Source organism: Crinia signifera, chromosome 4, assembly GCF_055691185.1.
Source record: "Crinia signifera chromosome 4, ASM5569118v1, whole genome shotgun sequence".
In the NCBI taxonomy this organism is placed as follows: domain Eukaryota; kingdom Metazoa; phylum Chordata; class Amphibia; order Anura; family Myobatrachidae; genus Crinia; species Crinia signifera.
The window spans coordinates 204,871,443-205,326,406 of NC_139220.1; the positions used below are offsets into that span (position 1 = coordinate 204,871,443).

At 43.4% G+C, this 454,964-nt stretch overlaps 3 protein-coding genes across 10 annotated transcripts; 2 read left to right on the top strand and 1 right to left on the bottom strand.

Annotated features, from left to right (window-relative positions):
* Positions 1-115,537: 115,537 nt before the first annotated feature.
* LOC146074883 (C2 calcium-dependent domain-containing protein 4C-like) lies at positions 115,538-152,121 on the bottom strand. Of its 3 annotated transcripts, none has more exons than XM_083183527.1 (3): positions 152,062-152,121; positions 116,693-116,771; positions 115,538-116,603 (listed from the first exon to the last, which is right to left on the bottom strand). In XM_083183527.1, exons 1-3 carry the CDS (start codon positions 152,087-152,089, stop codon positions 115,538-115,540), a joined length of 1,173 nt encoding a protein of 390 aa, XP_083039653.1. In that variant the 5' UTR covers positions 152,090-152,121. The 3 variants fall into 3 exon arrangements, with proteins under 3 accessions (XP_083039653.1, XP_083039655.1, XP_083039654.1); XM_083183529.1 differs by lacking the exon at positions 152,062-152,121 and adding an exon at positions 120,684-121,435; XM_083183528.1 differs by lacking the exon at positions 152,062-152,121 and adding an exon at positions 120,684-120,735 and having other exon boundaries at positions 115,538-116,771.
* A 71-nt stretch (positions 152,122-152,192) lies between these two features.
* VPS13C (vacuolar protein sorting 13 homolog C) lies at positions 152,193-422,939 on the top strand. Of its 6 annotated transcripts, XM_083183522.1 has the most exons (85): positions 152,193-152,568; positions 166,621-166,664; positions 168,805-168,847; positions 175,286-175,381; positions 181,035-181,130; positions 181,234-181,290; positions 185,221-185,283; positions 185,524-185,633; positions 188,504-188,563; positions 192,405-192,464; positions 194,572-194,652; positions 240,205-240,262; positions 242,114-242,241; positions 243,680-243,786; positions 244,743-244,914; positions 245,272-245,334; positions 246,586-246,727; positions 247,650-247,744; positions 248,880-249,022; positions 251,953-252,148; positions 254,449-254,563; positions 256,946-257,082; positions 261,814-261,940; positions 263,483-263,600; positions 263,852-263,987; positions 264,322-264,412; positions 266,610-266,770; positions 266,875-267,031; positions 270,388-270,467; positions 270,649-270,708; positions 274,880-275,030; positions 286,448-286,564; positions 292,792-292,895; positions 293,828-293,995; positions 304,875-305,179; positions 308,375-308,522; positions 308,850-308,958; positions 309,160-309,293; positions 309,464-309,620; positions 310,340-310,419; positions 314,083-314,142; positions 314,419-314,584; positions 317,272-317,388; positions 321,166-321,269; positions 324,562-324,729; positions 326,617-326,918; positions 327,172-327,319; positions 327,552-327,699; positions 329,676-329,794; positions 331,519-331,688; positions 332,293-332,537; positions 338,506-338,735; positions 342,445-342,537; positions 343,135-343,500; positions 344,865-344,954; positions 345,341-345,496; positions 345,619-345,883; positions 345,969-346,129; positions 346,777-346,898; positions 351,458-351,755; positions 353,166-353,555; positions 353,792-353,896; positions 360,756-360,920; positions 361,192-361,320; positions 362,192-362,325; positions 362,427-362,553; positions 363,817-364,052; positions 365,815-365,956; positions 366,084-366,218; positions 367,148-367,229; positions 368,580-368,649; positions 369,070-369,181; positions 378,777-378,890; positions 379,514-379,653; positions 380,429-380,510; positions 380,718-380,831; positions 382,658-382,733; positions 383,735-383,898; positions 386,702-386,747; positions 387,343-387,466; positions 392,609-392,723; positions 409,665-409,753; positions 413,504-413,627; positions 414,615-414,704; positions 422,456-422,939. In XM_083183522.1, exons 1-85 carry the CDS (start codon positions 152,472-152,474, stop codon positions 422,552-422,554), a joined length of 11,298 nt encoding a protein of 3,765 aa, XP_083039648.1. In that variant the 5' UTR covers positions 152,193-152,471; the 3' UTR covers positions 422,555-422,939. The 6 variants fall into 6 exon arrangements, 5 of the variants coding, with proteins under 5 accessions (XP_083039648.1, XP_083039650.1, XP_083039649.1 ...); XM_083183524.1 differs by lacking the exon at positions 185,221-185,283; XM_083183523.1 differs by lacking the exon at positions 181,234-181,290.
* Positions 422,940-445,514: 22,575 nt separating this feature from the next.
* NR2E3 (nuclear receptor subfamily 2 group E member 3) lies at positions 445,515-451,883 on the top strand. The gene is made up of 8 exons (XM_083180185.1): positions 445,515-445,569; positions 446,989-447,142; positions 447,888-447,991; positions 448,140-448,388; positions 448,603-448,784; positions 449,922-450,162; positions 450,306-450,411; positions 451,113-451,883. The coding sequence occupies exons 1-8, from the start codon at positions 445,515-445,517 to the stop codon at positions 451,243-451,245; spliced, it is 1,224 nt and encodes a 407-aa protein (XP_083036311.1). The 3' UTR covers positions 451,246-451,883.
* The last annotated feature ends 3,081 nt before the right edge of the window (positions 451,884-454,964 follow it).

A 454,964-nucleotide genomic window follows, 5' to 3' on the forward strand; every position in this document is an offset into this window, starting at 1 on the left:
CTACTAGATTGGGGGTCTCCCAACTGTCACCCCCCCCGCAGCGGGACAATGCCTGCCGCGGGTGGGACAGCGGGACTGTCCCTCTAAAATCGTGACAGTTGGGAGGTATGTTATACATAGAACATTTGCCCTAAGGGTAACACCCCAAACAAGAAGAGAGGATAAAGGAGCCTTATATTAGTAGGTATCCTAGGGATGTGCTGATCCCTGTGACTCAGGGCCTTATTCTGCTTGGTGCGGTCCGTTCCGAATTCTTTCATAAATGCCCGAACGCCACGCTGTGCAGACATTCTAAGAACACAAGCCCACAGGTCGTCCGCATCCGTTCGGACGGACTCTGGAAGAAGTTTTCGGACTACATCCAAATGTGCGTGTATGGTGGGAACACAAAGTTTGTGCACGGTCTTACAGCGTCCGAACATACGGGAAGCTGGCCGTACGCACCGATTCGGTGTATTTCCGCAAACCTCACTACTCTATTTGGATCTCATGCATCTGCCACATGACACACTTATGCAATTAGCCAACCTCATAAAAAATGGTTTATTTTTAAATGTAATCAATTAATTCTTAAACACATTACTACCACTTTAGATTAACCCTTACATCATGTTAAGTGGTATTACTTAATTGTTGCCCATGTATCTATGTTTTATGTATGCATATTATATTTTAATTGCACGTCAAATGCAATATTCTACAATGTGCAAATTATTATTAACACATACTAAAGGTCACTTACCTACAGTTATAAACACAGTGTGTGTGTATACATCATTATGCATATTGCCTAATGTTATTTGCACTACAATTATATTAAATTTGTGTCAACCAACGATGTGCACACTACAATAAAGGTACTTTACCTCGCTGTGCTAAAACACACACATACACACCAACACACCTTCCACACCATTTTTACATTACCCTTCACTTTATTGCACTTGTATGCAAACACACATCTATATACAGTATCTACCTTTTGCAAGTTAAATAAATAGTTAACACCATTTACACATATACTGTAAAATTACACAAAAACACACAACTTCTAACTGTCATGAACAATTTATTTTCAAACAAAGGAAAAAAAATTCACAGTAGCAGGTCAGAAAGATCCTGCAGATCTGCTGCCAGGAGTAGGAGGTGCTCTCTCATAAGGTGGAGGGCACCGCGGACGCCCTCGTTGACTTCCCTCTGGTCATCTGTGGGCATGTTAAAGGGGGTTCAACATTAATAATGATATTAAGGTTGACATTTTACATTGTGATACCTAAATTCAATCCAAATGACCTACAGCATGAAAAATCATACATACACACAATTACATAGGCTTCAGCTTTCCAAATGAAATGAAATACTATGATGGTGACACACACACAGTGGTTTACACTATACAAGCTCTTACTTATAACATTGTCAATGTATGTTTCAAAAGCACACCAACACTTGAGCCTCACTTGGGGGGGAGATTCTCTAAGAATCTCCGCCCCCCTTCGCCGCCCATCGCATTTATAATTATCGCATATGTTGTAACATATGCGATAATTATAGCAAAGGACAGCTCTTGCGTTAAGAGCTGTCCTTTGCGGTGAGAGTCGCCGGGTCCCAGCAGGTCCCGGCGGCTCCCCCCTCCCTCACACACCCGGCGCTGCTGCGCCGGGCTCTCCTCCTCCCTGCACCCGGAAGAGGATCAGTGCAGGGAGGAGGTCACAGGTCCGGGCAGCACTGCGCTGTGCTGCCCGGACACAGGTGAGAGGGGAGGGGGTGATGCGGGGCGGCGGGCGGTCGGCACGGGGCGGCGGAGTGTTGCGGTAGAAGCCCATTGGCTTCTATGGGGCATCGCCAGATTTTTCTGGCGATGCCCCCCGCCGCGTTACAGCATCCCAAAATGCGGTAAAAACCCAGATAACGGGGTTTTTACCGCATTTCTTGTTTAGAGAATCTCCCCCTTAGACTTGTCCTGCCTTACCACTCAGCACTCAGCAATGTACTATATAGCTACAACCACTATAAGTTCTTCCACTTTTGCATAAATATAATCCTTCATGCCACTGCTCAATGGTTCACTGCAGGATATATATATATATATATATATATATATATATATATATATATTGTAACACTGTAGGGGAATTTGGATGCCTTTTCTTGGGGTAGAAGGCAGCCAGCAGCAGCTGAGTAATCACACCAGTCCAGTCTTTGTGGTACAACTGGCCGCAACCAGTTTTATTTCAGCAGAAAACAAAATAAACATAAAAAGAAAATACCTTGCCTGTCCGGCACTAACTATACACAGGGTGCTTCTAACTGTCACTAAAGAAAAATACTAAGTTTCCCAGTCAACACTGGGTGGCTCACTTGTAAAAGGCAGGTTTGCTTCTCACACAGAGACTCTGCAATCTCCCAGGCAATCATCTCACACTGTTCACTCTGGCAGCCTTTTTACAGCTTGCTTGCTGATTAGCCCTCTGTGAGGCAAAACACCTGTTTCTAAAAGGTGTAGGACAAGAACCTGGGACAAATATACCTGCCCTCAAACACTACTCCAGTGTTCTTGTCACATATCCCCCTCCCCTGTTTCGACCTAGGGGCCGGAACACTTGTAGCCCCCAAACAGAAGGTGCGGGACAATGCATCTGCATTGGCCAACTGTGAACCTGGTCTATGTTCGACCTTAAACTTGAAATCCTGTAATGCTAGAAACCATCTGGTTACCCGAGCATTCTGACCTCTGTTTACATGCATCCATTTTAAAGGGGCGTGATCTGTCACTAGCCTGAACTGTCTTCCCAAGAGGTAATACCTCAAGGTATCTAATGCCCATTTAATGGCCAAAGCCTCCTTTTCCACAATGGCATACCTTTTTTCATGCTCATTGAGTTTCCTACTCAAATAGATGATAGGGAGTTCATCCCCATCTCTGGTTTGGGACAACACAGCTACTATCCCTACCTCTGAGGCATCTGTCTGTACAACAAATTCTTTTGAAAAATCTGGCGTTATCAGTACAGGTTGTGAACACAAAGCCACTTTTAACGCTTGGAACGCTTTTTCTGCATCAGGGTTCCATTTCACCGTATTTGACTGCTTCCCCTTGGTAAGGTCTGACAACGGCACTGCTGTGGCTGCAAAATTAGGAATAAATCGTCTGTAATACCCAGTTATTCCCAAAAAAAGCCCTTACTTGTTTTTTATTCACTGGCCGAGGCCAGTTTTGAATAGCATCGATTTTATTTAATTGAGGCTTAATCAGACCTCTACCAATGGTGAAGCCCAAGTACTTAACCTCCTCCATTGCAAGGCAGCACTTCTTTGGGTTAGCAGTAAACCCTGCTTCTCTGATTGAGTCCAGTACTGCTTGTACTTTAACCAAATGGGACCCCCAGTCCGTACTGTGAATTACCACATCATCCAAATATGCAGCTGCATATTTTCTATGGAGCCTCAAAATTGTATCCATCATCCATTGAAAGGTTGCTGGAGCCCCATGCAACCCAAAAGGTAACATCTTATACTGAAACAGCCCCTCTGGAACCGAAAAGGCTGTTTTTTCTTTTGCGCTATCATTTAGGGGTATCTGCCAGTAACCTTTAGTCAGGTCCAATGTGGTGAGAAACCTGGCTGTTCCCAGCCTTTCTATAAGCTCATCCACACGGGGCATGGGGTATGCGTCAAATTTGGACACCTCATTTAATTTACGAAAATCATTACAAAAGCGTATGCTACCATCTGGCTTCGGGATGAGAACTATAGGACTGGACCACTCACTGGATTCCTCTATGACTCCTAGTTCTAACATGTTTTTAACTTCTTTAGAGACAGCTTCTCTCTGAGCTTCAGGAATCCTATATGGCTTTAAATGAACCCTGACCCCTGGTTCAGTGACAATGTCATGTTTTATTATGGTCGTTTGGCCAGGCAGCTCTGAAAATATCTCCCTATTTCGGTTGAGAAATTCTTTAACCTGATTGTTCTGATCAGCTGACAATGTCTCTGACACCTTCACCGCGGGAAGCAACTGAGGTGAAGACACCAAAGAGCAAGGCTCCGCTGACAGAGACAACCTATCTTTCCAGGGTTTGATTAAGTTAACATGGTAGATTTGTTCAGGTTTTCTCTTACCTGGTTGGTATACTTTATAATTGACCTCATTCATTTTTTTTCCAAAATCTCAAATGGTCCCTGCCATTTAGCTAGGAACTTGCTTTCCACAGTGGGCACCAACACAAGAACTCTATCCCCCGGAGCAAATTCCCGTATCTTGGCACTCCGGTTATATACTCTCTGTTGAGCACTTTGGGCTTGTTTCATGTGCTCTCTGACAATAGGTACCACGGTTGCAATCCTATCCTGCATTTGTGATACATGTTCAACAACGCTTTTATAAGGGGTGGGTTGTCCTTCCCACATCTCCTTGGCAATGTCCAACAGCCCTCTGGGGTGTCTACCATACAACAAATCAAACGGAGAAAACCCAGTAGAGGACTGTGGAACTTCTCTGATGGCCATCAACAAGTAGGGCAACAAACAATCCCAGTTTTTCCCATCTTTGTCAACAACCTTTTTCAACATACTTTTTAAAGTTTTATTAAATCTTTCCACCAACCCATCAGTTTGGGGATGGTAGATAGACGTCCTGAGGTGGGCGACCTTAAACAATTTGCACAATTCTTTCATGACCCTTGACATAAATGGAGTACCTTGGTCAGTCAAAATTTCTTTTGGTATTCCCACTCTACTGAAAACCTGCACCAGTTCCCTAGCTATCGCTTTGATTGTGATAGTGCGTAAAGGGACAGCCTCAGGATATCGAGTGGCGTAGTCCATTATTACCAAAATATACTGATGGCCCGAGCGGATTTTAACAAGGGCCCCACGAGATCCATGGCTATTCTGTCAAATGGGACCTCTATAATAGGCATGGGAACTAGTGGGCTCCTGAAATGAGGTCTAGGGGCATGATACTGGCATTCAGGACAGGAAGAACAATATTCAGACACTTCTTTATACACCCCTGGCCAAAAGAACCTTTGTAAAACTCTTTCAGTGGTCTTTTCTGCCCCTAAATGTCCTGCTGTAACATGACTATGGGCTAAATCTAGTACCGTTCTCCTATAAGGTTGGGGAACTACCAGCTGATCCACCACTTCCTCACCCTTTTTGACAACGTGGTACAAAAGCTCATTACAAATAGCCATGTGGGGATAAGAAATCTTGGCACCTGGTACCACGGGTTCCCCATTAACAACCTTATCATTTTCTCTAGCCTTCAATAAAGTAGGGTCCTTTAACTGTTCAGACATAAACAAATCCTTCTTTACCTCCAGATCGGGTACTACTACCTCTCCGTTTCCAGCAAGAGGGTCCTCACTGGACTCTCCATCTGTCCCCTCCCCAGCCAAACTAGCAAAAGGTAAAGGGTCAAAAGGTTCAAAGGACCCACATACATCCACAAAATCATTGGCATTCACTACTGGCTCTTCACTTCTCCCATCTGTGGCTAAACGTAATTCCCACAGCTTCCAAAAATGAGGAAAATCCCTCCCTATTATGGCCTCATGCACCATAGAGGGGACCAGTCCTACTTTCACAATTGCTGACCCACAACAAGTTTCGGTACTTATGTAGTATCTGGGCTGCCGATTTTGTGATTGTATGCCTTACCTTAAGGCATACAATCAGATGCGATGCGATGTGATTCGATGCGATTTTGCATAGGATTCAATGTTAAGAAGGTCCTGTTCATTTCCCCACTATCCAAGTGGGCATAGAGTTGATTTTATATAGCGTGGCGAGCGCAGCGAGCCACCGAGCCCGAAGCATGGCGAGCGAACGCATATTTCTTAAAAAGTATTCTGTGTCCCCTCGCGGGGCTCGCTACGCTCGCCACGCTTCGGGCTCGGTGGCTCGCTACGCTCGCCACAGGTTTATATCCAACTCCATGCCCACTTGGATAGTGGGGAAAGGAAAAGGACCCCTTTTTCCCATTGAATTCTATGTTAAAATGGACTCAGACCATTTTAACATTAAATCCTATGGAAAAATCTTGACCATCGCATCGCATACGATTTGGTCGCATGCGATGCGATCCGATCCGATTTCTAAATCGGACGCCCAGATACTACATAAGTACCCAAGTTTCTATATGTACTTCAGCAGTGGCATAATGTTGGGTATCCCCATGTATACAAGTAACCCCAATAGGTATTTGCTGGACCTTTTAAGGGATTCACTAATCCAGCTTTCACAAGGGTAACCAAACTTCCTGAGTCCAGCAAAGCCTCTACCCGGTTACCCTCTAAGAACACATCACACATTTGTCTTTCGAGTTTAGGAGAAGGCACCACAGTACAGGCTAATCTAGCAAAGAAAGACATTCTGCGATTTTCAAAGGCAGGATCACATTGCATGGGTTCCTGCGTAACTGGGCAATTAGCAATAATATGACCTGGCATACCACACCTTAAACATTAAACACGATTATCAACCCGTTTGGACCTTTCTAGTCCCATTGGCCTGTCTCCAGGGCCACTGTTTACAGTCTCTCCAGCCTTGCGATCTCTTAACCGCCCAGCAACATTTTCCCATGGAACAGTGTTACCAGTCTTCACTGAAGGGCGCTGTCGGGGATCTGTGGGGTGCTGGGTGGTCATCAGTAATTCCTCTGCCGCCAGATACCTCTCTACCATGTCCACTAACCGGTCAGCAGTATCCGGATTTCCATGGCTCACCCACTTGCGCAGGACCACAGGCAAGGATCTCAAATAGCGGTCCATGACGACTCTTTCCACCATCTGGGGACCAGTTAATGTCTCTGGCTGTAACCATTTTTTGGTTAGCTGAATAAGGTCGTGCATCTGTGAGCGAGGAGGCTTCTCCAGGGCATATACCCAGCGGTGCACCGGTTGGGCTCTTACGGACAGTGTGACTCCCAGGCGGGTTAGGATCTCAGTTTTTAACTTGTCATAGTCCCGAGCATCTGCAGGGCTTAAATCAAAGTATGCTTTTTGGGGCTCACCCGAGAGAAAAGGTGCTAGCAGACTGGCCCATTGTGCTTCCGGACAGTTCTCACGCTCAGCAGTCCTTTCAAACGTGGTCAGATAGGCCTCCACATCATCAGTCTCTGTCATTTTTTGCAGGAAGTGACTGGCCCGGATAGAACTAGAGCTGGCTGGAGCACTGACGGCCACATCACCGGTCCGTGTTGCCAGGCTTCGCACCACTTCGGTTAAGGCCTCTCTATCCTGATGCTGTTGCCTGCAAAGTTCATCCATTGCCACCTGTTGCAGCCTGGTGGCCTCCTGCTGAGCTGCTGTGGCCTCCCGCTGTACCGCTGTAGCTTGCAGCAAGGCTTTAAGCAGTTCCTCCATGTTGACAGATTTTTTAGGTGGCTTTGTAGCTGCTTTCACCAAGGACATATATAACATCCTCAGGCAATTCTCAGCAACTTCACACTGGGCTGTATCTGCATAAACCACTGTTTTCTGCAGGGCTCACACAGCTGCGGCTCTCACTTATGCACAGAACGGAGTGCTCGCATTCTCCACCAAGTTGTAACACTGTAGGGGAATTTGGATGCCTTTTCCTGGGGTAGAAGGCAGCCAGCAGCTGAGTAATCACACCAGTCCAGTCTTTGTGGTACAACTGGCCGCAACCAGTTTTATTTCAGCAGAAAACAAAATAAACATAAAAGGAAAATACCTTGCCTGTCCGGCACTAACTATACACAGGGTGCTCCTAACTGTCACTAAAGAAAAATACTAAGTTTCCCAGTCAACACTGGGTGGCTCACTTGTAAAAGGCAGGTTTGCTTCTCACACAGAGACTCTGCAATCTCCCAGGCAATCCTCTCTCACTGTTCACTCTGGCAGCCTTTTTACAGCTTGCTTGCTGATTAGCCCTCTGTGAGGCAAAACACCTGTTTCTAAAAGGTGTAGGACAAGAACCTGGGACAAATATACCTGCCCTCAAACACTACTCCAGTGTTCTTGTCACAATATATATATATATATATATATATATATATATATATATATATATACATACATACATACATACATACATACATACATACATACATACCTACCACATGAAAAGCCTGTGTTTGTCCCTCTGCCCCTTACTCTGTAGGAGACCTCACAGTCCTAGTGCTCCCTCTGATTCAAAACCCTCCCATGACTAAGCTGCTGCTGCTATTATCCATGGACCGGAGAAGCATGTAATGAGCTCCACCAATCAGAGCTCAGCACAAACCTCTCAGCCTCTGTCCTCTGGTGCAAAGTGTCATGGGACTTAGTCAACTCCCAGTAATGCCCAGCACACTTGTGCAATCAGTGTGGCTTGGCTCCCGATGATCAGATCCATTAATCATTGTCACATTGGCAGATAGGTGAAGCTGCAGCACTACCCCACTCCCATGCACAAAACCTTTATTAAAAAAAAAAACAACAACAAAAATTTTGTTTAAAAAAATATGGCAACCACAGGGGGCCCCTAGCTAGAGGGGGGGCCACTGACCACTTGTGCCTCCATTACAATCCGCCCCTGGCCATAATCCATGTATGCCATAGTTATTCTTGTATTAAAATAAAAGTACTAAATAAACACTAATCACCTACATGAGGCTACAGATTGTAAACTTGCAGCAGGGCCCTCTAATCCCCAAGTCTGTCTGTTGTTACCCACTTTGTTTTATTACTTTTTCTCCCAAAATAAGTGGGGGGAAAAGTGTGTGCGTCTTATGGAGCGAATACAACGCTTCACAATGCTGACCCAGGAAACTAAGGCGAAGCCGGAGGTGAGAGCCGCGACATACGGCAGCACTCACAGGCTAAGAAGATACTCTATCCCCCTTCGCCACTGCATAAGCCCACGGCACCGCCGCACAAGTTCCCGACGGCGCCTCAAAGCTTGGAGAGGTGGGAGGCTGAGGGAGGGAGAGCCGCTGTACAAACTCTCTTTACCGCCGCACAAGCTCCCGGCACTGCCGCACAGCCCGTGGAGGTGAGAGGCTGGGGGGAAAGCCAGCTGCAGCATACAGCATCTCCCACGGGCAGAGAGGATATTCCCCCCCCCCTCATTGCTGCACAAGCCCTCGGCTCTTGCAAACAAGCTCCCAAGGAGGGGAGACCGCAGCCACGGCAGCTCTACAGGCTGAGAGGACATGCTGTCACCCTGCCACACACATACCTGGCCTGGTCACTGTCAAACGGACTAGCAGAGCAGAGGCTCGGAGAGCTGCAGGAGGACTTCTACAGTGCAGACATTTGGTGTCGTTCCCTGGAAACTTCATAATAATAGGTACCAGGGTTAAGGGTCTTATGGAAAGAAGTGGGGTTGTGTAAAAGGAAGCAGGTACTCCAGGTTGCAGGCTGGCTCCAGGCACTCCACTGGACTGGCTAATGGCAGAACTTTGTTAATAGAGGACTATTAACCATATGGCACAGATCACACAGAAAGGAAATATGAGAAATAAATGAAAATATTGGCAGGTAACCTCCAGATTACCATCATCTCAGAGCGGGTTTTTCCCTGACCCTAGCATAATATTTGTTCTCCTGTATTCCTCCTCTAAAACTAGGTGCGTCTTATGGTCAGGTGCGTCTTATAGAGCGAAAAATACGGTAATCACTAATGAGTAGAGGAGTGGATTGTATTGTGGTCAGCTGAGAGTGCTTCAGGTGCGGGCGTACTAATTGGGCGAACCGAATGCCTAGCGCATGAACAAGTGCTCTCTGCAAAGTGAAACTTGCTTATGGACACCGCATATTTCATGCGTGTTGGTTCGTTTGCAGTCAGTGTCGTGTCCGAATGCACGCCTACCACAGTTCGTGCACTCCCTCGTGTACGCCCAGATTTACGCCCAGTTTTGCCCACTTTGAAACCGCGCCCTTGTGTAGGGCCGAATGACGCCCATATTACACCCATATTTCCCGAGTCAATTCGGTGCACATTTCTGGACGGTATTGGCGAGAACGAGTGCGGAGACACTACGTTGCACATGCGCATTGCGTTACCTACGCATGCGCAGATGGCTAAAATGCGCCCTCCGAAAGAATTCGGAACGGACCGCACCAAGCAGAATAAGGCCCTCAGTGACATTTCAGCTACACCCACTCAATATAACAGGCCATGTGGGGAAAGAGAGTAACTGGTCCCCATTCCACATGTTAACAGGGCCTATGCAAAGGATGACTCTAATGACAGTAGGTCACCTGGCTGCAGTACAAGTCCCAGGTAGCCTCATCTACAGGACAGTGTCTGTATTACAGTGCCTGGGAATAGCACCATCTAGTGCATGGACTTGGATATACAGCTCTCATTGATTTGTGTACTGTAAACCATTGGAGTACAGTTAATTATTTATTGTTGAGCTACAAAGATAGTTAATTTGCCTTCTACAGTATTATACAACAAGGATTATTTCACCATAACCTCAGCCAGGAATTCCTTCCATTGTTCACGGAACTAAACCTAATTAAATGTGGGTTTTATATATATGCATATATATGTCCCAATTCAATTACCCATGACTAAACCATTGGGATTTGTTGATAAACCTGGGCCCAGGGAAGACTGGGACAATTCAGTGATATGTTTGCCTTCTTGCAATGGTTAGATGTTATTAGATAGAACAGAAATACTTAATCTTTGTTTTACAGTGTCTAACTTTGCCGGGTTATTTGGTGTATTGAATATGCATTACAGTATATGTGAAACATATAACTTGCTTTATCTGTGCACAATTGATTGCAATTTATGAGTATCCACATTGCGGGTAGTGTCCCTTCCCCTTGTTAATACAGGTTGAGTATCCCGTATCCAAAATGCTCGGGACCAGGAGAATTTTGGATAACGGATTATTCCGTATTTCGGAATATTTTAATATTTCAATGATGTATTTTGAAGTATCTTGCATTTATGCTGTATAAACACATAATATACACACAAATATATTTTATTACCACATAAAATACACACAAACATATTTTAATTGTTAAAAAAACAAGGTTTCAAAACGTGAAACAAAATGTGTGTACTATCTCAGCACTGAATTTGAATGCCAAGCAATCATTGTCTTGCACATATATAGTGCCAGTTACATATCATGTCCCCAGTGATGCTGTTACATATGTCCCCAGTGAGTTTTTAGCAAAAAAAATTTTTTTTTTCACTTTCTGGAATGTCCGTATTTCGGAATAATTCGGATAACGGATATTCGGATACGGGATACTCGACCTGTAGTTCAATAAAGCGGCTTCAAGTTGAGGTCTTTAACCCGCAACATCGCAGACTTTGCCTGTATTCCTTTTACCTATCTGATGACCAGCAAAGGATTCTTTGTGGGCAAAGCTGTCACAATCACTGTGCCGAAGAAGGAGAGTTTCTACATTAACAACCGGTTAGTACATTTCTATACACTTACCCTATACCATAGTCAGGCGGGTATTACACGTACACTCAGCGTTTTCATGGGAACGCCCATGAAACGTGGGGCATATGGATATGGTAATGAGCCCAAACAGCCCTTAACGCCCCTCTCCACCCACTGCTCGGATTGTTCTGACCAATCGTTTTCTGTACGGTATTCGGACGTGCGCAGAATTCACACATGCGCAGATACGCCTCTGCACATGCGCAAACACAATACATCGGACCGAACACACAGCCATCCGACTCAATCAGAATAAGGGCCTATTGTGCAGAGAGAATTAGATTTGGGTGAGTTATTTTGTTTCTGTGCAGGGTAAATACTGACTGCTTTATTTTTACATTGCAATATAGTTCTCACTTTGAAGTAAAACCCCACCCAAATCTAATTCTCTCTGCACAAGTTACATCTGCCCCACCTGCAGTGCACATGGTTTTGTCCATCTAAGAAGGATTTTGTCATAAAGAGTGAACTAGAATAAGGCCCAATGAGTAGAGGAGTCCGTTTATTGGGAGAGGCAGAGAGAGAAGGTTAGAGAAAGAGTAGTTTGGAAGCATGAGCAGCAAATTTTTGACTATCAGTAGCCATATAGATTTACCCATGATGATGGTGTGGATGTATAACTTTGGGTATATAAAGTAAATAACAATTTATTGAAAACACCATTAAAATAAGTCCAATGTAACATATATGAAAATGTATATAATAGCACAGTAATTTAAATTGTTAAAGAAACACAAAAACAATAAAAAAAATGACCTTGCATAAAATGCATGTATAAAATAGAAGCATAACATTTGAAAAGTCAATAAAAAGGAAGGGTAGCTTATTTTAGTGGATGAGGTAGATTTGAAAGAATTCACAATGCGTTTTTTCGATATAGGGCCTTATTCTGATCTGAGCTCAGTACAAATTTGTTCGTAAAATGGACAAAACCATGTGCACTGCAGTTGGAGCAGGTGGAACATGTATAGAGAGACTTATGCTGCTTTCCCACTGCAGACCCGTTTTAAATTACAGGTAATCTTAAACGGTATTTAGCATTCCCACTGCAGCAGATTACAGTTTTAAATGCCATTTAAGTACCATTCCCATTGCAGGTAAAACGTTTTAGCTCTTCAAAACGTTTTTACAGCACAAATGCTGGCCTGTGCCAGCAATGTATATAAATAATCATTGGTGTGCAGTGGTGCTAGTAAATATATACATTGCTGGCCTGTGCCAGCAATGTATATATCACTGGCTAATAAATAATCATTGGTGCCCAGTGGTACCAATAATATATACATTGCTGGTCTGTGCCAGCAATGTATATATTACAGGCTTTGCTTAAAAATAAACCATTGGTGGCCAGTGTACGCTCATGTCCGTGTTCAGCAGGCGGGGGGGCGGGGCGAGCAGGCCGGGAGGGGCGGAGCGCCCAGCTTGTGTGGCCGGGCGGGGGAGCAGGACTGCCGGGCGGTGAGTGACAGGGGGACGGCGCCGGTGAGCGACATCGGGACGGCGCCGGTGAGCAGCGGTGAGTATATGACGCTGCGGGCGGGGAGGGGGGTGGCAAGGGAGGGAGCAGACAGCTGGACTGAAAGCCGCGGATCTTTCAGCCCGGCTGCTGTATACACATTCAGCGAGGATGGCTCAAATATGAGCCATCCTCGCTGCATCTGCTGGTAAAACCGTTTAAGATGCATTCCCATTGCCTCTTAAACGCTAATTTACCATTTAAAACACTGCTTTGCAAACGGGTTGAAATACCGTTTAACTTTAAACGGTATTTCAACTCTGGCGCTTTCCCACTGCAGCCTTAAATGGTATTTTGCCCTCAAAAATCGGCAATATACCGTTTTAAGGCTGCAGTGGGAAAGGGGCATAAGTTTGTGTGAGTTATTTTGTTTCTGTGCAGGGTAAATACTGGCTGCATTATTTTTACACTGCAATTTAGATTTCAGTTTCAGCACACCCCACCCACATTTAACTCTTTGCACAGTTTACATCTGCCCCACCTGCAGTGCACATGGTTTTGCCCATTTTTTGAACAAATTTGTACTGAGCTCAGATTACAATAAGGCCCATAGTGGTAAAGAATCCTTATAAAAAAGCAAGCACATTTATTTTGGACTCCTTCACCACTGCAGCCGCCCATTGCAAAGGCTAAGCATTCTCTGTGCTACCATGGAGATCCCTGGCCTCTTCACATCCCCTAAATGGCAGCAATACGCCTTCATTTTTACAAGGGAAGGATGACACCGCCAACACTGTGCCCTCAAAAACAGCTTCAGACTGTCAATCAATGACAGTCTAATATTCTGTGACCTATGCACACACAACAAGTCCTGAGCAAAGCACTGAAAATTAATACTTTGTGCCGATGGGCGATGTTACAACCAGATGGGAATGAGGTCTTGAGTGCTGGACTGTGACAGGTATGTTTGTGATTCCATAGCTGGTGGCTGCAGGGATACGAGCTGTGACCGCATTGGCTCTCTGAGAGAGTGAAAGCCAACTAGAGCTAGCAATGTGCTCTGTTGCCTAGCAACAGCCTAGAGAGGTGAGGAACTTGCTAATCAAGTCTGGGGCTGACAGATACTATAACGAAATAAGAATGTTTGTGATGTCTAAACCCTTAGGAACAGCTGAAGTACTGTAGGCTTATAAACTGAAACTGGGTAACCTTAACATTGGCCTCCATGGAGTGGATGTATGAAAAAATGTGTCTGCTGCGGCGACTGGGCATCTGAACGGAATAACAACTGCGGCCTTTTGGCTAAGATCAAGTGTAGTATCTGTTCTTATCAGTGGGTATGAACTAGCCCCTGGCAGAAGAATGGAGAAAGGCTGGACCGTGTAACTGCTCTGATGGGTGGAGGGTGTGGGACCCCCTCACACAAGCCTTGAGAAAGACCCACATCTCTTTGGGTCGAAACGCATTGGCGGAGTACCGGTGGCATTTGGAGTTCCAGACCAGGCAGATCAAAGGACTATTACCGTGGACCTGACGTTCCCAGACAGGTCACCCGGGCATTGGACTGGTGAATATTGGTTTATGCGCTTGAACTGACTAACCACCAGTTCTGATACCATCTTTGGTAATTAGTACCTTTTACACCCTGTGAACTGGAAACTTTTGTTTTTAAAGTGATTTTCTAAGTATGTTATTTTGTGCTTTTTATGTAATAAAACTGGCTTCACTATTATAAGCCCCTCTTCTCTTTGCATATTGGATTGTTACACCCTATGGGGAATTCTGAATCATCTGGATCTGAGGATCATGAAAGAATCTGTGTTTTAAAAAGGAAGTATCTTTCTTGTTGTATATATCACCTGTTTAAACACCATATGTACTGCTAAGATACCACACTCACCCCGGGCGCCGATATTGAGTTATATATCCTGTGTTTACAAATTCGATTGTTTTTAGGAGTTGGGAATTCTCCTTCTATATAACTTTGTTCGGCAGCCAAAGGGAGCACAGAACCTGAGACACTTGCCATTTTGTCTTTTACCCTAGGAACCCCTCATGCCTGGGAGACCTAGGGGTCGCCCATATTTTTTAAACCACCACCAGGCTCCAATAGCCAGGAAGGTAATGCTACAGTCGGGAACACATTTGTATTGGTCCCGGTGACGTCACACAGCCCCCCAGGCACCCCCCCCAAATGGCCTTGACATGTCTGTGTTGCCCAGATAGTGCCCTCCGGTTACACCTTAGACTGCGGTCCAGACTGTGCCCCTGCAACACTCAATTGCTGCCCCGAACCTGCAAAGTTTGCGCCCTGTCGCACCTCCCCTCACCCCTTATACTGCCGTCGCATTATAAACAGTGCAATCACAGTTTAAGAAATTGTGATTTTTCCTAATTTGTACATGAAGCTGAATAAGGTCCGTACTGTAAATAGGTTATTTTCCTCAACTTGTACAACTGACAGTCACTACTAAGAGTATAGTTGCATTAGGTGATGAGACGTTAATCCCATCAGTGTATGACAGACTGTCCCATAAGTAAATATGGAAGCAGTATGAAATCCCGGCGGTCGGGATCCCGGCGTTCAAAATCCCGACGCCGGAATCCCGACCGCCGAAATCCCGACAAGGGGGGGACGTGGATCGCCCCTTCTTGCGGGCTCGCTGCGCTCGCCACGCAGTGGGCCCGGTGCCTCGCTACGCTCAGCACACTAATTGATTCTCCCTCCAGGGGTGTCGTGGACACCCCAGGAGGGAGAAAGTGTCGGGATTCCGGCGTCGGGATTCTCAACGCCGGGATCCCGACCGCCGGGATTTTAACTGCATCCCGTAAATATGTATGGTGCAGGGCACTGATCAATGCTTGAAAGTTAAAAGGGTTCTCTGAATAAGAATTGAGGGTTTTGGAATATCATCCAGAAACTGTTCCCACCATATCACAAAAATAATAGAGCCACAGCAATATCAACAGGGACTTGGAATCATGGAGAGAAGGTAGGACATACATGCCAACTTTTTTTTTTTTCCAACTCTCTGGGAGAGGCCTGGAGAGGAGACCTGACAGCAGCATGTCAGGGGGGCGGGACGGGCAGAGGTCATCAAGCCCCGCCCCCATGGCAGTGAAACAACGTATTTTGCGAGTCCGCAAATTGGGGGAGGGGCTAAAATGATGCAATATGATGCGATTTGCGTCATTTTAGCCCAGCCCCTCGCCGCGGACCCGTGAAAACCGGTAATTTTATGCATTATTGAACGGGGGGTGCGGGGGCTGCCTGGAAAATGCGGGAGAATTGCCCACCTTCCCAGGGGGCCGGGAGGGGGACCCAATTTTTGGGAGCCTCCCGACAATTCTGGGAGGGTAGGCAAGCCTGAGGTAGGACAAGCAGTGGATCACTGAATTGGACAATTAGCAGCTAAGACTCCTGAACCCTAACTGCGCTGCCTTTCATGGGAATCGGTACATCTGTCAGAATGAATTTAGGTCTACAGTCATTAGGTCGACCCCACTAGGTCGACTGGCAGGAAGGTCGACCTGACTTAAGGTCGACATGGGCCAAGGTCGACATGACTTAAGGTCGAATTTGCATAAAGGTCGACATGAGGAAGGTCGACTGGTCATAAGATCAACATGGGTTTTTCACTGTTTTTTTATCCGAATGTCGACACAGTCGACATGGACACCGTTGGCAATGAGAATCGGACCCTCGCAACGCTCGCTTCGCTCGCAATGCTTCGGGCACGGTGGCTCGCTTCGCTCGCCACAGCTTTAATAACCTCCTCCACGCCCTAGTGGATGGTAGAGCATGAAATACCGCCTGTCGGCACATGTCGGTTTAAAAAACAGTGAAAAACCCCATGTCGACCTTATGACCAGTCGACCTTCCTCATGTCGACCTTTATGCAAATTCGACCTTGGCCCATGTCGACCTTAAGTCAGGTCGACCTTCCTGCCAGTCGACCTAATGACTGTAGACCTAAATTCATTCTAATAGATGACCGCATCCCCCTTCAAGGGTGTCTGGGCTCTTTCTCCTTCTGTGCTGATGATTTTTTTGCCGTTTTCCTTGGCTATCATCTGATTTTTCCCAGGCAGGGCCTGAGCTCCCCATGCTTCTCTGGCAGCTTTTACAGGATCCTTGGCAGGCTATTCTCTGGGCGGTATTCAATGAGCCTGATTCGCCAGGTTTTTATGGCGAATTTGTGCTGTTTGGCGAATTTTTGACAAAAACGGTGAATCACCCTATTCAATGACCACATGGCGAATACATTTGAAGGTTTTTTTCGCCATGATTCACCGAGTAGCAATCGCTATCTTTTTATGGTGAAGTGGAATGTGAACTTTTAAAATAAAGTGTTTTGTTTTTTACATTTGGTGTCAAAAAATCAGGAATTTTATTCTGAGGAGGGGCATGCTATTTTTATTCATGTGCTGTAAGCACATGAATATATATTTAATTTAAAAAAAAATATATATATATTTTTTTACACAGCAGCCAGCAGGGGGCGCCGGAGCCGAGCCGCTCATTACATATTCATATATTCACTGCACCCGATCGTTACCATCGGGTATAGTGAATATACACTCCCCTGCTGGCACCCCCGGGGGGCAGCCTGTGCTGCCTTGCACCTGGGGAGCCCACCTGCCCCCCACAAACGTTCTGGGCCAGGCAGAGAGACTTCCATCTCTCTGCCTGGCACCGTCCTCAGGCTCCCTGCGGCATTCACCGCAGGAGCTCATATTCACCAGTCAGGGGCAGCGAGCCCCTGACACGTTGAATACCGGAGCCCGCTGGCTCCGGAACGTGGCGAATGTGCAGCGAATCCTAAAAAGGATTCGCTGCACCTCGCAGGTATTCACATTGAATACCACCCTCTGTCTATTTAGCTAAGTTAGTTCTTGCAGCCTTGTCTGATAGATTTGTAGCTTTATCACAGCCTTGTCTGTTAGTGCTGAACCTTTTTTTTGTTATTATGTAAATGTCAGCTCAGGGGTTTGTTATGTTCCCGGCCCGGACCATGGTGGACCAGTGGAGGGCGCTGCGTAGCGGAATACTGGGGGTTTGATGATTGACATACACGAGGGGACAGGAGCACAGCGAACCAGAGTGTTGGTGGAGACCAGGAACAGGGGCACGGAGTCTAACCTGCCAGCGGTGTTCACCAGGGAGTCCCGCAAGGGACTTTGGACTTAGCTGCATCTGACAGGCAGGTCGCAGCCCCCTGCCCTGGTCCTCTGGATGCAGGCTGGGACTCGGGAGGCTGGACCCTGGAACGGCCTTGGGAGACCAGGGTGACTGGGGGGCAGTCTGGGAACTGCGGGAGTGACGACGGGGGCAGTCTGGGAACTGCAGGAGTGACGACTTGGGATGTCAAAGGGAATGTAGACAGGAGTATTGGCTGGATAGGACAATGATGGAATAGTCTCTATGGAGCACAATAGCTGTTAGTCAACCCACGTGTTGACGGGGACTGTCGACAGGATCAGGACGAGATTGTATAAGTCTCTGATGGAGATAGCTGGCTTAAGAGCCAGAGAGGTGCTCAGCGAGACACCTGATACTCGACTGCAGGGGTGGTATCGCAGGAGTCTTCTGGATATGGAATGAACCAGGTAAATAACAGCAGCAGAGATAAATGCTGGAGACAAGGACACAGGTGAGCCTGGATATCCTGGAGCCTTGGGAACTCCCTCTGAACACAGGTGACCTCTGGAACAGGTAAAGCAATTGTTCAAGGCAAGGAGGATTCCGGGAAGCTGGCTTATATTCCTCCAGGTGATTGCTTGATTGTCTGCAACTTGCAGCAGCAGACAGAACCAGGAAGTATGCCTTGAGTTACCTGGGATCATGTGACTGGTGCTGAACTCAGGGAGCTTCACTGGAGTTTTAATCACTGGGAATGCAGAGCAGCTGCAACAGCAGCAGCTAGGAACAAACAGGCATGGAAACCTCAGAAAATAACTGTGAACCAAGTCCGGTTCATGACAGTAAACTTGCAATGTAATACTTGTGAGTCTGCCTGTGCAGTATAATACCCATCTCATATATCATTTTACCTATCTGATGGCAACATTGGCACTTCTTCAATACTCCCTTTGCTTGTGATATCTACCTTCACTAGCAGCTCCAGGGACCAAGCGCAGGGCAGTGCAGACTGTCCAATTCTCTGACCTAGACTACCAAATATTCAGCATTCCCTCTTGCTCTGTGTTTCTTTCCTTATGACTGCATCGTTTACTCTGGGAATGAGTACTGGCCTGATTATGGCACATCTTACCTGCTGGTTATGGTGTGCACACAAGGTGAGATTCCTTTGCTATGCAATCTTTGCTAACTCTGTACAATGCATACAATTCATGCTATCCATATTCGATCTGCACGATATAGTCATTGCTGTACTGTCTGTTTGGCTTTTTGATTTCAGCTGAACGGGAACGCGCATCTATCGAATCAGGATAGAAAACTTAAAAACGTGTTCTATCTCCATACGATGTACAAGGTATATGCGATCCCGATTAGATTTTGACTGTATAGTCAGTAGCGCACGCAGGGGGGGTTTCTGAGTACCCAGAAACCCCCCCAGGAGTCTAAGGGCCATAGACTTAAAGCTGAGGGTCCCCTCTTTCCATGGGTACAAGAATTTTAAAAATCGGCCCTTGGGAACCAGAGATATCTGACTTCAAAGCAGTGGTCCCCATCCAAGCCTGTTAATTGCTCTTCCCAGTCAGATATTTCAGGTTCTGTCTGGCTTAGAGTTTTTCTGAGGGTAAGTTTCAAAAGCTGGGACTCTCCCCCTTTGACATACACTAGTAGCTTGTCTCTACTGTTCCCAGAACCAGAGATATCAGCCTTCCAGCAGCTGGTTACTGCTCCAGCTCCACACACCTGGTATGTAGTTTTATATTCTCGTTGGCAGATTGCTCTGCCTCCTGAACTCTTATCCCCTAGTCCCCAATACCATTTGGTAGGTAGGATCCTCTAGTTTTTAGTTTCATTAAAATCTAAGAAATCTATTTCTGGGAACTGGAGATATCTGCAGTCAAGCAAGCTGTCGCCAGAAAAGTATGAATAATAAGCCCACTCCACTATAAACCCCTCCTCTGCATATTAAACATCCTCTACCACCCTGGAAGTTATGTAACAGGGCCCCTTCATTCAGCCCATTGCCCCCTTCTCCCACCATCTGTTCAGTAAAGGGGTAATTAGTGGAAATTACTGATCCAGGCGCTACATGCTGAGCGGTTGATATAATACCCCCTACCACCCGGGGGACATCAAAGCTTCCCCCACCCCTACCACTGGAGAATCGGTAGGTGCCCCAATACATTGCTATGCCCAGGGGTCTACACTGCTGTTGACGCCCCTGTATGTATTTATATATATATATATATATATGTATATAGTGTGTATATATATATATATATATATATATATATATATATATATATATATATATATATATATATATATATTTTCATTATTATTATTATTTATATATACATTTGGTCTATCTATAATACTTTAACTGACCCGGCATATACTGGGTCACCTAAGTGTCCATCTCCGTGCTTTGCTCCGCCCCTCTGGAAACCCCCTTCTGAAAATCCTGCGTTTGCCACTGTGTATAGTCAAAATCGGATATCAAATTGTACCAGGTGTACCAGAGGCGTACCTAGATATTCGTGGGCCATATAGCAAAAGTTTGTAAGGGCCCCCTACTTAGCAACTGATGGTGATACATGTATGTAAAACATATTACGTAGACTGTAAAGATGGGCCCCCTTCAGCTCTGAGCCCCATAGCAGCTGCACCCCTTGCACCTATGGTAGTTACGCCTTTGAGCTGTACACAGCATTAGCCACTCTCTCACATGTCTCATTTTCTTCTGGAGATTCTGCTACCAAACCCCTATTTCTGATAGAGTTTCCGAGCATAATCAAAGTTTGGGGTTGCTAGAATATGTGTATACTCTGCTCAATACTGTATTGGTGTGTACACACGGGGGCGATATGCCGTGCTATGTGAGTCCCGATGCGATATCGGGACTCGCATCGCACGGCATGCTAGAGGGGCACAATTTAGACTATATAGTGCAGATCTGCACTATATAGTGTTGCCTGCCCTCTCTATTTGGCTGCCGATTTGCACTCACAGGGGAGCACGCATCGGCAGCGCATCGGGCTCGCAAGCCCTAAAAAAGCATGCGGTATGGCTTCCGATGTTCACTATATCAGCAACATCGGAAGCCATATCTTACCATCTGTACACACCATTTGTCAATCCCTGAGGCTCTTTTTATTCCATATGGCAAGCTCTGGATTTCTGGGCAACTTGTCTATCTTATACTGTACGTTTATGTTTTACTGAAAACTTGAAGTAAATTGACCTTGTGAGCTCCTTAGCTAGAACTAAACACAAAATACAGTACGACATATGGCTATGGGCTTTTGCTATAACATACACTGTAGCAAGGTGTGGGCTACAACAGTAACTGGCAAAGAGCCCATACGCTTTGTTATTTGCAAACAAATCTTTGACCTTCTCTTTAAAGGCAGAAGAGCTGCCAACCCAGGCATATAAAGGTTATAGTAAACACAACACGGAAAATTAAAATAATTCCTGTATTTGCACTGTATCCGGGTGCCCCAGTTACTGTAGTTAATGCGTCTGTATGTTATGTTTATAATAAAAGCCGACGTGTCTCACTTTAGTTTCCACCCATGACGTTTTTTCAGTTAAGGTGAGCAAACACTGTACCAGGAGACGTCCACAGGCTATTTTAATACACATTAGCATAAAACGATAATTTATACTTTCTACATCGGCATTTTTACCATATTTGAAATGTCCGTTTTTGATACTATCCATAAACAGCAAGTATTTATTTGTTTATGTATTTATTTAATTTTATGCAAAAATGTTAAAATTCATATAAAAATGGTAGTTCAGAAGGGGATAAACAGAAATAAGCTCAAAATAGTGTTATAAATCCATGGCCAATATTTAGTTGGTGCACTTGATGAAATGAATAAAGGATAAAGGACCTTCTTCTGGTCCATGCCACCCATGCAAATTCAAACGGGTGCAGAATATTTCTTTAGTGTGCATTTCTGCGCATGTGCATACACCGGGTGCGAACGGCCTGTGGGGGCGGGGGAGGCGGCAGCTAGTCGTGCCCATGGGAACGTCCAGCATTTCATTGGCGTTCCCATAAAAAACCTGGGCGTTCTCATGCTAATGGGCTGATGACGTGGGTGCCAGGGGTGGGCAGCTGACATCACCGGTTGTCAGCTGCCCGCCATGTTCCCCTCCAGAACACACGCAAGCCTAAGACACCTGAGTCTGTCTTAAATTTGCGTGTGCGCAACACATAATTGGAGGGTCGGGCACCTTCGTATTATGTGGGTGTCTCCCATAGGCTGCGAATGGATGTTTATGCAAAATATCCAGTCGCAGCTGTAAAATTAGCTGCAGAATGCATATGAAAAATTGCAAAAAAATTCACTATCCGCTATCCTGTTGCACATCCATACGCTATTCACTCACTATCAAATGATTTTCCCAGTCACTGCCCTACTACAACTTACATAGTTACATAGTAGGTAAGGCTGAAAAAAGACTTGCGTCCATCTAGTTCAACCTGGTATAGATATCCATTGCTGATTTGGTAGGTTCTGGTATTTTACAGACAAATTATATTTCTTATTTGTACCCATGGATGTTTTTCTCCAGTAAATGTTTGTCCAACTTTGCCTTGAACGCATTTAATGAGCCAGCCGTTACCACCTCTCTGGGAAGAGAGTTCCAGAGTTTGACTGTTCTGACCCTAAAGAAATTCTTTCTACTAGCTGAATGAAATCTTTTTTCTTCTAATCTATACTCATGCCCTCGTGTCCTAGATTCCTTTCTAGTAGAAAAGAGGGTGTGTGACAGTTCCTTATATTGGCCCTTGATATACTTGTACATGTTGAGCATGACCCCCCTTAAACGTCTCTTTTCTAATGTAAATAGTCCCAAATTGCTTAATCTCTCCCCGTAGCTTAAATTCTCCATTCCCCTTATAAACTTTGTTGCTCGCCTTTGGACTTTTTCTAATTCTATGATGTCCTTTTTATAGTGTGGGGCCCAGAACTGCACTCCGTACTCGAGATGAGGTCTCACCAATGCTTTATACAGTGGCATAATTACCCTTGAGTCCATAGTTTCCATTCCCCTCTTAATACATGCCAGAATTTTGTTGGCCTTTTTTGTAGCTACATTACAATGGGCACTACATCCCAGTTTGCTGTCTATTTGGACTCCTCAGGGCCGGTGCAGGGCACCGGAGCGCCCCAGGCGAGTTGGGGTGGGGGCGCGCCGGGGGGGTACCTGTCCTGCGGCGCTGTGTATTTAAAGCTGGCGGCGGCGGCAGAGAGGGGTCCCTGCAGTCAACGAGCGCTATCCGCCGGGCTATGCGGAAGCGCTTCTGTTGTGAAAACACTGGCCGCACGGCGCACGCTGATTGGCTGAATCTCAGCCAATCAGCGTGCGGACAGTGTTTTCACAACAGAAGCGCTTCCCCATAGCCCGGCGGATAGCGCTCGTTATTTATTGACTGCAGGGACCCCTCGCTGCCTCCGCCGCCAGCTTTAAATACACAGCGCCCCAGGACAGGTACCCCCGCGGCACGGGGGGCAAAATGCCGCCCTCCAGTGGCCGGCGCCCTAGGCAAATGCCTAGATTTGCATAGTGGTGGCGCCGGCCCTGGGACTCCTAGATCCTTTTCAAGTATGGAATTACCCAGTTCCTCTCCGCTAAGGTTGTAACTTGCACACTGGTTGTGTCTCCCAAGGTGCATAACCTTACATTTATCTACATTGAACCTCATCTTCCATTTTTTTGCCCACTCATCTAGAATTTCAAGATCATTTTGAAGCAACTCTGCGACAGAGACATGATCGAGGCTGGTGCTCATACCATACATCCTCCCTAAAAACACCTGGGGATGCCTGCATTTTTGACACTTTTGACACAACCAGAAAACAGCAGTTTTCCACTCTTAAACTTGTCAAATTGCAAGGAGACTTTCAATTAGCTATCTTCTCGATTTCTGTTGTTATTTTCGCTCGTGAATAACCCCCTCTGACCAAAAAGAGGCGAATTATACTTACCGATAATTCCTTTTTCTTCATAGAGATCCCATGGCAGCCTTAACACTGGGATATTCCCATCCCCCACAGATTCAGACAGGACATTTTTCTCTAGGACCGCCCACCTTGGGTATAATAGCCCCCTCCTTGCTCTCCTCTGTGTCTTTGATGTCTCCGTAACACTGGTCCTGGAGAAAAAACACACATAGCATAATACACAGGGAGGGTAACCAATGGCTGCCATGGGATCTCTATGAAGAAAAAGGAATTATCGGTAAGTATAATTCGCCTCTTTCTTCTACGATCCCCATGGCAGCCTTAACACTGGGACATACCCAAGTAAACACACGGGAGGGCTGAATTCATGCATGTAATATTTATTTATAGATGTAGGCTCTTAAACGACTGAAGTAGCCTCTTGTAAGACATGCTTCCCAAAGTGGGCAGCCGATACATTAAGTGCGTAGTGATTTGCAAAAGTATGAACTGACGACCAAGTAGCTGCTCTGCAGATTTCCGCCACCGACGCCTTCGCCTTATTCGCCCAGGAAGTGGAAACTGCCCGGGTAGAGTGTGCCTGAACAATAGGAGGAGCTGTTCTACCGGCCTTCTTGTATGCAAACAGGATGGTTTCTCTGATCCACCTGGATATTGTCTGTTTCACCGGTGCCTTCCCTCTCTTCACTCCTTCTGGAATGACAAACAAGTGATTAGAGGTTCTGAAAGGCTTAGTTCTTTCCAAATAAATGGATATAGCCCTGACCAAGTCTAGAGTATGCCAGGCTTCTTCCTGCTCGTTTTGCGGGTTGGTACAAAACTGAGGTAGTGTTATCTCTTGGTTCAAGTGGAAGGAAGAGACGACCTTAGGGACAAATTCTGGGTGCGTACGTAGAACTACCCTGTCTGGATATATCACCAGGTATGGTTCCTCTATCCACAAGGCCTGCAGCTCACTGACCCGTCTAGCAGAAGTGACTGCAACCAGGAACACCACCTTCCAGGTGAGGAATTTCAATGCGCATTCGGCTAGGGGTTCAAACGGCTCCTCAGTTAAGACCGCCAGCAATAGGTTCAAGTCCCAAGGTGCTACAATGGCTTTGATTGGTGGCCTGATTCTTTTCATCGCCCTACCAAATCTCTTGACCATCTTGTCTTCTGCCAGAGGCCTATCCAATAGAACACTCAGAGCCGAAGTCTGTGCTTTGATTGTGGCCGTGGCTAGTCCCATTTGAAATCCCTCAAATAGAAATTGTAACACCTTGTCCGTGGGAATACATGCAAAGTCTCCTTTGAATTCACCCCAGGAAATAAACTTATTCCAAGTTTTATAGTAGGCTGCCGAAGAAACCGTCTTCCTAGCCTTCATCATCATCTCCGCGACTTGTGGCGATAGATTATGTTTTCTCAGAATCTGCCGTTCAATTTCCATGCCTCTAGACACAATGCTGCTGGGTTTTGATACCACAGTGGCCCCTGACTCAACAGGTCTGGTCTGTTCGGTAATCTCCAAGGTTGCTGTATTGACATTCTCAGGGCATTGGTATACCAGGCCCTCCTCGGCCAATGCGGCAGAATTACTATCACTTGTACCTGGTCTTCCCGTATCTTCTTCAGTATCTTGGATATTACTGGGAAAGGGGGAAAGACGTAACCGAGGTCGAACGACCATTTGATCGCGAAAGTGTCCAGCGCTTCTGCCTGAGGATGCCAAAACTTTGAGCAGAATCTGCTCACCTTTCTGTTGGTGGCTGTGGCCATCAGGTCCACTTCTGGCACCCCAAACTCCTTCACAACCTCTTGGAACACCTCCTGGTTCAGTTCCCACTCTCCAGGTAGTATTGCTCTGCGGCTCAGGAAATCCGCAACTATGTTCTCCTTCCCTGGAATGTAAACCGCTGAAATCGACCGCAGATTCGCTTCTGCCCAGCTCATGATCTTTTTCGATAATCTCATCAACTTCTGACTTCTGGTTCCCCCTTGATGATTTACGTGGGACACCACTGTCACGTTGTCGGTCATAATTCGAAGATGAGAGCCTCGAATTTCCGTCTTGAGCATAGACATTGCTTCCCAAACAGCCTGCAGTTCTCTTGCGTTTGAGGAGTTCTTCGCCTCTTCCTGAGACCAGTTTCCCTGAACCGACGATTCGCCCATGTGGGCTCCCCATCCTGACAAACTTGCGTCTGTTGTCAGTATCCGGAAACTTGGATTTTCTAGGCTGGAGGTTCTGCTCTCCAGATCTTCTATCCACCATCTCAGGGATCTTCTCACTGGATGAGGCAGCTTTATCATATGATGGTCTTTGTATCCTCTTTTCAACAGTGGAAGCAGATGCCACTGTAACTGTCTTGAGTTCCACTGTGCCCAAGGTACAATCTTTATACATGACACCATCATCCCCAGCAATTGAACTGCTTTTAGGAGTGGGATCCTTTTCTTCAGTAGTATCCACTCCGTCAGCTCTCTTATCTTCGAACATCTCTCCACTGACAAGGCCACTGAGTACTTTCCCGTGTCTATTCTGACCCCCAGGAACTGTATTATCTTGGTAGGATTGAACTGACTCTTCTCGTCGTTTATTATCCACCCCAGTCTTGTCAGTGTCTCTAGAGTAAGCGATAGGCTCCGCCTTACCTCTTCCGCTGAGTCCCCAGCAATTAGCAAATCGTCTAAGTATGGCCAGATCTGGACTCTCCTTTTCCTCAGTTCCGCCATTACTGTGATCAAAACCTTTGTGAAGACTCTCGGTGAACTCTTCAGTCCGAACGGTAGGCATGTAAACTGAAAGTGCTGACCTGCCACGTAGAATCTTAGAAACTTCCTGTGGTCTCTGCATACTGGAATGTGATAGTACGCGTCTCTTAGATCCACTGAGGCTAGGAACTCGTTCCTCCTTATGCCTGATAGTATTGAAGTTAGACACTCCATCCTGAACTTTATCTTCCTTATGAAGTAATTCAGCTCTCTTAGGTCCAGGATGGTCCTGAACCCACCTTTGGCTTTTTCCACTAAGAAGAGATTGGAGTAAAAGCCTTCCTTGTGTTGGGTCTGCGGTACCTTCTCTATTGCTTTCAGCTTCAATAATTGCTCTATCTTCTCCCAGAGTGCTGATCTCTTTTGGCGATCTTCTGGTACCCTTGACTTCATGAACCTGCTGTGAACTGGGAACTTCGCAAATTCTATGTGATAACCTTCTTGAATTATCCCCAACACCCACTTGTCTGTTATGGTGTCCCTCCATTCCTGTAAAAACAGTGACAGTCTGGCTCCTACCTCCAACTCCCGAGGATAGTCATGATCTTCCTCCTCTATCCGACTGGAAACGCCCACGAAAGGGCTGACGAAAGGACTGCCTCGAAGTGCTGGAGCCTCTTCTATAGTACGGCCTGCCCGGTCTGTACGTCTTGGCCTCCTTGTACGACTGTTTGGATGATGTCGGGTAAGGAAAACGATTCCTTCTATCTTGAGGAAGCCGGATAGATTTTCCTCCTGACAACTTCTGGATCATTGTGTCTAATTTAGACCCGAATAGGAACTTCCCTTCGAAGGGCAGCGTTGCTAATTTATTCTTAGAGTTGGCGTCCGCACTCCATGGCCTAAGCCATAGCGCTCTTCTGGCTGTGACCCCAGCAGCCATAGTTTTCGCTGAGAATGATACAGAGTCTAATGAAGCCTCACATAGGTAGTCTATTGACTTCTGCATAACCTCAAGGGTCTTCAATAAATGATGTTTAGATATTTTCTCCTCCACATCCGTATGGAGGTTAGATGCCCATAGCCTTAAAGCCCTTGCCACAGATGCCACTGCCACCGTGGACTTCAGTGCCCCTGCAGAGGCCGAATGGACCTTACGTAAGGCGTTCTCAGTTTTCCTATCCATGGAGTCTTTGAAGGCCGCCGAATCCTCCACTGGGATAGTGGACCTTGATGTAAGTTCTGCCACCGCGGCATCCACCTTGGGCAGTGAGCACCAGCCTAGGAACTCATCGTCCTTGTATGGGTACATTTTATCGACCCGATTACCCAACGTTAATTTCTTGTCCATATTCGTCCATTCTTTGGCGATCATATCTCTCACCATGGTGTGGACCGGAAATGTTCTCCCCTTTCTCGGTTTCTCATCGTATAAGGGGTTCTTCACTCCCGACGTACTAGGCTCCTCTTTGTAATTCATCGCCTTGTAAATATTCTTCAGTATACCTTCAACCAAATCCAGATTAAAGGTTCTGGCTTCCTCTAACTCCCCTTCGTCCGTGGAGTCCTTCTCTGGCTCCTGATGCTCTATCTCGTCAGCTGAGCCCTCTTCGCCACTGAACCCCGCCTGAGCTCTAGATCTCTTTGGCGTTTTTGCCTGCAAATATTCATCTTTGGAGACAAACGAGTCCTTCATCCACGTCATTAAGTCCTTGAGAATCTCTGCTTGCTCAGCCTTTCTCTCCACTCTTCTCTGTCCAGCCTCACATTCGTCACACAGTGATTTATTTTGAGCTGAAGCAAATAGCTTATCACAAGACATGCATCTAGTCTCCACAAACTTCTTTTTTGCTGTTTTCTTTTTGGGAACTGTATCCGCAACAGGCACACTACAAGAAAAAACTACACTAAGTATCTTGCAAATAAAAGCACTAATGCCCAAAATCAAAGGGCTTACCTCACTGGGGCATCAACTGGCTTGTGGGGAGAAGGTGTATCCATACTGCTCTCTGCTTCAGTGCTACAAGGTCCAGAGAATCCTTAGAATAGCTGCACAAGCCATTCATCCAGGCGTTTCTTTAAATAGGGCGCCTTAACCCTATGTTAGCCGCTTTCCCTATTCAAGATGGCCAAGCGGAACACAAATGCTTCCCACTTGTTTCCGTGGGGAAGCATTTACCAGCGCACCTCCGGCGCTTGTGGGCGGAAGTGACGCGCACCGCACACTTCCGCCCCTTCTGCCTGTACTCCGGAGCACACAGACGCGGCTTGCAGCCCGGCCTGATGGCTCCCTCCTCCTGCTGCTGCCAGCGTCAGCGCTTGTGCCAGACACCACGCGCTGCTCCCACAGCCTGCAATTTCCGGGTATGTACATTTTTCTTACATAGCATATCAGGGTTAAAAACAGCGTTTTCCCTATGGACACTGTATGAGGCAGTGTCTCTGTACAAACGGCAGGCATATATGCCTAAGGCAGTGTACTGACCTTAGCATCTTCTTCTCCCCGGGGAGCCACCCCATCGCTTGTATCGAGGTAACCCTGTTTAAAACAATCAAACAACCTACTCTGTCCTACTCTTAACGGAGACAGGAAAAAAGACACAGAGGAGAGCAAGGAGGGGGCTATTATACCCAAGGTGGGCGGTCCTAGAGAAAAATGTCCTGTCTGAATCTGTGGGGGATGGGAATATCCCAGTGTTAAGGCTGCCATGGGGATCGTAGAAGAAAGATGAGATAGTACAAGTAGAACTGTATGTCTAGTCTATTTGTACGTTTTGTTTAGTGTTTTATGTTCTCGAGTTCGAGTGCTATGGACACGGACAGTGATACTGTAGGTACCTACAGTAAGAATGATGCGATCATTAGCAAAATCCTCAACAGCTTCCAAACATTTTATATATGAGCATAATTCAATTGTTTTCTGATGGTGCAATGTACCAAACGATATGACTGTGTGCAAAATTTGCAAAGATTAGGTATCAATATTTGTACATGTTACATCTATTAATTCTATGACAGGGGAAAAGAAAGGCCATGAACTTGTGTTCAACTGGGCAGTTTTTGCATGCTCTATTATAATTTCTTTCCCTGCAACTTTCAGTGCAGGGATAATCAGTGTTCTTCTGAAGATATATAATTAGCCCTGATTATGTTCCAAGATTTGAACCTATTTTTCTATGCCCTATTCATGTTATGTTTGCTTTGCTTGTGCTAGTAACTAGGTCATAAATGCTTCTAACAATTAAGCAATTCTTTATTACTGACATCACAGAGCAGTCAAAATTAGTTTGAAATTGGCTTTATTAACATTGCTTTGTAAGGTAAATTTTCAGGTTCATTATTTATTACGTCCTTATTGCTTACACAATTGAGTCACGTGACAGTTTTTAAGAAAAAAAAAACATATATTTTTAACATCATCATTATTTATTTATAGGGTGTTACAAATGTTGGCAGCGCTGAACAGAGTGTATATAAAGGCCGCAAAGGACAAGGGCTGAAAAGGCGGGCAAAAATCACGCGGAAATGTTTGAGGGAACTGTTTATGAGAGATTTTATTTATTTATTTAATAACCATTTCTTATATAGCGCACACACAGGACCTTGTTCAGGTCCATTCGGAATTCCAAATGCATTCGCACGGGGGCGATGTTTAACGTCTGCGTTTGCGCAGATGCATTTCTGCTCATGTGCAGACACTGCGAATTTGCAGCCTTGCAAATCACTCAGAATAACTCCCATACTCCGCAGCGTTTTACAGAGAATATCCGAACATTCACATCAGTTCCTGCCCCAGTGGAGCTATATTCCCTACCACATGTACAGGCGCACACATTTACTCTTGAGTTAATTTTGTTGGAAACCAATTAACTTATTAGTACAATTTTGGATTGTAGGAAAAAAACGTAGTACCCGGAGGAAACCCACGCAAGCACGGGAGATACAAACTCCAAATGTGTAAAACCCATGTCTCCCTTTTCACTGTCGACCGAATGCTTGTGTCAACCTTCCAACCCTGTCGACCGTAGACATGTCGACCTCTTTTATGTGTCGACCTTCAGTGGTCAACCCAAAGTGGTTACACTGGATCCCTGACATACTAGGGGTGTGGGATACAGGTTGTTCTTTCCGTTTGTGTACACTGAGAAGAAAGTTGACTCTGGGGACCTGTTCTGGGCCTGCCACTGGATAGATTTGGAAAAAAAGTAACAAAGTAGTAACATTGGATTGTAAAAAACATGCTAGAGGATTGGTGTGTGCTGGGCAGAACTATGACCTGTTGTGGGCCTTGACCTGGATGGATTTTGATGAAAAATCACAGAGTGGGAACATTGCATCCTAGAAGCCTTTACAGCAGTTTGGGTTCCCGGTCGGACCTCCCATTGGTGTATGAAAACATTAAACCTATCTTGCAATGGAAAAGTGATTATAAAACTGAACAGAAAGAAAATCTGGAAAATTTAAACAGAGATAATGCCAGGATATGAATACTTTGGGGCTTATACTCGGTGAAACATAGGGGTATTTATTTATAGCATTTCAGGAATCTCCTCATCATCGGGGCACACAGAATGACTAACAGAATGTCTTAATAAACACTAGACCAGTGGAAACCGCTTGCCAAGATTTCGGATGAGCTTTGTGTACAGAGCCTGACTTGCAATCACCTGATTAAAAAAACAACTGTTTATGTTGCACACAGATGCCTCTTGGGACGGGATTGTGGGGAGTTTTTTCCCCGGGAGTAGATGGATTGGAGAGGCCCTTCGCCGAATATAATACTGCCCAGAGAGCACAAGTAATTAACTGTAGAGCAGGAGTGCTTGGCCAATAAGTGGGCAGTTTAGTCCTTAAAATATTATTTATTGAGAAGAGAGTTTTTGTTGGTCACGGACCATGCTCCCGTACAAAATGAATGCACACAAAGAGGTGAATGCTCATTTGACCATTGTTTTTTTACTTTAAAGCCGTTTAAGTTTGAGGTGCAGCCAGGGCGGTGCAAGTCCCCCGCCTGCCCCAGGCAAATCCCCCCGCGCCGCCCACTCCCCTCTGGAGGGGATTTCAGAGCGGCTCTACCCTCTACCCGCGCGTCGGGGGTGGGGTGGTGAAGGGTGCCGACGATACTGCGGCACGGGGGGGTGGGGTGTTTGCGGGCAATACTGAGGCGGGTGCCCACACCCCCTGTGTCCAGGGGCATCGTCGATTCACGGGCGGGATGGGGGGAGGGAGGGAGGGAAAATCACAGACTCACCTGCTCCACGTTCCTGGCTTTCTGGTACCTCTCTGTGGTACCTCTCCTTCGGTGGCTCAGTACCGCCCTCCAGTGGCCGGCACCCTAGGCAATTGCCTAGTCCTGCCTAGTGGTGGTGCCGGCCCTGGGTGCAGCTACGTCCGGGGAAACAGCACCTCAATGAGGATGCCCTTCCCAGAAAGTTTGTGGGTCCGGATCCTCCAAGCAACCCTATAGTGAAGCTAGGGGAGGAGAAAGAGGGTGAGGTGGGCAACCTCTGGAAAGTGGTGGAGGGCTGTGTACCCAGGCAGATGACACAACTTGAGGAGGGCGAGGGAGAGAGCTTTTCTGAAAATTTGTTAGCTTCACCAGGGGGGTTGAAGCAAACGGTGGAGGAGAGTGGTAGGGACAGCATCTTTTCACATGAAAGTAATGTGGAAGATCAGGTCCAGGTATTAGAGCAGCAGCAAGAATAACTTATGTGATCAAAGTTGGGCTGAATTAAGCAGCACCTGTGGCTTCCTAATAAAAGTGTTTCCAGGGTAGAGGGTCATGGCCCTTAATGATGGGATAGCTGCTTAAGTGATAGGCCGGAGTGTGCGCTATGGTAGGAATCCCAGGAGCTTTCTGAAGAGTTTGTACTATGCTGTAACACCTGTATGCTGCAATGCTGTAACCCAAAATGGCGAGTGTCGTGATCAAAACAGCGGTGCACGCCACAAGATGCGGCATTTGCGGTGAACCTCGCCATTTAAGGACATCAGAGGACGGCGAGGATTCCAACCAATATTGAATATGGCATTGAATACACCTCATATTTGTCAGACTTTTACAAAGCAAAATGCAAATCAAATTGCAGTCTTTTATAAATATATAGATGCTAATGAGTAAGTACATCAATGCCTGTTGCAGAGGAGACTGTTACTGAGGCAGACATGTGGAATATCACGCACAGCCCATAAGTTGATTTAGATCCAGCACACAGACCTGTTCCTGACAGTTGGAGGGATGAAGTAATTAGAATTAATCAGGGAAGCAAATGTCTTATCTTCACGATCCAACATTGAAGTGCACTGCCATACACAGACCTGCATATCACCATGACCTGGACAATATTGTATTAGCAATGAAGGGAGAACATGCATCGTACCTGTGGCTTTGTGTTATCTTATCCAGGAATCACAAAAGTCCCAAATAAATTCACTTCGCTAAAAGTCACACAATTTCACTATAGTTGGAGCTAGTCCACTTGCAACATTACTTTAATATGTGGTGCTCTGATAATACATATAATTCTATCTGGGTCCAAAACATATGCTAAAAAGCATAGAGGGATCTGTGCCTTCATTGTAGAAAGAGGCTACCCCATACTTCTGCCTGTATAGCAAATAATGGCTCTCAAGCTAGGTACACACTGGTCGATATATCGACCATTCAAGCGAATGGCCAATACAGTATATGTTGTAAGCCCGTCGGTGTATTTCTCTATGAATTAAGGTGTTCACAGACATATCTCATCAGATGCACAGTACAGCCAATGGCCAATATTTCTGCAGATATATTGGGCCATCTGGCTTTGGGTACGGAAGTATACATGCTGTGTGGGGTTGATGTCATAAGTTGGGCAGGCAAATCCAAATGCCCACCCAGCTGGGTGTCTTGACCAACAAATCAAGCATCAGATCGGTAAGTGTCTACACTTTCTTCTATTGGCTGCTCAGTCAGCACATTGGCAGACCCGCCAACTTTTCCATTAGATGTGTACCCAGTGTCAAGAAAAACAATAATCTTATAGCTTTGTAATACATTTCATGCCATAATACAGCTCTATATACTGTAAAGTCCAGTGGCGGAACTATAGATGGTGCAAGGAATGCACTTGCTACGGGGAACGACACCTCAGGGGTCCCACGGAAGGCAAGCGGCCCCTGACACCATTTCAGATGTTGTTGTTTTTTTAATGATCATTTGGGTACCGTGCGGTGGGCAAAATGAGCTGCCCGGGCCCTTCCAGTGGCCGGGGCCCAGGACAGCTGTACCCACAGCACCCCCCTATTGGCAGCCCTGCTGCCCTGCACCTTGCTGCAGTCTCTAATACAAGACATGCTGCTGGAAATGAAAAGAAAACTGAAACAGTTTCCTGAAACTGTAAACACTTTTGATATCATGAACAGAAGCATTGAAGTATGTTAGATGAGTTACTGGACTGATTACTTACCACAAAGGCCTAGATAGAGCACTATGGGGGTTATTCTGGTTCACTCCTTCTGGCAAATTCCTTCTTATATGTATTTATTTATTAACAGTTTCTTATATAGCGCAGCATATTCTGTTGCGATTTACAAAGGAGACAGTGATACAACAAAGTGGGTATTTCAAGACAGTCAAAGGTATGGACAAAACCATGTGCACTGCAGGTGGGGTAGATGTTACTTGCACAGAGAGAGTTAGATTTGGGTGTGGTTTTCCTTCAAAGAGATCTATATTGCAGTGTAAAAATAAAGCAGTCAGTATTTTCCCTGCACAGAAACAAAATAACTCACCCAAATCTAATTCTTTCTGCACATTTTACATCTGCCCCCCTGCAGTGCACATGGTGTTGTCCAAGAAGGAATTTGCCAGAAGGAGTGAACCAGAATAACCCCCTATGTGTGGAGAAAACACGGCTGACGTTCCTAGAATGGATATAAACAAAATGAAAGTATGACTTTGTCCAGCACATGTGGTAGAAGTGGACGGAATAAGGAATGCCTTAGTGGCCAAACTGGTCCTCCAGATCTACCAACGGTCCACGTTTTCCAAACTACCTAACTGCTGCACAGCCAGTGGCAAATGCAGGATTTTTAGATAGTGTTTCCAAATGTAATCCAACAGTGGTAACAGCCCTAATATATACCTCCCAACTTCTTGGGAGCCGGAGGAGGGACAGTGCACTGCGCGCCGAAAAATTTCGGGGGTGTGGCCTAATTTATACTCACGGCTCACCTGCGAGGCCACGTACCCGTTTTGACACTATGGGGGCATGACCCAGAGGCTCTGTGAGCCTCTAGCCATGCCCCCAGCCCCCTGGCTGCGAGAATAGATGCTGTGCGCATGCGCACAGCGTTTATTCCCCGCTGCTCACCAGCTGACAGGGGGGACTCCCAACAGCCCCCCCCCTTGCCGCGGGACACTGCCGGCTGCGGGAGGGACATGGGAATGTTCCCAAAAACTGGGACATTCCCGTGGTTTTCGGGACTGTTGGGAGGTATGCTGATATTTGACTTTTTATACACTGGATACTGTATGGAATACAGTATTAATATTTAACGTACAGATGGTCTATAGTATAGGCTGTTTCAAACATTTAAATAAGATAAGAATTATCGAACCATTACTGCACTTTCTAAGCATACAATCTCCCACTTTATGGTAAGGCTCCTTTCTCTTCCTCTTGGCAGCTACTCTCTGGTCCATTGTGATGTTTGAGGGCTCAGATCCACACAAACAGTAAATGTGGTAGAAGGAGCTGGTACACTAGGCATGTGCAGCAGCTCTGCTCTGTCCCTTAAACTGCATAATGTGGTGGCAGCTCTGTTGATCATATTATATTCTATTGCTATTGTCATAATTTAAGGAACTTGCCAAGAGTTGGAAGGGTTCCTGCCAACCAGAAACCCCCCCTGTGTTTTAGACACTCAGGTTGCCTGAAAAACATGGACTTTTGGTAGAGCTTGAGGAAAGGTTTGGCCACCCTTGGGGTATATTTACTAAGATGGGAATTCTATTGAAAATGGGATGTTGCCCATAACAACCATTTATAATGTACTTCTTATTTATTTAGAACTTTCTAGAAGATAATAGATAGGATGTGATTGGTTGCCCACAGCAACATCCCATCTTTAAAAGAACTTCCATCTTTGTAAATAAATCCCATAGAGTCAACCTTAATGTAAGGCACTTTCAATAAAATATATTCATACAGTATGTATAAGATAACAGGGAGCAAAACTTCACAACTCAGCAAATGTGTTTTGTATATAATTTAAAGAAATCAGCATGTTGACATTTATTTATTCTACTCCAGTTTCCTCATAATCAGCAGGATATCCTTCTCACATGCAGCACCAAGGAAGCGAGTTTGGAGGTAGGTAATTTACCTACAGTATGCAAATGAAATATTATATCTGTTAAGACCTGTCTGTTGCATACACTCACCACATTGCATGTCTGTGTTACGTTTCACTCAACCACCCTGTAACACATAGGGCCTAATTCAGACCTGCAAATTATGATCGATAAAATACTTCTACTTTTTTTTAATTGCTGGCTATTTGCAAGGTGATCGACAGAAAGACGGCATTTGTGGTAGTTACCCTGCTATTTTCTGGGAGTGTCAGTAAAAATGCAGGTGGGTTCAATGTGTTTTATGGGAAGGTGTGCGATGTCAGCTTGGGCTCAAACAGCATGTTTTTATCACAGCCACAGAGTAAGTCCTGGGATACGCACAGACTGCACAAATTGAAAAAATCATTTGGCGATGAGCTGCTTGCAGATGGATTTTCAGCTATTTTCCGATCCTGCACATTTTCGCAAACCCTGCTAAGCAATTCACAGGCTTGTACAGGGCAGGATTTTACTCTGGCTGGGCAGCGTATTAACTTATCTCAATCCTTCAATAATTTGCAGACAAGTGATCAGGTCTGAATTAGGCCCTTTGAGACCTCACTCCAGCACGCTGTGCCACTAAGACACCTTATTCTTCCAGCTTGTGTCAATTAGACACCTTACTTTACCAACCTGTCCTTCTACCACCATGTGTCAATTAGGCACCATACTCTACCACCCCGTAGATACCCCAATCTGCCATTTTGTGCAACAAACACAACACGCTGCTTACAGATTTCACTCACTCGGTCTGTCAGTCAGTCAGTTCCTGAAACATTTACAGGTCACTTCCAAAATTCATTGTGTCAGCCTCTGACATCTGACTCTGCCCAACCTCTGCCACTAAACCGTTAATTGTGCAAGCTATTGTCACTTACACATCTCAACAGGACCATATCCAAAACTTTGAGAGCCCATAGCAAAATTTTAAAGGGACCCCTGTCCAAATACTTCTAGAGAGAGACATCCCTGCAGTAGTTGTTATTTGTATTGTCCCATAATAGTACCGTAGTTAATTTTCTGGAAACATAGCCGACCTTATCCAATTTGATGCCTTAGGCAAGATTTTTGTTGGCGCCACCCCACACCCCCCCATGCGACGATTTCCCAGCACACATGCAAATGGATGCATAAACATCCATTCGCAGCCTAGCGCGGAGGCGAAATCATCCGATGGTGCCAACCATCAAAACCAGCTAAACCAATCATAGAACAGGGGCGTGTATTAATACCACTGCTAGTTCCCATCTTCCACAGGGACCCTGCTGCTGATGGCATATACGCTGCTGGGACCCTGCTCCTGCAGGACTGGGGGGGGGGGGCACACTTGAGCACCCACCGGCAAAATCGTAAGCCGGCGCCCCTGCTACATTGTAGTGTAAAAATACAACAGCCAGTATTTACCCTGCACAGAAACAAAATAACACTCAAAAGTAACTATCTCTTCACATGCTACATCTGCCCCCCCCCCCACACACACACACCCCCAGCATTTGTTTTTGAGATTGAACTAGTATCAGGCCCATAATGCCACACAGTACCCCCAATTCACACTACAGTGCCTCCACTTTATATTGTGCAACACTACAGAGCCCAAGTTCATACTATGTAGCATTAATGCCTTCGAGTTCATAATATATAATATTGCAATGAGCAAGTCCACAGGCATTACTAGATATATTGTAGGCTCCAAGGCAAAAGTTTTTAAGGGTCCCTGTGTACTGTATCTATCAATTTTGAAAATTGTATATAACACATGTAACTATGACAGGGAAGGTTGGCCCCTCACAGCTCAAGGCTCCATAGCAGCTGCATGCGCTGCACCTATGGTAGGTATTCCCTTAAAGCATCTCACTCTTCCAGACTGTTCTACTTTTGGGATATGTCTACTTTATACTGTATATATTTAACATTTATTTATTTAACATTCCAGAAGAAAATTGATGATGTATTCAATTTTGCACTTCTGAGGTTCAAATTGCTTTGAGAGACTGTGTTGTCTTACGCAGTAGGGTTTTTGTAAGCCATATTTAAGTAAATTTGTTTACAGCCATCAAAACTTGAAAAAAAAGTGGATAGAATGAGGATGTGTTTGGCATTCCAGCGTTCGGGATGGCAGAAGCCATAATACAGATGCCAGTATTCCGATACTGGCACCAAACTTTAACACTGCTCACAATGTAAAAGCCCGAATCGCAACTGTCGGCATCCCAAATATAAGTATGCCAGGACTGTCAGGATTAGGCTGCAGGTAGAGAAGGTACAGGAGGGGTAGGGTTAGAATACTTACCATTTCTGCGCATGTGCAAACACTGACTGCGAATGGCTGCAGTGAGTTACACACTCACCGGGCCTCTCTCAGCGAGTTGGGAGGGATGGGGCGGACAGCGGCGGGACTGGGATAACCCATGGGAACGCCCAGCGTTGTATTGGCGATGAAAATGCTGGGTGTTCCAATGGGTACGAGGGTTAGCCAATGCCTGCCAGGGGCCGGCAGCCAGGGTCGGCTCTACCATTAGGCAGCTTTAGGCAGCTGCCTAGGGTGCCAAGATCTGGGGGCACCACAGAGTCTGCCTATTACAAAAGTATAGATGTCTATGATGAAGATAGCTTTGTTGTACTTGATTCAGGTGGCGACTGAGGAATGTCTAAGATGTCACCTCCACACAAAAGTGGGTATTGGTGGCGGTTGCGGGTTTGGGGGGGGAGGGGGGTCAGTAGATTGAGAAACCTTACACCGGCCCTGCGGGCAGCTGATGTCACATGACTGAAGGAAAATAAAAATAAGTTCAGACTGACGTTTATTTGCGAAGGCCCCAATCGCTGTCATGTCCTGCCCGAACCTCGCCGCCTCCCTCTATAATGACACCCTATCTTCGGCATTGGACTCTGCCTGCCCTCCCTCCTCTATCCCCCTTCGATGCTCCAACCCCCAACCGTGGCACTCGCCTATTACCCGATTCCTTAAAAAGTGCTCTCGCACTGCTGAGCGCTGCTGGAAGAAATCACGCTCCTTCGCGGATTATCTCCATTTCAAATTCATTCTTTCCTCCTTCAGCTCTGCCCTTGCTCTGGCCAAGGAATCCTTCTTAAAGTCCCTCATCCTTTCCCAATCATCCAACCCCATGCAGGCTCTTCGCCACCTTCAACTCCTTGCTCTCCCCCCCCCCCCCCTCCAGCTCTTCCGTCTTCCATCGTAGCCGCTGATTTTGCTACCTACTTTTCAACCAAAATCTCCTCTCTCAGGACTGCCATCACTGCTGCCATGACCTCACCCTCTCCCTCCTCCCCTCCTACATCTCCACTCCCCTCCTTCCCACCCCTGTCCTCATTTTACCCCACCACTGCCGCTGAATTCCACTCTATCCTTCAATCCACTTCTCCCTCCACCTGCCCGCTCGATCCTATCCCCTCCAATATTATCTGTCATCTCAGTCCGTCAGTCTGCTCTCACCTGGCTCACCTCTTTAATCTTTCCCTATCCTCTGGGATCTTCCCTTCCTCCTTCAAACACGCTCTTGTCGTCCCAATTCTCAAAAAAACAAATCTGGACTCCAACTCTCCATCCAACTACAGGCCCATCTCCCTCCTTCCTTTTGCCTCCAAGCTCCTAGAACATCTGACCTATAATCGTCTCCTAAGCCACCTTACTGCTAACTCCATTCTAGACCCCCTCCAATCTGGGTTCCGCCCTTTACATTCCACTGAAACTGCCCTGACCAAAGTCACTAACGATCTACTATCGGATAAATCCAAAGGCCTCTTCTCTATCCTCATCCAGCTTGGTCTTTGGTCTTTCGGCTGCCTTTGACACTGTTGACCACCCTCTCCTGCTCAACACCCTCCGCTCCTTTGGCATCACTGGCACGGTCTTCTCCTGGTTCACCTCATACCTCTCCGATTACTCCTTCTCCGTCTCCACTCCGAGCTCCTCCTATCCTACTACCCCGCAGCCAGTCGGTGTTCCCCAAGGGTCAGTCCTTGGCCCTCTCCTCTTCTCCCTCTACACCACCTCTCTGGGCACCCTCATCAGCTCCTATGGTTTCCATTACCACCTTTATGCTGATGATACCCTAATCTATCTCTCCTCCCCCGATCTATCCCCATCACTCCTGTCCAAGGTCTCCGAATGCCTCACGGCCATCTCAGCCTGGATGACCCAACGCTTCCTGAAACTAAACATGGCTAAAACTGAACTTCTAATCTTCCATCCCCTGAACATCCCCTCTTCTCCCACTATCTCCATCAGCATTGGTGAAACCGAGATCACCTCCCCCGACCAAACGCGCTGCCTCTGTGTCATCATTGACTCCTCCCTCTCTTTCACCCCCCACATTCGTGCTCTCTCACAGTCTTGCCGCTTTCACCTACGCAACATCTCACGCATCAGACCATTCCTCTCTACTGACGCGACCAAAATTCTCATTCACTCTCTTGTCATCTCCTGCCTTGACTACTGCAACATCCTTCTCTCTGGGCTACCTCTCACCTGCCTCGCACCTCTCCAATCCATTCTTAACACTGCTGCTAGGCTCATCTTCCTCTCCCGCCGCTCTACCTCCGCCTCCCCCCTCTGTCTATCTCTTCACTGGCTCCCCATTTCTTTCCGAGTTCTCTTTAAACTCCTCACCACCACCTACAAGGCTCTCTCCTCCTCCACCGCTCCTTACCTCTCTTCACTGATCTCTATCCACACTCCCTCCAGTCCTCTTCGCTCCATCGCTGACCGCCGACTGACCTCTCACCTAATCACCTCCTCCCACTCCCGTGTCCAAGATTTCTCTCGCGCTGCCCCCCTGCACTGGAACAACCTCCCGCCACCCATCAGGCTTTCTGATTCCCTTACCTCCTTCAAGCGCTCCCTCAAAACCCACTTTTTTCGACTAGCCTATCCCTCCTCCTAACCTCTTTTGATCCTCCTATCCTGCCTCCGTTCCCATCCGTTCCTACTTATCCTATTGTTTTTCGTTCGTTCACCCACCTCCTTTTAGTATGTTAACTCTTATGAGTAGGGCCCTCCTTCCTCACGTACTCACCCTACCTCTTTACCTCACCAGTGCTCCTGTCCTGTTCTTCTCTTCCTCTACTTCATCTTCAGTCTCCTCGACAATTTCCACACCTACTTCAGAACTGATGCTGATTTTAGTTCTATCAGCTATACCCCTATTTATGCTGTATTTTATCAACACACCCTGTACGTTACCTTGTAATTTGTTTTCTTTGTTTGCTATGTACGGCGCTGCGGACACTTTGTGGCGCCTTATAAATAAACCTACTACTTCATCATTCGATGGTTGACCACCATCAAATGATTTCTCTTACTAGCGGCTCATGTGAGGGGGTGTGCTCTCATTGCACATCCCTTGTTTCCGAGGGTAGTCGTCGGTGGTGGTTGGTGAAGAAGTGCCCTGCATTGAAGGTACATGTGCACATACTAATGTCCTTTAAGGTAAACTATTATCAAAATATATAACCCTTGTATGTAATCACATAAATGTAACTAATTGTTTTTATTTTGTACAGAAATCATATTGATTTCTTATTATTTATTATTCTATCTTATAATTATTTTGATCTTTTCTACACCTTGCCAGCACTGTATATTGCAGAGTTGTGGATTTATCATGCACAGCAACAGTGACACCTATGGGCAATAAGACTAAAGAGATGATAGGAAGCAGGCATGTCCTGTACTGACCGTCACTATGGCCAGGGTCTACAGAAGTGTGTTCAAACACTGTTGCTCAGTTCGCGCCACACAGTCCCTTTACTAGATCCCAGGCGACTGGGCTTTCTCACTCAAAATGTGTTTCTTACTTGCATAAATAAAACAACTAACAGTGATAAAACTGCATTACTAGCTTGCCCTGATCAATGTAATGTGTGACATTTGTACATATGTGTTCGCTAAGTAGGATGGTCAATCCTATTTGGCCCTAAAATTGCCAGGATTTGAATCCTGGGAATGGAGCTTCCAATCCCAGAATTCAGGGATTAGCCTGTGCATGCACAATCTAATGCCAGGCTCAGATGCTTCCCAGCTGCTCCTGCCCCTTTCTGTGCATCTCTGCAAAGCCTGATGTGATGTCAGAGGTCACGTTGCGCAGCCCACCTGCCACTCTGCTCCCGCCTGCAGCTCTGCTACCGCCAGCCACTGCACCAAAGCCTGCCTCCCACCTGCTGAAATGCTTGACTATCGCACTGCTCTGGGTCCTGCTGCTGCCTGCCACCTCAGGAAAGTAACACTGCAGGCAGGGCCTGTGCTAGGGTGTTCGGCATCCCCCTGCAAAGTATAAATTTGCTCACTCCCATACTTTATGAAGAGACAGCATACGTTGAAGGGTGTATAATGTTTGTAGTAGTACTAGTGCCTCTTGCACTACTACTCTCGTAGTAGCCCATACTCTCGCATGCAAATGGTGTGTATGCAAAACATACATTTGCAATGTGGCGGGATGTAGTCACGGCGGCATGGCCGCGCATTCACTCACCCAGTGGTCAACATTAAAGGACTCGCTAAGCAGCTAGGCACGTCCTGGGGGGTCAGGCAGGGGTAGAGCCCATGGGGCAATCACTCGTGGGAGCAGGCAGGGCACCCTCTACCCGGATGTGCGTGCAGTATGGCGCTGACGGCGGCTGGGCCGATTCTCGGCCTGTGAGGCCTAGTAGCGTCCGGGCCCAGTCCAGTGGTGCGGACCTTGAGGCACCAGGCTGGAGCCTCTTTGATAGGCACCCCCTGGCTTTATAATGATGTAGTTAGGGGTAGGGGGTGGGCTTCGCCCATACCTAGTGTGGGGCGCCCCTCCAGCATCCCTAGATTGGCCAGTAGACTGGCACAGGAGAGGAGGGCAGGGCTGGGGGTTCAACAGGCCACAGTGCACCCATCAGGTATTCCCAGGTTGGCCAGTAGCCTGGCGCGAGAGAGGGGGCCTGGGCTGGGGGGGGGGCAGCAGGCCGCAGATGGGCGTCCCGCCGGGGTAGTATTGGAGAAGGTCTCCAAGGAGGTGAGCCTGGGCAGGATGGTGGGCCCTTTCCCCGACCCCCCTATTGGGGAGTTGGTGATTTCCCCAGCGCTAGTGCGTGTGTTTGGCCCCGGGGCTCTACTGGCAAAAATTGACATTGAGTAAGCCTTTTGCTTATTACCTCTGCATCCGGAGTCGTTCCGGTTCATGGGCTTTCACCTTCCTACTGGTTTCTAAGTAGACAGGTGTTTGCCAATGAGCTGCTCGATCTCGTGTGCCTATTTCGAATGCTTTAGTAGCTTTCTGCACTGGTGCGTGGTTTCGGGCTCCGGGGAGTTACCATTACCTGGATGATTTCCTATGCGTGGGTCCTGCGGACTCCCTGTGCTGCGGGGATTTGTTAGCTTACACCCAGGGGCTGTTCCAGTATTTTGGGGTGCCCATCGCGGTGGAAAAGATGGAGGGGCTGGTTACGTGCCTCTCCTTCTTGGGCATTGAAATCGATATGGTCGCGGGAAGCTGCAGATTGCCCCCTGAGAAGCTGTCTCGGCTACGAGGTGCAGTCTCGCTTGCCCTCTCCACGGGAAAGCTGCAGTTGCACCAGCTTCAGTCTGCTAGGTTTGCTGCATTTTGCCTGCAGTGTTATCCCCATGCGGCGGGTTTTCTGTATGTAGCTCGAGAGGTCCATGGCAGGGATTAGGCACCCCCTACATTTTATTTGCCTATAGGCAGAATTGAAGAGGGATCTGCGCATTTGGCTCGCCTTCCTGGAACAGTTTAACGGGGTCCTAATATGGCCCGCTCCTCCCTGTAGTTGCAGTTGTTTACAGATGCTGTGGGGGCGGGGGGGGGGGGGGCTAGGTGTTGGAGCCTTCTTGCACGGGTCATGGTGTGCAGTTCCTTGGCCCATGGAATGGGTAAATGAGGGCCTCACAAAAAATATGCTCCTCCTGGAGCTGTTCCCCATTGTAGTGGCGTTAGAGCTATGGGGGGACAGACAGCGTCATTCCAGTATAATGGGGGTGGTACATGCTGTCAACCGGCAGAGTTCCTCCTCCCTTCCGTTAGTGCGCCTGCTTACGCATCTTGTATTAAGGTGCCTGCTGCTCAATGTGCAGTTCGTGGCACGGCATGTCCCCGGAGTGGAGAACTCTGTGGCAGATGCATTGTCCAGGGGCGATTGGGTTAAGTTCTGGACTTTAGCGCCTGAGGCCTCTCTGGTTGGTGAGCCCTGTCCCCCTTTATATTTGGCAGGTGATCAGGCTGGAATGGAGGGGCTAGCCATGCGGGCTATTGCGCCCAGGACTCTACGCTGCTATCAGGAGGGATGGATCAAGTGGGAACAGTTCAGGCTGTCTGCCCCTCAAACAGGTAAGACAATTGGTGCAGCCATGGTGACCTTTGTCTGGAGTTTGTACTCGTTCTGTGCGTAGGGTGCTATCACGGGTGTCTTTTTTCTCGTCATTGTATGATAGGGCGGACCCATCGCGGTCTTTCCTGGTGTCCAGGGCTTTGCGAGGTTGGCGTTGCGCATCGCCGGCATTCCAGGACCGCAGGCATCCGATTTATTTGTCATTGCTCCCACCTTTGTTGGGAGCCCTGACGCACATTTTTTGGCCCAGCTATGAGGTCCTTTTTTTTCCAAACGGCGTATGCAATGGCCTATCATGGAGCCTTCAGGATCGTAGAGTTGGTGGCGCCGTCAATGAGACTGCCCTCACCACTGGCCGTGGACAATTTGGTGGTCCAGGTGGATTCGGGGCTCTGTCACCTGCGACAATCCAAGACAGACCAGGCTGGTAGGGGGCGGTGGCTGTCGTTGCTCCCATGTGCGGTGGATGGGGCATGCCCTGTAGAGTTGGTTACAGCCTTCGCACAGGTGTGCCCGGATCTACTTGCATGGTTGATGCATGAGGATAGGACACCGCTTACTAAGTACCAGTTTTGCCACATATTGGGTCGGGTGCTGAAGGCCATGGGTCTTGACCCTAAGGAATTTGGGTCGCATTCCTTTCGGATCAGGGCTGCTATCTCGGGGGCTGCGGAGGGCCGCTCTGACGCGGAGATTCAATCTCTGGGTCGATGGCAATCGGCAGCATTCCGCAGGTACATTCGGCCAAACTTATCTATCACTTTTCACCATGGCTGACTGGACGCATAAGCGCTCGTCAACTTACAGTGGGGGCCTTGAGGTGTATGACATTTCCCCCGGGGGCACAATTCGGCCACAATTATAATCTGACATGTTTACCTGTTTACTCCGGGGGTTGTTTGTGATTTGCGCCTCAAGAGCTGGTCGTCCACGGTTTTTCTTACCTCTCTCTGCTAACCTGGTGGTGAATGTGCGGGGAGTGTGCAGTTATGTCGACTGAATTATTAACATCTTTATAAATATTGCAGGTCGACAGGACGAGAAATCTGTGTGGATGATGACCCACTCTTTTGTGTATTGGGCCTCGCAGGCGAGTCCCGCCTCTGATGTATGCATTTTTTCTCAGGTTGGGGAGTATCAATAGCGATATTTATATGATCAAAGAACAATAAGTGAAAAGCGTAGGTTACGTATTATGTCCGTAACCTGTGTACCCTTTATTCCTAGCTACGTGCGAACAAAACGTAGCGCAGCGTAGCGTACCTTTATCGTGTATTATACACGGAAGAACCAATGCATTAATAGGAGATCCCTTCGCAGTACTTTGTCTCTAATCTGCGAATACACTTTTAAGGACAATGTCCGTAATACACCTCATCGCTGGATGCGAATAATAGACGAGACCACAGTATAAAGGTGAGGAGATAGAAACTCCGTAAATAGTGTATTTAGTCCCTAATGGACAAAAGGGGATTACAGAAATAGGAAAAACACAGGGTAACACGTGATGCAATTCTCTAACAATAATAAGTACTTTAAAACACTTACAGAGATGCAGAAACAGATACACTCATAATCAGCCACATTACATAAAAATGGGAATACAAATGTTACCGTCAGGGAAATAGCGCAGCGCAGTCCGGTCGGAGCTCGCTATTATTCAGATTGAACTATAGCCCGGGTTAATGGTGAGGGGATTCATCAGCAGTTCCAAAATAAGAGAAAGAGCCAGCAAAGGGATGGCTATCTTATAGGGTCAGAAGGGGGAGGACAAAGGCCATTCCTATTGGTCAGGGTTCGAATGTCCAGTCCTCAGTGATTGGGCAAGGTATTACATCTGGCTTGGAGACGTGCAGGGGGGGGAAGGGTACTTGGGTGTCCTTTTGTTTGCTGGCATGTCGTCGGGGGTCGTAAATAGCAACACAAACTAGTTACAACTGCATTCCTTTGTCTCATACAGGACACATGATAAAAATACATATAATAGGTATTTTGTCCGTAATTATCAGACCATGGGACTTGCGAATATTTGGCTGTGACCGGAATGCTGTGTACGGGACACTGAACATAATGATACCAAACATATACAGAAACAATCGTGTATTTCTAATTAACCTATGTGTAGTGCACTAATCCTTTAATTAACTATATTTTATTTAGTGTTAGTGGCATTATGAATTTATGTGTAATAGTATGGCTGCGCTTCTGGTCCACTTTGTCACACAGACTCGGGTATGTATACTTTATTTGCACAACTCTGCGAACCAAAATGGCGGCCATACTATCCTAAAATGGCGTGTATAAAACTCGACATTGACAGGAGGTTAGGTGGTTCGGTGTGCGGGGCATGATGTTGAATGCACTGCAGGCTCAGCTGCTGAGGGCCCTTCGGGTCTTCGGAGTCCCTGAGATTATTGTTTTCCACCTTGGTGGTAACGATTTGGGGAAGTGTTTCGCTCTGGAACTAAGATCTATCATCATCAGGGATTTGCACATCATTGCCCAGGTTTTACCAGCCTGTCGATTGGTATGGTCCTCCATGATCTCGAGGAGGGTCTGGAGGGTGGCCAGGTCTTGCTCCCGTCTGGAGCGTTCACGTAAAGGTGAACGCCACAGTAGAGAGGTACCTGCTGGCCAACGGCGGGGGTGTTATTCGCCATGACGCCATTAGCTTTCAGCGGAGTGCGCTGTATAGGAGCGATGGTGTTCATCTGAGCTCGGAGGGCGTGGCTCTGTTTTTAGGCAATTTTTTTGCATGGTTAGGATCACAGTGCCGAGCATTTTTTGTTGAGCGGTGGCGGTGCTGCAGCTTAGGGCCCAGCTTTGGTGGTAAAGAACGTTCATCTTTAATAGCTCTGTGTGTATGTAGATAGTGGGTGCACTCTCCCTTGACATCGATTGTCATGGGCCATGCTTTTGCACGGGGGATGGCCACACCACCTGCCTGGGTGGTTTAACCAGGGAGAGTGATCACTAGCGATGTGTGTATGCATGGTGATGTTTAACCCCACTTTCCTCTATTGACCATTCTTTGGTGCCCTCACCATTTATAGTTCTATAGTTAATTTGTCAAAATAAATTTTGACATTCATTTTGAAACGCCAGCACTTGTGTCCGTGTCTTTATTTTTAGGTTAAGTTATTAGTTAAGTTAAGGTTAAGTGTGTTTAATATTTAAAGTGTGGGCCTGGGCATACCCGATGGTGAGTTTAATGTAACTACAGTGATACTCTACTATCCTGTTTCAGCTGGATTTCTGTTTCACTCTATTCACTGCCAGCCATTGTTTAATGTCCTGTAGCAAAGTGCACTGAGAGAACAGGTGGAATGAATCTCCCTGCTGATTATTGAAGTGCAGAACACTGCAATACGATCTTGCGAACATTTTCACACACAAACCATTATTCAGTTTAACTGGTACTCTCCCAGGGTCCTTCTTCTGTTCTACACAGACTGCAGCGTACTGGGCAAGGTTGGGAGGGTATAGGTCATCGGGTTGACCCAATTAAAGTTGACACTCAATGCAGTGGCGTAACTAATAATTCTGCGCCCCCCTGCCGAAAATGCAGCCCCCTCCCCCCCTAGGGTAAACAAACACAAGCGGAGGGGAGGGGCGGCGGGGTGTGTGTGTGTGTGTATGTGTGTGTGTGTGTTACCTCGGGCCGCAACGGGCTACTGCTGCTAATGAAAAGTGACACTTGGAAAATGGCTGCCCCCATACAGCAGATGAAAAACTGTCTGCGGTATGGGCGCAGCCATTTTCGTAGTGTCACTTTTTGTATTAGCAGCGCTGCGGCTGCAGCAGTAGCCGGGAGAGCTGGGACCCGGTGCAGACAAAAGCGCCGGCGGCAGAAGGCAGCCAGTGAGTAATAATAGTCTCGCAGCACCCCCGGCGACCACACTCTCTCCGCACCTCCCCGCCACCGCGGGGGCTGCAGGACGATAGTTACGCCACTGACTCAATGGGTCGACCACTATTGGTCGACAGGCCATAGGTCAACATCTTAAAAAGATGACATGGCTTAGGTCAGGGACAGGGACAAAAGATCAACACAAGCAATAGGTTGATGTGCAAAAAAATGTGGACCTGAAAAAAAATTGACATGGGTTTGGCATGTTTTTGTGTGTCTGTCAACTTATGTGGACATGGACACCATATCAGTGTACCGCGTGGCTTGCTTTGCTCACCATGCTTAGGGCACACTATTATATTCTCCCTCTATGTCCACGTGGATAGTTAAGTAAAAGAAAAACACCTGTCCTGGAAAAAACCTGAAAGACTCATGTCGACCTTTTTCATGTCTACCTACTGCTTGTGTTGACCTTTTGTCTCCGGCAACAAGTTTTCTGACCAATCTGACTGGTGGGAACAAAAATCTGGAAATGTATGGGAGAAAATGTCCTTTGAATGTCCTTTGCTCCCATACATTTCCAGGTTTTTGTTCCAACCAGATAGATTGGACAGATAAATCTGTAGGTGTGTACTCAATTCTGATGGGCAATGAGGGGGATCTAATGCTCTGCAGCGGATCAGAGAAGCCAGAAAGAGGTGTCCATTTACACCAGCATCAGAATATTATCGCACAATTGCTGCGTAATGTGTGATCTGTGTCCATCTCTGAATCAGGCCCAAGTCGAAAGTGATTAATGGTTTAAAAAACCAAGAGATAGTGAATGTAACCCAAGTGTAACAATCATCATTTTATGTCTGTTTAATTTAAGCTACATTTTGAAAGGAAAATTAGAACAGTGTCAGTAGAATAGAGGTTATATAAAACATCAATCCAATTAATTGATTGGGTGTGGTACGTACGTTATTTTAAGAAGAACAAAATAGAAATGTTTATCAGCACCACAATGTAACCCCATTCAAATTACAATGTTGTTGGCATCAGGGACATAAATTCATCCCAGCTGCCCAAAGGCAAGTTGGAGTTTGGTGCCTCCCTCCCCCATAAGAAACAACAGAAAATAAACAAAGGAAAACAAATATGGTCTGGGGTTAGTATGTATGTATGTATGTATGTATGTATGTACAAGTCCAAGCCTTGTTTGGCGGGGGATGAAAATCGTTGAGCGGACTCTGGCTCTATGATGACAATGAAGGACTGACCTCACCAATACTTCAGACATTCCAGATAAGCTTTTATGTTTTTATACATTGTACGGGCATTTATTGTCATCTCTTTGCGTGAATAAATTTTATGTGTTACAATATCACGCTATTCCGATTCCCTTCATTTCGTTTATATGTGCTTGTTGGGGTTATCGTGGACCTAAGAAGGATCAGATTGTCCAGGTGTATTCCAGGGGCATATTGTGAATTGAGCTACACTAAGGGGCAGATTTATTAAGCTTGGAGAAGAGATAAACTGGAGATAAAGCAGAGAAAAGGTAAAAGGAGATAAAGCACCAGCCAATCAACTCCCAACTGTCTTTTTCAAACACAGCTGATTGGCTGGTGCTTTATCTCCTTTTACCTTTTCTCCGCTTTATCTCCAGTTTATCTCTTCTCCAAGCTTAACCCCTTCCCGACATTTGACGTACATTTACGTCATGGCCGGGATGTACTTCCCGACACATGGCATAAATGTACGTCATGACTTTAAACTGTCACTGCGTCTCGAGACGCAGTGACAGAGGGACAATGTCTGCTGTCCCTGACAGCAGACATGTCCCTGCATGCCCAGGGGGGGCTGTGATGCCGCCCCCCCGTCGGCGATCGCTGTGATTGGCTGTTCAGTGTGAACAGCCATTCACAGCGTTTTCCTGTGTTACCAGCGAATCAGATGACACCATCGGTGACGATGACACCTCACCCCACCCTCACCCCACCTGCCCCCAAGGCTGTGATTGGTCCGTGGGACCCACGGACCAATCACAGCCAAGGCGCGACATTTAAACTAACGGTGACTGCGCTGCAGACGCCATTCCGGTCTGGAATAACGTGCAGAGCGGTCACCGTGCCTATCTGCCGTGATACTGACCTGATCCTTGCTAATACTTACCTGATCCTTGCAAATACCTTACCTGATTACCTGATCACTGCTTGTAGCGTGCTGGACGCTTCCTGGATCTGACTTCTTGGGACTTCCTGCTGCTGCTGCAGTGTGATAGAGAGATAGAGAGATAGAGAGAGAGATAGAGAGAGATAGAGAGATAGTGACAGAGAGAGCTATATTTTGTGTCTGCTGTGGGGTCTTTTTTTAATTTTTTTTTTACACACACTGTGATTTTGTGGGTGTCCTGTGGCCACTGTGCGCTGATCAGTGACGTACATCACTGATCAGCTTTTTCGGCACAGGGTTGATCTATTTTTTTTTTTTTTTGATCAAATTCCTGTTGCCTTTGAGCGCTGTTCAGTGACGGACGTTACTGACCAACATCTGTGCTCAATTTTTGGCGCAGGAGCTTTTTTTTTTTTTTTTTAACCCCTTCAATTTTTTTTTTTTTAATTGGGATCAAATTCCTGTATAAAGTATTTTTTTTTTTCTGCACTACATACACACTACACACTACATACCCCCCGGGTTGAAATAAAGTTTGTACCCCCCCCTACACTATACACGTGTTGAAACATTTCACTACCAGTAACACAAAAATAAAAATGGCATCCCAAATGTCATCCCAAATGTCATCCCAAATGTCTTCCCAGTCATCCAGAAGAATGTATTCAGCGGAGGAGGCATATGCCATGCTTGCCTCTGATTCTGACACAGCCAGTGAGGCAAGCGGGGAATTTGAAGGATTCATCTTAAGCTCCTCTTCCTCCTCTAGTGATGAGGGACCCCCTCAAAGACGCCCCCGTAGAGCAGCTGAGACCCCCCCCCCCAATAATTGATCTCGTATGGACCCCACCACCAGACAATTTTGAGCCCCAGGTTCCTGAGTTTTTGGCCATGCCAGGAATCCAATTTGATTCCACAGGTCTCAGAGAAATTGACTTTTTCAAATTATTTTTCTCTGATGATTTTATAAATTTAATTGTGGACCAAACTAATTTATATGCCCAGCAGTTTATTGCTCAAAACCCCACGTCATCATTTGCTAGGTGGACCCCTGTAGATGCAGTAGAGATGATGACGTTTTGGGGTCTGGTGTTTCATATGGGCATAGTAAAAAAGCCAGAAATTAGGCAATATTGGAGTACAGATGTTCTGTACAGCACCCCATTTTACCGTATGGCCATGCCCCGGGCTCGATTTGAGACGATCCTTAAATTTTTGCATTACAACGATAATGCACAGTGCCCACCCAGAGATGATCCCACCTTTGACCGGCTATTCAAAGTCAGGCCGGTCATTGATCATTTCAGTGCCAAATTTGAAGAGATGTACATCCCAGATAAATTCATTTGCATAGACGAGTCCCTTATACATTTTAAAGGAAGGGTTAAATTCCGCCAGTACCTTCCCAGTAAGAGGGCAAGGTATGGCATAAAAATGTATAAGCTGTGTGAAAGCACCTCAGGGTACACTCACAGGTTTAGGGTATATGAAGGGAAGGATTCAAGAATTGAACCGCCAGAATGCCCCCCCTCCCTCGTAGGTGTTAGTGGAAAAATTGTCTGGGATTTAGTGCACCCCTTCCTGGATAAAGGTTATCACCTCTATGTGGATAACTTTTACACCAGCATCCCCCTGTTTAAGGCCCTTGGTTCAAGAGGTACAGCAGCTTGCGGTACTGTGCGCAAGAACCAAAGAGGCCTCCCAAAAACGCACATTGCCCAAGTAATGAGAAGGGGTGAAAGCAGGGGAATATGCACCGAAAATATGTTGTTGGTCAAATATAAGGACAAGAGGGATGTCCTTATACTGACAACAATTCACGGAGACAGTACCACCTCCGTCCCTGTACGAGGTACCAGTACCCACACCTCCAAACCTGATTGTATCCTGGATTACAATAGGTACATGGGCGGAGTGGATCTTTCAGATCAGGTACTGAAGCCGTACAGTGCCCTGCGGAAAACAAAAATCTGGTACAAGAAGCTGGCCGTGTATATCATCCAGATGGCACTGTATAACGCTTACGTGCTATTCCGTTCTACCGGCCAGAGGGGGACATTTATGCACTTTCAAGAGGAAGTCATAAAGGGCCTAGTATTTGGGAACCAGCAGGCAGAGGGCCCCAGTACTTCTAGTACTGGCCCCCGTATTGTACCAGGGCAGCATTTTCCTGATGAAATCCCCTCCACTGGAAAAAAGGGCAGGACACAAAAAAGGTGCAAAGTTTGCTATAAAAAGGGAATAAGAAAGCAAACTATTTTCCAGTGTGACACTTGCCCCGACAAACCCGGCCTATGTATAAAGGAGTGTTTTAAAATATACCACACATCTATGGATTTTTAGGTTCATCATTTCACCGTGCTTCGGGGGTCTTGCTAATGCCACATAGCACCCACCATTCATTCCACCAGAATCTGAGCCGCAAAATCCAAAAATCACTCCTTCCCTTCTGAGTCCTACCATGCACCCAACTGGTATTTTTTGGTCACATGTGAGGCATTGCCGTACTCGGGAGAAATTGGGGCACAGATTTTGGGGTGCTTTTTCTCCTTCATACCTTCTGAAAATGAAAAATTTTGAGCCAGAACTGCATTTTTGTGTAAAAAAATGTAATTTTTCATTTTCACTGCCCAGTTGTATCAAAATTGGTGAAACCCCTGGGGGTTTGAAATGTACACTATACCCCTAGATGAATTCCCTGAGGGGTGTAGTTTGCAAAATGGGGTCACTTGTGGGGGGGTTCCACTGTATTGGTGCTTTGGGGGTCTTGCTAATGCGACATAGCACCCACCAACATTCCACCAGAATTTGTGCTGCAAAATCCAAATATCACTCCTTCCCTTCTGAGTCCTGCCACTTTTTGGTCACACATGAGGCATTGCCGTACTCGGGAGAAATTGGGGCACAGATTTTGGGGTGCTTTTTCTCCTTCATACCTTCTGAAAATGAAAAATTTTGAGCCAGAACTGCATTTTTGTGTAAAAAAATGTAATTTTTCATTTTCACTCACCAGTTGTATCAAAATTGCTGAAACCCCTGGGGGTTTGAAATGTACACTATACCCCTAGATGAATTCCCTGAGGGGTGTAGTTTGCAAAATGGGGTCACTTGTGGGGGGGTTCCACTGTATTGGTGCTTTGGGGGTCTTGCTAATGCGACATAGCACCCACCAACATTCCACCAGAATTTGTGCTGCAAAATCCAAATATCACTCCTTCCCTTCTGAGTCCTGACACTTCTTGGTCACACATGAGGCATTGCCGTACTCGGGAGAAATTGGGGCACAGATTTTGGGGTGCTTTTTCTCCTTCATACCTTCTGAAAATGAAAAATTTTGAGCCAGAACTGCATTTTTGTGTAAAAAAATGTAATTTTTCATTTTCACTGCCCAGTTGTATCAAAATTGGTGAAACCCCTGGGGGTTTGAAATGTACACTATACCCCTAGATGAATTCCCTGAGGGGTGTAGTTTGCAAAATGGGGTCACTTGTGGGGGGGTTCCACTGTATTGGTGCTTTGGGGGTCTTGCTAATGCGACATAGCACCCACCAACATTCCACCACCAAAAATCACTCCTTCCCTTCTGAGTCCTGCCATGCATCCAAATGGTATTTTTTGGTCACATGTGAGGCATTGCCGTACTCGGGAGAAATTGGGGCACAGATTTTGGGGTGCTTTTTCTCCTTCATACCTTCTGAAAATGAAAAATTTTGAGCCAGAACTGCATTTTTGTGTAAAAAAATGTAATTTTTCATTTTCACTGCCCAGTTGTATCAAAATTGGTGAAACCCCTGGGGGTTTGAAATGTACACTATACCCCTAGATGAATTCCCTGAGGGGTGTAGTTTGCAAAATGGGGTCACTTGTGGGGGGGTTCCACTGTATTGGTGCTTGGGGGGTCTTGCTAATGCAACATAGCACCCACCAACATTCCACCAGAATCTGAGCTGCAAAATCCAAAAATCACTCCTTCCTTTCTGAGTCCTGCCATGCACCCAAATGGTATTTTTTGGTCACATGTGAGGCATTGCCGTACTCGGGAGAAATTGGGGCACAGATTTTGGGGTGCTTTGTCTCCTTCATTCCTTGTGAAAATGAAAAATTTTGAGCCAGAACTGCATTTTTGTGTAAAAAATGTAATTTTGCATTTGCACAGCCCAGTTGTATCAAAATTGGTGAAACCCCTGGGGGTTTGAAATGTACACTATACCCCTAGATGAATTCCCTGAGGGGTGTAGTTTGCAAAATGGGGTCACTTGTGGGGGGGTTCCACTGTATTGGTGCTTGGGGGGTCTTGCTAATGCGACATAGCACCCACCAAAATTCCACCAGAATCTGAGCTGCAAAATCCAAAAATCACTCCTTCCCTTCTGAGTCCTGCCATGCGCCCAAATGGTATTTTTTGGTCACATGTGAGGCATTGCCGTACTCGGGAGAAATTGGGGCACAGATTTTGGGGTGCTTTTTCTCCTTCATACCTTCTGAAAATGAAAAATTTTGAGCCAGAACTGCATTTTTGTGTAAAAAAATGTAATTTTTCATTTTCACTGCCCAGTTGTATCAAAATTGGTGAAACCCCTGGGGGTTTGAAATGTACACTATACCCCTAGATGAATTCTCTGAGGGGTGTAGTTTGCAAAATGGGGTCACTTGTGGGGGGGTTCCACTGTATTGGTGCTTTGGGGGTCTTGCTAATGCGACATAGCACCCACCAACATTCCACCACCAAAAATCACTCCTTCCCTTCTGAGTCCTGCCATGCACCCAACTGGTATTTTTTGGTCACATATGAGGCATTGCCATACTCGGGAGAAATTGGGGCACATATTTTGGGGTGCTTTGTCTCCTTCATTCCTTGTGAAAATGAAAAATTTTGAGCCAGAACTGCATTTTTGTGTAAAAAAATGTAATTTTTCATTTTCACTGCCCAGTTGTATCAAAATTGGTGAAACCCCTGGGGTTTGAAATGTACACTATACCCCTAGATGAATTCCCTGAGGGGTGTAGTTTGCAAAATGGGGTCACTTGTGGGGGGGTTCCACTGTATTGGTGCTTGGGGGGTCTTGCTAATGCAACATAGCACCCACCAACATTCCACCAGAATCTGAGCTGCAAAATCCAAAAATCACTCCTTCCTTTCTGAGTCCTGCCATGCACCCAAATGGTATTTTTTGGTCACATGTGAGGCATTGCCGTACTCGGGAGAAATTGGGGCACAGATTTTGGGGTGCTTTGTCTCCTTCATTCCTTGTGAAAATGAAAAATTTTGAGCCAGAACTGCATTTTTGTGTAAAAAATTTAATTTTTCATTTTCACTGCCCAGTTGTACCACAATTGGTGAAACCCCTGGGGGTTTGAAATGTACACTATACCCCTAGATGAATTCCCTGAGGGGTGTAGTTTGCAAAATGGGGTCACTTGTGTGGGGGTTCCTAAATTTTATCATCTTATGGTGCCTAGAAACCTACATGGTGCCTAAAAAATAATCTCATAAAAAGGAGGCTCCAAAATCAAGTAGGTGCTCCTTCTATTATGAAGCCTGTGGTTTGGTCAACGTGCACACTAGGGCCACATATAGGATATTTATGAAAACAAAAGAATTGGGGGAATCAATTTTTAGTCACATTTCTCTAGTAAAATGTACTGTGTTCCTTAGAAAAATGTATTAAAATTGCAAATCTGCAAAAAAAATGAAATTTTGAAATTTCACCTACACTTTGTTTTAATTCCTGTGAAACACCTAAAGGGTTAACAAACTTCCAAAATGCTGTTTTGAATACTGTGAGGGGTGCAGTTTTTGAAATGGTATCATTTATGGGGGTGTCTCACATACAAGTCCCTCAAAGTCACATCAGAACTGAACTGGTCCCTAAAAAAATCAGTGTTTGAAATTTTCTTGAAAATTTGAGAATTTGCTATTCATATTGTAAGCCTCCTAGTGTCCAAAAAAATTAAAAAGAAGTTGAAATTATGATGGAAACATAAAGTAGACATATGGTCTATGTTAGTTATTAACTATTTTGAGTGGTATGATTATTTGTCTCACAAGCAGAAAATTTAACATTTTGCAAATTGCAAAATTTTCCATTTTTTCACGACATTTTGGTATTTTTCACAAAAAAACACAGACTGTATCGACCCAAATTTACCACTAATTTGAAGTACAATGTGTCACGAAAAAACAATCTCAAAATCACTGGGATAAGTAAAAGTAAAAAAAAGTTATCCCCACTTAAGTGATACATGTCAGATTTGAAAAAAAGGGCTCTGTCAGGAATGCAAAAACTGGCTCTGTCAGGAAGGGGTTAATAAATCTGCCCCTAAAGGCCCCCATACATTAGGCCGACTTGTCCTAGGGACAAGTCGGACCCAATTTACCTGCGAGCCGCCCGGCAGCTCCCCGGGAGGCTCGCATACAATTTGGCACTTGATGTGCCATTTTTACATGGGATAAATCGCATGCGATTTATCCCATGTAAAAAAAACCCCGGGGAGCTGCAGGGCGGTGAGCAGTAGTGGGGGCGGGCGGTGAGCAGTAGTGGGGGCGGGCAGCGGTGGTGGGGGCGGCCAGCGGCGGTAGTGGGGGCGGGCAGCGGCGGCGGGGATGGGCGTTGTTTGCGGTGAGCGCAGTGTACTTACACATAGCAGCGGGGACGGGACGCGCAGTGGCGGCTATTATATTTTTAAAATACTTGTCAAATGACCGGCCGCTCTCTGATTGGCTGAGAGCTCTCCGGCCAATCAGAGAGCGGCCGGTCATTTGACAAGTATTTTAAAAATATAATAGCCGCCACTGCGCGTCCCGTCCCCGCCGCTGCTGCTATGTGTAAGTACAATGCGCTCACCGCACATGCCGCCCGTCCCCACCGCCGCTGCCCGCCCCCACCACTGCTGCCGCTGGCCGCCCCCCCCACCACCGCTGCCGCTGGCCGCCCCCACCACCGCTGCCGCTGGCCGCCCCCACTACTCCCCTGGTGTCTGTATGCATATGCCTGTCAGGTGGCAGGCATATGCATACAGGGAGGTTGGACGTGATCGTATGTACAGACCGTCCGACCTCCCTTATCCGGTCCGATGCGCACGGGACCGCGCATCGGATCGGATCAAATGTCACATACCTACGATTTTGGGCCGATTTCATCCGATTATCGGCACAAAGTGCCGAAATCGGATGAAATCGTCCCAAAATCGCATAGTGTATGGGGGCCTTAAGAGTGGTTTGGAGACCACCATTAACGGTACTTGTGTACAATTTGGGGTGTTTTTCCACTAAAGGTGAAGGGACCCATCTTTATCATTAACATACTGCACCAGAAGGCAGTATGAACCTGGTCACGTGACCTCATTGATTTACACAGTATACTGTGTTTCTTACTGTTTTCTTGGTTATTTTTCACCATTATTGTAGATTATGTATTTAAAAAAGTGTGTCTGTCTCCTACTATAATGTAATTAATTTGATTTTATGTATATTGTGCTTATTTGTGTTAATGTTTGGTGTACACACATGTTGATCATTGGCCCATTAGGGAGGGTATATATTCCCATACTTTAGTCACTGCTAGACGTACGTTTCACGTATGGCTTTCTCAGTCGGAGTCTCCGATTGAGAAAGCCATACGTGAAACGTACGTCTCGGAGCATAGGTCCCCGCTGTGCACAAGCGGGCACCTTCCTACCTTACTTGCCTCTCTTACTACTAACATCCAGATCCCACCTGTACAGCAACCCTGCAAACTGTGCCGGTAATCCGATCCAAGTCCAGCAGCTGATTTCCCTCACCCCCTCACAAGCGGCTCCGACAGACTGCCACTTTCACGCTGGGTGAGAGTGATCAGAGCACCCGGCGCAAGCGGCTCCAACAGACTATCACTTCCACGCTGGGTGTAAGTGACCAAAGCACCCAGCGCAGGCTACAGTACCTGTCCATCACGCAAGATTAACAGAGACTCCGGTGCCGGCGGGAGCTTGCTGTATCCACTGCTACACTCAGCGTCTGGCTAAAGACACACATAGCACCGAACAGCCCCGCACAACAGCTGATGGCCGCCTCTGACCCCAAAAGCCGCTTCCTGCAGATGCGTGCATCCACACCAGACAATTTCATCTGACTGTGGCTACCCAAAGGTCTTGGTCCGTGAATCTGGCAGCCACTGCGGCACTTACATATAATCCTTATTGTGGCTACTCTAATCTTCTTTGTCTCTCTAATACACTGAAAAACTATTGTTTAAAGTGTGTTATAGCATTGAAAATTATCTTGTAGTCATTTATTTAAGGTTTTCCATTGCATTTATACAAGGAAATTAAATCAAGGGTGATATCAGCCCTCTGCCGTTAATGTGAGATAGGGGATATTAAAATCATGCACATAACACTGATGTAATTCCCGCACTATTTGCAGGTTATTTCCAAGAAGGGATCTTTAAATGCTGCCATTCATGAGTAAATAATCTAATTTCCAACTTTTCTAACTATTTCCTGCAACGGCATCCCAGTGGTGTACTTTTGAACCTGTGTTATTTTCCCTGCAATGCCAATTTTGGACAACAGGGTTTAAACTGGGAACATTTGAGGACCGCATGCCAAAAACGCACCCCAAATACTTCTCTATATATCCAGGGCCGGTGCAAGCATTGTAGGCACCCTAGGCAAACTGTCACACCAACCTCCCCCCCCCCACCCCCTTCCCCACACAGCCAAACATGTGCATGGGCATATTGCGGGAACATGCCTGGGAAGGGGATTCTGAGGTGTGGCCAGGGCCTGCAACAAAAATATTGGGTCATGCTACACTATCTGTACGGTCCCTTCATACTGCACATTTGCTCTGAACTAGACACAGGATTTCACAGTGGGTGCACATACTCATTCCGGACTCACCACAGCCGGGAGGGACAGCAGTGGGGGCTGAAGGCGGCTACACTGTAAATACGGCGTCTGCTGCAGACTTGTACTGGCGGGCTCACAGTTACTTGCTGGCCCTGCTCAGGGCCGCTGCTGCTCCTCGGCGGCAGCAGTGGCAGGAGACAGGACGGAGGAGGGAGCCTGGAGGGGAAGGGGTGGGTAATGTATGACTCGCGGAGGTGGGAGGGGGTTTGCGGACAGAGAGGAAAGCAGCATCAAAGCAGCAGCAGCAGCAGGAGAAGACTGGAGTGACTCACAGAGGGCAGGGTGTGAGGGGACAGAGGAAAGAAAGCAGCAAAGTGGCAGCGTGAGCGTACTGCGCAAAGCACAGTACAGAACGGGAAGCAAAAAAAGAGATCTGTGGGTGTGGAGGGAGCTCCTAGGAGATCTCCACAACCCGCAGAGCCCGGCGCTTGAGTGAATCAAGTGGATATTCAGTCAGAATTATAAAAAGTTCTCAAAGGTTTGGCTGCAGCAGGGGCAAGTGAGTCTGCTGGTAACTCACTGAAAGTTAAACAAGAGAATTGGGTTTTGCACTTGCGCTGCCAAAGCTGGGTTAATCACCTGCGAACCACACTGGACAGAAAGACACCTGGGCACACTTCAAATAATGGGGCAGATGTATTAAGCCTGGTGAAGAGATAAACTGGAGATAAAGTGGAAGGAGATAACGCACCAGCCAATCAGCTGTGTTTGAAATATGACAGTCGGGAGTTGATTGGCTGCTGCATTATCTCCTTCCACTTTATCTCCAGTTTATCTCTTCACCAGGCTTAATACATCTGCCCCATTGTAGCAAAATTTTATATAAGAAAAGACATATTATAATAATTCACATATACATAAAAAATACATAAAAAATATATATATACATAAATAAAGGCAGATACCGTATATCAAAGGGTATAATGAGGGTTACTCATATGCAAATGAGGCCCTGGAGTAAGAATGGGTTAAAAGTAGCCAACAACGGGTGGGTTACGTACTAAATAGTTAATCGTGATTGCAAAAGCACAGTCTCTGTTAGTAAGCAATAAGCACCAGCCCGACTGTTAGTAGCAGAGGGTGGAAGGGTTAATGGAATAAGACAAGGTAGAAGCCAGAAATACTTTGAAAGCTGTTATGTAGGAGCTCAATGCGGGGTGCCTGGTTAGCGCATGTAACGCCAGGTGGAAAGTGTCAGGTAGCGCAGAGTCTCCTTAAGATTATGCTCACCCTCCTTGATGTTTGGAGATGGAGGGGCAGGGAGCCCAGATGAAGAGTGGCTCGACCCGCTGCAGAGGGTTGCTGGCGTCCTTGTTTTATATTCCAAAGTGCGGCCGTTCGGCCGTGGAGCCGGCTAGCTGGTGTCTGCGGCTGTATACGTTTGGGGAAGGCTGCGGTTAGAGCCGGGGTAGACTGGTCGTGGTGCTGGCTCAGTGATCCCGTAAGCGTGACCTCACACGTGGGTTGGCGTATTGGCGGATGTGACGACGACGCGTTTCGTTCCCTAGCAACGGGAACTTTTTCAAGACGGTTTGCAGTACATCCTATTCTATGGTATTTAAAGGCATCTGTATTACAGTTTTGATTACCACTTAGGTATCTTAATTACCTTATAAGCTTTATTCGAACATGTGCCCGGTGTCATAGCTATGTAATACATGTAGCATATATTCATTCAATAAACAACAATTCAAAGGATATATAAAGTTCATTGTCAGTTAATTTTAAAGATCCTTTTTGCAGAGAGGGTTATATAATTGCATAATTATGCCTTAATTAGGAATGTATTGCTGGACAAACAGATCCAGCTTAAACCTCTACCTTAAATAAACTATACTCATTTTTATATATCAGATATTTTATACAGCAGAGAGAGGATATTGAGAGAATTGATCCATGGTGGATCAGCATTTTAAAGATTTGTAAATTAAATTACTTGTTAGAATGGTTAGCAGACTTAGATTAATTTAAAGCATACACATCAGATTTCATATTCGATATGTATCGATGATTTTATATCAAAGAATAAGTACAACAAATACATAAAGATATATGTATACGCTAATAATAGTCGGTTGATACACAATTAAGGATAAGTTTTAAAATATATATAGCAAATATATCGTTTTTATAACTAGAGACAAATTATATATACTAAAACAAAATAAAATATATATAATAAAAGGATGAAAAGAAAAAGGGGGACAAAGGGGGAGAGTAGAAGGCCACTTAAACATTATTACAGTCTTGTTTAATTGTTATATTATACTGCTAGTGATGTAATGATGAAGGATCAAACTGAAACTGAGTGAGTCGAAGTATACGGGTCAGTGTGTGAGGAATGCGGGGAGTGGCGTCTGCAAACCCAGGGCATCATGAGAGACCTGAGTGTCCTGGGTAGACTTCGGTTCCCGCAGTCCAAACACAACGTCCTTATTTATCAATGTTGATAATACGCTGATTTCTTTAACCTTGAACTGTGGGAGGAGAGAAAAAAAAGGGGGATGTTAATCTCCCAAATGAAAGGAGGGGAGGTTCGGACGGAAGGGGAAAGGGATTGGGGGGGTGGGAGGGGGGAGAGGGAGGAGAGGGGGGGGGGGCAGAGGGGGAGAGAGAACCTACATGGAGTAAATCCATAATCTCCTTGGAGGTTAGTCCATACAGGTGAGATCTAGAGCTTCGTTCAAACCTAGGGGGCTCAGGGTGTCGAGTTTGAAAATCCAGGAAGACTCAGCAATACAAAGTTTTCTGAACCTATCACCCCCTCTTTTGGTGTTACTCATATGATCAATACCCAAGACTACGAGACCACTAGGGTCCCCATTATGATGCTCAGAGAAATGTTGTGGGATGCTGTGATTAACTGCCTTTTTCTGAATATTGTTACAATGTTCTCTGAATCGGGTCTTTATGCTACGAGTTGTTCGCCCGACATATTGCAGCTGGCATGGACATTCAAGAAGATAGATACAGTCCCGAGAAAGTCGGCTCCTGATTGGCCTGCTAGGCGGCCAATAGAATTCATTCTGAGGAGAGGCGCCGAGTATGAAATATCTCCGCATCTCACCTCAGCGCGATGCGGAGACAGCGGGGACCGGCGACAGCTTCAACATTACCTGGATTACGTCGGACAGGGAGAAGACTTCTTCAGCGCAGGACCAGGTGAGTAGGATTTCCTTCCACAGCTCCAACATGGATTTCTTCGGACCCGGACACCGCCATGGACCTGGAGGACGACGCAGACAGCCGACATGGACCTGGAGGACGACACAGGACATCAGGACCAGGGCTACCTACGGGATCAAGAAAGGTAAGTATCAGTATGTGTGTAATGTATGTATTAAACTTTTATTTTCATTGTGTCAGTGTGTTTATTGTACTATTTTTTTAACTGTGGAACTACAAGTGCTGGTTTTGCCTGGGGCTGGTTCCTAAAATACGGGGGACCCCTAGTCATTTTGTCCCCCGTATTTTGGGAACCAGCCCCAGAGCAGGAGCCTGGGGCTGGTTGTTAAAAATCGGGGAACCCCTATTTGTCGGGTTCCCTGATTTTTAATTACCGGCTCCAGGCTCTGTCAGCCTGGTGCTGGTTTCGGCTGTGGGGGGGACCCCACGCCGTTTTTTTTTTTAATATTTATTTTTCTATTTTTTTTACACACTGCAGCCTGCACGGATCTGACTGATCCGTGCAGACTGCTAGAAAAATTCGTATTAGCGGCCGTATATATGGCCAGCTAATACGAATTGTTACACCATCGGAGGGTTACAAAGCAGTCGTATCTGACTGCTTTGTAATTTCCCCTCCGGAACACGACTTTGCATACGACTTAAACAGTCGTATGCAGCCGTAGGGGAAATACCAATACGAAAAACTAGGTTTTTCATATTGGTAAATTTCCCCCAATAGGTCTCCCAGGTGGTGCAGTGAGATCTTTGTGAATTTTAGGCAAAAAATAAAAAGTTGGTGTAATGGGGTGAAAAGGAAATAAAAACGGTGATTCTTCCCTGGATATCGCGTTCTCACATACAGCTTTGTCCAATAGTATTTTGAATTGAGATTGGTATAAGGGGGTGGGGTTAGATGGTAGGCGTTTATAATAGCATGAATCATTAAGTTGTCTAAACGCTTCATGAAGGTAAGCGGCCCTGTCCATCAATACCACCCCACCCCCTTTGTCAGCTTGTTTAAATACTACTTTCAAATCTTTTTTTAAAGCATTCAATGCTTGGCGTTCCTTCTTATTAAGATTATCTTTTTTGTGGTATGATTTATAACCCGGTCTGGCACAAACTTTTTTGAATTCTTCTAGAGTCTTATTATAAAAGATATTGATGGCCGGACTTTTGTGTTCTAACGGAAAGAAATTGGACTTCTTTTTGAAAAGGGGGTGGGTGAATCGGTTTACAATCGGATATTGTATCAATATTAAATAAAACTACCTCTGATCCAGTGTTCTCACTTAGAAGGGATTCAAGGTCCTGTAGAGATGATTGATCATTTTTATCCAAAATTACAGGTTCACAATCGTTGTCAGGAAAAGCTCTCTTGAGTTGTTTAGCAGCAAAAAAACATTTCCTGCAAAGGTCCCTTGTGTACTTGTTGAGATCAACAAAAAGATCGAATATATTGGGATCCTGTTGGGGTGCGAAATTTAAACCTTTACAAAGTAAAGATTTTTGGACATCTGTCAATTCATGTTGGGTTAAGTTAAAGAGGCCTGTTGTATCTACTTTAGCCTTGGTTTCCTGTGGCCCCTTTCCACCTCCTCTTCTCCCTCTCTGTCTCTTGTTCTTTTTGGTGTGAAATTGGTCAGGTTCTTGTAAGGGTTGTAATCCTGCCAGGTTCTTGTCTGAAAAACCTATTATTTCTATAATTTGGAGTATTTTCAGAAGCTGATTGTGAGACTGGTCTCGTGTCTCTATTTTGTGGGTTGGGCTGATGGAATCTGCGTGCAGGGTTGTTTGAATACGTCCTATCCTGGTGATATGGTTGTCTCTCTCTCTGGTTATAATTAGAGTTTGATGGTTTTCTAAATCTATAAGTGGGGCGTTGTATTATTGGTCTATAGGTCTCTCTAGTCTGATCGTTGGGTCTAGGTTCTTTATGGTAGGTCCTCACCTGACTCATTTGGTAGTCATTTTGGTCCCTAATCCAGTTTCGCTTTTTATTTGATATAAGTTCTCTTTCAAATTTTTCAACCCTTATATTGACTTGTTCATCCCTATCTTTAAATGTGGGACTATCTTTAAAAGGCATTAGATCATCTTTACGGTCCCTTCATACTGCACATTTGCTCTGAACTAGACACAGGATTTCACAGTGGGTGCACATACTCATTCCGGACTCACCACAGCCGGGAGGGACAGCAGTGGGGCTGAAGGCGGCTACACTGTAAATACGGCGTCTGCTGCAGACTTGTACTGGCGGGCTCACAGTTACTTGCTGGCCCTGCTCAGGGCCGCTGCTGCTGCTCCTCGGCGGCAGCAGCGGCAGGAGACAGGATGGAGGAGGGAGCCTGGAGGGGAAGGGGTGGGTAATGTATGACTCGCGGAGGTGGGAGGGGGTTTGCGGACAGAGAGGAAAGCAGCATCAAAGCAGCAGTGGAAGACTGGAGGAGGAAGCCCGGAGGAGAGGGGGCGGGTAACTTGTGCGGTGTGACTCGCGGAGGGCAGGGTGAAAGGGGACAGAGGAAAGAAAGCAGCAAAGTGGCAGTGTGAGCGTACTGCGCAAAGCACAGTACAGAACGGGAGCCAGCATTTCAGCAGCACGTAATGCTGCTGACCTGGCTGATAATAATACTAAGCGGCTGCCACAGTATCTCTGCTCTGAGCTGAGCGAATAGTAGAGGAGCCATTCACTTGCAGCCTGCAGTGCCGCCCTCCAGTGGCCAGCGCCCTAGGCAGCTGCCTAAAGCTGCCTAGTGGTGGCTCCGGCCCTGGACATATCTCACTACCAGGGTGTTATTGCTCACCCATTGTTCACTACGGTCATTACTGTATACAATGGGCAGCAGCATACACTAAGGAAACATAGTGATTGATATTTCATCTACTTACTACTCCTACTAAATTTGGTTCTCTCATTTCCAGAGATGCCAATTCTGACTCTGCACTGTTGTATGCGCAACACGGTCTAATTGGTTACCCCTGGCAACAGCAGAAAGCTTTCTCTTTTTCTCTATCCCTATACTTGTGACACTCATAGCAGGGACGGATTGGCCCACCGGGACACCGGGCAATTTCCCGGTGGGCTTGTTTGCATGTTTTCTGAGCCGGACCAGTGGCCTGAAGAGCAGTGGCAGAGCACATTGACTGACACCGCAGAGCACAGCAGAGCACACTGACTGACATCCGTGGCAGCGGCTGGAAGGGTAAAAGCTCCGGGGGATCTGGAGCCCTGCAGTGGCTCATTTGTCTCCTCCGGCCAGCACCTTCCTCCTCCTGTGGCCCCCAGACATCAACAGTGAGTACTTCTGCTTCTGTACAGACCCTACTGATGCCCGTGACTTTGGGGGGGGGTCGCGGGTGGGGGAGGGGTGCCCGCAAATTTCGGGGGGGGGGGGGTCGCGGGTGGGGGAGGGGTGCCCGCGAATTTCGGGGGGGGGGGTCGCGGGTGGGGGAGGGGTGCCCGCGAATTTCGGGGGGGGGTGCCCTCTCTGCAACCCCCCATATTCTATATCTCTCTGTGACCCCTCTCTATCTCTCTGTGACCCCTCTCTTTCTATCTCTCTGTGACCCCTCTCTCTATCTCTGTGACCCCTCTCCCTCTATCTCTCTGCGATCCCTCTTTCTCTATCTCTTTGTGATCCCTCTCTCTCTATCTCTCTGTGATCCCTCTCTCTCTCTCTCTATCTCTCTGAGATCCCTCTCTCTCTATCTCTCTGCGATCCCTCTCTCTCTCTCTGCGGTCCCTCTCTCTCTCTGCGGTCCCTCTCTCTCTATCTCTCTGCGGTCCCTCTCTCTCTCTGCGGTCCCTCTCTCTCTATCTCTCTGCTATCCCTCTCTCTCTATCTCTCTGTGATCCCTCTCTCTATCTCTCTGCGATCCCTCTCTCTCTATCTTTCTGCGATCCCTCTCTCTCTCTCTCTGCGGTCCCTCTTTCTCTCTCTCTCTGCGGCCCCTCTTTCTCTATCTCTCTGCGATCCCTCTCTCTCTATCTCTCTGTGATCCCTCTCTCTCTATCTCTCTGCGATCCCTCTCTATCTCTCTGCGACCCCTCTCTCTCTATCTCTCTGCGACCCCTCTCTCTCTATCTCTCTGTGACCCCTCTCTCTATCTCTCTGTGACCTCTCTCTCTATCTCTCTGTGACCCCTCTCTCTCTGTCTCTCTGTGACCCCTCTCTCTATCTCTCTGTGACCCCTCTCTCTCTATCTCTCTGCGATCCATCTCTCTCTATCTCTCTGCGATCCCTCTCTCTCTCTCTCTATCTCTCTGCGATCCCTCTCTCTCTCTATCTCTCTGCGATCCCTCTCTCTCTATCTCTCTATCTCTCTGCGGTCCCTATCTCTCTGCGGTCCCTATCTCTCTGCGGTCCCTATCTCTCTCTCTGCGGTCCCTCTCTCTCGCTCTGCGATCCCTCTCTCTCTCTGTGGTCCCTCTCTCTGCGGTCCCTCTCTCTTTGCGGTCCCTCTCTCTTTGCGGTCCCTCTCTCTCTGTGGTCCCTCTCTCTCTGCGATCCCTATCTCTCTAACTCTCTGCTATCCCTCTCTCTCTCTCTGCGATCCCTCTCTCTCTGCGATCCCTCTCTCTCTGCGATCCCTCTCTCTCTCTCTCTGCGATCCCTATCTCTCTCTCTGCGATCCCTATCTCTCTCTCTCTGCGGTCCCTATCTCTCTCTCTGCGGTCCCTATCTCTCTCTCTCTCTCTCTAAGGTCCTATCTCTCTCTCTCTCTCTGCGGTCCCTATCTCTCTCTCTCTCTCTGCGGTCCCTATCTCGCTCTCTCTGCTGTCCCTATCTCTCTCTCTCTCTCTCTGCGGTCCCTCTCTCTCTCTCTTTCTGCAGTCTCTCTCTCACTCTCTGCGGTCCCTCGCTCTCTCTCTCACTCTCTGCGGTCCCTCGCTCTCTCTCTCTCTGCGGTCCCTCGCTCTCTCTCTCTCTGCGGTCCCTCGCTCTCTCTCTCTCTCTGCGGTCCCTCGCTCTCTCTCTCTGCGGTCCCTCGCTCTCTCTCTCTCTGCGGTCCCTCGCTCTCTCTCTCTGCGGTCCCTCGCTCTCTCTCTCTCTGCGGTCCCTCTCTCTCTCTCTCTCTGCGGTCCCTCTCTCTCTATCTCTCTGCGGTCCCTCTCTCTCTCTCTGCGGTCCCTCTCTCTCTATCTCTCTGCTATCCCTCTCTCTCTATCTCTCTGTGATCCCTCTCTCTATCTCTCTGCGATCCCTCTCTCTCTATCTTTCTGCGATCCCTCTCTTTCTATCTCTATCTCTCTGCGATCCCTCTCTCTCTATCTCTCTGCGATCCCTCTCTCTCTCTCTGCGGTCCCTCTTTCTCTCTCTCTCTGCGGTCCCTCTTTCTCTATCTCTCTGCGATCCCTCTCTCTCTATCTCTCTGTGATCCCTCTCTCTCTATCTCTCTGCGATCCCTCTCTATCTCTCTGCGACCCCTCTCTCTCTATCTCTCTGCGACCCCTCTCTCTCTATCTCTCTGTGACCCCTCTCTCTATCTCTCTGTGACCTCTCTCTCTATCTCTCTGTGACCCCTCTCTCTCTGTCTCTCTGTGACCCCTCTCTCTATCTCTCTGTGACCCCTCTCTCTCTATCTCTCTGCGATCCATCTCTCTCTATCTCTCTGCGATCCCTCTCTCTCTCTCTCTATCTCTCTGCGATCCCTCTCTCTCTATCTCTCTGCGATCCCTCTCTCTCTATCTCTCTGCGGTCCCTATCTCTCTGCGGTCCCTATCTCTCTGCGGTCCCTATCTCTCTCTCTGCGGTCCCTATCTCTCTCTCTGCGGTCCCTCTCTCTCTCTCTGCGATCCCTCTCTCTCTCTGTGGTCCCTCTCTCTGTGGTCCCTCTCTCTCTGCGGTCCCTCTCTCTCTGCGATCCCTATCTCTCTATCTCTCTGCTATCCCTCTCTCTCTGCGATCCCTCTCTCTCTGCGATCCCTCTCTCTCTGCGATCCCTCTCTCTCTCTGCGATCCCTATCTCTCTCTCTGCGATCCCTATCTCTCTCTCTCTGCGGTCCCTATCTCTCTCTCTGCGGTCCCTATCTCTCTCTCTCTCTCTGCAGTCCCTATCTCTCTCTCTCTCTGCGGTCCCTATCTCTCTCTCTCTGCGGTCCCTATCTCGCTCTCTCTGCTGTCCCTATCTCTCTCTCTCTGCGGTCCCTCTCTCTCTCTTTCTGCAGTCTCTCTCTCTCACTCTCTGCGGTCCCTCGCTCTCTCTCTCACTCTCTGCGGTCCCTCGCTCTCTCTCTCTCTGCGGTCCCTCGCTCTCTCTCTCTCTCTGCGGTCCCTCGCTCTCTCTCTCTCTCTGCGGTCCCTCTCTCTCTCTCTCTCTCTGCGGTCCCTCGCTCTCTCTCTCTCTCTCTGCGGTCCCTCGCTCTCTCTCTCTCTGCGGTCCCTCGCTCTCTCTCTCTCTCTGCGGTCCCTCGCTCTCTCTCTCTCTCTGCGGTCCCTCGCTCTCTCTCTCTCTCTGCGGTCCCTCGCTCTCTCTCTCTCTCTCTGCGGTCCCTCGCTCTCTCTCTCTCTGCGGTCCCTCTCTCTCTCTCTCTGAGGTCCCTTGCTCTCTCTGCGGTCCCTATCTCTCTCTCTCTGCGGTCCCTCGCTCTCTGCGATCCCTATCTCTCTCTCTCTCTCTGCGGTCCCTATCTCTCTCTCTCTCTGCGGTCCCTATCTCTCTCTCTCTCTCTCTCTGCGGTCCCTATCTCTCTCTCTCTTTCTGCAGTCTCACTCTCTCTCTCTGCGGTCCCTCGCTCTCTCTCTCTCTGCGGTCCCTATCTCTCTCTCTGCGGTCCCTCTCTCTCTATTTCTGCAGTCTCTCTCTCTCTCTCTCTCTCTCTGCGGTCCCTCGCTCTCTCTCACTCTCTGCGGTCCCTCGCTCTCTCTCTCTCTGCGGTCCCTCGCTCTCTCTCTCTGTGGTCCCTCGCTCTCTCTGTGGTCCCTTGCTCTCTCTCTCTCTCTGCGGTCCCTCGCTCTCTCTCTCTCTCTCTATGGTCCCCCCCTACACGGCCCTCAAAAGACTCCACCCATTTATTGACTCCACCCCTTTTGTAGGGCTGCTTTCCCAGATTTCCCGGGCTGGTTTTCCATCCCAATCCGCCCCTGACTCATAGGGTCCGCTGAACTGCGCATTCACTGAATCCCATCACATGCGCAGGCAGCAGTCACTCTTTTGAGTAATACCTATCTCAAGTATAATTTCTCATCTTTTCTATCCCCCCTTATTTTACTCTAAAAATTCTCACAGCAGCTACAATGTATTGACTAGATGTTAGTAAATGATTACATTGTTACATGACATTATCTTGTAGCAACTCTGAGGCAAGTTGTCTGATTTACTAGTATGAAGTTGGTTCATTAACCCTCACAGGTTTCATTAAATATTTCTCTTCATACTCAGATTCTTAGACAGACAGGAAAGCTGATATTTCACTGCTTTCTCACAATCAGTGACTTACTTATTTCCCACATGTTCATTTAAAAAATGAGTGGGAACCTTATGTATGTTTGATGTTGTTGTGTCTTTGTCCAATGTTATTCAGGTCTGATTAAAACAGACCCCTTCTTTTAAAGATTAAAATTTAGTTTTAACGGAGATACCACTTTGATCTAGAAGGCTGTGCCCCACCCGGGAGATTTCTTGATATCCCTCTTGGATACTCTTTTTTTAATCTACTTACCCTACTCCCTGGGAGCACCTCCCCAACCATATAACAAATTATTTAGTCATCTTGTTGTAAGGAGCATGCCTTCATACCTTACGACAAATTAATTCTGTGCCCCAGGCCCATTTCCCTTCTCCCCCCTTTTCCCCAAACCATTATCAAAATAAAAGTATACAGAAATCACATATATATTTTCATAATGTATCAGTGTAGTGTCCTTTTAGGCGATTTGATAGCACGCATCATTGGATCAAAGCAGAAATACCAACGCGTTTCGTCATTAACATGACTTCATCAGGGGCAGAGAAAGAACGGGTTAACCATATGCTATCCGTAGTACATATCCAATGCAGTATGTTTAAACATAACCACAAATGTCAAAAAGGCCCAACAGCGCCTGTTCTTCCTGAGGCAACTCAGGAAATTCAACATCCCACAGGAGCTGCTGTGCGTATTCGACACAGCCATTGTGGAGTCTGTCTTATGTTCCTCGATCACAATCTGGTACAGTGGCGCAAGCGAGAATAGCAAACAAAAACTGCAGAGGATAGTGAAGACTGTGGAAAGGATCATAGGGACCAACCTCCCCCGATAAGGGATCTGTTCTCATCCAGGGCAAGGAAACACGCTGAGAAGATCACGAAGGACAAGCTGCATCCCAGTCACAACCTGTTCGACATCCTACCATCCGGGAAGACGGTTCAGATCTGTCCCCACCAAAACATCCAGATCCGCAAGAAGCTTCTTTCCGTTAGCTGTCCATCACCTGAACAATCCAATCAAAGCGAATGCAATACCAATATGCCCCTACTTGGCGACCTGACCACCATAGTCATAGCTAGAAATGGAATGCATGTAATGTCTTAATTTAATGTATGTAACTTATCCCCCCCCCCCTTACCCCTGTTTGATGCTGCACTGTAATCCACAACAAAATCCTAGTGTGCGCAAGCATACATGGCCAATAAAGTTGATTCTATTCTATTCTATTTAAAGAAATCCAATGATAGAATATCCAAATGGACAAAAAAAAAGAATATCCACTGATGGATTTCTTTCAGAGGATAAAGTATTTGCTCAAAATCCTTGTTTGGGATCCCAGCTGTATGCTCTACTCCACCACAGTCACTATACGAAAGTTGGCAGTGGTTAAAGCCAATTGATCTCCAGCTTTTTTGAGCAAATACTTTATCCTCTGAAAGAAATCCATCAGTGGATATTCTTTTTTTGTCCATACATACATACATACATACATACATATATACAATACATATGCACTCAGAAAACATGATACAAAACAGCACTCTCAGGCAGTCTAAAGGGCAGGTGCACAGTTGCTTGCTGCAGCACAGGCTGACTGGTACCAGGGCTCCTGGAGAATGCCAATTAATGCTGGGGTCACACTTGGATCCCACAAAGTGATAGCCACACAGATGCTGCTGTACATGCAGATGCTCCTTGAGGCTTGGAACACATAGGCAGATGTCTCCATTACCTTTGTGAGTTACACCCCTGGTTGGAAGTATAACTGAATCAATGACAGTTAAAAGCTCCTTAAATGTTGTGCTCATTTCTGTGACCTCTACCTTATTTCACCATCTGGCTATTATAGTTTTACCTACTAATGAAGGGACCTGGAATATGCCAGTCCACTTTAGTGTACTTGCCGCTCCACCCTGTCCTAACCCTGCTCTGTCTGGAATACTCAGTACAGAGTACTCCACATCATTCTTCCATGCCCCTTCCCCACCTGCCCCATTCTCCATTACGCGTCTGCTTAGTTACCTCTCTGGCTAGGGTGTTTTCAGTCAATGCTAGCACTGGAATTAGGAAGTTGGAAGTTGGAGTGCCTCAGGATTCCACTCTTCTTGCCTGTAAGAGATGAAACAGACCTTAGAGAATTATTATATAGATGAAAGCTGGGAACTGTTATATCCCCCTAGAGCAAATGCTTGTGTATCTGTAATACACATCTCAGCTCTTAAAGAAAGATAATCTTACGTGTTCCTGATGGTCTACACAGCTGCCCTGTCTTTTTAGCTGGTGGCTGTGTGTTCCAAATGCTCCAAAGTTGTACAAAATACTTTTTCAAGATAATATTCCATACTTGCCTACCCACCCGGAATGGTCGGGGGGCTCCAGAAAATCTTGTGGCCCTCCTGGCCCCCAGAAGATTTGTAGGAACAAAAAGAGGTCATAGGAAGTCAGGTCTGGGCACTCTGCCACTTTCTTGGGCATGGGGGCAGGTGCATTGTCGTGATGGAGAAGTGCACCATGGGCAGTTCCGGAAAGACTCCTGGCTTCCAGCACTTGCATCATGCATTGGTTAACATACCAGTCCACAAAGTCAGTGCGTTGCTGCATGATTGGTGCGGTACCTACATGACCAGTCTTGGTCACAAAAAGAGTCAGCATCTGCTTGGTCATGCCAGGGTCACACTCAGGGTCAAAACTGTAAATCCTGGATTCATCGACACTGATGATTTCCCAGACAGAAATTGCGTGACCTCCATCAAACCAGCATGATGTCAGAATATTGTGGCATCAGCAGAAACCTGGCTTTTCAAGGAGTATTAAGAAAACGGATCCTTATGATGCCTATCTTCTTCTCTAGCTGCGCCACGGTCACCCATGCATCTACCTCAACTATGGCCCACATAGCAGCATTGCAGAAATCTTGTCCTAGTCTTCCAGGAGCCAACTCCCACGCATAGGTGCCACCTTATGTTTTTGCTGGTGGGTGCTCAATCCAAAAATATAGAGGAGTGACTTCATGGGGAAGGGGTGTGGCTACAAAATAATACCAATTTATATTATGGAGCACAGTTGTCTCCAGTATTCAAATTACGGCAACAGAGTTCCACATACATAAATGCCCCCCACAGTGTAGGTACTCCGCAGACAGAATACACTCTTTCCAGCATACTGTTTCCCAGGTGGTGGGTCCAGCGATGTGGGTGCTGCAGCCGCAAATTAGCAAGTTAATATGGTGGCCCAGCAGCGGGACTCGGGCCGTGGGGCTTATCAATTTCCGTGGGTGCTCGGGCCCTTAAGCACCCACAGAATCGGCACCTATGCTCCCACGCCAAAATTCTGCAAATCACTCAAACAGTGTCTAACTTTTATCAATGACTAACTATTGCATGTCTAACTTTTGTCAATGTCTAACTATTGCATGTCTAACTTTTGTCAATGTCTAACTAGACATTGTCAGCTATCTGCAGCCCAAAGTCTTCATGAATAAGTTTGCATTTAAATTGATTTGTTATAAAAAGGAAAACAGCAAAAATCTCATGGCATTCATTTAGCCTAACCTTTCAGCACATCCTCTCAGAGCCGGCCCTAGGCATAGCAAACTAGCTAGAAGCCTAGGGAGTTTGGAATGCCTAGAGGCACCAGCAGCTTTTGCTGATTAAAATGATATGCAGCATGCCTATATTCTGTGTGTGAGTGAGGCTGTATCTGCATATGAAATAGTGTATTCATGGAAATCACTGTAACATAGCATTCCGTATGCAGGTACAGCCACAGTCGCACACAGAATATAGGCATGTTGCATATCATTTTAATCATCGAAAGCTCCTTATATGTCCTGGTAACATAACAATGCAAATAAATAAATAATGAATTTTCAGCAAAAAAGGCACCAAACGTTAGCAGAACTGGCCAGGAGCTGCATGGCCTATTGAGGCAAGATGTAGGAGGAAATATCTGTATCCAAGCAGAGGCAGAGGTCACAGTGTTAGCGGCTGTGCGAGTGCTGTCTGCGGATGGGTTGGTTGTGCAATAGTGTTCGGCATGTGTCTAAGGGGCATTATTTGTGTCATGTATAAATGCATTAATAATGTGCGACATATGTGTAACAGGCATTATGTGTGTCATGTGTATAAGGGCATTAATAATGTGCAACATATGTGTAAGGGGTATTATGTGTGTCGTGTATAAGGGTATTAATAATGTGCAACATATGTGTAAGGGGCATTATGTGTGTCATGTGTATAAGGGTATTAATAATGTGCAACATATGTGTAAGGGGCATTATGTGTGTCATTATGTGTATGAAGGGCATTAATAAAGGTTGGCATAATGTGTAAGGGGCATTATGTTTATAAGGACATTGATAATGTGTGTCATGTGTAAGGGGCATTACCGTGTGGTATTATCAGGGGTGCCGAGAGAAACGGGTAGGGGGTACAAATTACCCAGGCCAAAGTCTGATAGAAGAGCCCAGTGGGGGCCCAGGGCCTCCTCACCTCAAGTGACAGCAGCAGCTGAAGTTCTTCTCCTCTGCCCAGCACACACTGCTTTGTGCTGGGTTGCAGTGTGGCCATGGAGGTGCTTAAAATACAATATTTTCTCAGCATGTGAGGAGTAATGTATATAAGGTAAAGTGGTACTACTGTGTGATGTAAAGTGAATAAGGGGCACCATTGCATGATATAATGTGAATAAAGTTGCACTACTGTGTGGCATAATTTGAATTGGGGGTACTATTGTGTGGCCATGCCCCTTCCCAGCAAGAACACACCCCTGTTTGGGCTGCGCACCGAATGTGTGCACTGTTTCTATTTAAAATATTGCGGGTAGGAGCACCAAAATGATGACTGCTATGATGAGGGTTAGTGGTGCTGGGAAAGGGGAGCAGGGTCAGAGGCGGAACTAGTGGCGGTGCTAGGGGGCACCAGCCAAAATCTTGCCTAGGGTGTCATTTAGGCTAGGGCCGGCTCTGCATCCTCTGTCAATACTTTAACCCAGAGGTTCCCAAATGTGGTCCTTAACCCCTTCATGACAGAGCCAGTTTGTGCCTTCATGACAGAGCCCTTTTTTTCAAATCTGACATGTCTCACTTAAGTGGGGATAACTTTTTTTTGCTTTTACTTATCCCAGTGATTTTGAGATTGTTTTCTCGTGACACATTGTACTTCAAGTTAGTGGTAAATTTTGGTCGATACAGTCTGTGTTTTTTTGTGAAAAATACCAAAATATCGTGAAAAAATGGAAAATTTAGCAATATGCAAAATGTCACATTTTCTGCTTGTGAGACAAATAATCATACCACTCAAAATAGTTAATAACTAACAAAGACCATATGTCTACTTTATGTTGCAATCATTATTTCAACCTCCTTTTCATTTTTTTGGACACTAGGAGGCTTCAGATATGACTAGCAAATTCTCAAGAAAATTTCAAACACTGATTTTTTTAGGGACCAGTTCAGTTCTGATGTGACTTTGAGGGACTTGTATGTGAGACACCCCCATAAATGATGCCATTTCAAAAACTGCACCCCTCACAGTATTCAAAACAGCATTTTGGAAGTTTGTTAACCCTTTAGGTGTTTCACAGGAATTAAAACAAAGTGTAGGTGAAATTTCAAAATTTCTTTTTTTTTGCAGAGTTTCAATTTTAATACATTTTTCTAACGAATACAGTAGATTTTACTAGAGAAATGTGACTAAAAATTGATTCCCCCAATTCTTTTGTTTTCAAAAATATCCTATATGTGGCCCTAGTGTGCACGTTGACCAAACCACAGGCTTCATAATAGAAGGAGCACCTACTTGATTTTGGAGCCTCCTTTTTATGAGATTTTTTTATAGGCACCATGTAGGTTTCTAGGCACCATAAGTGCTAAAAGTTAGGAACCTCCCCCACAAGTCACGCCATTTTGCAATCTACACCCCTCAGGGAATTCATCTAGGGGTATAGTGTACATTTCAAACCCCCAGGGGTTTCACCAATTTTGGTACAACTGGGATGTGAAAATGGAAAATTACATTTTTTTTACACAAACATGCAGTTCTGGCTCAAAATTTTTCATTTTCACAAGGAATGAAGGAGACAAAGCACCCCAAAATCTGTGCCCCAATTTCTCCCGAGTACGGCAATGCCTCACATGTGACCAAAAAATACCAGTTGGGCGCATGGCAGGACTCAGAAGGGAAGGAGTGATTTTTGGATTTTGCAGCACAGATTTTGGTGGAATAAATGGTGGGTGCTATGTTGCACCAATACAGTGGAACCCCCCCACAAGTCACCCCATTTTGCAAAGTACACCCCTCAGGGAATTCATCTAGGGGTATAGTGTACATTTCAAACCCCCAGGGGTTTCACCAATTTTGGTACAACTGGGCAGTGAAAATGAAAAATTAAATTTTTTTACACAAAAATGCAGTTCTGGCTCAAAATTTTTCATTTTCACAAGGAATGAAGGAGACAAAGCACCCCAAAATCTGTGCCCCAATTTCTCCCGAGTACGGCAATGCCTCACATGTGACCAAAAAATACCAGTTGGGCGCATGGCAGGACTCAGAAGGGAAGGAGTGATTTTTGGATTTGGCAGCACAGATTTTGGTGGAATGAATGGTGGGTGCCATGTTGCATTAGCAAGACTCCCAAAGCACCAATACAGTGGAACCCCCCCACAAGTCACCCCATTTTGCAAAGTACACCCCTCAGGGAATTCATCTAGGGGTATAGTGTACATTTCAAACCCCCAGGGGTTTCACCAATTTTGATACAACTGGGCAGTGAAAATGAAAAATTACATTTTTTTACACAAAAATGCAGTTCTGGCTCAAAATTTTTCATTTTCACAAGGAATGAAGGAGACAAAGCACCCCAAAATCTGTGCCCCAATTTCTCCCGAGTACGGCAATGCCTCACATGTGACCAAAAAATACCAGTTGGGCGCATGGCAGGACTCAGAAGGGAAGGAGTGATTTTTGGATTTGGCAGCACAGATTTTGGTGGAATGAATGGTGGGTGCCATGTTGCATTAGCAAGACTCCCAAAGCACCAATACAGTGGAACCCCCCCACAAGTCACCCCATTTTGCAAAGTACACCCCTCAGGGAATTCATCTAGGGGTATAGTGTACATTTCAAACCCCCAGGGGTTTCACCAATTTTGATACAACTGGGCAGTGAAAATGAAAAATTACATTTTTTTACACAAAAATGCAGTTCTGGCTCAAAATTTTTCATTTTCACAAGGAATGAAGGAGACAAAGCACCCCAAAATCTGTGCCCCAATTTCTCCCGAGTACGGCAATGCCTCACATGTGACCAAAAAATACCAGTTGGGCGCATGGCAGGACTCAGAAGGGAAGGAGTGATTTTTGGATTTGGCAGCACAGATTTTGGTGGAATGAATGGTGGGTGCCATGTTGCATTAGCAAGACTCCCAAAGCACCAATACAGTGGAACCCCCCCACAAGTCACCCCATTTTGCAAAGTACACCCCTCAGGGAATTCATCTAGGGGTATAGTGTACATTTCAAACCCCCAGGGGTTTCACCAATTTTGATACAACTGGGCAGTGAAAATGAAAAATTACATTTTTTTACACAAAAATGCAGTTCTGGCTCAAAATTTTTCATTTTCACAAGGAATGAAGGAGACAAAGCACCCCAAAATCTGTGCCCCAATTTCTCCCGAGTACGGCAATGCCTCACATGTGACCAAAAAATACCAGTTGGGCGCATGGCAGGACTCAGAAGGGAAGGAGTGATTTTTGGATTTGGCAGCACAGATTTTGGTGGAATGAATGGTGGGTGCCATGTTGCATTAGCAAGACTCCCAAAGCACCAATACAGTGGAACCCCCCACAAGTCACCCCATTTTGCAAAGTACACCCCTCAGGGAATTCATCTAGGGGTATAGTGTACATTTCAAACCCCCAGGGGTTTCACCAATTTTGATACAACTGGGCAGTGAAAATGAAAAATTACATTTTTTTACACAAAAATGCAGTTCTGGCTCAAAATTTTTCATTTTCACAAGGAATGAAGGAGACAAAGCACCCCAAAATCTGTGCCCCAATTTCTCCCGAGTACGGCAATGCCTCACATGTGACCAAAAAATACCAGTTGGGCGCATGGCAGGACTCAGAAGGGAAGGAGTGATTTTTGGATTTGGCAGCACAGATTTTGGTGGAATGAATGGTGGGTGCCATGTTGCATTAGCAAGACTCCCAAAGCACCAATACAGTGGAACCCCCCCACAAGTCACCCCATTTTGCAAAGTACACCCCTCAGGGAATTCATCTAGGGGTATAGTGTACATTTCAAACCCCCAGGGGTTTCACCAATTTTGATACAACTGGGCAGTGAAAATGAAAAATTACATTTTTTTACACAAAAATGTACTTCTGGCTCAAAATTTTTCATTTTCACAAGGAATGAAGGAGACAAAGCACCCCAAAATCTGTGCCCCCATTTCTCCAGAGTACGGCAATGCCTCACATGTGACCAAAAAATACCAGTTTGGTGCATGGCAGGACTCAGAAGGGAAGGAGTGATTTTTGGATTTTGGAGCACAGATTTTGGTGGAATGAATGGTGGGTGCTATGTTGCATTACCAATACAGTGGAACCCCCCCACAAGTGACCCCATTTTGCAAACTACACTCCTCAGGGAATTCATCTAGGGGTATAGTGTACATTTCAAACCCCCAGGGGTTTCACCAATTTTGATACAACTGGGCAGTGAAAATGAAAAATTACATTTTTTTACACAAAAATGCAGTTCTGGCTCAAAATTTTTCATTTTCAGAAGGTATGAAGGAGAAAAAGCACCCCAAAATCTGTGCCCCAATTTCTCCAGAGTACGGCAATGCCTCACATGTGACCAAAAAATACCAGTTGGGTGCATGGCAGGACTCAGAAGGGAAGGAGTGATTTTTGGATTTTGGAGCACAGATTTTGGTGGAATGAATGGTGGGTGCTATGTTGCATTACCAATACAGTGGAACCCCCCCACAAGTGACCCCATTTTGCAAACTACACTCCTCAGGGAATTCATCTAGGGGTATAGTGTACATTTCAAACCCCCAGGGGTTTCACCAATTTTGATACAACTGGGCAGTGAAAATGAAAAATTACATTTTTTTACACAAAAATGCAGTTCTGGCTCAAAATTTTTCATTTTCACAAGGAATGAAGGAGACAAAGCACCCCAAAATCTGTGCCCCAATTTCTCCCGAGTACGGCAATGCCTCACATGTGACCAAAAAATACCAGTTGGGCGCATGGCAGGACTCAGAAGGGAAGGAGTGATTTTTGGATTTGGCAGCACAGATTTTGGTGGAATGAATGGTGGGTGCCATGTTGCATTAGCAAGACTCCCAAAGCACCAATACAGTGGAACCCCCCCACAAGTCACCCCATTTTGCAAAGTACACCCCTCAGGGAATTCATCTAGGGGTATAGTGTACATTTCAAACCCCCAGGAGTTTCACCAATTTTGATACAACTGGGCAGTGAAAATGAAAAATTACATTTTTTTACACAAAAATGCAGTTCTGGCTCAAAATTTTTCATTTTCACAAGGAATGAAGGAGACAAAGCACCCCAAAATCTGTGCCCCAATTTCTCCCGAGTACGGCAATGCCTCACATGTGACCAAAAAATACCAGTTGGGCGCATGGCAGGACTCAGAAGGGAAGGAGTGATTTTTGGATTTGGCAGCACAGATTTTGGTGGAATGAATGGTGGGTGCCATGTTGCATTAGCAAGACTCCCAAAGCACCAATACAGTGGAACCCCCCCACAAGTCACCCCATTTTGCAAAGTACACCCCTCAGGGAATTCATCTAGGGGTATAGTGTACATTTCAAACCCCCAGGGGTTTCACCAATTTTGATACAACTGGGCAGTGAAAATGAAAAATTACATTTTTTTACACAAAAATGTACTTCTGGCTCAAAATTTTTCATTTTCACAAGGAATGAAGGAGACAAAGCACCCCAAAATCTGTGCCCCCATTTCTCCAGAGTACGGCAATGCCTCACATGTGACCAAAAAATACCAGTTGGGTGCATGGCAGGACTCAGAAGGGAAGGAGTGATTTTTGGATTTTGGAGCACAGATTTTGGTGGAATGAATGGTGGGTGCTATGTTGCATTACCAATACAGTGGAACCCCCCCACAAGTGACCCCATTTTGCAAACTACACTCCTCAGGGAATTCATCTAGGGGTATAGTGTACATTTCAAACCCCCAGGGGTTTCACCAATTTTGATACAACTGGGCAGTGAAAATGAAAAATTACATTTTTTTACACAAAAATGCAGTTCTGGCTCAAAATTTTTCATTTTCAGAAGGTATGAAGGAGAAAAAGCACCCCAAAATCTGTGCCCCAATTTCTCCAGAGTACGGCAATGCCTCACATGTGACCAAAAAATACCAGTTGGGTGCATGGCAGGACTCAGAAGGGAAGGAGTGATTTTTGGATTTTGGAGCACAGATTTTGGTGGAATGAATGGTGGGTGCTATGTTGCATTACCAATACAGTGGAACCCCCCCACAAGTGACCCCATTTTGCAAACTACACTCCTCAGGGAATTAATCTAGGGGTATAGTGTACATTTCAAACCCCCAGGGGTTTCACCAATTTTGATACAACTGGGCAGTGAAAATGAAAAATTACATTTTTTTACACAAAAATGCAGTTCTGGCTCAAAATTTTTCATTTTCACAAGGAATGAAGGAGACAAAGCACCCCAAAATCTGTGCCCCCATTTCTCCAGAGTATGGCAATGCCTCACATGTGACCAAAAAATACCAGTTGGGTGCATGGCAGGACTCAGAAGGGAAGGAGTGATTTTTGGATTTTGCAGCTCAGATTCTGGTGGAATGAATGGTGGGTGCTATGTGGCATTAGCAAGACCCCCGAAGCACGGTGAAATGATGAACCTAATAATCCATAGATGTGTGGTATATTTTGAAACACTCCTTTATACATAGGCCGGGTTTGTCGGGGCAAGTTTCACAGTGGAAAATAGTTTCCTTTCTTATTCCCTTTTTATAGCAAACTTTGCACCTTTTTTGTGTCCTGCCCTTTCTTGCAGTGGAGGGGATTTCGTTGGGAAAATGCTGCCCTGGTACAATACGGGGGCCAGTACTAGAAGTACTGGGGCCCTCTGCCTGCTGGTTCCCAAATATTAGGCCCTTTATGACTTCCTCTTGAAAGTGCATAAATGTCCCCCTCTGGCCGGTAGAACGGAATAGCACGTAAGCGTTATACAGTGCCATCTGGATGATATACACGGCCAGCTTCTTGTACCAGATATTTGTTTTCCGCAGGGCACTGTACGGCTTCAGTACCTGATCTGAAAGATCCACTCCGCCCATGTACTTATTGTAATCTAGGATACAATTTGGTTTTGAGGTGTGGGTACTGGTACCTCGTACAGGGATGGAGGTGGTACTGTCTCCATGAATTGTTGTCAGTATAAGGACATCCCTCTTGTCCTTATATTTGACCAACAACATATTTTCGGTGCATATTCCCCTGCTTATACCCCTTCTCATTACTTGGGCAATGTGCGTTTTTGGGAGGCCTCTTTGGTTCTTACGCACAGTACCGCAAGCTGCTGTACCTCTTGAACCAAGGGCCTTAAACAGGGGGATGCTGGTGTAAAAGTTATCCACATAGAGGTGATAACCCTTATCCAGGAAGGGGTGCATTAAATCCCAGACAATTTTTCCACTAACACCTACGAGGGAGGGGGGGCATTCTGGCGGTTCAATTCTTGAATCCTTCCCTTCATATACCCTAAACTTGTGGGTGTACCCTGTGGTGCTTTCACACAGCTTATACATTTTTATGCCATACCTTGCCCTCTTACTGGGAAGGTACTGGCGGAATTTAACCCTTCCTTTAAAATGTATAAGGGACTCGTCGATGCTAATACATTTATCAGGGATGTATAGCTCTGCAAATTTGGCACTGAAATGATCAATGACCGGCCTGACTTTGAATAGCCGGTCAAAGGTGGGATCATCTCTGGGTGGGCACTGTGCATTATCGGTGTAATGTATAAATTTATGGATTGCCTCAAAACGAGTCCGAGTCATGGCCATACGGTAAAATGGGGTGCTGTACAGAACATCTGTACTCCAATATTGCCTAATTTGTGGCTTTTTTACTATGCCCATATGAAACACCAGACCCCAAAACGTCATCATCTCTACTGCATCTACAGGGGTCCACCTAGCAAATGATGACATGGGGTTTTGAGCAATAAACTGCTGGGCATATAAATTAGTTTGGTCCACCATTAAATTTATAAAATCATCAGAGAAAAATAATTTGAAAAAGTCAATTTCTCTGAGACCTGTGGAATCAAATTGGATTCCTGGGATGGCCAAAAACTCAGGAACCTGGGGCTCAAAATTGTCTGGTGGTGGGGTCCATACGAGATCAATTATTGGGGGGGGGGTCTCAGCTGCTCTACGGGGGCGTCTTTGAGGGGGTCCCTCATCACCAGAGGAGGAAGAGGAGCTTAAGACGAATCCTTCAAATTCCCCGCTTGCCTCACTGGCTGTGTCAGAATCAGAAGCAAGCATGGCATATGCCTCCTCCACTGAATACATTCTTCTGGATGACTGGGATGACATTTGGGATGAAATTTGGGATGACATTTTTATTTTTGTGTTACTGGTAGTGAAATGTTTCAACACGTGTATAGTGTAGGGGGGGGTACAAACTTTATTTCAACCCGGGGGGTATGTAGTGTGTAGTGTGTATGTAGTGCAGAAAAAAAAAATACTTTATACAAAAAAAAAAAAAATTCAAGGGGTTAAAAAAACAAAAAAAAAGGTCCTGCGCCAAAAATTGAGCACAGATGTTGGTCAGTAACGTCCGTCACTGAACAGCGCTCAAAGGCAACAGGAATTTGAAAAAAAAAATAGATCAACCCTGTGCCGAAAAGCTGATCAGTGATGTACGTCACTGATCAGCGCACAGTGGCCACAGGACACCCACAAAATCACAGTGTGTGTAAAAAAAAAATTAAAAAAAGACCACACAGCACCCACAAAAAAAAAAAAAAGGTGAACAGTGATGCGACACTGATTACCAGTGAGGGGCAGCAGGTGCACAACCTTTGGTGCAACTGGCAGCAACTGACAGGTATATATAAAAAAAAAAACCTCTGCGCCCCCAAAAAGTTGCTGATCACCTCAGATATAGTGATCAGCACAAAAGGCGGGGGTAGCAGACACAAAATATACACTCTCTATCACTCTCTGTCACTATCTCTCTCTATCTCTCACTATCTCTCACTATCTAGCACTATCTATCACTATCTATCACACTGCAGCAGCAGCACTGACAGTTATATGTATAAAAAAAACCTGCACCCCCAAAAAGGGGGGGTAGCAGACACAAAATATACACTCTCTATCACTCTATGTCACTATCTCTCTCTATCTCTCTATCTCTCACTATCTATCACTATCTATCACTATGACACTGCAGCAGCAGAACTGACAGTTATATATATAAAAAAAAACCTGCACCCCCAAAAAGGGGGGGTAGCAGACACAAATCTCTCTATCTCTCACTATCTATCACTATCTATCACTATCTCTCACTATCTATCACTATCTATCACTATGACACTGCAGCAGCAGCAGTGACAGTTATTTATATATAAAAAACCCCTGCACCCCCAAAAAGGGGGGGTAGCAGACACACAATATAGCTCTCTCTGTCACTATCTCTCTATCTCTCTCTATCTCTCTATCTCTCTATCACACTGCAGCAGCAGCAGGAAGTCTCAGGAAGTCAGATCCAGGAAGCGTCCAGCACGCTACAAGCAGTGATCAAGTGATCAGGTAAGGTATTTGCAAGGATCAGGTAAGTATTAGCAAGGATCAGGTCAGTATCACGGCAGATAGGCACGGTGACCGCTCTGCACGCTATTCCAGACCGGAATGGCGTCTGCAGCGCAGTTACCGTTAGTTTAAATGTCGCGCCTTGGCTGTGATTGGTCCGTGGGTCCCACGGACCAATCACAGCCTTGGGGGCAGGTGGGGTGAGGGTGGGGTGAGGTGTCATCGTCACCGATGACCCCCTCATGCCCCCTGACGCCCGGCGGTGATTGACACCTGTGTTACCAAGCGTCTGATTCGCTGGTAACACAGGAAAACGCTGTGAATGGCTGTTCACACTGAACAGCCAATCACAGCGATCGCCGACGGGGGGGCGACATCGCAGCCCCCCCTGGGCATGCAGGGACATGTCTGCTGTCAGGGACAGCAGACATCGTCCCTCTGTCACTGCGTCTCGAGACGCAGTGACAGTTTAAAGTCATGACGTATATATACGTCATGTGTCGGGAAGTACTTCCCGGCCATGACGTATATATACGTCAAATGTCGTGAAGGGGTTAATGCAACGGTCCAGGTTGTAATTATGTTCAGGGCTCATCACAAATGGTTAGTTCAAATTCACTGAAGTACTAATTGAGTTATCTGTGGCCAAGCATGCACTGTATATACTTAAAACCTCGACCATTGAGGTGCCTTGAGGACCACAATTGGGAACATCTGCTATAACCCACAGAATAGGACACGCTAAAGTTTTTATAAACAAAACAAATTATTGCTCAACATACATACAGTAGCCTCATCAAAAATTTAAAAGTATGGCACACCTTTTTATACTTAATATTTCATTGTGAATATTCATTTCCATCTATATTTATATAGCATTATATGTGCCTCATCAACTTTGCAACACCCACGTATGACTACTGTTGCTGGTGACAGCAATAAAACTTGTTTACAACTTGCTCGTTTTTACTAGCTCCTTATTGTGTGATGCGTCACTTTGCTAATCTGTAATGATAATCATGGCCACATACAGACATAGAAACATAGAATTTGACGGCAGATAAGAACCATTTGGCCCATCTAGTCTGCCCCTTTTTTTACCCTTCAAGTAATATCAACCCTTTTTAATCCTCATTTCCAAATAAATGTCCAAACGGAGGGAAATTAACATGACAATGTCATAAATATGAGTATAATGTAGTAATTAGACGGTGTTGTAATTAAATTAAAAAGAAATATACTTTATAATGAAAATATTGTCACTTATTTTCTAGCTATGTGCATTTAAACAAAGGTGGAACTAGAAGTGGTGCAAACACTGAATTGCACCCTAAGCAGTATTACATTTTATAACAATGACTTATTATATGTCACTGTTGGAACAGAGGGGCAGAAGTACAGTATTAAGCCTGGTGAAGTGCTTAAGTGGAAGGTGAGAATGCAGCAGCCAGTCAGCTCCCAACGGTCATTTTTAAAACCAAGTCTGTAACTTTATAGTTAGCATCTGATTGGCTGCTGCGTTATCTCACATTTTACCACTTTAATAGGCTTAATACATTTGCCCCCTATTTTGAAGGCTGCCAGTAACACCAGTAACATACAGGATAATGAGCAGCAGCTGAGAAAAAGTACAGTGCCAGTGACCATTCGATTAGAGGAAGAGGAAGGGCCACAATCTCACCTCCCAAAACATCCCTTCTACTCTCTTTGCTATGATAACAGCTTACTCCAGATTTTCTCTGCCAGGCTGATGTTGTTCTGGCCAACGGCGGCAGGGCCCCTGTTACCATCCATGCGTTATAACCCAAAAGAGGAGTTGCCTTTCCAGCATTACAGTTTTTGGCAGAGTAAGTAAACTGTAATATGCTTGCCTACCACTGCGTGTCATTCTCTCCCTGGTGTTACCCCCTGCCAGCCATCCTCTCCCTCTCATCCACTATTTGTATCAATCACTCTCTCCCTGTCACCTACTGCCTCTCTCCATCACCCTCTCCCTGCAATCCCCTACGACTTGTCACTTTCACCCTCTTCCTGGTGTCAACCATTGTCTCTGACACCCCCTCCCTGTCACTCACTACTTGTCTATGTCACCCTCTTTCTTGCACTCATTGCCTCCACCTGTTGTTACCCACTGCCACTCTCTGTCACCCTCTCCCTGGCATCACCCAGTTCTTGTTTCTTTCACCCTCTCCCTGGTATGGCCCATTGCCTCTCTCTGTCACACTCTGTGACCCACTGCTTGTCTCTTTAAATCTCTCCCTGTCACCCACTACTTGTCTCTGTCACCCTCTTCCTGTCACCCACTACTTGTCTCACTCTCTCCCTTATGTTACCTGCTACTTGTCTCTATCAACCTTTCCCTGAAGTCACCTATGATTTGTCTCTGTCTACTTGACCCGCATCTTTCTGGTGTCACCAAAAACTTGTCTCCTTCACTCTCTCCCTGTCCCCCACTGTCTTTACATGGCATCACCCACTGCCTCTATCGCGCTACACTCTACAAGGCATTACCCGCTACTTTTCTCCTTCACTCTCTACCTGTCACCAATTACTTACCTCCATCACTCTCACACTGGCATCACCCACTACTTATCTCTGTTGCCCTCTTCCTGGCATCACCAGCTACTTGTCTCTGTCACCCTCTCACTGTCAACCATTAGTTGTTTATGTAACTTTCTCCCTGGTCACCCACTGCCTCTCTCCTTCACCCTCTCCCTGTAACTGACTGCCTCTCCCTATCACCATCTCTTTATCACCCTTTCACCCACTTCCTCCTCCTGTCACCTTCTCCACATCACCTACTGCCTCTCATTGTAACCCTCTTCTTGTCACCTACTGCCCCTCTATGTCACTCTCTTCTTGTCACCTACTGCCTCTTCATGTCACTCTCTTCCTGTCAACCAATGCCTCTCCCCATTACCCATTGCCACCCACAGCTTCTCCCTGGAGTCAATTACTGCCTCTTCCTGGCATCACCCACTCCCTCTCTCTGTCACCATCTGATGCTTTCTGTCACTCACTGCCTTTCTCTGTAACCCTCTGCTTATGGCATGTTATGAATTTGGGGTGGGGCAGAGAAGGGGAGCCCTAACCATAGTTTTGAACCTTGGCCTACCACTCACAAGTTCCGTCACTACAGTCAAAATAACTCAGCAGGGAACAAAATAACACTAGAATATTAAACAATTTAAAAAGATCTCAGCTTACCGAGTGCCAGAGAGGCCGCCCCGCTGAATACCTGCCCCCCCCCCCCCCCCCCCACACACACACCATTTTCCCTTGCAACCATGCGAGGGGACATCCCTTGCATTCCACCGCTGCAGGAGAAATCATTTGATGATTCATCTCAACTGACTTTTATTTGTGGGCACCAGGACGAAGACAGGGCGGGCGGCTGATATCATGTGATGACAGCCACCCTCCCCCAACAGGCATCGGCCCACCAGCACACCCATGGGAATGCCCAGCCTTTTCATGGGAATTCCCATAAAATGCTGGCCGTTCTCATGACCTAGTGCCGCCTCTGCCCATCCCTTCCCACTGCGTACGGCCCGGTGAGTGAGTAACTCGCTGTGGCCATTCACAGTCATGGCTGCACAGGGGCAGATCCAGGATAAAATGACAGGGGGGGCACTATGATAAAAGAGGGTTTAGGTGGGGGAGGGGCGGTGTTAGTGGTGCCACTAAGAGAGTGGCAGAGAGAGAGTGAGAATGGGATTAAAAATAGGCCCTGGCATTTAAAGTATGCAGGCCCACCATGGCGACCAAGTGAAGGATGTAGTTGTGCGCACGCCGAAGGAAAAGGGGGTGTGGCCACTCAACAGGGGGCATGTACTTGAGTGTAGTGAACAACACCATATACAACTTCTACACATTATGCAACAAAATACTAGACCCCATTATACTTGCCTCTTACATATGATGTCAAATGGAATGAGCCAAAATTCACATAATGCCACATGGATTGAGACAAAATTCACATAATGCCACACGGATTGAGCCAGAATTCACATAATGCCACACAGATTAAGGCAAAATTCACAATACGCTTCATAAACAAGGACATTGTCCACCAAAGGCATGCATTAAACATTTACACCATAATGTCCATTACATGTTAAGTTACACGCCATTATTGTGTATTATGCCAAACACCATAATGCCTATTAAAAATTATGCTAAATAACTGCTGCTTATCTACATGTCATTGCCAAGGGTTCCATGCTCATTTCCAGAGGTTCCATGCTCGTTGCCATGTGGGATTACATGCTCATTGCCAAGGGCAATGCAGGTCCCGGTTATTTGAAATAATACCCCTTTCACACCAGAAAATGCATTCCCAGGTTGGCCCCTTTTACACCAGCCTAGTTTCTGCATTTTCTGGTGTGAGGGGGAGAGAAAACCACCCCACCCCCCCCCCCTTTAACCAGTTATCTCATTTAACCGGCTATATCTTCGGAACTAACTGACCCATTTACATGAGACAAGTATCATATTGAAGAACTTTTGAGTGGGCTTTGAATGATTTTGGTCCAGTGAAACTGGAACGTTTGGTTCCAGAGTAATCTGCCCTCAAAGAACATGAACAGCCATGAAATTACATTTCAATAATAAAAAAATCGGTTTACACGCAATATCTCTGGAACCGATTGACCGATATGGACCAGCCTGGTATCATATTGAAGGCCCAGCGATTTGGAATTGAGTGAGATCAACCACAAGCTTCTGTGATGCCAGAGGGGGAACTGGCAGCTGTCGGAACTGGATGGGGGTCGGAATTGTTGGGTCCCATATTATCCTATGGGGAAAAAACGTTACAGCTTTGCCAGACGATATCTCCGGCTCCCGGGGGGCTAGAGACACGGGGCTGGGCTCGTTGGAAAGCCCTGGTCCTCAGCAACAAAATTGAATGACAGGGGGGTACATTCCCGGGTGCCCCCCCTGAATCCACCACTGTGGCTGCACATGCACACTGCATGTGATCCAAATTCATTACACAGTATACAAGGCCCTAAGGGCTATTTCACACGCTCCCGCTCCTGCTGGGCGGCCAATCCCCACACGGCAAGAAGCCGTGCCGCACTGAGAAGTTTATAATGGAGGGGATTGGCAGTCGGCCTTTCCAGGGTGGGATCCGGCTGCAACTGGGCTGCCGGGCCATGGCCGTCCCGCGTGAATGGACACAATCGTGTCCCTTATTAACTACCGTGTGCGGCACAGCTTTTGGCCGTGTGGGGAGTCACCAACCGGCAGGAGCCGGAGCATGTGAAATAGCCCTAATACAATCAAAAACCATATGTAAGAAGGGTGAGAATATACAGAGCCCATGAAGATTGCCATGAGCCCCCAAACTGGTGTAACTAATATTAAAGGGCATGTATTTCTCTTGAATGATTATGTGTCATGTGTAACAGCAGAAACTATTTTGAGAAATACATGAAAAGAATGGGGTTAGTGACACGTGCCAAGTATATATTCAGAAATATTTTGGTGGCAAACAGCAGATGGTTGTGTTTTCCACAAACTCCTATGTTTTTGCTCACTAAGCATAACTTATAGGTCTTTTCGGAGAAGCAAGTCAATTAGCTTGAAGGAAGCACTTACTGACACACTAACATGGATAACCCTAATAAACATTTTATTTATAGATTGTATGTACAGTACTTCCCATGACATATGGTGATTTATCTAGTTTACCTTAGTTCTCCATTGATCTGATTTTATCTACAGATTCAAAATTAATCATCCGTACATACTGACCTACTCTCCTGGTGGTCAGTGGGGCCATGATGACACTGCACCATCACATCAACCGGCATGCCCACTCTTCCACAATGTGCCACTGGCTTACCCAACCTAGCTTCCTCCTTTGGAAGTCAGCAAGTATGCATCTGTGATTATGTATTTAGGGACATATTTGCAAAGAGTTAATTCTATATTCTTCATTTTATCTACTCACAAGAATACCATAATGCCATACATGAAGATAAAGTGGACAACAGAGACTACATAAGCACATAGTTATACCGACAGTATAGCAGCTAGCATAATAATGTAGATAAGACAAAGTGGAAAGGGCCATGCTCAAATGAGGTGGGGTTTATAGGTCGTCAACAAATGTTGACATGCACAAGGTCAACAGTGACAAAAGGTAAACACAAGCAAAGGTCAACATGGGAGAGGACAACACATGAAAGGTCAACATGAGTTTTTCACATTTTTTACATGTCAATGTCAACACCTGAGCATGTGGACCCACAATTAATGTAAAAAGTATGAAATATAAAATAAAAAATCGCAAAAAGTTCAAGTCGACCTTACTATGTGTAGCAATGCCAACATTTTTCTTCTGTCAACCTTTTTCCACATGGTGTTGACTTTTCGACTGTCGACCTAGACATTGTCGACCTACCATCCGGATTCTTTTCAAATGAGATTATGATCTGTGAGCTTTGTAGGATTTGGATGGACACATTTGTAGAATTGGCCAGAGACTGCAGGGGTTTTGATCCCACAAAGAGTAATGCAAGTGGAGCGATTGGTATACATTACACATGTGCTAATGCTACACTGCGCACATGTACCGGTTGATTTGAAATGCTGCTTGCACAAAGGACTCAGGGGTAGATGCATGAAGCAGTGATAAGGGAGATGACATGGACCCGGACGCCAACATGGACCCCGACGCCGACACCGGACCAAGACCGAGGGCTACCTATGGGCTCAAGATAGGTAAGTATCAGTGTGTTTGTGTAATGTATGTATTCAACTTTTATTTTTCTGGGTTGTCAGTGTGTGTTTATTTAACTATTTCTTGTACTGTGGAACTACAAGTGCCAGCGGGCCCTTTAATGCCCCACATGCTGGGACTTGTGGTTCTCCAAGTCCCAACATGCGGGGGAGGCTTGCTCCACAGTATAGTTCCACAGTATAAGACAATAGTTTATCATTCTATTTTTTACACAAAGATCAGCTCGATGCCCACCGCCCAGGGGCATCGAGGACAGCACCAGGCTTCAGCCTGGTCAGGTAAGTCCTGGAGGGGGGGACCCCTTCGGGTGTTACATGCTGTTTTTATTTTTATGTGATGTGAGTGTAATGTATAAATAAATTTCTTCCCTTGAATCGAAGGTGTTGCACTATTGGATATTCTTTTCATTCCAGAAAGAGTTATGAATTAAGAGTTTTTCAGTAACTTCAGAAAGAGCATATATCCATCCTGTTCTTTAGGAGTATCTGGACATAAAGGACATTTGCCATTTTTATGATAAGTGTAAGTTTCATTATAAGCAACTGGGTTGAGCGCCTGAAACACTATCAATTTTTGTTCAGCCTGGTCAGGTAAGTCCTGGAGGGGGGGGGACCCCTTTATTGGGGGGTCTCCACTCCCCCAGGACCCCTGGCCAGGCTGACTGGTCGGTAGGGTTAATGCTTTGGCCGTGGGACCTTATATAGTAAGTGTCCCCTGGCTGTGGCATTACCCTGCTGGCTGGTTTGGCCTGGGGCTGGTTCTTAAAATACAGGGGACCCCTATTCATTTTGTCCCCCGTATTTTGGGAACCAGCCCCAGACCTGGAGCCTGGCGCTAGTTTTAATAAATCAAGGAACCCCTATTTGTCGGGTTTCCTGATTTTTTTTATTACCAGCCCCGGCTCTTTCAGCCTGGTGCTGGTTACGGCTGTGGGGGGGACCCCACGCAGTTTTATTTATTTTTCTATTTTCTTACACTGAAGCCTGCATGGATCTGACTGATCCGTGCAGGCTTCTGCCAAATACGACAGGAAAATAAAGTGTATTTTCCTGCTGTATTTGGCCCACCATTCGCGGCCGTTTTACGCTAATTAGCGGCCGTATTTTTAATACGGCCGCTTAGTAAATCAGGAATCACCATTCTTTTGTAATGGTGATTCCTGACGTATTCTATCGATGGTGTATTCATTCGTATTTGTAAATACAAATACGAATGTACCATCAATACGAATACGAAAATTTGTATTTTTGGCGGAGTAAATGCCAAAAATACATATACGCCAAAAAATACCATTTTTTTTCCTCACAAATTTTTGTTAGTAAATTTCCCCCAAAGTGCTTGGTGCTTTATCACCGGCCAATCAGCTCCTAACTGTCCCTTTTTAAACCCAACCTGTAACTTAACAGTCGGGAGCTGATTGGCCAGTGACAGGGGCGGATTGGGAATTAAAACCAGCCCGGGAAATATCTCGAAGCAGCCCCAAAGCGGGGGGGCGGGGACAGATGGTGTGCGCCGTAGGCGCGTCCAAATTTTTGGGGGTGTGACCTAGCCATATGGGGGCGTGGCCTATTTCAGCTAGGCCACACCCCATTTTCACCACTGTGAGGGCATGGCTAGCCCCAGCCCCTCAGGCTGCAGAATAGGCGCTTGCGCACAGCATCTATTCTGCAGCCTGTGGGGCTGGGGAGATAGAGACAGGGGGGGATGACAGGGGGTCTCCCAACTCTCCCTCCCACTTAAGGACGTAGGGTGGCACAGGACGCAGAGTGTGAGGGGGCATGGTGGCACAGAATGCAGGGTAGGAGGGGGAACGCAGAGTGGCAGAGGATGCAGGGAGGGGAGTCGCAAAGTGGTGGAGGATGCAGGGAGGGGAGTCGCAAAGTGGTGGAGGATGCAGGGAGGGGAGACGCAGAGTGGTGTTGGTTGCATGGCGGCAGAGGATACAGGGAGGGGGGGGATGCAGGGTAGCGTAGGATGTGGGGTGACAGAGGATTCAGGTAGGGAGGGGGGAAGCAGGGTGGCGGTGGGAGGGGGTATGCAGGGTGGCATATATATATATATTAGCCAGAGGGAATGGCACTCCCAATAATGAAATAACCTTGGCGGGTGCCAGCGCAGGAAATAAATACACAGCAGCAATGGTGCGGCACTCCAACCTTTTTTCAGACCAGATGAATAAACGACACTGACAAGTGTGTTACTTCATCGTTTCAAATCGTGTTCGATTTGTCTTCAGGATACCGGGTAAAAAAGGTTGGAGTGCCGCACCATTGCTGCTATATATATATATATATATATATATATATATATATATATATATATAAATAGATGGGTGGGTTGGCGGCACTCGCAGGGTTTTAAATGAAGACAATAGACCAATGTCGTCTTAACGTTTCAATTCTATTTAAGAATTTTCCTCAGAAGCATTAGACATGTGGAAAAGAACATACCTTTATAAGATCCCGTCACCCTCACCTCCCGTGTGTAGACAACGTCCATCTGCCCCGCCGCGTGCGTGCAGCTTGCGGTGGCGCTTCCTGGCTGACGTCACGCTGCTGGAGCAGTGTTGGTTGCCTAGTTACCGTTAACAACACCAGAATGAAAGAAAGAAAAAAAGTGAACTACAGAAAATAGAAACATGGACTTAAGAATAAATAGAATGCAAAAATACAATGAGAAAGCATAGATGGACATATATAATCATATATAATCAAGGCAATGTAGACGATGGTAATGAGAAAAAAGAAAAAAGAAAAAATTATAAGAAACAATTAAGATTTAACTGTTCGTTAAGACCCGCTGGGTTGACTGTGTTTAATTCGTACGTCCACCGGGCTTCTTTTTGTAACAGTTGTCTGGCTCGGTTGCCTCTTCTAATTGTTTCAGGTACGCTGTCTATGATTTTATAGCGCAGTGTTGCTAGTCCATGATGGGCTGAGGCAAAGTGCCGGGCTACCGGCTGGTCCGATGTTTTCCCCTCCAATGCTTGTCGTATGGACATGCGATGCATGGCCATACGTTGTTTGAGTTTGCGTGTGTTCTTGCCGACATATGCAAGACCACACGGGCATTTTAGAAGGTAGACCACATAGGATGAGTTGCAGGAGTAAACTTTCTTGATTTTATAAGTTTTTCCAGAATGCGGATGGGTAAAGGTGTCCCCGGTTTCTAGGTAGCTGCAAGTGATGCAGCCCAGACACCGGTAATTGCCGGGCTTCTTTGTTAGAAAATGCACTGCTGTAGTTGGACTTGGAGTGATGACATTGGTCCGCATGACCGAATCTTTTAGATTACGGCCTCTACGATAACACGGTGTTAATGTGTTATTTTTCAAATTGCTGAGTTCAGGGTCCCTCTGTATAGCTGGCCAGAATTGTTTGGCTGCTTTACTGATGATATGTGTTGAGGGAGAGTGGTCCATGATGTAAATGGACTTCTCTAGTGAGCTAACCTGAACTTTAGGTTGCATAAATTGATTTTTTGGTATTGCCATAACCTTGTCATGTGCAGCTTTGAGAATTTGGGGACTGTAACCTCTTTGAAGAAATTTTTCTCGCATCAGAGAAATCTGGAGTGCTTCATCTTCTGCTGATGAGCAAATTCGTCTGACTCTGCAGTACTGTGAATATGGTAACGATTTTATAAGTGGTTTTGGATGATAGCTTGTGGCCAGCAGTAAAGAATTGCCATCAGTGGGCTTGCTGTACAATGTTGTTGTAATGTTACCATCGTGGAGCTTGACCTGCACATCCAAAAATGGTATTTCAGATTCACTGCAGCAGTGAGTGAATTTAATGTGTTCATCCTGCATATTCACATTGGTCATCATATTATTGAATTCCTCATTGGTGCCGCTCCAAACGATGAAGATGTCATCTATGAAACGACGAAAGAATTTTATATTGTTGGCATAAAGCATATTGGTGAGGAACAAGTTTTCCTCCACGTCCATCATGAAAGAGTTAGCGTACGTGGGGGCCACACACGCCCCCATCGCACAACCCTGCTGTTGAATGAAAATGTCGTTGTTGAAAACGAAGTAATTTCTAGTTAGTACTAGAGTTAAAAGTTCCAAAAACAGCTCTGTTTCAAGCCCAGTATGTTGTGGGTTACTAGTGAGTAATCTCCTCACTGCAGCCAATCCCCTGTTATGAGGGATGCTGGTGTAGAGATTTACAATGTCCACCGTGCATAGCAGTAATTTTTGAGCTTTAAAATCGACCTTAGAAAGTTCTGTAAGGAACATACTCGTGTCCCTTATGTAAGTTTTGCCAGATTGTATTAGTGGTTGAAGGTATAGATCGAGGTATCTCGAAACCTCATACATGAGGGATCCTCGAGCCGCAATAATGGGTCTTCCGGGCGGCTTATCCAATCGCTTGTGGATTTTTGGCACTAAATATAATACCGGGATAGTTGGAGACAAGTTGAGCAGCGATGCATGAGTGCGTTCTGTGATAGCTCCCCTATCAACCCCTTTCTGCAAGGTGTCATTCAATTCTTTAATAAAGATGTCTGTAGGGTCTTGTGTTAGTTTTTTGTAGACCTGTGTATCAGACAGTTGTTTATTAGCCTCGTCAATGTAGTCTCTGGTGTTCTGAACTACTATTCCGCCCCCCTTATCGGCAGGGCGGATGACTATGTCGTCATATTTGGCAAGTGACATGAGCGCTTCATGTTCTTGCTTCGTGAGGTTCTTATAATTACTTGTGTAGTTTTTAGCCTCATTTTCAGATATGTCAGAGATGACAGAGGTAAAAGTTTTGATAGCATGATTGGTGGACACGGGATCAAATAGATGTTTGGATTTCAGGAAGGGGTTTTTTTTGGGGGGTTCGCTGGTCGACTGTTGTGTGTTGTCTTTTTTGCCAAAAAACTCCTTCAGCCGGAGTTGGCGGTTGAATCTATGTAGGTCGATTTTAGCTTGGAAGGAACTGTATTTGGTAACGGGTACAAAGCTTAAGCCTTTGCTTAATACAGCAGTTTCAGATTCAGATAGGTCGCGGCTGGATAAGTTGTAAATCACTTTTTGTATTTGGATTTGACGGCTCGCGTTAAAGGTTCGCGTGCATTGGCCGGCACGTCTGGTGCGTTCCCTCTTGCGCCCGCAATTCGGGCTTTTCTGCTGGAGTTCCCTAAAGGGGGACGTTGTTGTTGGGGTTCGGTAATCTCAGCTTCACTGTTGGAGGATTGTTTATCCGAAGTATCAGTGTCAAGGGGAAAGCGTTTGTAAGGTCGTCTGCGAAATTTAGTTTGTCGTTGTCCTTGGGTGGAGGATGTAGCCCATAGGTAGACTCTTTTTTCTTCATAGTCTTTATTGACCATTAGAAGTTTCTTTTTCTTAAACTGGATTAGATCCTGTTTGTATTTGCTGATTTGGGCTGTTAATTTATTAACGAGGTCCTCAGTTGGATCAATTTGAAGTTTGTCCATGTGTACGGCTTCATACAATTTGATTTTTTCCGCTGTAGCTGTCAATTCACGGTTAGATTCCTCGATTACAAGGATCATAAGATCAAATGAAGCACGATTTAGAATTGCTGCCCATTTTCTGCAAAAGTCATTGTTGTTTCTGCCAATGGTGGGGGAGTTCTTGATGCGGAAACCTCTGGGTATTTTCCTTTCTGTGTAATATTCTGATAAAGTTACGGAGTGTAGGTAAAAGTCCACTTCACGTTTTTTCATGCGCAATAGGTTTTGAAAAATGTGGTGAGCCGACTCGTCGGCTGTATGTAGACATTTGTCCTTGTTCAATATTTTATCAATCTCCGTTTCAGAAAAAGAGAATAGTTCCCCTGTGGGGAGGTCCACATCCTGAAAGCCACTTTGTGTTGCCATGTTCAAAACTTAGTAGTTGGAATAACTTGTGCACGTGAAGTTTGGTCGACTGAGGGAACTTGCATCAAATTTGACGGGGTGCCATACTGTAGCTGTGAAGCAATCTTGTATGTAGATATAGGGTTTGTCGGCACTCCACTGAAATAGATAAACGTGTATAAAGTTCCCGGGTGCCCTCCTGGGTCAGTTAGAATAAATAGATGGGTGGGTTGGCGGCACTCGCAGGGTTTTAAATGAAGACAATAGACCAATGTCGTCTTAACGTTTCAATTCTATTTAAGAATTTTCCTCAGAAGCATTAGACATGTGGAAAAGAACATACCTTTATAAGATCCCGTCACCCTCACCTCCCGTGTGTAGACAACGTCCATCTGCCCCGCCGCGTGCGTGCAGCTTGCGGTGGCGCTTCCTGGCTGACGTCACGCTGCTGGAGCAGTGTTGGTTGCCTAGTTACCGTTAACAACACCAGAATGAAAGAAAGAAAAAAAGTGAACTACAGAAAATAGAAACATGGACTTAAGAATAAATAGAATGCAAAAATACAATGAGAAAGCATAGATGGACATATATAATCATATATAATCAAGGCAATGTAGACGGTGGTAATGAGAAAAAAGAAAAAAGAAAAAATTATAAGAAACAATTAAGATTTAACTGTTCGTTAAGACCCGCTGGGTTGACTGTGTTTAATTCGTACGTCCACCGGGCTTCTTTTTGTAACAGTTGTCTGGCTCGGTTGCCTCTTCTAATTGTTTCAGGTACGCTGTCTATGATTTTATAGCGCAGTGTTGCTAGTCCATGATGGGCTGAGGCAAAGTGCCGGGCTACCGGCTGGTCCGATGTTTTCCCCTCCAATGCTTGTCGTATGGACATGCGATGCATGGCCATACGTTCTTTGAGTTTGCGTGTGGTCTTGCCGACATATGCAAGACCACACGGGCATTTTAGAAGGTAGACCACATAGGATGAGTTGCAGGAGTAAACTTTCTTGATTTTATAAGTTTTTCCAGAATGCGGATGGGTAAAGGTGTCCCCGGTTTCTAGGTAGCTGCAAGTGATGCAGCCCAGACACCGGTAATTGCCGGGCTTCTTTGTTAGAAAATGCACTGCTGTAGTTGGACTTGGAGTGATGACATTGGTCCGCATGACCCAATCTTTTATATTACGGCCTCTACGATAACACGGTGTTAATGTGTTATTTTTCAAATTGCTGAGTTCAGGGTCCCTCTGTATAGCTGGCCAGAATTGTTTGGCTGCTTTACTGATGATATGTGTTGAGGGAGAGTGGTCCATGATGTAAATGGACTTCTCTAGTGAGCTAACCTGAACTTTAGGTTGCATAAATTGATTTTTTGGTATTGCCATAACCTTGTCATGTGCAGCTTTGAGAATTTGGGGACTGTAACCTCTTTGAAGAAATTTTTCTCGCATCAGAGAAATCTGGAGTGCTTCATCTTCTGCTGATGAGCAAATTCGTCTGACTCTGCAGTACTGTGAATATGGTAACGATTTTATAAGTGGTTTTGGATGATAGCTTGTGGCCAGCAGTAAAGAATTGCCATCAGTGGGCTTGCTGTACAATGTTGTTGTAATGTTACCATCGTGGAGCTTGACCTGCACATCCAAAAATGGTATTTCAGATTCACTGCAGCAGTGAGTGAATTTAATGTGTTCATCCTGCATATTCACATTGGTCATCATATTATTGAATTCCTCATTGGTGCTACCTAGAAACCGGGGACACCTTTACCCATCCGCATTCTGGAAAAACTTATAAAATCAAGAAAGTTTACTCCTGCAACTCATCCTATGTGGTCTACCTTCTAAAATGCCCGTGTGGTCTTGCATATGTCGGCAAGACCACACGCAAACTCAAAGAACGTATGGCCATGCATCGCATGTCCATACGACAAGCATTGGAGGGGAAAACATCGGACCAGCCGGTAGCCCGGCACTTTGCCTCAGCCCATCATGGACTAGCAACACTGTGCTATAAAATCATAGACAGCGTACCTGAAACAATTAGAAGAGGCAACCGAGCCAGACAACTGTTACAAAAAGAAGCCCGGTGGACGTACGAATTAAACACAGTCAACCCAGCGGGTCTTAACGAACAGTTAAATCTTAATTGTTTCTTATAATTTTTTCTTTTTTCTTTTTTCTCATTACCATCGTCTACATTGCCTTGATTATATATGATTATATATGTCCATCTATGCTTTCTCATTGTATTTTTGCATTCTATTTATTCTTAAGTCCATGTTTCTATTTTCTGTAGTTCACTTTTTTTCTTTCTTTCATTCTGGTGTTGTTAACGGTAACTAGGCAACCAACACTGCTCCAGCAGCGTGACGTCAGCCAGGAAGCGCCACCGCAAGCTGCACGCACGCGGCGGGGCAGATGGACGTTGTCTACACACGGGAGGTGAGGGTGACGGGATCTTATAAAGGTATGTTCTTTTCCACATGTCTAATGCTTCTGAGGAAAATTCTTAAATAGAATTGAAACGTTAAGACGACATTGGTCTATTGTCTTCATTTAAAACCCTGCGAGTGCCGCCAACCCACCCATCTATTTATTCTAACTGACCCAGGAGGGCACCCGGGAACTTTATACACGTTTATCTATTTCAGTGGAGTGCCGACAAACCCTATATCTACATACAAGATTGCTTCACAGCTACAGTATGGCACCCCGTCAAATTTGATGCAAGTTCCCTCAGTCGACCAAACTTCACGTGCACAAGTTATTCCAACTACTAAGTTTTGAACATGGCAACACAAAGTGGCTTTCAGGATGTGGACCTCCCCACAGGGGAACTATTCTCTTTTTCTGAAACGGAGATTGATAAAATATTGAACAAGGACAAATGTCTACATACAGCCGACGAGTCGGCTCACCACATTTTTCAAAACCTATTGCGCATGAAAAAACGTGAAGTGGACTTTTACCTACACTCCGTAACTTTATCAGAATATTACACAGAAAGGAAAATACCCAGAGGTTTCCGCATCAAGAACTCCCCCACCATTGGCAGAAACAACAATGACTTTTGCAGAAAATGGGCAGCAATTCTAAATCGTGCTTCATTTGATCTTATGATCCTTGTAATCGAGGAATCTAACCGTGAATTGACAGCTACAGCGGAAAAAATCAAATTGTATGAAGCCGTACACATGGACAAACTTCAAATTGATCCAACTGAGGACCTCGTTAATAAATTAACAGCCCAAATCAGCAAATACAAACAGGATCTAATCCAGTTTAAGAAAAAGAAACTTCTAATGGTCAATAAAGACTATGAAGAAAAAAGAGTCTACCTATGGGCTACATCCTCCACCCAAGGACAACGACAAACTAAATTTCGCAGACGACCTTACAAACGCTTTCCCCTTGACACTGATACTTCGGATAAACAATCCTCCAACAGTGAAGCTGAGATTACCGAACCCCAACAACAACGTCCCCCTTTAGGGAACTCCAGCAGAAAAGCCCGAATTGCGGGCGCAAGAGGGAACGCACCAGACGTGCCGGCCAATGCACGCGAACCTTTAACGCGAGCCGTCAAATCCAAATACAAAAAGTGATTTACAACTTATCCAGCCGCGACCTATCTGAATCTGAAACTGCTGTATTAAGCAAAGGCTTAAGCTTTGTACCCGTTACCAAATACAGTTCCTTCCAAGCTAAAATCGACCTACATAGATTCAACCGCCAACTCCGGCTGAAGGAGTTTTTTGGCAAAAAAGACAACACACAACAGTCGACCAGCGAACCCCCCAAAAAAAAACCCTTCCTGAAATCCAAACATCTATTTGATCCCGTGTCCACCAATCATGCTATCAAAACTTTTACCTCTGTCATCTCTGACATATCTGAAAATGAGGCTAAAAACTACACAAGTAATTATAAGAACCTCACGAAGCAAGAACATGAAGCGCTCATGTCACTTGCCAAATATGACGACATAGTCATCCGCCCTGCCGATAAGGGGGGCGGAATAGTAGTTCAGAACACCAGAGACTACATTGACGAGGCTAATAAACAACTGTCTGATACACAGGTCTACAAAAAACTAACACAAGACCCTACAGACATCTTTATTAAAGAATTGAATGACACCTTGCAGAAAGGGGTTGATAGGGGAGCTATCACAGAACGCACTCATGCATCGCTGCTCAACTTGTCTCCAACTATCCCGGTATTATATTTAGTGCCAAAAATCCACAAGCGATTGGATAAGCCGCCCGGAAGACCCATTATTGCGGCTCGAGGATCCCTCATGTATGAGGTTTCGAGATACCTCGATCTATACCTTCAACCACTAATACAATCTGGCAAAACTTACATAAGGGACACGAGTATGTTCCTTACAGAACTTTCTAAGGTCGATTTTAAAGCTCAAAAATTACTGCTATGCACGGTGGACATTGTAAATCTCTACACCAGCATCCCTCATAACAGGGGATTGGCTGCAGTGAGGAGATTACTCACTAGTAACCCACAACATACTGGGCTTGAAACAGAGCTGTTTTTGGAACTTTTAACTCTAGTACTAACTAGAAATTACTTCGTTTTCAACAACGACATTTTCATTCAACAGCAGGGTTGTGCGATGGGGGCGTGTGTGGCCCCCACGTACGCTAACTCTTTCATGATGGACGTGGAGGAAAACTTGTTCCTCACCAATATGCTTTATGCCAACAATATAAAATTCTTTCGTCGTTTCATAGATGACATCTTCATCGTTTGGAGCGGCACCAATGAGGAATTCAATAATATGATGACCAATGTGAATATGCAGGATGAACACATTAAATTCACTCACTGCTGCAGTGAATCTGAAATACCATTTTTGGATGTGCAGGTCAAGCTCCACGATGGTAACATTACAACAACATTGTACAGCAAGCCCACTGATGGCAATTCTTTACTGCTGGCCACAAGCTATCATCCAAAACCACTTATAAAATCGTTACCATATTCACAGTACTGCAGAGTCAGACGAATTTGCTCATCAGCAGAAGATGAAGCACTCCAGATTTCTCTGATGCGAGAAAAATTTCTTCAAAGAGGTTACAGTCCCCAAATTCTCAAAGCTGCACATGACAAGGTTATGGCAATACCAAAAAAATCAATTTATGCAACCTAAAGTTCAGGTTAGCTCACTAGAGAAGTCCATTTACATCATGGACCACTCTCCCTCAACACATATCATCAGTAAAGCAGCCAAACAATTCTGGCCAGCTATACAGAGGGACCCTGAACTCAGCAATTTGAAAAATAACACATTAACACCGTGTTATTGTAGAGGCCGTAATATAAAAGATTGGGTCATGCGGACCAATGTCATCACTCCAAGTCCAACTACAGCAGTGCATTTTCTAACAAAGAAGCCCGGCAATTACCGGTGTCTGGGCTGCATCACTTGCAGCTACCTAGAAACCGGGGACACCTTTACCCATCCGCATTCTGGAAAAACTTATAAAATCAAGAAAGTTTACTCCTGCAACTCATCCTATGTGGTCTACCTTCTAAAATGCCCGTGTGGTCTTGCATATGTCGGCAAGACCACACGCAAACTCAAAGAACGTATGGCCATGCATCGCATGTCCATACGACAAGCATTGGAGGGGAAAACATCGGACCAGCCGGTAGCCCGGCACTTTGCCTCAGCCCATCATGGACTAGCAACACTGCGCTATAAAATCATAGACAGCGTACCTGAAACAATTAGAAGAGGCAACCGAGCCAGACAACTGTTACAAAAAGAAGCCCGGTGGACGTACGAATTAAACACAGTCAACCCAGCGGGTCTTAACGAACAGTTAAATCTTAATTGTTTCTTATAATTTTTTCTTTTTTCTTTTTTCTCATTACCATCGTCTACATTGCCTTGATTATATATGATTATATATGTCCATCTATGCTTTCTCATTGTATTTTTGCATTCTATTTATTCTTAAGTCCATGTTTCTATTTTCTGTAGTTCACTTTTTTTCTTTCTTTCATTCTGGTGTTGTTAACGGTAACTAGGCAACCAACACTGCTCCAGCAGCGTGACGTCAGCCAGGAAGCGCCACCGCAAGCTGCACGCACGCGGCGGGGCAGATGGACGTTGTCTACACACGGGAGGTGAGGGTGACGGGATCTTATAAAGGTATGTTCTTTTCCACATGTCTAATGCTTCTGAGGAAAATTCTTAAATAGAATTGAAACGTTAAGACGACATTGGTCTATTGTCTTCATTTAAAACCCTGCGAGTGCCGCCAACCCACCCATCTATTTATTCTAACTGACCCAGGAGGGCACCCGGGAACTTTATACACGTTTATCTATTTCAGTGGAGTGCCGACAAACCCTATATCTACATATATATATATATATATATATATATATATATATATAATCAGCTGCATGATTTCAGTTTTCTTCTGTGTGTGTATCAATCCAAAAAGCAGGCACTCCACAACCATTTTCACAAAACTTTGTATTGCAGAACCGAGTACTTTCGGGGATAAACCCCGTCCTCGACTAATCAATAACAAATACAACACTGTGAGCCAACAAGAAATCCCCAAACCCCAACACAATAAATACCTGAGGTGTCTAGCTGCCGTCCTCACTGTCTGGCGCTGGGACCTCCGCTTCCGGAAAGACGCCAGACCCGAACTTCCGGTCTCAGAGCGCAGGGGTCCTTCCGAATCGCTGATGCGTTCCACAGGCACCCACTTCCGCATTCCACCCAGGTGTTGGGCTCTCCTTCCTCTCCGCCGTGTCAAAGCCCCCGCCCCTGTCAGGGAACACACGCAGCCTGTTACACCTCCATGAGCAAAAAAAACATATATAAAGAATACATATTTATAGAAAATACATATGTATGTATGTATGTATGTATGTGTATGTGTATATATATATATATATATATATATATATATATACACACACATATATATACATATATAAAAGACAGTATATATATAGTACAGTATATATAGTACCGATATGTATAAAGCCCCAGAGCAAAGGTTACAACAGTATTAACCCCGTGAGTGGTATGCCTGGAAATTTTCCAGGCTCAGCTGCGCTGCCGCAGAGGCTGTCAAGGGAAATTTCCAGGCATACCACAAATATGAAAAAGGTGCGCGCCAGTGGTGTCCAGGTGTGCACCACTGGCGCAGCACCTCTAGAGCCCCCCCCCCCCAGTCATTCTCCCAACCCTTCCATCACCTGTGCTTCGGCAATCACACGCCGGAGCTCTTCTAACCCCGCTCCACCAGCCGCCATACTTTTAGTAGCAGTGACGTCGGCGGCAGGCTCGGGATGCTTGGGGGGACTCGGGATCGCTCAGGCACCCGAGTCCTCCCGAGCCGCCGCGAACGTCATTGCTGAATGTGACAGGCCGGCGGCTAAGGCAGTGGGGACACTAGCGGCGGCAGGGAAGCTTCGGCGTACTAACGCCGGAGCAGAGGTGAGGGAGGGGGGCTTCCAACTGTGGTGGGTTTTGCTGGGGCAGGACAAACCTGTCCTGGTAAGTTTGTCCTGCCCAGCAAAACCTACCACTCAAGGGGTTAAGAGAAAGTGCAGCCTGTCTTACTTTTGTTGCTGACAGGCAGACAGGACATACACAAAACAAGCCTGCACATGCTTCCTCTTCCTCTCTCCTGGAGAAGCACTACACTCTTCTGCACTGCAGCGACTCCCATCCCAAGCGCTGAGGCAGGGCCAGGATCCCACCTCCTTCTTTCCTGCAGAATGCGCGCTCAAGCAATCACTGAGCCGCAGGCTGCTGCTTTAGGCACCAATGGACTGATGAGCCGTAGCTCAGCGCTCCCCTGTCCTGGTAGGTGGCGCCGGCGGCTGTCACTCATGGCAGCAGGGAGCCGAGTGTCGAGGACGCAGCACCGCAGAACTGATTGGTCGGTGAGCGATCCGATCTGTGTTGGGGGGGGGATGGGGCAGCGCAGCTATACTTCGCCCGGACCGAATGCGCACCAGCCCTCCCGCGGCTGGCCGCGGCCATCTTTAATTAGGGCACAATGCCGCGGCCCAGCACAGAGATGCCGCGGCCCAGTTAGGGAGGGTGAGAGGCCCTTTCTGCTAAAAAATATGCCGGCCCACCGGGAAACGGCCCGGTTTCCCGGTGGGCCAATCCGCCCCTGGCCAGTGATAAAGTACCAGGCACTTTATTACTTCTCCTCCCTTATCACTGCTTCATACATCTACCCCTCAGTCACAAATGAAGTGACAGATAGACAGCAGTGCTTTGCATTAAGATAAAGGGCTGATAAGGCACCTGCTAGCACCAGAGCCAAATTTACACACACACATATGTACCTGAGGGTTCATGTGTGGGATTTTACAAAGGTGTAGTAGTATATACTTTGCAAACAAGGTAGGCAGATTTGCAAACTAGGTATGCAGGTGGCACCTATTGTCATTTTTCAAACACAGACTGAAACTTGACAGTTAAGAGCTGATCGGCTGGTGGTTATCACCGGTCATTTTGTCACTTAAATCTGCCCTATAGACTTTTCACACCAGAGTTTTGACTATAAAAATGATTACAATAAGACAAAGAAGATTCACAGCTGTGCATATTAGTCTTTGTGATCTCCCTCACAGCACCAGAGCTCTCTGCTTGTCATGCAAGCCACAGAGTATGATAAAGGTCAGATTCACTCAGAGGGCGTGTGGCTGCCTAATCTGCAACAATATTACTGATGTTGACCCTGTTGTACGTCATCAGAAGATTATGAGACAACACCAATGAGTGGCCCTATGCTCGGGTGAGCTTTGTAGACATTAGCATATTTTAGTAGTGCCTATCCGTGAAAGATTGCAGCTGCGATAGGTGTTGCTTCTGTATCTGAATTATGCCTTAAATAAAGTGGAGTTGGTAAGCTAGAATGGAAAAAAGTCAGTTTTGCGACTGTTGTATTTACAGTTTTACCACTGTGGAGCTTTGCTGCCTTGCTACTGTATGTACTGTTTGCTCTATTTTTATTTTTTTCTTTCAGCTAATGCTCATCTTTGAAAAGTCAGTTTTTATTAAAAATTGAATCATTTATAGAAGTACAAGTTATTCTATATTTGTTGGTTTAAGCACAGATGTAAGAATAACACAATGGATATTTATTGTCTAATTGTGATAAAATGCTCCCAAATATACTGTCCCTTTTATGTACAAAAATGTCACCATTTCTCTTTCCTTCCAAATGTTCTGTATGTTGATTTTAATGAATAATAAAATTAAAACTTTAAACACCTTAGTTATTTATTTATACAGTGGGTGTGTTAATTTGTTGTGGCTTAAAATTGGCTTAGGTGTGTGGTCATATGTGGTCCACATGTGCCGTTTGAAATGTCATGATGGTTTCTTAAATATACTGTAGTGATGTAATTGAGTGTAACTGTACAGAAGTAAAGGTTGGTTGATCAGCACTAATCTTTTTTTCACTTTTGTGTGTTTAATGATTTGGATTTTGTACTATTTTGTATTTTTGTATTCTCCCCTTATATTAGGGGTAGTGATCCCTGTCTCTTGATATGTATCAACTGGATAAAGAAGGAGAAAAGAAAGAGACTTGTATGGCACACTCTTTGGATTTAGAAATACGGCTCCACTAAAGTAAATGTCATTACAAAGTAACTTTTACTATAATTCCCATAAAAAAAATTACATTTGTAGAATATTTCTTGGCGATTTTGCCCAGCGTGTATGGACAACAATGATGGGAAAAATCGATGGGCTGAAAATCACTCAGTGCACACACTGAGCATAGACGTGCACAGCCCATTATATTAGGGGGTGCACCATTGGAGGGGTGTGTGTATTACCACCTACTGGGTGTGTCTATTACCGCATACTGGGCATCAATTCAAACTAAATAAGTAGTGACTGAAGGCGCGCCGCAAATATTTACACTGTAATGCCCTTTACACCTTATGCCACACTCTGTAATGCCCATTAGACATAATGCCACACACCTTAATGCTCATTACATATTATGCCACACGTCATAATGCCCATTATACATTATGTTACACACTGTAATGCCCATTACAAGTTATACCACACCATAATGCCTCTTAGATATTATACCACACTCCATAATGGCCATTACAGATTATACCAAACACCACAATGCCACACAGCATAATGTCCATTACAATATTACAAGTTATGCCACTCCATAACATGTTATACGACAATCCGTAATGCCTTGTACATATTATGCCACATAAGTGCCGCTTACATACATGCTCATTGTCATGGGTTACATGCTCATTGACAGATTTCTTGCACGCCAGGGGTTACATGCTTTTTGCCAGAGGTTTGTTGCTCAGTGCCAGGGGTTTCATTCTTGTTGCCAAGGAGATATATATGCTTGTTGCCAAGGGGGGTTACATGCTTGTTGCCAAGGGGAGAGTTACATTCTCATTGCCAAGGGGACCTACATGCTCATTGCCAAGGGGACCAACATGCTCATTGCCAAGGGGTTCCTTCAGTGGCGTAACTAGAAGTTTGTAGGCCCATAACAAAATTGATAGAAGGGAGGTACAGGGTGACACAGACATGGGAAGTGTGTGGATAAAAGGTGCAAAAACACAGGGGTAGTGTCACACACACAGAAGTAGGGGGTGTAACGTGTTATACACAGGATGGGGGTAGAGGGTGCCACAGACATTGGGATAGGGGTACAGGGGTCACACCCATGGGATTAGTGTCTCACACACATGGATAGGGGGTTTAGCAGGGTCATAAACACATAGAGGGGGGTATTTGGGTACAAGGTGTCACACAGGGATCAGGGTAAGAGGGGATCAAACACCAAGGAAATTGGGGTACATGGGGTCACATACACAAGGTGTCACAGAAAGGTGAAGGGGGTACACGGGGGTCAAACACCAGGGATGAGGGGTTCACACACACAAGGATAGTAGTGTACAGAAGGACACACATACAAAGGAAGGAGGTCTCACACAAACAGAGGGGTTGGTGGGCACTCTCTAATCTGTGTGTGTGGGGGGGGGGAGCTGCAGGGTGTCATTGAGGCCCGAGATTGCAGGGACAGGGTGAAGGGGAGGCCAGTGGCAGGAGGAATGCAGGCTTTACACAGAGCACACGGAGAGACTCCACAGCACTGTCCAGCTTGAGAAAAGTACTAGTGAGCCCTGTGCAGGAATAGGAGGAACCTTAACTGCTTCCTACACGGTGTGGCTGTGAGGCTCAGGGAGGTGCCACTTCATCCATGGTGCCGTTGCTGGGTGAGAGAGGATCTCCGTGAAAAGATTAGTTACCTACTGGATTCTTTCTAACCGTGCCAGTCGGTAGCGCTGGGTGCGCTGTGCTGAACGCCCAACTCTAGTGTCTGTCTCCACCAAGGCGGTCACCCATCTTTGAAGTGGCCACTGTGGACAGAGACTGAGGCGCTGCCGGCGCAGCAGTCTGATGAGGAGGGAACTGATCATTAGGGGGTGCTGGTCATTAGGGGGTGCCTGGGCACCCCCCTTGCTCACGCCTATGACACTGAGCGATTTTCGGCCTTTTGAGCTATTTTCCTGGGGGTGGATGACTTTCCATAGCCATCCACCCTGGTGATGATGCGGGAGCAATGCTCAGTGCTCACCGATCATTGCTGGCCCATACACACTGGGTGGCTTTTGAGCTGAAAGCATCTCAAACATCAAAACTGAGCTGCTTTCAGTTCAAAATCGCCCAGTGTGTATGGGCTTTTAGTCTAGTTCATAGACTTTACTAATAGTGTAAGAAAATACAATAGTGTATGGTGTTCATTTGTATATGTCAAAGCAGCTGGTAGTTTTTGGACATAGGTTACTTTAATACTTGTATGTGCAAACATAATGAATACAACAATTGTCTTATGAGGGATACTTAGTGATCCAATACATATTTATTAATTCCCTAATATTGGTGTTATCATGGAGAATTACTTGCAGATTTATGGCCTGTAAGGTAATTTGGATTTAGACCTAACCTACATACTATTGTATACTGGTATAATTAGCAAATTATTCCACATCCGGCTAGGCTGCATTCAGCTCGAGGAACTTGATTTTTGGTTGAGCCTCCCACTGCTTCCCAAACCCCCTCATTCCTCCCGGTTTTAAGGATGCAGAGCGGAAGTCTGCACATGGGGAGCAGGAGAGCCAGCAACCGGGGCTTCATTGAGGCTGGCCCCTCCCACATGCTGACTGTGGGCTTTGTGCATCAGCCCTGCTCTCCCTGCTCATGTACTGCCTCCTCCACCTCATGGCTGGCTCCCTGCATGTCCCTGGAATGAATAACACAGCCAGGTGAGTGTCAGTGCTGTGGGTACTACTATTACTACTAAGGGAATGGGGGCTGTGTATAATGTGTGTATAATAATATAGTGTGTGTACTCACTGGTTGTAATATGGGGGTGTGTGTAATATGTGCTGTGTGTACTGAGTGTAATCTGGGGGAGGGGCTGGCTGTGTGTGTGTGCGTGTATAATGTGCTGAGTGTAATATGGGGGTTTGTATAATGTACTTTTGTGTTGTGTGCAATGCACTGGATGTAATATGTGGGGGCTCTGTGTATTGTACTATAGGGCCTTATTCTGATCGGTGCGGCCCGATCAGAATATGCGGCCGCAACCGTGCAGGCGAATCCCCGCCTTCCATACGGATCGCCACCTGCCGTCCGTACGCGGATATGTGGCGATCCGCATGAAATTGGACGGGGATACGCCTCCTCCGTCTTGGGAGCTGCCCCTGCATTCGATGGTCGCCGAACATCGAATGCAGGGCCGCACGCTCCACCAGGTCCCGCAACACAAGACCACACGGACACTTGTCCGTGTGAAATCATGTATGGGGGCGGGCAGCTGACATCCGGCGATGTCAGATGCCCGCCCCGTACCCACGCGTCACGGCCTCATTACCATGCATACGCCCCGCGTTTGCATGGGAACGCCCATGAAACGGGGGGCGTATGCATAGGGTAATGAGGCTAAGTAGCCCCTCACGCCCCTCTACGCCCCCTGTGCGGCGTATAAAGAATTCATGCGGCGAAATCGCCTGCACATGCGCAGAGTGACCTCTGCACATGCGCAGACGATAAACATCGGCGGGCCGTACGCAAGCGGGAATATCCGCACCGATCAGAATAAGGGCCATAGTGTGTGCAATGTGGTGAGTGTGCTGGGTGTAATATGGTGGGCTGTGTATATTGTACCATTGTGTTGTGTGCAATGTGCTGTGGTTACTGTGTGTAATATTAGGGGGACTGTGTATAATTTACTATGGTGTTGTGTGCAATGTGCTGTGTTATATGGGGGCTATGGGGGGTGCCCGAACACAGGGGAGGGGGGGCACCTGCCCGCACCACTGCTCACAAGGATACGGGGGCGCCTGCCTGTGCCTGCAGACGGCAGCGTCACTAAGTGGAACATCGGAGGCAATGAAGCCAGTGCCCCCCCTGTAAGCCTGGCACCCAGCGGCAGATTACTTCATTGCCTCCAAGAGTTCCGACACTGCCTCCAATAAGGACCTTTATTTGCTGTTCCTAGTAACCGTTGTTAAGGGCTGTTTTTTGTATCTGTGTTTCATTGCAACTGTCCTCTCTGTTATTTAATCTAGCCATTTTTTTCTTTATCAGTAGCTTTTTCATCTGTAAGGTTTGGCAGGGTGAAGTTATTGGTGATCGTACTATGAAATATTTGAGAAATCTGCATTTTCTCCGATTCCTAAACTACTAGACATTCTGCAAGACTTTCACACTATCTAATGGTTTCTTATTAATCACAATAACACGGAAGCCTTACATTTCCAACCTGATGCCCTAGAGGATGGAACAATTCTTTCTCTTTTCAATGGGCCACAACTACTGTAAAGTACTTAGGTCTTTATCAGTGGCGGATTTTACGTATTGGCTGCAGGACTGCAAACCCCCCCTAGGTAAAATCTGCCACAGTGTTTAGCCATAATGAAGTCAAATGCACTAGCTGCACTGTGAATGGCAGTGACTTCCTATTGGAAGTCCGACCTGCCAGTCACTCATAGTAAGGCAGTCCCTTTCAGGAGTCTTCCCTCCCCTCGAAACTGCCATAGACCGAGAGCTGGCTGCAGCTTATGCAATCCACCGTCGCCAATACTGCGGGACTGCGCAAAATGGTGGAGACTGAGAGCAGAGTCAATTTGCGGGGGAGACTGGGAGCAGCGGCAATTGGCGACGGAGACTGGGAGCAGTGGAGGTGTGTGTGTGTGCGCAGGGCTTTTATGCTGCTAATTTTCCTCCAATCGTAAAGAGCACAGTTCTCAAAAAATAGAAACATCTCCCCCTTTCATATATTGACAGTTAATTAAAATTATATAGTTTCCTTTACTTACACTGGATTCTTACTTTAGTTTTTAGGTTTTTTTTAAGCTATCAGCATATTTATCTGGGCAGTCAAAAAAACCCCCCCTGAATATTGTTATATAAACTAAGCCAAACCCCTAATTTGGGAGGTTTGAATTGACCTTTCCTATGATCTTACACTATTGCAGCACATTATACTTATTAATTTGACTAGATTACAAACATGCATAACTTGACGCAGCTTTGGAATAAACCTATAGCACTGATTTTCCATTGGCTGATCTTTTACATTTGCAACTTTCCACTTTTCTGCCTAATTTAATACATCATCTTTTGATATATATGCATACTTGCCTACTTTTGAAAACTAGTTTCAGGGAGATTTTAGCTGCTAGTAGAATGTGCCGCACCAATGAGAGGGCCTGCCATGCTCTGCCCAGAGGGTGTGCCTAACTCACCTATTGGCGTACCTATGGCCACTAAGGGGTATGTCCTGCAGTGGCAGAAAAAAGAGTACGGGTATGAAAGGCTTTATTTATACACAGCCCCCACTGCTTATTATACAAAGCCCCCACTGCCCATTATACAGAGCCCCCATGCCCCATTATATACAGCCCCACTGCCATTATACACACCCCCACTGCCATTATACACATCCCCACTCCCCATTACACATAGCTCCCACTCCCCATTATTCACAGCCCCCACTGTCATTATACACAGCCCCCACTCCCTATTATACACATCACTACTCCCTATTATACACATCACCACTCCCTATTATACACATCACCACTCCCTATTATACACAGCTCCCACTGTCCATTATACACAGCCCCCACTGCCATTATACAGAGCCCCCACTGCCCATTACAGATAGCCCCCACTGTCCATTATACACAGCCCCCACTGCCATTATACAGAGCCCCCACTGCCCATTACACATAGCCCCCACTGTCCATTATACACATCCCCACTGTCCATTATACACAGCCCCCACTGCCATTATACACATCCCCACTCCCCATTACACATAGTCCCCACTCCCAATTACACATAGCCCCCACTGTCCATTATACACAGCCCCCACTGTCCATTATGCACAGCCCCCACTGTCCATTATACACAGCCCCACTCCCCCCAGTACTACATACAGCCCCCATTGCCATTATACACAGCCCCACTCCCCCAGTACTCACAGAACTCTGGTGCCCCCCTTCCTGGGAGGTGCAGGGTCCTGGCAGTGTGGTGGGGAGGAGGCAGCTCGCCTCGCAGCAGGCAGAGGAGACTCCTGATGCATGCTGTGAGTGAGGTGGGCGGGGCCATCTTTAGTGAAGAAGCAGAGCACTGGCTGCTTGCTCTCCTGCTCCTCCGGCTGATATGCTGACTTCCTGTCAGCACGCCCTGCAGCAGTTTGACCACCACGGTGGCCGGCTGTGATGTTTCCGGATGCGCGCATGTGCAGTCCGGATTTTAAGGGAGACCCCATCAGAAACCGGGAGGATTGTGGGGCTTTGCGGGGCAGCGGGAGGCTCCTGTAAAATTCAGGCCAAGAGAAAGAGAGAGAGAAAAAGAGTAACAAGAAAGTTTGAGGATGGTCAGGTGGAGAGAGAGAGTGCTTCATGGAAAAAGTGAGAATGAGAGAGAGAGGAGGAGCAAGAGAGAAAAATAAGTGGTGCTAGCAGGAGGGAGAGGATTTCAGGGAGAAAGTGAGAGATAAAGATGGTGTCAAAGTCGTGTTGCATATACACCACAATAGACTGGTATGGCCGCCATCTTGGTTCGCAGAGTTCCGTAAAAGGAGTATAGGAATCAGGTGAAATAATAATGCGAACCCTGTGCGCAGCCATACTACTACACATAAATTCATATTCCACAATCACAAATAATAAAATATAGATAAATCGTTTTAATTAGCAGCACATAGCTTAAATGACAAAACACGACCTTTTCTAAACATATTTCACATCTGTGTGTTCGGTCTCTCATGCGCAGCGCTCCGGTTCTTGTCTAAAGTACGCAACTTGTAACAGCTGAAAGTTATGGAACAATTACATATTTAATGGTCACATTGCCATGAGGACAGTGTAACTGGGAGATCCGGATGTAACTGGTTTTACAGCTTGAGTTATGACCCCTATGACGATGCCTTGGGACAAAGACACAGAGGTGCATTCCCCAGCACCAATCCAAGAGAAGCGACACCTGATCTTTTGACCAACGGAGACCCTCACTGCCCCTTCTACTTAGGAAAAAAAAAATTCCAAGCCTCTGGATATTGTGTGTGGACCACTTACCTGCTGTGGACATTTGCCTCCTTTACCACCTTTATCCACCTTTTGAATTGGCGGACACCGCGCACAGGAGCTCCAGGTGACCCAAGCATACCATCTATCACCTGTGTCAGTGATCCCCCACTGTGCGCAGAAGCCTACCTTCCAAATCCACTCTATTGCTGCTACATATTGGTGGACACCGCTCCAAGGACCCCTCCGGTGACCTGTTTGACAGCTACTCACCTCAATAGGAGGACAGAAATATCTTAGTGAGCGGAAACTCCAGTCTTCCTCCAGCGGCAGCTAACAGCGCCATAACAATCGAGAGGACACCACCTTTTATTCAACTAAAGGAGAATTTGGATTCACCATCTGGTAATTATGCACATACCTTGTTATTTCAAGTGGTCCCCTTTGGTGCCCTTCTACTTAGACACTATAAGAAGTTAAGCACAACCTAAGAGCTTTCTCATTGTACTTTTTCTTCTTCCTGGACTGTAGTCTGGATAGAATACAGGGAGCTCGGACTGAGTTGCGCCTGCGTGTTGAGAGACGGTAACTGTTCATCTCTGTATGTGTATTTTGTATTGTGGCTGATTGTATTTACACCTGTTTTTCCCCTTTTTGTAATTAGATAGTATTTTGTATTGTACTGGATCTGTATATCTTGTTATTTGCATATATATTACTATCATAGGCGTGCGCACATTGAGAGTTAGGGGTACACAGGCACCCCCTAATGCTGTACCTACCCTTATAAACACATCCCTGCCACTAGCAACCAGCAATACCTTTTACCAAAGTATTTTGCTTTTTAGAACTGTATTCCGTTAAAAGAAGTGCACATCAATCAATTATGTGTGGTTTGCATTGTTACTTGTACTAGACCATTGTCATATCACTACATGCCTGTGTCGTCCATTTATGTTTTTGACTTTATTTGCATGTAATGCACACAGAGTAATTATAAAATTAAAACTGAAAGAGGCAGGAGATTATGGTGTGGCTGAGAGATGTTTTATTTTGTAGCAAGAGCAAATAGATGATGGTAGACAGGCCTGATTGGCTGTGTAAGACACACCCAGTAGGTGGTGCTAGGCACACCCCTTTGACGGTGCACCCCCTAATAAAATGTGCTGCGCACGCCTATGATTCCTATCTGTAACCCCCTGTTGTCCGCTAGGGACTCAAATATACGGTTAAGGACTTTGTACCCTTATTCCGGAATTTATACGGTCTCATGTATTATTCGCAGTAAGCAGAAAGGTTTACAGGAATTATACCGGGTGTATTTACTTATAACTAAGTACTGCGAACAAGATACCGCCATCAGGGTATCGTTATACGGTGTGTGCAACACTAATAAAGTTTGCTACGTGGCGCTACGCTTTAGTTCGCCCATAGCTAGGAATAAAAGGTTGTAAGTTTATGGACACAGTACGTAAACTGCGCACTTCACTTATTATCCATCGTTTTGATATTAATTAGATATTAACAATGGTAGTAAGAGAGATTGAGAGTGTTAGGCAAAGACGGAGAGAGATGGTTTATCAGAGAGAGAGAGATAATGAGTGAGAGATGGTGTCAGAGAGAGAGCAGGTGGAAGCATGGGGAAGAAGGATAGAGGAGAGAGATACTAGGTGCAGCGAGAGAGAATAAGAGAGAGGTGAAACAAGGATGGAGGGTTGATAAAAAGAGTGTACAGGGGGGCATGGGAGTGCAGAAATAGGGAGAAAGAGATGGAATGAGAGAAAAAAAAGAGGAGAGAAAAATGTGGTGGGGAGAGAAATCGAAAATCAGAAAGAAAAAAAGAGGAGAGATAAAGGTGGGGGAGAGAGATGTGAAACAGAGAGTCAGGGGAGAGACAGCAGGAAAGATAGATAAATAGTCTCCCCTCTCCACCATGTACTTCGCTAGTCTCACACCACATTGTATACAGTACTTCCCTAAGCCCCCCACCCCCCATTGTGTACCTCACAAACCATCCTACCCCACTGTGTCCTCCCCTACCCCGTAACTCGCTAATCCCCCCCTCCCCACTGTGTACCCCGCTAAGTCCCCCATCCACCACTTGGTACCTTGCTAAGTTCCCGTCCCCCCTTCCTGTTCAATTTTGGAAGAATTAAACACTTAAAATGCACTGTGTGATGACAATTGTTGTTTTTTTTACAAATCCAAAGGAAGCAGTAAGTGGCATGTGTAGTGGCATGTTATTTGAGTACTATTATTGTTCACAATTAGCTTGAGAGAGGACAGTGTTCTTAGGCCCTGCCTTCTTGTGGCAAAATGGCATGTTACATGGGTACATTAGAAACACCTAATTTTGTCTATGCCCTCTCCTGATTGAACTTCAAATCTCAGCATTTTGTCATGAGGGTGATGGGCCTAGCGACACGGTGACCAGACTTTCCCTATCAAAAAACTGCATCTGCTGCATGGTAAGATTGGATGTAATGCATGTATATATAGCCAGCTACACAGACCAAAATCAGGACATACAGGATAAATCTGTTTATTTTCATTTTACTTCATTTAGTGCAAACCAAATAGAAAAAGTGTCTTACAGCACTAGAACATTTAGGAGGTGAAGTTTATTCTTCCCCAAGATACACTCCCTTCTTACACCAGATCCCTTATTTAGAGCTTTTATTTTCAGAGTTTTTTTAAGAAGATCATGGGCTTCTAGACCATCAAAAAAAAAATCTTCATTAAAAATAGGATTACGGCTTCCACGAATCAAGGTGCTTTTTTGTTTTTGGTTTTTCCCCGGTACTAGGGATAAGGAAATACAGCAGCTGATGTGTTTGGGATCTACAGATGGTTTGTAAAGTCCTTCAGCACTGATAATTCGGATGCGGAGTGTAAGGTTTTCAGGTCGATATTCCGTAGACAGCCTTAATATTCCTCCTGTGTCTAGAACTACAGCGTTGTCTAGGGGAAACTGTCCAGCAGACAGTAGCAGGCCAATGTTAGAATGTGCAGCTGGGTGATTTGCCCACTCTTGGGATGATCTTCTGGTGACACAAGGGCTGCTGTCTGTTGAGCTGTCCTCATCAGTGGAGACTGAACCGTTCCTGAAAGCAGAAGGCTTGCAGCTAACCTTCAAAGACCTAGAAAACATTTTATCCTGGTTGAAGGCTTTCAACAGAGAAATAGGGAGTGATCTGTGGAGTAGAGGAGAGCTGAAAGGAGATGACTCAGTTGAGGAAGTCGTGTCACTGTCTAAAGTAGCAGAATATCGCAGAGGTCGCAACCTTAGAGTTAAGCTACTTGGAGTGGATGTTCCTCTGCAAGAGATTGTGTTAGAGCGAGATCTAGAGAGCAAAATGGGTGGATTAGCAGGGTCATTGTGGAATAATGACTCTTTTCGTCTTGTGTTTGGGCTTTCCAGCAAGGTGCAAAAACCATAGCAGGTCTGTGCTTTTGGAAGATGGGGCAAGGACAAAGCTGCTTGTGATTGTGGATCCCCATTAGTATTTTCTTCCTCAGGAAATTCTTCCACGCTATCCACCTGGATGATATGGGCATCAAACGAGCTTGGTTTTATTTTATCAAATACTAGTCCACTGAAGTCAGGGATGGACTGGTAATGAGTGTTGGCTTTCAGATCCTTTTGAGCTTGATGCCTAGGAGGTATAAAAAATTCAGGTATTCTATCTGGTGTTAACACATTTGTGAATGTAGGCAAATTATGTTTTGGTTTCTCTTTTCCAACCATGGTCTGCACAGAACTTCTACAGTCAGCATCCACTCAGTGACATCGACATTCACAGTCCAAGAAGAGGCTGGACATGCTGTAAATGAGAAAGAAAATATAAAACACAGAGAATGATTATGAATGTACATAAAAAAAGCAAAATTTGCCACCAACTGTTGCATAAAAGAGTATCATCTATATATGTGTGTGTGTGTGTGTGTGCGTGTGTGTGCGTGTGTCTAGTGTCTGTAAATCTCCAAAACACTGCCATCTGCGGGCAGAGAGTGAAACTACATCTCTTTCTCAAACATGCACACACACGGAAGATAGCAGACTAGCTTTTGAAGCTTGTGCTTCGAGCGGGCTTACTAGTATAATATCTAAATTACATTTTAAATCTGAAAGAAGTCCATGTGTAAAACACAATATTCAATAAGAAAATCACATCATAAGGAGATACAAAAATACACAAGTATTTAATTTCTGGAAACACTTCGGTAGAGTAGCTATCGTTGGCAATACTGCCGATGGGACACTTTGCCTGTTTGGTCTTATTCAAATCCCATATAACTAGCATTGCGTCAAAGCAATTATTATTATCATCATGAAAATCTACCTATATTAAGATGATATACAGTAGCAAACCCACACCCTACATTTTTTTTTTTAATTTATAACTTTTTTAGACACTTTTGGCGTGATAGTGTTGTTGTTAGTTGAATATACTACAGTTATGACATTTATACTAAAACCCATCAAATGTCAAAGCTGTAAGATGTTCTACTGATGACGACTTGATGCATGGTATATGGATGATAAATATTTTCTAGATAGATAGTTAACAGGTGGACACCAAGGTTGACAGGTAGAAGGTGGTCAATGTTTTGATGGATATACAAAAGTTTGCAGGATCAAAAGGTTGACATGCATTTGGTCAATGCGCTTTTTGGGGTTTTCCCTTATTTTTAAACTTTTGCTTGATTTACCATCCATAGACTATGATTGAGAATAGTAACCTGTGCCAAGCGCAGCAGTAACAGTAAGGCACCTTGTTTGAAGCATGGCAAGCAGAAAATGACACCACCAAAAACTCTAAAAACTGGCGTTTGTCCTTTTTTTGTGTTGAACATTACAACCTTTTGCCCTGTTGACCTTTTCTATTAGCTAACTTTTCCAAGTTGACCTTTTGACCCTGTAAATCCTTTGATACTTTCAACCTAATGCTTGTCGACCATATGGGATTGACCTATTGACTGTCTAATTTATTTAGAACTACCCCTGACTCATTGGTGGGAAATTCAATTGATTCCGGTTGGCTGGTTGGTCATTTGGCCCGTTGGTTGGTCGGTTAAATGCCCAGCTTAATACTTGCAAGTATAGTAAATACCATAAAGCCAGAGAAGCTAATCACAGACTATGGGGGAAATTTACTAAGATGGGAGTTCTATTTCACATGGGCTGTTGCTATGGGCAACCAATCACAATCTACTTCTTATTTGCTGCCCATAGCAACATCCCATGTGAAATAGAACTCCCATTTTAGTAAATGTCCCCATATATATGAAACATGTATATATTGGAAATGGTAAGGAACTAAACAGAGAAGTATTCCATCATCTGGATTCTTCTGATTTACATACAGACCAGGATCCTACAATAATTGGTTACATAATGTGGCCACACTTTACAAAAAAAAAAAAAACTGTGAACAATTAATATTCATATGTTATTTTATACTATTTTTCAACATTGATCACAACTTCTTTACACTGTATACTGCATACCAATAAGACATACTGAGATTCCTTGTGATTTAGACGTTAATTATACTGTCTAAGCCAGTGGTTCCCAAACTGTGTGCATTATTTACGGTGCAAGTAACTGACAAAACCAGTGATGGTAGCTGTCAATTATAAAATATATTGACAAACAGGAGCAAAATGTATCCCTCACCACATAATTGAACATAAGAATTACATATAAACATAATTTACTTAATTTCATATTTCTTTCTAAATTTTTAATTAAGAAACTTAAGGTCTAGGGTTGGCATGAAATTTTTTTGGTCAATCTAGGGCGCCATGATTTTCGAAAGTTTGGGAAACAAAGATCTAAGCACTTATTTAGTCTCTGTTCTATTACCAATATTTTAGATCTATAATTAATGAAATACAAATGTTTGGATCCCATGGGACTAGGCCAAAATATTTTAATGGATACCTCCATCTAAAATCTTCCAACGTCTTTACGAAGTAGTTTTAAGTGCAATAAAATGTATAAATGATTAGAAAAGAATGATCTGCCTTTCAAATATAGCCACATCTAATGGGGACAGATTGCATACTACACAACACCCAGCCAGGTGATATCTTCCTAGTAACGGTTTGAGGAAATCTCAGCATTTCCTCCTAGAATTCCCAATAGCACATTACTATAATGTGCTATATTGCACCAAGTGTAGATACTATATTGCGATATCGCCGTTTAGCACATTGCATTTATGACTGTAACAGCCAGATGTTGATACGTTAACCTTGGCTCAGTGAATTAGTTACCATGGAGCTGAGAACCATTAGTAACAGAGCAGTGTGCAGAAACAAATGTCAGCAATGGATGCAATAAAAACTAAGAAAGTCACAACAAAATATTCATGTATTTTTAGCTGAGGAAGATTGGAAATGTACTTTAAAGGGGAAGCTGATGCTTAAGATGTGCTGAACCTTGCACAAGGGCCCTTATTTACCTGATCGCAGTACAAATTTGTTCACAAAATGGGCAAAACCATGTGCACTGCAGGTGGGGCAGATGTAACATGTGCAGAGAGAGTTAGATTTGTGTAGGATGTGTTAAACTGAAATCTAAATTGCAGTGTAAAAATAATGCAGCCCGTATTTACCCTGCACAGAAACAAAATACCTCAACCAAATCTAACTCTCTTTATACATGTTACATCTGCCCCACCTGCAGTGCACATGGTTTTGCCCATTTTGAGAACAAATTTGTACTGCGATCAGATGTAAATAAGGGACAATATATATGTTATAGGGACCCAACTGCTTATCCACTTACTGTAAACTGAACTTATATATGTACGGGTATCGCTCATTGGGTCGACCAACTTTAGGTCAACATGCATTGGGTCGACCACTGAAGGTCAACATCTGAAATAGGTCGACATGGGTATAGTCACACAAGCATTAGGTTGGTTGAAACGTGAGTTTATCACTTTTTTTGTCCCGAATGTCGTCATGGACATCCTCTAAGTGAATCGTGTCCCCTCGGCGAGCGGGACACCATTTTATTCTCCCATTATGCCGTAGTGGATGGTAGGACATGAAATACCGTTGGCGCATCAGCTAAGAAAAAAAAAAGTGAAAACCTCATGTTGACCTTTTGACTGTTGACCTTCACATAGTCGACCGAATACTTGTGTCGACTTTCATACCCAGCTGACCTTACCCATGTTGACCTATTTCAGGTATCGACCCAGTGGGGTGCACGTTTCACATGCTGCTTTGTCGTGGGCTATCATCCCGAGGATGGGGAGCATTCCCCGAAAGAGCTCCATGCTTGTTGCTGTGATTATGCCAGCTATGCCCAATACAGCTTGATTCAATACTACCATTTCTGCGAGTGTGTCAGTGTGCCTTCTTTATTGGATGAGTATATATATATATATATATATATTTTTTTTTTCACATGTCACTGATTTAAATCCAATATTCTCTATTTCTGTTGGAGACTTATTAAAGGGAGATCTTACCCCCCTGATTAGTTTTGAACCAGGAAACAAATTGCAGTTGGTCATAATACATTTTCTATATCCCCGGCTTAATCTCATCCTGTGTCAGACCACATGTATATTGCATCATTTGCATATACAGATTTGTATAGAAGATAAATCATTTAGGAAAAGAACATGTCCTGGTCAATTGATGATTACTGGATTAGTATCAATAAATTACCAAAAGATACATATTGTAGTGATGTGAAAAGTAAAATTACCTACCTGTCTAGTCGACAGCAGCCTGTTGGTGCCATGCTGCAGGTATTAGTATAATAGGAGAGGCCAGACGCCAGAAAGGTCTTGTATTCCCTTATTAATAGCATGAGGTGAGACTGCGGCCAATAGGATGTAAGCTCATTAGCATATTTAAACACAACCTCCCTGTTAGAGTCATTATGATATGTCTGCTTATTAACCTATTCAGTACAAGGTTTATACTATCACCATAACCTATACAGACTGCTACTGCTACTCTCTCTCTCTGTAATATTAGATTTTTTACATTCAAAATTTTCTAATTATATTTAAACTGTATACTGTATCTACAATTTTTTATGGCAAAATTCTCATCTGCATACAAAAAATCCTTGCCACATTTAATGCACTTGTGGTTATATAAGAAACAAATGGAAAGCAGATACAAGAATAAGCCCCACTGTGATGAATGTAGAAATGGTAGCAGTTGGAATGTTGGTAAATAAAATAAACACATTTAGAATAGATTTGCTATTTGATGTTCTGCTTTTGCTTATTTGATAGTGTAACTGTAAATAGGGTTATGTTGCCCTCGGTGTGCTTTCCTGTTGCTGTACCTTGAAGGAAATTGTATCTGAGGCATGTACTTTGTACATCAGAGCAACCTCATCAGTCACCTTAACAACGGTGTGCAGAGAAGGTACTTAATCAGCCTGGTACCACATTTACAGGGAAGTGGAGCTGAGTGCAAATTCTGAGCAACACAAATCAGTGAGATCTGAGCAGGCAGTTTACAAAGCAAACAGAATAATACAGGTGTTCATCTTAGGAGTAAAATATATGAAGTTTAGGTATAGAATTGAGAATACAGTTCAATATTAAATTAAATAATTGATGTTGATATCTTCTTATTCTTCAATGGTGGCAACATTAGCATTATGACCTGTTATGACCTACAACTATTGAACAGAAATAGCTGACATGCTATTCACTTGCCTCGTAGAGAGAAACACCAATGAAGTTATTTCAGGGGTATATAACAAAAGTAAACCGCCCTATTCCATAATTTTTAGTAGAAGCTAGTTCCTAAATCACTGACACGGGGGCATCGAGACTCCTTGGGTAGTATTCAATGCTGCTCGCCGCGGCCGGCGGGGGGGGTTAAACAGCGAGGATCACAGAAAACCAGCGATCCTCGCCCTATTCAATGTTCTGGGGGAATCGGATTCCCCCAAACAGCGAGACCCGCGGCTACTGCAGCAAACCCTCTGTATTTAGCCGTGAGTCTCGCTGCTTCTGCAGCCGCATACGCCGATTCCCCCTCGCTCGGAAAACTGAGCGAGGAGGAATTGGCGTATGAGGGTGTGAGTTGAATACTGACAGGGCGAGCGGTGACAGCGAGCAGGAAGCCCTGCTCGCTGTCACCACTCGCCCATGGCATTGAATAGATCCCCTTGAGTCTTGATGTCCCAGTTTTTTTTATGTTAAACAATTTTACTAATTGTAAAGCAGCTAATGATACTATCTCTACTTAGTTAAGATGTTTAAAATTAATAAAATAAAAAAAAACACATGCTACCAGCACAAGCACTTCTGCTTAGACTGGTAATGGAAAATTGTGGTGATAAAGAGAGTGGAGTCTCATCATATCTTCTAATACCAATATAAGGTATTACCAGCCAGAGAAGTAGGCACTATAACAGGGGTGATGTCCATCTCACCATGGTGCCAACAGTGCTAGGCCAGTCAGCACAAAGCTGGTATTGTATCCCAAGGGATGAGGGCCCCACAAAAACAAATGCAAGTCGCTATAGAGACAACCATGCCTATGTGAAAAGGATATTCCCCAACCTCAGGGTTGGCTACAGAAATCTTGGGACATAGTAAACTGTGGTATATTAAAGCAGTACAATAGCGCTTCCTGCTTTGTTTCTTAACCAAGGTGAAGCAGAAAGCAGTCGCAACAAGATGTACATTATGCGGAGGAGTAAAACATCCCTTCCCCTCCCTTCCCTGTCATACACTTAGTGGCAATGGGGGGATGGCGGCACTCGGCAATAAAGAAATAAATTCACCCGCACACTGCCTGTGTGCGGGTGAATTTATTTCTTTATTGCCGAGTGCCGCCATCCCCCCATTGCCATTACATGCTGCGGACCACGCCAGTGGATCCCCACTCTGGAGGGCACTGGATCATTGTGCTCATATTTTGCTACTTTGGGTGTGCCTGCCTAGACTGCTATACAATGTCATACACTTATGCAGATTTAAATAGCCTCAGTTTTGATCTTTTAGTTCAAAACCAGGTGGGCAGATGTAACATGTGCAGAGAGAGTTAGATTTTAGTTATTTTGTTTCTGGCTGTTTTATCTTTTACACTGCAATTTAGATTTCAGTTTGAACACACCACACCCAAATGTAACTCTCTTTGTGCAAATATTACATCTGCCCCACTTGCAGTGCATCATGGCTTTGTCCATTTGCTAAAATCGGGCCCTAAGAGAGAGCTCTAATTGAAGTGTGAGAGAAGTGGGCTGTGAGGGTCCTGTTCCAAGGAGTATGCTTTGATGAACAGGTGAGTTTTTAGTGCCTGTTTGAAGCTAGCAAAGTTGTGGAGAGTCTAATAAAGCAAGGGAGAACATTCCAGTGAGCAGTGCGTGCAAAATCTTGGGTATGGGCATGGGATGGTGACCAGTGAAGAGGAAGGGGGGGGGGGGGGAAACCAGAGAGGGGGGGGGGGGTGTGTGTAGGGAAATAAGGTTAAAGATGTAGGGAGCAGCAGAGTTAGAGAGGGTCTTGTATGTGAGGGTGAGGAGTTTGAAGAGGATTCTTTAGGGGAACGGGAGTCAGTACAGATTTTCTTGAAGGTAAGCAGAAGAGGAAGATAAGTATAAGTGTAGAGTTGAGGACAGACTGTAGGGGAGAAAGCTGGAAGCACAAGAGGCAGAGGCGTAGGGAGGGCGGAGCCACCGGAGCTCATGCTCCGGGTGGCGATTGGTCGGATGGCGCCGCCGGCCCGCCCCCCCTCCGCAAAAATCATCCCTGCACGAAAGACTATACGGGCAGCGTGCGCCGGCGGCTGACCTGCCCGGCATCTGCCCTGGCCGGCGCCTGCCTCCTGCCCCCTGCCCGGTCCGTGACGCTAGGTGACTCCCTCATGTAAATTCGTGCTGCTGCTCGGACCGGCTTCCGGGCAGCGCAGCGCAGCAGCACTCAGATTCCTCACACAGTGTCCTGCCTCTCACTCCCTCCTCCGTCATCAGCCTGCCACAGCCATCCCAAGCGCTGGTGAGGAGAGTTTCTGCTGCCGCCCGTGCCGCCCTGCTAACATTATTCAAGGTGGATTTCTTTTTTTCCCTCTTTTTACAGCTAATTAATGATGTAATAATAAGATTAATAATACACTTGGGGTTTGGGGGATTCGTGGGTCCTGGGGGGGGGGGGGGGGGAGAGTGAATCTCTCTGACATCTGCTGCTGCCCTGCTGTGCTGTATATATATTTATTTACAGCTGTCAGCATGTTATATAGCGCAGCAGATTCCGTTACAGCGTCTTATAAAGCGCAGCAGATTCCGTTACAGTGTCTTATATAGCGCAGCAGATTCCGTTACAGCGTCTTATATAGCGCAGCAGATTCCGTTACAGTGTCTTATATAGAGCAGCAGATTCCGTTACAGCGTCTTATATAGCGCAGCAGATTCCGTTACAGTGTCTTATATAGTGCAGCAGATTCCGTTACAGTGTCTTATACAGCACAGCAGATTCCGTTACAGTGTCTTATATAGCGCAGCAGATTCTGTTACAGTGTCTTATATAGCACAGCAGATTCCGTTACAGCGTCTTATATAGCGCAGCAGATTCCGTTACAGTGTCTTATATAGCGCAGCAGATTCCGTTACAGCGTCTTATATAGCGCAGCAGATTCCGTTACAGTGTCTTATATAGCGCAGCAGATTCCGTTACAGCGTCTTATATAGCGCAGCAGATTCCGTTACAGTGTCTTATATAGCGCAGCAGATTCCGTTACAGCATCTTATATAGCGCAGCAGATTCCGTTACAGCGTCTTATATAGAGCAGCAGATTCCGTTACAGCGTCTTATATAGAGCAGCAGATTCCGTTACAGCATCTTATATAGCGCAGCAGATTCCGTTACAGCATCTTATATAGCGCAGCAGATTCCGTTACAGCATCTTATATAGCGCAGCAGATTCCGTTACAGCATCTTATATAGCGCAGCAGATTCCGTTACAGCGTCTTATATAGAGCAGCAGATTCCGTTACAGCGTCTTATATAGTGTCTTATTTTTTAAGTTTTTTCTTTTCAAATGTAACATGCAAACACATGTTAGCCACGCCCCCAATTCATTGCCGGGGTAGGGGGGGGCGCGAAATATGCCCTTGCTCCGGGCACCATGGCACCTAGCTACACCGCTGACAAGAGGCCAGTGTGAGACTGTTGCAGTAGTTGAGCTATGAGTGAATAATAAGTTTATTCGCACTACAGGAGAGAAACAAACTGATGTTGCATAGCCAGTGCCAGATTAAGGTCTAAATGGGCCTGGAGCTGAAAATGATCAAGGGCCTATTATGCGCAATAATTAAGGTTGTGGCCAGCACCTAATAATGTGGGAGGAGTGACCAGTGTTCTGTTTGGATGGTCTGCTCATGGGTGTGTCTCTATTTTGTAAATACTTTCAACTAATTATATATGCTTGGAAAAGGCAGGGGGCTGGCATAGGAAAAATGCAGAGAGATATATTGGCGGGTGCACCCGCAGGATACCGATGTCCTAAGATACTTGTGTGGTGAGGCGGCACTCCTGTCATAAAAAAAATACTGAAAGCCGAAACTTGGTAGACAACATTTCAGGACCTTCTATGTGGTCATCTAAGTTTACCACACCATATACCCCTTATATAAATCATGCAACACAATAGTAACTCCCACGAGGTAGAATAGCCGGTGGCCATCGGGACCCCAAGTGTCTGGGTTTTGACAGTCGGGATCCCGACGTCGCGGTACTGACTGTCGGGATTCCGACTGTCGGGAAACTGTCCGGCACCCAGCCAAAATACAGTACACACTATACCAGACTGAGAAATAATGCATAATGTGTTTCCATAAACAGGGGCATTGTTAAAATTAAAAATTTACACCATAATGCCCATTACTAGTTAAGCCACACACCATAATGTCCATTACGTATTATGATAAACACCATAATGCCTATTTAAAATTATGTTACATATGTGCTGCTTACCTACAGGCTCATTGCCAGTGGTTCCATGTTTGTTGTCATGTGGGATTACATGCTAATTGCTAAGGGGGAATATTTGCTCACGGTAACTGGGGGACAGCCGCCGCCAGGCAGACATGACAGCTAATGACAGCCGGGCAGAGAGCAGGGGGATGCCCGGCTGAATTCAGAGCACTGCATGTCCCGGCTATTTTAAATAATACCTCTTTCACACCATAAAATGCAGGGATTTTCCCGGGAATATGGTCCCAGGATCATGCAGCCTAGTCCCTGCATTTTCTGGCGTGAGGGGGAGAGAAAACCACCCCCCCCCCCTTTAAATAACCAGCTATATCTTCGTAAAACCAACTAACCCATTTACATGTGGGCTTCAAATGATTTTGGTCCCGAGAAACTGGGTTTGAGAGAAATATGTCCTCAAACAACATAAACAGCTATAAAATTACATTTCAGAATTGAAAAAATCGGTTTACCCGCAATATCTCTAGAACCAATAAACCCATATGGACCAGTCTAGTATTAGATTGAAAGCCCAGTGTAAGGAATATCTCTGACTATGTGCTCCTCCGACCACTAGGAGACTCTGTATTTGCAAGTTTGCCCTTAGTTTTGCCCTTTTCCAAGATGGCCAGTTTGGAATCAAAGAGAAGCCATCTTGGATCCTGTTTCCTGTTTAGGCCTATAAAAGGCACTTCCTGGATCTAATCCCTGCTTGAGTATTCTGCTTGCTCAGCTCCTGCTACCTGCCACACGTCTCTACGTTTGACTAACCTCCTGTGTACCGAACCGGCTTACGTTTGACTACCCTCCTGTGTACCGAACCGGCTTACGTCTGACTACCCTCCTGTGTACCGAACCGGCTTACGTCTGACTATCCTCCTGTGTACCGAACCGGCTTTCGTTTGACTACCCTCTTGTTTACCGAGCCAGCTTACATTTGGCTATTCCCTGGTATATCTGCTCGGCCACTGGACTTCAGGTAATACCACCAGTATCGTTACACCCAGTGATTTCAGTTTGACTGAGATCAACCTTGAGCTGCTGTGATGCCGGAAGGGGAACTGGCAGCCATTGGAACCGGGCGGTGGTCGGAATTAGCGGGTCCCATGTTATCCTATGGGGAAAACATTCCAGTTTTGCCTGGTGGTATCTCCGGTTCCCGGAGGGCTGGCGACACGGGTCTGGGTTTCTTTGATAGCCCTGGCCCTCAGCTAGTGAGTGGGCCAGCCTGGAGCTGTAGCTCCATCAGGCCCATTGTTAATCTGGCCCTGTGCATAGCTGATACTGAGAGGATGGACCAGGGATTAGATGTGGGGGCGAAAGGAGAGGTAAGAGTCAAGAGTGACACCCAAGAAGCAGAGTTGGAGAACAGGAGATGATGGTGTATTTACAGACATTTACAGACCTGCCCAGGGCACTGGCCCACGCAGGCTCCGATTTGCTCTACCCTCAGGGGTTCACTGCACATGGGTCTCACACCTGCGCAAGTAATACACAAGCCCCCCTTGGCCATCTGCTCAGGGACAAATTTTAGTGTACAAACACTACAAGCGCACAATGCATTAAGGGCTCCCTCCCCCAAAGCCACAGACTGTTGCTCAGACATGATGCAAAATGTAACACAGTCACAGTGCACAAAGTACAGGCGTTTTATACAGAGCCAATGTACCACAGTCACTTATCTGTCTGAAGCTTTCAGAAGTGGGGAGACGATGCCCAGGAAATCCAATCACTCTGCCAGGATCTGTCAGCCAGCTCAGCTCCGCTGCAAGCGTTTCGAATGGCGCCAAAACAATGTGAGGGAAGAGACCAAGTCCCTGCTGCTGTGGGGTCCATGGCTTTTGCCGCAACAACCCCCAGACAGCCGCTCCCACTGCAGGATATCCAAGTTCCAGTGTCTCCCCCTCTGCTGGGGACCACTTGGAACATGCCTGCAACACACTGCTGTCCTCCCACACAGGAGCTCAGTGTGTAAGCTCCGCAGAAAATGGCCGCCGCCATCACGGAGCGCCTGTCCCCCATGATCCCCACCTAGCGTGAAGCCGGTTTCAGAGCGCTCCGGAGCCCAGGCAGCTTTTTTAATAGAAGCTGTAAGCGCTGCACAGGGAGACCAGACAGTGTCTCCCCTGTGCGCAGTGAGCTGACAGGACACGCTTCTGCCAGCTCCTGCTGCGCTGTCAGTGTGAGGATTCAATGAGAATCCTCACACTGTGCCTACCTAGCTAGTGTAAAAGTTAATAAAATAAAAAAACTCCTAACTAACTCTAATCCTTTGGCTGCTCCAGCAGCCCTTTAGAATAGCACCCACTCCAGTGGGCACCTAACACAAACTGAGGAGTCTTGGATGCAGAAGGGGAGGAGCCTACCCTCCAAAAGCTTTAGTATAGGTGCCTGGCTCCTACTGACCCTCCTACATCCCAATGTTGAGCTGTGTCACCAGGACCATTGAAAGAGAAAGAAGATTAATAAGAAAAGCTTTCCCTGTTCCTCCTGGAGCATCCTGAAAAAATATGCCACCACTCTGATTCAAAAGGGAATCCAGAATTTTGGCGTATGCTTTTTTAAAAATCTGGAACCAGTTTTGATTCATTCTCTTCTAAATATTTTGTAAGGCGATCTGTATTGTAAGCTAATTCTGCTAGTAATTCATTAGGTAATCTTGAATGTTGGTCATGTAAAGGTTGCGGCAACCCATAAGTTTGTAGATCTGATCCACCTAATGATTTAATCTTGTTCTCAATAATAATTAGAACTGTATTGAAGATTAAGTCATTATATTGTAGATCTATATTGTGTTGTTGAAATCAGGCCTGATGCAGTATATCCTCAGACAGGCTTTCCTTATGGTTAATCCATAATTGTAAAGGACTTTTCATAGAGCATATTTGGAGCATAACAACAAACAGGTTACGTAACGTCTTTGGCGATCGACTTGCAGCTGCCTCTTCAGTGTTCATCATTTTCAAGAAGTCCTCTAAGCTGGCATGCTTCTTTATAAGATTCACAAAGTCTATCTTGAAATGTTCTAAGATCTTTAAATGAAGTAGGTCCTCGTAGCTCATGTAGTAGCAATCACAGGTGAAAACATTCCGAGTTGTTTGGATGCACTACGTACACTCGACCAAGTGCATCACTACAATTGATTCCTGGGTGGTCTTGAACACTTCTATTCAATTAACTAATTCTGCGAGAAATCCATTTTTTTTCATTGTTCCACGTGTAATGCCTTGGAACTTGGTGGTGCAAGCAAACTCATCTTCTGAGCAAAGATTGAAAAAGCCTGTAAGGGTAGTTTCTGGAGGGAGCTGTGAACATTCTGTTGCATTTTCTGTCGTAAAAAAGACTCTTTGTTCATTCTCGAGGTGGACGGCTAAGTGAATGACTGTTGGGTGGCGCTTGTGAATCAGAAAATCAAGTATTCTCCATACTGCTTCATTGGTGCTAATGTACCTTCCCATTTCATACAGATAAACTTCATTATGTTCATTTTCGTTAGTAGTTAGTTTATAAACAACCATGTTCGAGCCTTTATTAACGTATTTGCAAATGTACTTTATGGACAGAATTGCAAAACTCTACATTTATGTGAGCATTGAAGATTATTGTTAAAAGTGGACAATAAGGGACAATCCATGTATTATCCACAACCACAGATGATCTCCGAACTGTCTTATTTGCTGTGAAACCACCGTCTGATGGGCTTCTGTGTCGATAGAGTGGGTACCCATCTTGTCCCTTTTGTGTTTCTTTTAAAAAACAACGTGGATATCTCTTTGTGCATTTTCCATTCTTCATGCAAGGGACACCTGTACTTGGATACCTGTACCTGTCTTGTGACCTGCTTGCCGGACCCTGCTATCCCGGAACGGGTGATATGCCTTTTTAACCTTTTACAATTGTGAGTGCACCAATAAAAATCTGTTAAATTTTATTCCGACTATATTGCACTATTTGAGCTTCTATTCCATCAGACCTATGAATAAGAGAGCACAGGAGGAATTCTACCTCATAAAAAGACCCTGCTACATGCGCATATATGGTGGATTAATGTGAGTGGACTGAGTAAAATCAACCTATCTCCATCAATATACAATATTGCACTATGGTCTTTTTTCTCTTTGTTTCTGTCTTGAGTCATTTAGATCAAACTGTTCACAGCCTGATTTAATTCAATCAATTACTGTGTAAGTCAATCGCCATCGCCAGTGGGTATACCTATTTTTTTCTCTATCTACTGTCTCCATAAGCTTTTTGGTGAAAGCTTTATTGGTGTCACCCTGGGCTGAAGGCTGTTTGTTGCGCTGTGGTTAAATCATAAATTTTGTCTACTATTGTATTTGTCACCATTTGATTTTACCTAGCTGCATTTAAAATGTTGTCATATAGAGATAACAGAAATGAAATTTTCAATGGTATTTTTTCAAGGGACACCAACCCTTCAGATGTCTGTGAAGGGGGATTTGGTGTCCTCTATGAAAAAATTAGAAATATTAACCCTTAAAGAAAATCGTTGCTGGTGGGAAGTTAATACCCTAGAGAGGTACCTATCGGAGGATTTGGTGCCCAAGGGATTGAAAATCCAAAAAATTGCTTCCTTCACAGACTCCAGCGAGGATTTTAAGAAAGATTGGGATTTAGTACTCAATCAATGTTCAACCAAACTAATGGGTCTTATCATACGGGAACGAAGGAGAAATCTTTCGTCCCTGAATGAAGAAATAAATTGCCTACTGAAATGCTTAGATCCTTTTAAAGATCTGGAAGACTTTAAGGCTATGGAAAAAGAAATCCTATCCAAACTAGCCAAAGACACCAGAGATTTAAAAATCAAAAAAAGGAAAAAATATTTATGTGATCTGAACATACCAGGTGACCAAACAGCACAACCAATAAATATAGAGACATTGGAACTAACCAAAGGCCCTAAATTGATAACCAATACCAGAAAAAAACCCAATCAAGGTAAAATTACATCCATAACAAACAAAAAATCGTTGTTCAAATCTAATAGGGCCAACTCGAAAAATTGGAGGGCCAATAATCAAAACAATTATCCCACAGTTAGAACCACCCCCAAAATTAGGTGGAATAAAAATAGGTCAAGATGGGATAATAGACCCTATAAGGAAGACTGGGAGTTTGAAAATATAGAAAACAGGTATGAACCACTAAGGCAACAGACACCAGTCAGATCTCCTTTTTTGGAGGTTACCCCGAGGACCAGATGGCGAAGGTAACCCCAAGAAAGAAGAAACGAGGCAAAAGAGGCGGTAAAAACCTCCGAAATAAAAATAGAACAAAGAATGAGAAGAAAAATAAAAATGTTGACCCTCCCACACAACCCGAAACATCAAAAGATAATGGTACAAAAATCTTTAATTTAAGTAAAAAAATACTGACTAAAGATGAAATGAATGTACTTAAAAGGGGCCTTAAATATTGTCCAACAAGTAAAATTGAGGACTTTGATTTTTTTGTGGATCTGCAGAGATACATAAGAAAACTTACCGTGAAAAAGTTTTTTCTAAATAAGGAAGGAACGGAGACTGAGGAAACTTTAAATCCATCTGTACCTCAGTTCCGTCCGAAGTCCACTTTTTACCCTACACATCAGAAGGGCACATTCATAGACTGTTTTAGCAAAATGGTCCTTGAAGAAGTGGAGGAAGTCCTTAAGAAAAAACGTAAAAACTGTAATTTGACTAAAAAGGAGTGGCAGGCCTTACAATCCCTAAAAAAGCAAAAAGAAATAATTATAAAACCAGCAGATAAAGGGGGGGGGGGTGGTCCTTATGGACCTGGAGGATTATATTAAAGAGATAGATCAGCAATTAACTAAGGGTAACACTTATGCCAAACTCAAAAGTGACCCATTGTCCAGGATCTCTAAGGCACTTTTAGATTTGACTTCGCAGGCATTTGAAAAAGGAGTCATTTCAAAATCAGAATTCGAATATCTGAATCTCAAACATCCATCTACGCCGACAATCTATATCCTCCCAAAGGTCCATAAGGACCCCCTCCACCCCCCGGTAGACCTATAGTCTCCGGTACTAATAGTATCACTGCCAATCTTTCTGCCATGCTAGACCATTACCTCCAACCCTTGGTGAAACAAACGAGGGCATATTTAAAAGACACTAATGAAGTCCTAAAGATACTAAATGATGTCCAATGGAAAGAGGACTACATTATGGCTAGCGCAGACGTATCAACTCTGTACACCATAATACAAGAAGAAAAAGGGATTGAGGCCATTACATTTTATCTAGAAGCCACAGACTACTCTGCGGACTTAAAGGACTTTATCGTGGATGGCATTAGGTTCATCCTTCGAAATAATTATTTCTTTTTTAACGGCCAATATTATTTACAGAAGGTTGGTACTGCCATGGGCACCAGGTTTGCACCCAGCTATGCAAACCTCTTCATGTCATACTGGGAATCCGAAACCGTATGGCATGGAGGGGAGCTGGGGGCAGGCCTGGTGCTCTGGCGTCGATATATCGACGATGTTTTGTTAATTTGGGATAAGGGGTCCGAACAACTTGAATCATTCTGTCAAACATTAAATGCTAATGATTGCAATATTAAACTGACGTTCGATATAAGCAACAAGGAATTACATTTCCTTGACCTTTGCCTATACATAAAGGATGGTAAACTGAATACAAAGGTCTATCGCAAAGCAACAGACTCCAATAGTCTGATAGAAAAAACTAGCCAGCACCATGCAAATTGGCTCGATAGTATCCCCTACGGGCAGCTACTTAGAGTTAAAAGAAATTGCACTGATCCCGAAATTTTTCTTGAACAATCGAAGGAAATGGAATCCCGTTTTCTGGAAAAAGGATACTCAAAGACCATCCTAGAGAGGGCAAAAGAAAGGGTTGACCAAACCTCAAGAGAATCCCTCATCCTCCAAGATAGGAAAGAAAAAGAGAAAGATGAAAGCACACAATGGTGTTTCATCAGTCAATACCACTGCCAATATAGGGAAGTTGAAAGAATTTTCAAAAAAAAAAACACTGGAAAATCTTGTTAAAGGATCCTGTTATTGGTTCCAAATTACCTCCTGCTCCAAAGTTCATCTACAGACGCTCGAAAACTATTAAAGATACCATAGTGAGAAGTGCTCTAGATGTCCCTAAAAGGAGCAGTATCCGGAGCCAGGGTTTCCATCGGTGTGGCACTTGCCATATATGTCGCTGCACCAAGGGCCCAAGTAAAATTAAAGATTTTACAGTGAAAAATATAACCTATCCCTTAAAAGATTTTATGACGTGCAATACACGTAATCAGGGCCGGTGCAAGGTTTTGTGGCACCCTAGGCAAAAGTGCTGCAAGCTGTGCCCCCCCCCCCCTTCACAGGCCTGATACACTGATATCTTTGGGGCACCCTGCCCTTCGACCCCCTTCTGCACATGACTCCCTGATGTGAGCTGATACATATATAATTGCATATGTGGGATAGGTAAAATAACCAGTAAAAAGGGTAAAAGTAGGGCATTCAGATTGCAAAATCCTTTAGGAATTCACTTAAGGGGCCTACACACATGGCGATGATGAGTAATCTAAGCAATGCATATCACTCAGCACACAGCACTGCACAGCGATGTGCCAGCAATGTGTGCTAAGCGATCTGTCTCACCAGAGAACACTGGCCCTGACCAGCGATTAAATAGATTTATCAAGAATGCTGGATAGTAATCTCTGGGTGATTGCAACGTGCAGGGATGCGCATCGCTTTCACCCCTACACATGAAGCGATCTGCACCTACGGCCAGTTTTACACTCATATGATGCCCCGATTTTGCACAAGAACAGGCAAGATAAAGGGCTTACTTTTATCTGCAAGGAGAGGAGAAATAATTTGATGGTAAGTAACAATCAAATGATTTCTCCCCATGTGAATGGATGTGTAAACGTACACATCCACTCGCATTGTGTCATGGGGATTTGGTCAGCGGGGAGGGAAAGGGGGCCTGCTTTCTGTGTGGCGGCATTTACCTGCTCGCTAGGCAGTGAATTTACGCAGCCAAGTGAGCAGGCCTGAATTACCCCCAAAGCTGTTATCTGGCTGTGCCGGAACCTCTAGCCACAAAGCTGTTCCTGCACCATGGTGGCAGTGCCAAGGCAGGGACAGAACAAGGGAGAACCAGTGCTTTGCATGAATCACATGACAGCATCATTCATATTTGCTGCATGGCATGGACCATAACAGGTGATAAGGATGACATGGGAGGGGGTAACTTCTGTCAATCTTAGAGGGTGGCCAGCATGGATATTGTAAAACTTACAATTATATACTTACTGGCCTACTCTGCCTGCCCGAACATAGGCACCCCACTGAGCCTTGGGCGCCGGTCGTGTGTACCATATTTACTACCCTGTTGCCAGGCCTCTGTTACTTTCATCAGTTCCATAGCGCCGCTTTCAGGATTGACGCTGCTGCTAAGGGGCAGGAATGATGACGGCAGCGCTGCTGCTGTTAGGGTGCGCAGACAGTATAAAGGGGGATGATGCTGCTGCTAAGGAACGGGCGGGCTGGACTGATGACGGCGGCAGCGCTGCTACTGCTAAGGGGCGTTCGCCGCGCGGACGGTATAAAGGACACTACACTGCCACTGCTGCTTCTAAGATGGATGGGCGGGATTGATGACGGAGGAGCTGCTGCTGATAAGGGGCGGGCGGGAGGGCGGACGAAAGACCGAAGATTGCTGAGTTCAGTATTCCTTTTCTCTCTCTCCTAGCCCAGCCGCTCGCTTCCTTCTCCTCTCCCTTTCTCTGCCCACACCGCTAGAAACCGCAGATATTTTTCTGGATGCCGGGTGAAACGTGGATGCCACAAAAATTAATATAATTAAGTCTTGGGCAGAATTAAGTGGCTCCCTCCAGTGGCCTGCGCCCTAGGCAGCTGCCTAAAGCTGCCTAGTGGTAGCTCCAGCCCTGCACGTAATGTGGTATATGCTGTGGAGTGTGAGTGCGGCCTGGTCTATGTAGGCAAAACCACCAGAAGCCTCAAGACCAGGCTGTATGAACACGTAAACAACATAAGAAAAGGTTTAGAAAGTCATACCCTTTCAGCACATTTCAAGAAAAGTCACCATTCAGACCCCAGATTTATTAAGTCTTTTTGGGGCATAGAACAAATCAATCCTAATTGGAAATGCAATGATGTAGAAGTACGTCTCGCTAAAACTGAGATGCACTGGATTTATAAACTCCAGAGTTTGGTCCCTGGTGGTCTGAATGGTGACTTCGAGCTGAAGTGGTTTTTGTAAAAATTATAAGCACCTGTCACTTTAATCTTCACTAGTGCAATAATTACGTTTTCACATTTTAATCACATTCTGTAATGAAATTTTAATTGATTTGCTGCCATTTATAACGTTTGGCTTTTAATATATGAATTATGCTTTTATATATTTATATATGTGATATATCTTTTTCTCCCTGTTATATCATGTAAAATGAACGGACATTATTCCAATATCGCCGTGCGTTCCAGCAAAGAAGGAAGTACCTATTGCGCTGGAGCGCAAACAACATACGGCATTAAGGGAGATAAATTCAAGCCAGACATTGATGACGACTTCCGCTTTTGAGGACAATGCAAGTCAGCACACCTCGCGATCGCGTCACTTCCGGTCCGGACAATGAGAAAAAAAAAAAAAATAATCGCCTGTCTTGAACGTTTTTTGATTTGAACGGGGGGATATAAGGTCCGCCCCGCTCGATGATGACACAACGCTTCTGAAGAAGGGCTTTGGAAGCCCGAAAGCGCGCTTAAGCATTTTGTCATCACCGATCGATCCGGACGTGGGACACCTGTACTTGGATACCTGTACCTGTCTTGTTACCTGCTTGCCGGACCCTACTATCCCGGAACGGGTGATATGCCTTTTTAACCTTTTACAATTGTGAGTGCACCAATAAAAATCTGTTAAATTTTATTCCGACTATATTGCACTATTTGAGCTTCTATTCCATCAGACCTATGAATAAGAGAGCACAGGAGGAATTCTACCTCATAAAAAGACCCTGCTACATGCGCATATATGGTGGATTAATGTGAGTGGACTGAGTAAAATCAACCTATCTCCATCAATATACAATATTGCACTATGGTCTTTTTTCTCTTTGTTTCTGTCTTGAGTCATTTAGATCAAACTGTTCACAGCCTGATTTAATTCAATCAATTACTGTGTAAGTCAATCGCCATCGCCAGTGGGTATACCTATTTTTTCTCTATCGACTGTTGGGTGGCGCTTGTGAATCAGAAAATCAAGTATTCTCCATACTGCTTCATTGGTGCTAATGTACCTTCCCATTTCATACAGATAAACTTCATTATGTTCATTTTCGTTAGTAGTTAGTTTATAAACAGCCATGTTCGAGCCTTTATTAACGTATTTGCAAATGTTCTTTATGGACAGAATTGCAAAACTCTACATTTATGTGAGCATTGAAGATTATTGTTAAAAGTGGACAATAAGGGACAATCCATGTATTATCCACAACCACAGATGATCTCCGAACTGTCTTATTTGCTGTGAAACCACCGTCTGATGGGCTTCTGTGTCGATAGAGTGGGTACCCATCTTGTCCCTTTTGTGTTTCTTTTAAAAAACAATGTGGATATCTCTTTGTGCATTTTCCATTCTTCATGCAAGGGGAACCTGGATTGTGATTTCCGCAGGGTGTCATGACTAGGAGTTTGTGGACTCAGTCGTAACCTTGGTGGTCTGGTGGCTGGTGCAAACTGTCACAGCGGGCAATGTTTGAGGATCCGTCTCAGGCTGCAGTCTCGGTTTGAGCTGAACTGAGGGCGCTTGAAGCTTGGCAGGTGAAATGTAGGACCTATGCATATATCTCCGACCGTGAGTTTTGACGGAACTCCTTGGCGAGGGCGCGGAGTCTAACTGCCCGGCGGTCTTCGCCAGGGACCCCCGCAAGGGAGTTTGGACTTTGCTGCGTCCGGACAGCAGGTCACGGCCCCTCATCAGAAGCACTCACTGGTGGCCTGAGACTGACTGTGATTGGAGGTAGGTAGAACTGAAATGGCTGACTTGGCGCTGACACAGGAACGGGTGACGGAGATAACAGAACTGAAGTGGCCAACTTGGCGTATAACAGATAACTGAAGAAAACTGCAACTCAGGATGGCCCACTTGGCATATAACGGACAACTGAAGAAAACGGCAACTCAGGATGGTCCACTTGGCATATAGACAAGCAGAGCCTATGGGAGCTGAATGCTGAAGACTCACACAGGTACTCCAGGAAGCAAGCTTGATCAGTGAAGATCATCTGGAACATGCAGCAGGAGACAAGTAGCTGAAGGCAGTTTCTGGGTCTGTGAGCAGGATATTTAACATTGCATTGATTGGAGCAAAGAACAGAGGACAATCTGCAAACTGAGGCATGAATCCAGGAGACTTCAGTCTGACTTTGCTGTCCTGTTCCTGAACAGGGAACAGGACAGCAAAGGGTTACAGGTGATTTCAGCTTCAGACTGGATTCTACTCAGGTGCATAATCAAGGAGCCAACGATGCATAGACTGAGTGGCAGCATGAATGCAGACAGAAATGATTCAGACTGAGACTGAGAAACAGCAGAATCACAAGTCATGTAAGCTTGAATAAGCAGATCCATGACACAGGGACCATGTACCATCTGCATACCTCCCAACATTACCCTCTCCAGGAGGGACAGAATGCTGTTTCTGGACTTCCCTCTTAATTTTTTTATTGCTATCACCTGTGTGGAAACATCTTTCTTACCCATTAACCTGTTTAAAACAGGTGCTGGCAATCATACATTAAGAGGGAAGTCCAGAAACAAGTGTCCCTCTTGGAGAGGGTCATGTTGGGAGGTATGCATCTGACTTGTTACAATGCTAAATAGGCTTGGGTTCTCTTCTGGATTTGGTACTTCTGCACCGTTGAAGCTATGTATTTGTACATGCAAAGTTTCTTGAAGCCATACCAGAATGTGAGCATGAGGAAGTCCTCGCTTTTGCCATTCTATTGTATAAATATGACATTGTACTTTTCCAAAAATGTTGCCTTTGGTAATGAGATTCATGAGAATCTTTTGTTTCAGGTGAAAAAACTCTTGCTAACAAATCATGACGATCGTGGGGTTTCTGACCAGGAAATAGTTAATTTTGGATTTCAGTAAAACCGGGATTGCATGTAAAAGTGATAAAGAGATCTGGGCAACCATAATTTTGCACATACGCCATTGCATCCAGTGTACACTCGTGCATATATATTGGACCACCAGTGAAGCTTGAAGGCAAAATGATCAACTTACCAATGTCGGAAACATTACCGTTGTTAATAATGGCATCCCTCAAATGCGCATATTATTCCACCCTGAGTGACCTCTGATTCAGACGAATGTACCGTAGTCTTTCCGATTCAATCTTCGCATACATGTCCACGATGAACTGGTGGAATAGGTCTTTACCTCGGAGAAGAATATTCAAATTTGAAGAGGGCACCATGATCCTATATGAATAGAAATCCATAGCTGAAATCTTTCGTGCTGTCAGAATTCCTGTAACTGGATTGGTTTGACGTAGAGCAAAATGGTATCCATCTTCTCCTCTTGGAAACAATATTGGATACTGTAAGGCATCATAAGATCTGTGAGTTTCTGCAATTTTCTTAATGTTGTTATTTTTTGTTTCCAATAGTATATCTCGACTTCCATATTGTGTTCCAGCCATAATTACTGCTACTTCTGATGCCACTGGTGCATTAAAACGTCTGTCATGTTCACCTTGCGGTTTTTTATCTGCTAAAATAATTAATTTGGGGCAATACGGATGGTGTAATGGTTAGCATTACTGCCTCACAGCACTGAGGTCATGGGTTTGATTCCCATGGCTCTAACTGTGCGGAGTTTGTATATTCTCCCCATACTTGCGTGGGTTGTCTCCGGGTACTCTGGTTTCCTCCCACAATCCAAAAATATACTGGTAGGCTAATTGGCTCCCAACAAATGAACCCTAGAATGTAGGGACGGCCATCGATGATTCGAAATCATTGATTGCTCATGGCCGATGTCGAATACTTTTGCCATCGATGGGGGAGAACCAGATGGTTTCCCTCCATCGATGGAACAGCAAAACGATGTTTTGCTTTTTTTTTTCAAAGTGCCGGGACACGGAGCATAGCTCCGCCCCGACACCCACAAAGCCCCGCCTCCCGTGTTTTGATTGGCCCACAGGCCAATCAATGAAACACAATGGATGACCATCGATATGTAAATATATTGATAGTCAGCCATTGCATAGTTTAGCACAATTTGATTGCAGTCTTTTTTGTCGAAGTTCCGGAGTTTCCTCTGCACGTGCTGCTGAGGTAGTAGCCCTGTTTGACTGTAGCCTTCTTTGTTGTTCTTCTATTTCCTCATACCTTTTTCTCTGCTTACTCTCTCTATCAATTTGTTGTGTTCTTCTTAAACACATTGCTCCCAGAAACAGAGCAATGTGTCCCTCCTAGAAAGGCTCATGTTGGGAGGTATGACAAACACACATACTTAAATATTGCACACATACAGAAACACACAGAACACACACCAGCAAAAAGTAGTAATGCCCCCCAGGTGCTGCAAGGGAGGGGATTTAACCCCCAGCACATCAAAGGGCATTAGTAATAAGATTTGAAAAACCAACATAATAGAGGGTCATTCAGAGATCTTAGTTAAGGGGCATACACACGTAGAGATCTGTGCTAAGCAATTTTGCTAAGCAATTTTTCTGGTGTCAAGATCTTCCATGGAGAGCACATACACACGCAGAGATTTGTGCTAGGCAATTTGGCTTAAGCAAAAAAAGGCAGGGATTGCGATCAGTATCTCTCATTCTGTACACACAGACAGATTTGCAGTCATTTGCTAAGCAATTTGACTAGATTGTGACTGCATGCACTGACTTAGTTAGCAAGAGATATTTAATCTCTCGGAGCATACACACAGAGAGATCTGTGCTTACTTTCTAAGCAATCTAGTCAGATTGCTTAGAAAATAGCACAAATTTGCTCCGTGTGTACACCCCTTTACATATATTTTGCAAAAGATATGATAAGGTTCCGGGCCTCGTCAAGGCTTCTCTGATACCGGAAGTCCTACACTGCATGATAACAGCACCCATTCTGGGCCATATAATTGTCTAATGTAAGGCTACATGATAACAGCACTTACCAATATATCTAAGTTGAGAGACAGCCTATCAGGATTTACCCCTAAATCCTCCTTGTGACACTACAGGAACCAGCATGCCCTCCAAATGCAGGTCCCAACAAATGCATATACAAACAGTGGTGAGAGCTGCTCAATCAAAGTAGTAGTAGTAGTAGTAGTAGTAGAATACGATGCAAACACAGCCAGTGGCACTCACATACAGAAGACAAACTACTAACACTTGTTCCCCACATGTGTTATTTTTGCCAGGGTCAGCTGTTGCACAACCAGTAAGCTGCCGTCACACAATAACAAAGTCAGATAACGCAAGAGGTTAGGGGCCCATTTATCAAGGAACGCATTTACAATGCAATCTGGGCGGAATATTACTGCCCAGGATCGCATTGTAAAATGTGATTCCATCGGCAGGATGTATGATGCTGGGGGCGCAGGGACAGGGCTCCAAAAACAGCCTGTTTCTGCGATGCCCCGGAGCCAGAAGCCGGGGGGTCTGCACATGAAAGTCACTTTTATATGCGTGCACCTTCCACATCTTTTGATGGTCAGCAACCATTGAAAGATGTGGGTGTTCCTTGCAGCATGCAAATGGATGTTTATGTTAAACATCCATTCGCAGCCAGTGCGAGCAAGCGGCTGGGCATTCGCTGGGTGGAGTTTGGTGGACTTGCAAGGCTGCGAATTGCAGCCTTGCGAGTCAACCAGAATAAGGGCCAAATACTGAGAGGCATAGTACCTGAAAAGTGGATGTTTTCTGTCTGGTCCCTGCTTTTGGTAACACCACGTGGACCCTGTGGAAAATTATGTTGAAGCTGGTGTTGGCAAAGGAGGGGCACTTCTAAAACGAAGACATATTTTATATGGTGTTTGGGGTGGCAGTTGGTGTGGTTCCCCTATTTGAATATTGGACTGTGCTGCAGCCCACCTTTGCTGATTTAAGGTGTGTACACATGGTGCGATTGCTTTGTGATTCTGATCGAGTTGCACAGCAAGCAAACCGCATTTGATTTTGACTGTATAGCACAGATCTGTACTATATTGTCTTGCCTGCGCAGCCTATTTTTTCTGTTTGGTTTCTTAACAGAAACGTGCATCGGGATCAGATTGGCATCAAATGTGGCTGAAAACTGTTCGCTTTCAATTAGATTTCTATTTGATTTTGACTATATAGTTAAAGTCAAATAAAAAGTTAGTCAGAATTGCAGCGTTTACACTACATAAGCCTGGTGAAGTGATAACAGGGTGAGAAAGTGAATGGTGGGAAATCAGCAGCCAATCAGCTCCCAATTATCAAGTTACAGGCTTGGTTTGAAAAATGACATTTGTGAGCTGATTGGTTGGTCATCATTTACTTTATCACATTTTCACTTCATTAGGCTTAACACATCTACCCCAGAGCATTTTGTCCCTCCTGGAATGGTTCATGTTGGGACAGTGGCGGGTTTAGGGGGGAACACAGGCATGTGCCCCCCCCCCCGTCATTTTTTGTCACTTTTTATGTCTCCTCTTTTAATACTGCTGCTGGGGCTTGATGTCCGGTGACTGCCCGGCTTAAGAAACTGAAGAGAGGAGGACCTGATTATGTGACCCGCTGCTGCCTGGCCAGTACTTGCTCCACGGGACACTTGCTCCCAGCTTCATGGGACTCGATGCTGTAGCCTCCTCCGCGGGATCTACTGCCTCAGCCTCCACAGGACCCTCCACTGCAGCGTCCTCGACAGGATCGGCCACCTCAGCCTCCATGGGACCTTCCTTCCGCAGCCTCCGCCATGGGACTATCCGCTGCTGCCTCCATGGGACCCGTTGTTTCCTGGCACTGAGCATCAGAACTCCTGCTGTTGCCTTGCTGCCTTAGGTACACTTCTAGTGAAGAAGGGGAGGATGCAGGGTTCAGTACAATTTGCGTGGGTGGGGGACACACATACCTGTCTTAACCTTCTCCTCTCCCCTACTATTCTCTCCCTCTCTGTTCTCTTATTCTCTCTCTCCTCCCCACTCTTCTTTTCTTTCTCTTGCTCTGCTCACTCTCTCTCCCTTTGTGCTCTCCTCTCTCTGGGCTCTCATTCTCTATCTCTGCACTCTCCCTCTATCCTCTCTGAACTCACCTTCTCTCGCTCTCTGCGATCACCTCCGTTCTCTCTCTCTCTCTTTCTCTCTCTCTGTGCTGTACTCTCTCTCTGCACTCTCTCTCTCCCTGCATTCTCCTCCCTCCTTCAACTCTCTGTGCTCTCCTCCTCTGCACTCTCCTCTCTCTCTTCATTCACCTCTCTCTCATTGCACTCTCTCTGAACTCTTCTCTCTCTCTCTCTGCACTCTACTCTCTCCCCCCCTTTGCACTCTCCTTTCTCTCTGTGCTCTCCTTTTCTCTTGGCACTTTCCTCTCTCTTTCTCCCAATACACTCTCTATCTCTGTGCTCGCTCTCTGCACTCTCCTTCCCTCTCGGCACTCTCCTCTTTCTCTGCGCTCACCTCTGCATTCACCTTTTCTCTCTATGCGCTCACCTTCTCTGTCTCCCTCTGCACTCTCCCACTCTGTCTCTGCTTCTCCCTGTGCTCTCCTTCTCTCTCTCTGCGCTCCTCCCTCTCTCTCTCTTTGTTCTCCTCTCTGCTGCCCTCCATCTTTCTCTGCTCTTTTCCTCTGTCTCTGCTTTATCTCGGCTGCCCCTCCATCTCTCTCTCTCTCAGCTCTCCTTCTTTCTCTCTTTGCTCTCCTTCTCTCTCTCTTTATCCATTCTCTGAGAGAGCATGCACCCTGGCACTACTTACCCCCCCCCCCCCCCCCCCACACTTTGTTGGGAGATATGTGAATGTTGTATAAGGTATTTGGTTGATGAAAAATACGATATTTAGTTTTGTTTTAATAAAATTTGTTGTATAACTGTAACTGGATACTCATGTAATCTCACAGTTACTAATATTGTATGAGGTACATTAAAATCTGCCTGAAGTTCTGAACTGATTATCTTTATAAGGTTAATATAGAACATGTAGTACCATGCTTGGTCTAATTCGAAATACTTCAAGAAAGTACTTAAACATAGTACAAGTACAATGCTCTCTTTTCTTCAGAAGATTTGGGGAATATGAGCAAAAAATAACTATGTGGAAGAGACCTGGTAGATATTTCAGGTGACTATCTATATTATTAGGTAAAATATTCCTTAGTAATAGGATCTTAAGTGTGATACTTGATGAAGGCATTTGCATACCTCCCAACAGTCCGGAAAACCGCGGGAATGTTCTGCGGCCGGCAGTGTCCCGCGGCGAAGGGGGGCTGTTGGGAGTCCCCCGTTGCATGCGCACAGCATCTATTCCCACAGCCAGGGGGCTGGGGGCATGGCTAGAGGCTCACAGAGCCTCTGGGTCATGCCCCCATAGCGTAAAAATGCTGCGAGTATAGACCACGCCCCCAAAATTAGGCCACACCCCCTGAAATTATCGGCATCCCTCCTCGGTGCCCAAGAAAGTTGGGAGGTATGCATTTGTGGCTGAATTTGTCCGAGCCATAGTGAATCACCCCCTATATCTGTACTATATAGTATTGCCTGCAGTCTATTTTTCTATTCGTATTCGATGACATATAATGTGATTTATTTTGGCCCCCCACTATCCACGTCATCCCGAAGCATGGCGAGCGACGGCGATACGCGTCCGACCGACCATTTGATACCCCCACTATCCACGTCGGCGTGGAGTTGATTTTATCAAGCCCGAAGCGTGGCGAGCGGACCCGTAATACATGTAACATAATACACGTACGCTCGCGGGGCTCGCCACAATACATAAAATCAACTCCATGCCGACGTGGATAGTGGGGGTATGAAAAGGTCGGACGCGCCCCGCCGCTGCTCGCCACGCTACGGGATCACGTCAGTACGGGGGGGAGGCATTAATAAATGACATTATGGGGGAAATTTACTAATATGAATTTGTAAAAAATAGCTGTATTCGTAGGCAGAAATACACCTATTTTTTACACATTTGTATTTTCGGGATTTACTATCCCGAAATTACAGCAATTCGTATTCCTAAAGACAGTAGTCCAGGGCTTCTTCCTTCTTCTTCAAGCTGCCGGCAACTCCGGCAGCTCCCCGCTGCGGACTGTCAGAGGCGCAGAGATGCTTCCTCCTCTGCGCCTCTACTCAGAATGAATTCAGGCCAATCAGGAGCCGACTTTCTTGGCTCCTGATTGGCCGCTAGGCGGCCAATAGAAGGCAGCCTAGCGGCCAATCAGGAGCCAAGAAAGTCGGCTCCTGATTGGCCAGAATTCATTGTGAGTAGAGCCGACTTTCTTGGCTCCTGATTGGCCGCTAGGCGGCCAATAGAAGGCCGCCTAGCGGCCAATCAGGAGCCAAGAAAGTCAGCTCCTGATTGGCCAGAATTCATTCTGAGTAGAGGCGCAGAGGAGGAAGGATCTCTGCGCCTCTGACAGTCCGCAGCGGGGAGCTGCCGGCAGCTTGAAGAAGAAGAAAGAAGCCCTGGGCTACGTCGGATCAAGCCAGAAGAACTTCCATGGAGGACCTGGGTGAGTAGGATTTCCTTCCACAGGTCCACCATGGATTTCTTCGGACCCCGGACCGGACGCCGACATGAAGATCGACATGCTGAAGAATTACGACATGGATCCGGAACCAGGACAAGGCACCGGATCAAGACTCTGGGACCTACCTACGGGATCAAGATAGGTAAGTATCAGTGTGTGTGTAATGTATGTATTAAACTTTTATTTTTCAGGTGTCAGTGTGTATTTATTTAACTATTTTTTTTTACTGTGGAACTATAAGACCCAGCGGGCCCTTTAATGCCCCGCAGGCTGGGACTTGTGGTTCTCCAAGTCCCAGCTTGCGGGGGAGGCTTGCTGGGACTCATAGTTCCACAGTTTAAAACAATAGTTTATTCATCTATTTTTTACACCAGTATCAGCCCGGTGGCCACCGCACAGGGCCACCGGGGACAGCACCAGGCTTCAGCCTGGTCAGGTAAGTCCTGGAGGGGGGGACGACCCCTTTATTGGGGGGGTCCCTCTCCTCCAAGGCCCCTGGCCAGGCTGACTGGTCAGAGGGTTAATGCTTTGGCCGGGGGGACTTGTATAAAAAGTCTTCCCCCGGCTGTGGCATTACCCTGCTGTCTGGTTTGGCCTGTGGCTGGTTCTTAAAATACGGGGAACCCCTACTCATTTTGTCCCCCGTATTTTGGGAACCAGCCCCGGACCTGGAGTCTGGGGCTGGTTGTTAAATATCGGGGAACCCCTATTTGTCAGGTTCCCTGATTTTTAATTACCGGCCCCGGCTCCTTCAGCCTGGTGCTGGTTACAGCTGTGGGGGGACCCCACGCTGTTTTTATTTATAAATCTGATCCGTGCAGACTGCCTGTAGGAATTCGTATTAGCGGCCGTATATATGGCCAGCTAATACGAATCATTACACCATCGGAGGGTTACAAAGCAGTCGTATATGACTGCTTTGTAAATCCCCTTCCGGAACACGACTTTGCATACGACTGAAACAGTCAAATGCAGTCGTAGGGAAAATACTAATACGAAAAACTAGGTTTTTCATATTAGTAAATTTCCCCCTATGTCATTTAATGCTATAGTACATTGATGCTGCTTTCAGACCATGTATTTGAAAACGTTTCCAAAAACGGGTCTGCCAGGTAAAACCCCTTTCACACCGCATCTCTTAAACGGTATATTACCGTTTAAGTGCGTTTTTTTGGCACTGGCAGACCCGTTTTTGGAAACTTTCCAAATACAGGGTCAAAGTCTTCAGCGCCCCCGTTAACCCCTCCCCCCGTGGGTAGACACCCCCCCTGGGACTAACAACCCAACCAATATGTGTTTAAGAACACCCCCCCCCACCCCGCATTGTGTTTAAGAACCCCCCCCCCCCTTCCCGTGAAGCCGGTACCTCCTGAGTTTGCAGATGATCCCGGCAGCCGCAGTACTGTATGGACGGCTCTGTGAATTATTTGACTCATGTGTGTATATATATATCTGTTTAAAATATATATATATATTAAATAATGAAAAAATGGACTGAAAATCAGAATGCTGCATATAACATTCTCTATACAAAATAGAAGCGACACACGTGACCTGTAATCCACCAATGTGAATCCTCATATGAAAACGAGGTGTGAGTGTATAATAATACACATATGACTTCCAAAGACGCTTACCAAATAAACACTTCCGCATTTACGAAAACGAGGTCTGAGTGCGAGTGGAACGCAACATGGACGCTTGGCGCGTCTGAATGGAAATGAGGCTTGGAGAAGTCCCAACAGCGCAAGCGCACACAAAACCCTGAACGCTATAAAATCTGAGCGACGGGGACGCACTACATCTACGTCCTTCTGATGAAGCGGCCGAGCGTGACAGGCCGAGAAACGCGTTAAGGAAACCAGACGCTGACCGCTACTTCACTGTCTTCCTGCATTGTGTTTTCCTGCATATTCCCTACCTCCGTGATCGCACCCCCGCCTGTGGACCCAACACTGGGAGCTGTTTTGCATCTACCGCAAGGAATCAACAGCCGGATACAAAAAATCCCCCACAGACTGACTGAGTGATCGAACCGGAGGAGAGCAGGTTATAGCTCAATTGAGCACCATTCATTCTCTCCATGTTTTCTTACCGTTAATCCATTCTAACCATAAAAGCATGCATGCCATAACTTACTAACCTGGACTAAGCTGTGAGAGAGCTAACAGTTCACTATTTACTAAAAACCTACATATACTAAAACTGGAGTGAAAGAGAGTGGATTACCATTCATTGCAGCAAGCCACTAACCAATTGTATTACGTATTATTGTTATTATTTTTTCATTTTTATGATTTAAATGTGTATTTTATATATTTGAAGTACCGGCCGGTATCTGAATACAAAATTGTATGTATTGTTCTATAATAAATAATAAATTTTAAATGACTATTTGAATCAGCGCTGCCTCTGAAACTTTTTTCTTTGTAGCATCTGTGTCTAAGGGGCTGGGGTGTCCCCTTATCAGAGACAGCAGCAGATTAAATTTTATATATAGATTAGCGCTCTGCCATTTCTTTTTTCCTGTATGGACGGCTGGCTGCGCTTATGAAAAAAAAAAGTGACTTTCGGAAAATGGCTGCCCCCATACGAAAGACAGTTTTTTAAATAGGTTTTCCTATGGGGCAGCCATTTTCAGAAAGTCCCTTTTTTTTCATAAGCGCAGCCAGCCGTCCATACAGTACTGCGGCTGCCGGGATCATCTGCAAACTCAGGAGGTACCGGCTTCACGGGAAGGGGGGGGGTTCTTAAACACAATGCGGGGTGGGGGGGTGTTCTTACTTAGGAAGTACCGGCTTCACGGGGGGGTTTTCTTAAACACAATGCGGGGGGTTGGTTGGGGATGTTAACCCACGCGGGGGGGCAGCGTCATCGGGCTCCAGTGCAATGAATATTTAATAAGCTCCTTAAATATTCACTGTGCTGAATTTAGGACCCAGCTTATTGGCTGGGTCCTAAATACCGTTTCAGATCCGTTTTTGATACCAAAATACCAGGTCTGAAACGGGTAGGACCCTACATTTTAACAGTTTTACAAAAACTGCTTTTGTAAAACGGTTAAGTGGTCCTGCACCTTTCAGACCACACAGATTACCGTTTTAAAACGGTAAAAAAATCTGCAAAATACCGGTTTTTAAGTGCGGTCTGAAAGGGGCATGAATGCCATTATAAGCGTCAAAATCGCAACGCATGCCATACGATAACGGCATGCAATGCGATGCGATTTCACTACGTTTGTGTACGTAGTAAATTTGGGCGCCGTGATAATACACAAGTACCATAACTTTCAATTCAATCATAAAGTACATAGATGAAAATATAGCCTAATAGATTAAAACTCATAATAGACAGGGTAGTATAGAGAATAAACAAAGCCTATAAGCTGTCATTATTCTCAACACAGTCTATTATGAGTTTATCTTTGTAATTATAAGCTTTGTTTATTCTCTACACTATCCATTAAGGGTTTATCTTTATAATTATAAGCTTTGTTTATTCTATGAATCTTCTATTAGGACTTTTATATTTTATTGTCATTTTTATATATTTATGTTCATAAATGACTTGATGCAGTAATATTAGGATTTTTATAATAACTGTACTTGTATCATTATATTTATCTGACTTTAATAGATTTACACAGCACTCATTTTTTCTTGATTCGACATGAAGCTGGCAGTAACCTCTTTAGGAAGCAGTGTTCCTGCAATTAGAACTGTGGTTTTTATCCAGAACTTTATGTATGTTGTAAATTACTGTATCACCTGATTATTACCCTATTTCTCCAATGATTATACTATAATTTATTAATTGCAAACATATTTCACTATTTAATGTAATATCAGCTGTTTTACTGATTTTAATGGCCGGATTCAGAAGAAAAAAAAAAACACACCCAGCCAAAATCGCAGAGTCCTGCATCCAAAGACACCACATCCAATCATCTGCGAGATCATCTTCCCTGGTTACTCAGATTGGCCCTTGTAGTTCGAAACACATAGACCCTGGCCTCACTACTACCAGAAAACAGGCCCCCATTTTCGGGAATACTGACCAGTACCACATCTATCTTAAATGGCTTGCAGCCTGTCAAACAGGCTGTGGTTCTGTGGGCGCTGTGCAAAATTTTGCTGGACTTGCTCTACACATGCACAGATTGAGTCTTGCGCATTAACAGCCCCACAAACATTGTACAGTAGATGTGCATAATCCACTGGGTGTACATAAATATCTGAATCAGGCCCTATGTGCCTGCTTTATCAGCATGACACGTCTGCTCCCTCCTCTCAATAAAATACTGCTTAAAAACTAAGATCACAAATGATCAAGTAATCAGATTGAATGACTGTAAACTAGAATTTGGTCAATGATTGATTCTAGTGGAAATATATACACTCACCTGTAAGATGGGATGTTGCCCATAGCAACCAATCAGAATCTACTTATTTATTTAGCACCTTCTAGAACATAATAGGTTGCCCATAGCAACATCCAATCTGAAATAGTCCCATGTTAGTAAATAAACCCCTGTATATTATCATCAGTTATTTATATAGCGCTTTATAGAGAATATTTTCCCATTCACTTCATTCCCTACCTCAGCAGAATTTCCAATATAATTCTAAGTTTGAAGATGGGTTTAATCGGACGACCCCTTAAGGGTGCTGTCATAAAGGTCCATGCTATTTCTGCTTTTTCATGCATTCTGATATGTCGTTGGAAAGCTTATGACTTTCTGAATACGGGTTGGGATCATTTGGTCTACAGCATGATGGTCGACAGTCATTAGGCCAACACCATTAGGTTAACATGGGAAAATGTTGACATGGGTATAGGTCGACATGGTTCTAGGTCGAAAGGTCATTAGTTCGACAGTCAAAAGGTCGACGTGCTTTTTCACTGTTTTTTTACCTGGATGTCAACACAGTCTACATGGACATAGTTTAAAGTTCACCGCATCCCCTTGATATGCATTGGGCACACTATTTTATTCTCCCACCACGCCGTAGTGGATGGTAGGGCATGAAATACTGCCTGTCTGCACATGTCGGCTCAAAAAACAGTGAAAAACCCCATGTCGACCTTTTGACTGTCGACCTAGTCACTGTCGAACTAATCACCTTTCGACCTAGAACCATGTCGACCTTTTCCTATGTTGGCCTACAGCCATGTCGACCTAATGGCTGTCAACCATCATGCTGTAGACCAAATGACCACATCCCCTGAATACAACCAGGGCCACTTAAAGCACCACTGGCCTCTATAAAAAAGGGGTGTGGTCAATGGGAGGGCCTGGGTATTAAGTACCCACTCAACGGCACTGAATACAACACAATAAACAGACTCTCCTAACCCCTTGAGTGGTGGGCTTTTCTGGGGCAGAACAAACCTGCAAGGGCAGATTTGTCCTGCCCCAGAAATACTCACCACAGAAGGGGCAGCCGCTGCCTTCTGCAGCAGCCCCTACTCCCCTGGGGAGTTTGGGAGTGCTCTGGTGTTTGGGCATTTCGGTGTTTGGACGCCCGAACACACGAATGGCCAAGTGGGATGGAAACTGCCCAAGCGGCCCTGATCCAAGCAGGGATAGGGAGGATCAGCAATAGGGGCGGTGATGGGGAGGATCGGAAATGGGCAGGGGGATCAGCAACAGGGGTGGGGGGTGCCAGTGGTTCACTGCTGGAGGCACTACTGGCGCACTCTTTCTTTACAGCGGCATGCACAGACAATTTTCGGGAGAGCCTGCTCAGCCCGAGAAATTTCCGAGCATACCACCGAAGGGGTTAAAGGCCTATAAGGGTCCATTAAATGAAAAAACATTTTCACTTGAGAATTGCATACGCATAAACTTTCGCCCGTCCGTCCAATGGGCCTTAAGACTAGTATTACATAAAGTCATGTCTGATGACTGATACATTTAAGGGGGTACTTAATCCCTCTCTCTCTCTCTCGATACCCTAATGCTGGGTACACAATGAAGCGATTCCTGCGAAACGATATAGTGCATGCACACTGACCGATTTTGTTCACAATATTGGTCAGTGATGTCACACGCCCCCCATACATGCAACCTTTAACAATCCTCTCAGATTGAGCAGCATGGGCAGACAACAGGGGGGTCGCTAGCGACCCGCAGCATCCTTAACAATATTGACACACTGGACAATATTCACGCAATATTGGTAACGGTATTGATATTGTCCATATCGTTACCTTTAAATCGAACAGTGTATACCCAGCTTGAGGGGAATTGTAGTGACAAGAGGTTATTGTAGTTGATACACAGGTTTGCAACGCTGCAAGTCTTTTTATGCCCGCCGCTCGCACAGGCCATCGTCCCCCTTCGCAGGGCGAATTCGCACGCACTGTTGCGAATGGATGTATTGCATAAACATCCATTGGCAGCCTACAGGGCCAAATCCACATCATTCGATGGTCGCCAATGATCGAATGATGTGGAAGGTACACGCAAAACTAAGACACTCTCAGGTGTCTTAGCTTTGTGTGTGTTCTGGAGGGGAACATGGCGGTATAGATGGCTACTAGCCCGTGACCCGGTTCTGCGATCCGAATCATTAGGACAAGTGAAGGAGGGAGGGGGCGGGGTACCTGCTGCTCCATCTGGGGAGCGTGCAGGGGGGTCCGTGCCGGCGTCTGACAGGAGCGCGCAGGGGTGTCCGTCCATGCTGCAGGGGTACCTGCGGCACTGTGTATAAAGCTGGCAGCGGCCCTGCAGTGATTAAGAAATAACTAGCGCTATCCGCCGGGCTATGCGGCGGCGTGGGAAGCGCTTCGGATTTTGAAAACACTGGCCACAAGCTGATTGGCTGAATCTCAGCCACTCAGCGTGAGGCAAGTGTTTTCAAACCCAGCAGCACTTCCCGCACCGCCGCATAGCGCTAGTTATTTCCTATTCACTGCAGGGACCCCGCCGCCACCAGCTTTATACAAAACGCCGCAGGTACCCCCACGGCACGGACACCCCTGCCCGCTCCAGCACCTATGCTCACCTCCATGCGAGGGGCGAACTGCCGCCCTCCAGTGGCCGGCACCCTAGGCAAATGCCTAGAGCTGCCTTGTGGTGGCGCCGGCCCTGTGCCTACCTGATCCTCTCCATGAGGGAGAAAATGCTCTGCTCCTGGACTTCCCTGGTAATGTATGATTGCCATCACCTGTGGGGAGCTAGGTAATTGATAAGAAAGGTGTTTCACCACAGGTGATGGTAATCATATACTGCTAGGGAAGCCCAGGAACAGAACATTTTCTCCCTCATGGCGAGGGTCAGGTAGGCAAGCATGGATTAATGCAACCTGCCAAGCAAAACCACAGGGCTGTATTGCACAAGACGCACTAAACAGCAGCCAAGAAAGCTGCTGAGTGACCCTCACGCTCTGGAGCAGCTCTATCGTCCGTCATCCGGCAGTGCCCATCCGTGACCCGACAGAAAAACTAGCAGCACCAGATAAGCCGGCCTATCACATGCCCGCTCTCACTCTGTGCACACCACGTGACCAGCCCCGTGACACAAACAGGCAGTATTGGGAACCTAGCTGCTGCTCGCAGCGCCCGCATGCCCAGCGCCGCTCACACTGACTGACAGCAGCGAGCTGACCTGCAACACAACACAGGCACGCCGCTCCGGGCAGCAGACAGGCGCCCCGTAGCCAGTAATGGCATGTAACAAGCACAAGGTGCGCGCAGGTGTACGGCGCTAAGGGCACAACGTTGACCCTACACGGCCCCGTAGCCCGCCCGATTCCTCCCAGCCAGCGACACTTCCTGCTTAGCGGCCAGCAACATGCTGGAGTCTGTGGTAGCAGATCTCCTGAACAGGTTCCTGGGGGATTACGTGGAGAACCTGGACAGGTCCCAGTTGAAACTGGGCATCTGGGGGGGTAAGAGTCAAATGTGCCCATCATCATGCCATGTTCTTGCCTTCAGTGTTGTAGCTGTTGATGACAGCAAGTTATATAGGCCAATGGAGGCTAGCCAGATCTCACTGCTTACATTGCCATCAATTACATTGTGTTTGGATTTCTTTGGAAACCGTTATTGCCATTGTATTTTGGACACACCTTTTTTATTGTTATTATTATGAGACATTCTATGGCCAGTATAGTATTATTTTAAACCACCCTATAATTAGTTAAAATAAAGGAGTACTGTAAGGTTACCAATGTGCTGACTTGCAGCTGCTTACTGTTAGAATTATGTGTATAGAAGTTGTTGCTATTTGAATTCACTGGTTATGTAACTTTTTAACTAATTATGTAACTTTCTGTTTCTACTAAGTCAGGAATACCTAATCCGTTATTTGTGGACAAGTAGGGCCCATAGCCAAAATAAACCATGATACTCTGCTGTGGCTCATGCATTTTCTGAGTTGAGTGCATAATGCCTTAAAGGGGAGAACCGTATACTTCTACAGGGTCATACATGATTGCTCCTGTAAATCACTGAATAACTACATATGTTGGATACTGAGCCATTTTACTTATTCGTCTATACTCAATTTTGTTTTATTACTGTGCTTGCTGACAGTTGCGCAATGGACTATGCAAGCGTTTTAGCAAGCAGTGGTCAGCTTAGCTTGCCTGGCTTTGCCCTAGTACCATTTATACCATATTTTTGTTGGCAACAGAAATATGTAGTGTTCATTCTAGCCCCCTGCCTCTTTCAAAACCTGTGCAGTTCCTCTTCCCGGCCTGGGGTGCCGCTGTCTGCTGCGGTGCTTCTACTGTACTGTATGGTCTGTGTTTCAACATGGATATGCAGAAAAGACCTGTGCTAGAAAGGCCATAGCAAAGAGGGACACCCTAGATGGGGAAGGGGAACTGCACATGTTTTGGAAGAGGCAGGGTGCTAGAATGAACACTATGGATTTCTTGGCTGCCAATGGGAACCTCGCAAAGTCTTCCAGGCATTGCCGGTCCTCGTCAGAGGTAAGTAATTTTAAATACCAAGAGAGTTTATGTTGGTATTTATGAGATCCTAAGCAAAATATGCTATTTGTAACTTACTATTAAATGAGACCCTATATAAATAATGTGCACAGGTATGGCTGGGTACACATCTAAATGGTTAACAATCGTGCTGATGATCTGGGTGATTATTCCTTTGCCTCAGACCATCACAGATTGCAGATACACACTGAGTGATTTAAAGAACAACTGAAGGCATTCACTTTCCATTTAATTTTGCTTATTTAAATATATAAATCTACAATATCTTCTGTGGACTATATTATATAGTTTGTATGCACCTTTGTTCTGTTTGGATAGGCATTTGTTTATATTATTATTATTCATACCCTTATTATTGAAATCCTATATACAAAGCAACAGAAAGTACAAAACATTGCAGTACATAGAATACAAGGTTAATAAATATAGCTGTTCCATAGCATACAGATCATAATGGGAATGCGCGAGGCCAATGGTGTCAAAAAGAAGCATCTTATCGCAGTCCCCTCACCTGAAGTCTCTGTTTGGAGGTGGTGACCGGCCTTTTTCTGAGAGTGTGAGGGGAAAACCCAGGGCATGATTAATCGTTTTCAAGGAGGGTCTGTAACATCGGCTCTGGCCTTGCTCAGTCTGATTCTGTTGCACAGTTGTTGAAGATTTGTACAGACTTGGAAAGTCATTAGAAAGTGAGAGAGTTGCGTATGGATTCCAAGATCGAATGCGATCGGTGATTCATTCGCAAGTTAATCGCAGATTTGCATGGGGTGGGTTTTCACTCCTTCTGGGTGTCAGTCCTGGCTTGCAGTCCTCTGCAGCTTTGCACAGCAGCAATCAGGTCTGAATCAGGCCCATCGTAAGCTACAGCTCTGCTGTTATCTGATATAATGAAAGAAAGAACAAACATTTTTAAGGAAATGTACGAATATAATTTTTTTAGGGGGGGTTAGAGATACAAAATTATGACAGATAATGTACCAACCAAATTGCTCCTATCATTTTTCGAACGCTGCCTGTACAATGTAAGGCAGAAGCCGATTGGCTGGCAATTTATCTCAGATTTAGATGAAAGGGGGAATTTACTAAGATGAGTTTTATTTCACATGGATTGTTGCTATAGGCAACCAATCAGATATGATCTATTACTGTCTAGAAGATGCTAAATAAATACTTATTGGTTGCCCATAGCAACATCCCATGTGAAATACAACTCTTATCTTAATAAATGTCCCCCAAAGTATGCAGTTTCATCCGCATACTAATCAAAGGAAGCCATAAAGCCATTCCCACATCTTTATTTAATACCTGGTTTTCTGCATCTTGTGAAAGGGAGGTCTATAAAGTAGACAAGATAGCTATATTGGTTTGCAATACCCTGTGTTATGATCGTGCCTAATAACATATTGAATCTATGTGCATTTAATTTGCTGCACTACCAGCAGGCACTGTGTAACATGCCATTTGTTCACATGCATTGTAAAACCTGTCTCTATACTATACACTTTTCCACATAACTGAGAATAATCATTTGTTTGACTTTTAGGGTGTGACACTTTTCTTAACTTGGAAATAAAATATGGAACTAAAATACATAGTTTACCTTAAGGTGTAATTAACTGTGAAACTAAGCTTCCTGTCAATTTGTTCCACCTAGTCCTTGTATGTTATGTTAGGACTGTTCCTATAAAATGTAAACAAGAAAATATGATCTAAATAATGATTGCTCTCACACATGTTAAAATCTTTGTATATAGCAGAGTTAAAAAAGTTATTAATACAATTGTCAATAAAAACTATTTCAGTATATTCCAGTGTCTTTCTTTCGATGCACGGGTTTCATTAGGGTTTTTTGGTTTCCTCCCACAATCCACGGTAGGTTAATTGCTCCCCCCCCCCCCCCAAAAAAAATAGAAACCGCATGTGGTTATTTTTAGGGCAGACTAGGTGAGCCTAGTTGATCTTCAGTCAAAGTCGTTGGTTCTATGTAACAAATGTTCCATAAGGATGTAATCACAAATGTGTAAGCAAATGTTTACTTAAACTAAGGGTGGTATTCAGTTTGACCTGAAGAAACACGAGTGATGTTTTTCACGATTTTCTTCTTTTCCGGGGGCTATCCAATTTGTATGCCTAGAAACCTGTATCTTGTATGCCTAGAAATCCCCCCCCCCCCCCCTCATTTTCTCAAGAAAACACAGTTTCAGTGAATCCTGTGTATTTTCTCTGATTTTATGGATTTTGCTTGGCCACCAAAGCCATGTGAATCCAAATCCCCTATAACCTGCGTCACATGCCTGCTTATCTGGGCTCATTGAATAACCCATGACAAAATCAAGTAATTGAATAGCGGGGCTAATGTGGCTAATTCCGGATGGACCGTTAGAGAATTTGCAAATTGATAGATCAACGATAGTGCATGTGTACCATACACATTGGGGATTATTCTGGTTCACTCTCAAAAGGCAAATTCACTCTTTAATGAATAAAACCATGTGCGCTGCAGGTGTGGCTGATGTAACATGTGCAGAGTAAAGGGCCCCATATATCAGCAATTAATTGTGACAATTTTCAGATATGGAGATGATTGCCACAATTGATTTTAGATGTGTGGGCTCCCCCTTTTGGCAATCCCAATCAAAATCGCCAATCGATTGCTTAATCAGGTTTTTAAACATGTTTAATAATCTGGTATTATCTGCAGATCTTTTTTATATGTGTGGGCATTCCCAATTCGTCTTCTCCATCTATTTACATTATGAACAGCTGAAATGACAATCGATTGGACAATTTCCAGATATGAAGATGCAATCTTAAGATGGAAAAATCTGCCGATCACTGAATTAAATCTGTAATGTGTGGGCAAAGTCAGATAGATTGTAGAATCCATTTATCTGGCCAAAAAATCCCTGTATCTGGAAATCCATAAATTGTGATTGCTGATGTATGGGGCCCATTAGATTTTGGTGTTATTTAGTTTCTGTGTAGGGTAAATACTGATTGCTTTATTTTTACACTGCAATATAGATAGCAGTTTGAAGTACAAACCCCACCCAAATCTAAAACTCTCTCTTCACATCTTACATTAGCCCCACCTACAGTGCACATGATTTTATCCATTAGAGAGTAAATTTGCGAGTGAACCAGAATACCCCCCATTGTGTATGCATGAGGATCATTAGTGATTGAATATGTTGCAAAACCAATGTGGCTGGAACTTGACTGACAGGAAGCCAGCATTTGGGGGTGGAAACCTGCTGTTTCCTTGGTGTGATGTACAAAACACAGGCATGCTCAGGTGTTTTTGAGGAGGGTCTGTAATGTTAGCGATGCCCACTTCCAGCATATTAAAGTTGCAAATCAGTGGAAGCCTCAGACCTACAGTACTCACAATTTGATGATTCGGGAATTGCATATGTATTTGAGAATGGATAGCGATGCATTTGCAATTCTTTACAATTTGGCAACAAAACTCCTAAGCAATGGCGTGGGGTCTAACTTCCACAGAGACCCCCGCAAGGAGGTTTTGATTTTGCTGCATCTGACCAGCAGACCCGGCCCTCTGCTAGTAGTACCCACTGTTGGATGCCTACTCGGTAACTCCAAAAGGGCCCAAACTTGCAGCTGGACTATGCTTTAGACAGAACAGCTTCTGGGCCGTGGGACCAAGGGTTTTAAACGAAACTTGATCCAGAATAATGGAATAACATAAATATATGCTGAATGATGGCTTGATCTGTGAATGATGGCGCCTAAACTTGGCAGATAATGTCTGATCTGAGGATGCGGGAATACCTCTAAAAGGTCCTGGACTTGACAGATAATGAATGTGACACTTATCTGTGATTGGCTGTTCAGTCATGGTAGCATCCAGACCTGGGGTGGCCTAGAATTGGCTGAGGACCATTGGCAGTACGATGAACACGATATGGGCTTTTCTGACCTGGCACAGCTGACAGATGATGCAGAAAACTTGCTATGAATGCGATGAGTACTCCAGTGGCAAGAGAGACTAGATTTTTGACAGGGATTTATTGGAGAGGAAAGATCAGTACCCATTACATGACTGTAGTTGGGATTCGTTCACTTGGTTCTCCAACTGCCTGGAACTGTGGGATTTTATTTTAGAATTCTTTTTGGCTTCTGGAAAAATGACCCATTTCAGAGCGGGTGTGGTATAGCAGGTTGACATACACAAGGTCGACACCGAAAATGTCGACATGAGTGTCCATATTAACCTGAGCGTGTGGCCTCCCAGTGTACCGCATCCCCTCGCTCAACTATTGCTGGTGCCTACCTAGATATTGTCTATCAGCTATCTGGTTACCTTTTTTACAGTGAGGGTTACATGCTGGTAATCTGAACACTGACTATGGGGCAGATTTATTAAGCTCGGTGAAGTGATAAATTGTCTGTCTGGTTTTTATCACCGGCCATTCGGTGCCATTTCACAGTCATGCTTCCTGCTGCGCACAGTCTGCTGTTCATGGCGGTGGCAGGCTTCTGGGGCTGTGCACTGGGGTGTTTGAAAGTTTAACTGGGGGTGTTGTGGAGACTGCAGAGGGGTGCTATCTGTGCAGAGTCAGGCAGATGGGTGTTGTGTGCCGCAGTGCATGCAGTGTCAGACTGCAGAGGTGTTTGGCACTGGGATGTTTAACATAACCTGAACTTGTCCTCATCAATCCCTCAGTCATTAGTGTGCATAGGGGTGTTTTGTGCAGTGCATGCAGACCGCAGAGGGGTTTGGCTCTGGGGTATTTAACTCAGTCATCATTACAATTACATTAGTGTGCAGAGGGGTGTTGTGAACTTGTGCTGTGCAGACTATACACCATATACTGTCAGAAGAAGCAGAACAAGTTCAGTGTGTGATTATTCTGCCTCCACGGCCCACACAGTGTTATCTAAGGGCCGGCCATAAAAAAAAAAAAAAGTACAATATAAAAATACATTTTGATGTTTTATTTTTCCTGTATACTGCACCCCAATAGCATACACCACAAGTTGCGTGTGTAATTATTCTGCATCCAAGCAGCATTATACAAGCCACATTAAAAACAAATTAAATTTAAAAAAAAAATCCTTATCTTTAATTACTAGTGATACAGGTACACCACCGATTTTCCGGCAACCTTTGGTCCGGAACCTCTTTTAATCCGGACAATTTTGATTTGTCCGGATTAAAGGAGTTTAGGGACCTCTTTTAATCCGGACAAAGCAAAATTGTAAATTGTCTAGATTAAAAGAGGTTGATGAACTCTCTTAATCCGGAACACTTTCTGCGCATGGGCGTAACACGCAATAGGCGCAAGTGTCAGTGAGTACAGCTTCCGTGGACACTGCAGGGGACACAGGAAGCATCATGGTGTCTGAGGTCAAAGCAAGTACCGCACATCGGCGGAACACACAGCATGAGCAAGTGCCACTGGGTACAGCTTCCAAGGATCCCGCAGGTGACACAGCAGGCAACAGTGGGGCTGATATGGCATCCAAGGTCCCAGCAAGTACCGCACATGGGCGGAACACACAGCATAAACAAGTGCCACTGGGTACAGCTTCCAAGGATCCCGCAGGTGACACAGCAGGCAGCAGTGGGGCCGATATGGCATCCAAGGTCCCAGCAAGTACCGCACATGGGCGGAAGACACAGCATAAACAAGTGCCACTGGGTACAGCTTCCAAGGATCCCGCAGGTGACACAGCAGGCAGCAGTGGGGCTGATATGGCATCCAAGGTCCCAGCAAGTACCGCACATGGGCGGAAGACACAGCATAAACAAGTGCCACTGGGTACAGCTTCCAAGGATCCCGCAGGTGACACAGCAGGCAGCAGTGGGGCTGATATGGCATCCAAGGTCCCAGCAAGTACCGCACATGGGCGGAAGACACAGCATAAACAAGTGCCACTGGGTACAGATTCCAAGGATCCCGCAGGTGACACAGCAGGCAGCAGTGGGGCTGATATGGCATCCAAGGTCCCAGCAAGTACCGCACATGGGCGGAAGACACAGCATAAACAATTGCCACTGGGTACAGCTTCCAAGGATCCCGCAGATGACACAGCAGGCAGCAGTGGGGCTGATATGGCATCCAAGGTCCCAGCAATCATTCATACTGCACTTACTGTTAATGTTTGTTCAAAATATACCTGATACCTGTTTTGCTTATACAGCACGTAGTACACTGTAATAAACAGTTTTGCATACACTACTGTGTTTATTCATTCATTAATATTATGCTGTAGCATATATTTGACTATGTATTGCTTTAGAAATGTACTGAAGGTGCAAAATTAGTAAAAACTAGAAATCCTTCGATACTCCAGCAAAATCGATAATTCGGCATGGCACTGGAACCAATGATGCCGGAAAATCGGTGGTGTACCTGTATTAGGGTTAACAGAAAGTACTGGCTATGAGCATAGGTCTTAGAGACCTGCATACAGGGAGCTCGGTGAGGGCTGTCCAGACTGTGCATTCAGAATGTGTTGAAGGTGGTGAAGTCCTTAGCTCACTGTTGTGTGTTGATAGCAGTTTGTTTGGGTGATATTAGAAGGTTGATGGGTGTCCTCCTGTCCTCTCCTGTTTTATCTCTCATCAATTCCTTCTTCGTGAAAGGTGCGTGACCTAAAAAGACACATAATCGAATCTCCCTTCTTGGTGAAAAGGATGAAATCTTTTCCAATTCTCATAGAACCAGATTTTAAACCATTTCCATACTGCCCAATTTGAATAGACTCCGAAGTTCTTATAGCAGAACATCCAAACGGAATAATGCTTGCAGCTTCATTTGGATCCATCATCAAGAGCAAAGCATAAAATGTCAATTGTGCACGATTGAAACTGCTATAATTAGTTAACGCCATGATCCAGATGTTCCCGCTGAGATGTCAAAAATAAACTATTGTAAGGTTTGCCTTTTGCTAACCACAAATGAAGGATGAATACTTATTTTAGCACCTCGCTTAATGTTTTTCTCTGAATTAGCACTTATTTCTGGTGTGTGAAGCCATGAGCCTAGAGTAGTCACCAAAAACCAGAATCTCATAATCTACATGTCCTGTGTTCTCTCTGGGACAGTCTTTTACAATGAAATTAGGCGCATTGGGAAATATTTGTCAAGCAACTATTGCTACCCGTTATTGTATCTCTCATTGACCGTGCCACCCTCCTAGCACTTGCGGCCCCCAGGCTGCATAGTTCTGCTCTCCATAGCCAATTCGCCCGGATTAATCTTGCTATCCCTCAGCTTCCGGTGCAGTTCCCACCTCTTCCACAGTGTGCCCTGCCTGCCTGCTTCAGCTGCCGCCCGGATCATGCGTGTGATAATCACACAGTTGAGCAATGAGATTATTATATGGATCGCTTTTCGTTATATGAATGATGCACTATTTTTTGGGGATAATTGCTTCTTTGATCGTGGGAGGGCACAGTGGCAATTCCATCTTGCACTTCTTTTGCCATTATGTGCTTTTTTGGGGCAAAATTATTTTTAGCCGGCTGGGTATTGAACTGATAAAAACAGATACACACTTGCAGAACAAGTCAGTGCTGCACGAAACGCCCACTGCTCCTAGGCTGCACACCGTTAACACGATCAAGCCAGTATTTTTGGGGCCTAGTTTTTCAAACTGCCATCCTCACTGCCGCTGCAGTGCCACTCCTAGATGAACCACGTGTTGGGCCACAGACTTGTGTGGCTTAGCATAGTTATTCAGCTATCTCGGTGCAACCTTTTGCCCTAAAAAAAATATTGTGAGGTGTAAAGTGGTCAAAATTGTCTGGAAAGGGCTGGAAATTAATGTTATTGAGGTTAATATTACTCTAGGGACCAAAAAAAAAAACACATAAATTACGTGATTTGTGCAGTTAGTTTTTTTTTACCATTTAAAAAAAAAAAAAATCCAAAGCTTTTCACCATCGTTCAATAAATCCAAATCTCGGTGACCAATCCAAATCTTAAGCCCCGGCACTCATCCCTACTAATTATATTCAAAAATGGAAATATGCTTTGGGCATGTTTGTGGAAACCCTTACTTAAGATGCTGGTTATGGCCATGATTTATTGCACCCACAACTCATTTTCAGTGGGGCATGTGCGCTCACAAGTACACAGGTTCAACATGCGATTGTGCATCGGCATCATGGCAACAGCCAGTCTGGCTTCAACTGTATGTTGTAGAGGCAAAACATAAATTAGTAGTTGCTGTTTGTTTAAAATATAAGAACCTTATGGCTCTGCGTCTCACATGAGACTAGTACAGATGTCCACCGGTGACAACAAACCAACTAAAAAGAGAACCCCCTAGAAGAGTTTTATCTTGTGTATACCCTGCATTATATGTTCCTAAATACTGTACATACTGGTACTTCTATAATAAATAAACCACTAAATACTGAACTTGTATGATGATTTAAGCTTAAGCTAAGGTGTGGTGTTACTACAGTCATAGTTAAAAATAGTAAGAAACGTGTGTGTGTGTTATTATTTTTATGATTTGCTTCATAGCAATTGTGACTTGAAGTGTTAATGCACTTCTGTTAATTATTATTGTTGGTACATTACATAGTTTACTGACATGCAGTTAGTCAGGAGCTTTACCTCAGGCAGTACAAAATGAATGAGTAAATGTTATGGGAATGGCAGAAACAAATATTCCCTCTAATTGTTTAAGACTTACAGTATTGTAAATTACATGTCAAGGTTGAGTATGGGCTGCCTAGGCATATAAAGTGTTCGGCTGTTCTTATTTTTAATTGTACCAAATGTTGTCAAGTGATCAGTGGCGTAGCTACGTTTTGGGCGCCCCCCCGCCATTAGGGGGGGGGGCGCCCCCCTCGCCGCCGCCCCGACAAGCACCCCTACCCCCTGCCCTGCCGACTATGCAAACACCCCCCCCCCCCAATCCCCCACAGCCTTACCTTTCACGTTGGTCCCGGCGGCTCCGTTCTTCTGCTGAGGACCACCACAAAATGGCCGCCCCCATACAGCAGACAGTTTCAGAGAACTGTGTGCTATATGGGGGCGGCCATTTTGTGGTGGTCCTCAGCAGAAGAACCGAGCCGCCGGGACCAGCGCGATAGGTAAGTGACTGTCTGCGGGGGATTGGGGGGGGTTATCTATAGCACCGGCGCCCCCACATGCACAGCACCCCCCGCGGTGGCGGGGGCTGCAGTGCTATAGTTACGCCGCTGCAAGTGATGTTACTGTACAGTGTTTAACATCTGAGAGGCTGCCAAAACAAATGGAGACTTAGCACACTAGTCACAGTTAGGAAATGTGTGGGTCCCTACTTACAGATATCATCCATCTGCTCCCTCAGAATGTACTATGCCTATTTTATTTGGGTTACACAAGCTGCTTCCCCAGAGAGATATAGAAAGGTGAACAGACCCTGTTTATATGGTGTAGGTCCAAACAAATATGACCAGCGTCTACAGAACTTACCAACTACCTTGCCTTGGAATCTTATAATTGGAACATAAGGTTTATAACTGGGTGAGCAGTCAAATTTATCTAGGGGGATGTTGCTTGTAAAGATGCTCTCCAGGTCCTGCTTTTTCTGTCATATTAGAAAATGTCATATTTTTAAATGTGAACATTACTTGTGGCCTAGTGGTTGATTGATGAGGCTAACTGATCAATGAAGCAACTGATGTGTGTCACGATCCTGCATTGCAGGTCGAGGTCATCCGAAGTGGAGTGCTGAGTTCATCCGTGGGTAGCGTTTGGTTGCTGGGAGTACAGCCTCTCCCAGTACTGGGCACAGTCATCTTGGCTTGATCATGTGATTCTGTGTTGATCAATCAGAGTTGGGCTTTAGTTCAGCTGATCTTAGGAACCACTGGGTATAAAAGGAGACTCCTGAAACTTAGGAGTTGCCAGTGCAATGTCACTTACAATTTTTGCTGTACTCAAATAGAGTCCAAGAAAAGTCCAGGTTGCCACTGTTGCCTGGACTTTTCATGGACTCCATGTGAGTTTTTAAAAAACATGAGCACTGGTTCTTTGCTTTATTTTCCAAGAAAGTGTGTGTGTGTGTGTGTGTGTGTGTGTGTGTGAGAGATCTAAAAATAATGACAATACCCCTTTCATACCACGCAAATAACCCGAGTTGCTGGTCCGTGTGAACAGGTAACCCGGGTCGAATGACCAGGGTCTTGTTCACTTCTATGGAGGAGGCAGCAGTGTTGCTTTAGTGGTGCCTCCTCTCCTGCCCTCACCTGATGCGCCGCCACGCCCGCCCCTGGATGACATCAGCAACACGGAAATAAGCCGGGTTGCTGTGAGCTGCAGTGGAGAGAAAATGCCAGGTGGCTCCTGGGACGGACCATGTCCAAATCCAGAGTGCCACCTGGCATTTGCAATCTGAAAGTGGCACTAGTGAGGTAAATAGTAACTTTTTAAAAACAATCTCTCCTCTCTAGATAGATAGATAGATAGAATGAATTCTCTCCTCTCTAGATAGATAGATAGATAGAATGAATCACAAGAGAAGGATTGGTACTTGTGTAGTTTCATGGCGCCGTGCTACTTCCGGGTTCTACGCTCGCCACAAACTATGTTAAAAAAAGTAACTTAACTCCATGCCAACATGGATAGTTCATACCCCCACTATCCATGTTGGCATGGAGTTGATTTTAAATAGCGTGGCGAGCCCGCCCCGCAAGGGGACTCAGACGCACGGTGCCATACTGGCGCCGTGAAACTAGGATTTAATAGCTGTGCGGTGCTCAGGAACTGCAGACAGACTAGGAACTGATTGGTTAAAAGGAGCATGTTTAATGAAAGACCTTTTAATAAATGGAAAACAAACAGGCGGGTCTCAAATACTTCTTTGAGGGTAAAGTCAATGGTCAAAATTAAATAAAGTAGTAAGTCCTTGCTTAAGGGTTTAAGACTGAAGATGATGATTATGTACTGTAAGAAGAATGAGGATGGCTTGATGATGATGAAGGATGAAGATATGTATCCTGTTAGAAGAATGGGAATGACTAAGAAAACAATTGAATCCAATAATAAAATAACTGTGAAGACTGTGTATTGCTGGAGCTGGAAGGTACTGTGACGGAATCCGGAGGGTATCTGTCGGACTGGACCGGGAAGAACAGACCGGGTTAGGCTGAGAACTGCAATGGGAATTGGAGTCTTGTAATGGAACAACGGACAGGCTGAGCTGAGGACAAGCAGAAGAATAGCCAGGAGTCTTCCCAAACTAACAGCACAGCTCAGAAGACTTTTTACACTGACCCTGATTCAGCCTAGGCAGATCCCCTATATAACTAGAGGGTGGCTGACAGGGCAGAGAAACAGGAAACCCTCTGGCCTGGCCTAATAGCCGTTTTGCCCATACTTGAGATGGCGGTGCCAGCCTCCCAGCGCCGCCCAGAACATGCCCGTATCTGTGCCATGCGACCTGGCCCCCCATGCAGTCCTTGTCGCCCGCTACCCCTGTCGTCTCCTGCCTGCCACCTGAATCCAGACGGACTCATGACAGCTGGCGGCGGACATGGACGGGTGAGTAGCGTGCACGCTGTGTACTGCTGCGGCTGCACGTGATATCTATCTATCAGTTATGCCGCACTACCTATATAAATATCTATAAAACAAGATGGCACTCACTTAAAGTGTGCAAGGTGTAGGGTCCATAGCAATGTTCATATATGAGCACTTGCCTCCCCACCATGGTAAAGTAGAAACGAGCAAGCACTCAGGATTGATGAAAATTGTATTAAAGGTACAGAATTGTGACAAACATAAACAGTGATCCCAACAGCTGTTTCGACTGGACCTGATAATATTATCATACATACCATGAATCTTATACTGCTTTCACATTGCAGAAATGGGTAATGACACGGTATTCTTAAATGGGACTTTAAAACGGTCTGAGCCTTGAGACCTTTCACATTGCAGGTGAAAACCGTTTTAAAAATCATTTAATACCATTCAAACATTCAACCCGTTTAACCCCCAAGGGACACGTTTCAAGCCATTGAAATAGAGCTGTTCAAACTGCCAAAAAAACGGCTTTAAAACGTGTAGGACTCTGCTTTTTAACCGTGTTGAAATTCCGGTTAACTTTAACCGGTAAATCAACTCTAGCACTTTCACGTTGCAGCCTTAAACGTTTTAAAATGGAAAAAAAACGGCAATATACCGTTTTAAAAGTGCGATGTGAAAGGGGTATAAAGGGCTTTCTTTTAGTATAATGCTAAATTCTAACAGATCCTCACAGTACATGGGTTTTCGAGACAGGAAACCTTGCTAGTTATCACCTGCATTGCATAGAGGTGCAAACAAAGATTATCTAATAACCTAATAAGTGCAGAATAGCACAAAGTTGTATTTATACGTCACAGCGTTTTTCTGTCCCCCTGGCTCTATATTTTGCAAAGATGTGTCCTAGTGATTTTTAAACCATGTTTCTCAAGGTTTTAAATATTTGGAAACTTAGATCTAGTACCAGGTTTGTTTTTATTATGTTCTTGCTCCAGCTTTCACATCACATAAAACATTTTGAAACGTTTTGAAAAACTGTAATTTTAAATGGTATTTTAAACGGGTCTAGTGTTCATATTGCAGCAGATTACCATTTAAAAATACAGTTTAAGTACAATTCACATCACCAGTCAAGCCGTTTAACCTCTGAACACGTTTCTACCCACAGCTTATTTCCTGGTTCAGGGAAGGGACACAAGACAAGGGACAGCCTATCACAGTGCTCTAACCTTTATTTTTTACTAAATACCATTTCAGTGCCATTCAGACAGCACAAAAAACGGCTCTGAATTGGCTTTAAAACTTGCTTTTTAAACGTGTTGAAATACCAGTTAACTTTAAATGGTATTTCAACTATGACACTTTCACACTGCAGCCTTAAACGTTTTAAAAGGCAAAAAAACGGCAATATACCGTTTTAAAAGTGTGATGTGAAAGCTACATAATTGTTCTATAACTCTGAATATTTATATATTTTTTTCGCCTTAAGGAAATGTTTCACTGGAGAACTTAAGAATACGAGAAAATGCTTTGGTGAGTAGATAAATCTTAATGTTTTTTTTTTTCTGGAATGAAACTACTTGGTGAAACTTACAACAAGAACACAGGTAATCTGTGTCACATGCTGGCTTATCGGGGCTAATTGAATAGCCTTGCTGCAATACAATTACCCTGGAACATTTATCGGGAGTAATTGAATATCGACCTTTGCCTCCCGAATCAAAATTAGGAGACTTACAGGTACTCCTCCGTAAAGGAGTTTATAATTTAATTTATCAAGAATGGTCAGTATGTGAATTAAATCAATTTTCCCAGGCTCTGGTCACTCAAATGCAAGTGCTTTTATTGTCTACCTTTGTAAATCCCCCCCCCCCCCCTTTATTCAGCTGTTGTAGCCTTACTAACAGCTGGTCCTGTAGTTTTCTCCTTTTTCTTTGTGTAATTGTGAACATTTGGAATTGGAAACAAATATTTCCTGTAGTGTTAAACTTGTAAATGATGGCAAGTTTTTCTGATGTTTGTATGTTCCAATTCCAGCATGCATTGGTGGCCATTGTCAGTTGTGGGAGTGCTTGTAGTTTTATAAGTGTGAGCATGTCGTGACTTGCTTGACACTTGTGGTACTACAACCTCATACCCCTTTTACACCAAAAATCCCGGATCTGAACCGGCATTTGGAACAAGGACCCAAGCCAGGTCGGATCCGGGATTTACCCCGTTTACACTGGGTTGCCTACCCCCGCAGTGTAGATGGAGGCGGCGCTTGGAGATGACATCATCTCCAAGCGCCGGGACGCAGTCATCCCCGCCGGGACTGCTGATCGCTGTGCTCGGGGCCACCCAGCACCAAGGTAAGCTGCTAGGCTGCCCCCAGCCCATGTGCACCCCCCCAGCCGGCGTCCGGGAGGTGACTGGATGCCACACACAGGCATCCATTCAACTCCTCCACTGCCGCCGCTACGGCAGTGGAGGAGTTGAATGGATGTCCAACCTGTTCAACCTGCGGTCCTAGCCGTGTTCTACCCAGGTCAGGAACTGGGTAGAAGTCCCGTGTAAAGGGACACTGCTTTACCCATTTACACCCCCCGCTGACCTGGGTTTTTGCAGTGGTGTAAAAGGGGTAATAGTTACCAGTGGCAGCTCCAGAGATGGTGTTGCAGCACAATTCAAAATTCAATAGGGGAACCACAGCAACTGTCAATTAGTCAGTTTGGAATGCCAGTTGATGCAATTCCTCTATTTATATCTTGAACTGTGCTGCAAACCCCCCCTCTGGAGCCGCCACTAGATTTTTTCTAGTGAGCGATTGTGACTTAAGTGATTTTGCCTAGGTGCACCAGCGATTTTGACTAAGCGAATATGACTATGGGCGATTTTGACTATACTGGAATTAACATACTGGGTTGGTATTTACTTGCAGATTGCCTAGTGGATATCACCCTCAGCAATGAACACCAAAGATTTTGACTAGACAGCCATCTAGTCAAAATGTCCTTGCCTGGCAACTCTTTTTTTACTAAGCGATATATTTACTTAAGCGGGGTTGCGCATCGATATTGCCCATAGGGTAATTTGTGTAACCTTGTCCGTGTGTACTCACCTTTCCTCCCAACTGCTGTGCTCAATCTGTGATTGTTGTTCTGTTCAAATAACACATAGAATAAAGTATTTACTGCAATATCAATGCATTTTTTTAGTAGTTTAAGCACTACATATAACATGATGAAATTCCTCATTATGTTTCTGCTATAGCATTATGCCTCCTATGAGTCTGTTGGTGTTGCTATTGAAAATGATAAAAATTTGTCCATAGCTTACCAGGGCATAAGAGGTGTTAATTGTGCAAATTCCCTGCTGTGTTTCCTTTTTAAGCGTACCTGCAGCATAAGTCTATGTAGCTGCTTGCCAGCATATACAATATGTACTGTAATATATATGTCTGCAAACATACAGACGCACAATTACACTTCAGTTCTATTCGTTGCAACACTATGACACATGCTGACAGATTTGATGAAAGAAAAAAGAAGGTGAAGGAGTCTTCTATATTGGAAAATCAATAATTCACCACACATTTGTATTTATCAATTTGTTATGCATTATTGATTATATGTAACATTCATATTTGGTTATGTTTGCACGACTGACATCCTTGTTTGCTTTTTCCTATTAGAGTGAACTTGATGTACCCTTTAAAGTAAAAGCTGGGCAGATTGGTACGTACAGTGTAACATGTTCTGTGTGAGAATAGTGGCTTTTCGCTACATGAAAATGTGTGTTCATTTCACTTTTGTATGTTATGTTTGCTGCCATATTTTTAGTACAAACTGCTTACTTTCCATTGTATTATAAAGAAGCTAATTATCAAGCTTCATATTCCAAAAGCGTTTGTCCAATTTTAAAAAATTATTGATAATTTGCAAACATGTTCATTACATTCGATCAATGATGGGATAACTGCTGACAGCTTAATGGGCTTTCGTGTAAATTTTGTGTCCAATTCAGTATTCATATAAGATCCCTAATGAGTGTCACAGTACTGTAATGATCACTTGCTTACCATACCTTCTGCAACATGAGCCCTGCACTACTAAATTTGTGCATTTCCTACATCAAAAAATGTACCTAGAAAGATGAAAAGTTCTTAATCTGTATAGTTTGTAGCAGAGAAGGGAAAGGAGGAACAGTATAGAAACCAGAGTTTGAAAAAAAAAAAAAAAAAAACAGGTTAAAATTTTTTTTTTTTTGTTGAAACCAACATTTGCATTAACATTCTAATGAAAAAAAAAGTAATCATGTTTGTTATAATAATACTGTAAAACATTGCTAGGTATTACAAATCCCTCTTTCACATTGCACCTAATTACCGGGTACAAGCCGATGTCTTGCCGGTTCGACCCAGTAATTAGTGCGATGTGAAAGGGGTTACCGGTTACACAGGGCAGGCGACAGGGGGAGGTCAAGGGGGACACTTGTACCGGTCCCGGACCAGTTGAGGGGACCCAAGGCTTTGAGGGACTCATGGGCTGTAAGCATGACGCACAATGCTGCGCCATCCCATCTGCCCTTCCCCTATTATATTGCATGGAAAATATTAATTATCTGTTTATTTCTAATAATAAAAAAATACATTCAATACGCAATGTAATAAAAATCCACATGCAGTGTTGGGGGGGTCGTTATCAGTGTTCCGGACACCAAGAGTTATATTGCAGTCCCTGCGGTTACAGCTAACCGGTAGCAACATGGCAATCCAAACCGGGTGAGAAGCAGAGTTTTACCAGTTCGTTGCTGTGCAGTGTGAATGGTTTAAAAGGGTCGAGCGACCCGTTTTTCCCGTTCAGACTATGGAGGCAGAGCCAGCTGTAAGCGCTGCTTCCTCCCCCAATGACGCTCTGCCCCCCACACACACACATGACGTCAGCGAGCCGGTTTGCAGAGGTGATCTGAACAGACCGCACATGCAGGGTCGCACCAGGACTGAACCGTTTCAAAGTCCTGGACCGACCCTGCACTTGTGATCTGAAAGACGTAAAAGATTGTATTGCTAATATTAGAAAGCAGTAAAACATCAAAGTAGTAGGCTTTGATATGATAAATTGAAAAAAACATTTAATAAAAAATTTTTAGACTGAAGATAATTAAAACATGCAACAGTACTATTCAGAGAAGTGCACACAATCATATATTACATCTTTTATTGCTATGGCTACTGATTTCCTAATTTGATTGTTTTAATAGCTGTAAAAATTTCCTACTAGAAATTTCAGGCTTCTCTTTGACTAAGAGCCTTTCCCCACACGCCAAAAATGATGCTTAGTTACCATGGCTATAGCCTTTTCTTTCTGGATTGTGCACATTAAGTACATACAATCAGTGAACCTTTTATTAGGCAAATATCAAAGTCACACACAGATGTTCATCTACGCAAGCTTTGCATATCATAGTTTGATCTTTTAATCAGATGTCAGCATTTGGGAGAAGTCATTGCAGGATTCTCTTGTTAACTATTAAGGAGCTGGATTTTTATTTTTTATTTTTTTTGACGGTTATGGATCTGGTTGCCTCCACATAGACCAGGGGTAGCCATACTGGTCCTTGATCTAACAACAGTTCCTGTTTTCCAGAACAGTGAATCTTTAGAATGTGTATATTAGGAATGAATGCAGCACATGTTTGAAAATGTGACGGTAAAGACTGCACATGTGTACCAGCGAGGTGGTCTGGAAAAGACCATTTTAGCCAGCCCTGACATAAATAATCTTATATTATGTATGTTTGCATAGTGATAAAAATAATTAGCAACCATGTCTAACCGCTGACATCCCTAGCCTATTACATACATTTATTGTGAAGGTATATTGTGGTGCCAGGTAGACATTAATTTATTATATTTGTTTAAATAATGGAACCAAATAAAATGCAAAATTGTTAAAAGAAAAAGAAGTTATGAAACTTTATCATAGACTTTTAATTACATTTTCAGGTAGTAGTCACTTGCAGTTTAGCTATAGTTTTCCATCAGAATACCTGTTAGTCTGATTTTATGGATTTACAGTCGGGGTGCAGTCAGTATGCTGCAGCTGGCATCCTGACTGCCTTCAGAAGCCGATGCTAAAATCACAATTGGTGAGTATGTGGGGAAAAGTAGCGGTGGCCAGGGGGTTAGGTTTAGACTCTAGTGGGGGTTTAGGATTAGGCTGCGAGAGGGTGTGGGGAGAGATTTAAGGTTCGGCTGCAGGGGAGGGGGATAGTGGGAGGTTAGGTTTAGGCTGTGTGAAGGGGGCTTTGGGTTAGGCACTAGTGATGAGGTTTAGGGTCAGGCTGCAGAGGTGGGGAGCTTTTAGGGTTAGGCAACTACAAGGGAGGGTTAGATGCCTTTATGGAGCCCCCTGTCGGGATTTTGGTCACCAGAATCCTGAGCATCCATATATTGTATGTACAAAAATGCTGCGTAGACTTGAATGAATTACCAATGACTCATAACACAACATACTGTGCTTTCTTTTTACTGTTCTTTTTCATATCTGATTTGTGCAATATAATATACAGCACAACGCACCTTCTTATTAGAGTTGTTTGTGATCAAAAGGAGAGTTGTTCGGACACAGTTGGATTTTATGGAGGACAATGATCCCACTGGGTGTAAACAATCTTTATGGACTCTGGTATCAAAAATTAGCATCATTGCGATGGCGCCTTATTTTTGCCCTGGATTCCCCTGTATTTCTCTTAGCAACCTGGTAGGACTCTGGATCATGAGATTTCAGTTGGACTGTATTGCCCCCCCCCCCCCCCCCAGCCTGCAACCCCATGGTGCCAGTCATCTTTAGGTGCCTCATTTTGTAGCTTAGTTTAATTTTATCTATTTTTTTTTGCATAGGTGTATGTGCTCTGCTTGTATCAGTTCAGCTGCTGAAGGAGCAGTTTTCAGCTAGATGATTGGGAGCCATGGAAAGGGACGGGGTTATCTATTGGCGGGGACCCCTCACAACACTCATGTTTCTGTTGAGGACATCCGGACCCAGATATAGTGTTTGCCCACACCCTTTTAGAGTGTGCTGGGCATCAACACTATCATAAATCTCAGCGCAGGGTTTTCCTAGAGTGGGTCCTTTTCATAAGGACTTTTTTATTTTTATGCTGCAAGAAGACTGGGGGTATGCAATGTTAGTCGTGCTCCCGCAGCCATCGTCTGATGGGGGAGATGGCTGCGGGGCCCTATTCAATGCTGTCTTCCCCGACAGCATTGAACAGGGGTTCTCGGCAGAACGAGCCCGACATCACAAGCTGTAGGGCTCGTTCTGCCAAGAAATGCTGGAAATAGGCAAGCTCCCAGCCGGAGCTCGTCTATTTCCACCCTCAAATCATGGCCACGCCTCTTTCTCGGCGGCCGGGACATTGAATCCCGACCGCCGAGCTCAAGTCGAGCAAAGAGAGAACGGGACAGGGGCACAGCTGTCGAGCTTGCTCGACAGCCGTACCCTGACATTGAATACAGATTGGACTGCTCAACTTTTAGCCTTGTTATCCGAAGGGGCAACTTTGGGCTTTCTGCAGTGGATAAATGTGAAAACTTTGTATGTTTAAGTTTAAATCTCTGTCTGAATCCATTGGAGGGACACTGCGTGCTCACCATGGTTATATTGATGCTTTTTCTTTTGTGTTTCGATTTGGTGTTTCTCAATGGTTTATGCATTACTGTCCTGTGAGGCATGATTAGAAAAATAAAAAGAAAGGAGCTTAAGCTTTGAGAATCCTTTAGAAGTGCTAATTCTATATTATCCCCTGTAACCATGGTATCATTGTATCCCAATTAATTCAAAGAAAAGTTTTGGTACTCTTTACTTAGAAGGGCGCCCATCTCGGCCATCTCGGGCATTGAATGCACTAAAAAATCAGGTGCGATGCGACAGACGAGATGCCCGAGATTTCCCATAGGGAACAATGTTAAATGTCTCAATTGACCCGATTTTCCTGTTCAATGCCTCAATTGACCCAATTTTTCCATAGGAAACAATGTTAAATGGGCCACAGAGGCCAAATAGGCACCCTGAAGTGAATAATGGCCACCCGAATTGTTAACGCCACCCCACGATCAACGTCAACCCGAAGCGTGGCGAGCGGCGGCGGTACGTGTCCTACGACCTTTTCATACCCCCACTATCCACGTCGGCGTGGAGTTGAGAATAGAAAGTGTGGCGAGCGCAGCGAGCCACCGAGCCCGAAGCGTGGCGAGGGGACGCGGATACCTTCACAGGTATCCGCGTCCCCTCGCGGGCTTCACAGCTGTCCGCGTACCCTCGCGGGGCTCGCTGCGCTCGCCACGCTTCAGGCTCGCTGCGCTCGCCACACTTTCTATTCTCAACTCCACGCCGACGTGGATAGTGGGGGTATGAAAAGGTCGTAGGACGCGTACCGCCGACCCTCGCGGGCTCGCTGCGCTCGCCACGCATCGGGTTGACGTTGATCGTGGGGTGGCGTTAACAATTCGGGTGGCCATTATACACTTCAGGGTGCCTATTTGGCCTCTGTGGCCCATTTAACATTGTTTCCTATGGTCAATTGAGGCATTGAACAGGAAAATTGGGTCAATTGAGACATTTAACATTGTTCCCTATGGGAAATCTCGGGCATCTCGTCGGTTGATCGCACCCGATTTTTTAGTGCATTCAATGCCCGAGATGCCCGAGATTTTTTACTAACGATGCCCACGATCAAAATCGTGGGCGCCCTTCTAAGTAAAGAGTACCAAAGTTTTAAATGCCAATAAAATAATTCAGTTTTGCATGATGCAGGAAAACTTAGGCACATTTGTTTTCTGTTCAGGTTCTTCCTCCTTAAAATTACACCTTTTTGTCCAAGTTACCATATCTTATATGTTCATTTTAGCACCCTGCCCCAGTTAAAATCCTTAAAATTCCTCCTTCCTGGGGTGTTTCTGTCTATAGCGGTAGTTCTAGCAAAGTCTGATTTGTATATCAATACTGAGCTACCAACCAGACTGTTAGAGACATCACAGCAGAGAGTGACACCCCAGGCAGGAAGGAGGAACTGCAAGGATTTTTCAAAGTGCAGGGTGATAGACTGAACACTAGGTACTGCATATCAGTTTTAATTCAAATGTATGTGTGTGTGTATGTATGTATGTATATATATATATATATATATATATATATATATATATATATATATATATATATGTGTGTGTGTATGTGTGTGTGTATATATATATATATATATATATATATGTCTCTCTCTCTCTCTCTCTCTCTCTCTCTCTCTCTCTCTCTCTCTCTCTCTCTCTCTCTCTCTCTCTCTCTCTCTCTCTCTCTCTCTCTCTCTCTCTCAACAGGTTGACACACACTTATAAATCAATGCCTGGGGTCGCCTCTCAGTGGCCCTACGTAGAATCCACACAAATAGACATTAGATAAAAATGGCGCTCACCAGGGCTTTATAATCCAGTTTGGATATTTTATTCCATCACATAAGTGTGATGTGGTCATGAGTAAGGCCATGTTCTGTGGCCGAAACATCGACCTGATCTGTATTTATCCACTTACAGTATGTGATGGAATAAAATATCCAAACTGGATTATAAAGCCCTGGTGAGTGCCATTCTTATCTACTGTGTGTATGTATGTATGTATGTGTATATATATATCAGAAGGTAGCACGCACCCACGGAGACTTGGAAAAAAAACTTCAATGACTCAGATTGCTGTCAAACGTTTTCGATGCTTTATTGCATCGTCATCGAAAACGTTTGACAGCAATCTGAGTCATTGAAGTTTTTTTTCTGCTATTGACAGGCCGTCCGCGTCCTTTTGGCACAGGCACCGGAGCCATTTACCTATTGAATTGGAGTGCCTTCCCCACGACTATATATATATATATATATATATATATATATATATATATATATATATATATATATATATATATATATATATATATATATATATATATATATATATATATATATATATATATATATATATATATATATATATATATATATATATATATATATATATATATATAATTTTTTTTTTTTTTATATAGCGCTCTTTCTCCAATAGGACTCAAGGCGCTTAACAGATGGAATGAATGTAATACAGTACAGAAAATGTGTATTTTTTTTTTCACAGATAAACTGACACTAAAAATACCCTGGAAAAATTTGTACGGTGATGCAGTGGTTGCCACACTGGAGGGTCTATATCTGTTGGTGGTACCAGGAGCAAGTGAGTATCCAACTGCAAGCTATTTTCCCTGTTCCTTATTACTGGGAATTATATAGTACTTGATAAGAATCAGTAAACATGTAATATTAAAAATATACAAATGTGATAACTGCATGGATCAGGAAATTATAGCAGTTGCTTTGGCAATAAACTGTACATGGTTTTATAAAAATTGTATGTATTAACATTTTTCCCCTCATACATGTGTACACACACACACTGTGCTTATTGAGCTAATTAAGGTTGGCTTTAGCCATGAATATCAGCAAAACCCAACCAAATAGGCACACAGCAAAAAGTCCCATTTTAGCGCTGAAATGGGTGTCTTTTCACAGACTTGCCACCCCAGTGGGTTGAAGCTGAAATGCTGGCACTGGCAGCCCTATGCGCCTGAATGGAGCTACATTTTAATACCCTTTTTGGGCTCTAGTGACCATGAAAATATTTGAATACAACCCCAAATGTCTTGTAATATGCCTTGTGGCATAGTGTTGCTGAATGCTTTGATATGTGCAACAAAATCACATGTATTTCTAGAGCATATAATGGGTTCATAATAGATGAATACATTTTTTTTTAGTCATGAGATTCATCAGAATTTGGTAAAAAATATAAATCCATGCAGTGTTCTGGCACCCTTTTAAACTCTAAAAATGAAAATTACTACACAAAAGAATCTTCCGGGAATAAAACGCAGAAAACCACCTCAGTTGATCATGAAAACTTGTGTTCAGTTAATGCAAAGCATGGCTAATGGAATTAGCCTATCAATCTCTTACCTGCAAAGTTACCTTTGTGGTTGGTTCTCCAATCCATTTTCGTGCTTATTTGAACAAAGTGAACTGCCATCATGTTGATATCTTGTCGGTCTGAAAATACCATCTTAGTTACATGCTGTCTGTTAGGTGTGGTTTTGCTTTGGACAAGAGCTTTTAAATCTGCTCTGCTTTCTAGAGCCTTGATCCTTTATTTTTAGTTGGACCATAGTCCCTGTATGCATCACTGTTGAAGCCCTCCAGACCTAAAAAAAAGGCAAAATTCGTGATGAATTGTTGGCCCTGAATCACCAGGTGTGCTGCAATTCAGATCTCAGAGAGCCGAATCCTCCCCCCCCCCCCCCCAACTTCACGATCTGCGTTGGGATTCAAGTCCGGTCCAAGTTTTGCGCCAGACGTTAATCTAAGATCCCAAAGTGGCAAGGAAAGGCTAAGGTCTTGGCCTATGTTCATAACTTGTGGTTCAGCTTCTCAGGCTTAAAAATATAAAAAAAGCTGGTTAAAGCACAGATAACACAAATCCTCAAGGAGAGTCCAAGTGTGTCCGCAGTTGCGATGTCTAGGCCTGACCTTCTTCCCATCACTGTATGGGAATAGGAGTCTCATTCCACCATTTGCATCCCTTCTGCAAGTCCAGTTGCAAACATTAAGATTGAGATGTCATTGTAGAAGTACACTAGGATGAGGAGGATATTGGTGTATCCTGCACTGAGGAGGAAGTTGTCGATGAGGCTTTTGATGGTCATGTAGTTTGTTTGAATCAGTCACTGGTGGAGACACATTTTGGCCCATTGTCATGCCTGGGCAAAAGACAATCCACCTCTTTGGTCTGAAATAATTCCTACCCAAATCTGGACAACTGTCTCTCCACATGTAGTCTTTGTAAAAGCATAATAAGTAGGGGGTAAGGATGCCAACCACCAAGGAACATCTTTTTTATACGTCGCCTGCAGCGCATTCATCATGCATTATTGTCAAGTTCAGAAACTTTGGCCAAGAGCATAAGCAGTTAATTTACACCTAAATCCCCTTTTCCTGTTTACAGGTGCGTACAAGCCACACAAACTCCCCCTTCATCAATTTCTTCCTCAGTCAGGATTAGAGGTAGTCCTGCAGGCCATGTCTCTGGCATGACTGACTCCTCTCCTATTTGGGATTCCTCCAGAGGATCCTTGAATGCTATGCCTGCTGATGCTGCTGGAAATCGATTGTCATCCCAGAGAGGAAGTCTGAAGACCACTTCTACTATTTTAACTAAGCAATTGACTGTCCAACAGTCATTTTGCGAGGAAGATTAAGTATGACCGCAGTCAACTTGTTGCAAAGCGGATTACTGAGGCCGAAACGACTATGCTGGTGTTACATCTGCCTCCAGTATCTGCCATCAGTGCATTGGGATTTAGACCGTTGATGGATGTGCAGTGTCCCTGGTACCCAATCCCATCTAGATTCCACTTTACTGGCAAGCCTGACGCTTGTAATAAAAGTGTAGTTGTCAAAAATATAGTTGTACACACTGTCCACTTTGCCTTGTTTCACATGTCACTAGGGATGCCAATCCCGGGGCATTTTTTCAATCCCGGGAATCGGGATTGAAAAATGCTCAATCCCGGGATTCCCGGGATCCCGGGATTGGCATCTCTAAGTCAGTTTAGGCCAAAAAAACAATAAAATAAGAAGCCCAGTCCCAGTCCCCCCCCCACGCTCCAGCCGCCCCGCACATTCATTTACTTACACCAGCGGCCGGGAGCAGGGCAGACAGGAGCGGGAGGCGTCGGCGGCGGTAGCAGCAGAGCCGACGGCTGATGCTGCCAGGTCCGGTCCAGCGGGCGGCCGACGCTGCCAGGTCCGGTCCAGCGGGCGGGCAGCAGAGCGGGCGGCCGACGCTGTCCAGGTCAGAGATGATTCTGGAGCAGGTATGGGCAATCCGACCTGCGCAGCGTGATGGTCAGAGGTCACGCTGCGCAGGTTGGACTGCCCATACCAGCTCCAGACTGCAGTCTGGGGATCAGGAACTCCTGGGTAGCGTCTGAGCACTCGCTCAGACGCTGCCCGGCATTAGATATGCGCATATAATCCCGAAATCCCGGGATTGGAAGATCCAATCCCGGGATTCAAATCCCGGCGTTTTTTAGGCCAAATCCCGGGATCCCGCCGATCCCGATCCCGGGATTGGCCACCCTACATGTCACATGTCAATGGCTAACAAAGATGTATTGCCTTACTCAGCAACAACAGCAGCGGCATCAGTAGCATAATCTCAAATGGCAACTCGTTACTAGGCAGGTTACGTGGTGTGTATCATCAGTTTCTGTAAGAGGCAAACTGATGGGTACCTCTTAAAGAAACTGAGGGAGATAATCGCACAATGGCACAAATAGACTTTCCGGGGTTTTTTTTATATCTGACAATGCCACCAATAATATGCGAACATTACATCTGGCCAAATTCCAGAACATCCCATGTTTTGCACACAAAATTTAATTTGGCAGTGTAGAATTTTTTGAAAAATGACAGGAGTGTGCAAGCGATACTGTCGGGTTTTTGGGCAAATTTCAACATTCCTCAACTATGTGTCGAAGACTGGAGTACCAGCAAACCCTCTTGAACTTGCCATACCATCACCTGAAGCCAGAGGTAGTAATGAGGTGAAATGCTACCCTCTATATGCTTCAGAAGGTGGAGGAGCAGCAAATAGCCATTCAAGCCTATACATCCACCTATGACATAGGCAAAAGAGGGAGGAATGCAATGACTCAAGCGTAGTGGAGAATGATTTCCGTCCTGTGCAAGCTTCTCCAACTCTTCGAACTTGCTACACGTGAAGTCAGTTCGGACACTGATGGGTCATTCCACTCATCAGGTTTTTGCACAAGCCGCTGGAGAAAGTGGAGGAACTAAAATGGAGCAATTACACTGTGTGTGGGGCTTGTGGAAGAAGACCCTCATTTTCTTTGCCATAATTCAATGGTAGTCAATCTGTTGATATCAGAACACTACTTTGTGGCCAACATGCTTGATGCTAGCTTTAAAGCTTACATTTTCTCTCTCTTTCTGGCGGACACAAGACCTCAAGCGGAAGGTGATACAGCATCAGCTCCTCCTATTATTTTCTCCTGCAACTGGGGCTGCGAGGAAAAAAATGCATTTTAATAGAAGAACTGCTAGCGGTGATGCAGGGCAGTAAGGAGCAAGTTTGGCTCTGGTCCAGACTGAAGGAGCTGCCTACAATTACTGACATGCCTACTGTCACTGAATATGATGCTGCCACCATTGAAAGAATGGTGGAGGATTATATCGGTGACCGCATCCATGTAGGCATGTCAGACAGTCCATATATATATACTGGCAGGAAAAAAGGCCTTTTAGAGGAACTCCGAAAGAGTTTTTAGTGCAGCCGGGAACCTTGTCGGCAATCGACGTAAGAGGTTGCTTCCACATAATTTGGAGCCTCCAAGATGTACGAATGGCCCTGTGATGGTGGATTCCAGCGGGGACTAATTAATACTCAGTGAGGATGTATACAATGAAGGGGGTGAGCAGTTGAAAGGGTGAGAATGAGGAAAGCATCTCCACTCTGTAGAGCCGGTTTGTACAAGGAGAGATTATTTGCTTCTTTTTTTGTGGGGGCCCAAACAAACCAATCATTTCAGCCAAAGTCGTGTGGCAGACTCTGTTGCTGAAATTATTGGTTTGTTAAAGTGTGCATATCCTGTTCATACTGTATAAGGGTTGAAGGGAGGGCCCAAGGACAGTTCCATCTTGCACCTCTTCCCTTTGCATCATGTGCTCTTTGGTACATTGCCAGTTTTTTTTGCGGGGGCAAAACAAAGCAATCATTGCAGCCACAGTTGAATAAAATAAGACAAACATGTATGCTCACATATGTAAAATGGGAGCTGGGAAAATTTTAAATAAGGCATCTGCCACAAAATATGTAAATGAAAATGCAATACAAAACACTGCTAATTCTTCTAGATCTTTCTGCTACATTTGACACTGTTGATCACAATCTTCTCATACAATACAAAGCCCATTACCAATTTGTGATCACGCTGATTTTAGACACTTTTTTTATTTTATTAGATTTTTTACCTATGAACATACTGGAGAAAGGCTGCAGGCATGGGTTGGGTTTCCATAAATAGCATAATCAGTTTTAAATATTTAACATTTGAATACATGCCATGTGTGTCTGTGTTATTGTAATCCTTTAACCCCTTGAGTGGTGTGTTTTGCTGGGGGGAGGACAAACCTACCAGGGCAGGTTTGTTCTGCCCCAGAAAAACCCACCACAGACCGTAGGAGCCCCCCCAGTCTCCCCCTAACCTTCGCTCCGGCGTTCGTACAGTCAGAGCAGTGACCTCAGACGGCAGGCTCAGGGATGTTCGTGAAGGCTCGGGAGGTTTTGGGTGCCTCACCTCCTGAGCGCTCCCGAGTTCCCCCCGAGCCACCCCGAACATCCCTGAGCCTGTCGTCTACGTCACTAATGTAAAATGAATGGCAGCAGGGGTCAGGGGGACTATGGCGAATGAACACCAGAGCAGTGGTGATGGGGGGGGGGGGGGCTGGTGTGTGTGGTAGGGGGGCTCTAGAGGTGGTGCGCCAGTGGTACACACCTGGACACCACTGGTGCGCACCTATTCCATATTAGTGGTATGCCCGGAAATTTTCGTCGACCGCCCGCTGCAGCAGTGCAGCTGAGCCCGGATATTTCCAGGCATACCACCCTTAAACAAAATCAAATAAATATGTCCGTTCAAGATCTTCCACAGTACGAATATAAGATATTTTGTGTAATAAATTTTTTTTTTTTAAAACAACCCTTAAGTGAGTGAGTGGAATTTGTAATTTTTGTGTGTTTCTACTCATCACAGGCATAAAATATGATGCAGAGAAAGAGGAAAGAAATTTGCAAGAGGCAAAGCAGAGAGAGCTACAGCGGATTGAAGAGGCCATGCAGAAAGAGAAAGGTAGATGGCTATTGTATGGTAAAAGTCAGCATATCAGGATTTATCTACAAAAAAACGTAAATGATTTTAATTTCTGTTGCTTATTGCTTGCCATTGGATGCAGAAGTACTTGGAGACTGCTACAACCTGCAGGGCTTTGTTTCTAGTAGCACAACATCTGGTGCGTATAAAAAAATTCTTTGCAATATGCTGGAAATTAAATGCCATTAAAAAATCTATTCATTAGAAGTGTAATTTTTATTTAATAAAATTGTTATGGGCAAGGGGTGATTCCGTGGCTATTTCTAAGCGATCTGACTAGAAAGCGGGAATAGCAGAATACAAATGTGAATGACCATTATGGCCACATAAGTATGCTAAGAGGTGTACAAAAGATTTAAATTTCCTGAACTAATGGTATGTACGCACGTAGAGGTACAATGCAGCATACAATTTTGACTGTATAGTCAATATCACATCGGGATCGCACAGTTTTTTTAACCTTGCAGTCCCGATTCGCGCTCCCGCACAGCACAAATCAAAGCCAGATAGAAAGGGCTGCATTGACTATATAGTACAGATCTGTACAATAGTCAAAATTGCTTGCTTGTCTTCTGGCTTGCTGTGCAATTCAATCGAATACATTTTAGCTACAGTATGTATTGCCTGTGAGTGTATATGTAGGCAAACATATTAATAAAGCTGTTACATTTTGCATCCCCACATATAAAGCGATCTTCACCTGCAAATATCTGTAAAAATGTGTTGGTTTAATTCAAAAGTAAATGTTACAAAACAGGATTTCCTCAACGGTCCCACAGTTTTGTATTTAAGGGTCTTGCATGACTCTCTGGGGGTAAATTTTACGGATTGCTGCTTTAATAAAGCTGCTCATCGTTTGCGCCTTTTTAACAGATTGATTTTAAAAGGGAAACAAATGTTAAATAATGCTTGCTTAGCATTTATTCCGGTACTTGTGTATTATCACGGCGCCCATCGCATCGCATACCACTAATTAAGGTATGCGATGGGACAGATTTGAGGCTTTTCCCGGGCAGAGTGTACAATTTTAATATTGTGTTGCATCACATGCTATTATTATGGCATGCGATGCGACACGATTTCAATGTTAAATCGCCAGCCAGACCCGATTTTTAATTGTATCCCCACCCTGATGGGTAATAAGTATGTTAAATGACCCCCCATTGTGAACGCCACCCCACTATTAACGCCAACCCGAAGCGTGGCGAGCGGCAGCGGTACGAGTCCTCCGACCTTTTCATACCCCCGCCCCTCGCCACGCTTCGGGTTGGCGTTAATAGTGGGGTGGCGTTAACAATGGGGGGGGGGGGGCATTTAACATTGTACACCCACCGTGATGGGTAATGACTATCTAAAATATGGTCTCGGGGGCATTTAACATAGGAATTAGGCATCTGGGTGCATGTGCGACTTAAAATCGGTCGCATCGCATGCGATGTAACGCGATTTTTGGTTGTACAATGACCTTCGATGGAAATCGGGGGCGCCGTGATAATACACAGGTACCTTTTATTACAGTTGCTGTTTTTAATTTATGGTACAAAAGTTGATAATTATTGGTGACATTGATAAAGTGATGGTTGGCAAATCTACCCCTTAGTGTTAAACGCCTGTACGGTAGTTAATTGAAATGTATAAATTGGAGAAGTTGGCCATATCAACCAATCAGCTTCTGCCATTCATGACTGTACTTTTTATAATTGTTACCTCAAAGCTGACTAATTTCTATAGGCAACTTCTACATTGGTCTACGGTTTCATATATCCAACCCCCCCCCCCCCCCCCCCATACCCAAGTGAGGAAGTAAATACATATAGATGACTGACTGATGGGATGCTAGTGATGAGAAAACTAATGCCAGCATCCCAATACAGGGATTGATGACAGAGGTCAGGTAAGTATACTTACCTTCCCCCACCCTGCCTAAACCTAACTTTTGTTCCCACTCATGTCTAATTCTAACCTTTCTACCCCACAGCCTAAGCCTACTCTTCCACATCCTAACCCGAACCTCCCGTTCTAGGTAGAAATGTGCAGATCCAGATTTACCCGGATCTTAAAACAGGATCTTATTGGCTATCAAAGACATGTGACCGCATTTTGCCAATAAGATCCCGTTTTGAGATCCGGGTAAATCCGGATCTGCACATCTCTAGTTCTAAGTGCTTAATCATGCAAAACCACAGCCTAACCTGAAGTCCCTCACTAGAGGACAAACCTGCCCCCCTCCGCTCACTGGCCTAATGCTAAATCATCTGCGATCTTAAACTTTTTATGCCAGTGTCGGTATCCTCTAATGTTAGGATGCTGACATCAGTATACTGTTGTTAACCGCATCCTGTGAGGAGATATGACCATTATATTATCTGAGTCCTGTGCTATACATGCTATCTTGTCTATTTGAGATGTTCTTTTATATGTCGTGGAATACATTCTATCTGAAATAAATAGTGTATATGCATGTGTGTGTGTGTGTAAAATCATAAATCATTATCTTGTGACTCATGTTTTTAAAGGCATTGAAATAATTTCCTTTATTATATTGTCATTACACACGTATCTCTTCTTATTGTCCGTGTTTATTTTGGCAAGCTTCTCACTTTACAGCTGTCTATCTTTCATTGTCTTACCCAAAGTTATTGAGAATAACCCTGCACGTCAGTGTAATCTATCCCAAGACTTTGCGAAGGTTGCATTCACAGCAACTATTGGCTTGGGAATGTAGCTGCTTTTCCTTTCAGTTGGCACTAAAGTCACCAAGACTGTGTGGCACAGATCAGGGAAAGTGGCACTAATGGCTTTACGCAGACTCACAATATCCTTAATTATGTAGAAAAGAGGAAAAAAAGCTACTGTTGCCACATTCATCTATCTAAAGGTGGCCATACCCTGCTGAGACTTATCGCAGCAGTGTATGGTCAGCCTATCCCCTTGAGCCACCTGGGACCTTCACCGGCAAGAAGGATCGCATGCAGTTCTTTAACATGTGATGTATTGTATGCAATCTGCTGCCAGGGGTGGGGGGATCAGAGTCTGAGGTCAGACATGCAGCAGGTCAATCAAGCTCTGTCACTCCTTTGGACATACATGCATACATACATACATACATACATACATACAGTTGATATAACAAATAAACATAATTGTTGATCTTAATTGATACAGGCAATTAAAAAAATAAAGATACTGATGTTGAATAGACTTGTTGAACAGTAGATCTAACATTGACGTTTGCAAATGTGTATATTCTATTCCGTAAATGGGTTGTTTACTGTTCTGTATCAGTAAAAACAAAAATAGCTTTATGTCCCTTTTATGCCATGAGGATTTAAGCCATAAATCTTATGTGCCGCAAGTAGTGGCACATCGTGGGTGCCTTTTTAGTACCCATGATGTATCGCATCCGATGCGGGGGGGACGCAGAGAGCCGGGTGAATAAAAAAAACAAAAAAACACAAAAAACATACAAATAAATATGAAGGATGCGCTGATTGGCTGAGATCAATCAGTGGCTACCCTTTCTTTTGTATGCTTTTTTTTTTTTTTTCTCCTGCACCCAGCTCGCTTTGCCCAGATCAGTGTCCCCCCTGCCTGACTCCTTCAGTCTGCAGCTCCCTTTTGAGTTGCATGTGATAAATTTCATGTGATTTATCACATGCAAAATTTGGCACATCTATTGCTTAATGATATGTGAGCCCTCCCAGGGGAGCTACCAGGGAAATCAGGTCAGAGATGTCGGCCTAATGTATGGGGGCCTTTTCTGTTGCCGCATCATGAGATCTGTTTCTCATTAAGGATATCGTGTGTGTGGTCTATTTACTATGCTGTAGCGAGCGATCAAGTGGATGGAGATCAAGTACCAGCCTTTCAGTGTTTAGCTGCCATCTTATGATGTGTTTAATAAATTATCACCCTACCAGCTCCTTTAACTTTTCACTCTCTGCTTTATCTCTCCCCATGGCTTAGTAAACAGACCTCTTGGCTTGTGGTCCCCTCATCCTATAAGTTTGCATTGATTTTAACTAATTTTTTTTTATCCTTCTCTCATACTAATGCTTTCAATATAAAGGACCTAAACGTAAAAAGCACAAACATTTTAAAAAACGTTTTAAGGTTCATGACACTAAAAAAGGTGGGTAAACAATTTTATTTTTTAAGCATGCTTGCTTGATCTCTTGATTTTTATTGGAATGCTGCTGATATTCCAAACAATGGGTCTTCTGTCTTGTCTTCTGTAGTTTTTCTTGGTTATTATTCATTGACCATTGCAAAGTTGTTGAGTAGAAACGATGCCTGAAACAGAACATCAGAATTATTTGAGCATATTACTCATGACACACAAGTTTTTATCTGTGTTTTTTTGTTTTTAAAGACAAACCAAAGGAGGAAAAAAAAGATACATTCCTGGAAAAACTAGCTGCACAGGTTATCAAGAATCTACAGGTCAAAATCACAAACATTCACATCAGATATGAGGATGAAGTGAGTATTTAGGCGTTACCCTGAGTGTGGAGAGATGCAATCTTATTTATTTAGAATTCATTGCGATTACATTACACATTTTTGGAAAAAAAAGGTGTGCTGTTGCATAACAATTTTACCCCACAACTAATTTGAAGGCGGTCCTTCTAATCAATACTTGGCGTAAATATAATGTTGGTTATTTGCGCAGATCTAATTCTGTATGTGCGCAAATGAGTCCTTCGATCTAGCAAGCAATCTAGCATCAGATCGTAAACAATTAGTGGCCTGATGGTGTTTACAAGGGAGGTGATGGCGGTCACCTCTGTTTTTAAAAGAAAAGGCATTGCACCACCAATTCAGAATCAGTTTATTGGCAGGTGTATCAATACAAGATGCATAATATACAGGAATTTGTTTCCGATAACTACCGCTCGCTGTGACAATACGTTACATTACATTAGAACATACAATAAGACAATTAGCAGCATATCAACATGACCTAGGGAGGGGCCATGACAGATTTAGTTGACTATTTGGTTGGGGATGCGTTAGGGCTACGCTAGTGAGGAATTGACTAGGATGGCCACTTGGGGGGAAAAAACTGTTTCTGTGTCTAGTAGTCCTTGTAGGCCTTAAGCTGTACCGTCTGCCAGACTGTAGCCTCCGGAACAGGTCATGTGCAGGGTGGGACTTGTCCTTGATGATCCTACCAGCTCATTTCAGGACCCTTGCATGATAGATGTTCTTAACTGCAGGGAGATTTGTGCCTATGATTTTCTCTGCTGTATTCACGATGCGTTGTAGTCTATGTCTGTCATGAGCTGAGGCCGTACCGAACCAGACTATGATTGAGGAACAGAGAATGGATTGGATGATAGCTGTGTAGAAGCGTATCAGAAGCTCCTGTGGCAGTTTAAGCTTCCTTAGTTGGAGAAGAAAGTCTCTGCTGGGCCTTTCCTACTGTGCTCTCGTTGTTAGGTCCCCATCTTAGGTCCTTGGAGATCGTGGAGCCCAAGAATCTGAAGGATTTGACCGTAGTAACCACGCTGTCCTCCGTAATGAGGGGGGGTGAGAGAGAGGGGTCTTCCTGAAATCAGTGATCATCTCCACAGTTTTTGTTTTGTTTAGCAGTAGTCTGTGCATGCTGCACCAGGAGGTCAACCGATTGACCTCCGTCCTGTAGGCAGACTCGTTGCCCTCTGTGATAAGACCTATCAGTGTGGTGTCATCCGTGAATTTTTAAGGAGCTTCACAGATGTGTCTGCCGAGGTTCAGTCATTTGTGTAGATAGAGAAGAGAAAGGGAAGGATAACGCACTCCTGCGGTGCACCCGTGCTGGTTGTCCTGGCCTCTGAGATGAATTTCCCCGCCTTGACTCTCTGTACCCTGTCCGTTAGGAAGTTCGTCACCCATGAGCATAGCCATTCTGGGACATCTAAGCTGCACATTTTTGAACGCAGAAGATCAGGGATGATAGTGTTGAAGGCGGAGCTAAAGTCCATGAATAGGACCCTCGCATAGCCTCCTGGAGAGGCCAAGTGCTGCATGAGAAAGTGTAGGCCAAGATTCACAAAATCCTCCACCGATCTATTAGCTCTGTAGGCAAACTGCATAGGGTCGAGGAGGGGGCTCGCTATGGCTTTCAGGTGGGACAGTACCAAGCGATCTAGCGCCTTCATCACCACCGATGCTAGTGCAACAGGTCTGTAATTATTGAGGTCGCCAGAGGGGGAAGGTTTCTTTGGCACAGTGATAATAAGAGAGCTCTTGAAGCAGGCTGGGACTATCCCAGTAGTGCGTGATCTATTGAAGATCGTTGTGAAAATTGGTGCTAGCTGATCAGCGCATATTTTTAGGACAGATGGAGCTACGCCATCTGGCCCTGGCACTTTCTTCAATTCAGGCCCTTGAATAGCTTAGTGACCTCCAGTTCTTTCACCTGTAGAGGAAGCAGGGAGCGCTGGGGGAGTGGTGGGGTTGCTGCCAGAGCAGCCTCTGCTGTTGCATGATGGGAAAATATGTTGCTGTGGGCGCAGGGCTTTTCAAGCCTGCAGTAGAAGCGATTCAGGTCCTCTATTAGCTGTTGACTGGTGACTGCGCAAGAGGATGGTGGGCTTTTGTAGTTTGTGACCGCCTTAAGACCTTTCCACACTGACTGGGGGTCATTCATGGAGAAGTTGGACACAAGCCTGTCCGCATATCGTATCTTAGCTGCCTTGATTTCCCTTGTAAGGGTGTTCCTGGACTGCCTGTATTTGTTAATGTCGCCGCTGTTGTGTGCTTCCTCCTTGAAGAGGCGTAGCCGCCTCAAATTGGCAGTGAACCAGGGCTTATTGTTTGCGTAGATGCAGACGATTTTTGATGACACGCATAAGTCCCTGCAGAATTTTACATAAGACTTCACTGAGTCTGCCAAGTCATTAAGGTCCTCAGCCAGTGAGTCTCTGCAACGGGCGGCTTGCTCGACCACTTGGGTGCTGCATGCCCCATGAGAAAGGGAAGATTAGGTACTATGGAAGGAGATAACACACCAGCCAATCAACTCTTCTGTCCTTTTTCAAACATAGCTAATTGGCTGGTGTGTTATCACCTGCTACTTTATCTCCACTCCAAGCATAATATATCTGCACCAATAATAGTTGGCTTCATGGTACAGTAGCACAGTATACGGTGCTATACACTGACCAGCCAGACGTCTGCATTTATTTTTGTAGCTTTTTTAAAATCTACAAGTACTGTCATTTCAAATTTGTAGGCTTTAGTTTTTAAAAAATATTCTACAATGTTTATTTATCTTGAATATAGTAGATTACACATTTATAAAGACACTTTTTTTTTATATTCAAAAGTCATTTTGTAAAAGGCACTTGTATTGATTGTATTTACAGATTACTGATGTTGATGTACCAGTATCTGTAGGAGTCACTCTCGCTGAGCTGAGTCTTCAGGTAAGTTTTGTTAGTCATTTATTTATCATCTGACTATGACATGAAATCAATGCAAACCATTGCATGAAAGAGTTTGTATGTTGTGAAACTATCACATTTGGGTCATTCCATGTCAGTTCAACCAGGGGTGTCCACCACCTGTCTCGGATTTCTACAAATATTTTTTTAGTTAACAGAGGAGTTCAAAACTATTTATGCCAAATATTTTGACTATCTGACAATTAAATGCTTAAATATTGATTTTCCAATATATTAAAAACATACTATTTGCAGCTTCTTTATCCAGTTTATTTGTAGTATCATGGGGTTGATTAAGGAATAACCAAGAAAAATTGGACCCTGATAGATAGATAGATAGATAGATAGATAGATAGAATTCCTTTATTCATCTCACAATGGAGAAATTTACAATTGTTACAGCAAGGTTCAAGTACAGATAAGGGTGAAAATAGCAAATAAGATAAGAAGTTCAAACAATATAAATCTAGTATCTAAGAACATGTAGGTCTCTACAGACCATGACAGTTGTACATTCTGATTGCAGCAGGTAGAATTATGGTCTCTTATCCTCCCGAATCCAAAAATAAAAAACAAATTATTTTATCTGCCTTATGTTTAACATTACGGCAAAAACACTTAAAAACACTAGGTTCAATGAACATTAATGTTTTTATTTTTTAGTGGTGCTTAACAAAGGTATACGTTAATAATACACAGAAAATCTGTAAAATATGTTTAGTAGGGGAGAGAAAGAATAATGAAGTTGACCCTTGATTACTGGTGTATGCATTCATAATTTACACATTGTTAAAAACCATACCAAAAAAAGTGAACTAAACTGAGGCAATGGGATAACACTCCAATACAGAAAATAAAACTTTACAGAAATTTAAGGGAATAGTATTTCCTTTTGAGAAACCAAAAATGAACCTTTCCAGAGCAAGAGACAGGGAGACACAGAAAGACAGCCAATCATGGCAACTGCTTACCCAAAGTGTGCATTTGGTAGTTCTTTAAATATGAACTGTCATATTACTATCTACTCAACAACCATTGGATTACATAGCTGGTACCACTTTACAGATGAAAAAAAAATGTATTCTGAAAACTGAAGTTACAAATGCAGTAACCAGTGATTATGAAACCACAGTCTGCTACCATCATGAAAGGCTTCTGCTGCTAAGAATTTCAGCAAACCTGCTGTAATCCTTTCGTGTCTCATAACAAAGGAACCAGAAAAAGCTTAACGGTGCGCACACACACTAGAAACATCTGTGATATTAAGATTAATTTTGAATTCCCCATCCGTCCTAGACAAAAGATTTTGTGTGAAGATTACATTTTGACAAATATTTAGATCGATACCTGAGCTCCCGCATGCTCCAGTAGACCTGACGGCCTGAACACCTGAGCGACTGCGGATTTGAATTCCCATGCGCCTGAGCACCGAAAAGCACCTGAGCCTGAAAACATCCTAATGCACCTGAACATCCTGATAAATGGGCTGGTCTGATTTTTAAATTGCGGTAGTGTGTGGGCACCTTTTGGAGTTATGTCACTGAAGTTTGCTAAAGAACATGATGATTGTCCGCTTCATGCGGTGATTAAGCCAGGACAGACATTTTGGCCAAAATGCAGAATTAAACTGTCAAACGGGAAAGAACAAACAAACACAGATATGCCAACAAAAGAAGTTGAATCTCCGGTGGAGGGTGTAACTGAACCTGTAGAAACAGATGAGCTGAATGAAAGTATTACAAATTTTTGTTGATCACCAGTGAAATTGCATGGGGTAAACAGAAGACACCATGAGGCATAAGCTAAAAGAACAGCAGGCAAATACAGCCATTTAAGAGAAGCTTACTGAAATGGTTTATCTTCGTAGCACATCACTAGAATCACCCCAGAAATAAAATAAAAAATGTTCAGGCTGTGATGATTTACAGATTCTGATATTTGAATTAAAGCAAAGGTTTGAAGAGGCGTCATGACGAGTAGTAATAAAAAATATTAACTGTGGCACCAAACAATTAGGCGGAATCCAGAAGAATTTAAAGTCACAGAAAACATAGTGAAAAAACATCAAGGAAACGTAAAGAAACCCTGGGTATACTGTCAGATCTGGAGAAATATAGATGGAAAGCCCTTCTTTTAGACATAATTCATTAAGTACAGCAGTTTTACAAAGATGATAAACATTCTTGCATGTGCACTGAAAATAAATATTTTGATCCAGGAGGTAAAAGGATTCACAAAAAGCTACTCCTATTAAACTTGAAAGATCTTTATCTTGCCTTCAAAGTCAGTTTTTTTCATACATTCAAGTTGGAATGTCCAAGTTTTGTTCCTTACGACGTATGTGGTGTTAGTGTTGCGGCAAGCGGTATGCTGTGTGTGTGTGTGTGTGTGTGTGTGTGTGTAACCACCAAAACTAAAATTATTGGTTGCTGCTTTACCACTAAAGATGGATTACAAAGACCTAACTGAAATCTTTGTTTGTTCTTCATTGAGTTGACAAATGCCCAGGTCTATAAGCACTTCCGAAGATAGTTGAAAAATAATTCATGATAGTCACATGGATAATGACAAAATTGTTTATAAGCAGTGAGTCCACACTGACCAAAGTAAATTGGTTACAATCACTAGAAATGTTGAACAATTCTGTGAAGTTATTTGTATTGCTGTTGACGATGCAACAGACCATCTATATACAGCAAATTCACATGCTGAATACTTACGCCAGCTGAAGGAAACCATTCGCCTAGAAGCTATTGTATTACTAGATTTTGCTGAAAATTACTCATTCATGTGTCGGGATGCAATTTATGGATTCCGCTGGGACAATTTACGTGTCACAAAATGGAATTAATGACTGCAAATCCAAGCTGTATAGCCATCTAAAAACAGCAGACTGACTGGAGCAAGTACTCGTCACAGGTTTCGGTCTATAAGCTATGATGAGCTACACATATACTGTGTATCGATTTGTCATCAGACGACATGAAGACAACAGGAACCAGAGTTAGTGTCACTATGACCACAGTCACAAAAAATGTAGACAAAAGTTATCTGCAACCTGGAACATACACAGCAGCAGTGTACGATAACATCTAGTACATTGGGTATATCATTCAATGTAATCTGGAGGAACAAGATGCGCTGGTTCACTTCATGAAACTAAACCAATCAACAAATTTGCTGTCCTGGCATTCAAGAGAATACAGTAAGTACCTTTTTTTTTTTTTTTTCTTTCACATTCACGTCCTCTGTTTACCGGAAGTGCCTACTTTCCAAGGAAATATTGGAAAACCGAAAACACTCTCTACTGACTCTTTAAGGAAAATTACAGACTGTTACAACAGGTTCAAAACAAGTGAAATTAATTAGATTGTTCACTCAACTTCAGTTATGGACTCAAGTTATAGTAAAGGTTTTAAATTTCATAGTTTCTTTTGTTTTTCATATATGTGGTACAACAGTAATCAAGCATCAAATTCATTATTTTTTCTTTTCTCCACTACAAAAAAAAAAGTACCATGCTGATTTTCTGTGTGGTGGTAATACTGTATATACCTTTGTTAAGCAGCCCAGCGTGGGCAGCGGCGCAGGGACGCGCCTAAGGGAACGCCCTGTGTTTCATTGGCATTCCCATGCTGATGCATCCGTGATGCAGGTGCTGGGGGGAGGGGCAGATTCTATCTGGAGATATTGGCTGCCTATCCGCACAGAGGTGTCTTGTTCTGCAAGCACTTGCAAAATCATTCAATGGTCGGCGATAGTTTTTTTTTTTTGCATATTTTAATCAGTGTTTTTTTTTTTTTTTTTTTTCCTTCTCTTACAGACTTCCAATGAGTCCTGGACGCCATGCATATTAAATGAAGCTGCTAAAATAATATACAAGGTAAGTCATGAAGGTACAAATAAACCTCCTTCTGCATTAGTGTGTGTTAATTATTCTATATTATGTCGGAATAAAGCCTCACATGTTCGTATGTATAAATCTGTATTAAATTGTATTTTACAGTATGCTATTGGCATAGAATATGGCAACTTTTCTTTGCAAAAATAAAGTAATTTAGTATTTTTTTAAATCTAAGCTGATCTCGTATTTGGCATCATCCAAAGTTTAGCTGTGCATATATAACATACTAATACAAACATGCAGTGTACAGTGTTCTTAAATGTTTAATTACACATTTGTGAATAAAATTATAATTACTGTATAAATATTGGTTATTTGGCTAAAGAGCTAAAGAGAAACCTTATTTACAGTCAGGTCCATAAATATTGGGACATCAACATAATTCTCATAATTTGGGCTCAATACACCACCACAATGGGTTTGAAATTAACCAAAAAAGATGTACAGTACTTTCACGGCAGACTTTCAGGTATTTACATCCAAATCAGGAGAATGGTGTAGGAATTACAGCTCTTTCTATATGTGCCTCCATTTTAAGGGACCAAAAGTAATGAGACCATCAACTCAAAAGCTATTTCATGGTTAGATGTGGAGTATTTCCTTGTTGTTTCATCATTCGTTAAAGCAGGTAAAAGGTCTGGAGTTGATTTCAGGTGTGACATTTGCATTTGGAATCAGTTGCTGTCGACTCACAATCAGGGGCGGATTTAGGGGTGAGGGCGCCCGTAGGCACATTAATGGCCGCCCCCCTGCCCAATTGTATTATTTTTATTGATTAGTTATAAGCCCTCATTTAATGATTTGCAATTTAATATCAGACGTGCAGTATCTGCATGTCCTATTCATTTACACTCTATTCAAGATGGAATATGGTACAGTGCAGTGGATATTTTGCAGTTACTGGTACATTTCAGGCTGACAGTACTATCACATGCATACAAGTGCCGCCCCCAAACATGTGCCGCCCCTAGGCACGTGCCTCACGTGCCTAATGGGAAATTCGGCACTGCTCACAATATGAGATTCATAGAGCTTTCCCTATCAGTGAAGCAAGCCATCATTAGGCTGAAAAATCAAGAGAAACCCATCAGAGAGAGAGCAAAAACATAAGTTGTTGCCAAATCAACTGTTTGGAACAGTCTTAAAAAGAAAGAACGGACCGGAGAGCTCGGCAACACCAAAAGACCACAGAAAACAATTGGTGGATGACAGAGGAATTACTTACCTGGTTAAAGAAAAACCCCTTCACAACAGTTGGCCAGATCAAAAGGCGTTTCACAGTACAGATGGACATTGACCTGAAGCATACTGCAAAAGCAACCACATTATTTATTTTTTAAGGCAAATAAATGGAATGTTATGCAATGGCCGTTAATCACCTGACCTGAATCCGATTGAGCATGCATTTCACTTGAATGAAGAAAAAAACTGAAGGAAAAATGCCTCAAGAACAAGCAGGAACTGAAGACATTTGCAGCAGAGGCCTGGCAGTGCATCACCAGGGATGCAACCCAGCGCCTGTCTGTTCCAGACTTCAGGCTGTAAATGACTGCAAAGGATTCGCATCAAAGTATTAAAAAGTAAATGTTTGATTTAGGATTTAGTTTGTCCTATTACTTTTGGTCCCTTAAAAAGTGGGCGCATATATAGAAAATATTGTAATTCCTACACCGTTCACCTGAATTGGATCTAAATGCCCTCAAATTAATGCTGAAAGTCTGCAGTTAAAGCACATCTTGTTTGGTTTATTTCAAATTCATTGTGGTGTATAGAGCCCAAAATATGAGAATTATGTCAATGTCCCAATATTTATGGACCTGACTGTATATCATGTTAAGGACCTGCTTATTTACCAGCCAGTGATGCCAATTTGTTGGCCGGTTATGCAGATTCAGTCCATTATTTCCATTATCTTTTATATGTTAGACTACTTACTAATAGTCCACTGAATATACATTGTTGACATCGGTCAAATTTTTATTTGATTACATTAAAATATTTTTATCATTGAAATAGAATATTTACTAAATTAATTGCTAATTAAATGTATGATCAATTCACTAACTTGTTTTTCCATCTTCTCTAGCTGGTCCGTTTGGATAGTTTTAGTACATATTGGAATGTAAACAGCACAATGTATTGCCACCAGTCCCGGGAGAAGATTCTGGTAAATATGCTTTCATTTTGGACTCAGATTGGCATAGTGTGTTCTTGGAAGCTTTGTTTATGTCCTTATTAGTGTTTTCCATGGGCTCTTGTACTCATTTTTGTATATGCATTATTTGTTGTATGTGCTTCTTTTGACCTGTTTCTTAACATAAATACACTAGCTAATCCCACTCAAAGCAAAAGCTTCAAGTCTGCTACCTGTGTATGAAAGAGAAAGATGAAAGAGAAAGATGTCGTTTCACCCGCTAAAGTATTCATCATTTCTCCCCTTTCCCTTCTCTGCTTCAAACTATAAATATTGAGATTTTTTTAAGTCTTTCTAGGTAAGTCTTGTGATGTAGGTCATGCACCATTTTAGTTGCCCTTCTTTGAACCTTCTTAGTTGTATTTATATCCTTCTGGAGTCATGGGAGGTTATTCAATTTTTTCGAAATTTTCGCCGAGCAAAAAAAACGGCAATTTTGCCTGTTTTTGGGGTGAATTCAACTATTCATTCCCTGTGCTGATATTTTTTTTGCTTGGGTGAAAAATCTTGCATAAGCCAAGTAAATCAGCAAAATTGCCGCAAATGGTAAACTCGGCCAAGATTGAATACTCCTCATGGCCTCCAGAACTGGACACAGTATTCTAGATGAGGTTGTGCCAATAACCTATACAGTGGCTTCATTAATTCTTTCTTTCTGCTCTTGATTCCTCTCCCAGTGAAAGTAAGCTTTGGACTTAGATGGGGGAATTTATATTCAATTAAATCTTTACTAATAGATGTGTAGGTACTTATGTATTATCTGGGCTCCCATGTTAAATGCACCCCATTTTTTCATACCCCTACTATCCCACTACGCATGGAGTTGATTTTATATAGTGTGGCGAGCGCAGCGAGCCACTGTGCCCGAAGCATGGCGAGGGGACGCGGTCTTATAAGAAAAACGGGAGCCCAGATATTACATAAGTACCGATGTGTATATATGTAGAGGAGAGCACCACACGATTGGAAAATGTAATTTATTGTAACAATATTTGATGATATAAATAATAAAAAAGAAGTGTATGCATATACAGTTCACAATATAAACAATTCTGTACTTGTGTATTATCAGGCCCCCCCCGATTTCCATCGCAGGGCATTGTACAACCAAAAATTGCGTCGCATCGCATGCGATATGATCACTTGCGATGAGACGCGATTGTACCCGATTTTTTATTGTACAGGCACCCAGATGCCTGATTCCTATGTTAAATGCCCCCCCAGACCCGATTTTAGATTATACACCCACCCTGATGGGTAATGACTATGTTAAATGCCCCCCCCACTATCAACGCCAACCCGAAGCGTGGCGAGCACAGCGGTACGCGTCCTCCGACCTTTTCAAACCCCCACTATCCACGTCGGCGTGGAGTTGATTTCATATAGTGTGGCGAGCGCACCGAGCCCGAAGCGTGGCGAGCGCACGCATAATACTGTGATGTAATAAAAAGCTCCTAATTGCTGTAATAAATATTTTATAAAATTCAGAACGACCGTTTCCGGAATGATATTCTGTATACTTGAAGAAAACTCCTTCATTTAAAGTCTGAATGTTCTAAAATCTTTATTGCATCAATTAGGAGCTTTTTCTTAATGAATTGTTTTATATTGTGAATTTTAATTTTATACACCTTTTTTATTCTTTATACATATCAAATATTGTTACAATAAATTCTTTGGTATTATTCAATTTTCCAAATGTGTGGCGCTCTTTTATTCATATATACATCTATTAGTAAGGATTTAATTGTATATAAATTCCCCATCTGTGCTCCCAGTGGCAATCTGGATATTGCCTAGTTGAACATAGCTTTAAGTAGTTTTTATTTGTCTATGAATTTTTTATCTGGTCATTTTCTGACCCACATAAGTTAATTTATTGAATAACTCATTTACTTCTTCCTACTTCATGGCAGCCATAACATTGGGTTTAAACCCCTCCTCCTCGTTCTAGACAGGTACGTTTTTTGCCTAGGATCCGCCCTCACCACTTATATAAGCATGCTCCACCCTGTTACCCACAGTCTTTTTCTGGTCTCCTCTGGAGAGCTACTGTAGGTATAGGTTTGATATTTTTACTCACGGTAGGCAAGTTGCTGCTGTGGCTTGACGGTAGATTGGGTTGGCAGCGCCTTACCCAGTTTGTCAGCCCCGGCCGGAGGTTGGGCTTGTGGATTGGAACCCAACCTCCTTCATTTTACCGGAATGGTAGTGGAGCGGAGACTGGCCGGGAGAGGCATGCAGGAGCTGGACACGCGTGCCGGGCATTTCCGGATGTACGGCAGGTAAGTCTGGTGGGAGGCCTTGCGTTCTCCACACTTCCGGCGCGACGGTGGACTGTGTGTCCTGACATGTGCGGTTCACTCGGCGGCTGCATGCGTTCCAAATGACGCACTTCCGGGTGCGCTGCGGCGTCCTGTGTGCTATTTAGGCACATGGGAGTTGTTTGTGGCTGCAGTCGTGAGACCTGTCGGTGGAAAGGGAAGATGCCTCTGCTGCTAAGAGTAATACTCTGCTGTCGAGGTAGGTCCTCTCTGAGGACTGGGTGTTTTACTTATTGTACCTTTACTTCAGTTTTTTTTTCTTTGTTTTATTTTAGTGTGCCGCCTTTCATCTGGCAAAGTGTTTATGGCTATAGAGGAAGAGAATGTCTGTAAGGAGTGTTCTAAGGATAGTAATCCTGGACTGGATGCACCCTTACAAATATCTGATTTAATGAATTGGATGAAAAAGACTTTCCTTTCTAAGGAGGAATTTCTTAACAGTGGAAAGAGGTCTAGATCTCAAACCAGTATTGATCATGACCTGGATAATTATTCCCCAGTATTTATGTCTGAAGATGAAGGATCTCTTTCTGATACTGAGGGCAGTATTCAATGACCCTAATCGCGATGTGCAGCGAATCCTGTTTAGGATTTGCTGCACATTTGCCGTGTTCCGGAGGGCTTGAGCCCTCGCTGACACCGTATTCAATGAGGCAGGGGCTCGCTGCCCCTGACAGCGAATGTGAACCCCTGCGGCGGACGCCGCAGGGGGCCGGTGGACGATGGCAGGCAGGGAGATGGAAGTCTCCCTGCCTGCCCCAGAACGTATGTGGGGGGGAGGTGGGCTCCCCGGGAGCCAGGCAGCACAAGCTGCCCCCCCGGGAGAGCCAGCATGGGACCGGGTATGCACTGTTCCCGATCGTGCATATGTAATGATCGGGAGCAGTGAATATATGAATATGTAATGAGCGGCTCTCGGCTCCCAGCCCCCTGCTGGCTGCTATGTGTAAAAAAATATATATATATTCATGTGATGTAAGCACATGAATAAAAATAGCATGCCCCTTCACATAATAAAATTCCTGATTTTTTTTTTTTTTTTTTTTTTTACACCAAATTTAAAAAAAATATATTATTTTAAAAGTTCACATTCCACTTCCCCATGAAAAGATCGCGATTGCTTCACAGTGACACATGGCGAAAATCACTTAGAAAGCAATTCGCCACCTTTCATTGAATACACTCACGGCGAATCACATTGAATAACCCATTGAAAATCCACAGCGAGTTGCGGAGAGTATCAGACAGTGAATTGTCCCTCATTCACTGTTCACCGACGGCGAAAAGTGCACGTTGAATAGGGTGATTCACTTTCTAACACAAAAAAATCACCTTCCAAAGTGAAAATAGCACAAATTCGCCATGAAACATGGCGAATTGGCCTCCATTGAATACTGCCCTGAGTCAGGAGAAATTTTGGAAGAAGACCATTCATTTAATCTTGATTTGGTTGAAATGGTCTTAAAAAGTTGTATAAAACTATCAATTATAAAGAGGCGATTAAAGATGATAAAGATACCTTGTTTGAAGACAGGTCAAAAAAGGGTAGATGCTTTCCTGTACACAAAGTAGTGAACGAAGTATTACAAAAGGAATGGATTAATGCAGATAAAGGTGTTGGCAGCTTCAAAAGAGTGGATAGTATGTACCCCATTCACGATGAGGAGGTCCTTAAGTGGTGCTCTATCCCTAAAGTTGATGTGGCGGTAGCCGAAATCACTACAAAAACAATCATTCCTGTAGAAGATGGGGTATCCCTTAAGGACACTACGGACAGAAAGATGGAGTGTGCTTTGAAGAGACTTCACATTTCTAGTTATATAGCATTAAAATCTGGCGTATTGCCTATTGTGGTATTATAGCTAGAAGAGTGTTATGGGTGAAAGCCATGACGGCAGATACTCACTTTAAAAAACGATTGTAACCTTGCTGTTTGAAGGCGCATTTTTGTTTGGAGGAAAACTAGATGCCCTTATACAAAAAGTTTCTGGTGGTAAATCAGTCAGACTGCCACAAGACAAGAGGGCTAAATTCCCCGAATATTCTTCCAGAAAATATTTCAGACAAGCAAGAAATTACAGACCAGAACGTCTGTTTAGGGATAGATACTCTTCTGGATCAAGGGCATTTTTTCGCCAATCTGGGAGAAGAGTCCCAAAGACGGTGACTGTGTTCAAACCGGGGTAACGGCTCCTGTGGAAGACTCAGGAAGTTTGCAATAACCTGGGCCCACACAATTCAGGACAAGTGGGCACTGGAAGTAGTTACCCTCGGTTACCAGTCAGAGTTTGCGTTCAAGCCAACCGCAAACTGATTTTTTTCCAGGGATGATACATCAGGGGCCGCTCCATTACCCGGAGCCTCAAAAACTAAATTTGACGGCTTGGAAGTTGAGAGGAGAATATTAAAGAACAAAGGGTTGTCACCAGAAGTAGTGGAGGTTCTATTACAAGCCAGGAAGAGGGTATCTTCAAAAGTGTACTATAGAATTTGGGATTTTTTTTCCAGATAAACAAGATAAATGTCATGCCCCTACGGCTGGTATTCCACATAGTCTGCAGTTTTTATGTGATAGATTCTCAAGAGGATTGGCGGTAGCCACGCTTTAAGTGCATATTTCGGCTCTTAGTGTATTCTTGAATAAAAGCTTGGCAGACCATGAACTCTTAAAGAGGGTCTGTCAGGCTATTAAGAGGTTAAGGCCTCAAGTCAGATCAATTGTTCCCCAATGGGACCTCAACTTAGTATTGAATGTCCTTATGTCACCACCGTTTGAGCCGTTGGATAGGATCAAGTTGAAATTCCTAACATGGAAAATTGTGTTCCTGGTTGCAGTCACTTCGGCTAAAAGAGTTCTTGAACTTCAGGCGCTATGGCCCCAGGAACCTTACCTGAAAGTCTTTCCAGATAGATTGGTACTTAGAACTAATCCTCAATTTCTTCTTTTCATATCAGTCAGTAAATAATTCTGCCATCTTTTTATCCAGAACAAAATCTTTCAAAGGAAGAAAGATTACATACTTTAGATATTGTTAGAGCTGTTTCTATTTACGTGAAAAGAGTTGAGAGTTTCAGGAAAACCAAGTCTTTATTTGCATTCCGATGGGAGCCAAGAAGGGATTGTCCCTGTCAAAGCAGACCATTTCAAGGAAATGATATCATTTGCATACAAGAAAGTGGGACGATAAGTTCCCAGTATGATTAAAGCACATTCTACGAGTGCAATGGCAGTGTCCTGGGCAAAAGAGGCCAGGGTATCAGTCCAGTAGATCTGTGTGGCAGCAACATGGTCTTCGAAGCATAGATTTACAAAACTTTACACCCTGGATGTGAATAAGAAACATTTTCTGAGGCGTGTAATGGCATGAGGTCTTGTAGCCCACCCTTTATTATGCTTTGGTATGTCCCAGGGTTTTGGCTGCCATGAAGTAGGAAGAAGTAAATAGCGGATTATGCTTACGATAATTCCTTTTCTTCGGAATACTTCATGGCAGCCTATGATTTCCCACCCTCTTCTGTGTTTTTTCTTAGGATCAAGGAAGGAGACATTCAAAGACTGAGGGTAACAGGGTAGAGCGCGCTTATATAAGTGGTGAGGGCGGATCTTAGGCAAAAAACGTACCTGTCTAGAACGAGGAGGAGGGGTTTAAACCCAATGTTATGGCTGCCATGAAGTATTCAGTATTTGATATACATCAGTGGAGTGTATTCTGGTACAGTTGTGCCCCACTGTTTATTTTTTAAGCTTTGGACTTGCCTTGCTCATGGTTTTGTTACATTGCTTATCTGCCTCTCCTATATCCCTTTCCTCATCAGTACTTTCCAATATAGTGCCATTAATAATGTAGGTACTTGTTTCCTAGCACGGCCACAATCGCGGGCATCGTGTGTCATTTTTAGTGGTATACGACGCGACCGACGCGACCGACGCGATGCCCCTGATTTTCCCATTGAAATGCATTGAAAATAGTCAAAATCGCGTCGGTCGCGTCGTATGCGGCTAAAAAAGCCTTAAATGGTCCAGACGCGATGCCCACGATTTCCCCATAGGAAACAATGTTAAATGGCTGAATGTACCCGCGATGCCCCAGATTTCTCATAGGGAACAATGTTAAATACCTCAATTTCACCAAATCATCATAGGGAACAATGGTAAATGGGCCAGAAAGCCCCAAAAACACCCCAGAACAGTGAAATGTCCCCCCAAAAGTACTTTACGCCACCCCACGATCAACGTGAACCCGAAGCGTGGCGAGCGCAGCGAGCCCGCTAGGGGCGGCGGTACGCGTCCTCCGACCTTTTCATACCCCCACTATCCACGTCGGCGTGGAGTTGAGAATAGAATAGTGTGGCGAGCGTAGCGAGCGGACGCGGATACCTTCACAAGTAAACGCGTCCCTTCGCGGGCTTCACAGGTATCCGCGTCCCCTCGCGGGGCTAGCTGCGCTCGCCTCGCTGCGCTCGCCACGCTTCGGGCTCGCTGCGCTTGCCACACTATTCTATTCTCAACTCCACGCCGACGTGGATAGTGGGGGTATGAAAAGGTCGGAGGACGCGTACCGCCGCCCCTCGCGGGCTCGCTGCGCTCGCCACGCTTCAGGTTCGCGTTGATCGTGGGGTGGCGTAAAATACTTTTGGGGGGACATTTCACTGTTCAGGGGTGTTTTGGGGGGTTTATGGCCCATTTAACATTGTTCCCTATGATGATTTGGGTAAATTGACCCATTTAACATTGTTTCCTATGGGAAATCGGGGGCATCGCGGCTAAATTGAGGCATTTAACATTGTTCCCTATGGGGAAATCGCGGGCATCGCGTCGCGACCATGGCACCCGATTTTTTAGTGCTTGCGATGGCCGCGATGCCCCCGATTTTTCCTCACGATGCCCACGATCATGATCGTTGTGGCCGTGCTAGGAAACAAGTACCATAATGTATTTAGTCTTTGAATATTTGAGACCCAATGTATGATTTAGCGTTTTTTTGGTTTTAAACTGTAATGCTTTTGGTGTGTCTACCCTGTTGTATATCTTCTTCTTGAAAGTCAAACATCCCCTTCTCTATACCATTTGAAATGTCACCAATGAAGATGTCCAAGTGAAGATCACTGGGGTGTGCCAATGGTAACCTTACCCTCCTTTGAATGCACTCCATTTACTTCAACGCTCTGGCCCCCCTTTATCTGTTACTTTAGTCACACAGTCAGAAAAATCAATAAGGTTTGTTTGACATGATCTCCCCATGTAAATCCATTCTCTATGGGATCCTGTAAATTGCTGGATTTGAGATAATCAACAATTCTTTCTTATTCAATTTCCCCGCTACTGATTTGAAAACTATTGTTACTACCATAATCCTTCGGTATGGTACTATTATTTTAAGACCATGCAACATCATTAAATAGAAAGATGACCTTCATCTGCTATGCAGTGTTACTTTTCACTTCAGTGTGGCAATCAGAAATGAAAAAGCTTACTTTTATTATTATTATTATTATTATTATTATTATTATTATTATTACTACATTGTATTTATAACCCTGTCGGTTGCTTGTACATAACATATTGTATAAAACTAAACTGTATTCATTGCACTGTAAATGCTGTTCTATGTCTGGTAGCTGCCAACATTTTGTTATTCTGCTACATGGTCGCTCAATCATCTCCAGGGACTCGGTGGAGAAAAGCTCAGCCCACCCTTATGGAACTGTGCTCGGCATACATTTCTCAAAATCCCTGGATTTCTATGGTTGACTACATAGGATACTGCAGTGTACAGTACGTATAAAATGGTGGCCAACAGAGAAAATAATCAAATAGTGGAATTCAAAAACTTAAGTTGATCCTGAGTGGGATCTGAACTTACTGTACCAGTAACTGCTAGGCCATTACAGCTACTGTACCTCTGGCTTGATGCAGGAACCCAGGAGTTTTTAGTATTTATGACTTTAGATACTGGCAAATACCGCTAGCACTTAAGGCTACGCTCATGCTTTTGCCACAATGTACACAATCTTAGTGTATAAAAATGAACTGTATTTTATGGTAATGATGCTGTGATTCTGGTAGTACTGTTCCGTCAACGATTTTTTTTTTTATAGTCTGTTACTTAATCACTCATTCAGCTCCATGGGCACTGAGGGAAAATATATGCCGAGCTCAGCTCCATAAGGTTGGGCTCCTTTTATGGAAGATCATATCTACCAACTGCAATTGTGTTAATATGCTACGTAGTCACAAATTTGGACCTCAGGAATCCGACTAGAGCTATAATGTAAGCACTTACAGCCCTAAGCTCGACATACTATAAATGATCTATATTCAGCGATACTGTAGCTCAGTACTCATCTGTAAAGTATACTGTACGATACTGAATTTAACATACATTAAAGTAATTCTTTGACTATATTACTGCAGTGATCGCGAAAACCCCCCAAAATTATGGGTCCCTGGGACATTTCACTTACAAAAATCGGGGTCCTACTTGACCTTTTCTGGGTCCCAACGGAATAAAGCCTCCTCTCCCCTTCCCCAGCATGGCACATACAGAAGCCTCCTCTTCTCCTCCATATGGTATATACCCTGAGCCAAGAGCCAGCCTGAGCCTGTTTTTAAAACTGTGGCTATTCTGGGTTGGGGGGGGGGGGGGAGATCAATTGGCAATTTGCCCACTCACATAAAGCAGATACACATATACTAGAAAAAGGCATGTCGGAATAGGGGCACCTGTGCTGCACCAATCAGGATTCTGCCCCTGTCCATTGTTTCTAGAACAAAATTAAAAGTAATGGCAGCAGGAACAGGAGGGATAGGGCTAGTGAAATCCCAGCAGAGTCTATACGCTCCTCTCCTACAGGCAGCTCTGCCTGTTAAGAGTTAATTGGTGAGCTGCAGCAACTCTGCCAGCCATGCATTGAGGGGAGGAGGGGACAAGTGGGCCATTAACAGCCAGCACTCAGAGCCTGGAGGAGGTGACAGTGACACACACAAGAGTGCAGCACCGCAGAGGTAGGAGAGGAGGAGGGAAGTCTGCAGCCCGAGTCCTGCTAGCAATAAATCCCCTTACATGACACAGCCAAGCAGCCTGCTAATGGACCACGCACCCCTCTTACCTCTACTTCCTGCCCGGGTCTGCTCCGTCTTCACTGTCACACCTCCCTGGTTCTGGCCCCCAATGCTGGTTTCAGTTCCTCATGCTCCGTCCTCACAATAGCTGCAGCTCTGTTCCCCTGCTGAGCAGCTGCTTCTGGTGTTGGCTCCAGCCGTCTGTTGAGGCACAGTGCAGGAGCCAGCTTACGCGGCTTTCATGCACTGCTGCCTAAGACTCTGCGGTGACAGGTACCCTTTCATTTTCACCCCCAGCAGATGTGTGAAGCGGCCATAAGTCACGCTGTGTCTTCTTCACGGTCGCATCACAACTAAGGGGGAAACGGATCCCTCTGCCCTTGTCACACATCTTAACATGGCATGCACGCCGAAATGGGCAGAGCGCATCTTAGGGGACCCAGCCATTCATAAAAAATGAGTCCCTGGTGCTCCAAAGTGGGTAAAATACTCGCTATAGTGAGTATTTGTGAACCCTGTTACTGTACTGCATTTGATTGGAGAACTCACGCATGCGCAAAGGGGATTTTTAAAAGCGACATCTGGTGGATAAAAGTAAGCATTACACTCTCCAAAGTCCACGTTGCGCGATGCTTTGCCATGCAGAAACATGCTACAGTGCGGTTCAAATTGCGAGCAGATAGGTAGGCTAGATGATTGTGGCTATATCTGTAAGTAGCGAGGGAATAAGCAGCGTACTACTTGGGGCTGGCGTCCACGGATAAAGGTAAGCCTTTACCAGGAGAGACTCATAGATGATCGCTGAGTATGAGAGGACTGTAAGTGACATGTGAGAAGAAGAGGGCTTTGACAACAAGAGGAAAGAAGCGACAGAGGACTTGATGTGCAAGCAAGCGGGAGGTGTCCTGATGGCAGGATGTAAGCAATGCAGAGATGGTCAATGCATGAGTCAGTTGGAGGAGCAGCTTCAGGACTAGGTTATGCAGCTTAAGGGTATGCTTTGATAAATAGGTGGGTTTTCATTGCCTGTTTGAAGCTTTGCAAGTTTGGGGAGAGTGTAATGGATAGAGTTCCACTGAAGGGGTGCAGCACTGGCAAAAATCTTAAACTCGAGCATGGGAAGCAGTGATCAGGGTAGAGCAGTCAAGTGCGGTGTGGTCGGTGAGGCACTGGCAGCAGAATGACTTTGTGCAGGGAAGTGGCGGGTCCTGCAAACATCAAGGGCGCCATAGCAGCCGCATATCCTGCACATGTGGTTGTTATGCCACTGCGCTCAACATCCATAGTGGTACCCTTATATGCCGTATGCAACAGTAATACACCATTTACACATATTGCCACACAGTAAAGCCCCTTACACATATGGCACACCTTATTAATGCCCTTTTACAAATTATGTCACACCTTATTAATCCACTGATCAAAATAATCCCCCCATACACAAACTGTTTGCTACACATTATTTATGCCCTTATACACATAATACACCTTACACATATGCCGCATATGATTAATGCCCATATACACATAAGGCCCCGTACATACATGCCCCACATTACTTATGCCCTTATACACATAATTATAGATAATGGCCCATACACATTTTTTTTTTTTTTTTTTATTCAATTTTTTATTTATAAATTTCATATTTAAACATACATATACAAAACACATAAAATCATATAGAGGAGAGCATTTTTGTTTCTTGGTTATGCCATTCATTGTATCTATCATTTTTATTCTCTGGTCCCCGACACCGCCTCAATGGCCGCCGCCTTTGCCTTTCTAAATTTGTGTTACTTGGTGTGCTTATCTATGGGGTTTTTTCACAAAACCCTTTAAGAGGTGCTATTAAGTATATAATCTGAGTGTATATTTAAGGCTTTTATATCTTTATATTCTACTGTCTAAAGTGCTTGTTGCTTTATAAAGTGTTTACAGTGCAAAAAAAAGAAAAAAAAACAAAGCAAGAAAAAATAAAGAGAAATGTTTTGCCTTATTACTTAAGTGACTTAAATTCATATGGTTACAGTATGACAACGTCCTCTATGCTCTACTATATTCTACTACTCTTCCCCACCTTTTTTCGGCATTGCAGATGTCATTGTGCGGCTTCGGGTCTTGGACACACTATTTTTTTTTTTGTCCATTCCTCCTCTATAACATTATTTCCTACCCTCCCCCCTAAGGTTAACAGCTATAATCTTAATGTATCGCATCTAATTTCTACTATTTATCTTAATCCAGTATCCGGTTTGTATCATAAATTATTTTCACCATTTATTCCATATTAGGTGGTATTTGCCTTCCATCCCCCTTGTCACATATAGATATTTCTCATGGGCTATTGTTTCATCAACCAGAGCACCCCATGTGGCCACCTCTGGTCCAACTTATGCCATCCATTTCCTGGCGATACAAGTTTTGGCCAGGATGCACAGATTGATAAAACACTGCCTTTCATATTTATTCATAGAGCCATCCTCTATTATTGCTAAAATGCAAGCTTTAGGTGTACAGCTATTGCGAGAGATACCCTTTGATATCATTATGCTAGTGACCCCTGCCCAGAATCCAGCCACCTTTGGGCACATCCATAGCAAATGCCAAAAGGTCCCGGCGGGGTCATTACATTTAGGACAGTTCGCATTCGCTCTTCCCCCAAATTTATACATGCGTTCTGGTGTCATGTACGTCCTATGTAACAAGTACAGTTGGATTTGTTGAAACCTTACTTGATTAGTGGCAATTTTTACACTAGCCAGTGCTTTACTCCAGCCTGCCTCTGTTATAGATCCTATATCATTTTCCCATTTAGCTTTAACCTCACCTAGTGCCTCCCTCTGTTTAATTTGCATTAAGGCTTTATAGCAATATGAGGTTTCATGTCTCGGAGGAATTTTTTTAATTAGTTTTTTTGTCATTGATTCATATATAACCGGTTGTCCCCTATCAAACTGCTTCTCCAGCCCATGTCTTAATTGAATGTATCTAAACAAAAATTTATTGGATAGTGCATATTCTGTTTTTAATGATTGGAATGAGTGTAGCCCTGTATCAGTATATATTTGGCCTATTTCTATTACGCCTTTTTTCCCCCAGATTTTTTCAACCTGCAGTTCTTTTAATTCTCTGAGTGGGTAAGCATTGTACAGGGGTGTTTCTGGGTCCATACCCTGGCTTCCAAGGATCGTCTCTGCCTGCCTCCATATCAAGATTCCCTGCCTTATTATTGGTGGCCATCTACGTTTTAAGTTACCATACACATTTTTTAATTCCAATATACACATAATGGTCTTTACATATGCCCCACATTATCATGCGGTGCGGAAGGTGCAGCTGGGTTGCTTCTGCTGCGCTGACAGGCAGAAGAGTGAGACCAATCATAGCTGCCTCAGTGACAGGACAAGTACCCCCTGTCACTGAGGCACCGCTATAGGGCACCTATACAGGTTTTTTAATGGGATATTGCAGCCTGCTGCTTTGCCCCGTCTCCTCCCGTCCCCTGTTTCTAGGACCTGAACATTGATAGTCGGAGGCACGGCTCCCAATACCTCCAAAACCAATTAAAAAAAAAAAAGTCGATGGTGTAAAAATTAATAGGATGATATAAAGCATATACTTATGACCCATAATATGGGTCATAAGTATTTTCTTTGTATTCTTTTATTATGTTTATCATTAATGGCAGGGGAGGCACTGCCACTCTCCTGACTGCACGTCCCTAGGTTGGAGGAGCTTAAACTATAACTATTGATATCAAATTTATTGAAATGTAACATGGGCCAATATGGTGCTTTTTTGTGTTATATTTGGCAGAACTGATTACTTTCCAGTTTGTTCTAGATCCCCTCCTCATTCAGCCATTGACAGATGTTAAATGGGATGTTGCATAACTAAGTGCAGTTGCTGTTTGCGTTGCTGTGTGACCTTCATTTATCTTGCCTATAGTTCACTTCTTTGCTAGCTATAGGTGCAAGCCCACAAATTATATGTATACTTGCAATTTAATGTCATGCTTTAATGAGCACTCTATAGCAGAAGGATCTAGAGCAGTGTAATCAGGCTTTATTGCGGACATATTAGCTTAATGTGCATGTTATCACTGTGGGTTAATGTGTAACTTTTGTTGTTGTAAGCCTTCTTCTTGCAATACATCTGGCTAACCTTTTTTAATATAAATTGATTATGATGAGTTTTTACCACTTGGAGGGGGGTAATCAATTAGTTGGCCGTATTTTACTCATTTTTTTAATGTTGGCCAAGCCTCAATTGGCAGACATACAGGTTCACGTTTCCTCTGGTACAAAGATTTCACGGAGGACTCCGTGACACCTGGGTCCCATGAGTACAAACCCCCTCTAAATTTGCATTTTCCCACAACTTTGCTTGACAGTTTGTTATTAGACTCCTGTGGCAATATACACTATTATCTGGTCTGCCCAGGGAACGTTGTGTTTTGAGATGCAGCTTTGTAATCCTACTCCATATTACAATATTATTATTTGGAGCAAAGCGACTTTCTCCAGGCTTTCCTCACATGAAAACAATTATATAGGCCTGTAGATATCTGTAGTTCTCTTTAGGGATTTATTGTACAGACTCCTTTGGTGTGATCTTTAGGTTAAGTAAGCTGTGTTGACACATGTGGGAGTTTTTGTAATTATCTCTTATGATTTTTTATTTTTTTATTTAAAGGAAAAACATTTTTTGAATCTGTTCAGATTTTTTTTGCTTGGTTTGGTTTTGGCACGCATCTGATTGCCCCATTCTGTATCGATATGGAAGTAATAACCGTCTACTTAATTTAATCTTTTTTTTGCAAACAAAATAATTTAATCGGTTCTATGTCAAATGAGAGTAGCTTGATAACGATTTAGGATTTACTGGTACGGTCTAAAAATGTGTTACTTGTGTTACAAAATTAAAAAAGCACATTCGAAAAGGTGTTCTTTCTTTTTCACATAACTTAAAATGTCCTCTTGATGTAATACACAGGACCATGGCATTGTGCGCTTCTAGTATTGCAGTGAAACTTTGCAGTGGTATTGTGTGCGCCTCTTTGCTGCATTTACAGCTGCAGTTTGTGAATTTGTGACTATCTATTATTGTTATTATTTCAGCTTTTATAGTTTATTCTGTCTCTACTGATTTGGTGTCCTGTAATTTGACGGTAAATCAAAATTTTACTTGTTAAAAGTAAAATGATATAAAAATATGGTAAAAGTTTCTTAGGATAATCGATGTTTGCAGTGTTCTAAAGTTCATATACGAATTTGACTTTTGACGGTGTTCTAAAGTTTATATATGAATATGACTTTTTAGCTTAAAGTAATTATAAAGGAAAATAAATATTATTCACATAAATAAGATATTGTTAATGTAATGATATAATTGATAGTCTTATACCACTTTCACATCGCCGACACGTTTTAAAAACCGGTATTTTAAAACGGTAATTAAAATGGGTCAGAGCCTTACATTGCCGCAGATAACCGTTTTAAATACCGGTTTATACCCCTTTCACATCGCACTTTTAAAACGGTAAATTGCCGTTTCTTTTTCCCTTTTTAAAACGTTTAAGCCTGCACTGTGAATGCATAGCATTGTACACATTCACATTGCACAAAAAACGGCAAGGAACCGTGTAGGACTCTGCTTTTTACACGGTTCGAAATGCCAGTTAACTTTAAACGGTAAATCGGCTGTGGTGCATTCACAGTGCAGGCTTAAACGTTTTAAAAAGGGAAAAAAACGGCAATTTACCGTTTTAAAAGTGCGATGTGAAAGGGGTATTATATATTTTTTTTAATTTATTTACTTATTTATTTTTCTTCTAGTTTAAGTTGTAGTTTGTTTGCTTTGTGAAAAAATAATAAAAAATTACTCAATTCAAAAAAATATGGTAAAAGTGACACAATTAGGGAAGAAAACACTCCTTGAGGGAAATAGTTAGCGATGTACTTTGGCTTGGTTTCCTGGGCAAACTATATACTGTAGTGCAGGGCTGGGCAACACCGGCACGCCAGATGTTAGTGAACTACACATCCCAGGATGCATTGCATTAGTTTTGCTATGTGGCCATGCTGAAACTGATGCAAGGCATGCTGGGATGTGTAGTTCATCAACATCTGGAGGGCCGGTGTTGCCCAGCCCTGCTGTAGTGCAAACACCCTGCTCGATTTTTATATCGTTCAGTGACATCACCTAGACCTCGTTGAGACCATGCAGCCATTGACAACCTGCAGGAGCACGCAACTTCAACAATATAGTTTGTACACGCTAGTAGATATGCAGAATATTTTGTTGACTATGTTATTGTGCACATAGTTAATGATATGTCATACTAGGCGATTCATCACGCCCTACGGGCGCTCTTCACACCATCTTAAAGGGCTCCGCCCCCTTTAACCTGTGAACGGGGGCTGGCCGTGCTGTGGATGGGGAGGCTGGTGTGCCGTGGGTGGGGGAGGGACGGGTGGGGTTTTTTCACAGGTAGATGTGAGGGTGCTGCTGGTGGCGGGTGCGGTTGTGCCGTGGGGGGGAGGAGACGGGGCGTGGGAAGAGGGGGGCAGAGTTTACTATATGACTCCGCCCAGCGTTATACACACACTCCTAGATTGACAGTTCAGTGCTATTATATAAGAGCTAGTATGTACGTACCTTAAGTGAAAACTGTAGTGGGTTTCTAATGGGTTATTCTGGCTTCAAGCAAGAACTAATCATCCTCTCCTATGTTCTTTGTGTAGCCTCTATCCTGTTGCTATGGATATAAGGTGATCAGCTTTTCCTCAGAAGTATTGTGGCTGTGCCTTATCTCCCTGATGATGTCATGTCAGGCCACTGATATCTGCCTTTAATGAAGACAGCAGTTTTCGTGGGTATCTTAGAAACCATGTCTGCATGTTAGCTCTCTGCACAGCTTATCAGTTACACCATAAGTAGGTGTCCATAAAGTGATTGTGTCATTGTACAGTAATATAGGCTGAAGTATTAGATGCTTTAAGATCTCCTATATATTAGCCCAGATATGTCACTCTGTAACTGTGTGTATAGAGCTGGGTGGAGTCATAGTAGGGTGACCAACTCATCCCTTTAATCCGGGACACATATTAATTACACAAGTTCTGTGGCTGGCTTTCACCTGGTTTTAAACTGCCACAGAACCTGTGTAATTAATATGTGTCCCGGAGTAAAGGGATGAGTTGGTCACCCTAAGTCATAGTGACAGATCGGGGCTATAGCCTATTAGCTCACCGCCCGCCTACTCACAGCAGATGGTTATTAAGCTCTTTTGGGGATAAGTTGTTGGACAGGTAACTAGGATAAGGAGAGTTACTTTTACTGACCCTACCTTTCCCTTCTCAGGGCAGAGTAGTGTCCCGCTGTGATGTTTCTTTCCTGTTTGCAAGTCCTGTACTGCCGCTGTCAATCACCGCACTTCAGCACTGCTTTGTCTACGGCTGTCAGCTCCTGGCACGCAGGCCCTCCCCTAGCCACAGCACTCCCGCAACTGCACTACACGCAGCTCATCTGAACCCCCGCACCCACCACTCCCCCCCCCCCCCACACCTGTGGTACTGATGCACCCAACCATGGCACCCCCGCACCCGGACCTACTCAACCTGCAGTACCCGCGCATCCAACTGGACCGACACTGAACCTGCCCATCACGACCCGCAGTACCCATGCACCCATATCTCTCCCACCGCACCACCAGTGGTCACGCAACCCCCATCTGCCCCTCAATCAACCAGCGAACCCCACCAACCCACACACCACCCACATGGGGCACTTTCAACTCCACCACCCCAATCAACCAACCCCCCCCCCATGGCACCCAACCCTCACCCAATCACGCCTAAATTCTGAACATCTTACTCTGCAGCCACTTACCCTGCAGGTGCTGTTGTTTACAATAAAGTATTTCAAGGATTATTTCAGACTTTCACTCAAATACATTATTTTTACTAAAAAGTTCCTTCATAACTCCATTATGTACATCTTACTCTCTAAGCACTGTTCATAACAAAGTAAAAGGCTACACCCCCTTCACAATTAGACTCCCTTTTGATCTGAAATGGAACCTCTAACTAAAGTAGCAAAGCAGGGAATCCTCCATATAATAAAAACTATATTTCACGCCATAAAGGCATTCAACGGTAAAGGGGCGCGGAGCCCCTTACGAAGATGTGAAGAGTGCCCGTAGGGTGTGATGAATCGCCTATTAATAAAAAATAATGGTTATCTATTTGAAATGTTCTATTATCCATAGCAATAAGTCAGTATCTGTATTGTTACAGTGCATTTTGAAAATACATACAAAGTGGTTACTATGGGTTACAAAACCTTTTTGTGTGTGAAAAGTTTATATATTTTCCTTGAGTAGTGTGTGGAAGAGATTATATGTAATAGGGGTGGTACAAAATACTAAACCTCACTTGCTGGGGGAAAGCAATTCACATGGTAAGCCAGTGGTTAACGCTTGCTAATCACTAACCCCACACTGAGTGTCCCCCTTCTATTGCATCAGTGTTCTCCCCAGGCATACATTTTTGGGTGGTCCACCCAGTAAGAGACTCCCTGCCCACCGGCACTTGTAGTCCACTGACACTTGGCACTCACTAATTACACCTTGTTGTAGCCGGATGCACCGTCCGACGGGTAGATCATGTGACATGGCCGAGGTAGGTCAGCATCAGTGCCACATGATCTTCCCATTGAGCGCTCTGTCCGGAATCAGCGTCTGCCTGCAGCAAGGACTTATTGGTGACTGTTTCGGTTGTCAGGATATGGGCTGCAACTCATGGTCAGTATGGTGGGAGTCATGGGGTGGGCACATGGCCTATCACAGAGCAGGGTTGTGTCAGGGTAGAAGACTGTGATATCTCCCCCCTGTTCCAGGCAGGAACAGTTGTCTGACTGAGCTGCAGTGATCACAATTTCACTGTCACTCTTTGTATACTCTGGGAGATGTTAACCACAAACTGTGTGGTTCCAGAATATTAGGACAGCATCTGGGAGCTGCTTAGCATTTTGTGCGGGTTTAATTTCCATTGCTAAATGAGACTAAAGGAACCAGGGTTAGTTATTAATTTATTTGGGGAGACTCCGCTCTTTTTTTTTTTTTTTTGATGCTATTATATTCATCATACATTAAAAAGCCAAATATATCCGTAACCATGGCTACTAACAATTATCTCTACCCAGCAATGATATTAAAGTTTATGCCAAAATTCTAGACTACAGACTCAACACCTTACTTCCCACCCTTGTACAGTATGATCAGATGGCCTGTTATCCTGGCAGATGGGCTGCAGAAAATGAGGCGTACTATTGATAAGGGTCATAGTATAAACTCTAGATAAAGTCCTGCAGTTGTACAATCCCTTGATGCCAAAAAAAAAAAACTTTTGAAAAAGGTCATGAGATTTAAGTCTCATGCTTTGACATTTTGGTTTGTCTAGAATTTCGAAGGGGTTAAGGCTCTCCATACTGTACTTGTCCCTTAAATAAGACACCTTGAAAAAGGACCATTACAGGTCCAAAACGCGTCAGTATTTGTGGAGATAGGCAACCAGCATCACTGATCCTCCTTGTCCTCTTTTTGTTATATCTAAGGAAACCCACCCTCATAACCCGGTTGAGTAGTGGTGGTGAAGCATTGGCTGGAAAACCTTTCTTGTTTTTTATACTTTTTATATTTCCATTGTTTTGTATGGTGGATGGACTTTTTGGACTAAAATAATCTTTTTCACCATTTACATCTGAGTCTGGATTGGCGTTCCCTCATTGAGGCTCTGGGAGCAAAAGATACTCTTAATGTCCATCAGTGCCTTCATTCATTGTATGTCCCCAAACCTGACCCTCCTTCACTGTATGACTCCCATTCACTGTATGACCCCCATTTACTATGTACCCCACTCTGCCCCCATTCACTGTATGTCCCCCAGCCTGCCCCTGCTCCCCCTTCTCTGAATGGCCATCACTGCCTCCATACACTGTATGTCCCCCAGCCTGACCCTCCTTCACTGCATGTCCCCCACTCTGCCCCCTCCCTTCTCTGTATGTTTCCCAGCCCCTTGTGTGAGCCAGAGGAAGGAGAGGCAAAGCAGTAACTGCAAGGACAGGAGATGCTTGGGCTCCCGCAGCCATCCTCCTCTGCTCTGCATGTTACGGGAGCAATCTTCCCCTTTGCTGCCCCCCTCCCCACACACTGCTGTCACTGTGATTGTGGAGGAGGGTGATATATACAATTGCAGCAGCAGGGGTAGGACGCATACTCACCCGAAAGACGCCAAACACATCTCACTGTGGCGGCCGTCACCTCCTCACTGCTGCAGACAGCAAGATAAAGGCACGCACGCCGGGCCCCACCTTTAGAATCTTGTGCTGTGCTTCCCACATCTGATGCTCTGCCCGCTTCCAGCTGGAGGCTGCGGGCCGCTTGAAAGGATAGCATGGGCCGCAATTGGCCCCCGGGCCTGACTTTGGGCATGCCTGCTCTAGTGTTCAATCATGGCCGTGTTCCATACACGTTAAACATTCACAAAGTCAAATACAGAAGGTTGAAGAACCAATCAGTAGATTCAGATCATTCTCTTCCTTGACGAAACCATTCCTTTCCCAGTTTGATTTAAAAGAAAAAAAAAAAAAATTCATTACAGATGCAACCTCATACATTTAGCCTCAAGATGCCTCCAGCTCCCATGCAATATTAACTTCCTACATGCTGAAAAATGGCCAAAACATTGTTGGCCCATTTAGTCCTCTTAAAGAAGGGGTGATATGATCAATAATACAATACCTAATCATAGCCTCACAGTTTTGGACGGACATTTTTTCTTTTAATTTTCTAGTGTTCTTACCTATATAGGTAAGGCCAAACAGGAATACAATTTGATATACGACAACAAGTGCTTTCATACTTTAATGTCTGATTTTAGATGTTATGTAACATTTTGAGAGTGACAGAATTTATCAAATGTGATTTTAGATCTTTACAAGTAACTAAGGGGTAGATTTATTAAGCTCGGTGGTGACAATTGACTGTTTTTTATCACCAGCCAGACAGCTCCTACCTGTCATTTTTTAAACCAAGGCTGTAACTTCACAGTTAGAAGCTAATTAGCCGGTGATAAAAAACAGAAACTTTATCACTTCACCAAGCTTAATAAATATGCCCCTGAGGGACAACTGAAAGAACCCCATTTTTTTTGTTAATGTTTATACAGTATATTGAAAGTTTTTTTTGTTTTGTTTTTTTTTGTTACTGGTTTACCAAAATATTATTGGCCTTCACTAGTAAATCCCTCAAGTTATTGGATCTAGTGTATAGCATGACATAGAGGCGGTATCGGATATCTTCAGATCTTTGTCGGATTGCAATAAAGCCCTATAGTTTTTAGCAATCTTTTTTTATTTTATCATAGTGTACATTAAATTGATTAACCCATGGGAGTTTTGTTATTTTATTCACCTTTGTCTCTTTGTGAAGGAACTCTGCCCTCTCCATGTATTTTATACCATATTTATTTATTTTTTTGTATAACAATTTTTATTGTATTTTTCAGAATAATTACAATGACAATACAGTGCAGCTGTATAGTTTGCACAACATGTTCAAATAGTAATAAAATAGCAAGTTCACCAATTACATTTGTTTCATGTTTTTTTTTATTACATTGCATGAATATGAAATGTTATCAATATGAGTCCAGGACATTGTTAGTGTTATGGCGTGGTTTGATATAGCCATGGCTGTATAGCTGTCCATGTTACACAGTGGTTTTGACATCAAACATATTTATTAATTCATCTTTATATTTGTATTCTGTGTTCTCTGCACTCGTACTATTGTGTTCTGGACTATCAACTGCAACAATCCTATCCCAACTGTATAAAATGGTGTGGGGGGGGGGGGGGGGGGAGGAAGTAGGGGGACTGTGTACATCTAGAGCGTTAATTCTCATCTAAATCCTTTTAGATATAATTTCAGAAAGTAACGCTTCACACACTCTCCTGGGCTATCTGTCGCCTAAGATACCATGTCATGGACTCAATTTCTTTGTTTATCCACGGTATCTAAGCTATGTATGAATAAGTCCCATTTTTTATAAAAGCTCACTGCATCTTTTTCTGCTGTAGGGAGCAGAGCATGTCTTTCATAAAACAACACCTCCAATAAGGCAAGCTTAAGTTCTTGGACAGATGGGGCCTCTTTTTGAATCCAATGTACTAATATACATTTTTGGTACTCGTGTAGTTTCACGGCGGCAGCTTACACTACATTTGAAGCTGCGCTAATAGCGTAGCCCAACGGCTGCCTTGTGTAGTTTCATGGTGGCAGCCTAAGCTACGTTATCAGCGTAGCCCAACGGCTGCCTTACTTGTGTAGTTTTACGGCGGCAGCCTAAGCTACATTATTAGCGTAGGCTGCCGCCGTGAAACTGCACAAGTAACTACCATACTGTTGCCGGGAACGGTGTCTCTGTCCCCGGAGTCCCTGGCAAGCCTAGTCAGCGCCTCTCACACCGCCGGCGCCAGCATGATCCTCTCTCTTTGGCAGAGAGGTGATCATGCTGGCGCCGGCAGAGAGGCGCTCCATCTGTTTGAGACGCAGGAGCCATCAACCCTGCTGACAGGGTTAGGGTTTCTGTAGCGCGTGCGTCTCCTGTCCAAAGAGGGGGTGCGGACGCAAGTGCATCTCATTCACAATGAAGGAGGCATTTGTCAGTGTTCCATGTTACATACTAGCAAATGCATCCTTTTCAAACCCCCACTATCCACAGCAGCCCAAAGCGTGGCAAGCACACGCGTTACGCGTCCTCCCGACCTTTTCATGCCCCCACTATTCACGTCGGCGTGGAGTTGATTTTATATAGTGTGGCGAGCGCAGCTGATTACTTGTAAGGTAATCTGCGTTCCCTCGCGGGTCTCGCTGCACTCGCCACACTATATAAAATCAACTCCACGCCGACATGCGTAGTGGGGGTATGAAAAGGTCGGGAGGACGCGTAACATGTCCCCTCGCGGGGCTTGCCATGCTTCGGGCTGCCGTGGATAGTGGTGGTGTTTAAGGAACACATTCACACCTGCCATATCTAGTGTTCCCGCTAGGCTTATTTCACAGGGCGCTGCGCCCTGCCCCTTTTAAAGCCGCCGATTCCCGCCCTGCCCGTTTTTGCCCGCCCTGCACAAGTTAATAGTTGCTGCCGCACTAGAGGTCTCCTCATAGTGTAAGCTTCCAGCGCGGCAGCGTGTGGAGTGGACACTAACCCCCCCCCCCCACGCAGCCCAGCCCCAATCATATTTGTTGGCCTCGGCTGCCTCTCATCTTGCCCCACCTCCTCCCGCACGCTGCATAGAACAGGTCCGTGTGGAATCACCTCCCCTGACTGCACATCGGCAGAGGAGGCGGGGCCACACGGACGTGTTCTTGGCAGCAATGCCACTTGCAAAAGCAGCGGACGTGGCTGGCATCTCCCCCCCCAACCATTGGCTCTGCCCGAACACCCGCCCGCCTGTAGGTAGCTGACAGACTGTATGTGCGCTGCGCTGCCCGGCAGGTGAATCTGTATTTTCACAGATCCACAGATTTCACCTATCCGGCAGGTGAATCTGTATTTTCACAGATCTCCTGCTGGACCGCCAGCAGCCAATCAGGAGCGGATATCAATGCCGCCACTCCTGATTGGCTGCCTGGCGGTCCAGAGGGAGATCTGAAAATACAGATTCTCTTGCCGGATACTACAGCCGGGCAGCGCACATACAGTCTGCCCAGCTGTCAGCTACCTACGGGCGGGCGGGTGTTCGGACGTCCGGGCAGAGCCACTGGTTGGGGGGGAGATGCCAGCCACGTCCGCTGCTTATACGAGTGGCATTGCTGCCAAGAGCATGTCCGTGTGGCCCCCCCCCCCCCCGACTACAGCAGTACAGCCAGGCAGCGCACATACAGTCTGCCCGGCTGTCATCAATTACGCAGCAGAACACAGGTACTGGGGAAGGGGGTTTGATTCTGAAAATGCTCCATCTGTGTGGAGTTTGTGCTCTCTCAATTTCACTGCCGATTAGCGCTCACGTGGCTGGAATCTCCCCAGGGGGAGGGGGGGGCATTGCGGGCATCGGCGGTTATAGGGTGTCTGTGCTGATGGTGTGACCCTCAGGTGTCACAAGGTGGTTATATAGCATAAATGTGCTGATGGTGTGACGCTCAGGTGTCACAAGGTGGTTATATAGCATAAATGTGCTGATGGTGTGATGCTCTCAGATGTCACAAGATGGTTATATAGCATAAATGTGCCGATGGTGTGACGCACGGGTGTCACAAGATGGATTATATAGCATAAATGTGCTGCTGGTGTGACGCTCAGGTGTCACATGGCTATATAGCATAAATGTGCTGCTGGTGTGACGCTCAGGTGTCACATGGCTATATAGCATAAATGTGCTGATGATGTGACGCTCAGGTGTCACAGGATGGATTATATAGCATAAATGTGCCAATGGTGTGATGCTCAGGTGTCACTAGATGATTATATAGCATAAATGTGCCGATTGTGTGACGCACAGGTGTTACAAGATGGTTATATAGCATAAATGTGCCGATGGTGTGACGCACAGGTGTCACAAGATGGTTATATAGCATAAATGTGCCGATGGTGTGACGCACAGGTGTCACAAGATGGTTATATAGCATAAATGTGCCGATGGTGTGACGCACAGGTGTCACAAGATGGATTATATAGCATAAATGTGCTGCTGGTGTGACGCTCAGGTGTCACATGGCTATATAGCATAAATGTGCTGCTGGTGTGACGCTCAGGTGTCACATGGCTATATAGCATAAATGTGCTGATGATGTGACGCTCAGGTGTCACAGGATGGATTATATAGCATAAATGTGCCAATGGTGTGATGCTCAGGTGTCACTAGATGATTATATAGCATAAATGTGCCGATTGTGTGACGCTCAGGTGTCACAAGATGGTTATATAGCATAAATGTGCCGATTGTGTGACGCTCTCAGGTGTCACAAGATGATTATATAGCATAAATGTGCCGATGGTGTGACGCTCAGGTGTCACAAGATGGTTATATAGCATAAATGTGCTGATGGTGTGACGCTCTCAGGTGTCACAAGATGGTTATATAGCATAAATGTGCTTATGGTGTGACGCTCCCGTGTCACAAGATGGTTATATAGCATAAATGTGCCGATGGTGTGACGCTCAGGTGTCACAGGATGGATTATATAGCATAAATGTGCCGATGGTGTGACGCTCAGGTGTCACAAGATGGTTATATAGCATAAATGTGCCGATGGTGTGACGCTCAGGTGTCACAGGATGGATTATATAGCATAAATGTGCCGATGGTGTGACGCTCAGGTGTCACAAGATGGATTATATAGCATAAATGTGCCGATGGTGTGACGCTCCGGTGTCACAGGATGGTTATATAGCATAAATTTGCCGATGGTGTGACGCTCCGGTGTCACAAGATGGTTATATAGCATAAATGTGCTGATTGTGTGACGCTCAGGTGTCACAAGATGGTTATATAGCATAAATGTGCTGATGGTGTGACGCTCCGGTGTCACAAGATGGTTATATAGCATAAATGTGCTGATTGTGTGACGCTCAGGTGTCACAAGATGGTTATATAACATAAATGTGCTGATGGTGTGACGCTCCGGTGTCACAAGATGGTTATATAGCATAAATGTGCTGATGGTGTGACGCTCAGGTGTCACAAGATGGTTATATAGCATAAATGTGCTGATGGTTTGAAGCTCAGGTGTCACAGGATGGATTATATAGCATAAATGTGCTGATGGTGTGACGCTCCGGTGTCACAAGATGGTTATATAGCATAAATGTGATGATGGTGTGACGCTCCGGTGTCACAAGATGGTTATATAGCATAAATGTGCTGATGGTTTGAAGCTCAGGTGTCACAGGATGGATTATATAGCATAAATGTGCAGATGGTGTGACGCTCAGGTGTCACAAGATGGATTATATAGCATAAATATGCCGATGGTGTGACGCTCCGGTATCACAAGATGGGTTATATAGCTTAAATGTGCCGATGGTGTGACGCTCCGGTGTCACAGGATGGTTATATAGCATAAATGTGCCGATGGTGTGACGCTCCGGTGTCACAGGATGGTTATATAGCATAAATGTGCCGATGGTGTGACCCTCCGGTGTCACAGGATGGTTATATAGCATAAATGTGCCGATGGTGTGACCCTCCGGTGTCACAGGATGGTTATATAGCATAAATGTGCCGATGGTGTGACCCTCCGGTGTCACAGGATGGTTATATAGCATAAATGTGCCGATGGTGTGACGCTCAGGTGTCACAAGATGGTTATATAGCATAAATGTGCCGATGGTGTGACGCTCAGGTGTCACAAGATGGTTATATAGCATAAATGTGCCGATGGTGTGACGCTCAGGTGTCACAAGATGGTAATATAGCATAAATGTGCTGATGGTGTGACGCTCTCAGATGTCACAAGATGGTTATATAGCATAAATGTGCTGATGGTGTGACGCTCAGGTGTCACAAGATGGTTATATAGCATAAATGTGCTGATGGTTTGAAGCTCAGGTGTCACCACCTTTTAAATTAAAATGTGCCCTCGCGATTGAAAAATGTGCCCTCGCGATTGAAAAATGTGCCCTCGCGATTGAAAAATGTGCCCTTCCTGTGGTCAGCACCCTGCCCTAAAAAATTTCTAGAGTGAACACTACATATCATACATCTGAGACAGTAATGGCAACTAAATATAGTTAATTTGTCGGCAGCCATAACTCATATAATGTACTGCAGACTGACTACAATACCCCTGACTGACTACGCTGGATCTGACAGGGATGCTTAAGCGGGCGCAGGAACACTATGCTACTTCTGACTATGCTGATTCTGACAAGGACGCTACGCTGACGGCATAACTGCCGCCGTCAAACTACACAAATACCCAATTTTTTGGCTTGGGCCAAAATCACTGTGAGTATAAGAATAATTGTTTTTTTATTAGGACCAGTGTTTGAAATAGAGAAATAAGCATGCCATTGGATTCCTTACAATTTTCACTGCAAAATAGGCAGTTAATATAGCCCAATACCTTATTCCAGAAATTTCAAATATTACCACGCTCCCAGAAGTTATGCATGTAGCTCGCCTTCATCATGGAGCATTTCTAGCAGTTGTCCAAGTCTTCTGGCACAAAGTGCACTCTCTGTATCGGCGCGATATACGCTCTGCTAAGAAATTTCAAGTGGGTCTCCTGTATAGATGCAGAATGTAGATATTTCAAAGTGAGTTCCAAGTATTTGTGTACCTGCGACAAGGATGGGATGTTTGGTTTATCACACATCCATTTCTTTTGCAGTATCGCATGGTGTGCTTCTAATTTGGCCAATATTAGTGAACCACAGTTGGAGCCGGGCTCCCTCTTGCTGGTGAATCGCCAGAACGTCACCGCTGGAGACCCGCCAGCAGCCCGGCTCTCCATCTGACTGAGACGCGCGTGTCTCAGTTTCCGTGCGGCAGGGCGACGGGAACCTGTCCCTCTCCGCTTCAGGGAGACGGACATGGTTAGGGGGTGGGGGGGCGGTGCGGGGAGGCGGTGGGGACCCCGGGTGACCGCCGACAAGCCGGCGCGGACCCGGGGGAAGCCGTCGGAAGGGGACCTGCACGCATCTCGTGCGCGTGCGTCCCCTTTCGCAGATACGGGTGGCGGGTGATGGAGGCTGGCATCACCATCCCTTGCAAAGAAGAGACCCGCTCCATCTGTATATAGGTAACGAATACAGTATCCCAGTACACAAGAGGGTGATAATAACGACTGAATCGTATCTGGCTTATCTAGGCTGAACATCTGGTTTGGTATAGATTGGGCAAAGTGGCGTGCTTGAAGGAACATAAAAAATTGTCTGCTGGGTAACTGAAATTGTTGTGCTAATGCAGCATACTGATATATTGTGCCTCCTGGGTCAAATACATCTCGAATACATGTTATACCTTTAGTTCTCCACTCCAGGAAAGTGGTATTTTCTAGGCCTGTGGGGAATTGGGGATTACCCCACAATGTGTTATAAGGTTTTGCTGTGTGCAGTTTTCCCAGTTTTGTAGTAATGTTTTTCCACGATCTGTGTCACGGAATAATACATATGATTCAATGTTTGGTGGCATTAGGTGCCTCGGCATATGGAGAAGAGCCGCTGGGGAATAGAGATGAAATAAGCCATCTTCATTATTATTATATCTGGAAGACCAAAACCGCACTGGCTTCTGGGTAATCATAGTCTAGCCACCGGGATTCGGGGCTTTTTTCCATTCCAGATAAATTTTAAGAATAGAGTGGTATAATCTGAGATATCTCTTCTAGTGAGTTGCAATGTCGTTCGGATGCGTATGCCAGTATATAAGGATGAAGAGCGAAGGGCTCCAGCGCCAGTGCAAACAATAGGGGTGGGCATCCCTGTCTAGTTCCTCTCTCTATGTTAACCGGGGCAGACATGTAGTTATTAGATAGTATGTGTGATGTGGAAGCCACATATAGCTGTCGTATTGCTGAGGTGACTGCCTCAGGGATTCCAAATTTTCCCATTGTATGGAATAAGTGTTCCCATGTTACTGAATCAAATGCCTTTTCGGCGTCTAGTGATAAGATCGCATGGGGTTCTATAGGCCTTGATCTCTCCATCAATTGCATCACAGTCAATACCTTCTGTACATTTGTTGTCGAGTGCCTCCCCCATATGAATCCAGTTTGGTCATTATTTACTAGTGAGGACAGAAGTATTTTTAAACGATCTGCTAACATTTAGCAATTACTTTTTTTAAAATAGCAGAATTAAAATATTGTGGGGGCGAGGATCCTGTCAGGAATGTATTGACATTTTTTTGTTAGGTATGGAGTCAGTTTAGGTGCCAAAAATGTGTAATAGTCATTAGAAAGGCCATCTGGCCTTGGAGACTATCCTATTTTTAAGTGGGAAATGGTATTTAAAATGTCCTAATCCGTGATAGGGGAGAGTATGGTCTGGGCGGATTCTTTGGATAATGCTGGAAGGGTTACTCGGCCCCAGAAGGATGACCTATTCAGTTGGTCTGCTTGTGTTGAACTGTAAACTTCTGTGTAAAATGCATGTAATGTCTCGGATATCTGAGTGTCTGACTTCGTATATGTACCATCAGGTTTCTTTAGCCCCTTTATCACCATTGGGGAGTGTTGCCCTCGTAGAAGATTCAATAGAAGTTTACTAGAGCGGTTTCCAAATTTATGGAATTTTGCTTTTTGGACAAAGGTCATTCTAGTTTCAAGTTTAGTGATGTGATGATCAGATATAATTTTTTGTTTTATATTTAAGGATATTTTCTGAAGTTGGGGATTTTTGGTACTCTTGATAAGTTTCTGTTAGATGCTTTTGGCCTCGAAAGTATGATTGTGCTTTTTTACGATTTTTGGCCATATCTGATGAGATTTTAGCTCCTCTCAAAACTTGCTTGGAGGCCTGCCAGAATAGTAGTGGTGACCCCTCCTCTGTTTCTTTATTATTATAAGCGTAGTCTACCCAAGCCGACTCTAGCATATTGCGGAATGAAACTGAGGAGAGCATATGGCTTGGGAATCTCCATTGTTGTACTGGGCCTCTGTCAGATTCTGTTGGGACTTCGATCCAACAAGCCGCGTGGCCAGACATAGCTATAGTCTCAATCTTTAAACTAGTTACAGTGTCAAAGATAGAGGCTGATATCAGGATATAGTCAATGCGTGTTAAAGTATTGTCAGCCACTGATAGGCAGGTAAAGTCATGCTCCACTGGGTGGCAGGACCTCCAAACATCAACCAATTGTAGTTTTGTCAATATATACGGGATACTGTATCGGAATGATCTATGTCTGGCCCCTGCGCTGGAGGAATGGTCTAGTACAGTGATTCCCAAATGTTAAAAGTGATATTTTAATAAACCAGTGGATGGAAATATAATAATACTGTATGCATTACCATTTAAACCATGCAATCCGTTACCCCTAGCAACGGCTGGTTGCCACTGATTTCAGCAAGTTATTTAAGTGTGTATAAGCTCTTTCACTCACAGACAATGGGAGCACCTCATTTGCACATGACTAGAAGCTCTAGAAGTTGCAGACTTCAGTGTACAGTGACTTTAGCAGATTTTAACCCTTATACAGCTGTATAAGGAATGACCAATGTGCCGTTACCCTTGGCAACCAGCACCTTATACAGAAGTATACAAAGTAGGCATACTTGCCGATACACGTGCAACTCAGACGCACATGTGATTGAGTCTCTCATGGAGCTCCCACAGTAATTATATACCAATATGAACAGTAATACACCAGCGATACACTAAATATGTATGTCAGTGGCTTAATGGATAAAGCTCTATACTGACTTGGCGTTGGAGTTGCAAATTCCCTTGATAAAGAAATAATGCAATCAACCACAGGTTATATTAAGATCACGGCTCTGACCCCGTGTCTGCATGTGTATTCAAGTCCAAAGCGGATGCAGGTGATTGAAAGGGAAACACACAATTTCACTTTAAAGGGGCACAATACAACTTATACATGAAGAAACAGTATTACAATAAGTATGCAGATGCAAATGCAGGCACAGCTAACACAGGCAATTAGCACGAAATAAGGATTATCAATTTGCCATCAAGGGAAGCAAACTTCATGGCCGGATACAAATCCCAGGTCCCTGGGTATGTGTTCTGGATAGATCACATAATAACCTGGAATCACACGCTTGGGCCTTTTAAAGCAAAGGTGTTTGGGGTCAGGTTGAATGATCATTGGGTACAAGAGAGGGGCCTGGGCAACTCTTCATTGGCTATCAGCTTCACGGGGATGTCTTCCTGTAAATGGGAATCTCGTCAGAGCATGCTGGATTCTTTGTCTTTGTTCTTGCAGTGAGGTGGAACAGGGAACTGGTATGAGCTGGAATTATAGCCATTGTTTCTCAAGTACACTGATTCATCATACAACACAATCTAGGTATCAGTAAGGTCATATATAGTGATCGTTTCACTATACTGACATTTGCGACTGTTGACAGTAACTGAAACAAGTTAAATCAAAACAACATTTGGGGTTCATTCAGGGAGTTTCATGCGAACAGAAAAAGACAAAAGGGAACATATCTTTAAGACTTTAACATTAAAGTTTCACATCCGGCCCTGGTAGTTACGTTTAAGCTAATAAGACGCAAGTGGTGCCATGGAATTCCGTAGGGGGCGGTTGTAATACGTTAATGGCGTAGAACTGCAATTTCGACTTCGACACAATCTTTTTTGAATCACGGCACCCTAGAGCATCAAAATGTTTTCAAGGCACCCCTAGGCCCAATGTTTCTTAATGAGAAATTAAAACATTTTTTTTTTTAAATTAAGTACATTGTGTGTATATGTCACAGTTATGTGGTGAGGGACAGGATTTGCTCCTGTTTGTCCACATATATTATGATCGGCAGCCACCAGCACTAGTTTTACCTGTTACATTGACCATTAATAATATGAATTGATCCTGGTCCACCAACCCAAGGCACCCCTGCAAGTGTCCTGAGGCACCCCAGGGTGCCTAGGCACACAGTTTGGGAACCACTGGTCTAGTATGTTAGATGCTGTGGCATTAAAATCTCCTGCCATAATGATACGTTTATGCATATGCGGGTATAATTTGGTGATAATATGGTGAAAAAAGGGCTGGGGATCGGTGTTCGGGGCATATATAGTGCATAGTACCATTGGGATTTTTTATTTGTCGCCTCCACTATTAAACCACACACAGACTGATGCCGAGGGCAGATTTTGTATCTTTGAGTCCTATATTTTTCCTTATTAGTATTACTACCCCCGTGCTTTGGAATTAAACAGTGATGAGGCCATAACAGACCAACCTTGCGTATTTAATTTTAGTGTTTGGGTGTATCAAATGTGTTTCTTGTAGGAAAACAATGTCTATGTCCAACCTAGATAAGTATATAAGGATTTTCTTACACTTTATGGGGTGTGGAAGCCACCGACATTCAGTGTTCCAATTCGTAGATTACTCATATTCGTTCACAGGAGAGAATATTCTGCGCTCCATCTCGGGCCTCTATGAGAACGTTGTACCGACAGACTTCACCTGTGGTAAGGGTTATAATAGTTTTGCAAGTGTCATCCAAAGGGGGAGACAAGACAAGACACAACAGGGAAAGTACATTGGGAAAGAGGGTGAACAAGAGCGAAGTGACTAACCAGTAGCCACCTTGCATTTTTATAGTATCTATTTATAACTTCTAGTTAATAAACTAGGCAATAGGGAATCTCCATAACAGAGATTTGAATCAAAGTTTCAGGCCTGCCCTGGCCAAAATGAACAAGTTATATCTATAATGGATAAAACGGTAATCCCATCAAAAACTATCTTTCCAACATACGCTTAAATAACATTGCTGCAAACTGTATATATAGCTTGACCTTCTATATTAGAACAAGTATTTTTAAACGGTTATTCTTCTGAATTTAGAACTATCCGTTACATGACTTATGCATTATTTTTTTTGGTATAATCATTTTTTATTGAATTTCAATAAGAAAGTAACATGGAAAACATGTGTTGAGGCATGTGAACAGCCAACAAATCTCGACGCAGCGAGATGATTCATTATCTCCTCTATATAAAGGCGAATTCGCTGGTAATAGCTTCTCCAAACATTATTACATAAACCTTTACATGAATTAAACTGAGGAGGTTGCATTATGGCTATTCAGTACAATTAGTAAAATAAGTTCTATAAGGGAACTACAGATAGAGGGGGGGGGGGAGGGGACAAAGAGAGGGGAGAGAGAAGTGGGGGGTCGACCTTTTCCAAATGTTATGCTGTTATTGCTTTCTATGCTAATGTGGCTTAGGGTTAGTCCAGGTATTTTATTTACAAAAGAGGGCCTTGAATTCCTGTGAGGATTTATACTCTATCCAGGGGAACCATGTGACTGCAAATTCGGAGTGTTTATCTACCGATGAGTGCAGAACGTCCTCCATAGACATATAATAATCAATTTTTGTGAACCAAGATTTACGTGTGGGTGGGATTATGGATTTCCATAAAGCTGGTATGCTTGCTCTCGCTGCGTTACCGAGATGTCTGATCAGAGAAGTTCTATAAGAGGAGAGGGGTGTGGTGGAGAGGTTCAGTAGCCAAAAGGCAGGAGTCGCTGGGATAGGGGTATGGAGAATTTTCTGTGAGGTTTCTATCACATCAGTCCAGAAGGGTGTGATTAGCGGGCATTCCCACCATATGTGTATGAGGGAGCCAGTGGACTTCTTGCATCTCCAGCAGGTTGCTGTAGTGCTTGGGTTCATATTGTGTAAAATGGAGGGGTGTCTATACCATCTCATAACTAGTTTGTATTGTGTTTCTCTGATTTGAATGCATATAGAGCTAGTATGGGCTCTCGTGAAAACTGATTCCCATTCCTTCTCAGATATCTTTAAATTAAGATCCTTTTCCCACGCCCGGGTGAATGATGAGATAGTGTCGTCGTTTAGGTCTCGAAGAAGCTTGTAGAGCAATGAAATTGTGTGGGTGATGTTGCAGGTAGAAATACAGAGTCTTTCAAAAGCCGTCAGCTCGCAGGATGAGGGGGGGGTTCTTGAACCTGATTGTATGAAATGTCTGACCTGTAGGAATTTCCAGAAGTCTCTCGATGGAACATTCCATCTTGTTTGTATGTCGGAAAAGGAGCGTATGCTTGATCCCAACATCATCTGGCCTACTCTAAATAGTCCTTCCAGTGCCCAGTGAGAGAAATCTTGTCTGCTTAGACCGGGTTGAAAGTCCGGGTTGAATAAGAATGAGGTTAGTGGGCCAAAGTCTGAGGAGATGAGTGGGTTTCGGCGTAGGAGTTTCCACGTGTTTAGTGTAGGAGGGATGGTTGGGTGAGAGGGGGGTGGTTTGGGTAATACAGGGAGCCAGGGAAATATTTCGGGGTATTGGTTAACACAAACTCCTTCGAGTTCCACCCATTGCCTGTTTCTGCGATTCCTCGTCCAATCCAGTACTCTATTTAAGTGAATAGCATAATAGTACTTCTTAATATCTGGCAAACGGAATCCCCCCTTTTCAGTACTTCTTGTTAGGACCTCTCGTTTAATTCTAGGTTTCTTGCGTTGCCAAATAAATTGCTGGGTCAGGGTCCGAATAGAGTTAAACCATGTGTTCGGGACGGAGATTGGGAGGGTTTGGAGTATATAAAGTAGCTTGGGTAAGGAATTCATTTTGGTGACATTTATTCTCCCCAGCCAGGATAACTGTTTGTTGTGCCATCTGCTGTAATCTGGTAGTTTAATGTGTATAGTCGGGATAAGTCGCTGGGTAGTTTGATGCCTAGGTATGTAATGTGGGATGGTTGCCATGTGAATGGGAAGGAGTTTTTGAGCTGGGGGGACTGATAATGGGGTGATTGATATATTGAGAATGCTGGACTTGGACATGTTGACTTTAAAATTGGAGAGGGCACCAAAACGTTCAAGTTCCTGCATAAAGTGAGGGAGTGACGTTGCTGGTTGTGTGATGATCGCCAATAGATCGTCCGCAAATAGCGCCAGTTTGTAGTCTGTCTCACCTACTCTTATGCCAGAAATGTTTGCGTTGGCTCTTATAGCTCTGGCCAGAGCCTCCATGCACAACACAAAAATCAATGGCGAGAGGGGGCAGCCTTGTCTTGTTCCGTTATTAATAGGGAAGGCATCTGATAGGAGGCCATTAGTCCGAACTCTTGCTGTGGGCATATGGTACAGGGCTAGGATTCTGTGGAGGGCCCTTGTCCCCAGTCCAATGTGCTCCAGTACAGATCGCATAAAGTCCCAGCACACCCTATCAAACGCCTTCTCGGCATCCGTAGAGATAAGAATGGTGGGGATGTTATGGCGAGAGGCTAAGTGTATTAAATTTAGTACCTTGGTGGTATTATCCTTCGCCTCGCGGCCCGGAACAAATCCCACCTGGTCATTTTGGATCAGAGCGGGGAGAAATCTATTTAGCCTGTTCGCCATTAACTTTGCATACAATTTGATATTCACATTGAGGAGTGAGATGGGTCTGTAACTGGAGCACACCGCGGGGTCCTTCCCTGGTTTCGGTATCACTGTTATGTGTGCTTCTAGAGATTGTTTGGAGAAATTAGATTCTGCCGAAATGGAGTTAAAGGCCCGTAACAATTTAGGGGTAAGTATTTCTTTGAAAGTCTTGTAGTAAATTGCTGTAAAGCCAGCTGGGCCAGGACTTTTGCCTAAGGGTAGGGACGATATGGCCGACTCTATCTCTGTCTGGGAAAACGGTTCCTCTAGTAGGTCTCTATCATCAGGGGCAAGGGTTGGGAAAGCGACTGAGGACAAGTACTCCTTCGCTTGGAGCATTTTCTGTAAGTGTTCTGTTGCTGTGCGTGTTTTATGCAGGTTGTAAAGTGAGGAATAGTAGTTTTTAAAACAAGACGCAATCTCAGGGGTTTTAAAGCAAAAAGTATCAGCGTCTTTCTTTATCTTATTGATAAAGGAGGCGGATCTTTGAGCTCGGAGGGCTTGCGCAAGCAAGCGACCCGGCTTATTACCCCATTGGTAGTACTTGCTCTTACATTTACGTAATTCTAGTTTGGTACATTCGGCAAGGAGACTATTTAATTTGTTGCGGGATTCAACTAGTTCCGTTAGGAGTGACGTAGAAGACCCTGACTTATGCAGGGTTTCAAGCTTATAAATGTTTTCTAGCAATGCAGTTACCTTTGCAGCTTTTTGTTTTTTCCTATACGTGCCCAGCTGTATCAGTTTACCCCTGATGACACATTTCACATAAAGTGATCGCGGATATGTCTGCGGTATCGTTCAAGTTGAAATAATCTAACAGTGTTTTGTCTAGCTCTAATTTGCAGTAGCTATCTTGGAGTAGTAGCTCGTTAAGTCTCCACGTCCATTGGCCAGGGGTCTGCTGGGGGATTTCTAACGTTATTGAGACTGGGGCATGATCTGACCAGGTAATGGAGCCCACCGCGGCTTCTAGTAGTAGGGGAAGATGTCTATGACTGAGGAATATGTAGTCTAATCTAGAATAGGTCTGATGGGGATGGGAGTAAAACGAGTAGTCTCTCCCAGAAGGGTTGAGAGTTCTCCAAGAGTCGGCCAGTTGGAGGTCATGGAAATTTTTTTGAACTTTAGCATATTTCCGGGCAGGAAATCTGCTAGAGTTAGTGGAGGTGTCAATGGTTGGGTTTAAGGTCCAGTTGAGGTCCCCTCCCAGAATAGTCGTGCCTTCTAATAAAGAGTCTAAGTGTGTCAAGTGTGTTCTGAAAAAAGCATGCTGGTCTTGATTAGGGGCATAAACCACAACGAAAGTGTAAGGTTGAGCAGATATTTTACATTTTAAGAGGAGTACCCTGCCAGGGACTGGTTTCAGGATTAACACATCAGAGAGCTGGAGATTCCTAGAAAACAATATTGCCACTCCCTTAGATTTGCTGCCAGGGGTATTGCAATAGTAGGGACTTATGCATTATTTATGGTATGACCGTTAGGTATGCACTCAGTCTTGTCCTGGTTCTTGTTTGAACAAAAGTTGTGAAGAAGCTCCTTTATCCTCTTCAGCAAGAAATGATTCCGCATCTGCCGCGGTGTTAAACTCCTTAACCCCTTCCCGACATTTGACGTACATTTACGTCATGGTCGGGAAGTACTTCCCGACACATGGCGTAAATGTACGTCATGGCTTCTAACTGTCACTGCGTCTATAGACGCGGTGACAGTTAGGAGATGTCTGCTGTCCCTGACAGCAGACATCCCCCCTCGCCGCCCAGGGGGGGCAGGGGTGCCCCCCCCCGGTCGGCGATCGCTGTGATTGGCTGTTCAAATCTGAACAGCCATTCACAGCGTTTCCTGTGTTACCGGCGGCTAAGCCGCTCGGTAACACAGGGATCGGTGGTGATCGGTGCTGTTAAGTACAGCACCGATCACCACCAATGAGCAGCACCCCCCTCCCACCCACCCGGCACTCGCCCGGCAGCAGGCTCACCCGGCGGCGGCAGCGGCAGGAGCGCACGCAGCGGCAGGAGCGCACGCACCCCCCTCCCCCCCCTGCCAGCCGCAGCAGCAGCATGAGCTGCATAAAAAGTAAAAAAAAAGAATGACAATGAACTGAATTATATATATATATATATATATATATATATATATATATATATATGTGTGTGTATGTATATATATATATATATGTGTATATATATATATATATATATATATGTATGTATGTATGTATATATATATATATATGTATGTATATATATATATATATATATATATATATATATATATATATATATAAGATATTCCCGACATATGACGTATATATACGTCATGGTCGGGAGGTACTTCCCGACCGAAGACGTATATATACGTCATGGTTTTAAACTGTCACCGCGTCTATAGACGCGGTGACAGTTTGGAGATGTCTGCTGTCCCTGACAGCAGACATCCCCCCTCGCGGCGATCGCTGCGATTGGCTGTTCAAATGTGAACAGCCAATTGCAGCGTTTTCTGTGTTACCGGCGGCTAAGCTGCTCGGTAACACAGTGATCGGTGGTGATCGGTGCTGTTAAGTACAGCACCGATCACCACCGATCGCCAGCCCCCCCCCCTCCCACCCGGCAGCCACCCTCCCTCCCTCCCACCCACCCGGCTGCCGCAGCGCCAGCACCCCTCCCACCCCCCCGCCAGCCGCAGCGCCAGCCCCCCTCCCAAAGCTGGTGACCAAAATGGGGTCACTTGTGGGGGGGTTCCACTGTATTGGTGCTTCGGGGGTCTTGCTAATGCGACATAGCACCCACCATTCATTCCACCACCAAATATCACTCCTTCCCTTCTGAGTCCTGCCATGCACCCAACTGGTATTTTTTGGTCACATGTGAGGCATTGCCGTACTCGGGAGAAATTGGGGCACAGATTTTGGGGTGCTTTGTCTCCTTCATTCCTTGTGAAAATGAAAAATTTTGAGCCAGAACTGCATTTTTCTGTAAAAAATTACATTTTTTTACAAAAAAATGCAGATCTGGCTCAAAATTTTTCATTTTCACAAGGAATGAAGGAGACAAAGCACCCCAAAATCTGTGCCCCAATTTCTCCCGAGTACGGCAATGCCTCACATGTGACCAAAAAATACCAGTTGGGTGCATGGCAGGACTCAGAAGGGAAGGAGTGATATTTGGATTTTGCAGCACAGATTCTGGTTGAATGACCCCCGAAACACCCATACAGTGGAACCCCCCCACAAGTGACCCCATTTTGCAAACTACACCCTTCAGGGAATTCATCAAGGGGTATAGTGTACATTTCAAACCCACAGGGGTTTCACCAATTTTGATACAACTAAGCTGGGAAAATGAAAAATTAAATTTTTTACACAAAAGTGCAGTTCTGGCTCCAAATTTTTCATTTTCACAAGGAATGAAGGAGACAAAGCACCCCAAAATCTGTGCCCCAATTTCTCCCGAGTACGGCAATGCCTCACGTGACCAAAAAATACCATTTGGGTGCATGGCAGGACTCAGAAGGGAAGGAGTGATTTTTGTATTTTGCAGCTCAGATTCTGGTGGAATTTTGGTGGGTGCTATGTCGCATTAGCAAGACCCCCAAAGCACCAATACAGTGGAAGCCCCCCACAAGTGACCCCATTTTGCAAACTACACCCCTCAGGGAATTCATCTAGGGGTATAGTGTACATTTCAAACCCCCAGGGGTTTCACCAATTTTGATACAACTAAGCTGTGAAAATGAAAAATTAAATTTGTTACACAAAAATGCAGTTCTGGCTCCAAATTTTTCATTTTCACAAGGAATGAAGGAGACAAAGCACCCCAAAATCTGTGCCCCAATTTCTCCCGAGTACGGCAATGCCTCACATGTGACCAAAAAATACCAGTTGGGTGCATGGCAGGACTCAGAAGGGGAGTGATATTTGGATTTTGCAGCACAGATTCTGGTTGAATGACCCCCGAAACACCCATACAGTGGAACCCCCCCACAAGTGACCCCATTTTGCAAACTACACCCTTCAGGGAATTCATCAAGGGGTATAGTGTACATTTCAAACCCCCAGGGGTTTCACCAATTTTGATACAACTGAGCTGTGAAAATGAAAAATTAATTTTTTTCATTTTCACTGCCCAGTTGTACCACAATTGGTGAAACCCCTGGGGGTTTGAAATGTACACTATACCCCTAGATGAATTCCCTGAAGGGTGTAGTTTGCAAAATGGGGTCACTTGTGGGGGGGTTCCTAACTTTTAGCATCTTATGGTGCCTAGAAACCTACATGGTGCCTAAAAAATAATCTCATAAAAAGGAGGCTCCAAAATCAAGTAGGTGCTCCTTCTATTATGAAGCCTGTGGTTTGGTCACCGTGCACACTAGGGCCACATATAGGATATTTATGAAAACCAAATAATTGGGGGAATCAATTTTTAGTCACATTTCTCTAGTAAAATCTGCTGTGTTCCTTAGAAAAATGTATTAAAATTGAAAATCTGCAAAAAAAATGAAATTTTGAAATTTCACCTACACTTTGTTTTAATTCCTGTGAAACACCTAAAGGGTTAACAAACTTCCAAAATGCTGTTTTGAATACTGTGAGGGGTGCAGTTTTTGAAATGGCATCATTTATGGGGGTGTCTCACATACAAGTCCCTCAAAGTCACATCAGAACTGAACTGGTCCCTAAAAAAATCAGTGTTTGAAATTTTCTTGAAAATTTGAGAATTTGCTATTCATATTTTAAGCCTCCTAGTGTCCAAAAAAATGAAAATGAGGTTGAAATAATGATGGCAACATAAAGTATACATATGGTCTATGTTAGTTATTAACTATTTTGAGTGGTAAGATTATTTGTCTCACAAGCAGAAAATTTAACATTTTGCAAATCGCAAAATTTTCCATTTTTTTTACGACATTTTGGTATTTTTCACAAAAAAACACAGACTGTATCGACGAAAATTTACCACTAACTTGAAGTACAATGTGTCACGAGAAAACAATCTCAAAATCACTGGGATAAGTAAAAGCAAAAAAAAGTTATCCCCACTTAAGTGATACATGTCAGATTTGAAAAAAAGGGCTCTGTCAGGAACGCAAAAACTGGCTCTGTCAGGAAGGGGTTAAACGTAGCTCCAGAAAATATACAGAGTTTTGCAGGGAATAACACCACAAACTTCCTGTTGTTCTTCACTAGGTTATTACCTTATGTTATTACACATCGATCATGTAAATGTTTTCCTAAGTGAGTACAGATGACCCCACCTCACAACCTTTTGTTTGAAGAAAATACTTATTATTATTATTATTTTTTTTAAATAAGTAATGCATCAAAATGACTAGTCCTTACAGGTGAAGTAGGACAGTATATAAGCTAGTGACTTCAGCTGTCACTAGCCATATAGCATTTGTTACCATATATAATTCCTTTAGTTTGTTCAACAACATCAGAGTATCCAGAAGAAAATAAGAATGTGTCTAGATAATCAACAGTAGTGGAATCAAGTAGCACTGAGGGAATGGGATCATTCGTCAGACTGCATTTAGGTCTACAGTCATTAGGTCGACCCCACTAGGTCGACTGGCAGGAAGGTCGACCTAACTTAAGGTCGACATGGGCCAAGGTCGACATGACTTAAGGTCGAATTTGCATAAAGGTTGACATGAGGAAGGTCGACTGGTCATAAGGTCGACATGGGTTTTTCACTGTTTTTTTATCCGAATGTCGACACAGTCGACATGGACACAGTTGGCAATGAGAATCGGACCCTCGCTGCGCTCGGCACACTATTTTATTCTCCCACCACGCCCTAGTGGATGGTAGGGCATGAAATACCGCCTGTCGGCACATGTCGGCTCAAAAAACAGTGAAAAACCCATGTCGACCTTATGACCAGTCGACCTTCCTCATGTCGACCTTTATGCAAATTCGACCTTAAGTCATGTCGACCTTGGCCCATGTCGACCTTAAGTCAGGTCGACCTTCCTGCCAGTCGACCTAGTGGGGTCGACCTAATGACTGTAGACCTAAGTTCATTCTAATATATGACCGCATCCCGCACTGAGGTAGGCTAGAAATAGAGATTATGGGCCTCCTTTTTTTGATATTTACATGCATTCTAGCAGGTATTGATTTATTTATGATATTCTACTCTCAACAATAAATAACCCTTCCTCAAAAAGCATGAATTACTTCAGCATCATAATAACAAAGCCATTCGAAATCATTTATATCTTTAGAATTATTATCTTCATAATTCCATTAATAGATTATACCACATTTAATGTAGTTTACCCTTATTCTTAACTACAATAAAGCAATAAACCCCTCTCCCTTATATTCTCAATGCTACCTTCTGAAAACAATACCCTTCCAACATAGCCTGATATCTCTTTCACATTACAATGTAGTTTGACTTTCACATTAAACCTGGGTTGCCCATTACACAGAGGGTGACCATGGTTTAACCCTTGTTATAACCCTGATCGATTTTGCCAGGTTGGTCGACCTGCAAATACCCGGGTCCAAGTTGTGGTGTGAAAAAGAGTATAGCTTAGTTGCAGCTAGACTGTTCCTTCAAGTGAGTTTAGGGAGGGGGCCTTGCAGTCTCTGGATAACCATATGGCAGGGGCCCTCTTTACAGCGTTTTCATCCATCCTGCCTGTCTATCTCTTCTGTAGTGGGTATGGGTCATATGGTCGAATCAGGTTGACCACTATTGGTCAATAGTCTAAAAGGAAGAAAAAGTCATGTCAACCTTTTCTATGTCAACATATTGCTAGCATTGATCGTTTGACGATGTCGACCCTTTGCTTATCGAACTTTTTCATGTGTCTACGTTTTGACTGTCGACCAATAGTGGTTCACCTATTGACTGTTGTCCTATCGACTGCATCCCCTGTAGCACCCCTTCTCTGTAGCTAGGGGCACATGCTCCTCCCATCTGTATTGATAATTTAATTGACACTGACTAGGACATAAATGTACAAACCTTTTTTTAACCCCTTCCCGACATATGACGTACATTTACGTCATATGTCGGGTGCGGGGGAATCAAGCCAGCTCACGGAGTGAGCTGGCTTGACAGAGAGCAGGTAATGGCTGTATATTACAGCCAGGTCCCTGCTCTCACGGCCACGAGCGGCGAGTTCGCCGATCGTGGCCGTTTAACCCTTTAAGCACCGCGGGCAAAGCGACCGCAGTGCTTAAATAGCTGATCGGAGGGGGGGCGCCCCCCTCCGGCGCCGATCGGGGCCCCCCGCAGCGAGATCGGAGGGTGCCGATCGGTTGCCATGGTAGCCAGGGGTCTAATGTAGACCCCTGTGCTGGCCGTGTATGCATACCTATTACATCCTGCCTCAGGCAGGATGTAATAGGAAGTGCATAAAATCACTACGTTCAGCCATAGAGCTCTATGGCTGAACCTAGTACAGGCGATCGCGCCCCCTAGTGGTCAAGTACACTAGGGGGCCTTGTAGTAAAAGTAAAAAAAAAAAAGAAAGTTTAAAAATAAAAAAAAAATAAAAAAATATTAAAAGTTCAAATCACCCCCCTTTCCCCATTTCACAAATAAAAATAAATAAAAAATAAAAAAAATAAACATATTTGGTATCGCCGCGTTCCTAAAAGTCCGATCTATTAAAATATAACATTAGTTATCCCGCACGGTTAAAGGCGTAAACGGAAAATAATTCCAAACGCCAAAACTACGTTTTTTGGTCGCATCGCGTACCCAAAAAAAAATAACTAAAAGAGATCAGAAAGTCGCCCATATCCCATAATTAAATTAATTAAAAAGTACACTTCAGCCCGCAAAAAATGAGCCCTCACCCAGGTCCGTAGGTGGAAAAATAAAAAAGTTATAAGCCGCAGAACATGGCGACGCAACGCAAATTAGAAAAACCGTAAAAGTTGCGATTTTTTTTTTTAGTGGTAAAACATAACGAAAACTATATAAGTTTGGTATCACCAGAATCGTAACGACCCATAGAATAAAGATAACCCATCATTTTAAACGAACTATGAACTCCAAAAAAACCGTAACCAGCGCAAAATTGTGGAATGGCGGTTTTTTTTTTTTTACCCCACATTGAATTATTTCCTGATTCCCCAGAATATTATACGGTATAGTAAATGGTACCATTACAAAGTACAACTTGTCCCGCAAAAAAAAAGCCCTCATGTGTCTATATAGCCGGAAAATTAAAAAAGTTACGCTTATTTGAACGCAAGGAGGAAAAAAAAAAAAATAATTAGCATAAAAGGCAATGTCGGGAAGGGGTTAAAGTGTTGAATTTTTATTTTTCCCCCAATTCTGCCTACAATTGTTAGCAGGAATAACACGATGAAGGATGTGGAGTAAGCTTTGTAAGCTATAATATAGGAAATGAGGATGTGTATTTTGTATTAATCATTGTTTTTTTTGTTTGTTGCCAATTTTATTATCAGTGTTTTCTAAGAATCCAGTGCCTAAAATTAAATGCTAATATTAACATCTTTGTTTTACTGTATACTTTATAAGTAGCATTATGTGTCTTCCTGGTGTTTCTGAGAAGCTGGACTCCGTTCCATTCAGTGCCACTATTTATTTACATTGCAGCTTACGTCAAACGTTTGAAAACTTGTTTATCAAGTTTGTGACTTTAATTTCCTTTTGGCACACTCCTAGACATTAGTCTATGTGGTATTTAATTATGTTAATTTTTTTTTAGATAAACTGATTCATGTACGTACAGGTTGTTTGTATACATGTCTGCATATAAATGAAACTTCAAACATTTTCTTGTTATGGAGTGCATTTTGTGACAATCCATTTTGCAGCTTGTAAGTGTAATGTACTTACAATACGTCTGTTTTTATGTATGGTAATACAGGAAGTCAGATTTTCATGCACTTATCCTTTGGCATTTGTGAAGGAATGTCGTTACAAACATAGGCTAGGGCGTGGGTGGTTTAGGACAAGGCGCTAGTGGGAGACTTAGATTTAGGATGGAAAGGTTAGACCTTTGCATTTAGGGTTTGGGGGCGGCAGCGGGCAGAAGGTAATATCCTTATTGGACCCCTTTCTGGATGGGATACGGTCATTGGGTCACCAGCAAGTTGTTAGACATGAGGTCGACATGCAGGAAGGTCGATATGAGTCTAGGTCGACATGAGTTAGGTCGACAGTTAAAAGGTTGACATGGGTTTTTTCACTGTTTTTTAAGCCAACATGTGCCGACAGGCGGTATTTCATGCCCTACCATCCACTAGGGCTTGGCGGGAGAACAAAACAGTGTGGCGAACGCAGTGAGCCATGTGAGGGGACGCGGTGCACTTTAACCTTTGTCCATGTTGACTGTGTTGACATTCAGGTAAAAAAAACAATGAAAACCCCATGTCTACCTAATGACCCTGTCGACTTAAATGCAAGTCGACCGATACTGGGTCGGACGGCCGTTCAATTGTATAGGTGTGTACGCTGTCCCGTACGACCGATAAACGGCAAAAAAACGGTCTTGACCGTCCATACTCGGACGGTCGACGGTTCTTTGCTGTTTAATTTTCATCCGACAGGACGGCCCCATATCGGAACAAAAGTGCAGTGTGTACGCACGTTCAACTGATATGCTGCCGTCCTTGCGACTATACTGCCAAAGCTGGAACGCCCATGTGAGAGTTCCATAGCTGCATAATCTCTCGGCAGGGTGACTTAAAAAAAAAAAAAACGGCGTGGGGCACGACATTTTTTTTTAATGGGTAAAAGGGTGACTAAAATGTAGACGCATAACCCATCTATATAGAAGTTTAGTCACCCTGCCGGCTGACTAAAGTTCTATATAGACAGGTTTGCATCTAAATTTTAGTCACCCTGCCGGCTGACTAATTTTGCGTATATAGTGGTTTGCTATAATTATGCCCTAACCCAGCCCATTATGATAATTTTGCTCACATATGACGTGTCAATAGCCCAAATCGAGACAGTGTGTACGGTGGTACAATCTTTTTCTTGCGACTGTTTGGACGGGAGTACATCGGACGTCGCAAGTAAAATTGTACATGTGTGTACGCGCGTGATCGGCTGTTGTTTGTGGATGGTCCGACGGGTGTACGGTCGGTCCAACGGTCGCAAGAAACAGGGATTGTATATATGTGTACCCAGCTTAAGGATTTAGGTGTGTGTTTAATTAACTGCAGTGTTTACATCCTGAGTAAAGTTCTGAGTTTAATGCTTGGAGTAATTACATTTTTATACCCCACATGGCAAACCTGTAGTTAACATGTGGTAACCTATAGAGTTTGGAATTTAAATGTTCACCCTCTTGAGACACAAAATACTTCTACTCGCGTATAAAGCTATTAACCATACTGCACCAGCTTATATCTCCTTACTTATCACAAAAATATCTCCCATCTCGACCACTCCGCTCTGCACATGATCTGCGTCTCTCTTCTGCACGGATCACTAGCTCCCATTCACTATTACAGGACTTTCATCGGGCTGCTTCCATACTATAGAATGCCCTTCCAGGCACAAAAAGACTCTCCACTAGCCTCCAAACTTTCAAGCGTTCCCTGAAAACTCACCTCTTCAGGCAAGCCTATCATATATTTAAGTTCTACACGCATAACCCTCTGAGGCACTTATGTATTATATAGCTATCCTTTGAACCTACAAGCTATGCTATTACTGATGCCTTTCCTTGTGTTTTCCTCTTATATCCCTATAGATTGTAAGCTTGCAGCAGGGCCCTCTTACCTCCAAGTCTGTCTGTTGAAGTCAGTTTGTTTTATTACTGTCTACAATTGTAAAGTGCAACAGAATCTGCTGCACTATATAAGCAGCTGTAAATAAATAAATAATGAAGATACAGCACCTATTTGACTATGTATCGGCTGATCAGCTACAGTACACATAAGTTAGAGGATTTGCATTGGAACCTACTTTAACTCCCTCTTCTTGAAAGTTTTTTCATGTCCCCAGAAAGATTAATCTTTTCAGTATTTTTTGCACATTTTGCTATTACTTCTGTAATGATTTTTTTTATTTGCAGGAGGATTTAAAAACAGGAGTTATGTCAAGTAGCAAACAAAGTGTAGACTTCCAGCATAGTAAGTAATGTTTCTCTAACAGTGCACTTATTTTTAGTATGTTCTTTTTAGCAGCTTCCTTTGTTCTCCTTCTTTATGTTGATCTTTGTCTTTGAAATATGTTCTAGTTCTATCTGACAATTAGGAGTCCAACATCTTATTTGTATAGTAAAACTAATAAATTAATTGGGAAATGTAACCTGCCAGGAAGCAACTAGTACACTTTATTCCATGCAGACACGTGTACATGGTAGTTAATTCCTGACTGCCTACTGATTTTGTGTTTTTATTAGATATTTATGTATGTGTCAGCTTATATTTATGTATGTAAAATGTTAAGTCAGATGAGCTCAGTGAAATTGTACTGTATGTAATGATTCCACATAGCTTAAGGTGATCTCTTCTTTACATCAGCTGGGTTTGTAAGGGGCTTGCTGTAATTGGTAGCAAGTTTTAACATCTCCACTTTAAAATGAGATTTTATTAATGGCAGTGTGTTTTATACGTGCTTAAACATTTCCTTCTAAAACACCAACACTTCTAAAAAGTTCTGTTGTATGAATCCCTTTTACTGAAGCCAAGAACCAGATTGCTCTAAATTTAGCTGGTTTACCCTGCAGCAAAACAGTTAGTAGCTGCCAGTATAGCTCTGTGTAACTGTATCTTTCAGAGTTATGAATTGAGTTTAGCCCTCCAGCGCCGACACCTGGTCAACCTGCAGTAACCTTCCAATGCGATTTTTAAATTGCTGATTGTTAATGATATTTTCATAAACCATTAGTGCAGCTTCAAGCAAAAAAAATAAAATACACCTAATAATGTTGCAGCTGTAGTGAAGACTGATGACATTCCAATGCATTTGGTCGACATGGGTTTTTCACTTTACTTTTGTCCCAAATGCACTCTACACTGTCAACATGGACACCATGTCGGTGCGCCGCGTCCCCCCGACTCTGTAAAACACATGGGTGAACTGGTTGAAATATTTCTGCTGGCTTTAAATAACTTTTATTTGGACATGAGGACCTGTCACTGACACAGCAGCCATCTGGATTATTTGTGAAGTTCACTATTTTCATACATGGTACGTTGTTAGTTTTATTGAATTACTCACTGGATTTTACATGAATCACAAAATGCGGTTTGGTAAAATCCTTTGTTCCCCAAGCTGAGGACTCAACAAACTTTTTATTGCTGTTCATGCAGTAATGGTAGCACTCACAGGGCCTGATTCAGAGGCATTTATTCATAAAGATGAAAATCACCAGTAGTTATCATTTGGGGGCAGTAACAGGTGTTGGCTAGAAAAACACAGGGGTGTCCAGGAGATTTTATTTTTCAGTTTCTGCAAATTTAGTCTAGATCAAGACTTTCTCGTGTGGCCTGTATAGTCCTGTGGCTTTATGACCAAGCTTCATTTGCGATCCGCGTCCCCATTTTTCGGCACTATGAGGGCATGGGCAGCACTCTGAGTTCCTGGCCATGTTCCCAGTCCCTCTGTCTCCATGAATAGAATAGTACATTTCTCTGCGGGACAAACAAAAAAGTGTATTTTCTGCAAAAATCGTGATAGTTGGAAGTTATGCAGTTGCGGTTCCGCTTATGTATCTGACCGGCGAACATGAAACACTGGCAATGGGCATCTCTGTGCACAAATAACGCTTGAGTCAGTAGCCTATTTTTACAAGTATCCTGAGTGTAAACTGCTTCTGGGCATGCAGCTATTTGCACTTGTGAATTATGTCCACATTAGTCTTCCTTTATTGCTCAGAATTAGATTTGCAATATATTGTTGCATTTCTATTGTTTTAATTGAGTTTGATTACATGAAATTTGTGACCACAACCCACCTTGTTCTTTCTATTTTACAAGTCTTTAAGCCAGTATCTGCTTCAGCAAAGCTTTACATCAATCCAAATGCAGAGCTAGAGTTGACAACACCAAAGCTAGATTGGGAAATGGAAGTTCAGCATATCGCAATAGAACTGACCAGACCACAGGTAAGTGGTGTTCAGCTGGACTCTTGTATGCATGTCACAGAGTGGTTTTATGGTGGACAGGTTTTTCCCAAGAGTGCACAGTATTATGCAAGATGTGATTGGCAAGTGTTTTTGCAATTTGAGTCAAATGTTGGCCTTTGCCATGAGTGAAAAATACCTGATAGGATCTTTTGAAGACATCCTCCAACTCTTATAGCTGTACATTTTTAATATTTATATTTATTGCTTGTATACTGCAAAAAAAGTGTTAGTTTGTTAGAGTATCATGCCATACCCTCCAACTGTACCGAATTAGCCGGTACAGTACCGTTTTTTTACAGCCTGTACCGGCTAAAAAAAATTGTACTGATTTTTATGGTTGAGGCAGCTCCTCCTCCTGCGCCACATGATAAATGATTAGATAGATTGGGCCCGACGGTTGCTGTGAATTTATTCTGGCCCTTACAGCGGTTCTGCACCCGTTCCCAGTGGACTGCAGCTAATTTAATTCACCCCATAATGTGATGAAATAGATTAAAGAATGTCCATAATAAACCATTGTAATGCAAACACAAAAGAGATGGCTATGTATGAACACTTTGAAATGTGTTTTATATGGTATTCATTTACAGCTTTCCACTTGCAATTGAAAATTAAAATCATGCTCCGTATTAAACGCCTGTGAGTAAGGGATATTTAATCACACTCATTTCCTGTGCTGACCTTTTCGGTTGCATCCGCTTAAATCGGGGCCAGGTCGGGGTGCAAACTTTTTTGGTTGCATCCGCTTAAATCTGGGAAAATACCAGGGGACAGGTCGCCCCCGGTGGCGATCAGATTCTGGTTCCCGGCAACCAGATTTTTTTTGCAGGGAGGGAGGTAGAAGAATCTGGTCGTGGGAAGGTCAGCAGCAGCGTGCGTAGCGGTGCCTGACCCTCCGTCTCCCCTCCATACTGACCAGCGGCAGTGCAGGCATTGGCACCCGACCTCCTCCCTCCTGCTGGAAGTCAGCTGCAGTGCAGGCACCAGTGCCTGACCCCCCCCCTCTTAACTAGCCCGCAGCATCGCAGGCACCGCCCTTCCCCCACCTCACTCTCTCCCCCTCCTGCTAAACAGCAGTGCACGACCCCCCTCCTCGCTCAGTTTGAGGACTGGAAGGAGTTTTACAAGTTCCATCTTGGAAGGTATCAGCAGGGAGAAGCGGTGACCTATGCCGGGGATCAGACATGGTGGGCGGTGCTGGGAAGAACAGAGCAGTGGTGGCAGGCGGTGCAGGAGATATTGAAGCAGCAGTGGCTAACACTGGGTAGTTGGAGAGCCTGCCATCTGTGAATGGGAGGCCCGCTGGTAAGAAGGACGCCTAAGTCCTCTCACCACCTGTTGTCACCTAGCCCTCATCTGTGTATTACCATGTACACTATTTAGTCACTCTAACCTTCCACGCACATTTTATTTGTAGTACCTGAGCATGATTGACTTGCTGGAGTCTGTGGATTACATGGTCAGGAATGCTCCATACCGGAAGTACAAACCACTTGTATCGCTGAAAGACGACTGCAGCATGTGGTAAGTTGTAAACTCTTCCATCCACTTTCCTATAACACAGCTCTGTTTATAACCATTTGGACCTGGTACTTCTCAATTCTTAATTATTTAGAGACATGACTTTGATGGTCAAAATATAGCCCAAACTAGCCTCATTCCGGATATTGGGAGTTTTGCATAGAGATGAATAGACTTTTAGCCCTAGTTACAATAGTACATTTATGTAGCTTTCACATCACACTTTTAAAACGGTATATTGCCGTTTTTTTGCCTTTTAAAACGTTTAAGGCTGCAGTGTGAAAGTGTCATAGTTGAAATACCATTTAAAGTTAACTGGTATTTCAACACGTTTAAATAGCAGAGTCCTACCCGTTTTAAAGCCAATTCAGAGCCGTTTTTTGTGCTGTCTGAATGGCATTGAAATGGTATTTAGTAAAAAATAAAGGTTAGAGCACTGTGATAGGCTGTCCCTTGTCTTGTGTCCCTTTCCTGAACCAGGAAATAAGCTGTGGGTAGAAACGTGTTCAGAGGTTAAACGGCTTGACTGGTGATGTGAATTGTACTTAAACGGTATTTTTAAATGGTAATCTGCTGCAATATGAACACTAGACCCGTTTAAAATACCATTTAAAATTACAGTTTTTTCAAAACGTTTCAAAATGTTTTATGTGATGTGAAAGCTACATTAAGATAACTATTAAAATGAACCACTTAACTCTCGATTTTATACTCTTATTACCTTTACAGACATCTAAATATACATTTATTGCCTCAATTATTGCTAAAACAAATGTATAAACCGTTTTCTTTGATTTGCTACATTGTGGGATCAGTGCTAATGACAAATAATGCCTATGGGGTCCCTGGAGCCCTTCCTATTCCCTGCTCTGTCAGAGGGTGAGGTATTGTGCTGGTTCTACTGCAATATCAGTAATCTAGGTCTTGTTACGTTGCTTTATAAAATGTTCTGGCTTCAGGTGGAAGTATGCCATTGCTAGCATCTTGGAAGTCCATGTGAGAAGAAGAACACGTTCATGGTCTTGGAAAAACATAGCACAACACAGGGAAAATCTAAAAGCCTACAAGATCGCTTATAAAACTAAACTCACCCAGACAAAGGCTCCTGAGGAAACCCTAAAGCACCTACAGGTACTAAGGTTTTCCTAGCCTTATAATGTGCCTGCTGATCACTAAGCATATTTTTTTGTCAGGGTTACATTGTCAAGTTCTCGGAGTCCAGGTGATTTGAATTGTGTATGTGTGTATGTATGTATGTATGTATAGATGTATGTGTGTATAGATGTATGTATGTATAGATGTAAGTATGCAGAAGGCAAGATACTGGTGATTCAGTAGCCTAATCAATGAGTGGTTTGACAGCAAATGCTATGGACACTGTTGGTTTGTGTATTACAAATACACTTTTAGAGATACTATACTGAAATAGTATTGCTGCTTTAGTTTTACAATTTATTATTATTATTAATACATTTTTTGTACTTCTAGGTCATGGAAAAACAACTTGATGTATTTAATATAGTCCTAGCCAGACAGCAAGCTCAAGCAGAGGTAATGCATTTCATCTGTTGACATATATGCTTATCATATTGTGGGGCAGATGTATTAGGATTGGAAAAGTGATCAAGTGGAAGGTCATAACGCACCAGCCAATCAGCTCTTAACTGTCAACTTAAAGGATAGGTTTGAAATATGACAGGGCCTTATAGGCTGCTGTGTTATCACGCTCCACTTTATCACATATCCAGGCTTTATACATCTGCCCCTGTGTGACTGTATGGAAAGATGTCTTTCATTATAAATAAAATTGTAACATTGACCATACAGGCGGACATGCTGGAGAAAAACCTATGGTAGGAACACCGATAAACACATGCAGATCCCAACATCATGGTCCTAGGGGAGGAGTGATTCATAGTGGGGGTGTGGCCAAGTATGCAAAATTGGCATTTTAACAATCTTTAATTTTAAAATATACAGTAATTCTATCAGACACATTTATGGACTAGAGATCACACTTGCTGCCTAAGTTATATTAGTGTGTCCATGATGGGTTTATTTGGCCTACTTACATTGTGCAGATGTATTAAGCCTAGAGAAGTTATAGGGTGCCAGGCAGTCAGCTCTTAACTGTCATTTTTGAAACCCAGCCTGTAAAATGACAGCAAGTAGCTGATTGGCACCTTGCTTGGTACGCCTGTTGGGATGAAAATGACTAGGAACTCATGGATGTGTAAGGGGTTTGCCTGTAGCTTTAGTATACTGTAACTTCCACATTTAATATCTTCAATTAGTTGCCTTTCTATCCAGCGTAACCTATTTAGCACATAACTTATAGCCCAAGTCCACCTACAGTTAATGCAGATTTCTGGTCGGACCTTAGCATGCATGAAAAGAAATCCACGTTACTTGCCCTGATTGGGGCCGTCTCAAAAATGTAAAGCCTTAACGCCAGGAATTCTGTAGGGTAAAGTGTGAGGAAAAGGGGCGATAATGGGTAGCCCGGAACTAAAAGCCTGAGGCTACTTAGTGTGCTAAATTACTTTCTGTGATGGACTGTACTAAACCTTTCTGCTATGTCCATAGTCCTGCAAAAGATAAAGCACTGTGTTAATAAAATTATTTCATATTACAGTTACAAAAGTGCACACAGTGAATGCTACCACTTCACTCCTCGAATAAGATTGGCTAAGATGCACAAAGCACAATTGGTTCTGTGTTTTTATAATATGAATATATATATATATATGTCTGAAGTTTCCATATATGTCATGATTTTAAATTATTATTTTTATACCCTAGGTGGTAAGGTCAGGCCAGAAGCTCTTGGCTAAAAAGTCCTCACGGAGTGGGGAGAAGAAAAGTGGAGGCTGGTTTGGAGGGTTCTGGGGAAAGAAAGAAACCTCTAAAAAGGAAGACACCGATGAGCTTTCAGTTCCTGAAAGTAATTTTTTATTATTATTCCTATTGTTGTAGTTGTTAAAGGAGTTAATTAGCCTCCGTTACTGTGAGGAGTGCTGATTATACATTGGAAAAGGGAACATCCATCTCAATATGGGGAAAATTTTAGTTGCCACATGGATCCTAGTCATCTAAAGCGTTGCACAACCTGAAGTTTTTAAGTAGAAATTAGTTTATTTTTTGGGAATCTTACTCTATGGATAAATCTCATTTTTGTATAACTATATTCCAGTATACTGTACTAGATTGTTGAATTAGTACTTGAATAATATTGCATACTATTGTACGTTAATCTTAAGGGGTTACATTTCCCCAATATACTTTCCAAAACATAATTAAGATATTTTTCTCTTTACAGTAGGGGTGCATATTTTTCAGTGGTTTTGTAAGTAACTAATACGACTACATTACATTGTTTTGCAGGCTGCGAGTTTTAGCTCTGCGTACAAAATGTACTTAATTGTTCTAGACAGAGCGCCAGCAGCATTAAACACACAATAAACATACTGGGTACACAGAAGTCTTGTTCAGATGGTATGGTGCACGTGCACTTTCCATCCATTTTTGTTGGTAAATGAATATTATAAATACGTCATTGAATTAATTGAGTGGTGTATTACCCACTAGGCACGTGCCCAGGGAGGGACACTTGCTGTGGGAGGCAGCGGAGCGTGTGTGCCATGCTATACTGATGGCTAGGTTAGTGAGGGGCTGCCAATGGTCAGTACATTGTGGTGGTGGAGGCGAAGTGAGGTTGTTGCTGCATTGGCCTCAACATGAAAGGGACAAGGTTGGGAGTAGGGTGAAAAATGTTTTGCCTAGGGGTGGTCTGACCCCTAAATTTGCCTCTGTAAAAAAATAGTCCTGCCATCTGAAAATATATTATGTGCTACAATGTGTTTCAGAAATTGATGACCTCATGACCCCAGAAGAAAAGAAGAAGCTGTTTACTGCTATAGGTTACAGTGAAAGCTCTCACAACCTCAGTTTGCCTAAAACAGTAAGGGAATTTTTAAATGTTTTTACATTTTGACATTTGTAGTGCTAATACTGCAATGTGTATTAATGCAAGGAGCTGTACTCTATTTACGTTAATATTGAAATGATTAACAAAACATAATGACATTTTAAATTAGTCATATTAGAATAGCAATAATGTTGCCTCCTTTTTTTTTTTTATAAGTTTTTATTGATAAAAAAAAAAAAAAAGATTGAGTATCCCTTATTGGAAATGCTTGGGACCACAAGCATTTTGGATAAGGAATTATTCCGATTTCAGAATATATATATATATTTTAACATACTTATCTGGTCCACGGAGTTCCCTGGAGTCCACGGCAGCCATTAAATTACCTCCTCAGCAGCATCCTGGGGACCAGGGATGCCGCTAAAGAGGAGTACGATGGCCACTGGGGACACCAGGGGACGAGGTGAGTATAAATAAAGGTGTGGGGTAAATATCCGGATAAGGGATACCCAATCTCTAAATGTTGTGGTACTATACAAAAAAAAAAAAAGCCTATGGGATAGAAAGTCTGGTATGCAGGAATTGCTGATTGACTGGTATAAATATAGACAGGACATAGTTGAAAAAAATGAAGCTAAACCAAGTTGCCTTTTGTAATGTATTACATTGCATTTTATAGTCATACACGTATTCTGTAAATAAGAGTAGATACCTAGGGGTATATTAAAGTAGAGTCCAATCATTCCGACAAGCCCTATTAAGTGAGCGGCCAAATCAGACTGTCGGATTTGAGCCCAATTCCTTTTGGCCTAATTCAGTCAGAAACTGCCAACTTTCTGACAAGATGGCAGTTTTGACTCTAATTGAATTTACCCCATAGGGGAAAATTTACATTAAAGCGGGAATCATATACAAGGCACATCCAGAGTGTGTCTCCATTGTCTGACAATTTTCCACATCTCTGACTTCTCTTACCCTATTACATTTACACCATACAGTTTAGAGGTCCATGCAAGGAACTATGACAAGTTTCAGTGGAAGACTTTAGTATAGGTCCAGTTATCATCCAGTGTAAAGCACTGCAGATAACTTTGGTAAAGACATGTTTAATGGGATGCAAGGGACTGGTTGGGAATTAACTTCTTTTTTTCTATTCTTTGATTTCTAGTACGTTGCTAACATTCTGAGTTTCAAGCTTGTTAGCACATCTATAACCATCAGAGAAGATGTAACGGCACCAGAGACATTGAAAGTTCAGATAATTGATCTCAGCACTAAAGTCTTCCAGAGACCTGGAGCCCAGGCTATAAAGTCAGTTTTTATTGAAATGTGTTCATTTTGATTGTTTTACGTACTAACAGGGGCAGTGGGATTTTGCATGTTTGCGAGAAAAAAATGAAATAATTCAATAGAAATCCCAATACGCTCATAGTTCTGTAGTTTCATCTTGTCGGGGTGCTGCTGCGTATTACCACTGTGTGGCTATTCAAAAACGGTTTCAGAGACAGTGCACTCACCACATTACGTTTGCTAAGAATTCTATTAATCCTCAAAGTGACTGCATGATACCAACGTTTCGGTCGTGGCACGGACCTTAGTCATGGACCAGTTCACCATACAACTCCCAGCCAGCAGTTCGGACTGTTGTCCATGACAGGACAGAAACGTCTGTATCATGCAGTCACTTTGAGGATTAAAAGAGTAATCTTGCAAACCTGGTGCTGGTTACAAAATACTGGGGACCCTTACTCTTTTTGGAACCAGGGTTGGTCTAAGAGCGTGGTGCTGGTTTTGTAAATATGGGGGGGGACCATCAACCACCCCCTCCCTTCCCTTGTATTTGGGAAACCAGGACTGGCTCAATGAGCCTGGGGCTGGTAATGCTCGCTAGGGGGACCCCACGCCTTCTTTTTTTGGTTCATTTTTTATTTTTACACACTTTTTTTGGACAAAACTATACACAGATCCCAGTGATCTGTGCATGGTTCTGTGAAACTCCCCAGCCTAGACCTGGTCTATTTATTTAATTATTTATTGCGATTTTTGGTAATGTTTACGGTGCAATTTAAAAATTAACACCATATTACATTTGCAATTTTGATATTTTCTATTAAAAGGAAAAAAAGTTGATGTGATTTTTGAATGTGCAGTTTTTTGTTTTTTTTGGTTATGGCAAAACGTGATTTTCCCTGCAAATTGCATACTATACTCCATGTGCGATTTTTGGTAAACGTCTGATTTTAGCTTTTTTTGACAATAAAAACTGCACCCTATTACATTTCACCCTTTATCTCTAAATTTCTTAAAGGTAATGAATGTAAGATTATCTATACTTGGGATAATTAGTTTCCATTTGACTGCACTGTATTTATGCTTAAGCTAGGTACACCCTGCAAAAATCTGCTGATCTTGTGGCAATCTGATATAATATATAGACCTATCATGTCATAGCGCACACAGTACAATTTGCTATACAATAAATGTAACTACACTGGATCATACATCCCATCTGATATAAAGCACAAAGTGGAGTGGTCGCATTACCTTGATTGCATGACACATCGTGTTCTGTCTACACAGCTTAACTCCTCCAAAGCATGTTGGAGACAATATGGTCATTCTGTCACTTAAACATGTAAAGTAAGTGACCATCTTCACACCACAGATGGAAAGCGATTTTCTGATCCCATCTTCACTTTTGCAGTTGTACTTATGCCAAACCCTTCTCAATAGTTTCTGCTGCCCCTTTTCAGTAAACAATATTTCTTCTTCCTCTTTCTACAAAACTGTCTTGACCATAGAGGAGGTTAGTGAGGGTCAAGGTGTCCGCATTTAATAATTTAACCTTTTCTAAGCTCCACCCCTACAACCCATTCCACAGTGTTTAATTAAGTGCTGAAGGAATAAGTCAGCACTAGATTAGCTAGTATACTTTTGTTCATGTTATTTTTTTGTCGTTACTTTCTCCTTTTTTATTTATTTTCATTTGTTTTTATCATTGTATTAACAAAAATAGCCCCTGGCCCTGCTTATGCTCTGCTAAACTGTTTGCCTTAACCCCTTTCAACTGCACAACACTTTTGTTGGTAAGCTGCTCAATCAGAGGTGTGTCACTCAGGTGCCAAAAGGGAGGGGTAATTCTGGCTAGGAAAAAAACATATTGTATCCCAATTGCACACTTAGTGAAACATAACTACATAATAATCAGATAATACAGAGATCTTGGTTGCATATATCTGCAGATATAGGGCTAAGCCCCCAGGCCATACGTCAAGGCATCTCTGTCACTGGGGGTCCCTAATACTGGGTATGGGTCTGGGGTGTGGGCCCCCAACATGCCGACACAGGCTGAGTACTCCACACAAATGAAAATTAGTAGGGGTTAATAAGAAGCACATAAGTGCTATGTAGGGAAGTGAAGGTGTGATTAAAATACAAAATATATACAATGTGATAGGAAAAAATAAGTGTTAATAAAGTGTTAGGGTGTGCTAACCTGGAGCAGACCAGCTCTACCAACACAGGGAGCACCACACTCCCAAACCCATCCCATTAGCAGTAACATATATGTCTGGGCTTAATACCTTTACCCCTTTCACACTGACAAATATTTCCTGGCCTGGGTTACTGCACATGAACGCGCATCAACCCGGTAAATGAGTCTGTGTAAAAGGGTCTCGGTACATTATCCGGGGTCCAGCGTTCCGGGATTTCAACCTAGGTCTTAACCAGGGTTGGGCCCGGAACACTCGCGACCCTGTCCCGTTCACTGCACTGTAAAGGCGCCGCTGGGATGCTGTCATCTCCCAGCACCGCCCCCGCCTCCAGATGACGTCACCCGCCCGGCATTTTGCCGGGTTTGGCAGCCAGTGCGAAAGAGCTTGCAAGCTGTCTCACACCCAGGATTTTGTACCCGGCATGCCACCCGGCTTGCAATTGCTTGTGAATGTGAAAGGGGTATGTATGGTGCCTTTAGCCTTTTATCTCACTGTGACTATGGTGGAGCTGCAATTTTTTTTTATTCAGGACGTCCTGAATGCTGCTCCTACTAACCATTGCTATTCTGTACATTATACTTTATGCATCTGGTATTCAAATTATGCATTTTCATTTGTATTTGCTGTATCTTTACATTTATGCTGTTGAGTTATTGTAATATACTGATGCAAGAAAAAAGCATATAAATAATTTTTGGATGATTGTGAGATTTCTGCACCATAATTCTTTTGTTTAAATTACAGAGTTGAAGCCAAGTTGGACCACTGGTATGTAACTGGTCTCAAACAGCAAAATATGGTTCCATCTCTTGTAAGCACTATTGGTTCTGGCGAGTCATCATCCCTCTTGAAAATCCTTTTTGAGATTAATCCTGAAAACAGCACTGCAGATCAACTCCTATTAGTGCAGTCCCAGCCTGTGGAGATTATTTATGATGCCGTAAGTTATTAATAACTTTTTTTTTTTGTCTTCAATAATAATAGTAAATGTGAGGCCAAGTACTAAGGACTTATTACTCGTTATTGCTGATTTGTATGTGTGCTGGTGGATATGGAAGACTTCATGCATAAAACTGGGAAATTACAAGTAGCTCTAATAAATACAGGCATTATGACCACAAAGGTAGGGAGTCCTTTATTCGTAAGAGATTACTACAGTGTGAAAAGAACAGAGCTGGGACAAGAGAAGTGAATGTGGCTCAGTGTGGAGATTGGAACAACAACTGGAATATTGTAGTGTGAATGGGGTGGGCTTTAGTAAAGAGCTGCAGTGCGTGTTTTGGGAATGGGTCAAGTGTCTGGAATTTGCAGAATGGCTGCTAGCTTGTAGCGTGTCCAGAGTCTTGCCGTGGTAGGAGGACATACAGATTTGTTTAAAAATGTTATAGATTGTACTTGTTCAATAATGAAATTATTGAATTAGAATTGTGAAGTGACCTAGGAAAATCCTACAGAATGTTTCTGAAATTGATCTTTCCCCTAATACACAATAGTACCCTGTCTAAAATATTCACCCTGGATTTTGGCAAATAACATTTTCTCTTATTTGGTCTTGAGATCTCTGGTCTTGGTGGACGTATTTTAAATGTTTTTTTGGTTTTTATCTGCTGCCAACAGCCTCTTATAGGGAACCCAATTATTAGCTTCAAATAAAGGTATTCAGATATAACCACACTCATCTATGGGTACTCCAATAGATGAGCATGGCAGTTGCTCCACTAGTAAATAGTACAGTGCAGCGAGTGGAAATTTGAAGCACCATCGCCATTCACCGACTGTCTTTACCTTTGTACAGCATGCCAAGCTTAGCTCAATAGGGGTGGGTCCCCTCGTGGCTCATAGTCTTGGCTTGCCACCATGTTATACAATAATTGTTACGTAGTCTCATTCAGCCCCAGGGACTCGGTGGGGAAATGTATGCCAATCTTAGATATGTAATGGATGGCTAAGCACAGCAAATATATCAAGATGAATTAGCCACTGTGCAGCATACAAAATGGTGGTGGACGAGACTACTAGACTGATAGGGTGAAATGTCATAGGGTGAGAGAATCAGAAATTGAGTGAAGTTTTTTCAAAGTTGCAATCTTTTACACTGCAAAATCAAACTGGTTTTGAGTGAAATTATAAAAGTGTCCTAGTGTCAGAGCCCGAACCAGAGAGGATTTGTTACACTATATGGGTGTCTGTCGACATACATACAAAAAACATGGACATTTTGGCAACCTTTTCCTGTCAACCATTCTTATTAGTGTTCCCACCAGGCTGTTTTAGCGGGGCGCTGCGCCCTGCCCTATTTTTAAAGGGCAAAATGCGCCCTGCCCCTCCAGCAGGGCCCCCTAAAAGAGCCTGCTTCCTGTCTTGCTGGTGTGCCCGGGGAAGCTCCAGGCATCGCAATCTCAGCTGTGCTAGGCTTCCCCGGCAGCTTAGGGACTTCGGCGGGGCCAGGTCCGCCTCCCTTTCACGACGGTGGTGGCCCAGGCACGCCCCCCCCCCTTCAGGGACACGGCGGTCCGCCCCCATTGTGCTGCCCCCATGCAGCGGCGCCCTGCCCCCAAAAAATCCTAGAGGGAACACTACTTATGTTGACCTTTTCACTATGTTGAACCTTTTACATGTGTTGACAAATTGCCTGTCAACCCTTAGTTTTCGATCTCCTATTGACATTCAACCTAATAATCCACACAAAAAACATTAGACTTTAGAGTCATCCTTCATAGATCTTAATTCCCTGTTTCCCAATATGATAATATTACCTGCAGCCATGTGTTGTCCCTTGCTGCTCTCTCTGCTGTTTGAATTAGTGACTACATAGCTGAGAAGGAAATATATATTAAATAAGGTTTTAGGCCATAATCAACCACAGCATAAAATACAATTTTTGTTACCCGGTTAACCATTATGAGGGCAAGTAGCCACAGGAGGACATCAAATTGTCCCCCTAATTGCATTCCACACCTGGTAATCCTGTGCAAGAGAATGGGAGTTCCAAAATGCTAAATTATGAGTCAATAATATTTTACAGTAAAATTAATACAACTAGAATTAGTTGACATACTTTGTGACATTTTCGGAATGCTCCCTTCTCAGCAGATTTCCCTACCAGAAGAAAGTGTGGTACCTGAAGGCAAGTCTACATAAAATATATACAAATTTGACTAGCCAGATGCTCTACTATATAAGTGTAATGGGTTATGGGGATTTGATGATCTTATATTTCCTAATGTATTTTTATGGTAGGTTACCATCAACGCAGTTGCAGAATTTTTCCAGACACGTAAAGGAATGGATTTAGAACAGTTAACATCTGCTACATTAATGAAACTGGAAGAGATCAAAGAGAAGACCACTACAGGTAAACCATTTGTTACTGAGCTAGCCAGCATCCTGTACACTGCGCAGGTGTCACCTATTCCTAATGGTGCCCACACACTGTACGATTATCACTTGCTATTTGATCTATTTAGTTAAAATCACATAGACTCTAGTTCAAATTGCTCTGTGTTTATTTTCCGATGGAATACGCGCTCCCGCTTAGACAATATCGCAAGGCAAAATAGTATGTGCATGCAGGTATTTTTGAACTAAATGGCATGTACCCTGTAATTGACTATTAGGTATAGTTCAATCTGGTGTAGTTCAAATTGAATGTGGTTCAAATTGCACAGTGTGTGTATGCTTCTACCCCTGTATCTCTGCCTTCAACCCTTAGTTGTGGCCCTTCCCCACAACATACCTGAATATGAGTTTTAGATTGATTTATTAAAGAAAACTTTAAAGGGGATACCAGGTGGGTTGAGATGGTGGGGCATCCTGATTGTGTCTCTCTTTTCTGCAATCCCTTACTTATTGTGGCATCCCTGATGCCAATCTGTTCACTGTGGTAAAGAATGATTCACTGAAAGAGGTCACCTTCCTCGGTCACTATAGACAGTAGTTCATTGTCCGTGCTCATTGCTTTATTGAACTCCTAAACATGCATTACCAGGTTTAACAAGCAGTCTTGCACTGCAACCCACCGATATCCAGCTCTGTAGAGTTTTAATGAACATTTTTTAATCTTTTGATATTAATGGTTTTCCCTTCATGCTGACCTCACTAGAGACAGACATGTGAAACATTACTTGGTAAAACATTAGTTGAGCGATCATGCTCACTGAAGCTCCGGCAACATGCACCCCCAGGAATTACCAATTTTTTGTTCTCATTTTTTTGTCTTCTAGCCATGCTTACATTGGGGCAGATGTGTTAAGCCTTAACAAGAGATAAATGCCATGGTGATAAAGGGGCATATGTATTAAGCCTTAACAAGAGATAAAAGCAAGGGTGATAAAGGGGCAGATGTATGATGTGTCGATATGGGGGAGAAGGGTATCAGCGCACGTTATGTGCACTGATACCGCTTCTCCCCCATGTATGAAGCGGCCAGGATGCGGTAATGGACAGGCGCGCTATGCGCCCCTGTCCATATCGGCGCTGCTATAAAAATGATAGCAGGCCGAATGTATGAACGGTCAGCATCGCTGACCGTTCCGCACGAAGCCGGGTTTGGCTTCGCCAGCATCAGGCTGGCAAAGCCCTATCTAAACAGCAGGGACAGCGCTGTCCCTGCTGTTAGGTCTGGGCTGCGCTGGGGATCTCGCTTGAAAAGCGAGATCCCGCGCATGCCCAGTGCGGCCGGCCGGGGTACAGGAGATAGCGCATCAGTATTAACTGATGCGCTATCTCCAGAAAGGGACATCGCCGAAGGGGGGAGTTAACGCTCCCCCGCTTCGGCAGACAAGACTTTTTTTCAAACACAGCCTGTAACATGGCAGTTAGCAGGTGATTGGCTGGACATTTATCTCTCTGCATCACCCTTGCATTTATCTCTTGTTAATGCTTAATACTGTACATCTGCCCCAATGTTCTTTTAACATGCTGGTATGGCATTGCCTATTTAATGTATTGGCCACACTAGTAGTCAGCTTGGTGTTACTAATTGAAACAGATGTGACAATATTATTTGGCTACTGCATACTGTATAGACAATAAAATGGAAACATTTGGGTTAATTAGCAACTTGTAATTAATTTGCATTATGTTAATTTCCCATACATTAACGTAACTATGGCAGTGATAGAATGATGAGAAGCTCTTTTAGTTTAGGCAACTTTTATTGTAGGTGTCGTACAGTTGTTTTTTAAATACGTTGCAGCATAAGACAAGTAGTAAAATATAAAATACTAGCATTTTTCTTTGTGTCTTTGCTCACGTGGATGTCTGTTCCTGTATTTCCTTTTCTGCTTCTCTCCCTGATGTCACATTGACATAATACATACCGGAGTTTCTTTGTAGGTCCTAAAGCTATACAATAGTTAAAACACAATCCAAATCCATTCAGCAGTTTTTGCGTGATGTTGGAACAAACAGAAGCATTTCAGATTTGTTTTTCTATGAACAAACCAAACCCGTACAGTTTTGCCATATGTATAGATTAATGCGGATTTCTCCTTGAAACACTTCAGTGTGCAAGAATAAATCTTGCCTCTGGGGTTTACCTGCAGGGTTCAGGTGGATAATTTGAAAGCTCCCTTTATCTCCGATGAGACTTTGCAGTTTTATTTTCAATGATTATTAAATGAAACCTTTTTTTCTCTTGAGTTTTCTATAACTTTTCTATGAAAAGTTATGTACAAGATGTGTATTATGGACCTGCAATAACCACTTCTACCTAATTTTGTTTTGATTTCTGAAGGACTCTCTCACATTATTGAAACTCGGAAAGCACTTGACTTACGGATAAATCTTCAGCCATCTTACTTGTTGCTTCCAAAGTCTGGCTTCTATCACAACAAGACTGATCTCATCATTGTAGATTTTGGTAGCTTTCAGGTAAGGTTAACGGTTTTGTGTGTGTGTTTCTAATTTAGTTAATATTTTTGCCAGAGAGAGTGAGTGCGGTTTCAAATGTCAGCATTTGATAAAAATAACATAATTCCTTTCTTCAACAATGACGCATACTCAGTGGTGGCACATATGAATTAAATAACCTTCCCACTGCCCTAAAAATAGAATATGGCAGGTGACAAATTTAGAATACTCTTACCTTGTTTATCGTGGTGTCTCTCATGCCCTTGATGTCTTTAGGTTATGGGAGCACAAAATCCATGTATTGCTATTTTTGGATTTGGAGTGTTTTGAAGGCAATGTGTGCTGGTCTTCAATACGGATGCAAGAAAATATTTTATTACAGGATAGAGGGGTAAATGACATCTTAATATCTTATTTTATTTGTATTATACTTTAGCTATTCCACAATACTGTTCAATGCTCAGTGCATTGTGGGTTGTTCTCTTTAGCTATAGCCGCTGTTGGCAGGTTCAGATAATCTCTGGCATACAGGCATTGTAGAATCACTTTATTTTGTATTTCTAGCTGACTGCAGCAGTTGTAGTTTTCGGGTCATAGATCATGTCTGGTGCTATAAGAATTTAAATCCATCAATAAAGTGTTCAGGAAACAATAGCCTAAATATATAACCAAATTAAAGTCTCCCTAGTGGTGTAATGGGAATTGTGTGACCTCTACAGTATATCTCTCCCCCCCCCCCCCCCCCCCCCATATCTAATAGTCTAGTCCAGAGGAGGGTCTATAATCTAATGATTCCTGCTAAATTCATATGAATTCAGGTTACACTGTGTAGCCCAGAAGTCTGCAGTAGCTGGAATGATTTCTGGCCAAGTCCCGGTTACAGTTTATGTGGAGCTTGGATCGATGTTTATACTTTTAAATAATGATTATTATTGTTTTTATGGTACTTGTTTCCTAGCACGGCCACAATCTTGTGGATCGTGTACCTTTTAAGTTAAGGTACACGATCCACACGATGGACCCGATTTCCTTTGAAATCAGGTCCATTTTGCCGGCTAAGGCACAATATCGGGGGCATCGCGTCGGTCGGGACCATTAACATTGGTCCCGACGCGACCAACGCGATGCCCCCGATTTTTCCATAGGCTTCAATGTTAAAAAATATTTTAACATTGAAATCGTGAGGATCGTGTCGGGAAAGGTAAAATATCGGGGGCATCGCGTCGGTCGGGACCATTAACATTGGTCCCGACGCGACCGACGCGATGCCCCCGATTTTTCCATAGGCTTCAATGTTAAAATATTTTTTAACATTGAAATCGTGAGAAAATGTGAAAAATGTGAAATGGGCCAATATGACCCATTTCACATTATAGATGTCCCCGTCATCACCCCACGATAGACGCCAACCCGAAGCGTGGCGAGCGCAGCGAGCCCGCGAGGGGCGGCGGTGCGCGTCCTCCGACCTTTTCATTCCCCTACTATCCACGTCGGCGTGGAGTTGAGAATAGAATAGTGTGGCGAGCGCAGCGAGCCACCGAGCCCGAAGCGTGGCGAGCGGACGCGTATAACTTCACAGGTATACGCGTCCCCTCGCGGGGCTCGCTGCGCTCGCCACGCTTCGGGCTCGGTGGCTCGCTGCGCTCGCCACACTATTCTATTCTCAACTCCACGCCGACGTGGATAGTAGGGGAATGAAAAGGTCGGAGGACGCGCACCGCCGCCCCTCGCGGGCTCGCTGCGCTCGCCACGCTTCGGGTTGGCGTCTATCGCAGGGTTGCCGACCCTCCCGGAATTTCCGGGAGTCTCCCGAAAATCGGGACCCCCTCCCGGCCCCCCGGAAGGGTGGGCAACCCTCCCGGATTCAGGGGGGACCCCCGCTGTCCCCCGGATCGCGGCATTAAAATGCCGCAATCCTCGGGGCTCAGAGGAGGGGGCGGAGCTAAAACGACACAATCGCGTCATTTTAGCCCCGCCCCCTCCACGGAAATCTGTTAATTCCTTGTTTTACCAGCATGGGGCGGGGCTTAGTGATGTCACTCGTAAGCCCCGCCCCCTGAGCGGCTGGTGAAACTCTCCTCTCCGGGCTTCTCCCGGAGAGGAGAATCTTAAAGTCGGCAACCCTGGTCTATCGTGGGGTGGGGTTTACGCCGTTAAATTTGGGGGGGTTGGGAATATTTTACATTGAATCCAATGTAAAATCGGGTCCCAGGGACCCGATTTACATTTCATTCAATCAAAAAATCGGGTCGGTCGCGTCGATCGCATCGCATGCGACCAAATCGCATGCGATGCGATCGACGCGATTTTTCCGACACGACCACCCCGATGTAAATCGGTGTGGCCGTGCTAGGAAACAAGTACCGTTTTTATTAATATGGTTCCGCAACGGTTTTGCAGCACCTGACAATACATAAATAAGCAAAAAAACTATTTATGACAAGCCCATGGTAAATAAAGACAGTTGCATCAGGAGACAGGACACTGCTGCATTTATTAGGGTAGCACACCTGTATATATTCTAATGGCCCCCATACACTATGGCCCTTATTCATATCTGATCGCAGTAAAAATTTGTTCTCAAAATGGGCAAAATCATATGGTGGTGGGGCAGATGTAACATGTGCAGAGAGAGAGTAAAGGCCCCCAAACACTCGGGCGAGAGACTGGGGTCGCGGCGGGAGAGTAGAAAGAAATCCTATTCAAAAGGCTGGGTGGCCGCTGATTGGCTGGGAACTCAGGATGGTTTCTATTCTCCCGCTCGCCGTGGGGACCGCAGAGTAGCAGGAGAATAGAATCCATCCTATTCAAAAGACTGGCCGGCCGCTGATTGGCTGAGTTCCCAGCCAATCAGCGGCCGCCCAGTCTTTTGAATATGATTTCTTTCTATTCTCCCGCCGCGCCCCCGGTCTCTGCTCTGCATCTGCTGTCCCCGCTCCCTGCCTGCCGCTACATCTCGTGCCGCTCCCCCCGGACCGGTCCCCACTCCCAGCCTGCTCCTGCTGCTCCCCCAGATGGTTGCACATTATTTATCTTATGTGCAGACCGTCCGACATCCGGATCTGATTCGATGCGCACGGGACCGCGCATCGGATCAGATCAGATGTCATACCCTACGCAATTTGTCCAATTTCACCCGATTTCTCGGCCCAATCCTCCAGAATCGGGTGAAATCGGGGCCAAATTGCGTTGTGTATGGGGGCCTTTAGATATGTGAGCGTTTTTGTTTCTGTGCAGGGTAAATACTGGACGCATTATTTTTACACTGCAATTTAAATTTCAGTTTCAACACACCCCGCCCAAATGTAACTCTCTCTGCACATGTTACATCTGCCCCAGCTGCAGTGCACATGGTTTTGCCCATGTTGTGATGAACAGCCCTCATAGTCTCTAAGTAACCTATTAAAATCTATTCAAGTAAAGCTAATACCAACATGCATTTACTGGAATAATTAACTTCATATATGGTTTACTGGTACTTTTATATTAAATGTTTCCAAAGTATATGTTTCATTCCCTACACATTAATAATCAGACATCTGATAGCAGGCTTTTACGTGATATCTCTGCGTCAGTGTTTAAATTATTTCATTTCAGTCCTGTCCTAAGCCTGCCAAAAGCATTCTGAAGAGTAAAATCTTTGCATCTTAGTATTTTGTAGACCTTGTTCTTTACATTGTTATCCAACCATGCAATTTACAGTAGCAGTCATTAACTGCTTTGGTTCTGCAAATTTTTATAAGAGTTCACTTTTCATGTACTTTTTTTGTGGGGGCTGTATTTTGCAAAATATAACTTAGTCCTAGTTTATTTTGCAAATATATGACCACTGCTTTATCTGTCAAGTTTTGGTAGCCAGTCGTAGTGACTCCTTTTTTATTGCTTCCCTGTCCCTCCTCAATCAGTGGAGTTTGACAGAGTGACTAACGTGCCCTCATACACCACGTGTCACGAGACACCTTGCCCTGTGTGACCTTGTTAGTGATAGGCAAATTTTTTACACTTTCTGGCTGAAATGTGTGTTCATCACAATGTGATGCATCTAGGGTTCACCAGGACATGTTGCTGAGTAGTTTGATGTGATGCACTTGTAGATCTGTGTGCGACTGAGTCTGCACACAAAGCACAAGGGAACTTAACCTTGAAATAAACGGCAGGCGCTTCATGATGGCACTTCAAAAATATGCAAGTGTCACATCAAATGAATCGTGCAGTCTCCTGCTGTATCCTAGTATAGCGACTAGGATGCATTTTCAGGTGAAAATATTGCCCAGCACTGGCGTTACATGGGACATGGTGCTTCTACGGGGGCTGTTTGGCACAACTGTAGCAGTAGCATTTCTGCTACAAATCCTTTTCATTACTTTCTTTGTCAAATAAGCATGGTCTCTATGGGGACAGAAAGAGGATGTTAAAGGCTGCAAAGCAGTTGCCAAATACATTGTTTGGCTGCCACACACAGCCTGCTACACAGCTTTATGGTATGTCATGTGAAGTTAGAAAGCGAAGAATGGATGGAGGGGGGGGGGGGGGGGGGTGGCTGGGGGTTGCACAGTAAAATACAGATTTCAGAGGAATATGCAAAATAAAACCACACCATATAGTTCAATGGATTTGCTGTGGTACATAACACTTTCTTCCTCAAAATCTATGAAATCCATCCAAAGCCTGATTCACATATCCAAAGAATGATGTGAAACCATGTGTGAGAAGTAAGTGCATCACTAACCAGTTTTTTTTCTGGTCTTCCAGCTCAGCAGCATTAATCAAGGTTTTCACCCAACTGCTGGATCTTCATCCCTAGAGGAACTGATGGATAAGGCGTATGATAAGTTTCATGTTCAGATCAAAAAAGTACAAATGCTGTTTGGAAGACCAGGTACTGGAGAAACACATGTTTATTATGTTGTGTTATTTAAGTTTTCCTTTATTACAAGTATGGGCACAGAATCTGGGTGGGTGAAACCTTACACACCAGAAACAAAGCACTTGTGCCAAGAAATTTTCCCCATCTCTTTCCCCAAGCATCCTTTCTCTTTACTCCCTCTCTCTCTCTCTGACAGTTTCTCTCTCTCTCTCTCTCTCTCTCTCTCTCTCTCGTTCTCTACCTGATGCGCTCTCTAACTTAATCTTTAACCTCTTTCTCTCCCTGACACATCGCCTGTGCTGGTTTAAAAAATACAGGGAACCCCTATTTAATTTGGTCCATGATTTTTTTAAACCTGGACTGGCTCTTTGAGCCTGGGGCTTGTTATGGCCGTGGGAGGGGTGACCCAACGCTGTTTAAAAATAAATCTATATATCTATATTGTGGAAAACGAAATTGCACCTCTACGCCAGTAAGGTATTACGATCGCCCTCTACGCAATTCAAGTACGCCATTTGCGTCTTAGTAGCTTAAACGTAACTACCAAGGACGGACGTGAAACATTAATGGTTAATTCTTATGATAATGGTTATTCTTATGATATGTCCCCTCTTGTTTCTTTCTATGTGTGTGAAACCCCCTGAGTAAATCCAGACCTAGTTTTGATTTAACTTGTTACAATTGCCGTCAACAGTTGCAAGGTCAGTATAGTGAAACAATCACTATACATGACCATAGAGATATCTAGCCTATGTTATCTAATGAACCAATGTGAAAAAGAGACAAAGGACTATAATTCCAGTTAGCACAAGTTCTCAGCGCCCCCCCCTCATCTCGAGAACAAAGAACAAGCATGCTCTGACGAGACTCCCGCTGCACCCAGATGTGATCTAATCAGAACACATTCCCAGGATCCTGGGGGATCCCTATCCGTTCGTGGTCTCTGCTTCTTCTGATGGTAATTGTTATCCTTATATGTGTTAGTTGTTACATGTTAACCATACCTGCATTTGCACTCTTTGTAATAATGTTTCCTTTTCATGTATAAGCTGTACTGCATAAGCCTATAGTTTATATTGTTTGTTATCTTGTAATCACCGGTGTCCACTTGTGTGGACTACAATATATATGACACATTTTCCAGGCGTATTTGGCTTTAGCCTGCACGGATCTGACTGATCCATTCAGGCTAAAGCCAAATACGCCTGGAAAATGAGGTGTATTTTCCAGGTGTATTTTACCGGCAATTAGCGGCCGTATCCCGCTAATTGCTGGCGGTATTTTTAATACGGCCATTTAGTTAGGAATCACCATTGTTTTGAATGGTGATTCCTATTCATATTCCGTCGATGGTGTATGCATTCATATTTGTAAATATGAATATGAATGTTCCATGAATACGAGTTGTTATATTTTTGGCATAGTACGTACCAAAAATACGAATACGCCTAAAATATTAGTATTTTTTAATACACATTTTTTAAACGTATTTGCCTTACTAAATTTCTCCCAATATGTTTTCAATCCTGTATTTTTCCTTTCACCTGGCTACAGGAGAAGACTGGAAGACAGCACGAGGCCTGGACTCTTCCTCTCTTCACATCTTGCAGCCTCTTGATATTGATGTGCAATTGGAGAAGGCCATGGTTGAACGAGACAGCCGAATGCCTAGGTATAGAATCTGGAACCCTGTACATCCTTATTATTACCATCATTTCAAATACTTCTGCAAGTACTACAAACTTTATTATAGTTATATTTTTGGAGTTCTTGCAAGCTTATGAAATGTGTGAGCATTTTTTGATATGTAATATGTCTATATGCATTACTATCTTTATATTCATTAATTTATTTATTTTTTGTACTGCCTGGTTTTTTTTCGAGTTTCTGCCTGTATGTATCTCACTCACATGTCTCCTGTAGGTTTAAGGTGTCTGGTGAGTTGCCACTATTACGTATGAAGATATCCGACCGTAAAATACAGGCAGTATTTGAACTTGTTAATAGCATTCCCCTACCTGAGCAGCACGCCAACACCCCAACTACGAAGGTCAAAATGGTGAGTTTGTCTAAAGAGAAGTGTGTCTTCCCTCCAGGATGGTGACACATGGACTTTTTTGTTCTCGTGTGTGTTGAAATCATTTCCACACATGGCAAATGTTGTGAACACCACGTCAGCATTGATGAGCTGCATGAATACTGCACTTAGCGTGCATAATGTGTATAGGTATTCATGTGATGGTAAATGTGTGGAGGAGGATTAAGCATGTATAGAGTGCTTTGGGCTAATCTGCGTGGGCTCACAAAGCAGCACTTATCTCTAGCATTTCACACTTCATTAAACCTGAGATTACGTAAAGTGTAGTAACAATCTTCTCTTTCTGCTTGTCCAGATTCATACAAGTCATATTTTAGCTGAAAGGCCTGAAAAAATCCTTAAACGGGAGATTGGAAAGTCACTACTATTGGAGGCAGAGTCTTCTGGTGAGCAGTGGATAAGCACATGACGTGTTTGTACATTCTGTTCATGTTAGGAAACAGCTGTACTAATACTTTATATGGTCATTCATCCTTTTTATGTTTCTTAAGGAACTTCAAGGCATTAATACGATTTACAGTTCTGCATATGCATGTGTTATGAAATGACATTAATTCTGTTAATGCTAATAATAATGTAAACGTAAACACACGTAGTAGAAATAAAAGTAATACCACAGATCAGAATAAAAAACAATTAAGTTTTTTTTTTTTTTGTGGACAAAATATTTACATATATGTCCTCAATACACCTTAACTGCAGTCATGCCTATCCTTCCCTCTTGGCACATCATGTTCCATGGGAGTTTTCTACCATTAAGCATCTTTTTTGGTTTAAGCTAGAACTGAGTCCCATAGCAACATTTTGAAGTGGCCTGTGGATCTGACTCAGACATGGGGCCTTATTTTGGTTCATTCTTTCTGACAAAATCCTTCTTAGATGGGCAAAACCATGTGCACTGCAGGTGGGGCAGGTGTTACTTGTGCAGAGAGAATTGGATTTGGGTGGGGTTTTACTTCAAAGTGAGATCTATATTGCAGTGTAAAAATAAAGCAGGCAGTATTTTCCCTGCACAGAAACAAAATAACTCACCCAAATCTAATTCTCTCTGCACATGTTACATCTGCCCCCCTGCAGTGCACATGGTTTTGTCCATCTAAGAAGGATTTTGTCAGAAAGAATGAACCAAAATAAGGCCCATGGACACTAAAGCAGCTGCAAGTGCGATTTTCTCTGATACGTGGCTGCTGATATAATCAAACGAAGCCATTCTGAAATTAAGACTCCTTCCAGTGCTACTGCAACTCATTGACAATTGCGTAAGCATTTTGCATATGTAGCCTATACATAAAAATAGGAAAGATCAAATAATCGAGTAGGGCTATAGCTATGCAAACTGCACGTGGCAATAGTCACACAATGTGCTATTTTTAAGTACACTAGGGCTCTTCACTGATATCAGATACAGCTCCTAAAATGGCCATGACATGTCTGCGTTTTAACAACTGCTCCCCACTGACACGGTTACTACCCCTAGACGGTCACTTCCTGTCAATCGCTGTGCTATTTTATCGTTATTGTGTGCAGCTATGCAGCGGCACCTTGATGAGTGCACAATGCAACAGCTGCTCATTTTTTTGCTACATGATCGTGTCCTGGTTTATTATCTGGACAATACTGTAGTAATGCTGTGTGTCAGGCATGGCCAAACTATGGCCCTCCAGCTGTTGTGAAACTACAAGTCCCATCATGCAATGCCCCATTTTTGGTATTAAGGAATGCTTAAACTGTGGCAAGGCATTATGGGATGTGTAGTTTCATAACAGCTGGAGTGCCACTGTTTAGACGTGCCTGCTGTAGGTCATGGTTTGTCACATTGTAGGACTGCCAAAACACATTATACAACACAATATGCCCAATTCACTTTATGACATACAGATATGTCCTCCTATCTTTGCTGCAGTCCTGGTACACAGCTCCTCTTAGTTACTTAGAAAGCCCTGAAACGCCCTGTTGACCCTTTTTCACATGTCAGGCCTTTACATTCCTGAGTATAACCAAGATAGCACAGGCAGAGAGGTTAGGCACAGTCTCACATACTGTAATTGACCTTCTGTGTGAGAACTGACTGCTTTGGTAGCATATGAAGATGTTCCCCATCCAGGTGGGAGCAATGTACCTACCTGTGATTTCAGTTTTTAGTACTAGTGAGGGACAGGACAGATACTCCAGTTGATGCACACTGTGCTGGGTCTATACTGCTTATTCCACGCTAGTATCTGTTAAGCCCTTTCCTTGGGTAATATTTACTCACTTTTGTTTTGTCAAAGTCTCCAACATCTGTTACATTAAGCAGTAGTTTAAACCGATAATACAAATGAGTGCTAGTAATTAGATCCAAATATACCCCCCAGTCAAATTAAATTTACTGTATGCCTCCTTTCTAGTTTTGAACTGAACCACCAGGAAGTGTTTGCCAAATTAAAAAAGGGACATTTGAGTTGTAATTTCTATAGAAGCTACGGCACCACTATACAAAAATGGTGCATCTACTGTAGGTACATTCACTGTCCGTAGACTTACTGGTTGGTGTCTTTGTTCCGCACAGGAAATACTCTTAAGGTTCTTATTTACTTCATTTAGATTCTGATGAAGAGTTCTTTGACACAAGAGATGATGCATCATCAGTTGTAAAAACCAAACCCATCCAGAAAGAAACTTCAGTGAAAGATGAAGCTGGGTCAGCAGTAGATGGAAACTTTGAGGAACTGACTGATCTTCAGCTGAAGTTTGAAGTAAAAGAAGTACGTTGGTCATTTGGTATACATAGATACTTTATAATACATTGACCATGTCCTTTATTGGTGTATTTGATTGGTTTTCTCATCATGACATTTTATTTCACTAGGTTACATTAGAATTAACTAAACAACAAGAGAAGCAGGAGACTACCATCCTGGTCTTAAGTATACTGCAATTGGGGACTGAAGCTTGTGTTAACACGTATGATCTCAACGCTGTATCGTACTTGAAGAAGATTACTCTGGATTACTATGATATTCTAGGTAGAACACAGAATTAATGTATTCTTTTTACAAATCTATTTTATGGACACGAGATAATTTTTTTCCATTGAGAAAAAAATAGATACAGTAATAAGTTTTAAACAACAAAGTAATAAATGCAAACTTAATGGCACATGTAGTAAGCCATGGAGAGTGAGAACGCGGAGAGAGCTAAAGTATTAACCAGTGAGTTCAACACATCCATGTTAGAGGTTCTGTTTGAAAAAAATATTTAGGAGCTGATTGGTACTTATCTACTGTATCTCCAATTGATCACTTTCCTTGGCTTAGTACATCTGTTCCAAATTACCAACCAACCATCCAGCTGTTTTAGCTGGTTCTGTATTTATATCTACTCTCCAAGGCTTAGTACATTTCCTTCATGTTTTGTCAAAAAAAAAAAAGAGTTAATCTTGAGTCTCTATTTATTTTCCATTGTTAATCTAACTACTGTTTGGTCACTATCTAATGTAAGATTCAATCAAAAAAGGGATTACTCTTTAAATCATATGTTTCTTTATAACCTCATCCATGCTGTAGTTGAACCCATGTAACCACATTTATTGTGGACTGGATTTAGTACGTATTTTAGGTTGTGTCTGACAGAGTAGTGTCAAGGGTCGACTCCTTCAAATTCCTAGGAACAAAGATTTCCTGTGACCTCAAATGGGGTCCCAACATCATTACAACTGTCAAGAAGGCTCAGCAGCGGTTGTTCTTCCTGAGGCAACTCAAGAAATTCAACATCCCGCAGGAGCTGCTGCTCATCTTCTACACTGCCATAGTAGAGTCTGTCCTTTGCTCCTCGATCACAATCTGGTTCGGAGGAGCAAACGAGAATGACAGACGAAAGTTGCAAAGAGTGGTGAGGATGGCAGAAAAGATCATTGGGGCGGAGCTCCCCACTGTCCAAGAACTATACCTAGCCAGGGTCAATAAGCGTGCAGGAAAGATCTTGGCGGACAAGCTACACCCTGGCCACAACCTGTTTGAACCCCTTCCGTCAGGCAGACGTTTTAGGTCCATCCCAGCAAAGACGACAAGAACTACAAAAGGCTTCCCAATAGCTGTCCACCAACTAAACCGTATTGAACATACCAAATACTAACTCGAACTTTTCTAGATACATGTGAAATGTATGTGATGTATGTTTATGCCTCTCTTCCCACCCCCTTTGTGTTCCCTGATTGATGCTGCACTGTTACCACAAAAAATTCCAAGCATACGCAAGTATACCTGGCCAATAAAGATGATTCTGATAATGTCAATGTATTAATCATGTTGATGATCCACATGTAAAACACTGATGAAAGGTCAACTTGGTCCTAAGGTTGACCATCTGCTTATTACAGTTTACAGTACAGTAAACCTAACCTAACCCTATTGTTGACAATTTCACTATGTGGACATGGCATATATGAATATGTATGATAAAAAGATACCGGCGCTTATCTGCCACTCAACCAAATAATACTCGGAGAGCTGCTTAACAAGAGGGGACAGTCCAGCCCCTTATGGAAAAGAGAAAGCAAGAAAGAAGTGGGAGCACTGTTAGTAATTAGTAATTAGATTGATCATTATCACCATTATACCAATTAAGCAATACAATCATAACAATCTGTAGTCAATAAGAGTACAATAGAACGAGCATTAAATATAAGGAAATTCATATGTGCCGTGTAAACATTGGTGTTTATCTTTTTGGGAAATTAATAGAGTAATAATAGTAGTAATAGTTCTCTTAACCTTTTGAATGCCAAGCAAACCTTTTTATTCATCATACTGATCTGTATTGTTTACCTTATACAGAAAATATAATCTTTTTTTTTTACATAACATTTTTTATTTGAACTTCTATGACAAATGTGAGAAACACTGGCACTAAAATGGTTAATGTGCTGCTCACAGATGTTAATGTAAAGAGAAAATACCATTGGATGTATAATAGAATCTGACATTTATAATCAAGCCAAGTACAAATAGTAGTTTCAAGCTTGTATTCGCATAGATTTAATAAAGCCAGTGTAATCCAAACTGACTTAAAAGTGGTCCCGTTAGACATGGGTATTATAGGTGTTGAGATGGAAATGTATATTGAAATATCCAACGGTATTCCACAGATGATGCCAAATAGAGAGTTTTCTTTCCCACCAGTGCTTGATATCTGTGAGCCATGCTGTGGGAGCTGTATTTGGGTGGGAGTCAAAGTCTTTGCTACACTGTGTGGTGTGGCTGCAGATGATACCACTTGCTTTGAGTCCACTGTCTCCATGATCGGCCACTCCCTAGTTATAATCACTCTCATAGTAATAATGGTATGATTGGTGATCTGTAAGCAATGTTGGTGATGTGATGTGTCTAAATCATAATAGAGCACAGCTAGCATTTTTTTCTTTTGAAGATGCACAGAGAATCTATTGTAGTCCCTAAGAATGCCGGCCCTAAGACCATGGTTTTTTCATCAGAAGGGTTTTCCAATGATTCACACCAATATCATTGTACTCTTTTATTGACTACAGATTGTTTTAACATTATTGCATTATTGGAATTTGATATTTTAAGGAATCTAATTATCTTTACTCAAACAGTGCTTTCACATATTTCTTGCATCCCCATCATGGAAGATCTTGCTGGGTGCACACATCGTTCTGTTTACCTGGCTTTTAGAGCAGTTCCCATTCTACTAGACTGATACAGTTGGAGCCCCTGTCAACTTTGTTCCTTAGGTCGTGGCTCATCATGGCTAGCCATGGCTATCCTATTGTTCTCAGCAGCAATAAAATACATACAGTAGAACAATACAGTAGGGGATTAGCATAGTAATCATATTACTCAATCCAATTAACAGACTAAATGAGGAAGGCTCCATCTGTATGTGCTTTCAGGGATCGCTCACATCCATTCTCTGATAAAATCTGTAAAAAATCAGGCAATTATGTGTTTATATAATTGTGACATTTTAGGGCCTAATGGTTGGAACAAAACCAAAGTGCACAAAATAAACTAAAGGCCCCCACACACTAGAGCAATTTTTTTGGTCGATTGTCCGATTTCCGAGTGATCGTCCCATATATCGACCGAGGTTTTTTTTATCGCTAATCGGCTGGTTATTGCCGATTATTGTTAAAAATCAGCCGATATATCGGACGATCGGTCGGAAATCGGACAATCGGACAAAAAATCGTTCTAGTGTGTGGGGGCCTTTAGGACATTTCTGTAGCTTTTAATTGAAAGGCAATCATTTGTGATGTGATGTGTGTGAAACACCAATAATGTTTAAATAAATGATATAAGTACATAATATGTTTACTAAATCAAAATACTGAGCAATGGACCCAACATCCGTTTTTTAACAGGTCCCCGCAAACCACCTCTACATTTAATCAACTCCTCAGATAAACCTGGACTGGACCTTCTAAAAGTGGAATATATTAAGGTAAGAGCTACAGTATAATAATCTTTTAATTGAGAACATAATTGTTTGCCTTTTGTAGTGGTGCTCCAAGCACGTCGGCATTCACCTACAATCACATATTTTTGTTAGTCATCAAACACTTCAGTGGGTTGGGAATCGGCATGATGACGTATTCATTTGCACTGTTTTCTTTTCTCTTTAGGCTAACAAACTTGGTCCTCATTTTCAAACCACTTTTGAGAACACAGAACAAACAATTAAGGTATAGTGTTGATTCTTGTGCTGCCATGGATGCTCACAACTTCATTGTGAATGTTAAATGTTTTAAGTCTTCTTACATGCTACATTTTTTCAGAATTCATGTACTTTAGGTGTCAGAAAGATGCCTAAGGAGCCAGAGAAATGATTATTTTGTTACTGTACTTGTTTCTTTATATTTTCCCAAAGAATCAACAAGCAAATAAGATGAACGTACACTGGCACCATCATTTAGTCTAACAAAAATTAGATCCCTTTTCTGGAGTAGATTATTAGTATTGGTACTTGTGTAGTTTCACAGCGCCACCGCGCGCACAGTCTGTTACAGAAACTTGGCAGCCTGCCAGAGGCTCTGTTTAACTGTGCGCGTGCCGCTCTAGCTCTGTCTGACTGTGCTTGTGCCGCTGTAGCTGTATTGACAGCTACGTTAACAGCGTAGCGGCCGGGCAGCAGCGTGCTGCCCAGGCGCTGACAGGTCACTGTGGTACTTGTAGTTCCACAGTGATATAGGCAGCGCTGACAACGGGGGCAAGTGGAGGAACAACGCTAAAGTGCCGGGGCTTCTAAACTACACACCCTGGCACACCGCTGTGTCCCCCATGTGCACGCTAAATTCAGACGCAAAAGCGTCTGAATCCAGCCTTACCTGCAAGCCGCTAAGAAGGCTTGCAGTCTGGATCTAGGCGCTAAAGCGCCTGAATTCACACTCCCTGCAAGCCCGGAAGAAGGAGGGGGGCGTCTGGATTTAGGTGCAAAACCGTCTGAATCCAGACGCCTTGCAAGCCGCTAAGAAGGAGGGGGGGGCGCCTGGATTCAGACGCAAAAGCATCTGAATCCAGGCAGCCCCCTGCTGGCTGCTAAGAAGCCGGGGAGTCTGGATTTAGACGCTTAAGCGTCTGAATCTAGGCTCCCTGCAAGCCGCTAAGGTGTTGGGGCATCTAAATCCAGACGCTAAAGCGTCTGGATTTAGTTGGGTGTAGGGGTACATCTAAATTTAGACGCAAAAGGAGTACACTATTAAAACCCACACTCAGTGCCACTAGTCGACGCAACAGCTATCGACCTTGTAAATCCCACTATCCACGCCCACCTGAAGCGCGGCGGCGGTACGCATCCTACGACCTTTTCATACCCCCACTATCCACGTCGGCGTGGAGTTGAGAATAGAAAGTGATGCGAGCGCAGCGAGCCACCGAGCCCAAAGCGTGGCGAGGTGACGCGGATACCTTCACAGCTATCTGCATCCCCTGCGCTCGCCACACAGTCTGTTCTCAACTCCACGCTGACGTGGATAGTGGGGGTATGAAAAGGTCGTAGGACGCGTACCGCCACCTCTCGCGGGGCTCGCTGCGCTTGCCACGCTTCAGGTGGGCGTGGATAGTGGTGCTGATTCAGGAACACATTCACACCTGCACACTCACACACCTGAGACAGTAATGACGACATTTTCGGCAACTGTTAACTTTTTTTTAGTTGAAATTTAACTGGAAGATAACTTGAGAATATAAATGATTTGAATAACATGTAAGTAATCAGCGTAACAAATGTCCAACATTAATTAAAAAGTCATGATTGGTCGGTAGAACAGGAAGGAGCTTCTGCGTCGACGTAACCGCCAGCACTTGTACAGGAAGGAGCTTCTGCGTCGACGTCACCGCCAGCACTTTCAGAGGAGTCGGCCGGTTCGGCGCTCTCATCGTCCTTCTCGACTAGGGGGAGCAGGGTCAGAGCATGTAGGATGCTTAGGAAGGGGTCCTGGGCACCTAAACTCTGCCTCCACATAAACTCCTGGAGGTAGGAGTCCAGGTGATGGCGCGCGGTACCCCTTTGGCGCTTATTATGCCACTTGCAGCTGCCCCACAGGCGCTCTATATTCTGGGTGTGCACCCCAGTGTCCGGGTCAACGAAGTTGAACTTATGATTCACCTTTCCGTGGACGTAACCAGCCTGCTGGAGCTGCTGGGTGTTGTCGGCCCTCCAACAGTCCGTGTAGACGGTGGTGCCGGGCTCAACATGGGCCTCGATGGCAGCCATCAAGGTGGCCGCATCCCGCCGCTCCACCGCAGTCATGAAGCACTGCCCGGTCTCCCTGGATATGCCCCCGAATACCCACTGCTGGGGCAGAATTTAATGCTGGTCAGCTCTTCTGCCCAGCAATATAGGAAGCAGATGAGGGTCACAAAGCTGAGGTGAGACCCCCGAAACCACTGAGCAGACCTGACGCTCACCTTCTTGCGGCAGCTGCGAATGTGCCACATGCGCTTCTTCACACTGAGCCTCATGGGGTGGCCATTGGGGCAGGTCATGGTCTGCGGCAGGAACTGGCGGGCCTGCAAGAAAGCCACCGCCTCCTCCTCTGTCTGCGGAAGATTAAACAGCGTCAGACGCTCCATCGCCATAGTCAGGTTCGCCACTGCCATTATGCACCTCCGTCTCTCACACAGGGCTACTACTGACTGACTGACTACGCTAACTGCGTAGCCCTCTGACTGAGTACGTTACGCTGTCCGCGCGCGGCTAAGCAGATGTGCCGGGAGTGTGAATTCAGACGCTAAAAGCGTCTAAAATGTTAGCGTCTACATTGGGGACACCCCCTGTGGTAGCGGTGTGCCGGGGTGTGCGATTTAGAAGCCTTGTTTGTGTCCTTTTTACACGGTACATTTCATTACATTACAGCTAGAGTGGCACGCGCAGCGCTACGTTACATCACGTTACATTATAGCTAGAGCGGCATGCGAGCCTCTGGCAGGCTGCCAAGTTTCTGAGACAGTGTATGCGCACGGTGGCACCGTGAAACTACACAAGTACCTTAGTATTTTAGTGTTTCAAACAAGGCATCAACATGTCCAAGTCTGGTTGTAACCATCTCAATAAAAGCTGAAGAATGAACTCTGGATGAAGTGATTTATTCTTGATGAAGGTCAGGCCTGCAAAAATAAATAAATAGATTTTTTTCCTTGTTTATGTCTTAAATGAAAATGTGTATATGCCCATTGCATAGTCCTGCTGGTATCTCTCATGGCAAAGGTACTCTTGGTGCTACACTGGCTTTTTAGTGCATTCCCTAAGGGTGGGTAAAGACTAAATTACTTCCTGCAGAGCAGTCTGATGGAACTAAAAGATCCCAGGCTCTGTGGTTAATGGCCTTAAGGAAATGCTCCATTCTCTCATTTGTGCCCTCCTGAAGGGATGCGGAAATAAGGATGGGTATTGGGTGCTGACCTGAAAATTCTTGAAGTGGAGACATCAACAACTCAAAGCAATTTCCACATCATCGTAATCTAATTTATTTTACCTTACGCATCAACTTAGAGAGGACTGAGATCTCTATTGTACCAGTATCTGGTGAATCTAGTTTATTTTTTTATTTGTTTTTCTCACTGCTCAGAGTAAAACATCCTTACCATGCCAATCTTATGCATCATCCTCCAGGTCAGAATCAGCCACCAAGTTATCCTACGTATTGGATGAGGAGTCAGCTCTGACTCTTGCAAAGTCTGGTGTGTCAGGTTGCACAAAGCAGTTGGTACTGTCCCAGATGGGTGATTGATGCTTGCCATTCTTTGAATTAGGAAGACCCAGATTCGCTGAGTGTATCTTGCCGGATGTGTTCACCAAGGACCCACACAAGGACTTATGGACTTACCTGCACCTGACACCGGTGTCGCGGCCCTCTGTCTGGGTTTCCTTGTGCAGATGCTGGCATGCCCAGGAGTGAAGCTGGAGTACATAACCAAACATAGTTGACAAACTAGGTCAGAACCAAGTCAACAGTGACGCACCAGGGAAAAGTCAAAGTTAGGTCACAGGGGAAGTCTAACCAGGAATACTTGAACGCAGTACCAAGGGATCAGACAAAGTCAGGTCAATAGGACCAATAATCACATTTTAATTAGGTCAATAATAACATTTTTATTAGGTAATATTTTTGTCTGCCTTTTACAAATGCTTTTTTTTTTTTTTTTAAATATGGGTCTATATTATATTTTTATTGGGAAATCTATTTAACATCTGATTAAAAAAGAAAATGTTGTTTGAGTCACTATATACATGACTTAAACAAAAACAGGTTTCCATTTTCCATTCTGTGCACATAGTTATGACTTAAACATTATAATAAATGTTGGTTTCCAATAGAATGTGCATAAACGCCTCCTTTTTTTAATTTACGACAGGTGGCCTTTTCATCCATGGATCTCCTTTTAGACTCTCAAGCACTGCTGTCTGCTATCAGCTTCATTACAGAAGCCGTGCCCAGTATTGCTGATAAGACAGAGTCAGACTCTGCACAGAAGCAGAAGGACAAAGAGAATATTGTTAAGAAAGGTAAACCCCAAGGCAAATATTAGTTTAACAAGGGCTCCTGTTGTAATGCTGTGGCGTAATAGTTATTTCCTCTACCTCCCCATGGCAGCTGTACTATGGGTTTTCCCCCTCATTAGGTAGATCTGGAAAGGAAAAAAAGACACAACACTGCCCTATATAAGGACCGCCCCTACTGAGGCTCAGTGTCTTTTTTTCCTTTCCAGGTAGAGGAGGCTTACCCTGAGCTGCTGCAGCCTTCCCCACTGCCTAGTGCAGATAGGGGTCTTAGGCAATTAGAGGCTACCCGCTACCTAGTGTAGTAGGGACACCTGTCTGGCAATACCCCGCTGCCTAGCGCAGTATGGGGCTATGGAGCATAAAAGGAAAACACACCTCGCATGGTCATACAGGAGCGCGGAGGTACGTGTGGTGTCCGGCATCAGCTCCCAGGCTTCACACACAGTCCTGTTGGATCTTCCCCCCCCCCTCCGGCGGGGACACGAGGAGGAAGCCGGCTACAGTATCAGCGGCTAAGGAGACGTCAGGCGCGGCGTCTGACGTCATCGCGCAGGGACCAGACTGGCGCGCGCGCCTGAGGCGCGGGGTAATGGCGTCTGACGTCACCAGAAGGCGCCAGGGGGCGCGCGCGCGATCCCTACAAACAGAGCACACGCCAGGACTTAAAATGGCGCCGCAGCTAAGCAGAAACGCTGCTGAGATCTGAAGCCAGACGGAGACAGGGTAAGACTCCGCTGTGCAGCGTTGCTGCTGGAGTACATTTGCTTATTACTCTACCCTATATGTCTAACTAGCATATCGTTATGACAGTGACTCCGCAAGCATGGAGGATGATAAGAAGCAGCAAACAAAATCAGGGTAAGCCAGAGGAAATTAGTAGTAAAGAGTCATAGTGTATTCCAGCTCTAAAGCAAGGTATTATCCCCTGCAGGTCAGAATCAAGTAAAGACAAGCTGGAAGTGAAACAGAAACATAAAAAGCTACATGTGGCTAAATGCTCCGCATGTGACGCACCTCTGCCAGATAAATGGAAAGGTGCTGTATGTGAGAACTGCAAAAAAGCCCCCATAATGAGGCCGGACCAAATGGCGGACCTAGTCGCCATGCTAAAAACTTCATTGGCTGATACCTTTGTTACAAAGGAAGATATGAAGAAAGGGTCAAAAAGGCCTAGGGACCCACCGTCTGAGGACTCTGACCCGGGGGAAGGTCCTGCCACTGACTTACTTGAGGAGGTGGAAGACGGGGAAGTTACCCAGGAGAAAATGGAGCTGGACTTCAATCCAGATCTCCTCAACAACCTTCTCATCCTGATAAATAAATCGCTCAGCATTGAGGACCCACAAGAGGAAGGGAAGTTGCAGGACCTCCTCTTTAAAGATAAAAAGAAAAAACCAAAAGCATTTCCTCTATCAAAGCCACTTCAGGATATAGTAGAGGAAGAGTGGGCTAACCCAGATAAAAAAATAGCCGTACCTTTAAGAGTCAATAAAATGTACCCATTCGACACAGACCAGGTGAAGAAATGGGAGGTGGCGCCAAAAGTTGACTCTGCCATTGCCAGACTGTCAAGAAAAACTACTTTGCCCTTAGAAGACGCCAATGTATTTAAGGATGCGATGGAAAGAAAGATGGAGATGAGCCTGCGTAAGCAACATATTACATCCGGCGCCTCCATTAAAGCTTCCTCGGCAATAGCGGTGACTTCGAGAGTACTAAGGTCCTGGTGCCAGGACTTAGAATCCGACCTATTGGATGGAGTGAGAAGGTCAGAACTCCTTAAGATAATTCAGAATGTGCAAGTTGCCGTTGAGTTCATCTGCGATGCATCACTGGATGCGGTCAGATTGGCGGCCAGAACAAACGCGAGCACCGCGGTGGCCAGAAGAGCATTGTGGCTGAAGCCTTGGTCGGCGGACGCACAATCTAAGAATAAGCTGGTATCCCTCCCGTTCCAGGGGGATTACCTGTTTGGGAAGAACCTGGATGAGATAATATCAAAAACCACGGGGGGAAAGTCAGTATGGCTTCCTCAGGACAGAGGTTTTAAAAAAATGCCTAATAGATCTCAAAAGTTTCAATCCCAAGACTTCAAGGAGGCAAGGACGTACAGGCCCGGCAGAGGGTACAGGAGGCCCTGGTCCGGGGGAAGAAGTTCCTTTCGGGGCCAAAGAGGCAGAGACGGGAGGTTTGGATATAACAGACAAACACAATGACGCCAAGGAGAAGGTCGGGGGCAGGCTGAAGAAGTTTCATTCAACCTGGAGCCGATCTACAAGCGACAAGTGGGTGACGGAGGTCGTATCGTCAGGATACAAAATAGAATTTGTACGAGATCCGGGGGTATGGCTGGAAGATTCACCTATACCAAAAAACAAACAAGAAAGATTGGCGTTGAGACAAAGTCTACAAAATATGATATCACAAGGCGTTGTGGTGCCGGTCCCCAAAGGGCAAGAAATGACAGGTTGGCAATCAAGATTCTTCGTAGTCAAGAAACAATCAGGAGGGTTCAGAACCATACTGGACCTGAGAAGACTAAATGTATACGTGACAGCCAGGAAATTCAGGATGGAGTCTCTCAGGACGATACTCCCAGACATAAAGAGGAACTCCTTTCTGACCACAATAGACCTCAAGGATGCCTACCTACACATACCAATATATTCAGAGCATCAAAAATTCCTAAGGTTTCGAATCTTAGGCATAACTTATCAGTTCACGGCGCTGCCGTTCGGCTTGTCAACATCGCCAAGGACGTTCACAAAGGTCCTGATAGTTCTGGTGGCAAAACTCAGGGAGGAAGGCATCACAGTCTGGGCCTACCTGGACGACTTGCTGGTAATGGCGCGGTCAAAGGAGCAAGCCTTAAGGCACACACACAGGGTAATGGAGTTTCTCCAAGAACACGGATGGATTATAAATCTAGAGAAAAGTCAGCTCCAACCCACAACAGCAGTGAAATACTTAGGAGTCATCATAGACTCAAGGACAATGAGAGCGAAGCTGACAAGGGAAAGAATAATGAAGATAAGACAAGAAATAAGCTACTTCTTACCAAGGAGGGTAGTCAGATCAGCAGACTGCCTAAGATTATTGGGTCTTCTGTCAGCGGCTTCGGACACCATAAAATGGGCAAGGTTTCATACCAGAAGCATGCAGAACTGCTTTCTGTCTCAATGGGACGGAAACAGCAAGAAGACGACCCAAAAGATCCTCTTATCAAAAAGAGCCAAACAAGACCTGCTATGGTGGGTGACGGAAGGAAGATTAGGACAGGGAAAGTCCTTCACCATAGGGGAACAGGTGCTGGTGACAACCGATGCAAGCATGTCAGGCTGGGGGGCAGTATGCCAAGGAGCGGCAGCCCAAGGAGAATGGACAAAACAAGAAGGACTGCTTCACTCAAATATCAGGGAAATGAATGCAGTGAAGGAGGCGTGTCAGCACTTCCAATCCCACCTATACCAAAGAGAGGTAGTAATCAGAACAGACAACCTGGTGGTAGTGGCATACCTAAACAAGCAGGGAGGCACGAGAAGCAGATCCATGATGACAGCAGCAGCACAGGTGCTGAACTGGGCAGAAGCTTGGACAGAGAGTCTTTCAGCAGTATTCATTGCGGGGCAGGAAAACCGGTACGCGGACGCCCTAAGCAGGAGCCCGATAAAAGCAGGGGAGTGGGAATTATCCCAAGAAGTGTTCGGAGAGATAGTTCAGATGTGGGGCAATCCGAGGACAGACCTGATGGCAACCAGAAACAACAGGAAGGTGAAGAAGTTCATCTCCAGACACTGGGAAAAGGAGTCATGGGGGACAGACGCGCTAACGTGTCAATGGGAACAAGGGTTGATGTATGCCTTCCCGCCATTCCCGGTCATCTCCAGGTTGCTAAACAAAATACAGAGGGAAAAGGCGACGGTGATAATCGTCGTACCCACATGGCCAAGAAGAGCCTGGTTTCAGAAACTGGTCAGGATGGCAGTAGCAGGGCCCTGGAGGCTGCCAGACCGAGAAGACCTGCTGGGGCAGGGAAGATATGCGCAACAACAGCCCAGGAACTGGAACCTAGCGGCATGGTTGCTGAAACCAGAACTCTGGTGAGTAAAGGCTTCTCTTCGAAAGTAGTAAGAACTCTTCTGAGGGCCAGGAAAAGCTCAACCTCAGGTACATATTACAGGATTTGGAAAACATATATACAATTCTGCAGGACGCAGGGGAAAAGTCATAAAGCCATACCTACGGTGCTAGACTTCCTGCAATCAGGCTTGGACAAAAAACTGTCAGTCAGTACATTAAAAGTACAAGTATCTGCTCTTGGGGCTATACTAGATAGAAAAATAGCAGAAAATAAATATGTACAGAGGTTCATACAAGCATCCAAGAGGATAAGACCGGAGTTCCGCAACCCTACTACGCCATGGGACCTTAATCTGGTGCTGAACGCCCTAACAGAGAGCCCTTTCGAACCGCTTGAGGAGGTACCAGTCAAGTGGCTCACAACTAAAGTGGCATTCCTGGTGGCCGTAACATCCACAAGGAGAGTGTCGGAACTGCAAGCCCTATGGGCAGAAGAGCCATTCCTGAATTTCTACGAAAATAAAGTCGTCCTAAGGACAAATCCTAACTTCCTGCCCAAAGTAGTGACTTCCTTTCACATTAACCAGGAAATCGTACTACCATCGTTCTGTGCTAAACCAGCGAATGAAAAAGAACAAAAGCTCCATAAACTCGATGTAAAAAGAGCATTAATGATCTACCTACAAAGAGTGAAAGATTGGAGAAAGACAAAAAGGCTCTTTGTGGTGACTGAGGGCAAGAACAAGGGCCTAGGGGCCTCGAAAACAACCATCGCGAGATGGATTAAGACATGTATAGCTGAGGCATACAGGAGGAACAATAGGGAAGTTCCCCAGAGCTTAAAAGCCCACTCCACTAGAGCAGTGGGATCTTCCTGGGCCAGGAAAGGGGCAGCATCCCTTGAAGAACTATGCAAAGCAGCCTGTTGGGCCTCAGCACATACCTTTTCTAGACATTACAGCTTGGATGTTGAATCCTCCAGTGACGCAAAACTAGGCAGGAAAATACTAAGCGCAGTAATCTAAGGATTACATTGACTCACCTTAAAAAAAAGGGGAAGGACACTTAATTTCAAGCAACCTTATATGTAGGTGATTACAAAACTTGCATCATAAAGGTAATATTACTTCTATTTGCCCCTCCCAAAAAATTTTCTTTATACTGCTATGGTATTACCCATAGTACAGCTGCCATGGGGAGGTAGAGGAAAGTACGGATTCTTACCGTTAATACGCTTTCCTCTACTCCACCATGGCAGCATTATTCCCTCCCTTGGGATATATGAAGCAATATAAGTGTTATGTTATGTTATGTATAATTGCTGATAATCAAGACACTGAGCCTCAGTAGGGGCGGTCCTTATATAGGGCAGTGTTGTGTCTTTTTTTCCTTTCCAGATCTACCTAATGAGGGGGAAAACCCATAGTACAGCTGCCATGGTGGAGTAGAGGAAAGCGTATTAACGGTAAGAATCCGTACTTTTTCTGCCACCTACTCTTGACTGTAGAATAACGTTATGCAGATATAGAATATGTTTTTACTCCTTCAAGCATAGTGCTATGGTGTTTATTACATTAAATTATTCTGCATATGGACATTGTTGCAGTGAACACTGCACAGTGACTCAGGTGTAAATTTGCTAAAGGTTGATTTCACTCAATTTTGATGGATTTCATATTGATTGAAAAAAGGATCTGAATTGATGTTGGGCTCCCAGAGCTAATGCTCAGATTTACAGACAAAAAAAGTAAAATAAAAAAATCATCTGTTACTAAATATGTGCTTTATCTGTGCAATCTGAACGTGAATCCATTTAAAATCAACTTAAGCATTAAAAAGAAATATAACGTTCACTTTTTAAAGATCTTTCTCAAAAACAAGATACTTAATAGTTTATTTAGTACCTCTAAGTTACATGCAAAAAACACCCCCAAAAAATCTGTGATGTGACTTGCAGTGCCTACCCTCTACTCATTGTTACATCGTTTGTACCTTTTAACTTTCAGGAAATGCATCTATAATTTAAAAAAAAAATTAATCGCATCCTAAACATTTAGAGTTTTTGAAATATTGCCTAGTCCAAATAAACATTTGCTTTTTGTTTTAGGTTGCGGAATGTTGTAAACAAACCTTAATTGTTAATGGGGTATGCACAGACACGGGGCAATTTCAGCTCTATTTCTAAGTGATCTGTCTAGATCGCTTTGAAATGAAGCACTGTGTGTATGTCCTCTAGGGACTGCGATGCTAGATCATGTGCATCACTATCACCTGACTAGATTTATACTGCATGCAGTATAAGCAACTGGCCATGACTGATTTGCTCAGCACAAATTAATTTAAAATACCCACAAGGCCTAATCTCCCTGTCCCTCTATACCCTGCCCCCAGCCTCAGGCAGGAGCAGGCACCTTTTATTTTTTCTAATGGCGTCTTGATACAACAACAAGGTGCCGCTGTTCAATTCCAGAGCCAGGGTCCCGCAGGCGGCATTCACTGACGCTTTATCCATACCATGGAATTTTCATCTTCCATACGCTTATCCGCCAGTGTCCGTTCTTCTTCGAGCTTATTCCCAGTGGCTCCTGTGTGGCCCAGGAGACAATGGCTCACAGATCTACTACATATGTCAGCTGCTCCTCCTTTTCTTCTACCGCTGCGTAAGGAACTGCTTAGTGAAGTTACTTGTCTGCACCCGTACCTGAAGATAGCTTTGACGGCGTGGTTCTTGAGGTACCCTTTCCTCTTATATTAGTGAATGGATATGGTGCCTGTGTTCTGTCTTCTGTCTTTGTCTACTTCAGTGGTTCCCAGCCCTGGTCCTCAAGTACCCCCTTCAGTGCACGTTTTCCAAGTCACCCAGCAGGTGCACTCATTATTCAGACACATTTGAAAAGATCCACAGGTGGAGCTAATTATGTCACCTGTGATTCTGTGTGGAGACCTGGAAAACATGCACTGTTGGGGGTACTTGAGGACCAGGGTTGGGAACCACTGCTCTACTTCCTGCTGGGACTTGTTAACTAAACTGAGTGACCTAGCATGGAGGCAGGGTTATAGTGGAGAGGAGCAGGGCATGATCTGAAGCCTAAAGCTTTGGAGAATTGATGCCTGGTCATCTAGATCTGCCTTCAACCCAATGTTAACCCTGTGCGCCCGGTAACCTCAAAGAAAGGGAGTTAACTAAAGGTAGGTTTTACTCCTGTTTACAGTGGCAGCTAGCTACCTTGCTGGATGTCAGGCAGTATCTCCAGGGAATCCTTCATGTCTAGTCAACCTTTGTGGCTAAAACAGACAAAGTAGAGAACAGTGAATTGGTTTCACAGATGGTGCGCTCAAAGGTGGAGTCAGCAAGCGTGTTTAAGGGAAATTATGGAGGTTTTCCACACTACCACCACGGGTTTAACAAAAATGACAAGAAGAGTTATAACCCTCAACACTTCTGCGCAAACACCTTTTAAACATGCAAAAAAGCTAAATAAAAAAACTTATCTTAATTCAACTCCGCAATGGTGTAATCCAGACAATGTAGATTCTTTTATTTCCTAAAAATATCCAGTCATTCATGTAAAAAAGATAAGTTTGAATACATCTCGTAATACAGTTTTTAATATCACATTAAAAGACACACAATATCAGGGAAAATAACCCTTAAAATACAATTTAAAAAAGGAAATCTTATATTGCAATTACCAATTTCTTATGAGAACCATGTTTTTTTAAACACGTTCTCAAATAAGCATAGAAAATGATGAGCGTGTATCGTTCATATCCGGTATACAGGAAGGAAGATATGTTACAATTACCAGGTGTAGTGGAGAACTAGATGGATATAGTTCTCAAAAAGGCAATTGGATGTGTACAAACACCTTGCCGATCCCAGACTCCTGCAGGCTCAGTCCTGGTCCAGCTTCTCCCGTCTCTCTATAACCGAAATGGCTCCGTACAAACTCAGTAACCTGCGTTTCCACCAAGTCCGTGGTCTTTTTCAGGGCAGTGGTAAGTGTCCATAAGTTCTACACAATGTCCTTATATTGTCCCATAAATGATTAATCATAGTCAACTGATATATCACTTATCCGGTTCAAACACCGGTACTCTGGCGCTCCTGCGGTCACGTGACCGGCTCCCACGGATCCATCCAATCACTGCTGTTTCCTAAAGACGTAAGCAAAGGGTAGATTTGCCCAAATTAAAAATAGCTGGGGTAGAGCTTCTGGTCTCCCATATTATTATAGATATATCCATGCAAAGTGACCTCCATGTGATGCGGTCATGTGACCACATGAGCGATCACTCCTCTCAAGTCTCTTCTATTCCTATGGTAACCTTCTGTTACCCAATCCATCGATTTTTTTTTTTTTTTTTTTTAAAACCTAAAACGAAACAATAATAATTGTAAAGCGCTTTAAAATTGAAAGCGGGAAATAATTAGTTATAATCCCCAATTCCTTCTCTCTGTATAGGGAGGAAGGCGCTTTTTACCAGATTGTCCTTTAAATTTCTGGCTTTCCTGTATATACTGTAAAAGCTGGTTTCTCCGTTAAAGTTGATTTGTATAGGCTCTTTTTTTAGAACCGTCCAATGCTTATGGAAGGATCTCTCTATTTCTTTGTGTTGCACATTGTAACCTGTGATAAATGCCCAGTCATATTTACTGTTGCAAGTTTTTTCCTCTGTTGTCTTTAATAGCAGAGTCTGTATCTATTGTCTCTACCTGTAAAACTGCTATCTCTACTATTTCTTTCTTGTATCAACATTCTGAAAATTTGGTGGTTAATTGATGTGCCTGTTATTGATATGGGTCATTGTTTGTACAATTTATTTTAATCGAATTCGGCCAGTTTAAATGATGACAACTATCATAATTGATATATGTTCCTGAATCAGTCGGTTTAGAGAATTTTAGTGCGGAGTTTGTTCTCTTGCGGAAAAAGTTAGATCTAAAAAATCTACACTCTCAGTACTAATGTTGAAAGACTACTCGATATTCCACTCATTGTCATTTAATTCAGCACAGAAGCGATCCAGGGAGTCTCTATCGCCGTGCCAAATAAATAGCACGTCATCTATATACCTTTTCCAGGCCACCAGGTTCGCCCCATGCCTTTCTTTTGGCCAAATATTTTCTAGATCCCCATGAATATATTGGCATAGCTTGGGGCGAACCTGGTGCCCATCGCGGTGCTGGTGCGTTGAAGGTAGAAAGTGTCATTAAATAGGAAATAGTTGTTAGATAAGATGAAACGTACTCCTTCTGACCTTAACACTCTCTCTATCTATCGTCCTATCTCTCAGCTCCCATGCCTCTCCAAGCTACTGGAGAGACTTGTCTACTTTCGCCTCACAAACTTTCTTAACTCTCATACCCTATTAGACCCGCTTCAGTCAGGCTTTCGCTCTCAACACTCCACTGAGACAGCACTAACTAAAGTGGTGAATGATCTGGTAACTGCTAAGTCTAAAGGCCATTACTCACTAGTTCTTCTTCTAGATCTTTCTGCTAAGTTTGACACTGTGGATCACACTCTTCTCTTACAAACACTACACTCCCTACTTGCAAGACGCTCATTGTCTGCTGATCCGCTCTGCCAGTCCCTTCATTGCTTGCCTGTATCTTACCGTATTTAGTATAAAACCCTTCTACCCGCATATAAAGCTATTAACCATACTGCACCAGCATATATTTCTTTACTTCTCACAAAATATCTCCCATCTCGACCACTCCGCTCTGCACAAGATCTGCGTTTCTCTTCTGCATGGATCACTAGCTCCCAATCATTATTACAGGACTTTCATCGTGATGCTCCCATCCTATGGAATGCCCTTCCACGCACCATAAGACTCTCCACTAGCCTCCAAACTTTCAAGTGTTCCCTGAAAACTCACCTCTTCAGGCAAGCCTATCATATTTACGTTCTACACCCATAACCCTCTGAGGCACTTATTTATCATATAGCTTCCCTTCTGGACCTACAAGCTATGCTAGAACTGATGCCTTTCCTTGTGTTTTCCTCCTATATCCCTATAGATTGTAAGCTTGCAGCAGGGCCCTCTTACCTCTTAGTCTATCTGTCTGTTGTTACCCAGTTTGTTTTATCACTGTCTACTATTGTAAAGTGCAATGGAAACTGCTGCGCTAAGTAAGAAACTGTAAATAAATAAGGCTGTCTCAGTTTCATAGATTGTAGTCCCAGCTCCAGAGGAGACCTATTTAGACGTGGTACAAGCACTCCGCATTTATGTTGACTGAACTAGGATTAACTACAGATCAGATTCCCGTTTTGTCTTGATGAATTCTCACAAACGACGCTGGCTGGCTCCTAAACAGACATTGGACAGATGGCTACGTTTGAGCCGTATCCCCTGCATGGTGTACTGTCATTCTACTAGGGCGGTTGGTGTTATTTTTACGCAGCTTTCCGGGGGGGCTTCTGCAGAACAGCTTTGTAAGGAAACCACCTGGTCTTCTGCCCAGACTTTTATCAGGTTTTAGGTATTTGACACCTTTGCCTCGGGTGATGCAGCTTTTTGGTGTAGGGTACTTAGCACACTTTAGGAGCATCCCTGCCCTTATCCTGACAGCTTTAGGAAGTCCCACAGTAATTCCTCCTCTACTCCCTAGTGAACTAAAAAGAAAATAAGATTTATTGTCTTAACTTGTGAAATCCTTTTCTTTGAGTCCATCATGGGTACAGGATGCCCTACATAATGCACCTTTCTTGCAGAAATTGTTTCCTGTGTTAGTAGTATGTTGCCGTTTCTGCTCCCAGTATGCCTGTGTGTAATAGATGATGTGTTCTTCCTTCCTTATTCTGCCTGCTCCTGCCTTGGGCTTGCTACTCTAAACTCGTTGGCCTGAGATTGGGGGCAGGGTATAGGAGGCAGGGGAACTAGCCTTGTGGCTATTTGAAATTAGCCCTTTTTATGCCTGCCTCGCCTGCCAGTCTTTACCCACTTTTCCCCCAATGGAAAAGATTCACAAGACCACAAATCCTTTTTTTTGCAAATTAGTTCTATTGTAAATGTAGCCACACTAATTGTTACTGCAATGCCTATAGAAGGGCATTCGCATTGTGGTATGCTGCATCGCGTGCCATACTTCTGACACTGTGCACCCATCGATTGCTAGACTATAAATCTATGAGCATATGCAATACTTTATTATGAATAAGACAAATAGGCAAAAATTGAGGGTAGTTGCATAGGGACGATATGATCTGGGTGTGGGTATTTGCCATCCATTCATTCATTTTATATACCAAATTAAGGAAACATGCTACTGACACAACCAGATCAAAATAGACTAAAGATTTTTTTTCTGTTCTTTTTCTCCACAGCATCAAAAGCCTCAAAACAGAAGGATTTGGTTGCTCTCAAACTTTTTGCTAAGCTGGATTCATTCAGTATAAATGTGTGGGATGAAAGCATTCATATTGCGGAAATCAAGATACAAGGTATGTTTGCAAACCTTCTGTAAAGCATTTGATACATATTGTTGAATAATAGCTGACTTGTGCAAAATATATTAACCTTTATACATAATAGATGCAAATCAAAGTCCATCAATAATTGTAGAAATTGGAGTTTATATTCTAGTTTACATTGTGGGGCATTATAATCAATAATGCATTTGCTATTTTGTGTATGGGGATGTTTGTTGAATTTATTATGTACTGTTCAGGTGCATGTTTGCTTTATCATATGCATTAAATTATGTACAACACTAAGCTGTGCTTTAGCTTATAATGTCCGCCTTTTATATAGAAGGTGGCCTGAGAAGGTCATACTACATAAATGTCCATCAGGCCCCATGTGGTAGCTGCGTGCTTGCTATTGTTCCAGAGCGTTTCTCTGGAATCCAAATCGAATCAGTAGTTAAGCAGCATTGAAGATATTAACCCCTTCCCGACATATGACGTACATTTACGTCATATGTCGGTTGCGGGGGAATCAAGCCAGCTCACGGAGTGAGCTGGCTTGAAAGAGAGCAGGTAATGGCTGTATATTACAGCCAGGTACCTGCTCTCACGGCCACGAGCGGCGAGTTCGCCGATCGTGGCCGTTTAACTCTTTAAGCACCGCGGGCAAAGCGCCCGCAGTGCTTTAATAGCTGATCGGAGGGGGGCGCCCCCCTCCGGCGCCGATCGGGGCCCCCCGCAGCGAGATCGGAGGGTGCCGATCGGTTGCCATGGCAGCCAGGGGTCTAATGTAGACCCCTGTGCTGGCCGTGTCAGCATTCCTATTACATCCTGCCTGAGGCAGGATGTAATAGGAAGTGCTGAAAATCACTATGTTCAGCCATAGAGCTCTATGGCTGAACCTAGTACAGGCGATCGCGCCCCCTAGTGGTCAAGTACACTAGGGGGCCTTGTAGTAAAAGTAAAAAAAAAAAAAAAAATAAGTTTAAAAATAAAAAAATATTAAAAGTTCAAATCACCCCCCTTTCCCCATTTCACAAATAAAAATAAATAAAAAATAAAAAAATAAACATATTTGGTATCGCCGCGTTCCTAAAAGTCCGATCTATTAAAATATAACATTAGTTATCCCGCACGGTTAAAGGCGTAAACGGAAAATAATTCCCAACGCCAAAACTACGTTTTTTGGTCGCATCGCCTACCAAAAAAAAATAACTAAAAGAGATCAGAAAGTCGCCCATATCCCATAATGGTATTAATTAAAAAGTACACTTCAGCCCGCAAAAAATGAGCCCTCACCCAGGTCCGTAGGTGGAAAAATAAAAAAGTTATAAGCCGCAGAACATGGCGACGCGACGCAAATTAGAAAAACCGTAAAAGTTTCTATTTTTTTTTAGTGGTAAAACATAACGAAAACTATATAAGTTTGGTATCACCGGAATCGTAACGACCCATAGAATAAAGATAACCCATCATTTTAAACGAACTATGAACTCCAAAAAAAACCGTAACCAGCGCAAAATTGTGGAATTGCGTTTTTTTTCTTTTTTACCCCACATTGAATTATTTCCTGATTCCCCAGAATATTATACGGTATAGTAAATGGTACCATTAAAAAGTACAACTTGTCCCGCAAAAACAAAGCCCTCATGTGTCTATATAGCCGGAAAATGAAAAAAGTTACGCTTATTTGAACGCGAGGAAAAAAAAAAAATTAACAAAAAAGGCCTCGTCGGTAAGGGGTTAAACCCCTGTATACAGACACACGTGCTTAACAGAATCCTTGTGTCTTAAGCTGTTTCTTCTCTTTCCAGGGCAGGCTTCATAGCGCTAGTCCTGGCACGCAGCGGGCTCTACGGTGCACAAGCCGAACGTCTCATTTCTCTTTTTCCTTAACTTTAAAGTTGTTAAACCTGTATTTTCGCTTAGACAAATTTAAGATGTAGTCTATCCACTCAATCATCCTGGCCATTAAAACAGATACATTTTTAGCTTCCATCGATGTAAAGGATGCATACCAGCATGTCCCCATTTGGAAAGGACACCACGACCTTCTACGCTTTGGGTTAGGCCCTTATCGCTACCTGTTCCATGCCATTCTACAGATCCCATGCTGTTCAGAAAGCTAATAACTATTGGGATCCCCTTATTGAAAAACGATGGAGTAAACAGCTCACTGTACCTTGACATGTTTCTACTCAGGGCCCCATTCAAGGCTTTGCTCTGGTCGCTTATACAACTGCTGTTAAATACCAACCAATCCCTGGGTTGTTAGTTGATCAACCTTTTAAGACTTCTACCATCACAGTGAATGATGTTGATAGGGCTTCTCTGTGACACCACAGTTTAGAGTCTCTTCTTCATTTACCATGGGTGTCAGAAAATTATAGCTGCCTTTGAAACTGTACTGATTTTGTGCTTCCGGACATTAGTCTCAGATTCTGTATCAGTGGTCCCCAACTGTCTTCAGGTTGGGTACAAAGCTTCTCCATCTGTCCAGTAGTGGCTTCACACACCAAATATGACCAAAGGCTCTCCGTTTTCCATCTGGATTTGGAACGTGGTTACCACAGGTTGGGGCGCTGTGTTTCATCATCATGATCATCATCATCCTCTTCAAGGCTGAAAAATGGAGATCCATAAGAGAGGTAGCCCACATTCTCCAATGAGCAGAGATTTGGGTTCCGGTGAGATGGGAAATCTTCATCCCTAGGGTGGACAGTTGGGAAGTAGATTTCCTCAGTCATCTTTTTGGTCCATCACGGGCAATGGGTGCTCAACCCAGAAGTATTTCTGTCTCTAGATAGGGTCGCCCCGACATCAACATAAGGTCATCTTGAATCAACAAAAACTTACCCTGGTATGGCGCTTGTGCCAGAGATCCAGTGGCAGCTATTGTAGACGCCGTGATGGGCAATTGACAGTTTTGTCTCTGGTATCTATTTTGACCACTGCCCATGATATCACAAGTGTTTCAGCGAGTATAGAGCGAAGCTCAGTCATTCTAATTGTTCCAGATTTGTCTTGTCAACACTGGAATATTCAGATTCAGGGCATGGTGACTGACCGGATGTCCTCCATGAATAACTATGTTCTCGCCATGGTTTGCATTTTCTTGTTTGACCGCCTGGTTCTTGAAAACAGCATCTTAAAATCAAAAGGATTTTCCTCTTCAGGTGTGAATTTGATGTTTTATGCACAGAAGGCAATTGCCTCCAAGATTTACTAATGAATGTGGCATTTTGTATGTTTGGTGCATGCGAAAGAATCTCTCGAGTGTGGCTTTTCGCATGCCCTTTTGTTTTTCTCCAAGGCGCTTTGTCGAAGATACTAAGAATTTCCTTTCTCGAAGGACAGGGCTCTGCTTTATCAGTCCTTTTTCATAGATGGTTGGCTAACCGTCCATATGTCTATTTTCTTGAGGGTGTTTTAAGGATACAGCCACCATTTGTGCCTTCTGTTCCTCCTTGGGATTTAAATTTGGTACTTACAGCTCTTCATAATCCACCATTCAAGCCTCTGGATTTGGTAGACTAACATGTTCTATCTTTGAAGGTGGTATTTATCTTGTCAATTGCATCTGCTTGCCGGGTTGCCTTGTCTTGCAAGACACCTCTTCTTGATTTTCATGCTGACTGTGTGGTTTTGAGGGCGAAGCCTTCCTTTTTTGCCTATGGTTATGTCTACATTCCATCTTGACCAAGACATTGTTGTGATGGCTTTGTTTTCCCAGGATTCATCCTCACTAGCATTTTTGAATGTTTTTCAGGCTTTAAAGATTGACTTGTCTTGTACGGTGTTTTGGTTTTCCTCATGGAGAGTCTTTTGGACCTTGTGAATCCAACGAAGCGGGGTTAGCTGGCCTCCATAAAACACCATTGCTTGTTAAGTCATGTCATGCTTTAAGTTTTGGGATTTTCAATTTTCTACTCTGCTGAGGGCTCATTCGACATGAATTGTAGGTGTGTCCCTGGCAGTTCACTTTGGCGCCTCTGTGGAACAGCTGTGTAAGGCTGGGACGACATAGTCTCAGCACACCTTCACTAAGTTTTGTTTCCTTACATTTGGTTTGGAGGAATTCCTGTCTGGCTAAACTGTCTTTGCAGCTGCACCGGAAGCCCCCCTCCTCTGTTGACTTTCTTTGGGAATTCCTCATCCCATAGATGAATGATAAAGGAAATATTGTAGGATTTTTCACTCGGCTTAATGTTTGTTCCTCGAATCTGGGGGATGCTGCGATACCTCCCTTCTTGTTTGGTTTTATTGACCTTTTTCTATTTAGTTTTTCTGTTATGTGTTTCTTCTCCATGTGGCTTAGCTAAATGTTAGATGGGGCTCTGTTGGAGGGTGTGGTTAGAGAGGGCGAATTCAACCTCCATAGCCCACACACTTACCTAGAGGTAATGAGGCAGCTTCCCCCACATATATATTGATATGAGGAAAAGATTTTACACTGAGCAAATAATCCTAATTTATTTCATTTTTGATCACAGGAAGTTAATTTTCTCATCTTCCCATTTTACTTAGGTTGTCATTTGCATGCTTTTCTTGGTTGTGGTAATGCAGGACCCTTAGCAGTATAGGGCCTTCTTTGTTCAGATTGGATTTAAATTAAAGATTTTTTATTGAGTTTTTGGTGCATTAAAAAAAGTAACAAAACAAAATCAAAAAACATACACAGTGTATTACGATGGTTAAAGGTGCCCATACACGTTACAATTATTGTATACAATATTGCATCTTATCGCATCTCGGTTTTGCGATGAGATGAGATCTAGTACAAAAAATATGTGCAGCACATACTTTTTTACTAGATCTCATCGCAAAACCGAGATGCGATGAGATACAATTATTGTATACAATATCGCAACGTTTAGACCTATAACTAGATAGCATATCATAGTAAGGATAGTAAGTTTAGAACGACAGTATCAAGTCTGGTATAATAAGTATGTTGAAAAAGCCCACTGTAACCAGGAATATTTCTGTTTCAGTTGAGTCCACTAAGTGGACTCAACTGAGTCCTTCCAGCAGTCTATCGCTGGTGTCAATTACACTGTGACTCAGTTGAGTCCATTTAGTGTTTTTTTCAGACCACCTTTTGATGTTTTGTGTAGTCTGTCATGTTCTTGTCCACTAACAGCATTTTAGTAAAATTTATTAAAAGTTAGTTTTAGAATTAGAAGAGACCTGTCTGGAATCTTTATTCAGGACTAAACTATTTGTTCTATGCAATAGATCATGGGTAGCCAACTCCAGTCCTCAAGAGCTTCCCTGAAGACTCATCTCTTCAGGCAAGCTTATCAAATTCCAGAACCAGTCATAGAACCTTGCGTTCTGGTGGAATCGATGCAATAAAGAATACAGTATCTATCCTTATGTATCAATGCCTATTTCCCTATAGATTGTAAGCTTGCGAGCAGGGCCCTCCTACATTTTGACTGTCTGTAAATACCCTGTTTTGTTGTTTCACTGTCTGCTATTGTAAAGCGCAACGGAATATGCTGCACTATATAAGAAACTGTTAATAAATAAATAAATAATACCAACAGTTCAGGATTTCCAGATCTCCTCACAGAATCACAAGTGAAATAATATGCTCCACCTGTGGGTCTGTTAAAATGTGTCAGTGAGTAATTAGTATATCTCTGCAGCAGCTAGGTCGACTGGAAAATGTGACCTCTTGGTAGCTCTCGAGGACTGGAGTTGGCTACCACTGCAATAGATGATCTTATAGAGACGTTGTAAACTATTTCATATTTATTATATGATATTTTTTTATTTCAGTGTAACATAACTTTTTTTTTTTGTTACGCCATCCATTGATTCCAAATCTGTGTATTGGTACACATTGAGATTTCACCCTAACTTTGATAATGTGTCAAAATAATTTACAGATGTCTTTATAATTCTGGTACTTGTGTATTATCAGGGCGCCCATCGCATACCACTAATTAAGGGATGCGATGGCCCCTGATTTCCTGGCCCACATACCCGCACTGTACGGTAAAATATCGGGTGGCCGTTGATAGTGGGGGTGGCGTTAACAATGGGGGTGCATTTAACATAGTAATCACCCATCAGAGTGCCTGTACAATTAAAAATCTGGTCCAATTTGGTCGCGTTGCATGCGATGCGACCAAAACTTTGTCGCACGATAGAAATCTTGGGCACCCTAACAATACACAAGTACCATAATTAATTAAGATTAATCATGTTTGTTAAGATTATTTTAATGAAAATAAAATTTATCATTTCTCTAGGCCTAGACACCTCAATTTTCATGGAATCCAGCCAGATAGAAGTATTTGCCAGGTTAAAAGATGTTATTGTCAATAATGTCAACCCAAGAACAATTCATAAAAAGGTGACTTTTCACTAATTTTAAGCATTCTAGATTCTAATGCAACTGTGCTATAGATTTTTCGAATGTGTTGATGCTCTTCAGTTTTGCATAGTGCTATACATATAATGAGTGAAACCAGTGACCAACCATGTAAATGGACCAAAAAATATATATCTTCTTTACAGTTATTGATAAATGATGCATATGATCAAACACCACTAGTGGCATTTGGAAATACCTATTTTATTGTATAAATTATCAGTGGAAAAGAAAACTAAATGAGCTTGAGAAGTGAAAAGCTTGTCAAATTTCACAGTGGCTATACAATATAGAAAATAAATGTTGTGGCATAGTGCACCAAAAGAAAATTTAGGTTTAACTTTTATTGATATTAACAGAAAATGTCTGTATAATTAAAACTTGCTAATTTCGCAAGTTTTAATTAATTATAAGGGTGTTTTATTTTTGTTCCAAGATGAATCCAGCCATGACTATATAAAAGGGCCATTTTGGAGACACATTCTCTTATTTATAGACTATATTTTGTGTGACTTTGCTGTCACAATGGCTACCATCTTAGATCAAGTTACCTTTGCCTACCCCCACCCCCGTCTCCATCTTACAGTGACACAGATATACTGTACAATTTATGTTTTGTTTATTGCAACAGATGCATTGTTTATTGTGTTTTTGTTTACTTTTTGTTTATCATTTTTGTTTGTAGAGATTTTGATTGATCCTTACTATTTAGTCAAACACTATACTCTCCATAAATGGTCTGCAAATCACCTTTTTTCACAATTTGGTGTTTATTATCTTTGCTATGAATTATTACTTTATTTGTAATTAGGTTGCAATGATGCAGTACTAGTTGTTTTGTGTGGTGGTTTAACAAATTTGATCAAAATATTTAGTTTTTCATTGTTTCTAATATGTTTTATTGGGTCCTTTAGACTGTCTGCATTATGGAAGATGAAGTTTTCAACTTCAGTTTGACCCTTTACCCTGAGGCTACACAAGGAGAAGCATACAAGGATGTTTCCAAGGTGGATGGAAGGGTGTCTCTGAAAGTCGGCTGCATGAAGATCGTTTTCCTCAACAAATTCATTGCATCACTTTTGGTGAGAATTATTTTTCCTTATTGTTGACTTCAAAGCTTATGTTTTAGTGCCTTCATTACAGATGCTGTGGTGGCTTCCTGAGAACAGGAAGCTCCATAAAATGCATTTTTTTTTCAATGAATGTCCATTAGGGGAGTAGTTTTCTAGGCCTGTTCTTTTCATTTCAGAATGACTGGATTATTCAGTACATCAAATGTAAGCCACGTACTAAATTAAGAAAGGGCATTAACATTGATGTAAGTTCTTTCTGGCCTAGTTTTAATACCCTATTCCCACTTCTAAAGACTCTTTCAGATGGCCCTTTGCACTCAATATGGGGTAGGTGTACATGCTGATGATGATGCCATGGCCATCCACACTTAATTTGAAAGAAAGAAAAGAATTTGCACGGTGGATGCACACCACCGTGCAAATTATTTTCTTTCTTTCAAATTAGTTCCAAACCAATTGCCTGGATAGCACCCCCACCATATTACTCTAATAAAACGGCGGCCTCCTTCTCTCTTGAATAGAAACCCTACATCAAATTCAGACTAAGGGTATACGTAATCTGTGTGCAGACCTGAAACTCCCTCTCTCCCCCTTCCCCTTCTAAAGGCCATCCTCACTTAAGCCTGCTTTGCATGTATCTGAGAAGGAGGTCCCATGTACCCATTGGCCATTGTTTGCCTGTTTTAAAATAAAATCTTTTTACAATTGAATGATAAATGTTGGATATTTAATATATGAAAGTAATTGATAAGTGGTTTAAGTTGAATGTTAGCGGGAACAATGGCTGAATGGGAATTCATTCCCTAAGTATTGGTCTACCAGGTAGAGAATTTAATTTAGTTATATTAATTTTGCCAACAAAATTTATGACCCCCTACTATTTTATAAAACTTTTTTTTCTTTTTTTATAATATATTAATCATTTTAGCATAGTATTCTAAATTTAGAGTTCAGCTGACTATAATCTATGGGTAATTGTCGGGTCAGAAGGGGTTGAGGTCTTTTGAAGGGTGCTCTTTAAAAATAGTTTTAATGTTAAGGCCCAATTTCACCCGATTCTGGCGGATCGGGCCGAAAAATCGGATGTAATAGCATGTGTGTGACATCAAATCTGAAGCACGGTCCCGTGTGCATCGTTTTGGAGCCAGAGATCATACGTCCAGCACGTAAGTTCTCTGGGTCGGACCCTCTCCCAGGAGCGTGGTAAGGGGATCTCATGCGATACATTGCCTGCAATCCTGCCACCCGGGAGAATGCAATAAAATTTGCTACCCGATCAAGTTTTTTGGTGAAAACCTTGGTCTCGTTTGTAGTCTGAGGGAGTTTACATGGAAACTAATTCTAATTCCTGGTTCAGGAACACCAAAGGTTGATGACTGACTGAATTATTTTATTCTGCACTTTATTGGAATGGTTCTTTGGGTACTAAGGGGGATATTCAATCTCCGGCGAGCACCTCCCATCGGGGAGATGCCCGCCGGGCCCTATTCAATGCGGTCTTCCCCGACAGCATTGAGCAGGGTATCTCGGCAGAACGAGCCCGACATCACTAGCTGTCGGGCTTGTTCTGCCGAGAACAGCCGGGAAGTGACGAGCTGCCGGCTGCAGCTCGCCTCTTCCCGGCCGCAACTCGCGGCCACGCCCCCTTTTCGCTCCCCGGCAGGTGGGACATTGAATCCCGTGTGCGTGTTCTCGGTCACGGCGGTCGAGTAAGCTCGACTGCCGTGACCCTGACATTGAATACCCCCCTAAGAGTCAACCTATATTATTATTGAAAAGACTCAAAATATTTCTGTCTTTGCTTTTTACTCTAATCATTATTGTGGTGATTTAGCTAATTTGTTTTCATATGTCGCACATAAAATTATAAGCTCATTTGTGAGCATGGCAAGCTAATCTTCTTTAAGCTCTAAATGTACTTGTTTTCTAACCAATCCCACTCACTGGAGCACTGTGACTTAATACAGATAAAAAATGTCATACATCAAGTGTTAATAGATCTAGACTGTCACTCGGTCTCAATCCCCTTGTAAACTGTAACCTGTCCTATTTAATACAATTTTACAGACATTGGGTAATAAGTCTCATAGAATGATGCCCTTGCAGAACAGGAAAATGTTAATGATTTCACCAGTGTTTCTTGCATGAAAGGCTTGGTTCACAATGCAGGAGAACATAGAGATGTTTATTAAGAGGACTAACCTCTGGAAAAATTTCAGTACAGTTTTATCTCCAGTTCACATATGTAAGGGGGTATTCAATGCAGGGTCACAGCTTTCCGTGACCCTGTCCCGTTCTCGGCTGGCTTATTTGGCAGGCGGGATTCAATGTCCGGCACAAGTGATAAAGCAGTGTAAGTAAGTAAACAACACCTGAAGCACACCCACACGTGACACCCCCCCCCCCCACACACACACACACACACACTAACAGCACCACCGGACACACTCCCCCACATGCGGCCACCCCGCATCCACCACTTCCCCACCCGCCATACTAATGCACCCACCCACACCACCCCCACACCTCCTAAACCCGAAGTTCCCCCGCACTCACCTGCCCCAACACTGCACCCCCCCCCATCCACCAACCACCCACACCACCACCGCTCTCGCACCCACAGCATCTCTGCAACTGCCCGTCACTGAACTGGTGCACCCCCGCACCTGAACATCCTACACGGGGTGCCCCCGCACGTGTAACACAACCACACGCAGTATCTCCGCACCTGCCACTGCCCCACCCACACCACCCTAAAGCATCACCCCCTACCTATGGCACCTTCACATCAACCTCTCTACCACCCCCAGAACCCCCGATTCCACTTGCCTTAACTCCACACCACCCCTCCCCCACCCACAGTACACTGTCCTCTCCCCCATCCACAGCATGCCCAGACCCCGTCCTTTACCCACACCAACCCAGCACACCCCGACTATCCACATGCGGCACCCGCGCACCTGCAACTCCACCCGTGGTACTAATGCACCCGCCCATGGCACCGCCGCACCCGGACCTCCTCAAATTGCAGTACCCCTACACACAGACATAGCAACACCGCATCCACTCATCGCCCACCTCCAGTATCCACCCACGCTCCCACAGCAGGGAATCCTCAATATAATACTAACCATACAGTATTTCACGCAATAAATGGGTTCACAGGTTAAGGGGCGGAGCCCCTTACAAGGATGCGATGAAACACCTGGTATACTCAATATCGTACACTGCTGCTCTGTATGTTCCAGGTTGCTGTGATAAGTACAGTATGTGTTCCTGCCACAGCCTTTGCTATTTTTAGATGGCTATGCAGCTTGGTTTTGCTTTTTTTAATATATTATTTTGTGACTTGTAAAAAAACTGCTATGTATACTTTCATTTACACAGCTATTTAGGCCTAAAGGTGTCAAGATGAGATGTTTCCATTGCTTGTAGACTAGTGCTGGTAACTAAAGATCCCTGCAATGGCATCACACAGACTCCTATGAGATGTGGCAAAAAAAAAATCCATTCTGCTTGAATGTTGACGTCATCCTTATGGATATCTAATGTCGACTTTAATCTAGCATTTTTAATTAGGTTTGAAAACATGAGTGTTTTTACTGTAATGTGAAACAAAATGCAGCTAAAGTAATTTTGTTTGGATTCTGGAGGAAAAGTTACCTTAGGGGTCCAAATTTCACGGTGATTTCTTAATAATCACCCGTAATCATTCAAATAAACTGGATAAGAAAGCCATGATTAGTAAATAATTAAATAAGTTGAAAACTCAATATTTAATAAGCTAATTGCAAGACTGAATATTTGCCAGAAATAGTTGTCTTGTCAGCCTCTCTACACAGAAATTTTCATAAATTGCCTATCTCGTACTGGTCCAGTATGGGGTCATCTATTAGCCATATTATTATTTATATTAATGTATCAACTGCTCTTGCTTCTAATGTAGCTTTCACATCACATAAAGCATTTTGAAACGTTTTGAAAAACTGTAATTTTAAATGGTATTTTAAACGGGTCTAGTGTTCATATTGCAGCAGATTACCATTTAAAAATACCGTTTAAGTACCATTCACATCACCAGTCAAGCCGTTTAACCTCTGAACACGTTTCTACCCACAGCTTATTTCCTGGTTCAGGGAAGGGACACAAGACAAGGGACAGCCTATCACAGTGCTCTAACCTTTATTTTTTACTAAATACCATTTCAGTGCCATTCAGACAGCACAAAAAACGGCTCTGAATTGGCTTTAAAACGGGTAGGACTCTGCTTTTTAAACGTGTTGAAATACCAGTTAACTTTAAATGGTATTTCAACTATGACACTTTCACACTGCAGCCTTAAACGTTTTAAAAGGCAAAAAAACGGCAATATACCGTTTTAAAAGTGTGATGTGAATGCTACATAAATGTACCACTAATTTATTTATTACACGGGTGAGTTTCTAATATAATGTTTTTCTAACTTCTCATTTGTTTCACTTTACCGAACTTGCTCATGTGTCCATATAGTATCTTCTCAAGATTTTTACTTACCTCCCAAATTTGTTACTGTAGATAGTTTTCTCTTAATAGGTTTTATTATTTCTGCTGATGTATTGTGTTATCAAATTTTGTCAGTTTTAATGGTGCTCAGCACAGACATGTCTTCCCCATGTATTTAGAGAAGGCAGAATGTATTATAGCAACATTTACAGATTAAAATGGTATTTGTGCAAAGTTGTATTTGGGGGCCGTTCATAAAATAAATTATATATATATATATATATATATATATATATATATATATATATATATATATATATATATATATATATACTGTACATTCGGTTATATGGTTGGCATCCAGGAATGTACAGTCCTTGTACACCATAATCCCCCATACAGCAGATATGACAGAGGTGCGTGATAGTTTGGTGTCAGTCTCCCACACGTTCTCCCTCCCCCCCCCCCCCCCCCCCCCCAAATGCTTTTCTATTAGCTCTAATTTACTTGATTCTGACTAAGAATAATTTTGTCTATGGCACACAGTACTATGGCCAGTGTAACGGAACCGCCATGGCCAGTGTAACATCGCACCGGCGTATGCCAATATATACATGGCGGCTTTCGAACAAAAGCTCATTTATCCAATATATGATGACAAACTGGTAAAGTTCTTTCGTTACATAGATGATATTTTTATTTTGTGGTCTGGTACCAGAGAAGAATTTACAGGGATGGTTACACAATTGAATGACCTGGATGAACCTGTCAAGTTCACGTTTGATATAGACCAAATATCTCTGAATTTTCTTGACGTCACCATATTCAGGGATGGCGATAAACTGGGGTCGACATTATACAAGAAAAGCACAGATAGAAACACTCTTCTATGTGCTAAAAGCCAACATCCTGCAACATTGAAGCAGAGTCTGCCAGTGTCACAATTCTTAAGAGTTCTGAGAATTAACAGTTCAGCTAAATATACGGATATACAACCAAATGAGATGCGCAGATGCTTCCTCCAGAGAGGGTACTCACCCACCACCATTGAAAGGTGTGTCATCAAGGCTTATAAACGATACACAGAGAGTGCCGACAGTGACCAGTTACGAAAAGAAGAACAAATGACTTTTGTGAGCTCATTTAACCATACCTCCAACACCTCACGACATTTATTGAAAAAGTATTGTCCGTTGGTGAATTCGGATCCTTTGTTGAAATTGGAATGCACAGCACCTCCTATGTTTGCTTACAAGAGAGGTCCTAATATGCGTCAACTCCTTATGCGTCCAACACTGCGACCATCTCCCAACAGCAATTCCTGGTTAATGTATAACAAATTGGAGTGCTTCAAAAGTACTTCCTGCACTACATGCAGGTCTAGGTTAACAGGTTCCACATTTCCACATCCGCACTCAGGGAAGAAGATTAAAATCCGGTTTTCACATGTACCATGGATCATGTTATATATCTCTTAACCTGTCCATGTGGATTGTATTGTATTATATTGGACTCACAACTAGAAACTTTCGCGAGAGGATGGCCAACCACAGGCTTTCGATCAGGTCAGCCTTATCAACGGGAAGCACTGACAAGCCCGTTGCAAGACATTTTCTCCAACATAAACACCAAATTACATCCCTCCGCTGTATGCTAATTGACCATATACCCAAACTCCCTCGTGGATGCAACCGAGAACGCATCCTTAAGAAGCGTGAGGCACTAAATGAAAATAACGCTTTAAATATCTTTTTACACTAATGACTTTATACTTAGGATTAAAAGTAGAGACCTTGGTGGTATAGACTATAGTGTGCCTTTCTGATGAACAGTATGGTTTGTGTCACGTGTACACTGAGTCTTGTTTTTAATTGTTTGCTTTATAGTCTTAGTTTGGAGTGGATTCCCCTAAATCCATACCCATAATTGTACACTGCTATAGAGCTCATATATATTGGTGAAGTGAATCCTTTTATTAGTACTATTCTGTTTTATATCTTTATTATTTGTCTTAGCTGTGTTTTGGGTTGGGACATATGTATACCTCTTAGCAGACCTGATATCACAGGTATAATATGCTAATTTCACATGCCCCCACTGTCCATAATAATACTATACCATGCCGTGGCTGCTCTAATCAAGCCAATATAATTACCGGACACCGCCATTTATAATGGTAGGATCAGGTATTATCTCATTTATCTATTTTCTGAGATAGATTATGCTGGAACGCATATGACACGCATCCCAGGTTCCGGGTGCCCACTGTAGTAATACACGGCCGCATTGCCCAAGACAGTGAGATGATCATGTGACCAGCAATGATCCCTGCGGGTATCCATAGATGGTGGAACGCAGTTGAGCCGCATCTGTCTGGTTCCGGGTATCGCTGTGAAACTATGGCAATCTCAGGACACATGGACACGCTGGCTCCTGCATTGGACTCTGTACTATACACGGCCATGTAATCTATGTGTTTGTCCCGTTAGTAACATTATGTCTGTGCTTATTACGCCCCTGCATGTGTGCGGTCACTGCAGGATAGGGCTTGCATAGTGGATTACATTGTGATGGGTCCTGCTGGGGGTAGTCCACTCCTACACAGCTGCTTTATTCGATTTAATTATATGTGATTATCACTGATTGGCTAAGGTATATATGGACTCTACTGCAGTATCAGTGTAGGCCTGGCTTGCTCTGGTGACACACTGAACAACTTTGTCGGTCTTGATAACGGCCCTACAGGGTTGAAACGTCGACATGGAATAAATTGTGAGTCATTTTGCAAGTTGAAAAGCAAGAAATAAGAAAAATCAGTATGATTCAACATGTATTTGTAAATTTTCAAAGTACATTCTAATTGCTTTTGCAAATACATTTTTATAACTGAGCAATTAATAGTTTAGAATTTATTATGCTTGGCTTTACTAGGCATTGAAACGTATTGCGGTTACTGTAAAAATAAATTAAAAGCAAGATGTATTCTCTTAGATGCTTCCATTAGAGAAATGCACTCCTACGCTGTTATACTTATCCTGTATTAACAATTATGGTTTATTAGAATGTTTTCGTATTTCCCGTTTCCACATTGCTCTTAAAAAATTAGTTCTTTATTGTGTTTACATACAGTTTGCTATCAAGTGTAAAACATGTTCTTTCATAGTGTGTAGGTAATTTGTTCTGTCAGCTTCTAGTAATATGCTTGTAGGCTTTTCCTTCCAGAACAGTACACCTTGAACTGCTTGTTTTATTTATTCTCACAAAATCACCATTTATGTGAAAGATATTGGTGTTTTGTTACTCTGGAGTTATTACTTTGTGATCATACTGTCTTTTGGAGCTGGATCAATAATGGGACTACAGACCCAGGCCTTTATGATATATTACATTTTGGTGCAATTGAGAATGTGATGAGTGATATGTGGTGGTGCTTATGTCTGTTTGTTTTTTGTTTGTTTCCTCATTTATTGTTCATTCTAGCACCCGCTATCTTTGAAAACCCATGCTGTTCCTGTTCCCTGCCTGGGGTGTCGCTGTCTGCTGTGGTGTTTCTAGCACGGGTCTGGTTTGCATATCAGTGCTGATATACAGACCACACTATGCTAAAAGCACTACAGCAGACATTAGAAGTAGGCACAACAATCAAAGTAACAAAACATAGAGCGTATTAATTTATCTGCGTGAGAGTAAATAACTGTACAGTATATTTTTAGTGCTGTTTCTAAAGATATATTCTCATATATCTAGTCTGAATATGCCATGCAACACAAGATGCCATGTGCATGTGAGCTGCTAGGTACCGTGTAACTCTGCTATTTTCTTTTTTTGGAGGGGCCAAAACAGTCTTACGGCTCAGCACGATGTGACTAGGATGCACAAAGAGCCTGTACTCATTAATTTAATATGCGGCACTTGTTTAGCTGTGTGCCACTGAGTCGCTATCGGATGCTCAGTAGAATAGTAGAAAAGCTATGGCTGATACATTGTAGCACTTCCAAAGACTGCGTCACACAGAGATATGCAAGCGTCACATATCAAATTAATCAGCATAAAATTGTGCTGGGCTAGTAGTCTCACAGGACCTAGAGTGCTAAGATGTGCTTTTTGGCATTTCTACAGCAATGATTTATGAGTACACATCAAAGTAAGCTTGCAGCAGGGCCCTCTTACCTCCAAGTCTGTCTGTTGTTACCCAGTTTCTTTTATCACTGTCTACAATTGTAAAATGCAACAGAATCTGCTGCGCTATATAAGAAACTGTAAATACATAAATAAGTAGTAATATATTTATATAAATATATGGTACTTATGTAGTAACTGGGCTGCCGATTTTGAAATCGGGTCCATCGCATCGCATCGCACCCGACCAAATCGCATGCGATGCGATGCGATGCGATGGACCCGATTTTTCCATAGGATTCAATGTTAAAATGGACTGAGTCCATTTTAACATGGAATTCAATGGGAAAAAGGGGTCCTTTTCATACCCCTACTATCCAAGTGGGCATGGAGTTGGATATAAACCTGTGGCGAGCGTAGCGAGCCACCGAGCCCGAAGCGTGGCGAGCGTAGCGAGCCCCGCGAGGGGACACAGAATACCGTCCCCTCGCGGGGCTCGCTTCGCTCGCCACGCTTCGGGCTCGGTGGCTCGCTACGCTCGCCACAGGTTTATATCCAACTCCATGCCCACTTGGATAGTAGGGGTATGAAAAGGACCCCTTTTTCCCATTGAATTTCATGTTAAAATGGACTCAGTCCATTTTAACATTGAATCCTATGGAAAAATCGGGTCATCGCATCGCATCGCATCTGATTGTATGCCTTAACTTAAGGCATACAATCAAAAAATCGGCAGCCCAGATACTACATAAGTACCAAATATATTATTAATCTAAAAATATATGGATAACATAATATGTATACAAAATATTTTGTTATGGTGTGCACACACGGTGAGATATGCGTTGCTATCCCTGATGCGATCAGATCGCATTGCACGGCATGCATGCGATGGCATACAATTTTGACAATATAGTGCAGATCTGCACTATATAGTCAAGGCAGCAAGACTTTCTGCCGTGCGATACGGGAGCGCACATCTGGATCGCAAGGGTTAAAACCCTTGCAATCTGCGGGCGATACCGATGCGATTCTGACTATATAGTCAGAATCTCTGGGTGATTTGTACCCATGTGCACACACCATAAGAGACTGTCACCAGAGCATCTGAGACAGTGGCTTATTGTTTACATATCCAATGGCAAGTCAAATGTCGACATGTCAGTATGTATATAACCTTTGTCAAGACTAAACTTCATAGTAGTAGCAACAGCATAAAGCCAAAATACCTGAGATACCTTAAATGGCCTTCATACCCTTATGAGAGGGCGCCCGCCCTGTAAGTAAGGTGCATTCTGTCAAGGAACTGACATCCAGAAACCGAAAGTACTGTTGAAACTAAAGAAGATGTAGCGATTATCATAATGTGCAATACTTGAATTGAAACTACCAATTCTCTTTTCAAATACAAATATAAAGCATTGCTGTCTAGTTCCCTAAAGTGATTGATGATCTATCTGGCAAGGCAGGGGTTATTGCTAACATAACAATTAAATATATCAGAGGGCTTGTTTATAAATCCAACCATTCTCATTTTTCTCCAGACCAATGTGCACTTATTAGTGACCAACACATGTCATTTGCAAATTAGGGGTATTTCAGGAGTGTCTGGTATCAGATCACAGTATAACACCTACATTATCTAGTAAAACATCTACACACTATAAGAAAAAAAAATCATAAGGTTTTCCTAGCAAAGATATTTTTTTGAAGATTTTATTTCAATGATTTTCTGAAAAATATTATATTTTTATTTAGTACCATTAGGCTAAATTAAAACCTATTTTCCCAGGATGGCAGAAGTAATTTGTGTAATGTGCGGAGTACTGTAAAACTCATACATTGTTTGTATAGCTGGATCTACTGAACTGTATAGTTGGTATTCAACAGACTCCCTTGATTGGAATTATGGGCCATGTGTTCAGCACATACAGTAAAACTGGCATTTCAGCTTGGTTTTTGCACTGAAAACTGCCATTTTTGTGTGATTTATCTCGACTAATTTATCTCGCTATACTCCAAAGTTAAGAGTACATATGACAACCGCGACATGTAATTACACATAAATAATCATTGTAGCCAAGCTCTCGTCACTAATTTTTTGACAATCATTATGACCTTGTTTTTGGGTTTGTTGAGTTCTGATTGCTATCTATAAAGATTGTCTTAGTGGTAGAAATAGTTTTTAAACATTTCAATGGCAGGAACTGTTAATCACTTTTATTTTAGTTTTTGTTGTTGTTCAATGAGAGAATTCCTACCAATTTTATTTTGTATTCTATTTCAGAATTTCATAAATAACTTTCAAGTTGCTAAAGAGAAGGTGAGTGCGGCTACAGCACAAGCTGCACAACGTGCCGCCACGAGTGTAAAGGGGCTGGCGGAGAGGAGTTTTCGACTATTGATGGATATTCACCTTAAAGCTCCCGTTATTGTCATCCCTCAATCTTCCACATCCAATAATGCCATAGTGGCAGATCTGGGATTGCTTAAAATACAGAATACCTTTACTCTTGTGTCCTGCAGTGACCAGCAAATTCCCCCAGTCATAGACTGCATGACAATAAATCTTACTCAGTTCAAGTTATCACGGTAAGTGGTCTCTCATTTGTTTTCAATAGTGGTGATATACGAGCAGTGATATTATGATTCATTTTTCTGGTTTCTGATGTGTTAATAAGTCTGCTGGCATAGGCAAGTATCTCTGTTACAGTGGTCATGGAATATATGGGGTAAAAATTAAATTCCTGGGGTGTAATGAACGGTCTCGCTGCCATATGAATCTATATGCATGCCCAGCTGTGTCTCGGCAGCGCAACCGTTCATTACCACCCAGGAATTTAATTGCATATAGAATCTATATATAGATTCTATATGCATGTCAGGCAGTGTGTTACAGTACTGTAGTAGGGATGCCAATCCCGAGATGGGGCTTGGCGGGATCCCAGGATTTAGGGCATTTTTGACTGGGATTTAAATCCCGGGATTGGAAGCTCCACTGAGCGGGCTGGGTAGGAGGCTAGTAACGGAGTCCGGGCAGACGTGACGGTGTGGGAACACTGTGTGGTTGCGCAACGTGACCTTTAACATCACGCTGCACTGCCTGGTGACAAGGTTATGTGGCTGCGCAGCGTGGTGTGACTGATCACGCCACGCAGCCACACACTGTTTCCCACGCCGCTGCGTCTGCCCGGACACAGAGTTACCCACCTCCTACCTGGCCAGCCAAGGCACCTCGCCTCCTCCACCGCACAGCTCCTCCACCGCATGCCGCCACACAGCTCCTCCACCGCATGGCTAGAGGTAATATATTAGTCATTGGGCATATCAGGAGGCCAATCCCGGGAATACCGGGATTGACAGTTTTTCAATCCCGAATCCCGGGATTGAATAAACAGGGAGCTATACTGTAGTGTACAAGGCCCTTGTGTAGAATACCCTTCCCTGCGTGATGCCACATGCACATGACTTTGCCTGGTCATAGGCTCCTGTCAAGGTATTTCCATCTCTTGTCTAGGGAAAAAATTTGGGAACTCTTTACCTAGAACGTCGCCCATCGCGGGCATCGCATGTACATCGCATGCCATTATAATGGCATGCGATGCGACCGATGCGATGCCCTCGATTTTACATAGAAATGCGTGTTAAAATGTAAATCGCGTCTGTCGCATCGCATGCGGCCAAAAATGGCATACGATGCGACCGACGCGATTACTGCGATTTTACATAGGGAACAATGTTAAATGGCTCAATTGACCTGATTTTACATAGGGAACAATGTTAAATGGCCCACAGACCCCAAATAGCCACCCTGGGCCCCCCCAATTGTTAACGCCACCCCACGATCAACGTGAACCCGAAGCGTGGCGAGCGCAGTGTTACGCGTCCTCCGACCTTTTCATACCCCCACTATCCACGTCGGCGTGGAGTTGAGAATAGAAAGTGTGGCGAGCGCAGCGAGCCACCGAGCCCGAAGCGTGGCGAACGCACGCGGATACCTTCACAGGTATCCGCGTCCCCTCGCGGGCTTCACAGGTATCCATGTCCCCTCGCGGGGGTCGCTGCGCTCGCCACGCTTCGGGCGCGCTGGCTCGCTGCGCACTTCTCACACTTTCTATTCTCCACGCCGACGTGGATAGTGGGGGTATGAAAAGGTCGGATGACGCGTATCGCAGGCTCGCTGCGCTCGCCATGCTTTGGGTTCACCTTGATCGCGGGGTGGCGTTAACAATTGGGGGGGCCCAGGGTGGCTATTTGGGGTCTGTGGGCCATTTAACATTGTTCCCTATGTAAAATCGGGTCAATTGAGCCATTTAACATTGTTCCCTATGTAAAATCACGGTAATCGCGTCGGTCGCATCGCATGCGATTTTTTGGCCGCATGCGATGCGACCGACGCGATTTTTTACCTTGCGATGCCTACGATCAAAATCGCGGGCGCCGTTCTAGGTAAAGAGTACCAAAATTTGCACAGACTGTCACTATATCATCTTGAAATACTGACACTAATAGTTGCCTGGACGTCAAATTATCAATGGCTATACCACACACAGCCTGGTAGCCATTGATGATGATGATTACAATGTATTTTAGTTTGTGTGTGGTACAAACTTTGTACCACACACAGCCATACATGGTAATCACAGGGTTGCCAACCCTCCCGGAATGGTCGGGAGGTTCCCTGCAATCGGGTCCCCCTCCAGGACCCCCGGAAAGGTGGGCAACCCTCACGCATATCCCCCCCATCACCGCGAACCCCCACTCGGGGGGGGGGTTCCCGCAGGTCAAATGACGCGATCGACTGAAATACTGACATTGCACTGCGGGGAGCGGGGCTAAAATGACGTGTTTGCTATAGCCACACCCCAATAGACACCCAAACCGCCCTTTCCCCTCCCGGTGATGACCCCGCCCCCCTACATCAGTGAGCTGACACGCTGCCCTCTACCGGAGAGGGCAGCGTAAAAGTCGGCAACTATGGGTAATCATCATCAATGGCTGCCAGGCTGTGTACCGTACTAGCAGGATATATCACCAATGTCTGGGGTTACAGTGTGTATTACAATTGTATGATTTCCTTCCTTTCAAATCAAGGGGGTAACGTCACTGTGTCTAAATATAATTTTGGGTTAGAGATAAAAAAGTTCCCTACTCCTGCTTTATTATAATATATTTGATTTTTTTTTTTTTATCAGATGCCAAGTTTTTTTACATTTGTAATTTGCACTTTTGGACGTTTTTAAGGTCATACTACTCAATTAAAGTGCTGATTTTTCGACTATCAAAAGATCTGCTAAGTGCGAAAAACACGTGGATCAGCAAATTAGCAATCCTTGCGTTTTTGTTGAAAACTGTGGCCTTCTTTGACTATTTTTACTCCGTTGCCTGTTTTGTTTGGAATTTAAAAAAAAAAGTGATACTTCATAGCCAAAACAAGACTGAAAACCTAGCCGGAAAAACAAAACGGACTGAATTGAATATGTCCCTTTATTCTGGCTACAATGCAATATTAATGCTCATATGCAGGTGCCCCAATATAGTGTGTCTATACTACTCTACATCAGAATATGGCTCCTGACAGTACGCTGCTAGGGTCCTAAAACTATGGCCATGCGCACTTTGCCCGACGTGATGACTAAAACATGTAAACCGTTTAGGTTATTTTCTTTTTCTACTTTTATTTCAATCATGGTAGTTGGAGATAGATATAATCTGTATGGGGTTGTATAGAGTGAAACCGTTTACATGTATGTGATTACAGAGGTTTTTCCTTACATTTTTCTTTAGGACCGTTTTACACAGTACTTCATCTGACACAGACATCCAAATTCTCCATCCTATTAATCTCTGTCTGTCAGTAAAACGGAATCTAGCAGCAACCTGGTACCATCAGATTCCTGGCTTGGAAGTGAAAGGACATCTCAATACCATGGATGTGAGTCTACAGTGTGCAGAGAAGAGATAAGGCTTTCAAATGTTTTTCTTTGCATTTGGTTTTGTCTAAAAGCATTCATTCAGAACACAGCATATTCTTTGACACACCAATTCCCACAATTTAACTCTGTAGGTGATCATGGTGATAGTCTTGCATTAATTTGCAATGTGCAGTATGCTGAAAGAGGCTTCTATTGACAATGTGTGTTTCACCTTAAGATAATAAAATGTATGTACACACCACACACACACACACACACACACACACACATGCACACGATTGCTCAATACAATATGTATTTATTTTATTGTCTTCCTCAACTTGTAGGTCTGGCTGAGCCAGGAGGATTTACGTGTGCTGTTCAGTGTCCTGGTGGAAAATCTTGGTGAAGATAGAGAAGGCTCCATAGAAACAGTGAAAACACCAGGCCGGATTGGTATGTATGGTCAGGCACACTGGTACCATATTCAATATGACGATTATAGTAGATAAAGGACATAGCTGGCAATATAGATAGAAATGTAGTACAGATGTATTTTTGCAATGACATTTATTTTTATTTGCTTAACTAATGATTTTATCGTACACTTTTTATACAAACTTTATGAATCCTTTGTTTCCTTTCATTTTGTTACAGAAAGTGCAAAATCTAAGCAGGAGTTATTACAAGCCACTGTGACAACTAAGAAACCGATTGGTGAAATCTCATCAGGACCTGAAGCAGCAAAATCAGCTGAACTAAGTCTTCTACTTAATTTTGAAATTAAAGAGGCATGTTTAGTTATCTGTATAATAAGAGGATAGCAATTATGATGTACTATATTGCTGTTAAATCTTTATTACGGTCTGTGTGTACTTTTAGTTTGACCGCATTATAACTTACAAGCCTATTTATTTCACCAGATTTGTAGATATGATTGACACCAGTCCTATTTACACAGGTTGTGGTCAAGTTGATGAGGCCGGTGAGAGGAAGTGCTCCCCCTCTCCATGTTGTTCAGGTGTCAAAACTTGGAGCAGAGACCAGGGTTGGTAGCCATGAAATGAAAGCAACTTTGTATCTCCAAAAGATCAGCATGACATGCAATGAGTTCCCAGGTGAGAATTTAAGTGCAAAGTGTCATAATGTTGAGCTACTGTATATTAATTAATCTGTCTTAAGGACAAGTCAGACCTGATTTACATTCAGCTTTCCCTGCAGCTCCCCGGGAAGGCCCTCTATGTGCTTTTTTTTTTACTTGCAATAAATCACATGGTTGAGAGATGTCAGCCAATCAGCAGCCGCCCATTCATTTGAATGGGAGTTTTGTAAACTCATTGCCATCTCGCTGCTACCACAGCACAGCGTGTTACCAGTGGGATGCAGAGCGAGGAGAGCACCTCTCTTGCTGGTGCATACCTGCAAGACAGACTATAGATGTGTGCCAGCAGTGATACTGCTGGCACACATCTACAGACCTGATCGGATGCGATACATCGCAGGTGCTAAAAAGCTGATGGGTTAGTTTCCAACCCATCTTATCTGCCAATCTGACATCCGATGTGCACTGGACTGCACATCGGACCAGATGTCAAACACATCCGATTTAGGCTGATTTCACTTGATTTCTTGGCTTGATACGTCGGAATCGGGTGACTTCAGCCCAAATCGGACAAGTGTATGAGGATTATATTTAGTTTTTCATAAATGTAATAACAGAATTTGTATGCTTGTTGTTTTAAACATGTTAAAATACATTAGATTTGGTTTTACTTGTGGGATGACTCTGAAGGCATGTTTCAGCTCTTTTTTATTTTTATTTACTATTCTCACACAGGTCCCAACGGAGGATCTCTGCTTCTTATCAATTCTTCTGGTGGCACCAATGAAAATCTTCTACAAATGAAATATATAAAGGTTTTTTCAGTCTCTTATTAACTAATGTGTACAGTATTTACAAATTAAATCTGATATACACTCCTTATCTAGATCTTATCTGTCAATTTTAGACCATTGTTTTAAAAAAATTATTCCGTTTCCCCCCTACAAGAAAGGGTATTATATTAATTTTGTATCATGTTTGAGCATAGTTGGAAGGAGAATTTGGGGATGACCCTAGGTAAAGATCCCTGGAACATTACAAGAATAAAATGTGGCAAAGTTACCTATGTCCACATTGATTAAATGGAATTCTTAGAAATGTATTCTATATGGTAATTGGTACCAGTCAGACTTCATAAGATTTTTCCCTCTTCCTGAGAAGGTGGGCAGATGGGTGACTTTGCACACATTTGGTTAATCTGTCCAAAGAGGGTGTGGATTATTAGGTTGAATATTATTGTTCAACATGTGAGAAGGGTCGACATGGACAATGGGTGGACACAAGCAAAAGGTCACCATATGAATTGTTGACACAAGTTTTTTTTTTTGGTGTCTGTCGACATAGGCCAAATATTAATGTGCTGCGTCCCCTTGCATGACTTCATGCGATTTCCATGCTTCCGGCAAAAATCTGTTATATTCTACAAGTCGATTTAAAAAGAAATGTGTGTGTGTGTGTGTGTGTGTGTGTATATCTATATCAAAAACTCCTGTCAACCTTTTCTGTGTAGACCTTTGGCATGTCAACCTTTCGCAAGTGTCATTCTTTTGTCCATGTCGACCTAGACACTGTTAGAGTGAGATTGGGAATTTTAAGTAATTTTTTTTTTCAAATGCTAGTGCCCATGTGTGTGGCCGTCATTCCCTTTTTTTTTCTTTTTTTTTCTTTTTTTAAATTTTCTCAATTTCTTTCTTTTCACATTTCCCTGTTTTATGACCTTAAACAAGATTGTGATTTAATTGTGTTCATGAACATGTGTTACAATTAAATATGACTAAGATAATAATAGCAGAAGCAGTGCGTCACAAATTGTAGTGGTTTCTATGGTGATTTACTTTTTTTTTTTTTGTTGTTGTGAGACTGTATTGTATACCACTTAGTGCTTATGAATGCTGTTGTTTGCCATATAGATGTATTATTAACATTTTAATAGAAAGGCACATTTCAATGAACAATAAGTAAAAACAATTGCCCAATGATCTTTAGCAATAATGGGGCACAAAGAATATATAAGCTCCAATCTGTTGAGGTACAGCACTGGAAGAATAGTTTCACCCTTTAAACGCCCTACCTCTCCTGCTCCCTGAATGTTTGAGAACACTGTTTTCACAAGTAATCTGTGTTCTATCCATTTTAATGTGAGAAAGCGTAATGATGGGCATTATTATCGGCTTGTCCACCGCGTCCAGGTTACCTCAATAGGACAAGTCCCTACCACTACTCTGAGACAGGTCCAGGGCACAGGGCCCCCCAGGCCAGCCCAGCAGAACCACTCCATGGCATCACATTAGTGTGAAATTAAAGTCATAGTAAAAGGGATAGGGGAAATTATATGTGATAAGACTTACCTAGGTAAGAGGTAATAATAAATGTGGAGGGTGCTACACATATACTAAACAAACTAAAGGGGTGATGGAAAGTGTGTACGATATGATGCCATGGAGCAGCCCAAAGAGCCCTGCGCCCCAAACACAGTCCCACTCAGCATATATGTATAGTAGGACTTACCCTCATAGTGCCAAACTGAAGTGTGCAGTCTTGAATGTTGGACTCCAACCTCATTAAAAACATTCTGGGACAGGTGGTCTGGGTGCTTTCCATCACCCCTTTAGTTTGTTTAGTGCAGTGGTAGCCAACCCTGGCCCTCGAGAGCTACCAACAGTTCACATTTTCCAGACAACCTAGCTGCTGCACTCATTAATCACTGACACATTTTAAAAGATACACAGATGGAGCTAATTTGCTCACTTGTGATTCTGTGAGGAGACTAGGGTTGGCTACCCCAGGTTTAGTATAGTAGCACCCTCCACATTTATTATTACCTCTTACCTAGGTAAGTCTTATCACATATAATTTCCACTATCCCTTTTACTATCACTTTAATTTCACACTAATGTGATGCCATGGGGTGGTTCTGCTGGGCTGGCCTGGGGGGTCCTGTGCCCTGGACCTGTCTCAGAGTAGTGTTAGGGACATGTCCTATTGAGGTAACCTGGATGTGGTGGACAAGCCGATAATAATGGCAATCATTCTGCTAATAACCTCAGAAATGCAATATAACAATGATATTAAAAAGTCTAGCATTTATATTTAGTGTGCACCTGCAAACTCCTCCTCCTGCTTGCTGCTCTACAGGTCTCAGCAGGTAGCACCTCATATGTCCAGGGTGTGCAGTTTAGGGCCCCTCCCCCTAATGTGAGAAAGCAGAGGCTAAATATTGGGGGGTATGCAATCTGGGATCATGGCTGGGATCACGAAAATGGCCATGGATTGTCCATCTGCGGCCGGGATCGCGTCAATCAATGACCGGTATCGGCAGAACGGGCCCGACAGGTTCTAAAGTCGGGCCCGTTCTGCCGTTGTCCCGCATCGAAGCTGACGCAAAAGACAGCATTGAATAGGGAGCCGCCGCTATTTCCCATGTTGGAAATAGCAGCGGCACATTGCTTACCCCCTAAGGTATTTCTGGTTTACAGCAGAGCTTTCTATTCAGACTGTTGTCCTCTGACCACATGGTCTTATATTCTCTGATTCAGGGACTGTTGGGTGCAATCCTCCTCTTTTTATTTTATTCCAGGGGTCCCATAGGTGGAGCACTTTCTACTGTTATTCTTCTACTGGGTCTTCTCCTGTAGGGTTTAGTTCTTTGAGGTTTATGTTCCAGCCTTTACCCTTAGATGTTCCCTCTGGGACCACCACAAATACCGCTACACTATTCCTCTTTGATCACCTAATTGTTTTCTGACTGTAGGCTGACCAATTTCCTTGCTTACTTGCTCTTCTTGTCTACACTGAACTGGCCAATTTGTTGCCGCTACTATGCATAGTGGCCTGGTATATCTGCTGCCTTTATCTGAGATTGCTCTACCTTCTATTGCAATATGTTCTGTCCATGCAGATATGGTGTTTTTTTTTACCATGGGACCTTGACCATAGAGGAACAATACAATTCTGTGAATCCATTGGGGGACACTGGACACCTCCTTCTACTATGCATGCTGTCTTTTTTGGTTTTAGCTCTAGTCTGCTGTCTTTGTTTTTGTTTCTAGTCTCCTCCTCTGGCTTTCTTTGTGGGTTTGCAGAGGCTGCTCTGGTATGGCAGGGGATGGGTAAATTCAGGCTTTGTGTTCTTAAAATGCCAGGCTCCGTCACCACTGCCTATACCCCTGCATAATTTTAATTTAAGTAAAATTTTTTGTAGTTCCCAAATTAAATGGGTCCTTTCAGCCTGTGTTGGATTTTAAGGCCTTCAGCACATCTATTACCTTTACTTCCAGTGCCTTACCTTCTAGAGGGCGGAGGTAACCTCTGTACCCTGATAAACATTTGGGAAAAGGATTTAGTAATATGTACAAATCTACTCCTTTTTTGCATAGTTGACAGCGAATACTGTTTCTTGAAAGTGTGCTTTTTTAAGTAGAAGGGGTCTGGTTAGCTAAATGTTTGGGTGAACTGATTACCTATGTAAATCTTTTCAGGCTGACCGCAGTGGGCCGGCTTTTAAAACCGTTCACAACAATACTGTGCAGACTTTAAGTGTGAGTATATAAGAATATTTTAAAAGTGTTTTTCTCTTTGTGTATGGCAGATCAATTTAATAATGTTACAATGAGTAATTTTCATTTTAATCCATCAAATAGTGATTTTGTAGTTGTAATTCTATTGTATTTCAATTAATGTATATATTCCTTTAAGAACCTAAACTGCATACAATACTAACTTTATTCATTTCCTTTAAACTGGTTAAAGGTTATTGCAAATCTTTTGTTCTTTATGATTTGTAATAAATAATATGGTTATGCTTTTTTCTTCAGGTTTTCATGTCTTCACTAGACTTGGTCCTTCACACTCAAGCCTTGCTTTCCTTGATAAACTTCCTGTCTTCTGCTGTTCCGTCTGGAGAGGCCCATGTGGCTGAGGTAGCAAAGGAATCCAAATCAAGTATTGAAGACAAAAACTTAGACGTTAAACCAAGTGCTGGTAAGTGGAAGAGTTAGCCAGGCATGGCTGTGTCTGGTGGCAAGCCAGGCATTGCAAGGCTGTTTGCAAAGCCAACTGATTGGCTTGTTGGTTAACAAGGGATCTAATTCACTTATAGTTAAAATGAATTATTTGGGATTCTTAGTTTACGTATTCACACTACAAGGTTTTTCTATGCTTATAATAATGGTATTTATTGAATAAAAGCTTAAAAGTAGCTTTATGAAATGTTGCGGTGCCTTCCCAAAGTCCAATTAAATTCTTAAGTAGTATGCAAAACAAATTAAGCGGCACCCCTGCAGTCTTTTACAACTGAAAACAAAATATTCCTTATTCCATTATTTTGCGGTTACCCCCTCGTCTTCAGGCATTGGGTCGACCATTGAAGGTCAACAGGGCTTAGGCCGAAGCCTGAAATAGGTCAACATGGCTAAGGTCGACAGGGTTGGAAGGTTGACACAAGCATTTGGTTTACAATGGGAAGGTCAGCATGAGCCATCCACCAGATGCATTATTGTGGGGTGCCAATGTAATGCATAACTTTCTGAAAAACGTTTAAATGGTATTAAATTGTCAGTATATAGTGCTGGTTCTCTTCTAATGCTGCATATACATTAGAGCAGGGCTGGGCAATTGCGGCCCTCCAGATGTTGATGAACTACACATACCAGCATGCCTTGCATCAGTTTCAGCATGGCCACATAGCAAAACTAATGCAAAGCATCCTGGGATGTGTAGTTCATCAACATCTGGAAGGCCACAATTGCCCAGCCCTGCATTAGAGTATACGTGTACCCAGCCTGGTTGTAAGACAGTGGTTCCCAACCCTGGTCCTCAAGTACCCCCAACAGTGCACATTTTCCAGGTCTCCACACAAAATCACAGGCAAAATAATTAGCTCCACCTGCGGATCTTTTAAAATGTGACTGAATAATGAGTGCACCTGCTGGGTAACCTGGAAAACATGCACTGTTGGCGGTACTAGAGGACCAGGGTTGGGAACCAATGTTGTAAGCGATGATACCCGGCGGTGGTGCCGTCCTCAGCAAGTCCATACGTACCGGCAACGGGCATCAGCAGGGGAAGTAATAACGATGTCCTCAGCAGAGGATTTTGCGTCCTCAGTGGCATAGTGTGCACACACTAGACGCAGGCCTGGGCAATAAGCGGCCCTAGAGCTGTTGATGAACTACACATCCCAGCATGACTTGCATCATTCTCAGCACGTCCAACCAGCAAAACTAAGGCAAGGCATGCTGGGATGTGTAGTTCATCAACAGGCCTCTTATTGCTCACCCTTGCACTTGAGGATGTGCCCAGAAATGTTATGTCTGGTTGTTATCGAGCACATCTTTTAGTATTTCATCTAGTGTGTATGCACATTAAAACACTTTTGGATATCGTAGAACAGATTACGTGGTTGTATTATTGTCAATTCCCTTGGCTTATATTTAAATTATCTTTTGGTGACCTTGTACCCAGGCAAATGTCATATCTGCGTATCAGTTAAGTGATTTTTGGGTACTTGTTTCCTATCTGGGCGCCCACGATTTTAATCGGGGGTAAAATCGGGGCCATCGCGGCCGATAAAAAATCGGGTGCCAGACGCGATGCCCGCGATTTTCCCATAGAGAACAATGTTAAATGCCTCAATTTACCCGCGATGACCACGATTTACCATAGGAAACAATGTTAAATGGATCAATTTACCCAAATCAGCATAGGAACAATAGTAAATGGGCCAAAAACACCCCTGAACACTGAAATGTCCCCCCAAAAGTAGTTGACGCCACCCCGCCATCAACGTGAACCCGAAGCGTGGCGAGCGCAGCGAGGCCGCGAGGGGCGGCGGTACGCGTCCTCCGACCTTTTCATGCCCTACTATCCACTAGGGCGTGGAGTGAGAATAGAATAGTGTGGCGAGCGTAGCGAGCCACCGAGCCCGAAGCGTGGCGAGCGCACGCGGATACCTTCCACAGGTAAACGCGTCCCTTCGCGGGCTTCCCAGGTGTCCGCGTCGCCATGGACACCTGGGAAGCCCGCGAGGGGACGCGTATAACTGTGAAGGTATCCGCGTCCCCTCGCGGGGCTCGCTGCGCTCGCCACGCTTCGGGCTCGGTGGCTCGCTGCGCTCGCCACACTATTCTATTCTCACTCCACGCCCTAGTGGATAGTAGGGCATGAAAAGGTCGGAGGACGCGTACCGCCGCCCCTCGCGGGCTCGCTGCGCTCGCCACGCTTCGGGTTCACGTTGATGGCGGGGTGGCGTCAACTACTTTTGGGGGGACATTTTTATGTTCAGGGGTGTTTTTGCCCCATTTCCCATTGTTCCCTATGATAATTTGGGGAAATTGATCCATTTAACATTGCTTCCTATGGTAAATCGCGGTCATCGCGGGTCAATTGGGACATTTAACATTGGTCCCTATGTAAAATCGCGGTAATCGCGTCGGTCGCATCGCATGTCATTATAATGACATGCGATGTACCCGCGATGCCCGCCCAGATAGGAAACAAGTACCGATTTTTGTTTTGAAAAAGTTGTTTTTGTCTCTTCTTTAATACTTAAATATAATATGTTACACAACATGTTTTGCGTTCATTCCATTATTTTAATTGTTTTTAGACTTTAGAAGAAAAGCTATAACAAATTTCTAAAATATAAAATGTGTTCCCTTTTGTTTCAGTTGTATCTGACTCGACAGAGGATGATATTTTTGACTTGAAACTTAAAGCCACATTAAATGCCTTCAATATTTTTATTTGTGATGAAATATGTAACATTGCTGATATTAAAATCCAAGGTAAGATTATAACAGCATGTAATGTACATTCTGCTCAGTTCATTTCTCAGTCCAAGGTTTCAATGTGTTCTTAATATTTTGAGTCCACAAGAGAGGTGTTTTCAGCACTTTTCACATCATCGCATGGCAGAGTGACCTGGTAAACAACACCTACAGTACTGTATTTTACCAAAAATAGAATTCTGCAAGTCTACTAATACTGTATAATATATGCAAATGTTCTCATAGACAAATGTGTAATTTAGTATTAGTTAACAAAAATCAGAACACTCTTTTTTTGCTAATGAATAAAGCAAGCAAGTGAGTGTGAAGAATGGGCAGTAGAAATAAAGGACATTGGTAAAGTTTTTTCAATTTTACTTTGGTTTTTATTTGCTGATTTGAATGTACCAGCTGTTCATTTATCAAGTTAATAACCTGAAGTTGGAGCAGAAATTGAGAAATTCAAAATCGGCTAGTGTGGAAAAGTTGTGACTTGACTTGAATAAGAAACGTGCAAAAGCTTTTTGATCTGAGTCAACATCTTCTGTTCTGGCAAGAGGCCTGAAGTTTTACTTTTTTGGTGAAAATGACGAAAACTATGAAGATGCTCCGATCTAGTTAAAATTATGTCAGGATGTCTTAGAGTGGTTCATTAATATACTTTAGCATAGTAAAAGAGAGTACGAGATTGTCCTAGTGCAAAGTGAATGACTTTGGTGGGAGAAAAAATCCCTAATAATTGACCCATTTTCATGGTCACAATTGTGAATATTGTGTGTTTTCTCCTGAACGTGTTTATAATAGAAGAAGCACAAATACTCTAAATGGAATTTCGGTGACACTGTGTGAAATATAACACTGCATAATAGCCCTTACTCAGAGCTGATCCCAGTACAAATTTGTTCTCAAAATGGGCAAAACAAATGCTGCTTTGCAGGTGGGGCAGATGTAACGTGCTGAGAGAGTTAAATTTGGGTGGGCTGTGTTGAAACTGAAATCTAAATTACAGTGTAAAAATAATGCAGCTGGTATTTACCTTGCACAGAAACAAAATAACTCACACAAATCTAAAGGTGGCCATACATCTACAGATCGATTGTCAGATTGGGCCGGTTGGAACAAACAGCTGGTAATATCTGAATGACAGTTTTTCAGCATTTCAAAGCAAATGGTCAACTGTCATTTGCTCTCATCTTTTACCAGGATTTTGTTCCAACCAGACAGATCGGACAATAAATCTGTAGATGTATGGCCACCTTAAATCTCTCTGCACATGTTACATCTGCCCCACCTGCAGTCCAGCATTTTTTTGCCCATTTTGAGAACAAATTTGTACCGCGATCAGGTCTGATTAAGGGCCACTATGCAGTGTTATATTTCACACAGTGTCACTGAACTACATGAAATTGGATTCATGCTGCTCTCTTTACAGTGCATATACAAAGATAGACAATCATGTGTATATAAATAAGAAATAACTGTTGCAGTCTGTTATTGAAAAACAGTAACTGTTACAATAAGTATTACAAGTAACAGTGTAAACTGTCTAATGTATCATTTTACATATCACTTCTGTTTATTGACAGAAAAACAGTGTTGCATCCCCTATACTGGGAACGTGATTGGGCTGCATTACAGCATATAATTATGCCAAAGATAAGCCAATATATTAACTGTTAAATACGTTGAAGTGTATTATGATGTAATAAATTGTAAGCTTGCAGCAGGGCCCTCTAACCCCCAAGTCTGTCTGTCATTACCCAGTTTGTTTTATCACTGTCTACTATTGTAAAGCGCAACGGAATCTGCTGAGCTATATAAGAAACTGTAAATAAATAAATAAACAAATACATCTAATGTTTAGGGGAAAAAAAACAAGAACATTGATTCAAAAAATAACAGGTTAATCATTCTATGAGTGGTGTCCAGCAGTACATATATGCCAATCACTGTGTTCATTTCTAGGCAGCAGGGCCGTCTTAACAGCAGTGTGGGCACCTGGGCAAAGCAATGCACTGGGGCCCTTACCAATTCTCCCCTCCTAGGGGTGGTATCAGCAGCAGCTTTGATGTCCCACGGGTGGCAGGGGGTGCTCTATCTTCCATTCAACATGTAGGACCTGGAGCAGTAACTTCTGCTAATTACTCCTTTACTGCACAGGTGGTGGGAGGGAGAACACTAACGTGTGGAGGGGGGCACTGAGCTGTATGAAGGGTCCCTTGTAAATGACTTCCAGGGAGGTAGGGGGTGTTTTATACACAGGGGACGGTTGGATAATGGAGTGGGCTTAATATTCGTCATTTTCCGGTGGAAGGGCAGCTTGTTTGACTGCAGATATCGCCATTATCTGGAAATAGATTTCTTAGCCTAGTATAAAAACCTAGAGTCCTAACTTTTAGGAGGTGCTGGGAACTTGGGCATCAGAGATCAGGAGCCAGAGCAATCCATTGACAAAAATATAAAACTACACCAGACGTTTAGAGCTGGAGCAGGGACCGGCTGCTTGAAGGCTGATATCTCTGGTTCTGGGCATGATAGAGACAAGCCGCTAGTGTCAGAGAGAACCTGAGAAATATGACTGGAAATTGTAATTAACAGGTCGGATGTGGACTGCTGCTTTGAAGTTGGATATCTGCAGTTCCCCAGGGCCGATTTTCAAAATTCTGGTATCCCTGGAAAAAGGGGATCCTCAGCTATCAACATAGAGCACTTATACACCTGGGGCCCCTGGGCAAGTGCCCATTAAGCCCGTACAAAAAGACGGCCCTGCTAGGCAGGATTGATCAGCAATACTTATTACAGCATAATGCACTTCAATGTATTTAACTGTTAATATATTGGCTTATCTTTGGCATAATTATATGCTGTAATGCAGCTGCAGGTGGGGCAGATGTAACATGTGCAGAGGGAGTTAATGTGGCCATACATCTACAGATTTATTGTCCGATCTGTCTGTTTGGAACAAAATACTGGTAATGGATGCTTTGAAATGCTGATACTTTGCTTTGAAATGCTGGAAAACTGCCAAAAACTGTCATTCAGATATTACCAGGTATTTGTTCCAACCAGCCAGATCTGACAATCGATCTGTAGATGTATGGCCACTTTTAGATTTGTGTTGAGTTATTTTGTTTCTGTGCAGGGTAAATACCTGCTGCATTATTTTTACACTGCAATTTAGATTTCAGCTTCAACACACCCCACCCAAATTTAACTCTCTCCGCATGTTACATCTACCCCACCTGCAATGCAGCATTTGTTTTGCCCATTTTGAAAACAAATTTGTACTGCGATCAGGTCTGATTAAGGGCCATTATGCAGTGTTATATTTCACACAGTGTCACTGAAATTCCATTTAGAGTATTTGTGCTTCTTCTATTATAAACACGTTCAGGAGAAAACACACAATATTCACAATTGTGACCATGAAAATGGGTCAATTATTAGGGATTTTTTCTCCCGCCAGTCATTCACTTTGCACTAGGACAAGCTCGTACTGTTTTTTACTATGCTAAAGTATATTAATGAACCACTCTAAGACATCCTGACATAATTATAACTAGATTGGAGCATCTTCATAGGTTTCGTTATTTTCACCTAAAAAGTGAAACTTCAGGCCTCTTGCCAGAACAAAAGATGTTGAGTCAGATCAAAATGCTTTTGCACGTTTCTTATTCAGGTCAAGTCACAACTTTCCCACACTAGCCGATTTTGAATTTCTCAATTTCAGTTTTTTCACTCCGCCCTACTGTGCATATTGTGTATCATTTATCCTATCTCTTTATCTGCTGTCAGGTATGGATGCATCTTTTGCTGTGCAGGCCAAAAAAAAAGATCTGTTTGCCCGCCTCAGAGACATTGTTGTTATCAATGTGGATCCTAAGACCATTCACCAAAAGGTAAACCAGAAACATAAATTGAAGACCACATTTTATTCATGACTAGTTGAATACCTGTGTTTCGCTACAGGATGAGGATGGTAAATTAGAATTATAGTTTTTCGTTAATTTATCTCTTGATATACTCTGTGCTGCTGGGGAACACTAGTACTGCCACTATATAGCTGTGTGTGGGTTCATGCTATCTCCATTCCCCTCCTCACATCATATCACTGTCCCTTTCGAGGCGAAGCAGGAGGGGACACCGACAAGATATATCAACATCTTGCCGGCCGAAGCGGGGGGAGCGTTACCCCCCCCCCCCATCCGGCGATGTCCCCTCCTGGAGACAGCGCATCAGTATTAACGTCTCCTTCCCCCCTGGCCGGCTGACTGGGCATGCGTGGGATCTCGCTACTCACGCAAGATCCCCAGCGCAGCTCAGAGCCAGCAGCAAGGACAGCGCTGTCCCTGCTGTAGGCATAGGGCATCGCCTCCTGCAGCTGTTGAAGTCGATAGCTGCAGGCGGCGGAAAGGTCAGTGGTGCTGACCGTTCATAATCAGGCAGGAGGCAGGTTCACAATACAAAATATTGTAGCTGCACTATGCCTCCTGCCGCACGTAAGACACACGCTCAGCGGGTGTCATAGATCAGGGGAAGCGCTATCCCCTACCATAGGGCACGGGGATAGCGCATATTCCCCTGATCGTCAGTTCATAAATCTACCCCTCAATGTTTTATTCATGTTATCGCACAAATCCACGCAATCAAAGGATATGAAGAAAGCTTATGTCATTCTTTAATCCAAAATATTGATGTACTCCACGTTATTACATACTTGCACAATGTCACCTTGTTCATTATATTCAATTTACATTTAAAGATGTACATTTCCTGCATGTGTTTAGAAGTGCTTTAATAAAAACATTTGGGAAGAAAAAACTGTCCCCTTGTAAACTGTGAATTTGCATAGAAAGACAGAAGGACAGACACATTTTTGCTTTTATATATTTGATTTCATCCTTTAATGGAAAAAAAAACACAAAAACAAGAAATTATTTGTAGAAGATATGTGATTGTTATTTATTGCTGTATATTTCCTGTCAATAGTTATGGTAAATAGATTTTAAAGATTATAATATTTTTATTTATATTCATTACATCCTTAGGTACTTGTTTCCTAGCACGGCCACAACGATTTTGATCTGGGGCATCGCAGGTAAAAAAATTGCGTCGGTTGCATCGCATGCGGGCTAAAAAATCGCATGCGATGCGACCGACGCGATGCCCGCGATTTCCCATAGGGAACAATGTAAAATGCCTCAATTTAACCAAATCAACATAGGGAACAATGTTAAATGGGCCAGAGACCCCAAAAAAAAACCCTGACCAGTGAAATGGCCCCCCAAAAATAGTTAACGCCACCCCACGATCAACGTGAACCCGAAGCGTGGCAAGCGTGGCGAGCGCAGCGGTACGCGTCCTCCGACCTTTTCATACCCCCACTATCCACGTCGGCGTGGAGTTGAGAATAGATTAGTGTGGCGAGCGCAACGAGGCGAGCGCACGCGGATACCTTCACAGGTAAACGCATCCCTTCGCGGGCTTCACAGGTATCCGCGTCCCCTCGCGGGGCTCGCTGCGCTCGCCACGCTTCGGGCTCGGTGGCTCGCTGCGCTCGCCACACTAATCTATTCTCAACTCCATGCCGACGTGGATAGTGGGGGTATGAAAAGGTCAGAGGACGCGTACCGCCGCCCCTCGCAGGCTTGCTGCGCTCGCCACGCTTCGGGTTCATGTTGATCGTGGGGTGGCGTTAACTATTTTTGGGGGGCCATTTCACTGGTCAGGGGTTTTTTTTGGAGTCTCTGGCCCATTTAACATAGTTCCCTATGTTGATTTGGTAAAATTGAGGCATTTTACATTGTTCCCTATGGGAAATCACGGGCATCGCGTCGGTACCATCTTATGCTTATTTTGGCCGCATACGATGCGACCGACGCGATTTTGACTTTTTCAATGGGAAATCGCGGGCATCGCGTCGGTCGCATCGCAGACCATTAAAAATTACCCGCGATGCCCGCGATTGTGGCCATGCTAGGAAACAAGTACCCATCCTTACAAACATTATTGTATTTAATAATGTCAAAAGCATTAAGTGCATGGGAGAATGTTAAAGCAGGTTTAGTGTTATGCAAAGTATTGTTACCGTGCTGGTAAACTTCCTGAATTCCTTGTCCACCTCTTATCAGCACTGTGGACTGGAGATGCTGAGAAGATAAAAGCAGTCTCTACAAATTATGCTGATTAATTGTAGTAGAGGCATCTAATGCGACCTGCGTCTGGGAACTCCCTCCACTGACAAAAGCTAGCAGCCGGCCAGGGAGAGGGTGGGAGGAGGTAGCTTCAGAGAGTGTTTGTTTGCCCCATTCGCCCCCCTCTGAATCCGTGCCTGCCTTGCATATGCCGATTCCCCCTCACTCCATTTTTGGAGCAAGGGGGAATCTGTGTATGCGTCCACTGAGACAGCAAGACTTTCGGCTAAATGCAGCAGGCTCCATGCATTAGCCACGAGCCTCGCTGTTTTTGGGAACCGGATTCCTTTGGAACATTGAATAGTGTGATCGGCCGGTGCGGGGGTTAAACAGCAAGGATTGCTTGTTTTCTGTGATTTCCACCGTTTAACCCCCTCGCCAGGCCGCATTGAATACGAGCCCATGTATTTTACAGTGTTTGTGTTGCCTGTGGGGGAATTTTGAAGTACATATGGCCGAAATTATTATGGTACAGTTTATGGTTTACGTTGTAATTGTGGATTATGGGATGAATGAGGGTTTTGGAAGTAAAAGCCTTGTCTGAGCCTTTTTTAAGCTGCTGGTTGGAGGTTTTCAACCATAGAGAACCCTCTGCTTACACGCAATGTCATAGTGTACATCACATGGCTATTCAAGAATGACAAGTAGGTAATACATTGTAGGTGCTCCTTAGGATAAGCAGGAATCAAAGGTCTCCTCCGTCAGCACTTCTAGCCAAACAATTCTTTGGTTGGCCTTCTGATGGGGTTGCAGTACTCCATAAGGACTTTAGCGGCAGGCAAAAAATAATAGAAAAAAATAAAAAAAGAGAGGGAAATGTACATCTTTTGTAAGTAGTATGGACATTTGCACAAAAGGAAGTAAATACGTAGTTCCCGAACACTCGTTTATAGTTTTTATTTTGTGTTTGTGTGTGTGTGTGAGATTTGTATCCCTTTTTGTTTTCCTTTAAATTTCACACTGTTTAAATATGATTCTTCTGGTTGACTTTATCTAGGCTGTCTACATCCTGGGAGAAGAAGTGTTCAGCTTACAGATGACTTTATACCCAGGTGCCACAGAAGGTGCTTCTTACACAGATATGTCTGCAGTAGACGGAAAGATCATGCTCCGTGTCGGCTGTATACACATTGTGTATTTACATAAATTTCTCATGTCTCTCTTGGTGAGTGTCTAGTCATTTACTAATGTTGTGTTAGGTGGAAATTATTTGCCCTTAAAATCCATTTAAACTGTACAATCTAATCCTGAGTCATTAGGCAAAAGAGACCGTGTCAAGTATACTTAAGTTCTTTTATGTGAGTAGGAGCTAGGGTATACAGACTTCTATTGCCACTAATTAGGTGAAATTAGTTATGTGTTACCATATACAGTATAAAAACCATCCTATGTCTTTGAGGGACACTGGACAGTGGGGACATAGGACAATGGCACTTTGCGTGTGTATATACACAAACTGATGTTTCTGCAAATTAATGAAGGTTGCTATAGTGTAATTAGAATTTGAAATTGGTCCTGGAATTCCAGCTTCCAACCATAGGTTTTGCCATAGCTTTGTTCTGACTATTACATTGTTGGGGTAATTGACATGTTAATAGGTAGGAGACCTGTTATGAATCTTCATTTTGGACTACACCGCTTGTTCTATGGAATAGATGCTCTTCATAGAGACATTTTGAAAAATATCATATAATATTACTGTATATGATAAAAAAAAATATTTTTTTAATTTTTTCAAACATTGAAAAGAAGAGAGAAACTGGAGATAAAGTGAAAGGGAGATAAAGCACCAGCCAATCAACTCCCAGCTGTCATTTTCAAACCGTTCATTGGCTGGTGCTTTATCTCCTTTCACTTTATCTCCAGTTTATCTCTTCACCAGGCTCTGCCCCATTACACCATCCATTGATTACATACCTGTGCATTGGTACACATGGAGATTTCACCATAACGGCTCTTATAATGTCAACAATTAAAGATGTGTCTTCATACATCTATCCTTACATTTACATAGACTCAGTAGCACACATATATACAAGTGTCACAGATGAAATGAAGGTGCATCTTTGTCGCATTGCAACTAAGATGCATTTTTGGCCTAAAACTCACCCTACGCGTAGTAGTCTTCTACAGACCTGGTGCTCAGTACAGGACTTTTTTGGTGCAACTGCAGTAATGATGCATGTGGACACATTATTGGTGTTATGAGAGATAGAGAACAGCCTCTTCTTAGTTCTCAGTTTCCATTTAATATGGCGATAAATTTATACTTTATATTTGCACATTTATACTGAGCAAATATAATCCCTGGGGTACCCAAAAATTATCTTGCCTGTCCCCTAGGAACTGGCTGCTTTTTATCTTGGCATGTGGGTGGTAGGGAAAGCATCCTCCACTCCCGAGACTGGAAGAGTTGCCATTGAGTGGTTATAACATTGCAGCTGACAGCTTCAGGCTGGTCCTTTTCATGTCGGTAGCTGAAGTTCCATGTTGGAAGTTTAGTGTGCATTTGTTGGTACTCTTTACCTAGAAGGGCGCCCATCGCGGGCATCGCATGTACCAAAAAATCGCATGCGATGCGACCGACGCGATTACCGCGATTTCCCATAGGGAACAATGTTAAATGTCCCAATTGGCCCGATTTTCCATAGGGAACAATGTTAAAAGGCCCACAGAGGCCAAATAGGCACCCTGAAGTGTGAAATGGCCCCCCCAATTGTTAACGCCACCCCACGATCAACATCAACCCGAAGCGTGGCGAGCGGCGGCGGTACGCGTCCTCCGACCTTTTCATACCCCCACTATCCACGTCGGCGTGGAGTTGAGAATCGAGCCACCGAGCCCAAAGCGTGGCGAGCGCAGCGAGCCCCGCGATCAAAATCGTGGGCGCCCTTCTAGGTAAAGAGTACCCATTTGTTTTTCTTTTTACTCAAATTTTTTTATTGGCTACTATTTTTTATCAAAACTGCATAAGTATAGGATTTAAAAACCAATTCTGTTGTTGGCTCTACATGTAGTTTTGTGTTGGTTTAAGTTGTTTTGTTCTTTTTAGAATTTCATGAGTGCATTCCAGACAGCTAGAGAGGCTGTAAGCTCAGCAACCGCTCAGGCTGCAGAAAAAGCGGCATCTAGCATGAAGGATCTAGCAGAGAAGAGTTTCCGCCTCTCCATGGACATAAGCCTAAAAGCTCCAGTTATCCACATTCCCCAGTCTTCAGTCTCCACCAATGTCATTGTTGCAGATTTAGGATTGATAAGAGTCCAAAATAACTTCACGTTGGTTCCTGGCATCGGTTCTCTTCCTCCGGTCATCGACAAAATGGACATCAATCTGACAGAGCTAAAGTTATCAAGGTCTGCTTGTCCTATAAACTCTCCCAGTTGGTTTTTTTGTTTGCTTGCCACCATTCTAATACAGTCTAATTGAGAGGTCATGAACTACATGAACTACATGAACAGGTCCATTCTTCAATGACTTTACTATAGATTCCAGTATTTAATTTTTTTTTTACATTATTCACAATAGCCATAGAATTATTTATGGCATTTTATTAATCAATTCAGTTGAAGAAAGGAATATAATTTATAAATTACATTTTATTTTTAGGACAACACTTCAAACTGGATCTCCCCGACCAGAGCTAGAGATATTGCAGCCTGTTAATCTGCTTGTTTCTGTACAGAGAAATCTTTCTTCAGCTTGGTATTCTCAGATACCAGCTATTCAGATTGCTGGAGACCTAAAACCCATGCAGGTATGGTTACATCACAGATTTTACAGAAAGTGTTAAAGACATTGAGACCCAATGATCTCGACCTGTCACCACTGATTCTCACTCATTAGCATCCAAATTATTGCAATTATTCATGTGTATTATTGACATTAGAGAATTAATTTTATGGTATTATTGAATTGTTAAATGTCAATTTACACAGTGTTGTGCATTAGATAATTAGCCATGATAAAAAATTTTCCTTTCCTTCTAGGTTGCTTTGAGTCAAGATGACCTTACCGTCCTAATGAGTATACTTTTTGAGAACTTGACAGAGACTCCATCTGTCTCCATGGCTGCGCCAGCAGACAAAGCAGTCGAAAGAGTTTTAAAAGAGACAAAATCATCTGGTCATCCAGCCGGTAGATACAATTCCAGAAAGTGATCAGAAGCTGTAACCTAAATTATCGAATAGGTCTATTTATCTTGTATCCAGAAGGGTCTATTTTCCAATCTTTGCACAACTAAAGGCCCATACACACTGGGTGACTTGGCGCTGGAAGCAGCTCTGTTTTCTTTTGAGCTACTTTCAGCTCAAAAGCCGCCCACTTTGTATGGGGCAGTGATAAGCGGTGAGCACTGATTAGCACTCCGGTACCATTGTTGGCTCCACCACTTTTACCTTGGTATTACCAGCATATGAGCGAAGGGATGTATGGCTTTCCATAGTGTCTTGCTATGGAAAGTCATCCACCCTGGGAAAATCGCTACAACGAGTGAAAATCTCATTCATGCCTGTGATCACACAAAGGGCTCGCGCATGTGCACTACGGACCGTGCACATGCGTAGTCCTCCGATAATCTGACAGGCTGTGAATTTGCATTAATAGCAGCACAACTCAACTCACTAAAGCACTCGTGACCCACTTAGATCTATAAATAAATCAAACCTACCATTACCATCTGACAAAGGAGTCACCCCTATAAAAGACACAGGATACTTTTTTGACGTATGCCAGTGGTGGCCAAACCGGTTCTCGTCTACCAACGGTCCACTTTTTCCAATTCACCTAGCTGTTATTACTCACCTAGTCATTACTAACATGCTGCATTCATTCCTACTATAGATCCACAGGTTGCCTGATATACATGAACTGTTGGTAGATCTTGAGGACAGATTTGGCCACTCCTGATCTATGCATACAGGATATACTCAAAATTCACCGGTTATTGCTGTCCACCAATGATTTTTATCTATGTATGTATGTATGTATGTAGTAAACCATTGGAGGACAGCAATAACATTGGCCTAACCAGGTAAAGCAGTCAGTATTTAATTGTTCATACCTTTTAACTATACTTTACATGCAAAATGCAATTTTTACATCTATAGAGATGTTGTAAATAAAACCATAACTCCTAAATTTTGTTTTCAAAATTGTGAAGAAAATCACCTAGTATTAATAAACATTGGTGGGCAGTGGCAGCAGTAACTTCTACATTGCTGGCCTGCGCCAGCAATGTAGAAATTACCGCCATACAAAATATAGATTGCTGGCCAGTGGCGGCAGTACCATTTACGTTGCTGGCCTGCTCCAGCTAAGTATACGTTGCTGCCATAACAATATATACATTGGTAGGCATTGGCCTATGCCAGCAATGTATATGTTACCGCCTATTATTAATCATTACCGCAAAATATTTAATTAATAAACATTGGTGGCCAGTGGTGCAAATATAAACTTTGCTGGCCTGTGCCAGCAATGTATATATTGTGAACAGTCAGTGCTCACATTGGTGGAAGTGGCTACTCAGTAAACTGTAAGATTTTAAGGGGGATATTCAATCGCCGTCGAGCATCTCCCGTGGGGGAGATGCTCGACGGGCCCTATTCAATGCTGTCTTCCCCGACAGCATTGAACAGGGTTTCCTGGCAGAACGAGCCTGACATCTCTAGCTGTCGGGCTTGTTCTGCCGAGAACAGCCGGGAAGTGACGAGCTGCCGGCTGCATCTCGTCACTTCCCGGCCGCACCTCGCGGCCACGCCCCCTTCTCGTCCCGCTGCAGGCGGGACATTGAATCCCGCCTGCATGTTCTCGGTCGAGCTGACCGAGAACGGGACTGGGTCACGGCAGGCGAGCAAGCTCGTCTGCCGTGACCCGAAGATTGAATACCCCCCTTAGTCCTTTTGCTGAATAATGTTTTAAGAAGCCAATTGATCTGGTTTGTGTGGGAATGCTCTATATTCTTTTGTATTGTTATATAGTAGTTTTGTGGGGAAAAAAAACATGTTTTACAACACAACTCATTTTTTATTTTATTTCATGTTTTGGGTAAATTATTTCTAACTAAACACTGCATCTTATAATGGAATGGATTTCTTCTTTTTGCTGTACAGGTGGAGACGTTTCAGCATTATCAGAGACTTCCAGTGATGAGACCTCAATTGCCACTATGACGTTTGGTTTTAATTTTGAATCCCTCTCTATTGTCCTTTACAACAGCGATCGGAGTAAGGTGGGTGTAGCTGTATACACTCGGCATAGCATATAGAAGTTCATTTTTAAACTTTTACATCCACTAGCCAGGTTTTTGCAACCTGCACGACCGTAGACCTGTGACATGTGCATTAAATTGTAAGCTGGCTTATGGGCAGTCTAGATGAGACTTGGCTGGAGACAGCAGGGTGACCCAAAGTAAAATGCTGGCTCCCAGGAAAATAGAAATATGTTGTATTTTTATTATTTTTTCTAGCTTTCAATAAAATTTGGTAGCAGGCTTTCACTACCACTCCAGACGCTAATAACAATAAAGCTTCAGGAAACACTAGAGCTGCACATTGTTAAAAAAGCTCTAAAAATACAGTATGTTCTATACTAATATCACTGTGCTAGGTGTATATAAAATAAATAGTTGTTTTTTTCCATTAAAATAATTGCATGCTATCCAATTCAAATAAATATATATAATATAGACAAAACCCTGTTTCACTCTATACATTTTTGCACTGCCTGACCTACACAATCCCCTGTTGGATAGGAGATAATAGAAACATAAGATACAATTGTAGAATGGCACCTCGTGTGGAGATCTTTTAATTAGACCTACAAAGCCTTATACACTTTTTCTCATAAGAATGAATCGTAAGTCAATAAAAATTGCATATATTTATTTATTAAAAAGTCTCTTTCAAGTATTGTGGTATTCCAGACCTACTTGTTACTCTTTTTGGTACTTGTACAAGTAGAATTAGCAAACAGATGAACCCAGATGGGCGATCTCTCGCCGGCTTGGTGTGTGAAGTTGATATGATATAAGAAACTGTAAATAAAGAAAATAATTTTCTATTTAGTTTTAAACACCTTGCGCAGTGATAGTCTTATATAATATGTTCTTGTTTTCAGTGTAGCTTCCAAAGGAATATGTAGCAAATGCACAAAATAACACGGTTGACAAACTGTGCTTTGGCCAGTAACCAATTAGCGGTGGTAATATACCGCAGCTAAGGGATCGACATGGGGCTTTTTGATTTGGTACCTTAGGCATCCAAAGCATTATCCACTATAAGCAGCTGCTGCAGACAGTTTTTTTTCACGATAATGCATGGGTCCAGGAATTTACCCCGAATCCCATGTGTTCTCAGTCGAAAATGCGTAATAAAAACAGTATAATTGGGTAGCCGAATAATAATATTGGGTTATTTTAGTGCATTTTTGTATTGCCATATATCATCAGCAGCAATTGGATAGCTGATTGTGTCTTTAATAAATATTATGTCTCTCTGCAAAGACACAAAGGGTGGTATTCAATTGTTGTTCACCAGCATTTCAGCTCGCTAGAAATGCTGAAGGGGGGGTGAGCTAAAATGCATGTCTAAACCTGACTATAATGAATGCTATATGCTCAAAATAGGTAAATTGAATATCACCCTATGAGCTCCCATCATTTAAGACAGGACATCAGGTGTGATATAACAATTGAATACCACCCAAATTATCTATTTCCATAATTGCAGTCCTGTGTGATTACATTTGTATTTTTAGTACATTTCATTTTCAAAAAAGTTAAAAATCCAAAATGTTGCCGTAACAAATGCATTAGTGTTTGCTAGTTGTGTATGACACATATTAAGCTTGGATGAGTCAAAATATAACAGACTATATCAAGGCTTTTATCCTTTAATTAGTATATTTTAGTTAATTATTAATTATTTATTTATTAATTTTGTGTTGCTTCGTTAGGTGGACTCTTCCTGGCTGCATAATGAAGCCATGCGTTTAGGGGAAATGACATTGCACCAGTTGTCCTCCAGTGGAAGCATGTGTGCAGATAACTCCATGGACTTTTCAGTACATCTCAAGGCCTGCACTCTTGATGACCTCAGGGACGGTTTCACCAGAGCTACTTCCAGGTTTTTATTTTTTTATGGCTTGCTAGTCTCATACCTCTAACACACTATCACACTTTGTTTCATCAAAGCTTTTTTTCTTTCCTGTTTTGTCTGTTAACATGCACTTAGGTCACTAGGTTCAACACTGCTACAATCTACTCCACTAATATGCTAACCAGACAAGAGGTTGCTGATGTGTGGCAGCTGGCAGCCATTGCTCTGCTTTATGCTGTTTTCCCTAGAATACAAAGGAATCTGGTTCCTCAGCTTTACCACACCAGGGAAAGGGATGAATCTATTTAAAACTGTACCTTTTTTAAGACTACCTCATATAATACATTTGTTTTAACTATATGCAAGGTGTATTGTGCCTGTTATTCAATCATAACACACGTGCTGCAGGTCATGCAGGATGTTTCATGATGCAGCATTATTGTTCATTTGGTTTTCATCCCTGTTGAGAATAGTAGACTGTGTAAGGATATACAGTATATTCAATATGACAGCAAATATGACAGTAAATCATCAATTTGGTTTGATCCATGTTTTCTTTCCCAATGTATGATTGAAATCAGGTAAAGATCTTTGATTTGCACAGAACTACAATTTTTATATTTTCAACTAGAATGATTGACCAAAAAGATCCATCCAGCACACGCAGTATGATTGATATTAACTACAAGCAATCCGGACTGGAACGCTCAATCACAGCCATCTTGGACAAACTGTATATTTGTGCCAGTGTGGAATTCTTGTTGACCGTGGCAGATTTCTTCATTCAGGCCATACCTCAGAGTCCAACGACAGATAAAACTGTGCAAACCCAATCCAAACAGGCTAAACTAATCAAAGTGAAAGCAGATAGAGAAGGTACATTTATATTTGACTGGTGCCTATCAATCAAATGTCAAAGCTGCATGCATTGCAATAAATATGTTTCACCCTATATGGAATGTTTTTTTCCTGAAATAATTGGTTATTTACAAAAGGTTCATTCTCCAACAACATAGGCCCTTTCCCCTACTTTCTTGAGAACATGGCCCATCTCCCCCTCTATGCCTCACCTACACATTTTTATTTAATATCCGGTAGAGCCAGGTGAGCGTTTAGGGTTTTGTAGTCACCCTTTTTTTTTAAATTTAAATCAAGTATTTTTTATTAATGCTTTTCAAAACATAACAAAATACAATAAAATAAAGGGTACTTGTTTCCTAGCACGGCGCCCACTAAGCAATTTGCTTAGTGGGCTATTCTGAGTAGAGAAATCGCAGCGCATGGGCCATTTGAGGGCCATGCGATGCAATTTTCCTATGTAATTTATTCACTGCTCTCTCAGCCCCGGGCCATCGCATCGTATCTGCCGCAAAATTTGTAATCGCATGTCATTCGGGCTCGGTTGCTCGCTGCGCTCGCCACACTATATAGAATCAACTCCACGCCGACGTGTATAGTGGGGTAATGAAAAAGTCGGAGGATGCGTTCCGACACCCCTCGCGGGGCTCACAGCACTCGCCACGCTTCGGGGTGGCGTAGTTAGTGGGGGGGGGGGGTTGCGTTACATCTATTTTTGGGACATACTATCATATTATTGTATACCTAATGTCATGGCATCGCACACCCTATAAAATCGCATGCGATTTTGCGGGAGATGCAATGCGATATTGTGGAGTAAAATAAAAAAAAAATTGACATGAAAAAATCGCATCGCATGCCGAAGCGATGTGATTTCCCTACGGTGCCGTGAGTAGAAAATCTGGGCGCCGTGCTAGGAAACCAGTACCAAAGAAAGAAATCCAATAACAGTTAAAATAGAAATCCAATGAGCAAATTGGCTTTGAATGGCAAATAGTGGTACAAGCAGGACAGTAGTGAGCCACATTCAGTCCAAGATTTGCATCAAAATTTAATCATGTCAGAACAAGTAGTTGATAAACCGTAAATGGACAAAAACAACAAACAGCAGGATTTAAATAGTGTGATAATAGGATTAAAGCTGTCCTATACAGATAAAACATTTGCGAATAAAATTTAAGTAAGCATATGGGCATAAAAAAAAAAAAAGAATAAAAGCGTAAGGTACAGATCGGTCAGCAGGTTCAGGAAAGAACTGTGAATTCTGACAGAGACCCCATACATTGTCATACTTTAAGGCACATTTGCCTTTTGAATACATAAAACGCTCATGGGAAAGGGTAACAGTAATACCCCTTTTACACCAACGAAAAACCCAGGTCGGACCCAGGTCAGTGTTGGTGTAAATGGCACCAACCCAGGTCCATTGACACTGGTCTCCTACCCAGGTCCTGACCAGGGTTGAACACTGGTCGGACCTGGGTCGTGAGCGGTGTAAATGGTCCCAACCCAGGTCGGGACATCTGGTTAGTGCTGAAAGGATACCAGAAGCATGGGACGCCTTTCCGTAAGTCAGTACCATGCGTTCCACAGTGCATTGCCATACCTCCCAACTGTCACGATTACAGCGGGACAGTCACGATTTTCGGGTCCTGTCCCGCTGTCCCACCCACGGCATCAGTTTTAGCATGGCCAAATAGTAAAACTGTAGCAGGGCATGCTGGGATGTGTAGTTCAATAACAGCTGGAGTGTCAAGGTTAGCCATCACTGCCCTAGTGGATATTAGGGCATGAAATACCGCCTGTCGGCTCATTAAACAGTGAAAAATCCTATGCCGACCTAATGCTTGTGTCGACCTAATGACTTGTTGACCTTGTCCCATGTGGACCTTGCAGTATGTCGACCTAGTGGTGTCGCCCTAATGACTGTCGACCATCTTTAGGTCGACCAACTGACTGCTGCTGCAGGGGCAGAGGACTGGGGGGAGCACATGGGTGATGCTGCACTTTTATACCGCTATGTGCGCTTCATCACTGAATATAACTTTTTGACAAAATATTTTGCTAAATAAACCAACCAACATTTTTCAATGCTAACTTTTCATGTCTTTTAATTTTTATTTAAATCATTGAGGGAAGGTTGGCTGGCAGTTTATCAGTCTTAAAATTGACATTTTTAATGTCATCCATAGGGAAAAGCAGGGCTGACCCAGGTTCAGTGTAAATGGTGCAGACCCAGGTCCGACCCAGGTTGAAGTGCTGTGTAAATGGGGTATGAAGCAGGGTCCAACCCTGGAAACTTCCGTGTTCAAAGACCAGGGTCCGACCAGGGATTTTGGTGTAAAAGGGGTATAACTAGCCCAACCTAGGAGAATTGGGAGGGTGGTTCAGAGCTCATCCAGGTACTGACCATAAATACATGAGCTAGGGTGAGCAGATTTACATATAATCTTAGATGGGTAGAGAGAGATTCCTCTAAGTCCAAACCAATATACAAGGGGACATAAGGGTTATAGATATACCTGTACTTCCTACACTAGAGGTCACAGCTTGCCGGAAGGAGACCAATGAGAGGCCTCAAAGTAATCTACTAGGAAACCAGTAAGAGAATATGCAGGATGTACTATTGAATTTGTTGAAACCTAGCATTTGCGGTCGCACGCTTAGGTGAACTAACAATACGGTCCCATTGTTCATCATCAAGTACACCCAAATCAAGCACCCATTTATCTCACGCAGTACATAACCTATGTAATGTATGGACAGGTGTTTGCAATGGGGACGGTGCTCCGAAACTCACTTAGTCACAGTATGGCAGAGATGTAGAGAGTGATCAAAATAATGTCCTTCTAGAATACTAAGTTCAGCAAAGGACAAATTCTTCCAAATAGGAGAACATGGATCAATAGATACATTTCCCAAAACAGCCCCAACTAACATCCTAATTCTATAAGATTGTTGAAGAAGGGGGAAGTGAGCCAACAGAAATTGCAACAATGAAAATGAAAGTTCCATCCTGTCCAAAAGGGCAGCTGGGATTTTCCTGTTATCACCAGGCGTAACCTAACTAAGCCAACTGTGCAGCAAAATAGTATAAACGTAAATCTGGCCATCCGTAGTCCTCGTTCTATAAAGGGAGCTGAGCGCAATATGTTCATTTACAACCCCATATGAAAAAAGTGATCGGACATGCTCTTAACTGGAATAGTGAGGCTTGAATAAAAATAAGGGGAAATCTGAAGAACATCTAAATTAATTTAGGCTGGGTAATCATTTTTATAAGATTAACCCTTCCCGTAACTGAAAGTGGAAGTAATTGCCAGGTATGAGTATTGGCACGATCAGTATCAATCAACGGGGTCAGATTAGAGGGAACGCATATGTAGAAGGCTTTGGGGTAGAAGGGAGCAATGGAAACACTTCTGACTTTTCCCAGTTAATGTGGATCCCAGAATAACCGCCAAATTATTCCACCAAAGTAGACTGCAGGCAGAGATGACATCTTAGAAAAGTATAGAATCATGTCATCTGCATACAGATCAATTTTTTCTTCACTACCCCCCACCCTGAATTGCCAGGACAGTAGAAGAGGCTAGTATATGACACGCGAACAGTTCGATGGCAAGGGTGTACAAAAGGGCAGAAATAGAGCACCCTTACCTAGTCCCCCTCCCCAATGCGAAAGAAATATGTCTTGCATATATTTGGACCTTTTGATTTCAAGGTACATAGGTTTATTGTGAAGACTATACATAATTCTGGGACTGTTATTTGACATAGTTGAAGGAATCATGTTTGCATAGCGTCTCTTTCTAAATCCTTTTACAAGCTGCCTGATCCAATGTAACCTTATATTCAGCTTCCTCTATCTCCAGCTCATGTGACTTGGGCGTTCATAATAGAAAACCGTAATTGGTGACCTGAGATAAGTCCTGTAATAATCCTTCAAATGGCAAGAGCTCTACGTCTGAATTAATAAGTCTACTATGGAACAGAACAACCCTGTCTTTACTAGCCTAGTAACCTTTTTCTGTCACGAATTCACAATGCTTAATTGGTACAACAAGGCACGTTCTAATAAAACATGTCAGACTAATCGTAGTATACCGTCTGAAATGAAGGTCTGTCTGATGCAAGGGCTTGAGGTGATTAAGGAGAGAAATTTAACAGTAGGAAGTGTTTGTTTTATTTTTATTTATGGCTTGCCATAGTTGTTTGCCTTAACATTTACTGGTACCAATCTTGCTGATAGCCAGTTCTAAATGTACGTAGGTAGAGCAGAATTCTGCCCATAGGAATAGCCTGCCAGCCTCTTGGCATAAATTAATGTAAAAATAAGAATCCACAAAATAGGCAATATAAATAAAATAATAAGCCTGTCCTATTATGAAAGTTTGTTTCTATTGGGTTGTAACAAATATCCTGGATGAGCCACTGGACATTACATGATGTAAAGCTACACACTTATCCGATACCTGTTGCAGCAGATAAAGATGAGTAACCACTGGACCACCAGGGATGGAGATTCCAGGGTTGGACCCAGCACCATTTCCCGTTTACACTGAGCCTGGGTCAGCCTTGCTTTTCCCTATGAATGACATTAAAAATGGCCATTTTAAGACTGATAAACTGCCAGCCTACCTTCCCTTAATGATTTCAAATAAAAATTAAGACATGACAAGTTAGCATGGAAAAATTTTGGTTTGTTTATTTTGTAAAATATTTTTTTTAAAAAGTTATGTTCAGTGCTCAAGGACACATAGCGGTATAAAAGTGCAGCATCACCCATGTGCTCTCCCCAACCCCCTTCCCCGGCAGCAGATCGAATCTCTCGAATCTGTTCCCCCCACCCACCCCAAAAAAAGCACATAAATGATACTGCATCCAATTTTGATTTCTGTGTGCAGTGCCCATATCCTTCCTGGCTGCTGTCTTCTCTTCTGGTATCCTTTCAGCACTACCTGGATGTCCCAACCTGGGTTGGGACCATTACAGTACATCGCCCACGCCCCAGGTCCAATCGGTGTTCAACCCTGGTCAGGACCTGGGTAGGAAACCAGTGTTACTGGACCTGGGTTGGCCCCTTTACACCAACGCTGACCTGGGTCCAACATGGGTTTTTGCCTCAGTGTAAAAGGGGTTAAAAAATGTCTGCGTGGTTAATGTCATCACCTGTGTCTAAATTAGGACAGTGTCATCATTCTCACATGGACATGATGTTGACATCCTACAAAACCTTACTTTAGATTGATGTTTTATTGTAAGAAAACTCCGTATCAGATTTCTTTATTCAATGAAGATTATTTTATTAAAGCACAGTATTGCCCAAATCATTTAATATTTTATATCCATACTTTGTAGCAGCTGCATATTAAATCATTGCAGTGAGGTGGTTCACAGCTGCTTCTTCCATTTCACAGTTCTTTAGAAAGCACAGGTATTAGAAGCCATAGTCACTAGTTTAAAGTCCTATCCACTTTCAATTTAGGAACCCTCCATTCTTGTTTTTTGTTTTATAATCCTCTTTTGTTCAGACTTACATTCATTGCCTAGATCAGGGGTTCCCAATCTTTTTCTAATGATGGCACCCTAGAGTATCAGAATTTTTCCAAGGCACCCTAGGCCCTAAAAAATATATATCAAATTAAGTAGATTGTGTTTATATGGGCTTCTTAGGTTCAGTTATGTGGTGAAGGGCAGGATTTGGTTCTGATTGTACACATTTTATGATTGGCAGCCACCAGCACTGGTTTTGTCTATAAATAATTGATCATAAATAATTTGAATTGGTCCTGGACGACCAACCCGAGGCACCCCTGCAAGTGTCCCGAGGCACCCCAGGGAGCCTAGGCACACAGTTTGGGAACCACTGGCCTAGATTTTGATTACACAAAGATCTATTCTATGGCAGTATATTACAATTGGCTTTTTTTCTAGCACATTCTGTAATTAAAGCACCTTATTATTTTTTTTTTTTTTTTTTTAGAACGTGCAAGGCCTCAGAAATTGAATGTGAAAGCATTGATTATGGATCCTGAGATAGTATTTGTGGCCAATTTGACAAAAGCAGATGCTCCTGCTTTAGCAGTGTCCTTTCAGGGCAATTGTACTCTTTCTGATGTGAACTCAGAGAAGAAGATGACAGCCATTGTAAAAGAATTCAAAGTTTTGGCCTGTCCATTTCTCCGACAGCTAAGAGGAAATAACATCACTACGGTATGAATTCTTCTTATTTTACAGAACATCATCATCTAAATTCCTGCTGACTAATAAAGCTGGGGTTCATGACCTCACTGTTTCAACAGTCTGTTAGCCCTAACCGTAATGTATATACTGTAGTAGACTGTTCCACACGTACCGGCTGATGCCTGGCAGCAAAACCCTGCACGGCCAAGAAGCCGTGCCGTACACAGGAGTTTACAATGGTTGGGATGGCCACAGCCCAGCAGCTGTCCTTTCCATTGGTGACATCAGGCTGCAACACGGCGGCCGGGCCGTAACCGACCCGTGTGAATGGACACAATCTTGTCCATTGTTAATTACTGTGTATGGCACGGCTTTTGGCCGTGCAGGGTTTTGCCACCCCGTGTGAAACAGCCCTTAGAATGTAAACAGGGGTCTGATCATTTTCTTATAGTACACTGTAGCCTTTCACTAGTTACCTTTTTTTTTTTTTTTTTTTTTTTTTTTTTTAATGTTCCTGCATGATCTTTACCTCTAGCTCCAGGAAACTGATTTTTTTTTCATACATAAGGGCACATTTATGAAAATGAAGAAACAATCAGGTGAATTAAATGGTGGTTTTCTAGACTCATTGTTTCTCTGGCTTTTATAATAACCTTGTGTCGAATGACTTAACAGTGGAAGTCTAAATCGCTTCTAGTCATGGTTGGTAGAATTATACTGTATATCTGTAAATACCCTGTTTGTTGTATCACTGTCTCCTTTGTAAAGCACAACGGAATATGCTGCGCTATATAAGAAACTGTTAATAAATAAATATCCTGCTTGGAAAGTTTACCAGCATTATGGCCAAATATAATAGCTTGTGACTTGGAGGCATCGGCAAAATCCTGGCAATTCTGCTTGATGTTCTAAACCAACTGGGTTTTGCATTTTGAATGATTGGTACATTGAGTAAAACATTGAGAAGGTTTTGCACAAACTTGCTGATGCTTGCATGTCACAGGCTATTACATTTCCTCTGCAGGATTTAATGATGCTGGTAGTAGATATTAGTGGCCTACTGTACTAGGAAAATGTAAATATGGACAAGCACATGGTAAATAAAAGAAAGTTGCAGCAGCGGACACTGACAAATGTATAAAAGTAACACATAGGGGGGTATTCAATCCTGGGTCACAACTGTCAGTACGTCCCAAGAGCTGTGCCCCTAGCCCATTTAAATTTTGCTCAACTGCAAACCGATAGATGGGATTTAATGTCCCGCCTGCCGATTTGGTGAAAAGGGGGCGGATCTTGGAGTAATAGTTTCAGATTGTAAGAATGGCCGCAAGCAGCGATTTTAAAGTATTGAGAAAAGCTGGTGAAGTACTTGATTACATAGTACTGTAGGTTAAAGGCTATACTGCTGCTTTTTTGTGACTGGATCATATAGTATGTTCCTTGTGTCAATCCATTGTCCATATCATCCTGATGCATGTCGAACCATTAGCAGTCAACCAATTGATTTAATGCATGCCCAACCCTAGTCCGCTACCCAAAAAAAGAATTAATCCCCAAAATTTTGTTAACCAATTTACTGTATTGTTTTTTGTTTTTTTTTAAATCAACATTTTGGTCTACTGTTGTCTTAATCAAAAGCCTAAACAATGGTCCTCATAAAGAGGACCCAACAAACATAAAATGCTTGTGACTGATGGTAGTCAGTTCTCCCTAACCAATCGAAAACTTGCTAATCACCTCAGAATACAATTTTTGCTTCTCTTTGTCTGTTTTCTTTTTTTATTTATTCATTGATTGTGAGTGGTAAACTCTACAAGTAGGAGGTAGTGGAGAACCAACATTGACAGTTTGTCTCTGCTGGCTGTGCATATGAAATCTGAGGGCATATCTTGAATTCTGGATGAGACTGTTCCTTTAAGGATAAGGCTGACTATAGAGAATTAAATGGCAAAAAAACATGTACATGTACAAACTAATGTTTTTCTATTGATGAAGATTATAGAATTTCTGGTACTTAGGTAATATCTGGGCTCTCGTTTTTCTTATGAGACAGCGTCCCCTCGCGGGGTTTGCTGCGCTCGCCACGCTTCGGGCACGGTGGCTCGCTGCGCTCGCCACACTATATATAATCAACTCCATGCGTAGTTGGATAGTAGGGGTATGAAAAAATGGGGTGCATTTAACATGGGAGCCCAGATAATACATAAGTACCGAATTTCTTTATCCAAAAGGAAGCACTGACCATTTTTGAGTTTATGTTGTTTAAGTGTATGGCCCACATTTATTATTTTTAGCTTCTCCCATACTTGAAAGTTGAACCGTAGCATGGGTTTGTTATTTGACTAACCTAGTTGTGTGCTACAGAAAACCAGTTATTCTGAACGGAGGCTAGATTTTATCTTCGCGTTAGGATTCCTGTTGTGCTAACTTTGGTTTTACAGTACTGTATGTACTGTCTGGCTTCCACTATACAATATCAAGGTGCCATCTGGTGGCAGGAAATTGTATTGTAAACGATTTCAGTTGTCTTACTTTGTAAAATATTATGCATGTGTCATGCTCATTTCCTCAAGGAATTCATGGCGAAATATGTGCAGATGGCCGTTGGTTAGGATGCTAGCGGTCAGAAGACCATCAGCAATATAACCAATGGTCATAATCCCGACAAGAGCTCAGCAAGAATACTTATTCTCTATCCCTTGTTGAGCCTACCCTCACCCCCACCCATATCCCTACCCCACAGACTAACTTAAGGCCCCCATACACTGAGCCGATTTGGTCAGATTTCAGCCGATTGCGGCCAATCGGGTCATTAAATCAGACCAAATCGGCTGTCCCTGACATGCATGGGACCGCACATCGGACCTGAGCAGGTGGTTGGACTGGCTACACCTTGGACCACCCGTTCTGGGACCTTCCTCCTGGTGGTGAGGCGGGCGGGGAGCAGGGACGCATGCGATCCATCACAACAAATTGTGACTGATCGCATGCGCCCCGGGTGTCTCGCAGCGTATCGGGTGTCCGTACACTGCTGCAAGACATCGCAGCAGTGTATGGGCACCTTAAAACATTCCCCAGAATACTACAATAGGTATTCCAGCAGCTTTCCATTAATGTCGGAATTGCGAAGTAGGTATTGTGGCCGCAGGTCGTTATTTCATCTGCCGGGATAGGGAACACATTCTGTCATGGTATGTACAGGATATTTAGAAAATTTAAAATTGGAGGAATGCTAAAGGTAATGGAAAATGATTAAAGGTTAGTCTCACACTGTAGTTTTGAGGAAAACTGCTAAAGTCCATGAATTCGCACAGCAATTGGTAAGACTTCAATCTAAAATTATTTAAAAAATAAAACCGAAAAGGTCAGAGTAGATTAACCTATAGGGTACTTTCTCACGTCAACAAATTTGTTTATATCTTAACATATTGTTTTGCATTTAAAACAAATTTGATAAATGTATGAGGAACATTGTAGTATCTAATATCCCAGTCATTCAGTTGCCCAAACAGACTAGTTGAAGCTTTTAATTTAATTTAATGTAGTTTACGTTTAGACTAATTGAAATTTCTTTTAGGACTTGCCAATTTAATGTGAGTTATCTAAACGTAGTTGTTTCTACACTACTGAGGGCTTACTGTACACTTTTCTGTAGTTCGTTTGCAGTTTTCCAAATAAAATATCCTTCTGGTACCATATCTTCTCCAATCATAGTGTTTTAAACTTCATTATCTAATAGGTATTACAACCCTGCTCACTGCACTTGGAAAATACAACAGATGTAATGGGTAACCAGAATGCCAGCCTTGTTGTGGAAGAAATCATTATTAAGGTAAGCCTTTAATATTGTGTTTGTATGATCCATCCTTACTTAACATGCCAGCAATTTTACAGTAGACTATACAGTATATATATCCCATCCCATACACACTAGTCTATATACCCTTAATGATATGAACGAAAACTATATCTCTAACAATATATTATTTACAAATCATCTAGTGTGTGCACTTAATATCGTTATCAATATCGTTCATTGTGTATGTGCTATATTGTTCGCATGGGAGCGCTGACAATATTGTCAACGGTATCACTCCTGAAGCTCGTCATATAGTGTGTATGGGGCTTTAAACTCAATGTAATGATTGTATTGGACTTTGGTACATTTTGAAAATAAATAGCTATGAGAACCACCAAATATGATTCATGCAAAAATGTCCGATTTGCCATTTTTATAGCTGAGCTATACCTACATCTCCATGCTAATAGTTAGTTTTCAATAGAGTAAAATGGTTCATTTTAGAACAGTCATGTCTTCCTAGGTGATTTGCGATATGTTGTAGACATTTGTTAGTGTTTTGTTTTTCATCGTCTTTTTTTTAATGTTGCTATCTCCGAGGCATATTTATTCATTTGTTGCTTACCACAGATCTCCCCAATCATTTTAAATACTGTGCTGACTATTATGTCTGCACTTAAACCAAGACCCAAGGAAGACGACATTAAAGAAAGTGTGATTGAACGCAGAAACATTTGGGACATAAGGACCATCGACAGCTGCAATAATTGGTTCCTTGGTGTGGACACTGCTCAGGAGGCTAAAGAAAGTTTTTCTGATTCAGTTTGTCCTACGAAGGTGGAAAACTTTCATCTAGAAGTGAAGACTGTGCAAGTGACTCTAGAATGTGGGCTTGGTCATCGCACCATACCATTGCTTTTGGTGGAATCTACGTTAACTGGATCTGTAATAAATTGGACATCACTCATGAATGTGACTGCTGACACCACATTGGAGGTAACTTGATGAGGTTTTGAGTCTCATGTGGCTAGGATTAGAAAAGCCAATCCGGGGCATTTTTTCAGTCCCAGGATTCGGGATTGAAAAATGCTCAATCCCGGGATTCTCTGGATTGGCTTTCCTAATAAAAAAACACGCTGGCTGCCCCGCATTTACTTACTTTTGCGGCAAGGTTGCTGGGTGGTTGGGTAGCTTAATACTGCCGGGTTGCTGCTTGAGTTGATTGCTGGCTAGGTGGGCGGGCGGGAGTGCGGCTTCATACTGCCGGGAGCCGTGGGGAGCGGGACTGCGGAGTTGCTTGCTTTAGGCTGGCTAGGTGGGCGGGCGTGATCTCTGCCTGCGCAGCGTGACATGTGATGTCACGCTGAGAGGTCATGCTGCGCAGTGCTGCTCTGCCGGCTATGGGAGAAACCGGGCAGCATGTGCTCAGACGCTGCCCGGCATTAGACTGCGCATGCGCAGTCTAATCCCGAAATTGGAATCTCCAATGCCGGGATTGAAATCCCGGTGTTTTGGGGCCAAAAAATTGTATTTAAAATGTGTTACACAACTATTCATCCTATCTAGGGTGGCCAATCCCGGGATGAATCGTAACACATTTTAAATACAATTTTTTTTTCTTGATTTCGCTAGCATATTAGTGACTTTATTAAATATGTTCCATTAAAGTACTTACCATCTGCTTATTTGACAACCAAATCTCAAAAGTGTTTTGTTATATATTGCCATTAAAGCAAGAAACTTTTTTTAATGTGGCATGTATCTCATTATCTACCATGTATAATTAAAGTAGCAGCCCTCAAGATAACTAGGTATTATATATTTCTAGAAACAGAAAATCTAGCTTAATGTAGTTGTCTGTTGTCTTATAAAAGTGACATTTTCAGTACTAATTTCAAAAAAAGTCTTAATGAGTTAATGAACATTAATAGAATTTTTTTTCTTTTGTAAAAGAAATCTAATGAGCCGTTTTTAATTGAATTAATGTATAGACCATTGTTCATTTAGCTGCGATAATTGACCACATCTAATTGAACTCACAGGGATATTCAATTCAGCTGTTATCTGGCATTTTGGTATCGGGCATGCAAAGCAAAATCTTCCATACCAGCCCTATTAGCCCCATTTTTTTTAACAAAAAACGCATAGAGCAGGAAAAATATTTTGGATCCCATGTGTTTTCGAATGAAAATGGGTTATGTGTCACATGAAAAAAAAAAAAGTGGTATAAGCGAAACATCTGGCAAAAATTTCAATACTACCTTTTTTGGGGAAAATTTAAAGGGGACAATTTAATACTCCCCATACTGTAAATGTTATTTATTTATTTAAAATTCATTTTAATTCATCTTTTTTCACAGGTTCACTACTATAATGAAATTTACGCTGTTTGGGAACCTCTTATTGAGCGAGTGGACAGTGGAAAGAGGCGCTGGAATTTGAAACTTGAGGTTGGCTATTTGTATCAATGAACTGTGATGCAGATTTATTAAGCTTCTAAAATGATAATGTGGCTACTTGATCACCGGCGAATCAGTTCCTACCTGTCATTTTTTGAACCCAGCCAGTAACTTTACCGTTAGGAGCTGATTTGCCGGTGATAAAGTACCAGGCACTTTATCACTTCACTGAGCTTAATAAATCTGCCCCCGGATTTGGGAAAAGTTGGTGATTTCCCTCCAGTGCTGCTGAACTCTACTAGACCTGTCTAACATTCATTCCTTGTTTTTTTATGTGTATTCTAGTACATATTGCTTTCTAATTGTTTATGGTTTGCTAATTTTTGTTCAGAAAATACCTTTTACTGTATGTTTTCTTCTATCTCCTGAATTTCAAGATGAAGAACAACCCAGTACAGAACAAAAGTCTTCTTCCTGGAGATGACTTTATAGTTCTCCCCGAGCCTCAGTCTGCTATTAACATTGTTTCTAAGGACACCATGAACATTACCATTTCTAAGGTCACTCTAGGAGTGTTCAACAATCTGGCAAAGGTAAGAATAAAGGCTTTTGTGTTTTGTTGATTTGAGGATCGCCAATGAGGAGTTACTGGTTCTTGAACCATTAAGATATATTTGGATGACTGCTTTGAGTATCATTGTTTTTTCTACCCTAGGCCTTCTCTGAAGGAACGGCTTCTACATTTGACTATTCTTTGAAGGACAGGGCCCCATTAATGGTCATAAATGCACTGGGTGTTCCCTTTATAGTACAGCATGGTCCAAATCTGCGGCAGTTTGGATCATCCACACACGACTGCGTTCATGACGTGAGTCAGGGAGATTCACTGGAGCTTGAATTTTCGGCTGTGCAGCCACTTCACCGGGGGAAATTGTCTGCACTGCATCGTCAGGAGAGCAGCCTTTTTACACTTGGCATAGGTAATGTTTTTGTTTCTTAAGTAGAGAGACAACTCTAAAGTGTTACGTTGTTTTTCTTGAACAGTTGTTTTTTGCTTTCTCTTAGTGCCCCAAGGATACACAGAGGTGACAAACATCCCAGTTACTAAGCCAGCCAGACGCCTTTATAATGTACGAAGTCCTCTACAAGACAGCTGTGTTTCCCTTGTTGTACAGATTGATGCCAGTGAGGGGAACAAAGTTCTGTCCATTAGATCCCCATTGCAGGTGATTGTCTGCTTTCCATGTGGTATAATGCGCTTTCAAAATTACTGATTCATTAAGTTACCTTTTTTTTATTTTGTTACACAAAGTGTAGGAAAGTGGAGTAAAACTGTGTACATCCTTTAAGATTATCTGGCCATTCTTTCTGGTTGGAATGAAAATCTGGTGATGTATGGGAGTAAACGATAATCAACCTCTTGCTCCCAAACACTGATAAAAATAGTTTTTCAGCATTTGGTTGCAAATGGATTGTCATTTGCATACATTGCTAAATTTTCATTCCAACCAGTCAGATTGGACATTGTACTAAAATGTATATCCAGTTTAAAACATTCTGTTGCCAGTCAGTACCATGGTAGGACATGTATGTTTTATGGTAACTTTGATCTAATTTTACAGAACTTGTCATGCAAGACCATCATTTAGAACAAAGTGTTTTTTTTTATATGTTAAATATATATTGTCCTTTTATACTTTCATGTCACATGGGACCATGGAGTCCTTTATGCACTACACTGATTATCGATATTTGTTTAAACCATGTGCCTAATCTATTGAATCATCTGAAACTATTTTACAGATCTAGAGGAATACTCTAACAGACTTAACTACAAAAAAGTTTAATTGTGTTTTTCTTATTACATTTTCAGATCTTGAACCATTTCTCTATCCCATTTATTGTCTACAAGTTTGTGACAAATGCCAAGCTACTGGAGGAAATTGGTGTGTGTAGACCAGATGAAGAATTTCATGTCCCCCTGCATTCTTACAGGTATAGATTACAATCTGGGTATTATGCATCCTAGCACAGGCTGGCCAATTGTTGGTCTGCATTTAGCATTTACCATTGTTGATATCCACTAGCTTTGGGAACTACAGATTGTTATTTTGACATAAGCCATTTGAGGATGCTGGTGGCCTCAAAGGATTCAATTTCATAAGAAGATGGGTCTCAAAAATATCCTTTCAGCATATGATGGATTTTTTTTTTTTATTCTTTTAAGTTTTTTTAAGGGTAATTTTTTTCACTTAACCCAATGTAGTTCATTGGGGATATATTGTCTACTGTGGGATATTGGCACATTATTCAAGGTTCCATATCACTATTCTGCTACATACAGTACATCCAACCTTCCTACCGCAATTGTAACCATATTGCTGTGTCCTCACACATCAAGCCTCAATACACCACTCACCACAAAATGTCAGTCAGCAAGTGAGCAGGTGTCCTTTTATTTGCTAAAAATGCATCTTCCTTTTAAAAACCGCACCAGGAGACTACACCAATTAATTTGATTTACAAAATATGCTTATTTTGTTTGACGGAGTCTGAATACATAACAGTTTGCGCATTGGGAAAAAGCTGTGTCTGCTACATTGTAGAACATCTTGAACAGATTGAGAGACTATGGTGTGTACACACGGTGAGATTCCTTTGCTATACAATCTTTGCTAACTCGTGCTATTTACATACTATTCATGCTATCTGCTTTAGATTTGCACTATATATTCATTGCTGCCCTGTCTATCTGGGTTTCGATTTGTGCTGTCTCGGGAGCGCGCATCGGGATCGCACCTGTGTGATCTGCTTACGATTTGCATGCGATTTTGACTATATAGTCAAAATTTAATGCTGGATTGTACCGTGTGTACACACCATAAAGGCCCCCGTACATTAGGCCGACATGTCCGAAGGACAAGTTGGACCTAATCTACTGACAACTCCCGGGGGGGGGGGGGGGGGGGTCACACATGATCTGGCACTTGATGTGCCAAGTTTTGCATGTGATGAATCGCATGCGATTCATCACATGCAGTCCCCGGGGAGCTGCTGTCAGAGAGAGCCGGGTGCTGAGCTGAGCAGAGCGGGGCAGGTGGGGTGGCAAACGCAGAGCCAGTTTACTCACTGGCTGCTAGGGGACCACATTGCCGGGTATCATAGGGGAAGCCAGGCAGCAGCGGGCGCACATAGAAAAAACACACAGAAATGAATGGCCAGCCAGTGATTGGCTGAGAGCTCTCTGACAGAGAGCTCTCAGCCAATCACTGACTGGCTATTCATTTCTATGTGCGCCCGCTGCTCTCCAGCTTCCCCCACGCTACAGGGTGCCCATCACTGCGTTCACCGCCCCGGATCACCGGCTCCCTGCTTGCGGCCGATCACCGCCCAGGTCAGTGTGCCTCCTCTGCCCCTTGAATCAGCTGAGCTCCCCATACGCCGCGTCCCCTGCCCGCTTCCAGGCTGCACATAAGATTTACCAAATCTTATGTTCATCCCGTCCGACCTCCTGACCCGATGCGCACGGGACCGCGCATCGGGTCGGATGTCATGTCTAAACATAAGATTTGTTCATACTCCCACTATCCTTGTTGGCATGGAGTTGATTTTAGATAGCGTAGCAAGCCACCGAGCCCACAGCGTGGGCGAGCAAAGCGCCGTGAAACTACACAAGTACCAAAGAGTGATATCAGGAATGTATTCTTACAATTACCAATCAATCATATATTCGAGCCCTACCGTATCCATTAGGGCATCAATTCTTGTTTGATTGGCAGATTCTAGCCAGCAAAATATTTGATTGGAAAGTAAATGGTACATAGACCAATCTATAAAGATTACACCTAAGAATTGGCCTACAACACCCCGTGTGGTGTTTTGCATGTTACATGTGTCTCCGTCTTGTCATGTCAGAATTTCACAAAAAAACTTTTTATTAATGTATTATTAAACTTTGTTTTAAAAAAACAAGCGCGCCGCCAGAAAACGACAGTGCTTTTTCTCTTCTGCTTGCATAGTTACATAGTAGATAAGGCTGAATAAAGACTTGCGTCCATCTAGTTCAACCTATGTTTTAATAGCTTATCCCTTGTAAAAGACAAGGGATAGGAGATTGTGCATGGTGGAGAACAGGGCACTAGAATAGAGGATTCGGTGGGTGCAACTATATGGAGCCTACCCTGTGAAGCCTGCACCATAAAGGCAGAAGTACTGGGAAGGATTGCAGAGTACACAGCGTGGCAGACGGGCATCCATGCACCTGGAAAAGGTAAAACTGAAGTGCTGTCCCTACTCCAGGGCAATCTATGTATTCTACCCTAAATTACATCATAAGATCGAATCTGTAAGACTTTAAAGGGACTGTGTGTAGTAAAACGATATCACCGGTGGGATTGTAAGCTAGGGCGCCCAATTGCAAAAGATATATACAGAGTGTAATCACTCGTCCATTGCTGGCCCAGTAAAACAACGGAATATAAATAAAACAATATTCCCAAATGGAAACCCAAGTGAAGAAAGAAATTGTTAAAATCCGAAAAGAAAAATAAATTAATTTCTACTATATATAACCAACTACTACAATCGGAAGGGGGTGGATTGGATGAGGTGAGAGAGAAATGGATGAGCGATGTGGGGCCTATAGAGATAGATGAATGGTCTAGTGCGATGTCATCAGTACCAAAAGCCACAAATTCAATCAGAGTGCAGCAAGTGCAAGTATTCATGTTACACAGGTCTTATTTAACAAATGGTAAGATTGATGAAATTTGGTGGAAGGACCTCTAATAAATGCCCAGAGTGTAAATGCGCCACCAGCACATTTTAATATTTGGTCTGGGAGTGCTTTAAAGTACAAGAATTTTGGGATAAAGTTAAACAAACCCTGGTAGATAAGGGGGTTAACAGGGAGAGCTTGACAAATAAATGCTGTCTGTTGAATATGATTAATGTAATGGTAGTATGTGCAGAGAGGAAAAAGCCTTTATTTTCAATGTTTATGCTCTGGCCAAGGTGATGATAGCCAGGACTTGGTTGGCAGATACAGGTCCGTAGTTCGAAGGTTGGAAAGCACTTGTAGAATACACAGTAGCACACGAAAAATATATACACACATATATATATAAAGTCCAGCAATGAGCAGCACGTCCTCAACACAGCATATAGGGGGTGCCATCCAATACCCTCCAAGGGTTAATAGATATGTCCAGACGGCGGCACTCACCAGAAATAAATTCTCACGGAGGCATATATATACACGTTAAGTAAATTTAACAAAATATGAAGTAAATGGATAAATTGATGAAGGACCTATGAAAAAGAAACACACAGATAAATTGTAACACAAGATAACGCACTCCCTTTTTTTATTTTTTCCCCTCCTGTCACATAGTATATTAAATACAAAGAAATGATATGTGGGAAATAGTCCTGATCACAAATAATCACATTCATTAAAGAGCACAAGGTACACAAGAAGAGGAGTAGATACCTGGTCAAGAAAAAATGAAATAAGCCCAGGCTCTTGATGGTATAGTGAACCGACCACAGTGCAAGTAGGGATATAAACTAAAAGGCAAGCAATAGGAACTATAAAACGAATAGGGGGAAAAACTAGTCCATAGGTAATATCAGCCCTCAATTTATCATAGGCTCAAAAGCAGCACATAAATTTGTCTAAGCAGTACTAGAATCATTACGGGATGAATAGGAATATGAAATGGGCATGGGAAAGGGCAAGGGCAGGCAAAAGGGGGTAAGTGTTGTTAGTTGCGTGATGTTATATGTACCACTGGGAACAGCCGGACAAATATACTACACGAGAGATAAAATGCTGTACATGACTATGTGCCAGATCCCAGTGGCAATGTTTAGTAATTGTGTATTGTTTTATGCATATGTTGTTTTGTATGTAAGAGAAATTTAATAAAAATAAATCAAAATAAATAATGTATTGGACGGTATCTTTGCAGTATGTCTGTATCTATGCGCACACCCCATGCATTGGTAGACTGACCCATAACAATGAGCATGTTGCTTATACTATATATTTTTCTATTTTTTAAGCAGTATTGATGCACAGGAATTTAAACAAAATGCTTAAATAGAGGTCCAAGATAATGTTACAAAGCAGGTTTCTGTATTTCTCTGCATATGTAAATGACCAAGTTGTGGTTTAGTCTTATGGTGTGTATACACGGTCAGATGTGCCTTCAGATACTATCCACGATCCAATCAGATCTGATCGTGAGTAGTATCTGAAGGCACATCCGATTTGCATACAAGTCTGACTATATAGTGCAGATCTGCACTATATAGTCAAGGCAGACAAGACTTTCTGCCTTGTGATACGTGAACGCACATCGGAATCGGATCGGGATCTGAAGGGTTAAAACCCTGGCGATCTGCATCCGATTCCGATCCGATGTTGACTATCGTCAACATCGGAAGGCAAAAAGTACCGTGTGTACACACCATTACAGTATGTTCATTAAGTTGGTTTATTTTTATAAATTATTATTGTTATTATTTTAATGGTGCTGTAATGTCAACAGGTGCCAGTTATTCCTGAAACCAGCAGGTGTGTTGGTTGGACAGTTCAAAGAGTCCACAACCTACATTATGTGGAAAGAAATGCTACACAGGAGTAGTGAAGTTCAATGCACACTACAGTGTCCAGCTACTGAGACCAACTTCCTGCCTCTTATAGTAAACTGCACAGCCGTGCCTGATGAAATCAATTTTATCACCAGTAATGGTGAGAAGGACTGGGATCCGGCCTACATTATCCATCTCTACCCTTCGTTGACCATCAAAAATCTTTTGCCCTACTCCCTGAGATACCTTCTTGAGGTAAATCCTGTTCATCTAGCAGGCTGGGATTTGTAGTTCTGTTTATAGTATTTGCATCTTTCCTTTTTATAATTATATATGCTAAAGAGTAATTAAGGAGTTATATATAATTCAGTAGGTCTTCTTGTTACAAATGAGAAAGGCAAATACATACAATCACACCTCTTTGAAAAAGGGAAGAATGTGCTAGTAGGAAATAGGCTACATAATAAATGGCAAAAACATTCTCAGGGGGAGATGTATTATAGCGGCATGAATCGTGTGAAGAGTTGAAACAGGATGGTACGCTGACATTTCTGAACATCTTGTTTGCCAGAATGGGGGAGTGAGACTCCCTTCACCAATTGATGCCTGCCAGAGCTCCCAGCTCTGTATCTCCTCCTGGATGTCTCATTGGGTATGCGTGAGATCTCGCTATTAACGAATGCTCTCCTGTGCAGTCCTTAGCTAGGCAGTCGTAGCAGTCACCTGTATATTTAGAAATGGTCAGAGCCACTGGCCATTAATACATTGCTTCGCATATCAGCATCATAAAGATAGCAGTGCTCCTGTCATTGAACAACACCCCCAGCATTCATACATGGGGGAGTAGTATCAGTGCAAAAATGTGCACTCCCCCCATAAGTCATATATCCACCCTTCAATGACATTAACTTGAGGTTCCTGTCCAGTCTGCAGACCTGTCCTCATTTAGTTGTCATTTGCTATGCATACAGGCAAGCCTGTGTGAATAGCTTTGTGTACAATTTAATTTAGTCCTGATAGGTTTGCCTTTGTGACTATCTGAAAATCAATAAGCCAAAGAATGGATGAGTACTTGATCTGCTCGGCTGTAATATAATTTTCTCAAACTCTGTCCTCATGGGCCACTAACAGTCCAGATATTTATGATAACCCTGGTCAGCACGGGCAAATCAAACTGACTTAGCACCTTGTGCGAGAGCCATGAGAACCGGTTTTGGAAAATAATTAGATAGACATAGTGTAAGTCTTTATATTTGCTAATTATACTTTCTGTTTTATCCAGTCTGGAAAACACTGGACCATGCGTTGCTCAAGGGGATCATGGAAGCTGGCACTGGTGTTTTGTAAATGACCATGAAATCTGGCCTGTTTGACTAGGGCACAGGTCTTCAACCTGTGGCCCTCCAGATGTTGTGGAACTACATGTCCCAGCATGCTCTTATAGGAAAAAATTTGGCAATGCATGTTGGAACATGTAGTTTCACTACATCTGGAGGGCCACAGGTTGAAGACCCATGGACTAGGGCCTACAGCACACATCGGGAGTTACAGTGGCTCTACAGTTCAACACTGCCTCTTCACTCCCTGGCTTCTCCCTCAAGTGTCTCCTTTCAGATGCAGCGCCACTCAGTTTAATTGCATGATGTTTTTTAATCTGCATTTCAGGGGACTGCCGAGGCTCACATGTTGCCAGAGGGAAGCTCTTGTGATGTTATGCATTCCCGTATCAGTGGCGAGATCATGGAGCTTGTCTTGATCAAATACCAGGGAAAAAACTGGAATGGCTTTTTCAGGATACGGGAGGGTCTCCCTGAATTTTTCCCTGTTTGTTTCACTGCTGATACTTCTGAAGTTATGACTGTGGATCTCTCTGTGCATGTGGAACGTGTTGGGAATCGCATGGTGCTCTCTGTCTTCAGCCCCTATTGGATTATTAATAAAACATCACGCATCCTGCAGTACCGTGCTGAAGATATTCATGTGAAGCATCCATCAGATTACAGAGATGTCATACTTTTCTCATTCAAGAAGAAGAACATCTTCAGCAAGAATAAGGTGCACAAATCTTATTAGGGTGTGTTAAACTAGCAACATTTTTGGCAATACATTATCCCTTCATTTCTGCTTTCAAAGGGATTATAGTTAAAAATGAATGCAAGCCAGATCTTAACCTTCACCGGTTTTAAGCATCTTTGGAAACCTAATGTAAAATCTTTATGCTTTTGTAAATCGAAGCGTTTTTCAGTTACTTTGTATTAAAATAATTGAATCCTGCTTCTTGTTCAACACAGGTCCAGCTATGTATTTCCACAAGTACCTGGTCATCTGGATTTTCGCTGGATACGGTGGGAAGTTATGGCTGTGTGAAGTGTCCTGCCACTAATCTGGAGTTCTTGGTGAGCACTGTGGTGTGGTATTGGGGCCAATAATTGTTGGTCACGTTTTGAAGGGCTGGGCATTGTCTGGTTGTGATGGGTAAGAGACTGTTTAGTGTAGTCATGATTTTATAGCTATATTTAGAATATCGTTTCAAGGGAAAATCTGCACATAAGATTTTGACTAATTGCACCAGCAGTGTCTTACCAAGATTACTAAATTGAAAGCCCGCATCCTCTATCATCTGCCATCAGTGGAGAAGAACTTAGAAAGTAAGAATTGGTTATGTAACTATTTTTTTCCCATATTTTAACCAGGTTTACTAAAATCAACTCTTAAGCCCCATAAACACATGGTGATCTCTGCCAACACCTATATTGATGGCAGCGTGATGCCGGCATTGCACTTTTATTGGTAAGCTGCTCAATCAGAGGTCTGTCATTCAGGTGCCAACAGGGAGGGGTAAATCTGGTTAGGAAAAAAAACAGTTTGTATCCCTATTGCACACTGAATGAGAAATATACATATAATAATCAGATAATACAGAGATCTTGGTTGCATATATCTGCAGATATAGGGTTAAGCCCCCAGGCCGTACGTCAAGGCATCTCTGTCACTGGGGTCCCTAACACTGGGTATGGGTCTGGGGTGTGGGCCCCCAACATGCCGACACAGGCTGACTACTCCAGGGCAGCACACAAATGAAAGTTAGTAGGTGTTAAATAAGAAGCACATAAGTGCTATGTAGGGAGGTGAAGGTGTGATTAAAATAATACATACAATGTGATAGGGAAAAACATAAATGTTAATAAAGTGTTAGGGTGTGCTACCCTGGAGCAGACCAGCCATACCAACAAAGGGGGAATCACACTCCCAAACCCATCCCATGCACAATAACAAATTTATGGGCCTAATAGCCCAGTGTAAGGCCACATGATAATGGCTTACAACATCTGAGAGCCAGCTTACCTGGAGATACCCCTGGCTTCTCCAATGGCACTCAGGTGTCAGCAATCCCTCCTAATGCTGACCCATCTATGCCTCTCAACTGCACAACACTTTTATTGGTAAGCTGCTCAATCAGAGGTCTGTCATTCAGGTGCCAACAGGGAGGGGTAAATCTGGTTAGGAAAAAAAAACAGTTTGTATCCCTATTGCACACTGAATGAGAAATATACATATAATAATCAGATAATACAGAGATCTTGGTTGCATATATCTGCAGATATAGGGTTAAGCCCCCAGGCCGTACTTCAAGGCATCTCTGTCACTGGGGGTCCCTAACACTGGGTATGGGTCTGGGGTGTGGGCCCCCAACATGCCGACACAGGCTGACTACTCCAGGGCAGCACACAAATGAAAGTTAGTAGGTGTTAAATAAGAAGCACATAAGTGCTATGTAGGGAGGTGAAGGTGTGATTAAAATAATACATACAATGTGATAGGGAAAAACATAAATGTTAATAAAGTGTTAGGGTGTGCTACCCTGGAGCAGACCAGCCATACCAACAAAGGGGGAATCACACTCCCAAACCCATCCCATGCACAATAACAAATTTATGGGCCTAATAGCCCAGTGTAAGGCCACATGATAATGGCTTACAACATCTGAGAGCCAGCTTACCTGGAGATACCCCTGGCTTCTCCAATGGCACTCAGGTGTCAGCAATCCCTCCTAATGCTGACCTATCTATGCCTCTCAACTGCACAACACTTTTATTGGTAAGCTGCTCAATCAGAGGTCTGTCATTCAGGTGCCAACAGGGAGGGGTAAATCTGGTTAGGAAAAAAAACAGTTTGTATCCCTATTGCACACTGAATGAGAAATATACATATAATAATCAGATAATACAGAGATCTTGGTTGCATATATCTGCAGATATAGGGTTAAGCCCCCAGGCCGTACGTCAAGGCATCTCTGTCACTGGGGGTCCCTAACACTGGGTATGGGTCTGGGGTGTGGGCCCCCAACATGCCGACACAGGCTGACTACTCCAGGGCAGCACACAAATGAAAGTTAGTAGGTGTTAAATAAGAAGCACATAAGTGCTATGTAGGGAGGTGAAGGTGTGATTAAAATAATACATACAATGTGATAGGGAAAAACATAAATGTTAATAAAGTGTTAGGGTGTGCTACCCTGGAGCAGACCAGCCATACCAACAAAGGGGGAATCACACTCCCAAACCCATCCCATGCACAATAACAAATTTATGGGCCTAATAGCCCAGTGTAAGGCCACATGATAATGGCTTACAACATCTGAGAGCCAGCTTACCTGGAGATACCCCTGGCTTCTCCAATGGCACTCAGGTGTCAGCAATCCCTCCTAATGCTGACCCATCTATGCCTCTCAACTGCACAACACTTTTATTGGTAAGCTGCTCAATCAGAGGTCTGTCATTCAGGTGCCAACAGGGAGGGGTAAATCTGGTTAGGAAAAAAAAACAGTTTGTATCCCTATTGCACACTGAATGAGAAATATACATATAATAATCAGATAATACAGAGATCTTGGTTGCATATATCTGCAGATATAGGGTTAAGCCCCCAGGCCGTACGTCAAGGCATCTCTGTCACTGGGGGTCCCTAACACTGGGTATGGGTCTGGGGTGTGGGCCCCCAACATGCCGACACAGGCTGACTACTCCAGGGCAGCACACAAATGAAAGTTAGTAGGTGTTAAATAAGAAGCACATAAGTGCTATGTAGGGAGGTGAAGGTGTGATTAAAATAATACATACAATGTGATAGGGAAAAACATAAATGTTAATAAAGTGTTAGGGTGTGCTACCCTGGAGCAGACCAGCCATACCAACAAAGGGGGAATCACACTCCCAAACCCATCCCATGCACAATAACAAATTTATGGGCCTAATAGCCCAGTGTAAGGCCACATGATAATGGCTTACAACATCTGAGAGCCAGCTTACCTGGAGATACCCCTGGCTTCTCCAATGGCACTCAGGTGTCAGCCATCCCTCCTAATGCTGACCCATCTATGCCTCTCAACTGCACAACACTTTTATTGGTAAGCTGCTCAATCAGAGGTCTGTCATTCAGGTGCCAACAGGGAGGGGTAAATCTGGTTAGGAAAAAAAAACAGTTTGTATCCCTATTGCACACTGAATGAGAAATATACATATAATAATCAGATAATACAGAGATCTTGGTTGCATATATCTGCAGATATAGGGTTAAGCCCCCAGGCCGTACGTCAAGGCATCTCTGTCACTGGGGGTCCCTAACACTGGGTATGGGTCTGGGGTGTGGGCCCCCAACATGCCGACACAGGCTGACTACTCCAGGGCAGCACACAAATGAAAGTTAGTAGGTGTTAAATAAGAAGCACATAAGTGCTATGTAGGGAGGTGAAGGTGTGATTAAAATAATACATACAATGTGATAGGGAAAAACATAAATGTTAATAAAGTGTTAGGGTGTGCTACCCTGGAGCAGACCAGCCATACCAACAAAGGGGGAATCACACTCCCAAACCCATCCCATGCACAATAACAAATTTATGGGCCTAAAAGCCCAGTGTAAGGCCACATGATAATGGCTTACAACATCTGAGAGCCAGCTTACCTGGAGATACCCCTGGCTTCTCCAATGGCACTCAGGTGTCAGCAATCCCTCCTAATGCTGACCCATCTATGCCTCTCAACTGCACAACACTTTTATTGGTAAGCTGCTCAATCAGAGGTCTGTCATTCAGGTGCCAACAGGGAGGGGTAAATCTGGTTAGGAAAAAAAAACAGTTTGTATCCCTATTGCACACTGAATGAGAAATATACATATAATAATCAGATAATACAGAGATCTTGGTTGCATATATCTGCAGATATAGGGTTAAGCCCCCAGGCCGTACGTCAAGGCATCTCTGTCACTGGGGGTCCCTAACACTGGGTATGGGTCTGGGGTGTGGGCCCCCAACATGCCGACACAGGCTGACTACTCCAGGGCAGCACACAAATGAAAGTTAGTAGGTGTTAAATAAGAAGCACATAAGTGCTATGTAGGGAGGTGAAGGTGTGATTAAAATAATACATACAATGTGATAGGGAAAAACATAAATGTTAATAAAGTGTTAGGGTGTGCTACCCTGGAGCAGACCAGCCATACCAACAAAGGGGGAATCACACTCCCAAACCCATCCCATGCACAATAACAAATTTATGGGCCTAATAGCCCAGTGTAAGGCCACATGATAATGGCTTACAACATCTGAGAGCCAGCTTACCTGGAGATACCCCTGGCTTCTCCAATGGCACTCAGGTGTCAGCAATCCCTCCTAATGCTGACCCATCTATGCCTCTCAACTGCACAACACTTTTATTGGTAAGCTGCTCAATCAGAGGTCTGTCATTCAGGTGCCAACAGGGAGGGGTAAATCTGGTTAGGAAAAAAAAATAGTTTGTATCCCTATTGCACACTGAATGAGAAATATACATATAATAATCAGATAATACAGAGATCTTGGTTGCATATATCTGCAGATATAGGGTTAAGCCCCCAGGCCGTACGTCAAGGCATCTCTGTCACTGGGGGTCCCTAACACTGGGTATGGGTCTGGGGTGTGGGCCCCCAACATGCCGACACAGGCTGACTACTCCAGGGCAGCACACAAATGAAAGTTAGTAGGTGTTAAATAAGAAGCACATAAGTGCTATGTAGGGAGGTGAAGGTGTGATTAAAATAATACATACAATGTGATAGGGAAAAACATAAATGTTAATAAAGTGTTAGGGTGTGCTACCCTGGAGCAGACCAGCCATACCAACAAAGGGGGAATCACACTCCCAAACCCATCCCATGCACAATAACAAATTTATGGGCCTAATAGCCCAGTGTAAGGCCACATGATAATGGCTTACAACATCTGAGAGCCAGCTTACCTGGAGATACCCCTGGCTTCTCCAATGGCACTCAGGTGTCAGCAATCCCTCCTAATGCTGACCCATCTATGCCTCTCAACTGCACAACACTTTTATTGGTAAGCTGCTCAATCAGAGGTCTGTCATTCAGGTGCCAACAGGGAGGGGTAAATCTGGTTAGGAAAAAAAAACAGTTTGTATCCCTATTGCACACTGAATGAGAAATATACATATAATAATCAGATAATACAGAGATCTTGGTTGCATATATCTGCAGATATAGGGTTAAGCCCCCAGGCCGTACGTCAAGGCATCTCTGTCACTGGGGGTCCCTAACACTGGGTATGGGTCTGGGGTGTGGGCCCCCAACATGCCGACACAGGCTGACTACTCCAGGGCAGCACACAAATGAAAGTTAGTAGGTGTTAAATAAGAAGCACATAAGTGCTATGTAGGGAGGTGAAGGTGTGATTAAAATAATACATACAATGTGATAGGGAAAAACATAAATGTTAATAAAGTGTTAGGGTGTGCTACCCTGGAGCAGACCAGCCATACCAACAAAGGGGGAATCACACTCCCAAACCCATCCCATGCACAATAACAAATTTATGGGCCTAATAGCCCAGTGTAAGGCCACATGATAATGGCTTACAACATCTGAGAGCCAGCTTACCTGGAGATACCCCTGGCTTCTCCAATGGCACTCAGGTGTCAGCAATCCCTCCTAATGCTGACCCATCTATGCCTCTCAACTGCACAACACTTTTATTGGTAAGCTGCTCAATCAAAGGTCTGTCATTCAGGTGCCAACAGGGAGGGGTAAATCTGGTTAGGAAAAAAAAATAGTTTGTATCCCTATTGCACACTGAATGAGAAATATACATATAATAATCAGATAATACAGAGATCTTGGTTGCATATATCTGCAGATATAGGGTTAAGCCCCCAGGCCGTACGTCAAGGCATCTCTGTCACTGGGGGTCCCTAACACTGGGTATGGGTCTGGGGTGTGGGCCCCCAACATGCCGACACAGGCTGACTACTCCAGGGCAGCACACAAATGAAAGTTAGTAGGTGTTAAATAAGAAGCACATAAGTGCTATGTAGGGAGGTGAAGGTGTGATTAAAATAATACATACAATGTGATAGGGAAAAACATAAATGTTAATAAAGTGTTAGGGTGTGCTACCCTGGAGCAGACCAGCCATACCAACAAAGGGGGAATCACACTCCCAAACCCATCCCATGCACAATAACAAATTTATGGGCCTAATAGCCCAGTGTAAGGCCACATGATAATGGCTTACAACATCTGAGAGCCAGCTTACCTGGAGATACCCCTGGCTTCTCCAATGGCACTCAGGTGTCAGCAATCCCTCCTAATGCTGACCCATCTATGCCTCTCAACTGCACAACACTTTTATTGGTAAGCTGCTCAATCCGAGGTCTGTCATTCAGGTGCCAACAGGGAGGGGTAAATCTGGTTAGGAAAAAAAAACAGTTTGTATCCCTATTGCACACTGAATGAGAAATATACATATAATAATCAGATAATACAGAGATCTTGGTTGCATATATCTGCAGATATGATATGATGCCGGCATTGGCAAAGGGCATACACACTTGCCGATGCAGTCTGTGAAGGGAGTGGCTGCGGGGGGAGCGGGAGCCATGTTGCAGCTGCAGCATGGTCATTGTTAAGGAGGATGTACCTTGTCTGTACATGCAGGACAAGGGATGGGGTTGTTAATGATGTGCGGGCCTTTTTACTATTTCAACTACTGTGTATGGGGCTTTAAACTTGTTCTTGATGACAAGTTCATCTTTTTTTCACAGCTTGTCATTGTGTAGGTGTATTGCTGATATTTTCATGATTAAAATTCATAATTTTTTATACATTATAACTTGAAGTCTGTTTGCAAAGCTTTTAGGTTCTCTTCAGAGGGTAATGTTTGGTTGGACTTTAATATAACATTTTACTTTGTTTCTAATTATTAAGGTTGGAGTAAACATTAAAATGAGCAGCTTTAATTTGACCAGGATTGTTACCATGACTCCATTCTACACCCTTGTGAACAAATGTGAGTTGGAGCTTGAGGTGGGGGAAATTGAAGCAGATGGTTCTTTGCCAGATCTCAAGTGGCAGTATGTCTCGTCTTCTGAGGTACGGGTGTCTATTCTACAAATTCCCAGATGTGTGTATAATGTGCTGTATATTTACTTTATCTATAACTTTCCAATGTACAGATTCAACCCTCCTTTGCCATTATATGAAGTTATTTTGTTTAACTTGCATAGCTAGAATTAAGAATGCATTTACATTTCAATGTCACAGTATTCATCTGGCACAAGGCAGAATAGGTCTGGGTTTTTGTGGCTTTGTTGCAGGTCATATGTGTATATATGTAAAAAAAAAAAAAACATTTTTATTTCAGTGTGTACCATTCTGGCCTGAGAATGTGTCTGGAAAACTCTGTGTGAGAGTTATTGGCTGTGAGGGAACATCTAAACCATTTTTCTTCAATAAACAAGACAATGGCACTTTGCTGATTCTGGAGAATATGGTGAGTCATGCTATGGGAGAAACCAACTTAATCGTGATGATTGCCATTTCTCTGTACTCTTGCTAGAAGGTGGATATATAACTGTAGCTTACCAGAGTGCAGGAACCTATGATCATTTTGGTATACATTCACACAAATGGTCATACAGTTGACATTGAGGATGTAAGAAAAAATTAACCTTTTTCTTTCTCTTTAACTGAAAAGTTTTGAAAAACAGAGTTGCTCCTGTTCTGGGAATTTGTGGTTTGCTGATTTGTACTTGGTCACCCTAGCTGCCACTTATATTTCTGTTGGGCCCCTGTAGGCAAGTACTGCTACCAGTCCCTTGCCACACATGTTGTGAATATGGCACCCATCATAGAATGGGGAAGAAGGCAATTTATGTTCACATCTGGATCAGGCCAAAACCTTTGGCGGTGTCCCTCTTCCAGGCTTTTGTTTAGACAGACTTTCCATTTCAGACAGAAGAAATTAGGTAAATAAAGGAGAGGACATTCTGAGGGATAGGAAGCTTTAAAAGATACATTTTAGAGAAAAAGGCAAAAGCCCAGCAACCTTAAAAGATCTCACCACTACTGTCCTGCAGATGAGAGGGCAAATGTAGAGGTGCTGCTGTTGTGTAAGTTCTGGCGGGTTCTCCCCTGGGTATCCTCACCGGATATCTGCCGGTTTTCACTATGTAATATAAATAAAGTAGATATTAAAATCTACTTTAATAGGAACCCCGACCCCCCCCCCCCCCCCTCTCCCCTGCCACTCAAAAATGTTGGTTAGAATGGGAGACACCACTTCTAGTCACAACACATTGGTCATCAGTTTTCTATGTTTACAGTATAGTTGTATATTAACAAACTCTTAATTTAATTTCCAGAATACCGGACTTATAGTAGATGTCAGTATTTCTGATCACTCAATAGTGATTAAATTCTCGGATTACTATGAAGGTGCTGCACCTGCACTTATCATGAACCATACACCTCGGGCTAAACTGACCTATTATCAGAGGTACGTTTATTAGGTAACATACAATAGCAGCTAATTAAAGACTTAATTTTTATGTCAATTCTGCCATTGTAAGCACAGGGTTTTCAATATGTATTTCTTAGTGGTGCTGAAAAGGAGAAAGAACTTCGTCCAAAAGAGGCGGGTATGTTTACATGGGAAGATCCAACAGGAATGAAAAAGCTGACCTGGATATGTAATCCAAACAAGGGCGAACTTGACTTGTTAAAGGTAAAGCAGCTAACTTATGGGCCTTCACTGTTTGTGTTCTTACAGATGATATGGGAGATATTGGCATTCATTGTGCTCGGGTACATGGGAACCATGTTTGTAGGTACAGACCTGTAGGTTTTGTTTATTGATTATTAAATTAAGTAGTTTAACTTTGCGGAGTTCTGTCTGAGAATACTGTGTTGGTAGAAGCAATCCTTTAGTTGTACCTGCACTCTTTTTCTCCTTGCTTCCAGACAAAGTTTTTGTTGTCTAGGTACCTCCTGTGCACAGTGTGCTGGATATATAGCCAGTGATGCTTACAGTGCAAACTATTTGCAGCGGTGATGGAAATACTTGCTGTCTTAATCAGGGTGTGGGACTTTATTAGGGGTGTAACTAGAACTTTGTTTGCCCCATAGCAAAACTTTAAAAGGCCCCTCCACCATGGTTACTACAATGAGAGGGGGGGGGGGGGGCAGAAGAAAGAGTAAGGGGAGTGACTGACAAAGAGGTGGCCAGGGAAAGCGAGAGTGGAGTGAGAATGAGAGGTAAAGACGGGTGGCCATGGAGAGAGAGCTTTACGGTGTTTGCCGTCCATTGAATGGTAAAAATTTGATGGTGTTGTGATGGTCCCGCCCCCAGTCCTATCCCAAGCTGGCCATGCTGCAGGGGTTTTGTGAGCTGCCATTTAACTGTTGAGAAAAAAGGGATAGAAGATTGTGCCATTCTGTAAGTTTTAGTGTTGCTGTTTTGTACAACTCTTTGACTTTTTAGCAGACTGTTTTCGTGTGAGAAAATAGTTTAGCCTGTTCTGCTGAGCATATAAAAATGCAGAGTATTTTTTTGCATTTTACCCTTCTGCCTAGAACCATTGGGCCATGGAAAGTTTTCTAAATGCTCTCTGTACTCATTCCCTCCTTAGTCATCAATATATACCATCGGACTAAACTATGGTTGCGGAATAGTTTACCTATGTTGGCTTGACACTGTCTGTCAATAGCTTTGCTTCCAATAAATATATAATTCCCTGGTGCTGATCCGCTGCTGGCCTCCTGGATTTTGCTTACTATCAATTTGGCATATATTTTGTGTAAAGTCCAATGTCTTAGAAACAGTCGGATTTGTAACAAATTTAGTTTGAATTTTTACGCCTTCCCCTGGTTTACTTATGCAGCACCGCATAATGACACATCTGTAGGATAATAACACAGAAATTGGTGAAGTTGGTGTATTCAAATATTCTTTTTTATTCTATTTATTTTTTTTAAATGTACTTTTCAGGATGAAACTGGTCAATTTGCGTACAACCAGGAAACCCAGATTCATTGGGTGTCATTCCTTGATGGGCGTCAGAGAATTTTGCTTTTTACAGAGGATGTGGCTCTGGTGACCAAAGCACGTCAGGCAGAGGAAATGGAACAACCTGATCAAGAAATAAACATATCAATCCATAGCCTGGGACTTTCACTAATCAACAATGTGAACAAGCAAGAAATTTCGTACATAGGAATCACAAGGTAACTGTTTGTTTTACATTGGTTTAATTTTTAGTATAAAACCTTATAAAAGAAAATCTTTTTAATATAAAAGCCTATTTTCTCTGTGGCTTGTAAATTACAGAAAAAATACATAGTATGATGTTATATGATTTACCACCAAAATGGAGTAGGAATATATATTGTATGTAATATGGAATACTGTAATTAAAAAACTGTTAATCTACAGTATGTACTAATTTTTTTATTTTATTTGGGGGGGGGGGGGGGTTGGACCACATCAAGAGTGAAATACACACATGTATTCTTTATCTGCAAAAACAACCATTAGTCATTGAATTACCAGTTCTTTGATCACTTTATACCAGAATTAACCCTATAATACATGATATATTTATTTATGAACCATTATTTATATAGCGCATACGACTAGATAGGCTTAAATAGCAATCGGTTCGGGGGGATTATTCAGTTTATGGAATTTTGCTAAACTCATGACTTTGTCTTTACTGCCCACCCACAACCTTATTTTAAAACTATTGCCCACAAGCATTCAGTACGCTAAACCTTTATACCACCACCGACCCCTTATTTATCAGTTTTAGGCCATAAGAGAAGAGCACTTCTGAGCGATATCTTTTACTATATTGCCTAGTGTGTACACTGAATATCCTTAACTGCCCCCTCCCTTGTCTGAACATGTACAGATGAGGGAGGTCCTCGTTAATGACGACCATGTTTCAGTTGCAGCATGGTCATCAGCAGCTGCAGCATGGCCGCTGTTCCCTTCCCCACTAGCATCGGCAAGTGTGTATGCACTTGCTGATCCCGGGTCCCCTTCGGCGGTGTGTATGGGGCTTTATCACGTGTCCAAAGACAGGTGAGAAGAGAAAACAATACTTGGAAGAAATTCTCATGTAGCTGACCTTGTTCTAGCCATAAGTATGTATTCTGATCTGTTTACAAGTTGTTTATCATGCCTTAGGATGGACTGCGAGCCCAAAGGGACATTTATTAAAGATTATACAAACTCTCTAATCTCTCAAATCACTATGTGAATGATTGTTAAAATGCTTTCAGAGAATTCTTTGCCTAATATTCAGAAATCTAGAAACCCATTCTGTCAGCACCTTGATAGCGCAATATATAGGGCAAAGAGAAGAACATGACATCATCAAATAATAAACAAGGTAGAAAACCTAAACACATACCTCCTCACAGAGTGCAATTATGCAGAATGGAAACAGGAGCGACAGGCCGGAGGAAGTTTGATAGACTGTTTTCAGAAAATAATTATTCTTAAAGGATTGGGCTTTAAGGTGCCCATAGATGCTGCGATAGCAGTGTGCAATGCTATGCGCGCTCCCGCGGGCATCGCACAGTACAAAAAGTACGTGCTGCACATACTTTTTGTACTGCCCGCGGATCGCATCGCACGCAAAGCACATGCGTTTCGATCCAGCCCATAATGATTGCAACACACGCTGCTATCGAAGCATGTAATGGCACCTTAACCCTATTTTTCTGTGTCTCACAATGGGGCAGATGTATTAAGCCTGGGGAAGAGATAAACTGGAGATAAAGTGAAATGAGAATGCACCAGCCAATCAACTCCCAACTGTCATATTTCAAACACAGTTCATTGGCTGGTGCTTTATCTCCTTTCACTTTATCTCTAGTTTATCTCTTATCCAGGCTTAATACAGCTGCCCCAATGTCCCCAAATCATATGTTGGTGAAATAATTGAGTACTTCTAATGACTTTTCTTATTCTGGTTAACAGTTCAGGCCTCATCTGGGAGATGAAGCCAAAACAGAAGTGGAAACCATTTAACCAGAAACAGATCCTACAACTAGAACAAGCCTATCAAAAATCCATCACTGGAGAGCAGGGCAGATGGACAAAAATAGACACCAACTTTGAGGTGTGTCAGGGTTATTACGTGTGTGGGTTTTACTCTTTGGCTATCAAATGCTTTTAAAATATATTTCTTTATAATGATGCCTCCTTTATAAAGTAAAACACTGTCTTAATCATGTATATATGTTTAGGTCAGTTTCAGCTCTAAGGAAATGCGTTTGCCATTGAAGTGCTCAATCAGGAGAAGTTTCCTGTCTGGCATTCACATTGAATTCAAGCATTCTCCACACCAAAGAAGCTTACGTGCCCAGTTATACTGGCTACAGGTGAAGTATTCTATCAATATATGGAATAGTACACAGAAATAGTGTAAGTTCCTGCTGTATTCTTACACATAATAGTCACTATGCACAATGCTCCCATGCAAATGTGTGCCTGTGTACAGTATGCGCTTATTTCATTATGTGTATATTTATAATTATCAATTTCTCTTTCAACTATGGGGCACACTTAAAACACACTGGTATATAGTGGCTAATATGGAGGCTGGACACTGCATTTTACACACAGCTGAAATGACTCTTTTGACCCTGATTTGTAAAGCGCCAATAATATAAGAGCAAAATACACTATTGTCCATAAATATTAATAAACAATTAAAAAAAAAGTCTAGCCCTATAAGTTTTTAAACTTCTTCCCACAGTATGTGTTGCTGATGTACTTAAGATTTTTGTGTGGAGTCCGCTGCTTGAAGCCTTTGTAGAGTGTCTTGTTACTATATTGGGTGCTCATCAAAGGAATTGTCTGCCTCTGCAACTGTTGCACCAGATAATTATGGTTGGGTACAAAGCCTAGTGAAGCTAGTGCAGAGCCATGTTAAGATTTCCTCTCTCATGTTCTGAATAAGTCTCTGCAATTAAATCATAAGTGTCCGAAGGCTCTTGTATTTCAGTCTTTGAATGTATCAGGCTCCAAATATTCCATCTTGGAGGAAGGCAAGGTGACTTAAACTTTGTACTTTGAGGTTTTTAAAAACTTTGTTGATTATAACAGAAAGTAGAGCTTAGCCATCTAGGAAGGAGCCCACTGATCTCACTGAACTTACCTCTCCGCACCGTGAAATATTTTGGTCTCTGCCAATGCTGCAGAGGTTTAGGTTTCCCCTTGGCTATTGTTTCAGACAAAATTAAGACAAAAGTGTTTGATTAGTTATTTTAAGGCCTTACAAGTCTCACAATATTGTGTTCTTTAACAGGTGGATAACCAGCTTCCTGGTTCCATGTTCCCTGCGGTCTTCCATCCAGTAGCACCTCCAAAATCGATTGCTCTGGATTCTGGTAAGGATCTTATGGTATTAATCGCCAAGAGGTGTATCCCACACTAGACCAGATATAAAGTATATGTATTTTGATAAAACAACCAACTTGGATAATAAAATTAAATAAAGTAATTTAAAGTAGCTGGAGGTGCCTCCAGAAATTGGAAACGTGACGGTGCCCAAACAAAGACATTTCTTGGTGGAGGCATAACGGTTTGTTATAGTAAATATAGTTAAAATATAACTTTTTTTAAATAATGGTGTACGAAAGAATAAAAAAGTGTTATATAATCTACCTTAAATAGGGCTTAATAATATAATTGTTGAAACAGTTACAGGATAAATTGAAACATTCACAACATAGATACAATCGTGGTGCATATATTCCTATCAACATCCTATCAGCGTTTTATAGCTTCTTGAAAGAGCAAACCCCATTTTCAGCTGTGCTAACATAATTGTACAAGGGTTTTTTCTAATCATCCATTAATCTTCTAACGTGATTAGCAAACAGGTAATGGGCCGCTATACACCTATGTAGATATTCCTGTAAAAACCAGACATTTGCAGCTGGTATAGTCATTTAGCACATTTTACACTTTTTAGAGTGTATTTCTGATTAATTTAATATTATCTTTATTTGAAGAAAAAAAAAACATGCTTTTCTTTAAAAAATAAGGACATTTCTTACTTACCTTCAAACTTTTGAACGGTAGTGTAAATAAGATAAGTGGGTATGAAAAAGGTTAAACATACCATAATAAATAAATAAACAAACATATTAGAACCAGTACTACACTTTCTAAGCACACATTCTCACACTTTATGGTAAGGCTCCTGTTTCTTCTTCTTGGTAGCTACTCTCTGGTCTATTGCTCTTTTCGAGGACTGAGATTCTCTTATGCAGCAAACTTAGTAGAAAAGGCTTCTACTCTGTGCAGCAGCTCCACTCTGTGACCTCTGTCCCTTTAAACTGCATGATGTGATAGCAGTTATAGCAATCCTAGTCTGTACCATTATTGGAGGAGGGTTTCTAAACAACTGGAACCCAGCTTGTATTTTCCTATGAACATGTAGCTCCATTCAAAATTCAGTGTGATAGAATAATACAGCATCAGCTGGCTCTTGAATTATATTTAAGTAAAAATGAATACTTCTTTTATTATTTTTATAATTATACTTAATTGTAATGCCTTTTGTAATACAAAATGAAGGTGTCAAACCTTGCAGGTTCTTTCACCTCATCTGACAATTATGAAATATAAATTAATTCTTTAAAACATTATATTAATAAAAACCCTGTTAATCTTTCTGTTTTACATTTTCTATTTTTGTATGTTTTTATTATCTCAGTTTATCTTGATTGCAGAACCCAAGCCCTTCATTGATATTAGCATCATCACCAGATTTAATGAATTCAGCAAAGTCACACAGTTTAAGTAAGTACATTACAATATTCTGCCCACCGAGTAAAAGTGTTGCCATACTGTATGTCTCATGGTAGAAGAAATTGGACTTGACCCATAAATCTCGTTTTGTAAACAATTGTTTTAATCCTTTAATTAAATTTCCATCTGAATTTATTAACATATTTGTTTGTGTCTGTTACATATCTGATATATTAGTCTGGTTATATATACCATCCTGTACCACTATATCTGATTTCTAGTTGGATATCAACCATTATTAAATTAGTTATAGGAAAAAAATATATAAAACTAACACTGTTTTTTCTTTAATAAAATCAACATTTTAATTTCGACAGTGGAAATCATGTTTTTATATAAATCCATCCTATAATCTTGTAGGAAAACAGTCTGCGTGTTTTCCCCATTTCTTGATGCTACTGTTCCCTGCAGGTACTTCATGGTTCTGATCCAGTGTATGGCTCTAAAGGTTGACCAGGGTTTCCTTAGTGCAGTCATTGGATTGTTCACTCCAGCTACTAATCCTGAGGCTGAGAAGCAACGTGTAAGTTGTCAGCATAATTATATAGATGTATATGTAATATGCATAGACAGCATTACTTGCACTAGGGGGCATTTTTTCAGTATCCAATGTATCATCATCTAAAAGATAAATGCTTAATACAGTTAAAAGGAATTAGAAATTATTTAAGGTTTAATTTTTTTTTCTAGCTTCTGTAAAAAATGTTTTTGTGCGTTGTGGATAAAGAATTATATGTAAGCCACAAGTTCATAAAGTAGGGAATTTGCAAATATTACCTTTTTTCTCTTTACCATGGCATGCAGGGTATAATACACCACAATAGCAAAACATAGCATAGCAATTTTACTATAATTGTAAACTGATTGAGTAGGTATTATGCAGATTAGAGGTGAATGTATCTTGATGGCTATCTGGAGGTGTATCACTGGGTGGGGGAAGTAAGTTAAACATGGGTGAGCATACAGTCAGGAGCACTGGAAGAAATGATAGTTCAGGGAAGGAATGTGGGAAAAGGGGCACTGCCTGTGGGCGCTTATATACTAAATCGGGGGTTGGGGTTTTTTTTTAGGAGGTTGGTATTCTCAGGAACAACGCCTTTCCAAAAATGTGTTGGAGCGCTAAGCAGTCATACTCTCTGTCAAGCGGGACCCTCCATACAGTGTCGGCCAGTGAAGATCCAGGGTGGTGGCTTACATCATTCACTAGGGGGGGCACCTGCAGAAGAGTGGCCATGCTCGAGGTGACGCACATTCTTCGATGTGCAGAGAAACACCTTCCGGTTTTTCTCAGCTGTGTACATACCAAGTCTGTTGAATTGGGAAGCCAACTTCCTCAGCCAGCAGGACATAAACTCAGTAGAGTGGGCTTCTCCATCCAGAGGTGTTTCGTCTCTTGGTTCATCGCTGGGGATGTTTGCATCACATCTCAACTGAATGCTTCCGTGAAATCCCGCACCAGAAATCCCGGGGGCGTTTCTTGTAGAAGCCCTGTTGGTCTTCTGGAACTTTTCAATAGTGTACCTGTTCCCCCGACAGCTTAGACTGTTGGTTGCTCTGTCGTGGCCACTTCCTCTGAGGCGGTACCTGCTCAGTCAGTATTTTGCCCTCTCTGTTCTTCAAAATACGAATGACCCGGTCTACCACAGTTCACACCTTTTTTTTTTTGCAAGAAATTCTGCACCTGCAGCCCCCCTTCATCCTTGGGATTTGATGTTGGTTCTCAAACTGCTGTATAAGGTTCTGTTTGAGCCTTTATTGGTTGTTGCTCTATGTTGGCTGATGTGGAAAACTGTTTTTCTATTAGCTATTGCTTCCGCACGCCGCATCTCTGATTTGGGAGCATTGTGCCAAATCTTTGTGCAAGTTCTTTGTTAGGTTTTTCATCCCAACCACGCTGTTCTGCGCACTTGCCTAGACTACCTACAGTTGTCTAAGTGTTTCATGTCAACCAGGAGATAGTGTTGCTGTCCTTTTGGCCAGAGGTTGCTTCTAGGGATGGTGATGTTTTTGCTATCTTGGATGTTGTTCGATCCTTGAGTACCTATGTGGACCGCACAACACGGTTTCGTAAAACTGACTCTTTGTTTGTCCTTTATGACAAACATAAGAGAGGTTGGCTGGCTTCAATGCAAACAATTGCTATCTGGCAAGTTTATCTGCTATATGGGAAGCTGGTTCCCCTGCCCATCAAGGCTCACTCTACCAGATCCATTGGACCTTTAAGGGCTCCCTGTCGAGGAGCCTCTGCAGAGCAGCTTTGTTGCGCAGCTACGTGGTCCGATGCCTGGGGATAGGTTGCATGGGAATTGTCATGCCGAGAAAGGCTATTTGTTTTGCGACTGCAGCAATAATGTGTGATGACCTATTGGTGTCCACAGATTTTTTTTTTTAATAAGATGAGTCAAAACTAAGGCTGGGGTCACACACATCGGCCAAGCGGGCCCTGTTCAGCAGGACCCGCTTGAGTGGAAGCCGGGTGTTTTAGGGTCACACAGCGTTGTGGCCGGATCCTGCAGAAAGGATTTCTGCACAGCCGCATTGTGTGAAACATATACATTGAAACATTTTAATGTTTCCCAGCCATGACCCTGCGGCTGAAGCCCCGCCCGTATGTGTGGAAGGCTGCACAGGAGCCTTTGTGCAGACCCTTTGCAGCCAAACGTGTCTCGCTTGGCTGCTATGTGTGGCACCAGCCTAAGGGTGTCTTCTCAAATCTTTATTAGTATACTGTATATCAGCCCTTAGAGGTTGACATTATTCCAAAAAAGGAAAGGGGTAGTATATGATAAATGGATAAAAAATTAAAAACGGGTGTGAAAGAAAATGGGGAAGGGGGGTACATTCCAGGGGGGTACATACAGTAAATACAGGATACACATCCTTTAACATTTAACATCAATTACTAGGTCTTATATATCCATGGCCCTCAGGATTTGATAAATATATAGATACTTCTCAGCCAATCAGTGGCCACCCTTTTCATTTAAAAATAAGTTTTGAAATCTACTGGCCGCTGCTGGGCTCTCTCCATCTGCCTGCGACGGAGGTGGCGGGGGAGCCTGAACACCCCATGATCATAACCACATAGGATTGACCAGGAGATGCCGGTGCCGGGACATGGCCATTTCATCCATTATGTCTACACATGGAATGATGTGGCCATGATCCTTTAGGGAGAGGTTGTTCATCTTTCAGTCTGCTGAAGGGATCAGCAGACTCGTTGAAAGTCACACGGGCACCCACATTGGATTGTCTTCAAGCCCACACATAGTAAGTTTTTAAACAATTGATTGTTCTGATCGGTTGGAAATGGCCATATCGTTTAAAATATTACCGTGTGTGGGCAGCTTTACAGATCTGCTAATTGGTGCACAGGTGTGTTCCTTAATGACTGACATGTTAAACCATTACTTCATTTGGGATATTGCAGAGATCTGTAAAACATGGTTATGGCATTTTAGATCTACAATGTCTAGGTCGACAGGGTCAAAAGGTCTAAATTAAAAAAGTTGACATGTTTTTTTGTGTCTATGACGACACACGTCGGTATGGACATCGTCTAAGTGTACTGGGTCCGCTCGCCATGCCGTTGGAAAACATTATGCGGCAGGTTCCATTATGGTTTCTGTATTTACTCTGTGTGAGACTGTTGATGCTCCAGGCACAATGTAAATATTTTTACATACATGGATCGAAAACATGCCATGTATTTAATAAATTATGTGTTTATTTGAATGCATTTAAATAACTATGTTTACTTTCCTTCCATGTTCTTTGGGATGTGTATCTGTGTTGCATAATTTATCTTTTTTTTTTTTTCCTTTAAGTTTCCTTTTTAATACCATCATTTTAATGCTTTCCTCTTCCATGTCCCCATTCTCTGTTTACCATTTTTTTTAATTCTTTGTGGGCTCTCTTCATATTTTATCAGCTAATAACATAAATTAAATAAACTCAGGCAGTGCCGGGCTATACTCTTTGAGGTGCCACTTCACTGTTACCACTTTTAGAAATTTGGGACTGCACACCAGTCTCTGTGAAGTAAGATGGGGGAAGCCAAGGCCTTGGCATCAGTTAAATCAGCCATAGGTTTGTAGCTCCACAAGAGAAGCAGTGCCTCGATAGTGGCTGGTTTGCATTGGGCTTTACACAGAAGAGGGGGCCTTTATAGTGCTATACACTGGGGTTTGGCACTTCCTCCTTGACAGTTTTGAGTCTTTAGCTAAAATTCAGTCAGTATTGCAGATGTATTAACCCCTTGAGTTGTGGGTTTTCCTGGTGCAGGACAATCCTACCAGGGCAGGTTTTATCTGCCCCAGGAAAACCCACCACTCAAGCTGCAGCCACTACCTTTTGCAGGTAGTGGCACTGCAGCCAGAAGAAGCAGCAACAGCAACGGTCAATCTGGAAAGTTCGGGGCTGCTCGGGTGGTGGTGCCTGGCAGCAGTGGCGGGGAGTGTGTTCGGGCGCTCGTGTGTTCAGATACCTGAAAACACAAACACCAAGTGCTCCCGAGAAGGGAGTGGTGCTCGTTAGCAGCAGAGGGGAGTGATGATTTACGGCAGAGGCGGTGTAGAGTGATTAGCAGTGGCTGGGAGGGCAGGGACAGGACAGGTGAGGGGGAGGTGTACAGTATGTAGATGTATGCCAGTGCTGGAGACACCACCGGCACGCACCTATATACTGTATTGTGGTATGCCCGGAAATTTTCTGGGACAGCCCACTGCGGCAGCGCAGCTGAGCCTGGAAAATTTCCAGGCATACCATGAAGTGGTTAAGCCTGGTTAAGTGATAAAGTGGAAGATGATTACGCTGCAGCCAATTCGCTCTTACCTGTCAAGTTACAAGCTTGGTTTGAAAATTGACAGGAACTGATTGGCTGCTGCTTTATCTCCTTCCACTTTAGCACTGCACCATTATTGATACTTCTGCTCAGTGTTTCCACTTGCATGCAAGACATGTAGTTGAGACGGACTGAGTAAGGGCGGTTTCACACTGTCCGGCTCCTGCCGGACGGGAAATTACCGCACGGCTTAAAAGCCGTGCCGCCCCTACAGTGTGTGATGGACAGCTCTGTGTCCATTCACACTGGACGGTCACGGCACGGCTGCCGGGTAGCAGCCGGATCTTACCACTGCAGTGTCTGGCTGCCGTGCCGTGGCCGTCCCGTTCTGCCCATTCAGTGTGGTGTGGAAGGCAATGGGCGCCTTCACACACCACGGAAATTACCAGATACTTAAGCCCGCCCCCATGTGACGAGTAGGGCGGGCGTACACCCCGTCAGACTGGAAATGCCAGTCAAACTGTTTGGACCAACCCCCATGTGACGAGGGGGCGGGGCCACAGGATCTCCAAACCGGACCATGTGAAAGGTCCAGAAATCCGGACAAAGTGGGTCCGGCTTTTTTCCGTCCGGTCAAAACCGGAGTGTGTGAAACCAGCCTAAGGGACAGTTTAATCAGTCTATCAGAACATGTGTGTATACGTATCACACACACAAATATGTGTGTGTGTGTGTGTGTAATATATAGTGTGTGTTTTACTTGTGAATCAGAAGCTTAAACATGGTTTGAGCACAGGGCCTGTTGTCATAAAGAGTTGGTGGATGCTCAAGCTGAATGGAGAGTGGACATACATGTTCAGTCTCTCAGCCCAACAACAGTATTATGGATAATTTAAATCTGAAACCGGTTCAGATGGCCTTTCAACAAACAGTAAAAAAAGAAAAAAAAATTGGAAGTAAAAGTCCAGTGTAGTCCACCTACAGTATATTTTCTTAGTATTTTCTGTTGCCAATTTTATGTTTTAATAATTAGATACATAGGCGGTATTCAATCCTGGATCACGGCTGTCAATCACTCCCAACACCTGTGATCCTGGCCCATTTTTGGTTAGCCCAACAGCTGATCGACAGGCGAGATTCAACGTCCCGCCTGTCGATCGGCGCAAAGGGTGCGTGGCCATGAAAACTGATATGGATTGTCTATCTGCGGCCGGGATCGCGACAATCCACAGCCGTTATCGGCAGAATGGGCCCGACAGCTTTTAAAGTCGGGCCCGTTCTGCCGTGATCCTGCTTCAATGCTGTTGCTAAAGTCAGCATTGGATAGAGATCCGCCGCTTTTTCCCCTGTAGGAAATAGTGGCGGCACATTGAATCCCCCCCCCCCCCCCTTTAATTTTTGTAACAGTGCTTGAAATTTATTTTTATTTTTTTCTTTTGCAACTTTTTAAGAAATACATAATGTGTAACATATACAGTTTAGGGTTACCACCTTTTTATTTTCATAATCATGGTGAGAAGGTGTGAACAAAACCAGTGTAGACTTTTATATGTAACCCCTCCCATGCCCATATATACCATTTCGCAGCCGCCTCATATACTTTTATGCCAGTGCCACCCATGAATTATGATTGCTTGTACCCATGCCTGCCCTCTCATCTCGGTTTGCTTACACCAGCATTATACTTTTGTACCTCAGGTCAACTCCCTTCTCGGTTTGCCCGATCCGCTTTTGTACCAAGCGTTTTTCATACAAATTTTTGTCATAGTCTCAATTTGAGTAAACCTCTTCATGATTCATTTGAAATGCAACACCTGTATATCTGTGTGACTCAGTCTGAATCTGAATATGTAAACACTTCTATGCAGATGGTACAGGTATGATAAAATTAAAACCTGTTGTAATAAAATATATAATATACAAATAAAAAAATAGCATTAAATAATGGCACAATGTTAATATCTTTGATCGGCCTGAGGTGCTAGTAACAGTTTCTGGTCTGAATATGTGCTTTGTATACAGCAGGCATGGCCAAACTGTGGCCTCCAGCTGTTGTGAATCTACACATCCCAGCATGCCTTGCCATACTATTAGTATTTTCAAATAGAAAAACTGGCAAGGCATGATGGGTATTATAGTTTCACAACAGCTGGAGGGCCATAGTTTGGCCATGCCTGGTATACAGATTCAGATGCCATCACACCCAGATGTAGAACTGTCACATAATGTATGAAATGGATTATTGCAGTATTTTGGCCCAGGTTATTTGCATCCTAGTACGAATAATATGCACGTTTTCACTAATTATTGAGTGTAGGTGTATGAAGACACATCTGTATAAGCAAAAGAGAAAATAAATGTATAAACCTGACTTACTTTTAACTATAAAACACTTCTAAAAGAGCCATACACACTGGGTGTTTCTGCCCAGCATGTATGGTGAGAGATGATGAGAAAAATGAATGGGATGAAAACCACTCAGTGCATACACACTGAGTGTTTTTCGCCGGCTTTGGTGTTTTTCCCAGGATGCTATGGAAAGCTGTCCACTCAGTGTACCAGCAGATAAGAGGACTGTCCAGCGATGACGCAGGAGTGCTCATCAGTACTCACTGCTCATAACCACCCCGTACACACTGGGCGGCTTTCGAGCTGAAAGTAGTTCAGACGAATAAACTGAGCTGCTTTCAACTCAGTCTCCCAGTGTGTATGGTCCTTAAGGCTGCGGCCACATATTGCGTTTTAACAGGATGCAGTAGAACAGGAGCTGTTAGCAGGATGCAGCTTCTTTTGTCCACACATGGCATTTTAACTGGATGCCGTTTTTTGGAGAAAAAGAGAGAGTAGGGGTCCCCCACCCCCCTGGGACCTCTGTGGCATCTTCACCCGGAGGGTGGCTGCAGCCTTTCAGCTTTTTTACATGGCTGCCGCTTCCCATCAATTTGTCGTCTTCAGGAGCTCTTCTCTGCTCCTCCTCTGCCATCAGACTTTATTGCCCCTGTCTCGTGCTGGCTAAAATAGCCAGCTCAAGGGGGTGGGTTGATGGCGTGGTGAGCTGTGATTGGCCCGCCATGGCCATTTTGACATTTAAAAAAGGTGCCGCTATATACGCCGGAAGGGGTGCTTGAGCAATACTGCCAATGATTGGGGACCCGGACCGCTGCTACCAGTAATGATGGGGGGATGTGCTGCGGTAGGATCTGTCGGCTGCGGTGCCACCGCATATGTATGCAGGCTCCTTGTGGTGCAATGGGTCACGCTGTGCCACTATGTGTGGCCGCAACCTAGCAATATGTGTGAATGCTTTGTCAGAAACTCATCTGGATTTTTACTAAATCTAGATATTTTATGAAAGAGATACCATTGATCATGTCATTGTATTTTCCTGTGATTTAAACAGGGTTTACCAGTAATGCATGCAGTAGAGCTCCCTAGGGTACGGTTTTCTCTATGTATTTAACTATCACCTGGGTTAACCCCTTACCTCCATTGTTTAATACTTAATGTTTAATCCTGGATCACTTTTTGACCCTAAGCCTCCATCCACTTGTCATATATCCTGACAATCTCCCTTCTGCGTATCACATATTTACCCAACCCTCCATTCCGTTCTTGTGTATTCCCCCAACCCTCCATACCCTTCTTGTGTATTCCCCCAACCCTCCATTCCGTTCTTGTGTATTCCCCCAACCCTCCATTCCCTTCTTTGATATTCCATTCCCATTTCACATGTACCTCCAACCCTCCCGTTTGTACATCACATACAATCTATACTCATTCCTCATCACTTGTAACTTACAACCACTTTCCCATTGTCCTCTATTAAGGCAGAGAGTGAGGGTCATGTATGACAACAGAATGGTTAGAGGGAGACAGAGACAGATGTGACCATGGGAGGTACGGTAGTGTAGCATTTAAAAAAAATTGGAATGGACACAAGGAAAAAAACAAAACCGCTACAGCTTTCCCCTGCATGGTGCTGATTTCTTAAGATGTTTTGATACTAGGCTACAGTAACTCCTGGGTATTGGAGTCATGTGTGGACATGGTAAGGTTCCTTTCTACTGCTAACATCAGCAATAAGTGAATAATCCAGGCCTCACTCTCCCCAACAACCCTGACCATTAAATGAAGGACTCCTGTATTTAATAAAGCAGTATACCTACAAACTGCACACATATATTCCACAGTGCTGTACAGGGAATATTAACCATTCACCAATCCGTTCCTGCCCAATGGAAATTTAAAAAAAAAAAAAGTGTGCACAAATAAGCCAATTAACCTACTGGAGTACCATGAGAAACCCACATAAGCATGGGTAGAATATACATACTCTAAACAGCAGTTAGGGACAGGGTGGGAATCAAACCCACAACATCAGTGTTGTAAGGCAGTACTGCTAACCATTACACCATCCGTGCAATTCATATTTAATAAATTCATCGTTCACCTAACCCAGGGGTATCCAACCACTGTCCTCAAGGTGCCCGCTAAGAGTCCAGATAGCCATATTTGAGCACAGATTACTTTATTAGCGTCTGTTATTTTGATTTATCCATCTGTGTTCAATTTTGGATATATACGTAAAACCTGGCATGTCCGTGTGCTTTGGGTGCCAATGTTGAGAACACTGCCCTATACAGTCCTGACATCAAAATTAGTTCCATTCATAATAAATAGATGTCATTAACTCTATCCCATTTATATTACTGTCCCCTGCTATTTAAAAGAAAAATAGCCTGTATGGCCTGAGGGGATGGAGATGTAGAAGGGGAGAAAACCAGAAGTACTGTATGAAACCAGAGGTAGATGGTTGGAGGTAGAGGGATGAAGGGAGGGACAGTAGGCACATTCTGTAAAGTTCTCAGATTTCTCTGTCATCAATTTCTGTAATCTGTAGGAAGGTACTTCTCATGTAGTCTCTTGCTTTTTAAGTCAATGAAGGGTAGATGTATCACTGGCCAATAAGCTCCTAACTGACCCTTTTTAAACCTAACTGGTAACTTAACAGTCAAGAGCCTATTGGCTGGTAATAAAGAAGTGTGAGTCATGGGTAGGCACTCCTACTGCTGCGGATCTACACAGCCCAGCATACTCTACTACAGTTTTATCATGCCCAAACAACAAAATTGTAAAATTGTGGCAGAGCATTCTGGGATATGTAGTAACAGCAGCTGTAGTGTCACACAGTGCCTACCTTTTATTTAAGTAAGGTTTAAAGTTTGAATTACAGTAGACAGCTGCAGTTAAGACTAATAAACTTTTGCATATTTTTATTTTATGATTTTTTTATATTATTGATTTTTATTAAAAACATTCACTTGTCTATGTACAGACCAAGTTAATCCAGAAAGATGTGGATGCTTTGAATACAGAACTGATGGAATCGTCCATGACTGATATCACTACGTTGAGCTTTTTTGAACACTTTCATATATCTCCTTTGAAGGTACTTTTAGGTTTAATTATGTTAGCATTATTACATTTTCATCAACATTAAAAATTAAAGTAAGGCTGTACAATAGGTTTACTCGGTATTTTCAAACCGTCAGATGTCAAAAAACTTTTATACAGTGCCTTTTGTAGGGTACTTTATTTTGATCTGTTTGACAAGAGGCTTGCTATGTAAAGGCCCCCATGCACTACTGTGATTTTTTTCTCCAAGAGGAGAAGTCACAGCAGATCCCTCTTAAACCGTGCCGGGAGCTCCCCGGCTGCTGGATAACATACAATATACGATATAACGAATGCGATCCCATTCGCTTCTGTCTGATCTGACAGATCTTACAAGCAGCATTTCCAACTCCAATCTAATGTGCATGGGATCTCACATCGAATTGGAATCGGAGACCAAAATATATATATTATTTGCCATATCCGATTTCTTGGCACTATCTGTTGGAATCGGATGAAAATTGGCCAAATGGCACTGGTCTATGGCCAGCTTAAGTTAAGTTATGTTTTTGTGTATTTAATATATGCCAGCATTTTCTCAGTCTCTATCTTGTTGATGATGAACTTCTTCCTGCCGTTGTCATGTTTCTGGTAGTAACACTTGAACTTTCTTTCCAGCTACACCTCAGCCTCTCACTGGGAGCAGGAGGGGAAGAGTCAAACCAGGAGAAACAAGAAATTATTGGTATCAGCTCTGTCAACCTTCTCCTAAAGAGTATAGGAGCCACTCTCACTGATGTGGATGATCTTGTTTTCAAGTAAATCTACATTTTGGTCATAATCAACACATTGTTGCCTAATTGAAAATGAGTTGATAAAGCCTAACTATTTTGTAGATGTCAGTGCTATAAAATCATTGTGCGTGATGTTTGCTTTTTACAAGCCAGGATAAAACTAATAGCATTATTATTATTAACAGTTTCTTATATAGCGCGCACACATTCCGCAGCGCTTTACAGAGAATATTTGAACATTCACATCAGTCCCTGCCTCAGTAGAGCTTACACTCTATATTCCCAACCACATGTACACGCACACACAGATATTCTAAGGTTAATTTTGTTAGGAGCCAAATAACCTACCAGTATATTTGTGGAATGTGGGAGGAAACCGGAGTACCCAGAGGAAACCCATGCAAGCACGGGGAGAATATACAAACTCCGCACAGTTAGAGCCATGGTGGAACAGAACCCATGACCTCAGTGCTGTGAGGCAGTAATGCTAACCGTTACACCATCCGTTCTGCCCATTATCAAGTGCAATAGGTATAACTGATTATCCTTGCACTTCAATGAGATAAAAAGGTAAATTATCGTGGCAACATTTATTATTTCACGATGAAAGATTATATAATACCCCTTTCTCTTCTGTCAAATTGCCAGCATTATAATACTGTATACTGTATTTTGAACAAGCAATCCCCCACATAAATTGTGCAGAAATAACTCTTCTTGTGTTGTATTCGGCGCCAGGTATGAATCCTTATTATCTTGCACAGTAGTTGCTTTATCATTTCATCTTCTTGCTTTACAGATTGGCCTGCTTTGAAGTGAAATACCAGTTCTACAAACGGGACCAGTTGCTGAAACTGGTTCTTAGACATTACAGTGAGCAGGTTAGAAATGGCTCATGCATGAATCCGTTGTTAGTACCTTCAATGGCTGTGATATACTAGTGAAACAATTATGTGGTGTATTTTCATTTTGGTTGGTTGCAGTTATATTACAAGCATTAAGTAGAAATGTTGTCTTTGACATCTTGTATCACAGTAGTAAATCATTAGTTAACACTCCTACTTTTTGGGGATTTCTTACTTTTGCAGTTCTTGAAGCAGCTTTATGTTCTTGTCCTTGGCCTGGATGTCTTAGGAAACCCCTTCGGCCTAATTAGAGGGCTATCAGAAGGCGTTGAGGCCTTTTTCTATGAACCCTTCCAGGTGTGTACCTCAAACTTACAATGTGTTTTTAAATGTATAATTTAATATATATTCTGGAATGAGTCTAGATGGTTTAATATATGTTATCGAACGACTCTCTCTGTTGCTACCTCCATGTATTCGAACATATGTGTCTGAATGTAAAAATTACACTGTTCTTTTTATTGTAAAATACAATAAAAATTGTTTAAAAAAATGTATAAATTATTCTGATATTTAGTTTCCTTTTGGTAGAAATCATATAGAATGCCAGATCGAATCGAATGCCACATCTAATGGTGTGTGCCCACTATTAGACTGCCATGAATCCTGTTAGGAGTCCAGGTAGTGCTGGGGATGGCATCAAACACCCTCTCCGCAGCTCAAGAAAAAAAAAATGTTTTTTTTTTGTAATATGGTTTTATGGAAAATATAGAATAAACACAGCCATACATCAGTAAATATAACAGATGTCAAGAAAAGGTCTAGACGCCTCTCCAAAACATTTCAAAATATTATAAATACGGAAAATCATAATATAGAACACTATCAAGAAAAATTATAGAGAAGGGGGTTCCGCTGCTAAGAATTTCTCGGTTTTTCCATGTAGCTTTAGTTTTACACTGTTCCATACAGTATCCCTGGTTGTTGTGGAGAGAGTGACTAAATAGGGAAGCAAGATGGTGAAAAAAGCATTTGGCTCCGGATTCTGTATCCAACAAAAATTCTACCCAATCCATCTGGTACAAATATGCTAAGCGACGGTAAACATGAATGTGACCAGTTTAGAGTAAGAATTAATCCAATGTGATCAAATAGTTTTTTTTTTTTTTTTTATTGGAAGCAGCGGCTATACAAGCTAATAATAATTTGACACCAGTAGGAATTGGAGAAGCATTTGTAAATTCCCCCTGACGTAAACCTTTAGAATGTGATGTGTAATCCATCGTTAATATACAATTGTATTGCTTTCCAAAAAGTTTGGGCCACTGAACAGTCCCACTTACAATGTACAGGATCAGCATCCTGAGCATTTGTGTGATGATCCTGTAATAAACCTGAGTTTAGGAGTGTAATAAGCTCTGTGTAAAAGTGTATAGTGCTCAAGAAAATGTTTTAATGAATCTCCTGATGCAATCTGGTGTACTATGAGCCATTGCTATATCCACTCTGGTTCAAACTTCAAAGCTGGTTCACATACCCAAAGTCTTGGACGTAGGTCTGGACATAAGTGAAAGATTATATCATCCAGCTCTGACTGTACTCACTAGTGTAGGAAGGGATTCTTATGACACCCCCCCAATAGCAGGTTGCACGTGGATAGAAAATCAAATGACCACTGGCCCTATAGTAAATCTAAAGTGGCCAAGCTGCATGTTTGATATAAGAGCTAGTGCAGTGTAAGTGGAGGTGACAGAATGCAATCCAGTTTTAGTTTACATTGAGTGACTGCTCCTACACCATTGTCCTCTACACCTGAAGGTTACCAGTCATATGGATTCATAAAAACTGATTAAACAGTCTAAAAATCCTAGTTTTACAATGTACACAATGCAGCTTAAAAAAACATTATCTGCGGCATGTATGGGGAGAAATTGAGGTGTTTTCCTGCCCCTCCACCACTGTACTTAAAATTAATATTCATTTTTAGACACTTAAAATGCATCCTTTCCTATATTATTGACAGTTTCTTATGTTTGATACGGATGGGAAAGTCAATATTTAGTGTACATTTAAAGCAGGATCCTGTCACATGCTAGGTATTACACAAACATACTTGTTGATGTATCTGCTTTAAAAGCAAATTGCATTTATTTGCTAGAAGTAATCATCTGCCTTGTTTCCAGGGAGCAGTGCAGGGGCCGGAGGAGTTTGCAGAGGGTTTGGTCATTGGGGTGAGGAGCCTGCTTGGACACACAGTTGGTAAGATCCATTCACATTTTACATGAAGTTTAAGCAATCTTAATTTAATTTAATTTTTTAAGCATATTTTCCAGTATGATGGTGTATTTTTTTTAAAGTTTATTCATTCTTATTACAAAATAGGCACAAAATTTGTGTAAATAAGCTCAAAGAAATAGAGAGAGCTTAAGAGTAATGTTTTGTTTTAAAAAGTAATTATGTTTTATGTAAATTATTAGACGTATTAGATTGTCACAAAATATAGTTTTTACTAACATAGAATTGGGTGTTTACGCAGAACCCGCTGATGACCTGTTAGTTGCCACTTAGCTGTAAGCTGTCAGTGGTCAATATGTTGTCTGAGACAGGATCTGAAGAGTGTGGCTGATGTTTCACAGGAATCCTGTTACTCTTGCAGAACTTGTGTTCTTGAAGTCAGCCTGTCTGACCAAAAACAAAATTCTGCCAGTGGAAGAAGTGTAGTGGCGGTCAGGTATCGGGGGACTCCTGGATTACACAAATGTCAGCCCATGTGCAAGATAATCTTTTCAGCCATTTTATTGTTAATCTTACACTCAGGACTAGTTTTCAATGATTATTCAATGGGAAATACCTTCTTTAAAGAAACTTGATTTTCTTTAAATATATGAGAAGTATCTTTTTAGCTGAACAAAATTTCTAAACTGACAGATTCTAGTGAGCAAGAAAGCCTCAGTGCAGTCCCAGACATTGCCCTTTAAACTTGTTATGAGGTATAGAAGAGATGCAGTGCCTTTGGGAGAAAGAGCTTACTGTATGCTAGAGGGAATTTAGGAAGTACAATATTTATTTGATTGTGTATGCTTCTGAAAAAGTAATCCGATTTTGTGTAAAGTTAATAAAAACAGTTGAATGCTGATCACTGTGTGGAGACAAGGGTAAGTATACTCTGCTTCTGCTTTTGGTATACAGTACTATAAAGAGAGTTGTTAATTGTTTAGGTCACTTAATTTTATTGACTTATACCTCATCTCTCGACACAGGAGGAGCAGCTGGAGTGGTGTCTCGTATCACAGGGTCTGTTGGGAAGGGATTAGCTGCTATCACCATGGATAAAGAATATCAGCAGAAGAGGAGGGAAGAGATGGGTAGACAGCCCAAGGACTTTGGGGACAGCCTGGCCAAGGGAGGAAAAGGATTTTTACGGGTGTGTATTAGGAAGCAATATTCATTTAATCAAATTGGACAGCCTTGTATGTAAGGTCTGATGTTAACAACCAGCCCCAGCTTGAAGCAGGGTCCCTGCTAACATTTCTGTAAGAAATGTGCATAAAAAGAAAATCCACTAAAAATGCCACCGTCACTCACATTTGTTATATAAATTCAAATAAAAAAAATTGTATAAAAAGATTATATTTCCAATATAAGGAAAATCTTACAGGTCATTATTATTAATAAAAATGTTTGCTTGCCAATTTTCACACCTATTTTGACAAATTCACTTGGCACACAAGGGTTATTACCCATATTTTTCACAGATTGTGATTTTTTTCTGCTCACACTGTCCACCTTTTGTCTAAGACCACTGTTGGACAATAGGTTGTACATGGCAATATCAGTTGAGGTTGAAATTCTTGACAGATCTGACCAATCAGGGATCACAATAATTAAATCAGAATTCTCTTTGTACCTCTTTAACATGGACACCAGGAGGATCTTGGTAACAGCAAGTTTTCTGAACATAAGATTACAGCCATCCTGGTAGTAGAAAGCGTTTACCTTTAAATAATAAGAATTTATAAACAACTGATTTCATTCTGCTGTAAATTTATTTTAGAATGTTAAGCTGGCCATACATCAGGACGACCTGCATGGGACCTGATCCTATGCAGGTCGTGGAACGAGCGATTATATGCGCTTAAAAACCACGTAGGATCTACTTACGGGCGTATTGAGAACCGGCGAATTAGATGTGCAGCACGTCTGATATGAGGGCAATGCACATGATATCTCGAGATTGTGGGTTCGGCTCTAATGTTGTTCTAATGTATTGGGACCTTTAGTTTAGAACTGTACCAGGGCAAACTACATTTATAATGGGTTCCTGATTATCACCCCAAAGCAAAGAGTAATTTCTGGCTTTTAAGTGAACCTTTTACTTACACACAGTTGAAGCAGCCAGTTTGTGGGGTGGAAAATATAGCTTACACATAAACTAATATAATACGGGCATCATGATTATTATTAAGATAGTGCCACAGTGATGTCACTGATTCTAAAAAATGCATAGATTGTGACTTGGCTCAGCTTACAAATTGGATATCTCTACTGTGACGGTGATCACAATATTTTCCCAATTAGGGGTATGTTCCAGATGTATGTTTATTCATTATTATCCTTTGTATATCATGTTTCTGTGTCATGAGGTGTTCTGAACTCCTCTGCCTCCACATCCCAGGATCTATTGTCAATAATATGTTGTTTACCATAGGTAATCCATCTCTTGGTTTATTGAGCAGCCCTGTTCCGTTCCTTATGATGCAATTCTTGAATACAAAGTACTCCATTCATCGACTACACTAATTATCCATGTTAAGAAGTTTGCGTTTATCAGCATTAATAATAGTCATAGTTATGTTATATGGAAGCTGTTTACAAGCTGCACTGTCCTGTAACATACAGGAGGAGGATGTAAAGGCTTTGTAGTGTTTCATATTAGCGAACCACATAAAGCTAAACATTTTTAGGATTACCCTCGGTTTATTTTACTATCTGTAGTAATACTGCCCTCTTGAGGTTACTATTCGTAAATACTTTAGTTCATAGAAGATGAGGGGAAAAAATGGGATCATTTAAAGATGTTTATATAATTATTATTATTATTATTATTATTATTAACAGTTTCTTATATAGCGCACACATATTCCGCAGCGCTTTACAGAGAATATTTGAACATTCACATCAGTCCCTGCCCCAGTGGAGCTTACAATCTATATTCCCTACCACATGTACACGCACACGCAGACATTCTAGGGTTAATTTTTGTTGGAAGCCAATTAACCTACCTGTATATTTTTGGATTGTGGGAGGAAACCGGAGAACCCGGAGGAAACCCACGCAAGTACGGGGAGAATATACAAACTCCGCACAGTTAGAGCCATGGTGGGAATCGAACCCATGACCTCAGCGCTGTGAGGCTGTAATGCTAACCATTACACCATCCGTACTGCCCCAGTGATCTCTTGGCCATATAATTCTGCCTGTGCTTGTTTGATTTTCCTCAGGGTACTCTGGTTTCCTCCTGCAGTCCCAAAATATACTGGTACAGTTGTGTCCTTTTACATCTTACCTCAATACGCTGCTGACTTTATATTGAAGTATCTCCTAGATATCAACAATTCATTAGCACTTTACAAACAACTGGTTCTATCAGAGAACATACTTATGATTATCTGCTTTCCCGTGGAGACTCAACAATGAATAGGTGATCTCTTGGCCTTACAATTAAATGATCCTGCATCATACTCCATTGTAGACAACACTCTCACATCCCACTCTCCTCTCCAGGCATTATGGCCCGTCTACTACAGCATTATGGCACACCATGATGTTGCAGAGGGCAGAACAGCAACAACAATGTGATTTTATCCCTTCCACCTGGTCCAATGCATTTTCTGAACACAGAAAGAAAAAGTATTTATTTATATTAATGGCTACCGTACTTCCACTCATTACCACATTTTATGGGATTGTGTTTATGGAACTGGCCAATGAATGTAAACACACCCAGGATGCAAATAGGTTTATTTTGAGAATATCGTTCTAACCAGTAATCCGGGCAGAGTGTGTTCTGTGTGTAATGTCTTCCATCTTCAGGTAGAATACTGCATGTTACCAGCTATGTACTATACAGATACCAAAGAGGTGGGAGAAGGCCTGCCGTGAAGAGGTTTTCTGCAATTACTGTGAATTATGGAATAAAGAAATGTAAAGTTCTCTTTGTCTTTCAGGGTGTAGTGGGAGGAGTGACTGGGATAATTACACAACCTGTAGAAGGTAAGCATGGAATGTTATGTCTACAGTAAGTAGTTTGTATGTCTTCCATGCTCCTGTTGTGTATCTGAATGATTACATAATGAATTAGATTGTGTAAATATGCCAGAATCTGTTGTTGTACTATGTAACCATGTCGTCTATTTTAGCAGTAAAGGGTGAAGAGTTCACATTGCTGTGGGAGAAGCAGACATTCATATATACCAAACAGATGGCTTTAGCTTGTTTAAAAAGTGGGATCATTTACATGTTATTATGCCCAGCAGAGTTCAGGAATGTTTGCCATATGCATACTGCAGATAAGGAATGCTTGAAGCCAAGCAATTTGGAGATGATTTATTGTTATCTATTGATCGATTTGTGACTTCCTGCCAGATAGAAATTGAGGGTTTGTTAGCTGCTTCTACTTATTTATTTACTAGTAAAAAGCCACTAGAAAAAGTAGGTTTTTAAAGCTACAGTATGTTACCAGCTAACACAGACATTCCATCCAAACCAAGGACACCCTATTTACTGCACAGTAACACCCTGATACCTGTCCTATAGAGTCTATCATTTAGCGAATGTGTGTTTTATTTATGTTATGGTTTTGTTTTAGGTGCTAAGAAAGAAGGAGCTGCTGGGTTCTTCAAAGGCGTAGGAAAGGGACTTGTGGGTGTTTTGACAAGGCCCACAGGTGGAATCATTGACATGGCAAGCAGCACCTTCCAGGGAATTCAGAGGTATGAATGTTCCATGGAATCGGATTCTGTTCTGAAGCCCTCCCACTGATTATACTCCCAATGACAGGTCTGAAGTAAAGTTTAGACTGAAAAGAAATAGAATTAATTTCAGGTAACAAACAGCCATCATTTCTCCATTAATTGGAGTAACATTTTGCTGGTACATTTTACACGCTCAGCATTATGTATTAATATGTGATTGGCAAGCGCTTCTCCATACATCAAACTCCCTTTATATTAATACAATTTTATTTATAGATAATGTTTGTTTATCTATTTTCAGTGCAAAATTCCATAATGCCTTTAATAAGAATATTTTTGACCCTGTCTTGGAAAACTCCAAACACATAACTATCACTCTTCATTTCCAGATAATCTTCTCATCCTTTTTTTTTTTCTCTGAAAAAAAAAAAAAGCTTAACTGCACTTTATAGACTAAACTGTCCATTCCTGCATTCAATTCAGTCACACATATTGCGTCTCCCATAATTCTGAAGTTCTGCTCATATCCTAATTACATTCATTGGCTCTGTCATGGGCCCTCTACTATCTACCTTTTATGCAGATAATGTTTTGTTACTGGAGGTATAAGACAATGTATTAATCCTGCAGGCAGCTTTCACTCAGCGGTTTTTGTATTGTAAGAAAAAGAAGCACCTTATTTTCACCCTTAAACCAATTATTCAAAATCAAACTTATTTAAAATATCCCTTAAGCCAATATTCACTGTGGTGTAATACATTTAATTAATTGCTCCACAGTAAACATGTGGTGTATATCTCTAAAATGACATTTCAATCATTGAAATATTCAGTCTAGTCAGCTGTGGTTAGAAAATAAATTACTTGTAAATGAAAATTAAGTGGCAGTTTTTTTTCATACATGCAATGGGCCCTTGTAACCTCCCACAGTGTAACCTTTGTAGTGCGCCCAACATGGCTGCCTCCTCTGGTATGCATGTGGTTGGAATGAAAAAACATGAACCTGACAGTTTTGTTGGGAAACTAGAATTAGGCTGCTGTCTTTTTACCTTTTTTTTCAAGGGTTAACCTATACCACCCAGTGTTCTATGCAGTCCACCCAAGATGGCTTCCTCAACTAGTACTTTAAGGGTGGAGTACACAACCTGTTATAGATATTACCCAAAATGCATTCACCAACCCTACATTATGCTTACAGTGCGCTCTAGGGTTTCTTTTTTTTTTTAGTTCTGTGTGGCTTTTCCAATGCTGTATTAATAAAACATTTTTATTATGTGTATTGTTTATTTATGTCCTTAAAGCTCCTTAAGTAAAAGAGCTACTGTATTTAACGGAAATTATAATTTTTATTAATAAAATCAAAACAAATTTATAATGAAGGAACACCGATAGAGACGATACCCCTTTTGAGTGGACAGCTGGCATACTGTATACCTGAAACTTCTCCACTGCTGACAATTATAATATTTAACACTTCCTGTAGTCAGTCACTCCAGTAGGTGTATGAATGAGATGTGGTCCATACACTTAAATAGTTGTATCTGGTGCACTAGTATAATAAAGTGTAGCTGACTTGGAGTCCAAAGCTTGCTTAATTTTAGCCATTTTGCAGTGACATATCTCTGGCTGCAGATCCAGTCTCCAGCAATAGCACGCTATTGTACATGATATCACTATCCTGTATAAGCACGTCAGACCTTGAGGTCTCTCTTAGTTCATGATGTACAGCAACGCTTAGTCAACTAAGTATATTTGTTGTGTAGGTTAGTAATATGCAGGATGTGGCTGCTGATCTCCAACGGGGTACATTCACACAGGATTTTCAGACCCACACCCTTGTTACTAGGTATATTTAGACTTCTTTAGGATGACCTACATCAGTCTTGCAAACTACTCCTCTTGGCACTCCGCGTCGCTTGAGAATTTTCTAGCATCTTGCATCTTTCTTAGCTCTCTTTTTCCACAAATCTTGTTTTTTGTCATATATATATATATATATATATATATATATATATATATATATATATATATAGATAGATAGATAGCACTTACCCCCTCGCAGAATGGATTGGAGCTGGCACACGGTAGTAGGTGAAGAAAGAAAGGGTTTATTGCAATTACATCATTGCACAGAGACAGCTGCCGACCTGACAGCCGTTTCAACTGCATGTGAGCAGTTTTCATCAGAGAGAATGCAGTTAGTCAAAATCTGAAGAAAAGTTAGTACAAATCACACAGCGGGGCAGATTTATTAAGCCTTAATAAGAGATAAATACAAGGGTGATAAAGAGAGATAAACATCCAGCCATTCAGCTCCTTACTGACTTTTTTAAAGCACAGCCTGTAACATGGCAGTTAGCAGGTGATTGGCTGGATGTTTACCTCTCTTTATCACCCTTGCATTTATCTCTTGTTAAGGCGTAATACATCTGCCCCAGTGTGTGTATACAGCTTGCGATGCCGATGCACGCTCCCGTGTGATCTGCATTACAAGAAAAAAATTGACTGCTGGCAAGCCAATTTTGACTATATTGTATACAGTCTAGTTTTATAGTATAGTCAAAACCAGCCATAGTCAATATCGCAGGTGTGTATGTATATATATATATATATATATATATATATATATATATATATATATATATATATATATATAGTCAAAATATAAAGTAAATATAGTCAATATTGTAAGGCTCTGGCCTCCGGGAAGTTAAAGGGAAATAAAATAGTCAAAATAAGCCAAAACTAAATTGTGTGTATGTGCCTTTAGTCTACGGGTTACCTGGTCTTCCCAGTAAAACGAGTCAGTAGAAGTGTTTGTATAATTGTACTGCCCTGTGCCTGCATTACATAACTAAATCACTGGTATGAAGAGCTAACAAAAGAAGTTATATAAGAGATTTTTTTTCCCACCAGTTTCTCTTACCTACCCCGGAAGCTTCTTCTACCATCTTTTTCAAGATATTGTTAAAAGCGTATTCTTTAATACATGTCTTGGTACTACTTCAGGTCTTTGTTGTATATTAGAAATAAAGGCTGAGTATCCATTATCCAAATTACTCTGAAAAAAAGGATATGATTTGTAACTGCCACTAAATATGTACAAGAAAATGATTGCTTGGCATTCAAATTCTGTGCATGAGATAATACACAAACTTTGTTTCATGTTTTGAAACCTTGTTTCATGCACAAATAAAATATATTTGTGTGTATTTCATGTGGTTGATGTGTTTGTACAACATAAATGCTAGATGTAGCGCCTCTCATCTTTTTAGGGGCTGGAAAATTTTTTGCCTGCTCCCACGGGGCGCACAAGATGCTCACGGGCCTCATGGAGACAGAGCTCACCGCCCGTGACCTTCCCACACCGCCACCGATGGTCCCAATCACCACCCCAATCCCCATCACCACCCTGATCCCCCTAACACTGCCCATCTCCCTGAAGCGGAGACGGGCAGGGTCCCGCTGCCCAGCCGCCGAGAGACCAGGACACGCGTGCGCCCCAGTCTGATGGAGTCCCTCTCAACTGGCTCTCACCAGCGGGGACGTTCTGGCAAGAGCTGAGCTGAGCAAAGAAGAGAGGGGCTCCATCTGTACCTCAAGATGTATCATTGGAATATTTTTAAAAAATCGAAAATAGGGAATAATCCGTTATCCAAAATGGTTCGGGTCCTGAGCATCTTGAAAGAGATACTCAACCTGTAATAACAATTCTACTTAATTATTGGCCATTTCCCCATTGTGCTTTTAGGGTTTTTTTGTAGTTACATTATGTCATATGTATAGGTTTATTTAATTCCTTATTGCTTGGCTAGCCATACAACTAGGCTGACAGTCAGAAATCTGTCTCTAAATTTTTTTGAAGTTTTATCCTATTTTCTGGTGGCATTTATTTTATCTCCCTAAAGTTAACTTCTTTCAAACTAAATAAGGACTATTCCTTCAATCTAAGTTCTTTTTAATGTCATACATTCCATTATTGCACCCAACTCCCTCACATCCCTTTTTGTTTAGTTTATCTTTATAAAATTGATTGTTATGGTTTTCTACTATTGGGCCTATGCCATTCTGATTCTGCTTCCTCTTACATCTTTCCATCTCTGGGCTGCCTCTGTGCTTGGACTGGCTTTCTTTACCACTCGGGATCCATTGCTATAAATGCCATCTTTGCAGTGCATCCACATTTCTGCCCCACCTAACTACTGTACTAGGCCATCTCCAAGTCTTTTCCCAGTTTACAACCTGTCTCCCCAGATCCTGTTGCTTATCGCCTCTTATTGTTTCCCTTTACTAGTCAGCTGGACATCTCTACAGCTGGATCTCTTCTGTGGGACTCCATACCTTGTTTCTTGAACCTCTTGTCCAACTTTTATGTGGTTGAGGAAAACTCACTTATTCAAAGACAAATTTCCTGACTTTTCATTATTACCTGTTATTTCTCTTAGCCAACTTTCAACCATGTCTGTTCTTTAATGTTTGTCCATGGTCACTTTTACCCCTTTAGATTGTGAGCTTTTATTGGCAGGCCCCTGTTTATTTGCCAAATGTATGAATACACCTTAAACTGTACTGAGCTGCATAAAATGTTATATTAAAAATATTTAAGTTTCAGTGTATTTTGTCAGGTTGTGACACATGGGAAAACACTGTACTGTAGAACACCTGATTTGTTTTAGGGGGTAATACATTTGGTCACAAGATTCCATCAAGAGAACTTATCTGTTAGCCAAGAAATCCATCAATGAATATGTGCAAAATCAGGACTTCTACGGGATTTTGGCAGGATCCTAGACTTTAGGGAATTTGGCCAGAAATCCGCAAACGTTTACTGTATTTGTTGATTAGAGTGCAGCCCACATCCTGTTCATAAGCTTATTATATATACCAAGTGCATAACCGAACTCTGTTAGTAGTGATGTGCAGGAGTGAATCCAGGAGAAAGTTACTGAGGAAGTTAGTCTCCTTTTAAAAACCTGCATACAATGATTCATATAGTAAAGCATTGTTCTGGAAACAATGAAAAATGCTCCACTAGAAGTAATATCCCTGTTCTAGTCTTTTTATTCCGATAGCCAATATATTAATTATTAAAATACTAATAGATTGCACAGACTTGCCTCACGTTCCATTCTCAAAGACTTGTTTTCTTATTATTCCTCAGAGTTGCGGAGTCTACAGAGGACGTGGGTCCACTTCGCGCCCCTCGTCTCATTCATGAAGATGGGATCATTAGACCATACAACCAAAGTGAAGCTGATGGCTACAGTTTATTTGAGGTAGGTGTTTGCTGGAATCCCCTAATATCTGCCAAGGGCAGTATAAAAAAAAAGTATTACATAGTTGAGGTGTTATCTGCCAAACCGCATCTTGTTTTTTTATCTCATTTCGGTCTTCGTAACCTCCCGTTACCAATTTGGACAGTTTTTTAATTTTCTGTGTGCCGAGTTTAGAAGAGAGGTGTAATTTTTCTATCTAAAATTTCGTCAGGCAGTGCTACTACTAGTTGGATAGATGTAAGCTTCTGTGCTTGTAAAATGCTCTAAACAACCAATAGCTTGTTACAAAATGTCAACATTCAGTATGTCAAAATAATTTTTCTGTTGTCCGAGCCCTACCCCTAAGCTTCTAATGTCAGCACTGACAACATGTTTATGATGACGTTGTGATTGTCGACTCAACATCCATCCACTAAACATTGGGAATGTCAACATGGTGACTGCATACTTTACCATGCAGAATACATTCACAGATACAAGTGACTAGATCTGCTAACCAGTCAGAATCCCTGTTCACTGGATAAACTAGCATACTGTATATTTATTTCTAAGTTTTATATAAATCCCACTGACACCTTTTGAAATGCCTTTATAAAGTATCAGTAATTGTAATTTAGGCTGACATTAAATCTGATATAGTGCAATATAATATTTATTATAAAGATGAACATCGGCCAGTATAGCATCATCTCTGTACCCTGATGACCGTGCACAGTGAGGAGGGGGGAGGGGGGTGGTAGTTACTCATTACAGTAATGTATACAGTATATGCATATCCAATGCACCTGTTCTTTTATACTAACATAAGAAGGAGCATGTTCTGAGTTGAATATTCTCAAAACTAATTTTGTCTCCTGTCTCCTTTCTTTCTCTTTCCACACACGCAGCGAAAATCGGAATGAAGGAGAGTAATAGATTTCTTATCCTCATTCTGAGCCTCTCTATTCCATTCTGTTTATGCTTCGGATGGATTTCACTTGTCGCCTTTCCTATTCACACTACTTAACCATGAGTCTCTGTTCCCAGAGATGCCCCTGGTGATACATAATTATTGCAGTACATAGGTGCCATATGCAGACTATACAGATAATGGTGTGAGCTAAGCACAAGCAGTTACGCAGGACATGTGCCATTTAGATTTACTGAAAGCTATTAGATGAGGGCTATTCGGGTGATAAATGTATGTGCCTTTTTATCATACTCCATGCTTATTTTTCATTTCCATTCCTGCGTATCTCTGTACTTATAACCCTGGATATTGCATTTATGTAGCATTGCAGTTGTGTTTTGGTGTCTACCCATTACATTTCCAAGGTAATGTCCTCTTCATTTGACTGTATATTGTCATTGTGTGGTATATTTCACTCAGGACCAAGAACAATTTAGTCTTTGGCATCACTTAAGTGGCTCATAATACACCAAAACTCAGTTTTACAATTACAGGTAATTACAATGCACAGGTCTCCAACTATTTTGTGTCCCCCCAATACTTTATCCATAGCTACCTATACTCCATTATCTAGCTCCATGATCTTATCCAAAGCTGGTCATTACGTACCCCTTTACCCTGACCTCCAGTGTCACCTCACTACCACATGGTACCAATGGTAAGAACAGATGGAGCTATCGTGTATAACCATTTCTGTGGAATATTCAATGAACACTTGTAAAGTAGGCCGAGATTAGTTTGGCAGTGGTTCGTATTCAGTGTAATGTAAGGCATAGTGAGCTCTATTTACATTTGTTGGAAGTGGGACAAAGGCAAGAGTAGATATTAAAATCCCAAAAGCTCAATAGGATTGCATGGTACAGATGGTGCCACAGCATAACGTGCTGTATTGGGCACATGCACAGAAATTTGCATGCTGTGATTCACTGCCCGCAACAGTGTAAGTGGCACATCTGTATTTATTACATTGAAATCACCCCATGAGGTGGTTTGGTTTCCTAATACATTATTAAAATATGAACCGAATATACCAATCTTACTAATTTATTGTCTGCAAGCAAGAAAACCAATTACAATTAAACATCTCCCCTATTTCTTCTGCGGCAGACGTCAGGGGCCACAGGAATAACAGTGGTTAGAGAGTGAGGTCACGAACCAATTCCACCACCAGAAAGGTTAAAACTTCTGGATGCTCAGAGACAGCACTGGCTACTCCCCTCCTCTACCCTGCCTCATAAGCTAGCTACTCCGTTTTAGTTGTGCTGGCAGGAGCCGACACGCACTTCGGAAAGGGGCTGCCTTATGCAGCTGTACTTCACTTTTAAACTTTATTTTATTTTTTCTTATTTTACCATGGGTTCGGGATGTGGTCTCAAAAGGCTTTTCCATAACTTTTCGCCGTTGACCGCCAAGCGCGTTTTTTTTTTCATAAGTTCTCCCAAGGACTTTGAAAAGCTTGCATGGTAGACGCTCTGTCGGCCCCGTGGCCGTTCGCTCTCATGTATGCCTTTCCCCCCTTCTCATTTCTCAGAGTCCTTCGCAAGTTGAAAGCAGAAGAAGGCACGTTGATGCTGGCGGCCCCGCATTTGCCCCGGAGGATCTGGTTCTTGGATCTTCAGACCCTGTCAGTGGCCCCTCCAATCCGTCTACCTCTGTGGCCGGATTTGCTCACACAAGGTCTGTGCCTCCATCCCGATCTGCAGCGGTTGTCTTTGACGGGGTGGCTGTTGAGACCTCGTTGTTCAAAGCTAAGGGCTTTAATTCACAGGAGATTCCGACTATGCTCAGGGCTCGTAGATCTTCTTCAGCTGGTGCTTATCGCATGCGGGCTTACTTTTCCTGGTGTCGTTCCCGTCAGTTTAATCTGAAGATTTATCGTTTGTCTCGGATTCTGTCCTTTCTGCAAAAGGGTTTGGAGGCTGTCCTCGGACTGTCTTCATTGAAGGTGCAGGTGTCGGCCTTGTCTATTCTCTTTCGCAGGAGGTTGGCGTTGTTACAGGATGTCCGCACTTTCTCGCAGGGGGTCTTGCGGATCCAACCTCCGTTTGTTCCTGGGGTCGCTCCATGGTACAGTATCTTTCTCTGGTTCTCAAGGCCCTCCCTGCCCCCCCTTTTGAACCCTTGCGATCAGTGGAGCTATCCTGGCTTACATGGAAAACGTTTTTTTCTGTTGCTCATTGCTTCAGCCAGGAGGGTTTCTGGTTTGTCGGCGCTGTCCTGTCAGTCTCCTCTCCTGGTTTTTCATCCTGATAGGGTGGTTCTTCGAGCCGTCCCTTCATACCTCCCCATGGTGGTGTCCAAGTTTCATGTGAACCAGGAGATCGTGGTCCCGGCCAATTCGTAGGCCTGATGCTTCTCCTGAGCAGCATTTTCTGGATGTGGTACGTGCTTTGTGAATATATGTGCGTCGCGCTAAAACCCTTAGGACAGTGGTAGCCAACTACGGTCCTCGAGAGCTACCAACAGTTCACATTTTCCAGACAACCTAGCTGCTGCACAAGTGCACTCATTACTAGCTGAAACATTTTCAAAGATCCACAGGTGGAGCTAATTACTTCACTTGTTATTCTGTGAGGAGATCTGGAAAACATTAACTGTTGAGGACTGGAGTTGGCTACCCCAGCCTTAGGAAATCTAATTCTCTTCTTGTCCTTTATGGATTTCAAAAGAGAGGTTGGCCTGCTACAAAGCAAACTATTGCCCGGTAGCTGAGGTCTGTTTATAAAGCAATCTTACTTGGACGCCTCCCTCCCGGTTCCATCAGAGTTCCCGGCTCATTCCACAAGGTCTGTAGGTGCGTCTTGGGCTGTTAGGGGTGGTGCAGAGCAACTTTGTGAGGTGACGACTTGGTGATACTTTTATGCTTCTATGCGTTTGACACATTTGCCTCACAAGACTCAGCATTTGGCCTGAGTGTACTAGCTGTGGCCCAGGCGCGTCCCCACCCTTAGGCAGCTGCTTTAGGACGTCTCACTGTTTATCCCTGTGGCCCCTGACGTCTGCCGCAGAAGAAACAGAGATTTATGTCTTATCATACCTGTTAAATGTCTTTCTTCGAGGACATCAGGGGCCACAGGGATCCCTCCCTGCTGTGCCTGCTTCATCGGTATTGAAGTTCATAGTTCCTCCATTGAGTGAACTTAGTTAAAAGTTCCTCTGTTGAGGGTAATTACACATGTTACAATTACGGTTTCTCTGTTGAGCAACCACACACACCTTTCTGGTGCTGGAATTGTGATCTCACTCTCTACCCACTGTTATCCCTGTGGCCCCTGATGTCCTCGAAGAAAGAGATTTAACCGGTAAGACATAAATCTCGGTATTTAGTTAGCTGAACACCTCTCAATATATCTAGCAATAACAGGTATAATAAGGTAATAGTGTTATAAATAGCACAATGAAAGAGGAGTGAAACACTCCATGATAAATGAAGCATTTATTACTAAATGTCCCTGTACATAGTACAGTACTTTGCCCATACTCTCAGAAGCTGTGAGGCCAAGACCACTGTCTTCATACTGTACATGTTATTTATGTTAATGTGTAAGGCAGATATCCTAATAGTTTTGCCCCCATAGACATGCACTACAAGGTGAAGCAAGAAAATGTCCATTATGGTCTAAATTTTCTGAATTCAGGTATCTGTTACGAGAGCTCACTCAGCTTTGCCAGTTTTAGAGCCCACCCCATGCTATTTTTGTGATGGTTCAGTATTTGCAGCCAAAACCATTCGGGGATCCCATGCTGCATATCCACGTTCACCAGAATTGTTGAAAAATAAGAAATCTCATTTTCAGATTTCCGTGGTCTGAAATATAAGCCTCATGGCTCATAGGTGCCTTTGCAATGCAACACTTTGCTTACTCTTACAAAGTATTTGCAGGGATATATTAAGCGTTCGAACTGCCTCCCAGTCATAAGCACAATAATTTCATGCAACTAATCCAAGGCACATTGAAGCTTTTTTAACAACTTGTTGCAATATGTTCTAAACTGCTCCAACCACTCAAACACTAATGCTGGGTACACACCAGAACGATTTGGCCTCAATTTCCCCAATTTCAATAGAATCTCGACCAATTGTATGTAAATATCCGATCCAATGCGCGTCCCCACTGGTTGTTTTGCAGATCCTACCTACTGCAGTCAGGATTTGAAAATTCCCCCTTATCTGGGTACAGATTGGAATCGGAACGTGAACAGATCGTGTGCTCCAACAGATCATGCGACCATCGTATGGTCGTATCATGATCGTTCTGTTGTGTACCCTACAAAACTTCATTTTTTCCTTGTACAGCTATGAATATGGAAACAAACTTCTGATTGGTTGGCAAATTGCACCATGTTATTAAATAAGCCACTTTGAGTAGCACAGACAATAGCAGTCTTATTTATGCTAAGCTAATTACTGTAGCAATGTTACTTGTTTTTGTTTACTATAAAGCACAGCGATTCTAATATACTGCATATCACAAAAAAATAAATGGTTTCTATGGAGCTGTGTCAGTCACGGACAGAATGGTAAGCTAACTGTAATATATGTCTATGATGACGGCTACATAGAAAATCCTCAATATCTGTTGTTTTATAGTATTATTACATTGAAACGGATGTATGATTATATCCAGGTATATATAAAGGACCAACTATAAATGTACTTGACTAATTAAAATGTGTGAAATTGTGTTTACAATACAGTATACTTACCTTTACCTGCAAGTACAAATATTCTTTATTTCTGTTAAATGTTCAAGCATACTGTAAAATATACTTGTGTATCTCTGTACTGTAATTATTGTGATTATCTTAACTGGCTTTTACATTATTAATGTCGACTTGGTCTTCAGTCTCTAAACTGAGCAATAAATAGAATTTCTAAACTTAACTTTTTACAGTTCGTTCTTGTTAGACTTAATCTACGTTTTTCTCATGGGCCTTATTCATGCATGTTGCAAAGTATCAGTTCTCAGTGCGCCACACATGTGCACTCCATGACTGTGATGTAGAACGCAGTATGGCATCAGACTGTCATTTATTGACAGTGTGATGTTTGGGGTCGGGAGGTGTTCTGCCGCTGTTCTGGGGGATGGATGAGGCTAGGATCAACATCGGAGATTATAGATTTCCTGCACTCTTTGTTACATTTGCTGCCTTGCCCGACCCCAGGGTTCACACAGCTGATCAGATGCTGAACACAGCATGGCACCTCCTGCTGCATTAACATATAAGTACTGTCGCTTACATAGAATCAACTCCATTCGCATTAGAATCTGGCCCATTTATAAGGTATATGTATCTATTCTAAAAGGAATGGTTCAGTATCAGAGTTTCCAACCACATGTGATAATGTGTATATTAACCAAAACTCAGGCTCAAAAAATGATTAATAGTTTAAAATGGGAAGATGTATAGAAATGCAAATTGACAAAAACATGTTTTATTAAATATCCACTAACCAAATATTAAATCTTTAGATAAGATGGTTTAAAAGAACATACATAAACCTAAATACAAGCCAGGCCATGGCGGGACCTCACACCTGGTGGCCAAACAGAGCATGATGTCATCATCAGGCAGCTGCATCTGCAGAACGCTGATACTGGTGCTACATGATAGCGCCCGTCACCATAGCAACTAGTATCAATAAAACAGAATAGAATATACAAAGTAGACAATGCATCTTAACTGAAGACAAGGAACAGTTTACATATACATATTATAGTGTGTGTGTGTGTGTGTGTATGTATATATATATATATATATATATATATATACACACACACACACACACACACACACACACTCCCTTATCCGTATATAAAAAAAAAAAAAAATATTCCGAAATCGTGGTTTTTCAGAATATTTACTTGATGGTTTTTTCCCCCACAGCATTTTTCCTCGTCCACGCGGCCTTCGGAATCCTATTCAGCGGCATCTCCGGTCCCAGGGGTGCATTGCGCAAGTGAGCAGGTGTTCTGGTGACCTCACTGGTGTGCACTCGCGCAATGCACCCCTGGGACCGGAGATGCCACTGAAGATTAATCTGAAGGTTGCCATGGACACCGCACCGGGGGACCATCAGGGCACCGACGGGACCAGGTAAGTATGAATTTTTAAAAACCCCTTATCCAAAATGCTCGTGGTCCTGAGCATTTCGAATAAGGTATACTCAACCTTTATGTAGACATAGTATATGTCGGCACTCTAGTTGACTGGTCCCGTTACCATGTTGCCTTCCCAGCAATTATTGTACAATCAAGAAAGATGGAGGCCGGCACTCACGGATTTGAAATCCCGTGAGTGCCGTCCTCCTTATTTTAAAATATATATATATATATATATATATATATATATATATATATATATATACACACACATATACACACACACACCATACAGCAGGTCTGGCACTCCAATAAGAAGACAATTCCTCCAGCGAGTGCCTGCTTGCATAGCAGCATGCAAATCCAAATAAAGAGCAGCACTCCATCTGTAAAGTTTTCAAGAGGTAAATTTATAAAAACAGCAACGTTTCAATGCTTGCGCATCGTCTTCAGGCTCCAAGCCTTTCGAGCCTGATGATGATGCGCAACCATTGAAATGTTGCTGTGGTTTTTATATATTCACTTCTTGAAAACTTTACGGATGGAGTGCTGCCCTTTTTTGTATGTGTGTGTGTGTGTGTATATATATATATATATATATATATATATATATATATATATATATATATATATATATATGGAGGGATAGGCACTCGTCCGCTTTGAGAGAGTAAATGCCAGACACACGGGTCTTCTCTTCTGTAGCAACGTTTCGGTATGTTTTCAAACTCGAAAACGGTAATACATACCGAAACATTGCTACAGAAGACCCGTGTGTCTGGCATTATTTACTCTCTCAAAGCCGACAAGTGCCTATCTCTCCTTTTTGTATTGAGTGTGCAGGAGCACACCGAAAGGCACCGAGGTAGCTGATCTATTGGTCTTTACACCCTGTGAGTGCCGACTCTATCCTTGCTATATATATTCTGCTGGCCTTCTCTGGAGCAACCAGAAGTCCCGTTGGAGATTGTATTTTATTACCGGATGAAGGACTGTCATCCATATTTTAGGTCCAGTTACTAACCCCACAATAGAGGAGGCCAACTGAAATACCTGAACTATTAATATTATAGGCAGTATACTGCTTCACATCACTAATTGACCAATAGAAATTGGTAGAAAAAACATAGGGCTAAAGAATCACTATGTCCCGTGTATAAGAATTGAATGACACTGCTACAAGGAAGGAAGTTTCCAACTTTATTCACACGTCAAATATTAATCAAAAGACTGTTTTATTCCCCCTGATGAAGTGTCTGTGAGACGAAACGCGTTGGATTTCTCTACAAGCGTAGAGAAGATATCTCCTGTTTGCTTCATTGGATGTGGATTCTACAGACTGTATTTGGACATTTACATTAATACCCTAGGCGCCATACCACTATTGGGTAACAAAAAAATAAATTATATATATATATATTTATCTATATATAGATAGATCTATATATATAGATAGAGAGAGAGAGAGAGAGAGATATGTGGTTGCGGCCCGGCACTCCAACTTAATTGGTCCAATCACCTCGTGCCATCCGGATAAGTAGTAGTAGATAACAAAAGACAAGCAGCGGCACGCGTAGGATTTCTCAAACTTGTATTCAAAACATGACCATAAACCAACGTTTCGGGGACTAGCCCCTTTGTCAAGGTGTATGTAAAACAGTGCATAAACATCACAAACAAACTTATATAGGTGAATGGATAGGTCTTACCGGTTCACATTGCCCTGAGACGCCGGGAGCCCACTGCCGGAGGTGTGATGACCGGAAATGACGCTGCTATCTGCGTGCATGTTGTTCCTGTCCTGGCCACGCTGGAGCGCAAGCTCCTGTGTGTTCTCATGGTAACACTTACCTAGTGCGTCTCTCCTAAGCCGTCCCAGGGCATCCGCTCCACGGGGACTGCAATGTGCATTAAAACATGACATGGTCGTGTGTGTATGTGTATATGTATGTATGTGTGTATATATATATATATATATATATATATATATATATATATATATATATATATATATGTAGGGTAAGAAAGTGCGGCACTCGTTCCCTCATAAATAAAAAAAGACGACAGGACATGTCGACGTGTCAACGTTTCAGTGCTTTATTCGGCACTATCTTCAGGATACGAAGATAGTGCCGAATAAAGCACTGAAATGTTGACACGTCGACATGTCCTGTCATCTTTTTTGATTTATGAGAGAACCGAGTGCCGCACCTTCTTACCCTACATTGTGCTTACTTAAAGCTGTGGGAGCACTGGTGGAAATCACCTACATGCATTGGGAGTGCCGGTCCTGCACCAATAGCCAAACAGAGTTTAAACTGTGGCAAGTGCACTAAATCCTATTAGTAGATTGCAGCCTCCTCCAAAGACTCCCGGGACTCACGAGAGGAATAAAGATCTGTCAAAAAGGAGGACAGGAGGGGCGCTCCATAGTGCATAAAATAGACAGTATTTTAATAACATAAAAATGCAAGGTCCAGGATAAGCATTAATTTACTCATACCGAACAACGCAGCGCTGTGGGCGGGTACCACAAGGTTTCACAGTTGGATGCCAAGGCAAAACTCCTACCACCAAGCCGGGGCACCGTTGGAGACCACAAATGCCCGCTGGAGTCACAGCTTATCGGGAATCCACACGGGAACAGCGCTGGAGGAGTGAGCCAGGCAGCAGTCGGAGGGGACGTCACAGGCCCCGCTCTAATGCGTTTCGTAATCAAACTTCATCAAAGGGCATGGCCTGTGACTGGTAGCTACCTGAATAAATCGCAGTGACCATCCTATGTTGTTGCAAGTGCCGGTTATGTAACCAATTAAAGAGGCGCTACTGATTAAATCAGGTAGGCACGGCCCAGAAGACAATTGCCACTGGAGAAACAGGTGCAAGGAATGACTTATAGATATAAGTGTCTTTTTTTCAAAAACAAGAGTTATTCTATAAAAGAGGAGCAATGGCAAAATATTCACCTACTCCACTATATACAGCAATAGACACTAAAATGTGGATAATCACTGCGACCATGCTTATAAAATATACAATACATCAAAAAGGAACATATAATAAAACAGACACCAAATTCAGCGTCAATATTAACAATAAGAATAGCATATAAAATTACAACTATAAAAAGCACCCGATAGGGATTATTTGCTAAGCTTTCCTATAGTACCATAAACAATAATATATGACAAGGAGGAGAACCATAAGGATTATCGATTGATAAATGGAAGTGATTTCATAGCCCTCATTTAAACCCGCAGGGGTAAGGGTACCAAGGGTTATGATCCAAAATTTCTCACTTCTAAGGAGGGCACGGTCTCTGTCCCCGCCCCTCTTATTAGGCATAACAATTTCAATTCCTCTAAATTTAAGGCAAGTGGGATCACTATTGTGAGCACTCTTAAAGTGTCTCGACACACTATGGTTTTGAGAGCCATGTTTAATATTGCGTGTGTGCTCCAATATGCAGGTTTTCAAAGATCTTCTGGCTGACATACTGGAGCCCACACGGACAAACCAACAAATAAACGACATAAGTCAAATTACAATTGATAAATTGTTTAACCCAGCGGTTCCCAATCTTTTTCTAATTACGGCACCCTAGAGTATCAGAATTTTTCCAAGGCACACCTCGGCCCCCAAAAATATATATCATATAAAGTAGATTGTGTTTATATGTGCTTCTTAGGTTCAGTTATGTGGTAAAGGGCAGGATTTGGTTCTGATTGTACACATTTTATGATTGGCAGCCACTAGCACTGGTTTTGTCCAGAAATAATTGATCATAAAAAATTTGAATTGGTCCTGGTCCACCAACCCAAGGCACCCCTGCAAGTGTCCCGAGGGTGTGGGATGAAAATTCTTCAATATAAAATGAAGGATCAGTGTGTGTGTGATATATATATATATATATATATATATATATATATCGGGAACAAGCCTGCAGTTTTGGAGATTCTTTAAACCAGTTGTCTAAACATCAAAATTTTACGCTTGTCAATGTCATTCAGATCCTTGCAGTTGCCTAATTTCCCTGCATTCAACACATCAACATCATTTGAAACCTGATATGAGATAGTGATACTCAGTTCGCCTTCCATGATTTAATGTTATGGCTAATCGATGTGTGTTATACAAACACACACATATTTTAATGGATAAGGGCACCATACATATTCGTGCTCACATTATTCTCCTCTCGGTTTCCTTTCTGTCTGGCCCCACCCAGGGCCGGTGTAAGGATTCTTAGCACCCTAGGCAAAACTTCAACCTACTGCTCGTCCTTCATTCTGCTACTAGTAACCTCTCTGCAACCCCTTAAAGCAGTGATTTTCAACCTTTTTACCTTGCGGCACACTAAATACGATTTTAAAATTGCCAAGGCACACCATGAGATCCCCACAGGGCAAAACACATTGGCACCCACAGGTAAAAAACAAACCTATTGGCCCCCATATAAAATAAATCACACTGGTCCCCACAGGTAACAAAAATAAATTGGCTCTTTACATGAAAAGAAGAGAACAGTTGAACTGGTGGTGGCTGTAAGCTGGTTTGGGCATCTCTAGATCTGGGGGCACACTTGAGAATAGCTCAAGGCACACTAGTGTGTCACGGCACAGTGGTTGAAAAACACTGCCTTAAAGCATACTTGTCTAACATTCCGGAATGGCAGGGAGGCTCAAAAATTGGGTGGTCCACCCTGCCCCCTGGGGAGGTGGGCAAGTCCCCTGCTTTCCCTAGAGGCCTTTCTTACCCTCCAATTTACCACCCACAACAGAGTACAAGGAAAAAGCATCAGCAAACTTGGGAAGTATGCCTCAAAGAAATGTATGGAGGTGAGGTCTTAGAAGTTCCACAGCCCCCCCCCCCCCACCCCCCCACCCCCCCCCCCCCCCCTCCCCTCCCCCCTCTCTGTTTTCCTTATAATTTTATAGCGCTTCATGATCTCTGCTGGTGCTGCTAAGAGCACTTTTAGGTAACATCCCTTTTGGACCCAATCATAGATAATATGAGCTGAAATTATCAGCACAAGGAAATTCTGTGGTGTAAAAGTTTATCTGACCAGAACAGGAAACTGAGATTGCAATTCAGAAAAATAAATATAGGTATTATTATTTTTAAAGAAATCGCTTCTAGCAAATAAAATCGGTACAGATATAATTTAGCATCCAACATTGTACACTGAGCTAGTGGGACACACCATGTTGAGGCCACTTGCTCCCTTAAAGGGAGTGCAGCCTTCCTGGAATGTTTCAACTTTGAGCCACACCCATTATGTAATTTTGGGGACTTGCCCAGCGCTCTTTAGCCCTCGGTCTCCATTAATATGCACCTATTTGCCTCTGCTCTAAACACAGCAGTGAGTGACACGGCTTCCCAACTGCCCCGGCACACACCGCAGGACATGCCTATGGGTGGGTCAGCGGGATTGTCCTGTGAAAATTCTAACAGCTGGGAGGCATTCAAACTATAATAAAAATATCAGTAATGAAAACTACTAATTTAGGTACTGTGACAGTCCTCAGGCATTTACCTTTGCTCCAGTATGAATTTTGGATTACATACAGTATATAGAAATCATAGATGGAAGAAGAAGAATAGAGGAAATTGTAAAGGTTGGGGGGGGAGGGGGGGAGCATTGAAGGTTAGGGGAGGACCTGAACGAGAGGAGAAGTTGAGTCTAAGATATTATGGGAAGATCAGATAAGCTGCAACGTGTGTAATGGGGGATGTGTGTAATGGAGGGGGTGTTTGGTGTTGAAGAAAATCAGAGAAGTAAAGTGCAGTAGTCTAAACGGGATACAGTAACAAGGGCTTAAAGCACAATTCTATAATGATGGTGAAATTCAGATACACGTTCTAAATTGAAGATGGTGAATAAGGCCATTTCTAAACAACATGGCTTCCAGTGTGAACAATGAATATGTGCCTATCCTCTGCGCGTATATTTAATAAATATAGCTCATTGGCGTACAGGGCCCAGTATATCATATACAGCATGGCTTCAGTGATTTTTCAGAACATTCTCACTGGTCCTATTTGAGCTAGAAAAGCATTTTCATATACAATACTGGGATTTACTGTGTATAAGCAGTAGCGCACGCAGGGGGGGTTTCTGAGTACCCAGAAACCCCCCCAGGAGTCTAAGGGCTCAGATGAAAGCTGAGGGTCCCCTCTTTCCATGGGTATAAGAATTGTAAAAATCGGCCCTTGGGAACAGGAGATATCTGACTTCAAAGCAGTGGTCCCCATCCAAGCCTGATAATTGTTATTCCCAGTCAGATATTTCAGGTTCTCTCTAACTTAGAGTTTTTCTGAGGGTATATTCCAAAAGCTGGGACTCTTCCTCTTTGAGGGACACTAGTAGCTTGTCTCTACTTTTCCCAGAACTAGAGATATCAGCCTTCCAGCAGCTGGTTACTGCTCCAGCTCCACACACCTGGTATGTAGTATTATATTCTCGTGGGCAGATTGCTCTGCCTCCTGAACTCTGATCCCCTAGTCCCCATTACCATTTGGTAGGTGGGATTCTCTAGTTTTTAATTCCATTAAAATCTAAAAAATCTATTTCTGGGAACTGGAGATATCTGTAGTCAAGCAAGTTGTCCTCCCACCAGAAAATTATGAATAATGAGCCCACTCCACTATACACCCCTCCTCTGCATATTAAACATCCTCTACCACCCTGGAAGTTATGTATCAGGACCCCTTCATTCATCCCAATGCCCCCTTCTCCCACTCCATCTCCCACCATCGGTGCAGTAAAGGGTTAATTAGTGAAAATTGCTGATCCAGGCCCTACATGCTGAGCGGTTGGTATAATACCCCCTACCACCTGCGGGACATCAAAGCTTCCCCCACCCCTACCGCTGGAGGATCGGTAGGGGCCCCAATACATTGCTATGCCCAGGGGTCATACACTGCTGTTGACGCCCCGTATATATGTATGTGTATATATATATAAATATCTCATATATTTAGCCAGATCTGTCACTCAACCCCTGTGTAGAACGTTCCTGTGTAGAACATTTTCATGTGTATAACGTTCCACCCCCTTGACATCACCTCCCCTCGCCCAGCCAGGGCTACAGTACACGCCCACCATCCACCATTACTCCACAGCCACCATCCACCATTACTCCTGCACATCCCTACCCTCTGCCAGGACCCCCGCGACCCCCCTCCCGCGATTCGCGGGACCCCCCGCGACCCCCCCTCCCGCGAATTGCGGGACCCCCGCGACCCTCCCGCGAATCATGGGACCCCAGCGACCCCCGCCCCCCTCCCGCGATTCGCTGGACCCCCGCGACCAACCCCTTCCGCAATTCGCGGGACCCCCGCAATGCCCCTCCCGTGATTCGCGGGACCCCCGCAAACCCCCCCCCCCCGCGCAATTCGCGGGACCCCCGTGACCCTCCCGCGAATCGCGGGACCCCCGCGCCCCCCCCCCTCCCGCAATTCGTAGGACCCCCCGCGACCACCCCCTCCCGCGATTTGCGGGACCCCCGCGACCCCCCCCACCTCCCGCGAAACGCGGGACCCCCGCGACCCTCCCGCGAATCGCGGGACCCCAGCAAAATCCGGCCCTGGCTGCCGCACTGCAGGTTTCCACACTGCCCTCTGCACCAGCGCCACAACTTTTATTAATGTCTTGCCCACATACCACTATTATACAGCCTCCTGCTCTCATGCACGCTCACTCCCTCCCAGTGGGAGGAGACGCTCACCCACTGCCGGGAGCTGCATACTGTCCCCTACCCTCCTCCAGTTCTAGGGATGCCCATCGACCATCAATGATTTCAAATAATCGATGGTTTATGGCCGATGTTGAATACTTTTGCCATCAATATGGGAGGACAAGATGGTTTTCCTACAACGATGGCAAAGGAGAACCGATCAAGTTTAAATTTTTTTTAGGCCACCAAGTTCTGATTGACCCACGGCCTATTCAGTCAGATATAATGGATGACCATCGATAGCTACAACAATCGATGGTTATCCAAGTAATATGTTACTACTATCGATGGCAGGGTGCAAAATCGCTATCAATGCCAACCATCGATGGTGTCTGCACCAATGCCTATCCCTACTCCGCAACAGCCAAAAACCTTTATTACCCCTCATGCCCAAACACCTCTATCACTGCCCTGCCTCCTGTTCTCCTGCCCCGTAACTTCCGCCAGTGGGGACCCGCTCACCCTGTGTTGCCCACATTCCCCTATCATGCTTTACCGCCCAGCCTCCTGCTCTCATGCACCCTAACTCCCACCCAGGCGGAGGAGACACTGACTCAGGGCCACCATCCTGTACTTCTGTGCTGCCACGCTAGACCCTCACCCACTGGCAGAAGCTGCACAGTGTCCCCTACCCTCTTTAGTCCCCCGTATGCCCACACACCCCTATCACTACCCAGCTTCCTGCTCTCCTGAACCGTAACTTCCACTACTGGGTAATCGCTGACGCTGTGTTGCCCACATACCCCTATTATGCCTCATATCCCAGCCTCCTGCTCTCATGCACCCTAACTCCCACCCAGTAGGAGGAGACACTGACTCAGGGCCACCGTCCTGTACTACTGTGCTGCCACGCTGGACCCTCACCCACTGGCAGAAGCTGCAATACAGGGCATCTTTCATACAATTCTAACCATATTTCTCACAATACAATCGTTCACAAATTAAGTGGCGTAGCCCCTTACGCCGGTGTGAAGAGCGCCCGTAGGGCGCGATGAATCACCTAATATATATATATATATATATATATATATATATATATATATATATATATATTTATTTAAAAAAATATATATTATTATTTATATACATTTGGTATATAATAATATCTATATCTATAATACTTTAACTGACCCGGCATATTCTGGGTCACCTAAGTGTCCATCTCCGTGCTTTGCTCCGCCCCTCTGAAAACCCCCTTCTGAAAATCCTGCGTTTGCCACTGTATAAGTACACATAGTAATGTTCTGCCAGTATGTGCAATGGAGGAAGGCTCTCGGGAAATGTATTTGTATAAGAAATCTGTACGTGAAGACCGCATAGGAGCATGGTCTCATTAAATGGTGACAGTGGTCCCTCTCGGCAGTTATTGTAAAAGATGGGTAGGTGGTCCTTAGGGCAATGTACTGTAAGATTTGAGGTAGTTTTTTTTGTGTTCTATGTGTAGGTGGGATGCATGTACACTCCAGCTGACATGAATGAGGGCAATTGGGACTTCTATCCTTGTATTACTCTTTCGCCCTGGTGTCCAGCAGCTCTCCAACCCACCTACCTACCTGTGCTCCCGTCTGACCTGCTTCTGGGCAGAGAGGAGACTGCAGTTTAGGCATCTGCACCTTTGCCCGTCCCCAGAAACGTCCCAAATGAATTTCCATATTTTATGTTTACATTTTTATGGATTTGTTGTTTTTAAGTGATGGTGTTTTTTCCTGTGCTTTTTCTGTCACTGGTGAGCAGTTTAATTTCCATATCAGTAATGTGGAAATTCATACATAAATCATAAGCATTATGGATACAGAATTCTGGACTTTTTTAATGTCATTTATATCATCCATTCCATGCTTTAATTGCGATAAAGGAGGAGTTTCCTCTGTGGGTGAGTGGGAGCATTGATATATTGTAATTGTTCCACTGATGCAGTCTGCAGCAGAGGTACAGTATTGAAGAACCGTATTGCTACTTACAGAAAAGCTTAGTGTAATACTTTGGTTACTGTGTTTGCTACAGAATGACAAGTTCTGTTGGACAATGGCACTGAGCAGCCCTGCACTGGTGCTGCAAGAAGGGCTTGGATGTAGTCTGATATATTTGCATTATTTGGGAAGTATTCAGTGCAGCAATACCAATAAATGTATTTGATTTTCTTTTGTAGAATTCAAATATCAAAAAACTGGATGGAGAAATCTACAGATACGGCTGCTCTTTAACTAATAAGAAATCCAACCTCCTGGTCACGAACAGGTTGGTTACACCTCCCTTCCTTTGGACAAAAGCTTGACTTGGGTCACTGCTTAGACTAGAGATGATAAAAATGCAGTTGCTGAATGGGAAAAGGACTTTTTATTTTATTTTTTAAGTTCAATCATTTTTATTTAAAAAATGTTTGCAGCAGAACATAAACACCCCCCCAGACATATGAGTATAGCTATAGCAGCAATAGAGATTAACATTCAGAAGCGGATGTAGGATAAATATGTGGTTCTATAGACATATATAGGCAAGGCTAACCGATAACATTTACATAAAATATCTCCATAGGGCAGACGTATTATTTCAGTACCCGAAGGTGCCATTCGGGACCGATCATACATAATGTGTACTAAAATAGTAATTATGCTAAAGTAAAGTATTCAGTACCCTCCCATTCGGTATAAAATGCACATAGAATATTCCAGGACCACTGCAATAACCACATAGAACTAGAATAATAAGTATATATACCTATCTATCAAAAAATAAATAAAATCCAAAAAGCACCCCCAAAAAACCCATCCCCAAAACCCCCACCCTGTATGACCTACCCCCAATTTAGGTATACCTGGAGCCCATAACCACTACCCCATTAGCTGCTCTAACTAGTAGTAACTATTACCCATACCCACCCGTTGATAACTACCCCCCCCCCCCCATGAAACTACAAGCTGTCAAAGGCATCAATACTGAGAAAAATAATAAGAGGTCAAAGGCATATAACATCCCAAATTATAATAAAACGTGAGACATTAATCTGGCCAGCTTTCAATTTCCTGAAGAAGCATGGCAAGCAAAATAAACCCATCTCCAAGTGCAGGGGGGCAACCAGGAGAGCAACTGTAATATGCACATGTGGATAAGCGAGTAGGAATGATCCAAATCCAGGAGCTCATAGCAAGCATGAGTAACAATGCAGGATTTTGAGGGAAAACCATGCTACGGTCATAGTTGCGGATGTAGTGTAGCGATTATCTTCAACTTTGTACAGGTTTCCATAGACACTCATGTCCAAAGCAGAGACTGGTGTACTAGCAGAAGAGGGCACAAGGCCCCTAGCCACAGATATGTCATCTTGGTAGACTGCATCATGCCTCTCAGGAGTACAGGGAGGGGATGGGGCATCCAACTGTATCTCATCCAGCCGAAGGAGAATTCTATCGGAAGAAGCGTATATCGCACCCAGTATAAACAGGAGGGTCAGAAAGCAAACAGTTAGGAATAGGATAGTCTCGAAGCAATATGGCAGTGTCTAGCACACTGCCATGGGCATATAAAGGGTTGGTAGCCAAATAAGACACTCTATCAGTCTAAGAGTTTTGGTAACAAAAAGGATCAGATATCTTATCTAAGTGTACCAAACCTCAGCCATCAGCGTTTTGAGTATACATCCAGTCGGGGAAAATGAAGCGGGGTGCCAGAATCTCCGATCCGTCTCCCACTCCCCAAGATGGCCGCGGCTGTTCCCTCCCCCGCCGTTGTGTGGCCGGGCTGTGCCGCGCGGTCTACGGGCAACAGAAAGGAATAGTAGCAGCAGGCAGGAGCGTGTGGGCCGGCGGTGCAGGAGGTCAGGCGAAGTAGAGCGGGTGCCAGGATCTCTGATCTCCGTGCGGCTGAAGCAGCAGCAATATGGCACCGGCCGACCTCTGCCAAATATTCCAGCAGCGGTGGCTCTGACTGGTGTCTAGGACGACAGGGACGTACTGGGAGGCTTCCCCTACCTCCACGGGAGGCCAGGTATGGATGAGCACTTACAGGATGGGTGAAAAGGATAACTGTAGTGGGGAGCAGCAGGAAAGTGCGTCTTCTCACATAGCCGTCCAAGCCATGCCCCGGAAAAGGACTTTTAATGCAACTTTAAAACAACTTATTTTTTTTAGTTTGTTTTATAATTATATGAAAGAAATGAAATTGTAATAATGGGCAGATTAGCCATACATAGGTGTCCTACCATTCTCCAAGTTAATTTGGCCACTGACCTCACTGTTCCATTAAAGCACATTGCTCAGCATTAATTTCTTTAAGTGTACCTTTCCATACATGTTAGATTTGGGAGGCGGGGTAAATATATATGTGGGATATACACAACCCACTGAGGAACCGTACTGCATCAACATCTCATTTATCTGCTGAAAAAGGCCTTCTTCATCATCAGCTGATATTTGTGCCTGATTCAAAGATGTACACAAATCCATTCTCCCATAATTGGTGTCTCTGACCTGCGGCATTCATTCAGAGGTAACCATCGGATGCACATCAGACAAACATTGACCATCTCTGTAACACTATGGTCACACTGCATTACCGTTGAGTGTTGAAGCCAATGTAGCTGCATATGGAATCAGTCACAAGCTGCGACACACCCCAGAAAGGGTTTTGATAGGTCTGCGTTTTTGCTGCCACTCCCCCAAATGGTGCCTGACTGTTAGTCACGTCCATTGTGGCACTTTTGTAGTGCGACTAGCGCAGGGTTTGTGCTGTGAATCAGGCCCAGTGTTACATAGGATATTTCCTTTTTGCTTAAAATCCCATTGTTGCTTGCAGCATATCACAGCACAAGGAAATTGGGTACTTGTGAGTTATCCGGGCTGCCGATTTTTTCATCGCGCCCGAAATCGTGGGCATCGCGTCGGTCGTGGCCGTTATAAGGAGCCGCGATGCGATGCCCACGATTTCCCATAGACAGTAATGTTAAAAGACACGATGGACCCGATTTCCGACACGATTTCCCATAGACAGTAATGTTAAAAGACGCGATGGACCCGATTTCCCATAGACAGCAATGTTAAAATAAAATTACAATGTGAAATTGGCCAATATGTTTTTAAAAAAAATGTTTCATGGCCCCCCACCACCGTTAACGCCACCCCGCTATTGACGCCAACCCGAAGCGTGGCGAGCGGCGGCGATACGCGTCCTCCGACCTTTTCATGCCCTACTATCCACTAGGGCGTGGAGTGAGAATAGAATAGTGTGGTGAGCGCAGCGAGCCACCGAGCCCGAAGCGTGGCGAGCGCACGCGGACACCTTCACAGGTATCCGCGTGCCCTTGCGGGCTTCACAGGTGTCCGCGTCCCCTCGCGGGGCTCGCTGCGCTCGCCACGCTTCGGGCACGGTGGCTCGCTGCGCTCGCCACACTATTCTATTCTCACTCCACGCCCTAGTGGATAGTAGGGCATGAAAAGGTCGGAGGACGCGTACCGCCACCCCTCGCGGGCTCGCTGCGGTCGCCACGCTTCGGGTTGGCGTCAATAGCGGGGTGGCGTTAATGGTGGTGGGGGGCCATGAAACATTTTTTTTAAAAACATATTGCCCAATTTCACATTGTAATTTTATTTTAACATTGCTGTCTATGGGAAATCGGGTCCATCGCGTCTTTTAACATTACTGTCTATGGGAAATCGGGTCCATCGTGTCTTTTAACATTACTGTCTATGGGAAATCGGGGGCATCGCGTCGCGGCCCCTTATAACGGCCACGACCGACGCGATGCCCCCGATTTGGAGCTAAATCGTGGGCATCGCGTCGGTCGGGTGTCCTTAAGTTAACCAAACTTAAGGACAAAATCGGCAGCCCGGATAACTCACAAGTACCGGAAATTGTACATGGTTTAATTTAGGATGAAATACAGGAATGTCTGCTCCTGTTTTAGTATTACCTATCCACAAACAACTGTAAGTGTTTTAATTTATTGGGAAGGTATTTGGTGTGTGGGCTAAACTCCTACAATTGTAATAACAGGAGACTGATGTGTGTGAAGGAGCTGGAGATCTTGGGCCACAGAAGTATGGATTGGGACTACTCCTTTGACGATTTCCTACAGCCACCCACAGTGGAAGACAATGTACTGACTCTCTCAGTCAAGGTATCTGTAAATTGCTTTTGTGAAGGGATCGGGGAGATTTTAGTTAAGCACAGGAGTTTGTGTCATAATCTAGCCAAGCAGATATGGTGCAAGTTGGTATACAGTCACTAGGTCTACAACAACTAGGTCAACATGACTGAAGGTTGACATGGGGTTAGGTCAACATGGAGAAGGTCGACAGTCACTTATCTAGTGTCCGTGTTGATGTTTTGGACCTAAAAAGTGAAAAATCCCATGTCGACCTTTTCCATGTTGACCTGGTGACCTAACTCCATGTTGACCTTGTCATGTCGGCATTCATGCATGTCGACCTAGTGGTGTTGACCTAATGCTTGTCGACCTAGTTGTTGTCTATCCAATGATCCATACCCATGTAAGTTTTAGGAGGCAAACACACTGGGCAATTGTAGCCCTATTACTAAATGATCTATTTAGATCTGTGTGTATGCTCCCATGAGATGGCGAAGCACAGACACAGGCGTTGTCATCCCCTGATTAGATCTTGACTACATGTAGTCAAGATCTAGTTAGATTGCCAGTGTTTTCACTAGAGGACGCCTGTCGGCACAGGTCGCTCAGCACACATCGACTCAGCTCATATATCTCTTTAATGCTGTATGTTTAGTATTGCCATATGATGCACTGGTCACCTACCTTGGTTTCATCCCCTCTATGAATGATTGTGCAAGGTGTGTTTTTAGTTCTGCCCTTGTTCTCTCTCTTCTAATTATCAGAGATCTTCAGAGTAATGCTGTTTCGCAACAGATACAGTATCAGCTAGCTTTTCCTAATTACGTTACCATGTGCCTGCAAACATTTAATTCCATCTATCTGTCCTGTGTCTGGCAGTACAAATGTATTATTAATAATAATTATAATAATTATAATATTTATATAGCACTTTTCTTCCAATAGGACTCAAAGTGCTTTCCCATTGTCTTTACAGCTCAAAATATTAGCTGACTTTGCTCATCTTTTTCTGTTCAGGACCATAGTATGTTAGTCTTCCAGAAGAAGGATAAAGCTGTTCAGGAGGTGAAGAAAAGGATCACGTTACAAAACAGCGCTAACGCTCAGGTAAATAGTTTTTTGACTAGGTAGCCATTAAATGATGGACTGCAGCACATGTATCTTTATCATGTCTGTGACTTCAGTTGCATTTTACTATAGCCATCCTAGAGAAGAAAATGCATGCCAGGGTGTTTGCCTTCAAATACCCCAGCTGGTTATGTTTTGAGGATTCCTGGGATAATTATGACTGAGCAAATAAGATTCACTTACCAGTGCATAAATAATTATTGAAAACATGACTTGTTGGCAGTACTTGAATATAAGAGTTAAAAAACTCTGTTGTATTTGCAAGTAAATACTTGAGTCCATAACCTCTTATCTCAGAAACTGTACTTTCTGTGGTGAAATTATTATTTTTAAATTGCTACAGAATTTGCTGACTTAATATTAGTGGCTGTACTCTCTGGCACCCCCCCTTCCCCAGCCCCCACTCCTGCCCCCTTTGCCTATTTCCCCTACACCACTCCTGTGAAGAATGTTGCCCCTGACTTCTAACCCGTCAATACACTGTTCCCTTCCACCTGGGACCTAGTTTAAAGAATGCTCCAACCTTCTAACAATCCTCTCTGCAATCTGTCCCGACAGTAAAGCGGGCCCCTGCCTAAGACGTCTGCCTAGTGCTCTAAGAAACCGTACCCTTCTACCCTACACTATTCTCTTAGCCCCACATTTAACTCCCTCAGCTCCCTCAACCTCCCAGGTCTAGCACTCTTTACTTTTGGCTTAGTCTCTTTCTGACCCTGGAATTTTTTCAGTCACAGAGCTGGTTTATAAATTGGTACAAGTCCAGCCTAACATTATCTCAGAGCATGCTCCATCTGAGAGACCATCTGTATTCCAGTCTAGGGAGTCTTTCTTCCCCATAACAAGATAAAGGGATTTTTGTAAGAACTTACCGTTCAAATCCCTTTCTCTGATTCTATCCTGGTGACGCAGCTGACATTGGGATGTAGTAGGGTCCGAAGGCACCTATGCTAAACTTTGAAGAGAGGCAGGCTCCTCCCCACTGCATCCCATGATTCCTCAGTTCAACTTCCAGAGCACACTAGGATACAGTGCCTGAACATATTATATGCACAATCAATTAACATAACCATTATAACATGACAATACATGAAAACAGAATTACTGAGCGTAAGGGAGGGATCGCTGAATCACCAGGATAGAATAAGAGAAAGGGATTCGAACGGTAAGTTCTTATAAAAATCCCTTTTTCTCATTCATCTATCCTGGTGACGCAGCTGACCTTGGGACGTTCAAGAGCCGGTCCTTTGGGAGGGTATGCTCAGGTCTGCAGTTCTCATCACTGCTCTCCCGAATGATGTGTCCTCCAATGCAAACTCATGAAACCTGTAAAGCCTGGTGAAAGTGTGAAAAGATGACCAAGTGGCAGCCCTGCATACTTGTTCAGCCGTAGCTCCATGGCGCACCGCCCAAGAGGCAACAACTGACCTTGTGGTATGAGCATAGATCCTGGAAGGCGCCAGTCTCCCTACTTTAGTATAGGCAAAAGCAATAACCAACCTCAACCACCTAGCAATGGTCTGTTAAGAAGCAGGCCAGCCCTTAGTGTACATCATACAGCACCAATAAAGAATCCGTTCTACGGAGATCTTTCACTGTCCACATAAATGCGCAAATCGCGAACAACATCCAAGTTTTTCAGTCTGTCCCTTTTTCTGGTCTCTTCCGGAGGACTGAACACCGGAAGAATGATGTCTTGGTTTAAATGAAATTAAGAAACAACTTTAGGCAAAAACTTAGGAACTTTTCTAAGCACAGCCCTATCATCGTGAATAACCAAAAACGGAGACTTACAAGAAAACACTCCTAATTCAAAAACACACCTAGCCGAGGCGATTGCGAGCAAAAAAGTCAATTTCCATGTCAGATATTTTTGGTCAGCCGACTTTAAGGGTTCAAACGAGGCTTCTGTAAAACTGACAACACCAAGGATAAATCCCATGGGGCCACTGGCTGTTTTAAGGAGGTTTCAATCTAGTAACCCCTTGCAAAAAGGTCTGTACCTCCGGTATCAAGTCCACTTTCTTTTGAAAATAAATAGACAAGGCTGAAATCTGTACCTTTAAAGGACTGAAGACTCAGTCCCGAGGAAAAACCATCTTGTAAAAATTCCAATAGTCTAGAGCTGGGGTAGCCAACCCTAGTCCTTGAGAGCTACCAACAGTGCATGTTTTGCAGGTCTCATAGAATCACAAGTGAGCTAATTAGCTCCATCTGTGTATCTTTTAAAATGTGTCAGTGATTAATGAGTGCAGCTGTGCAGCAGCTAGGTTGTCTGGAAAATGTGAACTGTTGGTAGCTCTCGAGGGCTAGGGTTGGCTACCACTGGTCTAGAGCCAGGGTAGCCAACTCCAGTCCTCGAGAGCTACCAGCAGTTAACATTTTCCAGGTCTCCTCGCAGAATCAGAAGTGAAGTAATTATCTTGACCTGTGGATCTTTTGAAATTTGCCGGTGAGTAAAGAGTGCACATGCTAAGTGTTCTGGAAAACATGAACTGTTGGTATCTCTCGAGGACCGGAGTTGGCTACCATTGGTCTAGAGACCTTACATTGAGAAGTTTGAACACTCTGACGTTCACACCATCTAATGTAAATCTTGCAGACTCTATAATAGTTCTTCGAAAACACCGGTTTTCTAGCATTTATCATGGTTGAAATTACAGCATCTGAAAACCCCTTCTTCTTTAGGATAGAGGCCTCAAAAGCCAGGCCGTCAAATTCAAATGAGCTAGGTCCTGATGACAAAACGGACCTTGTCTGATTAGGTCTGGCCGTAGAGGAAGACGCCACGACTGTGTCGACAACCTCCGAATGCTGAAATACCAAGATCTTCTTGGCCAATCTGGCTCTACCAGTATCATGGCTGTCCCCTGTGACCTCACCCTCTGCAACACCCGGGCAATCATTGGAAATGGTGGGAACACATAAGCCAACTCGAACTTCCAAGGTACCATCATAGCATCCACTGCCCAAGCTAGAGGGTCCCTGGTCCTCGCACAGAATCTGGGAACTTGGCAATTGTGCATGGACGCCATCAAGTCCACTTCCAGAAGGCCCCAATGAGCCACAATCTCCTGAAAGACTTTAGGATGTAATGCCCACTCTCCCTCCAGACGTTTCTCCCTGCTCAGGAAATCCACCTCCACATTCTGGGCTCCTGGGATTATTTCCCAATAACTTTAGGCAATGCCATACTGATGGACCCGGTGACCTCAGAATCGACCAAACCAGCTGAGAAATGTCCCTGGCCTTCACTTTCGGAAGGAATACACGATGTAGATGTTTATCCAGTATAACTCCCAGAAACTGCAGTCTTTAAATAGGACACAAGTGAGACTTTTGAAGATTCAGGATCCACCTGTGGTCCCTTACGAACTGAATTGCCACTGATAGATTTCATTGCAATTTCTCTGCCGACTCTTCTTTGAACAGCAGGATGTCCAAATATTAGCTGCCATGAGTGACACCATTTTTGTGAACACCCTTGTGGCTGTAGCCAGCCCAAAGGGAAGTGCTTGAAACTGCAGGTGTGATTCACAAAATCACACCTGCAAAATCGCAAAACGCAGTAAGGATTGATGTTCTGTACAAATGGGAACGTGTAAATAAGCATTTTGAATGTCCATGGACGCTAGAAATTCTCCTGGTTCCAGACTCAGCAAAACCGACTTCAGGAACTCCATCCTGAAATGGCCCATCCATAAGTGGAGATTCAGAGACTTCCGATTTTAAGATTGGTCTGATTGGGAACCACTGCTCTACTGGACTGACCCCTTGATGATGCACCTCCCCGAAAGGAAGGCCGAAAAGAGGAATGAAAGGCAGCAAACCTCGATGAACCTTTTTTCGCTGCTGTAGCTTGCTTAATAATGGTTTCCAACTGCGAACCAAAAAGAATTTCCCCTTTGAAAGCCAAAGCCTCAAGGGATTTTTTGGACTCAATATGAGCCTCCCAGGCATTGAGCCACAAAACTCTACGAGCATGCACAGAAACTGCCGATATCTTAGACAGCATTTTAACCGCCTCTTCACCAGCCTCGCAAGTATATTCTGCAGCAGCCTCCAATTTCTTTGCCAAAGCCAAGGCTTCCGTATCTGGCTGTAGGAAAGAGCAGGGGGTAATAGCCCACACTATCATAGCTTTGGACACCCATGCAGAAGCAATTACAGGCCTAAGAGTAAAGCCCACACCTTCAGAAACTGCTTTTAAGCATCCCTCCATTTTTGCTTCGCCTTGCACAGGCAAAACCATAGCCTTTGACAGTCTAGCGACCGGAACATCTTCTAAGGGAACTTTTTCCTACAACTTAACATGCTCCTCCGGCATAGGGTATAAGTTCAAGTATCTTTTAGGTAACAGAATCTTTTTATCTGGCGTTTTCCAAGCCCTTCCTAACAAATCCTGCATACCCTCATCTGAGGGGAAAGTGACTGTGTCCCTGCGCTGTCTTTTAAAAATTCCCTGAACAGGAGCTTTATCTCCTTCAGATAAATTTAAAGCGTGCTTCACAGCCAAAATTAAATCTTCAATAACGGGTATGGAAATATCCAACTCATCCTTCTGATCCCAGTACATCTCAGGTCCACACTCTCTCTCCTCCTCATGATCCATGTTGAGGGTAGGCAGAGATGCTACAGAATGTCTGGAAGACCCTTCAGGCTCCTTAGAAAACTGCTCCATGAGAGCATTAAACTTCTGAATGTCCTGCACGACCTGCAAAAGGGCCGGCTCCCCCTGTGATAAGGGAATGGAATCAGTGGACTGTTGAGAGGATGACAATGGTCTAGGGGACCTCACCAACTCATCCTTATGTCTGTTTAACACTTGCATCAAAGCAGTGACAAACTTGCCTAAGGCAGCAGCCCACGCAGGCTCAGGCTGATTCAGGATCATCACTGGCAGTTCCAGGTGCTGCCATTTGACCTCTCTGCTGAAGAGTCAGTCGAGAGAACCTGTTGGAGAACCCTCATATGCCACGGGTGGATCCTCAACTTCGAGAAATCGCAGCTTCAACCAGCTCAACGTCTTTTATTCTTCGGGATGATCATGGACATGGTCCAGATGAAGGTCTTTTTACCAACTGACAAGATCCAATCCCTACAGGCTTTGGTCAGGCTAGTTCTGTGTCTCAGACAGGTGTCAGTACACCTTTGCACCAGGCTCCTGGGGAAGATGGTATCCACCTTTTGAGGCGATCCAGTACGGGTGTTTCCACTCTCACCCATTTCAGCTGTCTCTTCTCCATCAATCGTCGGGATCACACCTTCACCTGCAACAGATGGTGACCCTATCCCCTCAAACTCATCTGTCCTTACTGTGGTGGCTCAAAGCCAATAATCTCCAGCAAGGAAAAAAAATTGCAATTTTGGATTGAACTCTCCACACCAGACGCCAGCCTCCGGGGTTGGGGAGCGTCTCCTCTCAATCAATGTTCTGGAACTAAGAGCTGTCTATTACGCCCTTCTCCAGGTGAAACGTCTTCTTCAGGGCAAGGCCATCTGCATAGAGTCCGAAAACACTCCACAGCCGTGCCGTATATCAACAAGCAGGGAGGCACCCGCAATTGCGCAGCCATGAAGGAGGTCAGCAGAATCCTGCTTTGGGCGCAGACTCATGCTCTAGCCCTGTCAGCCATTTTTATACCCGGAGTATAAAACTGGGAGGCCGATTTTCTCAGTCGGCAGGATGTACATCAGGGAGAATGGTGTTTACACCTTCAGATATTTCAGAGGTTGATCCATCGGTGGGGCTGTCCTCAGGTGCACCTGATGGCGTCCCATCACAACTTTCAACTCCCCAGGTACTTTGCTCGGACGTGAGACCCACAAGCAGAAGGGGTGGATGCGCTGGTCGCTGTTGCCGTTGATACCTCAAGTTCTCCAACGCAAGAGGAGGAGTCACGGCTCTGTTGATAGCACAAGACTGGCCTTTTCGGTCTTGCTACACCAATCTGACAGCACTACTGATAGACGAGCCGTGGCCCCTGCCTCTTCAGGATGACCTTCTCACCCAGGGACCTTTCATCTTCCCAGATTAAGGTTGTCTTCATTTGAAGGCATGGCTGCTGAAAGGTCCATCCTGAGGCGTGCTGGTATTCCTAGTGCAGTGATACCTACCATGCTGCGTGCAAGAAAAGAGGTCACCTCAGCACACTATCACCACGTATGGCATTCCTATGTGGCTTTTTGTGAGCGGAGCGGGGTTTCCACAACCCTGTTTAAAGAGGCAAGACTCCTCCTTTTTCTACAAGAAGGGTTGAGTTCGGGACTGAAGCTTAATACCGTGAAGGTGCAGGTCTCAGCTCTTTCCATTTTTTTTCCAAAAGAGATTAGCCTTCCTGCCTGAAGTACAGACATTTTTTCAGGGGGTGGTACGTTTGCAACCACCCATTAGACCTCCAACGGCTCCTTGGGGCCTTGATTTGGTTCTCCAGTTCTTACAAACCTTTGTTTTTGAGCCTAGGGATTAGGTGGACCTTCGCTATGTTACTGGCACTGGCCTCAGCCAGACGTGTATCTGAACTGGGGGCTCTCTTGTCGTTCTTTCTTCCTTCAGTTCCATTCTGACAGAGCAGAACTCTGCACTAGTCTGTAATTTCTACCAAAAGTAGTATCTACTATTCACGTGAAACAACCCATTGTGTTTTCAGCATTCACCGAGGACTCGCCGGAAGCAAGATCACTGGATGTGGTCAGGGCTCTGCGCATCTATGTGTCTCACATGGCCCCTATTAGAAAGTCTGATGTTTTGTTTGTTACCTACGACCCAATACGCCGTGGGTGGCCAGCCTCAAAGCAAACACTTTCTAGGTGGATTCGGCTGACCCTTCGTCAGGCTTATGTGCCGAGCTGCTACATGGTCGGGCAGTAAATCCTTTGTTTTGTTTACAGGTTTGATACCTTTGCGGCTCCAGCTTTGTTTGGCCGCAGGGTACTATGGGGTTCTCAGCGCTCTCCCATTCGGGTTGGATGCTCTGGGACGTCCCCAGTGTGACACCTAGTGGATGAAGGAGAAAGAGAGATTTTGTACTTTTTTTTTTTTTTTGTACAGGGCTGTTCTCTACTTAGCCCTAGGGCAAGTTACCTGTCAGGGTAGTTACCTTGGAATTTTCCCTGTTACGGTTTACAACTGTATGTTATGATGTTACATTGTCTGTTGACTCTGTATGTGTTGGTTTTCAGTGTTTTTCTCACTGTTTCTTTACTTTATGTATTGAATGTTGGTATGTGGTGTTTAACCTCCTCTTCGGAAGTGTGTTTTATCTTCCTGCTCCCTTCCGGGCACAATCTTAATGACTGCCTGGGAGGGGAAGTAGAAGGGGAGGAGTTGGCCAAACTAATTTTATATTTAAAGTGCCCATGCTCCCTGTGGTCGCCTTCTATTCCCCGGTGTAACTCCAGTGACACCTGTGGACTCAGAGAAAAGGATTTACGGTAAGTACAAAAACAGTATAAGTATAGAGAGAGAGACATATTTTTAAAGCGTTAGATATAGAGAGAACTGAAGATGGCTGCCGCATTCTCCTTTAGCTTTTATTTTAAGCCCCACCATCCTGGTCTTTTCCATACCTCTGGGTGACCTGGAAACATGGGAGTAAATCTAGGTGAGTTTGTGACTGATTGTCTTCCTGCTTGAATTAAATGAAAAGTTGTATTTTTTATATAAACTGTATGATTCCCGGGTTGCATATCTTTCTATTTTTAATTACCATTTTTGTTTATTTCAATTTCAGGAAGTTCTCAAAGCATTAGATGAGGCCCGGAGTTCTTGTCATCAGCAAACATTAGTGAGGCAGAAGTCTGAGAGATTTATCAACCAGTACAGCAACTGAGATTTGTCTATAATGTGTTCCAGACTGTCCCATGATCCTACTAAAATGCCATGCACCTTGTATTTGTCCTTCCAGATATTAGTCGCTGTGTTGACTACAGAACCTTCTCTCTGTATTCCAGGCAGGGACTGATTCTGTGGGACATTTCTTAGCATTTTGTGCCTCTATAAAGGCTATGCCCAATATGCTGCACCATAAATATCCCGTCCACATGTACATTTGTATTGTGCACTTTGTCAGCACTTTTCTGGAACAGTGCTCTGGAGATCAAAGATTATTTGTACTTACTTGAATAATCAAATTGTTTTTGCTTTTGTTACAATGAAGGAAGCCTGCATTACTATAACAATGTATCCATTTAATAAAAAAATCACAGCAAGTTTAACTTGTGTCTTTTGTGCTTCATTTTCATTTTTAGCTTGTACAGTGCTGCCAACATTGAGAATACATGATGCAAAAGGACAAATCCGTAATGTTTCTATTATATAGAAACATAGAATTTGATGGCAGATAAGAATAACTTTGCCCATCCAGCCTGACCCTTTTTTTTATTGTTTAGGGGATCTATATTATGTAATGTATTAAAATGTATATATGTGTGTGCATTACTTGTTGGCACTAGTCCCAGCACTGGAACTTGTCTATGCCAAGTCCCAGCATCATGCAGAGGCCAGCCTGGGTTTAATGATGCGTACACACTGGCCAATATTGGAACCATATCACTCATTTTGCTTCCTCTGAGTGATCTCATTTAAAATATTGCTAAACGTGGATACTATGACCAATGCACCAATTCAAAAATGAAGCCGAAACATCAGTGCCACCCTGCCATCTTGGCCATGTGGGCCTGGTCTCAGTCCACCAACCCCTTCCCACCATGAGGGAAGACTAGACAACCATGTGATTTGTTATCTTCATTACTTTAGCTATGATGATCTGGTCCTAGCACTGGTCTGCTAGTCTGTTCCTTATGCATTTGATGGAACTACGATTTCTTTAACCATGAAAAAATGTTTTCCCTGATTTGCATGGAAGTGACCTGATGCGAATTTCCGTATGAATGTGTTGCATTGCTGTTAAAATGTATTCGCATGACACATGCGGCATCTTTTAAATAACTAATATCTTCTGGCTTCAGTGCAGAGCGTACAGGGCAGAGCAATTATGTAAGAATGGCAGCTCGATGACGATAAAGCAATCCCTCAGCCTGACTCTGCTGTGAAGATTACATCTGCTGGGTGATTATTGGCTAGCTAGCAGATGGAAGGCAAAGCTTAGACCTGCCCCCTTGCTACACTTCTGCTCAATAGCCTGACTTGTCCTTGTGCCCCCCTCTACCAGCCTGGAAAAACTCTGTACGTCATAGACTCTGCATTCTATTGTTAGTGTGTAGGTAACTTTACCAGACGTCCGGGCTCAAGTCTCTTCTTTGTTAAACAAATAAGGAACTCAAGCTTTAGACTATTGTATAGCTGTACCTAGTTAGGGCCTAGGTCGCAGCAGAACTCTTGTGCTTTTGGAATAGGGAATAGCTAGCCCATTTTTGGTGGGGACATCTGATAGTTTTAGCAGAGTTCTCTACAGAAGCTGAGCTCACCATGCCACCCTCTATTTGTTGTGGAACTACACCCCACAGCATCTCTACCACAATTTTCTCTTTCACAACAGCTGGAGGGCCACATGTAAACTACAGTACCCCTGCTCTATATTCTCCATTTCTAAAATATATGGTGTACACGGTATGATTTCTGAAATCAAATGAATATACATAATCCAGCATTTTTATAGTTGTTTATTTATTCGCTACCATTAGTAGTACAATTACTACTATATTTATCTATCCTTGGGCATTATCCACAACCCCAGGAATTTTTCAGCATTGGCAGCTGATAGCAGCAACTCTTGAATTGGTCCATAAGGTTCTATCTAGTGGTCCCAGCGCACCTGAAACTTGACCTCCATCCATAGAGGTGAGGTGAGGTGCAGTGTTAGATGGGGCTAGAAAGAACAAAATATGGCTATAAAGTTTATTGACTGTTTATACTTTGCATTGCTATGCCCAGGGGCCTACATTGCTATTCAGATGGTCAAAATACAAAAAAAAGGAAAAGGATTGTCTCTTTTGCTGGCGCATGAATAGAGAAGGTTTATAAATGTGTGAATATTCAGGGTAAAATATTACCTTTTTAAATGTAATACATAAAAGCCAGATGGCCCTGAGGGCTCCAATGGCAAAGTGAAGGACTTGAGGTACCGCGCTCTCTATCATCATGATGATGATTAGTTTTGCTCATAATCTAGCCATCCATTAAATGGAAGTGGTGTGGTAGGACAGGGTAAAAACAAATATGCCAGCCTGTGTGTTTGCCATGCTTTAGGGATAAAGCCTGAAACTGAATGTGGGTGACGGTCTTTCACTTTACCCTTGGCTAATAGACGAGTGTGATTTTCCAGGTGGCAGGTGTTACCATGTTTGGAGCTGGCATCCTCCATCATTTCTCATTTTGCTCCTGGCACAGTTTTTTCTCTGGCGTTGGATTCATGGTCCTTAAAAAGATGAATGCAGCTTTCAGTAATGGAGACAAGAGGTAGTCCGATGCCTCACATTTCTATACAGTTCCAATAATGTAGAGAGTCTGTGTGGAAAGTAATGAGAATAAGGCCCTTATTCAGATCTGATCGCAGTACAAATTTCTGCACATGTTACATCTGCCCCACCTGCAGTGCACATGGTTTTGCCCATTTTGAGAACAAATTTGTGCTGCGATCAGATCTGATTAAGGGCCTAAATCTCAGGAAATAATTTATTGAACTTTCAGATACATAAAGTTAATAATCTTCAAAGTATGACCCTTGAGCAGTGAAACACTGTTGCCTGCCAAGCTTGGTACGTCTCCTGGTAGCCATTAACTTGAACATCCTTGGGTGCCCTTGTGACAGCCGCATCCACTGTGTTTACAGTCAGAAACAGTGTCCTTTCAGGCTGCATTTAACCGGAGGAACAAAAAGAATCAGCTGGGGTCAGATCCGGACTGTAGGGTGGTTGAGGCAGCGTGGTCATGTTGTCCTTGGCCAAAAACTCCCTTCACTTGCAGCGATTTGTGACTTGGTGCATTGTCGTGATGGAGGACCCAGGTAGTGTCTGTTTCTCAAGTGATTAGCACTCCCGTGTAAAATGCACCGTTGACAGTTTTGTCCGTAGGTAGTTCCTTGTGTACCACACTCTGAGTCGGAAAGACAATGAGCATGAATTTGGTCTTTTATTTGCTCATTCGGCCCTTTTGGGAGGAGGCGATGATAGTTTCTGCCACTATGCTCTTTCGCTTTTGGTCTCTGGATTAGGGTGGCCAATTGCTGGATCAGCGGGATCCCGGGATTTGGCCTCAAAATGTCCGGGATTTCAATCCACAATCCCTGGATTTCGGGATTAGACTGCGCATGCACAGTCTAATGCCGGGTAGCACCTGAGCACCCGCTCAGGCGCTGCCCAGTTTTTTCCAACCCCCAGCGTGCGGCCTATGCAGGGTGATTAGGTCATAGGTCACACTGCGTAGGCCGCACCATTGTACATCTGCTGCCCACTCAGGCCGCCGGAAATCTCTTGCTGCCCTTTCCCCCCACCACTTCAGCAGCTATTCCGCCTGTCGCCACACCCGATGACTGCCGCCTGCCCTTATCCCCGGCTCTCCCAATGAAGTTAATGTGGATTTCGGGATTAGACTGCGCATGCACAGTCTAATGCCGGGTAGCACCTGAGCACCCGCTCAGGCGCTGCCCAGTTGTTTCCAACCCCCAGCGTGCGGCCTATGCAGGGTGATTAGGTCATAGGTCACACTGCGTAGGCCGCACCATTGTACATCTGCTGCCGGAAATCTCTAGCTGCCCACTCAGGCCACCGGAAATCTCTTGCTGCCCTTTCCCCCCACCACTTCAGCAGCTATTCCGCCTGTCGCCACACCCGACGACTGCCGCCTGCCCTTATCCCCGGCTCCCCCAATTAAGTTAATGTGGGGGAAGGGGGGCGGTTCTCTTTTAGAGATGCCAATCCCGGGATTCCCGGGGTTGAGCATTTTTCAATCCCAACCCCCGGGATTAGCATCCCTAACTCTGGATCACACTCAAAGATCCAAGTTACGTCACGTATTTTACTCAATCATCAAAATTAGACTCATTTTGCACATGCTCCAAAAGTTGGCAGGAAATCGCCACATGCTTGTCTTTGTGATCATGAGTCAAAAGCTTGGGCACACACCTTTCACATGGCTAATTCATTTGTCACAATCTGTTGCACAGTAGTTTTTGGAAATTCCAACCTATCTACCATTCGCGCACTCAAATGATAGTCAATGTTCAAAACATAGCGCACTTTGTCCACCTTTTGCTCATTTCAACTTTGTTCAGACTGTGGTTCATCCTTAACATCGTTTCTGCCCTCCTCAAAGAATTTAAACCAGCGGTAATCTTGCACCTTTGACAATAATTCCTTCCTAAAGGCCTTTTGGAGCATGGAAAGTGTCTCCGTACCCGATTTCCCAAATATTAACACAAAACATGATCCCATATCATTAGTACATGGTATGCTCCATCGCAAACTTTGATTGAAGGAATTTGCAGCTAATTAATTTACAGCTTGATCAGACTGCCGCAGGTATGGGTCATAAGGTTGACAGTATTAGATCAATTATGTATTTCTGGGGGGTTGGTATTGCGCTCCACTACTAGTACTATGCTTCGCGGTGCAGCAGATTCTGGGTTCTTCCGCCTACTGAACCCTGGGGTAGGTATTGCAATTGCTCTTGAATTGCGCACTCGCTGGTGTTATTATGGACCTCTGGTTTATGTTAAATATGTATTACAAATGTGCTACAACAACTGTTTGTAAACAATAAAGTTTTTATTTTTAATAAAAGGTTCAAACACTCTGTTGGTGCGGGGTTAAGGGGGGATGAGTAGGTCTCCCTGTTGTAATGTTGTCACAGGGACCTTCAAGTCTGCAGATCTCACTACTGTGTCTTCTGCAGATTGATTTGAGTTACTGCAGCTGTGCTGCAGGATTAGGTTGGGTTGGTTGGATCAGCAAGTTCCCGTGGTTTGGCAATGCACGGGGTTTTGTCTGTCTGTGCTGATGTTTGGAATTGGTGGGGGGTTTTGTGGGTGGTTAGCAAAGGCAAACCTGGGTTAAGGATGGGCAACGGCAGTCCTTGGAGTCAGCGGTAGTCTCTCACAGGGAAAAGAAAGTTAGTAATTAGGTCAAGGCAAGTGTATGGTGGTACCGGGGGCTGGCGTCCCTAACCCTCCGGTGGTGCACCGTGCACTTACCCGATACCTGGGCTTGTTCCTGCAGAGGATGGAGACCGCGTCCTTTCCTTCGGTGTTGCGAAGACACAAGTCTCCTCCTGGAGGAGTTGAGCGCACACAGCGACGGGACCCGTGACACCCCGGGTGACGCCGCAAAGCCGAACCCGGAAGTGCCGCGAGGTACTGTTACAAACTGTGTGGACCCACTGCCGGCTATCGCGAGGAAGTGAGGACGCCGGCGCAACACCGAAGGAAAGGACGCGGTCTCCATCCTCTGCAGGAACAAGCCCAGGTATCGGGTAAGTGCACGGTGCACCACCGGAGGGTTAGGGACGCCAGCCCCCGGTACCACCATACACTTGCCTTGACCTAATTACTAACTTTCTTTTCCCTGTGAGAGACTACCGCTGACTCCAAGGACTGCCGTTGCCCATCCTTAACCCAGGTTTGCCTTTGCTAACCACCCACAAAACCCCCCACCAATTCCAAACATCAGCACAGACAGACAAAACCCCGTGCATTGCCAAACCACGGGAACTTGCTGATCCAACCAACCCAACCTAATCCTGCAGCACAGCTGCAGTAACTCAAATCAATCTGCAGAAGACACAGTAGTGAGATCTGCAGACTTGAAGGTCCCTGTGACAACATTACAACAGGGAGACCTACTCATCCCCCCTTAACCCCGCACCAACAGAGTGTTTGAACCTTTTATTAAAAATAAAAACTTTATTGTTTACAAACAGTTGTTGTAGCACATTTGTAATACATATTTAACATAAACCAGAGGTCCATAATAACACCAGCGAGTGCGCAATTCAAGAGCAATTGCAGTATTAGATCAACATGCATTGGGTCGACCACTATAGGTCAACATGCATCAAGGTCAACATGGGGTTAGGTCAACAGGGACATTAGGTTGACACAAGCATTAGGTTGACACAAGCATTAGGTCTACGTGAGCAAGGTCGACAGTCAAAAGGTTCACATGGGGTTTTTCACCTTTTTTGAATGTCGACACATGGACAGTAAAAAAGTGCATAGTGTCTCACTGCGCTCGTCATGCTTCGGGCACGGTGCCTCGCTACGCTCGGCACACTATTTTATTTTCCCACCACGCCCTACTGGATGGTGGGGCATGAAATTTGCACATGTCGTTAAATAAAAAGGTAAAAAAACCTATGTCAACCTATTGCTTGTGTCGACCTAATGACCCTGTTGACCTTCAGACATGTCCACCCTGATGCATGTCAACCCAATGCATTTACGACCTTAGTGCTGTTGACGTAACGACTGTGTACCACTGCTGCGGACGGAAATATGTAGCTCAGCTGAGACACCCCTCCACCCATCCCACCCTGCAGCATCGCCATCCGCCTGTTCTGCATGGCGTAAAAATAAATCAATCTCATTACTTTCCAGACAGACCCTGTATTATGTTGATACAATCTATTAAGCATTGTGTTACTCACTGCACTGGAGATAGTAAATCTGTCTGTTTTGAGATCAAAGTTGGTGGTGATGTGTAGTGATTTACAAACAGACAACAAATTGCTTCATAAATCTTCATGTCCTGAAAAAGTGTCAGCTTGGCTAAACCAACTGTTACTTGGAAGAGAAGAAAATAAACATCTCCGAAGTGGCAGAGCGACATGCTTACAATATGGCTGATGTGCTTGGCCTACTGAATATTTTGCTGTTAACCCTTTTTTTTCTTCTAGACCTATTAAATGCTATGTGCACTAAAGTGATCTGAAGTTGTAGTTCTGTACAGCTGCATTTATACAGCCTGCCCTGTCATGGTTGATGATGATAACAACAATACAACTCTGGAAGAAATACATACACATCTATTCTACAGTTACTTGAAATTGTTATAAGAAACAGTGCTATAACTTTGATCAGCTTTGGATGCTCTAAATCATTCAGGAGTTGCTAAGCCCCATCACAGGGATGAGAGAGACTGATCTGACAGCCTTAACTGTCTGAGCATCAGAAATCTGCTGAGGGCAGGAAGATGGTGACTGACCACAGATGGTGGCTGTCAGAGATCTAGGTCAGGACTATGCACAGGCTATCACAGAATCCACTGAACAAGAAGCATCCAAGACATTCTGGGGAGCGCAGCTACACATTGTATCATCAGAACTGTTGATTGGTCCATAACGGTGTATAGGTGTAAAAAAAAACTGTTGGAAGCTAATGCTAGAACTACCTTTTATCATATGATGATCATGTTTTATGATGAGTGGACTATTTACTAAGCCTTGGATAAGGTGGAGAATGTACTGTGGTAAATATTAGCTGATTGGCTAATACTTTTCTCTCTCCACTTTATCTCTCTCCAAGGTTTAGTAAATAAAACCCCCAAATCTGCATGCTGTAATGAAAGTATATGGCTAATATTGAATTTTCTGCAGTTATGGTTAATTTAGCTATACAATTTGTGAATACTGAAATGTATTTTTCAACATTTACATAGTATTTTACATAGTATTAATTGCAGTCATCTACCTAAAGCCCTGTATCACCAGCGTCATGTGCTGAGTGATCTGTGCTCACCAGTGTTCTCTGCACAATAATACTCTAAAAGGCACAATCACTCTTATACCATGTTCTCACTGCGAGTGAGAAATAAACGGCTTTTACCCGGCATTAAAATGCCGGGGACTGCAGGGAGGGACCCCCGTTCTCACTGCAAGGCAAATTCCCAGGTGAAGAAGTTCTACCTGGTACCAGGTTTTTATGCAGTGAGAACGGTTCAACCCGTGTCTGCATACCCCAGGGTTGCCTACCCTCCCAGAATGGCCGGGAGGGTCCCGGAAATAGGGTCCTGGAAATCGGGTCCCCCTCCCGGCCCCCCGGAAAGGGTGGTAATCCTCCCGCATATCCCCCCCCAGCTCCCGCGATGTGTCCCTCAGCAGGGGGGTCCACAGGTAAAATGCCGCGATCGCGGCATTTTAGCCCGCCGTGCAATGCCTGAAATACCGGCATTGCACTGCAGGGGGGGGGCTAAAATGGCGCAACGCTGTAGGCACGCCCCCAACAGGGCATCATCTGTGTGGCCATGCCCCGAACCTCCTTTTTCACTCCGGAATAAGGCCCCGCCCCCCAGCCGGAGAGGGCAGCTCAAAAGTCGGCAGGTATGGCATACCCGGATCTCAAACACGGGTAAAAATAAGGGTTTTACCCATGTATGAGATCCGGGTATGCAACCCGTTCAAATTGCAAAAAAACCTGTGTTAAAAGGCAAATTTCCGGGTCAACATGCTAGACCCGGGAATTTGCCTGCAGTGAGAATGGGGTATAATGGACAAAAAACATATGCACTGCAGGTGTGGCTTACAGTATGTAACATGTGCAGAGAGAGTGAGATGTGGGTGTTTTATTGTTTCTGTGCAGGGTAAATACTGGCTGCTTTATTTTTACACTACAATAAAGCGATAAGTTTGAAGTACACCCCACCCAAATCTAACTCTCTCTGCACATGTTACATCAGCCCCACCTGTAGTGCACATGGTTTTGTCCATTAGAGAGTGACTGTGCCTTTCCGAGTGAATCAGAATAAGCCCCCTAGTCATGCAATGGTGAAGTGAAGGACCGTGCATCCCTGTCACTATGAGGTGCGCACACAGGGCGATTATGTGCTTAATTTTTAATATTAATTAGTCAGATTGCATAAAAATAGCCCTGAAATCACCACGTATGTACCGGGCTTTAGGGTGATTGGGACAATAATACAGCAAAAATAGCAGCAATTACAATCACCTTCTGTGGTTTTGCGGTAAGTAGGGATTGGTATCTACGAACCATAGGCAATCTCCCATGATGAGTCTAGGCATCTGTCACTTTAATACCTAGACCTTTAATATACTTTCCATTAAATATAGCAGGCCTTTAAGTTAGAGTAATAAAGACACTTTGGAGAGCATAAGGAAGCTGTGACAATAACCTTGCCATTTTCGGTGTGTCTGTGTTTTTACATTGTTTCCACTCTGAGAGCTCAGAGAATCAGGGAACGATCCTTCATCACCCTCACCTGACAGGTGATAGTAATCCGGATAACAGGGAGGATGTAGAATGACACGCGGTAGAATTATAGACACCACACTCCAATGCAAGTAGCCAGCTAAATTCCACATCCCTTATCCCAGCTGTCACACACAGGCTTATAACCCAACTCTGACCTCTCGCACTGATGTCACTGTGGGATACTGCTGCTTGATACCAACTTCATTAAGCCACAACAACACGCTTCTTCTACTTTGTCTAGGCAGATTAGTAATAAATAATATTGTATTAAATATTCTATACAATGGGGGTCGATCCTATTAGTGCCAAAGGGTGTGAGGTGCAATTCAGGTGCCCTTTACATGCTGAAAACAGCACCAGAATTAAGCTGATCTTGCACCTTTCGCTGGGCCGAATTTGCTTAAAATTACTCACACCCCTATGGAGGTGCAAGCACTTTTAAGCAAATTCCGTTCGCCGTAAAGTGCACCCGATGCCGTGATGATATACCAGTGCGAATCATCTGCACGAATTAGGATCGACCCCATGGGCTGTAACTATGGGGTTGCTTGTATCGGCCATAGCTACAGCAATTGTACATCTTGGAATGTGTCGAGCAGCTGCAATGCAGTGCTGTCCATTGTAGACGTGACAGTCCGCAGTGCCTCTTATTAACATACTGTATGCAGTGTTAATGTGGGACGGAGCTAGTTGCTGGCATTGGGGAGATGAGCAATAAAATTAATTAAGTGTAGTGGACACTACTGTGCAATTCCATTTGAATAACGGACACTACTGTGCTGTGTAATTACTATTATTAGTTTAACGGAGACTAAGCGCAGAAATAGCTAAGCGCAGAAATAGCTAGGCCATTACACTCTACTTTTGCAAATTCCATTTTATTTGGCTCAGTTCCAAAGGGATTGGTATATAGCAAGATTAATCCCAATATTTAAAAAGGAAAATGAATCATACCTGGGTAACTATATAGACCGGTATGTCTTACATAGATAGTTGGGAAGTTATTGGAGGTATAGTAAGGGATTTTATTCAGAAAAATTTAGGGCCAGGTGTATCAAGCTTCAAAAGTGATAAACGATCAGCTCCAACTGTCATTTTTCAAATCCAGTCAGTAGCATGACAGTTAGGAGCTGATTGGCTGGCTGTTTATCACTCAGCATTTTATCACTTTTTGAAGCTTGAAACATCTGGCCCTACACGAGAAACAAGAATATTACTGGGAACCAACATGGTTTTGTGAGGGATAGTTTGCGTCAAACTAACTTAACTTCTATGAGGAAGATAGTGTGAATTTGGTCTAAGGTAATGCAGTAGATGTGGTTTATTTGGACTTTGCCAAGGCATTTGTTAGAGTGCCTTAGAAGTTCGGTATAGGAGGCAACATCTATAATTGGGTAAGAAACAGGAGTAGTGGTTAACGGTTTATTTTCAGTATGAAGCGGTGTACCTCGGTTCAGTGATGGGATCAATTCTCTTTAACAGATTTATTCATGATTTTGCGGATGGTTTAGCAAGCAACAGGTCAATTTTTGCAGATGACACCAAACGGTGTCAAATTATAAAATCTGACAGGATGTCACCACTTTACAGAGGGACTTAAACAGCACTGGAGACTTACTGTAGTAAGGTATTCAGACCTGGATTCCAACTGTCAGAACATCCCAACAGTCGGAATCAGTGGCGGATTCAGGGGGGGGGGGCACCTGGGCACGTGCCCCACTGTCATTTATTTTGTAGCTGAGGACCAGGGCTTTCCAACGAGTCCAGCCCCGTGTCTCTAGCCCCCCGGGAACCGGAGATATCGCCTGGCAAACCTGTAACGTTTTTTCCCCATAGGATAATATGGGACCCGTCAATTCCGACCCCCACCTGGTTCCGACGGCTGCCAGTTCCCACCCTGGCATCACAGAAGCTGTAGTTGATTTCATTCAATTCAAAATCGCTGGGCCTTCAATATGATACCAGGTTGGTCCAAATCGGTCAATGGGTTCCAGAGATATTGCGTGTAAACTGATTTTTTTATTTTTGAAATGTAATTTCATGGCTGATGATGTTCTTTGAGGGCAGATTACTCTTGAGTGGGCTTTGAATGATTTTGGTCCAATCAAACTGGAACGTTTGGTTCCAAAGTTCTTCAATATGATACTTGGGTACTTATGTAGTATCTGGGCTGCCGATTTTGAAATCGGGTCCATCGCATGACATTGCATCGCATCGCATACAACCAAATCGCATGCGATGCGATGCGATGGACCCGATTTTTCCATAGGATTCAATGTTAAAATGGACTAAGTCCATTTTAACATGGAATTCAATGGGAAAAAGGGGTCCTTTTCATACCCCTACTATCCAAGTGGGCATGGAGTTGGATATAAACCTGTGGCGAGCGTAGCGAGCCACCGAGCCCGAAGCGTGGCGAGTGAACGCAGATTTCTTAAACAGTATTCTGCGGCCCCTCGCGGGGCTCGCTACGCTCGCCACGCTTCGGGCTCGGTGGCTCGCTACGCTCGCCACAGGTTTATATCCAACTCCATGCCCACTTGGATAGTAGGGGTATGAAAAAGTCATATCTCACTCAATCTCACTTGCATCTGACACATTAATGACAACTGTAGTTAAAGATTAATTATATATTTGTGACAGAAAATAAAGCAATCCAAACAAATTACTGTGACTTATTAAGCAATGTTAACGCATGGAGGATACGGCCAAATACATCATCGCCTGCTAGAGATTTGCGCCATACAAATTCTGTCATGTAGCTGGTCAGATCGCAGCGAGCTGTTCCGCGATGGCACTTGACACAACCCCATAAGCGTTCTATGTTCTGGGTGTGTGCCCCACTTTCTGGATCTACAAAGTTGAAGCGGTGGTTCACCCTGGCATGAGTGTAGCCAGCCGCCTCCAAATCACTGGTTCGGTATGCTCGCCAGCAATCCGACATGACAGTGGATCCAGGTTCAATATTTGCTTCAATAGCTGCCATCAGGGTTGCAGCATCTCTCTGAGCAACTGGCAACATGAAGCATTGCCCAGTCTCTCTGCAGACACCGCCAAACACCCATTGCTGGGGAAGTAGTCGGCCCACATTGGCCTTACGACGTACAAAAAGAGTCTCATCCACCTCGACCACTTTTCCTGGGCCTCCAATCTTGCGCTGCGGCTGAGCAAGAATATCCTGCTCACAGGCCTCACGCATAAACGCATTATATGCGACCACTGTCTTGATTGACAGATTCAGTTCCTTTTTGCAGAAGGTCACTGATGTCAACTCCTGGCTCCACAAATAGATGAATCGAACAATTGTGACAAAAGGGAGCCGGCACCCAGGACTAAACAGCGCAGTACGGACACTTTTTTTCTTGCCACAAGCCTTTATATAACACCGCCACTTTTGGTCAGTCATGTTCAGGCGCATGGGATGCCCGTTGTCGCAGGTGGCTGTGGTGGGCAGAAGGCCATGTTGCTGCAAGAAAAGAACAGCAGCTTCCTCAGTCTGCGGCAATGTAAAGAGCCTTGCCGACGACGCAGCTGCTGACATGGAAGCTGTAGCCATATCTGTATCCAAATCTCCTCCAAAATCACCTCTCTCAAACCAGCAGTTTCTCCTCTCAAACACCCTCAGATTTTACTCCTTCCTAACCTCCTAAAATACCCTTTCTCCCAATTTTTGGCACCTGTGCAAAAGCCTAAATTAAAAATTAGGTGCAATAGGTGAAAAATCGGGTCCATCGCATCGGATCGCATCGCATCGCATCGCATGCGATTTGGTTGTATGCGATGCGATGCGATGCGATATCGCATCGCATCTGATTGTATGCCTTAACTTAAGGCATACAATCCAAAAATCGGCAGCCCAGATACTACATAAGTACCGATACTTGTCTCATGTAAATGGGTCAGTTGGTTCCGAAGATATAGCCGGTTAAATGAGATAACTGGTTAAAGGGGGGAGGGGTGGTTTTCTCTCCCCCTCACACCAGAAAATGCAGGGACTAGGCTGGTGTAAAAGGGGCCAACCTGGGAATGCATTTTCTGGTGTGAAAGGGGTATTATTTCAAATAGCCGGGACCTGCAGTGCTCTGAATACAGCCAGGCTCTGCCACTGTCAGTGGCTATCACTTCTGCCTGGCGGCGGCTGTCCCCCATTTACCACGAGCATTTATTCTCCCTTGGCAATGAGCATGTAATCCCACATGGCAACGAGCATGGAACCTCTGGCAATGAGCATGGAACCCTTGGCAATGAGCATGTAGAGAAGCAGCACTTATGTAGCATAATTTTTAATAGGCATTATGGTGTTTGGCATAACACATAATGGCGTGTAACTTAACGGGTAATGGACATTATGGTGTAAATGTTTAATGCAAGCCTTTGGTGGACAATGTCCCTGTTTATGAAGTGTAATGTGAATTTTGGCTTAATCTGTGTGGCATTATGTGAATTCTGGCTCAATCCATGTGGCATTATGTGAATTTTGTCTCAATCCGTGTGGCATTATGTGAATTTTGGCTCAATCCATGTGGCATTATGGGAATTTTGGCTCAATCCGTGTGGCATTATGTGAATTTTTTTCCCAATCCGTGTGGCATTATGGGAATTTTGGCTCAATCCGTGTGGCATTATGTGAATTTTGGCTCAATCCATGTTGCATTTTGTGAATTTTGGCTCAATCCGTATGGCATTTTATGCATTTGGCTCAATCCGTGTTGCATTATGTGAATTTTGACACAATCCATTTGGCATTATGTGAATTTTGGCTCAATCCGTGTGTGTTATTATGTAAATTTTGGCTCAATCCATGTGGCATTATGTGAATTTTGACACAATCTATGTGGCATTATGTGAATTTTGACACAATCCATGTGGCATTATTTTAATTTTGGCTCAATCCATGTGGCATTATGTCAATTTTGGCTCATTCCATTTGGCATCATGTGTAAGGAGCAAGTATAATGGGGTCTAGTATTTTGTTGTATATGGTGTTGACACGCCCCCTGTTGAGTGGCCACACACCCTTTTCCGAAACGCGCCTTTGGCGCGCGCACAACTACATCCTTCACTTTTGTCGCCATGGTGGGCCTGCGTACTTTAAATGCCAGGGCCTATTTTTAATTCCATTCCCACCCTCTCCTGCCGCTCTCTTAGCATGTACACTGGCACCACTAACACCGCCCCTCCCCCACCCAAACCCTTTTATCATGGTGCCCCCCCTGTCATTTTATCCTGGATCCGCCCCCGGTCGGAATCCAGGCCATTTTTCATTCTTATTCAATGTACCGAGTGTCGGAAAGTCCACAAATCTTCGAAAAGGGCCACAGATTGACAAGTGGCAGTGAATTCGACAATCCACAGCAATTTCCGACAAAAACAGATCTGACTTGTTTTAAAGTCTGATCTATCAATGTCAATAACTGCAGCATTGCATAGGTGATGACCGCTATTTCCAACGGCGGAAATAACGACCGTTGGAAATAGGCTGGTAAATGGAAAATTAAATTCAATGTAGACTAATGTAAGGTCATGCACTTAGGGAACAGAAACCAGTGCAATACATATAATCACAATGGGGTAGAGTTAAGTCAATCACTAGGGGAGAAAGACTTAGTGACTACTACAGCTAAGTGTATTGTATATTTGTACCCTGCCAATTAGCAGCCACTAAAGTAAACTGTCATCCCTAGCCTCTATACCTCTGTTTATGTAGGCAAAAATCCAAAGTAATATTATTACCCCTGTATAAAGCATTAGTAAGTTCTTACCTGGAATTCAGTGTCCTGTTTTGGGCACCACATCTTAAACAAGATATTATGGAACTGGAGAAAGATATCCGGAGATACAACCATTAATTATAATGCATTGTAGGAGGTCCAGTAGAGTAAATATCAGCCAAGGGCTCGGGGCATGCTGGAGAAAGGATGCCAGAGTATAATTTTATGAATAGGATAAACTTGATGGAATTAGGTCTTTTTTTTTTTTTTAACCTCACAAACTATGTTACTATGTATTATGAATGGTACCATTCTGTGGCCCCTATATTTATATGGTAGGTGCATAAACAAAATATTAATGTTACAGCTTATGTATATAATTCAATACTCTCCTTCCATGAGAAACCTGAAAAGGTGTCATGGCTTTACAATATATGGGCTTGCCTGTATTTTTCATCACCCTGGGTCCATGCACATCACTTTTTAAGTTGCTGTATTGCACTCAGTTCCTCTCTGTAATGCAGACCAGCAGGTGAGAAAGAGACCCCACAACCTCTGCTACCTTGGGGCACTACAGCTTACAGGTGTCATGTCCGTACTGTGCCCAGAAAGTTGTCTAGTCCCTCCATAACTTGGGTGGTTGGGACATCTGCAAATTAAAGCTAAATCGCATCTGACTTTTCCCTTTTAGTTTGCTCAAAATATAAAGGCCACTGATTGCCTTTGACTGTCAAGTGTTTCAGTTTAGTTCTTCCTTTATTACTTTTTATTGATTTGTAGGGCCCCATGGTGCTCTGTAGCTCTGAAGAGAGAACACACAAAACAGACAAATAGAAGATGGACCAAATAAATGCAGACACAAACCAGAACAAAGATGAGGAAGCTGCCAATCTAGAGCAGTGGTTCACAACCCTGGTCCTCAAGTACCCCCAACAGTGCACGTTTTCCAGGTCTCCACACAGAATCACAGGTGACATAATTAGCTCCACCTGTGGATCTTTTAAAATGTATCTGAATAATGAGTGCACCTGCCGGGTGACCTGGAAAATGTGAATTGTTGGGGGTCCTTGAGGACCAGGGTTGGGAACAATTGATTTAGAGCATGGGTCTAACTGTGGCCATCCAGATGTTGTGGAACTACATGTCCCAGCATGCCCTGACAGTTTTGGCATGCTCTTATAGGAAAGAATGTGGCAATGCATGTTGGAACATGTAGTTTCACAACATCTGGAGGGCCACAGTTTGAAGACCTATGATCTAGAGCAGGGCTGGGCAACACCGGCCCTCCAGATGTTGTTGAACTATACATCCCAGCATGCCTTGCATCAGTTTCAGCATGGCCACATAGCAAAACTAATGCAAAGCATCCTGGGATGTGTAGTTCATTAACATCTTTTGGTAGTAGGTTTAATGAAGCCAACCTATCAAAGGGAGTTTGGGTAGGAAAAATCCACCTCTGGCTACACCACACCCATAGCCTGGTAAAAAGGATCTGCTATCTGTTCCATATGACTTTATTTAATCATACTTACCTACTTTTGAAAACTAGTTTCAGGAAAATTACAGTTGGTAGCAGAATTTTGCACAGTGCTCCATTGAGGGGGCGTGTCATGCTCCACCCAAAGGGTGTGTCTAGTTCCGTATATGGAGAGAGTGTGAAAAGAGATTGTGAATGTGGCACCTAGAAGTGTGGGTGTGTACTGCTACATCTGAGAGGAATCTTTTAAAATGACTTATCCAAATGTAGATGATCCCCAAAGCAGTTAGTAAGAGATACTATACTTGGTAAAGTGCTGGGAAATGGTGCTAATGATACATGTAAATGTATCTGTCTGTTACATTTTTGAGGGAAAATGGGAATGAGTGTAATGTGTGGTAGATAAAATGAGGGAGATTTCTAGACTAATGAGGGAAAGAGGTAGATTGATTGCTATGTCAGGGAGTCTCCTGCAGAATGCAGGAGGGTAGGCAGCAATGGCTTTAATGCAGATATCATTGTACTGTGATAATCCCATGTTAAATCCTTTACAAAAGGAGGGCAAAAAATTAAAATGATCAGTTTCTGTCTTGTTTTTTTTTCTTTACTCCATGATTTTTTCTTTACTACTCATATATCCCTTTTTAACGTTTCCTACCATTAATACATTCACTGTTGGAAACCTTCAGATCCATCAGAGACAGTTTGAACTGCATCCACTAGAGGCCACCAGAATCTAGCATATATCTGACTTTTGCATTAAAAAACAACCTGTAATGAGTGGGTTTTGGTCATGAGAGCCTGCAATCTATAGGAGAGGGGCATTATTACTATGTTATTTTTCTTTATAAGGAGCCACAAGTGGTATGCAGCGCCGTACATATAGCACACATTAGAACAGTACAGGGTATACAGAACTAAACAGGACAGCAACAGAAGAACTAGAACAGAGCACAGGTAACAACTAGCAGCACAATTCCTAGTACACAATAGAGCTGAGATGTAGGGAAGTGAGTGTGAAGAGATGCAGGTATAGATTGTAGGTGAGTAAGAGAGCTGTAATTGAAATGCAAGAAGGCTGCTGTGAGAACAGGAGGGAAGAGGGCCCTGATCCAAGGAGCTTACAGTCTAGAGGGGATGGGGAGACAGACAGGTGACATGAGGTGTAGGTAAGGAGACCTGAGGCAAGAAGTGAGCATGGCAGGGAGGGTCAAGACGTGAGGCAGCAGGTAGAGAGACTGGGCAAAGCAGTCCTCTCCCTCCTCCTATCCTCCTCTCCCCCCTCCACATACAGAGATGAGGGTACTTGTTTCCTATCTGGGCGCCCACGATTTTGATCGTGGGCATCGCAAGCAAAAAAATCGCGTCGGTCGCGTCGCGTGCTGACAAAAAAACGCATGCGATGCGACCGACGCGATTACCGCGATTTTACATAGGGAACAATGTTAAATGTCCCAATTGACCCGATTTCACATAGGGAACAATGTTAAATGTCCCAATTGACCCGATTTCACATAGGGAACAATGTTAAATGTCCCAATTGACCCGATTTCACATAGGGAACAATGTTAAATGCCCCCCCCCCCCCCCCGATTGTTAACGCCACTCCACGATCAACGTCAACCCGAAGCGTGGCGAGCGGCTGCGGTACGCGTCCTCCGACCTTTTCATACCCCTACTATCCACTAGGGCGTGGAGTGAGAATAGAATAGTGTGGCGAGCGCAGCGAGCCACCGAGCCCGAAGCGTGGCGAGCGCACGCGGACACCTGTGAAGCCCGCAAGGGGATGTGGATACCTGTGAAGGTATCCGCGTCCCCTCGCGGGTCTCGCTGCGCTCGCCACGCTTCGGGCTCGGTGGCTCGCTGCGCTCGCCACACTATTCTATTCTCACTCCACGCCCTAGTGGATAGTAGGGGTATGAAAAGGTCGGAGGACGCGTACCGCTGTGCTCGCCACGCTTCGGGTTGATCGTGGAGTGGCGTTAACAATTGGGGGGGGGGGGGGCATTTAACATTGTTCCCTATGTGAAATCGGGTCAATTGGGACATTTAACATTGTTCCCTATGTGAAATCGGGTCAATTGGGACATTTAACATTGTTCCCTATGTAAAATCGCGGTAATCGCGTCGGTCGCATCGCATGTCATTATAATGGCATGCGATGTACCCGCGATGGGCGCCCAGATAGGAAACAAGTACCGAGATGAGTGACACAGACGTACGATTCTGCATGAATCATTTTTTCCAATGGCCTTAATACCGGAGGGAATTGTTTGTGGATGGATACCCCCACCAAAAGTTAATAAATGAATATTAAAAAAAAAGTCATAATAGTCCTGAAGTGATACTAAAGGTCCCTAAACTGAATGATAATAGTACATATTCTGGGCCATATAGTTGTCCACTGTATGGCTACATAATACTAGGGGCGGGATGTACTAAGATGAAAATGAGGTAAAACCCCCTGTTTAACGCATTTTCAAATGTACTATTCCCTGGCCATCGCGTCATTGCACGGCAGGGTATCGCCACCATTGGGTGGCGATACCCTAAAGATCACCCTATAGATCAGCAATATAGATCACCAATATTGTACATTAATTTGCCTTGAACCACTGCCACAGTGGGAGATAATGGGATCCTCAGACCTGTAGACCTACAGAAGGAGAAAACTATGAATGCTCATTTCTGCATTATCCCAATATGCATAACCTTATATGGCAATGTAGCTGTCCTTTGTTTCCACAATGGACTTTTGCTGTCTCTACTTGCATGAGAAGATGCACAATTACTATAACGATGAGTATATTTTTGAATGCAAATATTTGAACGTGTTGTTTTGCTGGTTTCATTGGTTATTACTGCACATGGAAAATCTCACTGTGTGTAGTTTGCACATATTAGGTTTGACTTGTAACTGCATACTGATCTCATATTGAGCAAGCTAGGCACATCTGAGAGAAGGATCCTGACTGATCCAATTACTGGGGTGGGGAGAGGCGGTGTGTGCTGTTGTTGCTCATACAGTAATTGCTTGCGTCTCACTTTAATGCAGTGTGTAAACGTATTAGCAGAGGATTATGGGATTTACAACAGCGTTGGCTCTGGACGCACTCCTTTCTGATCCCTTCACTGAGGGGGTGAGTGTTAGCAATGACTGCTGGGGGAGTACACCTGTAGGAAGATTTTTTTTAAATACTATTGTATTCATAGACCTACAGAATTACACATTAAGTCTTTGACAGCCATGTAATGCAAATGCATGATAGCGATGGGCCATCAAGGATATATGTATTCGGTCATCTTATGTACATTAATTCTCCGCAAAGAGGTTGAAAGGAGGAACATTATATTTACTTGTTTATAGTAAATCCTATGTTAAATTATAAATAATGGCCGATTCTAGAGGTCCCAGCATTTAGGACACACCTTATTGTGTAGGACAAATGCACTGCAAATATAAGAACACGGTCTGTGAAATAATGCTGGTAAGGGTCTTGGTGGATCTCTGATTTCCGCTCTTTGTGTAAGAATAAAGCAACCAATATTTACCTTGCACAGAAACCAAATAACTCTTCCAAATCTAACTCTCTCTGCACATGTTACATCTGCCTCACCAGCAGTGCAGCATGGTATTGTCCATCAGCAAAAATTGCAGCCTTGCTAACCGGACTGAATCTTGCACCAAGACTCCTTTCCTTTAATTAACAGACACCAAACTACAGATGTGGAGCAGAGAAGCCACCTACTGTAATCTTGGGACTTCCTTATAATAAAATAATCTGCATCATACAACATATAATCAGTACTGAGGCTTTCTCTCTGGGGTTAATAGAAGAATGATGTTAGCTAATGTATACTGAGGTCACATAAGGCAGACAAGACCCTCAGTCACCTTGTCCTCTAAAACCCACCATCTGCCACATGATTCCTGAGCTTTGGGCACATTCGTCAGCTAATTGTCTTCTGTATTGTCTGCTTATTCTGTCATTTCTGGATAAATGGATTATTCAAGGCTTTTTCTAATTACCATCATTTATTGTCTGACCTTACAGCTGCCACCATACCCAAAATAATCATTAAATAAATATTATAAAAGAAACATCAGAAACAAATATCCTATTTTTGCACAAGGAATGAATAGATTAAATGGCTAAAAATCCCCTGGAAGGTCTGTCTATTTTATGCCGTATTCCAGTATTCGGCTCTTCCAAAAGCCAATTCTGTGACCATAGTAACAAACAAGGAGGCACACAATAGTGTAGTATGTTAAATAAAAGAATTTAACACAATAAACACATGATACATAATGAGGGATAAGGCACAGCAACTATCACTTTATTCTGGGTTTGTGACCTCATCGCATAATGCTTAGTGTCAGTGTGGCTCCGCACTGACTTTGCCAGTGGATGTGTCTTTCGGGGACACTGGCAGCTACACAGCAGAGTTGTGTTTGTTCCTAAACTTTTTACACTTTCCAATAATATCAATTACCGTTGACCATGGAATATGCAGCAGGGATGAAAATTCCCGAACCGTCTTATTGCAAAGGTGGGATCCTACCACAGTACCACACTTGAAGTCACTGAGCTCTTCAGAATGACTCATTTTGTATCACAAATGTTTGCAAATGGAGACTGCATGGATAGGTGCTTAATTTTATACACCTGTGGTAACCATTTATGCAGACAGAGCCTTTCTGAAGCACATATCTCCATGTTGAGAGGTGATGGGCAATTGGGTTGTTCTGGGGCTTGTATTGAAATTGTATCCTGTTGCTATTCCTATAGCAGGTTGAATATTCTGATTTTAAACCTAATTTGAACATGCTAATTAGTCCTTAGTTGCAAATAACTTTTTCTGTACCAAGAGGGGATGTAGTATTCTGCAACATTTGGTTCTCCAATATTAAACATGGACATATAATACAGTTAGTTCACAGTACCTTGACCGTGAATACCTTTATCCTCCATATCAGAATATACTTACTTTTTTTTAAATAACCAGTGATCTTCGTTAACCCCTGATGAAGTCTTATCTGAGACTAAACGCGTTGGATGATTTAGCTTGTTAACTTTGAATAGTTCCAATCCATATCCCTTGTGAGGTGCAGAGAGTTTGGGTCTCTTCTGTTTTCTAGCAAGGTCCATGTACTGCTGGGTGGTTTTATTGCAGATTTCTTTTTTCTTAGTTTTTTACTTTACTTAACAAATATGTGTAGAAATGTCCTTACAGTCAGAGAAGACTAGTACTGTGTAGGCAAACAGAGGAACTGAATGGTGTATATCCACTTCAGGGGATGATTTATCAAATCTTAGATGGAAATAAAGTACCAACCAATCAGCTCCTAGCTGCCAAGCGCAGCCTGTAACATAGCAGTTAGAAGCAGATTGGTTGGTATTTTATCTCTCCCTAAGCTTCAATAAATCACCCCCTCAGCAGTCATTATCTTTTATTAGTCATACTGTATACCAAGAAAGTTGGCATGTTTTACTAATATTTTACAAGAGGATATGCAACAGTAAGATCATTTAGAGTTGGACACTTTACATAAAACACACAGCTGCAAAATATCAGCTGAAGATTTGACCCCATCGCATCTCCAGATGTGCGGTGTCCAGGTCTATAGCAATAAGAGCCAGTTTGACCTTGCTTGTGGCCTCTATAAACATAGGAAATGAGCCTGGTTCTGAGTCATGTGAGTTCTGAATTTAGCCAGTCTGTGATTTGTCACATTCTGCCCATGTCGTGGGTTGCATCTTTGCAAGCACAAGCATGATTAAGAGTAATTAGCATACCAGGTGCTTCTCTGCAACCTCAAAATGGAAGTGTCTAGGTGGTAACTGGACAGCGCCAATTAGTACAAAAATATTTCAAGCAAGTGGCCCTCCACCTGCTGTAGGGACATGTTGTACAAGTGCAACACAAAGTTCTACTCTAGCAGAATTCTCCATTCTACTGCAATCATTTGGTGTTTTTTTCTTTTCTTTGGGCTATGAAATTTCTGCTTAGCCAGGCAGTCATCAGCGTACAGTATGTGAGTACCCAACAGAACTCACACTTTGCTCATTTTTCCTATGGCTAGATGACTGCTCCACCTTCTCATAGACGGTAAAGATTAAGAGGATAACAAGAGGCATCTGCTTACACAGCGTTAGGAGCTAATCTCCAGGCCCTAAGAAAACTCCTGAAGAGAGACAGGGAAAAGAGAAAGATAAATCTCCTCATCCATATTCTATCTATTCTTCATCTCTGCAGAATCAACGCTTCTACACTCTTCCATGTTGGGTGACACCATACACTGTCCCACACAATATACTGGGTAATCAAGAGATTTCAAAAGTCAGTGTGGCAGACTGTTCACACCTTTGCAGTCGAAAGGAGCTTAGAACCCGATAAGAGGAGACACATTTAAGGAACCACTCTAGAAAGTTAAGGTGACATGAGTTCACCCACTGGCTCCGTGCTTAGCACCAGTGCAGAGGACAGTCAGTCAGGTAAGGAAACATTGCTGATTTTGTAAACTAACCTCCTATTCTTCCAATCACTGTAAAAAAAAAAAAAAAGTTCAGGAAGGGAATAATAACAGAACAGACATTTTAAATTATGCCCTTGATGGCTTTGTGATTTGTCATTGAGATTATATATATATAGAGAGAGAGAGAGAGAGAGAGAAAGATCTATCTATCTATATTTTAGGGAGATGACAGGTGGCAGCTGGTAAAAATGTACAGCCCAGTATCTATTTTACATACAGTATAACAATTTCACCTCCTTTCATTCTCTAAAGTGTTTTAAAAGGCCTATACTCATTATTGTACATGATTTTTTTCTTATATGCAATATATTTACTGTTACTCTTTAGTTTTGATTATAAATGGAAGGGTTCAGTGTCCATTTTAGCAATGCAGTTATAACACAATAATGTACGTAGAATATTTGAGATTGTAAATGTTCTAAAATGAGCATTTAGTTGTCTCTTGAAACTTGCAAAACTGCAGGGCTCCTTGTACCTACATCTGCCATATACCTTGGATCACAATTTGTGATTACATAATACAGTGTTAACAGTGAAAACTTTGAAAAGATAAAAAAAAAACAGCAAAAAATATTACATTTAGGCAATAAGCTAAACATATCTACGGTTTCTAGACTTTTTTTTATAAATTAGTAAAAAATGTTAATTGAAAATATTAATTTTAAAACCATTTCTAAGCAAAAACTTGTTGATGTTAAGATACATGGGGGACATCACCTCAACTGGCAGAATATAACAAGCCACTAGACCAGTTATCATTAAAAATATTGCTAAATATACCCAAAATCTCTAGTTTTTTTGAGCATTTTATTTCCAGTGGTACACTAATTCTAGACCTACAGACACACTAGTATCTGGAAATCTAAGCAACTTGTCATGTTACTGCCTAATTGTGTATGAAGATGAACAGATCTCCTGCAGTTTAGTTCATAGAAGTATGAGATACAAATATCCGCTAGTTGGCTCACCCTGTAAGTAATGCATATGCACTTACGGAACCTCAAACGCACAGCTATTTGTTTGCAGTATCATTAGGTTAATGTGCCTGAATCTCACAGATTTTTGTACACAATGTGCCCTGGTTGCTGTATTGCAATGGCACATTGCCCAGCTTGCAGATAATTAGACTGACCCCAATGTATACTTTTAGTTGCATCAGTTTGTGAATGGAGAAATGGCGTTTGAAAACACAATTTGAAATTCTACTTCTCCAGTAACCTCAAATGAATGGTTTGTCCTCTAGACCTCCTAAAATAGCCAACATCTGAAGAATACTGAAACACACTACATTGCTCTGTGTATTACTATCACAATAAGATACATACTTGAATTCTCATGTTTGTATCTAGTTCTATAATTTGTTATCTGCTTTTCCTAGCAGCTCCTAGTCCTGCCCCAGGTCCTGCCCCCAGCCCAGCTTTGCTGTGCAGAGTATGTGGTGACAGTAGTAGTGGAAAACACTACGGCATTTTTGCTTGCAACGGTTGCAGTGGTTTCTTCAAGAGAAGCGTCAGACGAAAACTTATTTACAGGTAGGTTCAGTTCTTTTTTTAGTAAGTTAAGGTTGTTGTGTTGGTCTTTAGGCATATATAACATACAGTAAGAGTGACGCCAGGTTGTACAGGATTTTTATGCAGTGCAACATAGTGTTTCCAAGGTGCAAAATGGCACTTTTTAACTAGATTAGCTCCTAACGTGACATGACGAGACTCCTAATGAGACACATGACCAGTTAGAGCAGTGGTCAGGGAACTCTATCCTCATTACCCCACACAGTGCATGTTTTGCTGGTACCCAGCAGGTGCACAGGTGTACTAATTACTCAGACACATTTTATAAGGTCCGCAGGTGAAGTTAATTAGCTCACTTGTGATTCTGTGAGGAGACCTGCAAAACATGCACTGCGTTGGGTAATGAGGACCGAGTTCCCTGACCACTGTGTTAGAGTTACAACTATTTGCAAAAGTCGGTATTTTGCAGCAGAATTTAAAATACCTATTTTAACACAAAATCAGGTTGTTTTTGCCTCTATTAAAAAAAACAACAAAAAAAAAACCACTGAAATCTGCATCAATTACATTTGCCTATAACCTCCATTATAGCACACTTAGAATGGGCATATGTGCTCAGTCATTAACAGGCTGGAATCTAGAGCAGAAATGTATTTATGTTTCTATCGACTGATTTTTCTGAGCGTGTCTCTGTAATGATTAAAGGTTCAACAGGCAAATACAAAGTATCAACTTAACAAAACTTTAACAAAGTGCTATATTGCAGATGTCAGGCAGGAACAGGGATGTGCCCAGTGGATAAGGCCCACAGAAACCAGTGCCAGGCTTGTAGGTTGAAGAAATGTCTACAGACTGGCATGAATAAAGATGGTGAGTTCTCTGTGCATATGTACAATATCAATTAAAGAGTTGAATGTCTTTCTGTCATTCATGGTAATTAGATCATTATCTCTGACTGCTCTTACTGCCTTCACTGTCTTTCACTATGTGACTGTTTCTGCTATTCTTCTACTTGCAGCAGTCCAGAATGAACGCCAGCCTCGCAGTACAGCTCAGATTCGCTTAGACAGTATAGATCTGGACACAGACAGCCGCTCTGAGCACTTAGCTACAACTCGAGAACCTCATTCATCTTGTGCACAAGTCACCACCTTAAGAGCCCCCGTACCAAGTGCAATGTCTGGGACCATAAGTCCTCCCCACAACCACCGATTCATGGCCAGCTTGATGACAGCGGAGACATGCGCCAAACTGGAGCCGGAAGAAGGTAGATGCAAGAGTACAGGCATTAGAAAATGGGTGGTTTCGGTTCTGCATGCATCTTGTATGCGATATCACATAGTTGTATGTTTAATAGAAGCCTGCATACTTCATCCTATTTGATGGTAGAAAAAAGAACATCAAATCCATGAAGTCTGCCCCAGTAATGTGTATAACAGCCTAAGAACACCTTAGCTAATCATCTTCCCTTATACTTCCAGCTGATGAGAATATCGATGTTACAAGTAATGAGCCAGAACGCACACCTAGTGACTTTCAAATGTCTGGTTTCATCACATCCAGTCCTGAGGGGGTGTACGAAACCTCAGCTCGTCTCCTCTTTATGGCAGTAAAATGGGCCAAGAACCTCCCAGTCTTCTCAAATCTCCCATTCAGGGATCAGGTGAGAATCAAAAGTTCAACTCCTACATTATTATTATATTATACATATAAACCAATGGTGTACAAAACTGCTGGTCAGAGAAAAAGATTTAACTTCTACAAATTACAAAAAGGCCTAGGCCTTAAGGGTAAGGGCAACTCCTATAATTGGGCAATATAAACTCTTGTCTCTCTCACCCGGCATCCAAGCAGCTTTTGCTTTCCTCAATGGTGTTCACATTCCTGCAGTTCTTAGATTTTTGGCCATTATGAGAAGCAGAAGTGGAGATTGGCCCTTATTCAGATCTGATCGCAGTACAAATTTATTCTCAACATGGGCAAAACCATGTGCACTGCAGGTGGGTCAGATGTAACATGTGCTGAGAGAGTTAAATTTGGGTGGGGTGTGCTGAAACTGAAATCTAAATTGCAGTGTAAAAATAATGCAGCCAGTATTTACCCTGCACAGAAATAAAATAACTCACACAAATCTAACTCTCTCTGCACATGTTACATCTGCCCCACCTGCAGTGCACATGGTTTTGCCCATTTTGAGAAAAAATTTGTACTGCGATCAGATCTAAATAAGGGCCAATGTGTGGGAAGGGATATATGTTCCAACCCTGTACAGGTCCAATGCCGCTGTTCATCCAACAGCCTAAGCCTCATCATGCCCTCATGAAAAGAGACTGTGGTAAATAGTGGGAGTTACATTTCTTCTTAAGTCATGTTTGGAGCAAAAAGGGCAACCAATCAGCTGAAGTCATTTCATAGACTGTGCTACATAAATGGTAGTTGGAAGCTGGTTGGTTGCTTTGGGCAAATGCACCGCTTCTTCTCTCTCCTGGGCTTGATCCATCTCCCCCTTGGTACACTCATAGGTACAGTCAACGTAGTGTACATCTATAACATAAGAGGCCAACAAGGAAATAAACATAAAAGTAGTGTATCTCCAGAAACAGAGGCATTTTGGATAACTTGAAGAAGTCTGTAGACATAAATTAAATAAAAAACACATATTTGTTCTAGGAACACATGTTATGTTCTTTGTTACCGTGGAACACAGGCCTTCAGGTTTCTAGAGCGTAATACTTAAACTTATAAGGTCAGCTTGTAGTCTACCTGGTAAGTTATTCTGAACTGAGCTCTCATTATGTAGGTAATTCTACTGGAGGAAGCATGGAGTGAGCTATTCCTGCTGTGCGCCATCCAATGGTCTATGCCACTTGATAGCTGTCCATTGCTGTCTGTGCCCGACCTTTCTTCCAATGTCCATGGAAAATCTGTTACCTCCAGCATGGATATTCGAATCCTGCAAGAAACGATCAGTCGCTTCAAGTCTCTCAGTGTTGACCCTACAGAATTTGCCTGCTTGAAGGCAGTTCTTCTCTTTAAGCATGGTAGGTCTTTTTTCATTTTTTTGACAAGTGTTCATAGTTGTTATACATTTATTTCAGCTAATTTGAATAAATAAAACTGGCCAAAGATTGAACAAGTCAGTCTTCTTACGGTGTGATTGCATTTTTCTATTTCTGTATTTCAGAGACAAGAGGGCTAAAAGATCCTGAACAAGTGGAAAATCTACAAGACCAGTCTCAGATGATGTTGGCCCAACATACAAGGAGTCATTACCCAACGCAGCCAGTTAGGTAATGGAACAAAACAGTCACTTACATGATAGCCAGTGTGTACAGAAATAGAGCATGCTAAAGCCTGATATTTTATTTTTCTGTATGTAAAATATCGAAAACTTGTATAAAATGATATTTTTTTAAACCGTTTTAAAATTATACTGTTGTGGATTTTAAATACTTGTGCAGAAGGGACAGGTAGAAACCCAGAAAGGATATGCAGCTGACCAAAATGAGGGCTAGGCCACGTCCCATTAGGACTTTATGCCGCAAATCACAGCCTGTGGAGAAAGGGTAGGGCTAAAATGATGCATTTCACCTCACTTTAACCCTGGCCCTCCATACGGAGGGTCTTCAGACCTACCCAAAAATTTGGAAGTTTCCTGAACCTTCTGGAAGTGTAGGTAAATATGCTATTCAGGCTATCGCTAGTAACATTCAGCACTTTGGGGCCAATGCAGAGACAGTTACAGATAGATTTGTGTTCAGCTCTTCGTACTGGTGAATACAGTATACCATTTTCTTTCTGTGCACAAGGAGAGAATGTGCGGCCATCTTTAGTTTTAGTCTGGGTCTGTCGAATATCTCTGTGATGTCACTATAAACCAGTAAACCGATGGCTTACTCAGATATCATTGGTGTAAATGGCAAAGTAGCTTTGTAGACTGTTGTAGGTAAACTGTAAATTAATCTCCTGAATATGTTGTCTTTCTGGCCAGGTTTGGGAAGCTGCTTCTACTTTCCCCATCTCTGCGGTATATTTCCTCTGAGCGTATCGAGATTCTTTTTTTCCACCGCACCATTGGCAACACTCCTATGGAAAAACTCCTATGCGACATGTTTAAGAACTGACCATGTGACTGAGACAATGTAGTTGTGGACCACTATACCAAGCTGCTAACACAGTAGTGAAATACAAGGACTCATCTGTTTAAAAGGACACTGATCTAAGGGAGCCACTGGATTATGGACAGAGTAACACAATGGCTTTGGGTTTTAAGCTCTGCAGTATCACATTATTTTGTTATACCCAAACAGAATATTTAGTAAAAGTTTGAAAGAATTTTCAATATTGGTTGACAAAATCATTGTTCTTCCTGTGCCACATTAACAAGGACTAATGCATCTTAGTCATTCTGTGAGAGACACGTCACACTTGTAGCTTAATTAGAACTACTCAATTTGCAGGAGTAAACTGCTTCTCTTCATAACTTCATTTTACCCCTTCTTCTAGGAAACTTTTTAAGAATATTACACAATATTTTTCCAGTTCCTAGTACTAATAATAGTACACAGTATGTAACATGTGCATCACAGCCCAGACCCCCTCCATATGTGTCTTATCTACACGTTGGGAATTGCTGCACAAATGCTCCATGATGTTAGACCCAATGTATTACAATATTTATATGGTTTTACTGCTTGTATTAAATCAAATTTTATTTTACAACATAGCCTATTTATGCAAAAACAATTACCTGGCACCAGGGCTGGATTAAGGGGAGCTCAGTAACCCCTCTAGCTAGGGCCCCCCTGTGGTCGGCATGTATTTTTTTTAATAAACTTTTTATTTTATTTTAGCTAAAGGTTTTGTGCATGGCAGTGGGGTAGTGCTGCAGCTTCACCTATCTGCCAATGACTAATGGTGCTGAGCATTGGGAGCCAAGGCACACTGACTGCACAAGTGCATTACTGGGAGTTGACTAAGTCAAAGGCTGAAAGGCTTGTGCTGAGCTCTAATTGGTGGAGTTCATTACATGCATCTCAGGTCCATGGAGGACCGCAGCAGCCTCATCATGGAAGGGTTTTTAATCAGAGGCAGCACAAAGCCTGTGAGGTCTCCTACAGTCATACAGAGTAAGGTACTCTGCAGTTACCAATTGATCAAGTTTATACAGCCACTACTCTGTGTTTTGACAGTGTAATATTCTCCCATGCAGTTTGCTGCCAGTAATGACAAGTTGTAGGGAGCTCTCATGTCTAAAGTGCCCCGGACCCACCTGAAGGCTTTATCTGTCCCTGCCTGGCACAGTTGCCTACTTTGTTAAGAAACAACATTTGTCCACTATCATACCTTTTCACATGGAAGCAGTCCACTTTCTCAGTTGGAAAATGGTGACAAATATTGTCTTTTCAGAACTGAATGTACATTATTACAACACCATAGATGTTTCAGCCTCAGTGTAAAGTTCTATCCATGCAATGCAAAAATACAGTAATTCTCCCTTTTCAAAATCTACACTTTAGCAGTCGTCATTATGAATGACAATGGAGTTGAACAAATCTATGCTCTGCAAATGAATACAACTTCCTATACTGTATATTCTTAACTTATTAGAACTTTTTTTTAAAATCCGTCAAAAGTATGGCAGGTTTGATAGCATGCCCTTGTTTGACATACCTCCAAAGGGAGGTGTTGAGCGATCTATGCTACGCTACATCGCTGGTACACATACGATGCACCAGCGATGTGTGCTGAGTGATCGGTCATGGCCAGTGTTCTCTGGTGCAACTTCTGCCACTACAGTGTGTGCAGCCACTACAGAGCTGGTCAAAAAAAGCAAGGTTGGAGCTACCTCTTGTGCAATTAATACCGTCTACACACGGTGCGATTCATGGTCACTTTCTATTCGATTTGGACTATATAGTCCAAATCAAATAGAAAATGACCCTGATTCCCACATGACCCTGATTCCCACATTAGATCCCACTGTATCAAAAGCAGAAATAGACTGTACAGACAAGTCTATTTCGGCTTCAAACTGCTAGATCGAAAGGAGGGCCATGCTGCATTGCGTTTGGCATCCCCATGCGAAAGGGGGCAGCTTTCTGCCTTCCGGGGCGGGCAGGTGATGTCACCAGATGTCAGCTGCCCAGCCTGGAGCAGGTGCCACTAATCTAAGGAACCAGAGAGTGACTTAGATCAGGGGTCCTCAAACTATTTTGCTCTGGGACCCCATTAGACAATAAAACTAATTACGGGACCCCATCAAGTGACTGCAGAACAGTGGTGAAAGTGTGGCGGTACGGGGTGGTACGGCGTACCGATATAACATATTCCAGCGGCAGTGTGGCAGCCAACAACCATGATAAGGGCAGCAGCGGTCGGGACCACGTGAAGGTAGCCAAATGCCATATCAGGTGAGCAGCAGTGGCAGCCAGCAGAGGCCGGCCCCTGTGAGCCACCCAATGTTAGTAAGAACAGATCTACTTTCTCTTGTACCCCCTCTTACTTCCCCCTCTGCCACCTCTTCCCCTTTCACCAAGACAATGTGACCTCACCCCCTGTCAGCATGCCCCTCACCCCTCTTGCCTCATCCCACCACCTCGCCCCTTCTCACTTCATCCCAGCACCTCTCTTTATACCACTATATACCACCACCTCGCCCCTTCTCGCCTCATCCCACTACCTCACCCATTACCTCAGCCCATCATCTCTCCCTTTCTCACCGCAGCCCGCCACCTCGCCCCTTCTCGCCGCATCCCGCCACCTCGCCCCTTCTCGCCTCAGCCCGCCACGTCGCCCCTTCTCTCCTCAGCCCGCCACCTCGCCCCTTCTCGCCTCAGCCCGCCACCTCGCCCCTTCTCGCCTCAGCCCGCCACCTCGCCCCTTCTCGCCTCAGCCCGAACCTTCTCACGCAGCCCGCCACTTTTCACCGCAGTGGTGCAAGTATTGTGGTATGGCGTTATGGCATGGGTAATATGCAGGGGTATAAGCATGAAACATTGAAACCCCTGGCATTGAGCATGAAACCCATGGCAATGAGCATGTAGGTAAGCGGCACTTATGTGGCATATTATGTAGTGAGCATTACAGCGTGTGTAATGTATGTAATGGGTATTACGGTGTGTGGTATTATATGTAATGGGCATTACAGTGCGTGGCATAATGGTGTTTGGTATATAACGTGTAATGGGTATTACGGTGTGTGGTATTATTTGTAATAGGTATTACGGTGTGTGGCATGTGTAATGGGCATTACTATGTGTGGCATAATGTGTAATGGGTAATATGTATTGGGTGTGTGACGTGTAACCGGCAGTCCTGTGTACATTTTTGCCATGCGCCTTCGGCGTGCAATATCCCTATTTATGGTTTGTCTGGCTCCTACACTTTGATCCTGACCCCTACATTTTGTGTTCAGGATGCAATGCACAAGCCCAAACAGAAATGTCATTGTGCTCTAAAGTTTTGTCATGTAGCCACTCCCCCTTGTGTCATATGACCACGCCCCTTAACTACGCCCTGACCACGCCCATTTTTCAACGTGTGCCTTCGGCACGCAGCACAGTACCACTAAGACTTTTTTTCTACTTGCACCACTGCTGCAGAAGGTCATCACATCACATGTGTGGTCAGCAGACAGCACATACATGGCAGCATTGTGGAGTCACAGAGTGATGGGAGGAGTCTAAAATAACAGATAATTCAACAGATATTTCAGACTGTTTGACTCATTAACAGAGATTAGAGAAGTCATCAGCCTGATGGTCAGCAACATGGAGTCGGGACCCCATGCTGAGAAGGTCAGGACCCACTTTGGGGTCAGGACCCACAATTTGAGAACCGC

What these genes read in the sequence shown, in the direction of transcription:
- VPS13C (XM_083183522.1), top strand. Translation starts at nt 152,472, where the DNA reads ATGCTGGAGTCTGTGGTAGCAGATCTCCTGAACAGGTTCCTGGGGGAT. An exon ending in AATTCATTGCATCACTTTTG is followed by an intron (nt 293,996 to 304,874) that starts GTGAGAATTATT and finishes ATTCTATTTCAG; the next exon opens with AATTTCATAAATAACTTTCA. An exon ending in TTCATATATCTCCTTTGAAG is followed by an intron (nt 378,891 to 379,513) that starts GTACTTTTAGGT and finishes CTTTCTTTCCAG; the next exon opens with CTACACCTCAGCCTCTCACT.
- NR2E3 (XM_083180185.1), top strand. Translation starts at nt 445,515, where the DNA reads ATGAGTTCACCCACTGGCTCCGTGCTTAGCACCAGTGCAGAGGACAGT. An exon ending in CAAACTGGAGCCGGAAGAAG is followed by an intron (nt 448,389 to 448,602) that starts GTAGATGCAAGA and finishes TTATACTTCCAG; the next exon opens with CTGATGAGAATATCGATGTT. An exon ending in AGTTCTTCTCTTTAAGCATG is followed by an intron (nt 450,163 to 450,305) that starts GTAGGTCTTTTT and finishes TCTGTATTTCAG; the next exon opens with AGACAAGAGGGCTAAAAGAT.
- LOC146074883 (XM_083183527.1), bottom strand. Translation starts at nt 152,089, where the DNA reads ATGACGGACGATAGAGCTGCTCCAGAGC. An exon ending in CGATAGAGCTGCTCCAGAGC is followed by an intron (nt 116,772 to 152,061) that starts GTGAGGGTCACT and finishes TCTCATTTACAG; the next exon opens with CATGTCCAGCCTCTTCTTGG. An exon ending in GAAGTTCTGTGCAGACCATG is followed by an intron (nt 116,604 to 116,692) that starts GTTGGAAAAGAG and finishes TATACCTCCTAG; the next exon opens with GCATCAAGCTCAAAAGGATC.